Source organism: Lethenteron reissneri, chromosome 42 (genome assembly GCF_015708825.2).
Source record: "Lethenteron reissneri isolate LAM-NWPU_2019-01 chromosome 42, ASM1570882v1, whole genome shotgun sequence".
Lineage (NCBI taxonomy): Eukaryota > Metazoa > Chordata > Hyperoartia > Petromyzontiformes > Petromyzontidae > Lethenteron > Lethenteron reissneri.
The window spans coordinates 18,721-583,128 of record NC_083820.1 but is presented as its reverse complement, the minus strand read 5'-3'; the positions used below and the strand labels follow the sequence as shown (position 1 = coordinate 583,128).

The 564,408-nt window shown below is 49.7% G+C and overlaps 9 protein-coding genes across 22 annotated transcripts; 4 read left to right on the top strand and 5 right to left on the bottom strand.

Moving 5' to 3' along the window:
* Positions 1-17,863: 17,863 nt before the first annotated feature.
* Positions 17,864-86,268, bottom strand: LOC133353088 (protein 4.1-like). Of its 6 annotated transcripts, none has more exons than XM_061569208.1 (22): positions 86,217-86,268; positions 76,850-77,377; positions 75,807-76,076; positions 55,466-55,570; positions 53,525-53,567; positions 51,487-51,562; positions 47,732-47,950; positions 44,730-44,817; positions 43,520-43,681; positions 39,532-39,629; positions 38,157-38,335; positions 36,636-36,853; positions 31,896-31,964; positions 30,260-30,328; positions 29,485-29,532; positions 28,064-28,129; positions 26,936-27,121; positions 24,151-24,282; positions 23,128-23,226; positions 21,253-21,333; positions 20,471-20,588; positions 17,867-18,960 (listed from the first exon to the last, which is right to left on the bottom strand). In XM_061569208.1, the coding sequence occupies exons 1-22, from the start codon at positions 86,253-86,255 to the stop codon at positions 18,956-18,958; spliced, it is 2,898 nt and encodes a 965-aa protein (XP_061425192.1). In that variant the 5' UTR covers positions 86,256-86,268; the 3' UTR covers positions 17,867-18,955. The 6 variants fall into 6 exon arrangements, with proteins under 6 accessions (XP_061425197.1, XP_061425192.1, XP_061425194.1 ...); XM_061569210.1 differs by having other exon boundaries at positions 86,184-86,228; XM_061569209.1 differs by lacking the exon at positions 86,217-86,268 and adding an exon at positions 85,966-86,175.
* A 2,198-nt stretch (positions 86,269-88,466) lies between these two features.
* LOC133352977 (calcium homeostasis modulator protein 2-like) lies at positions 88,467-105,284 on the bottom strand. Of its 2 annotated transcripts, XM_061569025.1 has the most exons (4): positions 104,002-105,284; positions 103,310-103,432; positions 98,346-99,132; positions 93,977-97,218 (listed from the first exon to the last, which is right to left on the bottom strand). In XM_061569025.1, exons 1-4 carry the CDS (start codon positions 104,133-104,135, stop codon positions 97,006-97,008), a joined length of 1,257 nt encoding a protein of 418 aa, XP_061425009.1. In that variant the 5' UTR covers positions 104,136-105,284; the 3' UTR covers positions 93,977-97,005. The 2 variants fall into 2 exon arrangements, with proteins under 2 accessions (XP_061425010.1, XP_061425009.1); XM_061569026.1 differs by lacking the exons at positions 93,977-97,218; positions 103,310-103,432; positions 104,002-105,284 and adding exons at positions 88,467-91,490; positions 93,904-93,967 and having other exon boundaries at positions 98,346-99,244.
* A 174-nt stretch (positions 105,285-105,458) lies between these two features.
* GTF3C2 (general transcription factor IIIC subunit 2) lies at positions 105,459-137,770 on the bottom strand. Its single transcript, XM_061568767.1, has 10 exons — positions 137,649-137,770; positions 129,543-129,735; positions 127,264-127,401; positions 126,728-126,759; positions 113,819-113,980; positions 113,250-113,337; positions 112,013-112,141; positions 111,256-111,417; positions 108,990-109,097; positions 105,459-106,953 (listed from the first exon to the last, which is right to left on the bottom strand). The coding sequence occupies exons 1-10, from the start codon at positions 137,768-137,770 to the stop codon at positions 106,792-106,794; spliced, it is 1,296 nt and encodes a 431-aa protein (XP_061424751.1). The 3' UTR covers positions 105,459-106,791.
* Positions 137,771-147,209: 9,439 nt separating this feature from the next.
* On the top strand, positions 147,210-167,666 carry CUTC (cutC copper transporter). Of its 5 annotated transcripts, none has more exons than XM_061569028.1 (9): positions 147,210-147,301; positions 149,866-149,932; positions 151,658-151,717; positions 155,049-155,258; positions 157,215-157,250; positions 158,470-158,603; positions 163,565-163,592; positions 165,384-165,489; positions 166,400-167,666. In XM_061569028.1, the coding sequence occupies exons 2-9, from the start codon at positions 149,881-149,883 to the stop codon at positions 166,509-166,511; spliced, it is 738 nt and encodes a 245-aa protein (XP_061425012.1). In that variant the 5' UTR covers positions 147,210-147,301; positions 149,866-149,880; the 3' UTR covers positions 166,512-167,666. The 5 variants fall into 5 exon arrangements, with proteins under 5 accessions (XP_061425012.1, XP_061425014.1, XP_061425011.1 ...); XM_061569030.1 differs by having other exon boundaries at positions 147,217-147,301; positions 149,869-149,932; XM_061569027.1 differs by lacking the exon at positions 147,210-147,301 and adding an exon at positions 148,073-148,308.
* Positions 167,667-168,723: 1,057 nt separating this feature from the next.
* On the top strand, positions 168,724-187,438 carry LOC133353100 (structural maintenance of chromosomes protein 2-like). Its single transcript, XM_061569224.1, has 24 exons — positions 168,724-169,053; positions 173,168-173,317; positions 173,827-173,949; positions 174,154-174,192; positions 174,682-174,792; positions 174,927-174,971; positions 175,062-175,295; positions 175,643-175,792; positions 176,257-176,493; positions 176,602-176,761; positions 177,772-177,889; positions 178,343-178,481; positions 178,692-178,811; positions 179,195-179,410; positions 179,615-179,736; positions 180,172-180,296; positions 180,860-181,053; positions 181,327-181,470; positions 181,849-182,043; positions 182,392-182,592; positions 182,721-182,837; positions 183,182-183,366; positions 183,532-183,679; positions 185,296-187,438. Exons 1-24 carry the CDS (start codon positions 168,886-168,888, stop codon positions 185,500-185,502), a joined length of 3,648 nt encoding a protein of 1,215 aa, XP_061425208.1. The 5' UTR covers positions 168,724-168,885; the 3' UTR covers positions 185,503-187,438.
* A 243-nt stretch (positions 187,439-187,681) lies between these two features.
* Positions 187,682-190,720, bottom strand: ALG14 (ALG14 UDP-N-acetylglucosaminyltransferase subunit). The gene is made up of 4 exons (XM_061569225.1): positions 190,532-190,720; positions 189,241-189,389; positions 188,640-188,768; positions 187,682-188,555 (listed from the first exon to the last, which is right to left on the bottom strand). Exons 1-4 carry the CDS (start codon positions 190,680-190,682, stop codon positions 188,241-188,243), a joined length of 744 nt encoding a protein of 247 aa, XP_061425209.1. The 5' UTR covers positions 190,683-190,720; the 3' UTR covers positions 187,682-188,240.
* A 31,296-nt stretch (positions 190,721-222,016) lies between these two features.
* LOC133352958 (uncharacterized) lies at positions 222,017-290,880 on the top strand. 3 transcript variants are annotated; one of them, XM_061568987.1, is made up of 5 exons: positions 222,017-222,084; positions 262,113-262,913; positions 285,581-285,873; positions 287,118-287,395; positions 288,612-290,880. In XM_061568987.1, exons 2-5 carry the CDS (start codon positions 262,270-262,272, stop codon positions 288,969-288,971), a joined length of 1,575 nt encoding a protein of 524 aa, XP_061424971.1. In that variant the 5' UTR covers positions 222,017-222,084; positions 262,113-262,269; the 3' UTR covers positions 288,972-290,880. The 3 variants fall into 3 exon arrangements, with proteins under 3 accessions (XP_061424971.1, XP_061424972.1, XP_061424970.1); XM_061568988.1 differs by lacking the exon at positions 262,113-262,913 and having other exon boundaries at positions 222,018-222,084; XM_061568986.1 differs by lacking the exon at positions 222,017-222,084 and having other exon boundaries at positions 262,036-262,913.
* A 19,864-nt stretch (positions 290,881-310,744) lies between these two features.
* LOC133352944 (sodium-dependent neutral amino acid transporter B(0)AT1-like) lies at positions 310,745-446,990 on the bottom strand. Of its 2 annotated transcripts, XM_061568950.1 has the most exons (14): positions 446,935-446,990; positions 439,599-439,744; positions 366,523-366,663; positions 365,951-366,088; positions 364,592-364,773; positions 363,437-363,547; positions 356,831-356,943; positions 351,701-351,829; positions 337,647-337,803; positions 333,324-333,392; positions 318,039-318,174; positions 317,447-317,606; positions 315,897-316,059; positions 310,745-312,436 (listed from the first exon to the last, which is right to left on the bottom strand). In XM_061568950.1, exons 2-14 carry the CDS (start codon positions 439,732-439,734, stop codon positions 312,221-312,223), a joined length of 1,851 nt encoding a protein of 616 aa, XP_061424934.1. In that variant the 5' UTR covers positions 439,735-439,744; positions 446,935-446,990; the 3' UTR covers positions 310,745-312,220. The 2 variants fall into 2 exon arrangements, with proteins under 2 accessions (XP_061424934.1, XP_061424935.1); XM_061568951.1 differs by lacking the exons at positions 310,745-312,436; positions 315,897-316,059 and having other exon boundaries at positions 317,185-317,606.
* Positions 446,991-475,197: 28,207 nt separating this feature from the next.
* Positions 475,198-480,485, top strand: LOC133352835 (histone H2A-beta, sperm-like). The gene is made up of 2 exons (XM_061568765.1): positions 475,198-475,257; positions 480,168-480,485. Exons 1-2 carry the CDS (start codon positions 475,198-475,200, stop codon positions 480,483-480,485), a joined length of 378 nt encoding a protein of 125 aa, XP_061424749.1.
* The last annotated feature ends 83,923 nt before the right edge of the window (positions 480,486-564,408 follow it).

Sequence of the window (564,408 nt, the reverse complement as noted above, 5' to 3'; positions counted from 1 at the left end):
ATCCCCCAATGTGAGTAACTCATTGCGGTTGGCCCAGGGAACCTTTTCTTTTTGCTCCCATACAATTTGAAGCCAATTTAGGGGCACCGCAATGTAACCTGTCCTGTGGGGGTCGGCCAATCTCCTGGCACCGGGAAACCGTGGGACTCTCCCCCTAGGGCCTCTTCGGATTAAAACCCGATGTGCCAGGCAACCCCCTGCAGGACACTATGTGGGTGCGCTGCGGTGTGTGTTTAGTGCGGGGGCCGGGAGGGAGTCGGGGCGCTTGTGGGGTTGCTCCGCGGTCGTGGCACCACAAGAGTTTCACAACATCTGTGCGGTGATCCACACCAACCCTCGCTGCCTCCCACAGCGTTGGTTTACAGGCCACGTGCAGAGCCACCCGTCCACCGCCTGTCGGTGCAGTACTGTGCTAGACCGCCATGGTGTTACTGTGCTAGAAAGCCATGGTGTTTCTGGCAGCATGGAGATGCAAGCAACAAGGTGGCGATGCTTTGCACGCTATTTAATGTTGAGTTTTGGAAGTGTGATTTTCAAAATTTCCCTTTTTTTTGTTTATACAAGGGCCAGACAATAAAAAGAGGAGTGAACATGGGACCATACACAAGAACCAATACCAATGCCCGCCATTCGCCTCTAAGTGACAGTGACGTCACCACGGCGCGTGTGCCAGGTCAGGTGCACTATGAGGCCACGTGAAGTGTCAAAGGCTCGCTAGCAGGAAGTCACCAGACAAGTCCAGGTGCCATGGGTGACTGAGATGCAAGGCCGATGCATTAACTGCACCACCTACAAACAAGTCGGGTATTTTTAATTAAACGGGCAATATCGGCAAGACAACACGACACAGTACAGAAGAGACAAAGTACAAAAGTGCAGAAGATGAAGACGGTAAGACAACAAATGGGAAATCGGTACAGAGGAGATAGTTGATACAAACAAGACAAGCATCGCCGATTCTTGAGTAGAAACGTCACCTGACACAATGGCATTGATTCGTGGAGAGAGATGGGAGAAGGCTGGCAACTTGGAGATGGCATTAAGAATGTGCATGAAGAGCAACAGATCATTTACATGGCCTGGGATGGCTACGCTTGAGCCCAGTTTACGCGGTATTGGGCAAATATCAATCTGACGACATCCCACATCAATACAGCCGAAACTGCCATTTATTACTCAATTCTTGCATACGGCAACATGCTCAGGAGCTAAACGTCAATGTTGGAGGTCTGATAACCACGACAATAGGGCTTCAGGAGGGAGTTTGTCTAGTTTTGCCACTCAGTTGGACAGCAGGCTATAGTAGTTTACAAAAATGATTTGTAATGATTTACCCTGATGCTGCTGATGCTGCTGCTGCCTCTAGACATATAAATGCCAGTGTTTGCTCACTGTGATTATGGAGCGGGGGACTTTGTCCTCGAAGGCAGGTAACCATTACACGACTGAAGGTTGCGCTTGCCAGAGAAAAACACAAGCGCGCTCGACACGTTGAGGCATCGAGGCATTGAGGGTGACATGAGGCTCCAGGACGCGCTGCTGGAGCTGCCCCTATGGTACTATTGGGTCTTCGTGTTCCTCCCGGTGTTTCTCCTGCTCGTCTTGCTCATCGCTGTGTTGGATGGAAAGCTGAAGCGAGGTAAGTCATAACGCAGCCGTTTCAATACGGGCAAAAAAACATGTTTTTGTCTGTTTGTTTGTGTTTCTCCCTTGTGATGGGACTTTGTAGGATGAACGTTGAGATTTATAAGGGCACGGGGTGACCAATAAGGTCTATAATAAGGTAGGCACTGATAAGGGATTGACAGGTATGTGATAGGGCGCTTTCGTGGTGAGCAAAGTATTAATGTAGGGGATGTTAATTGGAGATGGTCATTCGAGTAGGCGTATTCCTCAAGCTTTCATTGGCTATGTTTTCTATATACTCAATACAGTCTTAAATACAATTTAACAAGCACACATATTAACAATAACATACTGTATGCACGATGTATAACAATACATTGGTATAATATTCACTTTAGCTCTAAGTTAAGAATTTTGGTGTCAATATTGGTTCAGAATAACAGTTGAAAGTTCGGCAAATCATATTTTGAGGGTTTTATTTGTATTATTCCCATAGTTTTGCTCGATCGATGCGTTGCTTACACACTCGTGTTGCCGAAAGTTTGATCCCTGCTTCTGTAAAATTTAGGACCAAACTACCCACACTGCACGGTTTTATAGGGTTCCTAATACTTCTGTGAGGAAGCCACAGTTTATATTAGGGATTGGTAACCAAAACAACAACAAGAGCCATGTTTTTTTTTTCGAATATTTCAAGAGACGCAATGCACTGTGGGGTAAATACGAGACGATGGTCCTCAATAAATAATGTCACGAAGTGGCCCTTAATGAGCCCCATGCGGCTCCGGAGCCGCAGGTTGCTAACCCCTTCCCCATGGTAAACTGGACTTCCATGGTGGACTGGGTTTCCATGGTAAACTGGACTCCCATGGTAAACTGGACTCCCATGGTGAACTGGACTCCCTTGGTGAATTAAATTCCCATGGTGAACTGGACTTCCATGGTGAACTGTACTCCCATGGTGAATTAGACTTTCATGGTTGTTCTGGATTCCCATGGTGAACTGGACTCCCATGATGAACTAGACTTCCATGGTTGTTCTGGATTCCCATGGTGAACTGGATTCCGATGGTAAACTGAACGACTTCCATGGTGAACTGGGCTTCCATGGTCAGGGGTCGGCAACCAAAATAACAAGAAGAGCCATTTCATTTTTCATTTCAAGAGCCGCACTGCAGTCGTAAAAGAGCCACCGCGTGTGGCTCCGGAGCCACAGGTTTAGATGATGCTACCCGTGTTGTAATCTGGACAACCGTGAGTAGTATTGTGATCCGAGTCCACTGTTCCCAGTATACGCTACTCTTCTACACCTAAACATACAGCATCCAATCCAACACAGTAGTCCAATATAAATTAATGTATATCATAACGCTGGGTTGCTATGAGGAGGGACTCGCCCCAGAGAAAAGCGACCAAATTGATTCAAGGGCTGCCCAAATACTGGCGATAAAAACCCAGAGCCAGGATTCTTGGTGTGGTCTGGGACTTGTTTTTGTTGTTTTCCTGCCTTGCCTTAGCTTTCATTTAATGTTGAAAAATCGGCAGGAATGTATATACTTACGCAATTTATACTGATACAGTATACCTTATCTATTTGTATTTATTTGTTTTCGTGACCTGCTTAACGTTACTCTATTTTGCCCTCATATCGGGTTTGTTTTGTATTGTGCTGTTATAGTAGTAGGTTTTTACCCTTTTACCAGTTTAAAAGGGTAAAAACCTACTACTATATTTTGCCACTGGTAAAAGAGATCTCATAGTATTGTGCTGTTTTTTGTAACTTGCTGACACGCCACCTACTGGACATCTGTGAAAAGTGGCTTTATAGCTCATCGGATGCCTCCAGGATTAAAAATAAATAACGATTCTGATTCTGACCGTCGGAATCATCGGCCGCTGTGCCCGGTGTGTCGGGGGTTTCCTACCTTCGGGAGGCTCGACGTGAGAGTGGCCGCCGTGTGTGAAGGGACCCGAGTTATTGACCACAAACGAGTGATCAATGATAAATCAGTCGATTGATCGACTGAATCAACATTACGCATGACGCCATCTCGCAACGTCGCACGACGTGCGCCGCGTGACATACTCTTTCATTGTGCGGATTGTTACTTTATCGCAACATTAAATCGAGGCCAAATCATGTTGAAAAGTGCGAAAGAATCCATGCGTATGGTACGATTTTTCTACCTTGTATTGCATTTTGAAACTCTTGCTCAATGTCGTTTGCTTCTGTGGTGGTTTCACGCACTTATTTTGAGAAATACTTTGAGGTGTCTCTCACGAAAGGCGTTGACTTGTAGAGTCTCGATGCTTTTCAAAATCTGAATCGTAACTTTAGACTGGAGGAGGAATCGATGAGCTAAGGAGCTCTTTTTCCCAGATGTTCAGTAGGGGCGGGTCAGAAAGATACAGTAAGTCAGTCCCTCCAGAAAAACGCGGAGTTTTTTGGTGATTGTTGCGGGCAAAAATCGTTGATTATGCGGCACGTTTTCTTAAAAAATGCGATGGAATATGCGGGATATTTATGCAATTTTATGCGATTAAATTGCGGGAACTTGCAAAAATTGCGGGAACTTGCAAAAATTGCGGGAACTTGCAAAAACTGCGGTTTGATGAAAAAGAGAAAAAAAAGTGATTCCCCCAACACCCTATTCACTAGGCTACTACTTTAATGTAAAGAGTAATTTCTTATTACTTCCTATGATAAGCAAGCATACTACATCACAGAAAGTGCTGGGAATATTTAAGTTCTCATCTTGTTTTATTTCAGACTTTAACAAACAGATGGCTCAAACTTACAAAACATTGAGTCGAACAAGTTCTGTAGCTTTACAAAATGAATATGCTACAACTTCTGTAAAAATGAATAAATAAAATATTAAAAAATAAAATGTGTGCTTCCTGTTTTACAGAGGTAGCTATACAAAACAGACATCTTCTGTTAAAATAAGTGTTTTCAGTGCACAGTAACGTAAGCAATACAGTAACAGTACAGTCTTACAGTAATGTAAATTTACATACTACTGTAGTGACATAGAACGGTCACTACTGTGTCGGTCCGTACGAGGAATGGGGGCCCCAAGGGGGTGCCTGGGGGGTCACGTGCTGGAGGGATCCGGACCTTCCCAGAGGTGGGGGAAGTGAGGCGTGTCCTGGGAAGGGAGGCGTGGCCTGGAGAGAGCCAGCCACGCCTGGGCGGAGCCGGCCACGCCAAAGCAGATATAAGCGTGGTGTGAACGCAGAGCAAGGCTGTTGTACTGTACTCCGAAGAGTGAAGACACCATCAGTCGTCAAGTCCCGAGTCGTCGTCCTGGGCCAGGCAGGCCGTTGCCTGCCTGGTCCAGTCTGTGTCGCGTTCCAGAGTGTTAGTGAGTTGAGGAAGGTGGTCACCACCTCATGTACAGCGTTATGTACTTACCGTTTAATAAATAGTGTTGCCTCCAAGCTGTGTGTGTGTGCACCTAAATTGAACCCACTACACTACTAACAAAAAAGTGCAATCTTACAACTGTAAAGTTGCATAAACTCTTCATCATGGTTTCATTGGCATCGCGGGGTTTGCAGCTTTTCAATGTTGTCGCGTAATGAGTGACGTCACTTCATAACGTTCCCATGGCAACAGGGGAAATGGCTGCGCTTGTGTGAAGTAAACGCAACATTTTTCAACTTTCTGCTAAGATATATGTGACTTTTTGCAACGAAAATGCGGGGATTATGAAATCATGCAAGCCCGCATATTTTGCGCGCGGAAATCTGCAATTTATGCGGCGAAAGTGCGGCGTATTTGAAAAAACGCGCCCCCCGCATAAATATGCGGACTTTGGCTGATTTTGCGTGGAATCTTGCGATCGCATAATCGTGTTTTTCTGGAGGGACTGGTAAGTAACTGTAGTAGCTGGCAGTAATACACTAATATATGCATAGCAGTTCTTCCGATTAGCACGGTTGACTATGTACGGTGTGAAAGAACTTCAACATACAGTTACAATAAAAACAAACAAAAGGCGTGCAAAATAGAGAAAAAGGGAAAGCAAGTCACGAAAACTAAATAATAAATAAAGTATGTAAGTACAAATGGCATAAGTACATTCTGATTTTGTAACAATAAATGCAAGCTCTTTGGGTCTTTCGGTAAAGTCACGTAGATAGAAAAATAAAATAGTGATTTAAAAAATATATTTTTTTTCTATTTACGTGACTTTACCGAAAGACCCAGAGAGTATGAATTCCTGCAGTCACGAAAGCTTTAAGTCAAGAAATAAATGCAAGCTTGGACAAGGCAGCAAAACAACGAAATAGTCCCAGACCACACCAAGACAACACACACAAGTCCCTCAATACGGTTGCACATTGACATTCTAAGTTTATTGTCAAAAGGTGCTAAGAATCCCACGTTGAAGTAACTTGGAAGTTTGGAACAGTATGTGCCAGAACGTAATTGTCGAGATCACAAAAAAACCACGAGATAGTGATGAGTAGGGTACGTGTGCAGCAGGCAGGTTGGAGCAGGGCAAGTGTGGGGGCCGACGTCCAACCCCCCGCTCCCCGTGAGCGGGGGGCGGGGCGCGACATCCACCCCCTCCACTCCCCGCTCCTCCTCGTCGGCCGCCTCTCGCCGGGCGCCCGCCGATCGGGTGATCCCCCCCCCCCGCGCCAGCGCCCTCTCTGAGGTCAAAACTGTCACGTTACCATACATAGCAGGCGTGACCAAAAAGATCTCCAAAATTCTAAACAAACATAAAATCCAAGTCCGATTCAGTACAGTACATAAAATCCGTGATCTAATTCCATCTGTGAAGGATGTCATCCCTGACTTGCAATACCCTGGTGTCTATAAACTGAGTTGCAGCTGTGGTGACTGTTACATTGGGGAAACGAAACGTCATGTCTCTGATCGTGTTCGCGAGCACAAGTCAGATTTGAAACACAGCAAAATTGAGTCTTCCGCCGTTGCCGATCATTGCTACAACGCGATGGGCTCTCATGATATTGTTTTCTCCGAGACTAAGGTGCTCTGCAAACCCTCTGGCTACCATCAAAGGTTTGTACACGAAGCCATTCAGATATACAAACACAGACATAATTTCAACCGTGATGGTGGGTACAAACTTAGTAACCATTGGAAAGAAGTTATCTACCATGCAAAAAAGATTTAACTACACATTTTTGGACCATCTTATCTGACAGGCACTATTTTACTCTACCGAGTGTTAACATCCCCAGCATTTAACAGTATTCTCCAGCAGCATAACAAAATGCGGCTTAATCGTATTTAATTAATTTACCCACCCAGCAGCATAACAAAAAGCAGTACTTGACCACTTCACAACTCCTCCTCCCCCGCGGCCTTTCCTGGCTCCTCCCCCCTTAACAACTATATAAGGTCGTACCTCTTGGGACTTCTCTTCACTTGATACAGATATTTTGCTGTGACAGTTTCACCTGAAGACGGAAGCTTGTGCTGCCTCCGAAACGTCGTGATTTTATTGTTTTTTTTTATTTTAATTTCATTTTTTACCTACGTGACTTTACCGAAAGAACTAAGAGTATGAATCCTTGCAGTCACGGAAGCTTCAAATCTAGAATCATTGTGGTTGGCCCAGGGAACCTTTTCTTTTTGCGCCCATACAATTTTAAGCCAATTTAGGGGCACCGCAATGTAACCTGTCCTTTGGGGGTCGGTCAATCCTGGCACTGGGAAACCGTGGGACTCTCCCCCTAGGGGCCCTTCGGATTAAAACCCGATGTGCCAGGCATCCCCACGCCAGTACACTATATATGTGGGTGCGCTGCATGTGGGTGTGTGTTTAGTGCGGGGGGTGGGAGAGAGTCGCGGCAATTGCGGAGTTGCTCCGCGGTCGTGGCACCACACAAGCCACCATGATAGCATAGCTGTCAGCCCATAAGATTTATTCCGTGTTCTTGTACAGGGAAATTGAGTTTTCAGGTCCATACGGCATACAACCGTTTCAATATGGGCCAAACATTGTTTTTGCCTATTTGTTTGTGTTTCTCCCTCGTGATGGGACTTTGTAGGATAAACGTTGAGATTTATAAGGGCACGGGGTGACCAATAAGGTCTGAATGGGACTGTAATAAGGTAGGCACTGATAGGGGGTCGACAGGTATGTGACAGGTTCTGGAGTGGCTCCACGGGAAACCGAAAGGGAAGACGACTCAATAACCACAGACGGTCGTCAGCGGTGAAGAACATCTCTGGGCAATGTAGGCAGAAGCTGTCCCCGTCATATTGCACACTACTTCTACTACTGCCAATCGCCTTACCGTGATTGTGCAATAACCGTATGGTATTGCGCAATCACAATATTGGGTACACGGGGATTGAATCAGAATCTCTATTGGGATTGGAGGGGCGGAGAGAGGACGGGCGAGGAGAGGAGGGGTGGAGAAAGAAGGGCGGGGAGAGGAGGGACTGGGGCGGGGAGAGGTGGGGTGGGGTGGGGAGAGGGGGGTGGGGAGAGGAGAGGCAGGAAGAGGGGCGTGGAGAGGGGTGGGGAGGCGGGGTGGGGAGGCGGGGCGGGGAGAGGAGGGGCGGGGACAGGGGGCGGGGTGGGGAGAGGAGGGGCGGGGCGAACATGGGCGGGGAGAAGGGGTGGGGCTTGGCGGGGAGGAGCCATTAAATAATTACTTCTTACCCATTGAACTTATGTAGATCTTCCGAATGTAATACGGCACTGTCACTACTGGTGACCACTTCTGGAAGACTTATCCGTGAAAAAAACTTCCGATAATTCGTGTTTGGATGAATTCAGTGCCATGATATGGCCAGACGTCTCATCTTTAACTGTGAAAATAATGGCTTGGGAGGATGAATTAGTGCCTTAGTAGACGGATAAATACATAATAGAGGTGTTTGGGGTTAGATCGCGTAAATATAAAAATGTGTCGTTAAAACCCGCCACCACCCGACACAGCCAACTAGTGACGAATTGTCACGTAAACAGAACGTGACAATCCGTCACTAGTACAGCACCCACCGGTGTGTTGGAGAGCCAAGCCACAACATGTACAATCTAAGTACGACGTTTCGCCAGTAATTACAACTAGCTTAATCAGGCGACAGCCAGAGCTAGTTGTAATTACTGCCTGCCCTCGGTGGCCCTCGGCCAGCAGTGTGCACCGCGTATTTTACCACGCTACACGTGTTAGATGGATAAATGTCCACTAGACCGGTGTACAAATGTACCGTTCTGAATGTGCTAACGCGTGTCTTTTACAGAGGGCGATCTTCTCCAGCTGAAGCCGACGTATGCTGAGCTACTGCAATGGGAGATGGGAGTCCCGCTAAAAAAGACAGCCTGAGACAATCAATAGGCAAGACCCCTAAATGATCCCACTCACGTGTAGTAAGCACTGCACTGGTAAACGTGTATATACGACGGATATGCCTGCCGATTCTCAAGTCATCAGACATCCAAAAAGACCGAATCCTTCATACACACAGAGGCGCGGACTGGTCCTCCAGTCCATGAATAGTAACAACAACACATCTACGGTATATTCCCTGGTAAATATCACAGTAGCAATGATTGGGGTTTAAAGGGGGAGGGAGGGTAGACTCGCCCCCCTTCCCGGGAGGAGGCGACATCTAAGCCACCAGTCTCGCCGTCTTTAAACTCGCACCGTAGTCCACCAACATCCATCGACGACACTCAACGGACCCAACCAACGTCCTGCCGCTGCTGCAACTCTCCCCCACCCTCCTCCACCCTGCAGGCTGCAGATCTCGAGGAGTAGAAGGGGGCAGGAGTCGGTGGTGGGCCCCAGAGGTCCGCGAAGAGAGACAAAGGCGGTGTGGGCGCCACTGCGGGCCCTGCTGCGTCCATGCGAGCAGAGTCACTGACCTTCACTCGTCTGTGTTGTTGTTATGTGTTTGTCGTCGTTGTTCAAAGTTTGTATAGAATCGGAATCGTGAAGCTTCCCCTCCGTAGTGCTCGCTTTAATTGCACTACCACGCGCGGTTTAACCCAACGACTCCTTTACCAGTCCCACCCCAATGATGTTACCGGCCACAGGCATCACCACCGCGCCGAGGCATCATCTCCTGTCGCTCCCTCTAACTCCACAGTACACGTGGCACCACTCCAACAACCTGCCAACGCGCTGAGGGCATCCCCCTGGCAGGCTACCAGAGCCGTGCCTCACCAGAACCACCCTTCCTTGAGCTTATTGTAATCTACCGAAGGTGGAATATCGACGTCCCACCCAAATAACATCCAGTCGACAAATGCCCCCTCCATGTATAGTGACTGTAACAACACCGGTCCGCCCGCTCTGCAGTTCTGTATAGTATTTGGGCGCCATGATGGGGAGATGTTAACTACCTCACCTGATATGCAAGTGGTCGTGGATTCGATCTCAACCCTGACGCCTGTATATCTGCAGTTTGCATGTTCTCCACGTGGTCGCGTTGTCTTTTCTCCGGATCCTCCGTTTTTTCCATCAGCATTTGGAAACGTGCGTTTAGAGTATTTGTTTGCGAGAAATATCCACATGATAAGCCACTTCGTTGAGCTATCCTTTGTGGCCAGGTCGTTTCTCAAAAAGAGCTGTATAGCTCAGTGGGCCTTACCTGGTAAAATAAAAAAAGTTTAGTTTTTAGGATTTCACTATCTTCTGTTCTGTTGTGGCTGTTGGGCCCACACCAATGTTACTTGTTCACCCCTGGTGACTTCTCATTGCCTCCTGTAACCACAGCACGTCTCTCGGTGCTGAGCAAGCACCCTGACACCGTGCCCACGACAACCTTCAGAGTTCTTACCCTGACCATCAACCGCTTTCCTAAACACGTCTTGCTCGTGTGGTCGATTGACCTCTTAATATTGCCATTATTCCATTCTCGATTATCTTCATGAACAATGTGTACACGTGCGATAAGAAGCGAATGGGGTCTGTAATTCGAATCAGTTTCGTGTCACCCTTGTGCAGTGGGAAGTATCGCTCCACGATCGAGGCGTTGCGTCTCTGTGCACGCTTTTTCCATTGCGGTACATTCCACACAAATCGCGATAAGAGGCACCTGATAATTTGAAAGTGATGTGCTTTGTTGGATTGTGTGAGACAATGTGTTTAAATTGTAATGTGTACAACGCATGAATTGGTAAAATAATAGGCAGTTTCAAATATTTACACTTTAACAAAAACAATTCAATTCACTTTTAGTTACGGAACCTCGTGTAACGCGAGACATGCGTTCCGGAAAAATAACGCCTAAGTCAAATCGCGCTGTATGAAGCCTATTTTCCCATAGATATACATGTTATTAGCACAGTTGGCTACGTATGGTGTGAAAGAAGTTCAACATACGTTACAAGGGCAGATGCATTACCGAATAATTAAACATTTAATAATTTTAGCCCTGCATTTCCAAAATACATATAAATGCAATACTTAATAACATTGCAACAAAATACTTAGTAAGGAGTTTAATTACACGTAATAGTAATCAAGATTAAAAATATTACTTACAAAGATGACTTAATGAGTAACTTCAGGGCTTCTTGAACGTTTCCGTGGTCTGCTTCTACTCAGAGCTACGGCGGCAGTGCCCAGCACGTGACTCTGGACACTGCCATGACACGGAGACGCCATCAGAAATATTGACAGAAAAAAAATCAAACATTTAATATAAAAAATGGGGTTACGTCTTTTTCTTGAGTGCGTAACTGTGAAACCCGCAGCGCAAGTGCGAAGCTTGTCCCTCAATGATGAATCGCGTAACTACGAATTCGCTTTCCGGGCCGGGTCAGGGGAGAGCGGTGCATTAACCACAATACTTGTGTAATAAAGGACTCGTTCACTGTCTGTCTCCGTGTCCTTTATTCGGGTTCTTTACAACTTGTCCCACACGGCCCTCGCTCAGAGCCTCTCCGCTTGGCAGCCCAATGCTGCCTTCGCTCCCGTAGCCTCTCTCCACTCCGATGCAGCTCCGCTGCTGGTTCCCTCGGGCAGGCCTCCGGCTGCCCTCACTGCAGCCCCACCACTGCTCCCCGTTCCTCCGTGCTCGGTCACCGCTGGCCGACGGTGCCGAGTCTTACTGTGTGTGTGGCGATCTCGCCACTCTCCAACCTCCGCCCTGCGTGGCCTCACTCTATCTCCAACTCTCCCCCTTCTCTTCCGGTATCTCTCCCTTAAGACCTCATCCCTCTCTCCCACGTGACCTAACTCCTCTCCCCGTGACGTCATATCCGCGAGGCCGTTTACGCCCGCATTACACTACCCTCCCCCGTAGAGAAAAATCCAGCCGACCTCGGCTGAACAATAACGACAACAAGTAATGCAAGCGAACACAACCATCACACATGCAAGGACAACGAAGCATACAATAAATATAACAATAACAACAAGAACACAACAGTAAAATTCAACGAAATGTAAGGGATTTCGACCGCGTGCGGGTCGCTGGCCCGTCCCGGACGGGCGGCGGCCCTCCTGCAGACCGGGAACGTGGCGGGGTTTTAGGAGCGGCAGGATGAGGTCCTCCTGTCGCTATTGGAGGCCCGCCAACGTCCCGGTCCCGTATCCCTGAAGGCCCAGCGTCGGAGGTGTCCCGCAATCGTGTCTGCGGCGGGGTCGGAAGGGCTGCGGGGCTCGGAGTTCCCGCAGCCGTGGTAGGCACACCCCGAGCAGAGCCCCCTGTCTCCTGCGGTGTCACGCCCGGCTTGTCTGTAACAGGCACGACAGGCGCTCTTGCAAGGTCAACAGGCACAGGCAAGGGTGAGTCGGCAGCAACAGACCCCGGCAAGGCAACATCAGGAGATGACGCATCAGGTCGAGGGGCCACATATGGTTTCAAGCGAGACGTGTGAACGAACCAACGCCGAGATCCAAACCGAACACGCGCCGACTGTGGGTTGGGAACCTCGATGAGGCGAACCGGCCCTTGCCATGGTTTATGTAATTTAGGAGAGGTACCTGGCCGCACCTGTGGGCAATGGAGCCAGGCCAGGTCCCCCACCTTCCAGGGGCACTCCCCCTTAGAGCGTCGAGCACACTGCTCGTTCCGGGCCTGGGCTTTGGCCGTAGCCATGCAGGCCCCTTCCCGCGCCTCAGTAACACGGCGAACGGTGTCCTGAATGTAATCAGGAAGAGGCTTAGTAGGTCCCCTCACTCCAGTTCCCAACTGCACATCCATCGGCGGCACATTTTCACGACCGTACATAAGGAAAAACGGCGAATATCCTGTAGCCGCATGCGGCGTCATCCGGTATGCCGAAAGTACCCCAGGGATATACAAATCCCAATCTGATTGTTTTTCCACTCACCGTGTGACACAACATGGCGGACAAAGTCCGATTTAGCCGTTCGACCATACCATCCGTTTGTGGTTGTGGGTGGTAGGGAGATGTCCGTATTTTCTTAGTTCCAAGAGCCGCACACACTTCCCCCAACAATTTAGAAGAAAAATTCCGGCCTTGGTCTGTGAGGAGCCTCTCTGGCGCCCCCTTGTCCATTACGTACCCAAATAGAAAGGCGTCTGTAATAGATGCGGTCGACTGGTCGGGCAACGGCCAGGCCATCGGCCAGCGGGAGAGGTACTCCACCCTAACCAGCAAGTATTTATTACCCTTAGCAGATGGCGGGAAGGGTCCCAAAATATCTAACGCCACCAATTCATTAACTCGCGACACCTGAATAGACTGTATCGGCGGCACATATGGATGTTTAGGTGGCTTTCGCCGGGCACAATCGGGACACGGGCGAACGTGACCGACGACATCTGTTGTCATGCCGTGCCAAAAGTAATCTCGCTGCAACGTCAATAGGGTCTTCTGCACCCCCAGATGTAAGAGCGTGTCGCAATGCAGAGTCCTAATCAATTCGTACCGCAAGGATGCCGGTACGACCAGACGCCAGCGTTCCTGTAACCCTTCCCTCCACATCAGCAGACCATCGCGGAGAGCGGTTTCCGGCACACCCCCCGTACCCGGTCCCCCACTCTCCTTCGCAGGCCGCTTCCGTAAAGTCACCAATGAATTGTCCAACATTTGGTCCCGAATCCACACAGCCCTTGGAAGATTCAAAATCCCATCAGCCGGTCCCGGCTCCATTGGAGCTTCAGGCACATCGACTGCCAACGCAACAGGCTGAGGGGGATGCTGAATCGGCGCACATCTATGCGTCCCAGACGCGCACGCGCAAGGGGATCGCTGTGGCAACCTAGAAAGTGCGTCTGCATTCGCGTGACGCACCCCCTTCCGATGGTGAATTTGGAAGGAAAATTCTTGTAGCGTGTCCAACCAACGCGCCAACTGGCCGGATGGTTGGTCCATCTTAAGAGCATACTGAAAGGCCGCATGATCCGTGCGTACAATAAACGACCGTAGAGATATGGTCGAAATTGGCGGAGAAAAAAAACAATAGCCAAAAGTTCCTTGCGAGTGACGCAGTAGCGGGTTTCTGCGGGAGACAAAACCCGGCTACCGTACGCCACCATGCGCTCCACACCACCTTTGGACTGAGACAACACCGCCCCAATGCCCGTGTCACTCGCGTCCGTATCCAGAATGAAGGGGTGATCAAAATCTGGATAATCCAACGTCGGCGCCGTAGCCAATAGATCGCGCAGGCCTTGAAACGCCGCCTCTTCTGGCGGTCCCCAAGCAAATTTCCGTCCTTTATCCGTAAGGAGGTGCAAGGGCCTCGCGATCGTCGCAAAATTCGGAACAAACCTCCGATAATATGAGGCAAACCCCAAAAACCGACACACATCCCCCACCGTGGCCGGGGATGGGCAGTCACGGACGCACGCTGTTTTGTCCAGATCCGTGGCCACCCCGTCCGCACTCACGATATGCCCCAAGTAACGCATGGACCGTTGCAGTAGGTGACATTTCTTAGGCTTAAATTTCAAATTAGCGGAACGCATCCTGGTGAACACAGCCTCCAACCGCAGTAAATGCTCGTCAAATGTGTGGCTGAAAATGATAATATCGTCTAAATATGTCAGACATGTCTCCCACTGCAGCCCCGTTAATACCAGCTCCATCAACCTTTGAAATGTGGCAGGGGCAGCATTCAACCCCATCGGAAGACAATTAAATTGGAATAACCCCTGCGGCGTACGGAAAGCAGTCTTCTCCCGCGAGGGCTCGTCAAGGGGAAGCTGCCAGAATCCCGAAGAGAGATCTAGCGTTGAAAAGAACTTCGCCCCCGACAAGGCATCGAGGGAGTCGTCCATACGCGGCAGGGGGTACACATCTGCCACAGACACTTTATTTAATTTCCGGAAATCTACACAAAATCGCAATTTGCCGTCTTTCTTTTTAACCAAAACAACAGGCGCGCCCCATGGGCTGTTAGATGGAGATATTATGTCCGCAGCCAACATGTCATCCACTGCCCCTCGAACGTGATCCCGCTCAGCCGGACTCATCCGATGTGAGTTCAACCGAATAGGGGCAGCGTCCCCTGTGTCAATATGATGGTAAAGCAACGAGGTGCGTCCCAAGTCCAAATTGTCGGAGCTAAACACGTCAGAATAACTCAATAATAATTTACGAATCGCACAACGTTGTTCCCCGGAAAGGGAAGGATTTTCCCCACACAATTCGGTGATCCAGCGATTATCTGCAGCTCCAGGGCCCGAAACCCCAGCAACCATGCCCTGGCTGCCCAGATAATCCTGTGCCGTAAACGCCGTAGTGGCATGTGCCACAACCGTACCAGCCGGCACACACACATTTTCGGTACTCGCATTAAGCACCTGCAGAAATGGCTGCTGGTCCGGCCGGACAATAGTTTGCGCCCCGACGAGCGCCGATCCGCCTGTTATGGTGGCGGACGGCGACAACAAAACCCCAATTGCACCTTGACGACCAGGCACAGGCTTCCGATATCGCAAAGGGATAAGCATCTGTGAGCCAAGTGGAATGTCAACAGATACTTCGGACAGCGCCTGCACCTGGGCGACCAGAGCAAGTCGCCCCCAGGGTGACTGCAGAAATGTAATTTTACGGCCACCCGGTAATTCAATGCAGTTTTCATTAATTTTAATCAGAATGGGCATCTTGGCCAGAAAATCAGTTCCCAACAAACAAGGAACTGCAAGGGACCTCGAAATTAACACAATTCCCGAGGCCGACACTCCCCCGATAGATATTTTAGCGTCCACCTGGCCCACAATGCCCATGCTACCCCCGTTCGCAGCAACGCAGGAATCGTAAACCGGACGCACGGCCTCTGGTGGGATGCCCAACAGATGGAAAATTACATCCGATATAATGGTCGCGGACGCTCCGGAATCCACTGAAATACGCACGTCCACCCCTTGTATAGAACCAGGTACAGTGGACGAACCAGTAGCGGCCGCGACGACCCGCCGTGCCAATTTACGCCACTGCGTTACCGAGCGACATGGCCCAGTTGATGGCCTCCCGTTATTAACAACACCCGGATCGCACAACAACGGTGATGAGTGAGGTGTCAAGCCTTGCCGGGTGTCTGGTGCGCACCGACTTGCCTGTCCTGGAGGATCCTTCCGCGGCGCGTCCGCTGTCGAGGCCTCCTGCTGGGGCGGACCTGGGACACGGGCCCAGCAGTCCCTGGCGTAATGGCCCTTACGACCGCAGCGGAAGCAGTCGATGTCGTTGCGCCACGCCGCAGGCCCCCCATCCCGACGCTCCCGTGTCGGCGGCGCAGATCGCGGACCCGGCCTACTGCGGCCTGACCACCGAGCAGAGGCGGCTGTCAGCTCCTGAGGGCCCCCCCCGTCAGGAACGTACACCGCCTTCTTGGGGTCCCAACCCGCGGCACCTCCTTCGACGATGGGCCCCCCCGTCCACGCCGTGACTTGTTTCCAACGGCGCAGGTTGAACTGGGCATCCAGACATTTAGCGGCCGCCCGGGATGTCAGCTTTTCATGGCCACACACCGGCATAGGAATCCCCAAATCCCGGGACAGCTCGAGCATCTTACCCAAAATGAGAGGTTCGAGCAGGTCAGGCTCCGTCTCCGGGTATGCGGCCATGGCCAACTCCAATACTGCACCCCTGTATGCCACCGGCGACTCCTTGGGTGCTCGCTGGCGTTGAACAAACTGGCGATGAGCATCATCCGGTGGCTCGTATGCATCTGCCATCTCGTCGAAAACTCCTCTCAATGTTTTCTTCTTCTCGGCCTTTATAGAACGGAAGAATCTCACCGACTCGTCGTCGAGAAGAGTCGGTAGAACCTCCAATGCCTCAGCGTCAGTCCACCTTGCAGAGCGTACCGCCGCCAAAAATCTGCAGGCGAAAGCACTCCAATCGCCACCGATGGAGAATTATTTAACGGTTGTGAGATGACGACTGTGACTCCTTGTTGTGCCGTCCTCAGCCGATGACTCATCAGGCGGCATATTCAAAATGGCGTCGCATCGCAACGTGTTCAAGATGGCGGCCTCCCGCCGCGGAAAGCCCAAGATGGCGGCTTCCCGCCGTTCTTCTCATGCCACGCCCAAGATGGCGTCTTCGTGCCGCGTGGCCGATGGCGCCGACAGCGCAGGCAAGGCGGCGGCCTGCGGACCACCATCGGCTCTCCCCAACGCCATCCTCGGCGTGACGAGCTCACACAATTGCGCCAGCACGATTTTCAGTGTCTCCAGCTGCGCCGCCATCTGTCTCCATCGCAAGTCCGCGTCCTCTGTTGCAGACGGGTCCACCGACGCGGCGACATCTTGGACTCCCGGACCCATACTCGTTCCAGCACGGATCTCCTCCTCCATCGCAGGCAGGTCCACCGCCTGAGGAAGGTCGTCGTCGTCGGATGATGTAGCAGATGATGGCGCAGGAATATTCTTTCTTCTGAGTTGTTTTGATATGCCGTTTCACTTCTGACACCAGTGTAATAAAGGACTCGTTCACTGTGTCTGTCTCCGTGTCCTTTATTCGGGTTCTTTACAACTTGTCCCACACGGCCATCGCTCAGAGCCTCTCCGCTTGGCAGCCCGATGCTGCCTTCGCTCCCGTAGCCTCTCTCCACTCCGATGCAGCTCCGCTGCTTGTTCCCTCGGGCAGGCCTCCTGCTGCCCTCACTGCAGCCCCACCGCTGCTCCCCGTTCCTCCGTGCTCGGTCACCGCTGGCCGACGGTGCCGAGTCTTACTGTGTGTGTGGCGATCTCGCCACTCTCCAACCTCCGCCCTGCGTGGCCTCACTCTATCTCTATCTCCAACTCTCCCCCTTCTCTTCCGGTATCTCTCCCTTAAGACCTCATCCCTCTCTCCCACGTGACCTAACTCCTCCCCCCGTGACGTCATATCCGCGAGGCCGTTTACGCCCGCATTACACTTGTGGTCAAAATGCAAACAAAAAACGTACTCTGATAATATATGCATTGTCTTTGAAACTGATTGGTCCACACCAGAGACAGCCTTCTTTTGAGCCTCGTCTCAAACGGTGTTAGATCAGAGGAAGCCAAAAGGCGTTTGCATTCTGACCACAAGCATTGTGGTTAATGCAGACATGATTCCTTGTAGAAGGTTTCAGTTTGGTGTTTTAACAACTTAACACCTGTTTTGTTGCCAGATAAAAATGGGAAAAACCTATTCTCATATTTTGGTACTGGTAAAGGAGGTCCCATGATGATTTTATTTATGTTACGGTCATTGTAAGACATAGCCCTTCTGACTGCAGTTATTGTTGTTTACTCCAATTTTAACGAGTTCATCTCACGGGGTAAGCACCCATAAGCTTTGAATATGGGGAACATGTAAGCCCACGAAATGCAGTATGTTTCTGTTACTCCGCTGTATTGCTGTGATGAAGCTGCCGATTCTTATTTGTGTTTGTACTCCATTACAAATGCACTCCCTTATGCTTGACGCCTCTGAGAGGGGCACACTGCCAGCGTGTGTTCTCCTCTGCTTAAGGTCACATTGGACGTTGCCTGTTTAACATTTTCAATGTACCACGTAATTTACATGTACGGAGCATTTGAGAGTGTTCCTAATTTTAAATAATCAGGACAACTGTGAATAGATATACTGCATATTTTATTGGAAGCAAAAGTTTTTAACAAGCCTTGGCATATGTTGACGTAGCGTGAACCACAAAAAATTGCATACAATATGTAAATCAAAGTGTTATATAAAAAAACGTGTAAGGTACGGACAATTTATATTCTAAAATGCACTCATCTACTTCATTATAAACATTTTTTTAGATTTTTATTTTATAAAGTGTTTTTTAAACCCCCACCACACTATAACTACTCATCCTCCCGTGCAAAGCGTCGAGTATGAAGCCCGGAGTTTCCATTCCGCGGGACGGCTCCCAACAGCCGAAACGCGATCGCCGGGGTGCTGTCGTCATGATCCATTCACTTCATCACTCACTCTGTAAAAAAAAAAATGCACAGTTAACCTTCACACAATCATCGCCTTCAAACATAACCTAAGCTCGCCGTGTGTGCTCCGTGTCGTCTACATGCATGGCCACTTTACATTTATACCATGAAATTGTACCGTGAAGAAGAAAACATTCTTCTTCACGAAGAAAACACCCAGCATCTCAAATCACAAAAAGCAAGTATTTAGATATGAATGATAAAGGGGACATCATAGTCAATGTTAATGCAACATTTCAGTATCACAAACACGCTAAGTCTATCTCTCTGACTCGCAGTCACACAGGCATTATTCCTGTCTAAAACACCCATCTTTAATGACTATAGTTGACCTTTAAACTCTTCCAAAGTAGTGCACGAAGGCTTTTGTGACCAATATTATTCATAGTACAGTTTTTGGGTTAGATTGCGTAAATACAAATGTGTCGTTAATCCACCGCCACCCGACAGCCACTAAGTAAGGTTTGTCACGTGAACAAAACAATTCTGGAAAATCGCCTGATGAAGCTGGTTGTAATCACCAGCGAAACATTGTACTCAATTGTACATTTCGTGAGTTGACTTTCCATCACACCGATGCGCTTAAGTAATGGCCATTTGGCACGTTTTGTTCACGTGACAAATCTTACTAATTGGCTGTGTCGGGCGTTGGTGTCATAACGACATAACTAAAAAATATGAATTATGAATAGTGCACAAAATTGGTCAAATATTCACTGTTGACATACCAAGTCTTGTGACCTCACAACCTCCTGGTTTATGCACATTACGACTACAGTATTTTTCAGCCTAGGTCTATCAAAATTGTGCAGTATATGGTAATAAAGTCCTACACAATACCGGTATCACATCTCAGTAGAAATCAATTCCTGCTCCCTGAACCCTGATGCGAATTCCTGGAATTTCAAGGTAGAATTTTCTGCAGAAGTGATCTGGCCTAAGAGTTTTCATTCACCACTATTTTGCAGAAGGTTCACAGTTCTATTCTAGCAGCTGCTCTGGTTAATACTGCAGGTGCATGAACCAAAAACATCCATGCTGTCTGCTTCATAGTGGACGTTAAAGACGCAACATGAGGCCATTCTGTGCCAACGGCATGATCTACATTTGTCAAATTTGAAATATTACCCGCAAATTACTCAAATGGGATAGAATACAGCAACCATCGCCCCCTCCTGAACAAAAAGAATGGCAGCAACATCCTGAAAAAAAACATGATACTCAGGCTTTCCTGGGTAAACAAGCATAATAATTATTAGGTGTGTAATGGACATTGACAAAGAGTCAGGGTTTGTAAGCCAGGTCTCTTTCTGGTTATATTATCAGCGTTTCTTCACAAGATGTCCATATGCGGCAGCACAGCTACTGTTGTGTGTGGCGTTTTACGATGCCTTGCACGGATGAAGGAGTTATAACGGTTTACCCACAAGGACACAAGAAGATTCTGGCCCTTCCCGTAATAATGTCCCAGCATTGGCTGTAGACTTTCTGTGGACCTACCGGGCACTGCGTTATCCCGGTCATCCTCCACTACTTCACTCTCCTTATGAACGACCACTCTGGTGACTGACATTCCTGGGTGCTGCTTCTTTGCTTCCTTGATGGCCTCAACTAGGGCCTACACAAAACGCAAATTTAAGTTAAGGCGTTTCAAGAATGGTGTTCATTCGGTATATATATACGAGTAATAAATCACCATATTACTCTGCCCAAGTACAAGCCACACGTCATACACATCACGATCCGTGTATATGATCCAACTATCACACACAAGTCCTGTTGGTTTCTTTCTTCCAGTGCCTGATCAATGCTGGACACATCCGTTCATCTAGTTCTGAAGTCACTTCAATAGGTCTCTTATCTACACCAGATGGCACAGATGTATACGTGTCCTGCAAACACAGTGTTCGTGACACGATAATATAAAACAGATTTTTAATTCTCAGAACTGAAATCTGTCAAATTAGATTCGAAAGCAAATTCAGTACAGTATCGCTTTTTTGTGAATTTGTTTTGACAGCCAACTTGAGAACATCAACTCGGCGCAGTGAGAACCCAATTTAAATTCCAGGCTGCTGAAACTCCGATTCCCATGCAGGAACTCAGCGGTCCTGGTTCAAGGCTTGACTTGGAATAAGCTCCTGAGCCATCCAGCCACAGCCTACCTGCGTATTTCCATTCTAGAGAAATTGAATGCTTTCATTTTAACTTCTCCCACGAGTATAAAAAACACAATTCCTTGAACAAGGAATGAAACAGAGTTACAATGGTTTGTGTTGTACCTGATCGTGGTCCATTGTTTCATCTCCTGCAATCACAATCCTTTTTTCAATTCTTGTTTCTGAAATGCCATCTTTCACAATCTGTCAAAACGACAGATGTAAAATCCAGGTGAGCTTTGATAAATAATACATTTCATAAATCTAATTATTCGTGCCATTCTTATCACGCAAGGCTTTTCAGAAACTGCAGTGGTGATGTCGCTGGTTGTAACTACCGGCGAAATGTCACAGTACTCGAATTGTAAATGTTGTTGGATTTCTCTCTAACATGCCGGTGTGCTGTACTAGTAACGAATTGGCATGTTTTGTTTAGGTGACAAAGCTTACTAATCGGCTGTGTCGGGTGGTGGCAGGTTTATATATTTACCCGATGTAACTAAAAAAAAACCTCTGTTATGGATATAATAGTTTTAGTTTAGAGTAATTTGCGGGTCATTTTCTAATTAGGCAAATTTGGACTGTAGTGGCGGTCAGCGCATGACAGCCCCCTCATTTGAATGACAACACGGGATCTTAAAACGTCCACTGTGAAGTGAGCAGTGCCAAGTACTTTACGGTTAATACACCCAGCAGCAATAGCCTGGGGTGGCCTGGCTATTGTTCAAACCACGGGCCTCTGCAACACAAGTGTTGAACGAAAGGTGCCGTTGGACCATATCAATGCCCCATCAACAAAACGTTCCAAAGTAACAAATTGCAATTTACAGCCGGCCTGAATGACAGCGAAGCTGATGGACCAACAAACAAAGACAAAGATCCCCATATCGCCTTAATAAACTGTTTGGGCAAGTTCTGTTAGCGAGCACCTTTGAAGGCCTGCACGGTACACGAGGGGGTGGGTGGCCAACACCACACTCGGCCGTCTTTGTCTCTTGAGTGGCGATATTTACACACCGCACTAGGTACTAATTTGAGGCTGAGTCGACCTAGGGGAGGCCCAGGACTCGTTCAGATAATTGTCACTGGTGATGGCCGTAAGCGGGAATTTTATTTGGATGGCCAGGTTCGTAGTGCAATATGCTAACCGCTACACTGATGCACCGCGCACTTTGTCACATGTTACTCTGCCGATTGTAATGGCCTCCCCCAAATTCCACAGCTGCAAATTTACAAAAATTCAAAGTCAGTGGTGAAATTTCCATATTCCGATGGTATAGGAGCCAGTGTCTCCAGGTTAACGATGACTTTAGAGTTGTGGTACCGATTTTATTGACACGTTAGGAACGATTGTGTGAGCTGAACCCCCAGCTGAGAATTGCAAATTCAACCTTTTCAATGCATGGGACATTCTAACACTGTGTCAAACTGGTGGGACAGCCGCTAACTTGAGGTGATGCAAAATTCAATTTCCAAACCCCGTACTCATCCACAACATGGACCACATTAACCCAAAGCTCAGGCCCTTCTAGTGGTTCCAAAATACATCCTCAGTTAACTACAGGTCCGATATTTACAAGAAAAAGCAACTGAAGGTTGGATTTACTTATTATTATTACTATAGGGCCTTATTTAAAAAGATTGAAATTGTTTACATATTTCCCAAGGTACAGGTGTCCCCGTCCTCTTTATGGTATTTTTGAGGTGTGGTTGCACATACGGTGGCTACACTGTCAGTAAAAGGCAGTGTAGACATTTTCATTGTTGTACAGCACTACACCCCAACGTCTACGCTCGCCGCCATCGCTGACACGCGCTGACCAGCGGAGTGAAGGTCTAATAATCCCCACGACCCGCCCTGCACGGGGAGGCCCTCGCCTGACAGTGGCTTGCCAACAAGTCTGTACCCGTGCATATATATTATAATATTTATAAGAATATATAGATTTAAATTGTATTTCGATTGCGTTGGAAGTGCAAAATTGGCAATTGCCTTACCTTGGTGATGTGCGTCGTAGTGGATGTACACACGGACTCCGAGGTGATGGTCTGGGCACTCATCAGTGTCCCCGCCTGCCCCTCAGCAATGCCCTCGCTCTGCGCAACGTGAAAATGTTCATCAAGTCAACGTGTGGAGAAAATGCAATGGTCGATCGGTCACGTTTCCTGGGTATTGAAAACTCCCCCCACCCCCCCTCCCTCGTGTTTAAATCGCACAAGGAAACCGCGTTGCTCTTTTGCACTCCTCGCGAATGCCTGGGTCGAAGCACTGCGTGCTAGACATCGTTACGACACACACAGGATAACCACCACCGCGCTTCACACCCTACTCACCTGTAATTGAACCCATTCATTTATAATTAACCACAGCTTTGGCTTTGGATGTATGTGTCAAAAGTACAGTTATACCTCGATTTACGAAAGGGATGCAGTTCTTCAAAAAAGACGCGTAAAACGAAAATTCGTAAACCGGAACCGCTTTTCCCATTGCTTTAACACTAAAGATGAGGAATGTTTCGGACAGTCATTCTAACTCTACTCCTAAACTAAAAATATACACCTACATTACTTTTCACGATCCAATAAGAATAAGGAACATACATATTAAAACGATCGAATACTAATTAATTGAAAACTAAATTAATTAACTATTTTAAGGAAACTCGACAAAAGATCTGCTGCATGTTTGAATAACTGGCAAGGTGATGTGGAGGCGTTCTTGGTGCACTGCAGGGACACCGTGATGCTGTCGCGGATGGCACTGAAGCCTCCCGGATTGGCTTCTTGTTTGATGATCTCAGGGCGCGCAGCCGTAGTGAAATTTCGTTCACGCGGAAATTCGATATTGTTAATCCGAAATTTCGTACACTGATTGTTCGTAATTCGAGGGACACCTGTAACTATACCACGAATGGCAACGAACAGCAACAATGACCAAGGTTAATTGACATTATTGGTCGCGAAAGCCTACGCGTTAAAATGAACGACTAAGGTGTGTACTGGTCCATGGCAAGCAGATACCTTGGGTGTCTCGTAAGTGACAGTGCGGGTGACCAGCTGCTGCTGCTGTGAGGGTGAGTCAGCTGCTGCTCCTGAGCTTGCCCCCTTGGACGTCAGGACCCGCGAGCCACCCTGACTCCACGACTCCGTTGTCTTAAAGCAGCACAAACAAAACAACAACGGCGATACCTCCGGCGTCACTGCTGAGAGTTAATTTCCTACTCACGACGGACGGATTCTTCTCACGTCTGTATGATGGCATACAGCCAAATTGTAATTAATGCTTTTGCCAATTCACTGCGTGTTACTGCTCTCTCTCTGTTCCGTATGGTTATTCCTGTGATTACACTTCGCCGTCACATTTGGCCATGATCATAGACCCTTGATTGGCTGTTCACATCCTGGCAAGGCGCATTGGACTTTGACGAAGAGGTAATTTCCCCTCGTGGGCTGCAGAAGAGTCCGCATGAGGGCCGCTTAGGCCGTAGCAATATTTAGCTGGAGGGAGTGAGAAGCAATGCAAGAGGAGACCGTGTCAAGGCAGGGTGCGAGTGTGCACAGGGAGGCTAACCATCGAACAAAGACGGTCACCGCATCGTGCGCGTTCACATGTGTTTCTGCGGGCGTCTGGAACGCTCTTCCTTCCGATATTAGGAAGCCACTGGAGCTATGCACTTTTAAAGCTGGATTGAAAACTAAATTCTTTAGAACAGTTTTTTTGTGTTTAGTTTGTTGTCCTACCGCCGCACCTCTGATAAGCACAGTTGGCTACGTACAATGCGAAAGAAGTCAAACATACATACATGTGACTCCATAATGTACCAAGGCCTCTAGATTGGAGCACGTGTTTACTCCAAATCAGCAACTCGGGACCAAGTGAAACTGTGAGGTTGATGTAAGAATTATTTTGACAATCCTCCCCGTAGATTTGGTTCCAACTTGATTTGAAGTTTTCGTGACTGCAGGAATAACTCTTAAATTTAAGTTTGTTTTCTCTCAAATTTCACACTTAACTTCTAACTTAGCAATCTTTGGAAGAACGTAATCAACCAGGCTATGCATTAAACTGTGTTAACCGACTCTCTGTGTTGCATTCCATTACATTTCCAAAATCTTACTAAGTTTGTTTTCTCAAACTTCCTATTTCTCTCTCTAAAATTTGCCAGGCTTGTATAGGTCCATTGCTCTTTCTCTCCCCCGGCCGCTACGGGGTGGATTTCCACACAACTCTCTCATTGACATGCTAATTTCTCTACTCCAACCACCCCCCCCCCCTCCTCTCTGCCCCCCCTCTCTCTATTTAAGGCCTCGACATAGAGGCGTTGTTTCTCTGTGTGTCTATGTGTGTCTCTGTGTTGTCTCTCTCTGCTTGTGTATCTGTTTATACGTCTCCATGTCTGTGTTTTGTCTCTCTCTCAAATTTAGCAATCTTTGGGAGAACGTAATCAAACAGGTAGGGTGTTGACTGTTGTGTTAGCCGACTCTCTGTGTTGTATTGCATTATATTTCTAAGTTTGCTATGTTTGTTTTCTCATTAATTCTTACCTAATGATGGTTGCTTGTGTTGCAATCGAATCGGCGTATTCTATTTTTATTTATTTTATTTTCTTTCTAAGTGACTTTACGAAAGAACCATAGATCACAACTTTACCATAGGTCACAACTTTTAAAAACCATAATGTCTCTCTTATCTTCCTAAAACAGCTGCTATCACACCGATTAAAATATTTTTTTCAGATCCTGAGCTCTTCTCAAGTATGCTATCTCTCTGCTTCTGTTTTATGATTAAAATAATTGAACAGGTAACCCAGAAGGTACATTTCTTATCTTATCTTAATGTAATTCATATAGCCCATTGCCCAAGGCGCTTGACAGAGACTTAACAACGGTACAATGTGTGAATGTCACGGTGAAGATGAGGTGAATAAAATAGACGACAGAAAGTCATGGGCGAATCTGTGATGCGTGAATTAGGCGAATAAAAAAATTGATGAGAGCAAATGATGACGAATGGATTTGGAGGGATGGGGAATGATTGGTAGCCAGCCGCAGAGAAAGATTACGAAGAGGGAACCAGGAACGGTGGTGGTGGTGGTTATGAGGGGAAGATTAAGGAGATCCGTGGGATGAGCTGGGAAAAAAAGTGAGTTTTGAGAGAGGAGCGGAAACCAGTGAGTGAAGACAGCTGCTTAATCGCCAACACCACCGTTCTGTTCAGTCTGATTTTCATGCAGAGATCTCCGTAGAAAATTGTCTGCAGCCCCATGAGGGGAAATGACCTCTTCTACAAAGTTCAATGAGCCTGGCCAGGACGTGAACAGCCAACCAGGGGTCGATGAGCGTGGCCAAATGTGACTGACTGCTTAGTGTAATCACAGCAATAGCCTTGTACAAACAAGACGTGCCGACTCAGGGTATTCTGCTACCCTGCTCATGTGGATGGAGCTAACACTAACATTCAAATAACTAAGCGGACAATTCGCCTCCGTCACGTAGCTGTCTCTCCACATAAAACACAACAGTGTTTGTTACAAATCCCATCAGCCACATGGCCTTCTGCGAGTGCATCACTTCCGCAACAGTGGTTAAACACAAGCAAGCTCTGGACTGCTTTCAACATTCAGTCTAATCGGCACAGAGAGGCTGGTTTGAACAATGCCGGTGTTTACAGGCAAAGGCCCTCTCTGTTGGATATGGGTCCGAGTTCAATGCAAAACTATGTAATACATAGCACCTAATGAGCAGCATGTGTGTAACACGCACATGGACACTTTTGATTTGCTCTACGCCTGCACGTGTTCTGTACCTGTGCAGTCTTTACAGTCGGGCTCTGTCCATTGTGGAACACAACCCTTCCCGGAGAGCCCGAAGACAGCCGCTTGTCCCACTCGCTGGGCATCTGCGGTGGCGGCACCGACTCCATGAAGTGTCGCTTGAGCTCGCTGATGCTCATCTTGTGCCGAGTCAGCTCCTCCTTGGTTCGACCGGTCCCCTGCAGCAGAGTCTCCACGTTAATGCAGCACAACAATCACAACAACCGCCGATTGCCACTTCTTCTTCTTCTTCTTTCATATGTCTGAAGTAGATGTAAAGCAACAACTACAATGCCACATTCAGATGTTCAAGCCACATAACCGCGTCACTAAGTGGTGGTGACATCACCACGGTGTTCGTGCCAGGCCAGCTGCACGTTGAGGGCATGTTAAGTGTCAAACGCCCACTGGCAGGAGCGGGCGGGACAGACCCAGGTGCCATGGGTTGACTGACTGAGATGACTGGCAGATGCACCACCTGTGATCCCTACTGTGCCAACTTGCTGCGTTTTAGCTGCCTGGCGCTCCGCTCGTTGTTATGAGCATTGCTCCTCTGCTCTAATGTGGCACAGGGGCCACATTCCCATGCATTGACTTGGTCTGCATCGGAGCTCCCAGTTCCTGCCTCACTTCACCTGATAGAGTTCAATGCAAAACATGCAGCACGCATGATGCAAACAAAGCGAAAGATCTACGATGGTTACACCCAGCCAGTGACTCTGGGCGCTGCCTTGACGTGGTGACGCCATCAGGAATAAAAAAAAATTACATTTAATTTTTATCATAGAAAATCTTTTTTTTGCTTAAAAAATGTTCGTTTTACAACTTTCTAATTTTTTCTTGAGCACATAACTGTGGAACGCACAGCGCAAGTGTGAAGTTTGTATGGTACGTTTAACTTTTTTCGCACCATAGGTAGCCAACCATGCTCATTTGATGACGCTGTTTGTTGCTGGCCTTCCCCACTGGACATCTGTGATTTAGAGCTTTAGAGCTCATCGTATTCCTCCAGTCTAAATACAGATGCTGATAGTCAGCTGATTTTAAATACAAATGGGAAAGCTTTGCAGCATATCTCTATGATAAATCTGTCTTTGCAAGTTGTATTTAACTTGACTTACCTCCAGCATTAGTTTGCTATGTCTCACGTATATGTTGTCACCATCTATTCTCATGATTTGATATTTCTGTAAAAGACAAAAATGGAGGGAAACATTACAACAAGTCTCAGAACGAAATATTTCCATTGCCAAATGCATTTAGAAACATGCGTTTAGACTATTTTGATTATTTCGCTACTATACGTTTCCATGTGATAAGCCACTTCGTTGAGCTATAATTTGTGGCCAGATCGCTGCTGAAAGAAAAGCTGACAGCTATGTGGGCTTTACCTGGTAAGAAAAAAAGTTTGTTTGTGATTTGCTTACCTTTCCTATACTTTGAACTCCTATCGTGTTTTTGTACTGTTTGTTGTTGTAATGTTCTGACCCGCCCCTACTGAACATCTGTGAAAAAGCGCTTTATAGCTCATCAGATTCCTCCTCCAGCATAATTAACGAGTCTGATTCTGATAGTCGGAATCATCGGTGTGTCGGGATGTCCTGCCTTCGGGAGGCCGGACGTGGGAGTGGCCGCGCGTGCGAAGGGACCCGAGTTAATGACCACAAACGAGTGATCAATTATAAATCATAGTGGATTGATCAACTAAATCAACTAGATCGTTGCAGCTCTATGGCCAGGGTAATAACGAGGGTTGTTAAACGATAATCAGTAAACCAGTATAATTTTCTGAATAAATTACCTACTCTGAATGTGAGGAATCAGTGAATCGTTTCCAGTGATATCTGATTCATAATTATTTTTCTTTTGATCGTTGTGTAGGAATAATGTCCAGTTTACTGCGACCCTCATCCATCCAACAGAGCAAATTATAAAACGAGTTGTCACGTGGCAAATGTGCCAATTGATTTGGTTTCCCAGCAAATGTGGAAAGGCAGACAATGGTTTTACAATTTACTACGTAGGATTTCGTGACCGATGTTATCCATAATAGAGGGGTTTTGTTTACGTGACAAACCTTACTAATTGACTGTGTCGGGTGGTGGCGGGTTTAACGACACATTTGTATTTATGGGATCTCACCCAAAAACAAACCTCTATTATGGACGATATTTTACAATTTTATACAAAAGTAAAATAATTTATTTTTTAACAGACTTCACACAGAAAGGTGCCCAAGTTGGGAATCAAACTCAGGCCCTTGCTGTGAGGCGGAGCTGTCACTGAGCCACCCTGTCACCCAAAAGCAAATAAAATCCAGTTATACAAAAAACACATTTTAACAACCCTTTTATTTGAGCAAGCCCACACACTCTTTGCAATGTATATTACCTGACTCTTTATCTTATCATATTTTCTATTGGTCCGTCAGCCAAAATACATATATCTTATTTTCCTTTTAGTGGCAACAAAAATCCTGTTTATAGTTCTACTTATTGTACCAGTGACAGAGAAGTGACAAACATTGACAGTTTCCACGCACCTTGCGCTCGCGATCATCCTCCTCCACCTCCACCTCCTCATTCTCAGACTGACACACGAACAACATTGAACATTGCAGCTCTGGTTAGAAACAGGCAGTCTTTAACTGCACCCAAATGTCATCGACGGACCATATAGTAATCCACCGGGGCTTTCAAACAGAGGAACACCAAAACGACACCAACTCTCTCTCCTGAAGCCCTCTCGTCGTGGCAAGCAGACCTCGGCATTGGCATTTAGCTCCTGAACATGTTGCTGCTGCCATCATACGCAAAATTAGAATCGAATCACATGACAGTGCATTAATTCAACACCACAGTTCTAATTTAAAGTAATTTGCAAATAATGATATTTTGCCTTTGGTCAATTCACAGACATTGCAGCGATGATTTGTTCATACAACAAGATCATATCTATTATAAGGACGAAAACCTCCAAAGCTTTTATCATATGTACATTCAAAATAACATGCTTCTACCTAAGACTGACCTCTCCAATACAAGTGTAGATGTGTAGATAACATTGTCTCTCAATTTCTGGTGGTTCCCCGTGAAGTCTATACAGTATTCTATTTTTTGTTCAGCATCTTAAGATGCAGCTATATGCAGATGCTATTTTAATCCAAACGGTGTATCGTGTTGTCAGTTATCCGCGATATAACGCACCCTGGTGTGTAATCTAAAGTAAACTCAACACACAGTTGAGTGTAATGAATGAACCTTAAACAACGCACCTCTTGCCATTTGTTAAAACGTTTGTCCGTGCACGCTACAAACCTCGGTGTCGAGTTGGTCCTCCACCGAGTCCGAGCTCGAGCTGCTGCTGTCCGAGCGCTCGCTGTCCGACTGGGCACAGAGAGACAGTGGGCCCTTTCGTTTCACAAGACATGGACGAGCGTCTACGCGTAAACGCGTCCGCGCGTTGTTACATTGCAGCACCGACGTTTTGTGGAACGACTTCTTTACCTCGCTCAACATCGTAAATCTCCTGAAGCTGAAGATTCGTGGTGCTGGATACAGCCACAATTGCAAATGTGATTTGTAACTTTGATCCTTACCCGTGTATCGATAGTTAAATTTTTATATGCCGTTTTATTGAGGGACTGTGTTGTTGTCTTGGTGTGGTCTGGGACTACTGTTGTTGTTGTTCTGCTTTGCACAAGCTTTCAATTAATGTGACAAATCGGCAGGAATGTATACACTTATGCAATTTGCACTTACATACTTTATTTATTTTAACGTATGTTTTGTGTATCGTTTGTTGTAGTAACTGGCTGACTCGTCCCTTCTGGACATGTGAAGAAAGAGCTTTATAGCTCATTGGATTCCTCCTCCAGTCTAAATAAAGACTATAATTTTGATACCAGCACCTTCCTTGATAAATCTTGGAAGTGATCGTGTGATTTGTGTCCACGTGCGCAACCAACTTAAGACGAGTTATGGTTTATGGACACTTTCCGGACCGATGTTTTCCCAGCAGTGTGAAGCGAACGTAACGTGTCGGCCTCAGCGCTGAACATGCCCCAGTGTTTGTGAAAGGAGCTTGCGTACAACATCAGGCGAGATGTTAACTACCTCGCCTGGTATATAGATCATGGGTTCGATCTCAACCCTGACGCCTGCTGTACATTTGGAGTTTGCATGTCTCTCCTCATGGTCGCGTCAATTGTTCTCCGTGTCCTCCGGTTTTTCTCCCCTCCACATTTAAAATCAACATCATGCATTTAGAGTATTTAGCTGCTATACATTTGTACGTGATAAGCTACTTCGTTGAACTATCATTTGTGGCCAGGTCGCTTTTGAAAGAGCTCAGTGGGCCTTCACTGGTAAAATAAAATAAAAATGATTAGTAGTTTACTGAGCTTTACAACACTGTAGCATTCATTACATAGGCTAGTTTCTGTTGATAAGGCTCGGACGAGTTGTCACCTATCCAAATTTGACCTGAACATTCCAGGACTTGCCAATAGTGTCCGGGTGGCAGGAATTGATTTAGACTGAGACCTGGCACCGGTATTGCTGTGTTGCACCTTACTGCCGTAGTGCTGCTGCACAGTGCTGATAAGAGACGGAGTTCTGACTGAGACATATGTCTGGGGTTGGTCGAGAGTAGAAAAGCGGGAAATGTCACTGATAGACCAACTTTTTATTGTCTTGTCATGGGGGGCGCTGATTATTTTTTGGTACTTCACTAGGTAATAATCTACCACAGCACTGCACATTGAGTGGCATTCTTGTGTGTTGAATGGCACACCAAAATATGGCCTATACCTGCAGCGTTCACATGTTAGTTGCACGAATTGCAATTTTCACGATTATAAAAAAGGCAGACTGGCACAGGAAGCTGTGCAAGGACAAATGCATGCACGGCTGACCGGGCATCGGAGTTGACTGCACAGAGAATGGTCTTTACCTCCTCGTCCTCTGCTCTCACACTACGCGCCCTCTCCTGAGGACCACTGAACAACAACGCGGCCTTGGGCTCCAGGTAGCACAGGGACAGGGCCAGGGGGAGGGAGAGGGTAAGAGAGAAGGAGACGGAATGAGAAGCAGAGAAGAGCAGCACAAAGATGAGCATGAAGGAGGGCAGCAGGGAAGGCGACCGGATTGGGATGTACTGGCGCAGGCTGAGCGGCACAAAGCCCGCGTACTCCTCGGGGAGAGAGGGGAAGGCAAGGTAGCCATCTTCATCCAGCAGCTTAGGGAAGTGGAACATAAATATCGGGAAACAGTCGAGGAACGGGAATCGAGCCACGAAGGGCTCGTCGCATTCTGACTCGGAGTCGGTGCCATGCAAGCTGCCTGGATGGGAGCCCCGCGGTGAGCCACGCGGTGAGCCACGCGCACCACGGGGCTCTGCCACCGGCCCTGGGGACTGAGCCTCGTGCCCAACGCTGGCCAGGGAGCAATGGGAATGTGATGGGGATGACTGTGACGGGACAGGGGGCGTCTGCATTCGGTGTAAATGGTAAAACCAGGCAAATCAAAGTACGACGGCAGAGCGAGGAGTGGCGATGGCGAGGTTGACAAAGAGAAGGACATGGAAAAAAGAACGGTTAATTTAATCGCAATAAAACCAAAACACCCCCCGCGACTGACCGTGAAGTTATTTCGGAAAGCAACAACCATGTGCCGTGATGAAGACATAAAATTCGCGAGAAAACCGGCAACTCTGCACTTGAACTTACGAAACAAAGGCACTAACACAGGGCAGACAAAACGTACTCGTGCGTGTCTTTTTTGGGGAAATTAAAACTCTCAGTTATTTTACACTCCCCAGGAGGCTTTTAAAGATCAGCACAGCAGAGTTCCTCATACATACAAAGCCGTATTATCTTATTTTCTGTGAGAACAGCTGATCCACGATTGCTTTGCTGCCAGCTGACTATGAAACTATCTGCAGGTAAGACAGCAGTGAAGGGACGTAATCACAACCGCAGTCTCTCTCTGTTTCTCCTCCTCCTTGCGCTCAATCCACACTTTCTCTCTTCTCGCCCACGCCTTTCACTGGAACAAACTTCCCCTCCACATGAATCAGTCACCTTCGCTCACTAGTTTCCATTCCTCACTCAAAACTCACTTATTGTTTCCGAGCTCACCCCACGACCCCCCCTTAATCTCCCCGTATAACCACCACCGTTACCGGTCCATCTTCATGTTCTCATTACATGGCTATCACTCACTCTCCCATTCATTAAATCCATTCGTCATCATTTACTGTCATAAATTTTTGCTTTCGCACAATTCATGCATCACAGATTCGCCCACATTGCTTCCTCTCGTCTATTTTAGTAACCTCATCTCCACCGTTACATTCACACGCATTGTTGCACCATCGTTAATTCTCTGCAAAGCGCCTTGTTTAAGACGCTATATAAATATAAAGTCCGATAAGATAATGTTACCGTGGCCTAGCATGAGGGCCAATCGCAGCGGACGAGTGTGCTGCGTGACGCGACGTAGTGGTTTACTCACATCCCATCTTTGTTAAAGGGAAAGGAATCTTAATGATTTGTAACATTTGTTATCACAAACTATGTCGACAAACATAAGTTTGTTGTTTAAAAAAATGGCCCTGCAGCAGCAAAGCAATTGTAAAAAAAAAAAACGTCGTTCAACAATGACTAAGATATAAGGTAGAACAAAAACCCCTCTGTCATGTCAAATAATATAAAGATCAAACACAAAAGAGTGCAAATGCTCCAGCCTGTAAGGGTGGCTCTTGATAGGTAACGTTGTTTGTGGCTTATTGAATCATCCATGACGACGTAGAAACTAATGATCCTTGAGTCTGGGCTGCATCTGCTGAAGCCAACACATTCTCAGCATTTGTTAAAGTTGCTGTTTTTAGTATCTGCTGGTCCCAGCAACACTACGCACTCTCAATGAGTCTATGCGTTTTCCCAGAATGCTAAGAAACTCGAATATACTTTGTCGCGACGACTTTCAGCTCTTTGTTGAGTTGGTGTTTCCACTGAACTACGTAAACATGCCTCAGTTCCCCTGGGCGCTCGCGCTACTGGCACTCGTAATTAGCAGCTCGGAATTGCGGTTCGGCCCTGAGAGTCATAGATACGATGCTAACGGGATCGAGGCATCGGCGGAATGGTGGGGTCTTGACGAGGCCAGCGTGGCGTTCCGACGGGAGAGAGGAGGGCACCGTCTGGACCTGGCCGTCACAGTGAATCGAGAGTGGCCCGCTGCCTGCGTGATGCGTCTCAATGGCCACCCTCGAAGTGACTGCCAGCGTGGTGCCATGACCACGGAGAAACTCCGCAAGCGCCGCGACTCTCTCCCGCCTCCCCGCACTAAACACACACCCGCACGCAGCGCACCCACGTAGCATTCTGGCGGGAGGTTGCCTGGCACATAGGGTTTTAATCAGAAGGGCCCCTAGGGGGAGAGTCCCACGATTTCCCGGTGCCAGGAGATTGGCCGACCCCCACAGGACAGGTTACATTGCGGTGCCCCTAAATTGGCTTAAAATTGTATGGGCGCAAAAAGAAAAGGTTCCCTGGGCCAACCACAATGAGTTACACGCAACATTGGGGGGGAGGGTGGAATATTAGGCACCCTGAGCAAGGAGCCCTGAGCAAGGGACAATGGGTGGGGGCGTGACAGCCGCTCCAGGTGAGGGCGGGGCATCAGTTGTAAATCGAAAGGTAGGCGCGTGATTGGGCAAGTCTTCTCTCGTCCTTCTCTCTCCGACTCTTCTCAGCTGAGGTGTGGACTCGAGTCATGTGACTTGGACTCGAGTCAGACTCGAGTCATGAATTTGATGACTTCAGACTCGACTTGGACTTGCATAACAATGACTTTGTCCCACCTCTGAGGTGTGGACTCGAGTCATGTGACTTGGACTCGAGTCAGACTCGAGTCATGAATTTGATGACTTCAGACTCGACTTGGACTTGCATAACAATGACTTTGTCCCACCTCTGCTTCTCAGCGTCCTTGGGACGCCGCGAGTCCAGTTTCAAGGTACGTGTTAGGACGTTTGAGTAGCTGGGTTCATAGGCGGATTCTAGATTTGAAGCTTTCGTGACTGCAATGATTCATATCCTTAGGTTTTTTCGGTAAAGTCACGTAGATAAAAACATTAAAAAGTAAAATAAAATAAAAATCACGACGTTTCGGAGGCAACACAAGCTTCCGTCTTCAGGTGGTACCGTCACAGCCACGACAGCTGTATCAAGTAAATGAGAGATTTCAGGAGTTACCACTGCGTTTATATAACGGTTGGAGAAGGTGGTGGGGCAGTGGTAACCACCTAGTCCCATCCCCGCCGTTCCTTTTCCGCTAGCATTCGCCTCTGTTTGCACAGCGGATTAAGGCTTAGCCACGGGGGACGGGGGGGGGGCATATTCATACCGCCGCCGTTTCTGTTGATTAGCGCTCGGCGTGTGCGAGAAAACCCCGAGCGGTGGTGAGGCAGCCGTTCGGATATATCCCTCCGAGAGGGCGCTGGCGCGGGGGGGCCGGTCACGCGATCGGCGGGGGGCCCGGCGGGAGGCGCCCTAGAGGAGGAGGGAGGAGTGGAGTGGAGGGGGTGGACGTCGCGCCCCGGCCGCTCACGGGGAGCGGGAAGGCTCGCCTCAAATCGCACAGGTCAGCTCGGGTGAGGCCACAGCTAAGACGTTGAGTCAGCTCTCGGAGCCAATGGCTCAGCTCCCTCCTACACCGCGAGCGCCCGGATTCCTCCACCACCCCTTGGGCAGTTACCGAGTGTGACCAACTCGCCTCCCACTTCTCCGCCAGGGTCGAGAGAACGGGCGATGGCGTCTGACTCTGCTCCGCCCTCTGTATGCACGTGTGTGTGTTGAACTTCTTTCTCACCGTACGTAGTCAACCGTGCTCATCGGAGGTGGGGGGGAAGGACAACAAAACTAAACTCTTTGGTTCTTTCGGTAAAGTCACGTAGGTAGAAAAATAAAATATTATATATCACGACGTTTCGATCGCAATACAAGCGGTCGTCCTCCGAAAGAACCAAAGAGTATGGATTCCTGCAGTCACGAAAGCTTCAAATCAAGATTAAAACTAAACTGTCGGTTCACCGCCACCCCTGACGTCCCTGTGCCTGTCCTCACAAGCGTCACTCTGAATTAAACTATTTATTTGGGTGATGCTGCAATGAAACGTCACCTATTACCTATCGTTCCTTTTAAGGCCATATGTTAAGGCTATATGTTACCACACGTGTGCATGTGTAGTTTGTGAGCCTCGTCATGAGCACATGTGTTCGCGGTGGCGAGATGTTATTTCCCTCGCCTAATATGCAGGAGGTGCGTGGGTTCGATCCCGACCCGGACGCCTGCTGTATATTTAGAGTTTGCATGTTCTCTCTCCCCGTGGTCGTGTGGATTTTGCTCTGGGTCCTCAGGTTTTTCCCCTCCACATTTAGAATTAACATCACGCGTTTTGAGTATTTGGCCACTATACATTTCCACGTGATAATCCACTTTGTTGAGCTATCATTTGTGGCCAGGTCGTTGCTGAAAAAGAGCCATATAGCTCAGTGGGCCTTACCTGGTCAAATCAAAAGTTTAGTTTTAGTAGACTTATCTTTACGCACCGCTGGATCTATTTTCACACTGTTAGCCATTCAACGCAGCCAACGCGCGACCGATGAAAACAGAAACCCCCCAAGTACCTTCGGCTTGCGCAGATCGTCGGCACGCGTGTCCTCATAGCCTGGGAACCGCTCCTTTGTGCTCTTCAGCCGGAGTCCCTGCTGCTCGCTCTCGTCGACGGCGCATCCCCGCCACTCCAAGCGCTCCTCCTCGTCCACCACCCAGCCCATGGCAGGCCTCTGCTCGGTGGAGGATCCGGCCGTCTCCTCTGTGAGGACGATGACGTCCTTCCTCCAGCCTGCACCAGCGACCGCCCCCACCCCCGGGCCACAGCGGAATCGCAATAAAACTAAACATGGGCGGCCGAGCGGCGGTTTCTGTTTTTTGAGGGGACCCCCCACGATAGGCAGAGTTTGACTTGGGGGGGGGAGGTGGGGGTGGGCAGGGGTTCGCTTTGTCCCTCATTTTAGGAATCGCGGGTGCATATCATCAATGTATATAGTTTTAATCTACATTGTAAACTACTGAAAGTAAATGATCAAAGGTGTCCGCCCATGGACCCCCTCCCCTCAAGGTTGACAAGACTGTGGGAAAAATTGGCACTCCTTGTTGAATTAGAATTGTTTGTATGTACGTACATACATACATATGTAGTGACAGGGTGCCATCTGTTGACCATGAGGGATAACTACGGGTATGGGTGCGCTATATAACAACCAACCATAAGGGGGGTGTAACTGGGCCAAAGGTCAGAGGCGGAGATCAGTCGGGAAGCTCCTGGAACCTGAACAAGAGTTCTAGAAGGGGGCCGTGGCCAGAGGCGGGGCTTGGCCAGAGGCGGGGCTTGGCCAGAGGCGGGGCTTGGCCAGAGGCAGGGCTTGGCCAGAGGCGGGGCTTGGCCACGCTGAGGAGTATATAAAGGGGAGGTGACCGGAGGTTCGGGGCTGTCGTGGGGGTTCGGGTCCTGGCTGCCGTCGCTTTCTTCGCCGTCATCTCTTCATCGTCGTCCGGCCGTATGGCCGATCCGCTGTACGGTCCCCATCGTCATCGTCGCTGTATTAGCCAACTATATAGTTAGACGCCGGCGATGTGGCTGTATGAGCAGGTCAGCTACACGTAGCCCAGTGTATATGTTGCTCAGTGACTCTGCCTGTAAAGTGTGAGAAATAAACAAGGAGCCCTCTAACAAGTCGTATCTCGGAAGTCGCTCACTACACATACAACGCCGCCTAATTATTTAATTATAATTGTATATATGTACGTACATAATTGTATATATGTCCGTACATATATATACACAATGCTGCCTTGTTCAATTATAGTTAAACCATCCCCTGGGTCGCCAGGACAAAGCAGTATGGCGAGCGGGCTCATCCCCATCTGTTTCTGTATGTACAGGGATAAAGCGTTGCCCCCTCACGTACTTGCCTTTTCCCCGCGCTGTCTGGTTTCCTCCCACAGGCACGCATTCATTATAAATCGGATGACAACATCTTGACATAAAAAACGCAATGCATAAGTCAATTATAATTATCATGATTATTATTCGTAAAAAAATCAAACTGGAAACCATGATGAGCCGAGCGAGTGCCGCCCCTCACCTCCATCCAGGCTGCGCACCGTGTGCTGCCGGCGGCTCGACACACGGACGAACGGCGGCCCCGGGCGGCCGATGCGAGCGCTCGCCTGCCGGGTCTGCGCCTGGGTGCGGCCGCTGTAGCGGAAGCGCGAGCCGAGGCTCATGAAGCGCGGACGGCGCGTCGGCTCAGGGACGGCCATCCTGCGGCACAGCGAGCGGAACGGGTCAGTGCTCAGTGCCCGTCGCACTGTCTCACAATTCATTCCTGATATCGGTGCGCACGTCATCGCTGCTATCGGTGCCATGTTGTCCCCGCTATCGGTGCCATATCATCCCTGATATAAGTGCCACGTCATCCCTGATATCGTTGTCAAATCGTCCCACCTATGAGTGCCACATCATCCCTGCTATCGGAGCCACATCATCTCTATTGGCGCCATATCCCTACTATCGTTGCCACGTCGTCCCTGATATCGGTGCCACATCATCTCTGTTATTGGTGCCACATCACCCCCGCTATCGGCCCATCATACTTATGGGTTCGATAATGATACCCATTTCATGGGGAAATCAACAGTGGCTGTCCTATGGATAGACTATCCCCTACCATAGAAATGTTGAGTTTCCACCATTGGCTCAAGAGCTGTAAACAGCAGTTTAGCACCGCCTTATTTGAAGATAAATCAATTGGTCATGTTGACTTTTGAGTGCAACCCTCCATCTTGGCGAATGGCCCATGAAAGCGGACGTCATAGAACTACATTCGAGATCCTTTCAAGTGACCTCTGGTCCTCATAGCAGAGGGCAGCACGTTGCCACTTCCTCTGCATGCGAGAGGAAGGCTGGTCGCGTGGCAGGCCGAAATTAAATTCTCAGAGTTGGAATTTTTGCCCAATTAATTGCAGATGCATACATGAATGTGTTGGGTTTTTTTTTGCTTGTGTAGTAATCGGTAACCGGGTCGTGACCATCAACTCGATGCACTCCCCTAACCATTCCCCCGCCCCCTCTGCCAGACACATACCTTCTCCCCCTTCTTGAAACTTCCTACTAAACGTATCAGCAGGCCCCCTTTTATCTATTGGTTACTGCCCCCCACCCCACCTGTCGGTCAGTACAGCTGCATTGGATGGTGGATCCGACGCAAATGTTTACATCGGCCATATAGGAATCTAACGATGCGCTGTAATGGGCCTGTGTTTTGTTTTATAAAAATGATTTAATAATACAAAATAAGTAGATAACATTTTAGATAACAATATAAATATAAATAAATAATAAAAACTTGCTGTGCTAGAGCAGTTACATTCATGACACGCTGAAACGTTCCATTGCATTCTAACGCGGCGAACGCGTGCCTATCGACAACCGTTGAGACGCCGCGTGACCATGAGCACCTGAAGAAGGTGTGGTGCTCCACACAGGTCTTCCACAGCCTCTTGGCAGCTCGGTGACTCGGCAGCTTGAACCCCACGGTGCTCTCACACTTCTCAAACTGGAAAAGGAACATTTAGACTCATGAAACTCACTAAGGCTCTGTTTAGTTTCTTGTCCTTCACCCGCACCTCTGATTAGCACGGCTGGCTATGTACGGTGCGAAAGAAGGTAAACTATTACATGCATACATGAATTGTCCTCTCACTTGTTAGACAGTTGTGCTGGGTGGGATGTGTGTGAGTGTGTAGTGGGGAGCGGTAGTGTAGCGGTTAGCGCGCTGCGCTACTACGAACCCAGCGACCCGAGTTCGATTCCCGCTCACGGTCAACACCAGTGACGATTATCTGAATCGATCCTGGGCCTCACCTAAGTCGACTTAGCCTCAAATGATTAACGCCACTGGGGAGACAAAGGCGTGGTGTTGGCCACCCACCCCCTCGTGAGCCGTACCGGCCTTCATAGGTGCTTGCTAACAGCAGTTGCCCCAACAGTCTGCTAAAGGCTATGTGGGGCATCTTTGTCTTTGTAGGATTGGGGAGGGCCAATCTTGGAGGCCGCTATGTGTTTACTATGCAGCAAAAGCAGCTGCGGGATCTGGCGGAGGGTAGAGAGGGTTGGCAGCGGGGCGTGGTGGTGGTGGCATCTACAGCTTAAAGCGACTGAATCGTAGAGTCAGTTGAGAGACAATCTTGGAATGCAGTGATATGGAAAAGGGGCACAAACGCAATCTATCTAAAAGCAAGAAGTCACTATCTATGATAATTCATGGGAACACTTACACAGATTACAAAACGCAGAACTTTCCGAGGAGTCATTTCTGGAGGTTCTAGAGGTTTGCCAGTAAGCTTCACCACATTTTAAATAGGATATGCTGTGAATCATTGCAAAATATCGAGTGGCAGGTAAATATAATTGGCATGGTCTGGAGAATCTTACAGAGCCAATAAAAGAAGCAAATCCCATAGACGTGGCAATAGCAGAGGAACATTTACAATGCGGTAAAGAATACAAAAACTAAACTATGGCTCCCACATGGGTTCCACCCATCGTAACCTCCTCTTCCCCAATGCATTTACAGCATTTACTGCCTTTTTCCCCCCCAAACTTCCAACTTACCCTATTCTTTCTAGATTTGAAGCTTTCGTGACTGCAAGGATTCATATTCTTAAGTTTTTTCGGTAAAGTCACAAAGGTAAAAAATTAAAATTAATAAAAGTAAAATAAAAATAAAATAAAAATCATGACGTTTCGGAGGCAACACAAGCTTCCGTCTTCAGGTGGAACCGTCACAGCACGATAGCTGTATCAAGTGAGAGAAATTCCAAGAAACAGTATTTGTATATATACTGGTTGAGGGTGGGAGGAGCCAAGGTAGGCCCTGAATATTATTTTTGTGAGGTTCGGTGCGGCTGAAGCACGCTTGTCACCAGTGATAGCCAACATGTTCATGGAAAAGTTTGAATCAGACGCCATCCAGACATCCACCCTGCGTCCTTCCCTGTGGAAGAGGTATGTGGATGACACTTTCGTCATTTGGCCACATGGCCTCCCAGCATTGAACCACTTCTTGGACCACATCAATTCCAGACACCCATCCATCAGATTCACCATGGAAGTGGAGAAAGATGGTAAACTACCATTCTTAGATATTCTGTTTGAGAGGCGACCTGACGGATCCTTGGGACATTCTGTCTACAGGAAAGCCACCCACACAGATTCCTACTTGAAACCCGATTCCCACCACCACCCATCTCAAAATAATTCTCTCATCAAAACGCTATACCACAGAGCTCATGGCATTTCTGACCAACACCACCTGGCCAGTGAATTAAGACATGTACATCGGGCCCTCAGGATGAACGGATACTCTGACCGCACCATCCGCCAAGCTGTTTCTCCCACCATACAGAAACAGCCACATGAAACTCCGATCAAAATTATCACGTTACCATACATAGCAGGCGTGACCAAAAAGATCTCCAAAATTCTAAACAAACATAAGATTCAAGTCTGATTCAGTACAGTACATAAAATCCGTGATCTAATTCCATCTGTGAAAGATGTCATTCCTGACTTACAATACCCTGGAGTCTACAAACTGAATTGCAGTTGTGGTGATTGCTACATTGGAGAAATGAAACGTCATATCTCTGATCGTGTCCGCGAGCACAAGTCAGATCTGAAACACGGCAAAACTGATTCTTCCGCCGTTGCCGATCATTGCTAGAACGCTGTGGGCTCTCATGAAATTGTCTTTTCCGAGACTAAGGTGCTCTGCAAGCTTCCTGGCTACCATCAAAGGTTTGTACACGAGGCCATCCAAATATACAAACACAGACATAATTTCAACCGTGATGATGGGTACAAACTTAGTAATCATTGGAAAGATGTTATTAACCATACAAAAAAGATTTAACTACACATATTTGGAGCATTCCTGGCAGCGATTTCAGCCGCACCACCTCTACAGAACAATAGGCTCAGTCAACCATTCTACACAACAAAGAATAGTTTCCTGGCAGCGATTTAAGCCGCACCACTTCTACATAATAATAGGCTCAGTCAACCATTCTACACAACAAAGACTAATTTCCTGGCAGCAATTTCAGCCGCATCATCTCTACATAACAAAAGGCTCAGTCCCTTTTACACGCACCTTTACATCATCCGCACCTAGTTTGCACAACAAAGGCTCATTCCTAACAGCGTGCTTCAGCCGCACCGAACCTCACAAAAATAATATTCAGGGCCTACCTTGGCTCCTCCCACCCTCAACCAGTATATATACAAATACTGTTTCTTGGAATTTCTCTCACTTGATACAGCTATCGTGCTGTGACGGTTCCACCTGAAGACGGAAGCTTGTGTTACTTCCGAAACGTCGTGATTTTAATTTTATTTTAATTTTACTTTTATTAATTTTAATTTTTTACCTACGTGACTTTACCGAAAAAAACCTAAGAATATTACCCTATTCTACTAAAACATAATTAGCATACCCATATTTATAGGCCATGTAACCATCTTTTAGAATTGCTTGGCAAGAATGCATCACTTTGATAAGAACAGAGCCATTACTCATGCATCAAACACAATACAATTTACCTCTTTGCTCTGCCAAAGTGTTTTTTCAGAGAAACCCATCCTGCTAAATAAATCTGTCTCTTGACTTCTTCCTCAGGCTCCTCGTCAGAATCAGAATATTTATTTATACTTCAGAAGGGCTTTTTCTCGAGGTTTGGTGGAAAGGAACCGCAAAAAAAATTTCGCAACATAAGCGGCATCGGAAGAAAATATTCTAATTTTCTCTCGTAAAGTATTACATTGGTATTTTGAATCGTGTATGAATTGTGTGGACGTGTGCACGACATTATCATTGCAGAATAGGGCCAGACGGCGGCTCAGGAAATATCCCTGCACCTGGGTCAGTGACCCACATGTTCGCACCCAGCACATCGCATCTGGTACACGTCCTGCTACGGCTGTGGCTACTGCTAGTCTCGTGTAAACTGCAGGCCTACTCCAGATGACCAGCGACCGGGGAGATATTTCAGAGAGAAATGAAGCCCAAATCCAAGGCTGCAACAATGCAGAGTGGCCCTTTGCCAATACCTGCGGCGGAACGCTACTGTGATGTTGCAATGCCTCACAGGGTTACAAGCGGTCGTCCAGGAATGTGACAACATTGAAGTAGATACATTTTAATTAACTGCAAAGAGTTCGGAGAGTGACATTTTGTACTCCGAAACATCACGGTACTCGAATTGTAAATGTAGTGGGTTTACAACCGATGTGCTGTACTAGTAACAAATTGGCACATTTGGTTTACGTGACAAACCTCACTAATTGGCTGTGTCAGGTGGTGGCGGGTTTAACCCACACATTTATATTTACACGACCAAAACAAAATAAACCTCATTTTATAAATCGTACACTTGATGAGCTCACCTCGCCAGGCCGAACCTTGATGAAGAAGTTGCTCCTGCGGTAGGAGATCTTGAGTATCTTGGGCCAGGCGAAGCGATTAATTCGCAAGCGGTCCCGGTAGACCAGCAGACCGTTGGCACACACGCCCAGCTTGATGTCCACGCCCTCGGAGTCCTGGTGGCACTGTGGTGAGAAGACGGTGTTGTGAACAAATGCTCCGGTTGGTTCGAGGGAAACTCGGAACGCATCACGGGAATCCTCACCCGATTGTGATGATGCCGGAGGTGCCGAGGGAGATTGGGAGGGAGTGAGTGAGGGGAATGTCGCGGATAAAAGCCACACCTCGCGTGAGACATCACGCAACACCTCACAAACCCTGCAGCAACGGGGCTCCTTCGACGCCAGCAACCAACGCGCAGCTATTCTCCCTTAAGCCCCATGCTGTACGTAATACCAGAATCTGAATATTGATATATGCTGGAGCAATCCCATGGGCTATAAATCTATTTTCACAGATGTCCAATAGGGGCGGGTAAGAGCATTACAACAATAAACAGTTCAATAACATGATACTAATGAAAGTACAAGAAAGGTAAACAAATCACCCAAACACATACAAATAAAACTAAACCATCCCCATCATACCAAGCAAAGCCCACGAAAGCATTAACTTGGTTTCAAAAGCGACCTGACTACAAATTATAGCTCAATAAAGTGGCTTATCATTTGGACATTTATACCAGCAAAATTATCAAAATAGTCTAAATGCATGTTTCTAAATGTGGAGGGAAAAACCAAAAGACCCAGAGAAAAAATCCACGCGACCCACGTGGAGAGAGATGTGCAAACTCCAAATATCAGGGTTGGATCCAGAACCAAAGTAAAGTGCACGCTTATAAACACGGGCTATATCGTCCAGTGTTACGATCTAAGGCAGGCGAATTAGACGTGTGTATGAAGAGGAGTGGTAAAAGTTATTATTTTCCGCTTTCAGGCCTGAGCCAGTGGTGGGACAATTCCACATTGCTATGGTGAGGGGGGGGGGAGCGAGTCTCTCCCAGAGACAATCGCCACCACCGTTGACAACTTCCCCGCAAGGCGTTTACTGATTTTACCGACCCCTGGAGAGATGGTGGGCGGAGCGGGGGTGGGGGAGAATGGATCGTCACAGCAGCAGCAGCAGCAAAGCAAAGGGTGTGCGTGAGAGTCGCCGTGAGCAGCGCCACTCTACCTTGGCGCGGTGCAGTTCCACCCCGTACATGGCCAGCGTCTTGGCATTCTCCAGGTAGTGAAGCTCGGCCTCCGCTGGGCTTTGGCCCCTGGAGACAAAACGTGACGGAACACCCGGTCAATAACGAGACGCAACGCAACAGCAACCTAACACCATAAGCAGACACCGTGCCTCCTTCCCACATTGTCACCGCACTTGTTCTTTGCCGATAGAGAATGGGGCGTTCAACCCGCATTGGTGTGAGGCAAGCCTGACTCTGCTGACGGGACGATGGATGTTGAAACCGGTCCTAGAGTTTACTTGTAGAAAACCGATACCGCTGAAACTGCGCGCTCGCAGAAGGTCAGCCTTTGTGACCAATGGAAAATTTTTGAATAAAAAAAATTACGTGGAGAGATAGAAAAGGAAGGACTTGCATTGTGCGGTTATTTATCTGTTACTTATTCTTTGGGTCTTTCGGTAAAGTCAGGCTGATGACGACCGCTTGCGTTGCGATCAAAATTCACAGTTTTTTGTTATCTTCTTGGTTCTTTCGGTAAAGTCACGTAGAAGGGAAATAATAAAATAATAAAAATACAACATAATAAAATACAATTCTCACGACGTTTCGGCCACAACGCAAGCAGCCGTCCTCAGGTGAAGAACAGGTCTGTCGGAAAGACAGCGTCTGAATGAGCACCACCAGGCTTGGCAGCGTATATTTAAGCGGGGTTAGAGGGGGAAGGAATTTGCATATCAATAGGAATTTAGCATATTTATGGGAAATGCTAAATTCCTCTTGATATGCAAATTCCTTTGTCAAGGCGCCCTTCCCCTTCTAACCCAGCTTAAATATACGCTGCCAAGCCTGGTGGTGCTCATTCAGACACTGTCTTTCCTACAGACCTGTTCTTCACCTGAGGACGGCTGCTTGCGTTGTGGCCGAAACGTCGTGAGAATTATATTTTATTATGTTGTATTTTTATTATTTTATTATTTTCCTTCTACGTGACTTTACCAAAAGAACCAAGAAGATGAATCCCTGCAGTCACGAAAGCTTTAAATCGAAAGTTTTTTGTTAATTTTTGTTATTTTTCTTGAACCTATCTCCGTGACTTTACCAAAAGACCCAAAGAATATGAATTCCTGCAGTCACGAAAGCTTTAAGTCAAGATGTATTTGTTACTTGTTTTACGTTTATGTCTCTTTCACATATTTGTCCCTCCCCATTAAACAATAAATAATTTCTTTTTTTTTACATATCCCATCAGCCACGCGGGCTTCTGGGAGTGCATAATTTCTGCAGCAACGGCTCGGGACAACCAAACCCCTGGAACTGGCGTTGACAATTGGTGTCTCGTCAGCAGTGAAAACTTGATGAAAAAATAAGAAAAGGTTTTACCCCTTCCTAGAAACAAAGCAGAAGTTGTGTTAAAATGTTCAAACACCAAAATAGAAACATTTTGCAAGGCATCAAGTCTGCATTAACCACGCATACTTGTGGCAAAACATGCAAACCAACACGCTCTCATCATTCATATATGCATTGTCTTGGAAACCGATTGGCCGGTACCAGAGACAGCCTTCTTTATGGCCTAGTCTCACCAGTGTCAGACCAGAGAACGCCAAGAGGCGAACAGTACACTATCAAAACTGATTTTAAAAATATAAGAATCGGTTTTAACCTTTCTGGCAATAAAACAGGTGTTAAGATGTTCAAACACCAAATAGACACATTTTTCTAAAGCATCAATTCTGCATTAACTACCCATGCTCGTGGCTAAACATGCACACACATGCTCTGGTCATAATATTTGACGTTTTATTGCCAGAAAGGGCAAAAACCTATTCCTTATTTTGTTCATTAGTTAAAACGTGCTCTTCCATCGGTGAGCGGAGCCAGTCGTCATTAAGCTCCTTTTTGAAGTTCCAAGGACAAATAAACGTCTCCCGTTGCGTACGCAGCCATCAGAAGCGACCTCCTCCCCTGGCCGCCCGCGCGCGTTACGAACGTGTCAGAGCGTGTGCGTGCGTTTTGTAGCGTGTTGGAGTATGTGTGTGCGTGTCGAAGTGTGTCGGAGCGTGTGTGTGCATGTCGGAGCGTCTGTGTGCACGTCGGAGCGTATCAGAGCGTGTGCGTGCATGTCGGAGCATGTCGGAGCATGTGTGTGTGTGGGAGCGTGTGCGTGCGTGTCGCAGCGTGTGTGTGTCAGACCGTGTGCGCTCGTGTCGGAGCGTGTGTGTGTGTGTCAGAGCATATCAGAGCGTGTGTGTGCGTGTTGGAGCTTATCAGAGCGTGTGCGTGCATGTCGGAGCGTGTGCGTGTCGGAGCATATGCGTGCATGTCAGAGTGTTTCGGAGTATGTGCATGCGTGTCGGAGCGTGTGTGTGCATGTCTGAGCGTATCAGAACGTGTGCATGCGTGTCGGAGCATGTGCGTGTCAGAGCGTGTGTGTGCATGTCCGAGCGTATCAGAACATGTGCATGTCTGAGCGTGTGCGTGCGTGTCACAGCTTGTGTGTGCGTGTCGGAGCGTATCAGAGCGTGTGCGTGTCGGAGCGTGTCATGAGTATGTGCGTGCATGTCGGAGCTTATGTGTGCGTGTCGGAGTGTATCAGAACGTGTGCGTGTCGGAGCATGTGCGTGCATGTCGAAGCGTGTCGGAGTATGTGCATGCGTGTCGGAGCGTGTGTGTGCATGTCTGAGCGTATCAGAACGTGTGCATGCGTGTCGGAGCATGTGCGTGTCAGAGCGTGTGTGTGCATGTCCGAGCGTATCAGAACATGTGCATGTCTGAGCGTGTGCGTGCGTGTCACAGCTTGTGTGTGCGTGTCGGAGCGTATCAGAGCGTGTGCGTGTCGGAGCGTGTCATGAGTATGTGCGTGCATGTCGGAGCTTATGTGTGCGTGTCGGAGTGTATCAGAACGTGTGCGTGTCGGAGCATGTGCCTGCATGTCGAAGCGTGTCGGAGTATGTGCGTGCATGTCGGAGCGTGTGTGTGCGTGTCGGAGCGTGCGTGCAACCTGTGAGCAGCATGCAGCTCGGCCATCCTGTCCTGTAGCTCGTGCGTCTGGTTGGGGGCGAGCTGGAAGCGGCCTGCGTAGCCGGCGCCGTGCTCCGCCGCGTCGTAGTCCCCCAGCTCGGCCTGCAGGGCGTAGGAGCCCAGCAGGGCGTGCACCACGGGCAAGCACGGCAGCCGGCCCCTAGCCACGTCCTCGCGCAGCTGCAGGCACAGGTAGTACCTACGCACGCGGCCAGCGGCCAACGCCATCACGCACACACACACACATCCTTAACACGTAGTAGTAGTAGGGGCTTTTGCGAGATGGCAACTACTACCTCGCCTGGTATAGAGGTGGTCGTAGGTTCGATCCCGACCCTGACGCCTACTGTACATTTGGAGTTGGCATGTTCTCCCCGTGGTCACGTGAAATTTTCTCCGGGTCCTCCGGTTTTTCCCTCTAGATTTAGAAACACACATTTAGATTTTTGGCTGCTATAAATTTCCACGTGATAAGCCACTTCTTCGGGCTTTAAATTTGTGGCCAGGTCACTCCTGATAAAGAGCTACGTAGCTCAGTGGGCCTTACCTGTTTAAAATAAAAATAGAAAAAAAATGTCAGTTAATATTATCCATAATAAAGCCTTTTTTGGGTAAGATGGCATAAAAATAAATGTGTCGTTAAACCCGCCACCACCACACAGCCAATTAGTAAGGTTTGTCACGTGCACAAAACATGCCTATTAGTTACTAGTTCAACACAACCGGTGTGTTGGAGAGTAAACTCACAACATTTACAATTTGAGTGAACGACGTTCGCTGGTGAAACGTCGTTCACTCAAGGCGATTACCAGAATTTTGATGAAATCTTCCTGTTTCTGGTATTAAATAGAGATAGAGTAAGGTGATGTAATCACTGTGCACCTACCAACCTTCATTATAAAAACCTTCATCTAAAAAAAATACTGATATCATCATTCTAATCATCAGGCAATTGCTAAAACTCCACCAAAAACGCAGAATGACAATATAATTCTTACACAAACCTCACAGTTTCACTTGTTCACGAGTTGCTGATTTGAAGATTTGAAGGTTGTTTTAAGGGAAGAACGGAAGCTGAAATTTGTGAAAGTTAAGACAATTGCTCTCTGTGCTGGTGGAGGGGGAGTGAGAAGGGAACAAGAAGGAGAGAGCAAGACTGGGCGCAGAGCGAGGGAGGCACAGAGAGGGGCGGTAGAGATTGGGAGCAGAGAGGACGGGGTGGGACAGAGGAGTGAAAGACGAGAGATGGGGCAAGACCTTGGAGGGATTTATAGACTTCGAGTGAGAAATGTAAACAGACAGCGATAGTAGACAGGGAGCCAGTGGAGTTGGGAGAGTAGAGCAGACATGTGGGAATTGTGGAGTAGGTTTTTAAGCAAAGGCCCAAATGTCAAGCGGTCAGCAACAAGCAGCACTTTAAAAGTTGTCATTGATAAGAGCGTAACATGTGTCTTGACTTGAGCATGGGGGTGAGATGTTAGCTACCTCGCCTGGTATACAGGAGGTCGTGGGTTCGATCCCGACCCTGATACCGGCTGTATATTTGGAGATTGCATGTATCTCTCTCTCTTCCCCCGTGGTTGCGTGATCTTTTTCCGGGCCCTCCTGTTTTTCCCTCCATATTTAGAATTAATATCACACATTTAGAGTATTTGGTTGCTATAAATGTCCACGCGATAATCCACTTCGTTGAGATATCATTTGTGGCCAGTTCGCTTCTAAAAAAGCTATCTATCTCATTGGGACTTACCTGATCAGTTTAGTTTGAGTCTGTTATTGTAAGAGCTTGGGGGAAAGAGACGATGGGAAGGAGGAATTTCAAAATAGGGCCGGGTGAAGGAAGAAACAGAGAAGCATTGTGACCTGCAGTACGGTGGTTGAGACAACGTGTGGATGAGATTAAACTGCCTTCTATGAGTAGTTAATACGTAATTAAATCTACCACATTGTTGGAAGGCTTAATTGAGATGCACGGTGAATTAGTCGCCTAAATCATCTGAATTCTGATTTGTGTCCAAGCGTTATCACAAGCAACACTAAACAAATACTTGAACTTATAGCTGCCTACGTGCAGGTCGCAATGCAGGCACGGCCCACACCTGCAGCATCTTGCCACTGGAACAGTGAACCCCATAAATCCACTCCAGCGTTGGTGGTTAAGATGGCAACAGACGTTGGAAGAACATGGCCACAGCCATTGATGCCACCATCATACACCTCACTGCCAACGCTCTTTACCCTCTGCCAGATCCTACAGCTTCTATACAGGAGTGGCGCAGTAGCCTCCCAAGATCTTCCCTCAGTCTCCCACCATCTGCTCTGTTGACTTCTACTCTCCTTGGTCGCCCGACTCGTGGAGACCACGTGTCCGGCCCTCCCCGATTCTGTACTCGCCTCCCACCCAGCAGCAGCCGTTTTGGCCTAATTACAACTGCGCACATGCCTGACACGCTCTCGTACAAACCTACAAAAGTAACAAAAATTGCCCCTTGCAATGAATTACACTAAATTCATATTGTTAAGTGAATATAATAAGATCCAACCGTGTCCATCCAGTACTCACCGAGCTGCATTGGCTTTCAGTTGTCGGATGAATACACTATGAGGTCGTACTCATTACACACAAATGCTTGCCACAAATGAACCACAGTACCTCGCTGATCTCGTCAAGGAGCACAAACCATCACGCCAACTCTGGTCATCCTCGCAGCAGTGGCTTTTGGTTGGCCATCGAATAAATACGGTCACCGAATCGCACACTTTCAGATATGCTTCCACGGCCGTCTGGAATGCTTTCCCTTCTGATTTTAGGAAGCTACTGGAGCTATGCACTTTAATCTAGATTGAGAACTTATTTCTTTAGAACTGCTTTTTGTATTCTTGGTTCTTTCGGTAAAGTCACGTAGAAGGGAAATAAATAAAAAATTACATTCTCACGACGTTTCGATTGCAACACAAGCAATCATCATCACAAACTAAGTTGCCTCTGTGGTAGCAGTAACATTGGATAAACCAAACGACATGTCTCGGACTGCATCCGTGAACACAAAGCAGACCTAAAATACGGTAGGACCAACACCTCAGCCGTGGCAGACCACTGTTATAATTCAGTGGGCTCACATGACATTGACTTCTCCAAGACAGAGGTTCTCTGCAAGCCATCTGGCTACCATGAGAGATTCGTTCATGAGGCTATCCACATATACAAACACAGAGGCAATTTCAACTAAGAAGATGCATTCTGGCTTAGCAATCATTGGAAGGATTTGATAAACCATTTCGGGTCTTAATTGATTGTGTTCACGCTTACGGTGACTTTCAGACCGCATTCCATTCTCTTTCTCTCCCCCCTCCTCCGTTCCGAGCATAGATGGGCTCGTCCGCCTGAACAACCGCCAGTTGCTGTCCGTGGTGCTAATGTTAAGAAAAAAACGCCACTTTTTTCAAAATTTCTTGCTGTGGTTTTCACACCTGATGATGATTGCTTGTGTTACAATCGAAACGTCGTGAGAATTTAATTGTTTATTTTTATTATTTCCCTTCTACGTGACTTTACTGAAAGAACCAAGAATATGAATCCCTGCAATCACGAAAGCTTTAAATAGAAATTTAACTGCTTTTTGTGTTTAGTTTGTTGTACTTCCCACGCACCTCCGATTAGCACGGTTGGCTACGTACGTTTCGAAATAAGTTCAAAATACATACACACATACACAAAGATATAGTAAACAGTACCTGCTAATGTCTTCCAGTAGATGTGATGGGTCCGGTGGATAAAACTTCACATTGAAGGAAACAAGCCACGGAGAGTCTGGAAAAGTCCCACAGCCAACATGCAGTAAATCCGTCGCTAAGACGTGGTGCAGTGAAAACCAGGTGCATCTCACAGCAACAAGGGCCTGGGTTCAAATCTTCACCTGGGTGCCTTTTTGTGTGGATTTTGTATGCTCTCCCCCTGTTATGCAAGGGTTTCCACCAGGTTCTTCAGTTCCCTCCCATAAATAAATAAATAGCTTACGATGTAACTGGTATTGGCCAAACATCCCAATGCGGAAACATTGCATGCAAATTACTCAATTGGGATTATATAGAGTAACGTCGGCCCGTAATGTGAGGCTTTCCTGGGTAAACAATTGCAATTGGGAGCCGCAGTGGTGAGATGTTAACTACCTCGCCTGGTATACAGGAGGTCGTGGGTTCGATCCCGACCCTGACACCTGTATAATTGGAGTTTGCATGTTCTCCCCGTGGTCAGGTGGATTTTTCTCCAGGTCCTCCAGTTTTTCAGTCCACATTTACAATCAACACGCGTTTAGAGTATTTGATTGGTATAAATTTCCACGTGATAAGCCACCTCGTCGCTTCTGAAAAAGAGCTACGTAGTTCAGTGGGCCTTACCTGGTAAAATAAAAATTAGTTTAGTTTAGCAATGTTATTGGAGGGTTTGTAGATTTAGAAAACTGGTCATCAGAATTTTTTTTTAAATGTAATTCTCAGTAGTCCCCATGGTTTAAAGTGCAGTCTCCAATTCTGATTATAATTACATTCTCCACTCTGGCCCTATACTGCCTCTCTGACGAAGTGCTGTTCAGAAGTGACGTTGCCTGAAACATCACTGATCATTACATTTTTTAAGGCAGCAGTGTTGTTCACGAGTGTGTTGGGGTTTACGTAAATAATTCGCTGGACTATTGAGATAGTTGATTTGCAAATAATTCCCGTATCTGTAAATAACGACGTGTTAATGATGTTGCTATAACCATTCAATTCTTGTTTATGATTTAGCTGCTTATAATAACTGTAATTTCTATCTATAAAAAAAAAGTAAAAAATTGTCTGTTTGTCGGTTTGTGGCTTTGTGTGCGTTCGCGCGCTCGCAAAAGATTTGGCTCAGGTACCACGCCGTAAGCCCCGCCGTGAGCAAGCGCTATTCCTTTTTCACATCCGTTAACTTTTAATAAGTATAATTAGCGATTTAGTGCTATTTTTTTGCGCTATTTGCGCTATCTCTTTATTTATTGTTTATGAAGCGTGTACGACCATACCAACTCACGCGCCTTTGGTGGGGGGGACGGCCCATGCCAAGTCGCACGCCTTCGGTGGGAGTGAGGGGGACATTTTCTTTCGTGTTAAAAATGCTTTAAAAATTCACTAAACGCTGATCTTAAATCTTCACTGTGTGATGTCCCCCCCACCCTGATGCATGCAGTTACTAATATATACAGTCGCTATATGTTACCACTATAGGCCGTAGATATTACTGCAGAGCGGCCGGGGAGATCATGGCTGGGGGCGGGGGGGTCAGGGGTAGCAGCCCAACCCCAGCCTGCCAAGGTGCCACCTCGGCCGGCTGGACAATCTAGGCGAGGCTCTGCACGGGACTAGGCCTCATCACGCCACTCTGTCAGGTGAGTACTTTGTGCTATAGAGTCGATAGATACTGCTCTAAAGTCAGCATGTACTGCTGTAGTGATAGCAGGTACCACCACGGTCGGTATGCAACGCCTGGTATATAAACTAGTTTCATATAAAAGTTTGATGCGAACATTGATATTTAACATAAGACTAGAGTGTAAATACTCGAAAAAATGTAGAGCAAATAAATAATAAACACATATCAATTGTGTAAAAAACATTTGCATTTTAAGTTGAGCCTACAGTCATTCCTCTGCAGAGCTTACAATGGATGAATATTGCACACTCGTGATAACCTAGGTTATGAGAGCTATGCGTTTATACATTGGAGGTACAAAGTGTGACACGTCATACTTACGCATCAGCTGTTTCTTAATTTCTTTAATGGGATCCAGCCAATTCTGAAAAAAAATACGTGAAAATGTGAAATCCGTAGAGACAGAATACTAACTGTCGACACCGTCAATGTAATTATTGCCCTGGATTGCAAACTGTTAGATTTTTTCTGACAGATTTCCAACCATGCACCCTAAACACATCATCTGCACATGATCTGCGCATGTGTAGTGACTGTGATTGACACTGTGTGGTGCCGGGCTTACGAAGCTACAGCGGATAATGTGTTGTCATTATGGGCAGCCCGGTTACGGGGAGTAGTAACAGCCCTAGCAGGGCTTGGGTGAGTGCTGGTCAGCGCGAAGGCACCGCAAGCAGTGTGTGGTGCGGGCTCCCCGTGAGAGAGCGAGAGGGAGCGTCAGCCAGCCAGGGTTACGTTGGGGCATGAGACACTGGTTGACCTGCTGACACGTAACTGGATGATATTGGTGGATAGGGGCCGCTGGGCGGTCACGTGGTCTAAAAGAGCTCTCGGGAACCTTCGAGACAGAGCTCGAGAGATCTGGAAGGTGGGTGGGGCGAAGGGCGCAGCAAGCCCCAGCCCAGGGGCATATAACGGGGGTCCCGTGAAGAGCTCGAAGTCTTCATGTCCTGGTGTGAAGAAGATCCACGTTGGGGAGAAGAAGCATCTAGCCACGCGGTCCAGGACCCAGCTTGTGGTCCGGGCCGGGATAGCGAACTGTGTCTAGTTCTGCCGTAGCGTGGTTAGATGTGCATTCGAAACCCGAGTGTAGATTGTGTAATGTTGTGTTCAGTTGCGGAATAGTGTTGCTCCCAAGATAAAGTCTGCAACTCAGTTGGACTACACATGTAGTGAACGCAGCACGAACGAGAAAATATTTTTTTCCTCGTGAAAATTCATTATTCTTGAGTTAACGGTCTCCGAGTGAGGCTCAAGCAACACCGGGCAAGTGTGGCGAGCTGCTCCTCTGTACTTGGTGGGATTTCCACGCATTTCTCAATGCAAGTGGGGGTTTCACAACACGTCGCGCCATCAGTTTCCGACTGCCGATGTTGCCCCAAAGGGTTCCCGGCACTAAGCGGCCCTCAACAACAAGAAAATGCAGCTTCGGTGATCTGCGCTGAAAGAAATCGCGTTTCTCTTCTCCTAACCATGAATGGAACCACATCCACATTCATTGCGAGTCGCGGCCATGGAGACCCATCAAGCATGACACTTCACACTGGGAGATATGGCAATACATTCTCGTGCTCCTATAATGCGGCAATAGTAATTGTTGCGTTCCTGAAGAACACCGCGTTGCAGAAAAATCGCCTTATCATAAATTATATATAATTTAGGGTATAAATCACAGTCCACGATAACACGTGAGATGCGTTCACAGGCTGAACAGAGACTGAGGCGCGTGGGTAGCATCTAGAAGCATCCAACAGCATCCCACCTTGTGTGATGCTACACCGAGGCTACCGTACGACCGCTTATTCCTACTCATGCGACGTAGTTCCGTTCGATGGCTCGCGTAATATCCAATTCGCATCCGCGTTATAAAAATAGTGTTCCCTAATACATTTATCGCGTTATATCTAATTTGCACTATTTAAACGAAGCAGTGTTATAGGAGAGCACACTTTAATTGCTAATGCGCTCCGATCATAATTCTCACGTAGCTACGAAGCGACGGTCTGCTTCAAGTTTCACGGTGGATCGAATTCCCTCGCATACTTCTGCGAGCTTCACGGTCATCCTGGTTGTCTCAAATTTAGTGTGACAAGAAGGAGGATCAAGACATCACCCCGCTCAAAGAGCCACTGACGCCGCAGCACCTCGCCAAATGCGTTCATGCCAACGACGCTGCGAGCCTGCCGGCTGCCTCCGCGCAGTCTCAAAGGGAAGGTGGAAGTGAGGCGAATGTGTGCACATGTAAAAAAACGCCGCCGTCACCTTCTGATCCGAGGCATCCTTGTAGGTGAGGGAAAAATAGTCCCTCTCCAGAAGGTTGAGATGCTCACACACCCTGTGGAATAGCTCGTGTCCTTTTGCATGTCTCTGCGAAGAGGGGAAATACAGCATGACATACGCGTACCATCAATCACCATGACATATGCGTACCAGCACTCACCAAGACATACGCATCACCATGTCATACACGTACCAGCAATCACCATGATATACGCGTACCAGCAATCACCAAGACATACGCATCACCATGTCATACGCGTACCAGCAATCACCATGACAAACATGTACCAACAATCACCAAGACATACATGTGTAGTGACATCGCGGGATATCACTGTGTAGTGCCGGCCCTAGAGAGGCATGGCATGCGGTGTATTGACATCGCAGATACCACTATGGTGTGGGTGTAGTATCAGCCCTAGAGGGGCTCGGTCAGCGCTGATTGATAGCGCTGGATGGCATCACGCTTGGCGTGCAGTGCCAGTCCTACAGGATAGGGTGTGGGAGTGCCGGCCATAGGAAAGGGGTTACTAAAGGCCATGGCACTCTGGTTGACCAGAGAGAACACATGACCAGTTAAGTCTACAAAGGGTCCCTGAGTGGGGGCTAGGGGTGGTCACATGGTTGGGGTCCAGATCCTGCTCGAGGATTCTGGAAGGTGGCATGGCCAAGGGCGGAGCCAGCCATGCCGCAGAGAATGTAAGCCGGGTCCCCCAGAGGGGCTGGCATTGTTGTTCATCCTGAAGAAACCTTCGTCTACGTTCTACGGTCTACCGAGTCTCCAACACTTGGACCTGGACCCGAGCTGTGGTCCGGTCCGTTGTAGCTAGTTTTGTTGTAATTAGCGTAGTTAGCCTGGTGGTCACCACCACAGGTTGTTATTCTGTTAAGGGGCAGTTACCCCGTGTGTTGGTGTTAAATAAATGTGTTGCCTCCAAGAGTACGTCTGCGACTCAGTTTAACTCACTACATGTGTACCAGCAATCACCATGACATACGCGTACCAGCAATCACCATCACGTTCATAAGCGTACCATCAATCACCATCACATACCATACCATCACGTACGTGTATCACCAATCACCATCACATACGCGTACCATCACCATGATATATCTGTACCATTAATCACCATCACCAGCACATACGCGTACCATCACATACACGTACCATCAATCCCCATCACAAACGTATACCATCAATCACCATCACATAAAGCGACCGGTTTATTAAAAATATTAACAGGTTATTTTTATTTGTACTGTCACTTAGAGGAAAGGAAGATTTATCAATTTACTGGACAGGTGGGTTGGGTTGGGTAGTGGGTGGCTTGTGGGGAGCGGTAGTGTAGTGGTTAGCGCTACGCTGTGCTATGAACCCGGTGACCCGAGTTCGATTCCCGCTCAAATGAGTACCTGGTGCGGTGTGTAAACATCACCACTGGGGAGACAAAGGCGGCTGGGTGTGGTGTTGGTACATTCACCCCCTTGTGTGCTGTGCCGTTCTTCATAGGTGCTACTCGCTAACAGAACTTGCCCCAACAGTCTGTTCAGGCTACACGGGGGATCTTTGTCTTTGTAGTTGGTGACTAAGAGCACTGTCTGAAGTGTCACGCAAAATAATCTACGAGCATCATTGTAAAAAATATAGTCACGAGTCAAGAATGTAAATGTATGTATATGTAGAGACGTAAATAGCGTCTCTAGGGCGTATAAGCCGACGACAACCACAACTGGTGAATGAGTGCGCACATACCTCTCGATGGGGCCGATGGAGACGTGATGGAGAAGCAGGCCCTACAGAGCAGGACCCCGTCGCAGAGAGAGAGAGAAGGGACGTGCCGACACGAAGTAGTGAAGGGGGCCCGGAAACGGGGGCCCGGAGGACATGTGACGCTGGCTCCGGTTCCATCATGAGAGACCGAGGAAGGGGCGTGGCCAGAGGTGGAGTAAGGCCACACTCGAGAGGATAAGAGGGATGGAGGCAGAGCGATCGTGGTTGTCTGACGGGAAGAGCTTACCGTGCGACGTTGCTTCGGGGGTCTTGGAGCGTCGGTCGTCGGGGGACCCTTTGGGGGTCTAGAATAACCCCGAGTATTGTTAACCCGAAGCCCTGTTAAGTTGTTAATAAATCGTGGTGCCTCCAGACTTCTGTGTGTGCCTCGTGAGACACACACTACATCTGATGCCAGAAGTAAAAATATTTTATAGCTAGGTGATAGCGTAGGCTTAAAATATACACGAGAAGAAGACAACCTACCAGGGATTCTTCAGAGGAAGAAGACGAAGAGGGGGTGATCCCCCAGACAGCCCCGGTAGAGGCGGCCCCGGAGATGGACCACGAGGAGTTTGGGCCTGCGGAGCAGCAGAAGGAACGTGACCTCGCCACGCCACCAGCAGCGGGGGAGAGACAAGTGGGCGCGTGGCCAGTGCTGGGCCAACCTACTGTCCACTTCGGCAGTACTCGTCGCGGAGATGGACCTGCACGAGCCGGCTGAACGAGTCGAAGGACCGGAGCCGCGAGGAGAAGACTTCGCCGCTGCTACGTCTCGCGCGCGGGAAACGCGGGAAGCGCAGCCTACACAAGAGGCCGCCATTTTGAGCAGTGCGCGGGACGTGGTTCCTGCCATCGCGAGTGTCCCGCCAAAAATGCAAACGGAGGGTCCTGCTCTGAAGAGGCGCCTTCCCTTTGTCGCGGCAGGCGGAGATTGGGTGGCCTTCAGCCGCCGCTTCACTGCTACATGCGCACTGGTGGGATAGACGGAGGGGAAAACGCTGCGTGCGCTCCCAACGGTGTTAGATGACGCTGCCTTGGGAGAATTCTACTCCATTCCAGCCGAGGATTGGGTGACGTTGGCGCAAGCTCTTCAACAGATGGCGGGTCGAAAATCCCCGCCATAAGTTTGCTGCACGGAGATGAGAAGAAGTCGAGATGCCTCTTGTCTTCTGCAGCGCGCTTATCTCGCTGGCCCAGGCGGCGTACCCAAAAATGGACAAGGACGGCCTTGACGCACTGGTCTTGGATCACATGCTGGGGCTGGCCCAGGAGCTTGATGTTGCGCTGCCTGCCTCCGACGACTTCACGTTGCTGAGAGTCACAAGGTGCCTCCAGGCCCACCTCAACATCAAGCGCCGCTTGAAGGTGGTAGCGTGCACGTGTCCTGCTGAAGATGCAGCAGCTTCTGATGAGGTCGAGTCCTCCCAGGCCTTCGCGTCGCTCAACATCAGCGGATGGAGGAAAGCCGAGATGGGGCAGAGGGACGACCGTGATCAACGGACGGAGGCCTCCTCCAGCCCCGGATCATCCCCCGTCGTGTGTTTTAAGTGTGGCCTTCTGGGCCACATCTCCAATGGTTCTCCCGACCGTGGGAGAACCTCCAGGACGTCGTCATCCTTCGGCCGACCCTCTCCCACTCCGCAGGGCCCCCAGGCGAGTCGTGCTGCACCACACACCCGGCCCTCGCACTCACCTCATTCATCCGGTTCATGCGTCTGCCTTGATTCGCGTGTGGGGCCGTGCGCTCGGGGTGCGGGGCGGGTATTTTGGAAATTGGCTGCCGATGGATGGCCAAGGCGACCTGGTCAGTGGTCAGCATTGGGCCAACGCATCGTGGCCACGGCATTCTCGGCTGTCATTGACACTGTGCAAGGGATAGAGGTGCGGATGCTATTTTACACGGGAACATCCGCTACCATCATATCTGAAATGATTTTTTACTGCTTACCTGCTAAATTAGCTACCCTCCATCCGGTTGATGTCCCGTGCTTTGCGGCAAATGGCGATTTATTTGGGAATTATGGGGCTACCATAGCCATTGGCGATATTTAAATAACCGGCCCGATTTTAGTTTCCAAATCGTTGGCCGTGCCTTGCCTGCTTGGAACGAATTTTCTAGGAAAAATGCCCCTCAAGATCCTCATTGACCAGGGGTGCCTGGAATTGCCGTCCGGCCATAGAATGGCCTTTTTGCCCTCCCCCACTCGACTGTGTCAAGTAAACGCCGTGATCCCAGCACTCGTATGGGAAACAGTTAAAATTCCCCCTGGAGCACAAATGCTGGTGCCTTTGCACCTCAGGAGGCAACTCAATGGGGATGCTACCAAGGGAGGTGTTCTTCTAACACCATCCAACATAGTGAGCCGTGGCCTTACGTTGGTCAGGGCCCAAACTATCATCAAAAATGACCAGCAGCCTTTCATTCAAATTTTAAACGCTGGTCTTGGACCCACTGTCAAACAGGCGGGCACGGTCCTAGCTCACGCATCGCCAGCAGATGGCAGGGTGGTAATGACGGACCCCGTCAAGATGGTCACTGCTGCGGAGCGGGGTGAGAGTTGCGACTATGCGTGGGTGGACGCACTCTGTGCCGAAAGCCCTGACTTGTCAGAGGTGCAGAGATCCGCATTGCGTGCGCTCATTAAGGAATTTTCGGACATCTTCAGCAAATCCAAATACGACATTGGCCGCACGTCGTTGGTACACCATCATATCAACACAGGCAATGCGGCCCCCTTTCGTCAGAACCCGTACAGGCTGAGCCCAACTGAGAAGAAGCATGTTCGCCATGCAGTTGGGGAGATCCTAGCCGCGGATATTATCGCCCCTTCCAACAGTCCGTGGGGGGCTCCAATTGTTCTTGTCAAAATGCAGGATGGCACCTTGAGGTTTTGTGCATTTACAAAAGTTAAATAAGGTATCTGTTGCCGATGCGTACCCACTTCCTCAGATGGATCATTCCCTGGATGCCCTGTCTGGGGCGCGGTTCTTTTCTACTCTTTCCGGCTTTTGGCAGTTGCCCTTAGATGAGAGTTCCAAACCTAAAACAGCATTTCGAACTCCCCAGGGCTTGTTTGTGTTTAATCGCCTTCCCATGGGACTCCATTCCAGCCCAGCCACATTCCAACGGCTTATGGAATTGGTTTTGGCAGGGCTCCAGTGGGATTCGTGCCTCATCTATCTTGATGACGTCATTGTCTTTGTATGTACATTCGAGGAGCACCTACTATGGTTGCAAGCCGTCTTTCTAAAAATGCAGGCAGCCAATTTTAAATTCAAGCCGCAAAAATGCCATTTTCTGCAGAGGTCGGTCCGATATCTGGGCCACATTGTGAGTGAATCCGAATAGTGACGGACCCCGACAAAACGGCATGTGTGCGTACGTGGCCGACCCCCAAGACGGTGGGTAAAATGCGAAGTTTTGTCAGGTTTGCCTCCTATTACCGTCGATTTGTGCCCGGCTTTGCGACTATTGCAAAACCACTGCATTTCCTTACTGCCAAAGGCCAGAAATTTTGTTGGGGAATGGAGGAGGGGGCGGCATTTGTCACGCTGCGGGAGGGTTTGGTGAAAGCTCTTCCTCTCCGCTATCCCGACTTCTCCCGACCTTTTCTCCTTGACATGGACGCCAGCGCCACTGGGATTGGTGCCGTGCTGTCCCAGGTTGTTGACGGGGTGGAAAAGGTCGTGGCTTATGGGAGTCGGGTGTTATCCCCTGTGGAACAGCGGTATTGTGTAACGCGATGAGATTGTTGGCCATTGTCTATTTTGTCCAAGAATATCGTCCGTACCTCTATGGGAGGGTGTTTGAGGTGCAGTCGGATCACGCGGCCCTTCAGTACGCACTGCAGGTTGAACAACTGTCCGGGCAGCTCTCGCAGTGGCTAGAGGTCCTTCAGGACTATACTTTTAAAGTGTCGTACAGAAAAGGTGTTCGCCATAATAATGCGGACGCTTTCTCAAGACTGCCACCTCGAGACTCATGCGTGTGCCTCGCAGGTGCGGGATGCTGCAAAACCCCTGCTGGGGAGTTGCCTCAGGCTATGGCGGCGTCTATGGACGTTCTGCCTACGGATACGGTCGGCCTCATGCATGACGAATGGGGGTGACTCCAGATGGAGGATGCCTCCCTACTCAAACTGCGGCGCCATGTCAGTAAGGCAGAGAGTCGGGGTAACAGACGAGTTTCGCCAGTGATCCTTGGTGGGGGCTTGCTGATGAGATTGGACGAGAAATCCCATCGATACGCCATTGTGGTGCCATTTGTTCTGTGGGGAAAGGTTATACGTGCGGAGCACGAGCGCTTAATGCACCTTGGTGTCGAAAAGACATTGCCTACTCTAAAAATTCACTTTTAATGGCTGGGCATGGCCGATGACATTTATAACATGCTACAGGGTTGCACAGAATGCGCTCACAGCAAACCTCCAATGAGAGCGGATCGCCCACCGCTGAAATCCATCTGCGTTTCGCTCGATGTTCTCGGTCCGTTCCCCACCACTCCACGGCGGAATAAATATGTATTGGTGGGGGTGGAGTATTAGTCGCGTTGGCCAATGGCCTGGCCGCTACCAAACCAATCGGCTGAAATCATCACGAATGCGTTCCTTCATGGCTACGTATGGGATAAAGGCGCCCCTGAACGTTTCTTGATGGACCACGGCAAAAAAAATTCGTCCAAGCTGTTAATAGATGTTTGCGAGCATTTGGGTACCAAGAAAGTGCGCACATCGCCGTATCACCCCCAGACAAACAGTATGGTGGAGAGGTTACACAGAACCCTGACCTAGATGTTTTGCCAATGTGTCAATGAAGCCCAGTCAGACTGGGACTTACATGTTCTGGGCATGCTCGCCGCATATAGTTCCGCCCCGCATGCTTCTATTGGGTTTTCCCCATTTTATTTAATGTATGGAAGGGAGCGTGACCCACCAATTGATGTGCAGCTCAAGCCGCTGGAAAATTATCCAAAGATATTGAACCCCATGCGTCTTACCCTATAGCGTTTGGCAGAAGCTAGGGAGGCCTCTTGGGGGAACTCAGCCTTGCGACAGGTGGCCAACGAACGGCTCGTCAAGCCCTGCCAGTCCACAACTATATGCACACCAGGGGACAAGGCGTGGCTCCACTGCCCCCATGTCCCAATGGGTACCTCCCCGAAATTACACAAACTATGGCAGGGCCTGGTCAAATTGGTGGAGGTGAGGAGTCCGCAGTGCGTGCAGATTCAGTGTGGTCACTGCTGCTGGTTTGTGTACCCGTCGCGGCTAAAACGTTTTTTTCCACCTGCCGTTAGTCTTTCATCTCCACTTCCTGAGGGCCGGGTGTCTGGTCAGTCTGATGAGCTGGGGCGCGCGTCGGCTGACGTCCTTCCTCAGGACAGGTCTATTGTTCCGCCCACAGGGTCCAAGTGCCTATCGCCCCCAATGTCACCGGTAGTGCCGGCCCAGGGTGGACGGGGGTGAACGGGGGAGTCCGGAGCCGCCATCGCCCGACCCCCCACTGCTTGGGAGGTGCAGTGCTCATTGAGTCATCTTCCGACTGTTCCTGGAACCTCCAGGGGGACCGCACTCTCCTCGCTTGACAGCCCGGCATCAAGGACTCGGGCAAAGACTGCTCGATTTAAATGACCATCCTCTGGCGTCTAAGTGCACCTACACCCGTGGTCCACGGGCGCTGCTCGAGCCAGATGGGTCAATGGCTGACCCGGGCTCATCTCGTGCTCAGGTACGGCGTTACATATGCGGGGGGTAGTGGGCTGTCCGGGGGGTGGGTTGGCAATTGTAAATAGTTGCAGTTTTCTTATTTTTTCCCTTCCCTCCAACTCTTCTTCTCCCTGGTCCTATATATAGTGTGAACATAGGTTCTCTGCAAGCCATCTGGCTACCATGAGAGATTCGTTCATGAGGCGATCCGCATATAGACAATTTCAACCGAGAAGATGGTTTCTGGCTCAGCAATCATTGGAAGGACGTAATAAACCATTTTGGATCTTAACTGATTGTGTTTACGGTGACTTTCAGACCGCAGTCTACTCACTGGCATTGACTATATATCTTGTATTCTCGGCAGGGAAAGGATTTTTTGCTCCGCTGCAAGTCTCCTACCACCACTCTCCCATTGACATATTTCGTTGCTTCCTCTTAGTATCTTTCACGCGACGGTCAATGGTATAGTGTATAGCAGATTGTATAATAATAAATAGTATAAAATTGTAATGTTTAATACAATTGTAATGCGGGCGTAAACGGCCCTCCGGAGGTGACGTCAGGAGGGGAGGAGTTAGGTCACGTGGGGGGGTGAGGGGTTAGGCTATAGAAGGAGGGGAACCGGAAGAGGACGGGGAGTGACGGGGAACCAGGAACAGAGAGAGGCCACGAAGGGCGAAGCGGAGGGTGGCGAGATCGCCACGAACACGGGGGAGCGAGGATCGGCACCGTTGGCCAGCGGTGACCGACCCGAAGCAGCGAGGAGGCTGCAGTCAGCAGCGGGGCTGCATACAGAGTCAGCAGCGGGTCTGCATACGGTAGCAGCCAGAGGGTCTGCACATAGGGGTAGCAGCGGGAGTCTGCATAGAGGTAGCAGCGAGTCTGCAGGGAGGAGGTTACAGTAGATGAAGCAGAGAGTCAGAGGGAAGAAGGAGCTATAATAGCAGTGAATAGCCGGGGGCTACAAATACAGAGTTATAACAGAGTGCCGTGTGGGTGAGGACGAGAACCCAATAAAAGACACGAAGACAGAAGGAAGTGTCCGAGTCCTTTTATTACACTGGTGTCAGAAGTGAAACGGCATGGCGAAACAACTGAGGAAAAAGAATATTCCATCCCCGGCGTCGGCTTCATCTTCGGACGACGACGATCTTCCTCCTGAGGTCGGCTTCACTTCGGCGGAGGGAGAGATCCGTGAGGGCCCGGGCGTCGAGGAGGTGGCCCCTTCGTCCGACCCATCTGCGTTGAAGGACGAAGATTTAAGATGGATCCGGATGGCGGAGCAACTGGCAACCCTAAAAACCGTCATCACAGAGTTGTGTGACCTTGTCACGCCAAGGGCGGCGTTGGAAGGTGATGGTGGTGATCGGCAGGAGCCCGGGTCGTCTTCGATGGCGCCGCCATCGGCCACGCGGCGTGAAGACGCCATCTTGGGCGTGGCGCACCACGGAAGGCGGGAAGCCGCCATTTTGGGGCCACCGCGAGGATCGTCCGCCATTTTGGCGACACAGCGTTGCGACGCCTTGCTGAACTTACCGCCGGAAGAGTCAGCGACGGACGGAAGCAAGCCAAGGAGTCGCAGTCGTCACCTTACAACCGTCAAAGAGTTCTCCATCGGGGGCGATTGGAGTGCGTTCGCCTGCAGATTTTTGGCGGCGGTACGTACGGCAAGGTGGACGGACGCTGAGGCACTGGAGGTGCTCCCGACTCTTCTTGATGATGAGTCCGTTCGTTTTTTTCGCTCTATAAAAGCTGCGAAGAAGAAAACTCTGCGAGGGGTGTTCGAGGAAATGGCGGACGCGTACGAGCCACCGGATGACGCCCATCGCCGATTCGTGCAGCGGCAACGCGCACCTGAGGAGTCACCTGTAGCGTACAGGGGCGCCGTGTTGGAACTCGCTATGGCCGCTTACCCGGAGACGGAGCCTGACCTGCTGGAACCACTCATCTTGGGGAAGATGTTGGAGTTGTCCCGAGATCTCGGCATTCCCATGCAGGCGTGCGGTCACGAAAAACTCACGTCCCGGACCGCGGCCAAGTGTTTGGACGCCCAGTTCAATCTCCGCCGCTGGAAACAGGTGACGGCGTGGACGGGCGGTCCTGTCGTCGATGGGGGGGCCGTAGGGTGGGACCCTACGAAGGCCGTGTACGTGCCGGATGCGACCGGCCCAAAGGAGTTGTCGGCCGCCTCCACTCCGTGGCCGGCTCGAAGCGGGCCAGGGCCGCGGGCTCCGCCGCCGGCGCGGCCGCGTCGGGACGGGGTGCCCGCTGCGCGCCGCCCCGACGTCGACTGCTTCCGCTGCGGCCGTCGGGGCCACTATGCCAGGGACTGCTGGGCCCGGGTTCCGGGGCCGCCCCAGCAGGAGGCCTCGACAGCGGACGCCCCAAAGAAAGACCCTCCGGCACAGGCAAGTCGGTGCGCACCAGACACCCGGCAAGGCCTGACACCTCACTCATCGCCGTTGTTATGCGACGCGGATGTTGTAAAATACGGGAGGCCAGTAGCTGAGCCTTGTCGCTCGATAACGCAGTGGCGTAAGCTGGCTCGGCGGGTTGTCGCGGCCGCTACCGGTTCGTCCACTGTACCTGGGTCCATCCAAGGGGTGGACGTACGTATTTTGGTGGATTCCGGTGCGTCCGCGACCATTATTTCGGATGTGATATTCCATCTTTTGAACATCCCACCGGGGGCCGTGAGGCCGGCTTACGCTTCCTGCATCGCTGCGAACGGGGGTAGTATGGGCATCGTGGGACAGGTGGACGCTAACATTTCTATCGGGGGTGTCTCGGCCTCGGGCGTTGTGTTGATTTCGAGGTCCCTGGCGGTTCCTTGCCTGTTGGGTACGGATTTTTTGGCTAAGATGCCCATTCTAATTAGAATCGCATAGAACTACCGGGGGGCCGGAAATTGGAATTTTTACAGTCCGCCTGGGGGCGACCGGCTCCTGTCGCCCAGGTGCAGGCGCTATCGGAAGTTTCGGTTGATATTCCACCTGGCTCTCAGATGCTCATTCCCTTACGATACCGGAAGCCGGTTCCGGGTCGGCAGGGTGCTTTTGGGATTTTGCTGTCGCCGTCCGCCGCGGTTACGGGCGGCTTAGCGCTGGTAGGGGCGCAAACTATTGTCCGTCCAGATCAGCGCCCGTTTTTGCAGGTGTTAAATGCGAGTGCTGAAAGCGTGTGTGTGCCAGCTGGTACCGTTGTGGCACATGCCACTACGGCGTTTACGGCCCAGAGTGACCTGCCGGGCGGGGGGCTTGTGGGTGGTGTTTCACACGATGGAGGGGTTGATGATCGTTGGATCGCCGAATTATGTGGGGAAAATTCGGCCCTTTCCACCGAGCAGCGTTGTGCGATTCATAAATTATTATCGAGCTATTCCGATGTGTTTAGCTCGGACGATTTGGACTTGGGACGCACCTCGCTTCTCTCTCATCATATCGACACGGGGGACGCTGCCCCTATCCGGTTGAACTCGCGTCGGATGAGTCCGGCTGAGCGTGAGCATGTTCGAGGGGCAGTGGAAGACATGTTGAAAGCAGATATTATATCTCCGTCTAATAGCCCATGGGGCGCGCCTGTTGTGTTGGTTAAAAAGAAGGATGGTAAATTGCGATTTTGTGTGGATTTTCGGAAGCTGAATAAAGTGTCGGTGGCAGATGCGTATCCCCTGCCGCGTATGGACGATTCTCTCGACGCCTTGTCAGGGGCTAAGTTTTTTTCAACGCTAGATCTCTCTTCGGGCTTCTGGCAGCTCCCCCTTGACGAGCCCTCGCGAGAAAAGACAGCTTTCCGTACGCCGCAGGGGTTATTCCAATTTAACTGTCTTCCGATGGGGTTGAATGCTGCCCCTGCCACTTTTCAGAGGTTGATGGAGTTGGTGTTGACGGGGTTGCAGTGGGAGACATGTCTCATTTATTTAGATGATATTATAGTCTTCAGCCGCACATTTGATGAGCATTTACTGCGGTTGGAGGCTGTATTCGCCAGAATGCGTTCTGCTAATTTGAAATTCAAGCCTAAGAAATGTCATTTACTGCAACGCTCCGTTCGATACTTGGGACATATTGTTAGTGCGGACGGGGTGGCCACGGATCCAGAGAAAACTGCTTGTGTCCGGGATTGGGCAACCCCGGCCACGGTGGGTGATGTGCGTCGGTTTTTGGGGTTCGCCTCATATTATCGGAGGTTTGTTCCGAATTTCGCTACTATCGCCAGGCCTTTGCATCTCCTTACTGGGAAGGGGCATAAATTTGTGTGGGGACCGCCGGAGGAGGCGGCGTTTCGGAGCCTGCGCGATTTACTGGCTACTGCGCCGACGTTGGATTATCCGGATTTTGAACATCCTTTCATTCTGGATACTGATGCGAGTGACACTGGTATTGGGGCGGTGTTGTCCCAGTCAAAAGGTGGTGTTGAGCGTGTGGTGGCGTATGGGAGTCGGGTTTTATCTCCCGCGGAAACCCGTTACTGCGTCACTCGCAGGGAACTTTTGGCTATTGTGTTTTTTCTCCGACAATTTCGACCGTATCTGTACGGTCGGTCGTTTATTGTCCGCACGGACCATGCGGCCTTGCAGTACGCTCTTAAGATGGACCAGCCATCCGGACAATTGGCGAGATGGCTGGACACGTTGCAAGAATTCTCCTTCCAAATTCACCATCGGAAGGGTGTGCGTCACGCTAACGCGGACGCACTGTCCAGGTTGCCGCAACGATCCCCTTGTGCGTGTGCGTCGGGGACGCATAGGTGTGGACCGACTCAGCCCCCCCCTCAGCCTGTCGCGCTGGCAGTGGATGTTCCCGAAACTCCGCTTACACCGGGACCGGCTGACGGGGTTTTGCGTCTTCCAAGGTCTGTGTGGATTCGGGAGCAAATGTTGGACGAATCTTTGGTGTCGTTGCGAAAACGAACGGAGAAAGCGGGTAAGGAAGTCGGTGCGGGTGGTATTTCGGAAACTGCTCTCCGAGATGGGTTACTGATGTGGAGGGAAGGGATACAGGAACACTGGCGTCTCGTTGTGCCTGCGTCATTGCGGTATGAGTTGATTAGATCTTTGCACTGTGACACACTTTTACACCTGGGGGTGCAGAAAACCCTATTGACGCTGCAACGAGACTATTATTGGCACGGCATGACGACGGATGTCGTCGGTCACGTTCGCGCGTGTCCCGATTGCGCCCGCCGTAAACCACCTAAACATCCATATGTTCCGCCGATACAATCGATTAAAGTATCTCGGGTTAATGAGCTGGTGGCGTTAGATATTTTGGGACCCTTTCCGCCATCCGCTAAGGGAAATAAGTATTTACTGGTGGGGGTTGAGTACCTCTCTCGCTGGCCGATGGCCTGGCCTTTGCCTGACCAGTCAGCGGCGTCTATCACTGACGCCTTTCTATTTGGGTATGTAATGGACAAAGGGGCGCCGGAGAGGCTCCTTACGGATCAAGGATGTAACTTTTCGTCCAAATTGTTGGGGGAGGTGTGTGCGGCTCTTGGAACTAAAAAGATACGGACGTCCCCCTACCACCCGCAAACGGATGGTATGGTGGAACGGTTGAATCGGACTCTGTCCGCCATGCTGTGCCATACAGTCGGGGAAAATCAATCTGATTGGGATTTGCATATCCCTGGGGTGCTTTCGGCGTATCGCATGACGCCGCACGCGGCTACTGGATACTCGCCGTTCTTCCTTATGTACGGCCGTGAGAATGTGCCGCCGATTAATGAACAGTTGGGAACCGGCGCGAGGGGGCCTGTTAAGCCTCTTCCTGAGTATATTAAGGACAACGTTCGGCGTGTCGCTGAGGCGAGGGAAAGTGCCCGCATGGCTACTGCCAAGGCTCAGGCCAGGAATGAGCGGTGTGCCCGACGATCAAAGGGGGAGTGCCCCTGGAAAAAGGGGGACCTGGCCTGGCTTCATTGCCCACAGGTGCGGCCAGGTACCTCTCCTAAATTACATAGACCTTGGCAGGGTCCGGTCCGCCTCATTGAGGTTCCCAACCCACAGTCGGCGCGTGTTCAGGTTGGTTCACGGCGCTGGTTCGTGCATACATCCCGGTTGAAGCCATACATTGCCCCGCGGCCGGATGCGTCATCTCCCGAAGTTGCCTTGCCGGGGTCTGTTGCTGCCGACTCGCCCTTGCCTGTGTCTGCTGACCTTGCGAGAGCGCCTGTCGTACCCTTCACAGACAAGCCGGCCGTGACAGCGCAGGGGGGAGGACGTTCCGCTCGTGGGACGTCGACTGGAGCCGCAGAACCCACGGGACCTGCAGCTCTTCCTATCCCTCCGCGGACGCGAGTACGGGATGTCTCTGGACGCGAGCGGGACAGTGGCGGGCCTCCAATGGCGACGGAAGAACTTGCGCCCGTCGCCCCTAAAACCCTTCCACGTTCCCGCTCGGCGGGTGGTCTGCCGACCGTCCGGGACGGCCCGGCTGCCCGTACTCGCTCGAAATCCCTCACGTTTCGTTAGATTGTGTTGTGTTGTGTTCTGGTTATATTGTTGTTGCATGCTTCGTGTCTTTTTACGTGTTGGCCCTTTACACCCGCATTTCTTGTCAGGTTGCAATTCAGCCGAGGTCGGCTGGATTTTCTTTATGGGGGAGGGTGATGTAATGCGGGCGTAAACGGCCCTCCGGAGGTGACGTCAGGAGGGGAGGAGTTAGGTCACGTGGGGGGGTGAGGGGTTAGGCTATAGAAGGAGGGGAACCGGAAGAGGACGGGGAGTGACGGGGAACCAGGAACAGAGAGAGGCCACGAAGGGCGAAGCGGAGGGTGGCGAGATCGCCACGAACACGGGGGAGCGAGGATCGGCACCGTTGGCCAGCGGTGACCGACCCGAAGCAGCGAGGAGGCTGCAGTCAGCAGCGGGGCTGCATACAGAGTCAGCAGCGGGTCTGCATACGGTAGCAGCCAGAGGGTCTGCACATAGGGGTAGCAGCGGGAGTCTGCATAGAGGTAGCAGCGAGTCTGCAGGGAGGAGGTTACAGTAGATGAAGCAGAGAGTCAGAGGGAAGAAGGAGCTATAATAGCAGTGAATAGCCGGGGGCTACAAATACAGAGTTATAACAGAGTGCCGTGTGGGTGAGGACGAGAACCCAATAAAAGACACGAAGACAGAAGGAAGTGTCCGAGTCCTTTTATTACACAATGTATAAGGTAATATATAGTATCGTAATTGTATAGTGAATATACAGCAGTGTGATATACAGTAGGGTGGGTAGACTAATACATAGTGTAATATGACAATGTATAGTCGAAGGTATAGGGTGGTGTATAGTAATACAGTATATAATTTAATGTTGGGTTTGTCTGGCAGTATATAGTACGGGGTAGACCCGTGTGATGTAAGAGAAAAAAGTTTAGCTGGAAGCATATATTTTTTGCGACATAGAATTGTAATGTATTACTTACTGTTAGTAGCTCAGCTTATTGGAGAGTATATTTAGTATACTGATGATACTATGTAGTTTATACTTTAGTTTTTTACGTGGTGGTTTAGTTACTGCAGCTACATACTATTAACATTCCTTCCCTTTATTAATGCTACCCTATCCCCTCCCTTTGATGCTGCTAATCCTGCATAATGCACGGGCATAATATTACTTTGAAACCCCTCGCCCACCTCCTACGCATTTCACAAGTAGTACTAATCCCATATTTGCATTTCCCATAAATATGCTAAATTCCTCTTGATATGCAAATTATTTTGTCAAGGCGCTCTTCCCCCTCCAACCCAGCTTAAATATACGCTCCAAGCCTGGGGTGTTTCATTCAGACGCTGTCTTCCCGACAGACCTGTTCTTCACCTGAGGACGGCTGCTTGCGTTGTGGCCGAAACATCGTGAGAATTATTTTATAATGTTTTATTTTTATGATTTTTTTATTTCCCTTCTACGTGACTTTACCGAAAGAACCAAGAAGAAGAAAAAAAGTGTAAATATCGTTTTATTTCTCATTCGGGATTATTTATTGTTGTTGCTGTTCTGTTGCGTTAAAAGTTGGAGGCCCACACGTTGTGTGGGTTATATGTCGGTCAGCCGAGGCGGCTGAGTTTTATAAAGGGGGGGGGGGGTGATGTAGAGACGTAAATAGCGTCTCTACGGCTTATAAGCCGACTACAACCACAACTGGTGAATGAGTGCGCACGCACCTCTCGATGGGGCCGACGGAGACGTGATGGAGAATCAGGCCCTACAAATCAGGGCCCCGTCGCAGAGAGAGAGAAGGGACGTGCTGACACGTAGTAGTGAAGGGGGCCCGGAAACAGGGGCCCGGAGGACATGTGATGCTGGCTCCAGTTCCATCACAAGAGACCGAGGAAGGGGCGTAGCCGGAGGCGGAGTGAGGCCACGCTCGAGAGGCTAAGAGGGACTGAGGCGGAGTGATCGTGGTTGTCTGGCGGAAAGAGCTTGCCGTGCGGTGTTGCTTCGGGGGTCTTGGAGCGTCGGTTATCGGGGACTCAGTTTATGTAGAGACCCCTTTGGGGGTCTAGAATAACCCCGAGTATTGTTAACCCGTAGCCCTGTTAAGTTGTTAATAAATCGTGGTGCCTCCAGACTACTGTGTGTGCCTCATGAGACACACACTACATATACAATGCAGAATATAATCGGAGAATAATACTAACAAGGGGAATGTAAATAACAAAACAAATCGGCAGGCAATATGCCCTCTTCACATATCCGTCCCTCCACCTACAAATATAAGTATGTTCACACATTCCATCAATCACACTGCCTTCTGGTAGTGCATCATTTCAGCAGCATTGGTTCAACACAAGCGAGTTCTGGACCGGTTTTGGCATTCAGTGTTTCATCAGCAGACTTGCTTGTGTGGCACATTAGGAATGGATCACTCTTTTAATTATGTCCTTGTGCAGCAAGGGAGTAAAGTGTGGTTCTGTGAAAGTCCTGATGTGCTGTGCAGTGCATCAATGCATGTGTGTACAGCAGCATGTGATGACTGAGTTGGGCCTGTAGGTGGCTGGCAGGGTTAATGAATAACCGCACGTGTAAACCAGCCACATGGGTAATGGCGACTCGGAAGAATTGCTGCATGTAACACGTGCTGTTGCATTTTACAGGTAAAGGACCCAAAGGTTGTTTTTGATCGTTATATAAATGTTCTAGACTTGTTCTAGACTTTAAGCTTGGCTTTGAATTGTTCGTTTGTGATATATGCAATTAGAGGCGATTTAGCACTGTGCATTGTAAAGGGATGACGCACTGTAATTAGTTACTGTCATTGTAATTCTCTAACTCTAATACTGTTTAGTCTATAACCATGCCCATGTACCCAGAGTATGACTACTTGCAATGCTATTGAGAATAGAACACATGTAAAGTAGTAAGCTGTACAATGGTGATATACAGTACGTATACTGTACACATACAGTACATATAATGGGTGTAAGATACCGATATAAGTGGATGGGATAGATAGACATACAGCTTAGGATTAAAGTAATATTCGAATAGTGATGTGCAAATCTGATTGTCAAAGACAAAGATGGTTTATCAGTAGTAGAATTGGGTTTAAGAGAAAGGGTTAATGAATAACCGCACGTGTAAACCAGCCACATGGTTAATGGCGACTCGGAAGAATTGCTGCGTGTAACACGTGCTGTTGCATTTTACAGAGTGACGGTGCTGTTCTTCACAAGATTAATATTAACCACAATAAATAAATGTGCTTGCCCTCGATTTGGAGCACCTGCCCACGTCCTTCATTTCGAGTGTGCAACACTTGAACCCAATGCATGTGAACTGCCAGAAGATTCGAGGCAAAGACCCCCCCCCCTGTCATGGGTCCTAGTTCAACGCACAACTCGATAATAAACAACGCAGAATAATAATAATTAGCGTCGTTGTGAAGACACGGATGAGGCAACAAATACAAAGTTTCATTCACACAGAAATTCGCTTTCGTTCATCGAAAAGCGTCCACAATTTGTCAATTGCGTTTACGCGACATTTTGTGAGGTGAACGTTCGCAAACCGAGGGATACCTGTACCGGTTGACTGGTTGTGTCCTCGTTAGGATGTCGTCAATACTCACTGCTGCCATACGACTCTGCACGCACGTTGCGCTTGGTACTAAATCACTGTGATGTGTGTCTGTATGTTGAACTTCTTTCGCACCGCACGTAAGCCAACCGTGCTAATCGGACGTGATAACTGCACCCTGACTGTGAAAACCAACATGCAAAGCACCCTCAAAATAAAAGGCCATATCACGGGTTTGTGCCCTGGTAATATCCCTTCTCTTTACAACACCCCGCTTTTTCCGCAAATACGATTTGTGTTTGCCCAGTTAGAGCACGTAATGGTATTTACAAGGCTGTAATTATAATATTCAAATATGCTCAAAATGTCCCCCCCAATACATTGCTATAAAAATGTTTTCCTATGCTATGTAAATAAAAACAACAATTTTCTGAACCTTGGCCACAACAGCTGGACTTGTCTTCTTTTAAATCAATGCATAGATTTCTGTTTATCTGATTGTGGTTATGGTTGTACTTTATTAATCCCTAATCTCTGCCATTACATACAATTAAACAAGAAATGGTAAAAAAGTAAAAAAACAGAACATTAGACATTATTGTAAAAAATAAATAAAAATTCCATCCCAAGTGTTAGTGAATTTTTTTTATATTTTAGGCAGGAAATTAGTTTTCAAATTTAGATTTGTTTCTGGGTTGGGACCCCCCAGACACCCTGGAAGATTTGGTCCGCCCCAATGTTGACTCCATGGCTACGGCCTTGGTATTTATATAACTTTTTTAGTTTCTAAAATAAGTAATATTTACAAAAACTTTTCTTTAAAACACGCTTTAATGAAATGTACCGTACTATTAATGGAAGAACTCCACAACTCCAGGAAGTGGCCCCGAAGCTAGCCATAACGTAAAGGACCGTCGCGAATTACAGCCAACGTCAGTTTAGCATGGACAATTACACCCAAGCCGAAACATAACATTAAAAATTATGTTTTAAAATATATGTTTTGTATTTTTTATGATAGAATATAGTATTGTCATCAGTATGACATAAGTATACCAAGTTTGCAGTCGATACCGCATTGGGAAGTGGGTAAAAATTGAGTTACAAGATTTGAGGATACAACAACAGACAGTGAGTTTAAAAAAGCGTGTAATAGAAAAAACAACAAATAAAGGTTGAAAACTTTACCAATCAAACAAAAGTCAGAAGCCAAGTACAAAGTGTCCACTCCAAGTCCTACAGTAGCACTGGAGTATCCAGTAGATACTCAAGCGATTCGCTGACGTTGCTGCTGGTGCATTAATAGTGGCGCATAACACAAATCCAGACACTCGGCTTACTAACACAATTCGTTCCTGAGAGCCGTTCGTAAGTGGAATGGCTCGTAAGTCAGAACACTTCAATGCACCATTTAAATGCCCATGTGGTCAGTGTTATGAAATGTGTTACGGTTCAATGAAAAGGGAAGCATTGTTACACTCATAATTTCCAATAAATATTGTACACTTGCATGTAACACGTTTTAAGTGAATGTTATTTTTTCAATATTTCATGGAAGCTGGTTCGTAAGTTGGGTATTCGTAAGTCGAGGACAGCCTGTAAGAGGAAACGACTCCACACACAATAACAACGCCATGTGTGGCAATCAAAAGAAAAAAATTATATAAGGGGTGACGCTTTCGGGCATGGTGCAAAACATCCCCTCCAGTATATGTATATTTTAAGGCCACACCTCGAGTACGTGCTCATAGGGAAGAGCGTGGACTTTCGGAAAATGTGAGGACACTTTCCTGGACGACCACTTCATCTCGACTCAACCCCCCCCCATCCACGCCCTGAAGCTGAAGACAGTGGACAATATGTGTCTGTATTTATGTTGGACTTCTTCCGCACCGTACGTAGCCAACCGTGCTAATTGGCGGTGCGGGACAAAACACATTTCCATTTATTCTTCTTCACGAACCTGCTTCCATTACTCTCTTAAAACAATCCCCATATCTTCTCCCCTAGCCCATCATCATCCAGCTACGACCCCTTTCACTATCCCAACCCCTATCACTACCCCAAACCCTATCACTACCCCAACTGCTATCACTATCCCTATCACTACCCCTAACACTATCCCTTCTCCTATCACTCTTTCGCGAATGCTTTCACACATGACTGTCATACAGTTAGAGCACCAAATATAAAAAAAATACATATGCTTGTTAATGTTATATCACTACTTCTATCACTACCCCTACCATAATCACTACCCCAACCCCTATCACTACCCCAATCACTACTACAACCCCTATCACTACCCCTAATCCTATGGCGACCACTATCACTACCCCAATCACTTCATCAACCCCTACCTCAACCCTTCTTTAACCCCTCCCACCTGTCCTCCTAACTGTCATCATAACTACACCACCACTTTTTTCTTAACAACCCCACTCTTTATTTTAACCATCAATATTTTTTTTACAAACGCCCAAAATGCATGCAAAAACGACCCCAATAAAACTCATTTTTCGGAAGTGACCTGACCATCACAAATGATAGCTCAACGAAGTGGCTTATCATCATCACGTGGAAATGTAGAGCAGCCAAATACTCTAAACGTGTGATGTCGATTCTAAATGTGGAAGAAAAAACCGGAGTTACCTGGAGAAAAATCCACGCGACCACGGGGAAAGAGAGAGAGAAACAGGCAAACTCCAAATATACAACAAGCATCAGGGTCGGGATTGAAGCCACGACCTCCTGCATACCGGGCGAGGTAGTTAACATCTTCTAGCCACCGCGGCTACTTGGGAGCACGCACTTAGCGTGGCACTCACCGGCAATTTGCATGCGAACTGTGTGCCGTCGAGGAGCAGCACCGAGCATTCCACCTCCTTCACCCTGCGGCTCCTAGAGACGCCGCTTAGCGTAGCCAGTTCCAAGCTCGGCGGCGCCACCCCCTCCACCGCGCCAGCGTCGCCGGCCTCCTCCTTGGCGGCCTCCTCAGCTGTGGCCTCCTTGGCGGCCTCCTCGGCATCTCCTCCTCCTCCTACCACCACCGCCGCCGGCTGCTCCCCTCCGCTGGGCTCCGTGTCGTGGGTCGCCACCTGTTGCAGGACGCACGCGTCGTGTGATCCCCCGGGCGACGCTCACACGGACGACGAGAGCGGACGACGAGAGCGGCCTCACCTCGCAATGTCTTCCCGCATCCACACACTCTCAGCAACAACAACAAAAACTATGAATTCACACCAAACGTAGAGACATCATTCGTGTAACTATAACGTAGGTTGTGGGGTTTTTTTCCAAGCACAGGTGTTGCCTCGATTTACGAACGTTCAGTTTTACGGAATTTCGCGTGAACCCAATTGACAAATTGTAGACACTTTGATTAACGAAATCAAATTCCGCACAAACGAAATTTTACTACGGCCACGTGTCGTGAGATCATCAAACGAGAAGCCACCCGAGAGGCTGTGGCGTCGTCATCTGCGATAGCGTCACGGTGTCCTTGCAGTGCAGTAGCACTGCCTCTACATTGCCTTTACACTCATTGCAACATGCAGCAGATCTTTTGGTGAGTTCCCTGACAAGGTTACTTATTTTAGTTTTAAATTCATCGTAATTCGATCTTCATAATATTTATATTCTTTATTGTTATTTTTGTATTGTGTAAGTTGGAATGACTGTCCGAGACACATCCATAATTTTTCGTATTTAATTAATAGGAGCCTTTCCGATTTACAAAATTTAGTTTTTACGGTAATTTTTTTGAAGAACTGCATCCCTTTTGTAGATCGAGGGATACCCCCGTATACCGTATTGCAGCAACATGAGCGATCCCACTTAGATGTGTGACAGCTTTGCAGGGTCCACTTACTGCGTCAGCCAAGTCAAACGTGGCGAGCGTAGCCACCGCCTTCTCCTTCTGCTCCTGCAGCTGCTCCTGCAGCTTTCCGGGGGCTTTCTTGGCACTCTCCTGAAGCTGCGGAACGATCCTCTTCGGGGTTGCCTCTTCTGTCACGTCATTCTTCTCCAGTTCTCCTTCAACCTCCTTCTCAGCTGACTTAACTTCTTCATCTTTTCCGTCCGCGTTCACCTCCGCCTGCTGCAGCTCGCTCCCTCCGCGTAACTTGTCCACACCTCGTTTGCCGCCTGCGGACGACGACCTTGTCTGTTTGAACCAAGACGGCAGGAACCTGGAGAACCCCTTTGCGCCGCCCTTGTCCTTCTTCCCGGAGGAGGGAGACTCCGCTCGCTTGTCCCGAGGGCTCTCTTCAGCGCCTTTCTCCTGCCCGGCGAGGCCCCCTTGCTCAATCTGAAGCTGCTCCGTGACATTCTGAGCGGTGGCCGTCGCCTCCTCGCCGACCTTGACGGAAACGTTTTCCGTCATTTCCTCGTCGTTTTCCTAACGACAAGGAAATTTTAAATTTGTTCAGAGTTAAAAAAAAAGTGTTTTATTTGAAGACACCCATGTTGCCGATACGCCAGCACACGTGCGTTGTCTTCGCAATCGGGACCGACTGGCAACGCTCAGCGTCATTTCGACACTTGCCTTACGCAACCGTGGAGCCGTCAATTTTTCCGTTTGAACCGTCCAATTTTGAAATGTTTGTACGTAGTATCCGAACACCGCCCACTGCTGCAAAAGCTCGACGCAAATTTTAATCGCACGCATACTCTTTTTGTTAAATAGCAAGTTAATCGATCGAGGCCGATCGGCAACTATTTTTTTTACTTTTGTGGAGGGGTAACTAAATTGGCTATTTTTGCTATTTCATTCTAATATGGTTCTGTGTCTATAGGAAGAATGGGATTCAGCCGTACAAGACATGGCACACATTACACAAGACTTGCGATGCTGCTGGCCTTAGGGACTCACTCGTATGGGACACAAACCACATTTACTTTGTTACAGGCTGCCAATTCTTAATCGATCGTGTGAGGATGCACCTTATACCATTAATACTATAATACAAACTGGAGCTATGCCCTTTTAAATCTATCATTGAAAACTTTTTTTTTTTAGAACTGCATTTTGTGTTTAGTTTTACAGGTTTTTTTTGGTTAGATCACGTAAATATCTAAATGTGTCGTTAAACCCGCCACCACCCGACACAGCCAATTAGTCAGGTTTGTTACGTAAACAGAACATGCCAATTGGCCTTGCTCTCCAACACACAGGTGTGCTGTACTAGTGTAGGACTTGAGTTATAGCGCGCCACGCATTCTCTTCCACTGTTGCTATGCGAGCGAGCAGAGTACAGTGGGGTGTATGTGAGGACACGGTTGTTGTTGTGGCATTAGGTGAGAGGGTCGTTAAGTGTTGAGACAGGTGTTCGGGGTAGCCGGGGGGACACAGGCCAGCGATTGGCTAAGAGGGTAATTGGTTATTAGCTGGCGTCGCTCTGGCGGCAATAACAAGGTCACGTGAGACCGGGGGTCAGGGGGCGAGTGATAAGCGGGGGGTTGAGATAATTAATGGGGATTAATTGGTGTGGGGATATAAGCCACAGCGCGACGGAGAGAGGTTCTTCTTGTCTTGGTCGGCGTCTTGGATGGAGCTGCAGCGACGGTGCCCGGGGAATCGCAGAGCAGGCGGTGACGGTAGTAGAGCAGAGATAGAGTGGGTTAGCGGCGACAGATGGAGTAGAGTATAGAGAGACAGTGATAGCGAGAACGCAGTGTGCGAACAGGGGTAGCCATGCATTTGAAGGATGCAGTGTAGAATAGCAGGGGAGTCGACAGACCTAGAGAGAGAGAGGGAGACGCGGAGGAGACGCGGCACGGCGAGAGAGAGAGAGACGCGGAGCGACGCGGAGCGGAGTGAGGGCACGGAGAGACGCGGAGCGGTGGCGCTGCAGAGAGAGACGCGGAGCGGAGTGAGGCCGCGCCGAGACGCGGAGCGGTGGCGCGGCGGAGGTGGACTGTTGAGCGGAAAATAAAGAGAACAGAAAGACAGCCGAGTACGAGTCCTACACTAGTAACGAATTGGCATGTTCTGTTATTGCAATCTAACCCAAAAAACTGTATTATGGATGATACTGGACACGAAAGCCCCCTGCTCCTGTGCTAAACGATGTTTAGTTTGTTGTCCTCTTTCCCACGTAACTCCAATTAACGCGGTTGGCTACGTGCGAAAGAAGTTCAACATACATACGTACAGACTGTTAAGTGAAGACGGAACCGTACGAATCGTACATGTACATCCAGGCCATGGGGTTATGTGGCCATACTTCGCCACGCTGGTCAGTGCGGATTGGTGAAGGTGGGGAGCATAGCGCATTGGGGCATGGTACAGTACAACAAACGACTTTACTGTATTGCCCTGTGCTGACAACATAGCCCCCAACGCAGCCTATAGCACCTGTTTATGCATGGAGGTCACCCATCCCAAATACTATCCAGGCTCAAACACTGCTTAGCTTCCGAGGTCTTGAGGGACGCTCAGCAACGGGAGGGAGGTCTCAGGGGTCAACAATCGTTGAAGGGGAGAGCCCTCGGCCATTGTCCTGGGGCTCGCTCCTGCAGAGCGGAGCAGAGTGATCGCAGTTACACGTAGGAAAACATCACGATTCGCGGTTCTACGACAAATATGTGGAACTGGGTAATTTGTGATGCCTTTGGGAGTGCATATATATACACATGTGTGCGTGTGAAGCAGGGGCCACGCTGCGGCGATCCCCCACCAAGCTCGCGAGGGAGCTGAGCGGTGGCTCATCCACAAGCAGCCTGCGTTGGCGGAGTCCATAACGCAACGGCCTCCAGTAGAGGGGTTGCGAAACGCGCGCGGAGCCGAGGGAATTGCGTCACATGGCCCACTGGGGGCATCTCGTGACCCTCAATCCCAACTCAAATGCACTCAGGAAATATCCCCCTCCATCAACACCCCAACCCACCAACACCCCAACCCATCAATACCCTCACCCAACAACACCCAAACCCAACAACACCCCCACTCAGCAACACCTCAACCCAACAACACCCCAACCCAGCAACACCCTAACCTAACAACACCCCAACCTAACAACACCCCAACCCAACAACACCCCAACCCAGCAACACCCCCAACCTAACAACACACCAACCCAACAACACCCCCACCCAGCAACACCCCAACCTAACAACATCCCAACCCAACAACACCCCCAACCTAACAACACCCCAATCCAACAACACCCCAACCCAGCAACACCCCAACCCAGCAACACCCCCAACATAACAACACACCAACCCAACAACACCCCCACCCAGCAACACCCCAACCTAACAACATCCCAACCCAACAACACCCCCAACCTAACAACACCCCAATCCAACAACACCCCAACCCAGCAACACCCCAACCCAGCAACACCCCCAACCTAACAATACACCAACCCAACAACACCCCCACCCAACAACACCCCAACCCAACAACACCCCCACCCAGCAACACCCCAACCCAACAACACCCCAACCCAGCAACACCCCCACCAAACAACACCCCAACCCAGCAACACCCCAACCCAGCAACAACCCCACCCGACAACACCCCCACCCAACAACACCCCAACCCAGCAACACCCCCACCCAACAACACCCCAACCCAGCAACACCCCAACCCAGCAACACCCCCACCCAGCAACACCCCAACCCAACAACACCCCAACCCAACAACACCCCAACCCAGCAACACCCCCACCCAACAACACCCCAACCCAGCAACACCCCAACCCAGCAACAACCCCACCCAACAACACCCCCACCCAACAACACCCCAACCCAGCAACACCCGCACCTAGCAACACCCCCACCCAACAACACCCTCAATGAGCAACACCCCAACCCAACAACACCCCAACCCAGCAACACCCCCACCCAACAACACCCCCACCCAGCAACACCCCCACCCAACAACACCCCAGCCCAGCAACACCCCAACCCAACAACACCCCAACCCAGCAACACCCCCAACCTAACAACACACCTACCCAACAACACCCCAACCCAGCAACACCCCCACCCAGCAACACCCCAACCCAACAACACCCCAACCCAACAACACCCCAACCCAGCAACACCCCCACCCAACAACACCCCAACCCATCAATACCCCCACCCAACAACACCCAAACCCAACAACACCCCTACTCAGCAACACCCCAACCCAACAACACCCCAACCCAGCAACACCCTAACATAACAACACCCCAACCTAACAACACCCCAACCCAACAACACCCCAACCCAGCAACACCCCCAACCTAACAACACACCAACCCAACAACACCCCCACCCAGCAACACCCCAACCTAACAACATCCCAACCCAACAACACCCCCAACCTAACAACACCCCAATCCAACAACACCCCAACCCAGCAACACCCCAACCCAGCAACACCCCCAACATAACAACACACCAACCCAACAACACCCCCACCCAGCAACACCCCAACCTAACAACATCCCAACCCAACAACACCCCCAACCTAACAACACCCCAATCCAACAACACCCCAACCCAGCAAAACCCCAACCCAGCAACACCCCCAACCTAACAATACACCAACCCAACAACACCCCCACCCAACAACACCCCAACCCAACAACACCCCAACCCAGCAACACCCCCACCCAACAACACCCCAACCCAGCAACACGCCCACCCAACAACACCCCAACCCAACAACACCCCAACCCAGCAACACCCCCACCCAGCAACACCCCCACCCAACAACACCCCAACCCAGCAACACCCCCACCCAACAACACCCCAACCCAGCAACACCCCAACCCAGCAACAACCCCACCCGACAACACCCCCACCCAACAACACCCCAACCCAGCAACACCCCCACCCAACAACACCCCAACCCAGCAACACCCCAACCCAGCAACACCCCCACCCAGCAACACCCCAACCCAACAACACCCCAACCTAACAACACCCCAACCCAGCAACACCCCCACCCAACAACACCCCAACCCAGCAACACCCCAACCCAGCAACAACCCCACCCAACAACACCCCCACCCAACAACACCCCAACCCAGCAACACCCGCACCTAGCAACACCCCCACCCAACAACACCCTCAATGAGCAACACCCCAACCCAACAACACCCCAACCCAGCAACACCCCCACCCAACAACACCCCCACCCAGCAACACCCCCACCCAACAACACCCCAGCCCAGCAACACCTCAACCCAACAACACCCCAACCCAGCAACACCCCCAACCTAACAACACACCTACCCAACAACACCCCAACCCAGCAACACCCCCACCCAGCAACACCCCAACCCAACAACACCCCAACCCAACAACACCCCAACCCAGCAACACCCCCACCCAGCAACACCCCAACCCAACAACACCCCAACCCAACAACACCCCAACCCAGCAACACCCCCACCCAACAACACCCCAACCCAGCAACACCCCAACCCAGCAACAACCCCACCCAACAACACCCCCACCCAACAACACCCCAACCCAGCAACACCCCCAACCAGCAACACCCCCACCCAACAACACCCTCAATGAGCAACACCCCAACCAAACAACACCCCAACCCAGCAACACCCCCACCCAACAACACCCCAACCCAGCAACACCCCCACCCAACAACACCCCAACCCAGCAACACCCCAACCCAGCAACAACCCCACCCAGCAACACCCCAACCCAACAACACCCCAACCCAACAACACCCCTACCCAGCAACACCCCCAACCAACAACACCCCAACCCAGCAACACCCAAACCCAGCAACAACCCCACCCAACAACACCCCCACCCAACAACACCCCAACCCAGCAACACCCCCACCCAGCAACACCCCCACCCAACAACACCCTCAATGAGCAACACCCCAACCCAACAACACCCCAACCCAGCCACACCCCCACCCAACAACACCCCCACCCAGCAACACCCCCACCCAACAACACCCCAGCCCAGCAACACCCCAACCCAGCAACACCCCAACCCAACAACACCCCAACCCAGCAACACCCCCACCCAAAAACACCCCAACCCAACAACACCCCAACCCAGCAACACCCCAACCCAGCAACACCCCAATCCAGCAACACCCCAACCAAACAACACCCCAACCCAGCAACACCCCAACCCAGCAACACCCCAACCCAGCAACATCCCAACCAAACAACACCCCAACCCAGCAACACCCCCACCCAACAACACCCCAACCCAGCAACACCTCCACCCAACAACACCCCAACCCAGCAACACATCCACCGAACAACACCCCAACCAAACAACACCCCAATCCAACAACACCCCAACCCAGCAACACCTCCACCCAACAACACTCAAACAAACAACACCCCAACCCAGCAACACCCCAACCCATCAACACCCCAACCCAGCAACACCCCCACCCAACAACATCTCAACCCAACAACACCCCCACCCAACAACATCTCAACCCAACAACACCCCAACCCAACAAGACCCCAACCCAACAACACCCCAACCCATCAACACCCCAACTCAACAACACCCCAATCCAGCAACACCCCAACCCAGCAACACCCCAACCCATCAACACCCCCACCCAACAACACCCCCACCCAACAACACCCCAACCCAACAACATCCCAACCCAACAACACCCCAACCCAACAACACCCACACCCAACAACACCCCCACCCAACAACACCCCAACCCAACAACACCCCAACCCAGCAACATCCCCACCCAGCAACATCCCAACCCAACAACACCCCAATCCAATAACACCCCAACCCAACAACACCCCAACCCAGCAACACTCCAACCCATCAACACCCCAACCCAGCAACACCCCCACCCAACAACACCCCAACCCAGCAACACCCCCACCCAACAACACCCCAACCCAGCAACACCCCAACCCAGCAACACCCCCACCCAGCAACATCCCAACCCAACAACACCCCAACCCAATAACACCCCAACCCAACAACACCCCAACCCAGCAACACCCCAACCCATCAACACCCCAACCCAGCAACACCCCCACCCAACAACACCCCAACCCAGCAACACCCCCACCCAACAACACCCCAACCCAACAACACCCCAACCCAACAACACCTCCACCCAACAACACCCCAACCCAGCAACACCCCAACCCAACAACACCCCAACCAAACAACACCCCAACCAAACAACACCCCAACCCAACAACACCCCAACCCAGCAACACCCCAACCCAGCAACACCCCAACCCAACAACACCCCCACCCAGCAACACCCCAATCCATCAACACCCCAACCCAACAACACCCCAACCCAGCAATACCCCAACCAAACAACACCCCAACCCAGCAACACCCCAACCCAGCAACACCCCAACCCAACAACACCCCCACCCAGCAACACCCCCACCCAACAACACCCCAACCCAGCAACACCCCAACCCAGCAACACCCCCACCCAGCAACATCCCAACCCAACAACACACCAACCCAATAACACCCCAACCCAACAACACCCCAACCCAGCAACACCCCAACCCATCAACACCCCAACCCAGCAACACCCCCACCCAACAACACCCCAACCCAGCAACACCCCCACCCAACAACACCCCAACCCAACAACACCCCAACCCAACAACACCCCCACCCAACAACACCCCAACCCAGAAACACCCCAACCCAACAACACCCCAACCCAGCAACACCCCAACCAAACAACACCCCAACCCAACAACACCCCAACCCAGCAACACCCCCACCCAGCAACACCCCCACCCAGCAACACCCCAATCCATCAACACCCCAACCCAACAACACCCCAACCCAGCAACACCCCAACCAAACAACACCCCAACCCAACAACACCCCAACCCAGCAACACCCCAACCCAGCAACACCCCAACCCAACAACACCCCAACTCAGCAACACCCCAACCCAGCAACACCCCAACTCAGCAACACCCCAACCCAGCAACACCCCAACCCAACAATACCCCACCTCAGCAACACCCCCACCCAACAACACCCCAACCCAACAACACCCCAACCCAGCAACACCCCAACCCAGCAACACCCCAACCCAACAACACCCCCACCCAGCAACACCCCCACCCAGCAACACCCCAACCCAGCAACACCCCAACCCAGCAACACCCCCACCCAGCAACATCCCAACCCAACAACACCCCAACCCAATAACACCCCAACCCAACAACACCCCAACCCAGCAACACCCCAACCCATCAACACCCCAACCCAGCAACACCCCCACCCAACAACACCCCAACCCAGCAACACCCCCACCCAACAACACCCCAACCCAACAACACCCCAACCCAACAACACCCCCACCCAACAACACCCCAACCCAGCAACACCCCAACCCAACAACACCCCAACCCAGCAACACCCCAACCAAACAACACCCCAACCCAACAACACCCCAACCCAGCAACACCCCCACCCAACAACACCCCAACCCAACAACACCCCAACCCAACAACACCCCCACCCAACAACACCCCAACCCAGCAACACCCCAACCCAACAACACCCCAACCCAGCAACACCCCAACCAAACAACACCCCAACCCAGCAACACCCCAATCCATCAACACCCCAACCCAACAACACCCCAACCCAGCAACACCCCAACCAAACAACACCCCAACCCAGCAACACCCCAACCCAGCAACACCCCAACCCAACAACACCCCAACTCAGCAACACCCCAACCCAGCAACACCCGAACTCAGCAACACCCCAACCCAGCAACACCCCAACCCAACAACACCCCAACTCAGCAACACCCCCACCCAACAACACCCCAACCCAACAACACCCCCACCCAGCAACATATCAGCAAACACTCCCCCTTCCCTCCCCTCCCGGAGCCACCATCCCCGTCCTCCGTTGTCATGGCGACCTCAACCCATTCCGCAACCCCGGACTCGTCGCTCATACACAGAGGGGGGGGGGGGGCTGAGGGGGTTGGGGGGGTAGGAGGGTGGCCCCCACCTCCTGCGCGACCCTTGCGCCATACATGGCGGATGGTGGTGAGCCGCAGCACGGAGCTACGGCGCGAGCGAAGCCCCCTCCATCCCTCCCATCGCCTGCCCGTCCAGAACCCTCGCCGCTCACGGCAGCGCCGCGTCCCCTCGGAGCCGCGCTCAGCGCCGCTCCACTCGGCTCATTCACGCAGCCACTCGTTCATTCGTGACCTTTCGTTCCCCCACCTCATTCACTCTCTCATTCATTCGTCCCGTTACCCTGGTCCTGGGGCAAGGAGGCACGGGGGCTGTTGTCATAGCGAGCGCCCCCCCAGCCCCGCCCACGCGTCCCAGCCCCGCCCCCAGCCCCGCCCACGCGCCCCAGCCCCGCCCCCAGCCCCGCCCACGCGCCCCCAGCTTCGCCCCCAGTCCCGCCCACGCGCCCCCAGCCCCGCCCACGCGCCCCTAGCCCCGCCCACGCGCCCCCAGCCCCGCCCACAGCCCCGCCCACGCGCCCCCAGCCCCGCCCCCAGCCTCGCCCACGCGCCCCCAGCCCCGCCCCCAGCCCCGCCCACGCATCCCAGCCCCGCCCACGCGTCCCAGCCCCGCCCACGCGCCCCCAGCCCCGCCCACGCGCCCCAGCCCCGCCCACGCGCCCCCAACCCCGCCCACGCGCCCCCAGCCCCGCCTACAGCCCCGCCCATGCGCGCATCGCCTCGAACACGCGTCCCCAGCCCCGCCCACGCCCCTCCAGCCCCGCCTACACGTCCAGAACCCCGCTCAGTCCCGCCTATGCGGCCCGAGCTCCGCCCCCCCACAAGCCCCGCCCACGCACCCCCAGCCCCGCCCAACGCATCCCAGCCCCGCCCCTATCCCCGCCCACGCGCCCCCAGCCCCGCCCAACGCATCCCAGCCCCGCCCCTATCCCCGCCCACGCGCCCCCAGCCCCGCCCACGCAGTGACACCACCTCCCACGTCCACTCGACATTGCGGGATAATTGAATGGTGGGGCTCCGTTTTCTTCAAAAAAATCCGTGATTTCCATGAGGGTTATTTACAGCTCGTCATGTCATTTTCTGCTGTGACACGCTTGTAATCCAGCACTGTGTGGAGGTGAGGGTTTGTGGGTTCGAACGAATGTACAGCAAGTGGACTAATTGCCATCTGTACGGGGATCGAGTGTTGCCCCCTCGCTCGTGGGTTCTCTCCGGGTGTTCCGGTTTTCTCGCACGCGTATAAACTCTCATCATTAATTGGCTAAAAACGTACTTTTTTTAATCCCTATGCAGGACCCTCCTGAAAACGACGACTACGACTCATTGTGGCTTTCCAGGATGAATAGGTTAATTATTATTACTAGTCTCGACCACCGGCCGTCTCCCCACGTGCATTCCCACCGTACTGGGTCCCAGCACGAGAACGGTCCCAGGGCACAGGATCGTAGCTTCACCTCTGGGATTGGGGCTTGTCGTCATGCAGACTTGTAAAATGTTTCAGTTTGGTGTTTTAACATCTTAAACCTATTATCAGATATATGGATGTCTACGAAAAAGAACTTCATAGCTCATCGGATTCCTCCTCCAATCTAAATCTAAATCAAGATTCCGATTACAACAAAGGGGACTGTACCAGTGTCCCCTGCCCCGCTACAGCCGCCGTTACTCGCCTCGGGCTTTAGCTGCACTGACGCTGCAGTGGAATTTTTTCTATTTGTCTCTGTGTGTCTCTGTCTCTCTATGCAGGGTGTCCGGGAGACCGTGCACGCGACTGGGCCCTCTTTAAATCCGCTGCGAAGCGTTGTTCAGAAGAGCAACTTTTTCAATCTCGCTTGCAACACCGTGGGCCCCCCTTCCACGGGCAGTTCGGAGGGAGCGTTGCTGAGATAATCTGTCTCGACGTTTGGGTCGCCAATCGAGAGTATCTATGAGCCCCCGGTGGTGGACACAGTGGTAACGCTTGAGCCTCAGCAATAAACATATGGGTTCGATCCCAGACTTCGGTTGCCTGCGTGTAGCTTGTACGTTTTCCCCTGTTGCAGGAAAGTCTTAACAGACTTGTGGGGGCAAGTGCTCTTAGCGAGCACAAATGAAGGCCGACACGGCACACGGGGGGTGGGTGGCGAGCCACGGGGGGTGGATGGCGAGCACCACACCCGGCTGCCTTTGTTGTTTATACACCACACTAGTTACTAATGTGTTGTTTATACACCACACTAGTTACTAATGTGTTGTTTATACACCACACTAGTTACTAACTTGTTGTTTATACACCACACTAGTTACTAATGTGTTGTTTATATACCACACTAGCTACTAATTTGAGGTTGAGTCAACCTCGGGGATGCCCACAACCAGTTCAGATGATTGGTGCTGGCCGTGAGTGGGAATCGAACTCGGGTCGCCGAACTCGGGTCGAAGGGCAGCGCGCTGACCGCTGCACCACCGCTCCCCACCAAAACGAACACACACGTTGTACAATGTAGCTGGTGTTGGTCAAACATCCCAATGCAACATGTGACTGCAATTTACTCATTTGAGATTTTATTCGGCAAGTATGTGCACGCTTGACATTTAGTCATTTAAAAGTGATAATGGAGTCTGGCATGTAACAAGAATCACAAAACCGCAATACATTTTTAATACGTATTTCTATATCTGTTTACGTCACACTGTTGTCAATGCCCAGCATGTTCACCGTCGCGAGGTTGCATAGTAATATCACGATGGAAGTCTTCGTTTTCAAAGTTTAGTTAATAAAACAAGTTAGAAAAGTGTAAAAAATAAAACATACATACAAAACGTTCGTTTAACATTCTGGCTCGTGCTTTACTATTGCATTCAAAACATTGAACTACGGTACTCCCGAGTGGTTAAGAGTTCAAGACAACGCGTCGAGCGAATGAAGGACGAAACAACGTCCGCCCACCTCCCGTCGCGTGTCGTCATAGACACACGGCGCCCTCGTGTTGCAGGAGACGAGAGAGAAGGGTGAAACCACCGGCTCATGACCTCTGCGAGTTCATCGCTGCAAGTCCCCAACGCTTCTTTCCGCTTCAGTCTTCCCTCGAGTGAATTTACGCTCCCAACGTCCCGAACACACAGTTTGGTCATTCACAAACACTGCAAGGTTCCACAAATGTAAGTTAATGTATAAATAAAAAACAGTATACGTACAGTATACGTCTGGTGTCAAAGGATCACATTTCCAACCAAGCAAGGTTGAGTACTGATGAGACGCTAAACACCAACACGGGTCCAGAGTTTGCTTGCGTTGAACAAATGGCCTCTTGCTTTCTCACCTGCTAAAAAAAAACTGGGAACGTGAAACTATGTCACAATTGTTCGGGGCGTTTTTTTAATTTGAGCTTTGAGTGCAGCACTCTTTAAAATATGCACATGCAAGACTGGCACACAATCCCACATGTCAATGTAAATTACCAGAATTGTGTAAATAACCGAGATATATACCTGAACTCAAAATTTCGCGTGACTGGGGGTCGCATGCTTCGATTTACTGCCTCACCCAGTTAAATAAAGGCCTAATTTTTCACGACTAAAATTACCCACGAACCAAATTTTGGTCACGTCTCCTTCACGCTAAAAACGTTTTCCACGCGGCTTCATATTGAAAAATCACGAGTGGTATCTACGAGCATGCGAATGTGACGTTTTCAAGAGAAGAATGACAAAACACTGAGTTGCAATGGCGTTTCAAGTAGTCACAGTGGTGCCCAGTGGAACTGCATTGGCCCTCTGAATTATTCTGGAGGTATTTGTACAGTCTGTTCTCCTGTAACGCGCAGTTTTCATAAAGCGAATTGGATATAATGCGATGAATGTATTTAGGGAACACATTTTTTATAATGTGGATGCGAATTGGATATAACGCAATCAAGCGAATGGAACTACTTCGCGTGAGTAGGAATAAGCAATTGTACGGCTGCCTCGGCATAACGTTGCACAAGGCGGGATGCTGCTGGATGCTTCTAGATGCTACCCACGCACCTCAGTCTTTGTTCAGCCGGCGTACGCATCTCACGTGTTATCGTGGACTGTGCTTTATATTATTTATCATAACGCGAATTTTCCGGAACGCGGTGTTCTTCAGGAACACAACTACTACTGCGTTATAGGAGAACAAGACTGTACTTTGTAAAATAAGACAACACAGACTTGGACAGAACAATAGTGGTGAAAAACATGACACTTCATAAGTCTACTTTATGTAACGGTAAACCGTTTTAACTTAAAAAACACTCGTTTAAAATGTCATGTTTTTCAACAGTGTCACGGATACGCTTAATTAAAATCAGGAAGTTGTCATTTTAGCCGACGCCCATGACGAACTCATCATCAAGCTCAGCGGTAAGAGACTCAACATGTTCAGCAATAACACTTCGGCCGTAAACGTTACATATTCAACAGGTGACATTTTGGGCTCGTGACCCTTTCTTCAGAGAGAATGAAGCTAAGCAGATTTGAGACTGGATAGTGCCTGGATGGGTGACGGTCATGCACAACAGGCGCCATCGGCTGCTGCACGGCTATGTAATGGGCAGCAAAGGTCAGTAGAGTAAAACATATTGTTGTAATGTACTTCTATGCATCCACATCTATGATCCCTGCATCACCAACCCACACTGACCGGTGATAAGTATGGTAAAAAAAACTCCACCCTGCAGTGTGGGGAGGGCCTTGGATTTACGTGCATACATTCACCCTGGCATGCCTAATGAGTGGAAGTTTGCCAGTTCAAATCTTCGTCGTGGTAGACTCAGCCTATCACTTTTCTCGGGTCAACACATTAAGAATCTCTTTGCGGGCAATCAACAGTGGTTGTCCCCTGAATAGGCTGGTCCCTGCCACAGGAATGTGAAATTCTCACACTGTCGCTAAGGTCATCAATAAATTAGCGTTACAGAATACTCCCTGAAGATGCGGATTTTTTTACGTGAATCCAATCAAAGGCCATCGTAATTGCGCAATTAATTTTAACAATGTTAAGATGAAATGCGAGTCAAATACAAAATACAAATGTCTTTGTCTTTTGGTATTTTATAGCGCTTTGTTAAGTGACAATCTTGGTAGCTGTTATCGAGTAACCCCCAGTCTCCCGACTAAAATGCGCTCCGCACAGCTGCTCGCTGAACCCCACTCGCGACGATGACGGCTGCGGAGCGCGGACCTCTATAGTTTGATTTCAAGGCTTAAGTACAGGTGTCCATCATGGGCACGTCGTCACCCTGCTTATTGTTGCTCTGGATCGCCCACTGCTGAAGCCGGCTGTAAAAAGGGTAAGCCTTGTTGTTTTGGAAGCTGTGGCACAGCCCCGTGATCTTTTCCCACTTGTCCCCGGGCAGCTGATTCAGGTTCTGCTCGCTCTCCACGGGCAGGCCCTTCTCCTCCGTGCGGAGAAAGCCAAAGAAGCGGCGCACGTTGTTGGCCGCGACGCTTCGGGCATGCACCTCGGAGGTCTGCTCAAAGAGCCGGGCCTCGTGGTCCAGGTACTGCGACAGGTAGGTGGCCTGCAGGTGGCCCATGGGAGAGATGCACGCTGTTCCGACCAAAAGAACAACAACACACAGTTATTAGCGGTGGCGGCGGTAAACACTCGTGCCTCACGGCACGCCTCCCTTAGGTTCGATCCCCGACTAGGGCACCTTTTTGGGTTTTCCGATTTCTTCCCATAGCTAAAACAACCCCCATACAATGCACCTAGGTATTGGCCAAATATAACCAGCAAATAACTCAATTGGGGATTGCACAGAGCAATACTTGGCAGGACCCTCCTGAAATGTCGTTGGACTCAGCGAGGGCTCTCCTGGGTAACAGGCGAAATAACATAGATTGACGTTTAGTCTTACAATTAACACTACGAAGAGTTGCAGAAAAATCCATAAAGCGTCATGTTCATGTGCTTAACGGGCACGGCCACAGAAAGCTATGCACACCCCGATCACACAGTCTGTCTCGTCTCCTTATGTTGACCAATGCCAGGAGTCGGCAATGTCACAGCTGAGAAAAGAAATATTTATTTCCTGTGGTGACAAAAGGCGTTAAACAACTCACATTTTAAAAAGCAGGCAAGCCAGCACATGCTACATGTAAAGTAGAATGCATCTCACGCCACATCATCACTTCCTTCTGCTCCTGTCCACAGCCGTTAACCAAGTGTATGTTATATGGTACGTATGTTGAACTTCTTTCGAACCGTACGTAGCCAACCGTGCTTATTGGAGGTGCGGGGGAACAACAAACAATGGATCTCTATGTGAGTCAATGGGTCTCTGTGTGAGTCTATGGGTCTCTGTGCGAGTCTATGTATTATGTTGAACTTGTTTCGCACAGTACGTAGCCAACCATGCTTATCGAAGGTGCGGGGGAAGGGCAAAAACTATGAGTCGCTGTGCGATTTTGTGGGTCTCTGTGCGAGTCTATGTATGTATGTAGAACTTTATTTCCCACCGTACATAGCCAATCGTACTAATCGGAAGTGGAATCCAGTCCTCCAAGCTCTGCTCTTACAGCAGTGCTTTTCAAACCTTTCTGGTATGGTGCCTACAAATCAAGTCCACTTGACCCCTCTAGGACCAGAGAGAGGTCACTTGAAGGGATCTCAGAGGTAGCTCTGCGATATCCGCTACTGTGGGCTGTTTTCCGACACGAAGGGTCGCACTTCCCCATGAGGTTCCCAAACGGATTGCTTTACAATCGAGAAACAATTGGGGAAAAAAGACAATCAGGAATTTCGCTTCCTGGTTTGCCACACTTATGACACGCACCAGGTGGTTGTTTTTTTAAGTGACGACCTGCAGAAAGAATGAGCCTTTAACCAAATCACCCGCAGTGCACCCGATCTTATCAGATGTCACTCGCCCAGCATGGCTGAGCATAGCTGGTGCAGGGAAAGGTGGTCAGTCACCATGCGGGCCAGATAATCAGAGGCGACATCGCGGGTAGTAGGCCGGCAGTGTGGACTGCAATTCTATGCTCCCATGGTGTCTGTGCATGGCGAAGTATGGTTGAACAACCCTCATCCAAGTGCCTTGCTGGGCTCACTCATTTTATTTGTAAACTTATAACACTTTAAGTAAATGTGTTAGGTTATTGCTATGGGGCCATTTTTTCCAGTATCAAAATGATGAAAAAAGAATAGGTTTTAGCCTTTCCAGCAATAATGCAGGTGTTAAGATGTTCAACCACCAAACACCAATTGCAAGGCATCAAGTTTGCATTGACCACACATGCTTGTGGTAAAACATGCAAACAAATATGCTTTCATAATGTATGCATGGTCTTTTAAACGTATTGGCCTACACCAGAGACAGCCTCGTGTATGGCCTTGTCTGACCAGTGTTAGACCAGAGAACGCCAAAACACGAACTGCAATGCAAATATAAAAGCGTTAATAGCTCGGGTTGAACAGTTATATCTGTGGAGCCATTTTTTTGCTGGTATCAAGATGATGAAAAAATCAAAGGCTTTTACCCTTTCTGGCAACAATACAGGATGTGTTAAGATGTTCAAACACCAAACAGACACCTCTTTACAAGGCATCAAGTCCGCATTTTTTTTTATCAAATGTCTTTGGCGTTAATTCCTTGTCAACTTAATTTCACATGAATAATAATGCATGGATTAAATTATTTGCAGGATGCCAGACATCCCCCAGAGGTTTGATCTGGCATCCAGAGGTTTGACTGGACATGTTATTACTGCGAGTTGGCGATTTTCAGGGATCCCTCGAATTACGAACGTTCAGTTTCAGAAATTGTATCTTATTTTATACCTACGTGACTTTACCAAAAGAACCAAAGAGTATGGATTCCTGCAGTCACAAAAGCTTCAAATCAAGATTGAATTGATAAATTGTGGACACTTTTCGAAATGAACGAAATCGAAGTTCTGCTCGAACGAAATTTCACGACAGCCACGCGCGCCGTGATATCATCAAACAAGATGCTCACCTCGAACACACATGCTGAAGAAGAGGATGAGTCCTGCGCTCCCAATCAAGATCCAGCCCATGAGCTACAACCAGACACAGCAGCAGCACAATCGTGTCAAACCAGCGAATCAAAGCACAATTCCTCGTGGCTCCCACGTGCAGGTAACAATATAAGCAAGCGATGCACACAGCATTCACATTCAGCACTAAAATGGAGACGCTCACTATAATCGTACCACTATTGGTTCAGAAATGCTGATATGTACTGTATGCATGTTGAACTTCGTTCGCACCGTACGTAGCCAACCGTGCTAATCGGAGGTACTGAAAAACATATTCAGCAGATTTTCAATTATCCGCGTGCGGTTTATCCAATTTGCACACCTGATATTTTCATATAAATTAATAACTCATGGATTTTTCCTTAAGCCCAAATTAATAATCTAAACACAGTTATACACTGTTTTTCTTGTAAATGTGTATTACAAGTCAGGTGCTTAAACTGAACAAATATGTGCTCCGGTTCACCAGAAATCCACGTGACCGCCTCTACAGTACAGGAGTTAGCGTGGCTCTGATGTCCACTTAGTGGGTAGAGTCTTCTGCACGGGAGCAGGAAAGTGTCATCACTGAGCATGCGCATAATCAATTGCTCGATTCTTTACTTCAAATTTTAGTTTAGTTGATTAACAAACTCAATTTTCTTAACTTAAACATAATGTATACATAATATTCGTGTTTTTTGGCATAGAGATCCGTGGAAAATTTATATTTTGGGATTATCCGTGATTTTGAATTATCCACGGCCGTCCTCCCGGTCATTAACGTGGATAATCGAATCTACTGTATGTGTAGGAAAGACATGGAATGACACGTATACTGTATTTATGTCAGTAGTACTGCTAACTACGACAGTTACTTACTGTAATTTGCTGACCCCGTCCCGACTGGACATCTGTGCAAAAGAGCTTCACAGCTCATCGGATTCCTCCTCCAGACTAAATAAATAAACTGATGTGTATTTGTGTTTATTTGGATAATAATGATAAAAGGTTACAACCACCTGTATTAATTTTTCAAAAGAATGTGATATTGCTGGCCATCACGCCTTACTGTCAAGGATCAAGCTAAGCTTCTGGCATCGGCTGGGAATCGCCGTGCGGGTTTTGACACCACGCAGAGGGAACGCAATGATGCCAGGCATGGACAACATGTTTTAACAAGCCCAAGGGCCTAGGGCAAGTATTCTGCTTAATAGACACCACCTTAGCGGTTCCAATTTATTGATGCAGCCAACAACAATGAATTAATTATATGATTTGATAATCGTTTGAAATGCGCGTGTTATCGACAGCAAATCGCTTTTGACAGCCATGTAAATACATCAGTGGGGGTCAAGTTTTTCTACCTGATGTGGTACCAGTTTCTGTTCTGGCCCACGGACTAACCAATTCTCAACCCCCACCACCCCCCATGCAATGAGGTCACAATTCAAGAACACATTTTGTCGACATTTTCACGCACACAATAAGACACGTTCATTTTGCGTTTAAGACTTGATGCGCCTAGATTTTTTTCTAAAACAGTTTTTCTCGCAACAGTTTGTCTTGTCAAGCAAACACAACAAAAATACCAACAATTTAGGAAAATCTTGATCTGCATTTTTATTCCGACTTCCTGAATCGTATCCGAATGGATGCTTTACGTAGTCTCAGGCGAAACTTAGCCAACTGATAAATTTCGTTGTGAGAAATGTTCAACTCACCGGTAGGAGGTGAAACAACAGCAATAAGTGGCCTATTAAACACTCGAATACGTGGCAATTTAATGTTTGTTTGGCAGTGTTGGGTGGTGGAAAGTCTTAACAAAGATGTTGCTGGGCTACACATCCTAACAAAACATTTAACTCCGAATCTTGGTGCTGGCTGCGAAAATGTAAGTCAGGTAGTCCTCTACTTACGATGGAGATGCGTTACAACGACCCCATCGTAAGTCAAAAATATCGTAAGTCGAAGATGGCCTAGCCTACCCAGGAGTCTTTATCACTATTCTTTAGCAAAACAGAGCAATTTACAGGACCGTACTGTATAAACTATATACTGTATGCATTTATTAATTACAATACTGTATTGCACAGTAAAATGTAAAGTAAAAACAAGGTAAATTATAGCCTACCTATATGAACTGCAATTTAATAGAAAGTTTTTTTCAGGAAACAATCCTATCTGCATCACACAAGGCGGGAGATGCGTACATCCCGGCAGCGCCCCAACGTACAGCATCGTATCTCGTACGCTGCTGCGTTTGCCTGCCGCGCGAAATTTAAAATATTTTACAATTTTGTCGTATAGTTATCGTAAGATCGAAATATCGTAAGTCGGACCATTGTAACTCGGGGACTATCTGTATAAAGTGTAAAGTTATAGTCTACATAAAACAGGAAAGTGACTGGCGCATACGACGTGGTTTGCTTAGCCTATTATAAATCGGTCGCTTAGATTAACATATCCCATCCCGCGTTTTAAATCCAACCAGATATCAGATTAGACGCCATTATGATCTAATATTTTTATTTCACCAAGTAAGGCCCACTGAGCTACGTAGCTCTTTTTCGGAAGCGACCTGGCCACAAATGATAGCTCAACGAAGTGGCTTATCACGTGGACATTTATAGCAGCCAAATACTCGAAACGCATGTTTCTGCATGTGGAAGGAAAACCCGGAGGACCCAGAGAACACAAGACTCCAAATAACACGATATCTCTAACGGTTTGGCGTAAAAATGTTTTGGTTCTATAACAATCATTCAAGCAAAACAAAAGTTAATTTTGATAGTTTTTTTTAATAATCACATCTGCGTGCCAGATTACCACACAGGGCAAGGCCGTAGCCATGGAGTCAACATTGGGGGGGACCAAATCTTTCTGGGGGTCTGGGGGTCCCCCCCTAGAAAAAAAAATCTAAATTTGAAAACGAATTTCCTACCTAAAAAAAAAAATCACTAACACATAGGATGGACTTTTTATTGATTTTTTACAATAAAGTCTAATAGTGTATTGTATTACATTGCTGTTCTTTTCTTTGTTACATTTTCTTGTTTCATTGTATGTAATGGCAGAGATTATGGATTAATAAAGCACAACCACGCCAGAAGCTCGCTACAACAGTGGGGGAGGGGGGGGGGGGATAACACGCGGCCCAGGTACGCATCGTGGGTCCGTGGTCTGTGCTCCCCACGCGGAACGCCACGACGTCTGCAGCTGCTGCTGCACTCTGCGACTTGAACTCGCAACCCTCCTAACGACCGCTCGACCACGGGACCACTCGCGTCACTCTGGAAAGCGTGGGAACACAGACGGTGCAAAATGACACACACACACCTCGTAGTGGCACGGTTGGCTACGTGTGGTGTGAAAGAAGTTCAACATACATACGCACACACTATGGCTGTGTGTGTAGAGTTTTCTTAGAGAGTTTTGTGAACGGTGCGTGCCAGTCAACTGCTGGATGGTGGCCTCTTGACGCCCGATCGTTCCATGGGGATTGTTTGGCAGCTATTCGTGACGAATTTACTATGAATAGCCTCAACTTGCACCAAGAGAGACCTTCCCCAAAAGGATGTTCCCTGGTTATCATTGCCAGATTATCAATGCTTGGTTATCATTGCCAAGTTATCATCGCCAGGTTATCATTTCCAGGTTATCAATACCAGATCATTGCCAGGTTATCATCGCCAGATTATCATTTCCAGGTTATCAATACTAAGTTATCATTTCCAGATTATTATTATTGCCAGGTTATAATTTCCAGGTTATCCGGTCATCGCTGTCAGGATACGAGGCAGTTATCGCTCTGCACGCACTACGGGCAGGAGGGATCCGTTTCGGTGGAAAGGGAGGAGGACCTGGCTTGCGACGTCGAGAGGAGGGAGACGTCGAGAGACGTGGTTATGATCGAGATGAGTTGTGGTCTCTGAGTTGTAGTCTCTGAGTTGTAGTCTCAGTCCACGTGGGAGTGCCCGATGTCTACAAAGGGACACGGGAAGCTGCCACGTGAAGCCCACGAGCGCGCCAGAAACCCGCCACTGGCTTTCCGTGCCATCCACGGTGACCCACAACAAGGCGCCAGGCTGCCACCGACACCTGTCTCGCTTTGCCTCTCCTTTAACCTCCGACCACGGAGAAGCGCTGGAACTCTCTCTTCGTCTCATGCGAAGCGTTCAACAAACTCCCCAATCAGTCAACGACCGCTGTGGGGACTGCGCTCCTCCATCGGAGGAACAGCAAGCAACACGACCTCGACATTCATTTGATGCCGATGCCATCGTCATCGTCCCTGCATCATTTGGCGTTTTGCGGTGACGGATTCGGTGATGGATCTGGGGGGAACGCCACCGTGGGGATACAAATACATCGGTTGTTGTTGTTGTTTACCATCATCATGGTCATGACGGGTGGTTACCTGGGACTCGTACTTGAGTTGCCGGAGCATCGCGTCCCGAGAGAATCCCGGGGCCAGGTTCAGTCCGAGCGGCTCCCCCTTGCAGGGCACTGCGGCCAAGTCGTGGCGCGGCGCGTCGCGGCTTGGAGTGACCGCCACGCCGCCGCCGCCGCGCACGAACTCCCCGGGACTCCTGAACTCGCTGGCGGCGCACACGTAGAAGTCGCCCGACAGCAGCGAGACGGCGATCCACGTGAGCGGTGCCACGGCAGCGCGGGTCGCCACGCCGAGCAGGGCGCCGAGCAGGGCGCCGAGCGGCGTGGGCGCGGAGCCGCGGCCGCGGCGGCAGCAGTCGCCCAGCAGCAGCCACGCGGTGGGGTTGAGCGTCCAGCCGAGCGCGAGCAGCAGCAGGGCGGGCACCCCGATGGCGACCACCCCGTACGCGTAGTTGGCGGTGACGGCGCAGGGGCAGTTGTAGGCGAGCAGCGAGAACAGCTGCTGCCCGCCCAACGTCGTGAGCGCGATGCCGCCGTTCACCAGCGAGATGCTGTTCGCGCGCAGGAACTGCGCCAGGCTGTTCATCTTGTCCATGGCGACGGGCGGAGAGCCGAGAGCTGACCGGAGACCAGTTCCCTGCGACCAATTCTCCGTCACCAGCGAACTCCCCGCGACCAATTCTCCGCTCCCAGCTCCCCGCGACCACTCGCCACTCCCTCGCCGCCCCCCTCTCTCTCTCTCCCCGGGGCGGGCAAGCGCAGGAAGCGCCTCCTTCGCCAAGTGGCGAGTTTCCTTCTCGCCGCGTTCCTCACTGCGGAGGAACCGCGCCCCGCTCACACGGATCCTCGGAGATGCATAGCAAAGACAAAGATCCCCGCACCTCCGTGTAGCCTCAACAGGCTGTTGGGGCAAGTGCTGCTCGCGAGCACCCTCTGAGGGTCGACGCGGCGCACGAGGGGGGGGGCAGCGCCACTCCCCTCCGCCTTTGTCTCCCCGGCGCTGGCGATGTTTACCACACCGCGCCAGCTACTCGATCGAGGCCGAGTCGCATGTATGTATGGTGAACTTCTTTCGCACCGTATACAGCCACCCGTGCTGATATACACACACAAATACCATAAACATGCACATTTCTCATACAGTACAACATACGAAGATTCCCCGTATTCCCTTAACAGACTGTTGGGCAAGTACTGTAAGCGAGCACCTATGAACCAGGTACTCATTTGAGGCAGAGTCGACCTAGGAGAGGCCCAGAACCTGCTCAGGGTTCGCCACTGGTGTTGGCCGGGTTCGGAGCGCAGCCGCATCACTCTGCGAGCGCGACACAGCTGCGGTCTGACCCGAGACCGTCAGACGAAGCCCTCCTGCAAGGTCGTGTGACTGATGCGTCAACTACAAACACTTCGTGGGGTTCGTCACGCAGGCAGGCGGCGGCGGGTTGGGGGCATTGTCTGTCAGGGTCGCGGCGGGTTGGGGGCATTGCCCGTCAGGGTCACGGCGGGTTGGGGGCATTGTCTGTCAGGGTCACGGCGGGTTGGGGGCATTGCCCGCCAGGGTCACGGCGGGTTGGGGGCATTGCCCGTCAGGGTCACGGCGGGTTGGGGGCATTGTCTGTCAGGGTCACGGCGGGTTGGGGGCATTGCCCGTCAGGGTCACGGCGGGTTGGGGGCATTGTCTGTCAGGGTCGCGGCGGGTTGGGGGCATTGTCTGTCAGGGTCGCGGCGGGTTGGGGGCATTGCCCGTCAGGGTCACGGCGGGTTGGGGGCATTGTCTGTCAGGGTCACGGCGGGTTGGGGGCATTGCCCGTCAGGGTCACGGCGGGTTGGGGGCATTGCCCGTTAGGGTCACGGCGGGTTGGGGGCATTGTCTGTCAGGGTCGCGGCGGGTTGGGGGCATTGCCCGTCAGGGTCACGGCGGGTTGGGGGCATTGTCTGTCAGGGTCGCGGCGGGTTGGGGGCATTGTCTGTCAGGGTCGCGGCGGGTTGGGGGCATTGCCCGTCAGGGTCACGGCGGGTTGGGGGCATTGTCTGTCAGGGTCACGGCGGGTTGGGGGCATTGCCCGTCAGGGTCACGGCGGGTTGGGGGCATTGTCTGTCAGGGTCGCGGCGGGTTGGGGGCATTGTCTGTCAGGGTCGCGGCGGGTTGGGGGCATTGCCCGTCAGGGTCACGGCGGGTTGGGGGCATTGTCTGTCAGGGTCGCGGCGGGTTGGGGGCATTGCCCGTCAGGGTCACGGCGGGTTGGGGGCATTGTCTGTCAGGGTCGCGGCGGGTTGGGGGCATTGTCTGTCAGGGTCGCGGCGGGTTGGGGGCATTGCCCGTCAGGGTCACGGCGGGTTGGGGGCATTGTCTGTCAGGGTCACGGCGGGTTGGGGGCATTGCCCGTCAGGGTCACGGCGGGTTGGGGGCATTGCCCGTTAGGGTCACGGCGGGTTGGGGGCATTGTCTGTCAGGGTCGCGGCGGGTTGGGGGCATTGCCCGTCAGGGTCACGGCGGGTTGGGGGCATTGTCTGTCAGGGTCGCGGCGGGTTGGGGGCATTGCCCGTCAGGGTCACGGCGGGTTGGGGGCATTGTCTGTCAGGGTCGCGGCGGGTTGGGGGCATTGCCCGTCAGGGTCACGGCGGGTTGGGGGCATTGTCTGTCAGGGTCACGGCGGGTTGGGGGCATTGCCCGTCAGGGTCACTGGCGGGTTGGGGGCATTGTCTGTCAGGGTCGCGGCGGGTTGGGGGCATTGTCTGTCAGGGTCGCGGCGGGTTGGGGGCATTGCCCGTCAGGGTCACGGCGGGTTGGGGGCATTGTCTGTCAGGGTCGCGGCGGGTTGGGGGCATTGCCCGTCAGGGTCACGGCGGGTTGGGGGCATTGTCTGTCAGGGTCGCGGCGGGTTGGGGGCATTGTCTGTCAGGGTCGCGGCGGGTTGGGGGCATTGCCCGTCAGGGTCACGGCGGGTTGGGGGCATTGCCCGTCAGGGTCACGGCGGGTTGGGGGCATTGTCTGTCAGGGTCGCGGCGGGTTGGGGGCATTGTCTGTCAGGGTCGCGGCGGGTTGGGGGCATTGCCCGTCAGGGTCACGGCGGGTTGGGGGCATTGTCTGTCAGGGTCGCGGCGGGTTGGGGGCATTGCCCGTCAGGGTCGCGGCGGGTTGGGGGCATTGTCTGTCAGGGTCGCGGCGGGTTGGGGGCATTGTCTGTCAGGGTCGCGGCGGGTTGGGGGCATTGCCCGTCAGGGTCACGGCGGGTTGGGGGCATTGTCTGTCAGGGTCACGGCGGGTTGGGGGCATTGCCCGTCAGGGTCACGGCGGGTTGGGGGCATTGCCCGTTAGGGTCACGGCGGGTTGGGGGCATTGTCTGTCAGGGTCGCGGCGGGTTGGGGGCATTGCCCGTCAGGGTCACGGCGGGTTGGGGGCATTGTCTGTCAGGGTCGCGGCGGGTTGGGGGCATTGTCTGTCAGGGTCGCGGCGGGTTGGGGGCATTGCCCGTCAGGGTCACGGCGGGTTGGGGGCATTGTCTGTCAGGGTCGCGGCGGGTTGGGGGCATTGCCCGTCAGGGTCACGGCGGGTTGGGGGCATTGTCTGTCAGGGTCGCGGCGGGTTGGGGGCATTGTCTGTCAGGGTCGCGGCGGGTTGGGGGCATTGCCCGTCAGGGTCACGGCGGGTTGGGGGCATTGTCTGTCAGGGTCGCGGCGGGTTGGGGGCATTGCCCGTCAGGGTCACGGCGGGTTGGGGGCATTGTCTGTCAGGGTCGCGGCAACCGCGGGCCACGCTCAGACGTCGCCCCACGTCCAGGCAGAGGCGGCATTCTCTCGTTGTTCAGCGTTTTGAGTTTTTCTTAATCCTCCTTACTGACCACTGGAACAAAATTTTGTTGTGGCGAGAGGGGCACCGCGGTAGGGAGATGTTATTTCACTCGCCTGGTATGCAGGAAATCGTGGGATCGATCCCGACCCTGACGCCTGCTGTATGTTTGGAGTTTGCGTGTCTCTCTCTCCCTGTGATTGCGTGGATTTTTCTCCGGGTCCTCCTGGTTTTCCCTCCACATTTATAATGAACGTCACGCATTACGAGTATCGATTTTGGCTGCTATACATTTCCACCCGAGAAGTCACTTTGTTGGGCTATCATTTGAGGCCAGATCGCTTCTGAAAAAGAGCTGTATATAGCTCTGTGGGCTTTATCTGGTGAATGAAATACTGCAAGTTGCAATACTCGGGGCATGACTGTAATTTACCATCCCGCTGGACTTCCATTGTCCGCCCACGGGTGGCACAACCAACCCGAGACCGCCTGCGCGCCCCTCTCCACTCAGATTAGCCCCGAAACCGTCTCGCGCTCGGGCGGAATCCGATGCCGAACGACAGCGGACTTCCCTGAGAGGTGGGGGGGGGCTTCATCGGGCTCGGCACGGGCTACAGAAGAGGTGGAATGATGTGTTAAACAGAAGGGGGTGGAGTTGACTGGACTTTGCCGATGGGCTGGTGTCGAGGTCGGCCTCTGTGGAGAAGGACGCTGCGGGGGAGTCGGAGGCAGTCGCCCTCCAGCACACAGAGGGTAGGAGAATGACGCTCACAACAACGAGCAGAGAGCAACTGGGTAGCTAAAACGAAGAGTTGGCACAATGGGGAGCACAGGTGGTGCATCTGTCAGTCATCTCAAGTCAGTCAACCCATGGCACCTCGGTCTGTTCCATAACCTTCCAGCGGGTTTTCGACACCTCAATTGGCCTCAAAAGTGCACCTAGCATGGCACAAGCGCCGTGGTGACGTCACCACCACTTAGTGGTGAACAGCGTTTGCTGTTGGGGGGGGGGATCATACAAATGTGACAGTCCCCTCCCGTGGGAGTCAAGGTGCCATACTCTGGCTGGCTTGCCAGTGTGTACGAGATATTGCTGCTGCTGCTGCTGTTGCCGCCTCCCACACAGGGTGTTTCTACCGGTCCGCCAATTGAGTCCCAAGTGTAAAACTCATTAATTGGCCGTTGATAGCGTGGCTCACCGCCTGGCTGCTGCCTTCTCGCTTGTCCGTGGTTGCTCCGAGTTACCACCTCGCCATGGCGGCGAGCAGGGACGTGCGGTCAGGGGAGGCAGAGCCTTGTCTGTCATACTCCAATGAAAACAGCTGTTACGAAAAGTAAAAACAAAATCTAATGAAATCAATATTAAGATTTTTCCACTGATCTGTATTGTAAATGTCATTTCTGTACGATTCCAATCATTTTTATCGTCAAAATCGCCAAATTTGCGGAGCTCCGCTGCAAATACAGGAAGAGACGAGGTGAGGCAGCGACGAGCTCAGCCTCCCCTCTGATTGCGCAACCCCTCAGTAACTAGGTGGAGCGCGGGCAATAAGCGCGTGCCTGTTACTATCTCAGTATGTCACCAATGTAATGTTTGTAGACTCCTTCATTTAATGTCCTCGCCTTCCATACTCCAGGTAACTTATTTCACGTGTGTGTATAAATATATTTAGGCTCGCTGGTCTCGTCATGAAACTGCAATGAAAAAGCACCAGGGGAGGCAGCTATCACATCTGCCTGAGGGGGACGTGTCTAACACGCCCCACACGGAGGCCACGCCCCCTCCGTGAGGCCACGCCCACCTCAGTGTGTGAATCTGGCACTAGCCAGTGCCTCCCCAGCCATGGACCTCACCGCACGTCACTGGTGGCGAGATGTTAACCAACCTCACCTGGAATACAGTTCGTGGGTTCGATCCAGACTCTGATGCCAACTGTATATTTGGAATTTGCATGTCTCTCTCCCCGTAGTCGTGGATTTTTCTCCGGGCCCTCCGGTTTTTACCTCTACATTTAGAATCAACATCACGCGTTTAGAGTATTTGGCCACTTCGTTGAGCTATTATTTGTGGCCAGGTCACTTCTGAAAAAGAGCGATATAGTTCAGTAGGCCTTACTTGGTAAAATAAAAATAGTTTATAATATGTCTTTAAGAGTGAGCGAAGTTATTACTGTATTACCATTTGGTGTTAGGAAAAACATGTATACATATTTAACATGTTTAAATGATTAAAACTTAAAATGATCACAAGAAAGCGCGAACCCCGGATTCGTGTTGTATTTGCACGCATGTTTTTTCACCCTCTGTCACGTTCACGATTTTAGGTTCCATATAACTAGTTTAAAAAAAAACTGAAATGATCAACAATTATTTTGTGATAGTGGCTGTGTAATCAGACAGAGCAAGCCCACAGTCAAACACCCAAACTCTGAACAATCGGTGGCAGGGATTTAAAATTCTTCCAAGTTCCTAGTTTAAACGTTTACATTATGCCCAAAACATGTATGGTTTTGGTTTTAAAAGCCCCATATATCGTTTCTAAGCCACTCATGATTTGATACATTTGCATATTCGACTTATGAACTTTCAGAGATAGGAACAAACCTGGCCCGTATGTCCAGTTGCTTTTTTGAACCGCGAGTCGTAAGTTAAATCACAGCGCAATAGATGGCGGTGGTTGTTCAGTGTCATTACCCAGCATTCCCAGAATTTCTGCCCAGGCCTTTCTGCCCAGGCCAGGCAGAACATAAAGAACCAGTGGCATCTATAGTTGCAGGAGATTATACAACTTTTAAAGCCATTGTCCGTGTTTAGTGTACACGCCGTACATGTTTGGAATCGACAGGAGTAAATTTGAACAAATCGACTTACGAACAGACCTCTGGAACCTAACTTGTTCGTAAGTCGAGGAGTCTATGTATATGTGTGTAATTGTCAAAACTGAACGTTCTAAAACGGGGTTTTTGCTACTTCCACATTCTTGATGGAGACACCTCCGTGTCAGTAGTTTTTCATTAGTGTGCAGACATTTACAAAACTGATGTAGGTTGTAATCACAAACACTATTTATATCTCACTTTTTTATTTTACATTATTTAACAGTTCGATAATTGGAGAACATTGTTTTTATTCAAACATAAAATGACTTCAATTCCCGCACTCGAGTGGCTAGATAAGCCTGGGCGCTGTGCCCACTACAGCAAGTCGCTAACTCAAAGGGAAGTAACCAAAATATCTGGTTAGGTATCGTAGATCCGAAGATATTAAACGTTAAAGATTTTAAAGAATATACACGGACAACAGGGCAAGTTGAATAACAGTGTGTAAAAACATTGCGTGATACTGGAGTATAGTGGAACCCTGTTTATGGTCACATTCCTTCTGCTTTGTCGCACGTCTCATATTTCACAAAACAAAATCCGTGGCCATCACAAAGCATCTCACCACGGTGACGTCGAGAGGCCGTGCACTCAGTGGCCTCTGAACAAAACAAAAGAGGCAGAGTCAAGTGTCACAGGCGCAAGAGGGAAGGGAAAGATTTGATCCTGGACTCGGACACCTTAGGCAAGGTCGTTAATGGCTGAGGAGGGAGTCTGTGATGATGTTTTTTACTCTGCGAATTAAGTTTTCAAACAGTGCTCATCACCTCTAAATAAAACGATGCACGCTTCAACCCTTTTAAATGCATATAAATGTCACGAATGTGAGAATGACTGCTAGGATCATTTTAACCATCATCACCGAGTTAGAGCGATGATCATGAATTACAAATGTGCACGCGATCACTCTCTCATTGGAGGCCTCAAGCCGGGAGGGAGGATTACAGTCTGTTCTCTTGTAACGCCTTTTCAAAACGCAAATTGGATATAACACAATGCATGTACGAGGAAACATTTTTTTATAACGCGGACGCGAATTATATATAAAGCGATGGAGCGAACGGAACGTCGCACGAATAGAAATAAGCGGTCGCATGGCTGCCTCGGCGTAGCATCGCACAAGGCGGGATGCTGTTGGATGCTTCCAGATGCTACACATGCGGCTCAGTCTTTGTTCAGCCTGCGTACGTATCTCACGTGTTATCGCGGACAGTTTTTACCATATTACATATTATTTACTTTCACGCGATTTTTCCACAACGCGGTGCTGTTCAGGAACGCAACTACTGCATTATAGGAGAACGGACTGTATTGCTTGAATAGGAGCGAGGAGAGGGCATGGAATACGAGTCTCTGGTCTGACCCAACACAACACACATCTTTGTGCAATCTGAGATTCCTCAAATCCACAATCGATTATCAACGAGGAGCCCTGCTGCCACGAGGCATGCGACCGTTTCTCCAAACTGTGTTTGTAACGTAGCTCCCACGTTGTGAACCACACGTCCCAATTCCTTGTTGTCAATATGTACTGTGTGTATGTACAACTTCTCTCGCACCACTGTACGTAGCCAACCGTGCTCATCGGAGGTGCGGGGGGAAGGACAACAAACTAAACACAAAACCAGTTGTAAAGAAATGTGTTCGATCTAGATTTAAAGGTGCATAGGTCCAGCGGCTTCTTAATATCGGAAGGGAGAACGTTCCAAACGGCCACAGAAGTGCATCTGAACGCACGCAATGCGGTGACCGTCTTTAATATGCAAGCTTGCCCTCCTTTATTTACAATTTCCAAGACATTTTTATATTTCCTTAGTGGACTCTGAAGCAGTTGATTGGCAGGCTTCATTTGGTGGGTCTGTCAGCGCAGTATTCATGGCAAACACATTGTGTGCCCGAATAATTCCCGAAAAGCCAGCTGACAGTATCCAAACGTGGGCATCAAGGTTGGGATTAATTCGAACCTGCAAGAAGAAAACAACATTACATAGGATTTAATGAGTGAAAAGTTAACAAAATATATACTTATGGATATATACACATACAAAGACTCCAACTTTACATTTGGTAGAATAACGTGTAGAGGCAAGTATTGTATCTTTTAAAACCAGCATGATACAAGTCTGTAGTTTGGCCACCCGTAATCTCCATTGTAATAGACATCACACCAGGCACAGATATCAATTGTCAATAGTTCCAAGCGCCAAAATCAAACCTGAGTCTCTGGGGGCACAGCAATGTACACAAACAACTCCACATATATGAACGTAGAGACAAATACTCTCTGTTTATCCTCACGGAACTGAAATGTATGTCCTGACAAGCAGCCAAGAAGATGTGGCAGGAGACAAAATGTATGAAAAAATCTGATCGGCTTCAAAGAATTATAAGATATAACATCATAATGGGTGACTTCAATGCAAATATAGGTGAAAAGCAGTGATGGGAGGATGATGATTGGTAAATTTGGTATTGGAGAAGAAATGAGAGAGGAAAATGTCTATTAGGTTATGCGGCCAGAAGGGACATGAATGTGATGAACGTTTTTTCCCCCCAATGAAGTCATCTAGAAAATGGATGTAGAGGAGCCTAAATGGAGAAATTACAAATATTATTGACCGGATTCTTACAGATAAACCTCAGGTTTTCAAAGACATCTCTGTACCCTAACCAACAACACTGGCAACTGTTGTAAGTTCCGCCAGTGCAATTCTCTGTATGGCCTCCCCAAAGCCCTAACTGCCAAACTCAACATGATGCAAAATGCCACTGCAATACTTCTCAATCGTAAACGTGACTAGATCGTCCCAATACCCCCGATCACCTCCTCTGGCTCCCAATCCAATCTCATATCAACTTCAAGATTAGCCTCAATATTTTCAAGATCCCCCATGGACTTTATTAACTTTTTCAGTCAGTCTCATTCTACTCCCACACTCTCACACTCCGCTCTAGCAAGCAGCTCAAGCTTTCTGTTGAACCCCCCCCGCTCCCCCAATCAGTCTGCTCAGTCAGGTCACCTCCTCCCTCTGCTGGTTTGGAACTTTCACCACCAGCTGTCCGTGCTGTTGACTCACCGCTCCAGTTCCAATCCAGGCTCATTCCCCCTCACTATCACTGTTTCTTTCACTATGTAAACAAATAAAGAATAATGCTCCTATACCACCATTCTCTACAACATCTGGAGATGCATTTAGATGGTATATCAACTATACTGTGTGGTTATTGCACTTCCAACGTTTACAAAAATAAATCCAAGCTAACAGACAAATCAAGTCGGTTAACATCAAACATCGAATTCAAAAGGTACAAGAAGATGACTCAATCCTCTTGAGAGGCAACATGACGGAATGCATGTTGCCATGAGCAACTATGGAACAGTCATCGCTGTAGTGGACGGCACCAATCGTAGTCGGGGGCTCAGTAAAAAAATTAACAGAAAGAGCAGCCATGTAATTAAGTTTTTTTTATTTTACCAGGTATGGCCTACTCAACTATATAGCTCTATTTCCGAAGCGACCTGGCCACAAATTATATCTCAACAAAGTGGCTTATCACGTGGAAATGTATAACAGTCAAATACTCTAAACACATGTTGTGTTTCTAAATGTGAAGGGAAAGACTGGAGGACCTGGAGAAAAATCCACGTCACCAAGGGGAGTCTAACATGCAAACTCCAAATATGAGTCAGGGTCGGGATAGAACCCACGACCTCCTGTATACCAGGCGAGGTAGTTAACATCTCCTAGCCACCGTGGTCCCCCAAAGTTCGAAGGTCAGAGCACCAAGCTGGTACCGTGCAAATCCTGGGTGCAGATCAGGGCCGCCGCCGTGATTGGACTCGTTTCTCTACACAAGTCCCAGAAACACATTTCTTCCAACACAGATTAAAAGAAAAAATATGCAACTGCACTTTACCAACCTCTTGATCTGTAGCTCAAGCTATCTGTACCTTTAATTTTCACCCTGTCTCGTGACCGAGCCACTGTCGATGTCTTACCTTGTGAATGCCCGTAATGGGGAGCTTTCCTTCCAAGGTTGCGTGGTTGCTGCTTGTAAAATTCATGTTTTGAAAGGGTTCTCGGTTATTGGTATCATCAAAACACGTCTGCAGCACAAAAACACACGGCAATACGTGATTCATGTGCTTTGATTCATTACATCCTGACTTCAAAAAAGCACTTTTCACAAATATTCAGCGACAATGCATTGCTTATTGATATTAAAACAAAATGTAACATTTGTATAGGTCTGAACTCTGTCAAAATAAATGTTATTTTTTTCCATCTCTCTACCCATGTGACACCACACGTCTGCGTCTCTCTCCCTGCCTCTCTGTAGCAACCAACATTCGTGTTAATTTAGGCGATGCAGCAGAGCAGAATGTCTAAAAGTACATGGATTCGACTGTGGACATGTTTTAATGTCTCACCTCTCACGTCTCACTTATGTTTCCCACTCTTTTCCAATTACGAGAATACCTCGCTTAGCGCAAGCCCACAGAACGCCAGTCTCGTGACAGTGCTCTTTGCCCTGGATGACATTTTAAAACTAAAATAAATGAAATCTAAATATCTACAAAGTGCCCGACGAGTGAGAACATGCAGCAGCGTCGGTCGAGGACACATAACTATGCCCCCTCACTCGCTCAGCCAATCACAGCGAAGCACGCCGAGCCACCCAGACCCCACTACCCGCGATTCTATTATCACAGTTCGTGGTCACGACTGCATTGTAAAAAAATATATCTTTTGTTATTACTGTACATTTAGCCAGGTAAGATCTCATGAGACCAGGAGTCTCAGGCTTCACCTAAAAGTGCCACACTGTCAAGATGTTAACTACCTCGCCTGGTATACAGAAGGTCGTGGGTTTGATCTTGACCCTGACGATGCCTATATATTTGAAGTTTTCATGTCTCTCTCCCCGTGGTAGCGTGGATTTTTCTCTAGGTCCTCCATTTTTTCCCTCCACATTTACAATCAAAGTGCGTTTAGAGTATTTGGCTGCTATACATTTCCACGTGATAAGCCACCTCGTTGAGCTATCATTTGTGGCCAGTTCGCTTCTGAAAAAATGGCTATATAACTAGTGGGCCTTACCTGGTAAAATAAAATAAATAATAAAATATTCCTCACCAGATAAATGTTGACTGAGGGCATCACTAAGACCCGGAGTGACTGCAGCAGCTCCTGCAACCTCGTCTACCACCGCTAAAACTACGAACAATTTTTTGTTATATTACCAGGTAAGGCCCACTGAGCTATATAGCTCTTTTTCAGAAGTGACTGCTGCTTTGGAGTACAGTAGAATGCACTCGTGAGTACAGTACATACTAATGATGTTAAAATACATTTTATTCTTATCATCTGTTTAACACGGAGGCCTTTCGCGGCCAATATCATCCACAAGAGGTTTTTTTGGGTTTGATCGTGTAAATATATGTCGTTAAAACCCGCCACCACCCGACACAGCCAACTAGTAAGGGTTGTCACGTAAACAGAATGTGGCCAATCCGTCACGAGTACAGCACACCGGTGTGCTGGAGAGCCAAGCCACAACATTTACAATCTGAGCACACGTTTCGCTAGTAATTACGAGCTTCATCAAGCGACAGCCAAATTACTAGTGCTGTACTAGTGACGACTGCATCATTAGCTGTGATGGAGGTTCGCTGGATCAGCCTGGGCCGCCGGATGATGGCAGCCGGATAATCGCGTGCTGGATAATCAATTATCCACTGTATTACCGATGCACCAATGAAGCCCTCATATATAACAGCGTTATTTCGTATGTGGTATACAGCGGTATAATGACCCCTATTTTAGCGCCGGATTGATAGCGCCGACTTCTCCTCCAGGAACACATTTTGAGCGCCAAGCGAGGTCTGCCTGTATGGTCCGGAAGTGGAATTCGGGCCACTGGAAGCCAGTGGAGGAATCCGAGCGCTGGGGTGATGTTTCCGTTCGTGGCTGTGAGTGAGAAGCCTGGCAACTGCATTCTGGATGGTTTGGGAGTTGTGTGGATGATGTATATGGGGAGACCATCGTGGGGTGAGTAGCAGTAACCGGCATTTGTTGAAGGCATGGATACAGATATTGTCACGTCTCTTATAATTCCCCTGAATAAATGTATTATCTGTTATATTTCACCCGAGTACAATTTTCTCCATTCATCTTTCTTGGAAGTGACTGCTTGGCTGCCACACAAGGCAATGGGTGAGCAGCAGAGCCATGTGATGATGATGGATGTGCCCAGGTTCCTACCAGGTCAGTGTCATGAAACACGACTGTATACTTGGACAGGTTTCCATCCGTTGCCACCACTGTCACATTTTGCTCATTTAATGTAGAACTGGGCGGACTTGCTTCCTCCCGATGTCCTTCTTCATTGCAAGGGACGTCTTTCAGCTGGGTTGCGTACACTGGCTGTAAAGAGAGTATCACTGTAGGTTTCATCACTATTAACATTATCCAACTACGGGTGGCTAGGTAAAGCATAATTTGCTCAAATAATAAAAAATAAGCATATCTCTTGTCAATGTTAAAATAAACCACACTGCCTTCAACAACACCAATGAATAATAGGCCAACGACTTAAAGCAAAAACCCTTCAGAGTAAAGACAGCCAAAAGCAAACATCCTTCTCTTTAGAGAATGCGGCACGCACCAAAGGGTGTCTGGAAAATTTTAATCTGGTGTTTTAAATTTGGCACGAGCATATACTTAGGAAACCCTCAATAGTTATTGCTTGTAAGAGTTTTTAACAAATAGTACGAGTTAAATTACACGAAGACGTTTTAGCTGCGAGCAGACGTGATGAATCTTACGTCTTCAACCTTGGGTTTACGGATAACCGTAATGAGCACCAATAATAAGAGATTCAGTGTTATCAGTATTTAGCCGAAGGGACATTTGCAGCCTCCAAATTCTTATATTGGTAAATCATGCTCCTTCAGTCACTGGTGTGGCAATCAGAAGCATAATGTTACGTGAAAAAGCTTGGGAAAAACTAGCTGCTTACAAATCTGCTGTAGTAGGGGTGCTTGATGTTGTGTGGGTTCTTCCAAAAGTTTGGAAGAATGGCGCCGATCACTTCTCCCGTGCTTTCTCCTGAAAACACCGCATTCAGCCAGTCCGAGCCCGACACACTCTGAGAAGACACGGATATAGCAAGACACTGCTTGACAACGCCTCAAAACATAAAAAGGACCTTTACTTCCATTAAGCCATAATTACCTTGTTTCCTATCCTTAACATTGTAAATCTTCCTTCAAAAAATATCCTGAAGCAGAATATTGGTGCTGAATACAGCCACATTGGCAAATGTGATTTGTAACTTTTATCCTTAATGCGTGTATGGCGAGTTGAATTTTAATGTGCAATTGTATTGATGGGCACTGACAGGCAACTGCTGAAGATCATCATTAGCAGGAAGTGTTACTACCTAGGCCACATTGCCCGAAACGACCACAAATACCAGCTATTAAAGCAAATCCTGGAAGGAAAAATCCAAGGGAAAAAACGACCAGGACGGCCAAAAACGACATGGCTCAGTAACATCAAAACATGGCTACAATTAACAACAGCACAAACTCTACACGCCGTGCTAGAACGGGACCAATATCATCGTGAAGTCGCACACGCCGTTAGGCAGCACTAAAGAAGTATTGATGGACTACTGGGTGTTGTCTTGGTGTGGTCTGTTGTTGTTGTTTTGCTGCTTTTCCCAAGCTTGCGTTAAGTGTTGAAAAATGTGCAAGAATGTATGCACTTTTGCAATTTGTACTAGAATATTTTATGGATTTTTATTTTATTTCTTTACTAATTTTTGTGTGATGAGCTTTACCTTTTTTCTATTTTGCACTCCGATCCTGTTGTTTTATTGTTTGTTGTGGTACATTTTTGACCCCGCGCCCCTACTGGACATCTGTGAAAAAGAGCTTCATTGCTCATCGGATTCCTCCTCCTGCAGTCTCAATAAAGAGTCTGATTCTTATAGACGAAGCAAACTAGTGAACATTTACTATTCAAGAATGTTCCACCGTATGTAACTAAAGTGTACCAAAAACCAGACAGTGACTGCTTTCACCATTTCCACAGGAAAACAAATGTGGGGTTGAAGGTAAATAGCAAAAAGAACGTACAAGTGTGAGACAAAAGCGCAAACTTAGCTTTGCGAGGCGTTGATGTGGGAAAAAAAAGAGGCCTCGATGCAAAAGTTAAAACTCGTTTTCTGAGCTTGTGAAATATATACGAACCCAAATCGTTCCCACTCTGGGGTTGAAGAGGTACGGTTTGTATCCCAGGAAGCCATAATCCAGGTAGTGAATGCCATTTACTCCATATCTGTAACCCAAATTCACAAAAAAAACATTGTGTTCTCAATAAATGTCCTTCGATTATAAAAAAACAATAAGCATACCAATGATATATTATATGTTTGACATGTTGCCAGGGTTCATTATGCTAAGGTGTGTATTGTAACTTTGATCCTTACCCGAGTGTGGATAGTTAAATTTTTATGTGCCATTTTATTGAGGGACTTCTATGTGTTGTTTTGGTGTGGGGTCTGGGATTGTTGTTGTTGTTTAGCTGCCTTGCCCAAGATTGCAATTAGTGTTCAAAAATCAGCAGTTTTATGTACTCGGTGAGTGTGTGAGGCCAGTGAGTGTGTGAGGCTAGTGAGTGTGTGAGGCCAGTAAGTGTGTGTGTGTTAGGCCAGTGAGTGTGTGAGTGGCCAGTGTGTGTGAGAGGACAGGGAGCGTGTGAGGCCAGTGTGTGTGAAGCCAGTTAGTGTGTGCGAGCCCAGCGAGCATTGTGAACTAACGCAGCGTAGCAGTTCTCCTGCGCCACCACGACCCCGCAGCTGTGCAACAGCCACGCGACCTCTGTGTTCTGGTGGCGGCGAATCGCGCTGCTCGGCTCTTCCGCCCGTCGCACATCCCAAAACTTAATCCAACGGTCGTGGCTGGCTGTCACCAAGAAGTTTCTAAAACAATACAGCATGAGATATAACATAAAAAAAACACACGACCGTTAATAATAGTGACTACGTATAATGTACATCACAAACAAGTTAGTTTTTGCCTTTGTGTACGTTACAACACTTTTGGGTCACTACATTATAAGGTCACACTCATTCACACAAAGTGCTTGCCACAAATGAACCACAATACCTTGCTGATCTCATCAAGCAACATATACCATCACGTGAACTCCGGTCATCCTCTCAGCACCAGCTTTTGGCCAACCATCTAACAAAGACAGTCACCGTATCGCACACTTTCAGATGTGCTTCTGCGTCCATCTGGAATGCTCTTCCTTCCGATATTAGGACGCCATTGGAGCCGAGCACTATTAAATAATCTTGATTGACAAAACTGAGTTCTTTAAATCAGATTTTTGTGTTTATTTTGTTGTCCTTCCCTCGCACCTCCGATTAAGCACGATTTGGCTACGTGCGGTGCAAAAGAAATTCAACATACATACAGACACAATGGCGAACTCTGAATGACGTCAGAGGATTTTTAACGTCCGCTGTGAATCGGTCGTGTGTATTATACAATATGCTTGCAGTGAAAACCAGGACGGCCTGCCGGATTTGAACCACAAATCCTCGCAACCTCTCACCCTCACCCAGGAGGCAAGCGACGCTCTGAGGGAGGCTCCTTGCCGCTTCGTCTTTACCTTTGCACAACACAAAATGCTCGTCCCATCTGGGCCAGCTGCTAAGGCCTTTGAAAACCACCCTCGCCACATCTAGCCTACGTAAATCTGCTTCCCAGGGCCAAAGGACTCCGGAGGAAAAATAGTGTAGCACGTAGCACAAGCATTCAATGGAAATCATGGAAAGCTTTCAAGAATGAACCTTTGGGGTGAGGCCCTGACCATCAGCTTGTCGCTGTGCAGGGGATTGGCCATCGAGGCCTGCAAATTACTAACCCTCCTTGCAGAGAAATCTGCAGTTCAAAAGGTGAAATGAAATTCTACAATTTAATCCATTTCTTCAATCATCGTCATCACGATCCATGGACAGATATCCAGTAGGTGTGCAATGCACATTTTGAATTTTTTTTCCACTTTCCTCTGTCTTGTGCCAATATGCTCAAGTAGTGGCCACATCTTTCTGGCACCAATCTCTTATGTCGTCATCATCAAGCCATTCTCTATGAGGTCTTCCTCTCTTCCCGGTTCCTTCCATTTTTACAAACAACACACTTTTAATTTTCCTGTTGTTACCCATCATACATATGGCGTCAAAATAGAGGCAGTTTCCTTTTTTCACTCCGCCTGATGACGACCGCTTGTGTTGCGATCGAAACGTCGTAGTTTTTTTTTTTATTTATATTAATTTGAACCTATCTACGTGACTTTACCGAAAAACTCAAAGAATATAGTTCCTTCTCATCACTGCCTGCATCATCAAGTTGTCTTCTATGTTGCAACGTTTACTTACTTCTACGTTGGGCCCTCTTTTGGTCCAGCTTAAGATGCAACATTATCCTTCTGTAGCAATATATTTCGAGGGCCAACATCTTATCTCTGTCAGTCTTTTTTTTACGTCGAAATCTCGCTGTAAGCATTTAAAACGACTTACTTGTTCATGGGACACCAAGCCAGTGACTTGACGAGATTGTCGTGGGCGCTAAACGTGTTGTACGGATACAGAATCACGTTTCCGTCTGGCTTCTTTACACGGAGGAGGCTGGATTTAGTGGTCAAATCCCACAGCCCAACGGAGCCTGAAACGGACCGTAAATAAGGGTAATCTTGCTGCTTTCGCATCAAAAGGAAAATAAAATATCTCCATTCACCCATATCAGCATTTTCCACGACGATCATAGGGCAAGAGACGTTTAGAAATTGATGATGTAGACAAGATCACAAAGACAAGATTAAATTGTGATCACGCCAAAATCTGTAGATGTCATTTCACCGCACTTCCGATTGGCACGGTTGGCTACGTATGGTGCGAAAGAAGTTCAACGTACGTACACACACTCACTTCCGCGGGTGATTCTTGTAAAGGAGCTTTAGGCTAAATGTTTCTAATAGGTGTAAAGAAATTAAATCAATCAAACCTCAATAGTTTCCTGCCACATGCAATTGCTGTGGTGACGTCAACAAATTTGTGTGTGTTTCCGTATGTGCGTGTGTGGAGCTGTAATGTGGTGGCTAACGCGCACTGCACTACGAACCCGGCGACCAAAGTTCAATTCCCGTTCACAACCGATAACAGCAGCGAATATTTAAATGGTCCTGGGCCTCCTCTAGATCGACTCAGCCTTAAATGAGTACCTCGTGCAGTGTGTAAAACATCAGCACTGGGGAGATAAAGGCGACCAGGTATGGTTCTGGCCACCCACCCCCTCGTGTGCCTTGTCGGCCTTTATAGGTGCTACTTGCTAACGGCACTTTCCCCAACAGAATGTTGAAGTCTTTAAGGGGGATCTTTGTCTTTGCATTTGACAATTAGTGCGTGATAACAGGCAGGGCAGTTCTGCTGCGTAGCAGACGGAAACAAAGAAATGACCGCTTAAGGAGTCAAAACACCAAAACATTCTTGAGTGGAAATGTTCAAATTGTAGATTTTGCTTGCCAAAAACTAATCATTTTGCGCGAAAAAAATTTCTGCAGCATTGTGTGCAATGAAATTTTCCCCGAATGAAGCGGTGTAAGAGTAACGAAGCAAATAAATGTACCGTCATAAAATCCGACAGCCAAATGAGAATGGCTCTGCAATGGTGACCAAGCCAAGCAAAAGCAAGCTCCATTTGTTGAAGAGGCTTGTAAATTTACAGAGCCCACCTCCAAGGTGACCACCGGTTTGACCTGTTGAACGACAAAGCTAATTATTTGGTTCAAAACATAAACAATGTGAGCGTGGATGCGCGAGAGAGTGCGTGTGCACGTGTAATGTGGGGAGCGTAGCAATTCTGGCCGTCGCCTGATGATGCTGGTTGTTGTAATGACCGGTGAAACGTCACGGTACTCGAATTGTAAATGTTGTAGTGGGTTTACTCTCCAACACACCGGTGTCCTGCACTAGTAATGAATTGGCACGATTTGTTTGCGTGAAAAAACGTACTAATTGGCTGTGTCGGGTGGTGGCGGGTTTAACGACATTTATATTTACGCAATCTAACCCAAAAAACGTATATTATGGGTAGTGTAGCGGTTAGCGCACTGCGCTACGAACCCAGCAACCCGAGTTCGATTCCCGCTCACAGCCAACACTGGTGACGATTATCTGAACCGGTCCTGGGCTTCCCCTAGGTCGACTCAACCTCAAATGAGTACCTGGTGCGGTGTGTAGTAAACATCGCCACTAGGAATACAAAGGTGGCCGGGCGTGGTGCTGGCTAAGCACCCACTCGTGTGTCAAGCCGGCCTTTATAGGTGATCGCTAACAGCACTTTCCCCCAAAAGTCTGTTAAGGCTAAACAGGGGATCTTTGTCTTTGCATGTGTAAAGAATGTGTATCATTATGTTTAATGTTGTACAAACATAAGTGTAGATTGTTCTGTTGTTTATCTATATGTTTAGGGTCACCATTCTGTGGGTGCAGTACCGGCCCTAGAGGGGCACGATGTTTGTGGAGTGACATCGCTGGATGGCACCATGCTGTAAGTGCAGTGCCGGCCCTAGAGGGCACGGTGTGTGTGCCAACCTAAGAGGTTGGGTAAGGCCATGGCACTCTGGTTGACCTGGGAGGACACGTGATCGGTTTTAATGACAGGGGGGCCCCAAGAGGGGGCTAGGAGGGTCACGTGATTGGAACCCAGGTTCTTCCCGATGGTTCTGGAAGGGGGGCGTGGCCAAGGGCGGAACCGGCCACGCCGCAGAGAATACGAGCAGAGTCCCGAGAGGAATTGGGGTTGTCCGTCCCGGGAAGAAACCCTTCGTCTACGATCTCCATTCTACGAGTCTTCCAGCACGTGGACTCGGGCAGTATGTTGTTGGTCCTGGGTCCGTAGTAAATAGTTACTCAAATAACCAGTGTAGTTAGCCAGGGTGGTCACCACGCTAGGGAGTTGTGTTGTTAAGGGTGAAGTCACCTCACTTTGTTGGAACTAAATAAATGCGCTGCCTCAAAGTCTAAGAGTGCGACTCAGTTGAACCCACTACACATGTTTATAAATGTGGAGAAAAAAAATCCACGCGAAAACAATGATCAGCCACGGCCGAGGTATTGGTCCTACCGTGGTTCAGATCTGCCTTATGTTCACGAACACGGTCCGAAACATGCCGCTTAGTTTCCCCAATGTAACTACACAGCTTAGTTTGTAGACGCCGGAGTATTGCATGTCAAGGATCACATCCTTCACAGATGGGATCAGATCACAAATTTTATGTACTGTGTTAAATCGAACCTGGATTTTGTGTTTGCTCATGATTTTGGAAATATTTTTAGTGACCCCTGCTATGTATGGCAAGGTGATGATTTTGATTGGGTCCTCAGATGGTTCTTTTTTAAGATAATACCAATCGCCTTCACACTGACATCTGCTGCTGTCACTTCTCCTAATGCTAAACGGATCTTGTTCAGGGCTGGCCTAGCTCTGATCTCAGAGAAAATAAAATTGCTCTGATTTGAACTAGACAATTTAGACAAGACTCTCCTGAAATCACACTTAACATTGATGGAAACAATGTCTACATCTGATTGGGAACATGTAGATAACATTACAGCCTCTTCAGCTGCCTCAATGTCAGCTAAATGCAAAGATAACCGTATTTCCAAGTTCAACCTCCTTTCTAAGAAGAAGCCAGATCCACACATAAAAAAGTTAGATGTGGACAAGATTGTCATCAATCATAGTAACAGTCCAATTTCAGACAGCCTAAAATCGGTTCTAGCCAAAGGGTTGAATTACGCAGTCACCCCTAAACACATCCCAGTTGATGATATCATTGCCCAGGTCGACGTAGTCCTTCAGAGTTTGGGACACATTGCTGCAGACGTGACAAGATCGGAAATCGCTGCAATCCTCAAAAACGCTAAGACACCTATTAGCAACATCAGTAAAGATGAGCGCTTTGAGCTTTCTCAATTAAAACAGAGAGATGACATCGTCATCCTCTCAGCCGACAAGGGCAATGCCACAGTCATCATGGACAAAACCACATACAATAAAACAAATTCAGGACCTACTTAATGATGGCAGATATACCAAAATTAAAATAGATCCCACCAACCGCCTCGTTACGAAAATCAACAATATCATCACTGATTCGACATCTTTGATCGAACCAACCAAGCGGGTTTCCTTAAAACCCTCTGCTGCTAGACCACCCAGATTGTATGGCTTACCAAAAATCCATAAAGAAGGCACACCACTCTGCCCTATCGTCTCCACCATTGACTCACCCACCTACAAACTGGCCCGATTTATGTCTGAGACCTTACAACCATTCACTGGTAAGACTACCTCAGCTGTACTCAACTCAGCTCACTTGGTATCGTTAATAAAGGACATCTCACTATTTCCAGGTGATTTGCTCATTAGTTTCGATGTGGTCTCTTTGTTTACCAAAGTTCCTGTGATTGACACCATCGCAATCATTGAAGATTTGGTCCAACAATGACTTAATGCTGATGTACCGGCCCTAGTGAGACACTGCCTCACCAACACTTACTTCACCTAGAATGGAACATTCCACAAACAAGTTGAAGGTACAAACTAGACTTGAAGCTTTCGTGACTGCAGGAATAACTCTTTGGTTCTTTTGGTAAAGTAATGTAGAAATAAATTAAATTAAATAATAATAGAATATGTTTCGATTGCAACACAAGCAACCATCATCAGGTACAAATTAATGAGAAAACAAACATAGTAAACTTGGAAATATAATGCAATACAACACAGAGTCGGCCAACACAACAGTCAACACCTCACCTGGTTGATTAAGTTCTTCCAAAGATTGCTAAATTTGAGAGACAAAACATAGACACGGAGACACACAGACACTGTTTGTCTCTGTGTGAGTCTCTCTCTGCTTGTGTTTCTGTCTGTGTCTCCGTGTCTATGTTTTGTCTCTCTCTCAAATTAAGCAATCTTTGGAAGAACGTAATCAACCAGGTGGAGTGTTGACTTATGTTGGCCGACTCTCTGTATTGTATTGCATTGTATTTCCAAGTTTACTATGTTTGTTTTCTCATTCATTTGTACCTGATGGTTGCTTGTGTTGCAATCGAAACATCGTATTATATTATTATTTTATTTCTTTCTACGTGACGTTACCGAAAGAACCAAAGAGTAAGTTGAAGGTACCCCAATGGGTTCTCCCTTATCTCCAGTTGTAGCCAATGTTTTCATGGAAAAATGTGAGACAGATGCCATCCAGGCATCCACTCTACGTCCACTTTGTGGAAGAGGTACGTAGATGACACGTTCGTCATCTGGCCACATGGCCGACCAGCTCTGAACCAATTCCTCAACCACATCAATTCCATCCACTCAGCCATCAAATTCACCATGGAGGTGTAAAAACCAACCGTTGGGAAAGAACCATCTGAGGACCCAATCAAAACCATCACCTTGCCATACATAGCAGGGTCACTAAAAATATTTCCAAAATCATGAGCAGACACACAATCCAGGTTCGATTTAACACAGTATATAAAATTCGTGATCTAATCCCATCTGTGAAGAATGTGATCCCTGACATGCAATACCCCGGCGTCTACAAACTAAGCTGTGTCTGTGGCAGTAGTTGGGGAAACTAAGCGACATGTCTCTGACCGTGTTCGTGAACATAAGGCAGATCTGAAACACTGTAGGACCAATACCTCGGCCGTGGTGGATTATTGTTTTAATGCGGTAGGCTCACACAAAATAGATTTCTCTAAGACGAAGGTACTTTGCAAGCCCACTGGCTATCAACAAAAATTTGTTCATGAAGCCATCCATATAAATAGACACAATTTCAACCCAGAAGATGGGTACAAACTGAGCAATCATTGGAAGGACGTTATTAACCAGTTTAAGTCAAAACTGGCTGTGATGTCTCTATCCTATCTCCCGATGTTAGTAGTTATTTTCGACTCTCTGGTGTTACATTAACAGGTTAAATGTCTTTACATTAACAGGTTAAATGTCTCACTAACACAGCCACCGTTGCTCGTTTTCCTCGATGTGGCAGTAGTTCTGCGATCTTACATTGACATGCTAATCTCTCATTTTAACATCACTAGCCCTGCCCACTTCGCTTATGACCCTTGCGCTACATCCATTTCAAACCTTTAAAACATCCTTCCTCAGCAGCTTTCCCCTGATGACGATTGCTTGTGTTGTGATCGAAACGTCGTAGTTTTTTGTTATTTTCTTTGAACCTATCTACGTGACTTTACTGAAAGACCCAAGAATATATGGGAATGTTTTAGTTTTTTCTGCCTTGCCCAAGCTTGTTAAATTGGATTTATGTAATAAATATACTGTATTTATTATGCAAGTTCGATACTATATTTATTTACATTTAGTGACTTGCTTATCATGTTCTCTATTTTGCACTCCTTATCGTGTTGTTGTGTATTGTGTTGTTGTTGTGACTTGACGACCTGATCATACTGGACATCTGTAAAAAAGAGATTCATGGCTCATCAGATTCCTCCTCCTCCAGTCTAAATAAAGATTCTTATCTCGATTTGCTGTGAAGAAGGGCCATTGCTTAAAACGTCGCTGCTTATTATTTTCTATTTTCTTTCAAGGTACCATTACGGACGAACGTGGTGAGCGGTGGCGACGGTGCATAGTGGAGCACAGAGAGGCCTGGGAGGGTCAGAGTGAGCGAGGAGTGGGTTGGGTGAGGGAGGAGTGAGCTGTGCGAGTGAGGCGCTGGCTGGGTGAGGGTGGCGTAGGCTGAGTGAGGGAGGAGTGGGCCGGATGAGTGAAGCATACGCTGGGTGAGGGAGGCGTGGGCTGTGTGAGTGAGGAGTCGGTTGGTGAGGGAGGCGTGGGCTGGGTTTGTGAAAAGTGGGCTGGGTGAGGGAGGCGTGGGCTGGGTGAGGGAGGCGTGGGCTGGGTGAGGGAGGAATGGGCTGGGTCTGTGAGAAGTGGGCTGGGTGAGGGAGGCGTGGGCTGGGTGAGGGAGGCGTGGGCTGGGTGAGTGAGGCGTGGGGCAAATGAGGGAAGTGACACACGAGGTAAACAAGGCAGGCGAGCGAGACAGAGGGAGAGGTAGAGACAGAGCGACTGAGACAAGAAGCAAGCAACGCAGAGGGAGACAGAGGCGGGGAGAGCCACACGAGCTTGACAAAGTCGTGGGTATGTGAGGAAAGCTCAGAATGGGCCAAGTGAGACTCGGGCCAAATGAAACGTGGGCTAGAGTGAGCTGCGGGGCGAGGGAAACATGCAGCATGCAAGTTGAGAGTGACGGCTAGCGCATTGCATGTAATGCAGACGCTACTTTACTCAGACTAAAGGGTTTCATACACAAGGCCTACACCAAACATTCGTGTTTATTTGGGGGATGCAGAAGAGATGAATTTGTCTAAGAGTGCAGGGACTATACCGTGGACATGCTAGACTAGCGCACCTGACTAAAGCTGTTATTTGTGAAGCCTCTATACACATATGTAAACACATAACCGAAATTTACACTATGAGATCTCTTTTACCAGTGGCAAAATATAGTAGTAGGTTTTTTACCCTTTTAAACTGGTACAAAACTGACACCTTTATTCAAGGCATCATGTTTGCAATAACCACAACACAAGTAGTCAAAAAAGCAAACAAAAAAAAAGCAACTCTGATAATGATAATAATATGCACTGTCCTTGAAGTTGATTGGTCCACACCCAAGACGGCTTTCTTTAGAGCCTAGTCCCCATTGGTGTTGGACCAGATGACACCAGAACGTGTACAACTCAAACACAGTGCAATATCAGAGTATTGAGAGCTCGGGGTAAGCATTTACACTATGAGATCTCTTTTACCAGTGGCAAAATATAGTAGTAAGTTTTTTACCCTTTTAAACTGGTACAAAACTGACACCTTTATTCAAGGCATCGTGTTTGCAATAACCACAACACAAGTAGTCAAAAAAGCAAACAAAAAGAAGCAACTCTGATAATGATAATAATATCCAATGGGGACTAGGCTCTAAAGAAAGCCGTCTTGGGTGTGGACCAATCAACTTCAAGGACAGTGCATATTATTATCATTATCAGAGTTGCTTCTTTTTGTTTGCTTTTTTGATTACTTGTGTTGTGGTTATTGCAAACATGATGCCTTGAATAAAGGTGTCAGTTTTGTGCCAGTTTAAAAGGGTAAAAACCTACTACTATATTTTGCCACTGGTAAAAGAGATATCATAGTGTAAATGCTTACCCCGAGCTCTCAAGACTCTGATATTGCACTGTGTTTGAGTTGTACGCCTTCTGGTGTCATCTGGTCCAACACCAATGGGGACTAGGCTCTAAAGAAAGCCGTCTCGGGTGTGGACCAATCAACTTCAAGGACAGTGCATATTATTATCATTATCAGAGTTGCTTCTTTTTGTTTGCTTTTTTGACTACTTGTGTTGTGGTTATTGCAAACATGATACCTTGAATAAAGGTGTCAGTTTTGTACCAGTTTAAAAGGGTAAAAACCTACTACTAACATAACCGAAATGTATTGCATATCATTTGCCTGAGTATGTAAAAAATGTGCCTATGGGCCTCTATGTGTGTCTGTGTGTGTCTGTGGGTCTCTGAGCATGTCTGTGGGTCTCTCTATGTGTGTCTGTGGGTGTCTGAGTGTCTGTTGGTCTGTGTGTGTGTCTATCCGGCAAAAACAACCCCCTACCTCCTCGTGGTGCCGGACGGGCAACATTGTGATGGACAGTGCTGTGGGGGGGAGGGCCAATTCCGATTGGCCTTTCCTCTCAGGGCGTTTGTAACCACCAAAGCGGCTAAATGGGGGCTCTGGACGGGTGCGTGGGGCTGGTAACCCCTCCACCTTCAATAAATTACCACAAAACCACGTAAAAATATCTAATTAATAAGCTTGTGCCGGAGGCCCCGGGGAGACAGGCGTTTATGCCATTTCCTGGCCAAACCCCATTTGGCGGAGCCAGGAGATTGAATCTTTACCCTCGGGGCTCCTCCAGAAACAACAAAAAGCCACCACGGATGGCCACGTGGAATGTTCGAATGCTCACTGCGGAGGAGAGGCTGCCACTCCTCTGTCGGGAGCTGGCACGGTACCGCCTGGATCTCTGTGGTATTCAGGAGGTCCGGTGGACCGGCTCTGGCTCCTGCCACCATGAGGGGTGGACAGTCCTCTACTCGGGGCAGGAGACTACCAAACAACAGGGAGTGGCTCTTCTTCTGAACAAAAAAATGAAGGGGACGTGGGAGCGTGGCGGTGAGGCGCGGGAAGCTGTAAGGTCCAGGCTACTTTGGGCTCACCTTCCCATCAACCAGAGGCGAGGAGTGGTGGTCGTGGTTACTTATGCCTCCACCGAAGATGAACATCCGTGGAGCGATGCAGGCAAGGCCGATGAGCCTTCTATGACCTCCTGTCACAGGCGCTAGCTAAAGTGGCCCCTCGGGATAGAGTCATCTTGTTGGGTGACTTCAATGCCCGAGTTGGTCATGATGCTGGCACCTGGCCTGGAGTGATTGGAAGGCATGGGCCAGATCAGCTCAATAACAATGGTAGGAGGCTGCTAGATTTTTGTGCAGCCCATGGGCTTGTAATTACCAACACGCTGTTCTGGCATCGGCGCATCCACACAACATCATGGATGCATGCCGGGTCCAAGCAAGAACATATGCTGGACTACACAGTGACGGAACAGCGGATGCGGGCCCATGTCCATGACACCAGGACCTACCGTGTACTCCGGTGGTGGGTGTACACCCAGGACCCCATTCAAACCTAAGGTGGCCTGGTCTCTGCTAGCTGATGGAAGTTGCAAGCGAGAATTTCATCATCGCTTGCGGCTGGGGTTGGTATCGTCCCCCACTCTTCCAGATGTTGAGGGTAAATGGGCGAGGTTTAGGACTGTGACTCAGGGCAGCTGCAATGACTGCTTTGGGTACGCGGTCCAGACCTCCCCAGAGACCCTGGCTCAGAGAGGAGGTGTTCAGGATGGCTGAGAAAAGACAACAGGGCCACTCTAATCGTCTACAGCATCCCACGTCAGAGAATGAGGAGGCTTACCGCAGCCTTCGCTCGGAGGTTCGGAGAGCCGTGAGGAGCTGCAAGGATGGGTGGTGGTCGCGGGTTGCGAGGAGATGGAGTCTGCCTCAATGGCCCGCGATCACAAATCCTTATTTAACTCCATCAAAAAAGTAACCTGCAACACCACACCTATTACCATAATTAGGGCAAAAAACGGTGATCCAATCTCCGACCCCCTGGAACAGGTTTGCAGATGTGCATTTCTGTGAAGTCCTGGGGGAGGGGAAATCCCTCGACATGGAAACATCGTGGGACAAAGTGGGGATGACCCTGCTGAGGCTGCAGTGCCTCAAATATTGGAGGAAGAAGTCACCCCCTGTGAGTGGCTGGCTGAGGTGCCATCTGTTGAGGAAGTACTGAAGGCGAACCAGAGTCTGAGACCAGGAAGGCACCGGGCAGAGATGATATCCCAAGAGAAATGCTGAGGGAGGGTGGCGTTTGTGCACAGACTGCCTTACATGACATCATAACAACAGTCTGGATCACTGGATGGGTTCAGCAGGATTCGAAGGATGCCCTTGTGGTCCCCCTCCTTAAGAAGGGGGACCGCACAGACTGTAACAACTACAGGGGCATCTCACTTCTCAGTGTGAGGCCGGGAAAGGTCCTGGCAAGGATTATTCAATATCGCTTTGCCAGGCACACTGAGGAGAGGCTTGCGGAACCCCAATGTGGTTTCAGGAAAGGGCGGTCCTGCACAGATGCTATATTTTCTGTCCGTTTGCTACAGCAGAGGTGTAGGGAATTCCAACAAGACCTACATCTCTGCTTTATTGACCTGGTCATGGCCTATGATACCATGAGTAGGCCTGGGCTGTGGGTTGTTCTTCATGCTTTTGGAGTCCCTGACCCTCTGCTCACGATAATTAAGGACCTTCATGATGGTGAGCGGGCCCGGGTAAAACTACGTGGCCGGGAGTCGGAGCCATTCCCTGATACAGGAGGATGTGGAGCTGAGTCGACTTGCTGATGACTGGTACCAGCGGTGTCAAGATCGGCCTCTGTGGAGGAGGCTCATGAAAGACGCCTCTGGACAGTTGGAGGCAGTCGCCCTCCTACAACAACGGAGGGCGGAGGAACGATGCTCACAACAACGAGCGGAACGCCGGGTGGTTAAAGCACAGCAAGTTGGCACAGTAGGGGGCACAGGTAGTGCATTAGCCAGTCGTCTCAGTCAGTCGACCTGTGGCACCTAGGTTTGCCCTGTGACCTCCTGCCAGCGGGCGTTCAACACTTCACGTGGCCTCAAGGTGCACATAGCCTGGCACAAGCGTTGTGGTGACATCACAGCCACTTAGTGGCAAATGGTGGTTGTTATTGTGTCTATGGGTCTCTGAGCATGTCTGTGGGTCTCTATGTGTGTCTAGAGGTATATCTGCGAGTTAAATAAATAAAGATGAATCGTTGATTCCTTCTGGAACGCAGTCACAGGGTTCACATGGTCACTCTCATCATGGCATTCCGAGGCGTTCAGGCCCTATTTCCACCACCGTGGGTGCCACACCAAACATCATGCAATCAGCATTCATCTTCAGCAACGTTTTTGGATTATCTGCCCTTACCTTATATATCTTTTGTTCGGCAGCTTGAGAGCCTAAAAGGAAAACAGCACAAACTATGAGGACACGATGCGAATTGAGCAACCCCTCCTGAGAGGCATTTACACGGATAGTGAGAAAGGAAATGCACTTTAAACTCGGCTTTCAAAAAACAAGCCTACGAAGAACTTCCCCTCACTGTAGGCAGTGGCGCTGCCCATCTGCAGCGCACCACACCCCACCTCCAGGGCGCTCTCAGCTCGTCGCTCTCTTCCCGTCAACGATCGTATTTCGTCCCCCATAGGCTCAACCCCCCATTAGCGTCAATCGCCGAAGCCATTGCCCCATTCCTCCCTCTCTGGGCCCGGCCTCTACTCTGTTGTTAAGTTAGCCGGTGGAGCTACTAGGTAGAGCTACTAGGTAGAGGTAGTAGGTAGAGCTACTAGGTAGAGCTAGTAGGTAGAGCTACTAGGTAGAGCTAGTAGGTAGAGCTAGTCAGTAGAGCTCGTCGATAACGCTCGTTGGTAGAGCTACTCGGTAGAGCTAGTCGGTAACGCTACGGATGCGGACGGAGCGTCACCTTCAGCGTCGGTGAGCTGGGCCTGAGGCAGGTCCTCCGCATGCGGCAGCGAGAACACTCGAACCTTGCCATCCGAGAAGGCCGCGGCTAGAAGCCCCATTCGCGCCATTCGTGGCACCTGCACAGCAGTAAAGACGAGCATGGGATGCCACTTTACACAGCAGAAAGGGCTGTGGATTGACTAACAACCCTCTGCGCTACCAACTTTGAAAGGCGTAGTCCACGCTTAGGAGTGGCAACTCCACAATGAGAGCTCAAATTAAGTTTTCTGGCATACAATTTTTTTTGACGAAACTTTTTAGGGATCCACAAAAATTATGGGAGGAATTGCAGAGGCCAGGCGATTCACATATCACCTGGAATCTACACTACAGATAACAGGGTCTGTGAATAGGAGGATGATGATGGAACAAAAGCAGTTCTACTGTAATGATACTCAACACTGGTGACATCTCTTCAGATGTGCATTTACTGGCTGTGATTAAAATCAAACGCACAGTTCTGCCGTACGTTGTGGTTCCTGGCCACACCGTCACCACCGGCCTTTGGGTGCTCACTAACAGCACTCATCCCTACGCCCCGTCAAACCGCCAACAGTCCGTCATACGTCACCGCACTCCGATCTCCTGTATGTTGAACTTCTTTTGCACCGTACGTAGCCAACCGTGCTAATAGGAGGTGTACGTTTGTATATAGCATGGATTCTTCTAACTGCAAACAGAGGTAGTCTCATCCATAATCGAGGTATTTTTGGGTGAGATCGCGTAAATAAAAATGTCGTTAAACCCGCCACAGCCAATTAGTAAGGTTTGACAGTCATAATTGTGGCTGTCACCCTTTGAGACTGGTTGTAATTACCATTGAAACATTGTACTCGAATTGTAAATTTTGTGGGATTTCCTCTCCAACACTAATTGGCATGTTTTGTTTACGTGACAAACCTTACTAATTAGCTGTTGTCGGGTGGTGACGGGTTTAACGACACATTTATATTTACGCGATCTAACCTAAAAATCTCTATTATGGATAATATTGGCCGCGAAAGCCTCCTAATATGTGTTAAAGGTAATCTCATACCTTCACAGGGGCAGTGGGATCTTCCCATGACCCACTTGGGCAGAACTTCATATCCCATATGCATCCAAAATCAAGTGCCACTCCATACGCCAGTGCTGGTTGGAAAAGTGACCTGAAAATAGATAACGACGCACACAACCGCTGAGATTTCACGTGACTAAATGCCCCGTGATGTGGTAAAGTCTAGATTTGTATGCTTTCAGATCAAAGCATGGTTTGTATTTACTTTTCAGCGTTAAAAAAAGAAACGACCATTTCCCGCCCACACGTGCTTAACATAAACACTGTGCGTAGCTGCTTGCGGTGAAAGATAATTGGATTTCCAACAAGGCAGAATGGCCTGGCACATTTATTCTGCTACCCTGGGAATCTCAATGAGTCGTTTTAGTTCTAGCTGATTTAGTATCAATGCCCACACCTTCAGAATGTGAAACATGGCAACTATGTATGCATGTGGAACTTTTTTCGCACCAATATCTGTGAAAATAGCTTCGTAGCTCATCTGATTCTGATACACACACGCTAGTTGTCGGGATACTCCATACATGGATCTTGGAGTTCAAATGTTGACTTTACCTGACCTTTACATACAATTTTTATTTGATATTACCATCGATATGAAACCACGTCTATATTCCATGGTCTGTGGCTGGTTGTATAAACATCTTTCGAGAAAATGTTGCCGAGTCTGCATTGATTTAGAATGAAAAGCGAGGAAAATGTATATTTAGTAGGTCTTATGCAACCAACCTTGTGTGACTTGTCGTGACTGATCAAATGTCGATTCCCTGAGACAGCTAATAGCTAAACCCAGTCCAGGCTCTCAACTTTCACAAATCTGCACTGACCAGCGTGAAGTAAAATCATACGCACACATACAACAAACAACAACCACCACCATTCACCACTAATTTTGGGTGATGTCACCATGGCTCGTGTGGTGATGTTGCTGCTTGGGCTTGACCAGCCATCTCGGGTCATTTCGGACTGCTGGAAAATTTTCGTTGGTTTGGATACCGTCTGGGAACTAGCTGCTAAGTGTATGCTCAACTTAAGCTCCTTGAAAAGAAAAAAAACCACACGCATCTTACCAACTCAGACAACACTGCCAGAACAAATCACACGTAAGACACGCGTGACGCGTTACCTCTTTGTACTCTGCAACGGTCCCAAATTCCACACCTGCAGTAGGGCCGGCTCTCTGTGGATCTGATTGAGTTTGTGCAGATCCAGGGCACTGCTGTTGGCGTAGAGTGCCACATGCTGATTGGACAGCGAGCCGTTGGGCGTGGGACCCCAGTCCAGGGACCACACGGGGCCCCCAACAAAAAAGTTTAAATCCCAAGCGCGGCTATCCAACGGCAGTGCTTCAAACCTGTAGGAAAATTAGGGTGCAACATTCATTTAGCTAATACACTTTCCCCCCCATTTTTTAACTATGAATACAAATGAAAAAGTAGACTGCAAACAAACGAAATGGACAACTTTTAACGAAGTGTACAGGTCAATAAAATGACGATCCTTTAGTTGAATATTAACTGTGCATTCATAACAAAGGAAGACAAATCATGCATATAAGTGGATTCCACAATGCTTTGTGAACATGTATTGTAATTAATCCATTGCTACCTGCTATGACATGTGGATCGAAACATGGACATTGACAACGGAGATAAAATAAGATAGAAAGTGTGGAATTAAGTTTGGAGAGGTGCACACTTGGCATTATGCTGAGACAGAATGAGCAGCACATAGCCAAGTGATGTATTTTTTTAATCTCACATCACTTAGTGCAAAAATACATTTACATCGGGCCCTGTTCATCCTTAAAATCTTTATTGGCAAAATCCGCACTTTACTTCGCCAATTCATTCATCTAATTGTCAAACCCGAGAAACCAACGACGTCCATCTAACTGCCTTTTTATTATCCCTAGAACAAGAACTGGAATAGGTGACAAAGCCTTTGCCATTGCCGCACCGTCGTTTTGGAGCGACCTTGTTTCCTCCCCTTAACATTGTAAATCAATCTTGAAAAAAATATCCTGAAGAAAATTGGTGCTAGATACAAACACATTTCCAAATGTGAATTGTAACTTTGATCCTTACCCGTATATCGATAGTTCAATGTTAATGTGCAATTTTATTCAGGGACTACTCGGTGTTGTCTTGGTGCGGTCTGGGACTGATTATATTGTTGCCTTGCCCCAAGCTTGCATTTAGCGTTGAAAAATCGGCAGGAATGCATGTGTAGTGACATCGGGGATGTCACTGTATGGTGCTGGCCCGAGAGGGCCGTGGCACGCGATGCAGTCATCGCGTACACCCCGTAGGTGGGTGTAGTACCAGCCCTAGCGGGGCTTGGTGTGCGCTGGGATAGCACGGGCACCATGTATAGCGTGTAGTGCGGGCTCCCACAAGGGGGAGTGGGAGAGTGTCAGCCCAGGGGAAGGGTTGCCCCGGGCCATGGCACTCTGGTTGACCCCGTAGACACGTGATCCGGAGTGTCCACAGAGGGGGCCCCAAGTGGGGGGGCTAGGGGGCGATCACGTATCCGGGGAGAACTCTCGAGAGAGGGATCAAGAGGGAGCTAGAAGGCTCGCAAAGGTGGGCGGGGCCAAGGGCGGAGCGGCCCCGACCCAGGAGGATATAAGGCGGGTCCCTGAGAGGGACCGGGGTCGCTGCATTCTACAAGCTGAAGCTCCACATCTACAAGCTGGAAGCTCTGCGTCCTACGAGGCATCAAGACGTGGTCAGGACAGAAGTGAGGGTCTAACTCTTCGTAGCTGTAACTCCTACGTATAGAGTAGTTAGCTGGGTTGTCACCACCCTAGGCTGGATCTGGTGAAGGGGCAGTTACCCCTTTGTGTTAGGTGTTGATGTTACAATAAATGTGTTGCCTCTAAAGAACGTCTGCGACTCAGTTGGACTCACTATCCATGTACTAATGCAATTTGTCCTGGAATATTTTATTTATTTTTACACTAGCTTTACTACCCGGCTTCGCCCGAGACTTGGATTCTTGTCTTGGATTAATACACGGCCTACGCGGAGGGTTGGGGGAGGATGCGTGACGTCAGCAGGCACACTGCGTCACGCTGCCGCATGCGGGTGACATCACAGATGTGACGTCACCGCTCACTTGCCGTGCAAAATATATCCATTATTGCGCCCCCCCCCCCCCCCCCCCCCCCAAAATACAAGTCTATTTTTATACTTTTTGCATTGTGTACAGTCTGGAAGCTACCCACATGCCAAATTTCAAGTTTGTTGCATGTCGGGAAGTATGTTAAACATTTCAAACAGACGCACATATTCACAAATTTCCCTTTTATATATATTTATGTTGAGTGACTTGCTTAGATTTTCTCTACTTTGCACTCCTATATATTTTTTTATTGTTTATTGTTGTAACTAGCTGACCCGCCCCTACTGGACATATGTGAAAAAGAGCTTCACAGCTCATCGGGATTCTTCCAGGATAGATAAAGATTCAGATAAAGATTCTGAGATGAAAAGGCATTTTTTTAACTTACCGTAAAGTAAAAGTAAGCGAGCTTGGGCAAGACACAGAAGCAGAAGGGAAGATGGCCGGTGGTCAGCACTCATGAGGGATTGGCAGCCAAAGGAGGGAAATGCACCTGAGGGGAAGTCCACCACGGTAGAGCCGGATTTTCTTTTCCTTTCCCTCTTTCATCCCTGACCTTGCCTCCCGCATTTCTGACTGTTGAACCACTGTCCAATCCTGGACGTGACGCCGCGACCCCTCCATGAATCTTTTCTACAACTGAAATCCTTTTCTTCCCTTTATCCATGCTCTCCTCCACCATGGCTTTATTCCCTCCCTTCTCCCTCACTCACTCAGTCATTCCTGTCTCTTCTGCTCACAACCTTGGGGTCATCTTCTACTCCTCCCTCTCCAACCGCATCTCTGCCACTACCTGCACTCGCCGCCGTCACCTTGGCAACATTCGCAACATCTGTCCCCTCATCTCACTCTCTGCTGCTATACTCCTGGTTCACGCCCTCGGTTTCACTCAGCTCGACGACTGGAACTCTTCTTCTCGGCCTTCCCGTCGACTAAAAACTAAAAGCTATTTTTATTTTATCAGGTAAGGCTCACCGGGCTAAATAGCTCTTTTTAAGAAGCGACCTGCCGATCACAAATGATACCTCAACGAAGTGGCTTATCACGTAGAAATTTAGAGCAGCCAAATACTCTAAACGTGTGATGTTGATTCTACGGGGTGTTTCAAAAAGATGGACCCAATTTCAAAGCAGTATATTTCACGATGGCAACATGTTACAATTACACAAAAAGTTACAAACTGTTTAATGAGTTATCAAGTTTTACTAGCCATTTTATAAATGCTCGATGTGCCCTCCACCTGCTGTATGGACAACATCGAGACGATAGTTGAATTCATCTCAAGCGCCTCTCAAAGTGTCTTCTTCCATTGAAGTCACCGCTGCCGTAATTTTGTTTTTGAGGTCATCCAGATTAGTCGCTAATGGTGGCACTAAAAAAACACGGTCTTTGACGTATCCCCACAAGAAAAAGTCGCAGAGTGTGATGTCTGGGGATCTTGGGAGGCCAAGAGTGTAGCGCCAAGCCTTGGGGTCCCGTGCGACCTATCCAACGTTGAGGCTGTGTATCTTGTGAATGACTGAGGCTAGGGGCTGTTTGTGCGCTGGGAGAGGCATCTAGTGGTAATCATTTGAAACTCTATGCCCCGTCCTTTCAAGTGGTAAGAGTTTCATTCAATGGCAGTTCGTGGTTGCAGAGATATAGCGATTTCAAATCGGGTCCATATTTTGAATCACCCTGCAAATGTGGACGGAAAAATTGGAGGAACCGGAGAACAATCCACGTGACCAGTGCGAGAACATGCAAACTCCAAATATACAAGCATCATGGTCAGGATCGAACCCTCGACCTCCTGCATACGAGGCGAGGTAGTTAACATCTCCCCACCGTGGCGCCGACTCCTCTCCAACAGTAGATACAAAACGCCTCAGCCCGGATCATTTTTAACCTACCCCACAATTCCCACACGTCTACTCTCCCAACTCCACTGGCTCCCTGTCTACTATCGCTGTCCGTTTACATTTCTCACTCGAAGTCTATAAATCCCTCCAAGGTCTTGCCCCATCTCTCGTCGCTCACTCCTCTGTCCCACCCCATCCTCTCTGCTCCCAGGCTCTACCGCCCCTCTCTGTGCTTCCCTCGCTCTGCGCCCAGTCTTGCTCTCTCCTTCTTGTTCCCTTCTCACTCCCCTCCACCGGAACCAACTCCCACTGCAGCATAGAGCAATTGCCTTCACTATCACAACCTGTAGCTTCCATTCCTCCCTTAAAACAACCCCATCTCTTCTCCCCTAGCCCATCCTGTTATTGCAACTCCCTGCCCCCAACCCCCAGCTACGACCAGGCGTAGCCCAACCCCTATCACTAATCCTATAACTACCCCTAACACTACCCCAACCCCTATCACTACCCCTAGCACTACCCCAACCCCTATCGCTGCCCCTAGCACTACCCCAACCCCTATCGCTGCCCCTAGCACTACCCCAACCCCTATCACTACCACTAAAACTACCCCAACCCCCATCACTACCCCTAGCACTACCCCTACCCCTCCTTAACCACTCGCACTTGTCACCATAACTACACCACCACTTTTAATAACCCCACTCTTTATTTTAACCACTATCATCTTATGTAAACAATTACAAATATTGTAAAGAACCTTGGTCTCAGGCACTATGTAAATCTATACAAAATAAGATAAGGAGCTCTGTGGATTGTTATATCGCGGGACAGAGTGAGACGTGTTGATGAGGGTCTGAGTGGAATCTAGCGGCTGTGGTTGCACAGATGGAGGTATGCGGTCCCGCAGAGGTGAGATGTGTGGCATGAGAATGACGAGAGCTGAACAAAGCTGAGGTGTCACGCACTCACTCGAGTATTTAACTCGGTGCGTGTTTTGCCGATAAGAAGTAATTAGCTGGAGTGAGTTGGAACCAATCCATGCTGAAACTACATCACGGCAGGGTGTGCGAGTGCACGGACTGGGTGAGGCACAAAGAGTCAATGGTCAGAACAACGTTCCAAGTTCAGAAATAGAACTTTGATTTGGACTCGAGGAATACAATGAGTTAGGAAGCTCTTCTTCACAGACGTCCCATTTTCTTTCTGTGATTTCCTTTTTTAATCTTGAATGTTCGGGTGGAATTGTATTGTCACTTGTTGAACCAGCTCAGCCTAACACAAGACATCTCAATAATAAAAGGGTACCTGCCCTGGTAAAGGAAAGCCTCGTGATGACTCTATGATGAGGGCCTTACCTGTGCAGCTGGTGAATCTGCAATGCTTCTGGAAACGCTTCTCGTCGTATTTCAAAGCGCGGGGAACGCCTCTCCTTTGGCAAATACTTCACACTGTCGCTGAAACATGTAATTTAAAAAGAAAATATTTCAAACAAAGAAGCAATTTACAAAGCATATTTTGTCTACATACATAAATAATTCAATTGTGGGTCTGAGGTAAATTGCATCCTTAAAATTTTACTCAAATTCACCATAATAAATGACAGTTGAGATGTTCCACGTTTCAATCAGTATCTGTAAATGTCGGAGTATATAACGATTTGTTCCTGGGGGAAAAGGTACCCCATTAAGTGCGAGCGTTACTACCGTATAGACTGAACAGACTGTTGGGGCAAGTGCTGTTAGCGCCTATGAAGGCCGGAACGGCATACGAGGGGGTGTATAGCCAGCACCACGCCCGGCTGCCTTTGTCTCCCCAGTGGCGATGTTTACACAATGCCCCAGGCACTCATTTGAGGCTGAGTCGACCGAGGAGAGGCCCAGGACTGGTACAGATAATCGTTACTGGTGTTGGCTGTGAGCGAGAATCGAACTCGGGCTCACCGAGTTCGTAGCGCAGCACCCTAACCCGCTCCACTACCGCTCCCCACGCGTTACTACACACACACATTATTACACACACGTTTTGGTGAACCAGAGAACTCGAGCAAAATTAGTCTATTTTGGTATCTTTTAGTTCTCACTTGGTTAAACAAACCTCATGTTGACATACCTTGCACTCAGAAGGGTCCAGTCAGTGATTAACGGGACCCACTGGGGGTACACAGAAGATGAGTAATGTATCCGACGACTGAAATAAAAAAACAAAAATATTATCAATGGTGTTAAAATCCAAATGAGCAATTGCACCACTGTCTCAACTTTTATCAACCACGGCTCACAACGTTCATTTGGCTGCTGCTATAAATTTCCACGTGATAAGCAACTTCGTTGAGCTATCATTTGTGATATACAGGTCACTTCTGAAAAAGCTCAGTGGACCTTACCTGGTAAAATAAATATAGCTTATAGCTTTTTATAGTTTATAACCAACTATTTTTTTTTACTTTTCCATATTATTGGCATCATTATTATTACTACTACTACTAAGATTGTTTACCCATGAAGGCTCATGGCTATTGTTTTTACGGGGATGTTAGAACGTTTTTTTGCAGAGAGGGGCGATATTGCTGTTGTGTAATCTGAATTGTAGGTATCATTTTACAACATTGGAAATGTTTGGTCAAAACTTGGCAGGACCCTCCGTGACAAACGAATCTTGAGACTCGGTCCAGCTTTCCTGGGTAAACTCAGATAACAGCAATCAAGTTTAACATGTAGTTGGCTTTCAGGACCAATATTATCCAAAATAGACATTTTGTTTGAGTTAGATTGCCAGATAAGGCTGGTTGTAATCACCGGCGACACATCACGGTATTCAAATTGCAAATGATGCGGGTTTACTGAACAAGTAACTAATTGGCACGTTTAGTTTACGTGACAAACACTTACTAATTGGCCGTGTCAGGTAGTGACGGATTATAACGACACATTTGCGTGCTCTAACCCAAACCCCCCCCCCCTCTATGATGGATAAAAGTAATCGAAATATGTGACCCCCACGAGGCACAGTGTGGATAGCCCCTTATCCAGCAGTGGATTGACCAAGGGCTGTGTGTGTGCGCTGCTCCACCTGCCCCCACGTGACCGCTTACTGCTCTCTTGTCCTCTGCAAGGCCTCGTGGAAAAAGCTCATTCTGTCGCAGGGCAGCAAACTCCGTGTCGCCCTTCTCTGCTTCTCACTCTGGGACCTTAATTCCGAGTCCTGCATCATCATTATTCACCATCACGGATATAATAATGAATAAATGGGTCCCAGTAATTAAATGGAAATCTCACCACTTTAGTAGATTATGATAATCAGGTAAACCTCTATCGGACTTTTTTTGCCGGTATCAAAATGATGGGAAAAAAATATTTGCCAGAAAGGGTATAAAGCCTATTATTATGATTTTTTTTTCACCATTCAGTAAATATAATAAAATACAAAAATAAAATGGATAATATATCAACACAAAACAGGACATTAGAAAGCAAACTTCAAAATTAGGAGGATGCATAGTTGCTGCTCAATTAACTTATACATTAAAAGATTAATGAAAAACAACAATCGTATTAATAACACTTTAAGTCTACCGACACAAACAGTCAAAGAAGATCAATTATCCGATTACGCCAACCGTCCAACTATGCAGTCTTCGAGCTGTGAGGAGCGCAAAATTTCATAGATTAACTTTTAATACCAACGACTTTATTCAGTAATACTTTTGATTATGGAAGGGTGTGTCTGTTTCTCAAGAGCTACTATTCGGTATCTATTCATATGTCGATTTAGAAACTCGATATTGGAAAACATTCGTAAAATGTTAATCAGGCTCCATGGTGTAAAAGTGCAGTCTGCAACTCCTATTATTATTATCCAGTCTACCTGGCCCCTCTAGGCCTGTGTAAGGGATCTGCGAGCCATCCTCACGCACTCGCACCACGCAGGCATGAAATCTCCACACTCAGCATAGCACGCACCAATCACACGCACGGGAATCTACTAGACGGGGGTCAAGGATTAAAGGGCACTGACGTCACACAGACCCAGCATGCAAGACGGAGATGTGTATTGGGAACGAGGGCGGAGATGGAGGGTTTAAAAGGGGCTGCGATACGCGTGTTCCGGGTTGGTTTTAGGAACGAATGTGGCTGTGGGTTGAAGAATAAACAAGTGCGTAGCCAGTCTCCGACTCCTCTCCATCTGGTGGCAGCGGTGGGATGTCTCGCCTCAGCCAACGCAAGATCCCAAGGGAGGAGACTCAGCCAGAAGATGCTCTAGGTGCCCGAGACGAGATTTGCTCGGAAATGGAACCGACGAGTTGGGATTCGTCCCCATGCTCATCGGCGGGATCCGTGGCAGCTGCTCGTCCCGTGAGGGCACCTTCCTCCACCAACCCAGCCGTGCAGACCCAGCGCCGCCGTCGCCGCCGCAAATCATCCTCTAGGGATCGGAGGATGGATCAGCTGCTGGAGGCAGTAACCGCGTTGCTTCGCCGGTTGAGTCCCGAGGTCGAACGAGCGGGGGGAACTTCAGCTGCACCGCCTCCCCAGCGAGGGGACGGGAGCCATGGTTAGCCTTCCCGAACAGGCACTCCGCAGCAGCTATCAGGGGATGGAGCAGCACCAGCGACGTCGCCGACCGTGCGTCCCGTGCGGGACCTGGGAGAAAACTCTGGCCTGATCTCCCGATATCCGCCGACAGCAGCGGCAACCGGAAGACATAAATGACTAGAGCGCAGCGGAGAGCAGCTGACCAGGCAAGGGGCAAGGACAGAGGTTTGCGTCCAGATCGGGAGAATGGCACGCTTTCATCCGCCGGTTCGAGGCGGTTGTCCGGGCAATGAAGTGGACGGTGGAACAAGCTCTGACAATGCTGCCCACTGTGTTGGACGACCCCGCACTGGCAGTGTTCGACCGGATTCCGCCTGCAAAAAGAGGATCCCTGCAGGGCGTCTACAAGGAGATGGCAGAGGTGTTCGACTCTCCGTTCGGGGCGCGCCAGAAGTTTAAAAACCGCCAGCGGGAAGCATCAAAATCGCTTCTGGTCTTCAGGACGGAATTGTTGACGCTGGCAGAAGCCGCATTCCCGCGGCTCAACGAGCCGAGCCTGGACTCGCTGGTGGGGGAGCGGCTCCTTGCCATGGCACAGAAGGCGGGAGTGATGTTGCCGGTGGTGGAGGAGGTAAGCTCGCACCTCGTTATGGGTTGCATGACATCTCTGTGCTTATGAAGAGATGGCGGGACCCGCGCAAAGTGTGGCACACGTCGCATGGGATCGCGGTGACGTCGAGGGGTTGCAACGGCCCCCAACCAGACACGCGCCGCTGGCGGAGGAGGACGAGGTAGAGACGGTGGTGGCCCTGCGGCAGTATCCGAGGATCCCGCGGGAAGCGGAGCGCCGACTCTGGCGCTGGGCACCTCGCGTTGCAGGAGAGCATCCTCGTGTCACCGAAGAAGTCATCTGCCATTGCTGCGGTCATGAGGGACACATCCCCCGCGGATGCCGCAGCAGGACGAGTGCACCGGGGAGCCAAACTATGTGGCCGTCAGTCAGAGCCATTCCCTCTATACCTTGGGGTGTGACAGGGATGTTCTCTGGCTCCCACATTATTTAACATATCTTTTGAGCACGTAGTTCGTGAAGCCTTCAATGGCTGTACCGGAGGAATTACCATATGGAACAGATACAATGGGAGGCTGATCGATGCCAGATGCGGTCAAGGGATGCCTCCCTATTGCTCAACCATGTTATGTATGCCAATGCTCTGGTAATTGCTGATCACTCAGAGAAGGAGTTGGAGGCATTGCTGCTGAACCTGGAGCTTGCCACTAAGAGGTGGGGCCTTACCATCAGCTCCACCAAAACTAAGCACCTGCCTGGGTATTTTGTAAAATCGGACAATCCACCCCCACAACTCACAATTGGTGATGCGGCAGTTGTGGAGAGATCGGAGAGATTCCCATACCTGGCCAGTGTGCTCATGACCGGCTCCGGTTTAACAGCAGAGGTCTCACTCCAAATCAGTCGAGTGCCATTCTCTTTTCATCGGCTGCATTACGCTGTGTGGAAGCTACCTGGTCTCTCGCTGCGCATGAAGCTCCAGGTCTTCTCGGCCACGGTAATTCCCTCCCTTCTCTACACTTGCGAAGCGTGCACCCCCCTAATGGAACATTCGCCGGTTACAAACATTTAGGCTGGCCTGCTAACGATCCATCCTGGGTTTAACCATATGTGTGTGCGTCTAAGTCGATGTGTTTCTATGTGTGGGTCGATGTCTGTGTGTAAGTCCATGTGTGTGTCCGCCTTTTTCGCCCGGGCAACGCCAGGTACTTACCACTAGTGTACTATAAAAAAGGGCCATTGCCTGAAATGTCACGTCTTATATACTTTTCCTGCTAATGCGAGTGTTATTTCACGAATATGTTGAATTGTTTATTAACTAACACACCTGCATCCCTGTCTTTGCTCTCATTGCTCTCCTTGTCTTTCTTCTCTCTGTAACTGTCTCTCTCTGTGTCTGTCTCCATGTGTCTCAGTGCCTCTCACTTTTTGCCCATTTTTCTCATTCTCTAATGATATCTGTCTCTCTCACTGTCTCTCCTCATCTCATATATATTTGTATAACGCCTTAGTCCAAGGTGCTGTGCAGTAATTATAAAATTGCACATAAGATGATCGTGGTCAAAATAAAGAGTGGGTTTATTGAAAGTGGTGGTGTAGTTATGGTGACAGGACCGGTGGGAATGATTAATGAGGGGTTGGGGAAAACTGTATCTGACACTACAACACTTCAATATGCAATAAAAAAGTTCAATATAATTGTGAAAAAGTAAATAACCGATCGCAAATCGGACCCTATTTTCCCAAAGACAGAAATGTCACTTGCCGATGGGTTTTTCCTTTTATCAGCCACTTTCAACATCGGTTTAATAGGTTAACATCCACAAAAATACTTGAGAATGACAAAAGCTCCACGCCAAGTTGCATCGGAAACCAGACTGACTCTGTTTAAATGTGTTCGGAGTCATATTGGAAGATGCATTGTAAATGAAGTAAATCGATCCAAATGTTGCTTTGTATAAATTTCGTAAATGTGGACCGTCATAAATCGGATACCGCCTGTATATATGTTCAGTATGCCAGATACCTTGCTCTCTTCATCCCAGCTGTCCCCATCACTGTAGAGTTCCGTTATAGAGCCACATGTTCCGTCCTCAGGTATAAAGTCCTCATCTCTGGAATCATCAGTGAAGCTCTCTGCATGTTCCCCGCTCTCCAAAAATGCAGTGTGCTTGTCGCTTGATTTCTGTTGATATTATGAAACGTCCCGTACAAAAAAGATGTAGTAAAAAATCATGATTTAGTCAGGTATTGGAAGCATGAGACCTATTTTCATTTACAGTATTACAAGAGAGTCAATGTGTGAAAGCAAGATACACATTCGACTGTAAAATAACATGAAAGTACTTGTATAACTCGGCTGATCTCGTGGTGCCAAGGCTGACATACAATGTAGCAATCATCTTCCATACAACTGGTATCCTGGGGCCAAGACATATATAGGGGTATTTTTGTGTTTAGTTTGTTGTCCTTCCCCCTCACCTCCGATTAGCACGGTTGGCTATTTACAGTGCGAAAGAAGTTCAACATACATACAGACAGGTCTGGTACCGCAGGAATCCATACTCTTAAATAGGAATTCCATCCACGTCCGTGGATGGAATTCCTTTCCAGCTCAGACCCCGCTTGCTTTCCCATCGCCACATCTATAACCTTGTTGTAGCAGCTCTCTCGCTTGTTCAGCAGTTCCACTGCTGGATTATTTTTTCTGCCCGAGGACGACCGCTTGTGTTGCGATCGAAATGTCGTGATATATTATTTGTATTTTGTTTTATTTTTCTACCTACGTGACTTTACTGAAAGAACCAAAGAGTATAGGTCTGGTACCCTTAGGAGTTTGAAAGAGTGCAGAAGCATCTTCTTTCGCGCAGCTTACAGGCACACCATTATGGGCAGATCCAATGTTACGAACAACAACCATTTCTACACAATCAACGAATGTGGCCAAATATCCCGATGGACACAAAAAGTGCAATTAAAGGATGTCGTCAGGAAATGTGGCGAGGGCAAATTCTGCCCCAACGCTATTTATAAAAAGGTGTCAGTTTACATTCCAGGTTAATAATGTAAACTCTTTCCCATTCCAAGAGTCTGCAAGTTGCAGAGTGTGGGTGCCGTTCACCGCCTAATCTCGGAACGTGCAAGCGGCTCAGCGTTCATATTATTAATAGAGGCGTAGTGACGTTGTTTTTAAAGACATTGTTCCTCGCCACAGAGAACCGTAGCGACACAACCGCACTCTACGATAGCGAGCGCCAAGCTCTGCCACACGCCCTCACGCATGGCCTTGTGGGAGCCTCGATACTGATAACGTTATTTTAGTTTTCTTCTGGCTCCTTTCCTTCTGGTTCTTCCGATACCATTCCGATGACATACATGTATCCTGACATACACGTACGTCATTGGAATGAGAAAGGGTTTTAATTAGGTAGGCTTATCATACCGTTAATTTTAAAGGAAAACAATGACCAAAACTACAGAAAGTCTATCATGCAAACTTTGTGGGGCATTGACAAAAACTTAAAGCACAAACGTATCAAGTAAACCATGATACCTTCTGATCGTGATTGCAGTGTTGCACAACGTTTAAAGTGAACTGTGATACCTTCTTATCGTGATTGTAGTGTGGCACATCAGAGGCACTTGCTTCCTGTTGGGAGCCTTCCACGAGTAACAAATCCTGCAGGAACTTCTTGGCCCTACCGAGAGAGGGACATTGTTTAAACAGCAGCAGTAGCATCCATTCCCTTATTAATTTGTATATTTCTCTCACGAAATATATCTTTTTTTTTCTTTTTTGTTTGTTGAGACATGGGAAGCACACAAGCGGGAAAGATGAACGTGGAAATATATCTAAAAGCTGAGCAGTAGAAATCAATGAAGGTTAAGAAGTTAAAGCATCTTATAACATTTTTGAGACAATTACAAAAAAAACATTATGATGTACAAATACCAGGTCGATGTTCAAAGGAGACTGCGACCCTCAAAGGATTGGTGCCATCACCGTGGCCACCCCCATGGTCACCCCCGTGATATCCGTGGATCAAACAAATTATTCGAGACACTGGGGTATGGCAGCAAAATAGCAGTTTATGCGAATGCTGTCGCAAGAGGTCACACGTTTGGCACAACGGTACATCACTATGTGTGATGAATGAATTTGTATTTATTGACATTAAAGAAAACCAAAGGTCATGTACGCACATAACAGCAGCTTGTCGTTTTGGCCGGCCACCCTCTGCAGACGGTGACGCACTCTGGGGGATGCACTCAGCTTTCGTCGCAGATTTTTTCTTGTATTTCGGTTGCTTGACATCAACGCTTTCAGCAACGTCAACCACAGCTCTCCCTTCATCTTGTTTTTCAACAAATTGCACTGCAGACTCTAGCAGCACATTAGGGTGTGTGTCTGTATCCCTCTTGCACAAAGATTGTGTACCCCTCCCTCTTCCTCGACCCCTCCGACCACCCCGAAATCCTCTTCCTCTTGGTCTTCCTTTGCTTTCACCAACAAACTGATCCTTTGGCAAACAAGGCTGATGCACATTTTCCAACATGGTAGTTTCCAAATGTACAAGGTGGACAGCAGCTTCCGAGCTATTGTGCAAGGATGATTTACTTTGATCGCGAATTACATTTTCCATCGGACGTGAATAATCTTCTTCTGAATGTCTATCTTGAGGTAAACCTCGAGTAGGAGCCAAACCATCATATATATCTCCTGTTCCTCCACTTTGAGTCGTAAGCGTGCCAGGGGAAGACTGACCCTTGGATGCCAAACTGCCTGGATCACAAGAGTCCGTGACAATTTTTCTGCTTTCAGAACACCCCAATTGTTTATTGGTGCTTAAACTACTGCATAACATTGGCTCAACCATCTCTCTCTCTTCCAAATGTTCCGACTCTTTTTGGGAATGGCTTGTGAAATTGTTTGCTGGGCTTTCAGTAATAAGTGTCTGCAAGGCATCATCATTCCCCGCGTTTGAATATTTTACATTCAGTTGATGGCCAGAATCTAATTCTGCATTCCTATTTTCATCCGAATGTGGTACTGCAGAAAATCCTTCCACCATTTCACTTGAGTGTTGTTGTTCCTGGTTAGTACTGCAATCAGATTTATCACAGGCCTCCATACTTTATAATTCCTGAACAATACGTATACTTGATCTGTAAAGCAAAAACAAAACAGTCGATCATTTTGGTGAATGTATTATAAGGATAAAAAAAGCACGATTAAAAATATTGTGTTTAAAACTTTAAAATTAAAGTTTAGGAATAATCTTAATTTTAGGAATAATATTCTCGCATTTTCAGATTTAAATTGAATGCCATTAACACTACACCAAGCAGACCACGTAATAAAAATCTATCTCCTTTATATTTTGTCAATTAAATGCATTTACAAGGCAGTGAATACGTTTAAGTGGAAACACGCCACACGTGCCAGATGACATGGGACCAGGGGTGTCAAACACACGGCCCGCGAGCTGGACACAGCCGCCCAAGCCCCTTCCTCCGGCCCGCTACGTCTTTACATTTGTAAGACTTTATATATTTTCTACTTATATATATTTTTCAGTTTCTACCCAAATTTCAACTTTAATGTAAAGCAGATATTGAAATGGAGGATTTGGCCATGTCCTGCCACAAAAAAATAAATCAACTCTTTCCCTGCGCTTTAGAATTTTGAATCTGTAAATTAATACCATATTATTATTTAAATTTTCATAGGCCCAACTGTGTGGCCCGTGGGAGGTGCATTTTAATACAAACTGGCCCGCTGTCTGTTCGAATATGACACCCCCTGTATTGAAATCAAAACTCTATAGCCCCTTATCAATCCACTGCTAGACTGAGGTCTCCTAGGCTGTCCGTCGTGTTGATCAGTGTTCGGTTTGGCAAACGGAACATCTAAACCGTTGTTTACAATCGAGAAACAATTTCGTTTGTTAAAAAGTGGAAGTCACTGAATAATGCACAAATAAAACAGGAGGCGACTCGGATTTGGAAAAGTTATCTTGTTTAATGGAAGGCCAGTGAATGACAGTAGAGAATAATTCCCATATATAGTTTTCACTTGGTTTAGACTGTCAGCGTTCTGTCCTGGTAACAATATTAACGCCAAAGGGGCATTAGCTATTGTACTATAATTGCGAGAAATGCAGGGATTAGTGTTAATATTATTGCACTTAGGGGCCGTTCATAAATGACGTCACACACCTCGGGGGGGGGGGGGTTCAGACATTTGTGACGCTGTGTGACGAGGGGGGGAGGGAGGGGTTTGAAAAATGTGACGTCACGTAAAAATGCGCAACTTTATAAATAAATATAAACAATAGCATTGTTATAACAACACTAATTTTGATACATTTTCATTAACTATTTGATTATTTCAATTTACTTAGGTCACCTTTTATTTATTCCATGAAGGAGCATTTTGCTTCTCCATGGGAGAATGGAGAAGCATACATTTTGTATTTTTTTTTAATGATTGTTATTAAACATTTTGATATTAATGATTCTACCAGGGCTTTTCATTGTGGAATGTGATTGTCATAATTGTACTCTCCATTTTGCTTCGTTCTACTACAAAGTTTCAAGTAGTTTTTTATAGTTATAGTTCATTTTAATATTTTATAATTGTAAGAGAATTTCAATATATTCTGAACATCTGCAGTTTTAGTTAGACGTTGAATATTTTCAAATGCATTTTATGCTAAATTTCAGCTCTCCAATGCCTCCTTTTTAATAGAAAACATCAGAGTGCAGTGCCACATTAAATACGCACTACAATGACAATAGTTTAAAGTGATTTGAAGCATGTTTTATTTTCAAAATGGAAATACTGTATGGTTTGGGGGGGGGGAGGCAGAGCTTTGTGACGTCATATTTGAGGGAGGTCTGACTTTTTGTGACGCCGTGTGACCGAAACTGAATTTCTGGTTTTGGCCAAAACCGAAAGTAAAAAATTGACTTTCGGCCGAAACAAAAACTATGCCGAAAGAGGCCATTTGCCAACTTTCGATGCCGAAACCGAATTTCGGTCGGCCTCTAGACGCGTCACAGACTCGCACGAACACCCAAGCCCCTTCCTGCTGTGTGGAACCCATGTGGTGGAGGAGGAGGTGGGGTGGGAGGGTTGAATTGGATCATTGGAGGGGTGGGAGGGTTGAATTGGATCATTGGAGGGGTGGGTGGTTTGGTGTGTGTGTGGCTGGTGGGCGGATGAGTGTGCGCGCGCGTATGCACACTGTTGGTATCAGCACGCTGCTATAATGTGCTCAGTGTGCTGTGCGTGCCTCGAGCTGCCTGTGAGAGCCCAGCCTCTGAGACGCTCAAACAAAAGTGTTCCTGGTGGACTGCTGCTGCGTGTGCTGGCTACGCGTGTGCTGCTTGCTGCTGCTCGCTAGTTTGGTGGTTTTGGGGGGGGGGGAGTTATTTTTTTCTTATTCTTCTCCGTCGTCTGTCTTATCCCCCCCACCACCACCACCACACCCCTCTCACCCCCATCCTTGCTTGAGTGTGCGTGTGTGCGCTGCTTGCGATCGCCGGAGAGTGAGGAGCGTCTGCCATCAACCACCGCCGCTGCTACTGCCCGGAGTCGCATGCAGCGCGTGGAGTTTAGAGGCCGACCGAAACTGAATTTCTGGTATCGGCCGAAAACGAAACCAGAACGAAAGTCAAAAAATTACTTTCGGCCGAAATCGAAACTATGCCAAAAGAGGGCATTTGCCAACTTTCGGCGCTGTAACCGAATTTCGGTCGGCCTCTAGGAGGGGGGGTCAACAATCAGCCAAAATCGCGTGACGTCATTTATGGACCGTCCCTTATTTACCCAGGAGAGCTCACAAAGAGTCCAAACTTTTTTTCTGAAGTTCCTGAAATGTTTTTTTCAGTAAAACTTACATAAGAACACGATATTATTCAGATGTATATTACCTGTACATTACATTGTAATATTGCATATCAGCATCTTTAGACTGAAGGAATCCGATGAGCTATGAATCTCATTTTCACCGGTGTCCAGTAAAGGGGCGGATCAGAAAGCCATTAAGATGAATGGAGCCAAATTTGCATTCATGAAACAGGAAAACCCAATGAGCACAATCACGGATATTCAAACGAGTCGCAGCCAGGAGGGCCTGGGATGGGAGATCGTGACAGCAGTGACCGCTGAACAGGCGAAGTTGTATTCCTGCACCAGGTTCAACAAATACGCAACTCCAATTACCCGACCAGTCTGGCTAAGATGCTCGCTGTGTGGGGATGCTCGCTGTTCCGAGGGTGTGTTTTGTAGCCAGCTCAGAACGTCAGAACGCGACACACAAGGACGGCCGCAAAGTGCAAGCGGGAGACCTGGCTCATAACAATGAGCGAGGCGCCACGTGAACTATTACACTTTATTTATTATTATTTTACCAGGTAAGGGCCCACCGAGATATGTAGCTCATTTTCAGACACGACCTGGCTTTCACAAATGATAGCTCAGTGAAGTGGCTCATCATCATCATGTATACATTGAAAGCAGCAGCCGAATACGCTAAACGCGTGACGTCGATTCTAAATGGAGGGAAAATACCGAAGGACCTGGGAAAAAAATCCACGCGACCACGGGGAGAGAGACGCAAACTCCAAATATACAGCAGCAGCAGCAGGCGTCAGGGTCGGGATCGAACCCACGACCTCCTGCACACCCGGCGAGGGAGTTGACATCTCCCAGCCACCGTGACGCCCATATGACCCCTGACCCCCGGCGCGTGAGTCGCGCTGGGCCCGTGACGCAGCGCGGGGAGTCGCTGAGCTCACGGCCCGGCAGAGCTCCCCCACATCCACGCTGCGTGTCTTAAGGCGAGTGCACAGCTGTATCCACCTGCTGCTGCTGCTGCTTCTCGTCACTGCACGAAGCGTCACTCCGGCTCGGTCACTCCTTCGGGTGGCTCAGTCACTCCTCCGACTCGGCCGCCCCTCCGGCTCGGTCACCCCTCCGTCTCGGTCACCCCTCCGTCTCGGTCACCCCTCCGTCTCGGTCGCCCCTCCGTCTCGGCCACCCCACCGAGTCGCGTTCACGCCGCGTGGTTGTGAAGCTCGCGGCTGAGCGCGGAACCGGAGGGAGGGGGCTGCCGCGTGGGGGGGCGCCATTGCCCCGGAAGTGTAGATCGACCACGTGCCGCGCGCCCGCGCGGCCTGTACCCGTGACGAGCGCCCGCGCGGCCTGTCACTGTGACTGAGCGCCCGCGCGCCTGTCACGTGACGAGCGCCCCGCGCCTGTCACGTGACGAGCGCCCGCGCGCCTGTCACGTGACGAGCGCCCGCGCGCCTGTCACGTGACGAGCGCCCGCGCGCCTGTCACGTGACGAGCGCCCGCGCGCCTGTCACGTGACGAGCGCCCGCGCGCCTGTCACGTGACGAGCGCCCGCGCGCCTGTCACGTGACGAGCGCCCGCGCGCCTGTCACGTGACGAGCGCCCGCGCGCCTCTCACGTGACGAGCGCCCGCGCGCCTCTCACGTGACGAGCGCCCGCGCGCCTGTCACGTGACGAGCGCCCGCGCGCCTCTCACGTGACGAGGCGCCCGCGCGCCTGTCACGTGACGGGCGCCCGCGCGCCTGTCACGTGACGGGCGCCCGCGCGCCTGTCACGTGACGAGCGCCCGCGCGCCTGTCACGTGAGGGGAGGCCGTCACCAAGGGAAGGGCGCGCCGCCATCTTGCCAAGTTCAACTGTCATCGCGATAACAATGCAGCAGCCACGTGACTAGAACAACAACAACAACAATGTTGAATACGAAAAATATGTAACAATATAATAAACGCAATAGGGATTATTCATAAATAATAATGCCATACTAAAATAATACGGTAATTGATCCCTTCTGGCCTCTAATGTGCTGTGAAAGGGCCTTTGCCCGAAACATCGCCGATTATATAACTTTTTTACTTTTCAGACACTTGTTATTTTGACAGTTTGTTTTGGGTTTTTTTTGTGAAGTTCAATGCCGATTTAGGGTTTTAAATTAATTTGGAGTCTGAAAAAGAGCTTCATAGCTCATCGGATTCCTCCAGGATAAATGTCGATGTTGATTAACATTCTGGTTCCAACATTGAAATGGTGTTCCCCGATACTGTATTGGTGATCCCTCGCTCGTCATGAACACAATGATCACGCCATCCCGAACATCACCACGTCGTACCCCTTAGTGCCTATCTTATTGCAGACCAATTCAGCCCTTATTGATCACCCCGTGCCCTTATAAATGTAAACGTTTATTCTCCAAAGTTCCATCACGAGGGAGAAACATATACAAAACATTTTCTTTACATTTTTCTGTACAAGAATACGGATAAACCGTTTGGGTTGACAGGTATGCCACGTTGACTCCATCTCCTGCAGACATCACCAACGTGCCATCACGTTTAGGCACTTGTTTTAGACATGGTGCTCTTTTGATTTTTGGCACACCATATGTAGGATGGTCAATAACAGGGAAATTAAAAGTGTGTTCGGAACAATGTAAGGAAACCGAGAGGAAGACCTTAGAGAATGGCTTGATGACGACGATATAAGAGATTGGTGCCATAAATATGTGGCACTACTCGAGCATATTGGCACTACAAGACACGGAAAGGGGAAAAAAATGGCGAGATGTGTGGTGGACACCTCCGGGCTATCTGCCCTTGGACTGTGATGATGGTGTTGCTGTTGATGATTAATATTTTTTAATTATTTGTTCCCAATGTAAGGCAATGACCTTGGAATCCTTGTGCCATACGATATTTGTATTGTCCTGACAATAAACTATCGGAACAATCGCCCGGTCTAGAGCAGTGGTTCTCAACCGGGGGTTACACGGACCCCTGGGGTTCCACGTGGCAATGTCCAAAGGGGTACGTGAGGTGATTTATGAATGTGTGAAATTCTATCATACATGAGAATCGTTAGTGAATAATCACGTATGAATATGGCAATATAAAATAACTACGATAACATTTAAATCCACATGGTAACCTAGAACGATATAAAAGACCTTTCTAAACTCGCTGATAGTAAACAATGCGGGTTTCCAAGAGTAGCCAGAGAGCTCGAACAAATTACATCACTCAACCGCTGATTTTTTTATTCGCTTGCAGTTACTCGCTAGTTAGGATACCTTACAAAATGGACACTAGGTAAAAATATTTACGTTCATTATTCATACATTTATTTCTCAGAATCATGATAGTTCAGGCAAGGGGAGTACTCGGTTGAAAGAAAATTCAACAAGGGGGGTAGAGTAAACAAACAAGGTTGAGAACCACTGCCCTCGAGCATAGACGTAGCCGATTTGGCCCTTTTAAGTCTAAATCACTTTTGTTAGACCTCCTTATTGGATTATACTTCAACTGTGGCTTATTCAGCTTTGTTGTTTGTTTCTTTAGCAGGATAGAAACACAATGGAAGTGTGCGTCGACTCCGTTGAATCTGCCATTAATGCTGAATTGGGAGGTACAATATCATCATGAGCCAGGATATATAATTGACTCATTTCTCAATTGTGACACCTTTGTTGTTTGTGCCTTTTGTTTATTCATGTTTATTTTTGCTTAGTCGCAGCACTCTCATTTGCTTGGCAGTAGTTGTGCTTTTGTATTGTTGTAACGTTCTTACCCCGTGGCCCTACTGGTCATAAGTGAAAAAGAGCTTCATAGCTCATCGGATTCCTCCAGTATAAATGCATATTTTGATTCGGATAGGATGTGGCCCTTATATGTATTTAATGGACAGCGTTATGGGATACAATTAGCATGAATTACGCTAAATAAAATGAAATATTTATTCTAATTATATATCCACTTCTGGATTTAAAAAAATCCTGAAGCAATCACCATCTCTCACAGTCCTGTACATGCTCTTATCTCACAGCTTTGTCGCCTAAGTAGGCGTCCTATTGGGCATGATCCCTCCTTTGGCTACCACTCCGCCGTTAGTGTCAAGTTCTGTTCATTGTCCCTATCCAGCGACATGCCCTAGCCCAAGCTCACTTAACAGCTTGAATGGTGTTATTATAACCTGCGTATGCTGTCTAATCCACATATTTCTTTTTTTTCGCAAAGTGACACTCATTTTACTGACACAGGGCTATGTATTCTGCAATACAGTCTGTTCTATAATGCGGTAGTTGCGTTCCTGAAGAACAATGCATTATGGAAAAATCGCGTGATAATAAATAATATAAAGTAAAGCACAGTCCGTGATAACACGCAAGATGCGTACACAGGCTGAACCAAGACCGAGCCGTGCTAGTAGCATCTGGAAGCATCCAGCAGCATCCTGTTTTGTGCGATACTACGCTGAGGCAGACGTACAACCGCTAATTCCTACTCATGTGACGTAGTTCCGTTCACTCAATTGCGTTATATCCAATTCGCGTTATAAAACATTTTGTTCCCTAATACATTCATCGCATTATATATAAAATTTGCATTATGAAAACACGTGTTATAGGAGAACAGAATGTATATATATCTATCAAAGACAAAGATCCCATGTATAGCCTTAACAGACTGTAGAGACAAGTGCTGTAAGCGAACACCTATGAAGGTCGGCACGGCACATGAGGGGGTGAGTGGCTAGCACCACACCCAACCGTCTTTGTCTCCCCATCGGCGATGTTTACACACCGCACCTATGGGAGACTCAGGACCAGCTCAGATAATTGTCACTGGTGTTGGCCATGAGCAGGAATCGAACTCCTGCCGCCGGGTTCGTTGCAGCAGCCCGCTAACCGCTATCGGTTCCAAAATCACTACCACTCGCCAAGTGTGTCATCACTTGACACTGAGTAATAATTGGCGTTATTACTGCATGGTGGCCTATGTTAGATTAACAAAATGGCACCCTCTGTCTTGATTGTTCAATTGTTATTTTAGTTCTACAAAAAAATTTGATCCTCCATCCCAGAAGGTATTGCCATATGTTCCACATTGTTATGACATGAATGCAGCCCGGTGTCAGTAAAATTATAAACGCCTCACTATAAAAATGCACGCTGCCATACCCTTTGCTAAAAAAAAATATTTACCAATGAGTAGCCTTCTCCATAACTGTTACAATGTGCATGTCCCCCTTATGTGTGTAGCATCTTGAGATGTGGCAACATTCAGACATTCCATCAACAAGAATGTGAATTTGGCTTATAAAATGTCATGTTTAATTGTGTATATGACGCAGGTGCGACACGGATTGAGCTCTGTGCTAATTTGCTGGAAGGTGGGACTACCCCAAGTCTGGGTGAGCTATTTCATATTTGGCTTGTGGGATTTAAATATATGTAATGACCGATAATTGAGGGGGGTAGGGAAAGAGACGAGGCAGGATAGCCATGGACACACAGTTCCGGCGGGGGGGAGTGCGGGCCAAATGTGTGGAGTGGAGGGGGGAGGGAGACGTGATCGAGCGGTGATCGAGCGTGGAGGTGGCAGGGGAGCGGTGAGTGGAAGAGTGTTTGTTAAAAACATAAATGCCAGGGAGGAAAGAAGAATCCGCTGCTGTATTTGGTTATTTTATTGAGAGAAGTTGGACGACCGTCTGTGATCGGAATAAACGTTCACGTTATATTCCCAACGAGAAAGACGGTTTATTACATATGTAATAGGTTGGATTGAGGCGCACACTCATCTTGGAGGCAACACTATTTATTAACACACTAGCGGGAAGTACCTGGCGTTGCCCGGGTTTAAAAAATATTTCAAAACTACTCTTAAAATTCTAACAGCAGTGCGTACTGACTGTGGTGGTACCTGCTATGATTACAGCAGTGCATACCGACTGTGGTGGTACCTGCTATGATTACAGCAGTGCATACTGACTGCGGTGGTACCTGCTATGATTACAGCAGTGCATACTGACTGTGGTGGTACCTGCTGTCACTACAGTAGTACATGCTGACTCTATAGCAGTATTTATCAACTCTATAGCACAAAGTACTCACCTGACAGTGGCGTGGTGAGGCCTAGTCCCGTTCAGAGCCTCCGGCCTCGCCTAGATGGTCCAGCCAGGCCGAGGTGGCACCTTGGCAGGCTGGGGCTGGGCTGCTACCCCTGACTCCCCCCTCCCCCCCAGCCACAATGTCCCCGGCCGCTCTGCAGTAATATCTACGGCCTATAGTGGTAGCATCTACCGACTGTATAGTAGTAATAACTGCACGCATCGGGGTGGGGGGGACATGAGACAGAGAAGAATTTACCTGAGTGTTTAGTGTATTTTTATAAGATTTTTAACGCGAAAGAAAATATCCCCCTCACTCCCACCGAATGCGTGCGACTTGGCATGGGCCGTCCTCCCCACCAAAGGCGCGTGAGTTGGTATGATCGTGCACTCGTCATAAATAATAAATTAAGAAAGCGCACAGAAATCGCACTAAATCGCTAATTAAACTAATTTAAAATTGACGGATGGGAAAAAGGAATAGCGCTTGCTCACCCCACCATTGGAGAGCCAAGCGCACACAACCCCACATACAAAAACCACCACAAACCCACACACAACTTTTGACTTTTATAGAGCTAACATTAACACGGACACTATACATGAGGTGGCGACTACGGTTCCTACTCTCACTAACACTCGGGAGCATTACATAGCGTGACCAAGGCAGGGAGACGACTGCTTGGTCACGAACGGCGATCGGAGACTCAAGGACTTCTTATGGCATCTTGATCCCGGAATAGAACAGCCCGCTCCCCGTTCACACCCTGCTTATAACACCTCTGGCGATGGCCGGCTCCGCCCCAGGCCACTTCCTCCTTCTCGATCCTTCGGGAAGGTCCAGGCCCCCAACTACGTGACCCCCAAGCTTCCCCCTGGGGCCCCTTGGTCCCCCTTTATCTGGTCATGTGTCCTGTTGGGTTCACGCGGAGTGCCACGGCCTGACACGACCCCCGTGACACCTGTCTACAGCCCCCATACCGAGCCGACACAGTAGTGACATCATATGTCTCTACACTCGTACAGTCCCGAATAGTAGTGACGTCATGTCACTCCACATATATATGATGAAATTACCAGTGGGGGGAATGGTAGCTGCAAAGCAGTTAAAGTATTAAATAAATAACTAATTTGTATATAGAGGATTGCATGGAGACAGTAGAGCATTGTTTACAAATATGGAACACTGGACCAAGCACTTTGAAACACTGAGTTTTACAAGACATGGGTCATTGCCCATGTGACTTGAAGTTACAACAGTCACACCTTATACGTCTCTAGCTGTGTCTGAAAGTGGGGAGTGCACCAAATAAAGGATTGAAGAATGTTGTATTAGCCTGGTAAATGCCTTAACTAGGTACCCAGCAATATCTAAATTTAAAGCCGGATAAAGTTTGTTTCACATAATGAGTATCCTGGAAATTGGCCAGTGGTATAAAACGTGTTATGACATATCACGTGTTATATGATGTGTAGGACTCGTACTCCGGTTGTCTTTCTCGTTACGTTTATTCGCACTTTAGAGTTCACACCTTCTCCTCATCACCGCTCCGTGTCTCCCCGTTCGCTCCGTTACACTCTCCGCCATCAACGACACTCTATGTCTCTCCGTTCGCTCTCCTGCTCTCCCAAGGTCCGTTACTCCGCTGCTACCCTACTCTGTATTCCTCAGATGCACTGCTACCACTGCTACCCCACTCTGCGTTCTCTCTCTCCGCTGCTACCGTACTCTGTCCTATCTCTATCCACTGTTACCGTACTCTATCCTATCTCTATCCACTGCTAACCTTATCGTATCTTCTCTACTCACTGCTGCTCCGTCTCTATCCCTGGCACCAACCGCTCCAGCTCCAATCCCAACCAAGACTCCCGTCTCTCCGTTACGCTATCCTTTTATCCCCACACCAATCAGTCCCAATCAATTATCTCACCCCCCGCTTCGCCACTCGCCCCCAGGCCCCCAGCCTCACGTGACCTTGTTATTCCCACCAGAGCGGCGCCGGCCATTAACTACTCACCCTCCTAACCAATCACCGGCCTGCGTCCTCGGTTACCCCTAACACCTGTCGCCCATCTTAACGACGTCTCCCTCACGCCCGACAACAACAACCCCGTCCTCAGATACCCCCCACTGTACACTGCTCGCTTGCATAGCAACAGAACAACAGAACGCGTGGCGCATCATATTTCAAATCCTACAGATGTGTTATGTAAAAAAATAGTGTTGCCTCCAAGTCAAGAGTGCGCCTCAATCGAACCCATTACACATGTAATACTGTAATACATAGTGTATAGCAAATAAAACAAAATAAAGTAGATAAAATAAACTTTGAGTCCTGATGCTGGCTTGCTTGTCAGAAGGGGCATTGTACATTATGCCAGATCCTGAAACTCATTACATCTCGCAGAGGATCGCTCTGCCATACAAAATATTTCCACGATTCGGTTCGTAAGTACGGCCGAACGTTCACAAGTCGGATGGTTAAAAATAATAATTATAACATCTTATGGCGGTTCGTTCAAAAGTGTGAATGTTCGTAAGTCGGACATTGGTATCTCAGGGACTGCCTGCAATTTCTACAATTGGTTCTTGTAAATAATATGCTGCATGTTTTGCTAATGGTCTCTTCTTCAGGCCTGCTGCAGGTGGTAAAGCAGCACACACAGCTGCCTGTGTTTATGATGATTCGCCCACGTGGAGGAGACTTCCTCTACTCTGAGCACGAGGTGGAGGTGATGCGTGCGGATATCCAGCAGGCTTGTATTGGAGGAGCTGACGGGATAGTATTTGGAGCCCTCACTGAATCGGGAACCATTCATCACGATATCTGCAGTGAACTACTCTGTGAGTATCGATAAAGCGCCTGCTGTATATGTAGTGAGTCCAACTGAGTCGCAGACGTTGTTCCTTTTAGAGGCAACACATGTATTTGTAACACGTAACACAAAGGGGTAACTGACCCTTCACCAGATACAGCCTAGGATGGTGGCCACCCAGCTAACTACCCTATATAGAGGAGTTACTGCTACGAAGAGTTAGACCCTCACTCGGGTCTGCGACCACGTGTTGATGCCTCATAGGACGTAAAGCTTCCAGCTTGAGACGTAGAGCTTCCAGCTTGTCGAATGTCGCCACCCCGGTCTCTCTCAGGAACCCGCCTTATATCCCCGCACGGGTTGGGGCCACTCTGCCTCTGGCCCCGCCCGCCTTATGGAGCCTTATAGCTCCCCCTCGATCCCTCTCGATAGCTCTCCCTGGACACGTGACCACCTCCTAGTCCCCCCACCTGGAGGCCTCTCTGTGGATACTCTAGATCACGTGTCTGCAGGGTCAACCAGAGTGTCATGGCCCGAGGCAACCCTGCCACTGGGCTGACACTCTCCCGCTCCCCCTCGTGGGAGACTGCACTGCACACTATGCGTCGTGCCTGCGCTATCCCAGCGCTCACCAAGCCCCACTAGGGCTGGTACTACATCCACCACTGGGTGTACACGATGCCAATGCATCGCACGCCATGGCCCTTTCTTGCCGGCACCATACAGTGACATCCCTGATGTCACTACATATCTATAAATTATATGGTCAACATCCAGACAAGGGGATTTAATGCTGAGCCACTCTGATGAGTGAGATACAGCTTTTTAGTTTTAACCTAGAACTTGTGTGATCCATCCATGGTGATCTGTACCCTGGACATTTTGAATAATCAAAATAAGAATCTTTATTTAAGACTGCAAGAGGAACCCGATTAGCTATGCAGTAGGGGCACGGGGTCAACAAGTTACAGCAACAAACAATAAAAAAATAATAAGAGTGCAAAGTAGATAAAAGGTAAGCAAGTCACTGAAAATAAATAAAAAATATTAAATATATAAGTGAAAATTGCATAAGTACATAAATTACTAGGTAGTCATCCAGAGCAGTCTAGTGTAGATGATACTAATGCTAGGACCGCTGTCTCAAGGCACCTGATAGGAAAGAACGTAGCGCCGGCCGGGTAGGGTATGGGTATCAGGTACCTGATTGCGACCTCTGGGATGAAGCCATGTTGCAGGCGCGGGTGGGTTGATTCTAGGAACTTGAATTGTGAGAAGAGACAAGACGTTGGGAAATGAGTGACAAACGGTTACTCACCAGTGACTCACGGTCTACCCGTACCCGTACCCGGCCGCACCAGGGTCGCAAACGGGTACCCGTACCCGGCCGGGTACGGGTAGCCGGGTATCGGGTAGGGTACGGGTATCGGGTACCCGGTTGCGACCTCTGACGCCATGCCTCTCTTGGGCCGGCACCACACAGTGACATCCGTGATGTCACTACAATTGTATGAATAATAAATAATGTAATTGATAAATATATACAATTTTGGTATGTTTCATTATAGTTTAACACGTAGGTTTTCGCGACCAATATCCATAACAGAGGGGGGGTTTTGGATTAGATCACATATAAATGTGTTGTTAAACCGGTCACCACCCGACGCAGACAATTAGTAAGGTTTGTCAAGTTAACAAAACGTGCCAATTCGTGACTAGTTCAGTACACTGGTGTGTTGGACAATAAACCCACGACATTTACAATTCGAGTATGACGTTTCACCGGTAATTACAACTAGCATCAATATAATTTATGTTATAGCTAAACTACATGTTGAGCATTGTTTCTGTGCTGTCTAACACTCCTTGCTTATATTTAAGCTCTTTCACGACCCCTCCCTGCGACATTTCACAGAGGTGAGAAATATAAACATGCTGTAAGCATTGTTTCTGTGCTGTCTAACACTCCTTGCTTATATTTCAGCTCTTTCACGACCTCTCCCTGCGACATTTCACAGAGGTGAGAAATATAAACATGCTGTACGCATTCCTACGCAGTTATTTGTTAATAACAAAAAAGATAAGCGGACAATATATATCCTTCACATATTCACCCCTCCACGAGAAAATTAAGTTTACACTTGTCGTTAACCACAGGGTCTGGGAGTGCATCATTTTAGTAGCATTGAATCGATACAATTATAGTGGTTTCAACTGAGTTGCAGACGTCATCTTTGGAAGCAACATATGTATTGATACCAACACAAAGGGGTAACTGCCCCTTCACCAGATAACAACCTATGGTGGTGGACCACCAGGCTAACTACACTAATCACACTGGGAGTAGCTACAATGGACAGGACCCCAGCTTGGGTCCAGGTCAACGTGTTGGTGACTCTTCTCGGACGTAGAACGTAGATCTTCAGGATAACAACAGCAACGCTGAACCCCAGTCCCTCTGGGAACCCGGTTTATATCCTCACTGGTCGTGGCTGGCCCCGCCCTTGGCCACAACCACCTTCTCCAATCCTCTAGCAGGATCTCGCCCGACGCGTGACTACCCCTAGCCCCCCACTTGGGGCCCCTGTGTAGATCTTACCCGTCACGTGCCTTCTAGGGTCCACCAGCGTGCCATGGCCTACATTAACCCCATTCATGGCCGGCACCCTCACACCCCCTCCTTTAGGGGACAGCACTGCACGCCGAGAGCAGTGCCACTCAGCGCTCTCTATCAGCGCTCACCGAGCCCCTCTAGGGCTAGTACTACACCTACATGTACGGAGTGTCCGCGATGGCAATACATCGCACGCTGTGCCTCTCTAGGGCCGGCACCACACAGTGACATCCACGATGTTACTACACAATTACACTCTGCACTGATTTTGACATGCAGTGTCTCAGCCATGGTCAGGCTTGCTTGAACCAAATACTCTAAACACATGTTTCCAAATGTGGAGGGAAAAACCAAAGGACCCAGAGAAAAATCCACAGGGAAAACAAATATCCAGGCGTTCAGGGTCGGGATCGGGATCGAACTCATGACCTCCTGTATACAAGGCGAAGTAGTTAACATCTTGCCACCGCAGACTCGCCTTGAGTAGGCCAGTGACAGCTACAATGACTGGGAGAGGAATGTCCGTTAATGCTTATCAGCTTGTAACCAGCACACCATCACATTTGTTATAGTCATCGTTTACTGTGCTTTTCCATTGTGGATCTTGTGACCCCGATGTTCTCAGCATTTGATATGCTCCTGGACCCCATGCAAGCTCTCGAAGAACTTATTTCTCTTGGCTTCGAACGCCTTCTGACAAGCGGATGTGAAAACACCGTACTCGAGGGGCTACCACTCATAAAGAAACTTGTCCAACAGGTACCCCAGTAAGCCATTTTGTTATTGAAATGTTTCCTTTGCAGACACTGCAGCGTTCAATGGCAGGCAGTGCGAATATTTTTTTTCGAATGCTCGGAGGCTTTCACGGGGCTCGTTTAAAATCCAAAGTGACCATTCCAACAATCGAGCAGACAGAAAATGAATATACAGGCATACAGTACCTCTTATAGTACTGCCTCCTATAATAACACCGTTTTGTTATAACTCTTTGTCCCAGAAGAAAATTCCTGCGTGGATCAGCCCATATATGGAAGAAAGTAGGCGTGGTGTTGACTGTAGGGGTGTGTCTCTGCCTGCCGGGGTGTGTCGCTCCCAGATCTGTTCTTGTGGAACCTGAATCGAGGTGTCTGTTGTATTGATTCTGCTCATAGTCAATCCAACAGCCATGTTAGAGTGTCTATTTATCGAGGGTTAATCACTGCATCGCTTCAGTGGCGATCCGTGGATCGAGTAATCTCATTGGTTCGTACTGTACAGCTTCCCACAGAACGTGGTTAAGGCAAACTGGTTAATCTTACACAAGCTCCTACCGAATCCACTTGTGACTACATAAGTTATTGTGGTTTCTATGTCGTTATCATTAAAAGTTATTATTTATAAAATGCTTAAATACGTATATCATGTGTACAATATCATTATTAAGGCGATTACTGATACCCCAATGAAGCCCTCAGATATTGCTCATAAGTAAAAAATAGCGCTGTCAGTACGCATCTCCATTGGAACCACGTTAGAATAACCTATTGCGATGTTTAGTATAGCGCTGTTGGTACGCATGTCCATTGGAACCATGTTATAGTGACTTCCGATAGCGCTGTTTCTCTCTTTCTTGTTTGTCCATCATAGTTAATGATGACCATGGCAGATTTGTCATTTTGTTGGGTTTTGATGAGTGCGCAGATGGCTGAACAGGCCAATCCGAGCCGGGAATTTTCTGTGGCACACTGGACAGGTCAGATAGGATGTAGAGCTCTGAGGTGCAGCCACAAGTCCTTGGTAGATTTGCGCAGCTGCCTCTTTAAGATAGCACAGGAGCTTCTGCTCTCACAGAGGACTGCACCATCCTGTACTTTTCTTCTCCAGGCAGGTCGATCCTGAGCTAGGGGTTTCCAGCTTTTCAGGTAGAATCCAAAGCTCTTCAAAGAAGCTTTCAGGGTGTCCTTGTAGCGCTTTTTGTGGCCACCTTGCGCTCGCTTGCCATTCTTCAGCTCGCCAAAGAAGACTTGTTTTGGCAGTCTCGCGCAGGGCATTCTGGTCACGTAGCCAGTCCATCTAAGCTGTTCCTTCGCAAGCAAGGTGTGGATGCTGGGGATATTGGCCTTGCTGAGGACTTCAGTGTCAGGGATTCTGTCCTGCCACTTGATCCTCAGCAGTTTCCTCAGACAGCTTTGGTGGAGATAGTTCAATTTCTTGGCATGGCGCTGGTAGACTGTCCAGACTTCGCACCCATACAGAAGAGTTGGTAAGACAACAGCCTGGTAGACCTTCAGTTTTGTCTCCTGCTTGATGCCAGTCCTTTCCCATACTGGGTCACGTAGACGTCCAAAGGCTGCACTGGCCTTGACAATCTTGATGTTAACTTCATCATCTATGTGCACAGCGCGAGACAGAGTACTATCAAGGTAAGTAAATTTGTCAACGGCTGAAAGCTTTTGCCCATTCACAAAGATGGTGGGCTCAGTGTGAGGAGAAGTGGTCCATACTGTCCTGTAGATCTTTATTTGAGCCAGCAGCCAGAGCACAGTCAGCAAACAAAAGTTCTCGAACGGTGACTTCCTCCACTCTGGTTTTAGCTTGCATCCTCCGCAGATTGAATAGCCCATCGTCAGTATGGCGCTGTCAGTACGCATCTCCATTGGAACCACGTTAGAGTAACCTATTGCGCTGTTTAGTATAGCACTGTTGGTGACTTTCTATAGCGCTATTTAGTATAGTGCTCCATTTACCAAGAACGCATCTTGTGTGCTATAAGAGGTATGCCCGTATATCAATGGGTTATATCTTTATCCAGACTCAGTCAGTGCCAGATGAAGCTAATAATAGGGGTTTTCCCCTTTTTTCTGGCAACAAAACTGAAACCTTTTATTATTATATTTTGGTACTGGCAAAGGAGGTCCAATGATGTTAGATGCTTACCCCGAGCCCTCATTACTTTGATAGTGCATTGTCTTTGAGCTATACGCCTTTTGGCATCATCTGGTCTAGCACCAATTGAGACGAGGCTCTAAAGAAAGCTGTCTCTGGTGTGGACCAATCAGTTTCAAGGACAATGCATATATTATCAGAGTGTGTTTTTTTTCATTTTGACTGCAAGTATTGTGGTTAATGCAGACATGAATCCTGGTAAAAAAAGGTTTGAGTTTTGTTGCCAGAAAAAAAGGGGAAAAACCCTATTATTATATTTTGGTACTAGCAAAGGAGGTCCAATGATATTAGATACTATTTTTTACTTGCATAGTAAAGTCATTGTATTTTTTCATTTGCTATACAGCCAGATAATACGACAAATCGCTAACCTTAAACACCCAGTCGTTCATAAAAGTTGAAGGCAGTATAGTACTATAGTAATAGAGCAAGTGCAGAATCAGTGAACCGGAATTGATAGCTTAAAAGCATTTAGCACGGGCCCTTATGGCTGCTTGGGGAGGCCTACATCCAAGGCTGTTGATGATGTTGGTATTATGTTTTTAATTGGACTAGTGCGACCCTGCGTTGAAGGGGTAAGGGTGAGGTTTTGCTGAAGGATTTCACCGAGCTATGTCACATTTGTAACTAACGTCTTTGCTCTTACTCGACACATTAGTTTCATGATTATGACGGGTTATGCATCATTATTAACGGTCCCATCATCAGTGAACCCATGGGCATCATCTAGAGTATAGTATCATCACCTCCAGTGCCCCATTTATCATGACTGCGAACGTCAATACACCCAACTTGATCATTATCGCTATCCACATAATAATGAATCCCATAATTTTTACTAGCCCCATCATCATCATTAGAGCCATTGTCGTAATGTGCGACTTATTACTTTTGTGGACAGGGTGATGTCAGACTTGAGTGGCTCAGCTATGGCTCAAGGGCTCTGCGCCAAAGCCAAGGCTGAGCTACACCGCTACGATTAATCCGGCCTGAATCTCTGTAAACTAATCTTTTCTTAACTATCCATATACTCTTAACTGGTGAGCTAAAGCATGACTGTTGCAATAGCAAAGTGTTAATCACCTCAATAATGTGCATGACCACCAAACATAAAATCGAGTTATTTTGTCATCGAGAATTGTACAAAATCTTGGCTTAAAGCTTTCGTGACTGCAGGAATTCATATTCTTTGGGTCTTTCGGTAAAGTCACGTAGATAGGTTGAAAGAAAATAACAAAAAACTACGACGTTTCGATCACAACACAAGCAATCGTCATCAGGAGTAAAAAATTAACCCGTAAAAACAAAGTTTTTCACTATAAATCCTTTATATGTGTGGCGGCTAGAGTCCTCTCGTCCTCTGGCTTGAGATGGCTGCCACCTATGGGTCAGATGATTGCCTGCCACCATTAAGCAATTGGTAATTAAATATAAAAAAAAATCCTAAAATTTTGGAAAAAATTTTCACGAAAATAAATTGTCACGCACAACGAGTCTGTGTGCAAAATGTCAGCTCGATTGAATCACGGGAAGTGGGTTAAAAAACGACCGAAAGATTTGCACGGTCATAAGCGGTCAAGCAAGTGAATATAAAGGATTTAATAAGTATAACCCGTAAAAACAAAGTTTTTCACTATAAATCCTTTATATGCGTGGCAGCGAACTTAATATAAAGGATTTAAAAAATATATAGGCCTGTGGAGGACGCGGGGATCGATCCCGCGACCTTTGGCATGGGAAGCGAGGGCGCTACCAACTGCGCTACTCCGCCATGGCTTATGGAGGGGTTACGCTCTGGGCTCTTATACTGTGACGTTCAGCCAAAGTGATGAATGCGTTCTATTTGAATATATGTAAAATAATTTTTTTTTGCCTAAAAAGTATAAAATTTTGGGAATTTTTTTTCACGAACATTTATTGTCTGGCACAACGAGTCTGTGTGGAAAATGTCAGCTCGATTGGATCACAGGAAGTGGGTTAAAAAACGACCGAAAGATTTGCACGGTCGTAAGCAAGCAAGCACGCAAGCAAGCAAGCGAACTTAATATAAAGGATTTAAAAAAGAGGAAAGCTGCTGAGGCAGACTGTTTTAAAGGTTTAGAATGTGTGTCGCCCAACGGTCATAAACAAAGTGGGCGGGGCTAGTGATGTTAATGTGAGAGATTAGCATGTTAATGTACGATCCGCGGACGACGTCCAAGACGGCGCGTAGGTGGCTATGTTAATGTAAGAGATTAGCATGTTAATGTAAGATCGCAGAGCCACTGCCGCTTCAGTGTGCTAGGTGGCTAACACATAGCTACATTAACATTTCCACCTATGCGCCATCTTGGACGTTGTCCTCCGATCTTACATTAACATGTTAATCTTTCACATTAACATCACTAGCCCCGCACACTTTGTTTATGGCCCTTGGGCTACACCCATTCTAAACCTTTAAAACAGTCTGCCTCAGCTGCTTTACTCTTTTTTCCTCCTGATGACGATCGCTTGTGTTGTGATTGAAACGTAGTTTTTTGTTATTTTCTTTCAACCTATCTACGTGACTTCACCAAAAGACCCAAAGAAAATGATAATTTGTATGATTACTCCCACAGACAAGGTTGAGTACATCGCATACTCGACATCTGTGAAAAAGAGCTTCATAGGTCATTGGATTCCTCCAAGATTAAGATTCTGACTCTGATACTACTAATAATTTGTAAAATGCAGAAGTGACAACAGTTTTTTTGGAGAAAATGTGTAGTAAATGAAATGTCTAAACGTGACTGCTGAATTGTGTCATGTTTTTGTAGGCAAACGGACGACTTATTGTCGTGCCAGGTAAGCACAGAACTGCATTTCATGACAGACTGGATGATAAGGGCTTATGGGGGGGGGGGGGGGGGAGAGGTGGCACGCCTAAAACTCCAGCACAGATAATGTGAAACACGTGTGTTGCTTATCGTTGTCAAGTGGGGGGTGAAGACTTGGAAAGTGCCGTTGTGATTCGAGCGTTTCTCTTCAGGCATTCGTCCACGTGACGGATTTTGCAGTCACATTGGCCTTCAGCCACGAGAGTGATGAGCAGCTCAGTGGAAACACCATCATGAGAATTAGACCAACGTGGCATGTACACATTTTATTGGATGCTGTACTTCATTTTTGTTAGCACAATTAGTCCACAACTTGAATTATTAAATAAATTCCCACATATAATCGACAGCTATACAATGGTTTTATAAATACCTAGTACTAAGTTACATTACAAAAATGCTTCCCCAGTATAATCTTGGTCTGTTCGTGGACCTTTACCCAAATTTGTGTTTTTTATGAATGTATCTGTTGTATATTGGAAGAAAAATAAAGTCAGTGTCAAAAGTTAAAGGTCATTTTTAAAATGACCAAATGTGTTCAATGCAAGATAAATTCAATGAGTCACTGGGCAAGGTGTCGGCTCCAGTAAAATCGGGCAACAAGTTGGACGCCCATCTCATTCCTTTTTAACTCCCAGATATCGATAGTTCTAAGTTAATGTGAAATTGCATTGAGGAACTATGACTGTGTGTTGTCTTGGTGTGGTCTGAGACAGTTTTTGTTTTTATGCCTTTCCCATTTAGTGTTGACAAATCAGCATAAATGTTTGTGCTTATGAAATTTGTACTCATATACTTTCTTTTTGAAATATATTTATGTTTAGTGACTTGCTTACCTTTTCTCTATTTTGCACTGTTATCATGTTTTTGTATTGTTGGAACTTGCTGACCCATGTCTACTGCACATCTGCGAAAAGAGCTTCATAGCTCATCGGATTCCTCCTCCAGTCGAAATACAGATTCTGATATTGGCAATGAGTCTGATCCGTTCAACTCACGATTCCTTTCACAAGTATTCACTGTTATCCATAACACCGCCACTTAGTGATGACACCATCACGGCGCTTGTGCCATGCTAGGTGCACCTTGAGGCCATATGCAGTGTCAAAGGTCCGCTGGCAGGTAGGTCACGGAACAGACCCAGGTCCCATGGGTGAAATGACTTGCTCGTATCCATATGGCCACTCAAACGTGATGCTAGTGGGTATCAGTTTGCTGTGAACCCGTTTACCGGAGTTTGATTTCCAGCAGGGTTCACAGTGGCAAGTGCTATCCGAACCAGAATCTTTAAAAAAGCGTATTGCCAACTGTACAGGATTAACTCATAACATCCTGTTCTTGCTTATGACAATCTCGTCAGGAGCTAAATAACAATGTTGACGTTTGCTAGCCACGAGAGGGCTTCAGGAGAGTTCATACAGTTTTGATGATCCTCCTCCATTAAAGGAAGGCAGACTACAGTGGCTCACAATATGGTCCATAATTTAGAGCATTGTTCTTCATTGCAAGGCCAGTGGACCACTGGCATCCCCTGGTGGCCTTTAAAGCGACCCTGACGTGCGGCCCCTGACAATACACAAATGTGAAAACATCCCATCATGCTGTCAAACCTCAATGATTTTGGCGAAAGTGGCCTACCTCTGAAAATTAGCGAAGAACACTGGTTTAGACCATAGAACACGTGAATAGACTCTTAATGGCTTTGTGACTGAAGTTCTTGCGAATAATCTGCATGATGCTGGGTTTCTGGTGACTGTAGGAGGAGGGATTACTGAGCGCAACCTCCAGAGGATTTTGGAGGGTTCTGGAGCGACGGAATTTCACTGCTCGGCGAGATCAGCCCGAAGCTCAGGGATGCAGCACAGGTGAGAACACGCTTGTGTACGCAAGTGGTATGTGTGGTACGTGTGGGGAACAGTAGTGTAGTGGTTAGTATGCTGCACTACGAACCCGGCAACTCAAGTTCAATTCCCGCTCATGGCCAGCATCAGTAACGATTATCTGAACCGGTTCTGGGCCTCTCCTAGGTTTACTCAGCATCAAATGAGTCCCTGGTGCAGTGTGTAAACATCGCCACTAGGGAGAGAAAGTTGGCCAGGCGTGGTGCTGCCACCCATCCCATCGTGTGCCGTACCAGCCTTCATAGGTGCTACATGTGTAGAATAGGACTTCTGGACACCCCGGGTATTGTAGAATCGCACGGAGACCAGATTCTTACTCAGGGCTGCTCGCCGTTTATTCACTCTTCCTCCACTCCACTCGCACTCCTCTCTCTCCACACTTACACCCGTGGAGGGCACTCGCGAGCCCCATCCCTTTCTCCTTCCTCACTCCCTCTCTCCTTAGGCTACCCCTTACGTCTCCCCCTTTCCCGGTCCCCCTCTTTAGCCCCCTTTTTCGGGGCTCCTCCCTTTACGCCCCTCTTCCCGCGCTCGCCCCTAGTCGGGTCCTGACGGTACTCCACTACACATGCTAACAGCACTTGCCTTAACAGTGTGTTAAGGCTTTATGAGGGAATTTGTCTTCGGAAGGTGTTCATGTTTGTTTCTTTGGTTGACCATTGCTCATCCAAGTACTATCCAGGCTCAATATAGCTTAGCTCCTGAATTTTTAAACATAAGGCACATTCTGGGTAATGTGGTGATAGGCTGGTATAATTCCACATCATTTTTGTGAGGTCAGGGAAGAACTTCGAAGGTTTTTCACCAATATCCATCATGTTCCTTTTAAAATAAATTCTTCAACATACGTTTTTCTTTTGTCCATTGTGAGCAGGAATGACTCTGTGCGGATGGGAGCTTCCTTCGGTCCATCAGAATACAGCCTAAAGATTGCAGACCCAAGCCGGATCTCCATACTTAACAATATTGCTAAAAGTATAATCTAAAGATAATTTTCAGCTGAACGGCACAATTCCTCTCCATAGTCGTTTACATTATGGGTATCCCTCTATTTACGAACGTTCGGTTTACGAAATTTTGCGTTAACTCAATTGAAAAATTATGGACACTTTTTGATTAACGAAATCGAATTTCACTACGCCTCGCGCCATGAGATCGTCAAACAAGAGGCTGTTTTGTCATCCACAACAGCGTCACAGTGTCCCTGCAGTGCAACAGTAACGCTTCCACATCACCTTGACAGTCATTCCAACATGTAGCAGATCTTTTGGTGAGTTCCATGACAAGGTTAATTATTTTAGTTTTTTGCCCGTTATTATTCCATCCTTTTAATAATTGTTTATTATTTTTTGTACTGGGAAAAGTGATATAGGTGTGTATTTTTAGCTTAGCAGTAGAGTTGGAATGACTTCTGAAACACATCCTTAGTTTTTTGTACAGGGGGTCTCTGGTTGACGACAGTCTAATTTACAACGATCCACATTCACGACGTTTATATAACGCCACCGTGGATCGACTTATGACTTAAGAGAAACTTGATTTACGACACATCTTCCGACGTGATTGAACGCATTTGAACAGAGGTTAGTCTGGTTTCCAATGCGACTTGGCATGGAGCTTTTGTTATTCTCAGATGATTTTGTGGATGTTTACCTTTAACCCCCGGTTAAATGTGGCTGATAAAAGGAAAAACACATCGGAAAGTGATGTTTCTGCACGTTCTACTGTCTATGGAAAAATAGGGTCCGATTTACAATGCTCCCAGGGTTTCCAGGAACGCATTATTCAAAAAGCGGGAGCTACCTGTTTTAAATTAATTGGAAAAGCCGTTCCGATTTACAAAACACCGTTTAACACGTAAATCGAGGGGTACCCTGTATATCACTGATGATACAGCCTCAAATGATATTGTCCACCGTATCCTGGTAACTCTGTAGTTTTCGCTCATCCGTCGTTTGTCTTGTGCAAGTACGATTTCCATTGTGTGCGAATAAAATTCAGAACCGAATGATTGGTTGTGGCTGTGTAATGACCGAATTCGAGTCGGCAAGTTCCGTTTCAGTCGTTTTATTTTTGTTGCCGAGTGTATCGCGTTACAAATTGCGAATGTAGCCCGACGCGAATAAAGAATGTTAACTAAATGTATAGTGGTGACTGTGTGGAGAGATGGTTTATGTCTGTGTATGCACGGGAGACCCTTGAATATCACGGGGTTACCCGTCGCCTTTTCGGCCTCTTGCGGGCAACCTCTTGGTACGCCAATTGAGCTATTGCGGGGGTCTTGGCGTTTGGCTAGAGGACTGCGTGCGCCATGGTGTTGCGTGGCCGAGACCGTAGCCCGTGCTGCAGGGCAGGCAGCCCGTGGTGCCACTCGCCACACTGCTGGGGCACGCGAGGCGGTGGGGGGTGGCCAGCACCACGCGCGGGCGCCTTTGTCTCCCTCGTGGCGTCATTTACACACCGTACCAGGTACTACTTTAAAGCTGAGTCGACATAGGGGAGGTCCATGACTGGTACAGATAATAGTCACTGATGTTGGCCGTGAGCGGGAATCGAACTCGGGTGGCTGGGTTCGTCTCGAGGCGCGCGGGCTGCGACATTCCCGACTTACGAACACATGGCAGGAATGGGGATGTTCGTAAGTCGAGGACTGTCCCGATGACGTGCAGGCCGTGGAACAGCGGAAGAATGATTTTCACGTAATCTCTTATTTTTCTTTATATGGTTGGCAAATGACGAATTTAAAATCATAGTTAATGGAACCACCCGCTTCAATTTTTTGTTTTATCTTTTTATACAAAAAAGTAACCCCAGTTACAAATCTCAACGGTAACCCAGCCAATGACGCCAAATTTAATTATTTATAAAGATACTTCTTTACACCGACGCATGTTAAATGTTTTGTGGTATTGATAACAGTTAATAATCGTTGAGCAGAACCGTAAGAGATCTATGTTCATTACAAAAATAAGCAAATATTATTAACCTTTTATATAACTAAGCCGCTTCCGTTACTCGTGGAAATGACGTCCGCAATGTTAATGCAATACAGGATCGCAATTCGCTGTCCTCGAAATTCCAAAAAAGGATGTATTTATCTGTACGAAGGCAATCCATGACACTATTATCCAACAAACTTTAACCAGCCCATCACAAACCAAATAAATAACATTTCAACTTAATATTTTAGAATATAAGAGAACTTCCGCTCGAGATTCGAATAAGCCGGAAGTGACGTCACGTCTTCAAAAAAGGCGGGAAGGCGTTGCCCACCCGCCGCTCGCTCGGGGTCTGAGGGGGAATCGCGAAACCCGATAAAGTTTTAAGAACCGATAACCGAATAAACAAACAAGGGGGACAATGTACATCAAGTCGATCGTGGTGGACGGCTTCAAGTCGTACGCCCAACGCACAGAGATCTCCGACTGGGATCCGCTGTTCAACGCCATCACTGGGCTCAATGGCAGCGGCAAATCCAACATCCTGGACGCCGTTTGCTTTGTGCTCGGCATCTCCAACCTGTCTCAGGTGAACCTAGTCTGGCACCAGGGAATGTGTGTTTGTGTGAACCTTGCCCGGTACCAGTAGGAGAGCGAGCGTGAAGAAAGTGCGTGTGTGAGGATAGCGGTAGAGTGTCAGACGGTGTCTCTGTGAGTCCATGGTGCGATGTGTAAACATCGCCACTGGGGGAGACAAAGGCGGCCAGGCGTGGTGTTGGCCGCCCACCCCCTCGTGTACCAGGACGGCCTTAATAGGTGCTCGCCTACAGCACTTGCCCCAACAGTTTCTTCAGGCTATACGGGGGATCTTTGTCGTGTGTTAACCTAGCCTGGTGCAGTGTGGGGGAGAGGGCGTGCTTCGTGCTGAGCATCTTAAACCTGTATCAGGCGAACCTAGCCTGGCACCAGAGAGTGTGAGTGGTGTGTGCACCTAGCCTGGTACCAATGAGAGGGAGAGTGTGAGAATAGCGGGTGAGAGAGCAAGAGAGTGAGCAGAGCGGGAGTGTGTACGTGAACCTAGCCTGGCACCAGTGTGAGGGAGATATTGTGAGAAGTACTTGATTGTGTGTGAACCTGGCCTGACGAGAGAGACAGTGGTGCACCTAGCCTGGCACTAGTGTGACGGAGAGTGTGTGCTTTGTGCTGGGCATCTTCAACTTGTCTCAAGTGAACCTAACCTGGCACCAGTGAGAACGAGAGTGAGGAGAGTGGGAGTGTGTGTGTGTAAACCTAGCCTAGCATCAATCAGAGAGTGTGTCAACCTAGCCTTGTACCGTTTAACACGTAGAATTTCGCGACCAATATCAATAATACATGTTTTTTTTTGCGTTGGATCGAAAGGTTTTGGGTTAGATTGATAGTGAGAGTGTGTGTGCGAACCTCGCCTGGCACTATGGTGAGGGATTCATATTCTTAGTTCTTTCGGTAAAGTCACGTAGAAGGGAAATCAAATAAAACATAAAATTCTCACGACATTTTGGCCACAACGCAAGCAGGTGAAGAATCAGAGCTGTCGGAAAGACAGCGTCTTAATGAACACTGCTAAGCTTGGCAGCGTATTTTAAGCTGGGTGGGAGGAGGAGAGCGCCTTGACAAAGGAGTTTACATATCAACAGAGGAATTTAGCATATTGATGACATGCAGATATGGGGTTAGTCACTCCTTGCGGAATGTGTAGGCGGTGGGGGGTCTCAAAGTCATATTATGCTCGTGTATTATGTAGGATTAGCAGTAATAAAGGTAGGTAAATTTTAATAATAAAAAACTGCGGCAGCCAAACCACCGCGTATCAAGTTAGTGCATTATGTGGAAAAAAAAGAAAGGAGTTTCTAAAGAACTATAAATACCATAACTATCATACAATAAACCGATGTGAAAACAAACCCTAAATATAAACTACATCAATATAATCAATGTACGCAATATACTCTCCAATAAGCTGAGCTATTAATATTAAGTAACTGGGTATACTACACTATATAAGGAATACCATTTACACGCTTTTATTTAACTCGCTTTGTCTTGTATCCTCAAAAAATAAATCTTGTAACTCAATTTTTACACACTTCCCAATGTGCTATCGACTGCAAACTTCGTATAGGTATGTCATGCTGATGACAACAACACGATATTCTATCATAAAAAAATCCAAAACATATCTTTTAAAACTTTTTACACGCTTTTATTTAACTTACTGTATGTGTTGTCGTTTCCAAAAATCTTGTAACTCAATTTCAACCGTATTCCCAATGTCGTATCGACATCGACTGCAAACTTGGTATAGCTGTCATACTGATGACAATACTATATTCTATAATTCAAAATAAAAAATACATATTTTTAAACAATCTTTTTTACGGCTCTAATTGTCCACGCTCAACTGACGTTGCCTGTAAATTACCACGGTCCCTTACGTCACGGCAAGCCTCGGGGAGCCACACCGAGGGGCGGGGGATGTGGAAGGAGGAGAGGGGCGATGGGGGCAGGGGGAGGGGCAGCTCGGACAGTACATTTCATTAAAGCGTGTTTAAAAAAAAAGTATTTTTTAATATTTTATTCCTCAACGTTATCACCACGGAAAGCGGCGAGTGTTGTTCAGACGGACGAGTCCATCTATGCTCGGAACGGAGGAGGGGGGGGGGATAAAGAAAAACAACCACGATGCGCTACTCTGTCCTGTGTTGCGTTACAACTATGCTATAAACTAGACTACTATACATTACAATATTATACCCTCCAATCTAAACTACACTGTAATATCGTATACACAGCCCAATATAAGCTCTAACATGCATTATATTGATATGACTCCAATTAAACTTTTTTCTACATCACACGACTATACACCATACTATACACTGCCATAGACAAACGCCACTATTGAATTATACAATGCGTTACTATACACTACCCTATACCTTAGAGGCTTATACTATACATTGTAATATTACACTGTATTATTCTACAAACCCTGCTGTATACCACACTACTGTATATTCACTATACAATTACGATACTATATATTACCTTATACATTCTATTAAACATTACACTTATAAATCGAAACTACAATTTAATCAATGTACTCAATATACTTTCCAATAAGCTGAGCTATTCACATTAAGTAACTGGGTATACACTACACTATATAATGAATACCATATAGTGAACCGATAAAAAAACTAAAATATAAACTACATCAATATAATCAATATACTCTCTAATAAGCTGAGTATACATGTCAACAGAGGAATTTAGCATATTGACGCTAAATAACTGCAATTACCACTACTACCATACAATAAGCCGATATGAAAAAACTAAATATAAACTACATCAATATAATCAATGTACTCAATCGAAATTTATGGTGAGTGAGTTAGTGAACCAAGCTAGGTACCTGTGAATGAGAGCGAGTGTGAAGGTGACCCAAACGTCAGGACATTATTATACAGTGTAGCCCAAAGTCAGGTCACATTAGATTATTATTATTATTGTACAGGGTGGCCTCACATTAGGTTATTATTGTACAGTGTAGCCCAAAAGTCAGTACACATTGGGTTATTATTGTAATGGGTTCCGGAGACACTTGTAGAGGTAACTTCTTTATTACAATCCAACACTCAAACACTCCAACTCTCCAACTCTCCAACAGTCCTGATATTCTGTTCCAGCCTAGGTACACAGCCTAGGTACACAGCCTAGATACTCTACTCTGGCTACGCTCTGGAACTCGCCCTCACAAGGTCGTAGAGTCGGGAGTTCCAGAGTCCCACCACTGGCCCTCACAGCGTCCCAGGGTTCTCAGATGGCTGGTCTTGGGTCTTGGGTCTTGAGCTACAACTGGCCCTGATCGTCCAGGGAGCTCCCCTTTTATGCCTAGTCCCCAACGAGGGGTGGGGCCGTGTGCACCCCCAGATATCCCACAGGGCACACACAGTCCCCCCCGTTGGTGGCGCCAAGGGGCCCAAGCGCCTGGGCCGCCCAGGGTCCCAGAGCCCCCAGCAGCCCCTCCTTTCTTATGTCACTACATTATTATTGTAAAGTGTAGCCCAAAAGTCAGTACACATTGGGTTATTATTGTACAGTGTAGCCCAAAGTCAGTACGCATTGGGTTATTATTATTGTACAGTGTAGCCCAAAAGTCAATACACATTGGGTTATTATTTTCCAGGGTGGCCCAAAAGTCAGGATACAGGGTTATTACACAGGGTGGCCCAAAAGTCATGACACATAGGGTAGCCCAAAAGTCAGGACACATAGGGTTATGATTATACATGGTGGCCCAAATTCAATTGGTCTCCGCTCGATAAGTGAACATTTTGCTTGTTTTGCTTACAAATGGGTCTAATTTGCTCGTTGTAGCGAATTGTTGTAGAAAGAACACTCTTTAAGAGAGACGTGCCTGTACGGGGTGGCCCTAAATTCAGGACACATTGGGTTAATTCGTATATTTGAACACATTTTCAAACTGACTTTCATTATTAACATTATCAGAATGCATGAATTTTCTTTTGAAATTAATTTACAGGTGTAATATTTGAGCATTCTCTTTCTCTCTGTGCCTCTCTCTCTCTGTCTCCTTGTCTCCCTGTCTCTCTGTGTCTCTTCCTCCCCCCCTGTCACTGCCCCTCTCTCTGTAGGTGAGAGCAGCAAGTCTGCAGGAGCTGGTCTACAAGAACGGCCAGGCTGGCGTTACAAAGGCAACCGTCTCCATTACATTCGACAACCGTGACCGGAAACAGAGCCCCCTGGGGTTCGAAGGCCATGCGGAAATCACCGTCACCAGACAGGCACGCACATCCTTGCCTTTACTCCTCCACTCGCTCACTCACCCGCTCACTCACCCACTCGCTCACTCACCCGCTCACTCGCCCACTAACTCACCCACTCACTCACCCACTCACTCTCGCTCACTAATTCACCCGGAGAGAGAGGACCACGCGGAGATCCCGGTCACCAGACAGGGACGCAGCGCTTTAAATGTATCTGTGTATTTGTGTGTGCGCATATATATGTACGTGTGGGTGGGTGTGTGTCTCTGTGTCTCAGTGTCCCCTTGTGTCTCTCTGAGTCTTTGTCTGAGTGTCTTTTCTGTGCAGGTGGTGATTGGAGTCTTAGTGTCTCTGCATGTGTCTGCTCTGCCTGCCTCCTCTGTGCAGGTGGTGATTGGAGTCTCAGTGTCTCTGCATGTGTCTGCTCTGCCTGTCTCCTCTGTGCAGATGGTGATTTGCGGCAGGAACAAGTATCTGATCAGTGTCTCTTGTGTGCCTCTGTGTCTCTGCGTGTCTCCTCTGTTCAGGTGGTGATTGGCGGCAGGAACAAGTATCTGATCAACGGGGTGAACGCCACCACGGCGCGTGTGCAGGACCTCTTCCGCTCTGTGGGCCTCAACGTCAACAACCCCCACTTCCTCATCATGCAGGTACCTCCTCAACATCACCACTAACACCACCATTACCACCATCATCACCACCGTCATCACCACCATCAACGTCAACAACCCCCACTTCCTCAATGTAGGTACCACCTCTACATCATCAATATCATCAGCATCATCGTGCAGGTTAGACTATTGAAGGAGATGAGTGGTGAGTGGGTGGTGAGTGAGTGTTTTCTTGTTTTGCAGGGTCGCATCACCAAGGTTTTGAACATGAAGCCTCCTGAGGTGAGGCATTTGCCCTTGCCACCACTCGCCCTTTCCACCATTCACCCACTCATCGTGTCCACCCCTCACCACTGCTCACCCTCATCTCCTCACCTCTCCAGATCCTGGCAATGATTGAGAGACTGCAGGGACTCGTATCTCTTCTCCTCACCTCTGCTCCTTACCTCTCATCTCTGCACCTCTTCCCACAACTCCTCACCTTTCCCCACATCTCTCAGTGTCTCTTTTTTCCTCAGCGTCCCTTCCTTTCCTCAACCCCCCTCACCCCCCCTCACCTCACCCCAGATCCTAGCGATGATTGAGGAGGCTGTAGGGACCCATATCTCTGCTCCTCACCTCTCGTCTCCTTACCTCTGCTCCTGCCCTCCTTCACCTCTCCCCAACATCTCCTCACCTCTCCCCATGTCTCTCCTCGTCTCTCTATTCTGTCTCCTCGTCCCCACCCCTCCTCGTCTCTCCTCCTCACCTCTGCCCCTCACCTCACCCCAGATCCTGGCGATGATTGAGGAGGCTGCGGGGACCAGGATGTATGAGAGCAAGAAACTGGCAGCGCAAAAGACTATCGAGAAGAAGGAGGCCAAACTTAAGGAGATCAACGACGTGAGGGGACCTCCCGCTCACCACCTACGCTCACCACCTACGCTCACCACCTATGCTCACCACCTACACTTACTATGATCCACTTGCCATGAGTGACCCCTATGATCTCATGACCCCTGTCTCCATTTTTCCAGGTTCTGGATGAGGAAATTTCTCCAACGCTGGAAAAACTCAAACAGGTGAGGCACCGACACTTGCTATACACTGGCAACTCACTCGCCACCCACTCACCATATACTCACCACTCTCCCCTCCCGCTTCACCCCCAGGAGCGCACCTCCTACCTGGAATACAGCAAGCTGTGCCGGGAGCTGGATTCTCTCCGGCGCCTGGTGATCGCTCACCAGTTCTCCACGGCGAGCCAGGGCCAGGAAAACGCCGCTCTGCACCTCCAGAAGCTGCGTACTGATGAGCAGGAGGCGCGAGAGGAGGTAGAGAGGCTGGAGGAGGAGGAGAAGAAGAGGGAGGGAGAGCTGCGGGAGATGGAGAGGGAAAGGGACAAGGTGAGGATGAGTTGGAGGGAAGAGGAAGAGGGGGAGAGAGAGGTAGGGAGGGAGGGAGGCGGAGAGGGAGAGCTGTGGGAGATGGAGAGGAACATGGTGAGTGTGGGTGAGGGAAGGAGAGGGGGAGGGAGGTGATGTTAATAATGTTGATGATGGTGATGTTGATGGTGTGTAGGAGGCAGGAGGGGATCTGTCCTGTGTGGAGGAGGCCCTGACTCTTTGCGCAGTGTGCCCACGCCAAGGCCCAGAGCGTGCCCATGCCAAGGCCCTGAACCAGGCCCAGGCATGGTGATGATGATATTGATGGTTATGATGATGGTGGTGGTGATGTTGATGATGGTGTACAGGAGGCCGGAGGGGATCTGTCCCGTGTGGAGGAGGCCCTGACCCAGGCCCAGCGTGCCCACGCCAAGGCCCAGAGCACCCTGGACATCCGCACAGAGGCCCTGGCTACGGAGCAGGCCCACAGGGAGCAGCTGCTCGCTAACATGCAGGAGGTACCTCCTCGCCGACCTCGGTCACCTCCCTAACTCACCTCTCTCTCACCATGTCTCTCTCTGCAGGCCACATCTCATCCAATCTTTAGTTTCAAACGTCAATTCATGTTTTACTTGTGATATTCAATAAAAAAAATAAGTTAGGTAAACTACCACGATTAAACTACCCCAACATCTAAATACCGCCCCCCTAAAAAAACCTTATTGCTGCGTTTAAAACAAGTATTTTTATGTTCAGATAATATGAATCATCGTATTACTGATATTTAGAGAGATAAGTGAATGTGTTTTGTGACCAGGTGTATGGGGCTTGGGTGGTCTGTGGAAATGTTTTGCTGAGTGGTCCGCAGGCCAAAAGCTGTTTGAGAAACGCTGCTCTAGACTAGGTGAACTTCACCTCCGGGCTCGCAGGTCGTGTCTCGCTCACAGTGTCTCCCCCTCTCTCACCCCTTCTCTGCCCCCAGGACGCCATTGCCCGCGACGCCAAGCGCTCCCAGGTTGTGGCGCTGGAGGCGGCGCTGGCGTCGGCGTTGGCATGCTCCCAGGAAGCGGCGAGGGGCCTGCAAGAAGCTCAGGCGCGCTTCGCGGCGGCCTCGGTGGGCCTCTCGGAGGATGGGCAAGGTGGCCACGCCGCCACGCTGGCCGAGCAGATCCTGAAGTGCCGCCAGGAGGCCAGCCAGGCCCAGACTGAAGCTGCGCAGGCAAGGGAGGAGGCCTCTGGGCCTACTAACTCGTGCATTCACCCACCCGTTCTCATTCGCCGTCCTGGAGTACCCACTCAACAACCCACCCCACCCCGTGCCCCCCAGGCTCAGATGAAGCTGTCCCACGTGCAGCGCGAGCTGCAGCAGCGCAAGGCGGAGGAGGGCCGCACCACGGAAGCCTACACTCGCGACCAGCAGGCTCTGTCTCGCTTGAAGACCCGAGCCCAGGGCCTACTCAGGGACATGGCCGCCCTGGGCTACACGGGTAACACGGGGGGTGGAGGAGAAAAGGGAGAGCGTGCAGGAGAGAGTAACGGAGGGAGGGGAGGGGAGAGGAGCGACACTGGGTGGGGGGTGGAGAGGGGCGTAGTGGAGGGGTTAACGTGCTGCGCTACTACGAACCCGGCAACCCGAGTTTGATTCCCGCTCACGGCCAACACCAGTGACAATTATGTGATCCCTCATTGACCTCCCCTAAGTTGACTCGGCCTTAATTGAGTACCTGTGAATGTCACCATCGAGGGAAACAGGAGGTCTGGTGTGGTGCTGGCCGCCCACCCCCTCGTGTACCACGCAGACCTTAGCAGCACTTGCCCCAACACTGTTGAGGCTATATGGGGGAGCTTTGTCTTTGAGTCTGTGTGTTACTCTTTGGTTTTTTCGGTAAAGTGGGGACAACGTAGCGAGAGCTGGAAACCCAAGTTCGATTCCCGCTCACGGCCACCACCACAAGTGGTAATGGTAACGGCAGCAATTATCTAAACAATCGGTCCTGGGCCTCCTCCCCAAGGTCAACTCGGCCTAAAATGAGTACTTGGTGCAGTGTGCAGTAAATATCGCCACTGGAGCAGCTGTGTGTGGCTGTTACCATGGAGACATTGGAGAGGCGAAGCTTAACTACACTATAAACTAAACTATATTTATTTTACCAGGTAAGGCCCCACTGAGCTATGTAGCTCTTTTTCAGAATCGACTTGGCTATCAAAAATGATAGCTCAACGAAGTGGCTTATCACGTGGAAATTTATAGCATCCAATACTCTAAAGGGGTGATGTTGATTCTAAATGTTGAATGGAAAAACTGGAGGTCCTGGGGAGAGAAACGTGCAAACTCCAAATATGCAGCAGGTGTCAGGTTTGGGATTGAACCCACGACTTCCTGTACACCAGGCGAGGTAGTTAACATAACAGGCGGTGTCCAGCTGTAGAGGGGCAGCTGTGTGTAACTGTTATCATGGAGACGGTAGGGAGGCTAACAGGCGGTGTCCGGATGTAGAGGGCCAGCTGGAGATGCTGCAGAAGAAGATGAAGGAGCTGGCCGCGGAGGAGTCGGCGATGAGAGAAAAAGTAGACCGGGCGGTCGCCAGCATGCCCCAGCTCCAGTTTGATTACCGGTGGGTGGATCTGTTATTCACCTGCTCAATCATTTACCCATTCACTTGCTCCATCGCCACCACACCCCAGCTCTAGTTTGACTACCGGTGGGGTGGGTCTGTTGCTAGCTCACTCACCCACTCGCTCATTCACCCACTCACTCACTAAACTACCCACCCACTCATTCACCTGCTCGCTCATTCACCCACTCATTCACCTGTTCGCTTACTCACCCACTCGCTCATGGTCTTACGCGCTCATTCATGCGCTCCCTCACTCGTTTGCTCGCTAACTCACTCGCTCCCTCACTCACTCGTTCACTTGTTCACTCACACACTCACCTACCCATTCACCTGTTAGCTCGCTCGCTCGCTCACTCGCTCACTCACTACTCTCCCTCTTTTCGTGTTGCCTCCTCTCTCTTCACTCCTCACCCTGCTCCCCACCGCCATGCTCGCGCGTGCCCTGTGCAGGGACCCCGAGCGGGGCTGGGACCGTGGCCGTGTGCGGGGCCTGGTGGCGTCTTTGCTCCGCGTGGAGGATCCTGCATCCGCCACTGCTCTGGAGGTGGTGGCCGGGGGTAAACTCTACAACGTGGTGACTGACACCGAGGTGAGCGCCCACGCTCACTCATGCTCGCCGACACTCGCCCACACCCATCCACCATCCTGGAGGTGGTGGCCGGGGGTAAACTCTACAATGTAATGACCAACACCGTGGTGAGCGCCCAGTCCTCACCTGCGCTCACCCACACTCACCCGGTGAGTGGCTCGCCCATGCTCGCTCCCTGTGTGTCACCGTGTCTCTCTCACTGTGTTGCAGTTGACAGGGAAGCTCCTGCTGGAGCGTGGCTGCCTGCGGCGCAGAGTCACGGTGATTCCGCTGAACAAGATCAGCCCCAGCGTCACCCCCCCCAGCGTCAGCACCATTGCGCGCAGCCTCGTGAGCACCCTGCCGTGTCTCCCCTCCGTGTCTCCTCACCGTGATCTCCCCGTGTCTCTCCTCACCCCCGTGATCTCCACATGTCTTCTATGTCCCCGTGTCTCCTTCCCGTGTCCCTGTCTCCTCACCCTCCGCGTCTCTCTCCTCACTCACCATGTCTCCCCCCTCACCCCCCGTGTCTCCCTCCTCACCCCCCCCACGTCTCACCCCCCTGCGTCTTCCCCCCCTCACCCCCCGCGTCTCACCCCTCCCGTCCCTGCGTCTTCCCCCCCCCCTCATTCCCCACATCTGACCCCCCACGTCTCCCCCCTCACCCCTTCCGAGTCTTCATCGTCACCCCCCCCCCTGCGTTTCCCCACTCACCCCTGCCGCATCTCCCCCAGGCGGACGGTGTCTCTCCCGCGCTGTCCCTCGTGTCTCCGCGCTCTCCCTGTGATCTCCCTGCGCTGGAGTTTGTTTTCGGCGCGGCGTTCGTCTGCCCGACGATGGACGCGGCGCGTGCCGTGGCCTTCGACCCTCGGGTGTCCACGCGGGCGGTGACGCTGGACGGGGACTCCTTCAGTCCGCACGGCACACTCACTGGGGGGGCGCGGGCACAGGTAGGTCACTCGCCATCACCACGCTTACCACCACGCTCACACCACTATTACCATCACTCGCCACGGGGGCAGCGACGCTGGATGGAGGCTTCTTCAGCCCGCACGGCACGCACACGAGTGGGGGCGCAGGCACAGGTGGGTCGCTCACCACCACCACACTCACCACTATCACCGCCACGCTCACCACCCCCCCTGGGTGTGCAGGTGGTGAGCGTGCTGGTGAGAGTGGAGCAGCTGCTCACCCTGCAGGATAAGCTTAAAGAGTTGGAGGAGAAGGGGAAGAGGATGGACGAGGAGGCTCGCACACTCACCAAGCTCGCAGAGAGGTGAGCGTGGTGAGGGGGCAGGTGAGGAGTGTGGAGGGGAGTGATGGGCTAGGAATGTGGTGGAGAAGGGGTGGTGAGGAGTGGGGAAGAGGCTTCCTCGCTCACCCAGCTCGTAGAGCGGTGGGGGGGTCAGGAACGTGATGAAGAGTGTGGGGAGGTGGGTCGAGATGAGGAGGGGTGTAGGGAGATGAGTGGGTGGTGGGGAGGGTAGTGCAGGAGCATGGTGAGGAGTTTGGAGAGTGGGGGTGAGGAGCGGAAGAGGGTGGAGGAAGCTCGCACACTCTGCCAGCTTGCGGAGCGGTGAGGAGTGTAGGAAGGGGAGGCTGGATGAGGAGTGTAAAGGGTGTTGTGGGGGGATAGCATGGTGAGAGCAGGAGTGGAGTGGGGAGGAGATTGACTGTGTCTATCCGTTTGTCCTCCCTCTTTCTCTTTCAGGCACCGTGAGCTGCGCCAGCAGCAGGAGTTGGTGGCGCAGGAGGTGGAGCAGCTGCAGCAGAAGCTGGAGCTCAGCACTCACCATAAGCTCCAGACGGAGCTCGCCGCACTCGCCACCTCCATCGGTGAGCCACTCACCCATCCACTCACCCAGACACTCACCACCAGAAGCTGGAGATCAGCAGTCACCACAAGCTCCAGACAGAGCTCACCACGCTCACCACCTCCATCGATGAGCCACTCGCCTCCCCACTCAACACTTTCATCGGTGAGCTGCTTCCTCCCCCTCTCCCCAAATCTGTCTCTCTCCCTATATATCTCACTCTCTCTCTCCACGTGTCTCTTTCTCCCTCTCTTTTTCCGCTTCTTTCCCCCGTCTCCCTTTCCATGTAGAGGAGGTGAGGAGAGAACAATGTGTGTGTCTCTCTCTCTCCCTGTATCCTCCCTCCTTCCCTCCCTATCTCTCCCCGGGTCTCTGCTCCGACTCTCCATCTCTCTCCGTGTCTCTCTCTCTCCCCATCTCTGTTGCTCTCCGTGTGTCACTCTCTCTCTCACCCTCTCTCTTTTTCCCTCTCTCTCCCTGTTTCTCTTTAGCAGTGTCTTTTTCACCTTTACCCACTCTGTGCATCTCTCTCCCTCTTTTTTCCTTTCCCCACCCCCTCTCTCCCTTCTCTCTCCCTCTCTGTAGAGGAGCTGAGTGCGGCGCCTGCTCTCTGCGAGGAGCGGAGAGCGGCCGCGTTGCAGCGCCTCCACTCCCTGGAGGAGCGACTCCAGAACGCCGAGCGGGACCGGCGCCACGAGCAGGAGGGGGCCTCTAGCGCCCTCGAGTTGGCACGGGGGACAGCCCAGAAGCTAGCGGGGATCGCCAGGGAGGCACAGCAGGTGAGGTGGTGGTGAGGGGGTGGGTGGCAGGTTGAGGGAGTGGTTGGGTGGGTAAATTAGGTGATGGATAGGTGAGTTGGGTGAATTAATGAGTGGGAGGGTGAGCAAGTAGATGGGTCGGTGAGTGGGTAGTGCAATTGATGGATGGGTGAATTAACGCATGAGTGTGAGAGTAAGCGAGCAGATAGTGCATGAGCTATTGGGAGGGTGATTGGGTGAATTAAGTGGGTCATTGAGTGAGTGAACTCTAACCACCCCCCCCCCCCTTGCCAGTCTCTGTCCACTGTTAGGCTGGAGGTGGAGGAGCTAGAGAAGGAGGCGCTGGTGGGGCAGCAGGAGCTGCAGAGGGTGGAGGCGGCCACGCTCTCCCTGGAGGAGACCGTCCGGGAGCTCAGCGCCTCTGCTGAGAGCTTGCAGGTATCTACCTGCTCACTCGCCTACCCACCCACTCACCTTCCCACATACTCACCTACCCAATCACTTTTTTTTTTTACCTGGAAAGGCCCACTGAGATTTTTTCAGACGTGACCTGGCCAAAGAATTATACCCCAATGCAGTGGCTTATTATGTGGAAATTTATAGTAGCCAAATACTCAATGCATATTTCTAAATGTGGAAGGAAGAACCAGAGGACCCGGAGAAAAATCCATGCGACCACTGGGAGAGAGACATGCGAATTCCATCGAACCCACAACCTCCCACAACCTCCTGTATACTGGGCGAGGTAGTTAACATCTTGCCACCCGAGTCGCCCTAATCCACCCCCGTGTCTCTTCTTCTGCCTGTGTGCCACAGGCGCGTGTCTCCGAGTGCCAGAGCCACGTGACGGAGCTCCAGGAGGTGCTGCGTGCCCGCCAGGAGGCGCTGGGGGAGGCGGCGAGGGCGCTGGAACAGCTGCGGGCGCGGCGCGGCGCTGCCGCTCTCACCCTGACGGAGCGCGGGCACGCAGTGGGGCGACACCAGCGGGACGCCCTGGACAACGCAGCCAAGGTACCCGCCACTCACTCACTCAATCACTCATTCACTCAACCATTCACTCACTCAACCACTTCATCCCCCACTCACTCGCTCAACCACTCACTCACTCAACTGCTCACTTAACCACTTACTCGCTCGTTCGCTGAACTGCTCTATCAACTGCTTGTTTGCTCAACCGCTCCCTTGCTCAACCGTTCGCTCAACCGCTTGCTCAACCGCTCGCTCAACCACTGACGCTCAACCACTCGCGCTCAACCACTCACCCACTCACGCTCAATCACTCACTCACCCACTCGACCATTCACTCAGCCGCTCCTGAATCCCCACTAACCCCCTCTCTCTCCTCCCGCTCTCTCTTAGGTGGATCGTCTGCTCAAAGAGAATGCGTGGATCTCCACAGAGCGCGCTCTATTTGGCCGCCCCAACACGGCGTACGACTTCGCCGCCAGCGACCCAAGCGATGCTGCCCGGAGGCTATCGCGCCTGGAGCAGACACGCCAGCGGATGGTGCACACCGTTAACGAGAGGGCCATGAACTTGCTGGCCCAGTCCGAGGAGAAGGTGAGGGAGAGACAGGGGCGGGGAGAGAGAGGCAGGGAGAGGGGGAGATGAGAGAGGGGGACGAGGAAGACACGGGAAGAGTGAGACAGATCCTGAGACTCTGATCCTGTGTGACCCAATGACCCCAGTACGTGGACCTGATGAAGAAGAAGCGGATCGTGGAGAACGACAAAACCAAGATCTTCAGCGCCATGCAGGAGCTGGATCTCAAGAAGAATGAGGCTCTTAACCTGGCCTGGAGACAGGTACCACACTCGCCACTCGCTAACCACTCACTCACCATGGAGGAGCTGGATCTCAATAATAACAAGGCTCTCTGGCCTGGAGACAGGTCCCATGCTGACCACTCATTCACCACCATACTCTCCAAGCACTCACACACTATACTCACCACCCACTTACCACGGAGGAGCTGGATCTCAATAAGAACAAGGCCCTCCACCTGGCCGAGAGGCAAGTTCCACGTTCACCATTCACCACCATAATCACCATTCACTCGCCACCATACCAGTCTCTCTCCCCTCATCTCTCCTCTCTCTCTCCCCCCCCCTGCATGCATCTCCCTCTGCCCGCGTGCGTCTCTTTCCAGGTGAATGGAGACTTCAGCTCCATATTCTCCACGCTGCTGCCTGGCTCCCAGGCGCGTCTCACTCCCGTGGAGTCCTCTTCCTCCTCCACCTCCTCCACCTCCTCGCTGCTCCAAGGCCTGGAGTTTCGTGTGGCTCTGGGCTCCGTCTGGAAGGAAAATCTGAGCGAGCTGAGCGGAGGCCAGAGGTGAGGGAGGGGTCCCTGTCGGTTGTGTATATATGTGTGCATCTGTGTATTTTTCTCTGTGCTATCCAGGTCCCTGGTGGTGCTCTCTGATCCTGGCGATGCTGCTACCTCTCGGCATATCTCTCTATATATGTTTATCTTTGTATCTCTCTCTCTGCTGGATAGGTCACTGGTGGCCCTATCCCTGATCCTGGCCATGCTGCTCTTCAAGCCGGCTCCGATTTACATCCTGGACGAGGTGGACGCCGCCCTGGACCTCTCCCACACCCAGAACATCGGACACATGCTGCGCACTCATTTCCTCACCTCGCAGGTACAACAACAGCTGCCAATCGCCATTAAGTGGCGATGACATCACCATGGCGCTTGTGCCAGGCTTCGTGCACTTTAACGCCACGATAACTGTTGAATGCCTGCTGGCAGGAGATCACAGGACGGAGCCAGGTGCTATGGGTTGACTGAGATGACTGGCAGATGCACCACCTGCATGCCCCTTCCTGTGCCAACTTGCTGTGTTTTAGCCGCCCAGCGCTCCGCTTTTTGTTGTTGCTTTTCCCCTCATGGTGCTTGTAGCCACTACAGTGGCCAATGGGGGCTCTGGATGGATGCAATCGGCTGGTAACCCTTCCACCTTCAATTCATTTACCACTAAATTACGTGAGAAATATCTGTCTTAGCTTTTGCTGGAGGCCCCAGTGGGACAGGCATCTATGAAGACTCGCAGGTACTCGCACACACAACAACAACAGACGCCATTCGCCACTAAGCGGCGGTGACGTCGCCACAGCGCTTGTCAGGCCAGATGCACTCTGAAGCCTCGTGAAGTGTCAAAGGCTCGGCAATAGGTTACGGGACAGATGCAGGTGCCATTGGTTGTGCACGGTTGCAATTTACTTTGCTCAGTCGGTGTTAGCCACTGAGGTTGTGACGGGGTTTCTCTTTTCATTCCTGTTGCCCTGGGCCCCCGGTACTGTTCCTGTTCTGATGTTATGAGCACTGATGCCTACTTCTTTGAGGGCGATATTGGCACATAAAATAAGATCGATTGATTGACTTGAGATGACTGGCAGATGTACCAGCTCTACCCCCTACTGTGCCAAAGTGCTGTAATTTAGCTGCCCAGCACTCAGCTCATTGTTGTGAGGGTTGCTCCTCTGCTCTCCTCTGTTGTTGGAGGGTGACTACCTCCAACTGCCCAGTAGCGTTCTTCACAAGCATCCTCCACAGAGGCCGATCTTAACAGCACTTCGGCAAGTCTACCCAGCTGCACATCCTCCCGTACCTCATCACTCCATCTCTTTTTCAGCTCGTGTCGTGCCCGTTTAGCCCTCTCTATGCAGCCAAATAGAAGCAACTTTGCCATGCGGTGGCTGGGCATGCGGGCTCCATAACCCAGCCAATGCAGCCTTGACCACCAGAGCTCACTGATGGGAATGTGTCCAGATCTTTCAAGGATTTGAGAGCTGCTCACATAATCCAGCCTTGTTAAACACAGAATGGATTGTAGGCAGGTCAGTCTGAATGTTTCTAACTGGTGCAGATGTTCCATTAGAGGGGTCCACGTTTTGCACTCGCCCACACACCTACTCATTCATTCACTCCTACACCCAGAACATCGGACACATGTTGTGCACTCGCTTCTTCACCTTGCAGATACGCTCACATGCACGCTTACCCGTATACCCACTCACCCGTACATTCGCCTGCATAATCCCTCACCCGCACTATGGCTGGACTTCTGTGCCAGGCTAGGTGTTGGTCATGGGACAGACCCCAGGTGCTATGGGTTTGACCCACTGCTGTCTCTCCCCATCTCTCTCCCCCCCTCCGTCTGTCCCCCCCCCTCCATTTCTGTGTGTCTCCCCCATGTATCTCTCCCCATCTTGCTCTCCCTATGCCCCCCCTCCATGTCTCTTTGTCCCCTTGCAGTTCGTGGTGGTCTCTCTCAAGGATGGGATGTTCAACAACGCCAACGTGCTCTTCAAGACGCGCTTCGTAGAGGGCGTTTCAACGGTGACGCGGCATACCAACGCCACCACCACCTCTCGACCAGCAGCCCCCTCCTCATCCTCTACGAAGGGAAGGGGAGAGGGAGAGGAGAAAAAGGCAAAGAGAGGGAGACTGGGTGATGAGTAGAGTAGCAGGGAGGAGAGGGGGAGTGGGGAAGAGAGAGACTAGACTAATCTAGATTTGATGTTTTCGTGACTGCAGGGATCCATACTCTTTTGTTCTTTCGGTAAAGTCACGTAGGTATAAAATAAAATGAATTAAATCACGTTTCGGGCGCAACACAAGCGTCCGTCATCAGGTGGGACAACCACAGAAAGAGACGATTGTTGAAGTGGGCAAAAAGTCTGCTTGAGTGTAAAGACTAGACTGTCCCATCTCTCGTGTATGTTAGAAATCCACGTGGTATATATAAATGGATCGTCATACGACGTCTCTCCTGTCTCATGGTGTTATTCGTGAGAAATCAGCAGGGTATCTGTAAATGAATTGCTTTTATGTCCTTCTCTTTGTGGCTATGGCTGTGTCTCTAATGATGTCCGCGTCTATAATTAATGCTAGAATAAGTGTGGTATCTGTAAATGGATCGATCACTTGACATCTACCGGTCTGCATCTCCAGTTCTGTTTCTCTAGTTATTTGAAATCCGTGTGGTATCTGTAAACGGATCTCTGTCTTTCTCTCATTAGGTCTCTTTTGTTATTAAAAGTCAATGGGATATCCTAAAGTGAATTGCTTTACATGTCTATTTCTAATTAGTTATCGATACTCAGTTTTGCCACTTCACAATAGAATAAATGTGATGTGTAAATGATTACTAAAAAAGTGTATTACGTATCTTAAATGTCAATGTAAATGTATCACTCTACATCTTTACTTACGTCTCTGCTTGTACAGTAGACCCTTGAATATCACGGGGTTACATTCTTGGAAAATGACGCAAAAGCCAAAATAATTAAGCCTTAACCTACATAATGGTTAGGCACACGGCAACCAAAAAGGCTCATCGCAATTGAAATAATTTCTGTACTGTATGACAAATAAACAAAAAACTTAATTTAAATAAACGTGTAAAAACCCTAGACTAAAAACATTCCTAAACAATACTAGGTAGAAATACTGTACTTATCAATGATCTAAGGCGGGTGTACTTTTTTCCTAGGACTGGGGAGCGAGTGTAACGGTATGAACCTGGTGACGCGAGTTTGATTCCCGCGCACACCTAACCCCCGTGACGATTATCTGAATCGGCCCTGTGCCTCCCCTAGGTCGACTCAGCCTTAAATGAGTACCTGGTGCGATGTGTAAATGTCACCAATGGGGAGACAAAGGCGGCCGGGCGTGGTACTGGCAGTTCCGGCCTTCATAGGCGCTCACGAACAGCACTTGCCCCAACAGTGTTAATAGGCGACACGGGAAGTCTGCCAGATGCGAGCACAGCAAAGGTTGAGGTGCCACTGACTGCCTCATCCACCCGAAATCACGCAACCAATGATACAGTACTTCCGTGTACAGTATACCCGTCAAAGGCCAAAACTAACCCTGGCGACAGCTACATTGGTATTTACAGGTTGCCTGCGTTAGGTTAAAACCACAAACGATAAACCGCGATATTCAAGGGTCTCCTGTATACTTGGTAGGGTATCTCTAAACGGATCATTATACACCTGAATGTTCCATCTTCCCATGGGATTGTGTGTGGGAATGCCAACGGTGTCATGATTGGCCTTTTTGGAGGAGGCTCGTGAAGGATGCTACCGTGATGCTCAAAACAACGACCAGAGTGCCAGGAGGCTAAAATACAGCAAGTTGGCACAGTAGGGGACACAGCTGGTGCCATCTGCCAGTCAACCCATGGCACCTGGGTCTGTCCCATGACCTGTTGGTGAGCCTTCAACACTTCATGGCCTTAGTGTACCTGGCCTGGCACAGGTGCTGTCACTGCCACTTAGTAGTGAATGGCAACTATTGTTGGTTGAGTTGCGGTGAGGGATGTAGACGTGGTTGTGATGGATGATGCTGTAGTTGTCTGCACACTGCAATAATAAACTGCTTTTGCAAAGTCTCCCCTTCGAGTCACTTGCTACATAACCCATGGGGGGGGGGGTGTTATGGGGTTGAGCTTACCAGGAGCTGCTCACTCAGGGCAGGGAGTGTGGAACAAAAAGGGGGCAAATGGGTTGGTGGGTGTGAGTGCATGGGTGCATTGGTTCAAGCAGCTGGTTGCTGATACTGAAGCTGGTGCAGAGTTTGCTTGTCTTTGCTAATTGGATTCACACTACCAGATAGCATTGCGCACAGCTGACAGAATGAGTCAAAATATAATTTTATTAATTTGTCAAACATCCTGTACACAAGTTAGTGTTAGGTCACCAGAGTTTACCCAGATGCTTGAGTTGGTGGAAGCTGTCCGTGTGTGGGTCTAGCCTCAGGCCATCCCCAGTGGCAGCTGTGCGTATCTGGACTCGACCCACGCACATCTGCCACTGAGGGTGCCCCTGCGCTCGACCCACACACGGACATCTGCCACTGAGGGTGCCCCTGGACTAGACCCACACACGGACAACTGCCACTGGGGGTGCCGCTAGGCAATAGATACACGTACAGTGCAAAAGAAGTTCAACATACAGCAGGCGCAATCATCCACCACCCCCACCCTCTTGTCTGATGAAGTTGAGGTCTTTGTAGTCTGCGAAGAGGTGAGTCCTCGCTTCGTCTCATACTATCCTACTCAGGTATGTTGTTTTAGCCACCGACCTCCACCAACTCCACCTCACTGATGTAACTGGCCACTGCATGACCAAGTTGAGTGTCTGATGAGGTGATTCTTCAAGTGAGTGACGAGGCGAGTGTCTCCTGACCTCATCTCACACCACCCTCCCCAGGTATGTTGTTTTAGCGGCCCACCTCCACCCACCACCTTGCTGCTGCTGTATCTGAGGCCACTGAACGACGAGGTGGTCGACGAGACGGCGCGAGAGTCGCGCGGAGAGGGAGAGTGAGTGCACCCGGCACACGCTCTCCAGGAATACCAGGCGGGGGCGCCAGCGCGTGGCACTACTACCACCATCGCCACCAGGAGGAGGAGGTCCATAGAGGAGATGGAGTGGAAGGCGGATGAGGCTGAAGATCCAGGCTGCAAGCAGAATGGGTAGACAGGTGCCTGGACCATTGCACAGAACCTGGGGGAGGGGGGGGGGGTGGTTGAGAGGGTGGTTGAGAGGGTGGTTGAGAGGGTGGGTGGGTGGGTGGTGAGGATGCCTCACCAGCTGAGGGGGTTGTGACACGGTGAGCAGAATCCACAATGCTTGCACCGTGGCCACCGCCGCCTTGAGTAGTGAGCGGCCCAGCGGCTCTGCCACCTCACGGCAGCGCAGCACCTCCTCTACCCGCACCTAGTGGCACACCAATCATCCAATGTCATTGATGCAATCTCATAGAATCCATGCAATCTCATATACTCCATGCAATACAATGCAATCTATGCAATCCCATGTAATGCAATCCATGCAATCTCATGAAATTTCAATATATGCAATCCATACGATACCATGCAATATACAATGTGTACAGTAATCCCATGCAATACAATGCAATCCATTTAATGTAATCCATGCAATTCCATGCAATACAATGTAATTCCATGGAATGTAATCCATGCAATCTCATACAATCTAAGTAATCCCATGGAATCCATACAATACCATGCAATTTCATATAATCCAATGCAATGCAATCTCATACAATTCATGCAATACCTTGCGATCCTTGCAATCTCATAAAATGTAGGCAATCCAATGCAAAACAATCCATGCAATCTCATACAATCTATGCAATCCATACAATACCTCCCCCACCGTGTCTCACCTCCCCCCCCCGAGCTCCCCACGTCTCCTCGTGGGCCAAAATCTTGGCGCGACTCAGGGGGTCGGAGCCCCCCATGAGATAAAGACGCGGGGAGTAGCGGGGCGCGGGGAGCGCAGAGAGGGCGCGAAGCATCTCCGTCGTGTGGCCCCCTGGGGGGGCACAGGGGGGAGTGAGACGAGTAAAGGGTGTGGGGAGACGGGGAGGGAGACGCGGGGAAAAACGCGGGGGGGGAGGAAACGCGGGGGGGGGACGCGGGGGGGGAGGAAACGCGGGGGGGGGACGCGGGGGGGGAACGCGGGGGAGGGGAAACGCGGGGGGGGGGGGAAACGCGGGGGGGGGGGAAACGCGGGGGGGGGGGAAACGCGGGGGGGGGGGGAAACGCGGGGGGGGGGGGGGGGAACGCGGGGGGGGGGGGGAACGCGGGGGGGGGGGAACGCGGGGGGGGGGGGAACGCGGGGGGGGGGGGGAACGCGGGGGGGGGGGGAACGCGGGGGGGGGGGGGGACGCGGGGGGGGGGGGAAACGCGGGGGGGGGGGGGACGCGGGGGGGGGGACGCGGGGGGGGGGGGACGCGGGGGGGAGGGACGCGGGGGGGAGGGACGCGGGGGGGGACGCGGGGGGGGACGCGGCGGGGGGGGGGGACGCGGCGGGGGGGGGGGGGGACGCGGGGGGCGGGGGGGACGCGGGGAGGGGGGGGACGCGGGGAGGGGGGGGGACGCGGGGGGACGACGACGACGCGGGGGGACGACGACGACGCGGGGAGGGGGACGCGGGGGGAGCGCGGGGGACGACGACGACGACGCGGGGGTGGGGGAACGCGGGGAGGGGCGCGGGGGAGGGGATGCAGGGGGGAGGGGATGCAGGGGGGGGGGGATGCAGGGGGAGGGGATGCAGGGGGGGGGGACGCGGCGGGGGGGGGGGATAAAAGAGACACGGGGAGAGGGATACACGGCTGATGTTGTTGATGTTGTGGCGTTATGTTCCAGTCAGTGATGATGTTCATCGATGTTGTTGCGATGTCGTTACGTCCACGCTAGCGAGTGTCACCCTCGGTCATACTGTACGTGCAGTGTGATGTACGTCACACACAGTGCGCGATGTGTACAGTGCGAGTAGGTGTACAGTACGAGTAGGTGTACAGTACGATTAGGTGCACAGTACGAGTAGGTGTACAGTACGAGTAGGTGTACAGTACGATTAGGTGCACAGTACGAGTAGGTGTACAGTACGAGTAGGTGTACAGTACGATTAGGTGCACAGTACGAGTAGGTGTACAGTGTGGCTCGCCTCACCGGACCCCGCCACCACCAGGAGGCTCACGGGGAGCCGAGCAGCAGCAGCAGGAGACGTCTCCCTCATGATCCTCCTCGAGACGAGGATGAAGAAGAGGATGAGGAGGGGGAGGGAGACGAGGAGGAGATTCGAGCGACTCGCCTCCTCCATGGTAGCCCGGGAGACCACGTGGGCGGAAGAGGGGCTGGGTCACGTGATGCGCTCTCGATCGCATTATATTGTACTAGCAGAAGTACCCGGCTTTGCCCGGGTGAAAAATATATATTTTAAAAACCTTACATATATATACACAGATACTAAGGTATTGTCTCCCCCCCCCTCAAAAAATATCTTTACCCCTCGTAGGTATATATATACTAACAACACCTTACATACAACAGAGGAAGTGGTATCTATTGACTCTGTAGTAGTATCTACTGACTGTACCGTAGTATCTACTGAGCCAGTAGTAGCTACTGACTGTGTAGTAGTATTTAGTGACTGTAATAACTACTGACCATAATAGTATTTACTGGGCCTACAGTAGTATCTACCGACTATATACTCGTAACGACTAACTGTATAGTATCTGCTGACTCTATAGTTGTATCCACTGACTATAGTAGTAACTACAAAATCTATAGCAGTATCTACTCACTCTATAATAGTATCTACTGACTCTAGTAGCTACTCACCGTAGCAGTATGTACTGACTGTATAGTAGTATATACTGACTGTAGCAGTATTGACTGACTGTAGTGGTATATACTGACTGTTTTAGTATTTACTATAGCGGTATCTACCAACTCGATAGCAGTATCTATTATCACTACATCAGTGTATACCGACTGAGGTCGTACCTGCTATCACTACAGCAGTGCATACTGCTGTGTTGGTACCTGCTATGATTACAGCAGTGCATACTGCTGTGTTGGTACCTGCTATGATTACAGCAGTGCATACTGCTGTGTTGGTACCTGCTATGATTACAGCAGTGCATACTGCTGTGGTGGTATCTGCTATGATGAGAGGAGTACATATTGTGGTGGTGGTACCTGGTATGATAACAGCAGTGCATATTGACTGTACTCATCATTCACCCTCACCATTCACCACTCACAACTCACCCTTACCACTCATCCTCACCACTCCCACTCACTATTCACCATTCACCCTCACAACTCACCACTCACCAACCTCCCTCACCAATCTCCCTCACCACTCACCCTCACCACTAACCCTCACCACTCTCCCTCACCACTCTCCCTCACCACTCACCACTCTCACCATTCACCCTCACCATTCAGCCTCACCACTCACCCTCACCACTCACCGTCACAACCACCACTCACCCTCACCACACAACCTCACCCTCGCTACTCACCATTCATCCTCACCAATCACCACTGACCAATCACCACTCACCACTCTCCACTAACCCTCACCACTCAACCTCACCACTCACCCTCAAAACTAACCACTCTCTCACCACTCACCCTCACCACTCACCCTCACCCTCACCACTCACGCTCACCACTCACCCCTCACCACTCACCCATCACCACTCACAACCGCCACTCACCCTCACCACTCACCCTCACCACTCACCCTCACCACTCACCCTCACAACAACCACTCACCCTCACCACTCACCACTCACCCTGACCACTCACCACTCATCCTCACCAATCACACCCTCACCAATCACCACTCACCCGCACTGCTCACCCTCACCACTCACCACTCACGCTCACCAGTCGCCCCTCACTAATCACCACTCATAACCGCCACTCACCCTCACCACTCAACACTCACCCTCACCACTCACCCTCACCACTCACCCTCACTACTCACCACTCATCCTCACCAATCACACCCTCAACAATCACCCCTCACCACTCACGCTCACCACTCACCCTCACCACTCACCCTCACCACTCACTCTCACCACTCACCACTCACCCTCACCACTCACCCTCACTACTCACCTCACCACTCACCACTCATCCTCACCAATCACACCCTCACCAATTACCACTCACCCTCACTGCTCACCCTCACCGCTCACCACTCACCCTCACCACTCAACCTCACCCTCACCCCTCACTAATCACCACTCACAACCGCCACTCACCCTCCCCACTCACCCTCACTACTCACCACTCATACTCACCAATCACACCCTCACCAATCACCCCTCACCCTCACCACTTGCCACTCACCCTCACCACTCACCCTCACCATTCACCCTCACCACTCTCCCTCACCACTCACCAGTCATGCTCACCACTCACCATCACTACTCACCCTCAACACTCACCCTCACCGCTCACCACTCACCCTCACTACTCACCCTCACCACTCATCCTCACCAATCACACCCTCACCAATTACCACTCACCCTCACTGCTCACCCTCACCACTCAACCTCCCCTCACCACTCAACCTCACCCTCACCCCTCACTAATCACCACTCACAACCGCCACTCACCCTTACTACTCACCACTCATCCTCACCAATCACACCCTCACCAATCACCCCTCACCACTTGCCACTCACCCTCACCACTCACCACTCACCCTCACCATTCACCCTCACTGCTCACCCTCACCACTCTCCCTCACCACTCACCAGTCATGCTCACCACTCACCATCACTACTCACCACTCACCCTCAACACTCACCCTCACCGCTCACCACTCACCCTCACTACTCACCTCACCACTCATCCTCACCAATCACACCCTCACCAATTACCACTCACCCTCACTGCTCACCCTCACCGCTCACCACTCACCCTCACCACTCAACCTCACCCTCACCCCTCACTAATCACCACTCACAACCGCCACTCACCCTCCCCACTCACCCTCCCCACTCACCCTCACTACTCACCACTCATCCTCACCAATCACACCCTCAACAATCACCACTCACCCTCACCACTTGCCACTCACCCTCACCACTCACCACTCACCCTCACCATTCACCCTCACCACTCTCCCTCACCACTCACCAGTCATGCTCACCACTCACCATCACTACTCACCACTCACCCTCAACACTCACCCTCACCACTTGCCACTCACCCTCACCACTCACCACTCACCCTCACCATTCACCCTCACCACTCTCCCTCATCACTCTCCCTCACCACTCACCAGTCATGCTCACCACTCACCATCACTACTCACCACTCACCCTCAACACTCACCCTCACCGCTCACCACTCACCCTCACTACTCACACTCACCACTCACCACTCATCCTCACCAATCACACCCTCACCAATTACCACTCACCCTCACTGCTCACCCTCACCGCTCACCACTCACCCTCACCACTCAACCTCCCCTCACCACTCAACCTCACCCTCACCCCTCACTAATCACCACTCACAACCGCCACTCACCCTCCCCACTCACCCTCACTACTCACCACTCATCCTCACCAATCACACCCTCACCAATCACCACTCACCCTCACCACTTGCCACTCACCCTCACCACTCACCCTCACCATTCACCCTCACCACTCTCCCTCACCACTCTCCCTCACCACTCACCAGTCATGCTCACCACTCACCATCACTACTCACCACTCACCCTCACCACTCACCCTCACCACTCACCCTGACCACTCATCCTCACCAATCACACCCTCACCAATCACCACTCACCATCACTGCTCACCCTCACTGCTCACCCTCACCACTCACTCTCACCACTCACCCTCACAACAACCACTCACCCTCACCACTCACCCTCACTACTCACCTCACCACTCACCACTCATCCTCACCAATCACACCCTCACCACTCACCACTCACTCTCACTACTCACCATCACCACTCACCCTCACCACTCACCCTCACCATTCACCACTCACGCTCACCACTCACCCTCACCACTCACCCTCACCACCACCAATCACCCCTCACCACCAACCCTCACCACTCACCCTCACCACTCACCCTCACCGCTAACCTGCTATGATTACAGCAGTGCATCCTGACTGTGGTGGTAGATACTATGATTACAGCAGTGCATACTGACTGTGGTGGTACATACTATGATTACAGCAGTGTTTACTGCTGTCGTGGTACCTATGATTACAGCAGTGCATACTGCTGTGGTGGTACCTGCTATGATTACAGCAGTGCATGTTGTGGTGGTAACTGCTATGATGAGAGGAGTACATTTTGTGGTGGTGGAACCTGCTATGATGACAGCAGTACATACCGAGTGTGGTGGTACCTGCGATGATGACATCAGTACATACTGTGGTGGTGGTGGTGGTACCTGCTCTGATGAGAGCAGTACATACTGTGGTGGTGGTACCTGCTATGATTACAGCAGTGCATATTGACTACTCACCACTCACCCTCACCATTCACCACTCACAGCTCACCCTCGCCACTCATCCTCACCACTCACACTCGCCACTCACTACTCACCACTTACCCTCACCATCCACCCTCACAACTCACCACTCACCAATCTCCCTCACCACTCACTCTCACCACTCACCCTCACCACTCACCCTCACCACTCACCAATCACCACTCACCCTCACCACTCACCCTCACCACTCACCCTCACCACTAACCCTCACCACTCTCCCTCACCACTCATTCTCACCTTTCAACTCACCACTCAGCCTCACGACTCACCCTCACCACTCACCCTCACCACTCATCCTAACCAATCACCACTCACCACTCACCCTCACCACTCTCCACTTACCCTTACCACTCAACCTCACCACTCACCCTCACCACTCATCACTCACCCTCACCATTCACCCTCACCATTCAGCCTCACCACTCACCCTCACCACTCACCACTCACGCTCACCACTCACCCTCACCACTCACCCTCCCCACTCACTAATCACCACTCACAACCGCAACTCACCCTCACCACTCACCCTCACCACTCACCCTCACCATTCACCACTCACGCTCACCACTCACCCTCACCACTCACCCTCACCACTCACCCTCACCATTCACTACTCATGCTCACCACTCACCCTCACCACTCACCCTCACCACCACCAATCACCCCTCACCACCAACCCTCACCACTCACCCTCACCACTCACCCTCACCACTAACCTGCTATGATTACAGCAGTGCATCCTGACTGGTGGTAGATACTATGATTACAGCAGTGCATACTGACTGTGGTGGTACATACTATGATTACAGCAGTGTTTACTGCTGTGGTGGTACCTATGATTACAGCAGTGCATACTGCTGTGGTGGTACCTGCTATGATTACAGCAGTGCATATTGTGGTGGTATCTGCTATGATGAGAGGAGTACATTTTGTGGTGGTGGAACCTGCTATGATGACAGCAGTACATACCGAGTGTGGTGGTACCTGCGATGATGACATCAGTACATACTGTGGTGGTGGTACCTGCTCTGATGAGAGCAGTACATACTGTGGTGGTGGTACCTGCTATGATTACAGCAGTGCATATTGACTGTACTCACCACTCACCCTCACCATTCACCACTCACAGCTCACCCTCACCACTCATCCTCACCACTCACACTCACCACTCACTACTCACCACTTACCCTCACCATTCACCCTCACAACTCACCACTCACCAATCTCCCTCACCACTCACTCTCACCACTCACCCTCACCACTCACCCTCACCAATCACCACTCACCCTCACCACTCACCACTCACCCTCACCACTAACCCTCACCACTCTCCCTCACCACTCACTCTCACCTTTCAACTCACCACTCAGCCTCACCACTCAGCCTCACGACTCACCCTCACCACTCACCCTCATCACTCATCCTAACCAATCACCACTCACCACTCACCCTCACCACTCTCCACTTACCCTCACCACTCACCCTCACCACTCACCCTCACCACTCACTAATCACCACTCACAACCGCAACTCACCCTCACCACTCACCCTAACCACTCACCATCACCACTCATTCTCACCATTCACCCTCACCACTCACCCTCACCCTAACAACAACCACTCACCCTCACCGCTCACACACTCACCCTCACCACTCACCCTCAGCACTCACCATTCACCATCACCACTCACCCTCACCACTAACCCTCACCAATCTCCCTCACCACTCACCCTCACCACTCACCCTCACTACTCACCACTCATCCTCACCAATCACCACTGACCAATCACCACTCACCTCTCTCCACTAACCTTCACCACTCACCCTCACCACTCACCCTCACCACTAACCACTCTCTCACCCCTCACCCTCAGCACTCATCACTCACAACTCACCACTCACCACTCACGCTCACAACTCACCCTCACCACTCACCCTCACCACTCACTAATCACCACTCACAAAAGCCACTCACCCTCACCACTCACCCTAACCACTCACCCTAACCACTCACCCTAACCACTCACCCTAACCACTCACTCTCACCACTCACCCTCACAACAACCACTCACCCTCACCACTCATCCTCACCGATCACACCCTCACCAATCACCACTCACCCTCACTGCTCACCCTCACCGCTCAGCACTCACCCTCACCACTCACCCTCACCACTCACCACTACCATTCACCCTCACCACTCACTAATCACCACTCACAACCGCCACTCACCCTCACCACTCACCCTCACCACTCACCCTCACCACTCACCCTCACAACAACCACTCACCCTCACCACTCACCACTCACCCTTACCACTCACCCTCACCAATCACCACTCACCCTCACTGCTCACCCTCACTGCTCATCGTCACCGCTCACCCTCACCACTCAACCTCAGCACTCACCACTCACGCTCACCACTCACCCCTCACTAATTACCACTCACAACCACCACTCACCCTCACCACTCACACTCACCACTCATCCTCACCAATCACACCCTCACCAATCACCACTCAAGCTCACTACTCACCACTCACGCTCACCACTCACCGCCACCACTCACTAATCACCACTCACAACCGCCACTCACAACCGCCACTCACCCTCACCCTCACCACTCATCCTCACCAATCACACCCTCACCAATCACCACTCACCCTCACCACTCACCCTCACCACTCACCCTCACAACAACCACTCACCCTCACCACTCACCACTCATCCTCATCAAGCACACCCTCACCAATCACTACTCACCATCGCTGCTCACCCTCACCGCTCACCACTCACCACTCACGCTCACCCTCACCACTCACCCCACACTAATAACCACTCACAACCGCCACTCACCCTAACCACTCACCACTCACCCTCACCACTCACCCTCACGAATCACCACTCATCCTCACTAATCACACCCTCACCAATCACCACTCACCCTCACTGCTCACCCTCACTGCTCACCATCACCGCTCACCCTCACCACTCAACCTCACCACTCACCACTCACGCTCACCACTCACCCCTCACTAATCACCACTCACAACCACCACTCACCCTCACCACTCACCCTCACTACTCACCACTCATCCTCACCAATCACACCCTCACGCTCACCACTCACCCTCACCACTCACGCTCACCACTCGCCATCACCACTCACTAATCACCACTCACAACCGCGACTCACCCTCACCACTCACCCTCACCACTCACCCTCACCACTCATGCTCACTAATCACCACTCATTCTCACCAATCACACCCTCACCAATCACCACTCACCCTCACCACTCACCACTCACCCCCACCACTCACGCTCACCACTCACTACTCACACTCACCACACTCACCACTCTCCCTCGCCACTCACTCTCACCACTCACCAGTCATGCTCACCACTCACGCCTCACCCTCACTACTCACCCTAACCACTCACCACTCACCCTCATTCACCCTCACAACCACCACTCACCCTATTCCCATTAAAAAAACTTGCTTACGTGTCACCAAGTGTACACCACTCACCCTCACCACTCACCATTCACGCTCACCCTCACCACCCACCCTGACCACTCACTAATCACCACTCACAACCGCCACTCACAACCGCCACTCACCCTCACCACTCACCCTCACTACTCACCTCTCATCCTCACCAATCACACCCTCACCACTCACGCTCACCACTCACGCTCACCACTCACCATTACCACTCACCCTCACCACTCACTAATCACCACTCACCCTCACAACAACCACTCACCCTCACCACTCACCACTCATCCTCATCAATCACACCCTAACCAATCACCACTCACCCTCACTGCTCACCCTCACCACTCACCACTCACGCTCACCCTCACCCCTCACCCTTCACTAATCACCATTCACAACCGCCACTCACCCTCACCACTCACCCTCACCATTCACCCTCACCACTCACCAATCACCACTCACCCTCACCACTCACCCTCACCACTCACCCTCACCACTCACCTTCACCACTGACCCTCACCACTCATCCCTAACCACTCACCCTCACTACTCACCATCACCACTTACCCTCACCACTCACTATTCACCACTCACCCTCACCACTCACTCTCACCATTCAACTCACCATTCAGCCTGACCACTCACCCTCACCACTCACCGTCACAACCACCACTCACCCGCACTACTCACCATTCACCCTCACCACTCTCCACTAACCCTCACCACTCAACATCACCACTCAATCTTACCACTCACCCTCACCACTCACCCTCACCACTAACCAATCTCTCACCCCTCACCACTCACCCTCACCACTCACCCGCACTACTCACCACTCACCCTCACCACTCACTAATCACCACTCACAACCGCCACTCACCCTCACCACTCACCCTCACCACTCACCCTCACAACAACCACTCACCCTTACCGCTCACCACTCACCCTTACCACGCACCCTCACCACTCACCACTCATCCTCACCAATCACACCCTCACCAATCACCACTCACCCTCACCACTCACGCTCACCACACTCACCACTCACCCTCACCACTCTCCCTCACCACTCACCCTCGCCACTCACCCTCACCACTCACCAGTCACGCTCACCACTCACCACTCACGCTCATCACTCACCCTCACCACTCACCCTCATTCACCCTCACAACCACCACTCACCCTATTCCCATTAAAAAAACTTGCTTACGTGTCACCAAGTGTACACCACTCACCCTCACCACTCACCATTCACGCTCACCCTCACCACCCACCCTGACCACTCACTAATCACCACTCACAACCGCCACTCACAACCGCCACTCACCCTCACCACTCACCCTCACTACTCACCTCTCATCCTCACCAATCACACCCTCACCACTCACGCTCACCACTCACGCTCACCACTCACCATTACCACTCACCCTCACCACTCACTAATCACCACTCACCCTCACAACAACCACTCACCCTCACCACTCACCACTCATCCTCATCAATCACACCCTAACCAATCACCACTCACCCTCACTGCTCACCCTCACCGCTCACCACTCACGCTCACCCTCACCCCTCACCCCTCACTAATCACCATTCACAACCGCCACTCACCCTCACCACTCACCCTCACCATTCACCCTCACCACTCACCAATCACCACTCACCCTCACCACTCACCCTCACCACTCACCCTCACCACTCACCTTCACCACTGACCCTCACCACTCACCCTCACCACTCATCCCTAACCACTCACCCTCACTACTCACCATCACCACTTACCCTCACCACTCACTATTCACCACTCACCCTCACCACTCACTCTCACCATTCAACTCACCATTCAGCCTGACCACTCACCCTCACCACTCACCGTCACAACCACCACTCACCCGCACTACTCACCATTCACCCTCACCACTCTCCACTAACCCTCACCACTCAACATCACCACTCAATCTTACCACTCACCCTCACCACTCACCCTCACCACTAACCAATTTCTCACCCCTCACCACTCACCCTCACCACTCACCCGCACTACTCACCACTCACCCTCACCACTCACTAATCACCACTCACAACCGCCACTCACCCTCACCACTCACCCTCACCACTCACCCTCACAACAACCACTCACCCTTACCGCTCACCACTCACCCTTACCACGCACCCTCACCACTCACCACTCATCCTCACCAATCACACCCTCACCAATCACCACTCACCCTCACCACTCACGCTCACCACACTCACCACTCACCCTCACCACTCTCCCTCACCACTCACCCTCGCCACTCACCCTCACCACTCACCAGTCACGCTCACCACTCACCACTCACGCTCATCACTCACCCTCACCACTCACCCTAACCACTCACCACTCACCCTCACTCACCCTCACAACCACCACTCACCCTATTCCCGTTTTAAAAAAACTTGCTTACGTGTCGCCAAGTGTACACCACTCACGCTCACCGCTCACTGTTGTATACTAACCCTTCTTCCAAAATTGAGATTAATAATATTTGATGATTTTTATATATTATCTTTTTACTTGTTTTTTTTAACACACCAAAAGCGCAGCAAACTGCAAAACACCAGGTGTTGTTAAGTAATGAACCGGAGGAGGGCTAGGATGGCAGAATTTGCAACCTTGCTTCAAGGGAAGATAAGGCCTGATGAACGGGCACATGTCACCCGTGCAAGGGCAGAGACAGTGGGAGTGTCAGCCAGACATAGTTAAGGCAAAAAGCCCAACCATCCTGCATGGTTTTAAAGTAACGTCAAAATTTGAAATTCAACAACAGAGTAGGCTAAAGTATCGATCCTCGCGCTCGCTCAAATTGGAGACCAGGCTGCGAGCTACATCAATGAACCATTGCCATTTGCTAATCCAATACTGAATGTTAATATTACTGAAGTCAAAACGAATTCTATGACCTCAGCACATGGGCAAATAATAGGGCAGTGTCGACTCAAAGGCAATGAAAGAAAACAGAGGCGCCTTTGTCTAAATCACAACCACAGAAAGCCAGGAATCATCACTGATTGTGTGTTCAGGGATTCCGAGCTAGTTAGAACACGTGCACAGGGGGGGGGGGGGAGCTGATGTAAACAACCCTGCGCGTCTGAATGTGAGGGGGCCTTGGACCTGGAATCAAGAATAACACTCCCAGAGCAGAAGGTTGGACAGGGGGAGAGGTGATTTAAAAGAGTGTTGTATATCTCTCAAGGCGGGCAAGACCCAGCTGAGTAACAAGTCTGCGGGGGTCACCAGAAGTTCGCATTCGCCTAGTTAAGACAAAAAGCTCAATTATTCTGTATTGCTATTAAAGTAACGTTAAAGTCAGAATTTAACAACAGGGTAGGCTAAAGTTTGATATTCACACCCACTCCAATTAAACCAGGTCACAAGTTACGCCTACTGAACCATCACCATTATTAAGTCAATATGAAATGTTATTTCCATACTTTAATACTTTCTATACAATTCGACCCGAAGCATATGACAATCAGAACCTTCCTAAGTCAAAATTGAATCGCACCCAGACAGGAGCGAATAGTCAATATAAGGTTGAAGAGGGAAGGAAATCAAGAGCACGGCGAACTGCAAACGTAAGCAAAAAGCCGGGAACAACACCAGCCCAGCAACAGCGAGTGGGGCTTCGACAGGCCATAAAGTAGAATAATAACTCCCGGGGTCAGGGGACACAAGAAGAAGCAGGCAGACAAAAACCAGAACTGACTCCAAGGTTCAACCGCCCTCACCTACTCAGGAGTGACGGAAATTAATGAGGCCTTGAATTAACGGCAGCTGGACGGCAACAACAACGGCGAGCAGAGATAGGGTGGGGCAAAGACTGCGGGCTATGAAATGCAACTTCGTGTCAGTAAAGCCCTGACAAACAAGTTAAGTTAAAGACATCACAATACATAATATCGCACATAACATCAATGTTAACGCTATTCACCGTAAACTATATTCCGCTTATATAACCATCCAGGCACCAAGGAATACGAATTCCTAGGATCAAGAAACTTACCCCTTAACCTAAGATATCGGAAATAAATTAATAGTAATAAGTATATGCATGAAAAGACAAAGTAAAACTTATGGAAAAGCCAGGATAACGGGATGAATCACCACCAGGTCGAATATAATACATAATAAAAAAAACGATGTTAAACCCAGGGTCGGAGAGAAAGGGAGATCCCGGCCGTCTTTGTATCCCCGCAGCGCGGGATAGGAGTGTGTATACGCTCGGGGAAACACCTACACTTGAGTCAAGCACCACGATGGGAAACGACAGACCTTAGGTTACATACAGAATCATAACTGTGAAATAGTAAGGGACAAATGTTAACTTAAAACTTTTTAACCATTTCTTTGTGCGCCGGGTCGGAGAGAGTGTTGCCCCTCCCTCCAGGTTGTGCAACACGAACAAAGACGCCTATGAGACATTTGTAACGTCTGTGTTTTGGGTTCATGAAGAAGGCCAGACAAGAGATAATATTGCACCCAGACAGAGAGACGACCTCGAGGCAATTTGTAACATCTGATTGTTTGCTCGTGGGTTTATGGAGGGAGTGTGACAACGGAATACCGTGAGTGATGCACACAAGGACATACGGACGTACGGACACACACATGGACACACCTGCCTACGGACAGATCCTGACACAGCAAAAATCGAAAAGAAGCCCCGCCTTGTGGGCGGGATCCAGGGGGATTTTTCGGCATAAAGTAAAGGATCCTGAGCATTGGAAATCAGTGCGACGGGAGGGTCGACTCAGGAACGAGTGCGACCAGAGTGGGTCCACTCAGGAGTGCGACCAGCGGGTCCACTCAGGAGTGCGACCAGAGGGTCGACTCAGGAGCGAGGGCGACCAGCGGGTCGACCCAGGAGCGAGCTCGACCGGGAGGGTCGACTCAGGAGCGAGCTGCGACCAGCGGGTCGGCTCGACTCATCTTCAGCTCGTCAACCTCTGCCGAACCGGGGGTCTCTGCTGCCGCCGGAGTGGTGATCGTTGCGGTTTGGCGACGATCCAGCGCTGCACGCTACGAGCGGGTTGTGGGCGCCACCTACCGACCGGGTTCCGAACTGCGACAGCGTATCAACAGCCATCCGAACCAATTCGCCACGGTGACAGGGGATCGACTGATACGTATGACGCGCACCGCCCCCTCACCACACGACCACCAGGCGTCTGTTTGACCTAAAGAATCGACTCCGAACACTGACTATTCAAGACAACTCTTACCACTCAAAAACACTCGAACCCATAAGCCATCCGTGGCTGGAAAGCATCACAACGAGACCGAGTGATGGCCCTCCGTCTCTTATAAGAGTATTCTTAATTTTTATCTTTAATATTTAGTGGGCTGTACTCTTAATCGCATAAATTCCCAACAGATCCATCAATACGAACTGATTCTTGGCACCTCCTTCCGCCGAGCCACGCTCACGTGGGGAGTGGTGGCCCACCGGACCCTTATCAGGTGATCTGGTCCCCAATTAGTAAACTTGGTATAAGATAACGAGCTTCGGAAAAGGAGCACCATCGCAGGCCCTTACTCCGGGCCGTTCTGTTGTCAGATAACCTGCCGATGTATCTGTTGAGATTGGTGCCTTTAAGAATAATAACTGTTTTTGATTGTGTTTTTATCGCCGTATAATCTTTCAAGTATCTTTCAGTCATAATCGCCGCACGTACTCGCATCCTCTACAGAATATTCAACTGTCCTGTGACCCAAGGTGTTAACAACGTGATAAGGGTTGCGTATGGTCAATAAGGAGTGTGGTACTGCATGAACAATATTGAGTATAATCATTCATTAAATAAGGTTTTCTTAGCATAGTATTTGCGTGTTTTAACGACTCTCTCTCTCACTAACAACCATCGCGTTATGCGGGATCCATGTGCAGTTGTCAAAGTGAAATCAGACAATCGTTGATGATACTGTATTGATGCCGTGTTGACGTTCCGGGATTGAGAGTTCGCATATTATATCATAGTTAAGGTTGAATTAGTAATAAATTGATCAATACAGAAGTGGTTGTGTGATTCTTTCCTGAAATCTATGCATAAGATCTGCTTCTGCGTTGAGATTTGAACTTGGTGACCTTAATAAACACACTAATACATACTCAGTAAATGTTAAAGCGATAACGGGGTGAACCGGGGACCTAAAAATATAACCACGAATAAACTCTGGGAATGTTAAAGCGAGAATGAGACGAACCTAGACAACGATGCCGAGTTAATCTAAGTTAATCTTGCATACTTACACCACACCTGCATAACTGCATACGATTAATTGCCTTCTTCCGATCGATAACCCACCCTCGTCACCGAGGCGGGGTCTGGTTATCATAACGACTTGTATTATCATAATTACACCCACTCGCATAATTAATCCGATTACCTCTCGAATTGGCATAATTAAAATGTGCGTAATTATATAAATTAACATATTTCCGGATAATTACACATTTGGCCAAATTTCATTTAATTATTATTATTTTCACTGAATATTCATAACCCACATATACAACATAATAATTTCACCCACGCACGCATACAACATAACAAATTTTCATAACCCAACATATACAACATCACCCTCACTGCTCACTAATCACCACTGACAACCGCCACTCACCCTCACTACTCACCACTCATCCTCACCACTCATGCTCACCACTCACGCTCACCACTTACGCTCACCACTCACCATTACCACTCACCCTCCCCACTCACTCTCACCACTCACCCTCACTACTCACCACTCATCCTCATCAATCACACCCTCACCAATCACCACTCACCCTCACTGCTCACCCTCACAACTCACCCCTCACTAGTCACCATTCACAACCACCACTCACCCTCACCACTCACCCTCACCACTCACCCTCACCAGTCACCCTCACCACTCACCCTCACCACTAACCCTCACCACTCTCCTTCACCACTCACCCTCACCACTCACCCTCACCACTCCCCACTCTGCCTCACCACTCACTCTCACCATTCAACTCACCATTCAACCTCACCACTCACCACTCACGTCACAACCACCACTCACCCTCACCACTCACCCGCACTACTCACCACTCATCCTCACCAATCACCACTGACCAATCACCACTCACCACTCACCCTCACCACTCACCCTCACCACTAACCAATCTCTCACCCCTCACCACTCACCCTTACCACTCACCCTCACAACAACCACTCACCGTCACCGCTCACCACTCACCCTCACCACTCACCACTCATCCTCACCAATCACACCCTCACCAATCACCACTCACCCTCACTGCTCACCCTCACCACTAACCCTCACCATTCACCCTCACCACTAACCAATCTCTCACCCTTCACCACTCACCCTCACCACTCACCCTCACAACAACCACTCACCCTCACCATTCACCCTCACCACTCACCCTCACCACTAACCCTCACCACTCTCCTTCACCACTCACCCTCACCACTCACCCTCACCACTCCCCACTCTCCCTCACCACTCACTCTCACCATTCAACTCACCATTCAGCCTCACCACTCACCACTCACGTCACAACCACCACTCACCCTCACCACTCACCCGCACTACTCACCACTCATTCTCACCAATCACCACTGACCAATCACCACTCACCCTCACCACTCACCCTCACCACTAACCAATCTCTCACCACTCACCCTCACCACTCACCCTCACAACAACCACTCACCGTCACCGCTCACCGCTCACCACTCACCCTCACCACTCATCCTCACCAATCACACCCTCACCAATCACCACTCACCCTCCCTGCTCACCCTCACCACCCACCGCTCACCACTCACCCTCACCACTCACCGCTCACCACTCACCCTCACTACTCGTCCTCACCAATCACACCCTCACCATTATATTTTTGCCCCGGTCAACGCCGGATATTTCCCATTCGTAGCAGTTTATATCGACTCTATAACCAACCTATATTAAACGGGGCGATTCTAAATGAATCTACAACCTTCGATTCCTTTGCGCGATTCAGAGAATCGATTCTTGGCGCAGTCGGTTTTACATTTTAAATAACACAGTTGTATTTTCATTGGTATGTTATGTTTTAAAGTTTTCAGAAGATTTTAAATGTATTTTCCCCCCGAGCAACGCTGGGTATATCGAGTTTATACCACAAAGTCGTCGCCTGAGACGTGTCAAGTGTCGAGGCCTAGTACCGTGCAGAGCCTCCGGCCTCGCCTAGATTGCCCACCCGGCCGAGGCTGGGTGCTGTGGCCGTTCCCCCCCCCCCCCCCGCGCTACAATAATACTGTCTAATCGCTATAATTTTATTATCTACCGACCCTATGATAGTAATTGCACACATTGGGGTGGGGGGGGAGTGAAGAGGACGTGAAACTTTGATGAATTTACCTCAGCGTCGCGTGTTAATGCGTGCGCATATTTTTAACGGGAATTAAAAATGGCGTCCACCCCGCAGCGAAGGCGTCGCTGGCCGTTGCCAGGGGCAACCGCCGTGGTCCGCGCCGGTCGGCAATAGTAAATAAATAAATAAAGATTAATCGCACAAAATCGATAATCAGACCGGTTTAAAGGCGACAGATGAAAAATCGGAAATTCCTACGTTCACCGCGGGGCCGGGGGCGTGCCCACCTGCAAAATTTTTTATTCCTAAACCCCACGGCCCGAGCGCCAAATCCCTCCAAAGCGAGCGTACGCAGAGGGACAGACGGACAGACGGACAGACGGACAGACAAAAAGTGACGTTTATAGGTTAGATAAATGGCACTTAGACTAACATTGCACAGCCCCTCCCACCAACTCGTGTCACCAATTCCCCAGGGATGGACTCGTGTCATCCTGTCCACTAATTACACGGTGCGCTAATTACTACACAAAGACAAAGCGTGTGGCACACAAAGCGAGTCTCTGTGCAAGTCTCCGTGTCTCTGTATGAGTCTCTATGTGGGTCTCTGTGTGAGTATTTGTGTCTGTAGGAGTCGACAGAAGGGGGTTCGAGGTGGCTCCTGAGAGGAGTGATTCCCTGCTGTGTGGATGAGTGCACAGACGCAATGAGTTGAACACTCACCTGGCTGGAAATTATTTGAATCTCCTAGGGTCACTTAATAATAATCAACAACGTAATTATCATACAAAATAAAAAAAACGTCTAGAAAAAATGCCTCCATATTTTCAAGATTGCCACCATTTTCACAATTTTTTTAAATTCTTGAGTGGATGATTGAATGGGTGAGTGAATGAACGAGTGAGTTGGTGAGTGGATGAGTGAGTGAGAGAGTTGGTGAGTGGATGAGTGAGTGGGTGGGCGAGTGATTGGGTGGGCGAGTGGATGAGGGAGTTGGTGAGTGGATGCTTGAGTGGGTAGATGATTGAATTGGTGAGTGGGCGAGCGAATGAGTGAGCAAATATTTTCCAACTAGTTGTTCGGGGGCGCCTATGGTGCCCCCTCACAAAAGCATTTCCGGCCTTCGGCCAGGAAAAGTCACAACATTTGCACACGAACGACGCATTCACGCAAGCACCAGATGCTCCGTTTAGAAGTTTTACAGTATCTTATATTATTGTAATGTGAGGACATATCTGGGTTGCTGTTGGATTACACCTCGTTACGATGATTGGCTCTGCCGGTCCTGGCCCATAGCCAATGGGGAGAAGTCTAGAGGCGTGGCCCTGACGTAATGAGAAGGTGACATTTGTAAGTAGAGGATTGGTTCTGCTGGCTTTAGCCACAGCCAATGGGGGGACGAGTCAGGGGCGTGGTCCTGGGAGCGTACGATGGAGTCTAGAAGATTCCATAGAGGTTAACCAGGATTGGTGGAAAGGTACCACGTGACCCAGGTATTAAAAGGGGTGGAGACGAACAACACGTGGTCAGATCTGGAACGAACGGAGGGTAAGGCCACGCTGGAGCGGGGTCCAGGCTGCCACGTGGCCGTGCGTGTCTCTCTCTCTCTCCCTCTCACGCTGTCTGTCAGCAGCGTGAAGGAGTAAGATGGGAGTGTTGTGAACGAAAGACAAATAAAGACCGGATTCCAGAAGTCGCTTCCACGACCTTTATTACATTGGTGACAAAAGTGCTTCTTGAGACCGTTTGGACAATTATTAGAAAATGTCCAAGCGCCTGAAGAAAAGAAACCCACCGGATCCTCGGTCGGATAAAGATGTCGAGGCGGACGAGGACGAGCTTCTGGGAACCACGGGTCCTCTACCACCGTCTGCCGCTCTCCCCGATGCCGCGCATCGACGACAGGCCGGCGAGGCGACGTCTCCGGCTGCGGACGAGGGGTGGCGTCGGGTGGCGGAGCAGATAGAGTCGCTCCGTGCGATCCTGCTAAATCTTGCAACGGCGGTCACGTCATCAGCGGCCCTCGGTCGGCCGCGTGAAACTCACCCAAGGGCCAATGACCAAGATCTTCAGCGGGAAATGCTGTCTTCCATTACTCCTGCCACGTGGCCGCCGGCCGCCATCTTGGGCGGGGCTGCTGCCACGCGGCCGCCGGACGCCATCTTGACGGAGCCGCATGCTGCGCGGGGAGCGGGATCTGACACGCCCGAGGCCTCGGATATTCACCGCGGCCATCGCCTTCCTCAAATTAAAGAATTTGTCGCCGGGGGCGACTGGAGCGCGTTCACGTGGCGGTTCGAGTCAGCCCTTCGGTCGGTGCGATGGACGGAGGCAGAAGCACTGGAGGCTCTGCCCATGCTATTGGACGACGTCTCCTTGGCAGTCTTCCACTCCATCCCGGCGAGTAAGAAAAAGACGCTGCGTGACGCTTTCGCGGAAATGGCGGAGTTCTACGAGCCGCCAATGGCGGCTACCAGGAAATTCATGCAGCGGCGTCGAGGAGCGGATGAATCACCCTTGGCCTACCGAGGGGCGCTGTTGGCGCTTGCCATGGCCGCCTACCCCGATTCGTCAGCCGATCTCCTGGATCCTCTCATCCTTTCTAGAATGATTGAGTTGTCCCAGGAACTTAACATATCATTACCGGTGTGCGGCCACGAACCGCTAATGTCTCGATGGGCGGCGCGCTGTTTGGACGCCAAGTTCAACCTCAAACGCTGGGACCAGATGGCTGCATGGACGGGAGATCCTGAGATAGACAGGCCACCGTTGGGATGGGCCCCACGTCATGTCGTTCACGGCCCCAACGACTCCAGCGACGACGAGGTGATGGCAGCCGTTCCTCGCTGGGTCTCGAAACGCCGGCCACGCGAGCAGCGTGATGGGGCCGGACGTCCACGAGCGGGGACCGGGGCGCCCGACCGCCGGGCGGCGGCGGCCACATGTTTCAAGTGTGGCCGACGAGGCCATTTCGCCCGGGATTGCCGCTGCCGACTTCAACCTCCTCAGCTCCCGTCGGGCCGACTTCTATCTCCTCCACCGGATGCGGATCCATGGCACCCTCGGGCAAGTCGGCACATATCGGACACCCGGCAGGTCTCAACACATCACGCATCCACTCGCACCCATGTTTGCACTCCTGAAGGGAATTGTGGGTCACCTGGGTGACCCACACTCGGTTACACAATGGAAAAAATTGGCTCGAAGGGTGGTGGCAGCTGCGTTGGGGTCCTCGACGGTACGGGGTACTATCGATGGGATCGATGTCCGTATTTTGGTGGACACCGCCGCGTCTGAAACCATCATTTCCGATGTTATTTTTCATCTCCTGTCCATTCCTACGTCGCGGATCCGACCGGCTAGCGATGCATGCATTCCTGCGAATGAGGGTAGCATGGGTATTTTGGGGCGAGTAGATGTGCGCATTGCTATAGGGAATGTCACCGCGGTGGGACCAGCTTTGATATCGCGTTCATTGGCCGTCCCATGCTTATTGGGCACCGATTTCCTTCGTCGGATGCCCGTTAAAATACTCGTCGATCAAGGTTGCTTGGAAATGCCAGGGGGCCGTAGAATGTCCTTCCTGCCGTCCCTGCTGGGCCGTTCACCCCCAGGAAACGCTGTTAATGCGATTGTTGCTGTCACGGTAGAAGTACCATCAGGCTCACAAATGCTTATTCTGTTGCGTTACCGAAAGCGGTTGGAAGCCGCGGACGATGCGACGGGTGTGTTGTTGTCCCCGTCGAACTCTGTGGCAAAATCCTTTTCCCTAGTGGCGGCTCAAACTATCGTTCGGCCTGGTCAAGCCCCATTTATACAAGTGTTGAATGGGGGCCCAGACCGGGTCGTCGTCCCGGCTGGCTCGGTGTTGGCTCATGCCACTACCGATTTCACCAGCTTTGAGAGCGACCAACCTACCAAAATGGCCGCTGGCGTGCCACGATCCGATCGTTCGGACGATCGATGGATCGCAGAATTGTGTGGGGAAAATACGTCCTTGTCGGCTACGCAGCGGAGCACCTTGCATTCACTATTGTCGGAGTACGCTGACGTTTTCAGTAAAAACGATTTGGATTTGGGCCATACCTCGCTCTTGTCGCACCATATCGACACCGGTGCGGCGGGACCGATTTGTATGCACCCGCATCGCATGAGCCCTGCGGAAAGGGAACACATGCGTGGCGCGATGGATGACATGTTGGCGGCCGATATAATTTCGCCGTCCAATAGTCCTTGGGGCGCGCCGGTGGTGTTGGTTAAAAAGGATGGCGGAACGAGGTTTTGTGTAGACTTCCGCCGATTGAATAAGATATCCGTGGCGGACGCATACCCCTTGCCACGGATGGACGACTCGTTGGACGAGTTGTTGTGGTTGGACGCGCGCGCATGTGTGTGGGGGGAGCGGTAGTGTAGTGTTTAGCGCGCTACGCTATGAACCCAGCGACCCGAGTTCGATTCCCGCTCATGGCCACCACCGGTGACAATTATTTGAACCGGTTCTGGGCATCCCCTAGGTCGACTCAGCCTCAAACGAGTAACTGGTGTGATGTGTGAACATCGCCACTGGAGGGAGAAAGGCGTACCGGGCGTGGTAAATCCAAGTCCCGGGCGAAGCCGGGTAGTAAAGTTAGTCTATATATATAAAAGAGAAATTTGTGAATGTGTGTCTGTTCGAAATGTTTAGCATACTTCCCGAAATGCAACAAACTTGAAATTTGGCATGTGGGTAGCTTCCAGACTGTACACAGTGCAAAAAGTATAAAAACTTATTTTGGTGTGGGGGGGCGCAATAATGCATATATTTTGCACGTCAAGTGAGCGGTGACGTCACGTTTGTGATGTCACCCGCATGCGGCAGCGTTATGCAGTGTGCCTGCTGACATCACGCACTCCCCCCCAAACCCTCCGCGTAGATTTTCTAAGTCAACGCGACTATTTTCAGCTCGCTCTTAAATATAAAGCAGAAAATACATGTTTGTGTGAAGCAGCAAAACTCTCGAACGCTGGGCTCTGACGTCATGAAATTTGCACAGCTTATGCTGTCTGTAATTTCTAAGGGAACGCGACAATTTTCAGCTCGCCACGTCATTCCCTTCCCGAGTTGCCTGGTTAGGTCCAATTTCCTTGAGTGAAAAACATCCGATTTCGTTAAATTTATTTGTTTAGCATTTTTACTTTCTTGCAAGCATCAATTTTCTTTCAGGGGTTTCCAGTGAAATATAAGGGAATATTAAATTAATCCAAGACAAGAATCCAAGTACCGGGCGAAGCCGGGTAGTAAAGCTAGTCACAGCTAAAGTTAGGCGTGTATATATATAGATTGCAGGGCTGCGCCTGCACTTTCTTTCCCCGTGTGTTTTTCCATCTGTTGGTGAAAACACGGGCGAAGCTAGCCTTGACAAGTTGTGTAGGAGACATAATTGGCCAATTAAGGACCGTTTAGTACCCCCCCCCCCATCCACATTAATTAACTCCCTCGTGCGCGGTCAATTAGGCTGCCATCACGCGTAATTACTCCTGTCTCTTCCTCGCGTTGAGCAGGAGGACGAGTGGAGGAGGAGGCCATTGGCCAGAAATTGGGAGCGGTTTATTATAAATAGGAGGCTGATATGTGAAAGCAGCGTTGGTGGTCGGGGTTTGCCTTTGTCTATGAGCAGTGGTAACTGTGTCTGGTGTGTGTGTCCTGCCGGTGAATATCCACAGGTGAGAGGGGTGTATGTGCATGTAGTCCTCGACTTACGAACTCCCGCACTTACGAACCAGCTTCCATGATTTTCCTATTTTAACATCGACTTAAAACGCGAACTCGCACTTGCAAACTGAACTGCGGAACTATTTTGTTGAGTTGAACGATGCTTCGCGAGATGTAATGAGTCGGCCTCGCGCTCGGAGTGTGTGTTTGCGCACGCGCTCGGAGTGCGTGGGTGTGTGTGCGCGCGCTCGGAGTGCGTGGGTGTGTGTGCGCACGCTCGTGTGTGAGGAGCTGCGCTACAAAGTGGCTACCCAAGTTCGATTCCTGCTCACGGCTAACGAACACCGTTGACGATTATCTGAACCAGTTGTGGGCCTCCCCTAGGTACACTCGGCCTCAAATGAGTACCTTTGGCGGTGTGCAGTAAACATCGCCATGAGGGAGACAAAGGTGGCTGGGCGTGGTGCTGACTATCCACCACCCAGCCTTCATAGATGTTCGCGAACAGCACTTGCCACGAAAGTTTGTTTAAGCTGTGTTTGTCATTGTAGCGGATGAGCACGCTGCTCTATAGACCCGGCGGACCGAGTTTTAATCTCTGTTCCCGACCACAATAACAGGCACAGAATGTATATAGTTGACTCAAACTTTCGATGAAGCATCAGTACTGGGGAGACAAAGGCGACCGGGTGTGGTGCCAAACCACCCACCTCGTGTGCCGTGCCGGCCTTCGTAGGCGCTACTTGCTAAAAACACTTGCCAACAGTTTGTCAACGCAATACGGGGGATCTTTGTCTATTACGTGTGTATGCATGTATGATCTTTGTATGTACATTTGTATTTGTGTGCGTGTCTGTATGTATGCAAATACATGTGTAATTGTGTGTGTGTGTATGAGTGTCCATATGTCGTGGGTATTGTTAGCGTGATACGCCGGTCACCACGACTGACCGGGTGTAGCGCCAGCCATGAGTCAACAGGGGGCAACAGCGAGTCCGGTCTGTACTAAGTAACGCCGTTCGGCCAGGGAACCCAAGAGGGTGGTTGGGAACCGGAGGTACACACCCCAGGCCCCCAATGCGGGCTGGGGGATTACGCAATAGTCCAAGTCCCTCCCAGAAGGTTCTCGAGAGTGGGCGTGGCCAGGGGCAGAGTGACCCTGGGAACCGTATATAAGGCGGACCTTTGAACGTGTTTGCCAGTCGTGAAGCCGAAGACCCGAAGAGCCAGCCTAGAATAGGACCCTGGGAACCCCCGGATGCGAAGTCCTTGTCAGGGCCGGGGCCGCGTGGGCCAGTGATCGGCACCCGAGGATCTTGGCTGGGTCGTGTCAGGCTAGCCTCCCTTGGTGTGTTATAGAGAGTGGTCCCAGTGATTAGGGCATGCTAGCCCGGAGGCTGTACCTCCCCAGGGTATCAGGTGAAGGGGGCCGTTACCCCCATGTGTTAGGGACCTTGTATTGCCGTTATTATTGATACAAATAAACGTGTTGCCTCCAGTGAAGACCGAGTCTCCATCAGGTACCCACTACACATGTGTAACTGTGTGTCAGTATGTATGTATGAGTATGCGTGTGTGAGTATATATGGCCTTCATCTGTTCTACTCGCAAACAGAACTTGCCCCTACATTCTGTTTGCCCTATCTGGGTGATACTTTTCTTGGTGTGTAGTAAGTACGTGTACTGTGTAATTTGGACACAGTAAGGTCAGTGAGCTCCTCCGGTAGGCCAGGCTGCATTGGCTGGGTCATGCAGCCCACTTGCCTAACCTGTGGGTGGGTGAGTGTGGGTGCGGTTTGACAGAGGTGTCATTCCGAATCAGTCGAGCGAAATTATCTTTTCATCGGTTGTGAAATGCTGTGTGGAAGCTACCTGGTCTGTTGCTCCACACGCAGCTTCGAGTCTTCTCGCCCACAGCCATGCCTTCCCATGTTAATTTTTTCTCTAACCCCTCCCCCTCTCTGCCTCTGCCCCCCCTGTCTATTTAAGGCCACGCCACAGAGACGATCTCCTTCTCTGTGCCTGTGCTACTCTCTCTATGTATCTTGGTGATATCTGTCTGCTTATATGTCTGTCTATAGTTTTCTGGTTAGATTTTTTGTTGCTATTTCATTTATACCTGATGATGATTGCTTGTGTTGCATTTGAAACGTCGTATGCTATTATTAAATTTATTATTTTATCTTTATACGTGACTTTACCGAAAGAACCAAAGAATAATTCCTGCAGTCACGAAAGCTCCAAAATTAAGAGCCTTCCCTTCTTTACACAGTATTTGTGAAATGTAAACATTTGCGCCGGTTGGAAACATTCAGGCTGGCCTGCCTACGGATCCATCCTGGGTTTAACCAAGCTGGATTGTACAAGGAGCTCGCAAATCCTTGAAAGATCTGGACATATTCCCATCAGTGAGCTCCTCTGGCAGGCAAGGCTGCGTTGGCTGGTTCATATAACCCGTATGCCCAAAACCCGCATGCTCAAGCAGCTTCTGTTTGGCCAGATAGAGGAGGCTAAACGGGCACAACACGGGCTTAATAACCTTACATATATATAGATACTAAGGTATTGTCAAAGCCCGGTGGGCTTTGACAATACCACTCACGCTCACCACTCACCCTTTCTGTCTCCCCTCACCCTAACCACTCACCCTCACTACTCACTAATCACCCTCACCACTCACCACTCATCCTCACTACTCACTAATCGCCACTCATCCTCACAACTCACTACTCACCTTCACCACTCACCTTGACCACTGACCCTCACCACTCACCCTCACCACTCATCCCCACCACTCACCCCTAACCACTCACCCTCACTACTCACCATCACCACTTACCCTCACCACTCACTGTTCACCACTCACCATCACCACTAACCCTCACCACTCACCCTTACTACTCACCACTCAACCTCACCACTCTTCATCACCACTCACCCTCACCACCAACCCTCACCACTCACCCTCACCACTCACCCTCACCACTAACCTGTGATGACAGCAGTACATACCGAGTGTGGTGGTACCTGCGATGATGACATCAGTACATACTGTGGTGGTGGTGGTACCTGCTCTGATGAGAGCAGTACACACTGTGGTGGTGGTACCTGCTATGATTACAGCAGTGCATATTGACTGTACTCACCATTCACCACTCACAGCTCACCCTCACCCTCACCACTCATCCTCACCACTCACACCACTCACTACTCACCACTTACCCTCACCATTCACCCTCACAACTCACCACTCACCAATCTCTCTCACCACTCACCAATCACCACTCACCAATCACCACTCACCCTTACCACTCACCCTTACCACTCACCCTCACCACTAACCCTCACCACTCTCCCTCACCACTCACTCTCACCACTCACCCTCATCACTCACCCTCACCACTCACCAATCACCACTCGCCAATCACCACTCACCCTTACCACTAACCCTCACCACTCTCCCTCACCACTCACTCTCACCTTTAAACTCACCACTCAGCCTCACCACTCAGCCTCACGACTCACCCTCACCACTCATCCTAACCAATCACCACTCACCACTCACCCTCACCACTCACTAATCACCACTCACAACCGCAACTCACCCTCACCACTCACCCTCACCACTCACCCTCACCATTCACCACTCATGCTCACCACTCATGCTCACCACTCACCCTCACCACTCACCCTCACCACCACCAATCACCCCTCACCACCAACCCTCACCACTCACCCTCACCACTCACCCTCACCACTAACCTGCTATGATTACAGCAGTGCATCCTGACTGTGGTGGTAGATACTATGATTACAGCAGTGCATACTGACTGTGGTGGTACATACTATGATTACAGCAGTGTTTACTGCTGTGGTGGTACCTATGATTACAGCAGTGCATACTGCTGTGGTGGTACCTGCTATGATTACAGCAGTGCATGTTGTGGTGGTAACTGCTATGATGAGAGGGGTACATTTTGTGGTGGTGGAACCTGCTATGATGACAGCAGTACATACCGAGTGTGGTGGTACCTGCGATGATGACATCAGTACATACTGTGGTGGTGGTGGTGGTACCTGCTCTGATGAGAGCAGTACATACTGTGGTGGTGGTACCTGCTATGATTACAGCAGTGCATATTGACTGTACTCACCACTCACCCTCACCATTCACCACTCACAGCTCACCCTCGCCACTCATCCTCACCACTCACACTCGCCACTCACTACTCACCACTTACCCTCACCATTCACCCTCACAACTCACCAATCACCACTCACCCTCACCACTCACCACTCGCCCTCACCACTAACCCTCACCACTCTCCCTCACCACTCTCATCATTCAACTCACCACTCAGCCTCACCACTCAGCCTCACGACTCACCCTCACCACTCACCCTCACCACTCATCCTAACCAATCACCACTCACCCTCACCACTAACCCTCACCAATCTCCCTCACCACTCACCCTCACCACTCACCCTCACTACTCACCACTCATCCTCACCAATCACCACTGACCAATCACCACTCATCCTCACCAATCACCACTGACCAATCACCACTCACCTCTCTCCACTAACCTTCACCACTCACCCTCACCACTCACCCTTACCACTAACCACTCTCTCACCCCTCACCCTCAGCACTCATCACTCACAACTCACCACTCACCACTCACGCTCACAACTCACCCTCACCACTCACTAATCACCACTCACAAAAGCCACTCTCCCTCACCACTCACCCTAACCACTCACTCTCACCACTCACCCTCACAACAACCACTCATCCTCACCAATCACACCCTCACCAATCACCACTCACCCTCACTGCTCACCCACACCGTTCAGCTCTCATCCTCACCACTCACCCTCACCACTCACGCTCACCACTCACCACTACCATTCACACTTGCTACTCACTAATCACCACTCACAACCGCCACTCACCACTCGCACTCACCCTCACCAATCACCACTCCCCCTCACTGCTCACCCTCACTGCTCATCGTCACTGCTCACCCTCACCACTCAACCTCAGCACTCACCACTCACGCTCACCACTCACCCCTCACTAATTACCACTCACAACCACCACTCACCCTCACCACTCACCACTCATCCTCACCACTCATCCTCACCAATCACTCCCTCACCAATCACCACTCACCCTCACTGCTCACCACTCACCGCCACCACTCACTAATCACCACTCACAACCGCCACTCACAACCGCCACTCACCCTCACCCTCACTACTCACCACTCATCCTCACCAATCACACCCTCACCAATCACCACTCACTCTCACCACTCACCCTCACCACTCACTCTCACCATTCAACTCACCATTCAGCCTCACCACTCACCACTCACCACTCACGTCACAACCACCACTCACCCTCGCCACTCACCCGCACTACTAACCAATCTCTCACCACTCACCCTCACAACAACCACTCACCGCTCACCCTCACCACTCATCCTCACCACTCATCCTCACCAATCACACCCTCACCCTCACTGCTCACCCTCACTGCTCACCCTCACTGCACACCCTCACTGCTCACCCTCACTGCTCACCCTCACTGCTCACCCTCACTGCTCACCCTCACTGCTCACCCTCACTGCTCACCCTCACTGCTCACCCTCACTGCTCACCCTCACTGCTCACCCTCACCACTCACCACTCGCCCTCACCACTCACCGCTCACCACTCACCCTCACTACTCGTCCTCCCCAATCACACCCTCACCATTATATTTTTGCCCCGGTCAATGCCGGATATTTCCCATTCGTAGCAGTTTATATAGAATCTATAACCAACCTATATTAAACGGGGCGATTCTAAATGAATCTACAACTTTCGATTCCTTTGCGCGATTCAGAGAATCGATTCTTGGCGCGGTCGGTTTTACATTTTAAATTACACAGTTGTATTTTCATTGGTATGTTATGTTTTAAAGTTTTCAGAAGATTTTAAATGTATTTTACCCCGAGCAACGCTGGGTATATCGAGTTTATACCACAAAGTCGTCGCCTGAGACGTGTCAAGTGTCGAGGCCTAGTACCGTGCAGAGCCTCCGGCCTCGCCTAGATTGCCCACCCGGCCGAGGCTGGGTGCTGTGGCTGTTACCCCCCCCCCCCCCGCGCTACAATAATACTGTCTAATCGCTATAATTTTATTATCTACCGACCCTATGATAGTAATTGCACACATTGGGGTGGGGGGGGGGGAGTGAAGAGGACGTGAAACTTTGATGAATTTACCTCCGCGTCGCGTGTTAGTGCGTGCGCATATTTTTAACGGGAATTAAAAATGGCGTCCACCCCGCAGCGAAGGCGTCGCTGGCCGTTGCCAGGGGCAACCGCCGTGGTCCGCGCCGGTCGGCAATAGTAAATAAATAAATAAAGATAAATCGCACAATCGATAATCGGACCGATTTTAAAGGCGACGGACGAAAATCGGAAATGCCTACATTCACCGCGGGGCCGGGGGCGTGCCCACCTGCAAAATTTTTTCTTCCTAAAACCCCACGGCCCGAGCGCCAAATCCCTCCAAAGCGAGCGTACACGGACGGACGGACAGACAAAAGTGACGTTTATAGGTTAGATAGCAAAAATATTGCAGAAAAAACACCGTACACCAACGCTGTGTGCAAAAATCCCAGTGGGATGCAAGTCAAACAACAAAAACCACAAGACAACTTAGATTAAGGCGATCAGTCTTACTCCGTACTACAACAAACATGGCCAAACCAGTAACTTTTCGAAATCACCAAAATAAAGCAATGAAATAGTGATCATAGGAACTGTGACGGAATTTTCACAATAAATGACATAAACAACATGTACTACCAAAACCCTGCAGCCATAGCTGGCTGCATGAATCACTCCACAACAGCAGGAGCATAAATCTGAGTATTATAATTTTTCAATGCACCTTTCAGATCCGCACACTAAATCAAAACACAGGTCATACTTTGCAGCGATCATCTGGAGCGAAACATTTTATTTTAGGCCACTGAATAGCACTGGTAGCTAGGGGTGTACAACTCCTCTAGAGCAGAGTTGGGTGTACTTGCCGAAGACTGGTACCAGCGGTGTCAAGATCGGCCTCTGTGGAGGAGGCTCGTGAAGGATGCTACTGGTAAGTTGGAGGCAGTCGCCTTGCAACAACAACGGAGGGCAGAGGAGCGACACTCACAAAAACAAGCGGAGTGCCGGGCACCTAAAATGCAGCAAGTGGGCACAGTAGAGGGCAGATGTGACTTTAAAGAAAGAGCCAAAGAGGACCGATGTGGTGCATCGGCCAGTCATCTCAGTCGGTCAACCCATGGCACCTGGGTCTGTTCCGTGACTTGTAAACGAGCCTTCGACAATCCACATGGCCTCAAAGTGCATGTGGCCTGGCACAGGCGCTGTGGTGACGTCACCGTCACTTAATGTCGGGTATTGGTATTGGCGGTGGAGTGGTTAGTGCAATGTGTGTGCGTGGAGAGCGGTGGTGGAGTGGTTAGCGCAGGGGTCGGCAACCAAAATAACAAGAAGAGCCATTTCTTTCCAATTCGGTACAAAATTCAGTATTTCAAGAGCCGCAATGCATCTGAGTACATACGTACTCATCGTCAAGAAGCAGCCCGTAAAGAGCCGCATGCGGCTCCGGAGCCGTAGGTTGCCGACCCCTGGGTTAGCGCATTGTGTGTTTGTGTGTGGAGAGTTGTGGTTGGCGTACCGCGTGTGTGTGTGGGAAGCGGTGGTGCAGTGGTTAGTGAACGTGTGTGGGGGAGCGGTGGTGCAGTGGTTGGCGCATTGTGTGTGCGTGTGGGGAGCGATGGTGCAGTAGTTGGCCCACTGTGTATTTGTATGGGAGAGTGGTGGAGCAGGGGTAAGCGAACTGTGTGTGTGTGGGGGATTGTCGCCGTGGTTGGCGCACTGTGTGGGGAACGGTCTGCAGTGGTTAGTGCATTGTGTGTGTGTATGGGGGAGTGGTTGCGCAGTGGTTAGTGCAGGGTGTGTTTGTGGGGAGCAGTGGCGCAGTGGTAAGCGTCCTGTGTGCGTGTGTGGGGAGCGGCAGTGCAGTGGTTAGCTTACTGTGTGTGTGGGAGTGGTAGGGTAGTAGTTAGCACACTGTCTCAGTGTGTGGAGGGGGTTGCCGTGGTACAGTGGTTAGGGCCCTGTGTGTGGGAAGCGGTGGTGCAGTGCCAAGCGCACTGTGTTTGTATGGGGAATGGGTGGTGCAGTGGTTAGCGCATGTGTGTGGGGGGAGCGGTAGTGTAGTGTTTAGCGCGCTACGCTATGAACCCAGCGACCCGAGTTCGATTCCCGCTCATGGCCACCACCGGTGACAATTATTTGAACCGGTTCTGGGCATCCCCTAGGTCGACTCAGCCTCAAACGAGTAACTGGTGTGATGTGTGAACATCGCCACTGGAGGGAGAAAGGCGTACCGGGCGTGGTAAATCCAAGTCCCGGGCGAAGCCGGGTAGTAAAGTTAGTCTATATATATAAAAGAGAAATTTGTGAATGTGTGTCTGTTCGAAATGTTTAGCATACTTCCCGAAATGCAACAAACTTGAAATTTGGCATGTGGGTAGCTTCCAGACTGTACACAGTGCAAAAAGTATAAAAACTTATTTTGGTGTGGGGGGGCGCAATAATGCATATATTTTGCACGTCAAGTGAGCGGTGACGTCACGTTTGTGATGTCACCCGCATGCGGCAGCGTTATGCAGTGTGCCTGCTGACATCACGCACTCCCCCCCAAACCCTCCGCGTAGATTTTCTAAGTCAACGCGACTATTTTCAGCTCGCTCTTAAATATAAAGCAGAAAATACATGTTTGTGTGAAGCAGCAAAACTCTCGAACGCTGGGCTCTGACGTCATGAAATTTGCACAGCTTATGCTGTCTGTAATTTCTAAGGGAACGCGACAATTTTCAGCTCGCCACGTCATTCCCTTCCCGAGTTGCCTGGTTAGGTCCAATTTCCTTGAGTGAAAAACATCCGATTTCGTTAAATTTATTTGTTTAGCATTTTTACTTTCTTGCAAGCATCAATTTTCTTTCAGGGGTTTCCAGTGAAATATAAGGGAATATTAAATTAATCCAAGACAAGAATCCAAGTACCGGGCGAAGCCGGGTAGTAAAGCTAGTCACAGCTAAAGTTAGGCGTGTATATATATAGATTGCAGGGCTGCGCCTGCACTTTCTTTCCCCGTGTGTTTTTCCATCTGTTGGTGAAAACACGGGCGAAGCTAGCCTTGACAAGTTGTGTAGGAGACATAATTGGCCAATTAAGGACCGTTTAGTACCCCCCCCCCCCATCCACATTAATTAACTCCCTCGTGCGCGGTCAATTAGGCTGCCATCACGCGTAATTACTCCTGTCTCTTCCTCGCGTTGAGCAGGAGGACGAGTGGAGGAGGAGGCCATTGGCCAGAAATTGGGAGCGGTTTATTATAAATAGGAGGCTGATATGTGAAAGCAGCGTTGGTGGTCGGGGTTTGCCTTTGTCTATGAGCAGTGGTAACTGTGTCTGGTGTGTGTGTCCTGCCGGTGAATATCCACAGGTGAGAGGGGTGTATGTGCATGTAGTCCTCGACTTACGAACTCCCGCACTTACGAACCAGCTTCCATGATTTTCCTATTTTAACATCGACTTAAAACGCGAACTCGCACTTGCAAACTGAACTGCGGAACTATTTTGTTGAGTTGAACGATGCTTCGCGAGATGTAATGAGTCGGCCTCGCGCTCGGAGTGTGTGTTTGCGCACGCGCTCGGAGTGCGTGGGTGTGTGTGCGCGCGCTCGGAGTGCGTGGGTGTGTGTGCGCACGCTCGTGTGTGAGGAGCTGCGCTACAAAGTGGCTACCCAAGTTCGATTCCTGCTCACGGCTAACGAACACCGTTGACGATTATCTGAACCAGTTGTGGGCCTCCCCTAGGTACACTCGGCCTCAAATGAGTACCTTTGGCGGTGTGCAGTAAACATCGCCATGAGGGAGACAAAGGTGGCTGGGCGTGGTGCTGACTATCCACCACCCAGCCTTCATAGATGTTCGCGAACAGCACTTGCCACGAAAGTTTGTTTAAGCTGTGTTTGTCATTGTAGCGGATGAGCACGCTGCTCTATAGACCCGGCGGACCGAGTTTTAATCTCTGTTCCCGACCACAATAACAGGCACAGAATGTATATAGTTGACTCAAACTTTCGATGAAGCATCAGTACTGGGGAGACAAAGGCGACCGGGTGTGGTGCCAAACCACCCACCTCGTGTGCCGTGCCGGCCTTCGTAGGCGCTACTTGCTAAAAACACTTGCCAACAGTTTGTCAACGCAATACGGGGGATCTTTGTCTATTACGTGTGTATGCATGTATGATCTTTGTATGTACATTTGTATTTGTGTGCGTGTCTGTATGTATGCAAATACATGTGTAATTGTGTGTGTGTGTATGAGTGTCCATATGTCGTGGGTATTGTTAGCGTGATACGCCGGTCACCACGACTGACCGGGTGTAGCGCCAGCCATGAGTCAACAGGGGGCAACAGCGAGTCCGGTCTGTACTAAGTAACGCCGTTCGGCCAGGGAACCCAAGAGGGTGGTTGGGAACCGGAGGTACACACCCCAGGCCCCCAATGCGGGCTGGGGGATTACGCAATAGTCCAAGTCCCTCCCAGAAGGTTCTCGAGAGTGGGCGTGGCCAGGGGCAGAGTGACCCTGGGAACCGTATATAAGGCGGACCTTTGAACGTGTTTGCCAGTCGTGAAGCCGAAGACCCGAAGAGCCAGCCTAGAATAGGACCCTGGGAACCCCCGGATGCGAAGTCCTTGTCAGGGCCGGGGCCGCGTGGGCCAGTGATCGGCACCCGAGGATCTTGGCTGGGTCGTGTCAGGCTAGCCTCCCTTGGTGTGTTATAGAGAGTGGTCCCAGTGATTAGGGCATGCTAGCCCGGAGGCTGTACCTCCCCAGGGTATCAGGTGAAGGGGGCCGTTACCCCCATGTGTTAGGGACCTTGTATTGCCGTTATTATTGATACAAATAAACGTGTTGCCTCCAGTGAAGACCGAGTCTCCATCAGGTACCCACTACACATGTGTAACTGTGTGTCAGTATGTATGTATGAGTATGCGTGTGTGAGTATATATGGCCTTCATCTGTTCTACTCGCAAACAGAACTTGCCCCTACATTCTGTTTGCCCTATCTGGGTGATACTTTTCTTGGTGTGTAGTAAGTACGTGTACTGTGTAATTTGGACACAGTAAGGTCAGTGAGCTCCTCCGGTAGGCCAGGCTGCATTGGCTGGGTCATGCAGCCCACTTGCCTAACCTGTGGGTGGGTGAGTGTGGGTGCGGTTTGACAGAGGTGTCATTCCGAATCAGTCGAGCGAAATTATCTTTTCATCGGTTGTGAAATGCTGTGTGGAAGCTACCTGGTCTGTTGCTCCACACGCAGCTTCGAGTCTTCTCGCCCACAGCCATGCCTTCCCATGTTAATTTTTTCTCTAACCCCTCCCCCTCTCTGCCTCTGCCCCCCCTGTCTATTTAAGGCCACGCCACAGAGACGATCTCCTTCTCTGTGCCTGTGCTACTCTCTCTATGTATCTTGGTGATATCTGTCTGCTTATATGTCTGTCTATAGTTTTCTGGTTAGATTTTTTGTTGCTATTTCATTTATACCTGATGATGATTGCTTGTGTTGCATTTGAAACGTCGTATGCTATTATTAAATTTATTATTTTATCTTTATACGTGACTTTACCGAAAGAACCAAAGAATAATTCCTGCAGTCACGAAAGCTCCAAAATTAAGAGCCTTCCCTTCTTTACACAGTATTTGTGAAATGTAAACATTTGCGCCGGTTGGAAACATTCAGGCTGGCCTGCCTACGGATCCATCCTGGGTTTAACCAAGCTGGATTGTACAAGGAGCTCGCAAATCCTTGAAAGATCTGGACATATTCCCATCAGTGAGCTCCTCTGGCAGGCAAGGCTGCGTTGGCTGGTTCATATAACCCGTATGCCCAAAACCCGCATGCTCAAGCAGCTTCTGTTTGGCCAGATAGAGGAGGCTAAACGGGCACAACACGGGCTTAATAACCTTACATATATATAGATACTAAGGTATTGTCAAAGCCCGGTGGGCTTTGACAATACCACTCACGCTCACCACTCACCCTTTCTGTCTCCCCTCACCCTAACCACTCACCCTCACTACTCACTAATCACCCTCACCACTCACCACTCATCCTCACTACTCACTAATCGCCACTCATCCTCACAACTCACTACTCACCTTCACCACTCACCTTGACCACTGACCCTCACCACTCACCCTCACCACTCATCCCCACCACTCACCCCTAACCACTCACCCTCACTACTCACCATCACCACTTACCCTCACCACTCACTGTTCACCACTCACCATCACCACTAACCCTCACCACTCACCCTTACTACTCACCACTCAACCTCACCACTCTTCATCACCACTCACCCTCACCACCAACCCTCACCACTCACCCTCACCACTCACCCTCACCACTAACCTGTGATGACAGCAGTACATACCGAGTGTGGTGGTACCTGCGATGATGACATCAGTACATACTGTGGTGGTGGTGGTACCTGCTCTGATGAGAGCAGTACACACTGTGGTGGTGGTACCTGCTATGATTACAGCAGTGCATATTGACTGTACTCACCATTCACCACTCACAGCTCACCCTCACCCTCACCACTCATCCTCACCACTCACACCACTCACTACTCACCACTTACCCTCACCATTCACCCTCACAACTCACCACTCACCAATCTCTCTCACCACTCACCAATCACCACTCACCAATCACCACTCACCCTTACCACTCACCCTTACCACTCACCCTCACCACTAACCCTCACCACTCTCCCTCACCACTCACTCTCACCACTCACCCTCATCACTCACCCTCACCACTCACCAATCACCACTCGCCAATCACCACTCACCCTTACCACTAACCCTCACCACTCTCCCTCACCACTCACTCTCACCTTTAAACTCACCACTCAGCCTCACCACTCAGCCTCACGACTCACCCTCACCACTCATCCTAACCAATCACCACTCACCACTCACCCTCACCACTCACTAATCACCACTCACAACCGCAACTCACCCTCACCACTCACCCTCACCACTCACCCTCACCATTCACCACTCATGCTCACCACTCATGCTCACCACTCACCCTCACCACTCACCCTCACCACCACCAATCACCCCTCACCACCAACCCTCACCACTCACCCTCACCACTCACCCTCACCACTAACCTGCTATGATTACAGCAGTGCATCCTGACTGTGGTGGTAGATACTATGATTACAGCAGTGCATACTGACTGTGGTGGTACATACTATGATTACAGCAGTGTTTACTGCTGTGGTGGTACCTATGATTACAGCAGTGCATACTGCTGTGGTGGTACCTGCTATGATTACAGCAGTGCATGTTGTGGTGGTAACTGCTATGATGAGAGGGGTACATTTTGTGGTGGTGGAACCTGCTATGATGACAGCAGTACATACCGAGTGTGGTGGTACCTGCGATGATGACATCAGTACATACTGTGGTGGTGGTGGTGGTACCTGCTCTGATGAGAGCAGTACATACTGTGGTGGTGGTACCTGCTATGATTACAGCAGTGCATATTGACTGTACTCACCACTCACCCTCACCATTCACCACTCACAGCTCACCCTCGCCACTCATCCTCACCACTCACACTCGCCACTCACTACTCACCACTTACCCTCACCATTCACCCTCACAACTCACCAATCACCACTCACCCTCACCACTCACCACTCGCCCTCACCACTAACCCTCACCACTCTCCCTCACCACTCTCATCATTCAACTCACCACTCAGCCTCACCACTCAGCCTCACGACTCACCCTCACCACTCACCCTCACCACTCATCCTAACCAATCACCACTCACCCTCACCACTAACCCTCACCAATCTCCCTCACCACTCACCCTCACCACTCACCCTCACTACTCACCACTCATCCTCACCAATCACCACTGACCAATCACCACTCATCCTCACCAATCACCACTGACCAATCACCACTCACCTCTCTCCACTAACCTTCACCACTCACCCTCACCACTCACCCTTACCACTAACCACTCTCTCACCCCTCACCCTCAGCACTCATCACTCACAACTCACCACTCACCACTCACGCTCACAACTCACCCTCACCACTCACTAATCACCACTCACAAAAGCCACTCTCCCTCACCACTCACCCTAACCACTCACTCTCACCACTCACCCTCACAACAACCACTCATCCTCACCAATCACACCCTCACCAATCACCACTCACCCTCACTGCTCACCCACACCGTTCAGCTCTCATCCTCACCACTCACCCTCACCACTCACGCTCACCACTCACCACTACCATTCACACTTGCTACTCACTAATCACCACTCACAACCGCCACTCACCACTCGCACTCACCCTCACCAATCACCACTCCCCCTCACTGCTCACCCTCACTGCTCATCGTCACTGCTCACCCTCACCACTCAACCTCAGCACTCACCACTCACGCTCACCACTCACCCCTCACTAATTACCACTCACAACCACCACTCACCCTCACCACTCACCACTCATCCTCACCACTCATACTCACCAATCACTCCCTCACCAATCACCACTCACCCTCACTGCTCACCACTCACCGCCACCACTCACTAATCACCACTCACAACCGCCACTCACAACCGCCACTCACCCTCACCCTCACTACTCACCACTCATCCTCACCAATCACACCCTCACCAATCACCACTCACTCTCACCACTCACCCTCACCACTCACTCTCACCATTCAACTCACCATTCAGCCTCACCACTCACCACTCACCACTCACGTCACAACCACCACTCACCCTCGCCACTCACCCGCACTACTAACCAATCTCTCACCACTCACCCTCACAACAACCACTCACCGCTCACCCTCACCACTCATCCTCACCACTCATCCTCACCAATCACACCCTCACCCTCACTGCTCACCCTCACTGCTCACCCTCACTGCACACCCTCACTGCTCACCCTCACTGCTCACCCTCACTGCTCACCCTCACTGCTCACCCTCACTGCTCACCCTCACTGCTCACCCTCACTGCTCACCCTCACTGCTCACCCTCACTGCTCACCCTCACCACTCACCACTCGCCCTCACCACTCACCGCTCACCACTCACCCTCACTACTCGTCCTCCCCAATCACACCCTCACCATTATATTTTTGCCCCGGTCAATGCCGGATATTTCCCATTCGTAGCAGTTTATATAGAATCTATAACCAACCTATATTAAACGGGGCGATTCTAAATGAATCTACAACTTTCGATTCCTTTGCGCGATTCAGAGAATCGATTCTTGGCGCGGTCGGTTTTACATTTTAAATTACACAGTTGTATTTTCATTGGTATGTTATGTTTTAAAGTTTTCAGAAGATTTTAAATGTATTTTACCCCGAGCAACGCTGGGTATATCGAGTTTATACCACAAAGTCGTCGCCTGAGACGTGTCAAGTGTCGAGGCCTAGTACCGTGCAGAGCCTCCGGCCTCGCCTAGATTGCCCACCCGGCCGAGGCTGGGTGCTGTGGCTGTTACCCCCCCCCCCCCCGCGCTACAATAATACTGTCTAATCGCTATAATTTTATTATCTACCGACCCTATGATAGTAATTGCACACATTGGGGTGGGGGGGGGGGAGTGAAGAGGACGTGAAACTTTGATGAATTTACCTCCGCGTCGCGTGTTAGTGCGTGCGCATATTTTTAACGGGAATTAAAAATGGCGTCCACCCCGCAGCGAAGGCGTCGCTGGCCGTTGCCAGGGGCAACCGCCGTGGTCCGCGCCGGTCGGCAATAGTAAATAAATAAATAAAGATAAATCGCACAATCGATAATCGGACCGATTTTAAAGGCGACGGACGAAAAATCGGAAATGCCTACATTCACCGCGGGGCCGGGGGCGTGCCCACCTGCAAAATTTTTTCTTCCTAAAACCCCACGGCCCGAGCGCCAAATCCCTCCAAAGCGAGCGTACACGGACGGACGGACAGACAAAAAGTGACGTTTATAGGTTAGATAGCAAAAATATTGCAGAAAAAACACCGTACACCAACGCTGTGTGCAAAAATCCCAGTGGGATGCAAGTCAAACAACAAAAACCACAAGACAACTTAGATTAAGGCGATCAGTCTTACTCCGTACTACAACAAACATGGCCAAACCAGTAACTTTTCGAAATCACCAAAATAAAGCAATGAAATAGTGATCATAGGAACTGTGACGGAATTTTCACAATAAATGACATAAACAACATGTACTACCAAAACCCTGCAGCCATAGCTGGCTGCATGAATCACTCCACAACAGCAGGAGCATAAATCTGAGTATTATAATTTTTCAATGCACCTTTCAGATCCGCACACTAAATCAAAACACAGGTCATACTTTGCAGCGATCATCTGGAGCGAAACATTTTATTTTAGGCCACTGAATAGCACTGGTAGCTAGGGGTGTACAACTCCTCTAGAGCAGAGTTGGGTGTACTTGCCGAAGACTGGTACCAGCGGTGTCAAGATCGGCCTCTGTGGAGGAGGCTCGTGAAGGATGCTACTGGTAAGTTGGAGGCAGTCGCCTTGCAACAACAACGGAGGGCAGAGGAGCGACACTCACAAAAACAAGCGGAGTGCCGGGCACCTAAAATGCAGCAAGTGGGCACAGTAGAGGGCAGATGTGACTTTAAAGAAAGAGCCAAAGAGGACCGATGTGGTGCATCGGCCAGTCATCTCAGTCGGTCAACCCATGGCACCTGGGTCTGTTCCGTGACTTGTAAACGAGCCTTCGACAATCCACATGGCCTCAAAGTGCATGTGGCCTGGCACAGGCGCTGTGGTGACGTCACCGTCACTTAATGTCGGGTATTGGTATTGGCGGTGGAGTGGTTAGTGCAATGTGTGTGCGTGGAGAGCGGTGGTGGAGTGGTTAGCGCAGGGGTCGGCAACCAAAATAACAAGAAGAGCCATTTCTTTCCAATTCGGTACAAAATTCAGTATTTCAAGAGCCGCAATGCATCTGAGTACATACGTACTCATCGTCAAGAAGCAGCCCGTAAAGAGCCGCATGCGGCTCCGGAGCCGTAGGTTGCCGACCCCTGGGTTAGCGCATTGTGTGTTTGTGTGTGGAGAGTTGTGGTTGGCGTACCGCGTGTGTGTGTGGGAAGCGGTGGTGCAGTGGTTAGTGAACGTGTGTGGGGGAGCGGTGGTGCAGTGGTTGGCGCATTGTGTGTGCGTGTGGGGAGCGATGGTGCAGTAGTTGGCCCACTGTGTATTTGTATGGGAGAGTGGTGGAGCAGGGGTAAGCGAACTGTGTGTGTGTGGGGGATTGTCGCCGTGGTTGGCGCACTGTGTGGGGAACGGTCTGCAGTGGTTAGTGCATTGTGTGTGTGTATGGGGGAGTGGTTGCGCAGTGGTTAGTGCAGGGTGTGTTTGTGGGGAGCAGTGGCGCAGTGGTAAGCGTCCTGTGTGCGTGTGTGGGGAGCGGCAGTGCAGTGGTTAGCTTACTGTGTGTGTGGGAGTGGTAGGGTAGTAGTTAGCACACTGTCTCAGTGTGTGGAGGGGGTTGCCGTGGTACAGTGGTTAGGGCCCTGTGTGTGGGAAGCGGTGGTGCAGTGCCAAGCGCACTGTGTTTGTATGGGGAATGGGTGGTGCAGTGGTTAGCGCATTGTGTGTGGGGGGAGCGGTAGTTCAGTTGTTAGCGCATGGTGTGTGTGTTGGGAGCAGTGGTGTGTAATAGTTAGCACAGTGGTGTAGTAGTTAGCACAGTGTGTGTGTGGGGATTGGTGGTGAAGTGGTTAGCGCACTGTGTGGGAGAGGTGGCGCCGTGGTTAGTGAACGTGTGTGTGGGGAGCGGTGGCGCAGAAGTTAGCGCACTGTGTGTGTTTGTACGGGGGAGTGGTGGCGCAGTGGCTAGTGCACTGTCTGTAGGGAGTGGTGGTTCAGTGGTTTGCGCACTGTATGGGAAGTGATGGTGTAGTGGTTAGAGCACCGCGTGTGTGTGGGAAGCGGTGGTGCAGTAGTTACCGCAGTGTGTTTTGTTTGGGGGAGTGGTGGCGCAGTGGTTAGTGCACTGTCTTTAGGGAGTGGTGGCGCAGTGGTTAGCGAATTGTGTGGGGGGGGGGGGGTGTCGCAGTGGTTAGCACAATGTGGAGAACGGTCGTGCAGTGGTTAGCGCATTGTGTGTTTGTATGGGGGAGTGGTGGCGCAGTGGTTAATGCAGGGTGTGTTTGTGGGGAGCAGTGGCGCAGTGGTAAGCGTCCGGGCTGTGCGTGTGGGGAGCGGTAGTGCAGTGGTTAGCGCAGTGTCTGTGGGGAGTGGTGGTTCAGTGGTTTGCGCACCGTGTGTGTGTTTGTATGGGGGAGTGGTGGCGCAGTGGTTAGCGAACTGTGTGTGTGGGGGGTTGTCGCAGTGGTTAGCGCACTGTGTGGGGAACGGTCGTGCAGTGGTTAGCGCATTGTGTGTGTGTTTGTATGGGGGAGTGGGGGCTAATGCTCCCCGACTCCTCTCCCCCTTCCTCCCTCCGCGCTGCTGCCGCTCGAGTCATCGGCCTCGCTGCCTCCGCGTCCTCTCTGAGGCATGACTCGTGGCTGGCTCTCCGCCACCTGGAGTTAGCCACTCACTCCCCGCGTACACTCCCCAAAACACTCGGTGGCGATTCCATGCGCGCGCGCGTACCCATGCACACTGCTGCCCACGGCTCGCGCTAAAAATAACCGTATGAATATGCGCAGGTGCGGGCGCAGTCACCACCCCCAGCAGAACCACCACCAGCAGCAGCACCAGCACCACCACCACCAGCAGCAGGTAGGGTTTTCGCGTTAAATCCCAGGGCAATGGCACACTACTGATGACAATGCACGCGCGCTAATCCCCGAGCAAACGCGCGTGGACGAGCGTAAACACGTGGGTACAGGTGATCGCTCTGATGATATTCGCACGCTAATTCCCAGCCCCACGGCGAGCCAATGATGCCAATACACGCGCGTTAATCCCCGAGCAAACGCGCGTGGGCGAGCGGAAACACGTGGGTACAATGATGAATGAATGACGACAGGATTCGTGCGCAAAACCCGGGCACAATGGTGAACGAACGCCGACCATCCCACTTATGCGCGTACTCGCACCACTCCCACGCTCTCTCCACACCCACAGAAACTACACAACGTCGGTATTTTATGCTAGAGGTTTATTACCAGTGCGACTGCAAGTAATTGCTACGTGACCCAGAGCCGAAATTGGTAGGGTAAAACTAACCTATATCACGACGGTCTAAACCCAACCCATCTCGCCTATTTCGAATTAAGCCCTTGCGGAGTCCTCGCGCTATTCCCCACTAAGCCCTTCGTACGTACTCACGATTTCTCGCGTCCCTGCTGGGAGTTGGAGGGACGAGAGTGTTGGAGATCCCTCCCTGCCTGCTGCGCTCGGTAGCGTCTCTCGGACGCTCGAGTGGCTGGAAGGCTGAACGCGTGGCTCGTTGACTTGAGACGAACACGACTTTCCCCCGGTGCTCCTCTGCCCTGCTTTTATCCCTTTGTACATCAAAGTGCCCCCCAACTCAGCTGGCGACTCTCTCGGCCAATCCTGACGCTTCCCGGGCCGGTTCTGCCTCATGTGTTTCCCAGCCCGCTCGTTACTCCGCCCCCACTCTTGGCCCGCTTGCTGCCGCGCCCCCACTATCGACTCGCTTGCTGCCGTGCCCCCACTATCGGCCCTCTTCCATTGTCTCCTCGTCTGCCCTCTTGCTCGTACTGCCCCACTCGCTGCTCGCTGTAAGCTTCGGCTCCCTCCAAGGCCCCCCCTTCCCCTGTGTTAGGTGTATCCTTACTGCGGTTGCTTGTTGGCCCGCCGTGGCCCTGCAATTTTAAGTCACTACAGGGCGCCGCGGTGCCATTCGACCTGGGGGGAATCTGTCAATTTCCTGGCCCCGGGAAACCGTGGAGCACCCCCACGAGGGGGGCTCTCGGGTGAAAACCCAGAGGCCAGGCGGTTCCCCCACGAGGTCCTACGTGGTGTAGGTGGGTGTTCAGTGGGGGGGGGGGGGGGGGGTGCGTGTGTTCGTGTGGGTGGTTTGCGAGGGGGGTTGGCTGAGTGGCTCCGTGGCTGTGGCACCACAGGCACAGTGGTTAGTGCAGGGTGTGTTTGTGGGGAGCAGTGGCGCAGTGGTAAGCGTCCTGTGTGCGTGTGTGGGGAGTGGCAGTGCAGTGGTTAGCTTACTGTGTGTGGGAGTGGTGAAGTAGTAGTTAGCATACTGTCTCCATGTGTGGAGGGGGTTGCCGTGGTGCAGTGGTTAGGGCCCTGTGTGTGTGCGTGTGGGGAAAGTGGTGGCGCAGTAGTTGGCACATTGTGTGTTTGTATAGGGGATGGGGGGTGCAGTGGTTAGCGCCATTTTGTGTGTGTGTGTGTGTGGGGGGAGCGGTAGTGCAGTGGTCAGCGCATGGTGTGTGTTGGCAGCAGTGGGGTAGTAATTAGCACCGTGTGTGTGTGGGGATTGGTGGTAAAGTGGTTAGCACACTGTATATGTGTGGGAGAGGTGGTGCAGTGGTTAGTGCACTGCGGGCAACGCTGTCGCGGGCAGTGCCGTGGGGAGAGGGCCAATTCCGATTGGCCTCTCCATTCATGGCATCCTTGACCACCACAGTGGCTAAATGGGGGCTCTGGACGGGTGCAAGGGGCTGATAACCCCTCCACCTTCAATAAATTACCACTAAACCACGAAATGAAATATGTAACTAATAAGCTTGTCCCGGGGGGACAGGCTTCTATGACGTCTCCTGGCCAAACCCTATTTGGTGGAGCCAGGAGATTGAATCTTCACCCTCGGGGCTCCTCCAGAAACAATGAAAAGCCACTTCGGATGGCCACGTGGAATGTTAGAACGCTCACTGTGGAGGAGATACTGCCACTCCTCTGTCGGGAGCTGGACCGGTACCGCCTGGATCTCTCTGGCATTCAAGAGGTCCGGTGATCCCGCTCTAGCTCCTGCCACCATGAGGGGTGGACAGTTTTCTACTCGGGACAGGAGACTGCCAAGCAACAGGGTGTGGCTCTCATTTTGAACAAAAGAATGAAGGGGGCGTAGGGCATGGCGGTGAGGTGTGGGAAGCTGTAAGCCCCAGGCTACTTTGGGCTTGCCTTCCTATCAACCGGAGGCGAGGAGTGGTGGTAGTGGTTACTTATGGCCCCACCGAAGACGAACATCCGTGGAGGGATGTAGGCAAGGCCGATGAGTTAGATGCCTTCTATGACCTCCTGTCACAGTTGCTGGCTAAAGTGGCCCCTCGGGATAGAGTCATTTTGTTGGGTGATTGTAAGGCATGGGCCAGATCAGCTCAATAACAACGGTAGGAGGCTGCTAGTTTTTGTGCAGCCCATGGGCTTGTAATTACCAACACGCACTGTTCCAGCATCGGCGCATCCACACAACATCATGGATGCATGCCGGGTCCAAGCAGGAACATCTGCTGTACTAGGTAGTGACGGACCAGCGGGTGCGAGCCCATGTCCTTGACACCAGGACCTACCGTGGAGCTGATCTGCCCTCTGACCATCGCCTGCCATTCTTCCACTCCGGTGGTGGGTGTACACCCAGGACTCCATTCAAACCGAAGGTGGCCTGTTCTCAGCTAGCTAAGGAAAGTTGCAAGCGAGAATTTCATCATCGCTTGTGGCTGGGGTTGGCATCGTCCCCCACTCCTCCAGATGTCGAGGGTCAATGGGTGAGGTTTAGGGACTGACTCAGGCAGCTGCAATGGCTGCTTTGGGTACACGGTCTAGACCCCCCCCCCCCCCCCAGAGACCCTGGCTGACAGAGGAGGTGTTTAAGCTGGCTGAGAAAAAGCGACAGGCCCACTCTCTCATCGGCTACAGCATCCCACGTTGGAGAATAAGGGAGGCTTACCGCAGCCTTTGCTCGGAGGTTCAGAGAGCCGTGAGGCGCTGCAAGGAAGGGTGGTGGTCGCGGGTTGCTGAGGAGATGGAGTTTGCCTCAATGGCCTGCAATCACAAATCCCCATGTAATTCCTTCAAAGTAACCTGCAGCGCCACACCTATTACCATCATTAGGGGAAAAAACGGTGATCCAATCTCTGACCCCCAGGAACCGGTTTGCAGATTTGCTGAGCATTTCTGTGAAGTCCTGTGGGAGCGGAAATCCCTCTATATGGAAAACATCGTTGGACAAAGTGGGGATGACCCTGCTGAGGCTGCGGTGCCTCAAATATTGGAAGAAGAAGTCATTCCCTGTGAGTGGCTGGCTGAGGTGCCATCTCTTGAGGAAGTACTGAAGGCGATCCAGAGTCTGAGACCAGGAAAGGCACCAGGCAGAGATGATCTCCCAAGCGAAAGGCAGAGGGAGGGTGGTGTTTGTGCACAGACTGCCCTACATGACATCATAACAACAGTCTGGACCACTGGATGGGTTCCGCAGGACTGGAAGGATGCCCTGGTGGTCCCCATCTTTAAGAAGGGAGACCGCACAGACTGTAACAACTACAGGGGCATCTCACTCCTCAGTGTGCCGGGAAAGTTTCTGGCAATGATTATTCAACACCGCCTTGCCAGAAAAGCTGAGGAGAGTCTTGCGGAGCCCCAATGTGGTTTCAGGAAAGGGCAGTCCTGCACAGATGCCATATTTTCTGTCTGTTTGCTACAGCAGAGGTGTAGGGAATTCCAACAAGATCTTGATCTCTGCTTCGAGATATTTGAAGCTTTCGTGACTGCAAGGATTCATACTCTTAGTTTTTTTGGTAAAGTCACGTAGGTAAAAAATAATAAAATAAACTAATAATAAATTAAAATAAATCCATTTAAATTACGACGTTTCGGAGGCAACACAAGTCTCCGTCTTCAGGTGGGACCGTCACAGCTAAATTTACCGTATCAAGTGAGGAGAAATCCAGTAAATTTAGCTGTGACGGTCTCACCTGAAGACTGAGACTTGTGTTGCCTCCGAAACGTCGTGATTACATTTATTTATTTTCATTTATTATTATAATTTTTTTTACCTACGTGACTTTACCGAAAAAACCTAAGAGTACAGATCTCTGCTTTATTGACCTGGTCAAGGCCTATGATACCGTCAGTAGGCCTGGGCACTGGGGTGTTCTTCGTGCTTTCGGAGTCCCTGACCCGCTGCTCACAATCATCAAGGACCTACATGATGGTGAGGCGGGCCCGGGTAAAATTACGTGGCCGGGAGTCTGAGCCATTCCCTGTTCATCTTGGGGTGCGACTGGGATTATTTAACATCTATTTCGACCACGTAGTTCGTGAAGACTTCAGTAGCTGTACCGGAAGAATTTCCATCTAGAACAGCAACAATGGGAGGCTGATCGATGCCTGGGTGCGGTAAAGGGATGGCTCCCTATTGGTCAACCACGTTATGTATGCCCATGACCTGGTAATTGCGGCTCACTCAGAGGGAGGAGTTGGGGCTGCTGCTGTTGAAACTGGAGTGTGCCACTAAGAGGTGGGGGCCTTACCATCAGCCCGACCAAAACGAAGCACCTGCCTGGGTATTTTGTACCATCGGGCACTCCACCCCCAAAACTCCAAATCGGTGATGGGGCAGTTGTGGCGAGAGTGAAAAGTTTCCCAGTGTGCTCATGACCGGCTCCGATTTAACAGCAGAGGTCTCACTCCGAATTGGTAGAGTGGAATTATCTCTTTATCGGTTGCGTAACGCTGTGTGGAAGCTACCTGGTATGTCGCTCTGCACGAAACTTGGTCTTCTCGGCCACAGTCATTCCCTCCCTTGTAGATTTGAAGCTTTCGTGACTGCAAGGAATCATATTCTTAGGTTTTTTCGGTGAAGTCACGTAGGTAAAACATCAAAATTAATGAAAATAAAATAAAATAAAACAAAAAATCACGACGTGATTTTTGTGTTGCCTCCGAAACGTCGTGATTTTTTGTTTTATTTTATTTTCATTAATTTTGATGTTTTACCTACGTGACTTTACCGAAAAAACCTAAGAATATGATTCCCTCCCTTCTCTACGCTTGCGAAACGTGGACCCCCCCTAATGGCACATCTTCGCCGGTTAGAAACATTTAGGCTGGCCTGCCTACGATAAATCCTGGGTTTAACCAGGTTGGATTGTGTGAGGGAGCTGACAAATCCTCGAAAGATTTGGACAAAGTCCCATCGGTGAGCTCCAGCAGGCTGGGCCATGTAGCCCGCATGCCCAATAACTGCATGCCCAAAGAGCTTTTGTTTAGCCGGATCGAGGGGGCTAAACGAGTGCGGCATGGGCTAGAGAAGAGATGGAGTGATGTGGCACAGGAGGATGTGGAGCTGAGTGGAATTGACGATGACTGGTACCAGCGGTGTCAAGATCGGCCTCTAGAGGAGGCTCGTGAAGGACGCTACTGGGCAGTTGGAGGCAGTCGCCTTCCAACAACGGAAAGCGGAGGAGCAATGCTCAACAATGAGCAGAGCGCCGGGTGGCTAAAGCACAGCAAGTTGGCACAGTAGGGGGCATAGGTGGTGCATCAGCCAGTCATCTTAGTCAGTCGACCCGTGTTACCTCGGTCTGCCTCGTGACCTGCCAGCGGGCGTTCGACACTTCACGTCGCCTCAAGGTGCTTAGCCTGGCACAAGCGTCGTGGTGACGTCACTGCCACTGAGTGGTGAATGGCGGTTGTTGTAGTGGTTAGTGCACTGTGTGTGTGTTTGGGGTGGCGCATTGGTAAGCGCACGATGTGTGATTCGAAAACGGTTGTGCATTAGTTAGCGCAGTATATGTGTGCGGGGTTCGGTGGTGCAGTGGTCAGCACAATGTGTGTGTGTGGAGTTGTGATGTAGTGGTTAGCGCACCGCATGCATCTGTGTGGGGAGCGGTGATACAGTGGTTAGCGCACTGTGTGTGTGGGGGTGAGGAGTGGCGGCGCAGTGGTAAGCGTCCTGTGTACGTGTGTGGGGAGCGTTTGTGCAGTGGTTCGTGCACTGTGTGTGTGTGGGGAACGGTGGCACAGTGGTTAGGACGCCGTGTTTGTGTGAGCGGTGGCGCAGTGGATAGTGCACTGCGTGTGTGTGGGGAGTGGTGGTACATTGGTTAGTGCACGTGTGTGTGTGTGTGTAGGGAGCGGTTACGCAGTGGTTAGGGCACTGTGTTTGTGGGTGGATCAGTGGCGCAGTGGTAAGCGTCCTGTGTGCGTGTGTGGGGAGTGGTAGTGCAGTGGTAAGCACACTGTGTGTGTGTCGGGAGCAGTGGTGTAGTAGTTATCGCAGTGTGTGTGTGTGGGGATCGGTGGTGCATTAGTTCGCGCACTGTGCGTGTGTGTGGGGTGCGGTGAAGCAGTGGTTAGCGCACTATGTGTGTGCGAGTGGTAGCGCAGTGGTTAGTGCACTGCGTGTGTGTGTTGGTGGGGAGTGGTGTTGGAATGGTCTGCGCGCTGTGTGCGTGTGGGTAGTGGTGGCGCAGTGCTTGATGCACTGCGTGTGTGGGGAGCGGTCATGTAGCGATTTGCGCGCTGCGCTGCGAACCTGGCGACCTGGGTTCGATTCCCGCTCATGGCCATCACCAGTGGCGATTATCTGCACCGGTCCTGGGCCTCCCCTAGGTCGACTCAGCCTCCAGTGAGTACCCGGTGCGATGTGTAAACATTGCCACGAGGGAGACAAAGGCGGCCGGGCGTGGTGTTGGCCACCCACCCCCTCGTGTGCCGTGTGGGCCATCAGAAGTGCTCGCTAACAGCACTCAGTACTTGCCCCTCCAGTCTGTCAAGGCTATACGGGGGATTTTTGTCTTTGGAGTGGTATTGCCGTGGTTAGTGCACGTGTGGGTGTGTGGGGAGCGGTGGCGCAATGGTTCGCGCACTGTGTGGGAGCGGTGTTGTAGTGGTTAGCGCAGTGTGTGTGTGGAGAGTTGTGGTGTGGTGCTTAGCGCACCGCGTGTGTGTGAGCGGTGGTGCAGTGGTTAGTGCACTGTGTGTGTGGGGAGCGGTGGAGCAGTGCTTAGTACTGTGTGTGTGAGCAGTGGAGCAGTGCTTAGCACTGTGTGTGTGTGAGAGTGGTGGTGCAGTGGTTATCACCATGTGTGTGTATGGGGAGCAGTGGGGCAGTGGTTAGCCCATTGTGTGTTTGTTTGGGGAGTGGTGGTGCAGTGGTTAGCGCACTGTGTGTGTGTGGGTGAAGCAGTGGCGCAGTCGTAAGCGTCCTGTGTGCGTGTTGGGGAGCGGTAGTAAATTGACGAGGGCACTTTGTGTGTGTGTGGGGAACGGTGGCACAGTGGTTAGCACACTGCGTGTGTGTGAGCGGTGACGCAGTGGTTAGTGCACTGCGTGTGTGTGGGGAGCAGTGGTGCAGTGGCTAGCACACTGTGGGAAGCGGTGGCGTATTAGGTCGCGCACTGTGTGTGGGGAGCGATGGGCAGTGGTTAGTGCACTGTGTGTGCGTGTGGGAAATGGTGGCACAGTAGTAAACGCACCGTGTGTGGGGAGCGGTGGTGTAGTGGTTCGCACAGTGTGTGTGTGTGTGTGAGGGTTGCGGTGGTACAGTGGTTAGCGCCCTGTGTGTATGGGGAGCAGTGGGGTGGTGGTAAGCCCATTGTGTGTGTTTGTATTGGAGTGGTGGTGCAGTGGTTAGCGTACTGTGTGTGTGTGAGCGGTGGCACAGTGGTTAGTGCATTGCGGTGTGTGTGTGTGTGTGGGGAGTGGTTCTGCAGTGGTTAGCGCACTGTTTGTGTGGGGAGTGGTGGTTCAATGGTTAGCGCACTGTGCGTGGGTGGAGCAGTGGCACAGTGATGAGCGTCCTGTGTGTGTGTGTGTCGGGAGTAGTTGTGCATTGGTTGGCGCACGGTGTGTGTGTTGGGAGCAGTGGTGCAGTTGTAGTGACATCTGGGATGTCACTGTATGGTGCTGGCCCAGGAGGGCCGTGGCGTATGATGTATTTACGTCGCAGACAGCACCGTGTGGGTTGCTGTGTGAGGCCGGCTCGTGCATAGCACAGCGTGCGATGTACCGTCATCGCGTACACACCGTAGATGGGTGTAGTATCAGCCCTAGCGGGGCTTGGTGAGCGCTGGGATAGCGTGGGCACCACGCATAGCGTGTAATGTAGGCTCCCACAAGGGGGAACGGGAGAGTGTCGGGACAGGGTTGCCCCTGGCCATGGCACTCTGGTTGACCCAGTAGACGCGTGATCTGGAGTGTCCACAGAGTGTCCACAAAGACCCCAGGTGGGGGCGCTAAGGGATGATCACGTGTCGTGGGAGAGCTCTCGAGAGGGATCAATAGGGAGCTAGAATGCTTGTGCAGGTGGGCGGGGCCGAGTGCGGAGCCGGCCCCAACCCAGGAGGATATAAGATGGGTCCCTGAGAGGGACCGGGGTCGCTTCGTTCTACAAGCTGGAAGCTCTACGTTCTACGTCCGACGGCTGAAGAGGCATCAACACGTGGCCGGGGACCCGAGGTGAGGGTCCGACCCTTCATAGCTGTAACCCTTGTGTATAGTGTAGTTAGCTGGGTCGTCACCACTCCAGGCTGTATCTGGTAAAGGGCAGTTACCCCTTTTGTATATACGTGTTACGAATAAATGCGTTGCCTCTGAAGAATAACGTCTGCGGTTCAGTTTTGCTCACTACAACTGGTGTCTACACGTCGCAGACCACGTAGCAGGACATCAGACAGCGAGGAAGAGGACCTCGTGCTGCCTACAGCTCCGGAGGATGCAGGGGAGATGCTGCCAGCGAACCAGAGCTCCATCCGGGCGCGCGACGCTTCACCGTCAGGGGAGGCGACCCTTCGGGAGGTGCACAGATGCCTCTCGGAGCTCCTCCACGCAGCGTCTTCGCTCCTCGCGGAGATCAGTCCCACCGTCTTGCCGGTGAAGGAGGTTAGCAGCAATGCTGCTCATGGACGACACTTCCGCCGCCATTTAACAGCAGGCGGGAAATTCGGCGGCGCAACCCATGTATTTGGCCACCATTTTGTCGCTGGTGCAGAGCGTGCAGCCCGCCAAATTTGAAAACACGCCATCGGCGCCGATGGACATCCCGGCTCTCCACCGTCGGCTTCCTTTTTTATTAAAGAATTTGCGGCTACCAATGGCGACTGGGTGGCCTTCAAGCGGCGGTTCCTCACGAATGCCGACTTGGCCGGATGGACCCAGGCGGCGGCGCTGCGGGCGTTGCCTGTCACCCTCAACGACGACGCCCTTGCGGCGTTTCTCGCCATCCCGCTGCTGGAGAGGTCCACCCTTACACAGGCTTTCGACCAGATGGCATCTATCTACGAGTTTGCTGTGCGACAGAAGGGGGAAACCTGAGTCGGCCCTCGCCTTTCATAGCACGCTTTTGGCGCTAGCGAAAGCCGCCTTCCTGAAAATGGACCAAGATGGTATCGACGCGTTGGTCCTCGAGAGACTGCTGGCCTTGGCAATAAGCCTCCACACCATTCTTCCAGCCGAAAATGATGACATCTTGTCTCTCAAGGTTGCTAAGTGCATCCAAGCCCAGCAACTTCTACAACGGGACGGGGCGCAGGTGACGTGTGCCGCGTCTTGCACGGAGCTGGGGGCCACCTGATGAAGTGGAGCCCGTTTTCGGCATGCGCGTCGACTCTGGGTGGAGGCGACGCGTGACAGTAGCGCGCGATGGACGGACGAGCAGCGGCGGCCAAGGTCGTCGTCTCGTTCCGGAGGCGGCCGTGTTACCTGTTACAATTGCGGCCTGCTGGGGCACGTGTCATCGGGCTGCCGTGTATCACGACGGCACCTCCCAGCATCGCCGACATCTTACGCTTCCCTACACCCTAAGGCAAGTTGCCACGCACTCCACACTGGACCCCTGATTTCACCTCACCCATCCTAGGTGTTTCGTTTCACGTCCTGGTCGCGCGTCGGTACGGGGGGGGTCCTTTGCGTGATCGTGAGTTTCCTCCGCTCCGACCGGATCAGTTGTCGGAGTTGGCCCATAGTGTTGGCTACTGCCGCGGGTTCATCTGCCGTGCTTGGGTTTATTGAGGGTGCAGAAATAAGGATGCTAGTCGACAAGGGTGCATCGGCAACTATAATCTCCGAATTGATCTACAATATTTTGCCCCCTAAGTGTCGGGTTGTAGACCCTGTTGATGCACCGTGTTTCGCTGCTAACGGCGGCTCATTAGGTCTTATTGGTCAGATAACGGCCGAGGTGTGCATCGCTGATGTTAAATTGTCGGGACATACAATGATACCTCGGTTCACGAACTTAATTCGTGAAATGACTCTGGTTGTGAACCGAATTGGTCGTGAACCGAGGCACATTTTCCCATAGAGTTCAATGTAAATCCGGTTAATCCGTTCTGACCTTTTTTTTGAGAGACCACATTATCATTCATGAGATTTAACACTCTGTTCGTGACAGCTATGTTGGGGTGGTGCTTTTCAAAAAAGTCATGGCACTCATTCCATTTTTGCATAATGGATTTTTCAAGGAGAGATCGTTTCGGGGGGCTGTGGTCAATGCTGACGAAAATACGTGGAAAAAAATCCATCGCTCGGGGTTTTTTTATTTTTAGGTGAAGAGGGATGACTGTCACAGCTGGCGCATGTGTGCCTCTCCGCTCATTCCGGGGTGCGTCCGCGCGCGTGCGTGCGTGCGCGCGCGTGTAGCCTGCGCGTGAAGGGCAGAAGAGGCGGGCGCACCACGTGTCGCGAGCCCCCGAGGAGGAGGAGGAGGAGGCGGGTACTCCCTCGGCTGATTTTGCATTGCTCGCTCCCGTTACAATATATCACGACCATGTGACAGCCTGGAATTAGCATAAAAATGGGCGCGGCTCCTGTTCGTGAACCGAAGCGGAGTTCGTGAACCGAAGCATATTTTTATGAAATTTTCTGGTCGTGAACCGAGTTGTTCGTGAACCGAAGCGTTCGTGAACCGAGGTATCACTGTATTCTTGTCTCCACGTCCCTGGCTGTTCCATGTTTACTTGGAACCGATTTTCCTTGGACGGATGACGTTGAAAATCCGCATTGACCGTGGATGTTTTGGAATTGCCATCCGGCCATTGTATGGCATTTTTGCCTTCACCTACCCGTTTGTGTACAGCTAACATTACAGTGCAGGCGCTCGCGCACCAAACGGTGAGAATCCCTCCTGGCACGCAAATGTTAGTACCCTTCCGCTTGAAGCCGCTCGATTTGGGGGCTACGGAGGACGGAATTGTTTTGGGACCTTCTAACAAGGTCAGTCGCGGACTGACTTTGGTGGCGGCTTGGACGTTAGCATCCAACGATCAGGAACCTTTTTATTCAGGTTCTTAATGCTGGGTTGGACACTATGGTCATCCAGGAGGATACTTTGTTGGCTCATGCGTCGCCAGCGCGTCCGGAAGGGGGCGTTATAGGGAATGTGGGTGCTGAGTCTTACACGCGACAATCCTGGGATGTGGATGAGGGTTGGATAGACAAACTTTGTGCTGAGAGTGGAACTTTGTCCTCGGACCAGATAGGGAAGCTGCGGGTGCTCTTGCGTGTATTTTTGGATATTTTTAGCAAGGGAAAATTTTATATTGGACGCACGTCACTCCTGAGTCACCACATTGATACGGGCGACGCGGCCTCTACCGGCTGAGCCCGGTGGAGAAGGAACATGTCCGGCTGGCGGTTTATGAGATGTTGGCCGCAGACATCATCTCACCATCCACCAGTCCCTAGCATGGATGACTCGCTTGACGCGTTGGCTGTGGCATGGTTTTTTTTCTACCCTCCATCTCCTATCCGGGTTCTGGCAGTTGCCGCTTGACGATGCCTCCACTTAAAACAGCCTTTCGTATGCCTCAGGGATTGTTCAAGTTTAATCGGCTTCCTATGGGGTTCCATTCTGTGTCAGCCACGTTCCAACGTTTGATGGAACTGTTCCTGGCGGGTCTCCAGTTGGACTCGTGTTTTGATATATCTGGATGATGTAATTGTCTTCAGCCGCACTTTCGATGACCATTTGGTCCGCCTGCGTGCGGCTAACCTTAAAATTAAACCTCAGAAATGTCACCTCCAGACATCTGTTCGGTATCTTGGCCACATTGTTAATGAATCAGGTATTGTGACCGACCCGGAGAAAACTGCATGCGTTCGAAATTGGCTGACCCCCACCTCGGTGAGTGAGGTGCGCAGTTTAATCGGCTTTCCATTGTACTATCACCGTTTTGTTGCCGGGTTCGCGCGTTAACGGCTAAGGGTCATAAGTTTTACAGGTAGGAACAACAGTTCCACACTGCCCACCAGGGATTATTTGTCTGTCTGTCGTGCATAGCCACGCCCTCAATTTGTATTTCATAGAGCGCTTCGGGCGGGCTCGGCACCACATGACATGCCGCTCCACGCAGCTTGCCCCGCGTGACACGGATCGCACGAATGCGCTGTCTAACCAAGTTCCTACCTGCCCACTCCGAAGGAACGTGTAATTGGGGGGTGGAGGAGGCTGCATTTCGTGCTATCCGCAATGGATTGGTGAACACCCCTGCCCTGCATTATCCAGATTTTTCATTGCCGTTCATCCTTTATACGGACCCTAGCAATACTGGAATTGGTGCCGTCTTGTCGCAGGTTGTCAACGGGGTGGAGAGCGTTGTTGCATACGGCAGTAGGGTGCTGTCTCCGGCCGAGCAGTGGTACTGTGTTACACGCCGTGAATTGCTGGCCATTTATGGTTTTTGTGCAGCAATATCGCCCCTACTTGTACGGTAGGCGATTTGAAGTGTGCTCCGATCATGCAGCGCTCCAATATGCGCTGCGTGTGGACCAGCTGTCAGGCCAATTATCATGCTGGCTTGTTTCATGTTACGTACCACACGGGTTCTCGCCATAGGAACGCCGATGCCCTGTCGCGATTGCCAACGACTGGAGGGTGTGCATGTTGTTCGGGTTCCGGTGGTGCAGTGTGCGTGTGTGAGGAGCGATGGTGTAGTGGTTAGCGCATTGTGTGTGGGAAGAGTTGTGGTGTAGTGGTTAGTGCACCACGTGTGTGTGGGGAGCGGTGGTGCAGTGGTCAGCATACTGTGTGTGTGTGTATATAGCAGTGGCGCAGTGGTAAGCGTCCTGTGTGCGTGTGTGGGGAGCGGTAGTTCATTGGTTAGGGCACTTTGTGTGTGTGTGAGTGGTGGCACAGTGGTTAGTGCACTGCGTGTGTGTGTGGGGAGTGGTTGTGCAGTGGTTGGCGCACTGTGTGTGTGGGGAGCAGTGGTAAACGTCCTGTGTGTACGGAGCGGTGGCTCAGTGGTTAGCACAATGTGTGTGTGTGGAGAGTTATGTAGTGGTTAGCGCCCCGTGTGAATGTGTGCGTGTGTAGTGACGTGCAATGACTCACTGGAGCACGTGCTGCTGAGAGATTGGTAGACAATAGAATTAGGGGTAACAGCCCATTCTACCAGTTGCATGGAGCCATCTGGGTTATCCAGAGGGGTGCGGGGCCGAGGGTGGAGCCTGGCCACGCTGTTCAGGATATAAGGCAAGCTCCGACTCAGCCGGGGCTGCTGCGATCTGGAATGAAACTCGTCGTGCTGACCTGGTGGTTATCCCCTAAGGCTGTGATGGGTGGAATAAAAGAGAGAGAGCTAGTACGTCCTACTAGTGTCTGTGAATTAGCACACAACATTTGGTGTCAGGAGTGTTAACAGCATTTTTTTTATATTGTAGGGTTGTCAGGAATTTTTTTTTTCGAATCCTTGAGGGGGAAATAGGCTATGGCATAATCCACGAACAGGATGGTTCTCATCAGAACGTCCTCGAGCGAAGAGGACGACGGCCAGGAGGGTTCTCGGGCAGCCTTGGCAGTCGACCCCGGCGAGGGGTTCCGGCGTGGCAGTCCTGGCGGGGCAGCGGGTGAAGGATGACGATCCCATGCCGCCACCAGCTAGAGAAGGGCTGCAGGCACTCAGCGCGTGCATCGTGGAGCTGCTCTCCACGGTGACGGCCCTGGTGGGGCAGCTGGGCAAGGAAGAGCTGGTGGAGGGGGCTGTGAATTGGGGGCAGCGAACGAGCGATTCTACCGTCACTGCCGACCAAGGGCGGGTATCAAGTCTGGCCAAAAGTGACCTGCCGCGGAAGGCTTGTCTGGGGGGGCCTTCCTTCGCGCAGCGGCTGCCGTTTCTCAAATAATTTTCGGCTGTGGGGGGTGATTTGGCGGCCTTCTGGCGAGCTCGCGGTGTGGTCCGATGCGGAGGCTCTACATATTCTTCCCACCACACTGGACGACGCAGCCTTGACGGTGTTTTTTTCCATTTCCGAGGCGGACTGAACGACACGGCGTTAGACATGGCCAGTTGGCGGCAGTTTTTGACCCGCTGTCCAAAGTGCGGCGGAAATTCGTGATGCGAAGTCGGGGGGAGACCGAAACACCCCTCGCCTTCCGCACCGCACTACTGTCACTGGCTCAATGTGTACCCAAGGATGGAGCAGGTGCTAGAGAAACTGTTCACGCTGGCTCAGAAAATGGAAGTTTTTTTGCCTGCCACAGAGGAGGATGGACCTGTCCTTGATTCAGGTAGCCCGATGCATCCAGGCCCACTGTAACCTGTGATGACGTGCCGGTGTGGCGACTAGGGCTGGATTTCTGGGAGAGGGCGACCAGGAGCACCGAGCCCACAGGGGAGAGTCTGAGCTGGACGACGACGGGACCAGCGGAGGGGGACCTTGCCTCCGCCATGGCGGGGCCCCGTTACCTGCTTCAGGTGTGGCCTGCCAGGCCACATCTCCAGGGGCTGCCATGGTGATTTGGGGCAGTTTTTCCCGGCTTTGCCGTCCTCCGCCCTGCCAGCCTCCGCTCCTCTGGGTCCAAAGGCAGGTCGCGATGCGTCACATACCCGGCCGACACAGCCACCTCATGCATCCCCATTGCAGTCAGTGTCGGTTGCACACGCGATCGTCCCTCATTGGGATACGGGGTACGAAGGTGGTGCGTGATGGTTGGCCACTGGGGTCCGGGCAATGGACCGCATTGGCACACCGTGTCATGGCAGCGGGAGTGGGATCCACGGTATGTGGATTTGTGCAGCGTGTTTAGGTGCGGATGATAATAGATATGGGGACATCCGGCACCATGGTTTCCGAGTTTATTTTTAGGACTCTGCCATCGATGGTGGGTTACCTTAGTCCGGTAGATAATCCATGTGTTGCTGCTAATGGCGGGAGTTTAGGCATTGTGGGACAAATTAAAGCATTAATACGGATTGAGGATATAGAAAGGACGGGCCCGGTGTTGGTTCCACGTTCATTGGCGGTGCCTTGTTTATTGGACGATTTTTGGAAGAGGATGCCCCTCTGGATTTTAATTGACCAGGGTTGTGTGGAGTTACCATCGGGGCATCGGTTGAGGTTTTTGGAGTCCCCTACTGGGTGGTGTATGGCTAACGCTGTGGTTCGGGCCCTGGTGCGTGAAACTGTTAGGGTTCCCCCGGGTGCACAGATGCTCGTACCCTTGAGGCTTGCGGAAGCGGCTCGAGCAGAAAATCACTGGGGGTGGGGTTCTTTTAACCCCTTCGAATAGAACAGTTCGTGGGCTCACTTTTATAGGGGCTCGGACGATAGTGAGGGGGGATCAGGAGCCCTTCCTGCAAGTATTCCATGTGAGGCTGGATACCGCGGTCATACAGGCTGGTACGGTGTTGGCCCACACGACGGCTGTGTGTTGTGAGGATACAGATAATGTAACCACTCGGATCGTGGCAGCGGTTGAATGGGAAGCGATGTTGGATGACTCGTGGATGGATCCGTTGTGCATGGGTAATCTGGAATTTGTCATGGGAGCAGAGGGGCGAGTTGCGGGCATTGCTTCGGGAATTCTCCGATGTATTTAATAAGGGTCAATTCGATGTGGGCCGCACGTCCCTGATGCGTCACCATATTGATACGGGTGGCACCACTCCCATTCGTCAGAACTCATTTCGGTTTAGTCCGAAGGAAAAGGACTACGTTCGTCAGGCGGTTGACGATATGTTGGCCGCTGATATAACCTCCCCGTCAACCAGACCGTGGGGATCTCCCATTGTCCTGGTTAAAAAGGGCGCGGTTTTTCTCCACCCAGGATCTATTATCAGTGTTTTGGCAGTTTTCCCCTGGATGAAAATTCAAAACCCAAAACCGCGTTCTGGACACTGCAAGGGTTGTTTCAATTTAACGTGCTTCCGATGGAGCTTCACTCGGCTCCGGCCACATTCCCGCGACTTATGGAGTTGGTACTGTCGGGGCTCCAATGGGAGTCATGTCTGATCTATTTGGATGACGTAATTGTCTTTGGCCGCATGTTCCAGGAACATCTGCAGCGGTTGCGTGCGGTATTTATTAAAATGCGGGCAGCTAATTTGAAATTCAAGCCACAGAAATGTTACTTCTTGAAAGAATCGGTTCGATACCTGGGGCACATTGTTCGCAAGTCTGGGATCACCACGGACCTTGACAAGACTGCGTGCGTAAGTGGCTGACCTCTACGTCGGTGGGTGAGGTCCACAGTTTTGTGGGGTTTGTGTCGTATTACTGCCGCTTCGTGCTCAGGTTTGCGACAGTTGCGAAACCGCTCCATGCTCTCACAGCAAAGGGCCAGAGGTTTTGGTGGAGGATGGAGGAAGAAGCCGTATTTGTTATGCTGCACAACAGCCTCGTTAACGCACTCTCCCTTCGATACCCCGATTTTTCCTTGCCGTTTATGTTGGATACGGACGCCAGTGATATGGGGATCGGCGCCGTGTTGTCACAGATGAAGAACGGGGTGGAGAGCGTGGTCGCTTCCGGTAGCCAGGTGTCCCCCGCAGAGCAGCGCTATTGTGTTGCGCGCCGTGAGTTGTTGGCTATTGTGCACTTTGTACAACAGTACCACCCGTACCTCTACGGTAGGCAGTTTATGGTGTGCACAGATCACACAGCTTTGCAATACGTGTGCTACACGCTGACCAGCCGTCCGCGCAACTCTTGCGATGGTTGGAAATCGTGCAAGATTATTCATTCGAAGTCGCCTATAGGACAGGGTTACCTCACTGCAACACTGGCATTCTGTCACGGTTATCGCCGAGTAGCCAGTGCGCATGTTTGATGAGCGCCAGCCATTGTTAAGCAGGTAGATGCGGGGGAGCCGGGCACTGTGGTAGCATCGGTGGATGCTCCACCACCCGCACTGGGGATTGTGTGCGATTAATACTATTGGTCTTGCGCGCAAGGAATGGGGGCGCCTCCAAGTGCAGTACACCTCGTTACTAAAGTTACGGCGCCGTGTTGATGCAACAAGTGATGGGAAGGGTCCAGGGGGTATGTTCTGTGGGGTAGAGTGGCGAGAGCTGCCCATGTGCGATTGATGCACCTAGGGGTGCAGAAAACGTTGGCTACGTTCAACCGGGACTTCTTTTGGCCCGGGATGGCAGAGGACGCTCACAACGTGTTTAAGGGTTTTGTAGAATGTGCACGCCGGAAGCCCCCGCCGAGACTGACCCGACCACCGCTGCAGTCCATTGGGGTGTCCCGTGTAAACGGGCTCGTTGTCCTCAACATCCTTCTCGGGCCGTTTCCTACCACTCCGAGGGAAAATACATTTTTACTGGTAGGGGTAGAGTACCTGTCATGGTAGCCGGTGGCATGGCCCCTACCGGATAAGTCGGGGGCATCCATTATGGACACGTTCCTGCATGGTTATGTATTAGATAAGAGGGTCCCGGAACGTCTCCTTACGGACCAGGGCCGAATTTTTTCTTCAAAACTATTGCAAGAGGTATGTGATTTGTTGGGTATGAAGAAAATTCGAACCTCTCCCTACCATCCCCAGACTGACAGGATGGTAGTGCGTTTACATAGGACACTTACGTCCATGTTGTGCCAACAAGTCAATGAGGCACAGTCTGATTGGGAACCTACACGTTCCGGGAGTTCTTGCGGCCTATAGGATGGCCCCTCATGCCTCTACCGGATTCTCCCCAGTTTTTATGTATGGGAGAGAATGCAATCCCCCCCTTGGAAGCCCAGTTAAATGTTGAGCCAAGCAAAAATAGTCACTGTGCCGGGAATGATGAGCCTCACCCTGAAGTGATTGACAGAAGCACGGGAGGCGTCCCGGGGAAATTCGGCCAAACAGCAGGCTGCAAATGAGAAATTGGCTGGACTTAAGGAATCAGGGAAATTGTGGATACCTGGGGAAAGGGCATGGCTGCTTTGCCCCCAGGTGCCCGTGGGCACATCTCCTAAATTACATACATAGGCCATGGCAGGGCCCGGTGAAGATAATTGAAGTTGGGAGGCCGCAGTGTGTACGGATCCAGGTTGGTCGCAGGCATTGGTATGTGCACCCATCACGACTGAAACCATATTTTCTACCTTATTAGGGAAATTCATCTCCACCATCTGATGGCCGGGTGTGTGATGTGGCCGACAGGGATGGACGTACGTTCTCTTTGGTTTTTTCGGTAAAGTCGCATTGGTAAAAAATTTAATAAAATGAAAACAACTAAACTAAATCACGACGTTTCGAGCGCAACACAAGCGTCCTTCAGGTGGGGACAACGTAGCGAAAGCACAACCATGTAAGTGTGTCTAAGAGATGGCTGTGATGAGAAATTATTTAGTCGCGGGGGATGGAGGGAGGGGAGGGGGCCATGGTGAGTGTGTGGGCGATGTGTAGTCCACAGTATTTTTAGCTTGCGCAATTTACCCCCGTCAGCATAACAAAAGGCTGCTTAATCTTAGCATCCTTATCTACTTCCGCCGACGGCATCACGAAGCTTTAGTTTGAACTCCGTACGTTGCGCCGACCCCGTTGCTCACATCGCCCACACACACACACCATGGCCCCTTCCCTCCATGTATATTGCGGTGTTCGTCATTCCGCTGCGCAATGTATGGAGGTCAGCCGGGATGGCTGGGTTTTTTTTCATGGGGGGGGGGGTGGTGATGTAGTGACGTGGAATAAGTCACTGGAGCGCGTGCCGCTGGGAAATTGGTAGACAATATAATTAGGGGTAACAGCCTGTTCTACCAGTGACACCTGTGGGCAAGGCACGGCGCCATCTGGGGGATCCAGAGGGGTGTGGGGGGGCCGAGGGCGGAGCCTGGCCACGCTGTTCAGGATATAAAGCGCGCTCCGACTTGGGCAACGGCTGCTATGATCTGGAATGGAACTCGTCGTGCTGTTGTCGTTGTGATCTTCACCCTCTTCAAGCTGTGGGTCTGGCAGCATGTTGTTGGCTGTCCGGACCCAGTGTGTGGTTATCCCCGAAGGCTGGAGTCAAAGAGAATACCTCCTACTAGTGTCTGTGTGGGTGGGGAGTGATGGTGCAGTGGTTAGCACATGGTGTGTGTCGGGAGCAGTGGTGTAGTCGTTAGCAGTGTTTGTGGAGATCGTTGGTGCAGTGGTTAGCACACTGTGTGTGTGTGCGAGGAACGGTGGCACAGTGGTAAGCACACCATGTGTGTGTATGTGAGTGGTGGTGCAGTGGTTAGTGCACTGCGTGTGTGGGGAGTGGTAGTTAAGTGGTTGGCGCACCGTATGTGTCGGGAGCAGTGGTGTAGTAGTTAGCGCAGTGTGTGTGTGTGTGGGGGGGGTGCGGTGGTTAGCGCACTGCGTGTGTGGGAGCGTTTGTGCGTGTGGGGAACGGTTTCACAGTGGTAAGCACACCGTGTTTGTGTGCACTGCATGCTTGTGTGGGGAGTTGTCACAGTGGTTACTGCACGTGTGGGGAGTGGTGGCGCAGTGGTTAGCACGCTGTGTGTGGGGGGAGCGGTGGTGCAGTGGTTGGCGCACTGTGTCTGGGGGAGTTGTAGCATACCATTCCTCAACGAAGTGGATTATCACATGCAATTAGACTCTGAACTCATGTTGATTCTGAATGTAGAGAGAAAAGCTGGAGAAAAATCCATGGAACCACGAGGAGAACATGCAAACTCTAAATATACAGGCGGGATCGAACCTCGACCTCCTGTATATGTAGTGGGTTCGTATTAGGTGCACGCACACGCAGCTTGGAGGCAACACTTTATTAAACGGTAAGTAATATAACACTGTACACGAGGTGGTGACCACCTTCCTCAACTCACTAACACTCTGGAACACGATACAGACTGGACCAGGCAGGCAACGGCCTGCCTGGCCCAGGACGACGACTCGGGACTTGACGACCGATGATGTCTTCACTTTGGAGTACAGTACAACAGCCTCACACCGCGTTCACACCACGCTTATATCTGCCCAGGCGTGGCCGGCTCTGCCCAGGCGTGGCCGGTTCTGCCCAGGCGTGGCTGGCTCTGTCCAGGCCATGCCTCCCTTCCCAGGCCATGCCTCCCTTCCCCCCACCTCTGGGAAGGTCCGGATCCCTCCACCACGTGACCCCCCCCAGGCACCCCCTTGCGGCCCCCAGCCCTCGTACGGGCCGACACAGTAGTGACCGTTCTATGTCACTACATCACCCCCCCCCCTGTATAAACACACAGCCGTCCCCGGCTGTAACACAACTGTGAAACATCGAAAAGGTGTGCCTCCGAACCAGCAACATCAATAAATGACCGGCGACCGATAAGAAATACAATCATATAATATATACAGAATCGACGAGGGTAAAAGGAAGGGAACCGCATAGAAAATGGGGAATTAACAACAAATATACATCAAAACTGGCTAACCCACTTACGCTCCAGCACAGCCCCCCCCCCCCCTCCGTGAGAATCACACATGCACCGACATGTGAGTGTGGCCATTGGAACGACGGCGTAGGCAATGAGCAAGGAGTCTGAGAGACATGTAGAGCAGCCAGTCTTCAACGAGTCAATGTGGCCGGGCCTGGGGAACCAGAAGCGGCCCACAGGGCACGGCCCCTCCCCCCAGGAGTCAAGAACAGGAGGAGCAGGAGTAGCTGACGCATGCTCCACTCCCCCCCCAGTCCATAGCCGGTCGGCATAACCGGCGACTCCAAGGTGCCAGGTAGATACTGCCTCCTGTGACGAGAAACAAACCCTCCTGAGGCATCACTCAACGAACATTCGCCTCCGCTCTTCGGACATGACAGTCACCCAATAGCACCCCCCCCCCGCCTTTCCGACATGGCGTCTCCATCCTAAAACCCGCGCACGTCGGCCATATCGGGGGGGGGGGGGGGAATTTCCATGTTAGCACCCCACCGCCTTTCCGACACGGCGTCACAACCAGTAGCACGCGTCGGCCATATCGGGGAGGAATTTCCATGTTACAACCCCACCGCCTTTCCGACGCGGCGTCACAACCAGTAGCACGCGTCGGCCATATCGGGGGGATTTTAACCCAATCTCTCTCCAAGACTCGCATCGCAGCATATAGCTGTACCGACCGAGCTGAGACGACCCATCGTTCACTTACTGCACAACATGCACCCTAACAACTTAGGGATACAGTCCCAACGTAACGGGACAACTCCACCTGAACACTACGAATCTCCAGCCCACTTTTTCAACGCGCCCCGGAGTGTCTCACTCTCCGGGCCGTCAGGTCAAGCCATCAGACACAGCATGATGGGACCACACTCTCTGAGCCATGCGAGTGCACAGCCCGCTAGGCTAGACAAACCACGGAGTGTCTCGATCTCCGGGCTGTCGGGTCAAGCCGTCAGACATAGCATGACGGGACCACACTCTCTGAGCCATGTGAGCGCACAGCCCACTAGGCTAGACAAGCCACGGAGTGTCTCGATCTCCGGGCCGTCAGGTCAAGCCGTCAGACACAGCATGCGGGACCACAATGTTCGTGTTAGACACGCAATTCTCACTGGGCCATCCTGGTCAGGATCTGCACCCCAAGATAAGTGACAGCCAGCACCACAATTCCAAATCCCTGGCAGCATGTCACCATCGCAATTTAACACCATCACAACACATACAATTTGAATTATGATCCCCCACAGAACTGATTCAATGCCGAACAGGTACGCACAATTTGTGACGATCCCGAATATTCAATGGTCACAACAATACACCTCACATCCCGTATCCGTACACATCATCTCCGAGACTCGCATTGCAGCATGCAGCTGTACCAACCGAGTGGAGAGAGCAACGCAATTTGACGGCAATTAACGGAAACGCACCCCCGATCCATGTAGAACACAAGGGGCATTCCCGCACAAAAGACATCATCTGTGCAACAACGGACAGGAACCAACAAGTGAGTTTGAAACAAACCGAACCTGTCATTTCAAAATCCCCTTCAACATTAACCATGGGACTCAGGGCATTCGAATTTTGAGAGCAAAAAAACGGGACACAAACCCCAAGAATCGCCGAATTGATTAATACAGTATATGCAGTATACGAAGTTCGTACAGTCAATCATTTGGCGCAATGCTCCATCCAGTCCCCACATGGCAACACACACAATCAATACTCCAGACAATCCGTACATAGTAAATAATCACAAGCAAGTACCCAACACTCCATACACTGTTAACAATTTCAAGCAAAGCTCCATACGGTCTGTACATTGGCAACAATGACGATCAAAGTTTCTGACAGTTACACGTGACAATCACGAGCGAAACTCCATACAGTATACACAATAACAATGGCGATTTCGCAACAAAACGACGTAACAACACGAGTCATTAACACGGCAACCTACAGGATATCAACGGAGCTCGGGACACCAAACAACGAAACACGTTCCTTCGGAGTGGGCAGGTAGGAACTTGGTTGGACAGCGCATTTGTGCACGATAGACAGAAAAATAATCCCTGGTGGGCAGTGTGGAACCTATTGTTCCTACCTGTATGTATAAAAGATAACTTGACTTTAGGTAGCCAGGCAGACAGCCCCCTGAACTATCGCCCCCCCCCCTCCCTTAGGCCCCTCCCCCCTTAGGCCCCTCCCCTGACCACCCCCCCCCCATATCCTCAGGCCCCTCCCCTGACCCCCCTTCCCTTAGGCCCCTCCCCTAACCCCCCTTCTGTTAGGCCCCTCCCCTGAGCACCCCCCCATATCCTTAAGCCCCTCCCCTGACCCCCCTCCCTCAGGCCCCTCCGCTGACCCCCCCCCCTCAGGCCCCTCTCCTGACTCCCCCCTTCCTTAGGCCCCTCCCCTGTCTCCACCAATCAAAGAGCTGTTTACCTGACTCCCCCCTTCCTTAGGCCCCTCCCCTGACCCTCCTCCCTTAGGCACCTCCCCTCTCCGTACCCGGCAGTAGGTCTCCACCAATCAAAGAGCTGTTTGTAAGTTCTCCACGAATCAAAGAGCTGTGTGTATTATATATTATGTACGACAGACAGACAGCTAAATAATCCCTGGTGGGCAGTGTGAAACATTGTTCCTCCCTGTATTAATCATTAACTACACCCAGAAGATACCGATCTGGACGCCGTAATTAACAACACTGTTACAAGCAGACACCCGCATGGAAGCCGCGTCAATTTATCATGCACACAATCGGACGAACACGCTCCGCAAACCAGTGAGTAAAAAAAAAAAACACCCGCGATCGCAACCCGGCACACGCAAGATGGGTGAAGTTATTATTATTTTTCTTGGGGCCGGGTGCTTGTAATGTCACGACTCGCCTGGCGACTGTGAATAGCGGAGGGCGGCAAGGTGGAGCACTGGGACGGCCCGAAGAATCTTTCATGGTGAACACGGCCTGCTCTTGCGAACCCATCCACCTCTCGCGCTCGAGCAGAAGACTGGAACTCCCCCTCTGCAGGCGTTGATGTCGGCGGGAGCGGCATTTCGGCAGCAGGAGCGGCGTTTTGGCGGGAACCGCGCCCCGACCAGCCGCCGAGTTGGTGGGAGCGGCGTTTTGGCGGGAAATGCGCCCCGACCAGCCGCCGAGTTGGCGGGAGCGGCGTTTTGGCGGGAACTGCGCCCCGACCAGCCGCCGAGTTGGCGGCCCCACCGCGTGGCCCGCATGCCCGAGCCTCCCCCGCCAGCCCCCGCAGAGACGACGGTGTCCTCTCCCCACGGCTCCATCGCTCCGTTCCCGATGGCGGCGAAGCAGCGGTGCGATGGCAGTCCCGCCGCTCCGCGTGCAGCGCCATCTCTCTCTCTCTCTCTCTGTCACCGGGGCTGCCATCCCCGGGGCTGTCCGAAGGATGGTCGTCACACCATCCCCGTCATACGAAGGCGTCCAGGTGAGTTTTGTATTTGTTTTTCGTGTGCCCATTTTACTTCCCTAGGATAACACCTAGCAATATTTATATTTCCACAATTTCTGACACCAAATGTAGTGGGTTCGTATTAGGTGCACACACGCAGCTTGGAGGCAACACTATTTATTAAACGGTAAGTAATATAACACTGTACACGAGGTGGTGACCACCTTCCTCAACTCCCTAACACTCTGGAACACGACACAGACTGGGCCAGGCAGGCAACGGCCTGCCTGGCCCAGGACGACGACTCGGGACTTGACGACCGATGATGTCTTCACTTTGGAGTACAGTACAACAGCCTCGCTCCGCGTTCACACCACGCTTATATCTGCTTTGGCGTGGCCGGCTCCGCCCAGGCGTGGCCGGCTCCGCCCAGGCGTGGCTGGCTCTGTCCAGGCCATGCCTCCCTTCCCAGGCCACGCCTCCCTTCCCCCCACCTCTGGGAAGGTCCCGGATCCCTCCACCACGTGACCCCCCCCAGGCACCCCCTTGCGGCTCCCAGCCCTCGTACGGGCCGACACAGTAGTGACCGTTCTATGTCACTACATATACAACGCTAGGTAGTTAACATCTCGCCACGGCGGCGCCCCCAATGGTACACATGTAATTTGTATTGTGGATCACTGCGGTATTGCAAAATTAAATCTGGACATCGGTCTTCTTTCCCGAGCCACGATAGTAAGACTTAAAACTGTCGAAAGGACTTTAAATGTATTTCATGGAATATCCCATTGGACCTGCAAGAGAACATCTTAGAAAATGGACTTCTAATAATGCGGAAGTGGAATGGCTTTGTTTGCTTAACACGGACACTACAGTTAATATAAATGTGTCATGTGACATTGACATGCTTGTTGTGTACAGCGAGTCTTCGTTTAAAACGGTAGGTGCATTCCTGAAAAGTTCCGTGTTAAGCGGAGAACATGTTAAGCGAAAACAATTTCCTCATTAATAATATCAGGCTCAAGTGTGGTGAGGTACGATGTTACGACTACATACACCGCGCAGTGAGATGGCAGGACAAATAACAGAGGGAACGCTGCTACTGCGTTTCCTGGATTACTGTGCCGCTCAGCGGCGCAGCTCAAGAAAGTCGTCCGTCATCGACGGCTTCGAAACCACGTTATAACGGCGCATGTCCCACGTTATAACGGTGTGTCCCACGTTATAACGGGGCGACTGTTCCACGTTATAATGGTGCTGGTTGTGCATTGCATATTTATTTTCATTTCCCGCACCTCCGGTTATCACGGTTGGCTACTTATGGTGTGAAAGAAGTTCAACCACATGTACATTTCATGCTGAAATCAATACTCTCTCGTGTATGTTTGTATGTATGTGGGACTTCTTTCGCACCGTACGTAGCCAACCGTGCTAATCGGAGGGGTTGGAAGGACAACAAACTGAACGCAAAGGGGCCGTCCATAAATTACGTCACGCACCTAGGGGCGGGGGGTCAGACATTTGTGACGAACTGTGACGGGTGGGGGGGGGGTTTGAGAAATGTGACGTCACATCAAAATGCGCAACTTTAAATAAATATAGACAACACGTTCTACTTGGTTAAATAGACTTTTTAATAAATGTTTTATCCTACAACATCAGAATGCAGCGCCGCATTAAACACATTCCTGCGGAGGGAGCTGGTAGGAACGTTGGGTTGCTCGGTCAACGGCAGCGTGGTGTATTCCGCAAATATGCCCGACTGAGGGCGGGCACAAGCCGGCGTGAGTGAGTTAGACGTTGAGTTTTATAAGGGTACCACGGGGTGACCAGCCCCACCCCTCCCACTCCCCACCCAGCCCCTCTCCACCCAGCCCCACCCCTCCCATTTTTGGATGCACGACGGACGGACGACCACTAATCCCCTGTGGGCTGGTGTAACCAGGAGGTTCTTACCAGTAATACGCACTACAATGACAATAGTTCTAGATTTGAAGCTTTCGTGACTGCAAGGATTCATACTCTTAGGTTCTTTCGGTAAAGTCACGTAGGTAAAAAAATATTATAATAAAATGAAATAATAATAAATGAAAATAACTAAATTAAATCACGACGTTTCGGAAGCAACACAAGCCTCCGTCATCAGGTGTAACTGCTCCAGTAAAATTGCTGTAGCGTGTGAAGAAAACAATTCAGGACACGTGTTTTTTTATATAGGGTGCTGGGCAGGGAGGAGCCAACCGTACTTGCAGTGTACAAGCACCGAGATGGTTATCTCCCCTCCCCCCCCGAATCATTGGCACCTCCCTGCCCAGCACCCTATATAAAAACACGTGTCTTGACTAGCTTTCTTCACACACTACAGTAATTTTACTGGAGTAGTTACACCTGATGACGGAGGCTTGTGTTGCTTCCGAAACGTCGTGATTTAATTGAGTTATTTTCATTTATTATTATTTTATTATTATTATTACTTACGTGACTTTACCGAAAGAACCTATGAGAATGACAATAGTTTAAAGCGATTTGAAGCATATTTTTTTATTTTGGGGGCGGGGGGGGGGGCAGAGCTTTGTGACATCATTTGAGGGGGGGGTCTGACTTTGTGTAACGCTGTGTGACGAAGGGGGGGGGGGGGTCAAAAATCGTCAAATCGCGTGACGTCATTTATGGACGGCCCCAAACATCTTTTCGAAAGAAATTCGTTTTCAACATAGATGATTTATAAGTACATAGCTCATGTGGCTTAATATCGGAAGACCGTTCCAAACAGCCACAAAAGCGAACGATGCGGTGACCGTCTGCTTGGTGGCAAGCCAAAAGCCGCTGCTGCGAGGATGACCGGAGTTCGCGTGATGGTTTATGCTCCCTGAGGAGCTCAACAAGGTATTGTGGTTAATTTGTGGCAAGCACCGTGTGTGTGTAATGAGTGCGACCTCATAACGCATTTGTTCGCCAATCGGAAGCCAGTGCAGCTCGGCGAGCGCTGGACGAACACGGTGCCATCTTGCAGTAGCTGCCGCAACACGCGCCAGAGAATTTTGTACAAGTTGCAGCTTGTTAATGTTGGGGCTATCTCCCGCGGGCAGCATAGGCGTCCCTTGCGTTAACGCGCCCCCCCCCCCCCCCCCCCATAGCGTGAATTCTCAGGCGACGCATTCTTTAGGGATGTAACATTAATAATATTTAGTCTTATATTTATACATTTTGTTATTCCATGGCTAAAATCATTAAATGAAATTATACTGACCGGCGATCATTGATTATTATAATAATTATTTGTCGGCTTTCGGAGGAAGGGGGCGCCAGGTTTTTAAAAACGCTAGAGAATCACGAATCATCATAATTAAAATTATATATTTTTGCACATTATTGTATAACATGTTTTTCGGTGTTGTGTGTGTGTTTTTTCCCTGATGACCGCTTGTGTTGCGTCGTGGTTTTTGTTTTCATTTTTTTCATTACTGAAATAACCAGAAAAGTCTACATTATAGACTGCCAGTATGCTCATCACGATTAAGAACCAGGCTACAGTCCACATCAGTGTTTTTTTTAAATTAATGTATTATTTGTATTTTATAATTTGTATTCACTTTATTTTTATTATTATTCTTTTTCTATCTACGTGACTTTATCAAAATAACCACATAATGTTTTACTTGATTTGAAGCTTTCGTGACTGCAGGAATTACTCTGGTTATTTCGGTAAAGTCACGTAGAAAGAAAATAAATTAAATAATAGAATACGCCGTTTAGATTGCAACACAAGCAATCGTCATCAGGGAGAACTAAATTTGAGAGAGAGACCAGACACGGAGACAGACAGACACACAAGCAGAGAGAGACCACACAGAGAGAGGCACACAACATAGACACACAAAGACCCAATGCCTCTGTGGCATGGCCTTAAATAGAGAGGGGGGGGGGGGTGCACAGAGAGAGGTGGGTCTGCTGGAGCAGATAAATTAGCATGTCAATGAGAGAGCTGTGTGGAAATACACCTCGGCGGCAGGGGGAGAGAAAGAACCAGCAAGTCTGTACATTTTAGAGAGAGTTGTGTGGAAATCTACCCCGAAGCGGCCGGGGGAGAGAAAGAGCGAATGGACCGATGAGAGCCTGGTATATTTTTAGAGAGAAATAGGCAGTTTGAGAAAACAAACTGAGCAATTTTTTGGAAATATAATGCAATGCAAAGCAGAGAGTCGGCTCCATCATCATGGCTTGGCTTCGCGAACGGAGATCTAGGAAGGACATCCACGTCTTCTGCAGGCACGCTGGTGGCTGAAGAGGCCTATGCGGGACAAGCAGGTCCTGCCACAACAGCTGCAAGTATAGGTCTCATCTGGGATGGGTGCTGAGGGATCACGGTTCTTCCTCCTTCTCCTTTTGTCCTCCATACGGGCCCTGCGGGTATCTTCGAAGGAGGTGGCCTGGTGGACTGTGTGCCGCCAGGAGTTGCGATCAGCTGCTTGTGTTGCCCACTGACGGTGATCGATGCAGCAAGCAGTGAGGGACTTCTTCAGGGAGTCTTTGTATCGCTTTCGTGGTGCCCCTATGTCGTGATGGCCAGAGGACAGTTCCCCATACAGCACAATCTTAGGCAAGCGGTGGTTCTCCATCCTGGCGATGTGCCCTGCCCAACGAAGCTGTGTCTTGAGGACCATGGCCTCGATGCTGATGACCTTCGCTGACTTGAGGACTTCAGTGTTGGCGACGAAGTCACTCCAGTGAATATTGAAGATTGTGCGGAGGCAGCGCTGATGGAAACGCTCGAGGAGACTCAGGTGACGAAGGTACGTGACCCAGGACTCAGCGCCATACAGGAGTCGGCTAACATACAGTTAACGACCCGGGGTGTGGATTTCCACACAACTCTCTCATTGACATGCTAATTTCTCTGCTCCAGCAGACCCACCTCTCTCTCTGCCCCACCCCCTTTCTCTATTTAAGGCCACGACAGAGGCATTGGGTCTCTATGTGTTGTCTCTCTGCTTGTGTCTGTCTGTCTCCGTGTCTGTGTGTCTCCGTGTCTGTTTTGTCTCTCTCTCAAATTTAGTTCTACTTAATGACGATTGATTGTGTTACAATCAAAACATGACTTTACCGAAAGAACCAAAGAGTAATAGGTTTTACATTTGTTTACTATATTAGATTCGCATAAACATACAAATAGACACAAATAAATATCCTATAAACGTTATTGTATTTACTTACTACTCCAATCTCAAAAATGCTGCATGGGGTGATGGACGTGGTACTACGCTCTTGTTTCAAAAACGTGTGTTTGACGATAAATGGACTGGTGCAGCCTTTCGACCGGCACGCCGAGTTAAACGGCCTTTTTACCGGATCGCACTGTATATTTTGTTTTTATTTATTAGTCGTGAACAATGTATATAGTGTAGTATGTTCATTGTTCAAGATGTTGTATGTAGTGTATAATGTACTGTAAATAATATTTGACACTGACATCAAGCGTAGCTACTTTTTTTGTCATACACATGGCACTAATCGCCGGACTGGTTACAGCCTTTGGAGCAGTTTTGCCGGTTTTGCAGGATTGGCCTAGGACCACCGGATAATGTTTAAAGACGGATAATCGCACGCCGTTTAATTGATGATCAACTGTAATGTTTCTTTGGTAATGCAACACCCCGGTATAACATGAATGTTTATAGAAAATAGGCGTCATACAGCGCGATCCAGGAAGACATGTCGCGCATTATGCGAGGGATGCCTGTTCATTCACACGCGTTTATATCAATGTCAATTGAACTACCCTGAATAACGAATTGATCCGAGTCTTACATTAGATGTGTTTAACGGAAGGTGATTGTATTCTTTTCACCATCTAACTGGTTGGTGGTGGCTCTGCTGCACGTGACCTGTAATCCAAGAGGCATAGGCGAGAGTTAGTGGAGTACACACATGTTTCGAAACTCCCTTCCTGTGGGCGTTGATAAGGAGCCATGTCCTGGCTCTGCCAGGAGAGTGCTGTACATCAGTGTGTAGACGATTCTCCATCTGTCCCACACTCCCTTCCTGTGGGTGGGCGTCGAGGTGGAGCCATACCCTGTATATCTCTGCCAGCAGAAAGCGGAACTGCTAAATGTGGACTCCACCCATTCCATTCCACTTTACCCATTCCATCTCATTACACAAAGTGTTTGCCACAAATGAACCACAATACATTGCTGATCTTGTCAAGGAATATAAATCCTCACACGAGCTCCAGTCATCCTCACGGCAGTGGATTTTGGCTACACATCAAACAAAGATGATTACCGCAATGTGCTGCTTTCATATGTGCTTCTGCGGCTATCTAGAATGCTCTTCCGATATTAGAAGCCACCGGAGTGCTGCTCTTTTAAATTATCTAGATTGAAAACTAATTTCTTTAGAACTGCTTTTTGTGTTTGCTTTGTCCTTCCCCCGCACCTCAAATAAGGACGGTTGGCTACGTACCGTGCGAAAGACGTTCAACATACCTACACATACAAACGCGTAGGTTTTCTCCAGGTGCCCTGGTCTCCTCCCACACATAGCTACTACACAGCTGTGACCTACTGGACTTGTAATTGTCATTGACGTCTCTCACAGCAACCATGGCTAATGGAACAAGTGGCGGGAGTCCGACCCTACAAACCAACCTGACATTCATAGCGACGACCCTATACACCAACCTGACATTCATAGCGACGACCCTATACACCAACCTGACCTCCATAGCGACGACCCTATACACCAACCTGACCTCCATAGCCCCGGACCTACAAACCAACCTGACCTCCGTCGCCCAGACCCTATACACGAACCTGACCTCCGTAGCTCCAGCCCTATACACCAACCTGACCTCTGTAGCCCCGACCCTACACACCAACCTGACCTCCATAGTCACAACCCTACACTCCAACCTGACGTCCGTAGCTGCGACTGGTCCATCCGGCGTGGACGTGGAGCTGCTCTACACGTTCGTGTTCAGCATCATCATCCCGGCCGCGGTTATCCTGGGCGGGGCAGTGAACATCTGCGCTAGTTGCGTGGTGGTGGCGGTGGTCTCCGGCGAGCGCGTCCTGAGAGAGAGGGCTCGCTTTGTGCTTCTGGTGGGCGCCCTCGTCGGTGACGTGGTCTTCACCGTGCCCGCCATTGTCACGTACGGCATGGCAAAACTGCAGCTGCTCATGCCCAGTGTGGCCGTGTCCATCAGCGTGATGATCATACGGACCGCCCTCTTCGTGGGAGTTCTCTGGTAAGACTAAAAAAACTAAAATGAAACTTTTTATTAACATCATCACGATCCACGGACAGATAGCCCGTAGTAGGTGTCCACTGTACATTTTGTTATTTGTTTACATTTTTCTCCGTCTTGTGACCGTATGCTCAGGTAGTGCCACATCTTTCTGGCACCAAACTCTTCTGTCGTCAAGCCATTCTCTATTAGGTCTTCTTCTTTTTTCAATTCCATCAATTTTTCCGAACAACACATGCTAAAGTTTCCTGTTGTCTATCGTACATGTGTCCAAATCGCTGCCTGCAATTATCAGGTCGTCTTCTATGTTGAAACATTTTTCTTGGTTTCATTTTGGGCTCCGCTTAGATCCTTCTGTAGCAATACATTTAGAATAGCAATATCTTATCAAATTTTTCATAATAAAGGGTTTTTATGGGGATTAGATCACGTAAATATAAATGTCGTTAAATCAGCCACGCACCAGACACGGTCAAATAGTAAGGTTTGTCACGTAAACAAAACGTGCCAATTAGTTACTTCAGCACAACGGTGTGTTGGCAAATCACCTGATGAAGCGAGTTTTTGCAATTACCAGCAGATTGTAAATGTGGATTTAACCTCCAACACACCCACAGAGGCCCACACAGATTCACAGACTCGTATAGAACCAAAGCGATGCACAGAGACCTATACTCATCAAGACTCGTATTAAAACTTTAATTTTACCAGGTAAGGCTCACTGATTTGTATAGCTCTTTTTCAGAAGCTACCTGGCTATCACAAAGATGGCTCAATGAAGCGGCTTACTATCACGTGGAAATGTATAGTAGCCAAATACTTCAAACGCATGTCAATTCTAAAAGTTCAGGAAAAAACTGGAGGAAACCGTTATTATGAATAATATGGTCACGAAAGCCTACGTGTTCACAGAGCAACAGCCATAATTGTACATTGAGGTTGTTAACCCTTTCCCGTTCCTAGACGACTGCAATGTCCTGTTCACTGCTGAATCTCGGAACGTGTAAGTGGTTGGCGTTAATTTTATTTAGAGGGGCGTTGCGCCATTGTTTTTAAAGACATACTCCGCGCAATGAACCATCGCGACTCGATCACCGCACTCTAAGATAGCTGGCACCAAACTGTGCCACACACCCTCCCACATGGCCTTGTGGGAGACTCGGTATCGATAGTTATTTTATTTTATCTTTTTTTCCGGTTACGTTTCTATGATGTACACGTACGTCATCGTAACTGGAAAAGGTTGTATTAGCAAGATGAGCGCATCAGGAGAAGCAAAGTAGTGAATCATCGCTTTGATGAATCAACGCTTTAATGATTCAACACCTTCGAATTTGTGAATCGGTGCAATGAGTTGTTATATATATACCATGGTTAAGTTATGGGTGATCAGTCACAGCATCGTGACAATCATCATCATCATCAAGTGGTTTGAGGGTTGTGGACAGTAAGCTTCGTGGAAGATCGATGATGATGATATGTTCTTATCTGGTGCAGGTCAATCAGTTTCAAGGTCCTCAAATCCTGTTAGCATGTTATACTACAAGCATGACGTGTGGTTAATGCAGCCTTGATGATGCCTTGTGATAATAGGTGTCTATTTGGTGTTTGAACATCATGGACTCTCCTCTATTCATGCTGGATAAATGGTTAAAAGCCTATTCTTTCTATTCATCATCTTCATACCGGTGGCAAAAAAAGGTTCCCATAGATAATATCGAAAATGAGGATTCTCCACAACGCAATAGGAAAAGCAAAAAAAAACTGCACACTCTTTGCAAAGGAGTGGTATGTTTTATTTTTATTGATTGCGACACAATGCAAGCCAGGTACATTACGACAATCACAAAATGGAGGGGTACAGAAACTCCGTGAGCAGAAATCCGAATTTGGCACGGCAGGACCTTACGAAGGGGGAAATTTGACTTTAATATTGAAGTTTAAGGGAGGATTTAACACTGAAGCCTATGGGAGATGTTAACACTCACGTCTGTGGGAGCCTTTAACATTGAAGTCTTTCGGAGCCTTTGTATGTATGGTGAACTTCTTTCGCATAGCCAACCGTGCTACTCAGAGGTTGCTTGCTGCCCCATGCAAGGTGGGGACCACGCACAAGGACATTAGGTTATTTACCTTTTCCCTTCCCATATAAATCTTCGAGGGGGAAGACAATGGGGCTGTGGGAGGGAAGAAAACACTAAACTATGTATATTTTACCAGGTAAGGTCCACTGAGCTATGTAGCTCTTTTTCAGAAGTGATCTGTCCACAAATGATAGCTCAACGAAGTGGCTTGTCATCATGTGGAAATCTATAGCAGCCAAGTACTCTAAACGCATGTTTTTAAACGTGGAGGGAAAAATCGGAGGACCTGGAGAAAAATCCATGCGACCACGGGGAGAGAGAACATGCACATTTCAAATATGCACGTGTCAGGTTTGAGATAGAGCCCACGACCTTCTGTATACAAGGCGAGGTAGTTAATATCTCACCACCATGGCGCCCCAAGGGAGCAAACGAAAACCCTACAAGTAAACGTAATATACACGTGGCATATGAGCTGAAGCACTCGCCTTCCACCGCATACTGCCGCCCGTTGACGGCTGAGGGGCGCAGCCTCCCCTTGTTACAGCCGTTCCCATCTCAAGACCTCTTCACCAACGCCCCTCGTATTGAAGCTCCATGGGAAAGGGGGGGCATCTCGTCTCAAATTCCCGTTCCCCTCCCTTTGAGCTTGTGGCTTAAATGCGCAAGCCCTGATTGGGCTGGAAGGGTGTTGCACCACTGTTTCTACGAATGGGACTTTTTTTGACACACATAGACCCATAGACTCACAGAGAGACACAAAGACACATACACATACAGATGCCCACAGATTCACACATAGACGCACATCGAGACCCATAGACTTTCGAATAGACCAATAGACTCACACAGAGACCCATATACGCACACAAAGACCCAGACTTACAGAGAAACACAGACTCGCACAGAGACCCACAGACTCGCACAGAGACCCACAGACTCGCACAGAGACCCACAGACTCGCACAGAGACCCACAGACTCGCACAGAGACCCACAGACTCGCACAGAGACCCACAGACTCGCACAGAGACCCACAGACTCGCACAGAGACCCACAGACTCGCACAGAGATCCACAGAGTCGCACAGAGATCCACAGAGTCGCACAGAGATCCACAGAGTCGCACAGAGATCCACAGAGTCGCACAGAGATCCACAGAGTCGCACAGAGATCCACAGAGTCGCACAGAGATCCACAGAGTCGCACAGAGATCCACAGAGTCGCACAGAGATCCACAGAGTCGCACAGAGATCCACAGAGTCGCACAGAGATCCACAGAGTCCGCACAGAGATCCACAGAGTCGCACAGAGATCCACAGAGTCGCACAGAGATCCACAGAGTCGCACAGAGATCCACAGAGTCGCACAGAGATCCACAGAGTCGCACAGAGATCCACAGAGTCGCACAGAGATCCACAGAGTCGCACAGAGATCCACAGAGTCGCACAGAGATCCACAGAGTCGCACAGAGATCCACAGAGTCGCACAGAGATCCACAGAGTCGCACAGAGATCCACAGAGTCGCACAGAGATCCACAGAGTCGCACAGAGATCCACAGAGTCGCACAGAGATCCACAGAGTCGCACAGAGATCCACAGAGTCGCACAGAGATCCACAGAGTCGCACAGAGATCCACAGAGTCGCACAGAGATCCACAGAGTCGCACAGAGATCCACAGAGTCGCACAGAGATCCACAGAGTCGCACAGAGATCCACAGAGTCGCACAGAGATCCACAGAGTCGCACAGAGATCCACAGAGTCGCACAGAGATCCACAGAGTCGCACAGAGATCCACAGAGTCGCACAGAGATCCACAGAGTCGCACAGAGATCCACAGAGTCGCACAGAGATCCACAGAGTCGCACAGAGATCCACAGAGTCGCACAGAGATCCACAGAGTCCACAGATCCACAGAGATCCACAGAGTCGCACAGAGATCCACAGAGTCGCACAGAGATCCACAGAGTCGCACAGAGATCCACAGAGTCGCACAGAGATCCACAGAGTCGCACAGAGATCCACAGAGTCGCACAGAGATCCACAGAGTCGCACAGAGATCCACAGAGTCGCACAGAGATCCACAGAGTCGCACAGAGATCCACAGAGTCGCACAGAGATCCACAGAGTCGCACAGAGATCCACAGAGTCGCACAGAGATCCACAGAGTCGCACAGAGATCCACAGAGTCGCACAGAGATCCACAGAGTCGCACAGAGATCCACAGAGTCGCACAGAGATCCACAGAGTCGCACCAGAGATCCACAGAGTCGCACCATAGATCCACAGAGTCGCACCATAGATCCACAGAGTCGCACCATAGATCCACAGAGTCGCACCATAGATCCACAGAGTCGCACAGAGTCGCACCATAGATCCACAGAGTCGCACCATAGATCCACAGAGTCGCACCATAGATCCACAGAGTCGCACCATAGATCCACAGAGTCGCACCATAGATCCACAGAGTCGCACCATAGATCCACAGAGTCGCACCATAGATCCACAGAGTCGCACCATAGATCCACAGAGTCGCACCATAGATCCACAGAGTCGCACCATAGATCCACAGAGTCGCACCATAGATCCACAGAGTCGCACCATAGATCCACAGAGTCGCACCATAGATCCACAGAGTCGCACCATAGATCCACAGAGTCGCACCATAGATCCACAGAGTCGCACCATAGATCCACAGAGTCGCACCATAGATCCACAGAGTCGCACCATAGATCCACAGAGTCGCACCATAGATCCACAGAGTCGCACATAGATCCACAGAGTCGCACCATAGATCCACAGAGTCGCACCATAGATCCACAGAGTCGCACCATAGATCCCAGAGTCAGCACCATAGATCCACAGAGTCGCACCATAGATCCACAGAGTCGCACCATAGATCCACAGAGTCGCACCATAGATCCACAGAGTCGCACCATAGATCCACAGAGTCGCACCATAGATCCACAGAGTCGCACCATAGATCCACAGAGTCGCAACCATAGATCCACAGAGTCGCAACATAGATCCACAGAGTCGCACCATAGATCCACAGAGTCGCAACATAGATCCACAGAGTCGCAACCATAGATCCACAGAGTCGCAACATAGATCCACAGAGTCGCACCATAGATCCACAGAGTCGCACCATAGATCCACAGAGTCGCAACATAGATCCACAGAGTCGCACCATAGATCCACAGAGTCGCACCATAGATCCACAGAGTCGCACCATAGATCCACAGAGTCGCACCATAGATCCACAGAGTCGCACCATAGATCCACAGAGTCGCACCATAGATCCACAGAGTCGCACCATAGATCCACAGAGTCGCACCATAGATCCACAGAGTCGCAACATAGATCCACAGAGTCGCACCATAGATCCACAGAGTCGCAACATAGATCCACAGAGTCGCACCATAGATCCACAGAGTCGCACCATAGATCCACAGAGTCGCACCATAGATCCACAGAGTCGCACCATAGATCCACAGAGTCGCACCATAGATCCACAGAGTCGCAACATAGATCCACAGAGTCGCACCATAGATCCACAGAGTCGCACCATAGATCCACAGAGTCGCACCATAGATCCACAGAGTCGCACCATAGATCCACAGAGTCGCACCATAGATCCACAGAGTCGCACATAGATCCACAGAGTCGCACCATAGATCCACAGAGTCGCAACATAGATCCACAGAGTCGCACATAGATCCACAGAGTCGCACATAGATCCACAGAGTCGCACATAGATCCACAGAGTCGCACCATAGATCCACAGAGTCGCACATAGATCCACAGAGTCGCACCATAGATCCACAGAGTCGCACATAGATCCACAGAGTCGCACCATAGATCCACAGAGTCGCACCATAGATCCACAGAGTCGCACCATAGATCCACAGAGTCGCACCATAGATCCACAGAGTCGCACATAGATCCACAGAGTCGCACCATAGATCCACAGAGTCGCACATAGATCCACAGAGTCGCACATAGATCCACAGAGTCGCAACCATAGATCCACAGAGTCGCACATAGATCCACAGAGTCGCACATAGATCCACAGAGTCGCACATAGATCCACAGAGTCGCACATAGATCCACAGAGTCGCACCATAGATCCACAGAGTCGCACATAGATCCACAGAGTCGCACATAGATCCACAGAGTCGCACCATAGATCCACAGAGTCGCACCATAGATCCACAGAGTCGCACATAGATCCACAGAGTCGCACATAGATCCACAGAGTCGCACCATAGATCCACAGAGTCGCACCATAGATCCACAGAGTCGCACATAGATCCACAGAGTCGCACATAGATCCACAGAGTCGCACATAGATCCACAGAGTCGCACATAGATCCACAGAGTCGCAACATAGATCCACAGAGTCGCACCATAGATCCCAGAGTCGCACATAGATCCACAGAGTCGCACCATAGATCCACAGAGTCGCACATAGATCCACAGAGTCGCACATAGATCCACAGAGTCGCACATAGATCCACAGAGTCGCACATAGATCCACAGAGTCGCACCATAGATCCACAGAGTCGCACATAGATCCACAGAGTCGCAACATAGATCCACAGAGTCGCACATAGATCCACAGAGTCGCACCATAGATCCACAGAGTCGCAACATAGATCCACAGAGTCGCAACATAGATCCACAGAGTCGCAACATAGATCCACAGAGTCGCAACATAGATTCCACAGAGTCGCAACATAGATCCACAGAGTCGCACCATAGATCCACAGAGTCGCAACATAGATCCACAGAGTCGCAACATAGATCCACAGAGTCGCAACATAGATCCACAGAGTCGCAACATAGATCCACAGAGTCGCAACATAGATCCACAGAGTCGCAACCATAGATCCACAGAGTCGCAACATAGATCCACAGAGTCGCACATAGATCCACAGAGTCGCACCCCATTAGATCCACAGAGTCGCAACATAGATCCACAGAGTCGCAACCATAGATCCACAGAGTCGCACATAGATCCACAGAGTCGCACATAGATCCACAGAGTCGCAACATAGATCCCAGAGTCGCAACATAGATCCACAGAGTCGCAACATAGATCCACAGAGTCGCAACATAGATCCACAGAGTCGCACCATAGATCCACAGAGTCGCAACATAGATCCACAGAGTCGCACCATAGATCCACAGAGTCGCACCATAGATCCACAGAGTCGCAACATAGATCCACAGAGTCGCACCATAGATCCACAGAGTCGCACATAGATCCACAGAGTCGCACATAGATCCACAGAGTCGCACATAGATCCACAGAGTCGCACATAGATCCACAGAGTCGCACCATAGATCCACAGAGTCGCACATAGATCCACAGAGTCGCACATAGATCCACAGAGTCGCACCATAGATCCACAGAGTCGCACATAGATCCACAGAGTCGCACATAGATCCACAGAGTCGCACCATAGATCCACAGAGTCGCACATAGATCCACAGAGTCGCACATAGATCCACAGAGTCGCACATAGATCCACAGAGTCGCACATAGATCCACAGAGTCGCACATAGATCCACAGAGTCGCACATAGATCCACAGAGTCGCACATAGATCCACAGAGTCGCACATAGATCCACAGAGTCGCACATAGATCCACAGAGTCGCACCATAGATCCACAGAGTCGCACCATAGATCCACAGAGTCGCACATAGATCCACAGAGTCGCACATAGATCCACAGAGTCGCACATAGATCCACAGAGTCGCACATAGATCCACAGAGTCGCACCATAGATCCACAGAGTCGCACATAGATCCACAGAGTCGCACATAGATCCACAGAGTCGCACATAGATCCACAGAGTCGCACATAGATCCACAGAGTCGCACCATAGATCCACAGAGTCGCACATAGATCCACAGAGTCGCACATAGATCCACAGAGTCGCACCATAGATCCACAGAGTCGCACCATAGATCCACAGAGTCGCACAAATCCACAGAGTCGCACCATAGATCCACAGAGTCGCACATAGATCCACAGAGTCGCACATAGATCCACAGAGTCGCACCATAGATCCACAGAGTCGCACATAGATCCACAGAGTCGCACCATAGATCCACAGAGTCGCACATAGATCCACAGAGTCGCACCATAGATCCACAGAGTCGCACATAGATCCACAGAGTCGCACATAGATCCACAGTCGCACCATAGATCCACAGAGTCGCACCATAGATCCACAGAGTCGCACCATAGATCCACAGAGTCGCACATAGATCCACAGAGTCGCACCATAGATCCACAGAGTCGCACCATAGATCCACAGAGAGTCGCAACATAGATCCACAGAGTCGCACCATAGATCCACAGAGTCGCACATAGATCCACAGAGTCGCACATAGATCCACAGAGTCGCACATAGATCCACAGAGTCGCACATAGATCCACAGAGTCGCACCATAGATCCACAGAGTCGCACATAGATCCACAGAGTCGCACATAGATCCACAGAGTCGCACCATAGATCCACAGAGTCGCACATAGATCCACAGAGTCGCACCATAGATCCACAGAGTCGCACATAGATCCACAGAGTCGCACCATAGATCCACAGAGTCGCACATAGATCCACAGAGTCGCACCATAGATCCACAGAGTCGCACATAGATCCACAGAGTCGCACATAGATCCACAGAGTCGCACATAGATCCACAGAGTCGCCATAGATCCACAGAGTCGCACCTAGATCCACAGAGTCGCACCATAGATCCACAGAGTCGCACATAGATCCACAGAGTCGCACATAGATCCACAGAGTCGCACATAGATCCACAGAGTCGCACATAGATCCACAGAGTCGCACCATAGATCCAGAGTCGCACATAGATCCACAGAGTCGCACATAGATCCACAGAGTCGCACATAGATCCACAGAGTCGCACATAGATCCACAGAGTCGCACATAGATCCACAGAGTCGCAACCATAGATCCACAGAGTCGCACCATAGATCCACAGAGTCGCACATAGATCCACAGAGTCGCACATAGATCCACAGAGTCGCACATAGATCCACAGAGTCGCACATAGATCCACAGAGTCGCACATAGATCCACAGAGTCGCACATAGATCCACAGAGTCGCAACATAGATCCACAGAGTCGCAACATAGATCCACAGAGTCGCAACATAGATCCACAGAGTCGCACATAGATCCACAGAGTCGCACATAGATCCACAGAGTCGCACATAGATCCACAGAGTCGCACATAGATCCACAGAGTCGCACATAGATCCACAGAGTCGCACATAGATCCACAGAGTCGCAACATAGATCCACAGAGTCGCACATAGATCCACAGAGTCGCAACATAGATCCACAGAGTCGCACATAGATCCACAGAGTCGCAACATAGATCCACAGAGTCGCACATAGATCCACAGAGTCGCACATAGATCCACAGAGTCGCAACATAGATCCACAGAGTCGCACATAGATCCACAGAGTCGCACATAGATCCACAGAGTCGCACATAGATCCACAGAGTCGCACATAGATCCACAGAGTCGCAACATAGATCCACAGAGTCGCACCATAGATCCACAGAGTCGCACCATAGATCCACAGAGTCGCACATAGATCCACAGAGTCGCACATAGATCCACAGAGTCGCAACATAGATCCACAGAGTCGCAACATAGATCCACAGAGTCGCAACATAGATCCACAGAGTCGCAACATAGATCCACAGAGTCGCACATAGATCCACAGAGTCGCACATAGATCCACAGAGTCGCACATAGATCCACAGAGTCGCACATAGATCCACAGAGTCGCAACATAGATCCACAGAGTCGCACATAGATCCACAGAGTCGCACATAGATCCACAGAGTCGCACATAGATCCACAGAGTCGCAACATAGATCCACAGAGTCGCACATAGATCCACAGAGTCGCACATAGATCCACAGAGTCGCACATAGATCCACAGAGTCGCACATAGATCCACAGAGTCGCAACATAGATCCACAGAGTCGCACATAGATCCACAGAGTCGCACATAGATCCACAGAGTCGCAACATAGATCCACAGAGTCGCACATAGATCCACAGAGTCGCACATAGATCCACAGAGTCGCAACATAGATCCACAGAGTCGCACCATAGATCCACAGAGTCGCACATAGATCCACAGAGTCGCACATAGATCCACAGAGTCGCAACATAGATCCACAGAGTCGCACATAGATCCACAGAGTCGCACATAGATCCACAGAGTCGCAACATAGATCCACAGAGTCGCACATAGATCCACAGAGTCGCACATAGATCCACAGAGTCGCAACATAGATCCACAGAGTCGCACATAGATCCACAGAGTCGCACATAGATCCACAGAGTCGCACATAGATCCACAGAGTCGCACATAGATCCACAGAGTCGCACATAGATCCACAGAGTCGCAACATAGATCCACAGAGTCGCACATAGATCCACAGAGTCGCACATAGATCCACAGAGTCGCACATAGATCCACAGAGTCGCAACATAGATCCACAGAGTCGCACATAGATCCACAGAGTCGCACATAGATCCACAGAGTCGCAACATAGATCCACAGAGTCGCACATAGATCCACAGAGTCGCACATAGATCCACAGAGTCGCACATAGATCCACAGAGTCGCAACATAGATCCACAGAGTCGCACATAGATCCACAGAGTCGCAACATAGATCCACAGAGTCGCACATAGATCCCAGAGTCGCACATAGATCCACAGAGTCGCAACATAGATCCACAGAGTCGCACATAGATCCACAGAGTCGCACATAGATCCACAGAGTCGCACATAGATCCACAGAGTCGCACATAGATCCACAGAGTCGCACCATAGATCCACAGAGTCGCACATAGATCCACAGAGTCGCAACATAGATCCACAGAGTCGCAACATAGATCCACAGAGTCGCACATAGATCCACAGAGTCGCACATAGATCCACAGAGTCGCACATAGATCCACAGAGTCGCAACCATAGATCCACAGAGTCGCACCATAGATCCACAGAGTCGCAACATAGATCCACAGAGTCGCACATAGATCCACAGAGTCGCAACCATAGATCCACAGAGTCGCACATAGATCCACAGAGTCGCACATAGATCCACAGAGTCGCAACATAGATCCACAGAGTCGCACATAGATCCACAGAGTCGCACATAGATCCACAGAGTCGCACCATAGATCCACAGAGTCGCACATAGATCCACAGAGTCGCACATAGATCCACAGAGTCGCACATAGATCCACAGAGTCGCACATAGATCCACAGAGTCGCAACATAGATCCACAGAGTCGCACATAGATCCACAGAGTCGCAACATAGATCCACAGAGTCGCAACATAGATCCACAGAGTCGCACATAGATCCACAGAGTCGCACATAGATCCACAGAGTCGCACATAGATCCACAGAGTCGCAACATAGATCCACAGAGTCGCAACATAGATCCACAGAGTCGCACATAGATCCACAGAGTCGCACATAGATCCACAGAGTCGCACATAGATCCACAGAGTCGCACATAGATCCACAGAGTCGCACATAGATCCACAGAGTCGCACATAGATCCACAGAGTCGCAACATAGATCCACAGAGTCGCAACATAGATCCACAGAGTCGCACATAGATCCACAGAGTCGCACCATAGATCCACAGAGTCGCACCATAGATCCACAGAGTCGCACATAGATCCACAGAGTCGCAACATAGATCCACAGAGTCGCACATAGATCCACAGAGTCGCAACATAGATCCACAGAGTCGCACCATAGATCCACAGAGTCGCAACATAGATCCACAGAGTCGCACATAGATCCACAGAGTCGCACATAGATCCACAGAGTCGCACCATAGATCCACAGAGTCGCAAGATCCACAGAGTCGCACATAGATCCACAGAGTCGCACCATAGATCCACAGAGTCGCAACATAGATCCACAGAGTCGCACATAGATCCACAGAGTCGCACATAGATCCACAGAGTCGCACATAGATCCACAGAGTCGCACATAGATCCACAGAGTCGCACATAGATCCACAGAGTCGCACATAGATCCACAGAGTCGCACATAGATCCACAGAGTCGCACATAGATCCACAGAGTCGCACATAGATCCACAGAGTCGCAACATAGATCCACAGAGTCGCACATAGATCCACAGAGTCGCAACATAGATCCACAGAGTCGCACCATAGATCCACAGAGTCGCACATAGATCCACAGAGTCGCACATAGATCCACAGAGTCGCACATAGATCCACAGAGTCGCAACATAGATCCACAGAGTCGCACATAGATCCACAGAGTCGCACATAGATCCACAGAGTCGCACATAGATCCACAGAGTCGCACATAGATCCACAGAGTCGCACATAGATCCACAGAGTCGCACATAGATCCACAGAGTCGCAACCATAGATCCACAGAGTCGCACATAGATCCACAGAGTCGCAACATAGATCCACAGAGTCGCACATAGATCCACAGAGTCGCACATAGATCCACAGAGTCGCACATAGATCCACAGAGTCGCACCATAGATCCACAGAGTCGCACATAGATCCACAGAGTCGCACATAGATCCACAGAGTCGCACATAGATCCACAGAGTCGCAACATAGATCCACAGAGTCGCACCATAGATCCACAGAGTCGCAACATAGATCCACAGAGTCGCAACATAGATCCACAGAGTCGCACATAGATCCACAGAGTCGCACATAGATCCACAGAGTCGCACATAGATCCACAGAGTCGCACATAGATCCACAGAGTCGCAACATAGATCCACAGAGTCGCACATAGATCCACAGAGTCGCAACATAGATCCACAGAGTCGCACCATAGATCCACAGAGTCGCACATAGATCCACAGAGTCGCAACATAGATCCACAGAGTCGCAACATAGATCCACAGAGTCGCACATAGATCCACAGAGTCGCACATAGATCCACAGAGTCGCACATAGATCCACAGAGTCGCACATAGATCCACAGAGTCGCACATAGATCCACAGAGTCGCACATAGATCCACAGAGTCGCAACATAGATCCACAGAGTCGCAACATAGATCCACAGAGTCGCACATAGATCCACAGAGTCGCACATAGATCCACAGAGTCGCAACATAGATCCACAGAGTCGCACATAGATCCACAGAGTCCAACGCACATAGATCCACAGAGTCGCACATAGATCCACAGAGTCGCACATAGATCCACAGAGTCGCAACATAGATCCACAGAGTCGCACAGAGATCCACAGAGTCGCAACATAGATCCACAGAGTCGCAACATAGATCCACAGAGTCGCAACATAGATCCACAGAGTCGCAACATAGATCCACAGAGTCGCAACATAGATCCACAGAGTCGCAACATAGATCCACAGAGTCGCAACATAGATCCACAGAGTCGCAACATAGATCCACAGAGTCGCAACATAGATCCACAGAGTCGCACATAGATCCACAGAGTCGCAACATAGATCCACAGAGTCGCAACATAGATCCACAGAGTCGCAACATAGATCCACAGAGTCGCAACATAGATCCACAGAGTCGCAACATAGATCCACAGAGTCGCAACATAGATCCACAGAGTCGCAACATAGATCCACAGAGTCGCAACATAGATCCACAGAGTCGCAACATAGATCCACAGAGTCGCAACATAGATCCACAGAGTCGCAACATAGATCCACAGAGTCGCAACATAGATCCACAGAGTCGCAACATAGATCCACAGAGTCGCAACATAGATCCACAGAGTCGCAACATAGATCCACAGAGTCGCAACATAGATCCACAGAGTCGCAACATAGATCCACAGAGTCGCAACATAGATCCACAGAGTCGCAACATAGATCCACAGAGTCGCAACATAGATCCACAGAGTCGCAACATAGATCCACAGAGTCGCAACATAGATCCACAGAGTCGCAACATAGATCCACAGAGTCGCAACATAGATCCACAGAGTCGCAACATAGATCCACAGAGTCGCAACATAGATCCACAGAGTCGCAACATAGATCCACAGAGTCGCAACATAGATCCACAGAGTCGCAACATAGATCCACAGAGTCGCAACATAGATCCACAGAGTCGCAACATAGATCCACAGAGTCGCAACATAGATCCACAGAGTCGCAACATAGATCCACAGAGTCGCAACATAGATCCACAGAGTCGCAACATAGATCCACAGAGTCGCAACATAGATCCACAGAGTCGCAACATAGATCCACAGAGTCGCAACATAGAGCCACAGAGTCGCAACATAGATCCACAGAGTCGCAACAATAGATCCACAGAGTCGCAACATAGATCCACAAGTCGCAACATAGATCCACAGAGTCGCAACATAGATCCACAGAGTCGCAACATAGATCCACAGAGCGCAACATAGATCCACAGAGTCGCAACATAGATCCACAGAGTCGCAACATAGATCCACAGAGTCGCAACATAGATCCACAGAGTCGCAACATAGATACACAAGAGTCGCAACATAGATCCACAGAGTCGCACATAGATCCACAGAGTCGCAACATAGATCCACAGAGTCGCAACCATAGATCCACAGAGTCGAACATAGATCCACAGAGTCGCAACCTAGCTCCACAGAGTCGCCCAGCACTAGATCCACAGAGTCGCAACATAGATCCACAGAGTCCGCAACAGATCCACAGAGTCCGCAAACTAAGATCCACAGAGTCGCAAACATAGATCCACAGAGTCGCAACATAGATCCACAGAGTCGCAACATAGATCCACAGAGTCGCAACATAGATCCACAGAGTCGCAACATAGATCCAAGAGTCGCAACATAGATCCACAGAGTCGCAACATAGATCCACAGAGTCGCAACATAGATCCACAGAGTCGCAACATAGATCCACAGAGTCGCAACATAGATCCACAGAGTCGCAACATAGATCCACAGAGTCGCAACATAGATCCACAGAGTCGCAACATAGATCCACAGAGTCGCAACATAGATCCACAGAGTCGCAACATAGATCCACAGAGTCGCAACATAGATCCACAGAGTCGCAACATAGATCCACAGAGTCGCAACATAGATCCACAGAGTCGCAACATAGATCCACAGAGTCGCAACATAGATCCACAGAGTCGCAACATAGATCCACAGAGTCGCAACATAGATCCACAGAGTCGCAACATAGATCCACAGAGTCGCAACATAGATCCACAGAGTCGCAACATAGATCCACAGAGTCGCAACATAGATCCACAGAGTCGCAACATAGATCCACAGAGTCGCAACATAGATCCACAGAGTCGCAACATAGATCCACAGAGTCGCAACATAGATCCACAGAGTCGCAACATAGATCCACAGAGTCGCAACATAGATCCACAGAGTCGCACCATAGATCCACAGAGTCGCACCATAGATCACAGAGTCGCACCATAGATCCACAGAGTCGCACCATAGATCCACAGAGTCGCACCATAGATCCCACAGAGTCGCACCATAGATCCACAGAGTCGCAACATAGATCCACAGAGTCGCCAACATAGATCCACAGAGTCGCAACATAGATCCACAGAGTCGCAACATAGATCCACAGAGTCGCAACATAGATCCACAGAGTCGCAACATAGATCCACAGAGTCGCAACATAGATCCACAGAGTCGCAAATAGATCCACAGAGTCGCAACATAGATCCACAGAGTCGCAACATAGATCCACAGAGTCGCAACATAGATCCACAGAGTCGCACCATAACGGCAATCCCACATGTAGTCGCAACATAGATCCACAGAGTCGCAACATAGATCCACAGAGTTCGCCAACATAGATCCACAGAGTCGCAACATAGATTCCACAGCGTCGCAACATAGATCCACAGAGTCGCAACCATAGATCCACAGAGTCGCAACATAGTCCACAGGTCGCAACCATAGATCCACAGAGTCGCAACATAGATCCACAGAGTCGCAACATAGATCCACAGAGTCGCAACATAGATCCACAGAGTCGCAACATAGATCCACAGAGTCGCACCATTAGATCCACAGAGTCGCAACCAATAGATCCACAGAGTCGCACCATAGATCCACAGAGTCGCAACATAGATCCACAGAGTCGCAACATAGATCCACAGAGTCGCAACATAGATCACAGAGTCGCAACATAGATCCACAGAAGTCGCAACATAGATCCACAGAGTCGCAACATAGATCCACAGAGTCGCAACATAGATCCACAGAGTCGACACATAGATCCACAGAGTCGCAACATAGATCCACAGAGTCGCAACATAGATCCACAGAGTCGCAACATAGATCCACAGAGTCGCAACATAGATCCACAGAGTCGCAACATAGATCCACAGAGTCGCAACTAGATCACAGAGTCGCAAACATAGTCCACAGAGTCGCAACATAGATCCACAGAGTCGCAACATAGATCCACAGAGTCGCAACATAGATCCACAGAGTCGCAACATAGATCCACAGAGTCGCAACATAGATCCACAGAGTCGCAACATAGATCCACAGAGTCGCAACATAGATCCACAGAGTCGCAACCTAGATCCACAGAGTCGCAACATAGATCACAGAGTCGCAACATAGATCCACAGAGTCGCAACATAGATCCACAGAGTCGCAACATAGATCCACAGAGTCGCAACATAGATCCACAGAGTCGCAACATAGATCCACAGAGTGCCAACATAGATCACAGAGTCGCAACATAGATCCACAGAGTCGCAACATAGATCCACCGAAGTCGCAACATAGATCCACAGAGTCGCAACATAGATCCACAGCGTCGCAACATAGATCCACAGAGTCGCCCAACATAGATCCACAGAGTCGCAACATAGATCACAGAGTCGCAACATAGATCCACCAGAGTCGCAACATAGATCCACAGAGTCGCAACATAGATCCACAGAGTCGCAACATAGCATCCACAGAGTCGCAACATAGATCCACAGAGTCGCAACATAGATCCACAGAGTCGCAACATAGATCCACAGAGTCGCAACATAGATCCACAGAGTCGCAACATAGATCCACAGAGTCGCAACATAGATCCACAGAGTCGCAACATAGATCCACAGAGTCGCAACCTAGCTCCACAGAGTCGCAACAATAGATCCACAGAGTCGCAACATAGGATCCACAGAGTCGCACATAATCCCAGAGTCGCAACATAGATCCACAGAGTCGCAACATAGATCCACAGAGTCGCCAACATAGATCCACAGAGTCGAACATAGATCCACAGAGTATGATCCACAGAGTCGCAACATAGATCCACAGAGTCGCAACATAGATCCACAGAGTCGCACCATAGATCAACAGCGTCGCACAAGATACAGAGTCGCAACATAGATCCCCAGGAAGTCGCAACATAGATCCACAGAGTCGTCAAACATAGATCCACAGAGTCGCAACATAGATCCACAGAGTCGCAACATAGATCCACAGAGTCGCAACATGATCCACAGAGTCGCAACATAGATCCACAGAGTCGCAACATAGATCCACAGAGTCGCAACATAGATCCACAGAGTCGCAAATAGATCCACAGAGTCGCAACATAGATCCACAGAGTCGCAACATAGATCCACAGAGTCGCAACATAGATCCACAGAGTCGCAACATAGATCCACAGAGTCGCAACATAGATCCACAGAGTCGCAACATAGATCCACAGAGTCGCAAACATAGATCCACAGAGTCGCAACATGATCCACAGAGTCGCAACATAGATCCACAGAGTCGCAACATAGATCCACAGAGTCGCAACATAGATCCACAGACGTCGCAACATAGATCCACAGAGTCGCAACATAGATCCACAGAGTCGCAACATAGATCACCAGAGTCGCAACATAGATCCACAGAGTCGCAACATAGATCCACAGAGTCGCAACATAGATCCACAGAGTCGCAACATAGATCCACAGAGTCGCAACATAGATCCACAGAGTCGCAACATAGATCCACAGAGTCGCAACATAGATCCACAGAGTCGCAACATAGATCCACAGAGTCGCAACATAGATCCACAGAGTCGCAACATAGATCCACAGAGTCGCAACATAGATCCACAGAGTCGCAACATAGATCCACAGAGTCGCAACATAGATCCACAGAGTCGCAACATAGATCCACAGAGTCGCAACATAGATCCACAGAGTCGCAACATAGATCCACAGAGTCGCAACATAGATCCACAGAGTCGCAACATAGATCCACAGAGTCGCAACATAGATCCACAGAGTCGCAACATAGATCCACAGAGTCGCAACATAGATCCACAGAGTCGCAACATAGATCCACAGAGTCGCAACATAGATCCACAGAGTCGCAACATAGATCCACAGAGTCGCAACATAGATCCACAGAGTCGCAACATAGATCCACAGAGTCGCAACATAGATCCACAGAGTCGCAACATAGATCCACAGAGTCGCAACATAGATCCACAGAGTCGCAACATAGATCCACAGAGTCGCAACATAGATCCACAGAGTCGCAACATAGATCCACAGAGTCGCAACATAGATCCACAGAGTCGCAACATAGATCCACAGAGTCGCAACATAGATCCACAGAGTCGCAACATAGATCCACAGAGTCGCAACATAGATCCACAGAGTCGCAACATAGATCCACAGAGTCGCAACATAGATCCACAGAGTCGCAACATAGATCCACAGAGTCGCAACATAGATCCACAGAGTCGCAACATAGATCCACAGAGTCGCAACATAGATCCACAGAGTCGCAACATAGATCCACAGAGTCGCAACATAGATCCACAGAGTCGCAACATAGATCCACAGAGTCGCAACATAGATCCACAGAGTCGCAACATAGATCCACAGAGTCGCAACATAGATCCACATGAGTTCGCCAACATAGATCCACAGAGTCGCCAAACATAGCATCCACAGAGTCGCCAACATAGATCCACAGAGTCCCAACATAGATCCACAGAGGTCGCAACATAGATCCACAGAGTCGCAACATAGATCCACAGAGTCGCAAACTAGATCCACAGAGTCGCACCAATAGCATCCACAGAGTCGCGAACATAGATCCACAGAGTCGCAACATAGATCCACAAGACATAGTCGCCAACATAGATACACAGAAGTCGCCCAACATAGATCCACAGAGTCGCAACATAGATCCACAGAGTCGCAACATATGATCCACAGGAGTCGCCAACATAGATCCACAGCGTCGCAACATAGATCCACAGTAGTCGCCAACATAGATCCCCACAGAGTCGCACACCATCAGATCCACAGTAGTCGAACATAGATCCACTAGAGTCGCAACCATCAGATCCCACAGAGTCGCAACATTAGATCCACAGAGTCCGCCAACATAGATCCACAGAGTCGCCAACATAGATCCACAGAGTCACGCAACATAGATCCACAGAGTCGCAACATAGATCCACAGAGTTCGCAACATAGATCCACAGAGTCGCCAACATAGATCCACAGAGTCGCAACATAGATCCACGTAGTCGCAACATAGATCCACAGAGTCGCAACCCCACATAGCCATCCACAGAGTCGCAACATAGATCCACAGAGTCGCAACATAGATCCACAGAGTCGCAACATAGATCCACAGAGTCGCAACATAGATCCACAGAGTCGCAACATAGATCCACAGAGTCGCAACATAGATCCACAGAGTCGCAACATAGATCCACAGAGTCGCAACATAGATCCACAGAGTCGCAACATAGATCCACAGAGTCGCAACATAGATCCACAGAGTCGCAACATAGATCCACAGAGTCGCAACATAGATCCACAGAGTCGCAACATAGATCCACAGAGTCGCAACATAGATCCACAGAGTCGCAACATAGATCCACAGAGTCGCAACATAGATCCACAGAGTCGCAACATAGATCCACAGAGTCGCAACATAGATCCACAGAGTCGCAACATAGATCCACAGAGTCGCAACATAGATCCACAGAGTCGCAACATAGATCCACAGAGTCGCAACATAGATCCACAGAGTCGCAACATAGATCCACAGAGTCGCAACATAGATCCACAGAGTCGCAACATAGATCCACAGAGTCGCAACATAGATCCACAGAGTCGCAACATAGATCCACAGAGTCGCAACATAGATCCACAGAGTCGCAACATAGATCCACAGAGTCGCAACATAGATCCACAGAGTCGCAACATAGATCCACAGAGTCGCAACATAGATCCACAGAGTCGCAACATAGATCCACAGAGTCGCAACATAGATCCACAGAGTCGCAACATAGATCCACAGAGTCGCAACATAGATCCACAGAGTCGCAACATAGATCCACAGAGTCGCAACATAGATCCACAGAGTCGCAACATAGATCCACAGAGTCGCAACATAGATCCACAGAGTCGCAACATAGATCCACAGAGTCGCAACATAGATCCACAGAGTCGCAACATAGATCCACAGAGTCGCAACATAGATCCACAGAGTCGCAACATAGATCCACAGAGTCGCAACATAGATCCACAGAGTCGCAACATAGATCCACAGAGTCGCAACATAGATCCACCAGAGTCGCAACATAGATCCACAGAGTCGCAACATAGATCCACAGAGTCGCAACATAGATCCACAGAGTCGCAACATAGATCCACAGAGTCGCAACATAGATCCACAGAGTCGAACATAGATCCACAGAGTCGCAACATAGATCCACAGAGTCGCAACATAGATCCACAGAGTCGCAACATAGATCCACAGAGTCGCAACATAGATCCACAGAGTCGCAACATAGATCCACAGAGTCGCAACATAGATCCACAGAAGTCGCAACATAGATCCACAGAGTCGCAACATAGATCCACAGAGTCGCAACATAGATCCACAGAGTCGCAAACATAGATCCAAGAGTCGCAACATAGATCCCACAGAGTCGCAACATAGATCCACAGAGTCGCAACATAGATCCACAGAGTCGCAACATAGATCCACAGAGTCGCAACATAGATCCACAGAGTCGCAACATAGATCCACCAGAGTCGCAACATAGATCCACAGAGTCGCAACATAGATCCACAGAGTCGCAACATAGATCCACAGAGTCGCAACATAGATCCACAGAGTCGCAACATAGATCCACAGAGTCGCAACATAGATCCACAGAGTCGCAACATAGATCCACAGAGTCGCAAACATAGATCCACAGAGTTCGCACCTAGATCCACAGAGTCGCAACATAGATCCACAGAGTCGCAACATAGATCCACAGAGTCGCAACATAGAGATCCACAGAGTCGCAACATAGATCCACAGAGTCGCAACATAGATCCACAGAGTCGCAACATAGATCCACAGTAGTCGCAACATAGATCCACAGAGTCGCAACATAGATACACAGAGTCGCAACATAGATCCACAGAGTCGCAACATAGATCCACAGAGTCGCAACATAGATCCACAGAGTCGCAAACATAGATCCACAGAGTCGCAACATAGATCCACAGAGTCGCAACATAGATCCACCAGAGTCTCAACCTAGATCCACAGAGTCGCAACATAGATCCACAGAGTCGCCAACATAGATCCACAGAGTCGCAACATAGATCAACAGAGTCGCAAACATAGATCCACAGAGTCGCAACATAGATCCACAGAGTCGCAACATAGATCCACAGAGTCGCAACATAGATCCACAGAGTCGCAACATAGATCCACAGACTCGCAACATAGATCCACAGACTCGCAACATAGATCCACAGACTCGCAACATAGATCCACAGACTCGCAACATAGATCCACAGACTCGCAACATAGATCCACAGACTCGCAACATAGATCCACAGACTCGCAACATAGATCCACAGACTCGCAACATAGATCCACAGACTCGCAACATAGATCCACAGACTCGCAACATAGATCCACAGACTCGCAACATAGATCCACAGACTCGCAACATAGATCCACAGACTCGCAACATAGATCCACAGACTCGCAACATAGATCCACAGACTCGCAACATAGATCCACAGACTCGCAACATAGATCCACAGACTCGCAACATAGATCCACAGACTCGCAACATAGATCCACAGACTCGCAACATAGATCCACAGACTCGCAACATAGATCCACAGACTCGCAACATAGATCCACAGACTCGCAACATAGATCCACAGACTCGCAACATAGATCCACAGACTCGCAACACACACAAAGAGACCCATAGATTAATATAATCACAGAGACCCATAGGCTCGTAGAGAGACAGAGACATATAGACTCACAGCGATCCATATACTCACACAAAGACCCATAGACTTGAAGATGCCCATAGACTCAGTGAGACCCATATACTCTCACAGAGACCCATAGACTTTTACAGAGACGGAGACATAGACTCACACAGAGACTCACAGACTCGCACAGAGACCCATAGACTCGCACAGATACCGATAGACTAACTCCAGCCGAATCCCGCTCCCTTCCTGAGCAGCATCGCAGCGATGTCCATGGAGCTGTACATCGCCGTGTGCCTTCCCCTCCGCCACGCGCGCCTCTGCAACCTCCGCTCGGCCTATGGCTGCCTCGCCACCACCCTGGCGCTGGGAGCCGCTCCGGCGCTGACTCGGCTCGCGCTTGAGATCTTGAGCAGCGCCAGCCAAGGCTCCACACTACTGCTATCTACCGTCTTCTCTAACAGCATTCAGGGGGGTGGCAGTGCCGCCTCCGGCCCCGGCTCCTCGGTCGCCGCCAACAGCAGCCTCCAAGCGGCCACGGGAGCACCAGGTGAAGTGCGACTGAAACCCGTCAGACCATCGGGCACACCGCCCCTACTCGCGTCAGAATTTGTATTTATACTGCACCATAGACTCGGCACTGCACCGTAGACTCAATACTGCTCATAGATTCAACACTGCCTATAGACTGAATACTGCCCACAAACTCAACACTGCCCGTAGACTGAGCACAGCCCGTAGACTCAACGCAGGCCATACACTCAACATGATGATTTAAAAGTGTATATCTCCAGTAGCTTTCTAATAGCGGAATGAAGAGCGTTCTACGTGGCTGCAGAAGCGCATATGAAAGTGGGCGATGCATTGACCGTCTTTGTTCGATGGCTATCCAAAAGTGTAGTGTGTAGTATAGTGTTTCGTAGTGTAAAGTGTATAGTAGTGTAGGGTATCGTGTTTAGTAGTATTAGTGTAGGACTCGTACTCCGGCTGTCTTTCTCGTTCCGTTTATTCACACTTTAGAGTTCACACCTCCTCCGCATCATCGCTCCGTGTCTCCCCATTCGCTCCGTTGCACCATCCGCCATCAACGACACTCTCAGTCTCTCCGTTCGCTCGTTCCGCTCCGCGATTCCGCTCGCTCTCTCTCCTTCTCTCCCAAGGTCCGTTACTCCGCTGCTACCCTACTCTGTACTCCTCCGATGCACTGCTACCACTGCTACCGTACTCTGTGTTCTCTCTATCCACTGCTACCGTACTCTGTGTTCTCTCTATCCACTATTACCCTTATCGTGTCTATCCCTACTCACTGCTGCTCCTCTCTTCCCTGGGCACCAATCACTCTAACTCCAACCAAGACTCCCGTCTCTCCGTTACGCTGTGCCTTTTATCCCTGCACCAATCAGTCCCAATCAATTATCTCACCCCCCCCCGCTTTGCTACTCGCCCCCAGGCCCCCAGCCTCAGGTGACCTTGTTATTCCCGCCAGAGCGGCGCCGGTCATTAGCTACTCACCCTCCTAACCAATCACCGGCCTGTGTCCTCGGTTACCCCTAACACCTGTCGCACCTCTTAACGACGTCTCCCTCACACCCCGACAACAACAACCCCGTCCTCAGATACCCCCCCACTGTACACTGCTCGCTTGCATAGCAACAGAACGCGTGGCGCGTCATATTTCAAGTCCTACATTAGTGTAGTGTATAGTCGTGTATAGATTTTTGACCATTGTGACTGTTGGACTCCCGTTCAGACAACCCATACACACAGCAATGATCTGCGATCCCTAACCCCCAGCTCAACTGAGCAGCGCGGCCCAGATGGCATCCATCGAGCTGGCTCTGAACATGCTGAGGCAGGTGCCAGCCGTGTTGGTGCTGGTGCTGGCCTACCTCTGCGTGATCGGGAGCTACGTGCTCGTGTCAAAGGAGTGCCAGAGGGTCTCGCAGCGAGGGAGGACGAGGAAGACGATCGGCGGATTCCAACAAAAGTCCAAGAACATAAATCTCGGCTCCGGAGAGGCACCTCTGCCGGGCAACAAGGGAGCTGGAGGCAAGCAAGGCACTCCGTTGGAGGTGATCGATCATCCATCGTGTGGTCGCTTTTGTGCCACGGTAGCGAGATGTGTTGTACATTTGGAGTTTGCGTGTCTCTTTCCCTGTGATCACGTGGATTTTTCTCAAGGTCTTCTGGTTTTCCCCTCCACATTTAGAAACATGGGTTTAGAATGTTTGGCTGCTATAAAGGTCTGTGTGGTAAGCCACTTCACTGGGCTATCTTTTGTGGCCGGATCAATTCTGTAAAAGAGCTGTGTAGCTCAGTGGGCCTTACCTGGTGAAATGCAAATAGTACAAAAAATAGCCCAGTCTCCCCCCCCCCCCCCCCCCCACTAAACCCAGGAGCACAGAGTTCTGGACTGATGTCCGCGGAGTTTCTGTAGCCCCTCTGCGTCGCGGTTTGTGCTCTCTACTGGGCTCTGTTCTGGGCTCTTTTTAAATCCTTTATATTAAGTTCGCATGCTTGCTTGCTTGCGTGCTTGCTTGCTTGCTTACGACCATGCAAATCTTTCGGTCGTTTTTTAACCCACTTCCCGTGATCCAATCGAGCTGACATTTTCCACACAGACTCGTTGTGCCAGACAATTAATGTTCGTGAAAAAAAATCCCAAAATGTTACACTTTTTAGGCAAAAAAAAATTATTTTACATATATTCAAATATAACTCATTCATGGCTTTGGCTGAACGTCACAGTATAAGAGCCCAGAGTGTAACCCCTCCACAGGCCGTGGCAGAGTAGCGCAGTTGGTAGTGCCCTCGCTTCCCATGCCAAAGGTCGCGGGATCGATCCCCGCGTCCTCCAGAGGCGAATATATTTTTAAATCCTTTATATTAAGTTTGCTGCCACGCATATAAAGGATTTATAGTGAAAAACTTTGTTTTTACGGGTTATACTTATTTATTTTTAAATGGATGGCTTAGTGACACATTTTAATAGAGCTACACAGCTCAGGTGGCTTTACCTGGTAAAGTAAAAACATTTTCGCTTTTAGTTTTAGTCTAATTTAATTGGATGTGTCGGGTGGTGGTGGCGGGTTTAACGACACATTTTAAAAATAGCTACGTAGCTCAATGGGTCTTACCTAGTAAAACAAGAAGAAATTGTTTAGTTTTAGTTTCGTTTCATTGGTTGTGTCGGGTGGTGGTGGTGGCGGGTTTATCGACACTGATATTTTACTCGATCTCCCTCTCCCACACCCCCCCCCGACCGCCCCTTTGCCAAAATCCCAAAAGTCTCAAGACGCCTCCGAGGACAGCAAGAACCCAAACCGCGCACGCAACACAATAGGCATCCATGCGGTGCAGCTCACGCTGTACCTGAGCGCTCTCTACTACCCCTACATGCACGGAATCATCGATGGCACGGTGGCCGTGCAGGAGTGGCGTCTGCGCTACCGGGCTCTCGTCTTCCTCTTCTGCTTCGTCCTCCCGCGGGCGCTGTCTCCCGTCGTGCACGGAGTGCGGTCCCGGGAGCTGCGAAGGGGCTGGCGCAAAAGGATCGGAGCGGCAGGAGCAGGAGGACTGGGAGGAAGAGGAGAAGGAGTGGGCGGTGGAGGAGAAGGGGAAGGAGGGAGGGAGGCAGGGACATTATGAGGAGTAATGGGGTCAGAACGTGGACGGGACGTGTCGCATGAGAGCGTGTGTGTAGTCTGTTTATTCTTCTTTGGTACCCATTACGTAGTTTAAGCAGATCATAACACTCAGGATGGTCTCGAAACGATACGTACATGAATGTGAATACTGGACACCTGTGATGACTGGACATCTGTGAAAAAGAGCTTCATAGCTCATCGGATTCCTCCAGTCTAAAAAAAGAGTGTCTTTATTAAATAACTGTGGAGGCAACAGCATCTACCAATCTTGATTTGAATCTACCAATAACTATGACCGTCTCTGGACTACTACGACCTTCTTCAGCTGTCCACTGTGAGCGATTATGACTGCGGAGAACAGCGAGCAGCAGCATTGCGAGCAGGCGAGATGAGAGCCCAGACCTTGAAGCATCGCCGCGCTGTGGGCAAGAGTTGTTGCTCGTCCACTGAATTGGATCTGTGTTGTGCCACTGCTGGTGTTGATGCTGAAAAAATAACATTTCCCTTTTTATCCTCAACCCTCTTTAACCTAATCGGCTTACAGCCACTTCTGCACTGCTTACAATTGGCTCTGACATTTTCTCCCACGTGTCCACATTCATATTTGGCTGTCTTGAGCTGTTATTTTAAGGACGTATTTGTAGCGCAGTTTTTGGCCACCAGGAATACGCGTTGTCCTTCTTTGAGTTCATCGTAAAAGGAGGGTTTTAGGAAGCCGATGTTCTGGTATTCGAGTTACGTTGTCCTGCACATCTCAACTGAGATGAGGTCACTGTTGCCTTTACACTGGGGATCCCAGCTCTCGCCAGCACCTCAACTGCCTACGAGCTTGCACGATTTCCACCCTTGTTGACGTGTACGTTTTCAACGCGTGGTCTATTGTTACGATTACATCAGCCTCGGTTAAATAATTAATCGAGCACTGTCGTTTACACCAATATAATCACCCGATAGGCTCAGTGATGGCATCAACGTTGTTCTATTGAGACCGAAACAGGAATAATTATTAACAATCCTGGCTAATCGCCTGATGAGGCTGGTTGTTGTAATCACCGGATAAATGTCATGGTCCTCGAATTGTAAATGTTGTGGATTTACTCTCCAACGCACCAGTGTGCTGTCGTCACTAATAAAAACGTTTTGTTTATGTCATTAACCTTACTAATTGGCTGTGTCGGGTGGTATCGGGTTTAAAGACACATTTATATTTGTGTAATCTAACCCCCAAAAAAACCTTTATTATGGGTTTGCAAATGTGATTTGTAACTTTGAACCTGACCCGTGTATCAATAGTTCAATTTTAAAGTACAATGTAACCTTGCTTCCTCCCTTAATATCGTAAATTTACCTTCAAACAATATCTTGAAGCAGAAGACTGGTGCTGGACACAGCCACATTTGCAAATGTAATTTGTAACTTTTATCCTTACCTGTAATATCGATAGTTACTGTGCCATTTTATTGAGGGATTACTCCTGTGTGGTGTTGTCTTGGTGTGGTCTGGAACGTTTTTGTTGTTGTTACTGCCTTGCCTAAGTTTGATAAATCGAACTAATATAGTTAATTTACTATTTATATTTAGTAACTTGTTTACCATTTGATCTATTTTGCACTGCCCTGATCGGAGGTGCGGGGGAAGGACAAAATACTAAACACAAACAGCAGTTCCATAGAAATTACTTTTCAATATAGATTATTTAAAAGTGTATAGCTCCAGTGGCTTCCTAATATCAAAAGGGAAAGCGTTCCAGACGGCCGCAGCAGGGCATCCATAATCACGAGATGCGGTGACCGTCTTTGTTCGATGGCCACCCAAAAGCCACTTCTGCGAGGATGACCGGCGTTTGCGTGATGATGGTTTATGTTCCTTGACGCGATCAGCAATGTAATCGAGGGACTGCACAAAACGGCAGGAATGTATGTACTTATGAAATTGTACTTCTGAATAAAGTATAAATACTTTATATATATTTTAGTGGCTTTCTTACCTTTTCTTTAGTTTACACTCCTATCGTGTTTTGTGTATTGTGTTTGTTGTTGTAACTTTCAGACCCCGTGGACTTCTGTGAAGGAGAGCATCATAGCTCATCGGATTCCTCCTCTACAATAAATATTCTCACTCCAATAAAAATTCTGATTCTGAAAGCAACAAACGTAACGCTACGTATCGGCAAACTAAAGCACAAGCTTGGAGCATCAGCACCAGTGATACGGACATCAACGGTGGCCCTTGTGTACTGTGTAGCCGAGTACTGTGCAACAGTATGGACCAGAAGTCAGACTCGACATTTTGATGTCCAACTGAACACTGCAATGCGTGTATCAATCACTGCAACCCTCAAGTCGACAACACTGACTGCCCGTGCTGGACAAATCTCCCCCACCCATGCAACCCTCCGGGAAGTCCTGCGAATCGAGGAAAACGGTCGCCATCCCATTCACCAGGACTTCCAATAACGTCCCTCGTCATCACTTGAAGTCGGGCAAGCCCTCTTAGACCCATGTGCTTAACATTCAAAAATGCGAATTCAACCCCGATGAAGCTTGGAGAGCTAATTGGATTTCAAAAGAACTCGCAAAGACCTTGTGAACGATCTAACGCAGAAGATTCCTGATTTTGATCTTCCACGGAGTTCATGGTCCACCCTCAACCGCATCCACTGCACAAACCGTGGCAGATGTGGATACCTGACATACAAACGAAACATGCATAACTCTCCAGTGTGCCACTGGTCATCCGGAACAGATTGTACAACGTATAATGACACAGTGACCCGATCCACAAATACAAAGGAGACATCATGGCGATTCACTCCTCTGCTCTGATGCGGTTTTCTGGTTTGACCACCTGAATGTGAAATTGTAGTTGTTGCTCTGCATCTACATCAGCTGTACAAATGCAGAAGCAAACTATAAACACTTGCACCACAACGTTCACACTTTAATTCAGCAAAGCACCGATAATAATTAATACAGCGTCTTAATATTTGAAATGTCTCTCCTGCAAGTAAGGCTGTGTCCTGGTCTCTTGATCTTCCCCGATTAACCCATCTTGGTGGCAAGATATTAACGCCCTCACCTGGTATGAAGAAGGTCGTGGATTTGATCTCGATGCAGACCCTGAGGCCTGCTGTATATTTAGAGTTTTCGTTTCTCTCGCTTTCCCCGTGGTCACGTGGATTTGTCTCTGGGTCCCCCGGTTTTTCTCTCCACATCTTCTTTACCTAATAAACGTCATTCTTTGTCTGTCTCTGTGTGGACGCGCGCTTGCGAAGGATTTGGCTCTGGAACGGTGGGGTATATGTAGAAATTTGTTTGCCAGGCAGCACGTCTAAAGCCCCGCGGTGGGAATAGGCTTTTCAGTTTTCCCATCCGTGAACTTAAAATTTGTAATAAGTATAACCCGTAAAAACAAAATTTTTCACTATAAATTCTTTATATGCGTTGCAGCGAACTTAATATAAAGGATTTAAAAATATATTCGCCTGTGGAGGACGCGGGGATCGATCCCGCGACCTTTGGCATGGGAAGCGAGGGCGCTACCAACTGCGCTACTCCGCCACGGCCTGTGGAGGGGTTACGCTCTGGGCTCTTATACTGTGACGTTCAGCCAAAGCTATGAATGAGTTCTATTTGAATATATGTAAAATATTTTTTTTTGCCTAAAAAGTGTAAAATTTTGGGAATTTTTTTTCACGAACATTAATTGTCTGGCACAACGAGTCTATGTGGAAAATGTCAGCTCGTTTGGATCACGGGAAGCAGGTTAAAAAACGACCGAAAAATTTGCACGGTCGTAAGCAAGCAAGCATGCGAACTTAATATAAAGGATTTAACAAGTAAACCCGTAAAAACAAAGTTTTTCACTATAAATCCTTTATATGCGTGGCGGCTAGAGTCCTCTCGTCCTCTGGCTTGAGATGGCTGCCACCTATGGGTCAGATGATTGTCTGCCACCATTAAGCAATTGGTAATTAAATATTTAATTTGTTTTCTCTAAACAGTGTAAAATTTTTGATTTTTTTTTAACGAAAATTAATTGTCACACACAACGAGTCTGTGTGGAAAATGTCAGCTCGATTGGATCACGGGAAGTGGGTTAAAAAACGAGCGAAAGATTTGCACGGTCCTAAGCAAGCAAGCGAACTTAATATAAAGGATTTAAAATATATTCGCCTGTGGAGGACACGGGGATCGATCCCGCGACCTTTGGCATGGGAAGCGAGGGCGCTACCAACTGCGCTACTCCGCCACGGCCTGTGGAGGGGTTACGCTCTGGGCTCTTACACTGTGACGTTCAGCCAAAGCCATGAATGCGTTCTATTTTAATATATGTAAAATAAAAAAAATTTGCCTAAAAAGTGTAAAATTTTGGGAATTTTTTTTCACGAACAATAATTGTCTGGCACAACGAGTCTGTGTGGAAAATGTCAGCTCGATTGGATCACGGTCGTAAGCAAGCAAGCACGCAAGCAAGCAAGCAAGCGAACTTAATATAAAGGATTTAAAAAGAAGCAGCTGCTGCAAGGGCCCGAGCAGAGGTGCTCAAAGCAGCAGCCAATCTGGATAAGGAAGAGAATTGGAGTGAGTTTGGCACTCAGATACCTGTCAAGGACCGTGAGCAACTCACCAGAAAAAATATTTTGGACTGGTCTGAACAATGCACCAATGCTCCTCCACCAAACGATACTGAACAAAGGGTGGACGTTCAGGCATCGCCATCTCTGCACCGAGTGAACATGAATGCTGTCTACGGGAATGGTGGAAATGCAGATATCAAGTGTGAGGAATGTGGCAGTGACAAACACGTAACTGCTCTGCACACATTTTACTCCAAACCCAGTGGCACTAAGGCTTCCGATCCCGAAGCAGAGCACGGCGGGGAGCAAGGCGAGACCGCCGCACTCACTTCGTCAATCACAACCAAATGCACAGAAGTCTGTGGAGAAGGCTTCAAAGTAAAATCTTGCTCAAAGATATGCCTCATCTGAGTGTATCCCAAAGGACATCCTGAAAGGGCAGTAAGGATGTACGCCATAATGAACGACCAGAGCAACAAGTCTTTGGCAAGGTCAGAGTTCATTGATCAGCTAAGCGTATGTGGGAATTCCTTTCCATATACGCTCAGAACATGCTCAGGACTGATGGAGACAGCGGGAAGAAGAGCGAGTGGCCTCATGGTGGAAACCATGGATAGCACCATGAAGCTAGCTCTTCCTACGGTGATAGAGTGCCATGAGATACCGGACAACAGGAGTGAGATTCCCACGCCCGAAGTTGCACGTCACCACCCACACCTGAAACCCATAGCAGAGTTCATCCTGCCATTGGATCACGGGGCACAGATTTTACTTCTGCTTGGCAGGGACATGCTGAGAGTCCACAAGGTTCGCGATCAACGCAACAGACCTCACGACGCTCCCTATGCCCAGAGACTCGACCTAGGATGGGTCATCATAGGTGATGTCTGTCTCGATGGAACACACAAACCAGACCGCATTAGCACATTCAGAACAAGTGTGCTCACGGATGGACGCACGTCGCTCTTCAAACCGTGCCCCAACCACTTCACGATGAAAGAGAAACTGACCACGACTTCGCTTGTACATCCACCGTCTTCGCTGGATTTTGTTCCTCCACGTTTCTCCAAGCGGGTCATGACTGACAGAAAGAAGACTAAGATGAAGCTGCTGCTCGTCGCTCTGCTGGTGGTTGTGGCGCTGGTTGCTGTGGCCGTCGCCTCTCCGTTCTTAGACCCGCAGCTGTCGTCCGAGTGGGAATCCTGGAAGGAGTTCCACGGCAAGGCCCCACAACCAGAACATACAATCCCAAGGCACGAGCTGTGTGGAGCTGTTCTAGCTACAGAAGTGGCGGAACTGATCTTAGACGAATTGGTCATTAAACTGAATGCGGTCAAGTTCTACACGGACAGTAAGGTCGTACTAGGCTACATAAACAACCAAACCAGAAGGTTCTACATCTACATCAGCAATAGGGTGGAACGCATCAGGAGATCGATGCAGCCGGAGCAATTAAATTACGTTCCAACTGACCAGAATCCAGATCTCGCAACTAGGTCCGTCCCTGCATCTCTGCTGAAGCAAACCATCTGGCTGACGAGTCTAGCATTCCTCTTACGACGTGACGGTGGACCAGGTACTACCAAAGAGACTTTTGGACTCGTAGAACCCCGAGTCAGACAAGGAGATTCGTTCTCAAGTGACAACTTTCATAACAAATGTGCGACCAAGAAGTCCACTGAGTCTACACCATTTTGAACATTTCTCGAGATGGACGACGCTCATGCGAGCGATAGCACATCTAACGCATATCGCAGACTGCTTCCAACGCCTGATGAGAGGCACCACTGGTAGCTGCAATGGGTGGCATCACTGCGCAGTGCCACGCACTGAAGATGAGCTTTCCAGAGCAAGGAAATCAATCTTCCGCTGTGTGCAACAGGCAGCTTATGCAAGTGAGATCAAGGTCATCAACAAGGGAGAAGACCTTCCTAGGGTCAGCACCCTCAGGAAGCTATACCCCAGGATGGACAAAGACGGCTTTGTATACGATATTATACAGTGTAGTTTAGATTGGAAGGTATAATATTGTAATGTAGTCTAGTTTATATAGTTGTAATGCAGCACAGGACAGAGTAGCGCACCGTGGTTGTGTCTCTCTCTCTCCCCTCCTCCGTTCCGAGCACAGATGGACTCGTCCGTCTGAGCAACACTCGCCGCTTTCCGTGGTGCTAACGTTAAGAAAAAACCGCCACTTTTTTCGACATAGGAGTGTAATGTATAATGACGTATTGTTAGTAGCTCAGCTTATTGGAGAGTATATTGAGTACATTGATTATATTGATGTAGTTTATATTTTTTTTCACATCGGTGTATTGTATGGTAGTAGGGTATTTGCAGTTCTTTAGAAACTCCTTTTTTGTTCACATAATGCACGAGCTTGATACGTGGTGGTTTGGCTGCTGCAGCTCTTTACTATTAAAATTTCCCTCCCTTTATTACTGCTAATCCTATTTCCCTCCCTTTATTACTGCTAATCCTACATAATACACTAGCATAATATGACTTTGAGACCCCCACCACCTACACATTCCACAAGTAGTGACTAATCCCATATCTGCATTTGTCATCAATATGCTAAATTCCTCTGTTGATATGTAAACTCCTTTGTTAAGGCTCCTCCTCCGACCCAGCTTAAAAATAAGCTTCCAAACTTAGCAGTGTTCATTAGGACGCTGTCTTTCCGACAGCCCTGTTCTTCACCTGAGGATGGCTGCTTACGTTGTGGCCGAAACGTCGTGAGAATTTTATCTTATTATGTTTTATTTTTATTATTTTATTATTTCCCTTCTACGTGACTTTACCGAAAGAACCAAGAATATGATAAACTCAGTAGTACCACAGCTATCGGCAGTTTACCTACTTGACACCACTCCATCCCATATCAAACACAATCAGAATATGTATTTAGACTGGAGGAATCCGATGAGCTATGAAGCTTCGATTTAAAGCTTTCGTGACCGCAGGGATTCATCTTCTTGGTTCTTTCGGTAAAGTCACGTAGAAGGGAAGTAATAAAATAATAAAAATAAAACATAATAAAATAATTCTCACGACGTTTCGGCCACAACGCAAGCAGCCGTCCTCAGGTGAAGAATGAAACACCACCAAGCTTGGAGCGTATATTTAAGCTGGGTTGGAGGGGGGAAGAAGAGCGCCTTGACAAAATAATTTGCATATCAAGAGGAATTTAGCATATTTATGGGAAATGCGTAGGAGGTGGGCGGAGGGTTTCAAAGTCATATTATGCCCGTGCATTATGCAGGATTAGCAGCATCAAAGGGAGGGGATGGGGGTAGCATTAACAAAGGGAAGGAATGTTAATAGTATGTAGCTGCAGTTACTAAACAACCACGTAAAAAACGAAAGTATAAACTTCATAGTATCATCAGTATACTAAATATACTCTCCAATAAGCTGAGCTACTAACAGTAATACATTACAATTCTACGTCGCAAAAAATATAATATGCTTCCAGCTAAATTGTTTTCTCTTACATCACACGGGTCTACCCCGTACTATATACTACCAAAGACAAACCGAACATTAAATTATATACTGTATTACTATACACCACTCTATACCTTCGACTATAATATTACCCTAAGTATTATTCTACCCACCCTACTATATACCACACTGCTGTATATTCACTATACAATTACGATACTGTATATTACCTTATACATTGTATTAAACATTACAATTTTATACTATTTACTAGCTGTACTACCCGGCTTCGCCCGGGACTTGTATCCACCACGGCCGGCCGCCTTTGTCTCCCCAGTGGCGATGTTAATACGCCACACCAGTTACTCGTTTGAGGCTGAGTCGACCTATGGGAGGTTCAAATAATCTTGACCGGTGGTGGCCATGAGCGGGAATCGAACTCGGTTCGCCGGGTTGGTAGCGCAGCGTAGCGTTAACCACTACACCCACCGCTCCTCACACACACAGACGCACAGACACACACACACAGACAGCACGCTAACCACTACACTACCGCTCCCCACACACCACACACGCACACACACAGACACACAGACACCACACACAGACACACAAAGATAAAGACAAAGATCCCCCGTATAGCCTGAACAGACTGTAGGGGCAAGTGCTGTTAGCGAGCATCTATGAAGGCCGGAACGGTACACGAGGGGGTGGGTGGCCAGCACCACGCCCGACCGCCTTTGTCTCCCTAGTGGCGATGTTTACACACCGCACCAGGTACTCATTTAAGGCTGAGTCGACCTAGGGGAGGCCCAGGACCGATTCAGATAATCGTCACTGGTGTTAGCCGTGAGCGGGAATCGAACCCGGGTCGCCAGGTTCATAGCGCAGCGCGCTAACCGCTACACTACCGCTCCCCCTACACACCACACACGCACACACACAGACACACACACAGACACACACACACAGACACACACACACAGACACAGGCAGCACACTAAGCACTACACTACCGTTCCCCCTACACAACACACGCGCGCGCGTCCATAGGTACACATACACGCGCTTGCTGCAGACACACACATACACACACATACATACACGCACATACACACAAACACATACACACACATACACACACATGCATACACACAGACATACACATACATACAAACACACACATACATACACACAAACACATACACAATACACACACACATACATACAGACACACACATACATACACACAAACACATACAGACACATACATACACACATACATACAGACACACAGACATACACGTAAACACATACACACATAGTCATGACCCGGCTTTGCCCGGGACTTGTATCCACCACGCCCGGCCGCCTTTGTCTCCCCAGTGGCGATGTTAATACGCCACACCAGTTACTCGTTTTGAGGCTGAGTCCCTCCCTCGCCACTCTGCCTCCCTCGCCACTCTGTAGAGGACGTGAAATTTGTATGAATTTACCTCAGAGTGGCGTGTTGGGTGTCGAGGCCTAGCACCGTGCAGAGCCTCCCGCCTTGCCTGATTTTCCCACCCGGCGAATGCTGGGTACGGGTGCCGGTCCCCCCCCCCCCCGCGCTATTAAAAATGGCGTCCACCCCGCGGAGAAAAGTTGCTACTCGTTGCCAGGGGCAACCGCCGTCCAATGAAAGCGGCGAAGGCGTCGTTAGCTGTTGCCAGGGGCAACCGCCGTCCAATGAAAGTGCGTATGGTCCGAAATCCACACACACATACACAGACAGACAGACATGCACGATTTTATATATATAGATACATTCTGCTATACACTATCTTTCACGCGACGGTCAATGGTGAGGGTCTGCTCTTGCTCCCGGTCTTAAATAGAGCAGCAGCAGAGTGACGTCATCATTGAACTCATCAGGTGCAGTGATTTGAGGCGGGGGGGGGGGGTTATTGTAATTATATACTAGATTGGTAATCAGTCGATTGTTACGATTAATAGTGAGTTGTAGATTAGTAATTAGTTGTAATGTGTTATTGTAATTATACGCTACATTAGTAATCAGCTAATTAGTATTTGTTCCCCCTATAAGGAATTGTAATATGTATTATTTAATAACTAGGTTGTTGGGGGGCGCCTTTGGCGCCCCCGCACAACCACAGCCTGCAGCGTCCCCGAACAAGTACAGCCTGCGGCACCCCCCAACAACCACAGCGGGCGGCGGCCCCCAACAGACTGAAGTAAATCCTTACGATCCACTCGCACAGCGTGCGGTGGGCCTTCATCCAGCAGTGGATTTAAGCACCAAAAAAACTCGAGTACTAATGTAATGGACAGAGCACGGCTCTCCCTCAGGGCAGCAGTGGACAGAGCATGGCTCTCCCTCAGGGCAGCAGCGGAGCGAGCACGGCTCTGCCTCAGGGCAGAAGTGGAGAGAGTGCGTCTGGCTCCCTCACGGCAGCAGTGGAGACAGCGCGGCTGTCCCTAAAGCCAGCAGTGGACAGCACAGGGGTTCCTCAGGGCAGCAGTGGACTGAGCACGGCTCTGCCTCACTCTCACCCGTCTCCTCTGAGCTGCATGTGATTTTGTGTGAGTGTTAGTGTGTATGAGTGAGCCGTGTGTGAGTGGATCGACCGTCAGCTTTCTGTGGCTGCGTCTCCGGCGCTTTGGCCATGATGTTGGTGCTTCTCGAAGTGGGCAGCTCGCGGTCACTTGACGCACTTCAACCAATCCGGGGGCGTTAATCACAGTCATAGGACAGATCTGGGCTATTATGTATATACGCTTCCATGCCGCACGAAGCCTGTAGCTGTCAGAGCGATTAAAGTTATTTCTGTTGCTCTCAATTTCAATAGATTCTCTAATTAGTGTTTGCCAGTAATAATTAGTTTTACACAATACTTCAACGTTATCAAAATCACTTGAGTGTCCCTGTTGGCAAGCATGTTCTGCCACTGCCGACAGTTGTGTTTGAGATAATTTAATATTTCTTTGGTGTTATTTTAGTCTTTCGCTGATGTTACGCCCCGGCAGTCAAGTTGTGGTCATAGCTGTCATCACACATACGGCCTTAGACAGACTCGGCAGAGTACATGAGTGAAAAAAGAATAGGGCTTACCCTTTGGGTCTCTCCGAGTCTGAGTCTCTATGCGAGTCTATTGGTCTCTGTGTGAGTCTACGTGACGCTGCGTCTCTCCATGAATCTATGGGTTTCTCTGAGTCAATGGGTCTCTATGTTTGAGTATGTGAGTCTATGGGTTTATGTGTGTCTATGGGTCTCTCTAAATCTATGGGTCTCTATATGAGTATTTGGGTCTCTATGCGAGTCTCTGGCTCTCTGTGTATGTGTCTCGATGCAAGTCTATGGCTCTCTGAGTTGAGTCGATGGGACTCTCTTGAGTCTCTGCGTTTCTTTGCGAGTCTATGGGTCTCTGTGTGTATCTATGGGATGTTGTGTCTCTGTATGAGTCTCTATATGAGTATCGGTGTCTCCATGTGAGTCTTTGTGTTTCTGTGTCTCTGTGGGAGTCTCTATGTTAGTCTCTGTGTGAGTCTATAGAAGGGGGTTCGAGGTGGCTCCTGACCGAATGATTCCTTGTGTTGTGACAGCACTCTGCTGTGAAAGGAGCAAAGGAGATCGAGTTGAACACTCACCTGATTGTAACTTCTTCACAATACTATTGACAACTGATAACCACAAGCATTTTAAATCAAAATAATGACAGAACATTTTTATTAAAAAGTCGAGTGGGTGGGTGTGGGGTGGGGGTTGGAATGGGATGGGAGCATTGCAGAGGTTCGCGGTTCGAATCAGGAAGACCACCCTGGTTATTACTGCGGTTGGTATTAACCATACCATACTACTCGACGCATTCCCCTTCACTCCATAGCCATTGAATCGCGTGGCGTCATTGGGAAAAGAGGAGTTGGCCATTGTGTATGTGTGTACGTTGAACTCCTTTCACACCGTACATAACCAACCGTGTTAATCGGAGGTTGCGGAACCGTGCTATATAATATATACGACATCAAATCAACAACAATTATATTATTGTTCATATTACCAACAATAAGAGGTCAACAACAAAATTAATGTCAATATCATCAACAGTATCACCAAGTACGGAGCCGACAGCGCTAATCGGAGGTGCGGGGGAACTAAACACAAAAAGCAATTCTCAAGAAATTAGTTTTCGATTTAGATTTAAAAGTGCATCGCGCCAGAAGTTTCCGAATATCAGAAGGAAGAGTGTTCCAGACGGCCGCAGAAACGCATCTGAAAGCGTGCGATGCAGTGACCATCTTTATTCGATGGCTAGCCAAAAGTGTGAAGTGTAGTTTAAAATTTAGTGTATAGTGTCGTGTGTATAGCAGTGTATAGGGTAGTATAGTTTAGTGTGTAGTATTGTGTACAGTAGTGTAGTGCATATTAGTGTGGAGTGTATAGTGTAGTATATATAGCATCTGAAATCGCACGATTCGGTGATGGCCAGCTAAAAGCCGCTGCTGCTGTGAGGATGACCGGAGTTGTGCCACTGGTAACTCAATTATGATCGCACACAAAGCAGCATCGATCATTGGCTCCCTACTATGAAACTACTGCAGACTGCGTCCGTGAAATACAGCAGCAGTGAATAATGTTTTTGTCCTCATCGCCCTGCGGAATGAGAATGATCGCGTCAACGCCAAATGGTACTTTATAATTATTGTTTATATTGTAACTATTATTATTGCGTGGCGTCTGCGATTGTGCTTATTCATGTCTTCAGAGTATCAGCCTTGGAAGAACTGTACACAAATAAACACAAAGACACCCCGTTTAGCTCAAACAGATGGTAGAGGCAACTGCTGTTAGTGAGCACCTATGAAGGCCGGCACTGCACATGAAGGGGTGGTTGGTCAACACCACGCCCGTCCGCCTTTGTCTTCCCAGTGGTAATGTTTTACACTGCATCAGGTAGTCATTTCAGGCTGAGTCAACCTAGAGGAGGCCCATGATCGCTTCAGACAATCACTACTGGTGTTGGTCGTGAGCGAGAATCGAATTTGGGTCGCCAGATTCGTAGTGCAGTGTGCTAACCGCTGCACTACCACTGCCCATTACAACACTTCAACGTTATTAAAATCAATTGAGTGTCCTTGTTGGCAACCATGTTTTGCAACTGCCGACAGTTGTGTTTGAGAATATTAAATATTTATTTGGTGTTATTTTAGTGTTACGCTAATGTTACGTCCCGTCTGTCCAATATAGCATCTGCCACATAGCAATTAATCCGATACACACCTTCTGTTGATAACTAAGGCAATTGTGATGCCGCCGCCACGAAGCCGCTCGGCGGGCGCCCCATCCCCGACCTCGCCACCACCAAGTGACGGAGACGACCCCCGCGTCCCCCCACCTCACCTCACATGAACACACCCGCACGCATTTCCCCCCCCACCCCATAGAGCTCCGAGGGGAAGTCACCTGGCCGACCGGTTTTAATCCGAGAAGCCCTTATCAGGATAACTTTCACGGTTTCCGGTGACCAGGGAGTTGGACGACCTCCCCCGATGCTACTTCGCAGCGCTGCGACCGGCATTAAGATTGCAAGGTCGCAGCGAGGGGCCACTCGGCCACTGCGGTTGAAACGCACCCCCCACACACACACACGTATCGAGGAGGCAGGCAGGGGAGGGACGGGACGGCATGGTTAGCATGACCGCAGGGGCTCTTGCGCGTAGTCGCTGATGGTTAGGATAATTACGCTTGAGCGCGTAGGCACCAAAATTAGGGAAATTAGGGAAGTTAAAGGGTAAAAGCTAGAATTACAAATAAGCGGAGGTACGCGGAGACTCCGCGCATAACTTCCCACGGCAGGCCTTTGTGATGGACGCCGCTGCATAATGTGCATAACCAAGGCACCATGCATGAGAAAGGGATTAATTAGAATAAACGCCGCAACACGCAACGCATCTTATTAGCATAGCAAAGGCGCCCGGAACCGCCGCACGCGCCCTGACTGGCGCGCGCCCATTGTTAAAGAAAAACTGGGAGAGCACCGCAACAGGCGGAGCAGCATCTCTTTGATGTAGGGACGATAAAAGGGGGGGGGGGGGGCGAAAACGGGTAGAGCTCTCTCTCTTGCTCCAGCATCAGGCCACGAGACGCTCTCCAGCCCAGCGACCCGGACGTCCGTGCAACGCATCGAGGTATGCTGCGAGGACGGGATCAACGGACCGCCATGGGCACCTAACCGTGAGTAAGAAGGTGAATTAGTATCATAAGCCGATAAATAGGGAATAGGTCCAGGGGTAGTAGAATAGGCCAGCTTCGTCGATTCTTACTGATTTAACATCAATTCCCAGGTAGCCGAAAATAAATCATTAATAGCGATCATGGCCTCGTGTGATCTCGTTGAGAAGTGTGAACGCGGGTGGAGCTGTGTGTGGGTGTGGGCGTACGTTCGCTACGTGGAGGATACAGGTGTGCGATTAGGAAAGGGAAGCATCGTGGTAGTGTGAAGGGGACGTAATACTACTCGGTAACTAACTAACCATGCCTACTACGCGGACCCGCGGTGGAGGGGAATCCTTGAGCGACGGCTCCCACCCCATGGGTGAGGAACCCAGCAGCGGTTCGCCTAGCAGCGGGGGGGCGAGTAATGATGTTAGCCCGGCCGTTAGCATTATCGAGGGAGGGATCTCGGGGGCCAGCGACCCCAACACAAGTCTTCTTTAGTACGAGTATCATAGTGTTTGAATTGTGTGTACCGTGCCAAATCTTACTTTGTTGTGTAAAACTAATTATTAATGGGCAAGACTAATTCGAGAATCCATTGAAATTGAGATAAATACAAATAATTGTAACCTGACAGCTACAGGCTTATTGCGACCTGGAAGCGTATTATTAAGTAATACATCTTACAATTCCTTATAGAGGAAACACATAATAATTAACTGATTACTAATCTATTATATGATTACAATACCCCCCTCCTCTGCCTCTGATCTATGCACCTGATTGGGTTCAGTGATGACGTGGTCCTGCTCTATTTAAGAGTTGAAGCAGGTGGATTGCTTCACTATTCTAGCAAATCGCCTGATGATGCTGGATGTAATTACCAGCGAAAAGTCGTAATCAAATTTTGACTTAAAACTTTCGTGACTGCAAGAATTCATATTCTTCGGTTATTTCGGTAAAGCCACGTAGATAGAAAAAGAATTAATATAAAGTGAATAAAAATAACAATAAAAATAAAATAATAAAAAACAAAAAAATACTAATGTAGACTGTAGCCTGGTTCTAAATCGGAGTGAGTGTACTGGCAGTCTAGAATGTAGACTGTAGCAATGGTTATTAAACTGGGTGAGTGTACTGGCAGTCTATAATGTAGACTGTAGTCTGGTTCTAACCTGAATAAAATTAAATAAAAATTAAATAAAAACAAAAACCACGACGTTTCAATCGCAACACAAGTTGTCGTCATCAGCAAAAAGGGGGGTTAGCCTCTAAAGGCAAACCGTTTATAAAGGTTTAGAGATGGGCGTAGCCTAAGTGTGTCAGCAGCATGGGCGGGCAGCTAATGTTAATGTAGAAAACAACTAAGCAGTTAGTGGGTCTCCGCCAAAAGGGCCTCCAGGCAATCATTGCACCTTGCTCCACACACCCACACTGCTGATGGTGGAGGTTGACAAGAAAACACAAATCAAGTGATGACCCAAAGTGGTTGATGACTTCTTTCCAATGATTGCTGAGTTTATAACCATCATCTCGGTTGAAATTGCGTCTCTGTCTGTATATATGTGTAATGCGAGCGTAAATGGGGTTGCTGCTGGGCTCTGGCCCAATCACACGGCCCGGGGTATTGGGGGGCGGAGCCCGGTATGGGGGGCGTGTGGGAGGGGCCGCCGTTCACCTTGGCTCCAATGGGAAGCGAGGTAAATGGAGGTGGAGCCAGCAGGGCAGTATGGGAAGGCCGGATCTGACGATCCGGAAGGGGAGGAGTCAGGGTCACGTGGGAAAGAAGATATAAGTGGGAGCCCGGAAGAGATCGGGGTCAGTTGTTGGAGTGAAGAGCGTTGGGTGGCCGCCACGCCATCAGCTACGTGGCTGATGGGGCTTTGGCACACCGTCTGCCAGCGGTGTGCGGAGCGGGGAGGAGCAGAGCGACTGACGGGAGAGCGCGTGCGGGGCGCGCGCGAGGAGGAGCTAACGGAGGAGCGTGCGCGGCACGCGAGAGGAACGTGCGCGGCACGCGAGAGGAGACGCTGGTCCCTTGTCAGGACCAGCGGGGTGTGAGGAAGAGTGGAGGAGCTGAGGAGGGAGCGCGTGCGGGACGCCCGCGAGGAGGAGCTGACGAGGGAGCGCGTACGGAGCGCACGCGGGACGACGCTGGTCTGCGGAGGAGACCAGCGGGGTGCGGAGAAAGAACCTAAATAAAAGACCAACGGAGACTAGCAGTGCCTGACGGAGTCTTTTATTACACTGCTGTCAGAAGTGGACTTTTTCAAGGCAAAATAACATCGAGGAAGATGGCCGAGAACTTGAAAAAGCGTAACCTACTTGTTACGTCTTCCGTCGATGAAGAGACGGCTGCCGGCGCACGTCCTCCAGCGACCACGTGGCAGGCCGCCACCATCTTGAACATCGCGGCGGAGAGACGGCCGTGCGCTGCCATCTCGGAGGCGCCGCGTGGTGTGCGTCCTGCTGCTGAGCAGCTGTTTTGCGGGAACGAGCCGCAAGGAGAGAACGTCGACGCTTCTTCACCACCTTCAACGAGAGAGTGCCGGAGCCATGGGGGAAGCCGCCATTGCCGCTGCTGCCGGGGCGGGAGCACCCCCGTCCTGGCTCGTGTGCGAGACACCGGAGCAGTTGCGGGAGGACGCCGCGCTCATCGTCTGAGTTCTTCGAGGCGTCTCAAGTCACCACCCTGCCGTCCTCTGCTCGCTGCAGACCCGGGCGAGTCGTGACGATATGCACCCAGCCCTAACACACACCTCACCCATCTTGCGTGTGCCGGGGTGCGATTGTTTGTTATGGCTCGAGATTGCGGAGCGCGGTTCGGGCTGTGTGTGTGTGTTGAGGATGGACGCGCTGTCTGCTTGTGTTTGCTCTGTGTCAAATAGTGGTTATGCATTGCGGCATGGGGATGTTATCTTGATGGCGAAGTTAATTATTAATTCAGTTGCGTCGAGTGTCCCGAGCCCGTTACCATCCCGTGGGTTGCCGTGTGCGACGTGTTTTCTTTTGATGATTTCTTTTGCTGCAAGGTACGACAGGGTTAACGGTGTGTTGTCTGCCTGCAGCTCTGCTTGCGATTGTGCATAATGTACGTCCTGTGTGGAACTTTGCTGCTTGTAATCGCGATATGCTGACTGCACGTACTGTATAGACTGTCTTTCTGTACGGATACGGAGTGCGGTGCATTGTTCTGACCATTGGGTTCGGGATTATTATTAGTTATGCGTACCTGTTCGGAAATTGGTCAATTCGTTGGGGGACCCTAATTTTTGGTTGTATGGGTGTTCGTGCACACGAGATTGCATGTGTGTTCATAGAAAATTGCGAGTGTTGAGGGATGAGGGCGTTGTTGGTGGCTCTGCCGTCAAGGGTGATGGGGCCGTAAATTGCCGCCAAGTGGCGTCGCTCTTTCCGTTGATTGCGTGCGGCCAGGGGTTGCATTGCGAGTTGATGTGTATGAGCAATGTGTCTTAGTCAACTATGGGTAAAAAATGTCCCCGATACGACTGCTGTGCGCAGCGAGCTGCGGCGATGCGTCGTATCGTTGGGGGTTGTTAAAACGTGACAGGGGATGTGTGTTGTGACCCCCAGCAAGGGGCAGCTGGGGTGCACGCACGGGAAAAACTTCCGAATTGGTCGCACGTTGGGCCGCCATTTTGGCTAGCGCGAGAAATCGCGGGGATGCGCTCGGCGCATGGGGCCGCCATTTTGAGCGCGCGCGGGAAACCTCGGTGGAGCGCTTCCCGCGTGCCGCCACCATTTTGACTATACACGTCGAGCCGCGGAGATGCGGTTATGGATCTCATCCCTTGACTCTCGTGTTGCGCTCTAACTTGTGTGCGTGCATTGCGTGTTGTGCGCAATGCTGGCGTGTTGGCGCCCATCGTGGTAACAGGAGCATAGTGGCCCGTGTCTGACTAAGGGGGGGCGTGTCATTGCACCAGCATTTTGGGATTGAGATGCTGGCTGGGTTCTATTCTGGGGCCAATATTTCACCAGTATACGCCTGCCTTTGTTGAGTGGGTGATGCACGAGTTGTGGTCACATCGGGCTATGGCCGATGGCTGACCTGACAGCCCGGAGGCGAGACACTCCGTGGTATGTCTCAAACTAATGGACCGTGTGCGTGCTCATATGGCTCGGGGAGTCGGGGTTCCGTCGTGCGGTGGCAGACTGTTTAACCTGGTGGGCCGGAGGCTCACGGAATTCAGGAGTAGGGGTTCCGTTACGTTGCAGCGAACGGTGAGACCTGGCTAACATGGGGCAGGGATTCCCCTTGCGGGTCCTCCAGCGGGAAGGGCCACGGACTTGTTCCGCTCTGGGTTATAACGGTATTGAATGTATAGGGGAACTAGTCCTGCAGATCCTAGTCGGGGATATGGATATTGTGGGGGTTCAAGTAAATGGAATATGGCCTAGGTTAGCGGAATGCGACGGGTCCGGGGTGATTGCGAGGATGGCAGTGAGGACACATGCTGGACAGCCTATTGGTGATAGTAATCTTAATTCTATCTTAATTTTGGAGCTTTCGTGACTGCAGGAATTATTCTTTGGTTCTTTCGGTAAAGTCACATATAAAGATAAAATAATAAATTAAATAATAGCATACGACGTTTCGATTGCAACACAAGCAATCATCATCAGGTATAATGAAATAGCGACGCAAAATCTAACCAGAAAACCACAGACAGACATATAAGCAGACAGATATCACCAAGATACACAGAGAGAGCAACACAGGTACAGAGAGGGGTGATCGTCTCTGTGGGGTGGCCCACTTAAATTCTAACTTAGCAATCTTTGAAATACGTAATCGACCAGGCTATGCGTTAATTGTGTGTTGACCGACTCTCTGTGTCGTTTTACATAACATTTCGATACTTTGCTAGGTTGTTTAATTTAGTGTGTTCTTTCTCCCTCTAAGCATGCGTACTTTACTACGCGTCTCTTCGTACTCATTGACATGTAAATTTTTTCTCTAACCCCTCCCTCTCTCTGCCTCCGCCCCCCTCTGTCTATTTAAGGCCACCCCACAGAGACGATCACCCCTCTCTGTACCTGTGTTGCTCTCTCTGTGTATCTTGGTGATATCTGTCTGCTTATATGTCTGTCTGTGGTTTTCTGGTTAGATTTTGTGTCGCTATTTCATTATACCTGATGATGAGTGCTTGTGTTGCAATCAAAACGTCGTATGCTATTATTTAATTTAATATTTTATCTTTATACGTGACTTTACCGAAAGAACCAAAGAATAATTCCTGCAGTCACGAAAGCTCCAAAATTAAGATTGAACCACTTCTATATACGGGGAAGTTCTGAGTTTGCCTTTTTCTCTCTCTCTGGGTTTTTTTGTTCTCTCTCTGCCTGTATATTTGGTGTGATTTTTTTCTGTCTACACTCGTTTTTTGTCGTTCTTGTGTTCTGCTCTGTCTGTGTGTCTCCGTTCCTCTTGTTTTTATGTTTTGTCTTTCTTTGGAATTTTCACACTTAAATTCTAACTTAGCAATCTTTGAAATACGTAATCGACCAGGCTATGCGTTAATTGTGTGTTGACCGACTCTCTGTCTCGTTTTACATAACATTTCGATACTTTGCTAGGTTGTTTAATTTAGTGTGTTCTTTCTCCCTGTTGCTATTTCATTATACCTGATGATAATTGCTTGTGTTGCAATCGAAACGTCGTATGCTATTATTTAATTTATTATTTTATCTTTATACGTGACTTTACCGAAAGAACCAAAGAATAATGGTGATAGTAAGCCTAAGTTGTTAAGATATTGGCTAGGGAACATTGCCCCGTGGGGGGTCGAAGGGGTCTGGCCTTGCCAAGGGATGAACCTTCCCTTGTCTGTAAAGCATCAGACTATAAGATGCTGGGGTGTGTCCATTGGTGATGGGATAGCACGGGATGGAGCGTGGCTGAGTCGTTGCGATGTGCCATTGTCTCGTCCCCGAAATTGCACTGGCCGAGTGGATGGCCAGTGGACATTGCTGTGGTTGGACGACCACGGTGCGGGCGAAGGCAGGTTAAATGTTGCCGCTGGGGAGCGTTGCTCTCTCCACGCGAGGGTGTGCGGCCGGGGGCTGTGTTGAGAGTGACAGTGTGTAGATGCTGTGTACGTGAGATGTCTGTGCTGGTCCTCAAGGGAGGACTGCTGATGGGCAAGAGCAGGAAAATGTTTGTTGTCACGTGTAAATCATATTTTTTTGTTAAAATGTAGATACTAGGGCATCCATCGCGTCGATTTTTGTGTATTTATTGGTTTTCTCCTTACGATCAGATTAGGATCATCTCCACTACCCTGGGGCCGGGTGGCTGTCGTGTACGACATGCGGATGTGCGTTCGTGGTGCTGTACCTCAGGGGGTTGGGTTCTCCTTCTTGTCACAGATCTTCGGCGCCTGCCACACTGGGTGTCACCGGTTGTGCTAACTGGATGTGGACTTGAAGGGGGAGTGGAGCGCCTGTTCGTCACTCCTGCTCTACCAGTTGTTCTCTGAAGTTGGACTTGAGCCAGGCGGATGGACCAGCAACACGGACACGCTCGAAGACACCGCATTCTAGATTATGCGCATCTGCCGTTCTTGCGTGTCGGTTACCGTTGTTGTGCATTGCCTTCCATTCCTTAATTCTTTCTTGCTTGTTGCACGGAGGATGGGCTGGTGTTCCGTACCGGATCCTGATCCCTTCCCTTTAATTAATTGTGTTTGTCGTTGTACTCTCCGTTGTGTCTGGGGTGATTCCTGATTGTAATGCCGTCACTCGCATTATTTTATCCTATTGCAGCCGGGACGGCTGGATTTTTCATCAGGGGGGGGGTCATGTAATGCGAGCGTAAATGTGGTTGCTGCTGGGCTCTGGCCCAATCACACGGCCCAGGGTATTGGGGGGCGGAGCCCGGTATGGGGGGCGTGTGGGAGGGGCCGCCGTTCACCTCGGCTCCAATGGGAAGCGAGGTGAAGGGAGGTGGAGCCAGCAGGGCAGTATGGGAAGGCCCATACTGCCCTGTCACGTGGGAAAGAAGATATAAGTGGGAGCCCGGAAGAGATCGGGGTCAGTTGTTGGAGTGAAGAAGCGGGACCACGTTGCGTGGCCGCCGCGCCATCAGCTACGTGGCTGATGGGGCTTCGGCACACCATCGGCCAGCGGTGTGCGGAGCGGGGAGGAGCGGAGTGACTGACGGGAGAGCGCGTGCGGGGCGCGCGCGAGGAGGAGCTAACGGAGGAGCGTGCGCGGCACGCGAGAGGAGCGTGCGCGGCACGTGAGAGGAGACGCTGGTCCCTTGTCAGGACCAGCGGGGTGTGAGGAAGAGTGGAGGAGCTGAGGAGGGAGCGCGTGCGGGGCGCGTGCGAGGAGCTGACGAGGGAGCGCGTGCGGGGCGCGCGTGAGACGACGCTGGTCTGCGGAGGAGACCAGCAGGGTGTGGAGAAAGAACCTAAATAAAAGACCAACGGAGACCAGCAGTGCCTGACGGAGTCTTTTATTACATATGGATGGCTTCATGGACGAATCTTTGTCGATAGCCAGTAGGCTTGAAAAGTACCATCGTCTTGATTGGATCCAATCAAAACGATCACCTTGCCATACATAGCAGGGGTAACCAAAAATATTTCCAAAATCATGAACAAACACAAGATCCAGGTCAGATTTAACACAGTACATACAATTCTGGATCTGATCCCCTCTGAAGGACAAGATTCCTGACATGTAATATCCTAGCGTTTACAAACTAAGCTGTATCTGCAGCAGCAGTTACATTGGGGAAACTAAGCGACATGTCTCAGACCATGTTCGTGAGCATAAGGCAGATTTGAAACACAGTAGGACCAATACTTCTGCAGTGGCCTATCATCGTTTTAATGCGGCTGGCTCACACAAAATGTTTTTCTCCCCCTTTTCCTGATGACGACCGCTTGTGTTGCGATCAAAACGTTGTGGTTTTTGTTTCGATTTATTTAAGGTTAGAACCAGGCTAAAGTCTACATTATAGACTGCTATTACACTCACCAGCATAAAAACCAGGCGACAGTCTATATTATAAACTGCCAGTACACTCACCGAAGTTAAGAACCAGGCTACAGTCTACATTATAGACTGCCAGTACACTCACTCCGATTTAAAACCAGGCTACAGTCTACATTAGTGTTTTTTTATTTACTTTATTTTTATTTTTCTATCTACTTGACTTTACCGAAAGAATCAAAGAATATGCCGTACTCAAATTGTAAATGTTGTGGAGTAGCAACAAATTGGCGTTTTGTTTCCGTGTGTGTCTCTCTCTGTGCGTCTCTCTATATGTGCGTCTCCCTGTGTGTGTGTCTCTCTCTCTGTGTGTTGTGTTTCTGTGTGTGTCTCTCTCTGTGTGTGTCTCTCTCTCTCTATCTGTGTCTCTCTGTATGTGTCTCTATGTGTGTGTCTCTCTCTTTGTGTCTCTGTGTGTGGGTCTCTCTCCATTTCTAGCTCTGCCTACTTACCTTTGGGTTGAGCCCACCTGAAGCCTATATACCATCTTGTTGCAGCAGCTTTCTCCTACCTCAGCAGTTCTCCTGATGTTTGTCTCACCTGATGACGATTGCTTGTGTTGCGATAGAAACGTCATGATCTATACATTTTCTATCTACGTGACTTTACCGAAAGAACCAAAGAGTATGAAATCCATTACTAATTGGCTGTGTCGGGTGGTGGAGGGTTACGACACATTTATACATACGCGATCTAATCCAAAAATCTTTATTATCTATAGTGCAGCGCTGAGTCTATGGTGCAACACTGAGTCTATGGTGCAGCTCTGAATCTATGGGCAATGCTGCTTGTTGTTCATGGAGAAATTGATTCCAGTGGAGGGGTAAAACGAGGGAGATGGACCAACGACAGGAATGGGCACAGGGAGGAGGAATGGACCCCCAAAACCAAACCGAATGCGTCGCGACGTTGACTCAGAAAAATGACCTCGGGTCACCCGCCTTGTCAAACTGACGCGGCATCGCACGTCCCGGCTGCTCACTCAGAGCCGCGTGCTGGGGCCACCAATGTGGGCAGGGTCCCCCATCTTGAGGCCCCCAGGAGGAGGAAGAGGAGGAGTCTGTGGAGGCCACCCGCCCTGAGCGAGCCGGTAGAGGGCCACCAGTGGGAGGCTTAGGCAGGGCACGCCGGCCAGTAGCACCACCACCGCCGCCATCCAAGACGGGTACGGCCTCACCTGCTTCTCCGGAAACTTGTCCTGCGTGTGTGCGCATGTGTATGTGTGTGGGGAGCGGTAGTGTAGCGGTTAGCATGCTGCGCTACAAACCTGGCGATGCGAGTTCGATTCCCGCTCATGGCCAACATCAGTGACGATTATCTGAACCGGTCCTGGGCCTCCTCTAAGTCGGCTCAGCCTCAAATGAGTACCTGGTATGGTAGACAAAGGCGGTCTGGCATGGTGCTGGCTAGTCACCCCCTTGTGTGCTGTGCTGGCCTTAATAGGCACTCGCTAACAGTGCTTGTCCCAACTATCTGTTAAGGCTATGAGGGGGATCTTTGTCTTTATGTGTACGTGTAGATAGTGTTATAATGATATTACGCTTATTTACCCCGCAAAGACTCACCGAGCATCAAGACTCTTTTTCAGGAGGGTTCTACCAATATTTTTCAGTTGCGGGGAGGGGGGGTTATGTTGTTGCTGCTGCTGTGTAGCCCACAAAGTCACACATATACCCATCGACTCACACAGAGACTCAGACTCACACATAGACCCACAGACTCATATCGAGACCCATAAAATGGTACAGACACCCACAGACTCATACCGAGACCCACAGCCACATACAATAACCCATAGATTCACCATACACACCCACAGACTCATATCGAGACCCACAGATTTATATCGAGACCCACAGACTCATATAGAGGCCCACAGACTCCTACAATGACCCATAGACTGATACAGAGATCCACACTCTACAGTGAGGGAAAAACGTATTTGATCCCCTGCTGATTTTGTACGTTTGCCCAGTGACAAAGAAATGATCAGTCTATAATTTTAATGGTAGGTTTATTTGAACAGTGAGAGACAGAATAACAACAACAAAATCCAGAAAAACGCATGTCAAAAATGTTATAAATTGATTTGCATTTTAATGAGGGAAATAAGTATTTGACCCCCTCTCAATCAGAAATATTTCTGGCTCCTAGGTGTCTTTTATACAGGTAACAAGCTGATATTAGGAGCACACTCTTAAAGGGAGTGCTTTGTTACCTATATAAAAGACACCTGTTCACAGAAGCAATCAATCAATCAGATTCCAAACTCTCCACCATGGCCAAGACCAAAGAGCTCTCCAAGGGTGTCAGGGACAAGATTGTAGACCTACACAAGGCTGGAATGGGCTACAAGACCATCGCCAAGCAGCTTGGTGAGAAGGTGACAACAGTTGGTGCAATTATTCGCAAATGGAAAAAACACAAGACCTGTCAATCTCCCTCGGCCTGGGGCTCATGCAAGAGCTCACCTCGTGGAGTTGCAATGATCATGAGAACGGTGAGGAATCAGCCCAGAACTACATGGGAGGATCTCAAGGCAGCTGGGACCATAGTCACCAAGAAAACAGTTGGTAACACACTACGCCGTGAAGGACTGAAATGCTGCAGCGCCCGCAAGGTCCCCCTGCTCAAGAAAGCACATATACATGCCCGTCTGAAGTTTTCCAATGAACATCTGAATGATTTAGAGGACAACTGGGTGAAAGTGTTGTGGTCAGATGAGACCAAAATGAAGCTCTTTGGCATCAACTCAACTCGCCGTGTTTGGAGGAGGAGGAATGCTGCCTATGACCCCAAAAACACCATCCCTACCGTCAAACATGGAGGTGGAAACATTATGCTTTGGGGTGTTTTTCTGCTAAGGGGACAGGGCAACTTCACCACATCAAAGGGACGATGGACGGGGCCATGTACCGTCAAATATTGGGTGAGAACCTCCTTCCCTCAGCCAGGGTATTGAAAATGGGTCGTGGATGGGTATTCCAGCATGACAATGACCCAAAACACATGGCCAAGGCAACAAAGGAGTGGCTCAAGAAGAAGCACATTAAAGTCCTGGAGTGGCCTAGCCAGTCTCCAGACCTTAATTCCATAGAAAATCTGTGGAGGGAGCTGAAGGTTCGAGTTGCCAAACGTCAGCCTCGAAACCTTAATGACTTGGAGAAGATCTGCAAAGAGGAGTGGGACAAAATCCCTCCTGAGATGTGTGCAAACCTGGTGGCCAACTACAAGAAACGTCTGACCTCTGTGATTGCCAACAAGGGTTTTGCCACCAAGTACTAAGTCATGTTGTGCAGAGGGGTAAAATGCAAATCAATGTATAACATTTTTGACATGCGTTTTTCTGGATTTTGTTGTTGTTATTCTGTCTCTCGCTGTTCAAATACACCTACCATTAAAATTATAGACTGATCATTTCTTTGTCAGTGGGCAAACGTACACAATCAGCAGGGGATCAAATACTTTTTTCCCTCACTGTATATTCATCTGCTAAAGCAAATTCAATGGGAGGCTGATTGAAGCTCGGATGCGGTCATGGCATGGCTCCCTATTGGTCAACTATGCTATGTATGCTAATGATGTGGTGATAACTGCTCACTCAGGAGGAGTTGGAGATTTTGCTGCTTAACCTGGAGCATGCTACTAAGAGGTGGGGCCTTATCACCAGTCCCAACAAAACAAAGCACCAGTCTGAGTATTTTGTATCATCAAACACTCCATCCCATCAACTCCCCATTGTTGATGGAGCAGTTGTAGAGAGAGTGGAGAGTGTTACTTCCCAGGGCAGTGAGCTTATGACCAGCTCCGGTTTGACAGCAGAGACCTCACTCCGAATCAGTCGGGTGGCATTATATTTTCATCAGCTGCGTAATGCTTTGTGAAAGATACCTGGTCTGTCGCTCCACAGAAAGCTTCGAGTCTTCTCAGCCAGAGCCATGCGTTCCCTTTATTATAGTTTGAGAACGTGGACCCCCCAAACGGAACATCTGCGTTGGCTATAAACATTCAGGCTGGCCTGCCTACGATCCCTCCTGGGTTTAACCAGGCTGAATTGTGTGAGGAGCTCACAAAACCTTGAAAGATCTGGACAAATTCCCATCAGTGAGCTCCACCTGCAGGCGTCTGCATTGGCTGGTTCGTGTAGCCCAAATGCCTAGTCACCGCATGCCGACGCAGCTTTTATTTGGCCAGATAGAGGGGGCTAAACGGGCATGGCATGGGCTAGAAAAGAGATGAACTAATGTGCTGAGTGAACTTTCTGATGACTGGTAGCAGCAGTGTCAAGTGGAGGAGGCTCGTGAAGGATGCTACTGGGCCGTTGTAGGTAGGTGCCCTCCAACAACAGTGGAGGGCAGAGCAGCGATGTTCACATACCGTACATAGCCAATCGTGCTCCGCTCAACGATGAGCAGAGCAAGTTGGCAGAGTAGGGACACAGGTGGTGCATCTGCCAGTCATATCAGTCAGTCAACCCATGACACCTGGGTCTGTTCAGTAACCTGCCAGCAGGCGTTCGGCACTTCACGTGATAGCCTCAAAGTGTACACAGCCTGGCACAAGTGCCATGGTGACATCACCGCCACTTAGTGGTGAATGGTGGCTGTTATTGTTGCTGTTGTTGATACAGAGCAAAAGAGAGCGTCTCATGCACTCACGTAGTCCGGGTTCCAGGTCTCGTAGGTGAAGGGAGTGCTGGACTGCATGGCCACATAGGCTATGAAGATGATGACCAGGAGCAGGGGGCTGATCACGCACCACATCACCCGCCAGTAGAGGTTAGGCCTGCGGCCTGTCATGAACTCCAGGTCACTGCTGAACCTGCACAGAGAGAGACAGACATAGAGGTAGCCACAGAAATATACACTGATAACACCTGGAGAGAGATAGAGACATTAAGACAGATAGAAACGAGATACAGGGTGGTGCAATGGCGACACTTATAAGTGTAATTTGTGATGTGTAACGCCGTACAAGAGTCACTGCTCTCGAAGAAAGACAAAGGATGAATCAAAGGCACCCAGAGGAACCACAAACAGGCCGGAAGGCAGGAACAACCAAATAATGAGGAGCCAGCACACCAACAATTTCCCAAGCTCTGCGGTCCCCTATATACAAAGGTGTCATTGAGCAATCAATGATGAGTGTTCATATGTGGGAGGAAACCGCAGCACCTATAGAAAACCCACACATGAGAGGGGGAAACACTCTATCCCGTACAGACGGAGGAACAGGTGGAGTCAACATTTTCGCTGTACCACCCTCTCCTGGCAAAGCCAGGGTACGGCCAATCCTCTACATCCACGGGAGTGGAGTGTGAGCAACACCTGTGTGTGATCCACCACGTGTGCAGTTTAAAGAAGGGAGATTGGGCTCACTGCCCCACTCGAGTGGGGACCGCGAGCGGTGTAGATGTCGGCTGAAGGTTTTTTACCACGAGCGGAAAAAAAATGTCTATCAAACGGCACCCACCTGCAGTTATTCCGAAGACGACCGTAAGGGGAGAGATCAGACCAAACCTCCCGGATGGGTGTCGTAATGCAGCAAACCCTTTCCTCTCGCGGGTTTAGTTATCGAGATTTTTGCGGTTTCGTGCCAATGTACTGAGTGACAGAGTTTGCTGATTGCGCCCACCCCTGTGGCTCGACCACACGAAGTTGACCGCGAGATGCCAGTACAAAACGCGTCGTGACTACACTGCTCGTGATGACGCTGCTGTCACGGAAAAACACATGCAGCGCAGTCTCACCTCCATCTCTTCTCTGTCTCGTCTCCGTCTCGTCTCCGTCTTGTCTCCATCTCACCTCCATCTCTTCTCCATTTCATCTCGCCTCCGTCTCGCCCCTGTCTCGTCTCTGTCTAGCCTTGCCTCCGTCTTGCCCCCGACGAGTCTCCGCCTCGCCTCCGTCTTGTCTAAGTCTGGCCTGGCCTCCGTCTCGTCCCCGTCTCACCTCTTCTCGCCTCCGTCTCATCTCCGCCTCCGTCTTGTCTACGTCTCATTTTTGTCTTGCCTCACCTCCGTCTCGTTAAAGTCTTGTCTCCGTGTTGTCTCCCCAAGCGGCACTATTGTAGGTCCCAGGTCACGTGCCGGTTTTCTCAGCCTCCAGTGAGGAGGCAGTGAGGCTCAGCCAATCACGATGAGTGATGCTCGTAAAGCCAGCGCATGGCTGAATGTTTCTAATAAACCATTTAATCAAACGGCACCCACCTGTGGTAGCCATAGACGTAGATGACCGCAAGGAGCTCGATCATGACAGTGAAGAGGAGCGGTAGGGAGCCCACGTAGCTGTCAAACACAATGAGCCAGTAGCTGCCAGAACCCAGCGTGAACAGCAGGCTGATGAGGAGGCTAACGCCGCAGATCAGACCTGGGACGTGGGGTGCAGGGCAATTCATGGCGCCCGTGAGGCTCAAAAGAGTGGTGACTTTGTTGACTCACACAGAGACCCATAAACCCCACATAAAAACTCATACAAGGACCCGTAGACCCCATACAGAGACCGATAGACTCCACACAGACAACTGTAGACCCCACACAGAGACTCACAAACCCCACACAGTGACCCATAAACTCACACAGAGACTCGTAGGCTCACACAGAGACCCTCAGATCCCACACAATGACTCAAACTCACACAGAGACCGGTAAACTCACACAGTGATCCATAGACCCCAGACAAAGACCCATAGACCCCACAAAGAGACCCGTAGACCCCACACAGTGACTTATATACTCCACACAGAGACCCACAGACCCCAAACAGAGGCCCGTAGGCCCAGAGGGCAGGGCGTGTAGTGACCTGAGATCGCCTCATTGGGGAACCTGGCCGGGAAGACGTGCAGGTCGAGCAGTGGGGTGAGGATGCTCTCGATGTGGCCAAACATGGAGGAGAGCCCGAGCATGAAGAGCATGACAAAGAAGAGTACGGACCACACCTGCACATGGGGATGCACATCGGCGCTCCGGGTTAGTTCATCAGTCTCCGTGTGGGGTCTATGGGTCTTTGTGTGAGTCTTTGGATGTCTGTGTGAGTCTATGGGCCTCTGTGTGAGTCTATGGGCCTCTGTGTGAGTCTATGGGACTCTGTGTGAGTCTATAGTTCCATATGTGAGTTTTTGAGCCTCCTTGTGAGACATGGGTCTCTATGTGAGTGTCTGTTTCAGTCAATCAGTCTCTATGCAAGTCTATGGTTTTATTACACTGCAGGGAATCGGGTCTGTGCGCGATACTTTAAATTCCTCTTGTGATACATTTTTACTCTTTGGTTATTTCAGTAAAGTCACGTAGAAAGAAAAATAAATGAAATAATAGCATACGACGTTTCAATTGCAACAGAAGCAATCATCATCAGGTACGAATGAAAGAGAAAACAAACCTAGCAAACTTATATATATAATGCAATACAACACAGAGAGTCGGCTAACATAACAGTCAACGCCCTACCTGGTTGATTACGTTCTTCCAAAGATTGCTAAATTTGAGAGAGAGAGACAAAACACATACATGGAGATACATAGACAGACACATAAGCAGAGAGAGAGATAACACAGAGACACACAGAGAGAGACACACATAGATATACAGAGAAACAACGCTTCTGTGTCGAGGCCTGAAATAGACAGAGAGGGGGGCATAGAGAGAGGGGGCTTTGGTGACTGCAGGAAATACTAGCGCGACAACACAAGGACACAGAGAGAGAGAGAAAACACACTTAATCAAACAAACTTAGTCAAATTTGGAAATATAATGCAATGCAACAGAGAGAGTCGGTCAACACACAATTATCGCATAGCCTGGTTGATTACGTTCTTCCAAAGATTGCTAAATTAGAAGTTAAGTGTGAAATTTGAGAGAGAGACAAGACAGACACGGAGACACAAAGACAGACACACAAGCAGAGAGAGACACAACACAGAGACACAGAGAGAGAGAGAAAACAAACTTAAATCCTCCCCGTAGAGGTGGTTCAAACGTGATTTGGAGCTTTCGTGACTGCAGGAATTACTCTTTGGTTCTTTCGGTAAAGTCACGTAGAAAGAAAAATAAATTAAATAAGAGCATATCACGTTTTAATTGCAACACAAGCAATCATCATCAGGTACCCCTGAAAGAGAAAACTAACCGTCAACACCCTACCTGGTTGATTACGTTCTTCATTACTTGTGTGTCTGTCTTTGTGTGTCCGTGTCTTGTCTCTCTCTCAAAATTTCACACTTAACTTCTAATTTAGCAATCGTTGGAAGAACGTAATCAACCAGGCTATGCGTTAATTGTGTGTTGACCGACTCTCTGTGTTGCATTGCATTATATTTCAAAATTTTACTAAGTTTTTTTTTTTTAAGTGTGGTTTCTCTCTCTCTCTGTGTCCTTGTGTTGTTGCTCTAGTATTTCCTGCAGTCACGAAAGGTCCAAATCTCTCATTGACATGCTAATTTATCTACCCCCCTCTCTCTCTCTGCCTCCCTCTCTCTCTCTATTTAAGGCCTCGACACCGAGGCATTGTTTCTCTGTTGTGCCTATGTGTGTCTCTCTCTCTGTGTCTTTGTGTTATCTCTCTCTGCTTAAGTGTCTGTCTCTGCGTCTTCGTGTCTGTGTGTTGTCTTTTATACAGGTGTAGGGGTGTTAAAGAGAGGGCCCGTTATGCATGGCAGCCTATGGAAAACAAACACAGTGGGCGGGGCTACGTAAGTGCACGAGGAGGTGCCCTCTACGACGTCCGAGCCAGACACCCTGGGGGGGGGGCTGGTTCGAACGTTATGATCCCCCGGGGCCCCACCCCTCAGGGAGGGGTTGGGTATAAAAGGGGATGTTCAAAGGGCTCGAGTCAGTTATGTTTAAGCTAAGGGAAGAAGACTGAAGACGTCTTAGATAGAGCCCTGGACTCCCCTAGTTCGATGTCCTTTTCAGGGCCGGACAGGACTGAGCCAGCGGCGTGGTCCCGAAAGCCAGAGCCGGTGCTCTTGTAAGAGCTGGTCTGGAACTCCGGGTACCGGGCCCGACTTACCAGTGTCGGGCCAGTTAGCCTCCCCTAGCCCATTAGTGGAGGATTCGGGGCTAGGACAGAGTTAGCTAGGGGTGTATCCCGAGTTATACGGGTGAGGGGGCCGATACCCCCTCGAGTGTGTATATGCCCACTGTCGTATTGTGAAATAAATATACGTGTGCCTCAACCTCGGCGTCAAGCGTCTTCACCGGTACTTCAACTGGTGTCAGAAGTAATTCGAACATGGACACGCGGAAAACAGCGCGGGCCAAAGTACCGCAGGAGGAAGACACTGCCGAGATCGTCGAGCCCGAGACGGCTCCACAAGACAAGGTGCAGCCGGGGCCTGACGCCTCCTTACCGGGGCATCGAAATGAAGAGGGGCCGCAGCCAGACGCGTTACGGCTGGCTCACGGGAGGCTGGCGGAGCTGCTGTATGTCGCTGCCGCCACGCTGGAGACCATCACGCGACTAGGGGCCGGTGATCCAACACGGGGCGAGGCGAGCCAACGACCAGGGCGCCTTCCCGCCATTTCGGAGCAGTCCGAATTTGAAATTCCCGCCATCGACGCTACAGCTGTTCGGGGCGTGGCCAGTCTAGACATCCGCTCCGACATCGCCGTCGCTGAAGCTGCAACGTCATCACAAGAGCGACAGGCGATCCCATCGGCCGTTCGCACCGACGCACAGCCGAGTGGTGGTGACATCAGCCTGCGGGAGTCCACAACGACCGCTGCGCTTCATCAGAGACTGCCCCCACTGAAGGAGTTCATCGGCGCGGAGGGGGACTGGGCCGGTTTTCGCCGACGTTTCCTCGCCCATCAGGAGATGGCGAAATGGTCCGATGAGGAGGCTCTCTGCGCGCTGCCGGCGCTCCTCGACGGCGACGCGCTCGCCGCCCTCACATCGGCGCCGAGAGAGAAGCGGTCTATGTTACCGATGGCACTACAGCTGCTGGGCAGGGTCTATGGACCATCGGCTGAATGCCGACAGCAATTTTACGACCGCAAGCGGGGTGAGAAGGAGTCGCCCCTAGCATATCGGACGAGCCTCCTGGCGATGGCTAAGTCGGCCTTCCCTCGTATGGACGACGACGGCGTGGACGCGATGGTCACGGAGAAGATCCTCCTCCTGGCAGACGACCTTGACATCGCGGTCGTCGCCCGGGAGGACGAGGAGATGACATCGCTCCAGGCGGCGCGGCTCCTCCACGCCAACCTCCTGTCACTGCGGCGGAAAGCCAGCAGGGCATCGGCGGGGTGTGCGGTGGCTGCAGCCACCATTCCGACGGAGGAGCTCTACGCCGTCGACCACCGACCGCAACAGGCGACAGGAGCACGGTCGGGCCGGGACGGGCCGGGCCGTTTCAACCATCCGTCTCCTCCAACGGCGCTCCCGCGGTGTTTCAACTGCGGCGTCCGGGGCCACGTCGCCTCGGGGTGCCGCGCTCCTCGACAGCGCGGGACGACACCTCAACGGGACGACGGGCCTCATCACAAGCTCCACCATCATAACCCGGCGAGTCGCGGCACCCCACATGTTTGGCCCACGCACACACCCGTCACGCACTCAAACACCGCAACGAGAGGGGGGCCGATATCGCGCACCATCGCACCATCACGCACCACCCCGGGTACTCATATCGAACCCGGCCAGTGGTCCGTGCTGGCCGATCGTGTGGTAGCCGCATCGTCGGGGTCGTCGGCCGTTGTGGGGCACATCGACGGGGTTGAAGTGCGCATCCTGGTCGATACGGGAGCATCGGCGACCATTATTTCGGAGTTGATTTACAATATTCTCCCTGTCCGGAGTCGTCCTTTGATGCCTGTTAACGTACCATTCTATGCGGCTAACGGGGGCTCACTTGGCATCATCGGACAAATTCGTGCCCAAATTTGTATTGGGGATATTAAATTGTCTGGGCCGATTTTTGTTTCCTCCTCGCTGGCGGTTCCGTGCCTGCTGGGGACGGACTTCCTGGCCAAAATGCCGATTAGGATATTGATCGACCAGGGATGTATTGAGCTCCCGTCGGGCAGACGCATGGCGTTTCTGCCATCGCCTGTTACGACTCGGACGGCGTTCGCGACGGTGCCGGCATTCGTAGAGAGAACGGTGCGCATACCTCCGGGGGCGCAAATGTTGATTCCCTTGAAACTTCGGCGGCCCTTCGCTAAGGGTGTTGGGGCCCAAGGGGTTCTGCTGGGGCCGTCTAGGGCCGGGGTTAGTGGACCTCATTTACTTCCGGCCCAGACCATAGTAAGAGGGGACGGTGAACCCTTCATCGCGGTCCTCAATGTGGCCTCGCAGACGGTGGTGGTCCCACAGGGGACCGTGCTTGCTCACGCAACGCCGGTGCCATGTGAGGAACCCGTCGCAAATCACGTCAGCGTTGTCCCTGCGCCGCGACCGCATTCGGACAGCGATGAAGGGTGGCTCGAGGCGCTTTGTGCGGGATCGACGGACCTGTCAGATTCAGAGCGTCAACAACTTAAAACACTACTGCGGGAATTTTCCGACGTTTTTAGTCGGAATAAATACGATTTGGGTTGTACTCACCTGCTGCGTCACCATATTGACACGGGTGACAGCGCGCCAATTCGCCAAAATCCGTTTCGGTTGAGTCCCGCCGAAAAGGACCATGTCAAATCGGCTGTTGATGACATGTTGGCCGCCGACATCATTTCTCCTTCCACCAGCCCTTGGGGAGCGCCGATCGTCCTGGTTAAAAAGCAGGACGGTTCGTTGCGATTTTGTGTTGATTTCCGGCGTCTTAACAAAATTTCGGTTGCCGACGCATACCCGCTCCCTCGGATGGATGAATCGCTGGACGCCTTGGCGGGAGCGCGATTCTTTTCCACACTGGATTTACTTTCGGGATTCTGGCAGCTTCCTCTGGACGATGATTCAAAGCCTAAAACTGCTTTCCATACACCGCATGGCCTGTTCCAATTCAACCGGTTGCCGATGGGCTTACACTCAGCGCCGGCAACTTTCCAGCGTTTGATGGAATTGGTTTTGGCTGGATTGCAATGGGAGTCGTGCCTCATTTATTTGGATGACGTTATCGTCTTTAGTAAAACTTTTGACGAACATCTCCAGAGGTTGCGGGCGGTTTTCCTAAAGATGCGGGCTGCTAATTTGAAATTCAAGCCCCAAAAATGCCATTTGTTGCGCGATTCGGTGCGTTATTTGGGGCACATCGTGGGACGCTCAGGTATTGCTACCGATCCCGCCAAAACGCAGTGTGTCAGCTCCTGGCCGACTCCCACCTCGGTGGGAGAGGTCAGGAGTTTCATTGGGTTCGCGTCGTATTACCGACGGTTCGTCGCTGATTTTGTGACAATTGCAAAACCCCTGCACGCTTTAACATCTAAAGGGGTTCGGTTCCACTGGGGTCAAGAGGAGGAGGCTGCTTTCTGCTCCCTTCGGGACGCCCTGGTAAAAGCCCCTCCCTTGATTTACCCAGATTTTTCTAAGCCCTTTTTGCTCGACACCGATGCGAGCAACACGGGTATTGGGGGTGTGCTTTCCCAGGTGGTTGATGGCGTGGAACGGGTGGTCGCGTACGGTAGTCGGGTGTTGTCTCCTGCGGAGCAAAGATATTGTGTCACCCGTAGGGAACTGTTGGCAATTGTCTATTTCATCCAACAGTATCGCCCATATCTGTACGGTCGGCATTTCACCGTCCGCACAGATCATGCGGCACTACAGTATGCCCTGCGAGTTCAACAACCATCGGGACAGTTGTCTCGATGGTTGGAGGTTCTCCAGGACTTTGATTTTGAAACCACCTACCGTAAGGGCGTTCGCCATACGAATGCGGACGCTCTGTCGCGCATGCCAACCACCTCCGAATGTGCATGCCTCCTGGGGTCGGGACGTTGCAGGCCTTCAGGGGACGCATCGGTTCCGATCTTGGCAGCCACCGACGACGACGAACCATTGGTTACTAATTCGATCGAACAACAGGGAAGAGATTCCCTGTTGGGGTTGCCCGTCACTGAATGGGGGCGCCTCCAAATGGAGGATACCTCCCTCCTCGGGTGGCGTCGTCGCGTCGGGGGTGCTGGGCGTGTGAAGGGTGATTCGGATGCATGGGAAATGGTGCAAGGTCTCCTGATGCATTGGGACGGCAAATCCCAGCGACATCGGCTGGTGGTCCCTTCTGGGTTGCGAGGCAAGGTGGTGTGGGCCGCGCATGAGCGCCTATTACACCTGGGGACCCAAAAGACTCTTGCACTGCTACAACTTGATTTTTTTTGGCCTGGCATGACGAGGGATGTTGGGGATCTATTGGGATCATGCCCTCGGTGTGCGCAACGGAAACCGCCGGCGCGGGAGTCTAACCCGCCCTTGCAATCGATCAAAGTGTCCAGAATAAATGAGCTTGTCGTGCTGGACATTTTGGGCCCATTTCCCGCCACCCCCAGGGGCAATAGGTATTTGTTGACTGGTGTCGAGTATTTTACACGCTGGCCTATGGCCTGGCCCCTGGCCAACCAGTCGGCAGCAGCCATCGTGGAGGCCTTTGTTCAGGGATACGTCCTGGACAAAGGTGCTCCGGAGCGGCTGCTGACCGACCAGGGCAGAAATTTTTCCGGTAAATTACTCAAACAAGTCTGTGACCTCCTAGGCACGAAGAAAATTCGTACCTCCCCGTATCACCCGCAAACTGACGGGATGGTCGAGCGCCTGCATCGCACCATTACGTCAATGATGTCACAGCAGGTCTCGGACTCACAGACTGACTGGGACCTGCATATTCAAGGGGTCTTGGCGGCATACCGGATGGCACCCCATGCAGCTACGGGATTTTCCCCCTTTTACCTCATGTACGGTCGCGAACCCGACCCGCCTGTTCGCGCCCAGCTGCAGATCCCCAAGCCGCAAGGGAAAACTAAATTGGCTGACCACGTCAAATTTAATCTGGCCAAATTAACAGAGGCGCGGGATGCTGCAATGCTAAACTCGGACCTCCGTCAAAAGGCGAATGAGCGCCTCAGGCTGGGTCGGGCGCACATGATACAGTGGAAGCCGGGGGACAAGGCATGGCTGCACTGTCCCCAAGTGCCACTGGCTACCTCCTCTAAGCTGGTGCGGCCGTGGCGGGGCCCTGTGGAGGTGGTCGAAGTTTTGCGACCACAGTGCGTGCGCATTAAATGGGGGAAGCGGCGATGGTTCGTGCACCCCTCTAGGTTAAAACCCTTCGTTGCGGTACACAAACCCACTTCACACATGCGTGGCCAAACGTGTGGGGGGTCGACCGACTCATTGGGTCCGTCTCCGTCGTTCTCACCTAATGCCTTGCCGGCCGTGCCACCTCCAGGTGCATCAGGACTGACGGGCTCACGCCCGACCACCCCTCCTGGGGATACCGACGGTCGCGCGGCATCGGATGAGGACTCACTCCGGGACGGACAATTGCCACCTGACGGTCCGCCACCCGGGGTTACCCCGTGTGAGGGGCCCGCTGCAAGGACGCGCGCAAAAATGCGCAGACTGTTATGAGGCCGGAAGATGTGTACATAGGTTGTGTTCATCGTGTGTTGTGTGGGTGGTGTGTTCCCTGCCTATTGAATGTACATATGTTGGGTTCATTGTGTGTTGTGTGGGTGGTGTGTTCCCTGCCCATTGAAATGTACATACGTTGGGTTCACCTGGTGTTGTGTGTATGGTGGGTTCCCTGCAAATTGTATATAGGTTGTTTTTTTTTACGGAATTCGTATTTATTCAAGGGGGGGTGCGTCGGGTTGTTTTCTCTTCTTGCTGTTGCATTTTGTTGTGTTCTTGTTGCTGTTCTTGTTATTGTTGAAAAATAGTGAGGCACACGCGCGGTCAAGGTGTAAATGCACTTTTATTGTCATTTTTGTATGTTGGCAGCCGGGACGGCTGCAAGCTATGCGGGGGGGGGGGGGTGATGTAGGGGTGTTAAAGAGAGGGCCCGTTATGCATGGCAGCCTATGGAAAACAAACACAGTGGGCGGGGCTACGTAAGTGCACGAGGAGGTGCCCTCTACGACGTCCGAGCCAGACACCCTGGGGGGGGCTGGTTCGAACGTTATGATCCCCCGGGGCCCCACCCCTCAGGGAGGGGTTGGGTATAAAAGGGGATGTTCAAAGGGCTCGAGTCAGTTATGTTTAAGCTAAGGGAAGAAGACTGAAGACGTCTTAGATAGAGCCCTGGACTCCCCTAGTTCGATGTCCTTTTCAGGGCCGGACAGGACTGAGCCAGCGGCGTGGTCCCGAAAGCCAGAGCCGGTGCTCTTGTAAGAGCTGGTCTGGAACTCCGGGTACCGGGCCCGACTTACCAGTGTCGGGCCAGTTAGCCTCCCCTAGCCCATTAGTGGAGGATTCGGGGCTAGGACAGAGTTAGCTAGGGGTGTATCCCGAGTTATACAGGTGAGGGGGCCGATACCCCCTCGAGTGTGTATATGCCCACTGTCGTATTGTGAAATAAATATACGTGTGCCTCAACCTCGGCGTCAAGCGTCTTCACCGGTACTTCACAGGTGTAATGCGAGCGTAATTGGCCAGGCCGGATGTGACGATCCGCGAGGGAGGAGTCAGGGTCACGTGGGAGAGGGAGGAGTCAGGGTCACGTGGGCGAGGGGTTATAGGGAGGAGACCGGAAGACATCTGGGGGAGTCGAGGGATTGAAGAGGGAGACCACGTTGGGTGGCCGCCGTGCCTCAGCCTGGTGGCTGAGGGGCTCATCGGACGGCGCCAGCCAGCGGGATGAGGAGAGAGCAGAGTGCGCGGGGCGCACAGGGCGTGCAGGGGTTGCACGGAGCAGCCGAGTAGCTGCAGAGCTAGCGGAGGCTAGCACAGGGCGTGCGAGGTTGCACGGAGCAGCCGAGTAGCTGCAGAACTAGCGGAGGCTAGCAGAGGGTGCGAGGTTGCACAGGCAACAGAGTAGCTGCATAGCGGAGCAGCAGTGGGGCTGCATAGGGAGCAGCAGGGTAGCTGCAGAGTGCGCGGGGCGCAAGGAGAGACGACGCTGGGCCGAGGAGGAGGCCAGCGGGGTGAGCGGAAGACGAACACAAATAAAGGACCGACGGAGATCAACATCGTGTGACGGAGTCCTTTATTACACAGGTAACAAGCTGAGATTAGGAGCACTCCCTTTAAGAGTGTGCTCCTAATCTCAGCTCGTTACCTGTATAAAAGACACCTGGGAGCCAGAAATCTTTCTGATTGAGAGGGGGTCAAATACTTATTTCCCTCATTAAAATGCAAATCAATTTATAACATTTTTGACATGCGTTTTTCTGGATATTTGTGTTGTTATTCTGTCTCTCACTGTTCAAATAAACCTACCATTAAAATTATAGACTGATCATTTCTTTGTCAGTAGGCAAACGTACAAAATCAGCAGGGGATCAAATACTTTTTTCCCTCACTGTAGAGTGTGGATTTCTGTATCAGTCAATGGGTCACTGTAGGAGTATGTGGGCCTCTGTATGAGTCTGTGGGTCTCGATATAAATCTGTGGGTCTCGATATGAGTCTGGGTGTGTATGGTTGTTGTATCTATGCCCTGTTTTCCGTTATTAATATTAAGAATAAAAAAAAAATTCTATATATATATATTTTTTATTAAACAATGAAAACAACTCACTTCTCCTCACAAGCACACCAGGAATCTATGAACATGGAGGGCCATTAAAACGATAAGAATTCGGTCATAGAGAGGTCATAGACATCCAGATGGACAAAAAGATCGATGGACTAACCTCCCAAGACATCTGGAGATGTACAGATAAGGTGCAGAGTAAAGGACAATAACGGTTGCAACTCGCGTTTTTCTTAACGTTTTCCTTACCAGAAAGTAGAAACTTAACAAAAAGGATTAACCAACAAACAATAGGGGCTTTTTATTAGTAATTCCCTTATATTACTCGTATTCACCGCATACATATTATTTAGAATTATATGTTTCCTATCTACATGACCTTCCTAAAAACTAAAGAGTACGAATTCCAGAAGGCTTAAGTGGAAACATAGTTACACTTAACCTCAGGACATTAAAAAATAACTCAGAATAAAACACCAATCCCTGGAGAACTAAAATTGGCAAAACCCTCAAAATAATGATGTAACGAGGATCATTACGAATATTCATTAAACATAGACGAATGATTACCACGATACTAAGACCGAAGGAATCCATAAGAAATCTCAAGAATAAATGTAACACACAGGACCACATAAATGTATTGCAAAAATCTCCTCGACCACCTTTGTCTCCAACGGTCCGGCACAAACAGATGGCCCATGAATGCTTGGGGGGTTAGGAAAGGTCGCGAGGAGGGGTCGCCGGGGGTGTCTGGTTCTTCTCGCTCGTTTTTGTTGTTTTGTTTCCCGCTCGCAAGGAATGCGCAGAGAGGGGAGTCACGTTTTGAGTTAAGCACAAGCGCACATAGCGAATGACCAGTCTGTCCGAGTCGCGCTCAGTCTTGCAACTCGGCTTGCGACGCGGCGTTGCGACGGGGCTCGCAAGGGAGCTGTGGCAGTCGTGCCTCGAGGAGAGATGGGACGACGAGACATCGTTAAGGTGACAGCCTGAGTGCAGTCTGTCCGAGTCGCGCTCAGTCTTGCAACTCGGCTTGCGACGCGGCGTTGCGACGGGGCTCGCAAGGGAGCTGGGGCAGATCGTGCCTCAAGGGAGATAGAATGAGGAGGGGTCGTTCGAGTCGCAGAAGTCTGAATTCAACCTGGGTCGAGGCTGGGTTTCAGCCATGCTCTGGCTGGCGGAGCATCGTGAGGGAGCAAACACTGATGCCGATAGCAGGTGTCGCTTCTCGCAGAACGAAGTTAAGTGCGAGTGAAGCTGGCAGCTGCACGAACAAAGGAAGCACGGAGAAGAGAGAGTGACGAGTGACGACAAGCAATCAACCTCTAAAAGGGCGGAAATCGCCAAGAGTCGACCAAGCGAGCGTCGCAAAGGACGAGCAGCAGCAGATGGGCAACAAGAGCCATCGTTCATCGCCAGAGCGCTCCAAGCCAGTGAGCGCGCACAGCCACGTTGTTCAGAGCTCGAGCCAACACCGCCTGAAGGGCGAGTGTCCGTGTGAAGTTGGCAGCGATCAAGGAGAGAGCGACAGCAGCAGCACGTCCCACGTCGGCGAGTGTCGTGCCGACGCCACTCATCTAGCAGTAGAGAGAGAGAGAGCGCACGAGCAGCACGACTCAGGCATCACCGAGCGTCGTGCCGACTCGTGGAGGAGCGGCGCGAAATCCGACGACGGAATCATCGCGCACCACGACGGCGAGCATCGTGCCAACGCCGCTCAATCGAGCAGTGGAGAAAGGGAGAGAGCACGGCTCGCTGCGGCCACACCCAAGCCAGAGAGAACCTGGCCGCTGTTTGTATATTCCCTCCCACACCACACAAGCTAACGACACAACTCCCGGCTCTAAGAAAATCTAATTCATTTTAAAAGGGGACAACACACACAACACGCACATGAATAAGACTTTCAAAAGTTATCTTTGTGTTTCAAAAAGGGTTGCCATTTCAAGGTGGTGCGTTCACTACCAACTGATCGTGCAAAGCAGTTGCTGCCGTCGAGTTACATGAATAAGGAATGTTTTAGTCATTCATTTTCGTTAATTGCATAATCTTGCCCATGAATTTATTGACGCATACTTGCTTTTGCATACTAGAGTGTCATGTGTTTGTTTAGAATTAAAATTGCTTAACACCAAGTCTCGAGTGCTTCTTTCCAAGTCCATGCAAAACTGTCTTATTCCTGAAAACTGTAGCCTGTGATGAGATATGAAACTGGAGACCTAAAATAACATAACACACACTAAGATAATCGGTAAATGTTTAATCAATGATAATCGTGTTATCCTGATTGATATAACTCTGGATAAACGAAACTAAACTTAATTATCATAACTGCTCACATTAACATAATCGCAAGCATCCGCATAAATTACTACGAGTATCTCCGTGATTATCATAATTTATGCATATAATTACACACATCATAATTAATGCATATAATTACACACTATCATAATTCATGCGATTTGCGCATTTTTCGGAAAATTATTAATTTTTATTATTTTTATCAAAATTTCATAACCCAACACATACAACATGGTGAATCTATGGGTTACTGTATGCGGAGGCACCACGTACAGTGTGCAGTGGATGGGAACCGCTGAGCGGTCACATGGTATAAAGGAGCTCCCAGGAGCCTTCGGGAAAGAGCTAGAGAGATCTAGAAGGTGGGCGGGGCGAGAGGCGGAGCCAGCCCCAGCCCCAGCCCCGTGAGGGGCTCGGGGTTTTTTGGGTTGCTGGTGATGAAGATCTACGTCGGGTTGAAGAAGCCTCTAGCCACGCGGTCTGGGACCCAGCTTGTGGTCTGGACCGGGATAGCGAATCATGTTTAGTTCTGCCGTAGCGTGGTTAGATGGGTGTTCAACACCCAAGTGTAGGCTACGTTATGTTGTGTGTTGAGTTGGTGAAATAAATAGTGTTGCTCCTAAGATAACGTCTGCGACTCAGTTGGACTCACTACACATATACAGATAGTCCACGAGTTATGATGGTCCGACTTATGATATTTCGATCTTACGATGGCGATAGCAATACGACAAAATTGTAAAATATTTTAAATTTCGCGCGGCAGGCAAACGCAGCAGCATACGAGGTACGATACTGTACGTTGGGACGCTGCCGGGATGTATGCATCTCCCGCCTTGTGTGATGCCTCACTCTCACCAGCGGTCGACGGAGTTAAGTTGTCTCAGTGTTAGCACGTGTATTTTTAGCATGTTAAAAGTTTTTTTATAGTAGATAGGATTGTTTCCTGAAAAAACTTTCTATTAAATTTCAGTTCATATAGGTAGGCTAAGAATTTACCTTGTTTATTTTTACTTTACATTTTACTGTGCAATACAGTATTGTAATTAATAAATACATACAGAGTATAGTTTATACAGTGAGGTACTGTAAATTGCTTTGTTTTGCTAAATTATCACCATTCTTTAAGACTCCTGGGTAGGCTAGGCCATCTTCGTCGTAACGCATCTGTAATGGGTTCCGGAGACACTTGTAGAGGTAACTTCTTTATTACAATACAACATTCCAACAGTCCTGATACTCTGTTACAGCCTAGGTACACAGCCTAGGTACACAGCCTAGATACACTACTCTGGCTACGCTCTGGGGTCCTCCGGCTACAATTACCCTAGGGGAGGCTACCTGACCCGACCCAGCCAAGGTGCGGGTCTGGACTCTGGCTTCCTCGGAACTCGCCCTTACAAAGACGTAGAGCCGGGAGTCCCAGAGTCCCACCACTGGCCCACCCAGCGTCCCGGCCCTTACAAGGACAAGCGGGATGAGGGACTCCAGGGTCCTAAGCTGGCTGGCTGGCGGGTCTTGGGTCTTGAGTTGCGACTGGTCCCGATCGGCCAGGGAGCTGCCCTTTTATGCCTCGTCCCCAACGAGGGGTGGGGTTGTGTGCACCCCCAGATATCCCACAGAGCACACACAGCCCCCCCGTTGGTGGCGCCAAGGGGCTTAACTGTCTGGGGTGCCTGGGATCCTAGCGCCTGGCGCCGAGGGCTTATCTACCTAGGATCTCAGAGCCCCCAGCAGCCCCTCCCCTCTTATGGCACTACACATCTCCATCGTAAGTAGAGGACTACCTGTATATGTATCACTGTGGGTCTCTCTGGGTCTCTAAGTAATGTTGGTGACCCCAGGCCATTCTTACAAACTAGACTCTCTGCTAGCCTCTTGAATTCTCACGAGGTGAACCAAAATAAACCTGAAACTATGGTCCACTCTATGCCAGTCACTGGTGATGGGTATTAGACCACAAGATCACTATACTTCAGAAGCTAGTCCGACCAGTGCTCGCCAAGCTGCATTGATTTCCGGTTGCCAAACGAATATATTATAGGTCGCACTCATTACACACACAAACTGCTTGCTACAAATGAACCACAATACCTTGCTGATCTCGTCAAGGAGCATAAACCATTGTAGTGGCATCGCTGGATGTCAACAGGCTGTGGGTGCAGTACTGGCTTTAGAGGGGCACGGTGTGCGGTATAGCGACATCGCCGGATACCACAATGATGTGGGTGTAGTACGAGCCCTAGAGGGGCCTGGTGTGTGCTGAATAATAGAGCTAGATGGCACCACGCTTTAAGTGCAGTGCCGACCCAACAGGACACGGTGTGTGGGTGCCGGCCGAAGGATGAGGTTCTGTGAGGCCATGGCATTCTGGTTGACCCGGGAGGACACGTGACCAGTTAAGTTGACAAAGGGGCCCCAAGAGGGGGATAGGGGGGGGTCACGTGATTGGGACCCAGATCCTTCCCGAGAATTCTGGAAGGTGGACCAGGCCAAGGGCGGAGCCGGCCATGCCACAGAGAATATAAGCCGGGTCCCGAGAGGGACCAGGGTTGTTGTTCATCCTGGAAGAAACGCTTCTTCTACGTTCTCCGTTAAATGAGTCTCGAACACGTGGACCCGGGCCGAAGTCATTGGTCCCAGTCCATAGTAGCAGTTACGTTGTAACTAGTGTAGTTAGCCTAGTGATCACCACCATAGGTTGTTATTCTGTTAAGGGGAAGTTACCCCGTATGTTGGAACTGAATAAATGTGTTGCCTCCAAGTCTACGTCTGCAACTCAGTTGAACCCATTACACCATCACACGAACTCCGGTCACCCACGCAGCAGCGGCTTTTGGCGAACCATCAAATAAACACGGTCACCTTGCACTTTCAGATGTGTCTGGAACGCTCTTCCAATATTCGGAAACGACTGGCGCGATGAACTTTTAAATCATATAGATTGAAAACGAATTTCTTTCAAAGTGCTTTTGTGTTTAGTTTGTTGCCCTTCCCCCGCACCTTCGATTAACACGGTTGGATACGTACGGTGCGAAAGTTCAACGTACACACATACAGAACCCAGTTAAATCCCAGGTACAGCTGGAACCTAAAATCCAATTCAGGCCTCCGTGGTGCTGGCTCAGTGTCTCTAATACGTTTACTATGAACATTCTTAGAGAGAGACAGGGCGATACCCAGACTTAGGACTCAAACGCATTAATTCCCACCTGAGCTCACCTGTGATCCGGGCATGTTCAGTATTGCTTCAGTAAATACGATGAACACAAGTCCAGTTCCTGACGCTGCCTAGGTACACACACACAGGCAGACAAAGGTCTCGGATATAGCTTTGAATTGACTGCAGAGGCAAGTGCTTTTAGCGAGTTGCGAAGATGAAGGCTGGCATGACACACAAAGGGTGTGTGGCCAGCACCACATCTGGCCACACAGCACTTTCTATGAGAGTCTGTGAGTCTCCACGAGAGTCTGTAAGTCTATAATAATTTACACTTATAGATTACATTGAAGCTGGAGGTCACAAGTGTACAAAAAAACATGCAGGCTTACACCAATTAAATACAACCCCAACATGAATTATTCACATAGGATGAAAAGGCCTTAAAATGTATGGCTTTGATTATAATAACGCGAGGAACTCAGCACAGTGAATGTCCAATGGAAGTGAATTTCACAACCTAGAGGCGACAGCAGGAAAAGAGCTGCCACCCATCGTCCTACAGAGACGTGACCTCGGGATGAGGAACTACAGACCAACGATAAGGCAGCAGCAGGTGCCACGCCAGTGTGGGGAGCCGGCGCTACCAACAATTGCCAAAGCTCTGTGGTCTGCAAAACATGAAAGTGATATCGGCCCAATTGTATGTATGTGTGTGCGTATGTTCAACTTATTTCGTACTGTACGCAGCCAACGGTGCTAATCAGAGGTGCGGGGGAAGGACAATAAGCTCAACACAAAAAGCGCTTCTAAAGAAAGACATTTATAAATCTAGATGATTTAAAAGTGCACAGTTCCCAGTGGCTTCCTAAATTCAGAAGAGTATTCCAGACGGCAGCTGAAAGCATAATGCCAAATTGCTGCGTAAAACGAATTTGCATTAAGTGGGCAGTAATTTTGCTGTCAGGAATAACGGTGAAGGTGGAGGTGCCGTTCCAGCCCGGAATTTTATGATAGTTTTAATTTGACTACAGTCCACTGCTTTACGTGCTTATTATGTTTTTATGTGTTGTATTTAGATAAACAGTTGTAAAGAAATTAGTTTTCAGTCTAAATGAGGGTGATGGTGTACTGGCACAGGAAGGAATTGAGGGAGCCTCATTTAAACCACCAATTTATCAGTCGTACGGCATGAACTTTAAATAAAATAATTAGAGGAGGAACCTCTTGTGTTGAAATGAAGAGATTAATTTAGAACGTTGTGCAGAAAAGCACATGCATTGTTATATTCAATGCACGTGCTTAGGCATGTGCTTACGGAAGTCCATCAAAACAAACCCCTACCTCCTCGTGGTGCTGGACGGGCAATGCTGTCGCTTACCGCAGCTTTCGCTTGGAGGTTCGGAGAGCCGTGAGGCGCTGCAAGGATGGGTGGTAGTCGCGGGTTGCTAAGGAGATGGAGTCTGCCTCAATGGCCCGCGATTCCAAATCGCTTTTTAATTTCATAAAAAGTAACTTGTAGTGCCACATCTATTACCATCATTTTAGGGGAAAGAAGGGTGATCCAATCTCCGACCCACAGGAACCAGTTTGCAGATTTGCTGGGCATTTTTGTGAGGTCCTGGAAGAGGGGACATCCCTCAGCCAGATAACAACGTGGGACAAAGTGGGGATGACCCTGCCGGGGCTGCGGTGCCTCAAATATTGGAAGAAGTCACCCCCTGTGAGTGGCTGGCTGAGGTGCCATCTGTTGAGGAAGTACTGCAGGCGAACCAGAGTCTGAGCCCAGGAAAGGCACCGGGCAGAGATGATCTCCCAAGCGAAATGCTGAGGGAGGGTGGCGTTTGTGCACAGACTGCCCTACATGACATCATAACAACAGTCTGGACCACTGGATGGGTTCCGCAGGACTGGAAGGATGCCCTGGTGGTCCCCCTCTTTAAAAAGGGGGACCGCACAGACTGTAACAACTACAGGGGCATCTCACTCCTCAGTGTGCCAGGAAAGGTCCTGGCAAGGATTATTCAACATCGCTTTGCTAGGCACGCTGAGGAGAGGCTTGCAGAGCCCCAATGCGGTTTCAGGAAAGGGCGGTCCTGCACAGATGCCATATTTTCTGTCCGTTTGCTATAGTAGAGGTGTAGGGAATTCCAACAAGACCTACATCTCTGCTTTATTGACCTGGTCAAGGCCTATGATATCATCAGTAGGCCTGGGCTCTGGGTTGTTGTTCGTACTTTCAGAGTCCCTGACCCTCTGCTCACGATCATTAAGGACCTTCATGATGGTGAGTGGGTCCGGGTAAAACTACGTGGCCGGGAGTTGGAGTCATTCCCTGTACACCTTGGTGTGCGACAGGGATGTCCTTTGGCTCCAACATTATTTAACATCTATTTCGACCACGTAGTTCGTGAAGCCTTCAATGGCTGTACCCGAGGAATTTCCATCTGGTACAGATACAATGGGAGGCTGATCGATGCCCGGGTGCGGTCAAGGCATGGCTCCCTATTGCTCAACCATATTATGTATGCCGATGATCTGGTAATTGCTGCTCACTCAGAGGAGGAGTTGGAGGTGCTCCTGCTGAACCTGGAGCTTGTCACTCAGAGGTGGGGCCTTACCATCAGCCACACCAAAACTAAGCACCTGCCTGGGTATTTTGCAGAGGTGTGGACTCGAGTCATGTGACTTGGACTCGAGTCAGACTCGAGTCATGAATTTGATGACTTCAGACTCGACTCGGCAAAATGTACAAAGACTTGCAACTCGACTTGGACTTGCATAACAATGACTTTGTCCCACCTCTGAGGTGTGGACTCGAGTCATGTGACTTGGACTCGAGTCAGACTCGAGTCATGAATTTGATGACTTCAGACTCGACTCGGCAAAATGTACAAAGACTTGCAACTCGACTTGGACTTGCATAACAATGACTTTGTCCCACCTCTGGTATTTTGTACCATCGGAAACTCTGCCCCCACAACTCCCAATTGGTGATAGGGCAGTTGTGGAGAGAGTGGAGAGATTCCCATACCTATGTAGTGTGCTCATGACCGGCTCCGGTTTAATAGCAGAGGTCTCACTCCGAATCAGTCGAGCGGCATTATTTTTTCATCGGTTGCGTAACGCTGTGTGGAAGCTATCTCGTCTGTCGCTCCACACGAAGCTTCAGGTCTTCTCGGCCACAGTTATTCCCTCCCTTCTCTACGCTTGTGAAACGTAGACCCCCCCTAATGGAACATCTTCGCTGGTTATAAACATTTCGGCTGGCCTGCCTACGATCCATCCTGGGTTTAACCAGGCTGGATTGCGTGAGGAGCTCACAAATCCTTGAAAGATCTGAACAAAAGTCCCATCGGCTGAGCTCCTCCGGCAGTCAAGGCTGCGTTGGATGGGCCATGTAGCCCGCATGTCCAGCCACCGCATGCCTAAACAGCTTTTGTTCGGCCGGATCAAGGGGGCTAAACGTGCACAGCACGGGCTAGAGAAGAGATGGAGTGATGTGGTACAGGAGGATATGGAGCTGAGTGGACTTGCCAATGACTGGTACCAGCGGTGTCAAGATTGGCTTCTTTGGAGGAGGCTCGTGAAGGACGCTACTGAGCAGTTGGAGGCTGTCGCCCTCCAACAACAACGGAGGGCGGAGGAGCGACGCTCACAACAATGAGTGGAGCGCCGGGTGGCTAAAGCACAGCAATTTGGCACAGTAGGGGGCACAGATGGTGCATCAGCCAGTCGTCTCAGTCAGTTAACCCGTGGCAGCTGGGTCTGCCCCGTGATCTCCTGCCAGCGGCGTTCGACACTTCACGTGGCCTCAAGGTGCACATAGCCTGGCACAACTGTCGTGGTTGTTGTTGGTTGTTGCTTATGGACCGTGCCAAACCAGCCCAACATTCATAAAGAAACTCCTCCCATACAATTGAGATGTCAGGAAAGACCACAGTATAATAAGGTTGCATTACAAAGTCGCACTCATTACACACAAAGTGCTTGAAACAAATGAACCGGAATACCTTGCTGATCTCAAGGAGCATAAACCAACACGTGAACTCTGGTAATCCTCGCAGAGGGTTTTGGCTAACTATCGAACCAAGACGGGCACCGCATCATGCGCTTCTGCGGCCGTCTGGAATGCTCTTCCTTCCGATATTAGGAAGCCACTGGAGATATGCACTTTTAAATAATCTGGATTGAAAACTTAGTTTTTTAGAACTGCTTTTTCTGTTAAATTTGTTGTCCTTCCCCCACACCTCCAATTAACACAGTTGGCTATACGATAAAAGTTACAATATACTCACACGTGTAAGGTAACCAACTACCAGTATTTCTGTTCAACGTCCAGCTACCAGTGGAGCAAGAAGCTGAGCACAGAGAAGATACACTACCTGGTTGAGATTCTGCTGCAGGTTGCACGTCAGTATGCCGAGCGAGTGGACACGCTGAGGCCACGTGGAGTTGAGGGAGGCGAGGGCAACGTGGTAGGAGTCTCGCGTCACATTCCCCTCAGCCAGGTCAAACTCGTTGGTCAGCTTGAGGATGTTTCTGCCATGGACAAGATAAAAGATTGGCACAAAACTAAAAAGAGCACTAAAAAAATACCAGTGACGGTAATCCCTCATCTCCTGAAAACCGCCGTGGTTGGCAAAACTGCGCAGTTGGTGATACTCAACCCCGATGTGGGAAACGGGGGTGAGGGCAACCGTGGCCGTGGATGCACTCGTCAAAGCCTCACTAAGTTGCCCGTTCCTTCACTAAACACACGTAAAATACACAATGACATAATAAAAAAAAATAACATTATTAAAAACAATAAAATAATGTTCTTTACCTTTAAAACTGACGTGATGATGACATTGATGAGGATGAGGTACTGGGGAGGTTCTAATGGTAGACTCGTTAAGACCCTGTTAAGCATCCGACCCCACGAGGAAGCCCCTGTCAAGTACTCGCTTCTGCATGATTAAGGTCACAATTTTATGCAAATAAACAGTAAATTAAGGTCAAGAAACGTGGTATAATGCATAGCAATAGAACAAAGTCCACACACTACAACGGTCACTATGCAAGAGAGAGGGTTGGTGGTGGGAGTTGGGAGATGAGATGATGCACGGAGGGATCACCAATGCGGGTGATATGAAATTAAACTAAACAAATTTATATTTATCAGGTAAGGCCCACTGAGCTATGTAGCTCTTTTTCAGAAGCACCTGGCTATCACAAATTATAGCTCAACGAAGTGGCTTATAGTGTGGAAATTGATAGCAACCAAATACTCTCAAAGCATGTTCATAAATTTATGAGGAAAAAGCCGGAGAGCGCAGAAAAAAAATTCCACACGACCACAGGTAGAGACACACGCAAACTCCAAATATATACGCATCAGGGTTGGCATTGAATCGACGACCTCCTATATACCAGGTGAAGTAGTTAACATCTCGCTACCGCGGTGCCTGTTATTGTGCCAGATATGGGAAACTCTCCACTCTCTCCACAACTGCCCCATCACCGATTGAGAGTTGTGTGGGTGGAGTGTCCGATGGTACAAAATACCTAGGCAGGTGCTTAGTTTTGGTGGGGCTGATGGTAAGGCCCCACCTCTTAGTGACATGCTCCAGTCTCAGCAGCAGCGTCTCCAACTCCTCCTCTGAATGAGCAGCTTTTACCAAATCATCAGCATACGTAACATGGTTGACCAATAGGGAGCCATCCCTTGACCGCACCCGGGCATCGATCAGCACCAAATGGAAACTTCCCCGTTACAGCTATTGAAGGTTTCACAAACTACGCGGTCAAAATAGATGTTAAATAATGTGGGAGCCAGAGGACATCCCTGTCGTACCCCAAGGTGTACAGGGAATGGCTCTGACTCCCGGCCACGTAGTTTTACCCGGGCCCGCTCACCATCATGAAGGTCCATAATGATCGTGAGCAGAGGGTCAAGGACTCCGAAAGCACGAAGAACAACGCAGAGCCCAGGCCGACTGATGGTATCATAGGCCTTGACCAGGTCAATAAAGCAGAGATGTAGGTCTTTTTGGAATTCCCTACCTCTGCTGTAGCAGAAAATATGGCATCTGTGCAAGACCGCCCTTTCCTGAAACCGCATTGGGGCTCCGCAAGCCTCTCCTCAGCGCGCCTAGCAAGGTGATGTTGAATAATCCTTGCCGGGACCTTTCCCAGCACACTGAGAAGTGAGATGCCCCTGTAGTTGATACAGTCTGTGCGGTCCCCCTTCTTAAAGAGGGGGACCACCAGGGCATCCTTCCAATTCTGCGGAACCTGTGCAGTGGACCAGACTGTTGTTATGATGTCATGTAGGGCAGTCTGTTCACAAACGCCACCCTCCCTCAGCATTTCGCTTGGGAGATCATCTCTGCCCGGTGCCTTTCCTGGTCTCAGACTCTGGATCGCCTTCAGTACTTCCTCAACAGATGGCACCTCAGCCAGCCACTCACAGGGGGTGATTCTTCTTCCAATATTTGAGGCACCGCAGCCTCAGCAGGGTCATCCCCACTTTGTGCCATGATGTTTTCCTGGCTGAGGGATTTCCCCTCCCCCATGACCTCACAAAAATGCTCAGCAAATCTGCAAACCTGTTCCTGGGGGTCGGAGATTGGATCACCGTTTTTTCCCCTAATGATGGTAATAGGTGTGGCGCTGCAGGTAACTTTTTTGAGAGAGTTAAATATAATTTTGTGATCGTGGGCCACTGAGGCAGACTCCATCTCCTCAGCAACCCGCGACCACCACCCATCCTTGCAGCGCCTCACGGCTCTCCGAACCTCCGAGCGAAGGCTGCAGTAAGCCTCCTCATTCTCTGACGTGGGATGCTGTAGACGATTAGAGTGGGCCTATCGCTTTTTCTCAACCTTCCTGAACACCTCCTCTGTCAGCCAGGGTCTCTGGGGGTGTCTGGACTGCATACCCAAAGCAGCCATTGCAGCTGCATGAGTCACAGTCCTAAACCTCGCCCATTTACCCTCGACATCAGGAGGAGTGGGGGACGATGCCATCCCCAGCCGCAAGTGATGATGAAATTCTCGCTTGCAACTTTCATCAGCTAACTGAGACCAGGCCACCTTAGGTTGGAATGGGGTCTTAGGAATACACCTACCACCGGAGTGGAAGAATGGCAGGCGCATCTTACAGATGACTAGTCGATGGTCAGAGGACAGATCAGCTCCACGGTAGGTCCTGGTGTCAAGGACATGGGCTCGCATCCGCTGATCTGTCACTATGTAGTCCAGCAGATGTTCTTGCTTCGACCCGGCATATATCCATGATGTTGTGTGGATGCGCCAATACCAGAACAACGTGTTGGTAATTACAAGCCCATGGGCTGCACAAAAATCTAGCAGCACCTACCGTTTTTATTGAGCTAATCTGGCCCATGCCTTCCAATCACTCCAGACCAGGTGCCAGCATCATGACCAACTCGGGCATTGAAGTCACCCAACAAGATGACCCTATCCCGAGGGGCCACTTTAGCCAGCACCTGTGACAGGAGGTCATAGAAGGCATCTGACTCATCGGCCTTGCCTGCATCCCTCCATAGATGTTCGTCTTCGGTGGGGGCATAAGTAACCACGACCACCACTTCTTGCCTCTGGTTGATGGGAAGGCAAGCCCAAAGTTGCCTGGGGCTTACAGCTTCCCACACCTCACCGGCATGCTCCCACGCCCCCTTCATTCTTTTGTTCAGAAGAAGAGCCACACCCTGTTGTTTGGCAGTCTCCTGCCTCGAGTAGAGGACTGTCCACCCCTCATGGTGACAGGAGCCAGAGCCGGTCCACCGGACCTCCTGAATGCCACAGAGATCCAGGTGGTACTGGTCCAGCTCCCGACAGAGGAGTGGCAGCCTCTCCTCCGCAGTGAGTTATGGAACATTCCACGTGGCCATCCGTAGTGGCTTGTCGTTGTTTCTGGAGGAGCCCAGAGGGTAAAGATACCAATCTCCTGGCTCCGCCAGATGGGGTTTGGCCAGGAGACGTCATAGACTTACTCACACACATGGACACACACACATCGACTTACACACATATCGACTTACACACACATCGACTTACACACACACATATCGACTTACACACACATCGACTCACACACACACATTGTCTCACACACACACGTCTCACACACACATCGACTCACACACACACATCGACTCACACACACATCGACTCACACACACACATCGACTTACACACACATTTATACATCGACACACACACATCGACTTGCACACACACACAGCGACTCACACACACACACATCGACTTATACACATAAATGGACTTACGTGCACACATCGACTCACACACACAGACATCGACTTACACACACATCGACTTGCGCATACACATCAACTTACACACACACACACACATGGACTCACACACACATGAACTTACACACACATCGACTTATGCACACACATGGACTTACACACACAACCACATCGACTCTCACACACACACATTGACTGACATACCAACACATGGACTGACACACACATCGACTCACACACACATACATCGACCCACACACACATACATCGACCTGCACACACACAGACACAGCGACTCACACACGCACACACATCGACTTACACACACATCGACTTACACACACATATGGACTAACAAACACACATGGACTCACAGGCATACACATCGATGCACACACATCGACTGACACACATAGACTCACACACACACATCGACTCACACACACACTATAACTTTTATATTTACTAAGTTTTTTAATAATAGTTTTTTTTTATCTACGTGACTTTAGCGAAAGAAGCAAGGGAGAAGGGAAATGCACGCGTGTATAATAAGTAAGTAATTAAGAGCAAAGAAGAGGGTGTTCCGCCATTTTAGTGCAAATATTTGCCACGAGCAAAAGCGGCAAATAAATGAAAGTCAACTAATAATAAATCAACCTATCCTACCTGCAACTATGACCAGATGGGCACCAATCAAGCGTAATTTACATAACGACACTGCTCAACCCCCGTACTGAGGGGGCAAGTGTAAATATGTTTGAACAAAGACATAATAGCAATGTGTAGATTTATTGGTTTGCCCCTGTGCAGTAAGTGATATTACTTGGCTGCTTATGCCTCAAGAGTACAGAAAAAGGCTATTTTTCCGCTCAAACTTGTTTTTTTGTGAGCAGGACAGTGATATTTAGAAATATACCGATTTTCAAAGAGTGCATAAGTGTCATTCCCTCACACAAATACGTGGTCGCTAAAACAAAGTTTGTGGGGAATAATAGCCATGTGGTATATAACAATTTAAAAGTAGCACTTAGTACTCAGGGAGAAAAACCATGTTACTTTGGGTAACTATCATAAAACATTGGTTAATCCCTGTCATTAAATATTTCATAACAGGAATAGTAATGAGTAAACAGTCATGGTAATAAATGTTTGAAGGAAGCTGTAAATATGTGTGTTACGTTGCACAGTGTCCCCACGAATGAAAATTGCCCCCTCCCTCCAACCAAACGCGTATGACTTGGTAGGGGCGAGCATGCGCAGATACGTGCTTTGGCGTGCGTTCGAAGGCGCGATGTAATAAATAACCAAAACAGCACTAAATTGCGAATTAAACTACTTTAAAGGTGATGGATGCGAAATCGGAATAGCGCTGGCTCACGACGGGACTTATGGCATGTTACCTGGGTACTTTAAAAAAAATGGAAACCCCACGGTTCGCGAGCCAAATCGCTTGCAAGTGTCAGCCACACACAGACAGACAGACACACAAAAAATTACTTTTATAGGTTAGACTAGTGGTGAGTACCCGGCGTTGCCCGGGCGAAAAAAGCAGACACACATGGACTTACACACAGATTTCGACCCACACACATAGAAACACATCGACTTAGACGTACACACACACATATGGTTAAACCCAGGATGGATCGTTAGCAGGCCAGCCTAAATGTTTGTAACCGGAGAATGTTCCATTAGGGGGGTGCACGCTTCGTAAGCATAGAGAAGGGAGGGAATTACCGTGGCCGAGAAGACCTGGAGCTTCATGCGCAGTGAGAGACCAGGTAGCTTCCACACAGTGTAACGCAACCGATGAAAAGAGAATGGCACTCGACTGATTTGGAGTGAGACCTCTGCTGTTAAACCAGAGCTGGTCATGAGCACACTGGCCAGGTATGGGAATCTCTCTGATCTCTCCACAACTGCCGCATCACCAATTGTGAGTTGTGGGGGTGGATTGTCCCATGGTACAAAATACCCAGGCAGGTGCTTAGTTTTGGTGGGGCTGATGGTAAGGCCCCACCTCTTAGTGGCAAGCTCCAGGTTCAGCAGTAGTGAGCAGCAATCACCAGAGCATCGGCATACATAACATGGTTGAGCAATAGGGAGGCATCCCTTGACCGCACCCGGGCATCGATCAGCCTCCCATTGTATCTGTACCATATGGGAATTCCTCGGGTACAGCTGTAGGGGTGTTACGGGAGGGCAAACAAACACACAAGGGGTGTTTGCGCCCGCACACGTAAGGGTGTCTACATTCACGTCAGTAAGGGTTAGCCCTGGGGGGCTGGGGTGGCGCTGCGATCCCGCAGAGCCCCAACCCTCGGGAGGGAATTACTATATAAGGCGGGGAGCCGGTGGGCTCGGGGTCGAGTATCACAGCTTAACCAGTGAAGAGCGAAGACCAGCAGGGTAGGCCCTGGGACTCCCCTGGCTCGCTGTCCTTCTAAGGACCGACCAGGGCAAGCCAGTGGCGCGGCTCTGAGAGCCCAGAGCAGATGCTCTTGTAAGAGCCGGTCTGGTTGGCTAAGGGTGCCGAGATCGAGCTTGGCCAGAGCTGGATCAGCTAGCCTCCCCTAGCTCTCTAGTGGAGGACCTGAAAGCAGACTAGCCGGGCTAACGCTAGGGGTGTCTCTCTGTTAGATGGGTGAAGGGGCCGTTACCCCTTCAAGTATTGTGATATGCCCTTTGGTTGAATAAATAAGTGTGCCTCCGACTACGTCGTCTCCGTCTCACTGAGAACCCACTACACAGCCATTGAAGGCTTCACGAACTACATGGTCAAAAGATATGTTAGATAATATGGAGCCAGAGGACATCCCTGTCACACCCCAAGGTGTAGAGGGAATGGCGCTGACTGACGGCCACGTAGTTTGACGCGGGGCCACTCACCATCATGAAGGTCCTTAAAGATCGTGAGCAAAGTGTGAGGGACTCAGAAAGCATGAAGAACAACCCAGAGGCCAGGTCTACTGATGGTATCATAGGCCTTGAGGTCAATAAAGCACATACATACATTCACTCACACGCACACATGGACCTACAGACACGCAAAGAAATGGACTTACACTGACTGACATGGAGCCATGCACACAAAGCGACTAACACAGACGCCCATAGACTGACACACACAGACATATCGACTCACACACACAAACACATGGACTTACACACACACACATATGGACTCACACACGCATAGACATGCAATTTAGATACACACACATGGAGTTACACACACATATATCGACGTACACACATACAGCGACTCACACACACACATCGACTCACACACAGACATAGGTGGACTCATCTTCTTGGTTCTTTCGGTAAAGTCACGTAGAAGGGAAGTAATAAAATAATAAAAATAAAACATAATAAAACAATTCTCACGACGTTTCGGCCACAACGCAAGCAGCCGTCCTCAGGTGAAGAATGAGACAATGCCAAGCTAGGAGCTTATATATAAGCTGCGTTGGAGGTGGAAGAAAGAGCGCCTTAACACAAGAATGTGCATATGAAGAGGAATTTAGCATATACATGGAAAATGCGTAGGAGGTGGGCGGGGGGGTTTCAAAGTCATATTATGCCCATGCATTATGCAGGATCAACAGCACCAAGGGGGGGTGCAGGGATTAGCAGTAACAAAGGAAAGGAATGTTAATGATATGTAGCTGCAGTTACTCAACAACCACGTAGAAAACTAAAGTATAAACTACATAAAAAAATAAAGTATAAATTGCATAGCACCATCAGTATACTTACTATACTCTACACTAAGCTGAGTTACTAACAGCAAGTAAAACATTACAATTCTACGTCGTAAAAATTATATAATATGCTTCCATCTAAACTTTATTCTATTGTATCACACGAGCATATGCCGTACTATATACTGCCAACATTAAATTATATACTGTATTGCTGTAAACCAACCTATACCTTATACATTTAATATAACACTATGTATTATTCTACCCACCCTAATGTGTGTCGAAATGGTTTATTACGTCCTTCCAATGATTGCTAAGCCAGAATCAATGATGAACTTGGTTCATCAAGGACTGAATGCTGGGGTACCCCCCCTGGTGAGACACTGCTTAACCAATACATACTTCACCTGGAATGGAACCTTCTACAAGCAAATTGAGGGCACCCCAATGGGCTCCCCCCTATCTCCGGTTGTAGCCAACATCTTCATGGAGAAATTTGAGACGGACGCCATCCAGACTGCCACTCTACGCCCGACCTTATGGAAGAGGTACGTAGACGACACTTTTGTCATCTGGCCACATGGCCGGCCTGCTCTAGACCAATTTCTCGACCACATCAATTCCATACACCCAGCCATCAGATTCACCATGGAAGTCGAAAATGATGGCAAGCTACCCTTTTTTGATGTCCTAATCAAAAGGAGACCTGATGGTTCAATGAGCCACTCTGTCTACACGAAAGCCACCCACACGGATGCTTATCTAAAACCGGATTCCCACCACCATCCATCCCAGAAGAATTCCCTCATCAAGACTCTATATCATAGAGCCCAATGCATCTCCGACCATGAACACATTTCCAGTGAACTCAAACACATACGCCAAGCTCTTAAGGCTAATGGTTACTCCGACTACACAATCCGCAAAGCCATCACTCCAACCATCAAGAAGGATCCTGTTGAGGAGCCTTTCAAGACCATCACCTTACCCTACATTGCTGGGGTCACAAAAAAGATCTCCAAAATCCTGATTAAACACAAGATCCAGGTCCGATTCAACACAGTACATAAAATCCGTGATCTGGTACCGTCTGTAAAAGATGTGGTTCCAGACATACAGTACCCTGGCGTCTACAAACTAAGTTGCCTCTGTGGTAGCAGTTACATTGGGGAAACCAAACGACATGTCTCGGACCGCATCCGTGAACATAAAGCTGACCTGAAACACGGTAGGACAAACACCTCAGCCGTGGCAGATCACTGTTACAACTCAGTGGGCTCACATGATATTGACTTCTCCAAGACAGAGGTTCTCTGCAAGCCATCTGGCTATCATGAGAGATTCGTTCATGAGGCGATCCACATATACAAACACAGAGACAATTTTAACCGAGAAGATGGATTCTGGCTTAGCAATCATTGGAAGGACGTAATAAACCATTTCGACACACATTAGGGTGGGTAGAATAATACATAGTGTTATATTAAATGTATAAGGTATAGGTTGGTTTACAGCAATACAGTATATAATTTAATGTTGGCAGTATATAGTACGGTATATGCTCGTGTGATACAATAGAATAAAGTTTAGATGGAAGCATATTATATAATTTTTACGACGTAGAATTGTAATGTATTACTTGCTGTTAGTAACTCAGCTTAGTGTAGAGTATAGTAAGTTTACTGATGGTGCTATGCAATTTATACTTTATTTTTTTATGTAGTTTATACTTTAGTTTTCTACGTGGTTGTTGAGTAACTGCAGCTACATATCATTAACATTCCTTTCCTTTGTTACTGCTAATCCCTGCACCCCCCCTTGGTGCTGTTGATCCTGCATAATGCATGGGCATAATATGACTTTGAAAACCCCCCGCCCACCTCCTACGCATTTACCATGTATATGCTAAATTCCTCTTCATATGCACATTCTTTTGTTAAGGCGCTCTTTCTTCCACCTCCAACGCAGCTTATATATAAGCTCCTAGCTTGGCATTGTCTCATTCTTCACCTGAGGACGGCTGCTTGCGTTGTGGCCGAAACGTCGTGAGAATTGTTTTATTATGTTTTATTTTTATTATTTTATTACTTCCCTTCTACGTGACTTTACCGAAAGAACCAAGAAGATGAATCCCTGCAGTCACGAAAGCTTTAAATCGAAATAGGTGGACTCACACACACATTGACGTAAACACACATGTACTTCCACACACACATATCGACTAAGACACACCCACATGGACTTACACACACATAGACATATGGAGTGTGACACACAGACATCCACTTTAGATACACACACATGGATGAACACACACACATCGACTGACACATAGACACACAAACGCACATTGACTTACACACTGAGATGGAGCCATGCACACACATCCACTCACACACACGCATTAACTTAGACACACACACATCGAGTGAAACACACACGTATGGACTTACACACACATGTGGACTAACACACACAGCGACTGATACGCACACAAATGGACTGACACACACACAAACACTTGTACGTACACACACACACATGGGGCGTTGTCCGTTTGAAAAAGACAGACACACACATGGACTTACACACAGACATCGACCCACACACGTAGAAACCCATCGACTTACACGCACACAAACACATATGGACTCACACACACAGACATCCACTTTAGGGACACACATGTAGTTTCTGCATACGAACATTATAATTGTAATATTAGGCAACTTATTAGTTTCATAATAGTAAACAATAAACCTCAGTTCTTAGCGAAAGATGCAATAAAAGTGAACTTTACATTGGCGTGGTGACACCTCGTCCCGAGCAGAGCCTGCGGCCTCGCCTAGATTGGCAAGCCGGAGGAGGTGAGACATTGCCAGGCTGCGGGCTGGGCTGCTACCCCCCCCACCATGCCCCCGCCCGAGGCAGAATAATACTATGTAAGCGCTTTAATAATCTTAAATTAATATCTAAGAACTTTATAGCAGTAACTGCACGCATTGGGGTGGGGGTGGGGGGAAGAGGACATCACACTGTGAAGAGAAATCGGCAGCGTGATGTGTATATTTATTCCATGTAAAACGCGTAAAATAAAATGTCCCCCGTGAGCTGTAGTGAACGCGCATCACTTGGCAGGGTCCGCCCCCCCCCAGGCAATTGTCGTGAGTTGATACGGTCGATGTCGCGCAAGAAGTAAATAATTAAAATAAGAATGCCACTAAATTGTTAATTAAACGACTTAAATGTTTAGGGACGTATTCCCACCGCGGGGCTTGGGGCGTACAGGCTGGCAAAATTTACCGGTCTAAAACCCCACCGTCCGAGAGCCAAATCCCCCGCGAGCGCGCGCGGAGACTTTTTATATATAATAAAAGAAGAAAGATTAACCCCTCCTGCCTGGGTTCTTCGCGTTTGGTAGGCGCACAGTGATGACATCACCTTACTCGATGTAAGACTGGAAACGGCAAAACTTCTTCACAATTCTAACATGTGCCTCACGATGCTGGTTGTTGTAATTACCAGCATCATTAACTCAAATGGTAAATATTGTTTGTGGGTTTTGTCTACATAATGCCACCTGATTGGCTGTGTCGAGTGGAGGTGGGTTTACGACACATCTATATATATAAAATCGCGAATCTGTCTGTCTGTCTGTGTGTGTGTGTGTCCCCGGACCATACGCACTTTCATTGGACGCCGGTTGCCCCTGCCAACGGCTAGCGACGCCTTCGCCGCTTTCATTGGACGGCGGTTGCCCCTAGCAACGGCTAGCGACGCCTTAGCCGCGGCATGCAGTATCATTGGACGGCGGTTGCCCCTGCCAACGGGTAGCCACGCCTTCGCCGCTTTTATTGGACGGCGGTTGCCCCTGGCAACGGCTAGCGACGCCTTAGCCGCGGCATGCAGTATCATTGGACGGCGGTTGCCCCTGCCAACGGGTAGCCACGCCTTCGCTGCTTTCAATGGACGGCGGTTGCCCCTGGCAACGGGTAGCCACGCCTTCCCAGCAGCGGGGTGGACGCCATGTTTTTTATTCCCGTTAAAAATAGGCGCACGCATTAACACGCGACTCTGACGTAAATTCATCAAAGTTTCACGTCCTATTCACTCCCCCCCCCACCACAATGTGTGCAATTACTATTATAGGGTCGGTAGATAATACAATTATAGCGATTAGACAGTTGGATTAGCCATGTTTGTTTGTTGTAGTACAGAGTTAGCCTCATAACTTTCATCTAAATTGTCTTATGTTTGTTATTCTTTGACTTGCATCCCACTGCGATTTTTGCACACAGCGTTGAAATACGCAGTTTTTTCCTGGAAGACTGCTGTTTTTTCCTCCAATTTTCTATTGCGTCTAATCACTTTTAGATGTTTCGTGTCCTTTTTTTATTTGTTGCGGTTGTACCCCAGTCAAGAGCCGCATGACTCTCAGTGTTATCTATATAGATAAAAAGGAAATTTGTGAATGTGTGTCTGTTAAAAATGTTTAACGTACTTCCCCACATGCAACACACTTCAAATTTGCCATGTGGGTACCTTAATAAGTGTACACCATGCTAAAATTCCAAAAATATACTTTTTTTTTATTTGGGGTGGGGCGAGCGCAATAATGCATATATTTTGCACGGCAAGTGAGCTGTCACGTCTCATCTCTGTCATGTCAGCCGCGCATGTGGAAGCGTAACGCAGTGTGCCTGCTCATGTCACCACCCCCCACAAACCCTCCGCGACGTGGGTACAGTGCCATACAAATGTCTTCCAGGTCTAAGGCGTTGTTTGCAAAGCATTGCTTTATTATTTCAGTCGTTTACTGCCGTACGCACCCTGAAAGTTGTGTGTGTCTGCTGCAAGCGCGTGTATGTGTACCTATGGACGCGTGCGCGTGTGTGTGTGGGGGGGGAGTGGAACCCGGCGACCCAAATTCGATTCCCGCTCATGGCCACCACCGGTGAGCATTATTTTAACCGCTCCTGGGCCTCCCCTAGGGCGACTCAGCCTCAAACGAGTAACTGGTGTGGTGTGTGAACATCGCCACTGGGAAGACAAAGGCGGCCGGGCGTGGTGAATCCAAGACCCGGGCGAAGCCGGGTAGTAAAGCTAGTTTCCATATATGCGATCTAACACAAAACAACTTTAACGTGAACAGGGAGAGGGGATAATAGATTTTAATCAATGACTACAACCTACATTTTTTTTACTTTTACCAGGTGAGGCCCAGTGTAGCTGTTTTTCAGAAGCCACCTGGTTATCACAACTGACAGCTCAACGAAGCGGCTTATTACGTGGAAATTTATAGCAGTGTAGTGTCGTGTAGAATCACTCAGTCAGACACGTTGTTCCAAGTCACCTGTCTTAACTTTGGAGCTTTCACCTGCTTACACTTTATTATTACACTTTATTTATTTATTACACTTTATTACTCCTATCTCTGTCTATACGGTCACTTTGTTAACCAACTTCCCCTATCTTCTTTACACCTCGCTGACCTGCCTGCGGCAGCTCTTCCTCTCAGCAGCTCCGTGTGCAGTGCGCACCGCGTATTTTACCACACTACAGCAGTAACTAAATATTCCAAACGCGTGACGTTGATACTAAATGTGGAGGGAAAAACTGGAGGACCCGGAAAAAAATCCACCATGACCACGGGGAAAGAGAGATACACGCAGATTCCACAGACACAACAGGCATCGTCAGGGTCGGGATCGAACCCACGACTTCCTGTATACCAGGTGTGATAGTTAACATCTTACCACCGCAGCTACTATGATCACCCGGTCCGTAACAAGGTGAGACTACTGTACCTCACTGACGATGTAGTAGCAATTACCAAGGCATTGTTCGTGATCGCATGGGTGTTCAACACGAGGTTCTAGATTGAAAACTAATTTATTTAGAACTGTTTTCTGTTCAATTTGTTGTCCTTCCCCCGCACCTCCGACTATCACGGTTGGCTATGTACGGTGCGAAAAAAGTTAAACATAAACACACATACAAGGGTAATCAGGATGTTGTCTACAGCAAGAGATACAAACCTGGACTCTTGGCGTACAAGTAACATTGCTCCAGTGTTGTCAGCATCACATACACATTCACATTTCGCGAGATTTGGTGAGAGAGGTGTTTCATTGTATTCTGCTTTGATGTTAATTAAATACCCTCCTGAAAATTGTCATCTCCTTCGGTGGCCAATCTTGTCACCAATACAAAAAACAAGCTACTCAGCCTCACTACAAATTTTCCCAGTGACTTCCATTTCCCCTGTACCGTATGTTGACCTTCTTTCGCACCGTACGTAGCCAACTGCGCTAATTAGATGTGCTGGGGAAAGGGAACAAATGATCACCGACACCTTTGAGAAAGGACAGGCATGATCACAGAGGGACTCAGAGAGAGTTATTCTCAACATCACGCGATCAGAGAGACCGGGGGCAGGTACCCGTCCAGGCATCCGGTGAAAGCCGTCGTGGCCTTGAAGCCCAGGATGCTGAAGATGGGAATGGAGGCGAATAGCGATGTGGCGCTGTTGATGCACGCGATGGTCACAGCATCCCTCTCGCAGTCGTTTCTGTCCCACAAAGACGAGGGACAGGAACGGGGGTGAGCATTGCACCTGGGACTTGCACATCCGACGTTTGATTCAAATGTGAAACAGGTGAGTGAAAAAAAACCTCACCACGACAGAGGAAAGCAAAGAAACGTTCTACTCTGTAAATTTGTAAAGCATTAACTCTGTAATGCTGTACCTCTATGACGCTGTAACTCTGTAACGCTGTAACGACATAACTGTAACGTTGAAAATCTGTATCGCTCTAGCTCTGTGAGGCTGTAACTGTGTAACGCTGTAAGGTTGTAACTCTGTAACGCAGCAACTCTGTTAATGCTGTAACTCTCTAACACTATAATGCTGTAACTCTATGACGTTGTAATTCTGTAACGTCGTAACTCTGTAACTCTGAAACGCTGTAACTCTGTAATGCTGTAACTCTAACGCTTTAACGCTGTAACTCTATAACGCTGTAATTCTGTAATGTTGTAACGCTGTAACACTGTAACGCCGTAACTTTTAAATGCTGTAACTTTGTTTTGCTGTAACTCTCTAACGCTGTAACTCTCGAACGCTGTAACTTTGTAATGATGTAACTCTGTAACGCTGTAACTCTGTAATGCTGCAAATTTGTAATGGTCTAACTCTGTAACGCTGTAACTCTGTAATTCTGTAACTCTGTAACGTTGCAACTCTGTAAGGCTGTACTTTTGTAAGGTTGTAACTCTTTAATGCTGTAACTGTAACTATGTAACTCTGTAAGGTTGTAACGCTGTAACTCCGTAATGCTGTAACGCTGTAATTCTGTAACGCTGTAACTCTCAAACACTAACACTGTAACTCTGTAACCAGGCTACAGTCTAGATTATAGACTGCCAGTACACTCACCAGCTTAATAACCATTGCTACAGTCTACATTATAGACTGCCAGTACACTCACCAAACGTAATAACCAGGCTACAGTCCACATTATAGACTGCCAGTACACTCACTCCGATGAAGAACCAGGCTACAGTCTACATTAGTGGGTTTTTTAATTCTTATTTTTATTTGTATTATTTTTTATTAACTTTATTTTTATTATAATTTTTCTATCTACGTGACTTTACCGAAAGAACCAAAGAATATGAATTCCTGCAGTTACAGAAGTTTTAAGACAAAATTTAACCGCCTCTACGGGGAGGGTTTCCACATAACCATAATATATTTTAACAAACTCCGAGACAAGAAAGCTCATCTGATCGAGTCACTCACATTTCTGAAGAGATTCCGCGACTCTAAGTTAATACCAATCTCATTTACACTGACTTCTGCTGCCGTCACATCTTCCAATGCCCAACGAATTTTGTTCAGGGCTAGCTTGGCCCTGATCTCAGAGATAATTAGACTGCTCCGACTGAACTAGATCATGTAGATGTAGGGATGTCAGGGGAAGGATTCCCACCAATAGGAGGGTTAGTGGGAGGGGTGATCGAGGGGATATAAGGGGAGAACAGGCGGGAAGAGGGGGCCTTTGGCGGGAACGAGATTGGGACGGCTGGGGACAGGTGTGGATGGGAGAAAAGGATTAAAAGACGAAACCCCTGCAATCTTGTGTCGGCTCTCCTTTACATAGACAAGGCACTCTTGATATAACACTTAACATTGACAGAAAAAATGCCTACATTTGATTGGGAACATGTAGATAACATGACTGCTTCATCATCTGCTACAATGTCAGCTAAATGTAAAGATAACCTGATTTCCATGTTCAACTTCCTTTCCAAGAAGAAACCAGATCATCATGTTAAAAAGTTATACGTTGACAAGGTTGTTATTAATCTGAGTAATAGTCCATTTTCCAATAGTCTAAAGTCAGTTTTGGCTAAAGGGTTGAACTTCGCAGTGGATGACATTATTGCCCATGTCGATGTAGCTCTTAAGGGTGTGGGACACATCCCTGCAGACGTGACAAGAATTTGAAATAGCTGCAACCCTCAAAAGCGCTAAGATAACAGTCAGTAACATCAGCAAGGATGAGCATTTTGCATTATTTAAATTGAAAAAGAGGGATAAGATCGTCATCCTCTCAACCGACAAGGGAAATGCCACGGTCATGGCCAAAACCGTGTACAATAACAAAGTTAAGGACCTACTTAATGATGGTAGCTACACAAAAATTAAAAGAGATCCAACCGACAGCCTCGTTACAAAAACGAACCGTATAATCACTGATTCAGCTTCATTAATTGAACAGACCAAACGGTTTTCCTTAAAACCTTCTGCTGCTAGAACACCCAGATTATATAGCATGCCAAAAATCCATAAAGAAGGTACACCCCTTCGTCCCATCGTCTCCACCATTGGCTCACCCACCTATAAACTGGCCCGATATCTATCTGAGACCTTGCAGCCATTCACTGGTAAGACAATCTCTTCTGTACTTAACTCAGCTCACCTGGTATCATCAATTAAAGACATATCACTGTCCCCAGGTGATTTTCTCGTTAATTTAGATGTAGTTTCCTTATTCACCAAGGTTCCTGTGCCCGATACCATTGCAATCAATGAAAATTTGGTCCAACAAGGATTGAATGCTGATGTACCGGCCCTGGTGAGACACTGCCTCACCAATACATACTTCACCTGGAATGGAACATTATACAAACAAACTGAAGGCACCCCAATGGGTTATCCCTTATCTCTGGTTGTAGACAATATTTTAATGGAAAATTTTGAGACGGACGCCATCCAGGCACCCACTCTACGCCCGTCGTTGTGGAAGAGGTACGTGGATGACACGTTTGTCATCTGGCCAAGCGGCTCTGAACCAATTCCTCAACCACATAAATTCCATACACCCAGTCATCAAATTCACCATGGAGGTAGAAAAAAATGGCATGCTACCTTTCTTGGATATCCTAATCAAAAAGAGACCTGTCTACAGGAAAGTAACCCATACTGACGCCTACCTAAAACCTGATTCCCACCACCATCCATCCAAGAATTATTCCCTCATCAAAACGCTACACCAAAGAGCTAAATGTATCTCCGACCATGAACACCTAACCAGTGAACTCAAACACGTATACCAAGCTCTCAAGGCGAATGGATATTCTGACTACACAATCTGCAAAGCCATTACCCCAACCGTGAGGAAGGAGCCATCTGAGGATACAATCAAAACCATCACCTTGCCATACATAGCAGGGGTAACTAAAATATTTCCAAAATCATGAACACAAGATCCAGGTCCGAATTAACACAGTACGTAAAATTTGTGATGATCCCATCTGTGAAGGACAAGATTCCTGACATGCAATATCCCGGTGTCTACAAACTAAACTGTATCTGCGGCAGTAGTTACATTTGGGAAACTAAGCGACATGTTCGTGAGCATAAGGCAGATTTGAAACAAGGTAGGATCAATACTTCTGCCGTGGCTGATCATTATTTTAATGCGGCTGGCTAACGCGAAATTGATTTCTCTAAGACGATGGTACTTTGCAAGCCTACTGGCTATCAACAAAGATTGGTTCATGAAGCCATCCATATATACAGACACAATTTCAACCGAGAGGATGGTTATAAGCTCAGCAATCATTGAAAAGATGTCATCAACCACTTTGGGTCATGACTTGATTTGTGTTTTCTTGTCAACCTCCACCGTCAGCAGTGTGGGTGTGTGGAGCAAGGTGCAATGGTTGCCTGGCAGCCCTTTGATTGGTGTAGACCTACTCGTTTTCTCCTACATTAACATTAGCTGCCCAGCCCATGCTGCTGACACATTTGGGCTACGCCTATCTCTAAACATTTATAAACAGTCTGCCTTTAGAGGCTAACCCCCCTTTTCCTGATGACTGCTTGTGTTGCGATCGAAACGTCGTGGTTTTTGTTTTTATTCATATTTTATCTTTATTACTGAAACAACCATGAAAAAGTCTACATTATAGACTGCGAGTGCGCTCACTCAGTTTAATAACCATTGCTACAGTCTACATTATAGACTGCCAGTACTCACCAAGGTTAAGAACCAGGCTACAGTCTACATTATAGAGTGCCAGTACACTCACTAAAACTTAGTAACCAGGCTACAGTCCACGTTATAGACTGCCAGTACACTCACTCCGATTAAGAACCAGGCTACAGTCTACATTAGTGTTTTTTTGTTTTTATTTTTTTTATTCACTTCATTTTTATTATCTTTCTATCTACGTGAATTTACCGAAATAACCAAAGAATCTGTATTGCTGTAACACTGTAATTCAAAAACTCTGTAAAACTTGAACGCTGTAACTCTGAAGTCCCCTCCCTCCAGGATTCGCTCTCATGAATAAAGGGAGAGAGATGACGACTGAGCGGCATCAGGAGGAGGATCCACATGCGGGAAGGAAGGCAGCAGCAGTCATGCAGTTAGGAGCCAACGACCAACCTTTGCCCAAGCTGTGACATCCTATACATATGAAGGTGTTATCGAACAACCCTTTCCTGGTCTGATGATGTACGTGTACATAATCATCTAAACGAAACCAGAAAATAAACATTAATACAAATGAACTTTATCGGTACCAAGTCTCCCATAAGGCCATGCGGGAGGACGTGTGGCACAGTTTGGCGCCAGCCATAGTAGAGTGTGCCCGTCGTGTCGCTACAGTTCTCTGCTCTGAGTACGCTGTATTTAAAATAACGACACTACGCCTCTAATTTTAATATAACTGCTTTTTGTTTTTAGATTGTTGTCCGTCCCGCACCTTCGATTAGCATGGTTGGCTACGTACGGTGTGAATGAAGTTTAACATATGTACATGCAACATATATATGTATCTAGGAGAGTTTGTGTCTCCTGTGTGAGACCACGTGACATCGTGCAACTCTGTGGATCTCCTGTGTCTCCTGTGTGAGTCTACGGGTCTCACTGCGAGCCTTTATGAGAGTGTGAGTCTCTGAGCAACTCTGTCGGTCTCCCGGGGTGAGTGTTCGAGTCTCTGAGAGAGTCTGTGGGGGTCTCAGTGCGAGGCTGTGGGTCTGTATGTGAGCCTGCACTCTATGGGGTTGTAGCTGGAGAACGCCATCATTCCTCCAAAGCCGAGACCCAGGGAGTAGAATATCTGTGTGCTCGCATCCAGCCAGACGCGTGGGTTCTTCAGAACCTCCAACTAAGGGAGAGATGGGGAGTGGAAGAGAGACAGAGATAAATGAGGATGAACACAGCTTAGAAGCTGATCGATGCCCTGGTTTCGGTCAACCAAATTACCTACGGTGATAATATTTCGTTTGACACGCAAACTGCATCTCAAAATTTTTTAGAAGACACAGACAATATATTTGTCTCTGTGTAACTTCATGGGTATCTGTGTGTCTGTGGTTCTTTGTGTTAGTCTATGGGTTATGTGAGTCTATGGGTCCCTGTGTGAGTGTATTAGTCCTTGTGTAAGGTTATATGTTTCTGTGCGACTCTATGGGTCTCAGTGTGAATTTATGGGTCTTATTCAAATTTGCAACATGGTGCTGGCAACGAAAGGGTCTACTATTCTTTCGAATTAGGTAATGGGATCTCGAATAGCCCCTGTGAATGAAGTAGAGGCTCCCACAAGGGGGAGGACGTGTGGCAGAGTTTGGCGCCAGCTATCGTAGAGTGTGGGGGTTGTGTCGCTACAGTTTGATACGGTGAATAGAATGTCTTTAAAAACAACGGTGCTACGCCTCTCTAGATAAAACTAATACTGAACCGTTTGCCCATTCCGAGATTCAACGGTGAACGGGACACCCACCCTGCAACTTGGAGTTGTCTCAGAAAGGGTTCATACAGACGGACTACTTGCTATAATATGAAGAGTCTAGCGCAGGACAAACTACTCACTATAACGCGAGGAGTCTAGCACGTGACGAACTACTCGCTATAACAAAAGGAGTCTATCTCATGACAGACTACTCGCTATAATGCAAGGAGTCTATAATTTGACAGACTACTCCCTATACCTCGAGGAGTCTAGCGCTTGACGGACTACTCACTATAACGAGAGCAGTGTAGTGTGTGATGGACTATTTGCCATAATGTGAGGAATCTAGTGTGTAATTGACTACTCTCTTTAACGAGAGGAGTCTAGCATGTGACGGACTACTGGCTATAATGCGAGGAGTCTAGCATGTGTAGTGACATGGGAGGGGAGGGGCTGCTGGGGGGCTCTAGGACCCTGGGCGGCCCAGGCGCTTGGACCCCTTGGCGCCAGGCGCTGGGTTCCCAGGCGGCCCAGACGCTTAAGCCTCTTGGCACCAGGCGTTGGGTTCCCGGGCGGCCCAGGCGCTTAAGCCCCTTGGCGCCACCAACGGGGGGGGGGGGGGGGCTGTGTGTGCTCTGTGGGATATCTGGGGGCGCACACGGCCCCACCCCTCGTTGGGGACTAGGCATAAAAGGGGAGCTCCCTGGACGATCAGGGCCAGTTGTGAGGGGCAGTTGTAGCTCAAGACCCAAGACCAGCCATCTGAGAACCCTGGGACGCTGTGAGGGCCAGTGGTGGGACTCTGGAACTCCCGACTCTACGACCTTGTGAGGGCGAGTTCCAGAGCGTAGCCAGAGTAGTGTATCTAGGCTGTGTACCTAGGCTGTGTACCTAGGCTGTAACAGAGTATCAGGACTGTTGGAGAGTTGGAGAGTTGGAGTGTTGGAGTGTTGGATTGTAATAAAGAAGTTACCTCTACAAGTGTCTCCGGAACCCGTTACACATGTGACAGACTGCTCACTATAATGTCAGGAGTCTAGACTGTGATGGACTATTTGCTATAACACGAGGAGTCTATGGAGTGGTGGATTGCTCGCTATAGCGCGAGGAAATTGGTGTCTGACGAACTACTCTATAATGTGAGGAGTATAGCGTGTGATGGACGACCCGCGATAACGCGAGGAGTCTAGCATGTTATGGACTGCTCGCTACAATGAGAGCAGTCTAGTGTGTGACAGACTATTTGCCACAAAACGAGGAGTCTAGTGCATGACGGACAACTTGCTAGAATGTGGCGAGTCTAGCTTGTGACGGACTACTCGCTATAATGCAAGGAGACGAGTGAGTGACAGACTACACGCTATAACGCAAAGAGTTTAGCATGTGACAGAATGCTCGCTATAATGCAAGGAGTCTAGCGTGTGACGGACTACTCGCTATAATGAGAGCAGTCTAGCGTGTGATGGTCTATTTGCCCTAACGAGAGGATTCTTGCATGTGACGGACTACTCGCGATAACACAAGGAGCCTAGCATGTGATGGATTGCTCGCTATAACGTGTGTAGTCTAGCGCGTGACGGACTACTCGCCATGACATGAGTCTAGCTCATGACAAATTACTCCCTTAAAGATGAGGAGCCTAGCATGTGACAAGACTACTCACTATAATGCATGGAGTCTAGTGTGACAAACTACTCGCTATAACGCGAGACGAGCGAGTGACAGACGGCATGCTATAATGCAATCTAGCGTGTGATAGAATGCACACTATAACGAAAGTAGTCTATCATGTGACGGACTACTCGCTATAACACAAGGAGATGAGCGTTTGTCGGAATGCTCGCTATAATGCAAGGAGTCTAGCATGTGACGGACTACTCGCTCTAATGAGAGCAGTCTAGCGTGTAACGGTATATTTACCCCAACGCGAACAGTCTAATTTGTGACGGACTACTTGCTATAACGCAAGGAACCTAGCACGTGATAGATTGCTCGCTATAACGTCTGGAGTCTAACACGTGACTGACTACTCGCCATGACATGAGTCTAGCTCATGACAGATTACTCCCTTAAAGATGAGGAGCCTAGCATGTGACAAGACTACTCACTATAATGCAAGGAGTCTAGCGTGTGACGGGCTGCTCGCTATAACGTGAGGAGTCTAGCTTGTGACGGCCTGCTCGCTATAACACGAGGAGTCTATCTTCTTGGTTCTTTCGGTAAAGTCACGTAGAAGGGAAGTAATAAAATAATAAAAATAAAACATAATAAAATAATTCTCACGACGTTTCGGCCACAATGCAAGCAGCCGTCCTCAGGTGAAGAATGAAACACAATTATTTTATTATGTTTTATTATTATTATTTTATTACTTCCCTTCTACGTGACTTTACCGAAAGAACCAAGAAGATGAATCCCTGCAGTCACGAAAGCTTTAAAACGAGGAGTCTAGCTTGTGACGGCCTGCTCGCTATAACATGAGGAGTCTAGCTTGTGACTGACTACTCCCTATAAAGCAAGGAGTCTAGCTCGTAATAGACTACTTTTCTGAGAGGCTTGGGTGTTGGCAGCGTTCTTTTGTAATGGTTGGAACTGGTACTGTAGTTTTGTCGTACTGGTAATTATCAATCTTTACTTTGTTTGGCAATATTACCCTCAATAACTTATGCATCAGTGCACATTGCAATGAAACGGGAACGGTGCAGTGTTGTATATGTCGAATTATGAAATTTTGATTAAAATAATGAAAATCAATAAAATTAAAAAAAATGCGTAAAGCGCATAAATTATGTTAATGTGTGTAATTATATGCATAAATTATGATAATCACTGGGATATTCGTAGTAATTTATGCGAATGCTTGCGATTATGTTAATGTGTGCAATTATGATAATTAGGCTTAGCTTCGTTATCCAGAGTTGTATCAATCAGGATAAAATGATTATCTTTGATTAACCATTTATTGATTATCCTAGTGTGTTTATGTTGTGTTATGTTAGGTCTCCAAGTTCATATCTCATCGCAGGTAACAGTTCTTATGAATAAGACAGTTTTGCATGGACTGGGAAAGAAGCACTCGAACACTTGGTGTTAAGCAATTTTAATTCTAAACAAACATATGACCTCTAAGATGCAAAGGCAAAAGTATACGTCATTAGATTCATCGGCAAGATTATGCAATTAACGAAAATAAATGACTAAAACATTCTTATTCATGTAACTCGACGGCAGCAACTGCTTTGCACAATCAGTTATTATTGAACGCACCACCTTGAAATGGCAACCCTTTTTGAAACGCAAAGATAACTTTTTGAAAGTCTTATTCGTGTGCGTGTTGTATGTGTGTTGTATTGTTCCCTTGATAATTAATATTTTAAGTAGAGGCAGGGCGCTGTGTCGGAGCTTGTGGGGTGGAGGAGGATACAACCAGCGGCCAGAGATTCCTTCTCGCTTGGGCGTGGCCGCAGCGAGCCCGTGCTGCTCCCTCACTCGGGCGTGTCTCTGCTCGTGCGCTCTCTCTCTCCACTGCTCGATGACGAGTTGGCACGACGCTCGCCGACGTGGTGCGCAATGATTCCGTCGTCGCTGCTGGACGTCTTGTCTGTTCTCACTGGGTGTTGGTCGGTGTGTGTGTATCAAACACACGGCGCATTCGATGGCGCTCTCTCTCTCTTGGTGGCAGCTCCAGGCTTCTCCATTGCTGGATGATTATTGAGTCGGCACGATGCTCGCCTTCGGCGGTGTGCGATGATATCGTCGTCGCTCTCTCCTTGATCGCTGCCAACTTCACATGGACACTCGCCCTTACTTCAGGCTGTGTTGGCTCAGGCTCTGGACGACGCGGCTGTGCGCGCTCGCCGGCGCTCTGGCGATGAACGATGGCTCTTGTTGCTCATCCGCTGCTGCCCGTCCTTTTCGATGCTCGCTTGGTCGACGCTTGGCGATTTCCGCCCTTCCTACAGGTTGATTGCTGGTTGTCATTCGTCACTCTCTCTTCTCCGTGCTTTCCTTTGTTCGTGCAGCTGCCAGCTTCACTCGCACTTAACCACACCTCGACACTTCGTTCTGCGAGAAGCAACACCTGCCATCGGTATCGGTGTTTGCTCCCTCACGACGCTCCGCCAGCCGGAGCACGGCTGAAACCCAGCCTCGACCCAGGTTGAACTCAGACTTCTGCGACTCGAACGACCCCTCCTCGTTCCATCTCTCTTCGAGGCACGATCCGCCCCAGCTCCCTTGCGAGCCCCGTCGCAACGCCGCGTCGCAAGCCGAGTTGCAAGACTGAGCGCGACTCGAACCAGACTGCACTCAGACTGTCACTCTAACGACCTCTCGTCGTCCCATCTCTCCTCGAGGCATGATCCGCCCCAGCTCCCTTGCGAGCCCCGTCGCAACGCTGCGTCGCAAGCCGAGTTGCGAGACTAAGTACGACTCGAACCAGACTGCTCATTCGTGATGTGCGCTTGTGCTTAAACTCAAAAACGTGAACCCCTCCCCTCTGCGCATCTCTTGCGAGAGAAACAACAACCGAAAAACAGACGTCCCAGCTATGCCAGCACAGACCCCCCCCCCTCGCGACCCTTTGACCCCTCCTCCCTCTGAGTGGGTCATTCCGAGGCCAGACCCCCAATACGTATTCAGGCTGGTATGTGTTTGTGCCAAATCGTTGGAAGACAAAGGTGGTCGAGGAGATTTTTTCAATACATTTATGTGATCCTGTGTGTTACATTTATTCTTGAGATTTCGTATGGATTCCTTCGGTCTTAGTATCGTGGTAATCATTCGTCTATGTTTAATGAATATTCGTAATGATCCTCGTTACATCATTATTTTGAGGGCTTTGCCAAGTTTGGTTATGCGTTTGTCTCCAGGGATTGGTGTTTTATTCTGAGTTATATTTTAATGTCCTGAGGTTAAGTGTAACTAAGTTTCCACTTAAGCTTTCTGGAATTCGTATTCTTTAGTTTTTAGGAAGGTCATGTAGATAGAAACATACAATACAAAATAATATATAAGCGGTGAGTACGAGTAATATAAGGGAATATCTAATAACAAGCCCCTATTGTTTGCTGGTTAATTATTTTTGTTAAGTTTCTACTTTTCGTAAAGGAAAACGTTAAAGAAAACGCGAATTACAATAGTTGTTTTTCTCTGCTCTGCACCTTATCCGTGCATCTCCAGACGTCTTGGGAAGGTTAGGCCATCGACCTTTTGTCAATCTGGATGTCTCTGACCTCTCTGTGCTCTGAAATCTTGCCACTTAATGGCCCTCCCCGTTTCACAGATTCCTGGTGTGCTTGTGAGGAGTAGAGGCTGTTTTAATTATTTCATTTAAAAAAATATATATATGTAAAAAAAAACATTTTTAAAAAAATTATTCTTAATATAAATTTTTGAAAAACAGGGCATAGATACAACAGCAGTCACTACCTATGTACGTATGTCCCCACTGGTACTGTAGTACTGTATGTATGTTGAACTTATTTCGCATCGTACATAGCCAAATATGCTAATCGGAAGGACAACAAACTAAACACAAAAATATATAATAAAAAAGACGAGTTTTCAATCTTGTTCAGAGTTTGGGACTAAGGTACGCGGAATTTCTTTACCTGCGTCGCGACTTGTGCTATAGACCGGGTTCGTATTGATTTTTTTTAAATGCTTGGCTCCAGTGGTGGATGGGCACAGTAGTAGGTCATGGTGACCAAACTCCTTCTTAAAGTAACATAACAATCGATGCCTCTACAAGTGTCCATATGGGCATCGATAAATGCGTAGTCTATTAACCTTATTCGGCACCATACTAACTAGTGTAGTCGAAGATAATAATTAAAAACAGAAACAACCACAAAGCGCGGCTCACTCTAACTCGCACCGTAGCTCCAACCTCAAAATGTGATTTGTCTCTACAAAAACGGAGACTCACCTTGGGAGTAAAGAGGTACGCGAGTCCGTCAGTCGCTCCCTCCAGCGTGAGTCCCCTCACCAGGAAGCACAGCAGAATCACGTAGGGGAACGTGGCCGTCACGTACACCGCCTGAACACAACATCACCTAAAATCCAATATCCATACGCGAGTCTATGGGTCTCTTATTGCGCGAGTCTCTTGTGTCTCAGTTTGAATCTGTGGGTCTCTGCAAGTATGCTCTTCTTTGTGTGAGTCGGATTATCACAGTTGTCTACGTATGGTGCAAATAGAAGTTCAAAATACGAGTATATATCCGCGAGAATATGGGTCTCTGGGTGGATCTATTGATATCTGCAATAGTCTAAGGGTCTCTGTGAGTCTGCATGTCTCCCTGTGCATCTATGCATCCGTGCTAGTCTATGGGTCTTATGTGTGAGGTGACAACCTACGACCAGGTAAAGCCCACTGAGCTATGTACAGTGGCTCTTTTTTAGAAGCAACTTGGTCACAAATGATAGGTCAACGAAGTGGCTTATAATTTTCAAATTTATTGCAGTTGATTCTAAATGTGTAGTGATAAACTGGAGAACCTGGAGAAAAATCCCGAGTTACCACAGGGGGAGACACGAAAACTCCAAATATACAAGCGTCAGGATTGGGATCGAATGCACGACCTCCTGCATACCAGCCGAGAGAGATAACATCTCGGGTTCATGCAAGTCTATGGGCCGGCCTCTGCGTGAATCTACGTGAATCTACGTGTCTCTCTGTGCATCTGTGCGTCCATCCGAGTCTGTGTGTGGGTCAGTGGGTCCATGCGACTCTGTGGGTCTCTGATTGGTATTACGTGTCTCTCTGTGCATAAGTGGGTCCGTGTGAGTCTGTGGGTCTATATGTGAGTCAGTGGATCCATGTGAGTCTGGGTCTCCGTGTGGGTCAGTGAGTCCGTTTGAGTCTATGGGTCTATATGTAGCTCAGTGGGTCTGTGTGAGTCTGGGTCTATGTGTAGGTCAATGGGTCCTGCTTGTCTGTGGGTCTATGTGTGGATCAGTGGCTCCGTGCGAGTCTCTGGGTCCATGTGTGGGTCAGTGGGTCCGTGCTAGTCGATGGGTCTATGCGTGAGTTACTACGTCCATGTGAGTCTGCAGGCCTCCATTGGGACGCTGCCCACACCTTGCCCGTGCTCTCGATGCCACGGAGCGTGCACAGGTAGACTGCGGCCCACGCCGCCATGAGGCACAGCCCGAGCCACCACTGGATGCCCCCGCTCTCTTCCAGCGTGCCAGTCACGTTTAACGTCTCACGGTACCAGAAGTGATCCACGGGATGGCTCCGCAAGCACTCTGGCAGGTAGTCTGCATGCGGTCAGTTTGACAAACTAATTAAACATTCGCTGCTGCCATGGGCAGCATGTCCCGCACCTCCGATTAAAACTGAACTGAACTCTTTTTTTATTTTACCACGTAGGGCCCACTGAGCTATACAGCTTTTTTTTCAGAAGCGACCTGGCCACAAATGAAACCTCAGTGAAGTGGCTTATCATGTGGACATGTATAGCAGCCAAATACTTTAAACGCATGTTTTTTTTTATTGTGAAGGGAAAAACCGGAAGACCCAGAGGAAAATCCACATGACCACGGGGAGAACATGCAAACTCCAAATATCGAGGCATCACGGTCAGGATCGAACCCATCACCTCCTGTATACCAGGTGAGGTAGTTAACATCTCACCCATATATACGTTGCGATATAAGTTCAACATTCATTCGCAATCAACAAAACAACTCCACAGGGTCTGTGTGAAAAACACCCATCAACATTCTGGTCAATAGTAGTGTTATGGCCTTAGAAGGAAAAACTATAAAATAGCATTTTTCGGCAATGGCCCTTCTTTCGTAGCACTTCAACGTGACCTATTACACACGTTTCCTTTGAGTGAGTGAGAATTTTATGAAAAAGGCTCGCGCACCCTGCTCCGCTATCAGCCATGCTTTCGGCAAAAACATTTCGGAGGTCAGGCTTTTTCAATCTCCAAGTGCACTGGCTTGGAGCAACACGATGGCGAGATATTAACTTCCTTGCCTGGTATGCAAGAGGGGGGGGGGGGGGGGTTCGATCCGGACACGAACGAAATGTGCAGTGGATACCTACGGGCTATTTTCCCATGGATCGTGATGATGATGCATTTTCACGTGATAAGCAACTTCATTAAGCTATCAATTGTGGCCTCTTTGCTTCTGAAAAAGAAACTAATATATCAGTGGGTCCTTACCTGGTAAAATACAATTGTTTAGTTTTATTTGTATATGTTTATTAAATTATTTGTTTACCTTTCCTATACTTTGCACTTCTATCTTGTTTTTGTACTGTTTGTTGTAATGTTCTGACCCCATGCCCCTCCCGGACATCTGTGAAAAAGAGCTTCATAGCTCATCGGATTCCACCAGTATTAACAAATATTCTTATTCTGTATGTTTATTAATGAATGGGTGAGTGAATGAATGAATGAGGAGATCAGAAGTATCCAGTCACCATCTCCTTGCTCATTGAGTGGGCAGTTCTTCCACGGCAGGGGCTCCTCAAATGAGTTGAAGAAGTACCAGAGAATCCACGCGAGGATGGCGTTGTAGTAGACACCCACGAGGAAAGAGATCAGCATGGACGTTACCCCTGCACACAAAGACAAAGACCCCACCCCCCGTATAATCTATTAACAGACTGATGTGGCAAGTGCTGTTAGCGAGTAGCACCAATGAAGGTCGGCATGGCACACAAGGGGGTGGGTGGTCAGCACCACGCCCGACTGCCTTTGTATCCCCAGTGGCGATGTTTACACACCGTACCAAGTACTCGTTTAAGGCTGAGTCTACCTAGGGGACGCCCAGGACCGATTCAGATAATCGTTATTACTGGTGTGATAGCGGGATTCGAACTCGGGTCGCCAGGTTCCGAGCACAGCGCACAAACCGTTGCACCAACGCTTTCCACGATTGGGATCAAACAACAGCAACATCGCCCCTAGTGAAACATAAACGTGGCAAGGGAGGTGAATCGGTTAAGGGCAAAATATGTAAGATGGTCGCATATGAGCCGTGGTACCGTACCTAGGCCTCCGAGCAGGGGGTGAATGGCATTCCACACTCCCACGCTGCCTTGCCTCAGCCTCTGGCCGATGGCAAGCTCCAGGTGGATGATTGGTATTCCCTCCACCACCAGGCAGATGAAATATGGGATGAGGAACGCACCTGTATGGAGGAGGAGAGGGGAAGTGATTATTCACTGTGCTGGATGAACGCCTTAATTCAGCCAACATAATTTTTTATTAATAAGAGTTCAAAATAAATTCGTTTATATAGCAACGTCATTCATGCTAATTGCATCCCCAACGCTGTACATTAATTATATATATCAAGGCCAAATCCTCTTGTTTATAGCAACTACTAGCAGTGAGTACCCGGCGTTGCCTGGGCGAAAAAAGCAGACACACATGGACTTATACACAGATTTCGACCCACACACATAGAAACACATCGACTTAGACGCACACACACACATATGGTTAAACCCAGGATGGATCGTTAGCAGGCCAGCCTAAATGTTTGTAACCGGCGAATGTTCCATTAGGGGGGTGCACGCTTCGCAAGCGTAGAGAAGGGAGGGAATTACCATGGCCGAGAAGACCTGGAGCTTCATGCGCAGCGAGAGACCAGGTAGCTTCCACACAGCGTAACGCAGCCGATGAAAAGAGAATGGCACTCGACTGATTTGGAGTGAGACCTCTGCTGTTAAACCGGAGGCGGTCATGAGCACACTGGCCAGGTATGGGAATCTCTCCGATCTCTCCACAACTGCCGCATCACCAATTGTGAGTTGTGGGGGTGGATTGTCCGATGGTACAAAATACCCAGGCAGGTGCTTAGTTTTGGTGGGGCTGATGGTAAGGCCCCACCTCTTAGTGAGCAGCAATCACCAGAGCATCGGCATATATAACATGGTTGAGCAATAGGGAGGCATCCCTTGACCGCACCCGGGCATCGGTCAGCCTCCCATTGTATCTATACCATATGGTAATTCCTCGGGTACAGCCATTGAAGGCTTCACGAACTACGTGGTCAAAAGATATGTTAAATAATGTGGAGCCAGAGGACATCCTTGTCACACCCCAAGGTGTAGAGGGAATGGCTCTGACTGACGGCCACGTAGTTTGACGTGGGGTCGCTCACCATCATGAAGGTCCTTAAGGATCATGAGCAAAGTGTGAGGGACTCCGAAAGCATGAAGAACAACCCAGAGGCCAGGCGGACTGATGGTGTCATAGGCCTTGAGCAGGTCAATAAAGCACATACATTCACTCACGCACACATGGACCTACAGACACGCAAAGAAATGGACTTACACTGACTGACATGGAGCCATGCACACAAAGCGACTAACACAGACGCCCATGGACTGACACACACAGACATATCGACTCACACACACAAACACATGGACTTACACACACACACATGGACTCAAACACGCATATACATGCACTTTAGATACACACACATGGAGTTACACACATATCGACGTACACACATACAGCGACTCACACACAGACATAGGTGGACTCACACACAGATTGACGTAAACACACATGTACTTACACACACACATATCGACTAAGACAAACATACATGGACTTACACACACATAGACATATGGAGTGTGACACAGATATCTACTTTAGATACACACACATGGATGAACACACACACATCGACTGACACATAGACACACAAACGCACATTGACTTACACACTGAGATGGAGCCATGCACACACATCCACTCACACACACACATTAACTTAGACACACACACATCGAGTGAAACACACACGTATGGACTTACACACACATGTGGACTAACACGCACAGCGACTGATACGCACACAAATGGCCTGACACACACAAACACTTGTACGTACACACACACACACACATGGGGCGTTGTCCGTTTGAAAAAGACAGACACACACATGGACTTACACACAGACATGGACCCACACACATAGAAACCCATCGACTTACACGCACACAAACACATATGGACTCACACACACAGACATCGACTTTAGTTTCTGCATACGAACATTATAATTGTAATATTAGGCAACTTATTAGTTGCATAATAGTAAACAATAAACCTCAGTTCTTAGCGAAAGATGCAATAAAAGTGAACTTTACATTGGCGTGGTGACGCCTCGTCCCGTGCAGAGCCTGCGGCCTCGCCTAGATTCGCAAGCCGGAGGAGGTGAGACATTGCCAGGCTGCGGGCTGGGCCGCTACCCCCCCCACCACCCCCCCGCCCGAGGCAGAATAATACTATGTAAGAGCTTTAATAATTTTTGATTTAAAGCTTTCGTGACTGCAGGGATTCATCTTCTTGGTTCTTTCGGTAAAGTCACGTAGAAGGGAAGTAATAAAATAATAAAAATAAAACATAATAAAACAATTCTCACGACGTTTCGGCCACAACGCAAGCAGCCGTCCTCAGGTGAAAACCAGGTCCGTCGAGGCGACAGAGTCTGAATGAAACAGCACACGAGCTTGGAGCATATATATAAGCTGGGCGCATTGACAAAGGAATTTGCATATCAAAAGGAATTTAGCATATTTATGGGAAATGCAGGAATGTGATTAGTACTGCATATGCATGTGCATTATGCAGGATTAACAGCATCAAAGGGAGCTGCAGTTACTGCTGCTGCAGCAGTTGCTGCTGCTGCAGTCACTGCTGCTGCTGCACTTGCTGCTGCTGCACTTGCTGCTGCTGCACTTGCTGCTGCTGCACTTGCTGCTGCTGCAGTTGCTGCCTTATCCATTTTAATATAACACTATGTATTATTCTACCCACCCTAATGTGTATCATACTGCTATATGTTTACTGTACAATTACGACACCATACATTACTCTGCACACTGCACCATGCCAGTGAGTGGAACGCGGTCTGAAAGTCACCGTTAACGTGAACACAATCAGTTAAGATCCGAAATGGTTTATTACGTCCTTCCAATGATTGCTAAGCCAGAATCCATCTTCTCGGTTGAAATTGTCTCTGTGTTTGTATATGTGGATCGCCTCATGAACGAATCTCTCATGATAGCCAGATGGCTTGCAGAGAACCTCTGTCTTGGAGAAGTCAATGTCATGTGAGCCCACTGAATTGTAACAGTGATCTGCCACGGCTGAGGTGTTTGTCCTACCGTGTTTCAGGTCTGCCTTATGTTCACGGATGCGGTCCGAGACATGTCGTTTGGTTTCTCCAATGTAACTGCTACCACAGAGGAAACTTAGTTTGTAGACGCCAGGGTACTGTATGTCTGGAACCACATCTTTTACAGACGGGACCAGATCACGGATTTTATGTACTGTGTTGAATCGGACCTGGATCTTGTGCTCGAGTAGATGTAGCTCTCAAGGGCTTGAGTCACATCGCTGCAGACGTAGCAAGATCTGAAATCTCTGTAACCCTCAAAAACGCTAAGATGCCAGCTAGCAACATCAGCAAAGATGAGCGTTTTGAATTAGCTCAATTAAAAAAGAGGGATGACATTGTCATCCTCTCAGCCGACAAAGGCAATGCCACTGTCATCATGGACAAAATAGAATACAACAACAAAATTCAAGAACTACTCAACGATGGCAGCTATACAAAAATAAAAAGAGACCCCACCAACAGCCTCGTCTCCAAAACCAACAACATCATTTCTGCTTCAACCGCATTAATTGATCAGACCAAACAGTTCTCGTTGAAACCTTCTGCAGCCAGGCCACCAAGATTGTACGGCTTGCCAAAGATACATAAAGAAGATACACCTCTTCGTCCCATTGTCTCTACTATCAACTCCCCCACTTACAAACTGGCTCGTTTTTTGTCCGAAATCCTACGGCCTTTCACTGGAAAAACCACCTCTGCAGTACTAAACTCTACTGACCTGGTATCGACAATCAAGGGGATTGCCCTGTCCCCAGACGACCTGCTTGTCAGTTTTGATGTGGTTTCCTTGTTCACCAAGGTGCCTGTGCCTGACACCATCGCAATCATTGAAGACTTGGTTCATCAAGGACTGAATGCTGGGGTACCCCCCCTGGTGAGACACTGCTTAACCAATACATACTTCACCTGGAATGGAACCTTCTACAAGCAAATTGAGGGCACCCCAATGGGCCCCCCCCTATCTCCGGTTGTAGCCAACATCTTCATGGAGAAATTTGAGACGGACGCCATCCAGACTGCCACTCTACGCCCGACCTTATGGAAGAGGTACGTAGACGACACTTTTGTCATCTGGCCACATGGCCGGCCTGCTCTAGACCAATTTCTCGACCACATCAATTCCATACACCCAGCCATCAGATTCACCATGGAAGTCGAAAATGATGGCAAGCTACCCTTTTTGGATGTCCTAATCAAAAGGAGACCTGATGGTTCAATGAGCCACTCTGTCTACAGGAAAGCCACCCACACGGATGCTTATCTAAAACCGGATTCCCACCACCATCCATCCCAGAAGAATTCCCTCATCAAGACTCTATATCATAGAGCCCAATGCATCTCCGACCATGAACACATTTCCAGTGAACTCAAACACGTACGCCAAGCTCTTAAGGCTAATGGTTACTCCGACTACACAATCCGCAAAGCCATCACTCCAACCATCAAGAAGGATCCTGTTGAGGAGCCTTTCAAGACCATCACCTTACCCTACATTGCTGGGGTCACAAAAAAGATCTCCAAAATCCTGATTAAACACAAGATCCAGGTCCGATTCAACACAGTACATAAAATCCGTGATCTGGTCCCGTCTGTAAAATATGTGGTTCCAGACATACAGTACCCTGGCGTCTACAAACTAAGTTGCCTCTGTGGTAGCAGTTACATTGGAGAAACCAAACGACATGTCTCGGACCGCATCCGTGAACATAAGGCAGACCTGAAACACGGTAGGACAAACACCTCAGCCGTGGCAGATCACTGTTACAATTCAGTGGGCTCACATGACATTGACTTCTCCAAGACAGAGGTTCTCTGCAAGCCATCTGGCTATCATGAGAGATTCGTTCATGAGGCGATCCACATATACAAACACAGAGACAATTTCAACCGAGAAGATGGATTCTGGCTTAGCAATCATTGGAAGGACGTAATAAACCATTTCGGATCTTAACTGATTGTGTTCACGTTAACGGTGACTTTCAGACCGCGTTCCACTCACTGGCATGGTGCAGTGTGCAGAGTAATGTATGGTGTCGTAATTGTACAGTAAACATATAGCAGTATGATACACATTAGGGTGGGTAGAATAATACATAGTGTTATATTAAAATGGATAAGGCAGCAACTGCAGCAGCAGCAAGTGCAGCAGCAGCAAGTGCAGCAGCAGCAAGTGCAGCAGCAGCAGTGACTGCAGCAGCAGCAGCAACTGCAGCAGCAGCAGAAACTGCAGCAGCAGCAGCAACTGCTGCAGCAGCAGTAACTGCAGCTCCCTTTGATGCTGTTAATCCTGCATAATGCACATGCATATGCAGTACTAATCACATTCTTGCATTTCCCATAAATATGCTAAATTCCTTTTGATATGCAAATTCCTTTGTCAATGCGCCCAGCTTATATATATGCTCCAAGCTCGTGTGCTGTTTCATTCAGACTCTGTCGCCTCGACGGACCTGGTTTTCACCTGAGGACGGCTGCTTGCGTTGTGGCCGAAACGTCGTGAGAATTGTTTTATTATGTTTTATTTTTATTATTTTATTACTTCCCTTCTACGTGACTTTACCGAAAGAACCAAGAAGACGCTTTAATAATATTAAATTAATATCTAAGGACTTTATAGCAGTAACTGCACGCATTGGGGTGGGGGAAGAGGACATCACACTGTGAAGAGAAATCGGCAGCGTGATGTGTATATTTATTCCATGTAAAACGCGTAAAATAAAATGTCCCCCGTGAGCTGTAGCGAACGCGCATCACTTGGCAGGGTCCGTCCCCCCCAGGCAATTGTCGTGAGTTGGTACGGTCGATGTCGCGCAAGAAGTAAATAATTAAAATAAGAATGGCACTAAATCGTTAATTAAATGACTTAAAAGTTTAGGGACGTGAAAACGGAATAGCCTATTCCCACCGCGGGGCTTGGGGCGTGCAGGCTGGCAAAATTTATCAGTCTAAAACCCCACCAGATTTGAAGCTTTCGTGACTGCAAGGATTCATATTCTTTGGTTTTTTAGGTAAAGTCACGTAGGTAAAAAATTAAAATTAATAAAAGTAAAATAAAAATAACATAAAAACCACGACGTTTCGGAGGCAACACAAGCTTCCGTCTTCAGGTGGAACCGTCACAGCACGATAGCTGTATCAAGTAAGATAAATTCCAAGAAAACAGTCCTTGTATATATACTGGTTGAGGGTGGGAGGAGCCAAGGTAGGCCCTGGATATTATTATTGTGAGGTTCGGTGCGGCTGAAGCATGCTGTTAGTAATGAGCCTTTGTTGTGTAGACTGGTTGAACTCGGAGGTTCCAAGAGTTGTTAAGGTGCGGCTGATATAAAGGTGTGTGTAAATGGGACTGAGCCTTTTGTTATGTATAGGTGGTGCTGCTGAAACCGCTGCCAGGAATGAGTCTTTGTTGTGTAGACTGGTTGAACTGGGCGGTTCTAAGAGTTGTTAAGGTGCGGCTGATGTAAAGGTGCGGCTGCTGTGAATGGGACTGAGCCTTTGTTATGTAGATGAAACATCCGAGACCAAGGTGCTCTGCAAACCTCCTGGCTACCATCAAAGGTTTGTACACGAAGCCATCCAAATATACAGAGACATAATTTCAACCGTGATGATGGGTACAAACTTAGTAATCATTGGAAAGATGTTATTAACCATGCAAAAAGATTTAACTACACATATTTGGACCGTCTTATTTGACAGGCACTATTCTTCAGTTACCGTATAGTTTCTTCTTTTTTCACACACTGGTTTTCCTACTTTAAGTTTTACCACACATATTTGGCAAATCTAGAATTAATCCCAGCAACGTAGCAAAGTGATGTTTCATCTACATAACAAAGGCTCAGTCCCATTCACAGCAGCCGCACCTTTACATCAGCCGCACCTTAACAACTCTTAGAACCTCCCAGTTCAACCAGTCTACACAACAAAGACTCATTCTAAATTTCGATTTAAAGCTTTCGTGACTGCAGGGATTCATCTTCTTGGGTTTTTTCGGTAAAGTCACGTAGAAGGGAAATAAAAAAATAATAAAAATAAAACATAATAAAATATTTAATGTTTTATTTTTATTATTTTATTATTTCCATTCTACATGATTTTACCGAAAGAACCAAGAAGAAAAAGACTCATTCCTGGCAGCGGTTTCAGCCGCACCACCTCTACATAACAAAAGGCTCAGTCCCATTTACACGCACCTTTACATCAGCCGCACCTTAACAATTCTTGGAACCTCCGAATTCAACCAGTCTATACAACAAAGGCTCATTCCTAACAGCGTGCTTCAGCCGCACCGAACCTCACAATAATAATATCCAGGGCCTACCTTGGCTCCTCCCACCCTCAACCAGTATATATACAAGGACTGTTTTCTTGGAATTTCTCTTACTTGATAGAGCTATCGTGCTGTGACGGTTCCACCTGAAGACGGAAGCTTGTGTTGCCTCCGAAACGTGATTTTTATTTTATTGAACTTTTATTAATTAAATTTTTTTACCTACGTGACTTTACCGGAAAAAACCTAAGAATATAAAACCCCACCGTCCGAGAGCCAAATCCCCCGCAAGCGCGTGCGCGGAGACTTTTATGTATAAAATTGTTTATGGGCACCGCGTTGCCGAGATGTCAACTACCTCGCCTGATATGCAGGAGGTCATGGGTTTTATCCCGACACCGATGCCTGCTGTATATTTGGAGTTTTCGTGTCTCTCTCGATCTCTCTCTCCCTGTGGTCGTGTGGATTTTTCTCCGGCTTCTCCGGGTTTTCCCTCCACATTTAGAAACAACCTGCGTTTAGCACGGTTAGCGACGTATGGTGCGAAATAAGTTCAACATACATACTATATTTTTATCTGCTATTAATTTTCACAAGAGCTTCTGAAAAAGAGCTATATAGCTCAGTGGGCCTACAGAGTAAAATAAAAAATAGTTTAATTACCAAGTAAATGAGAACCCTCGGGAAAATAACAGTTAATACACAAATAAATAAATGGCACGCAAGGAGATGGAAACAACAAAACCGAATTGTACAGTGTGGTCCAGATGTATTGTGACCTCCAATTAATGGACCCCTTCATAATAAAGAGGGGTTTATTGCGTTGGATCGCAAAAATAAAAATGTTGCGGGTTTACCTTCCAAGACACCGGTGTGCCGAAGCAGTAACTAATTGGCACGTTTTTTTTGTGACAAAACTTACTAATTGGCTGTGTCCGGTGGTGGTGGGTTAGCGACACATTTATATTTCCGCGATCTTACCCAAAAACAAACATTATTATGCATAATATTGGTCGTGAAAGCCTACATGTTAAATGAATGGACTCAATCTTGATTTGAAGCTTTGGTGACTACTCTTTGGTTTTTTCGGTAAAGTCACGTAGGTAGAAAAATAATAGATCACGACGTTTCGAACGCAACACAAGTAATCGTTATCAGGTGGGACAACCACAGTAAGAAAAAACTGTTGAAGTAGGCGAGAGATCTGCCGTAGCAAGAGGTTATATATTTAATTGACTCGTCACATTTCTGTTGTAAATAAACCTGACTTAAGCAATATTACGTTTTAGATAATTAAATGAGGGTCACAAGACATCTGGAGCACTCTGTAGTGTCGTCCCACGTAGTGCTGAGTGGATCTTGTGGCAGTCTGTTGTATATGTCGGGTCTTGAAAAATTAATAAAAAATATTAAAAAGTAAACGATAATGGAAAAATGTGGAATTATCCTAAATTATGCTAATTAGTGTAATTATGCACATCATGTATGCTAATTAGGGAGGTATAATTGTATTAAGTTAAGCAAATGTATGCGATTAAGCTAATGTATGCAGTTATTATAATTAGGCTCAGCCTCGTTGTCTCGAGATGTACTATCAATCGGGATAATACAATGGATGGTATGAAGTTATGCAAGTGTGATGTCATTATGCTGATTAAGCTCGGCTTCGTTGTCTAGGGTTGTATTATCAATCGGGATAATACAATGATTCTCGCTTTAACATTTACTGATTATGTCTTAGTGATTTTATGTCAGGTCTCCAAATTAAAATCTAACCTCAGGATACAGTTCTCATAATTAAGATTATTATGCAAGAACTTAGGAAGGCACCACTGAGACACTTCTGTGTTAAGCAATTTTAATTTCTAACCAAAAACACAACACTCTAATATGCGAACTCTTATGCTTGGAATTGTCAACACAATACTCCTATAGATGTTCTCCTCATTGATCCATACATTTAACCCTCAAAGATCACGTTTGTTAAACTGGGTAACAGAACAATCAATTAATTCCTCAGAGTAGCGCGAGCATATATGGCGATAGGAAAAAGTATTTAAAAATGAATGTGACGATATTCATACGAATGGCAATAAAGAAACATGTCCCAAAAGCAAAAGGAGACCTCAATGAATTCATTGGTAAGATTATGCAATTAACGAAATGTCTTAGAACAATGGCATGCGGCAGTGTGCCTGCTTCAGCAAATGCTTATCAATTGGCTAAGGCTTCAATAAATTCGCGGGCATGATTCTGTGATCAAAAGAAGGGTATTAATACAATAGTCTCCCTGTGAGTGTGTATATTCCTAACGTAGGTTTCTAAATGTTTAGTTTCATCAATTAATTAATTGGTACAGTTATGCAATTAACAAAAAGAATGACTAAAATACTTCTAAACAACCGTATCCACGTAACTCAATTTGCAGCAATGTTCTTCATGATCAGCTAATAGATGACGCACTCTTATCAGTAGTCTTATTATTAGTCCCGATATGTGCGTTATGGGTGTGTTGGTGGTCTTGTCTCCTTGTTCAGCTCTTTGCGTTAAGCAGATGCCGGGCGATGCTTTGTGGGTGTGTGAGTGTGGACTTGTCATACAAACAGCTTCCTCGCTCTCTCTCTCGCTCGGCGGCAGCTGAGTCAGCACGATGCTTGTCTTTGAAGGTGCTCGATCGCACTCGCCGCTCGTCCGCTGGCAACTGCAGGCTCATTTCACTAATGGATGAGCTGAGTCACCACGACGCTTGTCTTTGAAGGTGCTCGATCACACTCGCCGTTCGTCCGCTGGCAGCTGCAGGCTCTGTGATGCCGCCGCCGCGAAGCCGCTCAGCGGGCGCCCCATCTACGACCTCGCCACCACCAAGTGACGGGGCCAACCCCGCTTCCCCCTCACCGCCCCCCACATAAACACACCCTCACACATTTCCCCCCATAGAGCTCCGAGGGGAGGTCACCTGGCCAACAGGTCTTCACCCGGAAGCCCTCATAGGGATAATCTTCACGGTTTCCTGCAGCCAGGGAATTGGGCGATCTCCCCCGATGCAAATTCGCACCGCGGCGCTGTGACCTGGGTTGAGATTACATGGTCACGGCGGGGGCTATCCAGCCACCACGGTTAAAACGCACCCCCACACACGGATCGCCAGGCAGGCGGTGGGGGCGCAGCCACGAACGAAGGGAGAAACCAGGGTGGGCGGCTGATTAGCATAGCAGATGTGCTCGTGGACCGCGCCCACGCAGCAGCCAGCGGCGGGCCCTGTGTTACGGAAGCCGCGGCTGATTAGCATAGCAGATGAGCTCGTGGACCGCGCCTGCGCAGCAGCCAGCGGTGGGCCCCTTGTTACGGAAACCGCGGCTGATTAGCATAACAAGGGTGCTCGTGGGCCGCCGCCGGCGCCGCAGTCAACAGGGGGCCCTTTGTTAGGGAAACCGGGAGTGCGGCTGAACAAGCACAGCGACCTGATTAGCCGAGAAGACCCTTGGGTCGACGGCGGCTTTCTTTGATGTGGGTTAGCCATAAAAGGGGGGCGCCGAAAGGTAGAAGTCTCTTGCTCCGAAAGTCAGCCCTCGGGACGGTCTCCAGTTCGGCCACTGGAATGTCCGTGTGACGCGTCGAGGTGAGCAGCGAGGACGAGACCACCGGAGCGCCGTACGCATCTAACTGTGAGTAAGAGGAAAGAGAGTATTGGGGTTGAGTCTAGGGAAACCAACATCGCTTAGAGCCCATCAAATTAGATAAATCGGGTACAGACCCTCGGGCGATAGTGTAGGCCTGCCTTGCCGATCCTTACCGACTCAACAGTGAATCAGAGTCGGCCGGTAATAAATCATTAATAACTAATCGCAGCCTCGTGTGGTTTCGACGAGCGTGTGAAAGCGCGTGGTGCTGTGTGTGTACACTCGTAACGTGGGTGGTCGGTGTTTTCGCGACTGCGCGCTCCGTTCTGTTGCTGTGGAAACTCGTGCTGCGTGAGGGCTCACACCCACCGTAAACACCTGTTCCACGGCCCCTTTAAACGAGTGTTGTCACCCGCTCACGGCGGCCGCGCGTGTGCGAGCAACGCTGCTGCCCTCTGACCTCCGACCCCCAGCTGCCATGCCATTTCTGGAGCGTGCACGGAGTTGAGCAGTAGCGTGCGGGTAGTTATTACCAATGTTTGAGGGAAGGCACGCGGAGGGTGTTTGAATGAACAAGGTGACCAGGGGGCCAGCCGAGAGTTATGTCTCACAGAGAGGAATCGGGAGGCAGTAGCCCCCACAAATTGGTGTCAGAAGTGGGATGATCCCCCGCACCTCCAAGGGAGAGAGGCGCTTCACCCCACACTAAGGTAAGACATGTATTCACCGGGCGAGGGATTCCTTCATGGAAATTGTTCGCCCGCAGCATGACGTGTGCTAAAGATATTAATGGCTGGACGGACGCGCAGGCGTTACAGCAGCTTAATATGCATTTGGATGGGCGGGCAGCTTTACCCGCAAGCACACAAATACAGTGGGGGGAAGTAATACGCCGGCTCGACCTGCGCTTCGGCGCAAGTAATGAGGAGGAGGCGCAGGCGGCCTTAGAGACGCGCCGCCGCCAGCCCGGCGAAGACTTTCGCGATTACGCCGAGGACGTGCACTCGCTAACACAGATCGCACACTCGGGGTATGTGACAGAGATAATTGAGGGTCTCGCCGCCCAGAGGATGAAGCGGTATTTGGCACACACCTTGTGGTGGTAGCCCAATGTAGACTGTGCACGCCTTCCCTTTGACACCCTTGTCGAGCGCGCGCGTGCATGCGAGAGACTCTCTGGTGAGCGCACGCAGTTCCGAGGGAGGGGACGGGAGTGCGCCGTGGCAAGCCTACTCCCAGACGAGGAAGAGGAGGAGGAGCTCGCCATCGCGGAAGAGGACGGGCAAGGGAGCCCCAGAGACCCCGCGAGACAACCCCAGGGTGAGTAGCCGGGATACAGACCGGCATAGGAGATATCGCCGGCCGAGTAAACGGAATGGACGATAAGGTAACCCAAGTCGGTGAGAGGATAACCCAAGTAGATCATAAAATGAGCCGAAGTATGACCAAGCTGCAGTCCTCCTTTGAGACCATCCAGTCCGAGGTGGGGGAGCTAACTGGAAGGGTAGCCCGACTAGAAGCAGAGTATGAGCAGCGGCGCACTGGGGGAGGAGCGAGTGGGCAGAGAGCTTACTACAGAGTCGCCACCCTTCCCCCTGCATGCCATATATGTGACCAACGGGGGCACCGAATGAGGGACTGTCCTCAGATCGCCCGAGCTAGACAAGAGTTTAGGTCAAACACTAAGGCCTCCCTAGAGAGGGGACCACCGGGGGGTGAAATCTACGTAGCCCCGACACAAACAAGCTGTAATGATAATAGCGAGCGAGTGACCCCCACGCAGATTCCAGCAACGACACCAAGGAACGCGGCGACTCCTGGCGACTGGCTGCGGGAACTGGTGGCGGGAATCACGGGGGCTACATCGCTGGTGGAAGGGCAGGTCAACGGGCGGCGTACCCAGATCTTGCTGGACATGGGGGCGGTAGCCTCACTCGTGAGCGCGGCGCACTGCAGCATGATCGGGGTCGATGTGAGCCGCCTGCAGGCCCCGGACCGCGCGCTGCACACGGCGAGCAGAGCCGGAATGGGGCTACTGGGGAGGGCCACCCTCGAGGTCCGCATAGGCAGCCAGGTGTGCACCCAGGAGTTCTACGTCTCGAGTGTGTTGTGCCACGAGTGTATTGCAGGTACCGACCTCCTGGAAAAGCTGGGACTCAACGTGCAACCCCGCCAGTGGTGCGCCACCATGGAGAGCAGCGGGGAGCGGATACCATTCCTGGGACGAAAGCCGAATCGGCCCTTCTTCGCACCCGTGGCCGCTACCCTGGTGACGGCCGTCACCATCGGGCCACTCGCCGAGATGCTGGTACCGGTGACAACACCCTCCACCGATCACGCGCACCGACCATCAGGTGAGGTAATGATAACCCCCCACCCGGAGTTGGCGAAACGGTATGGGGTGGTGGGTTCAGCCACGTTGGTAAAAGCAGATGGGGGCCGATTGTTTATGCGGATGTTTAACCCTCACAGAACCCCGGCGATACTGCGACAGCGCACCCCGATAGCCACTGTACACCCCCTGCACGCACGCCACTCTGACGACTCGGTGTTTGCACTCTGGGCTGAGGACCCCGGTTGCCCCGAGGGCGACCAGGACCTGGCCTGACGAGTCGGCCCGACTCCCCGAACCGAGGTCGTTCCCCTGCTCGACGCGTTACACATTCCTTGGGCAGATTTACCTAAGGGGGAGGCCGATCAGCTGTGCGAGTTACTGCGGGAGTATGCCGACGTGTTCAGTGAACACGACTCGGACGTGGGTCGGACAGACCTTTTTAAGCACCAAATTGACACCGGTGCAGCCCAACCCATCAAATTCCCCGCGTACCGAGTGGGCGCACCCGAACGGGCCCAGATCAAGGAGGCGGTCGGGGACATGCTCCGCGATAACATAATCCAGCCCTTGGCAAGCCCCTGGTCAGCCCCGGTGGTACTAGTAACGAAAAAAGATGGGTCAACCCGGTTTTGCGTCGATTACCGCAAACTGAACGCGGTCACCCTCGGCGACGCCTTTCCCATACCCCGCATCGACGACACCTTTGACAGCCTCGCCAGAGCGCGGTGTTTTTCCACCCTCAATCTCGCGTCCGGGTACTGGCAGGTAGAGATGGCGGCAAAGGATCGACCAAAAACCGCCTTCACCACCCCGATGGGACTATTCGAGTTTCGAGTACTCCCTTTCGGACTTACCAACGCGCCCGTGACGTTCCAGCGGCTGATAGAGCTGGTGATGCGGGGCTTGCAGTGGGAACAGTGTCTGATTTACCTGGATGATGTGATAGTGTTCAGTAGATCTCTGTCTGAGCACTGGTCCAGGTTACGGGAGGTGTTCCAGCGACTGCGAGCGGCCCATCTCAAGCTCAAGCCGCGTAAGTGTTACCTTGCACAGCACGAGGTGGGGTACCTCGGACATCGCGTCAGCGAGGCAGGGGTGCGCACCGATCCGGAGAAGGTATGCGCCGTAGTGGATTGGCCACGACCAAGGAACCTGACGGAGATCAGATCATTCTTGGGGCTCGCCACTTATTATCGTCGATTTGTAAAGGGATTCAGCGAGATTGCACGCCCTCTCACCCAACTCACTTCCCCTAAGAACCCCTATCAGTGGATGGGGGCCTGCCAGACAGCCTTCACCACCCTCAAAGACCACCTCACCCACATCCCCACCCTGGCTTTCCCCGATTTCACCACCGATTTTATTTTGGACACCGACGCCTGCAGCAGCGGGCTGGGTGCGGTGTTGTTGCAGGTGCAGGTGCAGGATGGGACGGAGCGGGTCATCGCATACGCCAGCCGGACCCTGAGTGGGGCCGAGCTGAACTATTGCGTGACCCGTCAAGAATTGTACGCTGTGATTTTCGCATGTAAGCAGTTCCGGCCGTATTTGTACGGCAGGAAATGTTGCGTGCGCAAGGACCATTATGCTCTGCAGTTCCTTCTTCCATTCAAGGAGTCACGGGGGCAGATGGCCCAGTGGCTGGCACAGTTGCAGGAGTACAACCTGCAAATCGAGTATCGGGCTGGGCGGACGCATGCAAACGCGAATGCCTTATCGAGGTGGCCCGCGGTGTGCGCCAAAACAAGGGGGGAGGAGGCCTGCCCGTGTTTCACGGGGGGATGCTGCCGGCGGGCAACGGACCCCCGGGAGGCCGCGGCAACTGACCCCCCCCCCCGGTGAGAGAGAGTGCGGTATGCGCCACAGAGACCCCCACGGAGGAAGCCGGAAGCCCAGCAGACCGTCCAGCGATCGTGGAGCTCATGACTCAGGACCCGACGAACCACCCCGCCCCGATCGGATGGATCCAAGAGGACGTCGGCTGCGCCTTCCCGGGCCTGGATGACGAGCAGCTGAGATGAACCCAGCAGCGGGATGCGGATCTTGCGGCGGTAGAAGCGACCCTACGAGAGAAGAAGGACGCCCTGCCAGGACCCTGGAGTGGTTTGTACGGCCGGTTGTGTGTGCAGAACGGGGTGGTACGAGAGCTAACAGAGGCCGGCCAACCGGGGTGCATCTGTGTTCCCGCCCAGGTGCGACCCCAGCTGCTACGGCTGGTGCACGACCACCCGCTCGGGGGCCATGACGGGGAACGGCACACTCGGGAGACCCTGCATCGCCAGTATCTCTGGCCCAAATTGACGCAAGACGTGGCCGCCTGGGTACAGGGCTGCCGCACTTGTCAGCAATGCGGACCGAAACCGACACGATATCAGGTACCCCTAAGGCCATTTCGCGTCAGCCGCACAAACCAGCTGGTCGAGATCGACCTACAGGGGCCATTTCCGCGGTCCCATCGAGGCAACCGGTATATCCTCGTAGCGGTGGAGTATTTCACCCGCTACCCCGTGGCAGTGGCCATCCCTGACAAAACGGCCCTTGTGGTGGCCCGGGGATTCGTGGAGCATTACGTACTAAGGCATGGGATCCCGGAACGAGTCCTCACCGACCAGGGTAGCGAGTTCGAGGCCGAGCTGTTCCAGGCGCTGTGCCGAGAGTTCGGAATCCAGAAGGACCGAACCACAGCGTACCATCCCCAATCGAACGGTATGGTGGAGCGCATGAATCAGACCTTAGCGGAGAAGCTCAGACGTATGGCGGCCGCAAATCAACGGGATTGGGACGAACACCTCCCCTACGCCCTATTCGCCTACGCCACCACCGTACACACGTCGACGGGACAAACCCCGTTCTTAATGATGTTCGGCCGTGAGTCTCGTTTACCCGCAGACCTGCTGTTCGGCGTTCCTCCCCCCCAACCGGAGGAAGGGAGCCGCCCCGTAGAACACCTGATGGAGACCCTGCGGGAGGCCCGAGGCCGAGCATACCCGCAAGGGGAAGCCGCGCATCGGCGGCAGGAACAGAGCACCCGACCCCGCATGGAGCCCCCCTTATTCCCAACAGGCGCTAAGGTGTGGCTACACACCCCTCATTTCGGGGCGGGGCAGGTGGGGAAACTGACGACCTACTGGCGAGGACCCTGGACCGTGGTGCGGCAGATCTCCCCCTGGACGGTACTCATCCAGGGCGGGGAGAGGGGCCGAGAGTCGGTGGTCAACGTCCGCCGCTTAAAACCATGGAAAGTGGCCCCGGCGAGGGAGAACCCCGCCGCCCGAATGCCCTGAAATCCCAGGGTACCCGCACCCCCTGTGCTCGGGGGCCTCGCACGCTACATGGGCCCCGCTGGGCCCCCGACCCCGAGGCGTCCCGATCCAGTCAGGAGACGACGCGGGCGACGGGCCCTAAACCCTTCTGCTGCTGAGTTTGTGCCCCAGCCCGCAGGTACCGAGGGACGGGGAGAGCCGTTGGAGTGGAGGAGAAGGCCGCGGCAGGAACCCCAGAGGACGGAGCCACCCGCCCTGAGACCAGCCACGAGGTCCGGACAGATCCCCCGGACCCCGCAGCGCTTTCTCGTGGGTGCGACCCAGGCGAGGTGCTCCAGTCAACCCGGGACAGGGACTGGCCCCTCGGGGGGCTATGTGATGCCGCCGCCGCGAAGCCGCTCGGCGGGCGCCCCATCTACGACCTCGCCACCACCAAGCGACGGGGCCGACCCCGCTTCCCCCTCACCGCCCCCCACATAAACACACCCTCACACATTTCCCCCGATAGAGCTCCGAGGGGAGGTCACCTGGCCAACAGGTTTTCACCCGGAAGCCCTCATAGGGATAATCTTCACGGTTTCCTGCGGCCAGGGAATTGGGCGATCTCCCCCGATGCTAATTCGCACCGCGGCGCTGTGACCTGGGTTGCGATTACATGGTCACGGCGGGGGCTATCCAGCCACCACGGTTAAAACGCACCCCCACACACAGATTGGCAGGCAGGCAGGGGGGGCGCAGCCACGAACAAAGGGAGAAACCAGGGTGGGCAACTGATTAGCATAGCAGATGTGCTTGTGGACCACACCCGCGCAGCAGCCAGCGGCGGGCCCCTGGTTACGGAAACGGCGGCTGATTAGCATAGCAGATGAGCTCGTGGACCGCGCCCGCGCAGCAGCCAGCGGTGGGCCCCTTGTTACGGAAACCGCGGCTGATTAGCATAACAAGGGTGCTCGTGGGCCACCACTGGCACCGCAGTCAGCGGGGGGCCCTTTGTTAGGGAAACCGGGAGTGCGGCTGAACAAGCACAGCGACCTGATTAGCCGAGAAGACCCTTGGGTCGACGGCGGCTTTCTTTGATGTGGGTTAGCCATAAAAGGGGGGCGCAGAAAGGTAGAAGTCTCTTGCTCCGAAAGTCAGCCCTCGGGACGGTCTCCAGTTCGGCCACTGGAATGTCCGTGTGACGCGTCGAGGTGAGCAGCGAGGACGAGACCACCGGAGCGCCGTACGCATCTAACTGTGAGTAAGAGGAAAGAGAGTATTGGGGTTGAGTCTAGGGAAACCAACATCGCTTAGAGCCCATCAAATTAGATAAATCGGGTACAGACCCTCGGGCGATAGTGTAGGCCTGCCTTGCCGATCCTTACCGACTCAACAGTGAATCAGAGTCGGCCGGTAATAAATCATTAATAACTAATCGCAGCCTCGTGTGGTTTCGACGAGCGTGTGAAAGCGCGTGGTGCTGTGTGTGTACACTCGTAACGTGGGTGGTCGGTGTTTTCGCGACTGCGCGCTCCGTTCTGTTGCTGTGGAAACTCGTGCTGCGTGAGGGCTCACACCCACCGTAAACACCTGTTCCACGGCCCCTTTAAACGAGTGTTGTCACCCGCTCACGGCGGCCGCGCGTGTGCGAGCAACGCTGCTGCCCTCTGACCTCCGACCCCCAGCTGCCATGCCATTTCTGGAGCGTGCACGGAGTTGAGCAGTAGCGTGCGGGTAGTTATTACCAATGTTTGAGGGAAGGCACGCGGAGGGTGTTTGAATGAACAAGGTGACCAGGGGGCCAGCCGAGAGTTATGTCTCACAGAGAGGAATCGGGAGGCAGTAGCCCCCACAAATTGGTGTCAGAAGTGGGATGATCCCCCGCACCTCCAAGGGAGAGAGGCGCTTCACCCCACACTAAGGTAAGACATGTATTCACCGGGCGAGGGATTCCTTCATGGAAATTGTTCGCCCGCAGCATGACGTGTGCTAAAGATATTAATGGCTGGACGGACGCGCAGGCGTTACAGCAGCTTAATATGCATTTGGATGGGCGGGCAGCTTTACCCGCAAGCACACAAATACAGTGGGGGGAAGTAATACGCCGGCTCGACCTGCGCTTCGGCGCAAGTAATGAGGAGGAGGCGCAGGCGGCCTTAGAGACGCGCCGCCGCCAGCCCGGCGAAGACTTTCGCGATTACGCCGAGGACGTGCACTCGCTAACACAGATCGCACACTCGGGGTATGTGACAGAGATAATTGAGGGTCTCGCCGCCCAGAGGATGAAGCGGTATTTGGCACACACCTTGTGGTGGTAGCCCAATGTAGACTGTGCACGCCTTCCCTTTGACACCCTTGTCGAGCGCGCGCGTGCATGCGAGAGACTCTCTGGTGAGCGCACGCAGTTCCGAGGGAGGGGACGGGAGTGCGCCGTGGCAAGCCTACTCCCAGACGAGGAAGAGGAGGAGGAGCTCGCCATCGCGGAAGAGGACGGGCAAGGGAGCCCCAGAGACCCCGCGAGACAACCCCAGGGTGAGTAGCCGGGATACAGACCGGCATAGGAGATATCGCCGGCCGAGTAAACGGAATGGACGATAAGGTAACCCAAGTCGGTGAGAGGATAACCCAAGTAGATCATAAAATGAGCCGAAGTATGACCAAGCTGCAGTCCTCCTTTGAGACCATCCAGTCCGAGGTGGGGGAGCTAACTGGAAGGGTAGCCCGACTAGAAGCAGAGTATGAGCAGCGGCGCACTGGGGGAGGAGCGAGTGGGCAGAGAGCTTACTACAGAGTCGCCACCCTTCCCCCTGCATGCCATATATGCGACCAACGGGGGCACCGAATGAGGGACTGTCCTCAGATCGCCCGAGCTAGACAAGAGTTTAGGTCAAACACTAAGGCCTCCCTAGAGAGGGGACCACCGGGGGGTGAAATCTACGTAGCCCCGACACAAACAAGCTGTAATGATAATAGCGAGCGAGTGACCCCCACGCAGATTCCAGCAACGACACCAAGGAACGCGGCGACTCCTGGCGACTGGCTGCGGGAACTGGTGGCGGGAATCACGGGGGCTACATCGCTGGTGGAAGGGCAGGTCAACGGGCGGCGTACCCAGATCTTGCTGGACATGGGGGCGGTAGCCTCACTCGTGAGCGCGGCGCACTGCAGCATGATCGGGGTCGATGTGAGCCGCCTGCAGGCCCCGGACCGCGCGCTGCACACGGCGAGCAGAGCCGGAATGGGGCTACTGGGGAGGGCCACCCTCGAGGTCCGCATAGGCAGCCAGGTGTGCACCCAGGAGTTCTACGTCTCGAGTGTGTTGTGCCACGAGTGTATTGCAGGTACCGACCTCCTGGAAAAGCTGGGACTCAACGTGCAACCCCGCCAGTGGTGCGCCACCATGGAGAGCAGCGGGGAGCGGATACCATTCCTGGGACGAAAGCCGAATCGGCCCTTCTTCGCACCCGTGGCCGCTACCCTGGTGACGGCCGTCACCATCGGGCCACTCGCCGAGATGCTGGTACCGGTGACAACACCCTCCACCGATCACGCGCACCGACCATCAGGTGAGGTAATGATAACCCCCCACCCGGAGTTGGCGAAACGGTATGGGGTGGTGGGTTCAGCCACGTTGGTAAAAGCAGATGGGGGCCGATTGTTTATGCGGATGTTTAACCCTCACAGAACCCCGGCGATACTGCGACAGCGCACCCCGATAGCCACTGTACACCCCCTGCACGCACGCCACTCTGACGACTCGGTGTTTGCACTCTGGGCTGAGGACCCCGGTTGCCCCGAGGGCGACCAGGACCTGGCCTGACGAGTCGGCCCGACTCCCCGAACCGAGGTCGTTCCCCTGCTCGACGCGTTACACATTCCTTGGGCAGATTTACCTAAGGGGGAGGCCGATCAGCTGTGCGAGTTACTGCGGGAGTATGCCGACGTGTTCAGTGAACACGACTCGGACGTGGGTCGGACAGACCTTTTTAAGCACCAAATTGACACCGGTGCAGCCCAACCCATCAAATTCCCCGCGTACCGAGTGGGCGCACCCGAACGGGCCCAGATCAAGGAGGCGGTCGGGGACATGCTCCGCGATAACATAATCCAGCCCTTGGCAAGCCCCTGGTCAGCCCCGGTGGTACTAGTAACGAAAAAGGATGGGTCAACCCGGTTTTGCGTCGATTACCGCAAACTGAACGCGGTCACCCTCGGCGACGCCTTTCCCATACCCCGCATCGACGACACCTTTGACAGCCTCGCCAGAGCGCGGTGTTTTTCCACCCTCAATCTCGCGTCCGGGTACTGGCAGGTAGAGATGGCGGCAAAGGATCGACCAAAAACCGCCTTCACCACCCCGATGGGACTATTCGAGTTTCGAGTACTCCCTTTCGGACTCACCAACGCGCCCGTGACGTTCCAGCGGCTGATAGAGCTGGTGATGCGGGGCTTGCAGTGGGAACAGTGTCTGATTTACCTGGATGATGTGATAGTGTTCAGTAGATCTCTGTCTGAGCACTGGTCCAGGTTACGGGAGGTGTTCCAGCGACTGCGAGCGGCCCATCTCAAGCTCAAGCCGCGTAAGTGTTACCTTGCACAGCACGAGGTGGGGTACCTCGGACATCGCGTCAGCGAGGCAGGGGTGCGCACCGATCCGGAGAAGGTATGCGCCGTAGTGGATTGGCCACGACCAAGGAACCTGACGGAGATCAGATCATTCTTGGGGCTCGCCACTTATTATCGTCGATTTGTAAAGGGATTCAGCGAGATTGCACGCCCTCTCACCCAACTCACTTCCCCTAAGAACCCCTATCAGTGGATGGGGGCCTGCCAGACAGCCTTCACCACCCTCAAAGACCACCTCACCCACATCCCCACCCTGGCTTTCCCCGATTTCACCACCGATTTTATTTTGGACACCGACGCCTGCAGCAGCGGGCTGGGTGCGGTGTTGTTGCAGGTGCAGGTGCAGGATGGGACGGAGCGGGTCATCGCATACGCCAGCCGGACCCTGAGTGGGGCCGAGCTGAACTATTGCGTGACCCGTCAAGAATTGTACGCTGTGATTTTCGCATGTAAGCAGTTCCGGCCGTATTTGTACGGCAGGAAATGTTGCGTGCGCAAGGACCATTATGCTCTGCAGTTCCTTCTTCCATTCAAGGAGTCACGGGGGCAGATGGCCCAGTGGCTGGCACAGTTGCAGGAGTACAACCTGCAAATCGAGTATCGGGCTGGGCGGACGCATGCAAACGCGAATGCCTTATCGAGGTGGCCCGCGGTGTGCGCCAAAACAAGGGGGGAGGAGGCCTGCCCGTGTTTCACGGGAGGATGCTGCCGGCGGGTAACGGACCCCCGGGAGGCCGCGGCAACTGACCCCCCCCCCCCGGTGAGAGAGAGTGCGGTATGCGCCACAGAGACCCCCACGGAGGAAGCCGGAAGCCCAGCAGACCGCCCAGCGATCGTGGAGCTCATGACTCAGGACCCGACGAACCACCCCGCCCCGATCGGATGGATCCAAGAGGACGTCGGCTGCGCCTTCCCGGGCCTGGATGACGAGCAGCTGAGATGAACCCAGCAGCAGGATGCGGATCTTGCGGCGGTAGAAGCGGCCCTACGAGAGAAGAAGGACGCCCTGCCAGGACCCTGGAGTGGTTTGTACGGCCGGTTGTGTGTGCTAACAGAGGCCGGCCAACCGGGGTGCATCTGTGTTCCCGCCCAGGTGCGACCCCAGCTGCTACGGCTGGTGCACGACCACCCGCTCGGGGGCCATGACGGGGAACGGCACACTCGGGAGACCCTGCATCGCCAGTATCTCTGGCCCAAATTGACGCAAGACGTGGCCGCCTGGGTACAGGGCTGCCGCACTTGTCAGCAATGCGGACCGAAACCGACACGATATCAGGTACCCCTAAGGCTATTTCGCGTCAGCCGCACAAACCAGCTGGTCGAGATCGACCTACAGGGGCCATTTCCGCGGTCCCATCGAGGCAACCGGTATATCCTCGTAGCGGTGGAGTATTTCACCCGCTACCCCGTGGCAGTGGCCATCCCTGACAAAACGGCCCTTGTGGTGGCCCGGGCATTCGTGGAGCATTACGTACTAAGGCATGGGATCCCGGAACGAGTCCTCACCGACCAGGGTAGCGAGTTCGAGGCCGAGCTGTTCCAGGCGCTGTGCCGAGAGTTCGGAATCCAGAAGGACCGAACCACAGCGTACCATCCCCAATCGAACGGTATGGTGGAGCGCATGAATCAGACCTTAGCGGAGAAGCTCAGACGTATGGCGGCCGCAAATCAACGGGATTGGGACGAACACCTCCCCTACGCCCTATTCGCCTACGCCACCACCGTACACACGTCGACGGGACAAACCCCGTTCTTAATGATGTTCGGCCGTGAGTCTCGTTTACCCGCAGACCTGCTGTTCGGCGTTCCTCCCCCCCAACCGGAGGAAGGGAGCCGCCCCGTAGAACACCTGATGGAGACCCTGCGGGAGGCCCGAGGCCGAGCATACCCGCAAGGGGAAGCCGCGCATCGGCGGCAGGAACAGAGCACCCGACCCCGCATGGAGCCCCCCTTATTCCCAACAGGCGCTAAGGTGTGGCTACACACCCCTCATTTCGGGGCGGGGCAGGTGGGGAAACTGACGACCTACTGGCGAGGACCCTGGACCGTGGTGCGGCAGATCTCCCCCTGGACGGTACTCATCCAGGGCGGGGAGAGGGGCCGAGAGTCGGTGGTCAACGTCCGCCGCTTAAAACCATGGAAAGTGGCCCCGGCGAGGGAGAACCCCGCCGCCCGAATGCCCTGAAATCCCAGGGTACCCGCACCCCCTGTGCTCGGGGGCCTCGCACGCTACATGGGCCCCGCTGGGCCCCCGACCCCGAGGCGTCCCGATCCAGTCAGGAGACGACGCGGGCGACGGGCCCTAAACCCTTCTGCTGCTGAGTTTGTGCCCCAGCCCGCAGGTACCGAGGGACGGGGAGAGCCGTTGGAGTGGAGGAGAAGGCCGCGGCAGGAACCCCAGAGGACGGAGCCACCCGCCCTGAGACCAGCCACGAGGTCCGGACAGATCCCCCGGACCCCGCAGCGCTTCCTCGTGGGTGCGACCCAGGCGAGGTGCTCCAGTCAACCCGGGACAGGGACTGGCCCCTCGGGGGGCTATGTGATGCCGCCGCCGCGAAGCCGCTCGGCGGGCGCCCCATCTACGACCTCGCCACCACCAAGCGACGGGGCCGACCCCGCTTCCCCCTCACCGCCCCCCACATAAACACACCCTCACACATTTCCCCCCATAGAGCTCCGAGGGGAGGTCACCTGGCCAACAGGTTTTCACCCGGAAGCCCTCATAGGGATAATCTTCACGGTTTCCTGCGGCCAGGGAATTGGGCGATCTCCCCCGATGCTAATTCGCACCGCGGCGCTGTGACCTGGGTTGCGATTACATGGTCACGGCGGGGGCTATCCAGCCACCACGGTTAAAACGCACCCCCACACACAGATTGGCAGGCAGGCAGGGGGGGCGCAGCCACGAACAAAGGGAGAAACCAGGGTGGGCGGCTGATTAGCATAGCAGATGTGCTTGTGGACCACACCCGCGCAGCAGCCAGCGGCGGGCCCCTGGTTACGGAAACGGCGGCTGATTAGCATAGCAGATGAGCTCGTGGACCGCGCCCGCGCAGCAGCCAGCGGTGGGCCCCTTGTTACGGAAACCGCGGCTGATTAGCATAACAAGGGTGCTCGTGGGCCACCGCTGGCACCGCAGTCAGCGGGGGGCCCTTTGTTAGGGAAACCGGGTGTGCGGCTGAACAAGCACAACGACCTGATTGGCCGAGAAGACCCTCGGGTACACGGCGGCTATCTTTGATGTGGGTTAGCCATAAAAGGGGGGCGCAGAAAGGTAGAAGTCTCTTGCTCCGAAAGTCAGCCCTCGGGACGGTCTCCAGTTCGGCCACTCGAATGTCCGTGTGACGCGTCGAGGTGAGCAGCGAGGACGAGACCACCGGAGCGCCGTACGCATCTAACTGTGAGTAAGAGGAAAGAGAGTATTGGAGTTGAGTCTAGGGAAACCAACACCGCTTAGAGCCCATCAAATTAGATAAATCGGGTACAGACCCTCGGGCGATAGTGTAGGCCTGCCTTGCCGATCCTTACTTACTGAACAGTGAATCACAGTCGGCCGGTAATAAATCATTAATAACTAATCGCAGCCTCGTGTGGTTTCGACGAGCGTGTGAAAGCGCGCGGTGCTGTGTGTGTGTACACTCGTAACGTGGGTGGTCGGTGTTTTCGCGGGTGCGCGCTCCGTTCTGTCGCTGTGGAAACTCGTGCTGCGTTGAGGGCTCACACCCACCGTAAACATCTGTTCCACGGCCCCTTTAAACGAGCGTTGTCACCCGCTCACGGCGGCCGCGCGTGTGCGAGCAACGCTGCTGCCCTCTGACCTCCGACCCCCAGCTGCCATTCCATTTCTGGAGCGTGCATGGAGTTAAGCAGTAGCGTGCGGGTAGTTATTACCAATGTTTGAGGCAAGGCACGCGGAAGGTGTTTGAATGAACAAGGTGACCAGGGGGCCAGCCGAGAGTTACGTCTCACAGAGAGGAATCGGGAGGCAGTAGCTCCCACAGCTCTTTTCACTGCTGGATGAGCTGAGTCGGCACGACACTTGTCTTTGAAGGTGCTCGATCGCACTCGTTGCTCGTCCGCTGGCAGTACTCAACTCTTTGCGTTGACTTTGTAGACTCGTGGCTTCTATTGATGCAGCTCGTTGACGATGTGCCTGTCACAGGGGCAGGTTCCCGGAGCCTGCCGATCGCAGCACTAAACTGTGTGTGTTGGTATATCTGTTTATATCTGAAATTCTCTCCCCTCGGCTAGCCTTCTCACAAAGGAACGGCACTTCCTTTGATTTCACTCTTTGCTGTGGGGGAAGTTGTACGTGTGTCCGTGTGTGTTTGTACAGTGAGGGAAAAAAGGTATTTGATCCCCTGCTGATTTTGTACGTTTGCCGACTGACAAAAAAATGACCAGTCTATAATTTTAATGGTAGGTTTATTTGAACAGTGAGAGACAGATCAACAACAAAATCCAGAAAAATGCATGTCAAAAATGTTATAAATTGATTTGCATTTTAATGAGGGAAATAAGTATTTGACCCCCTCTCAATCAGAAAGATTTCTGGCTCCCAGGTGTCTTATACAGGTAACGAGCTGAGATTAGGAGCACACTCTTAAAGGGAGTGCTCCTAATCTCAGCTTGTTACCTGTATAAAAGACACCTGTTCACAGAAGCAATCAATCAGATTCCAAACTCTCCACCATAGCCAAGACCAAAGAGCTCTCCAAGGATGTCAGGGAAAAGATTGTAGACCTACACAAGGCTGGAATGGGCTACAAGACCATCGCCAAGCAGCTTGGTGAGAAGGTGACAACAGTTGGTGCGATTATTCGCAAATGGAAGAAACACAAAGGAACTGTCAATCTCCCTCGGCCTGGGGCTCCATGCAAGATCTCACCTCGTGGAGTTGGAATGATCATGAGAACGGTGAGGAATCAGCCCAGAACTACACGCGAGGATCTTGTCAATGATCTCAAGGCGGCTGGGATCATAGTCACCAAGATAACAGTTGGTAACACACTACGCCGTGAAGTACTGAAAACCTGCAGCGCCCGCAAGGTCCCTCTGCTCAAGAAAGCACATATACATGCCCTAATGAAGTTTGCCAATAAACATCTGAATGATTCAGAGGACAAAGTGTTGTGGTCAGATGAGACCAAAATGGAGCTCTTTGGCATCAACTCAACTCGCTGTGTTTGGAGGAGGAGGAATGCTGCCTATGACCCCAAAAACACCATCCCTACCATCAAATATGGAGGTGGAAACATTATGCTTTGGGGTGTTTTTCTGCTAAGGGGACAGGACAACTTCACCGCATACAAGGGACGATGGACGGAGCCATGTACGGTCAAATCTTGGGTGAGAACCTCCTTCCCTCAGCCAGGGCATTGAAAATGGGTCGTGGATGGGTATTCCAAGCATGACAATGACCCAAAACACACGGCCAAGGCAACAAAGGAGTGGCTCAAGAAGAAGCACATTAAGGTCCTGGAGTGGCCTAGCCAGTCTCCAGACCTTAATCCCATAGAAAATCCGTGGAGGGAGCTGAAGGTTCGAGTTGCCAAACGTCAGCCTCGAAACCTTAATGACTTGGAGAAGATCTGCAAAGAGGAGTGGGACAAAATCCCTCCGGAGATGTGTGCAAACCTGGTGGCCAACTACAAGAAACGTCTGACCTCTGTGATTGCCAACAAGGGTATTGCCACCAAGTACTAAGTTATGTTTTGCAGAGGGGTCAAATACTTATTTCCCTCATTAAAATGCAAATCAATTTATAACATTTTTGACGCGCGTTTTTCTAGATTTTGTTGTTGTTATTCCATCTCTCACTGTTCAAATAAACATACCATTAAAATTATAGACTGATCATTTCTTTGTCAGTGGGCAAACGTACAAAATCAGCAGGGGATCAAATACTTTTTTCCCTCACTGTATATATGCAGTTGTGTCGTGTGAAAAATATTATTATTTTCCTTTTCGGGTGGCCGATAGCATAGCGGATCCGCCGCACCTCTAAATGGCTACGAAGGTGGCTACTTATGGTGCGAAAGAATTTCAAAGTACATACATACAGCATTTCAGATCTGCCCTTCAGAGGTCTTCTCACCCCAGAATAGTTCTGCACCCGCCCCTGATACAGTAAGTCCTCGCTTAATGCGTGGCGGAGTTCCCACTATAACGCGATTTCGCTAGAACGCAGGTCTTGCATTCGGGAACACTTCACACAACGCGGAACGTGCACTGTTATAACGCGGAATGTGCACCGTTATAACATGGAATGCACACTGTTGTAACGCGGAACGTGCACCATTATAACGCGGAACACGCAGTGTTATAATGCGGAATGCGTGCCGTTATAACGCAGGACGTGCACCATTATAACAAGGAATAGGCACCGATATAACAACCCACTACCCAGCCACACACTCCACTACCCAGCCACACATTCCACTACCCAGCCACAAACTGCACTATCTGACGAGATGTTAACTACCTCGCTTTGGTATACAGGAGGCTTGGGTTGTATATTAGGAATTTGCAAATTCTTCCCGTGGTTGCGTGGATTTTTCGGTTTTTCCAAATTTAGGATCATGCATTTAGGGTATTAGGCTGCAAAAAGAATCCCACGTAATAAGCCACTGTGATAGCAAGGTCGCTTCTAAAAAAAGAGCTACATATCTGTGGGCCTTACATGGTAAAATACAATGCACTCCCCACACACACACAGTACGCTAACCACTGTGCCCCCCCCCCCCCACACACACACACAGTACGCTGACTACTGTGCCACGACTCCCACAGACACACACACAGTGCGCTAACCAATGTGCCACCAATCCCCCCCCCCCACACACACAGTACGCCAACCACTGCAACATCACACCCAACCCCCCACACACACAAAGTGAGGTAACCACTCCGCCATCCCACCCACAAACACGCAAAGTGCACTAACCACTGCCCCACCACTCTCCTCACACAGAAACGCACAGTGTGCTAACATTCTGCCCCCCCCCCCCACACACAGTGAGCTGAATACTGCACCACCACTCCCCCACCACAGTGCACTAATCACTGTGCCACCACTCCTCTCACACACAATGAGCTGACCACTGCGCCACCACTCCCCCCCACACAGTGAGCTGACCACTGCACCACCACTCCCCCCCCCCCACAGTGTGCTAACCACTGTGCCACCACCCCCCTCCCCCCCACACACAGTGCGCAAACCACTGCACCACCACTCCCCTCCCACCCACACACAGTGAGCTGACCACTGCACCACCACTCCTCTCACACACACAGTGTGCTAGCCACTGCGTTACCACTCCCCCCACAGACACACACATTGCGCTAACCACTGCGCCACCACTCCCCCCCCACACAGTGCGCTAACCACTGCACCACCACTCCCCCCTCACAGTGTGCTAACCACGGCGCCACCACTCCCCCCCCCCCACACAGTGCGCTAACCACTGCACCACCACTCCCCCCTCACAGTGAGCTAACCACTGCACTACCACTCCCCCTCACACACACAGTGTGCTAACCACTGCGTTACCACTCCCATCACACATAGACAGTTAGCTAACCACTGCGCCACCACTCCCTTCACACACAGTGCGCTAACCACTGGGCCACCACTGTCCGCCCCCCCCCCACACTATGCTAATCACTGCGCCACCACTCCCCTCACACACTGTGCTAACCACTGTGCCACCACTCCCCCCCCCCACACACACACAGTGAGCCGACCGCTGCGCCACCACTCCCCCTCCCAAATACACAGTGCGCTAACCACTGCAACACCCCCCCCCCCATGCACATTGCGCTAACCACTGCTCCACCACTCCCCCTCACACATAGTGCACTAACTACTGTGCCACCACTCCCAACACACACACAGTGAGCTAACCACTGCGCCACCACTTCCCCCCCCCCCCCAGTGCACTAACCACTGTGCCACCATTCCCATCACACATAGACATTGCGCTAACCACTGGGCCACCACTGCCCCCCCCTCCACACACACACGATGCTAACCACTGCACCGCCACTCTCCCCCCACACACACACTGTGCTAACCACTGCGCCACCACTCCCCTCACACACAGTGCGCTAACCACTGGGCCACCAATCCCCATACACACTGTGCTAACCACTGCGCCACCACCCCCCACCCGCCCACACACAGTGCGCTTACCACTGCGCCACCACTCCCCCCCCATAAACACAGTGCGCTAACCACTGCGCCACCACTCCCCCCGCCCCATAAACACAGTGCGCTAACCACTGCGCCACCACTCTGATCACATATACACAGTGTGCTTACCATTGCGCCACCACTCCCCCCACCCATAAACACTGCGCTATCCACTGCTCCACCACTCCCCCTCACACACAGTGCACTAACCACTGTGCCACCAATCCCATCACACACAGACAGTGTGCTAACCATGGTGCCACCACTCCCCTCACACACTCAGTACGCTAACCACTGCGCCACCACTCCCCCCACACACACATAGTGCGCTAACCACTAACCACTGTGCCACCACTCCCAACACACACAGTGCGCTAACCACTGCGCCACCACTCCACCCCTCATAAACACAGTGCGCTAACCACTGCGCCACCACTCTGATCACATATATACAGTGCGCTTACCACTGCGCCACAACTTCCCCCCATAAACACAGTGCGCTAACCACTGCGTCACCCCCCCCCCCCCCCACACACAGTGTGCTAACCACTGTGCCACCACTCCCCCCCCACACAGAGTGTGTTAACCACTGCTCCAACACTCCCCCTCACACACAGTGCACTAACAACTGTGCCACCATTCCCATCACACACAGTGTGCTAACCACTGCACTACCACTCTCCTCACACACATACACACAGTGTGCTAACCAATGTGCCACCACCCCCCCCCCCCCACACACACATTGCGCTAACCACTGCTCCACCACTCCCCCTCATACACAGTGCACTAGCCACTGTGCCACCACTCCCATCACACATACACAGTTAGCTAACCACTGCGCCACCACTCCCTTCACACACAGTGCGCTAACCACTGGGCCACCACTGTCTGCCCCCCCTCCCCACACACACACTATGCTAACCACTGCGCCACCACTCCCTCACACACTGTGCTAACCACTGTGCCACCACTCCCCCCCCCACACGCACGCATGAGCTGACCACTGTGCCACCACTCGCCCCACACACACAGAGTGCGCTAACCACGGCGCCACCACTCCCCCCCCCCCCACACACACAGTGAGCTGACCACTGCACCACCACTCCCCTCACACACACAGTGAGCTACAGTGAGGGAAAAAAGTATTTGATCCCCTGCTGATTTTGTACGTTTGCCTACTGACAAAAAAATGATCAGTCTATAATTTTAATGGCAGGTTTATTTGAACAGTGAGAGACAGAATAACAACAACAAAATCCAGAAAAACGCACGTCAAAAATGTTATAAATTGATTTGCATTTTAATGAGGGAAATAAGTATTTGACCCCTCTGCAAAACATGACTTAGTACTTGGTGGCAAAACCCTTGTTGGCAATCACAGAGGTCAGACGTTTCTTGTAGTTGGCCACCAGGTTTGCACACATCTCAGGAGGGATTTTGTCCCACTCCTCTTTGCAGATCTTCTCCAAGTCATTGAGGTTTCGAGGCTGACGTTTGGCAACTCGAACCTTCAGCTCCCTCCACAGATTTTCTATGGGATTAAGGTCTGGAGACTGGCTAGGCCACTCCAGGACCTTAATGTGCTTCTTATTGAGCTACTTCTTTGTTGCCTTGGCCGTGTGTTTTGGGTCATTGTCATGCTGGAATACCTATCCACGACCCATTTTCAATGCCCTGGCTGAGGGAAGGAGGTTCTCACCCAAGATTTGACGGTACATGGCCCCGTCCATCGTCCCTTTGATGCGGTGAAGTTGTCCTGTCCCCCTAGCAGAAAAACACCCCAAAGCATAATGTTTCCACCTCCATGTTTGACGGTGGGGATGGTGTTCTTGGGGTCATAGGCAGCATTCCTCCTCCTCCAAACACGGCGAGTTGAATTGATGCCAAAGAGCTCCATTTTGGTCTCATCTGACCACAACACTTTCACCCAGTTGTCCTCTGAATCATTCAGATGTTCATTGGCAAACTTCAGACGGGAATGTATATGTGCTTTCTTGAGCAGGGGGACCTTGCGGGCGCTGCAGGATTTCAGTCCTTCACGGCGTAGTGTGTTACCAACTGTTTTCTTGGTAACTATGGTCCCAGCTGCCTTGAGATCATTGACAAGATCCTCCCGTGTAGTTCTCGGCTGATTCCTCACCGTTCTCATGATCATTGCAACTCCACGAGGTGAGATCTTGCATGGAGCCCCATGCCGAGGGAGATTGACAGTTCTTTTGTGTTTCTTCCATTTGCGAATAATCGCACCAACTGTTGTCACCTTCTCACCAAGCTGCTTGGCGATGGTCTTGTAGCCCATTCCAGCCTTGTGTAGGTCTACAATCTTTTCCCTGACATCCTTGGAGAGCTCTTTGGTCTTGGCCATGGTGGAGAGTTTGGAATCTGATTGATTGATTTCTTCTGTGAACAGGTGTCTTTTATACAGGTAACAAGCTGAGATTAGGAGCACTCCTTTTAAGAGTGTGCTCCTAATCTCAGCTCGTTACCTGTGTAGGGGTTATTACGGGAGAAACGGCGGACGAGAAACACAGGGGTGTCTGCACTCACACACACAGGTGGTCATACCGACGTCCGCACCCGTTATCCCCCACGCCCCCGCCCCTCTGAGGGGATCCCTATAAAAGGCGGGGAGCCAGAGAGCTCGAGGCCAGTTCGACACGAAGCTGACCAGTGAAGATCGAAGACTCGGAGATTAGGCCCTGGGACTCCCCTGTCTCGCTGCTCTTGTCAGGGCCGAGCTGGGTAAGCCAGCGGCGCGGACCAAGAGCTCCCGGACCTCTGCCCTTGTCAGGGCAAGGCCGGCTTAGCTGGTGTCGAGATCTGTGCTTGCCAGGGCCAGATCAGTCAGCCTCCCGTAGCCCACTAGAGGACTGGGGAACAGGACAGAGGGCTTAGTACTAGGGTGGGTTTCCCATAGTACGGGTGAAGGGGCCGTTACCCCTTCAACGATTGTGCCTGTCACTGAGTTAATAAACAGAGTGTGCCTCAACTCCGACCTCGTCTCCTCGAACTTACTACATCTGGCGTCAGAAGTGGTCCAAGCATGGATACGAGACGGACGGCTCGTGCCCAAGACCCAGGAGAGGATGACGACGAGGGAGAGGCGGTGCAAGACGTCGCCGCCGACGTACCTGCACAACCGCTGCCGGCTCTAACACCTGCGGGATCGTCGGAGAGGCTCGGGACGTCGGCTGACGAGTTGTCGTTAGCCCACTCGCGGCTGGCGGAGCTCCTATATGCAGCGGCCGCCATGCTGGAGCAGATAACTCGCCTGGGGCCGGGAGGAGCGACGCGGCAGGAAGATGCACAACGCCCGCCAGAAACTCCCGCCTTTGCGATGGGCAGGAGGCTTGAAATTCCCGCCACGGGGACAGTAGGGGCCGAGGGAGGGGCCCCAGCTCGTCACGCGGGTGGCGGGGCCCAACCAGCGGGCGCCACGTCATCGGCGGGTCGCAGTGGCTGCCTATCAGGGGTTGCCACGTCACCACCAGCGGACGCCAGCACCGACCAAGCTGAAACCAGCGCGTCACTGACGGCGCGACCTCCAGTAGGGGCCGCCATTGCTCATACTGTCCATGGACACGGTACGAGTGCTGCGAGAGGATCGGGGACGGAGCCGACATTTCAACAACGCCTGCCGGCCCTGCAAGTGTTCGTAGCAAGCGGCGGCGATTGGGGTGGGTTCCAGCGCCGGTTCCTCGCCCACCAAGAAATGGCTGGGTGGACAGACAACGAGGCGCTGTGTGCTCTCCCGGCGATGCTGGATGGCGACGCCCTGGGCACCCTCACCGCTGCACCCAAGTCGACACGCTCCACGCTTCAGTCGGCGCTGCAGCTGCTGGCCACGGTTTATGGGCCGCCTTCCGATTGTCGCCAGCTCTTCTACGAGCGACAGAAGAGCGACAAGGAGTCACCACTTGCGTATCGCACGGCCCTGCTGTCATTGGCGAAGGAGGCCTTCCCGCGTATGGACGAAGAGGGGATCGATGCGATGGTGGCCGAGAAAATTTTGCTGCTGGCCGATGACTTGGACTTCGTCATCCTAGCACAGGATGATGCGGACATGTCGTCATTGCGGGCTGCAAGGCACATTCATGCCAATCTCATTTCCCAGCAGAGGAAGGCTAACAAGACAGCTGCGAGACACACCGTGGCGGCGACCACTTCCGAATCTGAGGGGGCCTTCGCTGCCGACCGTTCTGCGGGATGGCGATCTGGCGAGCGACCGGCTCGGGACGTACCGAGCCACCGAGAGCAGCCCAAGTCTTCGGGAGCACTCGTCGCGTGCTACAATTGTGGCCTCCGGGGCCACGTGGCGTCGGGATGCCGGGCTCCTCGACAGCGCGGAGAGCGAGACCTGGGGCTGCGGACGGTCCTCTTCACAAGCCTTCGCAACATCCTCGGGCAAGTCGTGGCACCCCACATGTTCGGCCTGCACGCACACCCACTTCCCTCTCACATGGTCCGACACACGAGTCTCGGGGTTTGGGTGCTGGTGCATCGGGTCGCGGCTTGTCGGGGAGGGCGCTCCAACCGGGCCAATGGTCCGAGTTGGCTCACCGGGCTGTAGCTGCGTCGGCGGGGTCGTCCGTTGTCACGGGGCATATTGACGGGGTGGAGGTACGGGTACTGGTCGATACGGGAGCTTCGGCGACTATCATTTCAGATTTGATTTATAATATCCTGCCCATTCAGAGTCGCCCGTTGCTTCCTGTCGACATACCGTTTTACGCTGCGAACGGGGGCTCGTTAGGTATTATCGGCCAAATTCGAGCGCAAATTTCTATCGGGGACATTAAACTATCTGGCCCGGTGTTCGTCTCCTCCACGCTGGCAATTCCGTGCCTGTTGGGGACAGACTTTTTGGCCAAATTGCCCATCAAAATTTTGATTGACCAGCGATGCATCGAGCTTCCATCGGGCCGACGTATAACGTTCCTGCCTTCCACCCCTGCCTTGCATACTGCCTGTGCAACGGTACAGGCGCTCGTTGCTCGAACGATGCGTGTACCCCCGGGGGCACAGATGCTGGTGCCCCTGCGGTTGCGTCGACCATTTGCTAAAGGGGTCTCAGACCAGGGCATTATGCTGGGCCCGTCTAGGGCCGGGGTGAATGGGCCAGATTTGGTGATGGCCCAGACTATTGTTAAAGGGGATGCGGACCCGTTTATCGCGGTCCTAAATGTCGGAACACGGACGGCGGTGGTTTCGCAGGGAACCGTGTTCGCACATGCAGTTCCGGTACCTGCGGAGATGCCGATCATTGGCCAGGTGGCCACCGATTCTCAGTCGCGGCTGCCCTCAGACATTGACGAGGGTTGCCTCGAGGCGCTGTGTGCTGCGTCACCTGACCTGTCCGACTCACAACGTGCTAAATTGCGCACCCTTTTGCGGGAATTTTCCGACGTCTTTAGTAAACATAAATACAATATCGGATGTACCAATTTGCTGCGCCACCATATTGACACCGGTGACAACGCTCCTATCCGACAAAATCCTTTTCGGTTAAGTCCCGCCGAAAAGGATCATGTCAAATCGGCTGTAGATGACATGTTGACTTCTGACATCATTTCTCCCTCGACCAGCCCTTGGGTTGCACCCATAGTGTTGGTTAAAAAGCACGACGGGTCCCTAAGGTTCTGCGTTGATTTCCAGTGGTTAAATAAGATCTCGGTGGCCGATGCTTACTCGCTTCCTCGAATGGACGAATCGCTGGATGCCCTCGCGGGATCGCGATTCTTCTCCACTTTGGATTTACTCTCAGGATTTTGGCAACTTCCCTTGGACGACGAATCTAAGCCAAAAACAGCTTTCAGAACGCCGCACGGCCTCTTCCAATTCAATCGGTTACCCATGGGGCTCCACTCTGCTCCCGCGACGTTCCAGCGCCTGATGGAATTGGTTCTCGCTGGCTTGCAATGGGAGGTGTGTTTGATTTACCTGGACGACGTTATCGTATTCAGTAAGACGTTCGAGGAACATCTTGATAGGCTTCGGGCCGTCTTTCTCAAAATGCGCGCAGCTAATTTGAAATTCAAGCCACAAAAGTGCCATTTGCTGCGCGAATCTGTAAAATATTTGGGTCACATCGTCGGCCGGTCAGGCATCTCAACCGATCCCGCCAAAACGCGTTGTGTCAGCTCCTGGCCAACTCCCACCTCGGTGGGGGAGGTTAGAAGCTTCATCGGATTTGCTTCATATTACCGCCGGTTTGTCGCGGAGTTCGCTTCCATCGCTAAGCCATTACATGCCTTAACGGCCAAAGGGGTCAAATTTCATTGGGGACCGGAGGAGGAGGCCGCTTTTAACTCTCTTCGGGACGCCCTGGTGGGGGCCCCGCCGTTAAGCTACCCCGATTTTTCTATACCCTTCGTGTTCGACACGGACGCGAGCAACACCGGGATTAGAGGCGTGCTGTCACAAATTGTGGGTGGCGTGGAGCGCGTTGTGGCCTATGGTAGTAGAGTATTGTCTCTGGCCGAGCAGCGATACTGCGTCACCCGCCGCGAACTGTTGGCTATTGTTTTCTTTATCCAACAGTACCGGCCATATCTGTACGGCCGGCGTTTCACCGTCCGTACAGATCATGCGGCGTTGCAGTATGCCCTGCATATTCACTAGCCATCGGGGCAGTTGTCCCGATGGCTGGAGATCATTCAGGATTTCGATTTCGAAACAACTTACCGTAAGGGGATTCGCCACACCAATGCCGATGCCCTGTCACGCCTGCCGGTCGCTTCTGGTTGCACCTGTTTCTTGGGCTCGGGGCGTTGCAAATCGGCAAACGATGGCCACAATCCGGTCCTAGCGGCTGCCGTTGAGGCCCCTTCGGACGTTGACCCTATTGCGGTGGGAGGGAAGGATTCCCTATTGGGCTTGTCATGTGCGGAGTGGGGGCGCCTCCAAATGGAGGATGCTTCCCTCCTGGCGCTACGGCGTCGCGCGGAAGGATCCGCTCAGGGAAAGTCGGGCGTTGACTCATGGGGGTTGTGCCAGGGCCTCCTCATGCATTGGGACGGTACGATCCGCCGCCACAGGCTGGTGGTGCCTTCCGCGTTGAGGGGTAGGGCTGTATGGGCTGCTCACGAGCGGCTCCTGCACCTGGGCACCCTCAAAACCCTTGCCATGCTCCAGCTTAATTTCTTTTGGCCGGGCATGGCAAGCGATGTGGATGATCTCTTGCAATCTTGTACCCAGTATGCTCAACGGAAACCGCCGGCGAGGGGAGCCTGCCCACCGCTCCAGTCTATTTCGGTCACCCGGGTTAATGAGCTTGTCGCCCTCGATATTTTGGGGCTGTTTCCCTCCACGCCGAGGGGTAATAAGTACCTGCTGGTTGGCGTAGAGTATTTCACGCGATGGCCTATGGCTTGGCCCCTCGCCAACCAGTCAGCAGCGGCCGTTGCGGAGGCTTTTGTTCACGGCTATGTCCTTGACAAGGGCGCTCCGGAACGGTTGTTAACCGATCAAGGGAAGAATTTCACTAGTGCCCTTTTACACGAGGTGTGTGAGCTTCTGGGTACGAAGAAAATTCGTACTTCGCCTTACTACCCACAAACGGATGGGATGGTAGAATGCCTGCATAGGACTCTTACGTCCATGCTATCCCATCAGGTATCTGAGTCCCAAACCGACTGGGACCTTCAGATCCCTGGAGTCCTAGCAGCATACAGAATGGCTCCTCACGCGGCGACCGGATTCTCGCCGTTTTTTTTAATGTATGGCCGCGAAGTTGACCCGCCTGTCGCGACTCAGCTGACGTGTACCGCGCCGCACGCTAAATCTAAGTTGGCGGACCATGTTAAGTTTAACGTCCTCCGGTTGGCTGAGGCACGGGAGGCGGCCATGCAAAACTCTGGCTCGCGCCAGAAGCAAAATGAAAAGTTGCGATCGCGCCGGTCACACATGCACGAATGGCACCCGGGTGACAGAGCGTGGCTGCACTGCCCCCAGGTGCCATTGGCCACCTCGTCTAAGTTGTTGAGGCCGTGGAGGGGCCCCGTGGAAATTGTGCAGGTTATGCGGCCGCAATGTGTTCGCATTAAATGGGGGAAACGTCGGTGGTTTGTCCACCCTTCACGGTTGAAGCCGTTCTTTGCTCCACATGCTTCCTCTCATGACTATGGCCGAACATGTGGGGGGTCCACTGACTCCGGGAGGGCGGGGTCGCCGTCTGCCTCTGATCCGCTGCTAACTGTTCCATCTTCAGGGGTCCGAGGACTGATGCCCTCTCTGCCGCCAGCCTCCTCCGAGGAGGTCGACGCTGGCTCGTCCAGGATGCTGGTGCGCCGCGCACCTGTACATTCACCACCTGCCGCCGACCCTACCGGGTCGGGCCTTTGTGACGGGCCCGCTGCACGGACACGCGCCAGGACACGCCGGTTATTGTAAAGTGCTTTCCGCGCGCGTTCCGCTGCTGGTGGGCTCACTCACCTGTTTTTTTTCCTGTTGTGTGCATGGGGATGGGGAACCACGTTCTGTATATATGTTGCATTTTGGGGAAGTGGGTACGTATAGGGGACCGTCGGTTGTTGTTGTTACACTTGTTCTTGTTATTGTTACGGTTACGAGGCACACGCGTGTTGACTGGGGTTAATCTTTATTCTTGGGGGTTGAGGGATTGTTGCAGCCGGGACGGCTGCGAGCTGTACAGGGGGGGGGTGATGTAGGGGTTATTACGGGAGAAACGGCGGACGAGAAACACAGGGGTGTCTGCACTCACACACACGGGTCGTCACACCGACGTCCGCATCCGTTATCCCCCACGCCCCCGCCCCTCTGAGGGGATCCCTATAAAAGGCGGGGAGCCAGAGAGCTCGAGGCCAGTTCGACACGAAGCTGACCAGTGAAGATCGAAGACTCGGAGATTAGGCCCTGGGACTCCCCTGTCTCGCTGCCCTTGTCAGGGCCGAGCTGGGTAAGCCAGCGGCGCGGACCAAGAGCTCCCGGACCTCTGACCTTGTCAGGGCAAGGCCGGCTTAGCTGGTGTCGAGATCTGTGCTTGCCAGGGCCAGATCAGTCAGCCTCCCGTAGCCCACTAGAGGAGGATTGGGGAACAGGACAGAGGGCTTAGTACTAGGGTGGGTTTCCCATAGTACGGGTGAAGGGGCCGTTACCACATCAACGATTGTGCCTGTCACTAAGTTAATAAACAGAGTGTGCCTCAACTCCGACCTTGTCTCCTCGAACTTACTACACCTGTATAAAAGACACCTGGGAGCCAGAAATCTTTCTGATTGAGAGGGGTCAAATACTTATTTCCCTCATCAATTTATAACATTTTTTACATGCGTTTTTCTGGATTTTGTTGTTATTATTCTGGTTCTCACTGTTCAAATAAACCTACCATTAAAATTATAGACTGATCATTTCTTTGTCAGTGGGCAAACGTACAAAATCAGCAGGGGATCAAATACTTTTTTTCCCTCACTGTAACCACTGGGCCCCCCCCCCCCGACACACATAGTGTGCTAAGCACTGCGCCACCAATCCTCCCCCCCCCCCAGTGTGCTATCCACTGTGCCACCACTCCTCTCACACACAGAGTGCACTAACCACTGTGCCACCACTCCCCCCACACACAGTGTGCTAACCACTGTGCCACTCCCTCCCCTCTCCCTCACACTATGCTAAGCAGTGCGCCACTACTCTCCCACACACACAATGTGCTAACAATTTCGCCACCACTCCCCCCCCCCCCCACACACACAGTGGGCTAACCACTGCGCCACCACTCCCCCCCCCCACACACACACACAGTGAGTTGACCACTGCACCACCACTCCTCCCCCCTTCCACATACACAGTGTGCTAATCACTGCGCCACCACTCCCCTCACACACGCACGGTGAGCTAACCACTGCGCCACCACTACCCCAAAATGCGCTAACCATTTCGCCCCCCACACACAATGCGCTAACCACTGCGCTAGAACTCCCCCCCCCCCATACACACAGTGCGCTAACCACTGCGCCACCACTCACCCGCCAGTCACAATGTGCTAACCATTGCGCCACCACTCCCCACACAAATTCCACAGAAAATCGGGAGTCGAACCCAGGGTCCTCCTTTGCCGTTAGGTGTATCGGTTACCACTGCGCCAGCCTCATTATAATAACAATGTCAACTTTCAACGTGCCGCAGTCTCCACTCTCTGTCGCACAGAGAGACAGGGAGAAGAAGATTAGTCAGTTTAACGCGAAGAAGTCGGCTTTTGCGACCAATATAATTCATAAGTGTTTTGGGTTAGATCGCGTCAATATACATGCGTCGTTCAACACATCATCACCTTTACTCGATTTAAAACAGGAAGACTTATTCACAATTTTGGCAAATCGCCTGATGGGGCTGGTTGTTGTAATCACCAGCAAAACGCCACGGTACTCGAATTGTAAATGTTTACTCTCCAACACACCGGTGTGCTGAAGTAGTTCCTAATTGGCACGTTTTCTTTACGTGACAACCCTTACGAATTAGCTTTGTCTGGTGGTGCCGGGTTGAACGACACGTTTATACTTATGCGATCTAACCCAAAAAAAACTCTATTATGGAAGAAGAATAGTGCTGGATACAGCAACCATATTTGCCAATATGATCTGCAACTTCAATCCTTACTATTGATAGTTAAATGTTTTACGTGTGTATTCTTGTATGGATGTTGAACTTCTTTGGCACCATACGTAGCCAACTGCGCTAATCGGAGATGCTGGCGAAGGACAACAAACTAAACACAAAAAGCAGTTCAATTTAGTGTAGTGGTGCAGTATATAGTTGTGTCGTTTATAGTATAGTGTATAGTGGTGTATAGTGGTGTGCAGTATAGTAATATTGTGTAGTGTATAGTATATAGTGGCGTGTATAGCGTGATGTGTGTAGTGTAGTGCATAGTGTAGTATATGTGTAGTGTGTAGTGCAGGATGTAGGTATGTATGTTTAACTTCTTTCACACCGTAGGTTGCCAACCGCGCGAATCGGAGGTGCGGCATAGCTATCATAGTCGCCCCCGGGTACCTCGCGTTACCTTGTGCCGATTGCTAAATCGAAATACAACCGAGAGACAAAATGTGAACCAATGAAAAAGAACCAGTTCAAGTTGAACGTTGCATTCTTATTTTAATAATTACCAGTTTTGAGACTGATAAGATGTTCCTTGATCTGACTATATAATCCATCGACTCCCATCCACCGACATCTCGAGGCATCATTATCATCACGCTCGCTTATCTGCAATATCCTCACCACTGCGGTGGTGGCGGTGGTTGGGAGCGGTGGTGACCCAAGTTCGATTCCCGCTCACGGCCAACACTAGTGGCCATTATCTGAACCGGTACTGGGCGTCCTCCCCTAAGTCGACTCAGCCTCAAATGACTACTTGGCTGGTGCAGTGTGTAGTGAACATCGCAACTTGGGAGACAAAGACGGTCGGGCGTGGTGTTGGCCACCTACCATGTGTCGTGCCGGCCTTCATAGGTGCTACTCACTAACAGCACTTGCATCAAAAGTATGTCCAGACTACACAGGGAATTTTTGTCCTTGTTGTTGTCTATATGTACTTTTAACTTTTTTCCCACCGTATGTAGCCAACCATGATATTCGGATGTGCAGGGGAAGGATAGCAAACAAAATACCAAAAGCAGTTCTAAAGAAATGAGCTCGTCAATCGAGATGATGATTTTAAAGTGCATAACTCCAGTGGCTTCCTAATATCGGAAGGAAGAGTGTTCCTGACGGCCGCAGAAGCGAAGCTGAAAGCGCACAATGTGGTAACTGTCTTTGTTCGATGGCTCGCCAAAAACCGCTGCGATTATAACCTGAGTTCTGACTCGGCACCCCATAGACTCACACAGAGACCCATAGACTCGCATAGAGACCCATAGACTCACAGGGAGACATAGCGTCCCATAAGCTCAAACTGAGACTCACAGATCCACACAGAGACCCACATACTCGCACAGAGACCCATAGACTCACACAGAGACCCACAGACTCGCAAAGAGACCCATAGACTCGCACGCTCCTCCCCCCTCCGTTGTTGTTGGAGGGCGACTGCCTCCAACTGCCCAGTAGCGTCCTTCACGAGCCTCCTCCACAGAGGCTGATCTTGACACCGCTGGTACCAGTCATCGGTAAGTCCACTCAGCTCCACATCCTCCTGCACCACATCACTCCATCTCTTCTCTAGCCCGTGCCGCGCACGTTTAGCCCCCTCGACCCGGCCGAACAAAAGCTGTTTAGGCATGCGGTGGCTGGGCATGCGGGCTACATGACCCAGCCAACGTAGCCTTGCCTGCCGGAGGAGCTCACCGATGGGACTTTGTCCAGATCTTTCAAGGATATGTCAGCTCCTCACACAATCTAGCCTGGTTAAACTCAGGGTGGATCGTAGGTCGGCCAGCCAAAATGTTTCTAGCCGGTGAAGATGTTCCATTAGGGGGGTCCACGTTTCGCAAGCGTATAGAAGGGAGGGAATGACTGTGGCCGAGAAGACCTGAAGCTGCGTGCGGAGCGACAGACCAGGTATCTTCCACACAGCGCTATGTAACCGATTAAAAAATAATGCCACTCGACTGATTCGGAGTGAGACATCTGCTGTCAAACCAGAGCCAGTCATGAGCACACTGCCCAGGTATGAGAAATGCTCCACTCTCTCCACACCTGCCCTATAACCAATTGGGAGTTGTGCACGACCGCCCTTTCCTGAAACACCATCGGGGCTCCGCAAGTTTCTCCTCAGCGTGCCTGGCAAGGCGATGTTGAATAATCCTTGCCAGGACTTTCCCCGGCACACTGAGGAGTGAGATGCCACTGTAGTTGTTACAGTCTGTGCGGTCCCACCAAGGCATCCTTCCAATCCTGCGGAACCCGTCCAGTGGTTCAGACTGTTGTTTTAATGTCATGTAGGGTAGTCTGTGTACAAACATCACCCTCCTTTAGCATTTCGCTTGGGAGATAATCTTTGCCTGGTGCCTTTCCTGGTCTCAGGCTCTGGATCACCTTCAGTACTTCCTCAACAGATGGCACCTCAGCCAGCCACTCCCAGAGGGTGACTTCTTCAAATATATGAGGCACCGCAGCCTCAGCAGGGTCATCCCCACTTTGCCCCACGATGTTTTCCAGGCTGAGGGATTCCCCTCCCCCAGGACCTCACATAAATGCTCAGCAAATCTGCAAACTTGTTCCTGGGGGTCGGAGATTGGATCACCGTTCTTTCCCCTAATGATGGCAATAGGTGTGGCGCTGCAGGTTACTTTTTTGATGGAATTAAAGAGCGATTTGTGATCGCTCACCACACAGAGACCCACAGACACACACACACAAATCTAAGACAAAGATCCCCCGTGTAGCCTTTAACAGACTGTTGGAGCAAGTGCTGTTAGTGAGCACTTATTCATGGCTTGCACGGCACACGAGGGGGTGGTTGGCCAACACCACGCCCGGCCGCCTTTGCCTCCTTAGTGGCGATGTTTACACACTGCACCAGGTACTCATTTGAGGCTGAGTCGACCTCGGGGAGGAGGCCCAGAAACGGTTCAGATAATCGTGACTGGTGAGCGCTACACCTCCGCTATCCACGACTTACACGTACAAAGTCACAGACTCGCACAGAGACCATATACTCACATAGAGATGCACCGACTCACATCCACCGTTTGGCACGAACATCCACAGACTCACACAGAGACCCATGGACTTACATAACGACCCACAGACTCACATAGAGACCTAGACTCACACAGAGACCCATAAATTCACCTCCACCATGTCTGACACAAACATCCATGGATTCACAGAGGCCCATAGATTCGCAGACCCACCGACTCACACAGACACAGTTGTTTCTATTCATTTTCAAAAGTTTATATTAAGAATGGTATTGCCTATTTTTTATGTAATAGTTATCTTTGTACACATATTTGGATTTAGCGCGTTCTAAAAGAAACGCAGGAAAACGGTGACATGTGAAAATCCTCCCTCGAGACAACAAAGGCCAAAGGGGCACCCATGCTGCTTCAACTGCGTCCCTCACGCAAAGGAGACTCGGCATCTGGGCGGTTAATTATTGACAAGCCTTGGCTTAAAAAGTTGTGAAGTTTGGATTGACCACCACTGCTTCGGAATAGTTTCAAATATCATGGTATTAAACGTTAGCGTGATGATAGGATGTACTTTTTTTATGACGATGCAGCTCAGGTCAAAATGTTTCAATATGACTATTTCGCATATTTGTATTAACAATTGCTATTACGAGACGCATCTGGGTTTAGCATGTGAAATTTAATGATAATGCAAGGGGTAAAACCAAAGCCGTGCCCGACCGCCTTTGTCTTCCTAGTGGCGATATTTACATGCCAGACCAGGTATTCACTAAGCTGGTATGGGTATGCAGTGATATTTTCATATACTCCTGTGATAAGCTAAGACGTGTGAGAAGTTAAGTGAAGATTTTAATTACATGAGTGTGCATGAAATGTTGTCCAAGCTATAGGCTGGAAAAGTTCTGTTGGTCAAGTGACTGATGTTTTATGAGTTTTAGAGAGCGAGCGAGGCGAGCAGGCCGCTGCACAGCAGGAGACCTCCTGAGGGGGGGGGGGGGCACCAAGGGTGCTCGCGCGAACCAAGCGGCTCTGCTGATAAGCAATGTGCTGAGCAGTGTGGCCACAAAGGACTCCAGCTGCAGATCGAGCCTGGCGTGCAGATAACATGCGAACGTGCAGCGCAGCAGCTAACAGCTGACCACAAGCGTGCAGACTCGCTAGTCTCGAACACACGCCAGCTGTGGATCAAGCATGATGCACAGACAACACTGCGAAGGTGCAGCGAGCAGCGTGGCCGCGAGCGCATTGCAGCTGTGGACCAAGCCTCCCATTTTACACATCGTTGTAGGACTTGAGGTATTGTTCTGGGAGAAAGAAGAAGCAGAAGAAGGAACATTAACTTTATATTAACTCACTATTTTTAACTGTACCTTGTACAGGTTGTGGGCCAAGAATAATTTCAGCTCGCATGCATAGCACACCATAAAAAAGGAATTGTGTATTGTCGAGTTACCATCAAACAGCCTATTGTTTTATTTTATTCACGCGATCGTGAGATCTGATCCTTGACGCTTTCTAATTATTTTATACACATTTGATGAGAACGCATTCTGTACGAATTTGCCATTTTGAGGTGTTGCCTATTGTTCTGTTTTAATCACGTGTTTGTGAGATTTTACCATTGACGCTTTTATGATCATCCAGTACGGATTGATGAGTACGTATATTTGCATGGGCACTGTTGTTGGTATTCTGATGATAAGAGTTTTTGAATGTTAGCATAAGTTGACATTAAAGTTGCTTAGATTAAAAACAGGTTTCCGAGTGCTTATTTCCTAAACTCGTGCATAATTTTCGTAATGACGAACTGTATCCTGCGGTGAGATCTGAATCCCGAGACCTGATATAATTACGATCATAACTGTTGTAGCGAGAATCATACATTTTTAAGCGAGAATGATAATTGTTAAAGAGATAATTCAGTAAATGTTAAAGCGAGAATCATTGGTATTATCACGATTGATTATACATACCCGTAGACAACGAAAGAGCTAATCACACACACAAAACACTGGTCTACAATTTTATACGTCGTCTGCTTCAGAGATGAAATGTGCAGTTTATTATGTATTTTGATGTGCTGAATTCAAATATAACAATTAAAACAACTGATTGGCTACTGTTCCCAAGATATTTAAGTTTTTACATTTTACGTCTATGTATATTGTGTAGATAGTAGAGTTTTACTCATCAATTGTAAACCGAGGTCTTTTCATGTGTTTATGCTTGCTTTACATGACAACATGTCACCTGTCCTGTCAATGTAACACTTTGAAAATCCGCAAAAGGGTTGTGTAGATAAAATGTATTATGACACATTTAGGTAAAAATAAGTACAAAGTTTACTCCTTATTTAGTGTCTACTCGGCGCTTCTTGGTTTGTCTCTTGTATTCATTAAATGGAGAGTATCTTGTCACTGTCCAGCAATAGTCTGTAAGCATTAATGGGCTCCATTTGCCCTGATAGCGTTTATCCATTGTAGCATGTCACTGCTCCACAGTTCGGTGGGAAAAATATAGATGAGAGTGCAAAAAAAATGTTTAGTGACATGTTGCAACCAAGGCTTTTGTATGCCTTGAGGAAGTTTTCCACCAACTCCTTGTAGTTGTCTGCCTTGTTGTTTCCGAGAAAATGTGTTGCCACTAACTGGAAGGCTTTCCATGTCGTCTTTTCCTTACCACGCAGTGCACCGTCAAATGCATCATCTTGAAGAAGTTCACGAATCTGAGGACCAACAAAGACACCTTCCTTTATCTTAGTTTCACTTAACCTTGGAAATTTTCCACGGAGGTACTTGAAAGTTGCTTGTGTTTTGTCCATGGCTTTTACAGAGTTCTTCATCAGACCAAGCTTGATGTGTAAGGGTGGTAACAAAATCTTCCTTTATTCAACAAGTGGTGGATGTTGAACACTTTTCCTCCAAGGCTACAATGACTGTCGGAGTGGTCAATCTATCTTGATGTAGTGGGAATCTCTCGCACGACTATCCCATTCGCAGAGAAAACAGCAGTACTTTGTGTATCCAGTCTGCAGACCAAGCAAGAGCGCAACAACCTTCAAATCTCCACAACGCTGCCACTGAGGTTGGTCATAGTGTATGCACCTCAAACGTTGTTTCATGTTGTCATAGGTTTCCTTCATATGGACTGCATGACCAACTGGAATTGATGGCAAAAAATTGCCATTATGCAGCAAAACAGCTTTAAGACAAATCTTCGATGAATCAATGAACAGTCTCCATCCATCTGGATCATGAACGATGTTGAGGGCTGCCATCACACCATCGATGTTGTTGAAGGCTACACCTTCCATGAAGAAGAATGGGACATGATCCTTTTGACAGTCACGTAACATGGAAACCGTAACATCACCTGCCAGGAGATTCCACTGCTGGAGCCTGGAGCCCAATAGCTCTGCCTAACTCTTGGGTAGTTCCAAATCCCTGACAAGGTCTTTCAGTTCACCTTGTGTTATGAGGTGTGGTTCAGAGGAGGAGGATGGGATAAAATCTGGGTCATGTGACCTTGATGGTTCAGGACCAGAAGTTTAATCCTCTTCCTCGTCTGACTCAAGTGAGAATGATTTTGGTGCATCACGAACCGGCAGTCCTTCTCCATGGGGTATTGGGCGTATAGCTGATGGAATGTTTGGATAATGCACAGTCCACTTTTTCTTCTTTGACACCCCTTTCCCAACTGGAGGCACCATGCAGAAGTAACAATTGCTGATATGATCTGTTGGCTCTCTCCAAATTATTGGCACTGCAAAAGGCATAAATTTCCTTTTCCTGTTCAACCACTGGCGAAGATTTGTTGCACAAGTTTTGCAGCATATGTGTGGGGCCCACATCTTGTCCTGATCTCTAATTTTGCAGCCAAAATAAAGGTGATAGGCTTTCTTAACCATAGTGTTTAACACTGTGCTTTTGTTATGCAAATGTCACTTTACCACAAACATAGTTATCTGCTTTGTTCACACAAGTACGAGGCATCTCTGCTCACTTTGGCTAAACAGAAATGTGTCCTTTTGCAAAATAAAAAAACTGACAAATAAGAGAGCACGACACTATGATTTCTAGAGCTGATATAGGGCAATTTGTTCAGCAGAGGGATGTAAGCCTAGTTATGATTGCATCATCCATAACTTCTAGGAATAACATGATGCAATTCATATAATGTATGACGCAATACCAGGTTCACCATAACTTCTAGTAATAATATGATGCAATTCATATCATGGATGACGCAATACCAGATTGCATAATTCATTGTTTTGCTCACGTAGGTAAAAATAAATAAGAAAAAATGAATAATGAAATGATAGAAATAATAATAGAAATAAAATAATAAATCACGACGTTTCGGGCGCAACACAAGCGTCCGTCATCAGGTGGGACAACCACAGCAAGAAACAAATGCTGAAGTGGGCAAAAGAGCTGCTGTAACAAGGGGCTATACTGTATAGGTAAGAGACGGGGGGAGGAGCCAGGGAGGAGAGATAGAGGAGGGGGTGGGGAAGACAAAACCCCCCTAAACTCAGCCAAACACCCCACATAAACTCAGCCAAAACCCCCCTAAACTCAGCCAAAACCCCCCTAAACTCAGCCAAAACCCCCCTAAACTCAGCCAAAACCCCCTAAACTCAGCCAAAACCCTCCTAAAGTCAGCCCAAAGCCCCCTTCATATGCGCATCTCCAGTGTCTTCCTCCTCCCATTCCCAGCCCCGCCCACTTCCCCACCCCCTCTATCTCTCCTCCCTGGCTCCTCCCCCCATCTCTTACCTATGAAGAGGTGGTACGTACCGGGGTGTAGCGAGCCATCGCGTAGCCGGTGTCTACATCACGGTCCGTGCGTGGGTGGCTACATCGACGTCTGCATTAGCCCCGCCCCTCGGGGGGCAGAGGGGTATATAGGGCGGTGCGCATGAGCGCTCGGGGAATCGTTGGAGCCAGTGAAGAATGAAGACGGAGCAAGCTAGATAGGACCCTGGGACGCCTAGCCTCGCCGCCCTTATCAGGGCCGGGACTCTGTGTGGCTCAGTGGTGAGACCCTGGGTACCCGCGGCCCGACGTCCTTATCAGGGCCGTGTTCGATGGGCCAGTGGTTGAGACCCGTACCCTGGCTAGGTCGGGTTAGATAGCCTCCTCTAGGAAGTACATAGCCGGAGGACCTGAGAGCGTAGCCGGTGTCAGGCACGCGTAGCCGTAGGTTGTGTTCCTAGGCTGTATAGCTGACTGTTTCTGTAGGGTGTTATAATAAATATGTGCTGCCTCCGTCAACTCGTCTCCTGCAGTATTTACACCATTACAACTGGTGTCAGAAGTGAAACTGTCTTCACGTGATGGATACCAGGAAGACTATTCGTACTCACGAGCATGGCCAGGGTGACGACCAGGAGGGGACGAGTCAGCAGGGTTCGGACGAGGAATCAGAGGTGGTGCCGACGCTGCAGCACCTGTCGCGGACGCCTGACACACCGCTGCAGCTGGGGGATGGGCTCCAGGATGCTCACTCCCGCCTGGCTGAGTTGCTGCTCGCTGCTGCCTCCATATTGGCGGAGATTACTGCATCTGGAGGAGGGGGGGCTGGTGCCCATGAAGAAAATTGGCGTCAAGCACCGGCTCGCACCAGCACCGCGCCGCAACGCAAGGATTGGCACCAAAATCAGCCTCCCGCCACGGACACTGAAATTGGCGCCATTCTTCCGCCCAGTTCGTTGACTGGTGGAAACCGAGAGCACCACGTGAGGGAGGGGTTCCAGTCACCGCCTCCCACGTCATCGATACGCGACAGATGTCGCCACGACCAACCCGTGGAAGGGGCCGCCATTTCCCCGAGCAACGGCGCTGCGCGGGAACATCAGCAACCGGGAGAGGGGCAGGCATTCCAACAGCGACTGCCTGCGTTGACGGCCTTTCAAGCTGAGGGAGGCGACTGGGGAGCCTTTCAACGGAGGTTCCTCGCTCACCAAGAGATGTCGGGGTGGACCAATGCCGAGGCACTGCGCGTGCTACCAGCGACTCTGGATGATGATGCTCTGGCCACCTTCAGGTCGACTCCAAAGTCTGGCCGCTCCACACTCCATGCTGCGCTTCGCCTCATGGCCAGGGTCTACGGACCTCCGTCTGCCTCTCGCCACCACTTCTACGCTCGCCGTAAAGGAGAGACGGAAACCCCTCTCGCCTACCGCACTGCACTTCTGGCTCTCGCTGACGCCGCTTTTCCTCGCATGGATGAAGAAGGCAAAGACGCGATGGTCACGGAACAGCTTTTGGCATTGGCGCAGGACTTGGGTGTTCCTATTAACGCAGCAGATGAGGTAGATATATGCTCGTTGCGGGTTTCTACGAGCATTCACGCGCACGAAGTTCTTAAACGAAAACGGCCTGTCATTGTCTGCGCATCAGCCTCAGTTTTTGCATCAGCCTCGGCGCCCAGCAAACCCCTAGGCGCTCTATCACAGGAGGAGGTCTTCGCCACGGCACGGTCGGGGGACTGGAGGTCTGGAGGTCGTTCGCCCCTGCGAACGCCACGCAAGCTGGAGCAACCGAAACCAGCAACGGCTCTCGTCACGTGTTACAACTGCGGCCTTCGAGGCCACGTTGCATCTGGGTGCCGGGCTCCACGCCAATGCGCCACAGGACCTCGGCTGGATGACGCCCAAGGTCCCAAGTCGTCCCAACAGTCCCCGGCAAATCGCGGCACCACACATGCTCGGCCCACTCACACGCTACACACAAGTCGCCGCGCCGCGCCTGATGAACTGCGGGATTCGGGTGCCGGTTCAGTGCGGGGAGGGGGGTTCGTACGGGAGCTCGGACCAGGCCAATGGTCTGAGCTGGCCCATAGGGTAGTGGCTGCGTCGGCCGGTTCGTCCATGGTTACTGGGTCAATCGAGGGTGTTGAGGTTCGGGTTTTGGTTGACACGGGGGCGTCGGCAACGATCATTTCCGACCTTATTTACAATATTCTTCCCGTTCAATGTCGACCCTTACTCCTGGTAGACGTTCCATGTTATGCGGCGAATGGAGGATCCTTGGGTATTGTGGGTCAGATCCTGGCGGGTATTTGCATTAGGGATATTAAATTGTCGGGACCTGTCTTGGTCTCATCGTCTCTGGCGGTCCCATGTTTATTGGGAACGGATTTTCTAGCTAAAATGCCGATCAAGATCCTCATTGATCAGGGTTGCATCGAGCTCCCCTCGGGCCGCCGCATAGCATTTTTGTCCTTCCCTAGCAATTTACACACGGCCTGTGTGATGGTGCAGGCGATGTTAACCCAGACGGTACGCGTACCCCCGGGGTCACAGATGTTAGTGCCCCTATGCTTGCGGAAATCTTTTGGGGTGGGTACGATGGAGCATGGTGTTCTGTTAGGCCCGTCTAATGCAGCTGTCAGGGGTTTGGATTTGGCGGTGGCTCAGACGGTGATGCGAGGAGACAGAGACCCCTTCGTTGTGGTTTTAAATGCGGGGTCACGGGCAGCTGTGATTCCATAGAGTACCGTGCTCGCTCATGCAGAAACCAGTGCCCGTGGGAGAGCCGCTGATAGCGTATGTTGATACTGCTCCGGATCCACATCTTAAATCGGGGGGTGATCAGGGGTGGTTGGATTCACTGTGTTCTGGATCCAGTGACCTGTCTAGTTCACAGCTGGCGGCATTACGCGCCCTGTTGCTCGAATTTTCAGACGTTTTCAGCAAGCACAAGTATGATATTGGTTGCACTGACCTATTACGTCACCACATTGACACAGGTGACGCTGCCCCCATTCGGCAAAATCCCTTCCGGCTGAGCCCAGCCGAGAAGGAACATGTGCAATCAGCTGTTAATGACATGCTGTCTGCCGACATCATTTCGCCCTCATCCCGTCCATGGGGGGCTCCCATCGTGCTTGTGAAAAAAACACGATGGGTCCCTGAGGTTTTGCGTTGATTTCCGTCGCCTTAATAAGATCTCTGTGGCTGACGCATATCCGCTCCCCAGGATGGACGAATCCTTGGATGATTTAGCGGGGGCACGGTATTTTTCCACATTGGACCTGCTATCGAGATTCTGGCAACTGCCCCTTGACGAGGTGTCGAAACCCAAGACCGCGTTTCGGACACCTGTGGGCCTATTTCAGTTCAATCGGTTGCTCATGGGACTCCATTCAGCTCCCGCAACGTTCCAGAGGTTAATGGAATTGGTTTTGTCTGGCCTTCAATGGGATACCTGTTTAATTTACCTGGATGACGTCATCATCTTCAGTAGAACGTTCAAGAAGCACCTCCAATGTTTGAGGGCAGTGTTCCTCAGGATGCGATCCGCCAAATTGAAGTTTAAGCCGCAAAAGTGCCACTTACTCCGGGAATCGGTACGGTACTTAGGGCACATCGTCGGCTGTTCGGGTATCTCTACTGATCCCGCTGAGACACATTGTGTCAGTTCTTGGCCGATGCCCACTTCGGTCAGCGAGGTCCGTAGTTTGGGTTTGCCTCCTATTACCGGCGTTTTGTCGAACAGTTTGCCACCATAGCCAAACCCCTGCATGCTTTGACGGCATAAGGTGTGAAATTTCGCTGGGGGCCGGAGGAGGAAGCCGCTTTTCGCTCCCTTCGGGACGCCTTGGTGAGTGCTCCGCCCTTGTGTTACCCTGATTTCACCGAGCCGTTTTTGCTTGACACGGACGCCAGTAACACAGGCATTGGTGGAGTACTCTCACAGGTGATCGGGGGTGTCGAACGTGTTGTCGCCTACGGTAGCAGGGTTTTGTCGCCGGCGGAACAGAGGTACTGCGTGACCCGTCGCGAGTTACTGGCTATTGTTGTTTTTATCCAACAGTAAAGTCACGTAGGTAAAAAATGAAATAAAATTAATAAAAATAAAACAATAAAAATCACGACGTTTTGGAGGCAACAAAAGCTTCCGTCTTCAGGTGAAACCGTCACAGCAAAATATCTGTACCTTATATAGTGGTTAAGGGGAGAGGAGCCAGGAAGGGCAGCGGGGGAGGAGGAGTTGTGAAGTGGTCAATTACTGCTTTTGTTATACTGCTGGGTGGGTAAATGAATTAGATACGATTAAGCCGCTCTTTGTTATGCTGTTTGTGCGCAAGTCACTGTGGGATGAATAGACTCGTGGTCAGGGACGTGTTGCGCAAGTAACTGTGGATGTACATAATAGAAAAGGAGCGGAAATGCCCATGTTTATACCAGTGTTGGCTGACAATAAAGAGTACTGTTAAACGTTAGGGATATTAACACTCGGTGAAGTAAAATAGTGCCTGTCAGATAAGATGGTCCAAAAGTGTGTAATTAAATCTTTTTTGCATGGTTGATAACATCTTTCCAATGATTACTAGTAAAAAAAAAAGATTTTACTTCACCGAGTGTTAACATCCCTAACGTTTAACAGTACTCTTCATTGTCAGCCAACACTGGTATGAACATGGGCATTTCCGCTCCTTTTCTATTATGTACATCCACAGTTACTTGCGCAACACGTTCCTGACCACGAGTCCATTCATCCCACAGTGACTTGCGCACAAACAGCATAACAAAGAGCGGCTTAATCGTATCTAATTCATTTACCCACCCAGCAGTATAACAAAAGCAGTAATTGACCACTTCACAACTCCTCCTCCCCCGCTGCCCTTCCTGGCTCCTCCCCCCTTAACCACTATATAAGGTACAGATATTTTGCTGTGACGGTTTCACCTGAAGACGGAAGCTTGTGTTGCCTCCGAAACGTCGTGATTTTTATTTTTTATTTTTATTAATTTTACCTACGTGACTTTACCGAAAGAACTAAGAGTATGAATCCTTGCAGTCACGAAAGCTTCAAATCTAGAATTAATACCCTCTACGGGGAGGAATTTCACCTATCTGTTAGAATTTTTAACAGACAACGAGACAAGAAGTCACAGCTTCTAGAGACGCTGACCTTCCTCAAGAGATGCCGCGATAACAAGGTAATACCCATCGCTTTCACACTCACATCTGCTGCTGTGTCCTCACCGAACTCTAAACAAATTTTACTTAAAGCTAGCCTATCACTAATCTCGGAGAGAATAAGGTTACTCCGAGTTGAACTCGATAATTTAGACAAGACTCTCTTACAAACACATTTAATGTTAACACAAAAAATGTCCCCTTCTGATTGGAACCACGTTGACAACATGACTTCTGCTTCTGCTGACTCACTGTCAACCAAATGCAAAGCCAACCTGATTTCTAAATTCAACCTCCTATCTAAGAAGAAATCAGAGCCACAAATCACAAAGCTGGATGTCAACAAGACTTATTAATCAGAGTAACATACCAATTTCTGACAATCTGAAAACGGTACTGTCCAAAGGACTAAATTTCGCTGTCACCCCTAAATATATACCAGTAGAGGATGTCATTTCTCAGGTTGATGTTGCCCTCAGAGGCATAGGACACATTCATGCGGATGTAGCAAGAGCTGAAATAGCCACGATTCTTAAGAATGCTAAGAAACCCACTAGTAACATTAGCAAAAACGAACGCTCTGAACTCGCGAACTTTAAAAAGAGATGATATAGTCATCCTCTCGGCAGACAAAGGCAATGCCACGGTCATCATGGATAAAGAATCATACAACAACAAAATCCTGGACCTACTTAATGATGGTAGTTACTCCAAAATGAAAAGCGATCCTACTAACAGCCTAACGACAAAAACCAACAGTATCATCACTAGTTCGACTTCCCTAATCGAACCAACTAAACGTCCCTCTCTAAAACCCTCGGCTGCTAGACCTCCCAGACTCTATGGTCTTCCCAAGATCCATAAAGAAGGCACCCCACTACGACCCATCGTGTCAACGATTAACTCCCCTACCTACAAACTAGCCCGTTTTCTATCAGACACTACTTCCCGTCACAGGCAAGACCTCTTTGGCAGTACTCAACTCAACCCAACTAGTCTCTTTGGTCAAGGACATGGTACTATCTCCTGATGATATCCTCGTTAGTTTTGATGTAGTATCTCTGTTTACCAAAGTTCCAGTGCCTGATACCCTAACAATAATTGAGGACTTGGTCCAACATGGATTGAATTCGGATGTACCTGCGCTGGTTAGGCATTGCCTCACCAACACTTATTTTACCTGGAATGGCACCTTCTAAAAACAGAATGAGGGTACCCCTATGGGCTCCCCCTTGTCACCAGTGATAGCCAACATGTTCATGGAAAAGTTTGAATCAGACGCTATTCAGACATCCACCCTGCGTCCTTCCCTGTGGAAGAGGTATGTGGATGACACTTTCGTCATTTGGCCACATGGCCTCCCAGCATTGAACCACTTCTTGGACCACATCAATTCCAGACATCCATCCATCAGATTCACCATGGAAGTGGAGAAAGATGGCAAACTACCATTCTTAGGATATTCTGTTTGAGAGGAGACCTGACGGATCCTTGGGACATTCTGTTTACAAGAAAGCCACCCACACAGATTTCTACTTGAAACCGGATTCTCACCACCACCCATCTCAAAAGAATTCTCTCATCAAAACGCTATACCACAGAGCTCATGGCATTTCTGACCAACACCACCTGGCCAGTGAATTGAGACATGTACATCGGGCCCTCAGGATGAACGGATACTCTGAACGCACCATCCGCCAAGCTGTTTCTCCCACCATACAGAAACAGCCACTTGAAACTCCGATCAAAACTGTCACGTTACCATACATAGCAGGCATGACCAAAAAGATCTCCAAAATTCTAAACAAACATAAGATCCAAGTCCGATTCAGTACAGTACATAAAATCTGTGATCTAATTCCATCTGTGAAGGATGTCATCCCTGACTTGCAATACCCTGGAGTCTATAAACTGAGTTGCAGCTGTGGTGACTGTTACATTGGGGAAACGAAACGTCATGTCTCTGATCGTGTCCGCGAGCACAAGTCAGATTTGAAACACGGCAAAATTGAGTCGTCCGCCGTTGCCGATCATTGCTACAACTCGGTGGGCTCTCATGAGATTGTTTTCTCCGAGACTAAGGTGCTCTGCAAGCCTTCTGGCTACCAACAAAGGTTTGTACACGAAGCCATTCAGATATACAAACACAGACATAATTTCAACCGTGATGATGGGTACAAACTTAGTAATCATTGGAAAGATGTTATCAACCATGCAAAAAAGATTTAATTACACATTTTTGGACCATCTTATCTGACAGGCACTATTTTACTTCACCGAGTGTTAACATCCCTAACGTTTAACAGTACTCTTTATTGTCAGCCAACACTGGTATAAACATGGGCATTTCCGCTCCTTTTCTATTATGTACATCCACAGTTACTTGCGCAACACGTCCCTGACCACGAGTCCATTCATCCCACAGTGACTTGCGCACAAACAGCATAACAAAGAGCGGCTTAATCGTATCTAAATCATTTACCCACCCAGCAGTATAACAAAAGCAGTAATTGACCACTTCACAACTCCTCCTCCCCCGCTGCCCTTCCTGGCTCCTCCCCCCTTAACCACTATATAAGGTACAGATATTTTGCTGTGACGGTTTCACCTGAAGACGGAAGCTTGTGTTGCCTCTGAAACGTCGTGATTTTTATTGTTTTATTTTTATTAATTTTACCTACGTGACTTTACCGAAAGAACTAAGAGTATGAATCCTTGCAGTCACGAAAGCTTCAAATCTAGAACTGACCAATAATGCCCAATGAGCTGCAAATTCATGGCAAAGCACGGAATCCTGATGGGACACAGGGTATGACGCTTTTGGGGCAAAAAATTGTAAATTAATTCGGAAATGATGGTAGCGGACGCACCGGTATCGACGTGCATCCTAATATCTATCCCGTGTATCAAACCGATAACAGCAGACAATCCCGCTGCCACGGCAACAACCCGATGAGCCAGCTCCAACCACTGTACTGGTCAGAGTGGCCAGCCGACCCCTACCAAATCTGAACCCTCATGCCACATGACACGACAGGAATGAAAAACGTCCAAACGCGATGAGTGAGGTGGATGCAAGGGCTGAGTGTGTTGTGTGCTGTGACTCACCTTGGGACCTAGTGGAGTTGAGGACAGTCAGGACGATGATGGCAGCGGTCCAGGGAGTCGTCGTCGTGGGGCGTGGCAACTCGACGATATGTGTCCCAGCAGGCCGCAGTTGTAGCATACGACGGGGCAGCTCCCTGGGCAAGTGTAGGTCACCCGCCATCGGTCTTGTCCCTCCCGTCGCTCCATGTTGCCTCCCCGCCAGCCTCCACAGTGGACCGAAGCACAGGCTTGGACAGGCTCCGCATCTTCGGGTGCACCACGCATCTCAAGAGGCGCGGTGCACGCCACCAACCCCGTATGCTGTTTCAAAAGCAGGTGCACATTAATGCACCTCGCAACTTTGAGGGATGACAAATCGTCCTCCTCCATAGCTGGCAGGATGATGTTGAGATCCTTCGCCAGCATCAACAACCTTTCAAGGACCAGCGAGTCGACTCCAGCGTGGTCCATCTTCGGAAAGGCCACCTTTGCCAGCATCAACAGTGCACTGTGGAAGGCAAGGGGCGTCTCGGACTCCCCCCTCCTCCGCGGAGTGAACTTGTGGCGAACATTTGACGGCGGGTCGTCGATTGCCGCCATCTGGGTAAAGGCCTACAGAAGCGTGGCCCTCTCTACCATCGGAATTGCGCAGAACGCTACTAAGGCGTCGTCGTCAAGGGCGGTGGGAAGCGCTCAGCACCCCTGCCTCCGTCCATCCCGCCAAGTCACAATTCGTCGTGAAGCGACGCTTGAAGGCCACCCAATCGCCTCCCGCAGCCGTGAATTCCTTCACAAAAGGTAGACGGCGCCTGAGTGATGGGATAACGATAGGCTTTCGGATTTGGCGGGCTCTCCTTCCCGCCAGACGAGCAGAATGGCGGTTGTGTGTGCAGGCTGTGCAACCAAACCCTCCTGCACGCGGGAATCAGCGGCAGAGGACTCGGCTCTGCGCAGCTCCGGCGCTCTCTCCTCCACCGCCAACTCTTCTCGGTCGAGCTCGGCGACCATCGCGGCAACGGCCTCGAAAAGTTCGCCGAGGTGGGTGCGGAATGATTAGCGCTCTCTCCCCGCAGGCAGTGAGGCGTCGCTGTGATGATCGTCGCGCTGCTCCGCTGGCGGCGCTTTTTCTGGCGGCGCTTTTTCTGGGGTCGCCATCCCCGGGGCTGTCTGGGGAATAATGCCCTAATCGTCTTCGTCGTCAGACAACGTCCTGGTAGGTTGTCTTCACCACGTAAACATTTAGGTGATCTGGTCACACGGCAAAGATACACTGAACACATTTCTAAATCATCTCAACTCGCAAAACCCATCCATCCAGTTCACCATGGAAGTGGAAGCTGACAGAACTCTACCATATCTGGATATTCTGCTCGGACGGGGTAGAAATGGTAACATAACATGCAGTGTTTACCGAAAGAAAACGCATACTGACGCCTATCTGAATGCAGTCACACCGTCACCCCACACAGAAATCTTCTCTTATCAAGACGCTCATTCATCGAGCTAAGAAAGTGTCAGATGGTGACAGTCTGAGAAGTGAAATTCAACATGTTAAAGAAGCGCTGAAAATGAATTGAATACCAAAACCAAATCAAATAACGAGAGCATTGAAACTGCCCAAGTAATTAAAACGATCAAAATACCGTACATTGCGGGAGTAACTGATAAACTAGCCAGATGTTTGGAAAAACAAAACACCCGAGTCAGATTTGGCACAATACATAAAATACAGAATTTAATATCTGGTACAAAAGATGTATTCCCGAAGCGATCAACAGAAGGTGTGTACAGGATTAACTGCACGTGAGGTAAATGTTATGTTGGGCAAACAGGACGAATGATCAGCACGAGACTAAAAGAACATCAGAGAAATATTAAATTCTCCCTAATGCAACTGTCAGTAGTAGCAGAACACGCGTGCCAACAAGGACACAATTTATTTTGATAATGTTGAAGTTTTGTGCAAAACCAGCTACTACTGGCCAAGACTAATTAGATAATCTGTCGAAATTGAAAGAAATCAAAGTAACTTTAACTGTTTGGATAGCTACCGTCTTAGTGCTGCATGAAAGCGAATCATCAAATAATACATTATTTAAATGCATGCCTACAAACGGCAGTGTACTCCAATAGGAATTACCGTTGGTAGGGCTTTTTTTAATAAACACAATAGACAGGAAAGACAGGTTCAAAAGGCTGGCATAATGCACATGCATAATGTACGTTGCCTCAGTAATCCCACCCCCCCCCCCCCTCATATTGTGCATTAGCGCAGAAGGGTGGTCAACACATGTACGCCTCTATATAAGGAACAAAATAGTATATACTCAAAGATACCCATAGACACGCAGAGACCCAACGACTCACACAGACCCCCGGACTCACAAAAATACCCATAGACTCGCACAACAAACCGCAGACTGACATAGAGCTCATAGAATCACACAGAGACTATAGACTCACTATTCAAAGACCAATAAACTCATATAGAAACCCACAGATTCAAATCCACCGTACAGTGAGGGAAAAAAGTATTTGATCCCCTGCTGATTTAGTACGTTTGCCCACTGGCAAAGAAATGATCAGTCTATAATTTTAATGGTAGGTTTATTTGAACAGTGAGAGACAGAATAACAACAACAAAATCCAGAAAAACGTATGTCAAAAATGTTATAAATTGATTTGCATTTTAATGAGGGAAATAAGTATTTGACCCCCTCTCAATCAGAAAGATTTCTGGCTCCCAGGTGTCTTTTATACAGGTAACGAGCTGAGATTAGGAGCACACTCTTAAAGGGAGTGCTCCTAATGTCAGCTTCTTACCTGTGTAGTGGCATAGGACGTCACTACTGTGTCGGCCCGTACGAGGGCTGGGGGCCCCAAGGGGGTGCCTGGGGGGTCACGTGATGGAGGGACCCAGACCTTTCCTTGAGGTGGGGGAAGGGAGGCGTGGCCTGTGAAGGGAGGCATGGCCTGGGCAGAGCCGGCCACGCCTGGGCGGAGCCGGCCACGCCGGAGCGGATATAAGCGGGGTGTGGATGCAGAGCGGGGCTGTTGAACTCCGAAGTGAAGACGACATCATCGGTCCTCAAGTCCCGGGTCGTCGTCTTAGACCAGGCAGCCCATTGCCTGCCTGGTCCACTCTGTGTCGTGTTCCAGAGTGTTAGTGAGTTGAGGAAGGTGGTCACCACCTCATGTACAGTGTTATATTACTTACCGTTTAATAAATAGTGTTGCCTCCAAGCTGTGTGTTTGTGCACCTAATTCGAAGTTGTGGAAAAATAAATATTGCTAGGTGTTATCCTAGGGAAGTAAAATGGGCACGCGAAAAACAAAAACAAAACTCACCTGGACGCCTTCGTACGGTGGGGACGGCGTGACGACCATCCTTCAGACAGCCCCGGCGATGGCAGCCCCGGTGACAGAGATGGCGCTGCACGCGGAGCGGCGGGAAGGGCATCGCACCGCTGCTTCGTCGCCATCGGGAACGGTGCGACAGAGCCGCGGGGAGAGGACACCGTCGTCGCTGTGGGGGCTGGCTGGGGAGGCCCGGGCATGCGGGCCACGCGGTGGGGCTGCCATTTCGGCGGCTGGTCGTGGCGCTGTTCCCGCCAAAATTCCGCTCCCGCCAACTCGACGGCTGGTCCTGGCGTTTTTCCCGCCAAAATGCCGCTCCCGCTAAATTGGCGGCTGGTCGTGGCGCTGTTCCCGCCAAAATGCCGCTCCCGCCAACTCGGCGGCTGGTCGTGGCGCTGTTCCCGCCAACATGCCGCTCCCGCCAACTTGACGACTGGTCCTGGCGTTTTTCTCACCAAAATGTCGCTCCCGCTAAATCGGCGGCTGGTTGTGGCGCTGTTCCCGCCAAAATGCCGCTCCCGCCAACTCGGCGGCTGGTCGTGGTGCTGTTCCTGCCAAAATGCCGCTCCCGCCAATTCGGCGGCTGGTCGGGGCGCTGTTCCTGCTGCCGAAATGCCATTCCCACCGACATCAATGCCTGCGGAGGGGGAGTTCCACACATTCGGGTGGCACGCCCGTCTTCTGCTCGAGCGCGAGAGGTGGATGGGTTCGCAAGAGGAGGTCGTATTCACCATGCAAGATTCTTCGAGGCGTCCCATTGCTCCACCTTGTAGCACTCCGCTATTCACAGTTTGCCAGGCGAGTCGTGACATGACATAAGCACCGGGCCCCAAGAAAAATAATAATAACTTCACCCATCTTGCACGTGCCGGGTTGCGATTGCGTGTGTTTTTTTTAACTCGCTGGTTTGCGGAGCATGTTCGTCCGGTTGTGTGCAGTGACAAATTGACGCGGCGTCCGTGCGGGTGTCTGCTTGTAACAGTGTTGTTGTTAATTACGGCGTCGAGATCGTTATCTTCAGGGGGCAGTTAATGATTAATTCGTTGTTGGGTGTCCCGAGCTCCGTTGATATCCTGTGGGTTGCCGTGTTAATGACTCGTGTTCTTACATAGTTTTGTTGCGAAATCGCGATTGTTATTGTGTATACTGTATGGAGCTTCGCTCGTGATTGTTCACGTGTAACTGTCAGAAACTTTGATCGTCATTGTTGCCAAGGTACAGACCGCATGGAGCTTTGCTTGAGAGTGTTAACAGTGTATGGACTGTTGGATACTTGCTTGTGATTATTTACTATGTACGGATTGTCTGGAGTATTGATTGTGTGTGTGGCCATTGGGGACTGGATGGAGCATTGCTCCAAATGATTGACTATACGAACTTCGTATACTGCATATACTGTATTAATCAATTCGGTGATTCTTGGGTTTTGTGTCTAGTTTTTTTTGCTCTCAAAATTCGAATGCCCTGAGTCCCATGGTTAATGTTGAAGGGGGTTTTGAAATGACAGGTTCGGTGTGTTTCAAACTCGCTGGTTGGTTCCTGTCCGTTGTAGCACAGATGCTGTCTTTGTGCGGGAATGCCCCTTGTGTTCTAAATGGATCGGGGGTGCGTTTCAGTTAATTGCCGCAAAATTGCGTTGCTCTCTCAACTCGGTTGGTACAGCTGCATGCTGCAATGCGAGTCTCGGAGATGATGTGTAAGGATACGGGATGTGAGGTGTATTGTTGTGACCATTGAATATTCAGGATCGTCACAAATTGTGCGTACCTGTTCAGGCATTGGATCAGTTCAGTGGAGGATCCTAATTCAAATTGTATGTGTTGTGATGGTGTCAAATTGCGATTGTGTGGGGGATGACTGCCTTGGTTTGTGGCTCTGCCGTCATTGGTATTGAGCATTTTAATTGCGATGGTGACATGCTGCCAGGGATTTGGAATTGTGGTGCTGGCTGTCACCTATCTTGGGGCGCAGATTCTGACCAGGATGGCCCAGTGAGTGTTGCGTGTCTAATACGAACGTTGTGGTCCCGTCATGCTGTGTCTGACGGCTTGACCAGACAGCCCGGAGATCGAGACACTCCGTGGCTTGTCTAGCCTAGTGGGCTGTGCGCTCACATGGCTCAGAGAGTGTGGTCCCGTCATGCTATTGTAATAAAGGACTCTCTCTCAGATGTCGATCTCCATTGTCCTTTATTGGGTTCGTAGAATCTCGATACCACGGCGTCTCGCTCAGGCCCGCGTCCCGCTCGACGACCTCTCCACAGCCCTCGGCTGCTCCGTTGTGCAGTATCCCTGCTGCTCCAATATGCAGTCTCCCTGCTGCCCCGTCAGGCAATCCTTGCAGCCACACCGCTGCCCCGCTATCTAGCGTCACTGCTGCCGCTTTCACAACTAGCCTCTCACTGCCCCGTTAGCTCTCTTCGTCTGACATCGATGGCTGTCGGTGTCGACGTCTCCCACCGCGTGGCGACCGCGCCACTCTCTCCGTCTTGCCCAGCGTGGCCTCCTCGTATTTCACTCCGTCTCAACTCTCCCTTCCCCTTCCGGTTCTCTCCCTAAATCCTCTCTCCCACGTGACCCTAACTCCACCCACTCCCCACGTGACCCAGACTCCGCCCCCCCTCAATCCTTGCTCGCATTACACGACCCCCCCCCCTAATGAAAACCCAGCCGTCCTCGGCTGCAATAATTACAAGAAAATAATGCGAGCAATATTGGAACCATCTGGCATCATTGGACAACGGAGAATATAAGAACGATAACAAGAACAACAAGAACAATAACAATCAACAAAAGGAAAGGGATTTGGAACGCGTGCGGGTCGCCGGCCCATCCCGAACGGGCGGCGGTCCCCCCACGGACCGAGAACGCGACGGGGTCTCAAGATCGACGGGAGTAGAACCGCCCGCCGCTGTTGGAGGCCCGTCAACGCCAAGGTCCCATTCCCCAGAGAGACCCAAGTCCGGGGTCTCTGGCAATCGTGTCTGTGGTGGGGTTGGAAGGGCAGCGGGGCCAAGTGGCCTCGTCGCCGTGATAGGCCCACCCAGAGCAGGATTCGCCACATCCGCCTGCGTCACGGCTGGTTCGTCTGTAGAAGGCACGACAGGCGCGCTTGCAGAGTCAACAGGCAAGGGCAGAGGTGTGTCGGGCGCAACAGACACCGGCAAGGCAATATCAGGGGATGACGCATCCGGCCGCGGGGCCACATAGGGCTTCAGCCTAGACGTATGAACGTACCAGTGCCGCGATCCGAACCGAACCCGTGCGGATTGCGAGTTAGGGACTTCAATAAGCTTAACCGGCCCCTGCCATGGTTTGTGAAGCTTAGGGGAGGTTTCCGGGCGCACCTGCGGGTAGTGCAGCCATGCCATGTCCCCCACTCGCCAGGGGCATGTACCGGTCGAGCACCGGGCGCAACGCTCGTTTCGTGCCTGAGTCTTGGCAGTAGCCAACCGGGCCCCCTCCCGTGCCTCGGCGACGCGTCGAACCGTGTCCTGAATGTATTCGGGGAGAGGTTTAACAGGACCCTTCGCCCCCGTACTCAACTGTACTTCCACCGGCGGCACATTCTCGCGGCCGTACATGAGAAAAAATGGAGAATACCCAGTGGACGCATGAGGCATCATCCGATACGCGGAGAGTACCCCAGGTATATGCAAGTCCCAATCAGCTTGTTTCTCATCAACCGTGTGACATAGCATGGCCGACAGCGTCCGATTAAGGCGTTCCACCATGCCATCTGTCTGCGGGTGGTAAGGAGACGTACGAACCTTCTTGGTTCCCAGAGCAGCGCACACTTCCGCCAACAATTTGGAAGAAAAATTTCGCCCCTGATCCGTGAGTAGCCTCTCCGGCGCCCCTTTGTCCATCACATATCCAAATAGGAAGGCGTCCGTGATAGACGCCGCCGACTGGTCGGGTAAGGGCCAAGCCATCGGCCAGCGGGAAAGATATTCCACCCCGACCAGCAAATATTTATTACCCCTAGCGGATGGCGGGAAAGGTCCCAAAATATCCAGCGCCACCAACTCGTTGATTCGAGACACTTGTATAGACTGCACCGGCGGCACGTAAGGGTTTTTAGGCAGCTTCCGCCGGGCACACTCGGGACACGCCCGAATGTGTCCGACGACATCCGTCGTCATGCCATGCCAGAAGTAGTCTCAATGTAATGTTAACAAAGTCTTCTGCACCCCGAGATGTAATAAAGTGTCGCCGTGCAGAGTCCGAATCAATTCGTACCGTAGCGACGACGATACCACCAGACGCCAGCGGTCATGCAATCCCTCTCTCCACATGAGCAACCCATCCCGGAGAGCGGCCCCCGGCGTCCCACCGGACAGCATTCTCCCCGCTCCCTTCGCAGCCCAACTCCGTAAAGCCCCCAACGAGTCGTCAAGCAATTGTTCGCGAATCCATACCGAGCGCGGCAGGTTCAGAACCCCATCGGCCGGTCCTGGGCACACCGGAGCCCCAGGCACCTCGACAGCTGACACGACAGGCCGAGGGGGTAGCTGAACCGGCGTACACCTATTCGTACCCGACGCGCAAGCGCAAGGGGACCCCTGCTGTAATATGGAGAGTGCGTCCGCATTCGCGTGACGCGACCCCTTCCGATATTGTATGTCGAAGGAAAATTCCTGCAGGGTCTCCAACCATCGTGCCAGTGGGCCAGATGGTTGGTCAACCCTCAGGGCATATTGCAGAGCCGCATGGTCCGTGCGCACAATAAATGACCGGCCGTAAAGATACGGCCGATATTGGCGGAGAAAATAGACAATAGCCAATAATTCGCGGCGAGTGACGCAGTAGCGGGTTTCTGCCGTAGGCTACAACGCGCTCCACGCCGCCCTTGGACTGTGACAGAATGGCCCCAATCCCAGTGTCACTAGCGTCCGTATCCAGAATAAAAGGTCGATCAAAATCCGGATAGTCCAATGTCGGCGCCGTTGCCAACCGATCGCGTAGGCCCTGAAACGCCGCTTCCTCCGGCGGACCCCAACTGAACCTCCGACCCTTACCCGTAAAGAGGTGCAAGGGCCTAGCGATCATATCAAAGTTCGGGACGAACCTGCGATAGTATGAGGCGAACCCCAAAAAGCGACGTACGTCCCCAACCGAGGCCGAGGTTGGCCAGTTGTGGACGCACGCCGTCTTCTCCGGGTCCGTGGCCACCCCGTCCGCACTGACTATGTGTCCCAAATAACGCACGGATCGTTGCAGTAGGTGACACTTTTTCGGTTTGAATTTTAAATTTGCGGAGCGCATCCTAGCAAAAACCGTCTCCAATCTCTGCAAATTTTCGTCAAATGTGCGGCTAAAGACGATGACATCGTCTAAATAAATCAAACATGTCTCCCACTGCAGACCCGTTAACACCAGCTCCATCAACCGCTGAAAAGTGGCGGGAGCCGCATTCAAGCCCATCGGAAGGCAATTAAACTGAAACAGTCCCTGCGGCATGCGAAAAGCCGTCTTTTCCCTCGAGGACTCATCAAGGGGAAGCTGCCAGAATCCCGAAGAGAAATCCAATGTTGAAAAAAACTTCGCCCCAGACAAGGCATCGAGGGAATCATCCATACGCGGAAGTGGGTACGCGTCTGCGACGGACACCTTATTCAATTTCCGAAAATCGGCGCAAAATCGCAGTTTCCCATCCTTCTTCTTCACAAGGACTACCGGCGCGCCCCATGGACTGTTAGACGGGGATATAATGTCAGCGGTTAGCATGTCCTCCACTGCCCCGCAAACCTGATCCCACTCCGTCGGGCTCAACCGATGCGAGTTCAACCGAATGGGAGCGGCATCCCCCGTATCAATGTGGTGGGAAAGCAGGGAGGTGCGTCCCAAGTCAAAATCATTGGAGCTGAACACGTCGGAATAACTTAGCAACAGCGCGTGAAGCGCGGACCGTTGCTCTCTGGTCAGGGATGAATTCTCCCCACATAACTCGGCAACCCAACGGTCATCCTGCCCCGTTGGCCCTGAAACCCCCCCTACCATGTCCCGGCGGACCCGGTTGTCATGGATCATGAACGCGGTCGTGGCGTGAGCCACAACCATTCCGGCCGGGACACTGACATTCTCTGCACTCCCATTTAGCACCTGTAAGAACGGGGGCTGGCCCAGCCGGACAATTGTTTGTGCCCCAACCAGTGCCGAGCCGCCCGTTATAGCTGTGGATGGCGATAACAGAACCCCCGCCGCTCCCTCAACGCCAGGTACTGGCTTCCGATATCTCAACGGGATAAGCATCTGCGAACCAGGTGGAATGTCAACAGATACCTCGGACAGCGCCTGCACCTGGCAAACAGGGGCAGGCCGGCCCCATGGCGACGGTAGGAATGAAATTTTGCGCCCCCCCCCCCCCCCCGGTAATTCAATGCAGTTTTGATCAATCCTTATTTGAATGGGCATTTTTGCCAGGAAATCAGTCCCCAACAAACAGGGTACCGCGAGGGACCTAGAGATCAACACGGTCCCTGAAGCCGACACCCCCCCCGATAGATATGTTGGCGTCCACCTGGCCCACAATGCCCATACTTCCCCAGTTCGCCGCTATGCATGAATCATAAACCGCTCGCACTCTCCCTGGCGTAATGCCCAAAAGATGGAAAATGACATCCGAAATAATGGTCACGGACGCACCGGAGTCCACCAAAATACGCACCTCGACCCCCTGAATGGAACCCGGTACCGTGGACGACCCCGTAGCGGCCGCAACTACCCTGCGTGCCAATCGGCGCCATTGCGTCAGCGAGCGACACGGGTCAACCGGAGGCACCTTGTTGTTAATGACACACGGACCGCGAGGCGATGGTGATGCATGAGGTGACAGGCCTTGCCGAGTGTCTGGTGCGCACCAACTTGCCTGTCCTGGTGGGTCCTTTCGTGTGACGTCCATGATCGAGGCCTCCTGCTGGGGCGGCCCCGGGATGCGAGCCCAACAGTCCCTGGCGAAGTGGCCATTACGGCCGCAGCGGAAACACTCCACGGCGTTCCGACGCGCGGCACCCCCCGTCCTGACGCTCCCGCGCCGGCGGCCCAGACCTCGGCCCCGTCCCCCCCCGAGCAGGCCACTGGGTGGAGGCGGCCGTCAACTCCTGCGGACCCTTGTCGTCAGGAACGTAGATCGCCTTCGTAGGATCCCACCCCGTAGCACCGCCTTCAACGACGGGCCCCCCCCCCGTCCAAGCTGACACCTGCTTCCAGCGTCAGAGATTAAATTGAGCGTCCAAGCACTTAGCCACAGCACGGGACGTCAATTTATCATGGCTGCACACCGGCATGGGGATCCCCAGGTCTCTAGATAATTTGAGCATTTTGCCCAACACGAGGGGCTCCAACAAATCGGGCTCCGTCTCGGGGTATGCCGCCATCGCCAATTCCAGAACTGCGCCTCTGAAGGCCACCGGCGATTCATCAGGCGCCCGTTGGCGCTGTTCAAATCTCCGATGGGCGTCGTCCGGAGGCTCGTACGCATCCGCCATCTCCTCGAAGACACCCTGCAGCGTCTTCTTCTTATTGGCTTTGATAGAGCGGAAGAACCGGACGGACTCATCATCGAGAAGTGTTGGTAAGACTTCCAGGGCCTCCGCGTCCGTCCATTTGGCGGAGCGTACGGCCGCTTGAAAACGGCAGGTGAATGCGCTCCAATCGCCGCCGATTGAGAATTCTTTGACCGTTGTTAAATGACGGCTGCGGGTTCTTGCTCCTCTGTCCTTCTCCGATGGTGACACGCGCGGCAGCGACAAGATGGCGTCGCTCCTCAACGTGTGCAAGATGGCGGCTTCCCGCGGCGGAGGGCGCAAGATGGCGGCTTCCCGCCGTTCTTCCTCGGCCACGCCCAAGATGGCGTCTTCGTGTCGTGTGGTCGAGAGGGCTGATGGCGACGGCAAGGCCCCGGCCCGTTGTTCCTCGCCGGGTCTCCCCGAAGTCGTCGCCGGCGTCACGAGGACACACAATTTCGCCAACACCGTCTTCAGCGCCTCCAGTTGCGCCGCCACCTGTCGCCATCCGTCCTCAGCGTCCAGTCGCGCGGGTGGGCCCACCGAGGCGGCCACGTCCTGCACGGCTGGAACCCCGCTCGTCCCCGCTCTGCTTTTCTCCTCCATCGTGGGTAACGCCACCGCTGGAGGGAGGTTGTCGTCGGAAGATGTTGCCGAAGATGGTGCAGGGACGGTCTTCCTCCTGAGCTGTTTTGACATGCCGTTTCACTTCTGACACCAATGTAATAAAGGACTCTCTCTCAGATGTCGATCTCCGTTGTCCTTTATTGGGTTCGTAGAATCTCGATACCACGGCATCTTGCTCAGGCCCGCGTCCCGCTCGACGACCTCTCCACAGCCCTCGGCTGCTCCGTTGTGCAGTCTCCCTGCTGCTCCAATATGCAGTCTCCCTGCTGCCCCTTCAGGCAATCCTTGCAGCCACACCGCTGCCCCGCTATCTAGCGTCACTGCTGCCCCTTTCACAGCTAGCCTCTCACTGCCCCGTTAGCTCTCTTCGTCTGACACCGATGGCTGTCGGTGTCGACGTCTCCCACCGCGTGGCGACCGCGCCACTCTCTCCGTCTTGCCCAGCGTGGCCTCCTCGTATTTCACTCCGTCTCAACTCCCCCTTCCCCTTCCGGTTCTCTCCCTAAATCCTCTCCCCCACGTGACCCTAACTCCACCCACTCCCCACGTGACCCAGACTCCGCCCCCCCTCAATCCTTGCTCGCATTACACTATGGCTGAAGGCTTGACCTGACGGTTCGGAGATTGAGACACTCCGAGGCGCGTTGAAACAATGGGCTGGAGATTCGTAGTGTTCAGGTGTAGTTGTCCCGTTACGTTGGGACTGTATCCCTCTGTTGTTATGGTGCATGTTGTACAGTGAGTGAACGATGGGTCGTCTCAGCTCGGTCGGTACAGCTATATGCTGCGATGCGAGTCTTGGAGAGAGACTGGGTTAAAATTCCCCCGATACGGCTGACGCGTGCTACTGGTTGTGACGCGCGTCGGAAAGGCGGTGGGGTGGTTACATAAAATTCCCCCCCGATATGGCCGACGTGGACGGTTTTAGGATGGAGAAGCCACGTCGGAAAGGTGGGGGGTGCTAACGGGTGACATGTAATGTATGTGGTGGTCCTCAGTGAGGGCTGCTGGGACGCAAGCACAGGTAGCCTTGGAGATGCGGTTCGCGCGTGCGGCCGCCATTTCTGGGCTAGAGCAGGCAGATTTATTTTGTTTGTGTCATGTCGATTTTATATATATACTAGCTTTACTACCCGGATTCGCCCAGGTCTTGGATCCACGACGCTAGGCCGCCTTTGTCTCCCCAGTGGCGATGTTCATACGCCACAGCAGTTACTCGTTTTGAGGCTGAGTCCCTCCCTCACCGCTCTCCCTCCCTCACCGCTCTCCCTCCCTCACCGCTCTCCCTCCCTCACCGCTCTCCCTCCCTCACCGCTCTCCCTCCCTCACCGCTCTCCCTCCCTCACCGCTCTCCCCCCCTCACCGCTCTCCCCCCCTCACCGCTCTCCCTCCCTCACCGCTCTCCCTCCCTCACCGCTCTCCCTCCCTCACCGCTCTCCCTCCCTCACCGCTCTCCCTCCCTCACCGCTCTCCCTCCCTCAGTGCTCTCCCTCCCTCACCGCACATTAATAAATAAGGCGATCTAAAGCCAATAACGTTGTTTATGATAAATGGTCGCGAAAGGTCACGTGTTACAAATTGACAAACTTTACTTAATAAGCAGGCTACAGTGTACATGATAGACTGCCAGTACACCCACCGAGCTGAATAAGCAGGCTACAGTCTACATTATAGACTGCCAGTACGCTCAGCCAGCTTAATGACTATTTGTAGAATGATAATTGAAAGAATCCATTCTTGGCGCGTGGGGTTTAAACATAATTATACAGTTGTTTTTTCATGAGAAATGGTAATTGTTGTGGTTTTACGCTTGAACACACCGGTGGGCTAAAGCAGTCAAGTCTTAGTCTTTTATGAACGTGACAAATTTTTGCAGATTGGGCGTGTCGGGTGGTGGATAAGGGTTACAACACCTTAATAAATAAGGCGATCTAAACCCAATAACGTTGTTTATGAATAATGTTTGCGAAAGCGTACGTGTTACAAATGGACTAACTTTACTTAATAACCAGGCTACAGTGTACATGATAGACTGGCAGTACACGCACGCAGCTGAATAAGGAGGCTACAGTGTACATTATAGACGTCCAGTACGCTCAAGCAGCGTTCCCCCCCCCCCGCGCTACAATAATACTGTGTAATGGCTATTATTTATTTATCTACGGAGCCTATAATAGTCATTGAACACATTGTGGTGGGAGGGGAGTGAAGAGAAGGTGAAAGTGTGATGAATTAATGTCAGAGTCGCGTGTTAATGCGTGCGCCTATTTTTAACGGGAATAAAAAATGGCGTCCAGCCCTTGGCGAAGGCGTCGCTACCCGTTCGCAGGGGCAACCGCCGTCCAATGAAAGCGGCGAAGGCGTAGCTACCCGTTGCCAGGGGCAACCGCCGTCCAATGAAACTGCAGCCCGCGGCGAAGGCGTCGCTAGCCGTTGCCAGGGGCAACTGCCGTCCAATGAAAGCGGTGAAGGCGTCGCTAGCCGTTGCCAGGGGCAACCGGCGTCCAATGAAAGTGCGTATGGTCCGGCAACACACACACACACAGACAGACAGACAGATTCGCGATTTTATATATATAGATTTTAAAATGTGGAGCAGCCCTGAAGTGCGACTTCTTTGCCCAGTACATGGGTCGACCCTGAAGTACGACTTCTCGACCCGGGACGTAGACAGACATCCAGAATGTTAATTAATGTGTGTAGAGGGGTGCTAGACATGTTGATATTTGCCTTCTCACCACCTGACGGATGGGACAGTGGTACGGTGGTGTGGAACCCTGCCATCCATGGGGTGGTTGTGTGATTTCTGTTCGATTACCGGTGTTGGTTGTGCATCCAACGCATCGGAATCTGTATATTTTTGTTTTATTTTCTCCCACCGGGCGGTATACAATCATCTCCACTACCCTGGGGCTGGGTGACTGTCATGTCCGAAGAGTGGAGGCGAGTGTTCGTTGAGTGATGCCTCAGGAGGGTTTGTTTCTCGTCACAGGAGGGGCAGTATCTACCTGGCACCTTGGACTGGCCGGTTATGCCGACCGGCTATGGACTGGGGGGGAGGGAGTGGAGCATGCGTCAGCTACTCCTGCTCCTCCTGTTCTTGACTCCTGGGGAGGGGGCGTGCCCTTTGGGCCGCTTCTGGTTTCCCAGGGCCTCCAGGGGGGGTGTGTGCACCTGCCCTGGGGGGCCCGGCCACATGGACTTGTGGAAGACTGGCTGCTCTACATGGCTCTCAGACGCCTTGCTCATTGCCTACGCCGTCGTTCCAATGGCCACACTCACATGTCGGTGCATGCGCGATTCTCACGGGGAGGCTGTGCTGGAGCATAAGTGGGTTAGCCAGTTTTCATGTATATTTGTTGTTGTTAATTCCCCGTTTTCTATGGGGTTCCCTTCCTTTTACCCTCGTCGATTCTGTGTATATTACGTGATTGTATTTCTTATCGGACGCCGGTCATTTATTGATGTTGCTGGTTCGGAGGCACACTGTTTCACAGTTGTGTTACAGCCGGGGACGGCTGTGTGTTTATACAGGGGGGGGGGGGGTGATGTAGTGACATAGGACGTCACTGCTGTGTCGGCCCGTACGAGGGCTGGGGGCCCCAAGGGGGTGCCTGGGGGGTCACGTGGTGGAGGGACCCAGACCTTTCCTTGAGGTGGGGGAAGGGAGGCGTGGCCTGGGAAGGGAGGCGTGGCCTGTCAGAGCCGGCCACGCCTGGGCGGAGCCGGCCACGCCGGAGCGGATATAAGCGGGGTGTGGATGCAGAGCGGGGCTGTTGAACTCCGAAGTGAAGACGACATCATCGGTCCTCAAGTCCCGGGTCGTCGTCCTGAACCAGACAGCCCGTTGCCTGCCTGGTCCACTCTGTGTCGTGTTCCAGAGTGTTAGTGAGTTGAGGAAGGTGGTCACCACCTCATGTACAGTGTTATATTACTTACCGTTTAATAAATAGTGTTGCCTCCAAGCTGTGTGTGTGTGCACCTAATTCGAACCCACTACACCTGTATAAAAGACACCTGTTCACAGAAGCAATCAATCAATCAGATTCCAAACTCTCCACCATGGCCAAGACTAAAGAACTATCCAAGGATGTCAGGGACAAGATTGTAGACCTACACAAGGCTGGAATGGGCTACAAGACCATCGCCAAGCAGCTTGGTGAGAAGGTGACAACAGTTGGTGTGATTATTCGCAAATGGAAGAAACACAAAAGAACTGTCAATCTCCCTCGGCCTGGGACTCCATGCAAGATCTCACCTCGTGGAGTTGCAATGATCATGAGAACGGTGAGGAATCAGCTCAGAACTACACGGGAGGATCTTGTCAATGATCTCAAGGCGGCTGGGACCATAGTCACCAAGAAAACAGTTGGTAACACACTACGCCGTGAAGGACTGAAATCCTGCAGCGCCCGCAAGGTCCCCCTGCTCAAGAAAGCATATATACATTCCCGTCTGAAGTTTGCCAATGAACATCTGAATGATTCAGAGGACAACTGGGTGAAAGTGTTGTGGTCAGATGAGACCAAAATGGAGCTCTTTGGCATCAACTCAACTCGCCGTGTTTGGAGGAGGAGGAATGCTGCCTATGACCCCAAGAACACCATCCCCACCGTCAAACATGGAGGTGGAAACATTATGCTGTGGGGGTGTTTTTCTGCTCAGGGGACAGTACAACTTCACCGCATCAAAGGGACGATGGACGGGGCCATGTACCATCAAATCTTGGGTGAGAACCTCCTTCCCTCAGCCAGGGCATTGTAAATGGGTCGTGGATGGGTATTCCAGCATGACAATGACCCAAAACACACGGCCAAGGCAACAAAGGAGTGGCTCAAGAAGAAGCACATTAAGGTCCTGGAGTGGTCTAGCCAGTCTCCAGATCTAAATCTCATAGAAAATCTGTGGAGGGAGCTGAAGGTTCGAATTGCCAAACGTCAGCCTCGAAACCTTAATGACTTGGAGAAAATCTGCAAAAAGGAGTGGGACAAAATCCCTCCTGAGATGTGTGCAAACCTGGTGGCCAACTAGAAGAAACGTCTGACCTCTGTGATTGCCAACAAGGGTTTTGCCACCAAGTACTAAGTCATGTTTTGCAGAGGGGTCAAATACGTATTTCCCTCATTAAAATGCAAATAAATTTATAACATTTTTGACATGCGTTTTTCTGGATTTTGTTGTTGTTATTCTGTCTCTCACTGTTCAAATAAACCTACCATTAAAATTATAGACTGATCATTTCTTTGCCAGTGGGCAAACGTACGAAATCATCAGGGGATCAAATACTTTTTTCCCTCACTGTATGTCTGGCACAGAAACCCACAGTCTCACACATAGACCCAGACTTACACACACACCCGCAGACTCACACAGAGACCTATAGACTCACCACACAGAGACCCATGAACTCGCAGAGAACCATAAACTCACATAGAGAACCATAGACTCATACAAAGACACATAGACTCACAAACAAACCCACAGACTCACCACATACACACACACTCGCTGACTTACCTCCACCGTACGTCTGGCACAGATATGGGAATCTCCAGACGTTGCCAAGACCAACCGCAAAGCCGACACAGCTGAGGAGATAGTCAGCCTTGGTCCCCCACTGCGCCCTCTCACGGCCGCCTTTGTTTTCATTCATCCTCACCCTGCTGTATCGGGTTTTTTTTAGAGGCAAACGATGTCATAGGCGCAACAGTAGATCGTTCATAAATGAGGTAATAATCGTGCGTACGATAGTACCAATCACTCAAAAACTAACTCATAAACTCACTCATACACTCACATGCTCATACATTCACTCAAATACTCACTCATATACTGACTCATGCACTCACTCAAGCACTCACTTATACACTCAATCAAATACTTACTTGGTTTAAAAATAACTATGTATCCTGACCTTTCGGGCCACCCAGTATAATAACCATATGTGTCCTGATTTGTATGCCTCCCTGTATAATAACCCGATGTGTCCTATTAGGCCACCTGTATAATAACCCTATGTGTACTGACTTTAGGCCACCTTCATAATAACCCTATGTGTCCAAACTTTTAGGCCACCTTTATCATAACCCTATGTGTCTTGAATTTTGGGCCACTCTGTATAATAACTATATGTGTCCTGACTTTTCGCCACAATGTAAGATAATAACCCTATGTGTTTTAACTTTTGGGCCACCCTGTATAATAACCCTGTGTTTCCTGACTTTTGTCTCACCCTGGATAATAACCTTACGTGTCCTGACTTCAGGAACTCCCTGTATAATAACTCGATATTTCCTGGTATTGGGCCACCTTGTATAATCCTGACTTTTATGCCACCTGAATAAAAACCCTATGTGTTCTGACTTTAGGCCACTCTGTATAATGAACCTGTTTCTTGAATTGTGGGCCACCCTGGACAATAACTAAATGTTTCCTGACTTTTAGGCCACCTGTATAATAATCCTGTGTACTAACGTTTAGGCCAACCTATGTGTCTTGACTTTGGGCCACCGTGTATAATAACCCGATGTGTCCTGACTTTTTGGCCACAATGAAAAATAATAACCCTTTGTGTTTTAAATTTTGGGCCACCCTCATAATAACCCTATGTGTCCCGATTTTTGGGCCACTGTGCAAAATAACCCTGTGTTCATTACTTGTAGGCCACGTTTTTAATAATCCTATGTGTCCTGACTTTTGGTCCACCCTGTATAATGTCCATGTGTCCTGATTTTTGGGCCACCCTGTATAATGAACCTGTGCCTTGACTTTTGGGCCACTCTGTACAATGACACTATATGTCCTGAATTTTAGGTCACCCTGTGTAATTAACCTGTTTCTTGAATTGTGGGCCACCTGTATAATAATCCTGTGTCCCGATTTTTAGGCCACCTGAATAACCCTATGTGTTTTAACTTTTGGGCCACCCTGTATAATAACATTGTGTGTCTTGGCTTTAGGCCAACTTTATAGTAACCCTATGTATTCTCACTTGTAGGCCACCTGTATAAAAACCCTCTGTATCCTGACTTTTGGGCCACTGTAAAATAACTATGTGTCCTGACTTGTAGGCCCCCTGAATGAAAACTCTACGTGTCCTGCCTTGAGGCCACCTGTATAATACCCTCATGTGTCCATCATTTTAGGCCACTTATATAATAACCCTGTGTATCCTGACTTTTGGGGCACTCTTTATAATAACCCAATGTGTCGTGAATTGTCGGCCACCTGTATAAAAATCATATTTGTTCTGACTTTAGGTCACCCTGTATAATGACTCTGTGTTCTGACTTTCAGGCCACCGTGAATAATCACATCTGTCTTGATTTTTAGGCCACCTATATAATAACCCTATGTATCCTGAATTTTAGGTCAAGCTATATAAAGAACCTGTACTTTTAGTTTTTTTCGGAAAAGTCACGAAGGTAAAAAATTATAAAAAAATGTTTTTTAATGAAAACAACTAAATGAAATCACGACGTTTCGGAAGCAACACAAGCCTCCGTCTTTAGGTGGAACCGCCACAGCAACATTACTGTAATTTTACTGTGGTGATTTAATTTAGTTGTTTTCATTTTAATTTATTTTATTATTTTTTACCTACGTGACTTTACCGAAAAAAACTAAAAGTATGGATCCTTGCAGTCATGAAAACTTAAAATCTAGAATGAACCTGTGTCTTGAATTTTGGGCCAACCTCTACAATAACTACGTGCCCTGACTTTTAGGCCACCTGTATAGTAACCCAATGTGTCCTGAATATTATGCAACCTTGAAAAATGAACCTGTACCTTGACTTTTAGACCACTTATACTGGTAGTAACCTCCTGGTTACACCAGCCCACGGGGGATTATTCTGTCCGTCGTGCATTCCAAATATGGGAGGGGTGGGTGGCGATGGGTGGAGAGGGGAGGGAGGGGCTTGGTTGGGAGGGTAGGGTGGGGAGGGGCCAGTGGTGGGGAGGGAGGGGCTGCGTGGGGAGGGTGGGGAGGGGCTGGGTGGGGGAGGGGCTGGGTGGGGGGTAGGAGGGGTGGGGCTGGGTGAGGAGGGGCTGGTCTCCCCGTGGTGGCCTTATAAAACTAAACGTTTTACAGGTAGGAACAACAGATTCCACACTGCCCACCAGGGATTATTTGTCTGTCGTGAATCGGAATGCAGCCCACCCATGCACCCCCCCCCCACCGACCGCCGAGCAGGGCCACGATTGGTTGAGGATGTCGGGGAGGGTGGGGGGAAGGTAAACACGACCAATCATCCAACTTCCCCCCCCCCCCAAATGCCGAGCGGGGCTGCCATTGGTAGAGGTGGGGTGTAAACACGCCCACTCATGCAATCCCCTCCCCACCGAATATGAGCAACGCCGCGATTGTTGTCGATGTCGGGGAGGGTGGGAAGGGTAAACATGCCCACTAATCCAACTGCCCCCCCCAAACGCCGAGCGGGGCCGCCATTGGTAGAGGTGGGGTGTAAACACGCCCACTCATGCAATCCCCTCCCCACCGAATACGAGCAACGCCGCGATTGGTTGACAATGTCGAGGAGGGTGGGGGGGAAGGGTAAACATGCCCACTCATCCAACTGCCCCCCCCCCCTGAACGCCGCACTGAGTGTGTGTGTGAGTCTGAAAGTGTGAGAGTGTGTGTGTGAGTCTGAGAGTGTGAGGGTGAGTGTATGTGTGTGTGAGTGTGAGAATGTGTGTGAGTCTGAGAGTGTGAAAGTGAGTGTATGTGTGTGTGAGTCTGGGAGTGTGTGTGTGTGAATCTGAAAGTGTGAGTGTGTGAGTCTGAGAGTGTGAAAGTGAGTGTATGTCTGTGTGAGTCTGAGAGTGTGAGGGTGTGTGTGAGTCTGAGAGTGTGAGAGTGAGTGTGTGTGTGAGTCTGAGAGTGTGAGAGTGTGTGTGTGGATATGAGTCTGAGAGTGTGAGAGTGAGTGTATGTGTGGGTGGGTCTGAGAGTGTGAGAGTGTGTGTGAGTGTGAGAGTGAGTGTATGTGTGTCTGAGAGTGTGTGTGAGTCTGAGAGTGTGAGAGTGATTGTGTGTGTGTGAGTCTGAGTGTGTGAGTGTATGTGTCTGTGAGTCTGAGAGTGTGTGAGTCTGAGAGTGTGAGAGTGTGTGTGTGAGTCTGAGAGTGTGAGTGTGTAAGTCTGAGAGTGTGAGAGTGAGTGTATGTGTGCGTGAGTCTGAGAGTGTGAGTGTATGTGTGTGTGAGTCTGAGAGTGTGTGTGTGTGAGTCTGAGAGTGTGAGAGTGCGTGTGAGTCTGAAAGTGTGAGAGTGTGTGTGTGTGTGAGTCTGAGAGTGTGAGAGTGAGTGTGTATGTGTGTGAGTCTGAGAGTGTGAGTGTGTGTGTGAGTCTGACAGTGTGAGAGTGTGTTTTGTGTGGGTCTGAGAGTGTGAAGTGAGTGTATGTGTGTGAGTCTGAGAGTGAGTGTGTGTGTGAGTCTGAGAATGTGAGGGTGAGTGTGTGTGAGTCTGACAGTGTGAGAGTGAGTGTGTGTTTGTGAGTCTGAGAGTATGAGAGTGAGTGTGTGTGCGAGTCTGAGAGTGAGTGTGTGAGTCTGAGAGTGTGAGAGTGAATGTGTGTGTCTGAGAGTGAGTGTATGTGTGAGTCTGAGAGTGAGTGTGTGAGTCTGAGAGTGAGTGTATGTGTGTGTGAGTCTGAGAGTGTGAGAGTGCATGTGTGTGTGTGTGAGTCTGACAGTGTGAGGGTGAGTGTGTGTGTGTGTGTGTGAGTCTACCAGTGTGAGTGTGTGAGTCTGAAAGTGTGAGAGTGAGTGTGTGAGTGTGTGTGTGAGTCTGAGAGTGAGTGTATGTGTGTGAGTCTGAGAGTGTTTGAGTTGTAAGTGTGTGTGTGTGAGTCTGAGAGTGTGTGAGTCTGAGAGTGTGAGGGTGTGTGTGTGAGTCTGAGAGTGTGAGTGTGTAAGTCTGAGAGTGTGAGAGTGAGTGTATGTGTGCGTGAGTCCGAGAGTGTGAGTGTATGTGTGTGTGAGTCTGAGAGTGTGTGTGTGTGAGTCTGAGAGTGTGAGAGTGCGTGTGAGTCTGAAAGTGTGAGAGTGTGTGTGTGTGTGAGTCTGAGAGTGTGAGAGTGAGTGTGTATGTGTGTGAGTCTGAGAGTGTGAGTGTGTGTGTGAGTCTGACAGTGTGAGAGTGTGTTTTGTGTGGGTCTGAGAGTGTGAAGTGAGTGTATGTGTGTGAGTCTGAGAGTGAGTGTGTGTGTGAGTCTGAGAGTGTGAGTGTGTGTGAGTCTGACAGTGTGAGAGTGAGTGTGTGTTTGTGAGTCTGAGAGTATGAGAGTGAGTGTGTGTGCGAGTCTGAGAGTGAGTGTGTGAGTCTGAGAGTGTGAGAGTGAATGTGTGTGTCTGAGAGTGAGTGTATGTGTGAGTCTGAGAGTGAGTGTATGAGTCTGAGAGTGAGTGTATGTGTGTGTGAGTCTGAGAGTGTGAGAGTGCATGTGTGTGTGTGTGAGTCTGACAGTGTGAGGGTGAGTGTGTGTGTGTGTGTGAGTCTACCAGTGTGAGTGTGTGAGTCTGAAAGTGTGAGAGTGAGTGTGTGAGTGAGTCTGAGAGTGAGTGTATGTGTGTGAGTCTGAGAGTGTTTGAGTTGTAAGTGTGTGTGTGAGTCTGAGGGTGAGTGTATGTGTCTGTGAGTCTGAGAATGTGAGGGTGAGTGTGTGAGTCTGAGAGTGTGATGGTGTGTGTGTGTCCTGACTTTTAGGAGACCCTTATAATGAACCAGTACCTCGACTTTTGCGCCACCCTTTATAATGACCCTATGTGCCCTGATTTTTAGGCCACCTGTTTACTATTCCTATGCGTTCTGAATTTTAGGCCACCCTGTAAAATAACCCTCTGTGTCCTGAATTTGGGGCCAACCTATATAATAACCCAATATATCCAGATATTTGGGCCAACCTATATAATAATAACAACCCTATGTCTTTACTTTTGGGCCACCTTTATAATAACCCTATATATTCTGACTTTTAGGCCACTGTATAATGAACCTGTATCTTGACTTTTCGGCCACCCTGTATAATAACCCTACGTGTCCTCACTTTTTGGCCACCCTGTATAAAAATGACCCTATATGTATTTACTTTTGGGATACCCTCTATAATAACCATTTGTGTTCTGACTTTAGGCCACCCTTTATCCTATTTCTCCTGACTCTTGTGCCACCGTGTATTATGACCCTACATGTCTCGACTGCTGGGCCACTGTGTATAATAACCCTGTGTCCTAATTTTAGGGTACCCCTGTATAATAACCCTATATTTCCTCACTTTAACGCCACCCTGTATAATGAACCTGTTTCTTTAATTTTGGGCCACCCTGCACAATAACTACATGTATTCTGACTTTTAGGCCACGTGTATAATCAGCATTCGTGTCCGGACTTTTAGGCCACCTTATATAATCAACCTAAGCATCCTGAATTTTAGACCACCTGTATAACAAAACTATATCCATACTTTTGGGCCACCCTGTATAATGACCCTATGTCACTTGACTTTGAGCCACCCGGTATAATGACTCTATATGGCTTGACTTTGGGGCCACGATTTATAACGACCCTATGTGTTCTGACTTTTGGGCCACCCTGTATAATAACCCTGTGTCATGACTTTTCGGCCACCGTGTATAATAAACCTAGGTGTCTTGCATTTTGGGCCACCCTGTATAATGACCCTATGTCTCTTGACTTTGAGACACCCTGTATAACAACTCTGTATGTCTTTACTTTCAGGCCACCCTGTATAATAAACCTATGTGTCTTGCATTTTGGGCCACCCTGTATAATGACCCTGTGTACTGACGTTTAGGACACCTATATAATAACCCTGTGTCGATACCTTTGGGCAACCCTGTATCATAATGACCATGTGCCCCGACTCAACAATGACCGTAGACTCAGCACTGGCCATAGACTCAACACTCCCCATATACTAACAATGCACATAGACGCAGCACTCACCATAGACTCAACAAAACATGTAGACTCAACATTGCCCAAACTCAACATTCCCCAAGGACTCAACATTGCCCGTAGATTCAACACTGCCCGTAGACTCAACACTGCCTATAGATACAACACTGCCCGTAGATTCATCACTCCACAGCAATTCAACACTGCCCGTAGATTCAACACTGCCCATAGACTCAACACTGCCCGTAAATCCAACACTCCCCATCGATTCAGCACTGCCCGAAGATGCAACACTGCCCGTAAATTCACCTCCCCATCGATTTAACACTGCCCTTAAATTCAACACTCCACATCGATTCAACACTGCCCGTAGATTGAACACTGCCCATAGACTCAACACTGCCCGTAAATCCAACACTCCCCATCGATTCAACACTGCCCATAGATTTAACACTGCCTGTAGACTCAATTACTGCCCGTAGACTCAACACTGTCCGTAAATTCACCTCCCCATCGATTCAACACTGCCCGTAGACTCAACACTGCTCGTAGACTCAACATTGCCCCTAAACTTAGCACTGCCCTTAAACTCAGCACTACCCGTAGACTCACACTGTCCGTTGACTCAACACTGTCTGTAGACTGAACACTGCCCGTAGCCTTAACACTGCCCGTAGACTCACCACTGCCCGTATACTCAACACAGCCCGCAGTCTATGAGTCTTTGTTAGTCTATAGGTCTCTGTGTGAGTCTATGGGTCTCTGTGTGAGACTGTGGGTCTCTGTTTAAATGTGAGTCTATGAGTCTCTGTGTGGGTGTATGGGTCTCTGTGTGAGTTTATCGGTCTCCGCGTGAGTCTATGGCTCTTAAAGTGACACCATCACATGTGGTGTAACGGGCCAGGTGTGAGTGTCCCGAGCTAATCTCACCTGGTGAGTGGGAAGAGCCGCAATTGTCGCTGCGATTGTCTGGGGATGTCTCCCTCTCCACAGCACGGAGATAAATGGGAACCTTCCCAACACCAGCAGATGTTTTATACGCACGTAGGGGTGGGTTTGAAAGGAGTGGCATTAATGTGAAGCACGGGTGTTTAGTGGACGATTAACAGAAGTTAAATAAGCATATTTATTTTAAGACCCTCCCCCACCACCAAGACAACAATAACAGCAACTCGCTTGAGCAGTTCAACACAAAAGACACAGATCCCCAGTGTGGCGTTAACAGACTGTTGGGGCAAATTCTGTTAGCGAGCACCTATAAAGGCTGGCATGGCAAACGAGGGAGTGGGTGGCCAGGACCACGCCCGGCCGCCTTTGTCTCCCTAGTGGCGATGTTTACACACCGCACCTTTGGGCCACACACACAGAGACCTCCAGACTCATACACACAGAGACCCGCAGAACCAGAGCAACCCACAGACACACACACAGTCCACAGACTCACAGAGAGACCCACAGATTCACACAGAAACCCACAGACTCACACATAGAGCCCCACAGACTCACACAGAGAGCCATAGACTCACAAACACACACAGACCCGCATACTCACACAGAGACCCACAAATTCACACACCGAGACCCCAATACTCATACAAAGACCCACATACTCACACACAGAGACCCGCAAACACATACAAGAAACCAGTCTCACACGGAGAGACACACAGACTAACAGAGAGACCCACAGATTCAAAAGACGAGACAAAAATCCCCCGTATAGACATAACAAACTGTTGGGGCAAGTGCTGTTAGCGAGCACCTATAAAGGCCAGCACAGCACACGATGTGTTCGTGGCCAGCATTATAATGTTTGTTCGACCACCTTTGTCTCCCCAGTGGCGATGTTTATACACACCGCACCAAGTACTAATTTGAGGCAGAGTCGACCTAGGGGAGGTCCAGGACCGATTCAGATAATCGTCACCGGTAGTCATCACCGGAAATCAAACTCGGGTGGCCGGGTTCGTAGCGCAACACGCTAACCACTGCGCCAAGATCGGCCCCTGTGGAGGAGGTTCGTTAAATATGCTACTAGGCAGTACCAGCCTAGGTGTACAGTGAGGCTACTGGTCAGTTGGAGGCAGTCGCCCCCAGCAACAATGGAGAGCAGATGAGCGATGCTCACAAAAACGAGCATAGCGCCGGGCATATTAAACGCAGCAAGTTGGCATAGTAGGGGCACAGCTGGTGCATCTCAGGCCGTCAACTCATAGCACCTGGGTCCCTGCACCTAGCATCGTACAGTAATCAACCCATGGCACCTGGGTCTGTCCAGTGACCTCCTGTACCTAGCCAGGCACATCAGTCAACATGTTACACCTGTGCATTGGTGGCCGAGCAAGTGTATGAGTGAGTGTACATATTCTACTTCGGGAGCGTTGGCCCAGGAGACCACGAGTTCCATTCCCACTCACGGCCAACACGCACACAGAGACCCACAGACTCATTCAGATTTTCCCATAGAACTACAGCGATCCCACCATCCTGGAGGATCACCATCCCTGGCGAACTGGGAGCTGAACGTTTTAGGACATCGTAAAGCGGTGTGGTACTCTCAGATTACATTGAGATTCCTCCTAACTCCGAGTTATGATGAATGAGTTCTGCTCTTGTGCAACATGGCAGCAGCAAGCAGCAAACTAAACTCTTTTTGCTTTTACCAGGTAAGGACTACTGAGTTATGTAACTATTTTTTAGAAGCGACCTGGCTACAAATGGTAGCTCACTTCTGTTTACTAACCCTCATCTCTTCCACAACCCGTTCCTGTGGGTGTCAAGCAGGAGCCGTAACATCTCTCACTGGGAGGTGGTGCAGCAAATTGCGGACTAACCTTAATTTGAATGTATGTTGAACTCCTTTCGCACCGAACGTAGCCAACCGCGCAAATCGGAGGTACAGGTGAAGGACAACAAACTAAACACCATAACAAACAGTTTTAAAGAAATTATTTTCAATCTGGATAGAATGTTTCCCACTCGCATGCTTGGGCTTCGCTTTCCTCCCACGTGTATAAAAAACACGCATTGTCTGTTGACATCTTAATATATAGAGGACTGCGGACCTTGTGCAATTGTTGGAAACGCCGGCTCCTGACGACTGTGTAGCTGCTGCTGCCACCCCCTGATCTAAACTAAATAACTATGTTTGACTTTAGCAGGTAAGGCCCACTGATATATGTAGCTCTTTATCAGAAGCGGTGACCATAAATGATAGCTCCACGAAGTGGCTTATCACGTGGACATTTGTAGCAGCAGTCATACTCTGAACACGTGATGTTTATTCTAAATGTGGAGGAAAAAAACCGGAGTTCCCGGGGAAACATCCACGGGGAGAGAGACACGCAAACTCCAAATATACAACAGGTGTCAAGGGTCAGGATCGAACCCACGACCTCCTGAATACCAGATGAGGGAATTCACATCTCGCCACGGTGTCACCGATCTATGGTCCACCATATACGATAAAGGGGTTAGGACAGCAGCCAAGCAGCCATGCAACTAGGAAGGCAACCAGGCAGAGACTTGCAAAGCTGATCCTCGACCTTCCATCACCTCACGGCTGTAGGACTCGACCTGTGACACCGGATTAACCGCCAGTCACACTTCGGGGCTTGCTTTACATTTTAATCATTGCTGGTGATTCGTTCATTCACCAGACCCGCTGGCCCCGTGAGGTATCTCTCGTTAATGGGTAACTTCCCGTCCTACAGAGTGAGACGGGACTGGGGGCGGGGGGTTCGGTATAGCCTGGTGGGGAGCGGTGGTGCAGTGGTTAGCGCACTCCAACTACGCTACGAGCCCAACGACCCAAGTTCGATTCCCACTCACGACCCAAAAAACGATTGGCGAATATTTTGAACCAGAATCTTTAATTACCAAAAATGTCCAGTAGTGCTGGGCCTCCCCTAGGTCGACTCAGCCTCAAATGAGAACCTGATGTGCGGTGTGTTGTAAAAATCGCCACTGGGGAGACAAAGGCGGCCGGGAGTGGTGCTGGCCACCCACCCTCTCGTGTGCCGTGCTGGCCTTCATAGCTCCTCACTAAGAGCACTTGCCCCAAGTCTGTTAAGGCTATACGGGGGATCTTTGTCTCTGTGCGAGTTTGTTGGTCTCTCTTTGTGTCTATGAGTCTCACGTGAGGCCTCTCGTAGGTCGACTCAGGATGAAATAGTACCTGGTGCAGAGTGTCCTAAACATCGCCACTGGGGAGACAAAGGCGGTCAGGCTTGGTGCTGACCACCCACCCCCTCATTTGCCACATTGCCGGCCTTCATAGGTGTTCGCTAACAGCACTTGCCTTAACAGCCTGCTAGAGGCTCCACGGGGGAGCTTTGTTTTTGCGTTGGACGGCTAGTGGAGCTGAAAAAATCTGCTGACTGATTAAACACGAAGGTGGTTGAATCATCTCTCACACAAGGACACCGTGCCCAAAAGGATTGGACACCGCATGCTCCCCAAGGTAGAGGCACCGTCATACATGTGCCGCGTAGCCTCTCACCAACAGGGACTCTGGGTTTAACTCCCGACCCGGGCGGTCCTCTTTTTGTTGAGTTTGTATCAGAATCAAAATATAAATTTATACTGGAGGAATTCGATGATCTATGAAGCTCTTTTTCACAGTGTTCTCCCATTGTTCTGTAGAGTGAATTTGTCTTTGTATAACACGGGCTAGAAGAGAGATATACTGATGGTTGAGTGAGTGAATGAATATGTCGTGACATAGAATGGGTCACTACGTAGCATAGCGCTGCTTGCTGACAGAGAAGGGGATCTGCAGTTGCAGCAGCTCTGACTGACAGCAGGTCGCGTGACAAGCCAGAGAGAGGGATGTAAGGGAAAGGTTACAGAGGGGGCACGGAGAGAAGCCCGAAGACCCGCGAGTAGGTTCTGGAAAGGGTGCGTGGCTGGGGCGGAGCAAGGCCACACTGGGAGGATAAAAGTGGACCCGAGCGAAGGCTTGGGGCTGTCACCGTGAGTAGGATCCCGTCGTTCACCTGTGGTGCCACGACCGTGGAGCAACTCCGCAAGCGCCGCGACTCCCTCCCGGCCCCCACACTAAACACACACCCGCATGCAGAACACCCACGTAGTGTCCTGGCGGGGGGGGGGGGGGGTTGCCTGGCACATCGGGTTTTAATCGGAAGGGCCCCTAGGGGGAGAGTCCCATGGTTTCCCAGTGCCAGGAGATTGGCTGACCCCCACAGGACAGGTTACATTGCAGTGCCCTTAAATTGGCTTAAAATTGTATGGGTGCAAAAAGGCGAGGTTCCCTGGGCCAACCGCAATGAGTTACTCACAACATTGTGGGGAGAACGGAGGGTGGAATATTAGGCGTAAAGAGCAAAACCGAAGGCTCAAACTACTGGGCACTGGAGAACAATGGGTAATGTTGTATATGTTGGTTATGAAAATTTGTTATGTTGTATGCGTGCGTGGGTGAAATTATTATGTTGTATATGTGGGTTATGAATATTCAGTGAAAATAATAATAATTAAATGAAATTTGGCCAAATGTGTAATTATCCGGAAATATGTTAATTTATGTAATTATGCACATTTTAATTATGCCAATTCGAGAGGTAATCGTATTAATTATGCGAGTGGGTGTAATTATGATAATGAAAGTCGTTATGATAACCAGACCCCGCCTCGGTGACGAGGGTGGGTTATCGATCGGAATAAGGCAATTAATCGTATGCGGTTATGCAGGTGTGGTGTAAGTATGCAAGATTAACTTAGATTAACTCGGCATCGTTGTCTAGGTTCGTCTCATTCTCGCTTTAACATTCCCAGAGTGGGTATTCGTGGTTATATTTAGGTCCCCGGGTCACCCCGTTATCGCTTTAACATTTACTGAGTATGTATTAGTGTGTTTATTAAGGTCACCAAGTTCAAATCTCAACGCAGAAGCAGATCTTATGCATAGATTTCAGGAAAGAATCACACAACCACTTCTGTATTGATCAATTTATTACTAATTCAACCTTAACTATGATATAGTATGCGAACTCTCAATCCCGGAACGTCAATACGGCATCAATACAGTATCATCAACGATTGTCTGATTTCACTTTGACAACGGCACATGGATCCCGCATAACGCGATGGTTGTTAGTGAGAGAGAGAGTCGTTAAAACATGCAAATACTATGCTAAGAAAACCTTAACGTTAATGAATGATTATACTCAATATTGTTCACGCAGTACCGCACTCCTTATTGATCATACGCAACCCTTATCACGTTGTTAACACCTTGGGTCACGGAACAGTTGAATATTCTGTAGAGGATGCGAGTACGTGCGGCGATTATGACTGAAAGATACTTGAAAGATTATACGGCGATAAAAACACAATCAAAAACAGTTATTATTCTTAAAGGCACCAATCTCAACAGATACATCGGCAGGTTATCTGACAACAGAACGGCCCGGAGTAAGGGCCTGCGACGGTGCTCCTTTTCCGAAGCTCGTTATCTTATACCAAGTTTACTAATTGGGGACCAGATCACCTGATAAGGATCCGGTGGGCCACCACTCCCCACGTGAGCGTGGCTCGGCGGAAGGAGGTGCCAAGAATCAGTTCGTATTGATGGATCTGTTGGGAATTTATGCGATTAAGAGTACAGCCCACTAAATATTAAAGATAAAAATTAAGAATACTCTTATAAACGACGGAGGGCCATCACTCGGTCTCGTTGTGATGCTTTCCAGCCACGGATGGCTTATGGGTTCGAGTGTTTTTGAGTGATAAGAGTTGTCTTGAATAGTCAGTGTTCGGAGTCGATTCTTTAGGTCAAACAGACGCCTGGTGGTCGTGTGGTGAGGGGGCGGTGCGCGTCATACGTATCAGTCGATCCCGTGGCGAATTGGTTCGGATGGCTGTTGATACGCTGTCGCAGTTCGGAACCCGGTCGGTAGGTGGCGCCCACAACTCGCTCGTAGCGTGCAGCGCTGGATCGTCGCCAAACCGCAACGATCACCACTCCGGCGGCAGCAGAGATTTCCGGCTCGGCAGAGGTTGACGAGCTGAAGATGAGTCGAGCCGACCCGCTGGTCGCAGCTCGCTCCTGAGTCGACCCTCCCGGTCGAGCTCGCTCCTGGGTCGACCCGCTGGTCGCCCTCGCTCCTGAGTCGACTCTCTGGTCGCACTCCTGAGTGGACCCACTGGTCGCACTCCTCCTGAGCCGACTCTCCCGGTCGAGCTTCTGAGTGGACCCTCCCGTCGCACTCCTCCTGAGCCGACTCTCCCGGTCGCGCTCCTGAGTGGACCCTCTCGTCACACTCGTTCCTGAGTCGACCCTCCCGGTCGAGCTTCTGAGTGGACCCTCCCGTCGCACTGGTTTCCAATGCTCAGGATCCTTTACTTTATGCCGAAAATTCCCCCTGGATCCCGCCCACAAGGCGGGGCTTCTTCCGATTTTTTGCTGTGTCAGGATCTGTCCGTAGGCAGGTGTGTCCATGTGTCTGTCCGTATGTCCGTGTGTCCTTGTGTGCATCACTGACGGTATATTCGTTGTCACACTCCCTCCATAAAACCCACGAGCAAACAATCAGATGTTACAAATTGCCTCGAAGTCGTCTCTCTGTCTGGGTGCAATATTATCTCTTGTCTGGCCTTCTTCATGACCCAAAACATAGACGTTACAAATCGTCTCATAGGCGTCTTTGTTCGTGTTGCACAACCTGGAGGGAGGGGCAACACTCTCTCCGACCCGGCGCACAAAGAAATGGTTAAAAGTTTTAAGTTAACATTTGTCCCTTACTATTTCACAGTTATGATTCTGTATGTAACCTAAGGTCTGTCGTTTCCCATCGTGGTGCTTGACTCAAGTGTAGGTGTTTCCCCGAGCGTATACACACTCCTATCCCGCGCTGCGGGGATACAAAGACGGCCGGGATCTCCCTTTCTCTCCGACCCTGGGTTTAACATCGTTTTTTTTATTATGTATTATATTCGACCTGGTTGTGATTCATCCCGTTATCCTGGCTTTTCCATAAGTTTTACTTTTGTCTTTTCATGCATATACTTATTACTATTAATTTATTTCCGATATCTTAGGTTAAGGGGTAAGTTTCTTGATCCTAGGAATTCGTATTCCTTGGTGCCTGGATGGTTATATAAGCGGAATATAGTTTACGGTGAATAGCGTTAACATTGATGTTATGTGCGATATTATGTATTGTGATGTCTTTAACTTAACTTGTTTGTCAGGGCTTTACTGACACGAAGTTGCATTCCATAGCCCGCAGTCTTTGCCCCACCCTATCTCTGCTCGCCGTTGTTGTTGCCTGCCGTTAATTCAAGGCCTCATTAATTTCCGTCCCTCCTGAGTAGGTGAGGGCGGTTGAACCTTGGAGTCAGTTCTGGTTTTTGTCTGCCTGCTTCTTCTTGTGTCCCCTGACCCCGGGAGTTATTATTCTACTTTATGGCCTGTCGAAGCCCCACTCGCTGTTGCTGGGCTGGTGTTGTTCCCGGCTTTTTGCTTACGTTTGCAGTTCGCCGTGCTCTTGATTTCCTTCCCTCTTCAACCTTATTTTGACTATTCGCTCCTGTCTGGGTGCGATTCAATTTTGACTTAGGAAGGTTCTGATTGTCATATGCTTCGGGTCGAGTTGTATAGAAAGTATTGAAGTATGGAAATAACATTTCATATTGACTTAATAATGGTGATGGTTCAGTAGGCGTAACTTGTGGCCTGGTTTAATTGGAGTGGGTGTGAATATCGATAACTTTAGCCTACCCTGTTGTTAGGTTCCGACTTTAACGTTACTTTAATAGCAATACAGAATAATTGAGCTTTTTGTCTTAACTAGGCGAACGCGAACTTCTGGTGACCCCCGCAGCCGTGTTATTTAGCTGGGTCTGCCCGCCTTGAGAGATATACAACACTTTTTTTAAATCAGCTCTCCCCTGTCCCTCCAACCTTCTGCTCTGGGAATGTTATTCTTAATTTCAGGTCCAAGGCCTCTTTGGGTTTATCTTTGTTTCCTCAGCTGCAGGAGAACAAGGCGTGCTTCTACCTCCCTTTCTGTGTGCACGTGTTCTAATTAGCTCGGAATCCCTAAACACACAATCAGTGATGATTCCTGGCTTTCTGTGGTTGTGACTTAGACAAAGGCGCCTCTGCTTCCTTTCACTGCCTTTGCCTTGAAGCAAGGTTGCAAATTCTGTCATCCTAGCCCTCCTCTCGTTCATTACTTAACAACACCTGGTGTTTTGCAGTTTGGTGCGCTTTGGTGTGTTTCACTCATTAAAAAAACAAGTAAAAAGATAATATATAAAAATCATCAAATATTATTAATCTCAATTATGGAAGAAGGGTTAGGATACAACAGTAAGGAGCGGAAAGAGCAAAAAAACCGAAGGCACGAACGAAGAAAACGATAGGTGGAGGCGTAACAGACGCTCCAAGTAAAGGCAGGGCATCAGTTGCAAATCGAAAGGTAGGCACATGATTGGCTGCGCGACGCCCCCCCCCCCCCCCCCCCTGGGGCCTTTGAAGTTTAGAGTATAAAAGTAGGAGCCCAGCATCCGTGCGATGCCAGCGAGTGCTTCTGCGAGACAGTAATTGGGCAAGTCTTCTCTCGTCCTCTTCCCTCCGACTCTCTCAGCGTCTGTGGGACGCCGTGAATCCAGTTTCAAGGTTCGTGGTAGGACGTTTGAGTAGCCGGGTTCATAGGCAGAATTACGCTAGGCTCTCCTTGTGAAATATTCCTCCTCTGGGTAACGCGTATTGGCGCCATTAATAAACTCTAGTATAAAATATCTGTGTAGTGTGATTTCTGGGTGTGTGGTCAGAACCTCGGCATAGCGTCTGTGATCTGTGTGTGGTGCGTCTGCGTGGAAAGATGGTGTGCCCAGCGTGAGCGCAGGGCTGCAGCGCAGGGGTGGTGCGAGTGATTTGAGCGTGCGCGTGAGGCACGTGTACTGTAGAACACACGGCCGCCGTCGTTTGCGCGTGCTTGCGCTCACGTGCGTGTTTACACAGCGTGCTTTACACATCACGTTTACACAGTAGAAATAGCGTTAACGGTGAGGCATGCCCCATAGCCCTATCCCGCCGTTCCTTTTCTGCTAGCATTCGCCTCTGTTTGCACAGAGGATTAAGGCTTATCCACGGGGGGGGGGGGGGGTGTAGGTGTGCATAATCATACCGCCGCCGTTTCTGTTGAGGATAACCTCGACGGTGGTAAGCGCTCGCATGCATGCGTGAAGCCAGATAACATCTTGAAAGTGTTGTTGCATGTTTGGGTAGACTTTTTCCTCAAGTTCCTGTTCTGAAGTGGAAAGGATGCCTTTAGACACGGTGATAAGTCCATCTGTGCCGTCAGCAAGAATACTGCCATTTCCAATATCAAGAAGAGCTTCAGAAAAGTTGCCTGCCTCTTGGTCTCCATGGAGATATACACGCATGTTTGTAGTTAGTCTCAGTTTCATCACGTGCCTCCAGAGGAATGATGACTTGATGCAGGACTTTTAACTTATCAGCTTTGGTTCCTCGAAGTACAACAGGTTAGGTTTGTCGGAAGTCACCAGCCATGAGAAAAGTTACACCACCCATAATCCTGGAATTGCTGTGGAGGTCCTGCAAAGATGTGTCGACAGCCTCAAATGTTCCCTTGTGGGACATGGTGCATTCATCCCACACTATTAATTCACAATTAAGCAGGACTTTTGCAAGGGCAGTCTCCTTTGAAATATTATAAACAGGGTTTTTTGTCGGGATATATCCACTGGAAGCTTGAATGTGGATGGGCAGTTCTTCCTCCAGTAAGCAGAGTTTCCACAATCCACGATGATGCCACAGCTAGAGCAATTTTCTCCCTCTGGCGAACCTTAGCCAGGAGCAGGTTGAGAACAAAGGTCTTCCCAGTACCACCAGGTGCATCAAGGAAAAATATGCCTCCATTTTTAGACTCAATGTCTTCCAAGATTTTCGTGTAGGCTGCTCTTTGTGCATCCATCAGATTTGGTTCATTTTCCTCAACAAATTTAAGAAGCTCTAAACCATCACATAATATTTCACGTAGGATCTCTTGAGCATGGACATTCAGGTTGTCCCTGTAGGAGTGTAGGGTGTTGGTAGTCCGATAGACGTGAGGTCTTTTCCACCAATGGAGTGAAGTTTGTCCTCAAGGAGGATGAGGGCCTGGTTATAGATGATATCATAAAAGGTGACGTCGAGGTTTGGATTATCTCATTGAGCTCTGTGGAGGATGTCCTTACTCATGCCCTCTTTGTATTTTTGCCAGAGTCCCATGGGGTTAGATGGGCTGCAAACTTGAATATTTATGCAGAAGAGCAATCTCAGTTGAGAAGGGGACTGACTAACAGAAGCTTCTGTCATAGCTTTATCAAGATGCTGATCATTATCAAGAATTCCACGAAGATTGCAAGCTTCCCTGTATGTTTGGCAGACAACTCCTTCCACTGTTTTGAGATCTTGGAAAGAGTTGGGTCCTTTGACAACATGGAGAAGCATTCGGAGAAAGTAGCACTCCTGATCGTTTGGATGAACTGTGTAGACTCTTCCTAAGGCATCAGATTCAGCGTCACAAGCATGTCGCTTCCATATTTCTTTTATCAGTCCATGTATAGTAGGAGGGAAGTTTATGGTAGAGCAGGTTGGCAGCAAATGGGTCACTATGGCACAAAACAAAGAACGCCATTAGGGTAGTATATTATGGAGCCAGGGCCTGTTGTTGGGCATTTCCTTCGGTGAAGTAGATGCGTTGACTATTTTCGAGCTGAACTGCCAAATGGACGACTTTGGGGGAACGCTCATGGATAATAATAATAATAGTTCAATTTGTAACGCGCGCAAATTTGCAGACGTAGTGGCCGCAACTCAGAGGCGCAGAGCCAAGCTCAGAGTCGCTCGAAAGCATGATTGTAGAGGTGAGTTTTTAAGTCTCTCTTGAAGGAGGCGATTGAGGTGATGCTGTGAATGTGCAGAGGGATATCGTTCCAGACTGTTGGGGCTGCCACCGAGAAGCGATGCATAGACATGACCATCCTGGATCTTGGTATCAAGAGGAGGTCGTGAGTCGCGCTGCGCAGGCATCTGCCGTGTGCTGAGCTGCAAGTTGTCAATAATGAAGAAAGGTACGGCGGGCAGGCGGATATGAAGGCATTGTGGCAGAGGCAGGCGGTCTTGTATGTGACCCTACTGGCGATGGGTAGCCAGTTGAGAGCACGGAGACAAGCTAGTGAGTTGAGACGGGGATGAGTGTGGGCAATGACGACGCGTGCTAGGTTATTTTGTAGTCTTTGAAGTTTCTTTAGGTTGCCAGCAGAGGTCCGGACTAGGACGGAGTTGCAATAGTCAAGGCGAGACCCAACAGTGCAACATGCCAATGTGTTGGCAATTTCAGTAGAGATGAGAGGACGTATGTGTCTGAGAGCCTTCAGGTGAAAGTTACATGAGCTGATGATATGGTTGGTTTGACGGTCGAAGGATAAAGTTGAATCTAGGATGACACCGAGGTAGCTGAAGTGGTCGGTGAACTTGATGCTATGACCGAAGATGTGTATGTGTGTGGGGAGTGCTGCTGAATTGAGACGTTGCTTGGTACCTAACATGATGGCCACTGACTTTTTCGGATTAAGGACTAGGAGGCTAGGTTGTGTGCAGTGAACCATTGTTGCACGGCGGTGGTACATTCCGAGAGCCTCTCGAATCCAGATGCATTGCTAGAATCGATGGCGGTGAATAGAATCATGTCATCCGCGTATGAGTGATGCTTAACACCGAAGCTTGCGATGAGCCGGCCGATCGGGGAGGTGTAGGCTGTGAAGAGCAGGCGACCTAGTACAGAGCCCTGGGGAACCCGCATAATGCTATTGTTTCAGGCGATGTGGACATGCCCACCCTGACTGAAGATTGCCGATCAGAAAGGTACGAAACTATCCACTTGAGTGCTGAGCCGCATATACCGAAGTCGGATTTCAGGAGGGAAGTAAGGAGCGAATGGTTGATGGTGTCAAAGGCTGACGAAATGTCCAGACTTACAAGTGCAACAGTTGAGCCGGAATCAATGATCGTTAAAATGTCATCGAGCACTCTAGTGAGTGCTGTTTCTGTGGAATAGTTTTGATGGTAAGCTGACTGGAAGCAGCAGTAGTTTGCGGAGGAGGTGATGTGTGGTTGTAGCTAGTCGTTCAAGGAGTTTAGAGAGGTTCGAGAGGTTAGTGATGGGACGATAACTAGATGGGTCATCCGGGTCTAGACTTGGTTTCTTTAACAAGGGAGAAACCAGGCCAGCTTTGAGGTTGGACGGAAAACACCCCGAAGAGAAGGAGGCATTTGCGATGTTCCTGATCATGATGGCGAGTTCCGGAGCACATTGCTTGAACAAGGAACCTGGGAGCACGTTGAGTGGAGCTGACTTTAAATGAAGTGATTCAATTAAAGAGAAAACGTCTTTTGTAGACACCGGCTTTAGCGTAATTAGAAGAGTGTCTGGGTTAGTGCTTACAATTTTAGGTACCATGAGCGGGGTACAATGGTACGATGTGTCGGTAGACGTGCACAAGTTTGCGACGGTGATTAGCTTGTTGGTGAAGTAAGTATTAAAAGAGGTGGCAAGTTTCAGTGAGGCAAGGGGATCGCTAAGGTGAGGGACCATGGTGCTACCAGGATGTAGAAGATCTTTGAGGGTTTTCCATAGAATGCGCGGTTTTACGGTTGCTTTTTTGATGCGTTCCTCAATGTAGATGGGGAAGCCAATAATTCTCCAAATGGCCTCATTGCTGGTGATGTATTTTTTTTTACCTCATCCACACTTTTGCCCTCTTTTTGTAATGCAAAGACAGCCATGTCAGAGCCTTTGTTGATGTATTTGCAAACATATTTGATGGCTTTCACAGAATTGCAGAATCGCACATTAATGTGGGCCTCGAAGATCTTGCACAGAAGAGGGCAGTAGGGAACCATCTACTGCTTGTCAACCTTCATTTAAGAGTTAGTGCCAGGTCTGAGCGTTGTTTCAAATCCACCATCCTCAGTATTTCTGCGATGATATAGAGGATAGCCCTCATGCCTTGCCTGAGTGCCTTTTAAGAAGTTTCGTGGATACTTCTTGGTACACTTGCAGTCTTGCATACATGGCGAATTTGGATTGAACTCCCCACATAGGCCATGGACCATTTGCTTGTAGACCACATCAAATAGGGCAGGGTCTTGATGGGGGTCAGGTAGCTCAGCACTGATAAACGTGTCAATGTCACTTGCATACATTTTTTCCCTCATCCAAATGTTGTATATGTCGGGTTTTCCAAAAATGAATACAAATTATGATAATCTAATGAAAACGGAAAAATGCATAATAAACGGGAAATATGCTAATGTATTCAATTATGTACATAAATTATGCTAATTAATGGTGATCTGTTAATTTGTTATAGTGTATGTGATTATGCTAATGTGGACAGCTATGATAAATTGGCTTAGCTTCGTTGTCTAGGGTCGTATTATCAAACGGGATAATGCAATTCTTCTTGCTTAAACATTTACTGACTACATTTTAGCATGTTTATGTCAGGTCTCCAAATTCAAATCTAAACGCAGGATACAGTTTTTATAAATAAGATTATTATACATGCACTCAGGAAGGAAGCACTCAGACTCTTCTGTGTTAAGCAATTTTAATTCTAAACAAAAACGTAACACTCTAATGTGCGAACTCTCATGATTGGAATAATCCACAGCATCATTGGGGAAATTTCCCTCATTGAGCAGTACATTTAACCATCAATGATTGCCTTGTTTCACTGGGCAACCGCGCAATTGATTAATTCCTCTGAGTAACGCGAGCATATACGGCGATAGGGAAAGTCTTTAAAACATGCATGCAACAATATTCATACGAAAGGCAATAAAAAGCAAATTATTACATCCCGAAGGCAAACGTATACGTCAATAGATTCATCGGCAAGATTATATAATGAACTAAATGTCTTGAGACAATGGTGTGCAGCGGTGGCTAAGCTTCAATTAATTCGTGGGCAAGATTCGGTGTTCAAAAAAAAGGTTTAACACAATATTCTCCCTGTGAGCGTGTAGATTCGTAACGAAGGTTTCAAAAGTTTAGTTTGCATCGATGAATCTATTGGTTATTTTATGCGATTAAAAATACAAAAATAATATTAAATAATAATATAACGACTAATGTACTTATAGCTTGCGAGGGTGGGGGAGGGGCATACGAACGACTTCGAAGCTCCCTCACGCTCTCTCGCCCGGGGGGGGGTTGCTGTTAATGACGAGCCGGCACGGCGCTCGCCGTCAGCGGTGCGCGATGATTCCGTCGTCAGATAGCGCGCACAGCTCGTCCACTGCTGGATGTCTTGGTTCCCAGCTGGTGCAGGTTGGTGTGTGTAGTCGAACACACGGTGCTCTCGCTGGCGCTGACACTCTTGCTCGATGGCGTGGCTGGCGCTGTGATGCTGGGCTGGCTTGGTCGATGTTTGGTGCTTTCTGCCCTTTCTCGAGGACAATGCTGGAATTCTCGTCAGCTCAACTCGAACAGCAGTGGCTCGTGGGAGTCGGTACCCTGAGCAGGATGACTTTTGAGCGATACTTCTTCTGTTGGCGCTGAACTCGTACTGAGTAGCACATCGCTACTCAGCGAGCCTCGCCATCCTTGATGGGTTACGGAGTCTTCTTCTGCTGGCAAGCTTCTTCTCTCTCACGGCTTCTGAATTGTATGGGTCGAGTGTCTGGTTACATCAGAAAAAATATCTCCCCTTGGCACGCCTTCTTACAAAAGACCGGAACCATTATTTGTGTTCGCTCCCCGCCTGTGGAAACAGCTGCACGTGTGTCCGTGTGTGTGTTCTGATTTTATTTAGGTAATATAAGTTCATCAATGGAAGCAGCTTTCCCAGATTGCCCCCACGTGCGTCCTTTCAGCCCCCTTCACCCTCTAATAATTAACCTGCAAGGAGGGGGGTTTCCCCGTCCCCCCCCCTTCCCTCGCGGTGGGTGTATTCCTTTGTCTGTGTGTGCAAATCTTGCTATCACGTGCTGCGGGAAGACAAAGTTGGTTGGGAGGCTCTTTTCCTATGGAGTACATTACATCTTGGTTAGATATGATTGACTTATTTCGCCTTTCATTCTTCTGGATGACCCTTGGTCTAATACTTCATAATTATTCTTTGGTTTGTGTTTATTAAAGATTTGTGATTTAGCATTGTTATTACCACGTATATTCATAGGGTTTTACTAACCTTCGTTCCACCGCCTGTATCCTGGGTTTGTGCTGTTTGTTCTCGAGTTATTATTATTATCTGATATCCAGAGGTTAGAGAATTCGTTTTGGCTTAAGAACATCCCTGACTGCCAGAATTCTTCTTTGATGCTTTGGTCAGGTCGTGTAGATTTTTTTTTATTAAAGGTAAAAATAACATTAGTATTTAATTAATAAATGAGGAGTAATAATCCACTGATGTAGATTGTAGCCTGGTTCTTACTTGGAGTGTGGGGGAGGATCTATAATGTTCACTTATCCTGGTCTCTAATTTTCGGATTTTTCGTTAACTAAAATAGTCTACAAAACTTGTCGGTTCGCTTTTCGCCACCCTATTTGGGTGGCGGGTCTTTTAAGTTGTGGGAGTCCTCCCTAGCAACACCCCCGACCTTTTCTCTTTTGTTCAGTTTTTTTCATTACCCTTGTATGGCTCACCTTCTGCTCTCTGGCCTCGAGTGTGAAAGGCAGCTGTTGGGAGGGTGGTTGTTACAATTTTTGTTTGTGCCTCGTGCTACACCGCGGTTGATTAAAACAGATATATTGGCCGAATTATTCTTAATATGAATTTTGGAAAAAGGCTCATATATACAACACAAAGCAATATGTGAGCATAAGGAAGGCCAAGTTTTTGCCACTCAATGGTGTACAAGTTACATCTTGTCTTTTCAAAGACGCCACCTTCCTTAGTCGTAATAAGCGTCATGAGTTCAACAACTTTGAGTTTAAAGACCCTTGCAATGATGTCATGTCTGTCTGTTGGCTTTTGGTTTTGGATAAAGCTCAGACTGTATCTCCTTCCATTTAGGATTGCAAGTGAAGGTGATAACGAGATCGGGCCTGCCATATTACCTGATGTACGTCATGGCATCCTGAGTCTTCTCATGCTTGTATCTTGGTCCACCTGTGAAGGATGAAGGCAAAATAACTAATCTCCCCACATTCTGAGCATTTGCATCTTCGTCAGCATTGATAGTGTTCCTGAAATGAGCATACTGTTCTCCACACAGGCGTTTTTGATTAAGTTGAATGTAAGAAGGCAATCACTCTCAATTTTTGCATACTCATCGACAAGATACTGGTGAAAGAGGTTGGCGCACCGTAATATGTGGTTTCCTCCTTCTCTGTCCATGATGATGAAGGAATAGAAGTCTTTAGAGGAGACAGTTTTGTGATGATGGCTTTGTCCTGTAGCTTTGATAATTTGAGGAATCTGGACGTGGTACCCATCTTGGCCTTGCCACAGTATAATGGGGTATTGTAGGGCATCATATGCTCTGTTTGTCTCAGGAATTATTTTGATGGTGTTGTCTTGGTATCGAAGCAGAATGTCTCGCTTACCATGTTCCTCACCCACCATAAGAACAGCAACCTCACAACAAGTTGCGGCATTGAACCTGCGTTGTGCTCCCCGCTTGGGACCTTGGATGCACGGATTACAACCTGATAATCATTGGAGGTGACTTGTTGTGCTGCATGTTTGAAGCTTGTAATTAATAAATTGTGTTGGTTGAACATCCCTTGGAGGGAGAGGACAATTTCAAGTCTGGCACCGGGAAAACTTTGATGCAGCGCTGGTTGCATTGCTGACCTTCATCTCCCATGAAGTACAGTGAGGGAAAAAAGTATTTGATCCCCTGCTGATTTTGTACGTTTGCACACTGACAAAGAAATGATCAGTCTATAATTGTAATGGTAGGTTTATTTGAACAGTGAGAGACAGAATAAGAATAACAAAATCCAGAAAAACGCATGTCAAATTTTTTATAAATTGATTTGCATTTTAATGAGGGAAATACGTATTTTACCCCCTCTCAATCAGAAAGATTTCTGGCTCCCAGGTGTCTTTTATACAGGTAACGAGCTGAGATTATGAGCACACTCTTAAAGGGAGTGCTCCTAATCTCAGCTTGTTACCTGTGTAGTGGTGATACGCGCTGGGGTAGGGATCGTGTGCCAGCGCGTAGTGATTGGCTGTGTGGGTGGTGACGCGCGCTGACGGTGAAGGATCAGGGGTCAGCACGGGGTCGTGGGTTATGTGGTGCTGATTGGCTGTGTGCCGGTGACGCGCTTGAGAGGGAGTGATCGGGTGGCAGCGCGGTGTGATTGGTTGGGTAGTGGTAACACGCGCTGGGGAAAACGGATCGTAGGAACAGCGCGTCGTCATTGGTTAACTAAGGAGTGATGCTCACGTCGAGGTCCGCATCCGCTCCGTCTCCCGTGAGCGGGGACTATATAAGGGGATGCACACAGGCGCACGGGCAGTGTGTAACCAGCGAAGACTGAAGACGGGGAGGAAGAGATAGGGCCCTGCGGTACCTAGTCCCGCTGTCCTAAAGGGACCGGGACTCTGTGTAACCCAGAGGCGGAATGCAGTGTGTGTAGCCAGAGGCATAGGGTCTACACGAGTCAAGTGAAGTGTGTGTAGCCAGAGGCATGGGGTCTACACGAGTCAAGTGAAGTGGGTGTAGCCAGAGGCATAGGGTCTACACGAGTCAAGTGAAGTGTGTGTAGCCAGAGGCATAGAGTCTACACGAGTTAAGTGAAGTGTATAGTCAGAAGAATAGAGACCACACGTTGTATCGTGACACGTCAAGATTTAATAAAAAGTGTGTTACCCGTCAAGGAGTTCCTGCCGTCATTTCCAATACTTCACCTGTATAAAAGGCACCTGTTCACAGAAGCAATCAATCAATCAGATTCCAAACTCTCCACCATGGCCAAGACCAAAGAGCTCTCCAAGGATGTCAGGGACAAGATTGTAGACCTACACAAGGCTGGAATGGGCTACAAGACCATCGCCAAGCTGCTTAGTGAGAAGGTGAGAACAGTTGGTGCGATTATTCACAAATGGAAGAAACACAAAAGAACTGTCAATCTCGCTCGGCCTGGGGCTCCATGCAAGATCTCACCTCGTGGAGTTGCAATGATCATGAGAACGGTGAGGAATCAGCCCAGAACTACACGGGAAGATCTTGTCAATGATCTCAAGGCAGCTGGGACCATAGTCACCAAGAAAACAGTTGGTAGCACACTACACCGTGAAGGACTGAAATCCTGCAGCACCCGCAAGGTCCAGCTGCTCAAGAAAGCACATATACATGCCCATATGAAGTTTGCCAATGAACATCTGAATGATTCAGAGGACAACTGGGTGAAAGTGTTGTGGTCAGATGAGACCAAAATGAAGCTCTTTGGCATCAACTCAACTCGCCGTGTTTGGAGAAGGAGGAATGCTGCCTATGACCCCAAGAACACCATCCCCACCGTCAAACATAGAGGTGGAAACATTATGCTTTGGGGGTGTTTTTCTGCTAACGGGACAGGACAACTTCACCGCATCAAAGGGACGATGGACGGGGCCATATACCGTCAAATCTTGGGTGAGAACCTCCTTCCTTCAGCCAGGGCATTGAAAATGGGTCGTGGATGGGTATTCCAGCATGACAATGACCCAAAACACACGGCCAAAACAACAAAGGAGTGGCTCAAGAAGAAGCACATTAAGGTCCTGGAGTGGCCTAGCCAGTCTCCAGACCTAAATCCCATAGAAAATATGTGGAGGAAGCTGAAGGTTCGAATTGCCAAACGTCAGCCTCGAAGCCTTAATGACTTGGAGAAGATCTGCAAAGAGGAGTGGGACAAAATCCCTCCTGAGATGTGTGCAAACCTGGTGGCCAACTACAAGAAACGTCTGACATCTGTGATTGCCAACAAGGGGTTTGCCACCAAGTACTAAGTCATGTTTTGCAGAGGGGTCAAATACTTATTTCCCTCACTAAAATGGCAATCAATTTATAACATTTTTGACATGCGTTTTCTGGATTTTGTTGTTGTTATTCTGTCTCTCACTGTTCAAATAAACCTACCATTAAAATTATAGACTGATCATTTCTTTGTCAGTGGGCAAACGCACAAAATCAGCAGGGGATCAAATACTTCTTTCTCTCACTATTTCTCTCACATTAATTAACTTTGGCTGTTCGCCAGGCAGTGGCTGAATGGATGCGATTCGATGATAGATTTGACCTTGAACTTTGAATGTCATTAATCCTGGCTGAACTATCTCCATTGTTGCACCAAAATAAGTAATTTGAAAGCAAGAACTGTACTTCCTCATGTTGGTTAAAAAGTGTTTGGACTGAGGGGTATAGCCAGATACCAATAATTTCAATGGCTCGGGGGGTGTCTGCACAAGGCAAAGTTTGACTCCTTCCATCACTGCAGCACATTCTCCTCGATTCTCCTTTCCACTTTTTAGCACCACATTCTGTGCAAGTAATTGACATAGAGCCTAATGTGACCATGGATTGATAATCACTCTCTGGTTGAAAATGAAAAGCTGTTCTGTTCCGGTTGGGGTGATTTCTTCTTCTTGATGCAGTAGAATGACGGACTTGCCTCTGGCGCACCATTTGATTATGTTGTGGTTCCTGAGCCCGTGCTGCTGCAGTGACTGTGTGGTCCCTGGCTTGTCGAGATGCACGATGTTGAGGTTTTTCTTCAACTCGTGCTGCTGCAGTGACTGTGTGCTCTCTGACTTGTCGAGATGCACGCTGATCAGGATTTTCATCAGCCCAGAATGCTGCAGTGCGTGTGCGCTTTCTGGCTTGTCTAAATGCACTGGGATGATTATCTTCAGCCTGTGCTGCAGCATTGGATGTGCATTCTCTGCCTTGTCTCCATGCACGCTGTTTAGGATTGACCTGAGCTTGGGCTGCTGCAGTGGCTGTGCAGGCAGTAGCTTCTTTCCGTGCATGCTGCTCTTCAGTTTGCTCAGCCTGTGCTATTGATGTGGCTGCGGTCTTTGTTAGAGGAAGTTGCTGGTCCTGCAGTGTTTGTTTTGCGAGGCACAGCGCCACTTTCTTTGTGTGTTTTTTTTTTCTTGGAGAGGCTTTATTTTTAAATCCTTTATATTAAGTTCGCATGCTTGCTTGCTTGCGTGCTTGCTTGCTTAGGACCGTGCAAATCTTTCGGTCGTTTTTTAACCCACTTCCCGTGATCCAATCGAGCTAACATTTTCCACACATACTCGTTGTGCCAGACAATTATTGTTCGTGAAAAAAAATTCCCAAAATGTTACACTTTTTAGGCAAAAAAATTATTTTACATATATTCAAATATAACTCATTCATGGCTTTGGCTGAACGTCAGAGTGTAAGAGCCCAGAGCGTAACCCCTCCACAGGCCGTGGCGGAGTAGCGCAGTTGGTAGCGCCCTTGCTTCCCATGCCAAAGGTCGCGGGATCGATCCCCGCGTCCTCCACAAGCGAATATATTTTTTAATCCTTTATATTAAGTTCGCTTGCTTGCTTAGGACCGTGCAAATCTTTCGCTCGTTTTTTAACCCACTTCCCGTGATCCAATCGAGCTGACATTTTCCACAGACTCGTTGTGTGTGACAATTAATTTTCGTGAAAAAAAAATCCTAAATTTTACACTGTTTAGGGAAAACAAATTAAATATTTATTTACCAATTGCTTAATACTGGCAGACAATCATCTGACCCATAGGTGGCAGCCATCTCAAGCCAGAGGACGAGAGGACTCTAGCCGCCACGCATATTAAGGATTTATAGTGAAAAACTTTGTTTTTACTGGTTATACTTATTTTCTTTTTGGCATTCTTTCCGCAAAGGAAAACCTCACTCCCATCACCACTCAGCCAGCGTAAACTGCTGGCCTATCTCTCTCCTCCCGTGATGTTTCTTTCCAAGTGTTATTCGAGCATTCGTGCATATGTAATGATGAGCATATGCCACATCAATCAACGGAAATTAACACTACCTCACTGCTGAATCCCTGTTAAGTGCACACCCAAAGAGTAATAATGATAAGACTGCTGATCATATGCAAAACACGTGGAACGTCTAACATCGCAAAGGAAAAACATTTAACAAAACTATCTTACCTTTAAATATGTAGATTACTTTCTAAATACTGCATTGTAGGCAGGCACTGTGATAATACGGCACAGGAAAATATATATTTTTTAATATTCAAATAATATTAATCTGAAATAAATGTGTAAAATCAATGTCAGTAGCATAAATATATCAGGAATGCATTTTAATGTGAATGCGTAAAAAAAAGAAATAGAAGAGAAATTGTGCTCACTCCATCAGGTGAATGTTCAAAGAAAAGCTGCAGTAAGCCAAATTTAAAATAGTTGATTTTCACAACAAAGTAACAAAATGATAGACGAATTGTAATCAGCTATAGTGTAATGCGGGCGTAAATGGGCGGGGCGGATATGACGATCCGAGAGGGAGGAGTCAGGGTCACGTGGGGGAGAAGTTATAGCGGGGAGACAGGAAGCCATCTGGGTCAGTCGGGGGAGTGAAGGGTGGTGAACACGTTGGGTGGTCGCCGTGCCTCAGCCTGGTGGCTGAGGGGCTCATGACGGCGCCAGCCAGCGGGGTGGAAGAGAGAGTTGGGGATAGAGACGGAGAGTGGCGAGATCGCCACAGAGGCCACGCAGGGCTGAGGTTGGAGATGGCGAGATCGCCACAGAGGCCACGCAGGGCTGAGGTTGGGGGGTGGCGAGATCGCCACACACGGTAAGACTCGGCACCGCCAGCCAGCGGTGACCGAGCACGGAGGAACGGGGAGCAACGGTGGAGCTGCTGTGAGAGCAGCCGGAGGGCTGCACCAAGAGCCTGCAGCGGAGCTGCAGGAGCGCGGAAGGCTACGGGAGCGAAGGCAGCTGTGGAGCTGCCAAGCAGAGAGTCTCAGGAGGAGAGCCGTGTGGGAAAGAGAACGCAAACCCAAATAAAGGACACAGGACAGAGAGAAGCGTTCGAGTCTTTTATTACAATAGCAAAGAAAGTTCAACGTATTGAGCAATATAACATATAAATCAGCGTCGCTGTATTACATATACGTAAATAGCGTGACGTGAGCAAACGAAGCAAGGGAAATGCATTGAAGATAGAAGCAAAAATAAGTCTACATTATAGAGCACCAGTACGCTCACTGAAGTCAAGAAGCAGGCTACAGTCGAGATTATAGACTGCCAGTACACTGACTCAATTAAATAGTCATTGCAACAGTCGATATAATAAACTGGCAATACGGTCACCAGCTTAAAAAGCAGGCTACAATGTACATGAAAAACTGGCAGTACAATCACCGCGGTGAAGAAGCAGGCAACAGTCGACGTTATAGACTGGCATACACTCACGCAGCCTAATAGCAATATGTACAGTGTACATAATAGACTGCCAGTGCACTGACTTTAATTCATAAGCAGGCAACGGGCCACATTACAGACTGCCAGTACACTGGCCCAGCTTAATAAAAAATGTGGACAGTCTACATGTTGAGGAGTGGAGTGCTGACGTCAGGTCACACTCGCCTCGGGGGAATGCCGTCAGGGTAAAGTGACGTCATGCCCCCCGGGGAATTTGAGGGGAGACTAGTGACGTGGACGGGGTCTTCGTCGGGAATCGAGAGAGTGAGTGTTAGGGGAGTAGGGGGCTCCGGGATAGAGGGTTGAGAGCCAGGCTAAAGTGAGTGTTAGAGGAGTAGGGGGCTCCGGGATACACGGTGGAGAGGCAGGCTAAAGTGAGTGTTAGGGGAGTAGGGGGCTCCGGGATAGAGGGTAGAAAGCCAGGCTAAAGTGAGTGTTAGGGGAGTGGGGGGCTCCGGGATAGAGGGTGGAGAGCCAGGCTAAAGTGAGTGTTAGGGGAGTAGGGGGCTCCGGGATAGAGGGTGGAGAGCCAGGCTAAAGTGAGTGTTAGGGGAGTGGGGGGCTCTGGGATAGAGGGTAGAAAGCCAGGCTAAAGTGAGTGTTAGGGGAGTAGGGGGCTCCGGGATAGAGGGTGGAGAGCCAGGCTAAAGTGAGTGTTAGGGGAGTAGGGGGCTCCGGGATAGAGGGTGGAGAGCCAGGCTAAAGTGAGTGTTAGGGGAGTAGGGGGCTCCGGGATAGAGGGTGGAGAGCCAGGCTAAAGTGAGTGTTAGGGGAGTAGGGGGCTCCGGGATAGAGGGTGGAGAGCCAGGCTAAAGTGAGTGTTAGGGGAGTGGGGGGCTCCGGGATAGAGGGTGGAGAGCCAGGCTAAAGTGAGTGTTAGGGGAGTAGTGGGCTCCGGGATAGAGGGTTGAGAGCCAGGCTAAAGTGAGTGTTAGGGGAGTAGGGGGCTCCGGGATAGAGGGTGGAGAGCCAGGCTAAAGTGAGTGTTAGGGGAGTAGGGGGCTCCGGGATAGAGGGTGGAGAGGCAGGCTAAAGTGAGTGTTAGGGGAGTGGGGGGCTCCGGGATAGAGGGTGGAGAGCCAGGCTAAAGTGAGTGTTAGGGGAGTAGGGGGCTCCGGGATAGAGGGTGGAGAACCAGGCTAAAGGGCTACTTTACCCGGCTGGCCGAGTTGGATGAACCCTCGGTCAGTGCTGTGGGAAGAGCCCGATAGCCTGGTGGGGTGTAGGGAACTCCCAGTACCCTTCTCCTGGGGAGCTTAGTTAAAAACCGTTGTGTTAAACCCTTCCCTTGAGTTAGGCGTAAGCCTTAAATAAACAGTTTGGCGTCAGCCCCTACACGACCGGCTTCAGCGTCCTTTTCTACCACACAACATACATAAGAGACTACCAGTAGACTCACCTTACTTAATAACCAGGCAACAGTGGACAGTATAGACTACCAGTACACTGAGTGCGATCAAGAAGCAGGCTGCAGTGTACATAAGTGGAAGTTTAGTAGTTTAAATTGTTATTGTATTTTTAATAATTTAATAAGTAGTCACATTAAATATTTCATGACATTTGGTCTATGTACGTGACGGTAACGAAAGTAGCAAAGAAAAAGTTAAATTAATGCGTTAAGAAAGTAAATTAATCAAGTACGTTGATGATGTTGTTGCTGCCATGTTGTTTTGTAAATGGGCAGCGAAGGTGAAATGGATAGAGTTAAATTTCGATTTAAAGCTTTCGTGACTGCAGGGATTCATCTTCTTGGTTCTTTCGGTAAAGTCACGTAGAATGGAAATAATTAAAAAATTAAAATAAAACATAATAAAATAATTCTCACGACGTTTCGGCCACAACGCAAGCAGCCGTCCTCAGGTGAAGAACAGGTCTGTCGAGAAGACAGAGTCTGAATGACAACCCCAGGCTTGGAGCGTCTATTTAAGCTGGGTTGGAGGGGGGGAGAGCGTCTTGACAAAATAATTTGTATATCAAGAGGAATTTAGCATATTTATGGGAAATGCAGACTTTAAACCCCCGCCAAACCTCCTACGCATTTCACAAGTAGTACTAATCGCATATCTGCAACTTTGCCCCGCATAGCGGTAGGCACGACGAGTGCGTGCCGCCGGGACATATTGTCCCATCTCATCAGCAGGCCCTGCTTAAGCAGCCAGGAGCCAGCTCGCTTCTGACCTTCCTCGGGACCCCCCGCCCTGCGACGCAACGCGAGCAGGGAGCTGTCAGCCATCTGGAGCCGGCCCCACTCAACGAGAGACAGTGAGAGTAGCGAGTCCCCGCCCACAGGAGTAACTGGGAACGTCAACCAACGGTGCATTCGCGGCCGCGACCAACTCACCCTCGGGTACAGCACCATGCGGTTTACAGCGCGCCGACCCCATCAAGCACGCACATTCTGGACGAGGCGACAACCGCGACAGGGCATCCGCATTGGTGTGGCGCAACCCCTTACGGTAAGTGGTTGTAAATTGATAGTCCTGAAGGACCTCCAACCACCGTGATAATTGGCCCGAGGGTTGGGCGACCCTCAATGCGTACTGCAGCGCCGCGTGGTCCGTACGGACCGTGAAATGATGGCCATAGAGATAAGGTCTAAATTGCTGTACAAAAAAAATAATAGCCAGCAACTCGCGACGAGTCACGCAGTAGCGCTGTTCCGCTGGCGATAAAACCCTGCTACCATAGGCGACCACCCGTTCGACTCCCCCAACGACCTGTGAGAGCACCCCCCCAATGCCCGTGTTACTAGCATCAGTATCCAGCAAGAAGGGTGTCGTAAAATCAGGGTAACATAAGGGCGGGGCACCCACAAAGGCGTCCCGAAGGGAGCAGAACGCGGCCTCCTCCTCTGGCCCCCATCGAAACCTGACCCCCTTGGCTGTCAAAGCATGCAAGGGTTTGGCAATGGTGGCGAAATGCTCAACGAATCGGCGGTAGTAGGAAGCAAATCCAATGAAACTGCGGACCTCAGAAACCGGCGTGGGCGTTGGCCATGAACTGACACAGTTCGTCTTCGCGGGATCGGTGGAGATCCCCGAAGAGTCGACAACGTGGCCTAAGTACCTTACGGATTTCCGAAACAGGTGGCATTTAGCCGGTTTAAACTTCAACTTAGCCGATCGCATCCACAAGAACACCCCCCTCAATCGCTGGAGGTGTTCCTCGAAGGTTCTACTGAAAACAATGACATCGTCAAGGAAAATCAAGCAAGTATCCCATTGCAGACCCGACAAAACCAATTCCATAAGGCGCTGAAACATCGCGGGAGCGGAATGGAGTCCCATGGGCAAGCGATTAAACTGGAACAGGCCCCCTGGGGTCCGGAATGCGGTCTTAGGTTTAGACTCATCGTCGAGTGGTAGTTGCCAGAATCTCGACAGTAAGTCAAGTGTAGAAAATACCGCGCCCCGGATAATGCGTCCAGAGACTCATCCATTCTGGGGAGCGGATACGCGTCAGCCACGGAGATCTTATTAAGGCGACGGAAATCCACACAAAAACGCAAGGACCCGTCTTGCTTCTTAACCAGAACAATAGGTGCTCCCCACGGACTGGATGAGGGTGAAATGATGTCGGCAGTCAGCATGTCATTGACGGCCGATTGGACGTGGTCCTTCTCGGCAGGACTCAGCCGGAAAGGATTCTGCCGGACTGGTGCCGCATCACCTGTTTCAATGTGGTGGCTTAACAGGTCCGTGCACCCAATATCATATTTGTGCTTGCTGAACACATCGGAGAATTCGATCAGCAGAGTGCGCAGCGCACCCAATTGCACCCTTGACAAATCACTGGAGCCCGCACACAGCGAGTCCACCCATTCAAGGTCCTCACCCGATAGAATTTTCTGCGCCGGGACGGGATCAACATGCGCAATAAGCCGCTCTTCCACAGGGACCCGTGCCGCGTAAGCAAGCACGGTGCCCTGCGGAATAACAGCCGGCCGCGAACCAGCATTTAAAACCATAACGAACGGGTCCCCGTCAGCCCGAACCAACGTTTGAGCCACCCCCAAATCCAGACCCCCGACAGCTCTATTCGACGGACCCAAAAGCACGCCTTGTCCCGCAGTCTCCCCACCCAATGGCTTCCGCAACCGGAGGGGTACCAACATCTGCGAACCTGGGGGCACGTGCACCGTATGGGTCGCTAGCGCTTGGATCGTCGCACACGCCGTCCGTATTTCAGTAGGGTTAGATAAAAAGGAAATACGGCGACCCGATGGCAGCTCAATACAACGTTGATAAACCAGAATTTTAATGGGCATCTTAGCCAAAAAGTCGGTACCCAACAGACAAGGAACCGCTAGGGAAGAGGAGACCAAAACAGGTCCCGCCAATTTAATATTCCCTATGCAAATGCTCGCTCGAATCTGACCTATAATGCCCAACAAGCCCCCATTTGCCGCGTAACATGGCACGTCCACCGGGAGCAGAGGTCGACATTGGACGGGGAGAATGTTATAAATGAGATCGGAAATTATAGTCGCTGACGCTCCCGTGTCCACCAACACTAACTGATTACTAATGTAGCATAATCACAATAAAACACATTCCAAATGATTACTAATCTACAACTCGCATCGTAACAATAGCCTGATTACTAATCTAGTATATAATTACAATCACTCCCCCCTTGAATCTTTGCACCTGATGAGTTGATGAGTTAATGATGACGTCACCCTGCTGCTGCTCTATATAAGAACGGGAGACAGCAGAGCCTCACCATTCTGGCGAATTGCCCGATGATGCTGGTTGCAATTACCAGCGAAACGTCGTACTCAAATTGTAAATGTTGTGGCTTCAACACACCGGTGGGCTAAAGCAGTGAACTATTTGTCTTTGTCAACGTGACACATTTTTACTGATTGGCCGTGTCGGGTGGTGGAGGGTTACGACACATTTATAAATAACGCGATCCAAACCCAAAAATCGTTGATTATGAATCCTGACCTCGATACCGTCTATAAATCCCGTAACGACAGACGAGCCGGCCGACGCAGCCACTATTCTGTGGCCCAACTCGGACCACTTAATTTCCCCTTGGCCCCGTACGAACCCCCCTTTCCGAACCGAATCCCCGGCCCCCAATCGCACATCCTCCGCCGCAAAGCGGTGGCCCATGTGTGTCGTGTATGTAGGCCGAGCATGTGAAGTGCCGCGACTTGCCGGGGGTAGTTGGGACGACTTGGGGCATTGGTCGTCGTCCAGCCGAGGTCCCATGGCGCGCTGACGTGGAGCGCGGCACCCGGACGCCACGTGGCCCCGAAGGCCGCAGCTGTAGCACGTGACGAGGGACGTCGGAGGTCTCGGTTGCTCCAGCTTGCGGGTCGATCGCAGAGGCGAACGACCCCCTGACCTCCAATCCCCTGGTCGTGCTGCAGCGAACGCCTCCTCCCGTGGGCGAATGACTTGGGGCTCGGCGTCCACCGGGGCCGGAGCTGAGACCGCGGCAGAAGCGCAGACGACCACTTGTTTCCGCTTCAGGTCCTCGTGCGCCTGGATGCTCGTCGCCACCCGCAACGAACATATGTCCACCTCGTCGGCTGTGTTGATGGGGACCCCCAGGTCCTGAGTCAACTTCAGCGGTTGTTCCAAAACCATAGCGTCCTGCCCCTCCTCGTCCATACGAGGGAACGTGGCGTCCGCGAGAGCCAACAACGCCGTGCGGTAGGCGAGCGTGGTCTCCGTGTCCGCCTTCCATCGCTCGTAAAATTGTGGCGGCAGGCCGAAGGTGGTCCGTACACTTTGGCCATGAGGCCCAGCGCGGCCTTGAGCGTGGAGCGGGCCGATCTCGGGGCGGACCTGAAGGCCGTGAGCGCGTTGTCGTCCAGCATCGCAGGCAGTGCCCGCAGCGCCGTAGCGTTGGACCAGGCCGACATCTCTTGATGGGCGAGAAATCTTCGCTGGAATGCGCCCCAGTCACCCCCTTCCGCCTTGAAAGCCGTCAACATGGGAAGACGCTGCTGGAAAATAATGTCGTCCTCCGCCTCGTGTTTTTCCCGCGCTGCACCGTCGATAGGAGAAATGGCGGCCCCTGTGACGGGTGTCTGATGGCGGCCCGTAGCGCACACTGATGACGTGAGCGGCAGAGATTGGAGGACCTCCCCCACGTGTTACTCGCGATTCCCGCCAATGGACGGCCGCTCGGTAGAAATGGCGGGATTTTCAAAGTCATTCGTGTGAAGCACATTTTGGCGGGAATCAGCAACGTGACTCCTCTCGATATCCATCGACGTTCTCCCTCCTCCAGACGTGGTGATCTCCGCTAGGATGGATGCCGCGGCGAGTAGCAGCTCTGCCAGGCGGGAGTGCGCGTCGTGGAGTCCAACATCGGACCCCAGCTGCTCGTTCGGCGCCCATGAGGGGTCAAGTGGCGCCGGCATCTCCTCCTCTTCTCCCCCCGATTCCTGCTGGCCCGAGTCGTCGTGGTTTTCCTCCCGGTCACGCTCGTGAGTCCAATGAGTCTTCCTGGTATCCATGGCTGGAAGACTGTTTCACTTCTGACGCCAGTTGTAATATCGTAAATTACGGCGGGAGACCACTTGATGGGTAGCACACTTTATTAACACTTTTCCTTGCCACAATAATACGTGTGGTCACTACAGCTCACGCTACACGTTCCACCCGGCTACACACACACGGGCTCTCCAGCCCCGTAGCTTCCAGGGGAACTTACAGACCCACCCCAGCTTGGGTATGGATCACGACCACTGGGTCCCGCAGCCCGGCCCTCACACGGATGTCCGGCCGCGGGTCCCTAGGTCCCGCCTCTGAGCCACACAGGGTCCCGGCCCTTACAAGGACAGCGGGACTAGGGGTCTCAGGGCCCTATCTCTTCCTCCTCCGTCTTCCGTCTTCACTGGTTACCAACTCCCCGAGCGCCCGCGCGCATCGCCTTTTATAGTCCTCCGCTCCCGAGGGGACGGAGCCTATGCAGACCTCGATGTGAGCACCCACTCTAGTTGACCAATCACCACTCGCTGCCACACGATCCCTTTTTCCCTGTGCGTGTCACCACCACATAACCAATCACCCCGCGCTGCCACACGATCCCTCACTGTCAGCGCGCATCACCAATACACAGCCAATCACCACGCGCTGCCACACGATCCCTACTGCCAGCGCGTATCACCACTACATATATATCGGGTCTTGAAAATGTATGCTAATTTATGGAATTATTTCTAGATTTGAAGTTTTCGTGACTGCAAGGATCCATACTTTTTGGTTTTTCGGTAAAGTCACGTAGGTAAAGAATAAAATAAAATAAATGTAAATGAAAACGAAATGAAATCACGTTTCGGAAGCAACACAAGCCTCCGTCTTCAGGTGGAACCGCCACAGCAAAATTACTGTAATTTTACTGTCGTGATTTTATTTAGTTCTTTTCCTTTTTTATGCAATTCGGCAGATTATTTATGCTAATTGGGAAGGTGTAATTGTATAAAGTTATTCAAGTGTATGAGATTATGCTAATGTAAGTATGATGATTAAGCTCGGCTTCGTTGTCTAGGGTTGTATTATCAATCAGGATAACACAATGATTCTCACTTTAACTTTTACTGGTTGTGTCTTAGTGTGTTTATGTGAGGTCTCAAAATTCAGATCTCTCCGCAGGATACAGTTCTTATAATTAAGATTATTACGCATGAACTTAGGAAGGCACCACTCAGACACTTCTGTGTTAAGCAACTTTAATCTCTAAACAAAAACATAACACTCTAATATACGACCTCTTATGCTTGGAATGTCAACACAGTATTCCTCGAGATGTCCTCCTCATTGATCCATACATTTAACCCTCAATGATTACGTTTGTTAAACTGAGTAGCAGAACAATCGGTTAATTCCTCAGAGTAAAGCGCGCATACACGGCGATGGGAAAAAGTCTTTACAAATTAAAATGACAATATTCATACGAACAGCAATAAAGAAACATGTCCCGAAAGCAAAAGTAGACCTCAATGAACTCGTTGGTAAGATTATGCAATTAACAAAATATCTTGGAACAATGGTGTGCGGCAGTGTGCCTGCTTGTGTAGCGAATGCTTATCAATTGGCTAAGGCTTCAATAAATTTGCAGACAAGATTACGTGATCAAAAGAAAGATTTTAACACAATAGTCTCCCTGTGAATGTGTAGATTCTTAACATATGTTTCTAAATGTTTAGTTTCATCAATGAATTCATTGGTACAGTTATGCAATTAACAAAAAGAATGACTAAAATACTTTTAAACGACCATATCCACATCATCATTGGACCTGCTTTGCCAGTAGCAAAATATAATAAGAGGGTTTTTCCCCTTTTTTATGGCAACAAAACTGAAACCTTTTTTACGAGGATTCATGTCTGCATTAACAACAATGCTTAGTCAAAATGCAAACAAAAACACACACTCTGATAGTATATGCATTGTCCTTGAAACTCATTGTTCCACACCAGAGACAGCTTTCCTTAGAACCTAGTCTCAATTGGTGCTAGACTAGATGACGCCGAAAGGCATACAGCTCAAAGATAATGCACTATCAAAGTAATGATGGCTCGGGGTAAGCATCTAACATCATTGGACCTCCTTTGCCAGTACCAAAATATAATAATAGGGTTTGTCCCCTTTCCCCATATCCACGTAACTCAATGGGCAGCAATGCTTTTCATGATCAGCTATTAGTTGACGCACCATCTTAGGATGTCCACCCTTTTTTGAAACACAGAGAGAACTTTGGAGACTCTTATTAGTCCCAATATGTTCGTTATGTGTGTGTGGGTGGATTGTCTCTTTGCTCAACTGTTTGCGTTAAGCAGACATCGAGGTTGTGGCTTTCTTGTACTAAAAATTCGTTTGTTCCCTGCTGTGCAATGAGCCATGTGTGTTTGTGTGCGTGTCATACACACGGCGCTCTCGCTCTCGGCGTCAGCTGCTTGTCCACTTCTGGATGAGCTGAGTCGGCAGGTCGCTGGGGCTGGCACTCTTGCTCGGTGCTCTCTGGCGATGCACGATTCTCTCACAGCTCGTTCGCTGATGGCAGACACCCTTGCTCGGTGGAGCTGGTTGCACTTGGTTGCGCGCTCTCTCCTGCTCCGTGCTCTCTGGCGGTGCATGATTGCGCTTGTAGCTCGTCCGCTGCGGCTGGTCCTCTGCGATGCTCGCTTGGTCGATGCTTGGCGATTTCCGCCCTTTCTCCAGGTTGATTGCTTGTCGTTGCTCGTCACTCTTTCTCTCTCTCTTTCTCTCTCTTGCTCTCTTCTTGATCATGCAGCTGCCAGCTTCACACGGACACCCGCCCTTACTTCAGGGCTGCGCTGGTTATGCTCTCAATGGTGAAATGAACAGTAAAAAAGGAAAAACAAAAGACGAACTCCGCGACTGGTCACTTCTGTCGATGCAGCTCCCTATAGATGTGCCTGTCACGGGGGTAGATTCCTGGAGCCTGCTGCTCGCAGTACTCAATTGTGTGTTTTGTCTCTGTTAATTTCTGAAATTCTCTCCCCTCGGCTCACCTTCTCACAAAGGACCGGACTTCCTTTGATTTCGTTCTTCGCTGTGGGGGCAGTTGTTTGTCCGGTGTACGTGTGTGTGTATGTTCTGACTTATTAAGCAATCTGTTAAGTCTCACCCTAAAGCCTGGTTCCTGTCCCCCTCCTCAAGCCACCTTTTCATCAGTGGAAAACAGATGCTCCAAATTGCTCCTAGGTGTTTTCCTAGTTTTGTTTCAACTTCTGTAATAATTAATCTGGAAAGAGGGAGGGGTTCCTTTTGCCCGGTTGCATTCTTCCCCCCCCCCCCCCCCCCCGTGGCTGGGTGTTACATTTTTGTCTCTCTCAAAGAGGGGCACAGTCTCTGCCTTTGTGATTTTATTTTTACCACGTGCTTCTGGAAGGCAAAGGCGGTTGGGGAGGCTTTCTCTATGGAATACATTTTATCTTGGTCATGTGTGATTGACCTATTTCGCCTTGTATCTCTTCTGGATGACATCCGGTCTAATACTTCATAATTATTATTTGGTTTGTTTCCCAAGATTTGTGATTTATCATCGTTATTACCACGTATATTCCTAGGGTTTTATTAACATTTGTTACCCGTCTGTATCCAGGGATCCGTGTAGTTTATACTTGAGTTAGATTTTGATATCCTGAGGTTGGAGATGTAACTAAGTTTTCACTTAAGCTTTCTTGACTGCTGGAATTCATATTCCTTGGTTCTTTTGGTAAAGTCACGTAGATAGCAAGATGCAATAAAAAACAATGTGAGGTGAATGAGAGTAAAATAAGGTAAGTAATAATGAAAGGCCACCAATGTGGACTGCAGTCTGGTTTTCAATCTGGGTGAGTGTGTTGGCAGACTATGATGTCGACTTATTCTTGTTGCTAAGTTCCGAACTTTTATTGTTGTATCAAAATAAACTAAAAAACTATTTTAAAAAACAGTTGCCTTTTGTCCTCGTGGAGCCTGTTGTCTGTACGCTTTTGAGGCGGCCTTTGAAGCCGTGTAGAGATTTCCCCAGAATCTCATTAGCAACTCCCCCCCTTCTCCTCTTTTTTTTTGCTTTTTTTTAATGACCTTTTATGGCTACTTCCTTGCCTGGTCATGAGTGTGAAAGGCAGCTGCTGTTTGAGGGGAGGGGATTCGCATCACCCCCTTTTTGCCCCAAGCGACACCGCGAATGATTATTATAAAATAAATATTGGCAGAATTATTCTTAACATCAATTTTGGAAAAAGGCCTATATATATACACAACATTCCCGCGCCGGCCTGCAGTTCCCCATGGGCTGCGTTCACAGGCTGCTCGGCAAGGGCAATTATGCCCAGCGTGCTGGCGCTGGAGCACCCGTCTACCTGACCACCGTGCTCGAGTACCTCTTTGCCGAGATCCTTGAGCTGGCTGGCAATGCCGCCCACGACAACAAGAAAACGAGGATCATCCCCCGACACCTGCAGCTCGCCGTGCGCAACGACGAAGAGCTCTACAAGCTCATGGGCGATGTGACCATCGCCCAGGGTGGTGTGCTGCCCAAGACCTCTCAGCCCAAGAAGTGAACGCGCCGCTGCCTCTACCACCACAACAACAGCTCTTTTTAGAGCCACCCACTTGCTTGCAAAGAGCTCGGACAGTCGTACACAGGGGTCGTGTTATTAATAAGGACACAATCGCCTAGTGGCCGTCCCAAATTGCTCGCAATTAAACGAATGCTCTGCTCATTCCAGATACCCCTTTTCTCTAATTTAGGAACGGTGTTTGAGCAGCATTCCAACATTGCATCAATCATAAAACATGGTTTAGAATAAATTGAGGGCATTAGTATTGGAAGAAAGTTGTGTTTTTAAGAAAAAAAAACGTTCTTTTTGAGCGGTCAGATTACATAGGCTATATTCTTAGGTTTTTTCGGTAAAGTCACGTAGGTAAAACATAAAAATTAATAAAAATAAAATAAAGATCACGACGTTTCGGAGGCAACACAAGTCTCCGTTATCAGGTGGGACCGTCACAGCCAGATTAGCTGCATCAAGTGAGGCAATGATTCAAGATGTAATCCCTTAAAAGCGAGTTGAGGGGGGAGGAGAGGGGGGGGAGCTCATCAGAATGTGGTAGCCAATGAATGGAACGTATCGGGAGGGAGGGGGCGGGGCAAAAGGGTGGGCGACGGCGTGGAAGCGATTGTGCGCAAGAGACAAACTGCTGCACACGCCAACGCATTGGACAGAGAGGGGGGGATGGGGAGGCCTGATACACATGATACAAAAGAACGGAACTGCCATTGTATGGCAGTCCCTTTTAATTTATGAATATTCATAATTTGTCTGCATTGAGAAATTCCAAAACAATTACAGTTAGAATTGCTATTTTAATCCTTTGGTGTATTCCCTTTCGTAAAAGGGAATACAATGAATAATTTACTACAGTACTGAGTTATAATGAATAATTCACACGTGGCATGAGGATTTTTTTTGCATCGTTATGAACATCTTGGTACATTTCTCGCCTTCACACAAATAAATTCCATCAACAGATTGCTTGCGTACTCCTTGAAAGGATTTCCATTTGGAGTGAAATATTAATTAATTGGCATTGCATGCATGTGCATTCGAATAGAATTCAATTCATGCTGCGGAAAACTATCCTGCACTCCTAGAATTTCAAGTCGTACGGTGCATTAAAGGTAAGTTTTTTTTGTTTACCAATCGACTGCGACAGAGTCGCAGGAGCTCAATGTGGTTGCTGATGATTGTTCGCTGCTCCTCGACCCTGTTCAAGGCGCGTGGTGATGCAGTTCAGGTGTGAGTATTTGTGGAGATTGTTTACGTTACGCACATTAAAGAAATGGTCCTTACGATTATTTACCAACTAGATGTGTTTAGCCATGAATGTTATGGGAATAATCGAGCCCGAAGGCAGGGCTGATTAACACAGCCAGTCGGGAGGCGGCTCATTCACTAGACTTGAGCGCTGGGTGATCTCAGCGACGTCCACGTTCTGTCTGTCGATTCTAAAGTAAATCCACAATTTCAAAATCCAGACATTCTTGAAGAATCTCACCATTTCCATTTTTTGTTGCGCCTCTTCATTGCATCATCATCATGTTGCACGCGCAAAATATGGTCTTTATTCAAAATATCAATTAATTCCAGACAGTTTTACTTAATTTTCCACCCATCGATTGATGCGCTCTTCACTCATTGCCTTGAGAACTTTAAAAATGAATAACAATTGTCATTTAACGATTATGTTTGAAGCGTTTGATGTATGAGTGTTACGTGTGTTTGCAGAGGGTTGAAATGTCACCAAACATAATCAGTCCTTTGCAAATAAACACGACCTTTGGTATATGCTGAGTGTACTCGAAACCCAGCCAATGATTCGGTTTAAATTAACGATTTCTCTGCCTTGTGAAATTCCAAAACAATTCAAAACGTGACAAAAACGTCGTGTGAGGGAATGAGTTGTGTTGCACGTTTTTGAATGTCTCAATATACATGTATCATCTTATATATAAACTAGCAGAAGTACCCAGCGTTGCCCGGGTGCAAAATATATTTCTTAATAACCTTACATATATACACAGATACTAAGGTATTGTCAAAGCCCGGTGGGCTTTGACAATACCTCACCACTCACCCTCCCCACTCACCACTCACCACTCACCCTTCCTACTCACCACTCAACCTCACCACTGACCACTCACCCTTACCCTCACCACTCACTCTCACCACTCACCCTTACTATTCACCACACACCCTCACCACTCACCCTCAACATCAACACTCACCCTCACCACTCACCATCATCACAAATCCTAACCACTCACCCTCACCACTCACCCTCACCACTCACTCTCACCACACCCTCAGCACTCACCCTCACCACACACCCTCACCACTTAACCTTCACCACTCAACCTCACCACTCACCCTCCCCACTCACCACTCACCCTTCCTACTCACCACTCAACCTCACCACTCACCCTCCCCACTCACCCTTCCTACTCACCACTCAACCTCACCACTGACCACTCACCCTTACCCTCACCACTCACTCTCACCACTCACCCTTACTATTCACCACACACCCTCACCACTCACCCTCAACATCAACACTCACCCTCACCACTCACCATCATCACAAATCCTAACCACTCACCCTCACCACTCACCCTCACCACTCACTCTCACCACACCCTCAGCACTCACTCTCACCACACACCCTCACCACTTAACCTCACCACTCAACCTCACCACTCACCCTCCCCACTCACCACTCACCCTTCCTACTCACCACTCACCCTCACCACTCACCCTTCCTACTCACCACTCAACCTGACCACTGACCACTCACCACTCACCCTTACCCTCACCACTCACTCTCACCACTCACCCTTACTATTCACCACACACCCTCACCACTCACCCTCAACACTCACCCTCACCACTCACCATCATCACAAATCCTAACCACTCACCCTCACCACTCACTCTCACCACACCCTCAGCACTCACTCTCCCCACTCACCCTCACCACACACCCTCACCACTTAACCTCACCACTCAACCTCACCACTCACCCTCACCATTCACCCTCAACACTCACCGTCACCACTCACTCTCACCACTAACCCTCACCACTTAACCTCACCACTCAACCTCACCACTCACCCTCACCATTCACCCTCAACACTCACCCTCACCCCTCTCCCTCAACACTCACCGTCACCACTCACTCTCACCACTAACCCTCACCACTCACTCTCACCATTCACCCTGACCATTCAGCCTCACCACTCACTCTCACCATTCACCCTGACCATTCAGCCTCACCACTCACCACTCACCCTCACCACTCACCCTCTCCCTCACCACTCACGCTTACCACTCACCCTCACCACCACCACTCACCCTCACCACTCACGCTCACCACTCACTCTCATCCCTCTCCACTCACCCTCACCACTCACCCTCACTACTCACTAATCACCCTCACCACTCACCCTCACTACTCACTCATCACCCTCACCACTCACCACTCATCCTCACTACTTACTACTCACCTTCACCACTCACCTTCACCACTGACCCTCACCACTCACCCTCACCACTCACCCTCACCACTCATCCCCACCACTCACCCTGAACCACTCACCCTCACTACTCACCATCACCACTTACCCTCACCACTTACCCTCACCACTCACCATTCACCACTCACCCTCACCACTCACCCTCACCACTCACCATCACCATAAACCCTAACCACTCACCCTCACCACTAACCCTCACCACTCACCCTTACTAGTCACCACTCAACGTCACCACTCTTCGTCACCACTCACCCTCACCACTCACCCCTCACCATCACCACTCACCATCACCACTCACGCTCACCACTCAACCTGACCAGTCACCCTCACCACTCACACTCACCACTAACCCTGACCCCTCACCACTGACCACTCACCCTCCCAACTCACCCTTCCTACTCACCACTCAACCTCACCACTCACCCTCACCACCCACCACTCACCCTCACCACTCACCCTCCCCACTCACCACTCACCCTTCCTACTCACCACTCAACCTCACCACTGACCACTCACCCTTACCCTCACCACTCACTCTCACCACTCACCCTTACTACTCACCACTCAACGTCACCACTCTTCGTCACCACTCACCCTCACCACTCACCCCTCACCATCACCACTCACCATCACCACTCACCCTCACTACTCACCATCACCACTCACGCTCACCACTCACCCTCACCACTCACGCTCACCACTCACGCTCACCACTCACCGCTCACCCTCACCACTCACCCTCACCACTCAACCTCACCACTAACCCTCACCCCTGACCACTCACCCTCACCACTCACCCTCCCCACTCACCACTCACCCTTCCTACTCGCCACTCACCCTCACCACCCACCACTCACCCTCACCACTCACCCTCCCCACTCACCACTCACCCTTCCTACTCACCACTCAACCTCACCACTCACCCTCCCCACTCACCACTCACCCTTCCTACTCACCACTCAACCTCACCACTCACCCTCCCCACTCACCACTCACCCTTCCTACTCACCACTCAACCTCACCACTCACCCTCACCACTCACCCTTACCCTCACCACTCACTCTCACCACTCACCCTTACTATTCACCACACACCCTCACCACTCACCCTCAACATCAACACTCACCCTCACCACTCACCATCATCACAAATCCTAACCACTCACCCTCACCACTCACCCTCACCACTCACTCTCACCACACCCTCAGCACTCACCCTCCCCACTCACCCTCAACACACACCCTCACCACTTAACCTCACCACTCAACCTCACCACTCACCCTCACCACCCACCACTCACCCTCACTACTCACCCTTCCTACTCACCACTCAACCTCACCACTGACCACTCACCACTCACTCTCACCACTCACCCTTACTATTCACCACACACCCTCACCACTCACCCTCAACATCAACACTCACCCTCACCACTCACCATCATCACAAATCCTAACCACTCACCCTCACCACTCACTCTCACCACACCCTCAGCACTCACCCTCCCCACTCACCCTCACCACACACCCTCACCACTTAACCTCACCACTCAACCTCACCACTCACCCTCCCCACTCACCACTCACCCTTCCTACTCACCACTCAACCTCACCACTCACCCTCCCCACTCACCCTTCCTACTCACCACTCAACCTCACCACTGACCACTCACCCTTACCCTCACCACTCACTCTCACCACTCACCCTTACTATTCACCACACACCCTCACCACTCACCCTCAACATCAACACTCACCCTCACCACTCACCATCATCACAAATCCTAACCACTCACCCTCACCACTCACCCTCACCACTCACTCTCACCACACCCTCAGCACTCACTCTCACCACACACCCTCACCACTTAACCTCACCACTCAACCTCACCACTCACCCTCCCCACTCACCACTCACCCTTCCTACTCACCACTCACCCTCACCACTCACCCTTCCTACTCACCACTCAACCTGACCACTGACCACTCACCACTCACCCTTACCCTCACCACTCACTCTCACCACTCACCCTTACTATTCACCACACACCCTCACCACTCACCCTCAACACTCACCCTCACCACTCACCATCATCACAAATCCTAACCACTCACCCTCACCACTCACTCTCACCACACCCTCAGCACTCACTCTCCCCACTCACCCTCACCACACACCCTCACCACTTAACCTCACCACTCAACCTCACCACTCACCCTCACCATTCACCCTCAACACTCACCGTCACCACTCACTCTCACCACTAACCCTCACCACTTAACCTCACCACTCAACCTCACCACTCACCCTCACCATTCACCCTCAACACTCACCCTCACCCCTCTCCCTCAACACTCACCGTCACCACTCACTCTCACCACTAACCCTCACCACTCACTCTCACCATTCACCCTGACCATTCAGCCTCACCACTCACTCTCACCATTCACCCTGACCATTCAGCCTCACCACTCACCACTCACCCTCACCACTCACCCTCTCCCTCACCACTCACGCTTACCACTCACCCTCACCACCACCACTCACCCTCACCACTCACCACTCACTCTCATCCCTCTCCACTCACCCTCACCACTCACCCTCACTACTCACTAATCACCCTCACCACTCACCCTCACTACTCACTCATCACCCTCACCACTCACCACTCATCCTCACTACTTACTACTCACCTTCACCACTCACCTTCACCACTGACCCTCACCACTCACCCTCACCACTCACCCTCACCACTCATCCCCACCACTCACCCTGAACCACTCACCCTCACTACTCACCATCACCACTTACCCTCACCACTTACCCTCACCACTCACCATTCACCACTCACCCTCACCACTCACCCTCACCACTCACCATCACCATAAACCCTAACCACTCACCCTCACCACTAACCCTCACCACTCACCCTTACTAGTCACCACTCAACGTCACCACTCTTCGTCACCACTCACCCTCACCACTCACCCCTCACCATCACCACTCACCATCACCACTCACGCTCACCACTCAACCTGACCAGTCACCCTCACCACTCACACTCACCACTAACCCTGACCCCTCACCACTGACCACTCACCCTCCCAACTCACCCTTCCTACTCACCACTCAACCTCACCACTCACCCTCACCACCCACCACTCACCCTCACCACTCACCCTCCCCACTCACCACTCACCCTTCCTACTCACCACTCAACCTCACCACTGACCACTCACCCTTACCCTCACCACTCACTCTCACCACTCACCCTTACTACTCACCACTCAACGTCACCACTCTTCGTCACCACTCACCCTCACCACTCACCCCTCACCATCACCACTCACCATCACCACTCACCCTCACTACTCACCATCACCACTCACGCTCACCACTCACCCTCACCACTCACGCTCACCACTCACGCTCACCACTCACCGCTCACCCTCACCACTCACCCTCACCACTCAACCTCACCACTAACCCTCACCCCTGACCACTCACCCTCACCACTCACCCTCCCCACTCACCACTCACCCTTCCTACTCAGCCACTCACCCTCACCACCCACCCCCCACCCTCACCACTCACCCTCCCCACTCACCACTCACCCTTCCTACTCACCACTCACCCTCACCCCTCACCCTCCCCACTCACCACTCACCCTTCCTACTCACCACTCAACCTCACCACTCACCCTCCCCACTCACCACTCACCCTTCCTACTCACCACTCAACCTCACCACTCACCCTCACCACTCACCCTTACCCTCACCACTCACTCTCACCACTCACCCTTACTATTCACCACACACCCTCACCACTCACCCTCAACATCAACACTCACCCTCACCACTCACCATCATCACAAATCCTAACCACTCACCCTCACCACTCACCCTCACCACTCACTCTCACCACACCCTCAGCACTCACCCTCCCCACTCACCCTCAACACACACCCTCACCACTTAACCTCACCACTCAACCTCACCACTCACCCTCACCACCCACCACTCACCCTCACTACTCACCCTTCCTACTCACCACTCAACCTCACCACTGACCACTCACCACTCACTCTCACCACTCACCCTTACTATTCACCACACACCCTCACCACTCACCCTCAACATCAACACTCACCCTCACCACTCACCATCATCACAAATCCTAACCACTCACCCTCACCACTCACTCTCACCACACCCTCAGCACTCACCCTCCCCACTCACCCTCACCACACACCCTCACCACTTAACCTCACCACTCAACCTCACCACTCACCCTCACCATTCACCCTCAACACTCACCCTCACCCCTCTCCCTCAACACTCACCGTCACCACTCACCCTCACCACTAACCCTGACCCCTCACCACTGACCATTAACCACTCACCACTAACCCTCACCATCACCACTCACCCTTACTACTCACCACTCAACCTCACCATTCTTCGTCACCACTCACCCTCACCACTCACCACTCACCACTCACTCTCACCATTCACCCTCACCATTCAGCCTCACCACTCACCCTCACGACTCACCCTCACCACTCACCACTCACCGCCACAACCACCACTCACCCTCACCACTCACCTTTACCACTCAACTTCACCACTCAACCTCACCCTCACTACTCACCATTCATCCTGACCAATCACCACTGAACAATCACCACTCACCACTCTCCACTAACCCTTACCACTCACCCTCAACACTCACCCTTAAAACTAACCACTCTCTCACCCTCACCACTCAGCACTCACCCTCACCACTCACCCTCACCACTCACGCTCACCACTCATTCCCACCACTCACGCTCACCACTCACCACTCACCCCTCACCTATCACCACTCACAACTGCCACTCACCCTCACCACTCACCCTCACCACTCACCCTCACAACAACCACTCACCCTCACCGCTCACCACTCACACTCACCCTCACCACTCACCACTCATCCTCACCAATCACACCCTCACCAATCACCACTCACCCTCACTGCTCACCCTCACCACTCACCACTCACGCTCACCCTCACCCCTCACTAATCACCACTCACAACTGCCACTCACCCTCACTACTCACCACTCATCCTCACCAATCACACCCTCAACAATCACCACTGACCCTCACCACTTACCACTCACCCTCACCACTCACTACTCACCCTCACCACTCACCCTCACCATTCACCCTCACCACTCTCCCTCACCACTCTCCCTCACCACTCACCCTCACCACTCACCAGTCATGCTCACCACTGACGCTCACCACTCACCCTCACTACTCACCCTGCCCACTCACCACTCACCCTCACTCACCTCATCGCTCACCACTCACCCTCACCCTGACCACTCACCACTCATCCTCACCAATCACACCCTCACCAATCACCAATCACCACTCACCTTCACCACTCACCCTAACCACTCACCCTCACCACCACCACTCACCCTATTCCCGTTTTAAAAAAAACTTGCTTACGTGTCGCCAAGTATGCTTAACATTTCTTACAGTCACACACATTCACTAATTTAGATTTTGACATTACACATACAAAACGTCAGCTTGTACTACTGTCATGATAGCAGGTACCACCACCAGTGATGGTGAGTGGTGAGGGTGAGTGGTGAGCGGTGAAGGTGAGTGGTGAGGGAGAGCGGTGAGTGGTGAGGGTGTATGGTGAGTGGTGAGGGTGAGTGGTCAGGGTGAGTGGTCAGGGTGAGTGGTGAGTTGTGAGAGTGGTGAGTGGTGAAGGTGAGGGTGAGTGGTGAGTGCTGAGGGTGAGTGGAGAGGGTGAGTGGTTAAGGTGAGGGTGAGTGGTGAGAGAGAGTGGTGAGGGAGAGTGGTGGTGGTAAGGGTGAGGATGGTTGGTGATGGTGAGTGGTGAGCGTGAGTGGTAAGAGAAAGGGGTGAATGGTGAGAGTGAGTGGTGAGGGAGAGTGGTGAGGGTGAGTAGTGGTGGTGAGGGTGAGTAGCGAGTGATGAGGGTGAGTGGTGAGGGTGAGTGGTGAAAGTGAGTGGTGAGAGTGAGTGGTGAGGGTGAGTGGTGAGGGTGAGTGGTGAGGGTGAGAAGTGAGTGGTGAGAGGTGAGTGGTGAGAGGTGAGTGGTGAGGGTGAGTGGTGAGGGTGAGAAGTGAGTGGTGAGAGGTGAGTGGTGAGCGTGAGTGGTGAGGAGTGAGGAAGAGTGGTGAGGGTGAGTGGTGAGCGTGAGTGGTGAGGGAGAGGGGTGAGCGTGAGTGGTGAAGGTGAGTGGTGAGGGTGAGTGGTGAAAGTGAGTGGTGAGAGTGAGTGGTGAGGGTGAGTGGTGAGTGGTGAGAGGTGAGTGGTGAGGGTGAGTGGTGAGGGTGAGTGGTGAGGGGTGAGAGTGAGAAGTGAGTGGTGAGAGGTGAGTGGTGAGGGTGAGTGAGAGGTGAGGGTGAGTGGTGGTGAGTGGTGGTGGTGAGGGTGAGTGTTGAGGGTGAGTGGTGGTGGCGAGGGTGAGTGGTGAGGATGAGTGGTGGTGGTGAGGGTGAGGATGATTGGTGAGGGTGAGCGTGAGTGTTGAGGGAGAAGGGTGAGTGGTGAGGGAGAGTGGTGAGGGTGAGTAGTGGTGGTGAGGGTGAGTAGTGAGGGTGAGTGGTGAGGGTGAGTGGTGAGGGTGAGTGATGGTGAGTGGTGAGTGTGAGTCAGAGCCGGCCCAGCCACTAAGCGACCCTTGCAATTGCAAAGGGCCCCGTGGCCAGCAGAGGGCCCCCTAGAGTCACTGCGAGCTAGTGGGTGAAAAAAATCATACATCAAAGGGGCCTCCAACCAAATTTTGATTAGGGCCCCCAAAGATCTAGGGCCGGTTCTGGTGTGAGTGGTGAGTGATAGTAAGTGGTGAGTGGTGAGGGTGAGTGAGGGAGAGTGGTGAGGGAGAGTGGTGAGGGTGTATATATTTTTTTGCCAATGATGACAGCAGTACATGCTGACGTTTTGTATGTTAAATGTAAAAGCAAAATGTGTGAATGTGTGTGTCTGCGACACGCAGTTTTTTAAAAGGGAATAGGGCGATTCTAAAGTAATCTACAACCCTTGATTCCTTCGCAACGATTGCAAAGAATCGCTTCTTTTCACGCTTGGGCTACATTTTTAATTACAGAGTTTTATTTGTATTGGTATGTTATGTTTGAAAGTTTTTAATTATATTTTTGCCCCAGTCAACACCGGATATTTCCCATTCGTAGCAGTTTATATCGACTCTATAATCAACTCATTTTAAACGGGAACAGGGCGATTCTAAATGAATCTACAACCATCGATTCCTTTGCACGATTCAGAGAATCGATTCTTGGCACGTCGGGTTTAAAAGTAATTACACAGTTGTATTTTCATTGGTATGTTATGTTTTATATTGTTCAGAAGTTTTTAAATGTATTTTTCACCCGGGCAACGCTGGGTATATCGAGTTTATAGCACAAAGTGCTCGCCTGACACGTGTGGGGTGTCGAGGCCTAGTACCGTGCAGAGCCTCCGGCCTCGCCTAGATTGCCCAGCCGGCCGAGGCTGGGTATTGGGGTCGCCTCCCCCCCCCCCCCCGCGCTGGAATAATACTGTCTAATCGCTATAATTTTATTATCTGCAGACCCTATAATAGTAATTGCGCACACTGGAGTGGGGGGAGAGTGAAGAGGACGTGAAACTTTGATGTATTTACCTCAGCGTCGCGTGTTAATGCGTGTGCATATTTTTAACGGGAATTAAAAATGGCGTCCACCCCGCAGCGAAGGCGTCGCTACCCGTTGCCAGGGGCAACCGCCGTGGTCCGCTCCGGTCGGCAATAGTAAATAAATAAATAAAGACAATTCGCACAAAATCGATAATCGGACCGATTTAAAGGCGACGGACGAAAAATCGAAAATGCCTACGTTCACCACGGGGCCGGGGGCGTGCCCACCTGCAAAAAATGTTCTTCCTAAACCCCACGGCCCGAGCGCCAAATCCCTCAAAGCAAGCGTACGCAGAGGGACAGACGGACAGACGGACAGACAAAAAATGAATTATATAGGTTAGATAGACTCATCCACCCGATTGCTGGTGTGGTGCCACGACCACGGAGCAACTCCGCAAACACCGCACTCCCCTCCCGGCCCCCACACTAAACACGCACCCACACACAGCGCACCCACGTAGTATTCTGACGGGGGGCTGCCTGGCACATCGGGTTTTAATCCGAAGGGCCCCTCGAGGGAGAGTCCCACGGTTTTCCGGTGCAGGAGATTGGCCGACCCTCACAGGACAGGTTACATTGGGTGCCCCTAAATTGGCTGAAGATTGTATGGGCGCAGAACTCACGACACTGGGAGAGGTGGAGGGTGGAATATTAGGCCAGAAGGGCAGACCAGTGGGTTAGAATTAATGAGCACAGGAGGACAATGGGTGAGAGGCCGCAGCAGCAAACCCCGTAGCCATCCATGTAGACGGCGCAGGTGAGCACGCAATTGGCTGCGCAGTACAATGCCACCCTGGACCTTTGAAGTGCGGGGATTAGGCCACGGTAGAGACGGTGGAGGGGGATGACGACGGGGGGCACAGTTAAGCGCCCGATTGGCTGCGCGGTATGACGTCACCCTGGGCTGAAGTTCATAGAATAAAATAGGTGCTCCGGGACAGTGAGTTGAGTTGTATTCAACCTCCGGGCGATCCAGACCCCTCCCTGCTGTCCTGCCTCCTTGAGCCGCTCGCAGCATCCGTGTGATGCCCGCGAGTGCTGCTATGAGGCAGTGATAAGCAAGGGATTCGCTCGTCCTTCTCCCTCCGACTCTCACAACGTCTGTGCGACGCCGTGAGTACAGCTACGAGGTACGTGGAAGAACGTTTGGGTAACTGGGTTCATAGTCAGAGTTACGCTAGGCTCTCCTCGCGAAATATTCCTCCTCCGGGTAATGCGTATTGGCGCCATTAATAAACTTTAGCACAGAGGATCCGTGTGGTGTGATTTCTGTGGGTGTGGTGAAAGTGTCGGCATATTGTGTAATTCGAGTGTGTGTGTGTGTGAGGCAGCTCGGGTAGTAATTCATTAATGGCTCCCGTGTCCGTGCAGCAGCGTGATTAATAGGGCAAGGGAGGGGTGAGTTAAAACCTGTTCGAGTGCGTGTTTACACAGCGCATTATACGCAGTGCGTTTACGTAGCGACGATCGCATCAATGGTGGGGTGTACGTAAATTGTCATCAATACGGCCGTCGTTTTGCCCACATGCCTGTGCCCGTGCGCGTACTTACGCTCCAGCCGCCGCAGCGGATTAAAGCCGACCCATAGGAGGGGGGAGTGCATATTTATATGGCTATTTTTAGCGCGAGCCGTGGTGAGCAACCTGCACGGGCACGCGCGTGCACGCAGCCACTTCCGCGTTAGTGGAAGTGGCTGCTAACTCCAGGCAGTGGGGAGCCAGCCACTAGCCATGTCCCTCAGAGAGGACGCTGGTGCGGGGAGGCTGATCACTCGATCGGCGGCAGCCCGGCAAGCAGGGGCGGAAGAAGAGGGGGGAGAGGAGGAGGGGGGCGTCAGCCACCACACTGGCGTTCTGCATCTGGAGTGAGATACAAATAAACGGTTATTGCATGTGTAGTGGTGATACGCGCTGGCAGTAGGGATCGTGTGGCAGCGCGTGGTGATTGGCTGTGTATTGGTGATGCGCGCTGGCAGTGAGGGATCGTGTGGCAGCGCGTGGTGATTGGCTATGTGGTGGTGACACGCGCTGGCAAAAGGGATCGTGTGGCAGCGCGTGGTGATTGGTCAACTAGAGTGGGTGCTCACATCGTGGTCCGCATAGGCTCCGCCCCCTCGGGAGCGGAGGACTATGAAAGGCGATGCGCGCTGGCGCTCGGGAAGTTGGTAACCAGTGAAGACGGAAGACGGAGGAGGAAGAGATAGGGCCCTGAGACCCCTAGCCCCGCTGTCCTTGTAAGGGCCGGGACCCTGTGTGGCTCAGAGGCGGGACCTTGGGACCCGCGGCCGGACGTCCTTGTGAGGGCCGGGCTGCGGGACCCTGTGGTCGTGATCCATACCCCAGCTGGGGTGGGTCTGTGAGTTCCCCTGGAAGCTACGGGGCTGGAGAGCCCGTGTGTGTGCAGCCGGGTGGAACGTGTAGCGTGAGCTGTAGTTGTCCACACGTGTTATTGTGGCTAAGGAAAGTGTTAATAAAGTGTGCTACCCGTCAAGTGATCTCCCACCATAATTTACAATATTACACATGCATGTGGAATGAATGATCATTTAATTCATGGTACTTACCATACTCTTTGGAACCAAAGAGTATGGATTCCTGCAGTCACGAAAGCTTCAAATCAAGATCGTGTTACTTAGTGCAGTAAAAACAACTCAATGCCGGAACCATCCTGCACTCCTAGAATATCTACTCATTCGGTGCATTAAACGTAAGATTATATTAACTTGAGTTGAATGTGAGTGGTGATGATTGTGCGCCGTGCCTCGACCTTGTTCAAGGCGCGCAACCATTCTGCAGTGCACAGCGATCATGAGCTACTCACCTCTTGCCACGTACAGTGAGGGAAAAAAGTATTTGATCCCCTGTTGATTTTGTACATTTGCCCACTGACAAAGAAATGATCAGTCTATAATTTTAATGGTAGGTTTATTTGAACAGTGAGAGACAGAATAACAACAAAATCTAGAAAAACGCATGTCGAAAATGTTATAAATTGATTTGCATTTTAATGAGGGAAATAAGTATTTGACCCCTCTGCAAAATATGACTTAGTACTTGGTGGCAAAACCCTTGTTGGCAATCACAGAGGTCAGACGTTTCTTCTAGTTGGCCACCAGGTTTGCACACATCTCAGGAGGTATTTTGTCCCACTCCTCTTTGCAGATCTTCTCCAAGTCATTAAGGTTTCGAGGCTGACGTTTGGCAACTCGAACCTTCAGCTCCCTCCACACATTTTTATGGGATTAAGGTCTGGAGACTGGCTAGGCCACTCCAGGACCTTAATGTGCTTCTTCTTGAGCCACTCCTTTGTTGCCTTGGCCGTGTGTTTTGAGTCATTGTCATGCTGGAATACCCATCCACGACCCATTTTCAATGCCCTGGCTGAGGGAAGGAGGTGAAGTTGTCCTGTCCCCTTAGCAGAAAAAACACCCCCAAAGCATAATGTTTCCACCTCTATGTTTGATGGTTGAGGATGGTGTTCTTGGGGTCATAGGCAGCATTCCTCCTCCTCCAAACACGGCGAGTTGAGTTGATGCCAAAGAGCTCCATTTTGGTCTCATCTGACCACAACACTTTCACCCAGTTGTCCTCTGAATCATTAAAATGTTCATTGGCAAACTTCAGACGGGCATGTATATGTGCTTTCTTGAGCAGGGGGACCTTGCAGGTACTGCAGGATTTCAGTCCTTCACGGCGTAGTGTGTTACCAACTGTTTTCTTGGTGACTATGGTCCCAGCTGCCTTGAGATCATTGACAAGATCCTCCCGTGTAGTTCTGGGCTGATTCCTCACCGTTCTCATGATCATTGTAACTTCACAAGGTGAAATCTGGCATGGAGTCCCAGGCTGAGGGAGATTGACAGTTCTTTTGTGTTTCTTCCATATGCGAATAATCGCACCAACTGTTGTCACCTTCTCACCAAACTGCTTGGCGATGGTCTTGTAGCCTATTCCAGCCTTGTGAAGGTCTACAATCTTGTCCCTGACATCCTTGGAGAGCTCTTTGGTCTTGGCCATGGTGGAGAGTTTAGAATCTGATTGATTGATTGCTTCTGTGAACAGGTGTCTTTTATACAGGTAACAAGCTGAGATTAGGAGCACTTCCTTTAAGAATGTGCTCCTAATCTCAGCTCGTTACCTGTATAAAAGACACCTGGGAGCCAGAAATATTTCTGATTGAGAGGGGGTCAAATACTTATTTCCCTCATTAAAATGCAAATCAATTTATAACATTTGTGACATGCGTTTTTCTGGATTTTGTTGTTGTTATTCTGTCTCTCACTGTTCAAATAAACCTACCATTAAAATTATAGACTGATCAGCAGGGGATCAAATACTTTTTTTCCCTCACTGTAATGTTAAACTGCGTATTTAATGTTGGTTAATTTTGAGTAATCTACTTCAGTTTGTGTTCCATCTCAAAATCCATGTATTTATTATTTTTAAAGTACGATTAAAACGTTAAATTTAAAGTTCGGTGACACGGGATGGTTGACATGATGCGCAGTCCTCGCCATAGCGTGAGAGCAGGAATCGCGTGCGCGCGAGCCAACATTTAAATTGAAAATATTTGTTTGGACTTAAATATGAGTAGTCTGTTGAAGCATCTTGTCTTGCAAAAAATTCGAGTGCGTTTGAAAGTGTTTATCAGTAATACTTTTGAAAACCGACAATCATTGTACAATTTCTTCCAACTTGTTGGTTCACTTGTTTTGAATTAGAATTTAAATCGTGAACATTGTCGTAGGTTGCATAAGTTGCGTACATTCAATAAATGGTATTCGTGATAATTTATCAACAAGATGCATTTAAGCATGAACGTTAAAGGAGTAATCAAGCCCAAAGTCAGGGGTGATTAACACAGGAGGTGATGTGTGGTTTTAGCTGGGCGAGGGCTAGTCATTCAAGGAGTTTAGAGCGGTTCGAGAGATTAGTGATGGGACTATAACTAGATGGGTCATCCGGGTCGAGACTTGGTTTCTTCAACAAGGGAGAAACCAGGCCAGATTTGAGGTTGGATGGAAAACACCCCATGGAGAATGAGGCATTTGCGATGTTCCTGATCATGATAGCAAGTTCCGGAGCACATTGCTTGAACAAGGAACCTGGGAGTACGTCGAGTGGAGATGACTTCAATTGAAGTGATTCAATTAAAGAGAAAACGTCTTTTGTAGACACCGGCTTTAGCGTAGTTAGAAAGGTGTCTGAGTGAGTGCTTACAATTTCAGGTAACTTGAGCGGGGTACAATGGTGCAATGTATGGGTAGACGTGCAAGAGTTTGCGACGGTGATCAGCTTGTTGGTTAAATAAGTATTAAAAGAGGTGGCAAGTTTCAGTGAGGCCAGGGGATCGCTAAGGTGAGGGACCATGGTGCTACCAGGATGTAGAAAATCTTTGAGGGTTTTTCATAGAATGCGCGGTTTTCCGGATGCTATTTTGATGCATTCTTCAATGTAGGAGGAACGTGAGACGAGGATACGTTTGTTAGTTTTCCTGCAGGCAACTCTGTAGGCAAGTCGATCAGCAGGTAGACCACTGTGGGATGTGATACTTTCAAGACGCCTCCTGGTTCGCTTAGCAATGATGGTGTCTCTTTTGAGAGCCAGTGAGTGTCATGGAAAGACTGCCTAGCGGTTCGTGATTTTAATGGAGCCAGTTTGTCCAGCGCCGCCCTCATATCAGCTTCTAGTTGGAGAGCGCAGACGGTTGGATCCGAAGATAGGGATATAACATTGAAGGCGAATTTGCGAAGAGGTGGTGTAAAGCAGAAAGCTCGATACCCTTGAAATTACGCGAGTTGCGGGTGAATTTGATGGTGATTGGCTTGGGAATTTAGAGGGAAAAAAGTATGAGGCGGTGGTTGGAGTAACCAGTTTGGAAAATTCCCAGTGCAATGATGCGTCGATGCTGGTCAGGTTCCAGAACCAGGTCGAGCATGCTCTCAACATTTGTTGAGGAAGCTCTGGTGGGGCCTGAGTTTGTGATGACCAGGTTATGGCAGGCCAAAGTTGACTCAAGGTGACTATCGATGGAGGATGGGGTATTGCCGGGGCAATTATAGTCATCTGTAAGCACGAGCCTGTGAGATGGGTTAGGAATCAGATAAAGGAATTCCGAAAGCTCGTTTAAGAAGGTATTGATTCTGCCATCTGGAGGGCGATAGATGGAAATTATGGAAAAGCACTCGTTGTTAGTAGTGAGGGATACAGACTGGACCTCGAAGGTGGCGGGAGCCATCGGTAGATAGAGCTCTTTAATTTTCAAGTGTGCATTGTAAACGCCCGCTAAGCCACCACCCCGCTGGTTAGTTGCGCGAGATTTATGAAGAACCTTGTATCCTGGGGGCGTGTGCACTGAACGCGGAGGCAGGCGGGGTTGGGTGCAGGGATCTGCCACCACCCAAAACTCGGGCGACGCCAAAGTAATAATGAAAATAATAAAACAAAATAAATTATAAGAAAAATGTAGTGGAAGATGAAAGCAAGAAGAGCGGTGGTGAGTGAAGAAGGACGTGGGTAAGGTACGAGGTGTGGTTACAGTTGATAAACTGTGAGAGCGACCCGGGACTAGCCAGCTGCGGAGCTGTCGCCATCTTGCTTTCATTGTTTGCTGCTTCCAGACAGTTTACCGTCAAAGCTACTCCACAGAAACAGCACTCACTAGAGTGCTCGATGACATTTTAACGATCATTGTTGCACTTGTAAGTCTGGACATTTCGTCAGCCTTCGACACCATCAACCACTCGCTCCTTACTTCCTTCCCGAAATCCGACTTCGGTATATGTGTAGTGCCGTAGATGGGCCACGCTTACCGGTAGTGGTAGACGAGGTCCATCTGCAAGGGTGCCCCGTACCGCCAAGGGGGGGGGGGGGGGGGGGGGGCTGCGGAGGATCTACGATCCCACACGCCACCCCTCGATGGGGACCCCAGACAGTTCCGCTCGTCCAGGCGAAGAAAATTCATTCACATCTATTCGATGTGATGTTTCTCATGGGATATAATAAGCGACAACATTTGGACCCCAAACCGAGAGGATTCTGGAATGTTTGTGGTTTGTTGGCAATAACTCAGGAAGGAAACGTCGCAGACCCATCAAGGTGGTACTCGTACTGCTCGCCTCGTCGAGAGGCATCCAAATATATGAGTGGTTAAGCTATGGGAAATTGACGAGCGACCAATAAAACACTATATAATGGGCATGAATGTGTTTTGCAATTCACAAAATAAAACAAAAGCAGTCGTGCAAATATCTGATTTAACACAGCACAGCAAATCTAGTTGCACCATTCAATTCCGCTCGTCCAGCGACATAATGGTTGAGTGAGTGGTTGAATGAATTCGGGAATGGTTGAATGAGTGAGTGGTTGAGTGAGTGGTTCAGTCAGTTAGTGGTTGAGGGAGTGAGTGGCTGAGTGAGCGAGTGGTTTGGTGATTGAGTTATTGAGCGACTGAGCGGCTGAGAGGTTAAGTGAGTGAGTCGTTGAGTGTGGTTGAGTGAGTGGCTAAATGAGTGAGTGGCTGAGTGAAAGGGTGAGTGGCTGAATGAAGGAGTGGCTGAGTAAAAGAGTGAGTGGCTGAGTGAGTGAGAGAGTAATTGGTTGAGTGGATGACTGAAGTCATTAAGTGAGTGAGTGGTTGAGCTAGTGAGTGGTTAAGTGAGTGGTTGAGTGAGTGGTTGGGTGAGGGGTTGAGTGAAAGGTTGAGTGAGTGGTTGAGTGAGTGAGTGGTTGAGTGAGTGCTTTAGTTAGCAAGTGTGTGGTTGAGTGAGCAAGTGAATGGTTGAGTGAGTGAATGGTTGAGTGAGTGGTTGAGTGAATTAGTGAGTGGTTGAATGAGTGAGTCTTTGAGTGCATAAGTGCATGGTTGAGTGAGCAAATGAGTGGTTGAGTTAATGATTGAGTGATTTGGTTGAGCAAGTGGCCGAGTGATTGAATGGTTCAGTGAGTGAGTGGTTTATTGAGTGGTTCAGTCAGTTAGTGGTTGAGGGAGTGAGTGCCGAGTAGTTGAGTGAGCGAGTGGTTGAGTGAGCGAGTGGTTTAGTGAACGAGTGGTTGAGTGATTGAGTGAGTGAGTGGCTGAGTGTGTGGGAAGCGGTAATGTAGTGGTTAGCACTTTGCGCTATGAACCTGGCGACCCGGGTTCGATTCTCGCTCACGGCCAACGCCAGTGACGATTATCTGAACCGATCCTGGGCCTCCCCTAGGTCGACTCAGCCTTAAATGAGTACCTGGTGCGGTGTGTAAACATCGCCACTGGGGAGACGAGGGCGGTCGGGCGTGGTGCTGGCCACCCACCCCCTCGTGTACCATTCCCGCCTTCATATGTGCTCGCTAACAGCACTTGCTCCTACCGTCTGTTAAGGCTATACGGGGGATCTTTGTGTTTTGAATGGCTGAATGAGTGAGTGGCTGAATGATTGGTTGAGTTAGTGGTTGAGTGAATGAATAGATGAGTGAGTGAGCGGCTGAGTGAGGGGCTGAGTGGTTGAGTACGTGAGTCGTTGAGCGAGTGTGTGGCTGAGTGAGTGAATGGCTCAATGAGTGAGTGAAAGGCTGAATGAGTGAGTGGCTGAGTGAGTGAGTGGCTGAGTAAGTGAGTGAGTGGCTGAGTGAGTGAGTGGCTGAGTGAGTGAATAGTTGAGTGAGAGAGTGATGGTTGAGTGGTTGAGTAAGTGGTTGAGTGGGTGGTTGAATGATTGGTTGAGTGAGTAGTTGAGTTAATTATTGAGTGAGTGGCTGAGTGTGTGAATGGTTGAGTGAGAGAGTGATGGTTGAGTGGTTGAGTGGGTGATTGAATGATTGGTTGAGTGAGTAGGTGAGTTAATTATTGAGTGAGTGGCTGAGTGTTAGAATGGTTGAGTGAGAGAGTGATGGTTGAGTGGTTGAGTAAGCGATTGAGCGAGTGTTGCTGAGTGAGTGAATGGCTTAATGAGTGAGTGAAAGGCTGAATGAGTGAGTGGCTGAGTGAGTGAGTGTGTGGCTGAGTGAGTTTGTGGCTGAGTGAGTTTGTGGCTGAATGAATCACAGCTATGATAAAAATGGACATCAGCATATAAGTGGTCTTGTATTCACTCAGTAAATGAAGTAAAATATAAAATTGTATACTCACAGGAGCGAGTTAAAGATGACATAGCACATCGGAGTAAACCGAGTCGCGGCTATGATGAAATTTTGCATTAGCATAACATTGATTTATAAGCATACAAAAGGACTTTTTGCAGAGCAATTTAACACAAAAGTCTGATAGGCATCAATACCGTTGCTTTGTATGAAACGCAGAATATTTCAGATAAAATCGGACATTTTGAGCTTGCTGCTGTATCGACTGAGTGGAATCAATACAATTAGTCTCGATTCACAATAAACAAAGACCATAAATGGGAAAATCTCTGATCGGTGATTTTGATTGCATCGTATTGCAGCACCCCTTTGATGATGTTAAAAGGACTTGCCCCAACAGTCTGTTAAAGGCTACACGGGGTTCTTTGTGTGCGAGTAGCTCACAGATCCCTGAGAGATCTGAACACTGTCCGATCATCAGCGAGCTCCTCCGGCAGGCGAGGCTGCGTTGGCGGTTGTCTGTGCATTAAGAGGTGTTAACTATCCCACGCAGAGGAGTCTGCTTACAGGACATGAGAGGTGCTTCACGTACCGTGCCCCGTGTCACCTGAATCATCTTTCACCATCACCATGCGTCCATTAAGGCCAATAGATGGACGTCGCGTTATAACGGGGGGGGCGGGGGGAGCAAGAAAAACGTCGTACTACGTGACATCACAACACCCTGCACATAACCATAGTGGCTGATTAGGGTGCGCATCGTTTACGAATGTGGTTTAAGTGGTTGAGAGTAGATTTTGGTGTAAATTGATCACGATGCTTTGCGTAGCCTGCATTTAAAATTTCATGCGTGGGTGCGTGAACAGATATGAGTGGATGAGTGCGTCAGTAAGCCGGTAAGTGAATATGTGGGTGGATGGAGGGAGCTGGGCAGGCACAGCATGGGCTGGAGTGGAGGTGGACTGATACGGTACGGGAGGATGTGGAGCTGAGTGGGCTTTGTCGACGACTGGTACCAGCGGTGTCGGGATCGGCCTCTGCGGGGGAGGCTCGTGAAGGATGCTTCTACTTGGCAGTTGGAGACAGTCGCCATCCAACAACAACGGAGAAGTGACGCTCACAACAACGAGCGGAACACCGGATGATAAATATGCAACAATTTGGCACAGTACGGGGTACAGGTGGTGCATCTGCAGTCATCTCAGTCAGCCAACCCGTGGCACCTGGGTCTATTCCAGGACCTCCGGTCAACGAGCCTTCGACACTTCACGTGGCTTCAAAGTGCACCTGGCCTGGCACAGGCGCCGTGGTGACGTCACTGTCACTTATTGGCGAATGGTGACGGTCGATAACGCAGCGGTGGTTGTGAGAAATGCCATTTTTGGTGGGGGGGGGGGGCAACCCTGATCAGCTGTGAACCTCACGTCGCCTCGCAGCCACCAGTGGCCACAGGGAGTTCTGGATGGGTGCGAGGGGCTGGTAACCCCCCTCCACCTTCAACTAAATCACCACACATTCACGTGAGAGCCCTTGGGTCTCTCTGTGAGTCGATGGATCTCTGTGTGGTGAGTCTATGGGTCTCTGTGATAGTCCGTGGGTCTCTGTCAGGTGAGTCTATAGGGCTCTGTGGGAGTCTGTTTGAGTCGGTGGTTCTCTGTGTGATGAGTCTATGCGTTTTTGTATGACTCTATGGGTCTCTGTTTGGTGAGTCTATGAGACTCTCTATGAGTCTATAGGTATCTGTGCGAGTACATGGATCTCTCTGCGAGTCTATGGGTCTCTGTGGGGTGAGTCTATGGGTCTCTGTGGTGAGTCCATGTGTTTGTGTGGTGAGTCTATAGACCTCTGTGCGAGTCTGTGGGTCTGTTTGAGTCTGTGGTTCTGTGTGATGATTCTGCGCTTTTGTGTATGTCTATGGGTCTCTGTGTGGTGATTATATGGGTATGTGTGGCGGGTATGTGTGGCGAGTCTGTGGGTCTCTGTGTGAGTATGGGTACGATTGATTATATGGGTATCTGTCTGGTGAGTCTATGTGTCTCTCTGTGGTGAGTCTATGTCTCTGTTTGGTGAGTCTATAGGGCTTTGTGCGAGTCTGTGGATCCGTTTGAGTCTGTGGTTCTCTATCTGATGAGTCTATGGGTCTCTGTGGTGAGTCTATGGATCTCTGTGCAAGTCTGAGGGTCTGTACGTGGTGAGTGTATAGGTCTACGTGTGATGACTCTATGGGTCTCTATGTGATGGATATCTGTGGAGCACATATCCTGGCACAAGCGCCGTGGTGTCGTCACCACCACTTAGTGTGCTCGAGAAGGAGAGATAAAACTAGACGAAAATCTAAACGATTTTCATTTTACCAGGTAAGGTCCACTGAGCTAAACATCTCTTTTTATTACGCACTTTTATTTAACTCACTCTGTCTGTTGTTGTCGTATCCTCAAATCTTGTAACTAAATTTTAACCCACCTCCCAATGTGGTATCGACTGCAAACTTGGTATATTTATGTCATACTGATGACAAAACTACATTCTATCAAAATAAGTATTTTTAAACATTCATTTTTATATGTTATGTTTCGGCTTGGGTCTAATTGTCGACGCTCAACTGACGTTGGCTGTAAATCACCACGGTCCCTTACGTTATGGCAAGCCTCGGGGCCACTTCCTGAAGTCGTGGAGTTCTGCCAATCTCGATTCAAAAGATTTATCAGAAATCAAGAGCAAAAGCCCTATGGAGGGACTGGTACCCGGCGCAGGAATGTGCAATGTCCATCGATGTTCTCAGACGCTGATGGAAACGAGTACAATCCCATCGCCGTATAATAAAGGACTCTTTAGGCGATGTAGGTCTCCGTCTGTCCTTTATTGGGTTCTTGTCTCGCACCCCGCGATGTCCCCGGTCGGACCCGCACCTCTTTTCTCGCGCGCTCCGCATGCCGTTCGTGTCCTCCGCCCTCTCTGCAGCCACACCGCTGCCCGTGTGCCCCGCACACTCTGCAGCTACCCCGCTGCTCCGTGCCACTCCGCACACTCTGCAGCCACTCCGCTGCTCCGTGTGCCCCGCACACTCTGCAGCCACTCCGCTGCTCCGTGTGCTCCCGCACACTCTGCAGCCACTCCGCTGCTCCACGTACACCGCTGGCCGACGGTGCTGTGACTCCAACCACGTGGCAAATGGTGTCACTCCTCCGGCAGCACTCCACGTGGCTCTCCCCTATTTCCACTCTCTCTCCATTCCCGATCCCCTTCCGGCTCTCACCCTATATCCTCCTCCTCACGTGACCCCGACTCCTCCTCACGTGACCCTGACTCCGCCCCCACTCACCCCGACAACCAGGCTCCGCCTTCCCTATACTCCGGCGTGCGTGAGTGGTGCGGAGGCAGCGCCCACCCTGTCCTTGCTCGCATTACATGACCCCCCCCCCCCCTGATGAAAAACCCAGCCGTCCCCGGCTGCAACAGAACAAAATAATGCGAGCAACAACAACACAACAATCAGGCATCACAAGACAAACGGAGATTATAACAACAACAATTAACGAAAGGAATGCGTGCAGGTCGCCGGCCCGTCCCGAACGGGGGGCAGCCCCCGCACAGACCGCGACCGCGACAGGGTTTTAGGAGTGGCGGGTTCGGAACCGCCCGCCGCAGTTGGAGGCTGTCAATTCCAGAGTCCCGTTCCCCAGAGAGACCCGTCGCCGGGGCCTCCTGCAAATGCGTCCGCGGCGGGGTTGGAGGGGCAGCGGGGTCAAGTGTCCCCGTCGCCGTGGTAGGCCCACCCGGAGCAGAAATCACTGTATCCGTCTGGGTCACGGCCGGTCCGTCTGTCGTGGGTGGTCTTGCCGCGTCGCGTCCGTGATCGAGGCCTCCTGCTGGGGCGGCTGCCGAATGCGAGCCTAACATTCTCTGGCGAAGTGGCCCTTACGGCCGCAGCGGAAACACGACAAGTCGGCTCGCCGTGCAGCACTCCCTCTGTCTTGGCGTTCCCGCGCCGGCGGCCCAGAGCGCAACCCCATTCCCCCTCGAGCAGGCCACTGCCCTGTCGTTGCCGTCAGCTCCTCAGACCCCTCTCGTCCCTAACATAGACGGCCTTCGACGGGTCCCACCCTGTGGCACCGCCTTCGTCGGTGGGGCTCCCCGTCCAAGCTGCCACCTGCTTCCACCGGCGAAGGTTGAATTGGGCATCCAGGCACTTAGCCGCCATCCGGGACGTCAACTTGTCGTGACCGCACACCGGCATGGGGATGCCCAAATTCCTGGATAACTCCAACATTTTACCCAATATCAGGGGCTCCAGCAAGTCTGGCTCCGTCTCCGGATATGCGGCCATAGCCAGCTCCATCACAGCGCCCCGGAATGCCACCGGCGATTCTTCAGGTGCCCGTTGCCGCTGCACGAACCTGCGATGTGCATCGTCCGGGGCTCATAAGCCTCCGCCATTTCTTCAAACACCCCCTTCAGCGTCGTCTTCTTCGCGGCCTTGATGGAGCGGAAGAACCTGACGGACTTGTCGTCAAGGAGCGTTGGCAAGACCTCCAAGGCTTCCGCATCCGTCCACTTGGCGGATTGAACCGCCGCTTGAAAACGGCAGGCGAATGCGCTCCAATCTCCGCCAATGGAGAACTCTTTCACTGTCGTCAGATGATGGCTGTGGGTCCCCACGCCGCCGTCTTCCGCCGATGGTGGTCCACGCGGCGGCGACAAGATGGCGTCACTCTGCAACGTGGTCAAAATGCCGGCTTCCCGCAGTGGAGGCAGCAAGATGGCGGCTTCCCGCCGTTCGTCCCCGACTACGCCCAAGATGGCGGCTTCGTGCCGCGTGTTGGAGAGGGCGGGAAGCGTCGGCAAGGCCCCACTCGGATGCTCCCCGCTTGGCCTCCCCAGACTCGTCGCCGGCGTCACCAGGGTGCACAACTGCGTCAAAATCGCCCTCAGTGAATCAAGTTGGGCCGCCACGTGTCGCCTTCCCTCCTCGGCGCCCACCGACGCAGACGGTCCTGCCGAGCCGATAACATCTTGCACTCCCGGCGCGTCGCCCGTCCCTGCGTCGCCTCTCCCTTCCATCGTCGGTAGCGCCACCACTGGAGAAAGATCGTCGTTGTCTTCAGAAGATGGTGCAGAAGATGGTGCAGGTATGTTCATTTTCCTGAGCTGTTTCGACATGCCGTCCCGCTTCTGACTCCAGTGTAATAAAGGACTCTTTAGGCGATGTAGGTCTCCGTCTGTCCTTTATTGGGTTCTTGTCTCGCACCCCGCGATGTCCCCGGTCGGACCCGCACCTCTTTTCTCGCGTGCCGCGCACGCCGTTCGTGTCCTCCGCCCTCTCTGCAGCCACACCGCTGCCCGTGTGCCCCGCACACTCTGCAGCCACCCCGCTGCTCCGTGTCACTCCGCACACTCTGCAGCCACTCCGCTGCTCCGTGTGCCCCGCACACTCTGCAGCCACTCCGCTGCTCCGTGTTCTCCCACACACTCTGCAGCCACTCCGCTGCTCCACGTACACCGCTGGCCGACGGTGCCGTGACTCCAACCACGTGGCAAATGGTGCCACTCCTCCGCCAGCACTCCGCGTGGCTCTCCCCTATTTCCACTCTCTCTCCACTCCCGATCCCCTTCCGGCTCTCACCCTATATCCTCCTCCTCACGTGACCCTGACTCTGCCCCCACTCACCCCGACGACCAGGCTCCGCCTCCCCTATACTCCGGCCCGCGTGAGTGGTGCGGAGGCAGCGCCCACCCTGTCCTTGCTCGCATTACAGCCGTTGGGAAATGTTTAATTCCGAAGAAAATCGTTCCTTGATGATTGCGATGGGATGGGTCGTTGTCTAACCAGGAATTGAACTCGCACGTTTCTGCATGCGAGTCAAGCGTTCTGCCACAGTGCATCTCAGGAGTGCTTGAAAACAAACACTCACATTTTAATACCATATTTTAAAAAGGGCCGGCACATTGCAACAAATAAAACAGCAAATTCCCCCATTTGGCAAATTGGTGACTTGGGCTCGAACTGGCGTCTTTTTGCAAATGTCAGCGCCCTGCTTCTTTGAGTGGCATCATTATAGCATGCGTGTGAGCTTTTAAATATTAATCCGGGCACGGTGGACTGTGGCGACCCACCCTTGGTGTGTGTGTGTATCTGGGGGGGGCGGTAGTGTAGTGGTTACCGTGCTGCGCTACAAACCTAGAGACCCGAGTTTGATTCTCGGCCAGAGCTGACATTGCACTCTGCCTCTCTGGAAATGGACCATTGCCCAAAACGTTGCCAATTACATCCTTTTTCTTTTTAAGGAAGAATTATTGACAAATGTGTTGAGCCTTTTTCATATTTGTGATCTGGTATCCGAACGTTTCTTGAGTATTTTCAGTGTGTGAACACTGAAGAGACATGCGGTTGGATGTTGTGCTGACCACATAACTCCCTCGTATGTCGCTCGAACCTAAACAGGCGCTCGTCAACAGAACTCATCCCAATCTAAAACGTTATGTATTATGTAACTTTGCATCAATCTAGACCCCATAACGTAAAGAGAGGTGATTCAAGCAAGTGCGACTGATGATGAGACACTGAATATTAAAACCAGTCTGGAGTTTTCTTGCCTTGAAACAATGCTGCTGAAAGTATGTAATTCCCAGAAGGCTGTGCAGCTGATGGCTTGTGATAAGACATTTATTTTTTATTTGGAGATACAAATATGGGAGGGTAATTTTGTACGTCTGCACGAAATGAAACATTTCATTTTGTAAGGCAGTAGTTTTTAGCAGCCATCCGTCCACCACCGACAACTGCCTTATTCCACCCTCCCCCCACCTGCTACACGCGGTCATTCATGATCTGCAATTAGATGATTAACCGCAGTCAACTTTAATGGATTACAGGAAAGGGTCGATCAATTGTAAAATGTAAAAGTAAATAACAGTAATACATACAAAGTGAGGCTGGCAGTTGAGGCTCAGGGGCATTGCCCATTGTTTTTTTTGTGGCGAACTAGTGTGGGCGTTTGTGCCAGTTCCAAGGCAATGTGATAGCAGCAATGTTTTTTAAAATCTCACAAATGTGCTTTTGCATGTCCATAAAATCCATAAAATATACGACTTATAAAAAAAGCTTTGGCAGGTTATTCGCAGACACAAGCAAATATTGCCAAATTAAAATCTAGTTTGAATCAGAAGGACTAGTGGAAGGCCACAGGGCAATTAAACCGATCGATTGACCTTTGGCATTTGAGGGTTGCTATATGGCAACGCAAGGGGTAATCTACTTCAAAGCTAACAATAACACTCTTTGCACCCCAATCTTCATAATTGTAAGTCACCAAGTGGATCAATGCTCAATATTCATTGATAACTTTGCTTTCATCATTGTTGACTTTCCCCAACTGAAACAGATTTGTATATGCCATCAATCTGACCTACACAATAACGTAAATCAGCAACTGAGAGTGAGGTTGCGTTCAGTTTAATATACCAAGCTATATGTGACGCAGCAAATGTAAAAGTTTCGTCACGATGTGACACAGGAAATTAAAAGTGGTTTTGTCACGAGTATGGACCATCAGCGCAATTTCTCCCATTTTAACAATTGCGGACGTGCAGTAGTAAGACAAAGCGCAGTATGGGAATCTCCCTGTGAAATGAGATTTACAAAGGCTTTCAGGTTTTACTCTCATTGCTTATTTTTCCAACCTGAGATTCAGCGTTCCCGGGGTGTGAGTGTGTACAGCGGCATGTGGTGAGTGGTGGTCCAGCAATTTACGCGCTGCACTATTAACCTAGTGACCTGAGTTCAAGTCCCGCTCGTGACCAATAACAGTGTAAAATATCTCAACCGATCCTGCGCCTCCCCTTGGTCGACTCAGCTTCAAATGAGTACCTGATGCAGTGTGTACACATCACCACGAGAGAGACAAATGCGGCTGGGCGTGGTGTTGGCCACCCACTCCCCTGTGTACTGTGCCAGTCCTCATTAGGTGCTCACTAACACCACTTGCCTCAAAAATCTGTTAAGGCTATGAGGGGGATCTTTGTCTTTGTACAGTGGCATTGGCTACGTATAAACTGATACTTTGCACGGGGTTTATAATACAGCATGGCCTATGTGTAACGCATCATATACCGTGTACACAGCACCACGAAAGTGTGTACAGTATAATACAGAGTATGTGTAAAGGAGCATAGCCTGTGCACGTAGTGCAGCGTTACTTTGAACTGAAACGTGGCCTGTGAGAAACACTGGAGCATGGCCGTTATGTGTAGAACAGCATTTCTTGTGTATATGTAGTGGGTTCCCACGGAGACTGGAGACGTAGCTTAGAGGCAACACGGTTTATTTAAATCTTATAACAGAAGCCACTTTTACTCCCACTACTTGGGGAGGTATGGCCTCCGGGCTAACGTGCCCTATCACTGGGGCTACGGGCTCTGAGTCCTCCGACTAAAGGTGGCCTAGGGGAGGCTATGCTGACCCGACCCAGCCAAGGTGCGGGACTCGACCACTGGTCCGTGCTCGGTCCCGGCCCATAAAAGGACGTCGGTCCCTAGCCTAGCTGGTCTTCAGTCTTCGTCTTCAGAGCACTGTCTCGAGCCGTCCTGGGGTCCGTCTTTTATACCCACCTCGGGGACTCTCCGCCCCCGGTACCGCCCCCTTTCTGGAACCTTCCAGGTGGCTCTGGAATAACCCCCCAACCCCTCACCTGGGGTCGGGGGGGGGGGGGACTCGGCCTCTCAACGGTCCGGTTCTCTCTCTCTAACTTAGGGTGGAACCCCCTATAGACCCGTGCTCGCAACTACAAGTAAGTCTACAGGGTGTTGTGTGCTTTGTGTTTCCGACGCTGCGTATACAGCAAAAAATGCTCTACATAGAGAGAGCATGGCATGTGTGTGTGTTTAGATTATTATTGTACACATGAGGTTAATGGTGCAGCCCTGCAATTACTTGCTCATTCAACTGCTGGTGAAAGAACCCCCACTAGAGGGAGGTCTAGAGTGCTGATCCGGTGGGTATTTTGGCCAACTTTTCCACACTGACCAAACGTCTTGAAAAAGGTGGGAGTACTCGCCATTTAGCCCACTGCACGCGACCCACCGATGGACTGTGGGTGGACAAAAACAGGGAATTGTAAGAATCCTGGTCAATAATTTCAAGGGCAGGCTGTGACATCGAACCGTGACATTTGAAGTCAATCGTGCTAACCATTCCACAGTCATGGCAGCAGCCCTTTTGCAGAAATCAAATAAAATATTCGAGAGGGCTTTACATAAGAAACAAGATTTAGTGGTTTGGACGTGGCCCTCCAATGAGTACAGGGAGGGTACCACAAGTAGTGGTTCATACTCGGGCGCAAGGAAATAGAAGCAGAGACAAAGAATGAGATAGATCGATGCAATAAAGAATTGGCAGTGATGCACCAAGCACGATCCCTTGCTGAGCGCATTGCGCCTCGTGCACACAGACAGCACCAGGCCGAGTTTGGCGGCGCCCGCGCTCCGCGAGTGCCGCGAGGAGGCGGCGGCGGAGGCGCTGCAGCAGCCACCCCCCATCCCCGGACCCCTCCCCCACTTCTCAACCTGACGCTGCACAACCCGTGCGTAGGCGAAGCCCTCTGGTGGACAAGGCGCGGTACAGGCGGCAGCACGAGACGCCAGCACGAGACGCCAGCAGCGTTGTGCTGCCAAGGTTACTCACCCGAATACCTCTGTACGCTTACACACATAAACACACACCTCTATACACTTACACACACATACACACACACCTCTATATACTTACACACCTACACACATACCTCTATACACTTACACACACCTACACACCTCTATAAACTTACACACCTACACACACACCTCTACACACTTAGACACACCTACACACACCTCTATACACTTACACACACACCTCTACACACTTACACACACCTACACATACACCTCTATACACCTACACACACCTCTATACACTTACACACACCTAGACACACCGACACACACCTCTATACATTTACACACACCTACACACACATCTCTATACACTCACACACACCTACACACAACTCTATACATGTACACACACCTACACACACCTCTATACACTTACACACACCTACACGCACCTCTATACACTAACACACACCTACACACACCTCTATACACTTACGCACACCTACGGACACACCTCTATACACTTACACACACCTACACGCACCTTTATACACTCAGACACACCTACACACACCTCTATACACTCATACACACACCTCTATACACTCACACACACCTACACACACACCTCTAGATACTTACACACACCTACACACACCTCTATACACTTACCCACACCTACACACACACACCTCTATACACTCACACACACCTACACACACACTTCCATACACTCACACACACCTACACACACCTCTAGACACTTACACACACCTATATACACTCCTCTATACACTTACACACCTACACACACACCTCTATACACTCATACACACCTACACACACCTATAGACACTTACACCTATACACACCCCTCTATACACTTACACACCTACACACACCTCTATACACTCACACAAACCTACACACACCTCTATACACTCACACACACCTACACACACACCTCTAGATACTTACACACACCTACACACACCTCTTTACACTTACCCACACCTACACACATACACCTCTATACACTCACACACACCTACACACACACTTCCATACACTCACACACACCTACACACACCTCTAGACACTTACACACACCTATATACACTCCTCTATACACTCACACACACCTACACACACACCTCTATACACTCACACACACCTACACACACACTGCTATACACTCACACACACCTACACAACACTCTAGACACTTACACACACCTATACACACCCCTCTATACACTTACACACCTACACACACACCTCTAGACACTTACACACAGCTACACATACACCTCTATATACTTACACGCACCTACACACACACACACACACCTCTATACACTTACACACACCTATACACACCCCTCGAAACACCTACACACCTACACACACGCCTATATACACTCACACACCTACACACACCTCTATACACTCACACCCACCTACACACACACTTCTATACACTCACACACACCTACACACACACCTCTATACACTCACATACACCTACACTCACACCTCTATACACTCACACACACCTACACACACACTTCTATACACTCACACACACCTACACACCACTCTAGACACTTACACACACCTATACACACCCCTCTATACACTTACACACCTACACACACACCTCTACACACTCTCACACACACCTCTATACACTTACACACACCTACACACACCTCTATACACTTACACACCTACACACACCTCTATAAACCTACATACACACCTCTATAGACTTACACACACACCTACACACACACCTCTATAGACTTACACACACCTACACATACACCCCTATACACCTACACGCACATCTCTATACACTTACACACACCTACACGCAGGAGGAGGAGGTGGTAGTGCAGGAACAAAAGGGCCTGGCTGGTGTGGCGAACGCGATTCGTGCGCTCCTCCGCAGCATGATGCTATTTTGTTGCGGCCGGTCGACCGCACAGTTGGGGTGATGGAGGTGGTTCGGTGCCTACCATGATCGCTATGACCACATGCACCAACACCATCTACCCACCCACCCCGTGATGCACACCACACACCACAAACACCACACACACCACTCACACCACACACACCACACACACCACTCACACCACACACACCACACACACCACACGATTCCCCGGAAAGACGGTGCCACTGGGACCGCAGCCGGGGAAGGAAACTGAGCAGCAGATGCCATGACTGGACTGGACAATGAATGCTGCCAACATACTAACTCTGTTAAAATATAGGATCAATCCAATGTATTATGTAATACTTATCATTGTTGTTTTTATTGTAAACTTCATGACATAAACTTATGAGGAAACAATGTTACTTTGAATTGCTTGTGAGTAATGCCTGGGTTGGTTGAATGTGCCTTGGATCGTGTGCAGTGTCCCGGCTGTGTGTGCGGCGGTAAAATGACAACTATGTCATGAGAGAAGTTTCAGGCAATGGCCCTTCTTCAGAACGTGTACAGGCAGTGGTGGGAAAAGATAATTAGGCGATTCGTCTGACACATCCGCCCCCTGACTGCCCCACTGCCAATCTGCTCCTCTGTCCTGCTGCCCCAATGCCCACGGCTCCACTGCCCCTCTGCCTCTCTGCCCCACTGCCCCTCTGCCCCACTGCCCCTCTGCCCCACTGCCCCTCTGCCCCTCTGCCCCACTGCCCCTCTGCCCCACTGCCTCACTGCCCGTATGCTCCGCTGCTCCACTGCTCTGGTGCTACTCTTTCCTAATGCCCCGCTGTTCCATTGCCCCACTTTCCCACTGCCATCACATCCATCACGAAGCAGCGAGACGTCCACACCACCTCATTAAATATTACCCTGATGTGCACGCAGAGAGACCCTCGTTGAGCAATAAATACTGGAGGGGGCTGCTGTGATGCAATGGCTCGTAAAATTCACTGGCAATAGAGAGATTGCTGGTTCCACCTTCTGGCACAGTAGTTGAAACAAATGGTCGAGTATCTTAAGTTCCCCTGCCTCTGTCCGACAAACAGTACAACTGGGTACATCAAAATCGAGTGGCAAGTTGGGTGGGTAGGTGGTGGATGAATGAGTGCATCGGTGTGTGGGTAATCGGTGTGTGGGTAATTGGATGAGTTGGTGCCTGGGTAAGTGGATGGTAGGTGGTTGAATGGGGGGATGAGTAATTGAATGAGTGGGTCAGTGTGTGAATGAGTGGGTGGGTGGGTGTGTGGTAGGTGGATGAATGAGTGGGTAATTCAGTGTGTAGATTAGTGGATGTGTGAATGTGTTAATGAGTAAGTGGGTGGTTAAGATTGGTGAATGATTAGGTGGGTGGATCAGTGAGTGGGCGGGTCAGTGAGATAGTTTGAATGAATGAGTGGTTGAATGGGTAATTAAATGAATGGGGAGGTGGATACATGATTTGGTGCTTGGGTGGGTCAGTGAGTAATTGAGCGAGTGGGGAATGAGTACGTGGGTGAGTGGATTTTTGAATTAGTGATTGGGTGAATGGGTGAGTTCGTGAGTCTGTGTGTGAGTGGATAATTGAGTGGTTGGATGAGTGAATGGGTAAATTAGTGGATATTTTAGTGAGTGGTTGCATGGGTGAGTGGGTAAATGAGCGGTTGAATGAATGGTGGGTGAGTGGGGAGGTGATTGGGTAGGTGGTTGGGTGGGTGAGTGGGTGCGTGGGTGGGTGGGTGAGCAGAAGGGTGAGTTAGTAAGTGGGCGAGCGGGTGGGTGAGCGGGTGGGTGAGCGGGTGGGTGAGCGGGTGGGTAAGTTAGCAGGTGGGTGAGTAGGTGGGTGAGTTGATGGGTGAGTGGATGGGTGAGTGGGTGGGTGAGCGAGTGAATAAGTCAGTGAATCATTGAATTAGTGGGTGAGTAGGTGACTGAGTGAGTACTTGAGTGGATGAGGGGGTGGGTGAGTAGTTGAGTGGGTGGTTGAGTGGGTAATTGAGTTAGTGGGTGAATATGTACGTGGGTAATTGGGTATTTGAATGATTGAGTGATTGGGTGAGTGGGTGGGTGAGTAGGTGCGTGAGTAGGTGCGTGAGTGGGTGAGTGGGTGAGTGAGAGTGAGTGGGTGAGTGGGTGGGCGGTTAAATTAGTGGATGAATGAGTGGGAGAGTGAGTGGGTGGGTGAGTGGGTGGGTGAGTGGGTGGGTGGGTGTGTGGTAGGTGGATGAATGAGTGGATAATTCAGTGTGTAGATTGGTGGATGTGTGAATGTGTTAATGAGTAAGTGGGTGGTTAAGTTGGTAAATGATTAGGTGGATGGATGAGTGAGTGGGCGGGTCAGTGAGTTAGTTTGAATGAATGAGTGGTTGAATGGGTAATTAAATGAATAGGGAGGTGGATACATGATTTCGTGCTTGGGTGGGTCAGTGGGTAATTGAGCGAGTGGGGAATGAGTACGTGTGTGAGTGGACAATTGAGTGGTTGGATGGCTGAATGGGTAAATTAGTGGATATTTGAGTGAGTGGTTGGATGGGTGAGTGGGTAAATGAGTGGGTGAATGAGTGGTGGGTGAGTGGGGAAGTGATTGGTTGGGTGGGTGAGTGGGTTCGTGGGTGGGTGAGCGGATGGGTGGGTTAGTAAGTGGGCGAGTGGGTGTGTGGGTGGGTAAGCGAGTGGGTGAGTTAGTAGGTGGGTGGGTAAGATAGTAGGTGGGTGAGTGGATGGGTGAGTGGGTTGGTGAGCGACTGAATGAGTCGGTGAATCCTTGAATGAGTGGGTGAGTAGGTGACTGAGTGAGTACTTGAGTGGGTGAGTGAGTGGGTGAGTGGGTGGGTGAGTCGTTGAGTGAGTGGTTGAGTGGGTAATTTAGTGAGTGGGTGAATATGTCCGTGGGTAATTGCGTATTTGAATGATTGAGTGATTGGGTGGGTGGGTCTGAGGACCAGACACGGTTGTGACCACTCCGCCCCCTTCGAGCGCCTTGCTGGCCTTCATCGGGACTCACTACCAACACGAGCTGCCCTAGATATGTATATGAGAATCAAAATCTGAATATGTAATCATACTGGAGGAATCCGATGAGCTATAAAGCTTTTTTCAGAGATGTCCAGTAGGGGCGGGTTTGAACGTTACATCAACAAACAATACAAAAAAATACGATCGGAGTACAAGGTATATGAAAACAAAACAAATCAGTAAAAAGTAACTAAGCAATTTTATTATCTTATCAGGTAAAATCCAATGAGGTATTAGCTTATATTTCAGAAGCCACTTGACCACAAATGATAACTCATGTCTGAGGGCAGCTATTGAAGGCGGCCTGAGATGAACATGATGTATGCTGAACTTCTTTCGCACCGTACATAGCCAACCGTGCTAATCCGAAGAGCCGGGGAAGGACAACAAAAGTATTAGGTTAGGGACAGGGCTATAGGGTCAGGGCTATAGGATGTAAGGGCACTGCAGGTTCTCCACAAGGCACGTGATGCCCTCTAGTGGACAAACACACAACTACAGCTGCTGCTGCTGCAACGCAAGGAACAAGACAACCGAGCTGTACAGCCTCCACATCGCCACTTCTCCACGCACACAAAGCGAGTGGTGCTACTCAGCCGCACAACCTTCTCAGAGTGCATCTCACCATCAACATTAACTCAACACAAACAGCACCCTGACACAGGCTTCGTCTTTCAGTGTCTCATCAGCAGTCAGGCTCGCTTGAACCAACACTGGTGAACTGCCAGATGTTACTGACAGGGAAACACTCTGTTAGACGAGCCTTTGCCCGTCCAAGGACGGGTGTATTGCAATAAATCTGAAACTTGCAAGCGAAAAAGCAGACCACGACGTGATATTCATTGCATCCATTCGTGTGCAATCTGTAAGGCCGCGGTGACACAGACCTATTTAATCCCTTGTTCATCATGACGTCCTTTTTACTTTGATGTAGAGGCGCTTGTGAAACGTGGACCCCCCTAATGGAATAAATGCGCCGGTTAGAAGCGTCTAGGCTGTCCTGCCTACGATTCATCCTGGGTTTAATCAGGCTGGATCGTGTGAGGAGCTCACAATTCCGTGCAAGATCTGGACGACGTCCCTGCAAGCAAGGCTGCGTTGGCTGGGTCATGTAGCCCGCATGCCCAGCCACCGCATGGCCAAGCAGCTTCTGTTTGGCCGGATAGACGGGCCTAAACGGACACGACATGTTCTTTGGGTCTTTCGGTAAAGTCACGTAGACAGGTTCAAAGAAAGAAGCAGTCACGAAAGCGTTAAGTCAAGATTTTGCCACGACATGGGCTGGAGTAGAGATTAACTGATGTGGTACGGGAGCATGTGGAGCTGAGTGGTCTTGCCTCTCTCCATTGTACCCACTACATTAATATGTTGAAGGGTGTGTGTAAGTGTGTAGGTGTGTGTAAGTGTATAGAGGTGTGTGAGTGTATAGAGGTGTGTGTGTAGGTGTGTGTAGGTGTGTGTAGGTGTGTGTAGGTGTGTGGCGGTGTGTGTAGGTGTGTGTGAGTGTATAGAGGTGTATAAAGATGTGTGTGTAGGTGTGTGTAAGTCTATAGAGATGTGTTTAGGTATGTGTGTAGGTGTGTGTGAGTGTATAGAGCTGTGTAGGTGTGTGTAAGTGTAAAGAGGTGTGTGTGTAGGTGTAGGTGTGTGTAAGTGTCTAGAGGTGTGTGTGTGAGTGTATAGAGGTGTGTGCGTAGAGGTGTGTGTGTGTAGGTTTCACAACATTCACTGTGTGATCCACTCACCCTTGCTGCCTTCCACTGCTGGATTACAGGCTTGCAACACCACCACCTGGCGAATAATAGTAATAATTAAAAGTTTTATAGCGCGCACAAGAACGACTCGGAGGCAGGAGGAACCACAGCCGTGCAGGAAGGAAGCCACGTGGTGAGCCAGCTCCAACAATTGTCCAAGCTCTGCAGTCCTCTATGGAGGCATTATGCGCTAATTAATGACAAGTGTTTATACCAGTGGGGGAAACCGGAGTACCCGGAGAAAACCCATGCGTGCGAGGGTGAAACACTCTATCCCTGTACAGGTGAAGATGGCGATTAGTCCACTTGCTCTACTGCCTTCTCCTGGCTAGTCAGGTTATGGCACCTCGACGCCCACGGCAAGGTGATTTGCCAACATCATTGTGCGGTGATTCACCAACCCTCACTACCTTCCACAGTGCTGGATTAGAGACGTGCGCTACCAACACCAGGCGAATTATAACAACAATAATAACTTTCTACTTCTAACTTGATAACAATAGGCGAAAAATAACAACAGGCAAATGATAACGACAGGCGAATGAGAACAGTAATTATTATTTCCACTTAGAACTTGATAGCAATAATTATTTCTACTTTTAACGAAATAACAATTATTTCTACTTATAACGTGATTACAACAATAATAACTATTTCTACTTTTAACTTGATAACAGGCAAATGATAAAAACAGGCACCACATCTACGCCTCTACATAAGGAACGAAACAGGTGAATGACTCCACAAATCTGGCTGTCGCCTGATGAAGCTGGTTGTAATTACTGGTGAAACGTCGTACTCAGATTGTAAATGTTGTGGCTTGACTCTCCAACACACCGTGTGCTGTACTAGTTACAAATTGGCATGTTCTGCGCAGAGAAAAATCAACGTGACCACGGGAGAAGATGCAAACTCCAAATATACAGACATCAGGGTTGGGGTCAAACCTACGAATTCCAATATACCAGTTTAACACGTCGTCTTTCGCGAGGGGGTTTGCATCTCGCCACTGTGGTGCCTCATTATCTGACTCACCCAACCACTAAACTACGAAAGCCACCCACACACTCACTCACCCACTCACCCTGCCACCCACTCAACCGCTAACTCACTTGCTCATGCACACACACAGCCACTCAAGAACTTACCTGTGCACCCACCTACACACCCACTCATTAACTCAACGACCCATCCACCAACCCACTCACTCACTGACCCACTCACTCACCTATTCACTCCCCCACTCACACACCCACCCAACCACCCACGCACTCAATCAATCACCCACCAACCACTCACCCACCCAATAAACGAAAACTGAACTATTTTTACACTATGAGATCTCTTTTACCAGTGGCAAAATATAATAGTAGGTTTTTACCCTTTTAACTGGTACAAAACTGACACCTTTATTCATAGTCATTGCAAACATGATGCCTTGAATAAAGGTGTCAGTTTTGTACCAGTTAAAAGGGTAAAAACCTACTATTATGAACTATTTTTCATTGTACCAGCTAAGGCCCACAGACCTATATAGATATTTTTCAAAAGCGACCTTGTTACAAATGACAGGTAAACAAAGTGGCTTATCACATATACATTTAATGCAGCCAAATCCTCTGAATGCAAGTTTATTCTCAATGCAGAGGTAAAACCCCGAGGACCCGGAGAAAAATCCACGTGACCACAGGGAGAATTTGCAAACTCGAAATATACAGGCGGCAGGGTCGGGATCAATTCCATGACCTCCTGTATACTAGGCAAGGTAGTTAACATCTCACCACCGTGGTGCCCCATTCTCTGACTCACTCACCCACCCACTCACACACTAACTTACCCACTCAACCTCCTACACTAACTTACCCACCCACCCACCAGCCACTCACCCAAACACCCACCCATTCAACTACTGACTCACACCACTTACTCAAATACCCATCCACTCACACAATGACCCAGCCACTGACTCGAACACCCACCAACTCACCCACCCAACCCCTATTGAACCACCCAACCACCAACCCACCCATTCACTCACTTACCCACTCACCCACGAAACAAAAACTAAACTGTTTTATTTTACCAGGTAAGGCCCACAGGGCTATATAGATCTTTTTCAAAAGCGACCTTGTTACAAATGACAGGTTAACTAAGTGGCTTATCACATACACATGCATTTCAGCCAAATCCTCGGAATGCAAGTTTATTCTCAATGCAGAGGGAAAACTCAGTGGACCTGGAAAAAATCCACACGACCACGAGGAGAACAAGCACAATCAAATATACTTGCGACAAGGTCGGGATCGAATCGACAACCTCCTGTATGCTAGGTGAGGAAGTTACCAACTCACCACCGTGGCACCCCATTCTCTGACTCACTCACTCAAACACCCACCCATTCACCTATTCACGCACACGACTTACTCAAATACCCACCCTCTCACTCAATAACCCATCCACTCACTCATGAACCCACTGAAGCACTCACCCATACAAAAACCCACTCACCCACTCACTTACCGACTCACTCACCGACTCACTCACCCATGAAATCGCACACCCATCTTCTCAACCACTCAGCCAGCCACCCACTCAATCTCGTACCCACTAACTCTCTCACTTCCTCACCAACCTACCAACCCACCAGCGACATGCGGTCAGGGGAGGCAGAGCCTCACCTGTCATACTCCAATGACAATAGTTATTACGAAAAGTAAAAAAAAGAGAATAATAAAATAAAAATTAAGATTTTTCCACTGATCTGTGTTATAAATGTCATTTCTATACGATTACAATCATTTTTATAGTCAAAATCGCCAAAGTTGCGGAGCTCCGCTGAAAATACAGGAAGAGACGAGAGGTGAGGCAGCGACGAGCTCAGCCTCCCCTGATTACGCAACCCCTCAGTAACTGGATGGAGCGCGGGCAATAAGCGCGTGCCTGTTACTGTCACAGTATGTCACCAATGTAATGTTTGTAGACCCCTTCATTTCATGTCCTCGCCTTCCATACTCCAGATAACTTATTTCACGTATGTGTATTAAGATATTTAGGCTCGCTGGTCTCGTCATGAAACTGCAATGAAAAAGCACCAGGGGAGGCAGCCATCACATTTGCCTCACTGAGGAGGATGCGTCTAACACGCCCCCCTCCGTGAGGCCACGTCCCCCTCAGTGTGTGAATCTGGCTCTGACACAAGCCAGTGCCTCCCCAGCCATTGACCTCACCACACGTCATTGCAACCCACCCATCCACCCCCTCACTCAACCACCCACCCAGTCGATCATCCACCCACTAACACTCACCCACCCAACAACTCACTAACCCACCCATCACTCACTCAACGAGCCAGTCAATCTCTAACCCACCAACTCACTTTTAAACTGACTCTCTCAACTACAACTCACCCAGTCACTAACCCACTCACTCCCCACATAACCTCCTACCCACACACTCACTCATCCACAAACCCACTCACCCCCTCACTCATCCATCCACTCACATACTCACCCAGCCACTCACCTACTCACCCAGTCACATCCACATCCACTCACCATGCTACCCACTCAATTTCTAACCCACCCTCTCGCCCAACCACCCGGCCACTCCCTCAGCAACTCACCCACTAACCACGTAATTATTCATCCACCCACCCATCACTCAACCACCCAATAATTCAACCACCAAAACAGTCAACCACCCACTAACTCAACCACCGAGCCACTCACACTCACCCACTCAACTACTGAGCCATTCATACACTGACCCACTCACTAACCCACACTCATGCACCCAGCCACTCACTCACTCAGCGACTCACCTATGACGCATCAACCCATCCACTCACTCATCCACTCACGCACCCACCCACTCATCCACTCACGCACGCACCCACTCATCCACACATGCACGCACCCACTCATCCACACAATAAACGAATATTTAATTGTTTTTCATTTTACTATAGAGGCTAACTGACCTGGCCTAGCTTCGACTCAGGTCCGACCCTCAGCCACACGAGCCTGGCCCTCACAAGGACACAGACCTCGCTGCTCTGAGGTCGCCCCTGGCTTGCCCTGCTCGGCTGTTATAAGAGCAGTGAGTCAGGGTAGTCCCAGGGCTAGCTAGCTGGTCTTCAGTCTTCACTGGTTCTTTTGCTCCAACGACTGCCTCGAGCTCTCTCATGCACCGCCTTATATAGCCAACTGCCCCCCGAGGGGCGGGGCTGTATCCGGACGTTGATGTAGACACCCCACGCACGGACCGTGATGTAGACACCGCAAAGTAATGGCTTGCTACACCCCGGTACGTAACACCTCTACATCTCGATTTAAAGCTTTCGTGACTGCAGGGATTCATCTTCTTGGTTCTTTCGGCAAAGTCACGTAGAATGGAAATAATAAAATAATAAAAATAAAACATAATAAAATAATTCTCACGACGTTTCGGCCACAACGCAAGCAGCCGTCCTCAGGTGAAGACCAGGTCTGTCGGGGAGACAGCGTCTGAATGAAACACCACCACGCTTGGAGCGTATATTTAAGCTGGGTTGGAAGGGCGCCTTGACAAAATAATTTGCATATCAATAGGAATTTAGCATATTTATGGGAAATGCAGGTATGTGATTAATACTACTTGTGAAATGCGTAGGAGGTGGGCGGGGGGTTTAAAGTCATATTATGCCCGTGCATCGTCAGTATACTAAATATACTCACCAATAAGCTGAGCTACTAACAGTAAGTAATACATTACAATTCTATGTCGCAAAAAATATAATATGCTTCCAGCTAAACTTTATTCTCTTATGGGTCTACCCCGTACTATATACTGCCATAGACAAACCCAACATTAAATTATATACTGTATTACTATACACCAGCCTATACCTTAGAATAATACGTATTACACTATGTATTATTCTATCCATCCTACTGTATATCACACTGCTGTATATTCACTATACAATTACGATGCTATATATTACTTTATACATTGTATTAAACATTACAATTTTATACTATTTATTATTATACAATCCGCTATACACTATACCATTGACCGTCGCGTGAAAGATACTAAGAGGAGGCAACGAAATATGTCAATGGGAGAGTGGACTGAGGTCTGAAAGTCACCGTAAACGTGAACACAATCAGTTAAGATCCGAACTGGTTTATTACGTTTTTTACCTCTACATCTCTAACGGCCAAACTGCCAGTGGGCGAGACGCGGGGGCGGTACAAGGTAACCACGCCCCCCCGTGATGTCACAGCCATGAGCTCCTCCCCCCATGCCCCTCCCCCTCACCCCCCATGCCCCACCCCCTCACCCCCCATGCCCCACCCCCCTCCCCCCATGCCCCACCCCCCTCCCCCCATGCCCCACCCCCTCACCCCCATGCCCCACCCCCTCACCCCCCATGCCCCTCCCCCTCACCCCCCATGCCCCACCCCCCTCCTCCCGCTGCTACTTCCGCTGGGGCCGAGTGGAGGCGGCGCGCGCTGTGCATTGTGGGTGGCGAGCGGCTGATTTGGATTCCCGCTCACGGCCACCGTCAGTGGCGAGCGAAAGCTTCTGAAGCGGCGGCTCGCTGGGCCTCCTCTACGTCGACTCAGCCTGAAGGTGAGAACCTCGCGCGGTGTGTCCACATCAGCAGTGGCGGCGGCGGTGGGAGGAGACAGAGGAGGCGCCTGGCCCACAGCCGTCACGTTCTGCGGAGTTCACGGCGCAGCTTCAAGCAGAGCTCGGCCCTGCTGCTGCTGAGAGGCACTCCCAGACGGCCGCGTGGCTGATAGTTGTGGTTACATTATAGTTGTGGTTACATTATAGTTGTGGTTACATTATATTTGTGGTTACAGTTGTTGGTCGTGGTTATTGTTGTGATTATAATTGTGTGGTTGTTACTGTGGTGGTTGTGCAGGTGGTGGCACACGAGTTAACCCATAGCACCAGGGTCTAGCCCTGGTGTACCGAGCCAGGCAGAGCAGTCGGCCCATGACACCTGAGTCTGGCCCGTGACCTCCTCCTGCACTTAGCCTGGCACAGCCGTCAATCCATGGCACCTGGGTTATTGTGGTGACGTCACCGCCACGTAGTGGTGAATGTCGACTGTTGATGTGTGTGGTCTTGTGTGTGAGTATGATGGTGAATGCGTGAGTATGATGGTGAGTGTATCATGGTTGGCGAGTAATACTGAGTGTAAGTTTGACTAATTATCTTCCCTCTCGCTGTCTCTGCTTTCCCCCCTAACTACCTCGCATGGTATACAGGAGTTTGTAGGTTCGATCCCGACCCTGATGCCTGCTGTATATTTGAAGTTTGCGTGTCTCTGTCTCTCCCGGTGGTCGCGTGGATTTTTCTCCGGGTCCTTCGGTTTTCTCTCCACATTAAGATACATTCGTTTAAAGCAGGGGTCCTCAAACTACGGCCCGCGGGCCACATGCGGCCCGCCGAGGACATTTATCCGGCCCGCCGGGTGTTTTTGCCGCCGCTGCCTGTCTGTTACTTTTTTTCTACATGAGAAGGACGGTCATTGGTGGAAGAGGGAGAGGGGGCGGAGTTCCCCCCAGTCAGGCTGCATTGATGGGCAGTGCCCGTGCTGCATATGTAGTACTAATAACATTCCTGCATTTGTCATAAATATGCTAAATTTCTCTTGATATGCAAATTCTTTTGTCAGGGCGCTCTTTCCCCCGTTTCCAACCCAGCTTATATATGCTCCAAGCTCGTGTGCTGTTTCATTCAGACGCTGTCTCCCCAACATACCTGGTTTTCACCTGAGGACGGCTGCTTGCGTTGTGGCCGAAACGTCGTGAGAATTATTTTATTATGTTTTACTTTTATTATTTTATTACTTCCCTTCTATGTGATTTTACCGAAAGAACCAAGAAGAGAGGATATCTATGAAAAGGTTTGCCAAACTGTGAATGGTTTGGAGCTGAACTGGGCTAAACTAGCCAGTGTGACAACTGATGGTGCTCCTAGCATGGTGGGGTCTAAGAAAGGAGTAATTGCTCGCATTAACCAAGAGATGGACAAACATAACCATTCTCATCCAATAGCCATACACTGCCTCATCCACCAACAAGCGCTGTGTAGTAAATCACTGAAGCGGGACTCTGTTATGACATTTGTGGTATCTTGTGTTAACTTCATTAGAGGTCATGCACTAAACCACAGACAATTTCAGGAATTTCTGTCTGAGCTAAATGTTGACTATGAAGATGTTCTGTATCACACAGAAGTCCGTTGGCTGAGTCGAGGGAGAGTTTTAAAACGTTTCTATGACTTACTTCCACAGATTACAGCTTTTCTGCTTTAAAAAAACGAAGAAGTACCAGAGCTCAATGATGCAGAATGGAAATGGCACCTTGCCTTTCTGACAGATGTAACAGAGCTACTCAACAGTTTCAATGTGCAACTTCAAGGAAAAGGGAAGCTCATCTGTGATATGCAATCACATGTCAAAGCATTTGAAGTAAAATTAGGCCTCCTCATCAAACAAGTGAAGGAGGAAAACTTCTGCCATCTCCCCACAACTAAAAATCTGTTAGCGGAAAAACCATTGGTTGCATTCCCAAACAAAACATGTGTGGATTCACTGGAAAAATTGCAAAAGGAGTTCCAATTTAGATTTAAAGAGCTTCATCTCCATGAACAGGACACACAGCTTTTCCGTAACCCATTTTCTATTGACATTGAAAATGTGGATACAATTTACCAAATGGAACTGGCTGAACTGCAGAATTGTGACTCTCTGAAAGATGCATTCAAGTCAAGCAGCCTTCATAATTTCTATGCATCTCTCCCCTCTGAGACATATCCTCATCTCAGGAACCATGCACTCAAAATGGCAACCATCTTTGGCAGCACTTATGTCTGTGAACAGACTTTTTCCAGAATGAAACATTTGAAATCTCCAACTAGATCTAGACTAACGGATGCACACTTGCATCACTTGTTACGACTAGCAGTGACAAATATGGAACCGGACATTGACAATCTCATTAGCCAAAAGCAGGCGCATAGTTCCCATTGAAATACTGGCAAGTTTGTTGATTTAACTTTACTGGCAAGTTTGTTGATTTAACTTTACTTGTTTTTCATTTTAAATATTGTATTTGTTCTCGTTTTGTTTCTTTACTTCAAAATAAGATATATGCAGTGTGCATAGGAATTTGTTCATAGTTTTTTTTAACTATAGTCCGGCCCTCCAACGGTCTGAGGGACAGTGAACTGGCCCCCTGTTTAAAAAGATGAGGACCCCTGGTTTAAAGTTTTGACTTAAAACTTTCGTGACTGCAGGAATTAATATTCTTGGTTCTTTCGGTAAAGTCACATGAATAGAAAACAAAAACAAATCTATTTTTTTAAGTTAAAAAAATAAGATAAATTGAAAATAAAAGCTATTCGATTTATTTTCATTACAAATTTTTTTATTTTTTGGTTTTCTATTTACGTGACTTTACCGAAAGAACCAAGAATATGAATATTTGTTTAAAGTATTTGGCTGCTATATTTACACGTGATGATGAGCCACATCGTTGGGCTATTATTGGTGGCAAGTCGCTTCTGAATAAGTAATATTTAAAAGTACTTTTTTTTTAAAACACGCTTTAATTAAATGAAATGTACCACGACTCCAGGAAGTGGCCCCGATGCTTGCCATAACGTAAGGGGCCGTGGTGATTTACAGCCAACGTCAATTGAGCGTGGGCAGTTAGACCCAAGCCGAAACATAGCATGAATACTTTTTTTTTACGGAATGTAGTTTTGTCATCAGTATGACATAAGTATACCAAGTTTGCAGTCGATGCCACATTGGGAAGTGGGTTAAAATTGAGTTGCAAGATTTGAGGATACGACAACAACAGACAGAGTGAGTTAAATAAAAGCGCGTAATTAAAGAGATGTTTATCTCAGTGGACCTTACCTGGTAAAATTAAAATCGTTGAGATTTTAGTCTAGTTTTATATCTCCTTCCCGAGCACAACAACAAGCAGGAATAGTGGGAGGAGCATTCTCCCCTAAGTGACAGTGACGTCACCACAGCGCCTGTGCCAGGCCAGGTGCACTTTGAAGCCACGTGAAGTGTCGAAGGCTCGCTGACCGGAGGTCCTGGAACAGACCCAGGTGCCATGGGTTGGCTGACTGAGATGACTGGCAGCACCACCTGTACCCCGTACTGTGCCAAATTGCTGCATATTTATCATCCGGTGTTCCGATCGTTGTTGTGAGTGTCACTCCTCCGTTGTTGTTGGAGGGCGATTGTCGCCAACTGCCAAGTAGAAGCATCCTTCACGAGCCTCCCCGCAGAGGCCGATCTCGACACCACTGGTACCAGTCGTCGGCAAAGCCCACTCAGCTCCACATCCTCCCGTACCGCATCAGTCCACCTCCACTCCAGCCCATGCCGTGCCCGCCCAGCTCCCTCCATCTACCCACATATTCACTTACCGGCTTACTCACGCACTCACCCACTCATATCTGCTCACGCACCCACGCATGAAATTTAAAATGCAGGCTACGCAAAGCATCGTGATCAATTTACACCAAAATCTACTCTCAACCACTTAACCCACATATTTGTAAATGATGCGCACCCTAATCAGCCATTATGGCTGTGTGCAGGGTGTTGTGATGTCACGTAGTACGACGTTTTTCTTGCTCCCGCCCCCCCCCCCCCGTTATAACGCGGCGTCTATCTATGGCCTCGTCACATTGGCCTTAATAGACGCGTGGTGATGGTGAAAGATGATTCGGCGTTGGACACTGAATTACCGGACACGGGGCACGGTACGTGAAGAACCTCTTATGTTCTGTAAGCAGACTTCTCTGCGTGGGATAGTTAACACCTCTTAATGCACAGACAACCACCAACGCAGCCTCGCCTGCCGGAGGAGCTCGCTGATGATCGGACCGTGTTCAGATCTCTCAAGGATCTGTGAGCTACTCGCACACAAAGATCCCCATATAGCCTTTAACAGACTGTTGGGGCAAGTGCTTTATAACATCATCAAAGGGGCGCTGCAATACGATGCAATCAAAATCACCGATCAGAGATTTTCCCATATATGGTCTTTGTTGATTGTGAATCGATACTAATTGTATTGATTCCACTTAGTCGATACAGCAGCAAGCTCAAAATGTCCGATCATACAAAGCAACGGTATTGATGCCTGGTTTGTATGTACTTTTTATAAAAAAAAAAATGAATGTAGTCTATCAGACTTTTGTATTAAATCGCTCTGCAAAAAGTAATTTTGTATGCTAATAAATCAATGTTATGCTAATGCAAAATGTCATCATAGCCGCGACTCGGTTTACTCCGATGTGCAATGTCATCTTTATCTCGATCCTGTGAGTGTACAATTTTATATTAAACTTAATTTACTGAGATAATACAAGACCACTAATATGCTGATGTCCATTTTTATCATAGCTGTGATTCATTAAGCCATTCACTCACTCAGCCACAAACTCACTCAGCCACACACTCACTCAACGACTCACTCAACTACTCAGCCGCTCACTCACTCAGATATTCACTCACTCAACCACTCAACCAATCATTCAACCACCCACTCACTCAATCACTCAACCATCACCCTCTCACTCACTCAACCATTCACTCACTCAGCCACTCACTCAATCACTCAACCACTCGCTCACTAAACCACTCGCTCATTCAACCGCTCGCTCACTCAACCATTCACTCACTCAACCACTCGCTTGCTCACTCAACCACTCACTTGCTCACTCAAGCACTCGCTCACTCAACCACTCACTCAACCACTCGGTCAACGACTAACTCTACCACTCACTCACTCACTCAACCTTTCACTCAACCCCTCACCCAACCACTCGCTCAACGACTAACTTTACCACTCACTCACTCAACCCGTCACTCAACCTTTCACTCAACCCCTCACCAAACCACTCACTCAACGACTCACCAGAATCCTCTCGGCTTGGGGACTCACTTACCCACTCACTTAACCACTCACTAGCTCAACCACTCGCTCACTTAATGACTTACTCAACCACTCAACCAATTACTTTCTCACTCACTCAGCCACTCACTCCTTCACTCAGCCACTCACCCTTTCACTCAGCCACTCACTCATTTAGCCACACACTCAACACTCAGCCGCACACTCACGAAGCTACTTACTCACTCAACCACTCACTCAACCACTCACTCACTTAATCACTTACTCAACCACTCAACCATCACTCTTTCACTCACTCAACCATTCACTCAATCAGCCACACTCACTCAACGACTCATTAACTTAACCGCTCAGCCGTTCAGTCACTCTAACTCAATCACTCAACCACTCGCTCACTCAGCCACTCACTCCCTAAACCACTAACTGACTGAACCACTCACTCAACCACTCACCTCACTCATTCAACCATTCCCGAATTCACTCAACCATTATGTCGCTGGACGAGTCCCACCTTGATGGGTCTGCGACATTTCCTTCCAGAGTTATTGCCAAAAAACCACAAACATCCCAGAATCCTCTCGGTTTGGGGTCCAAATGTTGTCGCTTATTATATCCCATGAGAAACATCATATCGAATAAATGTGATTCGATTCTCCCCGCCTGGACGAGCAGAATTGAATATGTAAGCATCAGGGTTTGGATCAAACCTACAACCTCCTGTATACCGGGCGAAGTAGTGAACTTCTCGTCACCCGGGTCGCCCTAATCCATTTCCGTATCTCTTCTTCTGTGTGTGTGCTACAGGCGGGTGTCTCAGATTGCCAGCACCATGTGATGGGAGCTCCAGGGCATGCTGCGTGCTCGCCAGGAGGGGCTGGGCAAGATGGCGTAGTCGCTGGAGCAGCTGCGGGCGCGGCACCGCTGCTCTCACCCAGGCGGAGTGCAGCAACACAGTGGGGTGGCACCAGCGGGACACTCTGGACAACGCAGCCAAGGTGCGCGCCAGCCACTTGCTCACTCATCCACTCGCTCATACACTCAGCCACTCAGCCACTCATATAGCCACTCACTTACTCAACCACTAACTTAAACCACTCACTCAACTACTCACTCAACCACTCACTCACTCAACCACTCGCTCACTCAACCATTCACTCAACCATTCACTCACTCAACCACTCACTCAATCAATCACTCACTCAGTCATTAACTCAACCACTCACTCAACCACACACTCATGCGCTCAAACACTCACTCATTGGTTCAAACACTCACTCATTCAAATACTCATTCAACCACTCACTAATTCACTCAACCACTCACTCACTGAACCACTCACTCGCTCACTCAACCACCCGCTCGCTCACTTAACCAATCGCTCCATCAACCACTCATTCAGCCACTCACTCAACCAATCAGTCACTCACTCACTCAGCCACTCACTTAACCAATCAGTCACTCAACCATTAATTCAACCACTCACTCAACCCCTTACACACAGGCTCATCACCTGTGTCTCAACCATCTCACTGAGTAACATAACTCTTTTTTTAGAAGTGACCTGGCCACAAATGATAGGTCAACAACGTGCCTTATGTGGAAATTTATAACAGCCAACTACTCTAAACGCCTGTTTCTAATGTGTAGGGAAAATCCAGCGGACCAGAATAAAAATCCACTTGACCACGGAGAGAACATGCAAACTCCAAATATACAGGTGTCAGGGTTGGGATCTAACCGACAACCTCCTGTATACCAGACGAGGTAGTTAACATTGTATCCGGGCAAGCCGTACATCGAGCTGGAGTGGACCATGCGGCCCATCCCTATCGCGTGAGTGGCTCCCACTGTTGTTATTGTGTTCATATGTGTGTGTTCTGCTTGTGTGTATGCATGTGCCGCACTGCGCTATGAACCCAACATGACCAGGCTGTTGCCCCGCTCGCCCGACTCGTTGAGAGGCTTGTCCACCCTTCAGGGTGTTGTCGTGAAGATACCGCTGGGAGGAAGAATATCTCACAATACTGGAAGAGGTGAGACCTACACAGAGTGGGTGATTAGCTGGGTGGGTCTGTGAGTGAGTTGGTGGGTGAGTCAATGGGTGAGTGGGTCGGTCAGTAGTTGAGGGAGTAGGTGAATGAGTGTGTTAGAGATTGAGTGGGTGGTGGGTGATTGTGTGAATTAGTGGGTGGGTCGGTGAGTGAATAGTTTGAAGTGAGTGAGTGGGTGAGGGAGTGGCTGAGAGGTGGGTTGGTGAGTGGATGAGTAAATTGGTGGGTTAGAGATTGAGTGGGTGGGTAACTAGGTGATTGTGTGGGTGAGTGGGTGAGTGGCTTAATGGGTGAGTAGGTGAGTGCCTGGATAAGTAAGCGAGTGGGTGGATGGTTGAGTGGGTGGGTGAATTAGTGAGTGACTGAGTGAGTTAGTGGGTAGGTCAGTGCGTGATTGTGTGGGGGAGTGGTGAGTGAGGAGTTGAGTGAATAGGTTAGTGGGTGGGTGAGTAGATTGTTGGGTGAGTGAGTGAGTGGGTCAGTTAGTGGGTGGGTGAGTGAATATCAAAGGTTGAGCAGGTGAGTTAGTGTGTGATTGGGTGGGTGGGTGAGTCAAAGAGTGAGGCACCACGGTGGCGAGATGTTAACTACCTCACCTAGTAAACAGGAGTTTGTGAATTCGATCCCATCCTTTCCACCTGTATATTTGGAGTTGGCATGTTCTCCCCGTGGTCGTGTGGATTTTTCTCTGGGTCCTCCAGGTTTTCTCTCCAGATTTAACATCAAAATGCATTTAGAGGATTTGGCTGCAATAAATGTCTCCGTGGTCACTACTGACGATGCGCTCCCCAAATTTCACCAGGCTCACTGTTCATGAACTCTTGGAAGTGCTTGCACAAAGGATAGTAACATCTCATCCTGTGTTCTTTGGAATCTGAATATCTGGACTTGTCCAGTGACTGCTGAGAAAGATCAGCTGACAACAGGGGAAAGTCCTTGTGGCGGCACGGAGATTTAGTTACAGAAAGTCAACATACGAGAATACCCCTAGAGTCTGCGAGAGCGGGGGCGGAAGATGACTCATCGACTGACAACATGGTAACGACTGGACCGGAAACGACTACGAGTAATGAGAGCACAGCACAAGAGAACACCACAGCAACTGTCACAAGTTCCGCTGCAACAGCAGGCCACAAACAGATGCAGGTATGTGTCTGTGGTTGGAGGAAAGTTACATCACACCATGGGTTGAGGATCCACCAGGGGAAGAAGGGGTGTTTGGGTAAAGAGAGACAGAGGCCTCGCATTGATTACTTTCTGCGAAAGCGATCAAATCAGTCGAATGAAGCACAGCAACTGGACGCAAACCATAGTTTGCAGTGCATCAGTACCACTGTCATGGAGGACGTAAACTCAAGCACCGAAGTAACAACTGAGGTGGAACCAACAACAGGAGTGGAACTCACCCAGCCTCCGAGACCTGCAATCGAGAGGAGACTACCAGGGCACAGACCGTATGTGAAGTGGCCTGGCGCCAGTGACAAGAAGTTGTGGGAAACAGTGAATACTGACCTTACCTTGACCCTCGAGAAACTTCGAGGCACTGTGGAGAAGAAGTTGGAGAGGATGGGGGACATCATCTATGAGTATGGGGCAGAAAGCTTTGGAGTGCAAGAGGCAAAAGGCGGGAGAAAGGTTCCAACCCCACCAGTTTCCAGGAGGCAACAAGAAATCAAGCGCCTCGTTCAAGAAAGGAGACAGCTTAAGAAACAGTGGAAAAAAGCCTCGGAAGTGGAAAAGGAGGGCATAGAGGCACTTCAGGCTGACATCAAAACCCGGTTGGCATCCCTCCGTAGAGCAGAGAACCTACGGAAGCGCAGAAGGAAGAAAGAACAAACTAGAACTCGATTCTATAAAGATCCCTTCAAGTTCCTTAAAAGTCTCTTCACGAAGGAAAAAAGTGGAGTTCTAAAAACAACAAAGAAAGACCTAGAAGAGCACCTGAGAACAACAAACTTTGACTCAAAGCGACATCAACATCTGGCCATCCCATCAGATATCCCACCCATTGAACCCCCGGAACATCATATTGAGACCAGCCCTCCGACATGGAAAGAGGTGGAAAACACAGTTCGAAGGGCAAGAACAGCATCAGCCCCGGGGCCAAATGGAGTCCCGTACAAAGTGTATAAGAACGCACCAGACGTCCTGAGGTTCCTCTGGAGGCTTATGAGAACAGCTTGGCAAAAGAAGATAATACCCAAAGTGTGGCGTAGGGCAGGCGGGGTCCTGATCCCTAAGGAGAAGGATGCAGTGAACATCAACCAATTCCACCCAATCTCCTTACTGAATGTCGAGGGTAAAATCTTCTTTAGGATCATTGCCCAGAGGATGGCCGAGTACCTGCAAAGGAATGCGTACGTCGATACATCTGTACAGAAGGCAGGAATATCAGGGTTCTCTGGCTGCTTGGAACATTCCAGCATGATCTGGCACCAGATCCAAATGGCCAAGGTGGAGAAAAGGGACCTCCATGTAGTCTTCCTCGACCTCGCCAATGCATTTGGCTCTGTGCCCCATGAACTCCTGTGGTCTGCCTTCAGATTTTTCCACATACCGGACACCATCACAACCCTGGTGAAGTCGTACTTTCAGGATCTGCAGTTCTGCTTCACCACCTCAGAGTTCACCACCTCATGGCAATGCCTGAATGTAGGTATAATGGCGGGATGTACCATTTCTCCATTGGCATTCATAATGGCAATGGAGGTTATCATCAGATCCTCAAAATGGGTTGCTGGTGGACAGCGAGTCGACTCTGGTTTTCGCCTCCCTCCACTCAGAGCCTACATGGACGACATTACAACATTGACCACCACTGTCCCATGCACCAGGAGACTGCTCAGAAAACTCGAGGAGAACATCAGCTGGGCCCGTATGAAGATTAAACCATCCAAGTCACGCAGCATCTCGATTGTGAAGGGAGTACTCTGTGACCTGAAATTCTTCATCGGAGATGACCAAATCCCAACAGTGTCTGAGCAGCCGGTAAAAAGCCTTGGAAGGTGGTATGATGCAAGCCTGAAGGACAAAGACCAGGTGCAACAGCTGCGCAAAGACATCAGTAGTAGCCTACAGTCCATCGACAACACCCAGCTACCTGGAAAGTTAAAGGCCTGGTGTCTGCAGTTTGGTCTCCTACCCCGGGTGTTGTGGTTCCAATCTCAACAGTGGAGAAGATGGAAAGAGGAGCCACGAGCTACTTAAAGAAGTGGCTCGGAGTTCCACGATGCCTTACCACCATAGGCCTCTATGGAGATGGTGTCCTCAAGCTGCCCCTCACCAGTCTAACCGAGGAATTCAAGTGTGCAAAAACCAGGCTCCAGATGACACTGAATGAATCTCGAGACCCAGTGGTGAGCAACAACGCGCCGACCTTGGCAACTGGGCGCAAATGGAGGCCAGGAAAAGCAGTCCAGGAGGCAACAGCAGCCCTCAGACATGCTGACATTGTGGGTCATGTTCAGCAAGGGAGAGGAGGCCTTGGGCTAACTAGCCGTGCTGCTTGGAGTAAGGCCACTGTACCAGAGCGGCGGAAGATGGTAGTGCAGGAAGTACGCCATCAGGAGGAGGCTGCAAGGTGGGCCAAGGCAGTCTCTCTTGCCAAACAAGGACAGTGGACTCGATGGGACAGTGTGGAGAAGAGGAAGATCAGCTGGAAGGATCTGTGGGCCATGGAAGCGAGGCGGTTGAGCTTTTCCATCAGAGCAACATATGACATCCTTCCAACACCAGTTAATCTTCACCAATGGTATGGTGAAGATCCGGACTGTGCCCTCTGTTCCATGCCAGCCAACCTCAGGCACATTCTCACAGGGTGTAAAACAAGCCTCACCCAAGGACGCTACACTTGGCGTCACAACCAAGTCCTTAAAAACCTTGCGTCCGCCCTGGAGGACAAGCGAGCTGCCACCAACTCCCTACCACCCCCAGCAGCATCACACCCCTTACGGACGACCTTTGTCCGCGAAGGGGCTAAACCACCGAAGAGCGGCTCTACACCAATAGAGCGAGACCAGCTGCGCTTGGCCCGCGACTGGAAAATGCTAGCTGACATTGGCCGGCAACTTGTGTTTCCTCCGGAGATCGCAACCACCACCCTAAGACCTGACGTGGTGCTCTGGTCCCGTTCGTTCAAGAAGGTCTTCATCATTGAGCTCACAGTACCCTGGGAGGACTCAGTAGATGAGGCTTATGAGCGAAAACATCTGCGCTATGCCGATCTAGCTGCCGAAGCACGGCATCATGGCTGGAACACAGAAGTCCGACCAGTGGAGGTGGGCTGCAGAGGTTTTGTGGCAACATCTACAACCAGACTGCTTAGAGACCTGGGAATTAAGGGCCAGAGCCAGCGTTCGGCAATCAAAGCTGTATCGGAGGCGGCAGAAGGCAGCAGTCAGTGGCTCTGGATGAAGAGGAAAGACCCCAGCTGGGCCCCAAAGTGAGAGGGCCAGGAGGTATGCAGTCAACAATGCTTGACTCAGGGAGGAGGACGCCCCTGCCATGCATAGTCCCATGGGATGTTGGCTACCAACAACAAGGCAACTCCTATGACTAATTGGGAATGGGACGCAAGCGTAGGATTGATCACCCTGTCGCTGGCCGCCTTTGGGGAGGGTGTATAGTATGAAAGGCCGAAACACCCTAGGAACCAAAGGGTCACTACTGACGATGCGCTCCCCAAATTTCACCAGGCTCACTGTTCATGAACTCTTGGAAGTGCTTGCACAAAGGATAGTAACATCTCATCCTGTGTTCTTTGGAATCCGTGATAATCAGGTAACCAGGTCACTTCTGAAAAATATTAATATAGTTCTGAGCCTTATCTGGTAAAATAAAAAATATATTTTAGTTTATTGGGTGGGCGAGTGGGTAGGTGGGTTGTGGAGTGCGTTGGTGGGTAGGTTAGAGGTTGAGTGTGTGAATGGGTGGGTGTGTGAGTGAGGGTGTGAATAGTTGAGTAGGTGAGTAAGTTGTTGAGTGAGTGGATTAAAGATTGAGTGGGTGGCAGAGTGAGTGGGTTTGTGAGTGGCTTGGTCGGTGTTTTTGAATGGGTGAGTGGGTGGAGTGCCATGGTGGCGAGCTGTTAACTACCTCGCCTTTTATACAGGAGGTCGTGAAGTCGATCCCGACCCTGACACCTGTATATTTGCATGTTCTCCCCATGGTCACGTGAAATTTTCTCCAGGTGCTCCGGGTTCTCCCTCCACATTTTAAAACATGCAATTATAGAATTTGGCTGCTATAACTTTTAGTGTGCAGATGAGTGGCCGAGTGGGAGAGTGGATGAGTGAGTGCGACGTTTGATGGGTAGTAGGTCAGTGGCTGGGTGAGTGAGTGTGGGCTTGAGATTGAGTGGGTGGCTTGGTGAGTGGGTGGTTGATGAATGGATGGTTGAGTTAGTGGGTGGGTGTTTGAGTGTGTGTTATCGTGGGTGGGAGAGTCAGAGAGTGGAGTGCCATTTTGGCAAATTGTTAACTACCTTGCCTGGTATTTTTAAGTTCGTAGGTTTGATCCAAACCCTGCTTCTCAAAACAATATATATGTCAATGTGCCTTTCCTGGGAAAAAAACATGATTTAGATTTAGTTAGGGGTGTTGGTGAGTGGGTGGGCGGGTGGGTGAGTTCATGAGTGTGGGTTTGAGATTTAGTGGGTGGCTTGGTGAGTGGGTAAGTTCGAGTGACTCAGTGGTTGAGTTAGTGGGTGGTTACGTTAGTAGGTGATTAAATTAGTGGGTAGGTCAATAATTACGTGGGTGAGTGGCTAAGTGGCTGAGGGAGTCGGCGGGTGATTGGGTGGGTGAGTAGGTGGGTTATAAATTGAGTAGGTGGCAGGGTAAGTGGATCTTAAAGTGGGTGAGTAGGTGCACGGCTGGGTGAGATAGTGAGTAGATGGATGGATGAGTGAGTGGGTGAGTGTGTGGGTGGGTGTGTGTGGGTGCGTGGATGTGTGGGTGAGTGAGTGTGGGTAGGAGGTTAGGTGGGTAGTGAGTGAGTGGGTTATAAATGGAGTGAGTCGGTTAGTCACTGGGTGAGTGAGTGGGTGGGTGGGTTTGAGTTTTGGTTAAGAGATTGAGTCGATAGCAGGATTGGTGTGTGGTTTAGAGATTGAGTAGGTGGTTGGGGGAGTGGGTGGGTTAGAGATTGAGTGGATCAGTAAGTGAGTGTTGGGTGGGTGAAGTGAGTTGGGTCGGTGTAAGCGTCGGTGGGCGATTGAATAAGTGGGTGAGTGAGGGGTTGGGTGAGCGATGGGTTGAGTGGGTATGTTTTTTTGTTCCTGAGTTTGTGGGTGGGTGAGTTAGTCAGTGAATGGGTGTGTTGGTGGGTGAGTGTGTAGCTTGGTGAGGGGTCGTAGGGTGAGTGGGTGGGTGAGAAAGTGGTTAACGGAGTGAGTGGTTGGGTGGGTGGGTGAGTTGTTGACCGAGTGGGGTCAGCGAGTGGGTGGGTGAGTTGATGTGGGAGGTTGAGTGGGTAAGTTAGCGTGTGAGCGAGTGGATGGGTGAGTCAGAGAATAAGGCGTCAAGGTGGTGAGATGTTCACGACCTCGCCTAGTATACAGGAGGTTGTGTATTTTATCCCAGCCCTTCCGTCTGTATATATGGAGTTTGCATATTCTCCCCGTGGTCGCGTGGAATTTTCTCCGGGTTCTCCGGGTTGTCCCTCCACATTTGAAAATGCATTTATAGAATCTGGTTGCTGTAACTTTATTCGTGAACAGCCACTTAATTTAGCTGTCATTTGTGCTGAGGTGGCTTCCGAAAAAGATCTATATAGCTGAGGGCCTTACCTGGTAAAATAAAAGAAATTGTTTAATGTTAGTTTAGTGTGTGGATGAGTGGGTGAGTGTGTAGGTGGGTAGATTAGTGAGTGGATGGGTTGATGGGTCGGAGGTGAGTGGCTGAATAAGTGGCTGGGTGCATGAGTGTGGGTTAGTGATTGATTTGGTGGCATGGTGAGTGGGTGAGTGTGTGAGTGGCTCAGTAGTTGAGTGAGTGGGTGGGTGATTGAGTGGGCGACTATGTGGGTGTTTGAGTCGGTGAGTGTGTGGGTATTTGAGTGGGTGAGTGTGTGGGTGTTTGAGTGGGTGAGTGGGTATTTGAGTGGGTGAGTGTGTGGATGTTTGAGTGGGTGAGTGGGTATTTGAGTGGGTGAGTGTGTGGGTTAGTGGGTGGAGGAGTCAGACAGTGGGGCACCACAGTGGCGATATGTTAACTACCTCGCCTGGTATGCAGAAGGTTGTGGGTTTTATCCCAACCGTGACGCCTGTATATTTCCCTCCACATTTAAAATCAGCAAGCATTTTTTTATTTGGTTGCAATAAATGATTACGTGATAAGCCACTTTGTTGACCGATCATTTGTAACCAGGTCACTTCTGAAAAATATTTTATATAGCTCTGTCAGCCTTACCTGGTAAAATAAACATAATTTAGATTCAGTGTAGTGTGTTGGTGAGTGTGTGGGTGGGTACTTGTGAGAGGCTCGTGGGTAGTAGTGGATGGTTGAGTTAATGGGTGCTTCAATTATTGGGTGGTTGAATTATTGGGTGGTTGAGTGATGGGTGGGTGGGTGAATAATGACGTGGTTAGTGGATGAGTAGCTGAGTATCTGAGGGAGTGGTTAGGTGTGTGTGTGGGTTAAAAATGGAGTAGGTGGCATGGTTACGTGGATGTGTATGTGACTGGGTGAGTAGGTGAGTGGCTAGGTGAGTATGCGAGTGGATGGATGAGTGAGTGTGTGTGTGTGAGTGATTGTGTGGGTAGGAGGTTAGGTGGGTAGTGGGTGGGTTAGAAATTGAGTGAGTGGGTTAGTGATTGGGTGAGTGAGTGGGCGGGTGCGTGGGTGAGTTGTGGTTGAGTCAGTGGCAGAGCGAGTTGATGGGTTAGAGATTGATTAGCTCGGTGAGTGAGTGCTGGATGAGTTAGTGGGTTATTGGGTAGGTGAGTGGGTGAGTGTTACTGGGTGGGTGCTTGACTGGGTGGCTGGGTGAGTGGTTGAGAAGATGGGGGTGCAAATCAACGGGTGGGTGAGTCGGTGAGTGAGTGGGATGGGTTAGAGATTGAGTGGGTATTTGGGTAAGTTGTGTGAGTGAGTGAGTGGGTGAGTGAGTGAGTGAGTGGGTGGTTGGTTGAGTGGGTGAGTGAGTTAATGTGAGAGGTTGAGTGGGTAAGTTAGTAGGTAATGAGTAGGTAGGTGAGTCAGAGTAGGGCGCCACGGTGGTGGGATGTCAAATACCTCGCCTAGTATACAGGTGGTCGTGATTAGATCCCGACCCTGTCATCTGTATATTTGGAGTGTGCTTGTTCTCCCCATGGCCACGTGGATTTTTCTCCGGGTGCTCGGGGTTTTACCTCTGCATTGAGAATAAACTTGCATTCAGAGGATTTGGCTGCAATAAATGTATATGTGATAAGCCGCTTTGTTTACCTGTCATTTGTAACAAGGTCGCTTTTGAAAAGATCTATATAGCTCTGTGGGTCTTAGCTGGTACAATGAGAAATAGTTAAGTTTTCGTTTATTGAGTGGGTGAGTGGGTAGGTGGGTGATTGAGTGCGTGGGTGGTTGGGTGGGTGAGTCGGTAAGTGGCTGGATGAGCGGGTGGGTGAGTGGAGTCTAGAGTGAGTGGCTGAGTGTGTGCTTGAGCGAGTGAGTTAGCGGTTGAGTGGGTGGCAGGGTTGAGTGGGTTTGTGAGTGGGTTAGTATGTGGGTGGCTTTAGTAGTTTAGTGGTTGGGTGAGTCAGATAATGAGGCACCACAGTGGCGAGATGCAAACCCCCTCGCGAAAGTCGACGTGTTAATCTGGTATTTTGGAATTCGTATTTTTGACCCCAACCCTGATGCCTGTATTTTTGGAGTTTGCATCTTGTCCCGTGGTCACGTCGATTTTTCTCTGATTCCTTCGGGTTTGTTTAACACGTAGACTTTCGCAACCAATATCATCCATAATAGAAGTTTCTTTTTTGGGTTAGATCGCATAAATATATAAATGTGTCGTTAAAACCCACCACCACCCGACACAGCCAACTAGTAAGGGTTGTCAGAACATGCCAATTTGTAACTAGTACAGCTCACGGTGTGTTGGAGAGTCAAGCCACAACATTTACAATCTGAGTACAACGTTTCACCAGTAATTACAACTAGCTTCATCAGGAAACAGCCAGATTTGTGGAGACATTCACCTGTTTCGTTCCTTATGTAGAGGCGTAGATGTGGTGCCTGTTTTTATCATTTGCTTGTTATCATTCGCCTGTTATCAAGTTAAAAGTAGAAATAGTTATTATTGTTGTAATCAAGTTATTAGTAGAAATAATTGTTATTTCGTTAAAAGTATAAATAATTATTGTTATCAAGTTCTAAGTGGAAATAATAATTACTGTTCTCATTCGCCTGTCGTTTTATTTGTCTATTGTTATTTTTAGTCCATTGTTATCAAGTTAGAAGTAGAAAGTTATTATTATTGTTATCATTCGCCTGTGTTGGTAGTGCACGTCTCTAATCCAGCACTGTGGAAGGTAGTGAGGGTTGGTGAATCACCGCACAATGATGTTGGAAAATCACCTTCCCTTGGGCGTCGAGGTGCCATAACCTGACTCGCCAGGAGAAGGCAGTAGAGCAAGTGGACTAATCGCCATCTTCACCTGTACAGGGATAGAGTGTTTCACCCTCACACACATGGGTTTTCTCCGAGTACTCCGGTTTCCCCCACTAGTATAAATACTCGTCATTAATTAGCGCATAATGCCTCCATAGAGGACCGCAGAGCTTGGACAATTGTTGGTGCTGGCTCACCACGTGGCTTCCTTCCTGCACGGCTGTGGTTCCTCATGCCTCTGAGTCGTTCTTGTGCGCGCTATAAAACTTTTAATTATTACTATTATTCGCCAGGCGGTGGTGTTGCAAGCCTGTAATCCAGCAGTGGAAGGCAGCAAGGGTGAGTGGATCACACAGTGAATGTTGTGAAACCCCCTTCCCGTGGGCATTGAGGTGCCTTCTCCTGGCTGGCTGGCCAGGAGAAGGCAGTACAGAAAGTGGGATAATCGCCATCTTTGCCTGTACGGTTTAAAGTGCTGCCCCTCGTATGCGTGGGTTTTCTCCAGGTGCTCCGGTTTCCCCCACTTGTGTAAGAACTCATCATTCATTCGTCGAAAATGTAAAAAAACAATTCAGGACCCGACTGTGACTCAGTGTGGATTTCCTGGACTAAGTCTATTTTATTATTATAAAGAATAAAGGGGCTGTTTGATGACACGACGAGAGAGCTGGCTTGCACTGCAGGGAACTTAATATTCAACTTGGATTCCACAACCCTCAATGGCCATTTTAAGTTAAATTTGTGCATGTAAGACTTGCATAAACAACCATACCCAGAAACCCATAGACTCCAACAGAGACCCATACATTCCTACAGACACTCAGACTCACACAGCGACCCCATACTCACAGAGACCGATAGACATGCACAGAGACCCATAGCCTCACACAGAGATCCATACATTCAGGCCCAAAAACTCACACAGAAATCCCTAGATTCGCACAGAGGTCAATAGAATTTGAATTTGAATATTTATTTATACTGGATGAATCTGATAAGCTATAACGATCTGTTTTCACAGACGTCCAATCGGGTGGGTCAGAAAATAACAACAAAAATACAAGACAAAAACATCACAAGAAAGGTAAACAAATTGTTTCGAAATATACAAATTAAACTGAACTCTTTTTATCTTACCATAGACTCATACAAACATGTTGGACTCGCACAGAGACCTTAACCACTAAACCTCGAACAATTAAAACCCTCTAAACCCCTAACTATCTAAATCCATAACCATCTAAACCACTAACCCTCTCAACCCCTTTACTCTTACAACCCTAATCTTTAAACCCCTCGCCCTCTAAAAGCTTAACTTCTAAACCCCCAAAACCCTAACCATCTCAACCCCTCACCCTCTAAATTCCTATACCCCTAACCCTCAACCCCTTTACCCTTAAAACCCTAACCCACCAAAACCATCACTCTCTAAACCCCTTATTCTTTTAACCCTAACCGTCTAAGCCATTAAAAACCAAACCCTCTGAATCCCTAACCCTCTAAACCTTGAAACCCTAACCTTCTAAAACCCTAAATCCTAACATTCTAAATACCAACCAATCTAAACCACAACCCTCTAAAGAACTAACCCTCTAGACCCCTAACCCTCTGAACTCATAACCTCTTAAATCCTCAACCTCTAAAAACCTAACCCTCAAAACCCAAACGTTCTAAAACCCTAAATCCGTAACCTAATCCCAGCACATTTAAACCCCAACCCTCTAAAGAACGAACCCTCTATACGCATAACCCTTAAAACACCTATGCCCCTAAAATGCTAACCCTCTAAACACATAATCCACTAAACCTGTAACCCTCTAAACCCATAAAGATTTTTTTTGTTAGATTATGTAAATATAAACGTGTCATTAAACCAACCACCACCTGAAACAGCCAATTAGTAAAATTTGTCACATCAACAAAAAGTGCCATTAAGTGTTGGAGACTAACTAAAAAAAAACACTTTATTATGGACAATATTTGTTGTGAAAGTCTAGGTGTTAAACCCTCAACTCTCAAACCACTAAACCCCTAACACTGTACAGTGATACCTCGGTTCACGAACGCTTCTGTTCACGAACAACTCGGTTCACGAACAGAAAAGTTCATAAAAATATGCTCCGGTTCACGAACTCCGCTTCGGTTCACGAACAGGAGCCGCGGCCATTTTAATGCTATTTCCAGGCTGTCACATGGTCGTGACTTCCTGTAGGAAGATCGTGGAGAGAAGAAGAGACGCAGAAAGAAGTACTGTGAGTACTGTGAAGACACTTTCAGTGACTTTTTGCTTTTTGGTGTGCTTTTTAGCACATACAGTACTGTACTGTACTACTGTACTGTACAATACTGTACTTACTGTATTGTACAGTTCACCCGTTTGAGTGCTTACTGAAGTCATCTCAAGCAAGGTTAGTGTTCTCTCTTTATACATTACTATACTGTACAGTACTAATGTGTATTGTAATTTGTTTCATATTTTTGTGCTTCAAAAACCAAAAAAAAGGTCACAACGGATTAACCGGATTTACATTGAACCCTATGGGAAAATGTGCCTCGGTTCACGACCAATTCGGTTCGCGACCAGAGTCAGTTCACGAATTAAGTTCGTGAACCGAGGTATCACTGTAAATCCCTAACCCTTGAAACCCCGATACCTCTAAACCCCTAAACACATACCCTTATAACCTCCTCAACTTCTAACCATCTAAACCATAAACCATCCAAAAATTGAAACCCATAAACCTCTAAACAGAGGCGGTTTCTTCATTAGGGCGATTGGGCAACGCACCACCAAAGTGTGAAAGGGACTTTTTCAATCACATTCAAAATCTCATTCAACCAGAGTTACGCTAGCCGTTACTGTGCCTCTGGATATAGTCCAATCAGCGTCATGTCACGTTCTGTGGAGTACCGCCTCTTTTTGGGCGATTTCACTCTGGCTGAGAATCACCCAGAGTGTTCCCATAGACTTACATTCAAAGATGTTTTTTTTCGAACGGCAGGCGCTGCAATGCATTCTCTATGGCTTCCGAGAGGGCTCGCACTAACGTGCTTACGTCATCATACGTAAGCACGTTTCAGTCAACAATATTTGTCGCCACCTAGTGGAATCTTTAATTTAAAAAAAACTGAGTGGATTGTAATAATAGTGAGTATAGAAACAAACAAGGAGATGTATTGTAAGAGTCACTTTATTTTTCATTAATATTAAAGTAGTGAAGTTGCCTTTACATGCTTAAGCTGTTAATTTATCCATTGCATGGGTGGACCTTATCCTTATCAATCATCCAGACATTTGCCCCCCCTGAGAGATTTTGCAGGAGCCGCCACTGCCTCTAAACACATAACTCTCTAAACCCCTAACCCTCTAAAACCCATAAACCTCTAAACATGTAACTCTCTAAACCCTCTAAACTCAAAACGTTCTAAACTCTAACCCTCTAAACACCAAATCCTCTGAAGGACTTTCCCCTTAAGACCCCAACCGTCTAAACACCTCACCCTATAAAATCGCAACCCATAAACCCCCAACACTCTTAACTGCCTAAACCCTTAACCTTATAAACCCCAAACCGTCGAAACCCCTAAACCTGTAAAACCGTAACCCACTAAACCCCTCACCTTATAAATCCCTAATTCCCTAAACATCAAAACCTCTAAACCCATAACCTTCTAAAACTCCTAACCTTGTAAACCCATACACCGAGCAATCAAAACCCATGAACCCTCTAAACCTCTAAACACCCAACTCTCTAAACCCCGAACCCTCTAAACCCATAACCTTCTCAACTCAACCCCTTTACCCTTAAAACCCTATCCGTCTAAACTCACCCTTTTAAATCCTAACCCAAATACACCGAAATCCCTAATCCTCTAAACCCCTCAACCTCTAACACACTCAACCCCGAAACATCATAACCCTTCAAACACCCAAAACCTCTAAACCCCTAAGCCCATAACCTTATAAACTCCTAACCCTCTAAACCACTAACCCTTTAACAATCAAACCCCATAAATCCTCAACACCTAATTCTCTAAACCGAGAACCCTTTAAACCCATATCCTTCTAAACTGTAACCCTCTAAAACCCAACCCTCAAAACCCCTTTACCCTTATAACCATAACGGTCTAAACCCATCACCCTCTAAAAGCCTAACCCATAAACCCCCAAACCTCTAACCCACTGAACCCTTAACCTAAACCCTTAGTGAGGGAAAAAATATTTGATCCCCTGCTGATTTTGTACGTTTGCCCACTGACAAAAAAATGATCAGTCTATAATTTTAATGGTAGGTTTATTTGAACAGTGAGAGACAGAATAACAACAACAAAATCCAGAAAAAGGCATGTCAAAAATGTTATAATTTGATTTGCATTTAATGAGGGAAATAAGTATTTGACCCCCTCTCAATCAGAAAGATTTCTGGCTCCCATGTGTCTTTAATACAGGTAACGAGCTGAGATTAGGAGCACTCCCTTTAAGTGTGCTCCTAATCTCAGCTTGTTACCTGTATAAAATACACCTGTTCAGAAAAGCAATCAATCAGATTCCAAACTCTCCACCAAGGCCAAGATTAAACAGCTCTCCAAGGATGTCAGGGACAAGATTGTAGATCTACACAAGGCTTGAATGGGCTACAAGACCATCGCCAAGCAGCTTGGCGATAAGGTGACAACAGTTGGTGCGATTATTCACAAATGGAAGAAACACAAAATAACTGTCAATCTCCCTCGGCCTGGGGCTCCATGCAAGATCTCACCTCGTGGAGTTGCAATGATCATGAGAACGGTGACGAATCAGCCCAGAACTACACAGGAGGATCTTGTCAATGATCTCAAGGCAGCTGGGACCATAGTCATCAAGAAAACAGTTGGTAACACACTATGCTGTGAAGGACTGAAATCCTGCAGCGCCCGCAAGGTCCCCCTGCTCAAGAAAGCACATATACATGCCCGTCTGAAGTTTGCCAATGAACATCTGAATGATTCAGAGGACAACTGGGTGAAAGTGTTGTGGTCAGATGAGACCAAAACGGAGCTCTTCGGCATCAACTCAATGCACCGTGTTTGGAGGAGGAGGAATGCTGCCTATGACCCCAAGAACACCATCCCCACCGTCAAACATGGAGGTGGAAACATTATTCTTTGGGAGCGTTTTTCTGCTAAGGGGACAGGACAACTTCACCGCATCAAAGGGACGATAGACGGGGCCATGTACCATCAAATCTTGGGTGAGAACCTCCTTCCCTCAGCCAGGGAATTGAAAATGGGTCGTGGATGGGTATTCCAGCATGACAATGACCCAAAACACACGGCCAAGGCAACAAAGGAGTGGCTCAAGAAGAAGCACATTAAGGTCCTGGACTGGCCTAGCCAGTCTCCAGACCTTAAACCCATAGAAAATCTGTGGAGGGAGCTGAAGGTTTGAGTTGCCAAACGTCAGCCTCGAAACCTTAATGACTTGTAGAATTTTTCGATTTAAAGCTTTCGTGACTGAAGGGATTCATCTTCTTGGTTCTTTCGGTAAAGTCACGTAGAAGGGAAGTAATAAAATAATAAAAATAAAACATAATAAAACAATTCTCACGACGTTTCCGCCACAACGCAAGCAGCCGTCCTCAGGTGAAAACCAGGTCTGTCGAGGCGATAGCGTCTGAATGAAACAGCACACGTGCTTGGAGCATATATATAAGCTGGGTTGGAAGGGGGGAAAAGGGCACCTTGACAAAATAATATGCATATCAATAGGAATTTAGCATATTTATGGGAAATGCAGGTATGTGATTAGTACTACTTATGACCGTGCATTATGCAGGATTAGCAGCATCAAAGGGAAGGGATATGGGAAATGCAAGTATGTGATTAGTACTAGTTATACCCGTGCATTATGCAGGATTAGCAGCATCAAAGGGAAGGGATATGGGAAATGCAAGTATGTGATTAGTACTACTTATGCCCGTGCATTATGCAGGATTAGCAGCATCAAAGGGAGGGGATATGGGAAATGCAGGTATGTGAATAGTACTACTTATGTCCGTGCATTATGCAGGATTAGCAGCATCAACTGGTATGTGTCTAGGTGTGACTGCAAAGTTTAGTCCTTTAGCTAAAACGGATTTCAGACCTTAATTACGACTTTGTTAACGTCTAGCTTTTCAATGTGTGGGTCCGATCTCTTGTTTGAGGCGGTTGAATTTGGAAATCAAGTTGTCCTTACATTTGGTCGACATAGCGGCAGCTGAAGAGGTAGTCATTTTGTCTACATGTTCCCAATCTGATATGGGCATTGTTGCACTCAAAGATAAGTGTGATTTGTAGAGTGTCTTGTCTAACTGATCTAGATCGGTGCGCGTAAGTCTGATTTTCTCTGAGATAAGAGCTAAGCTAGTTCTAGACAGAATTCGTTTAGCATTATAATTGCTAGAGTAGATGTAGCTCTCAAGGGCCTGAATCACATCGCTGCAGACGTAGCAAGATCTGAAATCTCTGCAACCCTCAAAAACGCTAAGATGCCAGCTAGCAACATCAGCAAAGATGAGCGTTTTTAATTAGCTCAATTAAAAAAGAGGGATGACATTGTCATCCTCTCAGCCGACAAAGGCAATGCCACTGTCATCATGGACAAAATAGAATACAACAACAAAATTCAAGAACTACTCAATGATGGCAGCTATACAAAAATAAAAAGAGACCCCACCAACAGCCTCGTTTCTAAAACCAACAAAATAATTTCTGCTTCAACCGCATTAATTGATCAGACCAAACAGTTCTCGTTGAAACCTTCTGCATCCAGGCCACCAAGATTATACGGCTTGCCAAAGATACATAAAGAAGATACACCTCTTCGTCCCATTGTCTCTACTATCAACTCCCCCACCTACAAACTGGCTCGTTTTTTGTCTGAAATCCTACGGCCTTTCACTGGAAAAACCACCTCTGCGGTACTAAACTCTACTGACCTGGTATCGACAATCAAGGGGATTTCCCTGTCCCCAGACGACCTGCTTGTCAGTTTTGATGTGGTTTCCTTATTCACCAAAGTTCCTGTACCTGACACCATCGCAATCATTTAAGACTTGGTTCATCAAGGACTGAACGCTGGGGTACCCCCCCTGGTGAGACACTGCTTAACCAATACATACTTCACCTGGAATGGAACTTTCTACAAGCAAACTGAGGGCACCCCAATGGGCTCCCCCCTATCTCCGGTTGTAGCCAACGTGTTCATGGAGAAATTTGAGACTGACGCCATCCAGACTGCCACTCTACGCCCGACCTTATGGAAGAGATACGTAGATGACACTTGTCATCTGGCCACATGGCCGGCCTGCTCTAGACCAATTTCTCCACCACATCAATTCCATACACCCAGCCATCAGATTCACCATGGAAGTCGAAAAAGATGGCAAGCTACCCTTTTTGGATGTCCTAATTAAAAGGAGACCTGATGGTTCAATGAGCCACTCTGTCTACAGGAAAGTCACCCATACGGATGCTTACCTAAAACCGGATTACCACCACCATCCATCCCAGAAAAATTCCCTCATCAAGACTCTATACCATAGAGCCCAATGCATATCCGACCAGGAACATATTGCCAGTGAATTCAAACACGTACGCCAAGCTCTTAAGGCTAATGGTTACTCCGACTACACAATCCGCAAAGCCATCACTCCAACCATCAAGAAGGATCCTGTTGAGGAGCCTTTCAAGACCATCACCTTATCCTACATTGCTGGGGTCACAAAAAAGATCTCCAAAATCCTGATAAAACACAAGATCCAGGTCCGATTCAACACAGTACATAAAATCCGTGATCTGGTCCCGTCTGTAAAAGATGTGGTTCCAGACATACAGTACCCTGGCGTCTACAAACTAAGTTGCATATTCTTAGGTGTTTTCAGTAAAGTCACGTAGGTAAAACATTAAAATAAATAAAAGTAAAATAAAATAAAAATCACGACGTTTCGGAGGCAACACAAGTCTCCGTCATCAGGTGGAACCGTCACAGCCAGATTTGCTGCATCAAGTGAGGCAATGATTCAAGATGTAATCCCTTAAAATGGAACGTTCCATTCATTGGCTACCACATTCTGATGAGCTCCCCCCCCCCCCTCTCCTCCCCCCTCAATTTGCTTTTAAGGGATTACATCTTGAATCACTGCCTCACTTGATGCAGCAAATCTGGCTGTGACGGTTCCTCCTGATGACGGAGACTTGTGTTGCCTCCGAAACGTCGTGATTTTTATTTTTATTTTAATTTATTAATTTTAATGTTTTACCTACGTGACTTTACCGAAAACACCTAAGAATATGAATCCTTGCAGTCACGAAAGCTTCAAATCTAAAACTAAGTTGCCTCTGTGGTAGCAGTTACATTGGAGAAACCAAACGACATGTCTCGGACCGCATCCGTGAACATGAAGCAGACTTGAAACACGGTAGGACAAACACCTCAGCTGTGGCAGATCACTGTTACAATTCAGTGGGCTCACATGATATTGACTTCTCCAATACAGAGGTTCTCTGCAAGCCATCTGGCTACCATGAGAGATTCGTTCATGAGGCGATCCACATATACAAACAGAGACAATTTCAACCGAGAAGATGGATTCTGGCTTAGCAATCATTGGAAGGACGTAATAAACCATTTCGGATCTTAACTGATTGTGTTCACGTTTACGGTGACTTTCAGACCGCGTTCCACTCACTGGCATTGTATTCTCCGCAGGGAATGGATTCTTTGCTCCGCTGCAAGTTTCCTCTCACTACTCACCCATTGACATATTTCGTTGCTTCCTCTTAGTATCTTTCACACGACGTTCAATGGTACAGTATATAATAACAAATAGTATAACATTTATATGCTTAATACAATGTACAAAGTAATATATAGTATCGTAATTGTATAGTCAATATACAGCAGTGTGATATACATTAGGGTGGGTAGAATAATACATAGTATAATATTACAATGTATAAGGTGGTTTATAGCAATACAGTATATAATTTAATGTTGGGTTTGTCTATGGCAGTATATAGTACGGTGTAGACTCGTGTGATGTAAGAGAATAAAGTTTAGATGGAAGCATATTATATTTTTTACGACGTAGAATTGTAATGTATTACTTACTGTTAGTAACTCAGCTTATTGTAGAGTATATTTACTATACTGATGATACTATGTAGTCTATACTTTAGTTGTTTACGTGGTGGTTTTAGTTACTGCAGCTACATACTATTAACACTCCTTCCCTTTATTAATGCTACCCCAATCCTCTCCCTTTGATGCTGCTAATCCTGCATAATGCACGGGCATAAGTAGTACTAATCACATACCTGCATTTCCCATATCCATTCCCTTTGATGCTGCTAATCCTGCATAATGCACGGGCATAAGTAGTACTAATCACATACCTGCATTTCCCATAAATATGCTAAATTCCTCTTGATATGCATATTCTTTTGTCAAGGCTCCCTTTTCCCCCCTTCCAACCTAGCTTATATATATATATGCTCCAAGCACTGTGCTGTTTCATTCAGACACTGTCGCCTCGCCAGACCTGGTTTTCACCTGATGACGGCTGCTTGCGTTGTAGCCGAAACGTCGTGAGAATTGTTTTATTATGTTTTATTTTTATTATTTTATTACTTCCCTTCTACGTGACTTTACCGAAAGAACCAAGAAGACTTGGAGAATATCTGCAAAGAGGAGTGGGACAAAATCCCTCCTGAGATGTGTGCAAACCTGGTGGCCAACTACAAGAAACGTCTGACCTCTGTGATTGCCAACAAGGATTTTGCCACCAAGTACTGTCATGTTTTGCAGAGGGGTCAAATACTTATTTCCCTCATTAAAATGCAAATCAAGTTATAACATTTTTTACATGCGTTTTTCTGGATTTTGTTGTTGTTATTCTGTCTTTCACTGTTCAAATAAACCTACCATTAAAAGTATAGACTGATCATTTCTTTGTCAGTGGGCAAACGTACAAAATCAGCAGGTGATAAAATACTTTTTTCCCTCACTGTAAGGGTTTAGGTTAAGGGTTCAGTGGGTTAGAGGTTTGGGGGTTTATGGGTTAGGATTTTAGAGGGTGATGGGTTTAGACCGTTATGGTTTTAAGGGTAAAGGGGTTTTGAGGGTTGGGTTTTAGAGGGTTACAGTTTAGAAGGATATGGGTTTAAAGGGTTCTCGGTTCAGATAATTAGGTGTTTAGAGGATTTATGCGGTTTGATTGTTAAAGGATTAGTGGTTTAGAGGGTTAGGAGTTTATAAGGTTATGGGCTTAGGGGTTTAGAGGTTTGGGGTTTTTAGGGGATAAGTGGTTTAGAGGTTTTGGGTGTTTCAAGGGTTATGATGTTTCGGGGTTGAGGGTGTTAGAGGTTGAGGGGTTTAGAGGGTTAGGGATTTCGGTGTATTTGGGTTGTGGCTTACCGTCGCTCAGCAGCTCCAAAACACTGTACACTGCCAGGAGTAGCAGTGGTGGTGGCATTTCTGGTGGTGCTGGTGGCCGCGGTCCGGAGCCAGCTGTGACCCAGCGCCTGTGCTGGCGTCATGCGACAATCCGGATCCCATCTGTTGAGAGACACACGGGGGTCACACGCGGCGCACATGGTGAGAGAGGCGTGGTGAGAGCATTGACGTTCCTTCTCTTCTCCCACGAGGTCCAGGAACGCACGGCAGCAGCAGTAGTCGTGGTAGCAGCGGAAATCCTTCAATACGCAGTACTCTAAAAATGCCCTGAGCCTCGCACTGCCGAGTAGAATCTTTAATGAACCTCCAAAGAGGGCGATCTTAACACCGGTGGTACTGGTCATCGGCAGGTTCACTCAGCTCCACATCTTCCTGGTGATCGGAGGAGAGCGATCGTTGATCACCTTGGTGGAGGAAATCCTCATGGGGAGGGGGTGGGGGATGATTCTTACCGCAGGCAGGAGCTGACGAATTCAACAAACTCCGGGTCGTGGCTATTGAGTGCCCCGTGAAGTGACAAGCTCCCTGGCACCCTTCTCTTGACTGGGCAGAACATCATGCCCACACGATCTGCAGGAGACATGCACAGCAGGAGAGACACACAGTCACCAACCACCACTTTGCCTACTTACCCACTTACCCACCCACCCACTCTCCCACACACCCATTTACCCACCCACACCCAAGGAATTGAAAGTACAAAGAGGCCCCCCCCCGTGGCCACCCCAACAGCTCCAGGCCACACCCTAACACTGAATCCGGTCGGTTGCTCGCCCCACCCTTCAACTCACTAAAGTAGTGCATTCCATCAGGAGCTGCATCCATCATACATCTTGGAGGCAACCCGAGGATCTGCACATGGTGGAGATAAAGGCAAAGGTCACCCGTGTAGGTGCAGCAAACTGTAGGGGCAAGTGCTTTTAGTAGTGAGTAGAAACAGCAGCAACAGCAGCGGCACCTGTTGAGGGCCAGGACTGTGGCACACACAGAGAGGGGATGGTTGGCCATATTGAAGCAGGTACACACCACACCAGGTATTCATTTGAGGCTGAGTCGAACTCGGGGATGCCCAGTACCGGTTCAGATAATCCTCACTGATGTTGGCCGTGATTTGGAATCAAACTCGCATTACCGGGTTTGTAGCTGAGCACGCTAACCCCTGCACCACTGCTTCCCCACACGTACAAGACACACACGTGTACACACATACAACATACGATGGCTGCCATTCGCCAGGTCACCAAGTACCCAATCGACCCCCCCCCCCTCTCCTACCGCCCCCCCCCCCCAGAGCCTACAACTTCAAGGAAGGAGGGGGGAATCACGAGTGGGTGAACGCCCAGTTGGAAATACCTCCATGCAGCACGGGAGGTGGTCGTCGCAGCTGTCTGACTGAAACCCTAATACCTCCGGAGATTGGAATGGCCGAGTCCCACCAACATTAAGAGCTGCACAACAACCACAACAACAAATATATATGTATGTGTGTTCTCACTATGTCATGAACAGCATCCTTGTCACACACTGTCACATGTACAGACACTAAGAGACTTGCACACACACTGGTACACAGACACACCCACACGCAGAAACTCACACCCAGGTGAGGTTACTCACGTTGACTTTTCACAAAAAAGCTGGTGCCAAAGTCTGTGACCCTGATGGTGCCGGTCACGGTGTCCTTGATTAGAACATTTTCCTAAAGGAAGAGAGGCAGAAGAAATTCACACTCGAAGGTTACGCCAATAGCATTCAGCCATCAGTGGATCAATCACGTACCACAGTACATACTAAACGGTCGTCAACCTTTAATCAAGTGCAACATTCCCTGTTTTCTGACAGCTGCCACTGGGGGTGCCCCTTTCAAATGCGTCAAGACGAGCGATGTTCGTCGAGGCTCATCACATGTAAAGCTCTCTGAAGCACCATCTAAGTAAAAGGGTGCGGCTCTATAGACAACTTATCCTAGTTGCTCACAGCTGCCCGTTAACGAGTTACGAACCAAAAACCACACTCGAGGGCGCACGGATTTAGTGACGATTTGGGAACTTTTCTATTCACAACATGGAAGCCGACAATGGGCACCTGTCAGTTCAAACGCGTGTTTGGCACGTTTTGAAAATCATTCTTTTCAGCTCCGGTTTGTGTTTCCCAAAGTTTGTGGCAACGCTGTGATCTACATTGCTGGTTTTCTCTGTGGTGAGTCCCCCAATAGCGACACGACTCTACACGACAGTTTAATTCATACCGGATCATCACCAGAGGTAACATGACCCTGTCTCCTTCCAGATAGACGGACAGAGCTAACACATCGACCCTGTGACCAACGTGGGCGGTTTTCTCTATGGTCCGAGTCCCCAATAATGACACAACTCCGGAACAAAGTCGCGCTGAATGCTGTGTCCACTCACTGGCTTGATGTCCGCATGGATGATGCTCCTGGCCTTGGTGTGGCAAAGGAACTTGAGGATGCCCCTGGTGTAAGTTTTCACCATCCCCATGTGCAATTGCCGGAGCCCCGCTTCCTTAATCACATCATGGAGGCTCTCCCTGTGAAAGAGGCAGAAGCAACAACAACAATTACAACAATGACGCAGTGTCAGTGCCATACCCTGCAATACTGCGTGGATTATGATAACGACAAAATTAATATTCTATTTGCACATTCACGACTAATATGAGTCATAGCTCCGTGTGGGTTTAGGTCATTGGTTTGCTGATAAACCGAAGCAGCTAGCACATCTGACCACTTGCTTTCATTTGCTGTTTCCGGGTGGTGGAGTTATCTATTAGGAGATACAAACTCCACGCAGAAAGGCGTCCGTGTGAGAATCAAACTCAGGGATTTTCACCGAGGGGCACAAGTGTCACCACTGTGCTGCAGCCAACCTGCTGATCGAGTGGCGGCGCTGATTGAGAAAAGAGGAGTGGCCTCTAGTGCACCTGGGTCACATGACAGCTCCACAGTATCGCAATGCGAGGTTGGCACGGGAATCCTAGAAGTAACATCTAGCCCCGGTGGTGTGATGTTATCACCCCCCCTGGTGTGGAAGAGATCGGGGCTTTGATCATGACCCTGACGCATGTATATTCTGAGTTTGCATGTTCTCCCCCTGGTCACGTGGATTTTTCTCCGGGTCCTCTGGTTTTTCCCTCTACATTTAGAAACATGTGGCTACAAATGATAGCTCAAAAAAGTGGCTGATGTGGAAATGTATGGCAGCCAAATTTCCACATCAGCCACTTTTTTGAGCTATCATTTGTAGCCAGGCCGCTTGTGAAAAATAACTAATCGGACAGTGGGCTTTACCTGCTAAATAAAATAGTTTTTGTTTAGCTAATGAAGTTAACCACGCCAGGGGGGGGGGGTGGGGGCGGTGGGAACACATGGTACGTACTTCAACAGCTCCAAGACAATGGTTCAGGAATTTGACGACGTTGTAGTCCTCATCACTGCCCTCGCCCTGAAGTTCCAGAGCCATCTTGATCTCCATTCTCTGAAATTTATCACGCTTGGAGCTGTGCAGAGAAAATCCACAAATGAATCATGACTTAGACTTGCTTAAGGAATGACCAGAAACAAATTATATTCAGAATTAAATAATTATACCTTCCCCAAGTGTAATGTCATTGTAAGTTCCAGTAGCGCGCTCATGGAAGGTTCCAGAAAGGATAGGGAAGAGGATAAAATAAGCAAGGGATAGAGGGGGTTTGGGGTGCTGCCTTAACGTAGTGATTCCCTAATGTGTGAATTGAGCCGACTCCGAGCATGGCCCCAGCCACACTCAGGATTTCCAGGAGCTGAGCCAAGCCACGGCTGAGCCACTCGTGTATCTTTATCAGCAGCTGAGTGGCTCAAGCCTGAGCCAAACCACGGCTGAGCTGGAGCTGAGCCTGAGTTTTAGAGACTGAGCCATAGCTGATTCGTGACTGAATGTGGCTCTCAGAGCAAGGCATTATAACGTGGAACATCATGGGACCTCCTTTGCCAATACCAAAATATGAGAATAGATTTTCCCCTTTTTCCTGGCAACAAAATAGGTGTTAAGATGTAAAAAAAAAACTTTAACCTTTACAAGGAATCATGTCTGAATTAACCACAATACTTGTGGTCAGTATGCAAACAAAAAACATACTCTGATAATATATGCATTGTCTTTTAAACTGATTGGTCCACACCAGACAGCTTTCTGTTGAGTCTAGTCTCAAAACGGTGTTAAACCAGAGGACGCCAAAAGGCGTACAGCACAAAGACGAGCACTATCGGAGGAATGAGAGCTCGGGGTGAGCAGCTACATCATGGGACCTCCTTTGCCAGTATATCTTTGGTACTGGCAAAGGAGGTCCCATGAACGTGCCCGTTATGACATGGGACAACCTCATTAAAGCGTGGAACGTGCCTTTTATTGCGTGGAACGTGCCTTTTATAGCGTGGAACGTGCCCATTATAACGTGGAAGGCTCCCGTTATAACGCGGACCGCACCCATTATAATCCGGAATGCATCTGTTGTAATGCAGGAAAGCGCACATTATAACGTGGAATGTGCCCGCTATGAAACTGCACGGCTGAGCGGTATGATACAGTAGGCGGAATGATAACGTGACATGACAGCATACCCTCCATTATTGGTCTCTTCATATCACTGTATGCGTGTATTATAGCTTGAAAAACGTTATCGTTACATTATATATGGGGATATTATGTTTGCTTAATGGGCTTTCCCTTAACGCGGCACTTTTCAGGAATGCATCTACCAGGTGAAATGAAGAATTAATGTAAGAGTGAACTGATCCAGAACAGGGGGAGAACATACAAACTCCACACAGGAGGGCACCCGAGTCAGGAGTCGAACCGGGGACCCTCTGTGAGGCACGAGTTGTCACCACCTCATCACACCGCCGCCCACAGCAAAGGACTGAACAACAACGTCATCCTTGTGACAACACCGCTCTGAATTCTTACCTCAATGGTGATACCAAGATCTTCACGGCCACCAGGGTGTTCCTCATGTGGTCAAGGCACCGGATCACCTGGCCTTGACCTCCTTCCCCAATCTTCTTCAGCACCTCATAGCGGTAGTGGAGGTGCTCATGCTGGACCTGCACCAAATTACAATCATTTAGACTGACTATATTTTGAAAATCACAACATGTAAGAAGTGTGAGCATTATTTTACGAAATAATTGTTTTATTAAGTGTTTGGTTTTCTTAAATCTGTAATTGTGGAATGCTCTGATGTCTGCTGGCTGAGACACCCTTAAAAAAGCTCATTAGCTCAATGGGCTTAACTTGTGAAATAAACTTGATTGTGAAGTGTGTGGGAGAGTGCATGTGTGCTGTCTCTGGTTGGTTGGTACTTCAGGTGCAATGACAAGAAGCCACGAACCTCGCGACCGCCGCACCTGTGACCGCCCCCACGGCGGGGACTTTGTGGCGAGTCTCACCGGAATGTAATGATGTTCGTGATCGTCGTATCCATCGTTGTTTAGTCCCCGGGATCTGTTGCGGAGCGCAAAGTACCATACTTCCTGTATGGCGGCAAGCTCCAGCTTCTCCCGTTGAGTCATTTGAGGGCCAAAGAGAGCCAGGATTGCTGCAGGCAAGAGAATAACAACAACAGCTGTCGGTGATCATTTTTTTGATTCCTTTTCAGGAGGTTCCTGCAGATGATTTACAGAGAATGGGGGTGACGCTGCTGCCATTACGTCTGCTGTGTGATCCCAATTTGAGGAATTTGCAGGGGACTTGGATATTTTGGCCAATACCAGTTATGTCTGTATGTTGAACTTAGTTTGCACCGTGCTTCGGCAACCCTGCTAATCAGAAGTGAGGGGGAAGGACAATAAACTAAAAAGTTCGCAAAAATTATAGATTTAAAAGAGCATCGCTCCAGTGACTTCCTAATGTCGGAAGAGCATTCCAGATGACTGAAGATGAATCCCTGCAGTCACGAAAGCTTTAAATCGAAATAAAAACAAAGATCCCCATAGAGACTTAACAGTCTGTAGGGGAAAGTGCTGTTAGCCAGCAGTACGTATGAAGGCTGGCACTACACACGAGGGGGTTGGATTGCCAGCACCACGCCCGGCCGCCTTTGTCTCCCTAGTGGTGATCTTTACACACTGCACCAGGTACTCATTCGAGGTTGAGTCGACCTAGGGGAGGCCCAGCACCGGTTCAGATAATTGTCACTGTTGTTGGCCTTGAGAATCCACCTCGGGGTCTCGCAGTTAATAGCGCGGCGCGCTGTCAGCTACACGACCGTTCCACACACACAGACTCACACAGATAGTCTCACACACACACAGACTCACACAGATAGTCTCACACACAGACTCACACAGAGAGACTCACACACACACAGACTCACACACAGACTCACACAGAGAGACTAACACACAGACTCACACAGAGAGACTAACACCACCACCACCACCACTCACCCACAGCTCGGTTCAACTCCTCACCTGCTCTGGGGTCTGTCGGCGCCTCTCTAACGGCCAAACTGCCAGTGGAAAGCACGTGGCGCGAGATGCGGGGGCGGTACAAGTTAACCACGCGCCCCCCCCCCCCCGTGATGTCACAGCCATGAGCTCCTCCCCTCATGCCTCCTCTGCCCCCCACCCGAGACCCCCCATGCCCCCCCTCAATACCCCCACCATGACCGTTCCACACAAACAGACTCACACGGAGAGACTCGCATACAGAGACTCACACAGCCACCACTCACCCACAGCTCGGTTCCACTCCTGCAGGAGACCGACTCAGGTTAGTCCCAGGGCTAGCTAGCTGGTTTTCAGTCTTCAACGGCTCTTCTGCTCCAACGACTGCCTCGAGCTCTCACACGCACCGCCTTATATAGCCAACTGCCCCCCGAGGGGCGGGGCTGTATGCGGACGTTAATGTAGACACCCCACGCACAGACCGTGATGTAGACACCGCAACGTAATGGCTTGCTACACCCCGGTACGTAACACCTCTACATCTCGATTTAAAGCTTTCGTAAGTGCAGGGATTCATCTTCTTGGTTCTTTCGGTAAAGTCACGGAGAAGGGAAATAATAAAATAATAAAATAAAGCATAATAAAATAATTCTCACGACGTTTCAGCCACAACGCAAGCAGCCGTCCTCAGGTGAAGACCAGGTCTGTCGGGGAGACAGCGTCTGAATGAAATACCACCACGCTTGGAGCGTATATTTAAGCTGGGTTGGAAGGGGGGAAGGGCGCCTTGACAAAATAATTTGCATATCAAGAGGAACTTAGCATATTTATGGAAAATGCAGGTATGTGATTAGTACTATTTGTGAAATGCGTAGGAGGTGGGCGGGGGGTTTAAAGTCATATTATGCCTGTGCATTATGCAGGATTAGCAGCATTAAAGGGAGGGGATAGGGGTAGTATTAATAAAGGGAAGGAATGTTAATAGTATGTAGCTGCAGTAACTAAACAACCACGTAAACAACTAAAATATAAACTACATAGTATCATCAGTATACTAAATATACTCTTCAATAAGCTGAGCTACTAACAGTAAGTAATAGATTACAATTCTATGTCGTGATGTCACAGCCATGTCCCCTCCCCCCCTCGTTAACCCCTCGCGACCCCCCGTCTTGCAACCCCCCTGACCTCCCTCGTGAACCCCCATGCCTCCCCTGCCCTCCCCACCATCGTGACCCCCCCTTTGGCCCCCCCCTGACCCACCATCGCGCACCCCCCCCTTTCCCCCCCTTCCTGGCAACCCCCTCCCCCTCGCGACCCTCGCCCTCGCGACCCTCCCCCTCGCGACCCTCCCCCTCACCCCCCATGCCCCACCCCCCTCCCCACATGCCCCTCCCCCTCACCCCCCATGCCCCACCCCCCTCACCCCGCCCCACCCCCCTCCCCCTGCTGCTTCTTCCGCTGGGGCCGAGTGGAGGCGGCGCGCGCTGTGGATTGTGGGTGGCGAGCGGCTGATTGGGATTCCCGCTCATAGCCACCGTCAGTGGCGAGCGAAAGCTTCTGAAGCGGCGGCTCGCTGGGCCTCCTCTACGTCGACTCAGCCTGAAGGTGAGAACCTCGCGCGGTGTGTCCACATCAGCAGTGGCGGCGGCGGTGGGAGGAGACAGAGGAGGCGCCTGGTCCACAGCCGTCACGTTCTGCTGAGATCACGGCGCAGCTTCAAGCAGAGCTCGGCCCTGCTGCTGCTGCTGAGAGGCACTCCCAGACGGCCGCGTGGCTGGTGGGAATTATAGTTGTGGTTACATTATAGTTGTGGTTACAGTTGTTGGTCGTGGTTATTGTTGTGATTATAATTGTGTGGTTGTTACTGTGGTGGTTGTGCAGGTGGTGGCACACGAGTTAACCCATAGCACCAGGGTCTAGCCCTCCTCTTGTACCGAGCCAGGCAGAGCAGTCGGCCCATGGCACCTGAGTCTGGCCCGTGACCTCCTCCTGCACTTAGCCTGGCACAGCCGTCAATCCATGGCACCTGGGTTATTGTGGTGACGTTACCGCCACGTGTAGTGAATGGCGACTGTTGATGTGTGTGCTTGTGTCTGAGTATGATGGTGAATGCGTGAGTATGATGGTGAGTATCATGGTGAGTGTGATGGTGAGTGTATCATGGTTGGTGAGTAATACTGAGTGTGAATTTGACTACTTATCTTCCCTCTCCCTTTCGCTGTCTCTGCTTTCCCCCCTAACTACCTCGCCTGGTATACAGGAGTTTGTAGGTTCGATCCCGACCCTGATGCCTGCTGTATATTTGGAGTTTGCGTGTCTCTGTCTCTCCCCGTGGTCGCGTGGATTTTTCTTCGGGTCCTCCGGTTTTTCTCTCCACATTAAGAAACATTCGTTTAAAGTTTTGACTTAAAACTTTCGTGACTGTAGGAATTAGTATCCTTGGTTCTTTCGGTAAAGTTACGTAAATAGATAAAAAATCTATTTTTTTAAGTAAAAAAAATAAGATAAATTGAAAATAATAAAAACAATTTGTTCGATTTATTTTCATTACTCATTTTTTTATTTTTTGGTTTTCTATTTACGTGACTTTATCGAAAGAACCAAGAATATGAATATTCGTTTAAAGTATTTGGCTGCTATAATTTACACGTGATGATGAGCCACTTCGTTGAGCTATTATTGGTGGCAAGTCGCTTCTGAATAAGTAATATTTAAAAGTACTATTTTTTTAAACACGCTTTAATTAAATGAAATGTACCACGACTCCAGGAAGTGGCCCCGATGCTTACCATAACGTAAGGGGCCGTGGTAATTTACAGCCAAAGTCAGTTGAGCGTGGACAATTATAGACCCAAGCCGAAACATAACATGTAACACTCACCCACTCACACTCACCCACTCACCCACCCAATAACCCACTATAGGCTGTAAGGTGAAGACATTTTACGTTTAATCCCGTTCCCATATATGGGGTACTAAATTATTTTCATTCTAATAAAAAGATCTATTGTTTTTGGGCGTGAAAATAAAAGTTCTCCATGTCTAATCCTGCAGTTTATTTTTTATTAAATCCTTTATATTAAGTTCGCTTGCTTGCTTGCGTGCTTGCTTGCTTGCTTACGACCGTGCAAACCTTTCGATCGTTTTTTAACCCACTTCCCGTGATCCAATCGAGCTGACATTTTGCACGCAGACTCGTTGTGCGAGACAATTAATGCTCGTGAACATTTTTTTCCAAAATTTTACACTGTTTAGGGAAAACAAATTAAATATTTAATTACCAATTGTTTAATACTGCAGACAATCATCTGACCCATAGGTGGCAGCCATCTCAAGCCAGAGGACGAGAGGACTCTAGCCGCCACGCATATAAAGGATTTAGAGTGAAAAACTTTGTTTTTACGGGTTAATTTTTTACTGTTTTAAGTCGGCAATATTTCTTTCCTCGCCTAATCATATTTTGATCATCAGTGATGAGGCTTCGCGGAACAATCGTCACGTGCTTCCCGCTAGACCAATAAGGTGGCCACTTTTTTGGGACGAGAGGTAAACATTAGTCCAAGATGTCTGCGCCCTTGTTGTCAATATCGAGTAGTGAAGAGGAGGAAATTACGGCCAGACCTCCTTCAAAAGTCCGTAAAAAGTATTTTAAACAATGCTACATGCATCTCACGTCCATAAAGAAAGAAGAAACAAAGGATTTTACACGCACACGGTGGGATACATTCAGAAACTGCGTCAAACGGTGGCTTTTTTGCAAGGTGAGAATCGGAGAATAGCAGAAACATACAAACATTGTCTAGAAATCGAGTTTGACAATGTTCCAGAAGACGCTGGGTTTCACTCCACTTGCTACAGGCGTTTCATTGACAAAAGCTCTTGGATGCGGCCGAGAAACGGGCCACACAGCGTCCTGAAGCTCAAGATCAAGGCCAGTCTGTGCCATCGGGTAGTAACGTTAGTATCGCTGCAGTTGATTGTCCCGCAAAAAAACTTAGGTCCAGGACCGGCCTGCCTGTAGCTTGTGCTGGTCCTGTGCTTTCTGCCTTGTGCATAATTTATAAGAAAACGGACAAGTACATTACTGTGGGAGGCAAATGCCAGAAGGACCATCTTTCACAGGCAGAAACGTTGTCAGCAGGTAGGTAAAAACAAAGCACACACACAAACACACGTTTGAACTTTTATTCCCTTATGCTGGGTACCATGACTAACTTTCAATTACAATTACATAATTTATGTAATGTTTATTTTACAGTCAGAGACAGATTTGCATTGTTTTGCAAACAGCTACAGCCAGAACACTCAATATTGTTTAACTCTTAACACAGTTTTTTATTAGTTGAATTGTTTTTTTTTATTTACAGGCAATTTGCTGAAAGCTGCTGAGATGAAGGAAGACACTAGCATTCTTGTGCATATTCGAGACAAAGACTGTTTGTCTCTGGAGGTGCGATACCACAAGTCCTGTTATAGACAGTACACCAGGTTCTTGACAAAGTCTAGTACATCAGTTACTGTGACCTCAGAAGAACAGTGAGTTAGCAATATTTTATATTAATAAATATTAATTAATAATTCCCTCACATTTTCACATTTCAAAAGTAGGAGGTTGGCCCGTGATTTCCCCCCAGCTGGTGTTTCACTCCCCCAAGAAGCGCAACATAAGTGAGATGGTTTTCGTTGAGACATTGTCTGCAGATAAGCTGATAGACAGGCTACCTCATCCATCAGGTACAGAAACAACAGTCAACTGAGGTAACTAGCGAAAGTGACTGTGAAAACAGGGCTAGTGCAAAAGCTGGTCCACAAAGACCAAGTTTAATGGCCTCCATCAATACTGCAGAGGACACGAGGACACTTTACAGTGCGGCATTAATATTAAAGATGCATCTGTGTGACTCTCCCGGTATGAAATGCCCGTGGCCACCCACATCAGATTACCTAAATGTGAGCGAGGCAAAATCTGTCGTTCCAGTTGAACTGTACAATATGATTTCCTGGATTATTGGTGCAACTGAGGACCCAACACTGGCCCATTATGTTGATATTCCAGATGATTTGAACCTAAAAGTGATATCTGTCTGTCAAGATAGTGTATCTTGCATCTAAGGGTCGGAGGCAGACCCCTAAATCATTGTGTCTTGGTCTAACTGTTCGCCATTTAACAGGTTCATCACAAATTGTGTCACTTCTAAATAGACCAGGACATTGTGCAGCATGGGACACAGTTGTCAGTCTAGACACTAGCCTTGCCCAACTTCAATTAGTAGAGGGCAGAGACAAAATACCAAAGGGATGCTCAAAGAAGGTTCCTACAGTACTTGTGTGGGACAATATTGACTTTGGGAAGGAGACACTGTCAGGTCGTGGAACTACCCACCACACAAATGGGATTATGCTGCAAAGTTCTGTAGTTGAACCTGTGTCAACAACAAACAGACAACCACTACAGAAGGGAAAAACCTCATTGAAACTACCCCATAGCATCCCTGTCGAACAGTACCATCAGTCTAATAGACAAGGACCACAGAACTTGTTTCATCAGGAAAGTGTTCCATTACAGGCGGACACATACAAATTGAACACGGTGTCTGCTATACAAACTGAACTGGGATATGTTTTTGTAAAGTCCATAGATGCTGAAAGATGCACAATACCAAGCTGGACAGGTTTACATACATTACTTCAAGGTGATGGCAGTCTGCTAAAGTCAGCACTGTATTATCTTCCAGTCATTGAGGCTTCACCGACAGAGATGTCAACAGTAAACACAATTCTGAAGCGAAGTGTCCACATTTATAATCAGCTAGAACTGGACCATATAGTGTTAGTTTTTGACAAAACTATATATATACCAAAGCTCAGCAAATCCGTTGGAAAGATGATGACTTTACTCAGCGTAAAGTGATTAGACTCAGTGAATTTCACACATGCATGTCCTACCTGAGCATTCTAGGAAAAAGGTTTGGAGATGCAGGACTGCAAGACATACTCATTGAGTCCAACGTTGTTGCCCCAGGATCCATCAATGGAGTGATCAGTGGTCATCATTACAACCGCAGCATGAGGGAACACAAACTTCTGTATGAGAGTCTGCAACGCATGAGACTTCTCACATTATTAGATTCTCTGCCACAAGAGGAGAGATATGAGTGTCTGGATGTCATCAATGAGATCAAATTGGGCATTCCCGGACAGAACAATGGTTGTTTTGTGTGCAAATGAGATATTTGACAAAATGTGTTCGAAATATGAAGACTTTGTTAAAAGAAGAAGTGCAGAAAACCCGTTTGCCTTCTGGAGTTCATACATCGACATGGTACAGATACTCCTTCTATTTGTGAGAGCAACACGAGAATCGGATTGGCAGCTTCACCTGTCAACAGTGCGCTTGATGATGGCATGGTTTTTTGCGTACGATCGTGTAAATTATGCTAGGTATTTATCTTCTTACTGGCTGGAAATGATCAATTTGCCCCTCACACATCCTTCTTGCCACAGTGAGCTCAGTGTTAAAGGCCAGTGGACTGTCCAACGTCAAAGTGTCCATGGATTTGCCTCGATTGCTTGTGACCAGGCCATTGAGCAAACATGCAACAGAGATTCCAAGACAAAGGGTGGTTGGACAGGGTTAACACAGAATCGGGCTGCAGTATATCGCTGGATATTGTCGCAACATGAACGGGCTGCCATAGCAAGACAACGTTAGGCAATGGCAGGTAAATCTCCCGATATAAGGAAACGAAAAGACCTTGACAGCACACGAATTCATGCTGATGAAAGGGCTGTGACCAGAATAATTTCCACCCTGGATTTCATGCTGAATCCTTTTGACACACACCAAGATGGTATTGTGTGTCTTAGCTCTGGGACAGTAGCAGCTGAATAAATCATGTGGGATTTGCTCGCAGCTCCAGAAAAGGGAGAAAATGCTGTCAAAGAGTTTATGGACCAAAGACTGTTATCACCATCAGTTGACATATTTGCTCCCATCAAAATACAAAAACTGAAGACCTTTAGTGACCAAGCAAAGACAAAGAAGAAATCTGCAGCAGGCAAGGAAGTGATTCTACGTGCCGACAAGAAACTATTCTCCAGATTACTCGTCATAAGTCAAAGTAGAAAAATTGACCTGCGGGAAATTCTGTCTTACTCCTTGGGAACTGTGTCATATCCTTTAGCCAGTGCTGATGGTTCACTTGCTAAAACAAACAAATCATGGATTTATTGGAAACCAAAGGTGGAGACTGTTTAGTTGACAAAGTTCAGACAGATGGAGCTATTCTCTTTGATGGCATGGCAGTCATTCAAGCCATTCGGTCAATACCAAGTACCTTTGGAAAGCTTGCAGAGACCATACTGCAGTACAGATGTAGAGGTGTAATTGTGTATGGGCGCGGATGGCTAACAAACACAAGGGGCGTGGTTAGGGCCGTACACAGAGGAGGTGCTCACACCGACGTCCGCACCTGCATCCCCCACGGGCCCCTCCCGGGGGCCGAGTACTATAAAAGGTGGTGAGCCGGAGGGCTCAAGGTCGAGTATTAGCTTAAACCAGCGAAGACTGAAGACCAGCTAGAATAGGCCCCGGAGCTCCCCTGGCTCGCTGTCCTTGTCAGGGCCGACCAGGGCAAGCCGGTGGCATGTCCCCGAGAGCCCAGACTGACGTTCTTATAAGAGCCGGTCTAGAGACTCAGGGTGCCGGGATCCCAGCTT

Coding starts and splice junctions, on each gene's coding strand:
- LOC133353088 (XM_061569208.1), bottom strand. CDS start 86,255: ATGACAACAGCCCCCGTGCCTCCTTGCCCCAGGACCAGG. Junction 39,630..43,519: donor TCAAGGTTCGGCCTGGCGAG/GTGAGCTCATCA, acceptor TTCCTTTTCCAG/TTTGAGAAGTGTGAGAGCAC. Junction 31,965..36,635: donor ACGATCTGCGCAAGCCGAAG/GTACTTGGGGGG, acceptor TGCTACCTGGAG/CCCAAGGCCGCGTTGTTGTT.
- LOC133352977 (XM_061569025.1), bottom strand. CDS start 104,135: ATGTTGATTCTAAATGTAGAGGTAAAAACCGGAGGGCCCGGAGAAAAA. Junction 103,433..104,001: donor ACCCACGAACTGTATTCCAG/GTGAGGTTGGTT, acceptor TTTTCGTAACAG/CTGTTTTCATTGGAGTATGA. Junction 99,133..103,309: donor GAGAAGGCAGCAGCCAGGCG/GTGAGCCACGCT, acceptor GTTCCTCCGCAG/TGAGGAACGCGGCGAGAAGG.
- GTF3C2 (XM_061568767.1), bottom strand. CDS start 137,770: ATGATTTGCGGCGGCGACGGCGGCGCTGGGTCTGCACGGCTGGGTTGG. Junction 113,981..126,727: donor CCGAACAAAAGATATATAAG/GTAAGGGCAGAT, acceptor GTATTGTTTTAG/AAACTTCTTGGTGACAGCCA. Junction 111,418..112,012: donor ACCCCTACTACAGCAGATTT/GTAAGCAGCTAG, acceptor CTCTCTTTACAG/CCAGTGTACGCAACCCAGCT.
- CUTC (XM_061569028.1), top strand. CDS start 149,881: ATGGAAGTGTGCGTCGACTCCGTTGAATCTGCCATTAATGCTGAATTG. Junction 151,718..155,048: donor TGGGACTACCCCAAGTCTGG/GTGAGCTATTTC, acceptor TCTCTTCTTCAG/GCCTGCTGCAGGTGGTAAAG. Junction 158,604..163,564: donor TAAAGAAACTTGTCCAACAG/GTACCCCAGTAA, acceptor ATGTTTTTGTAG/GCAAACGGACGACTTATTGT.
- LOC133353100 (XM_061569224.1), top strand. CDS start 168,886: ATGTACATCAAGTCGATCGTGGTGGACGGCTTCAAGTCGTACGCCCAA. Junction 182,838..183,181: donor TTAACCTGGCCTGGAGACAG/GTACCACACTCG, acceptor GTCTCTTTCCAG/GTGAATGGAGACTTCAGCTC. Junction 183,367..183,531: donor GAGCTGAGCGGAGGCCAGAG/GTGAGGGAGGGG, acceptor TCTGCTGGATAG/GTCACTGGTGGCCCTATCCC.
- ALG14 (XM_061569225.1), bottom strand. CDS start 190,682: ATGGAGGAGGCGAGTCGCTCGAATCTCCTCCTCGTCTCCCTCCCCCTC. Junction 189,390..190,531: donor CCTGGTGGTGGCGGGGTCCG/GTGAGGCGAGCC, acceptor GTGCCCCCCCAG/GGGGCCACACGACGGAGATG. Junction 188,556..188,639: donor TGTCACAACCCCCTCAGCTG/GTGAGGCATCCT, acceptor CCCCTCCCCCAG/GTTCTGTGCAATGGTCCAGG.
- LOC133352958 (XM_061568987.1), top strand. CDS start 262,270: ATGGCTAATGGAACAAGTGGCGGGAGTCCGACCCTACAAACCAACCTG. Junction 262,914..285,580: donor CTCTTCGTGGGAGTTCTCTG/GTAAGACTAAAA, acceptor CTTCCTGAGCAG/CATCGCAGCGATGTCCATGG. Junction 285,874..287,117: donor AGCGGCCACGGGAGCACCAG/GTGAAGTGCGAC, acceptor CCTAACCCCCAG/CTCAACTGAGCAGCGCGGCC.
- LOC133352944 (XM_061568950.1), bottom strand. CDS start 439,734: ATGAATGAAAACAAAGGCGGCCGTGAGAGGGCGCAGTGGGGGACCAAG. Junction 366,089..366,522: donor CCCCCTGCTCGGAGGCCTAG/GTACGGTACCAC, acceptor CTTTGTGTGCAG/GGGTAACGTCCATGCTGATC. Junction 364,774..365,950: donor ACTCAATGAGCAAGGAGATG/GTGACTGGATAC, acceptor GACCGCATGCAG/ACTACCTGCCAGAGTGCTTG.
- LOC133352835 (XM_061568765.1), top strand. CDS start 475,198: ATGAGGCCCAGCGCGGCCTTGAGCGTGGAGCGGGCCGATCTCGGGGCG. Junction 475,258..480,167: donor TCGGGGCGGACCTGAAGGCC/GTGAGCGCGTTG, acceptor TTTTGGAAAAAG/GCCTATATATATACACAACA.